General features: G+C 39.8%; 4 long non-coding RNA genes and 1 other non-coding gene across 9 annotated transcripts; 2 read left to right on the top strand and 3 right to left on the bottom strand.

Moving 5' to 3' along the window:
• The first annotated feature begins 27,585 nt into the window (after positions 1–27,585).
• On the top strand, positions 27,586–133,625 carry LOC138916569 (uncharacterized). 4 transcript variants are annotated; one of them, XR_011423845.1, is made up of 5 exons: positions 27,586–27,754; positions 57,821–58,163; positions 60,564–60,633; positions 127,708–128,142; positions 129,296–133,625. It is a non-coding gene; the product is annotated as an uncharacterized lncRNA (long non-coding RNA). The 4 variants fall into 4 exon arrangements; XR_011423844.1 differs by lacking the exon at positions 129,296–133,625 and having other exon boundaries at positions 127,708–128,747; XR_011423846.1 differs by lacking the exons at positions 127,708–128,142; positions 129,296–133,625 and adding an exon at positions 112,784–115,459.
• Positions 133,626–151,958: 18,333 nt separating this feature from the next.
• Positions 151,959–450,600, top strand: LOC138916568 (uncharacterized). The gene is made up of 5 exons (XR_011423842.1): positions 151,959–152,452; positions 287,988–288,122; positions 354,842–354,897; positions 420,850–420,905; positions 450,408–450,600. It is a non-coding gene; the product is annotated as an uncharacterized lncRNA (long non-coding RNA).
• LOC138916779 (uncharacterized) lies at positions 268,797–269,497 on the bottom strand. The gene is made up of 2 exons (XR_011424205.1): positions 269,347–269,497; positions 268,797–268,991 (listed from the first exon to the last, which is right to left on the bottom strand). It is a non-coding gene; the product is annotated as an uncharacterized lncRNA (long non-coding RNA).
• On the bottom strand, positions 291,477–318,903 carry LOC138916567 (uncharacterized). 2 transcript variants are annotated; one of them, XR_011423840.1, is made up of 3 exons: positions 318,761–318,903; positions 318,054–318,232; positions 291,477–291,878 (listed from the first exon to the last, which is right to left on the bottom strand). It is a non-coding gene; the product is annotated as an uncharacterized lncRNA (long non-coding RNA). The 2 variants fall into 2 exon arrangements; XR_011423841.1 differs by lacking the exon at positions 291,477–291,878 and adding an exon at positions 312,641–313,897 and having other exon boundaries at positions 318,761–318,899.
• Positions 450,601–512,745: 62,145 nt separating the features above from the next.
• LOC111776152 (U6 spliceosomal RNA) lies at positions 512,746–512,852 on the bottom strand. The gene has a single exon (XR_002812106.1). It is a non-coding gene; the product is annotated as a U6 spliceosomal RNA (small nuclear RNA).
• Positions 512,853–548,688: the final 35,836 nt, after the last annotated feature.

Genomic DNA, 548,688 nt, shown 5'->3' with positions numbered 1-548,688 from the left:
CCTTGAAAAGTTTATCTTTGCTTGCTGCCAGAGTAGAGTTAGGCCACTAGATTTTGTCTAATATCCAAGAGGGTAATAAATAAATGAAACCATATGAACTTACTGCTAAGAGTCTCTAAGATACAAGTTTAGATGAAAAATATGGAAGTTGCAGAACAGCTATAAAAAAGATCACATTTATGTTGTGAAAATTAGTAAAGGGAAACCTCGCTTAAAATGGAGGCAGGAGGCTGGAAGGGTGAGCTCCGATGCAGCGCCACTCCAGGTCAATTGCAGGAAAGATAGTCAATTAGACCCCAACAGAAGTCCTTAACAGGAAAGGATCTTAATTACAGGAAGAAAGGTACATTGCATCCCAAACAGAAATTGACTGCCCCAGCAAATCAGCCAATGAGAAACCATCACCACTCTGAACTCTTGCTTTTCTCCAACGGAATTTCGTTCAAAACAACCCCTCCCAAATTCCTCCTTTTTCTCCATAAAATAACGTTCCTCTCCATTGTTTGTTGGACTTGCCTATGGTCTGCCATAAGGTGCACATCCCAAATTGCAATTCTTTGGCTGTTCTCAAATAAACTCCTTTTACCGGTAAAATAACTGGTTTTTTTATTTTTAAGATTGATGATGCAAAAAACCACAAAAGCATACAAAACAAAGTTATGCATGTTGTAAAGGATGTTAAAATTGAGATTTCAAGATTGAAACATCAAGCTGTAATAGATGGTAAATTTCAAAACCAGATCCACTTGTGCAGAATATATGCAGGCAATGGTTACAAAACAGTTCCCTGGCTCTTGAACTCCTAGGTTAGATTAGGGATATTAAAAAGGATTAGGGAGTAGAAGGAGAAGAATTGGTGAAATTCTTTGGAGACAGATGCTGTGGTTGTGAGTAATTTGGGGCAATTGCTACCTCCTTCTCTCAAGCCTGGGACCGTTCTGAGGAGCCCGAAATGTAGTCAGAGCCTGTAGCTGGGAGACACAGGACTGGTGCCTGACACATGCCTTAAAATCTCGAGTTACCTTGTGGCAGCAGAGTGGAGCTGGCTATGTTGGGATCTACCTGCATTCCCAGATTTTGCTAGAGTGAAGAGGTCAGAGTGATTCCCTTGTACCAGAGGTGGCCACATAAAAGAGAGAGAGATTCTGGATCCTTTCTGAGTCCTGCCCCAGGGCGCTTCTGCCTGAGAGTGAGAAAGCCCCCATGGCAAGAGTCAGTGGCAGTAGAAACTGGGTGGAGATTGAGAGCAGTACATTAGCACCTCATGGGAGTCACAGTTGGGGGTGACCTCTCAAGTTCCCACAGAATGGCCCATGTGAAAGACCTGGTCCCTACCAGACCAGAAAATGCCAATAGTGCTACTGCACAAGATTTTTCCAAGGTACTAATTTCTCCTTTCTTCTCACATTCCCCCTCTCACAGCATATGCCCGGGAGGGGTCAGAAACTGCCTACCAAACTGTGGGGGATAAGGAGCAGGAAAGCAAGATGGGAAGCAGCTGGAGCAGAGAAGAAGATCTAACTGTAAATCAAGTTTGGAGTTCGGGTTCACTTGGACATTTTAATTTCTGAGTTGAGGGCTATCTTTTAACTAACAGAGAGCAGAAAAGTCAGGGGTTGGCTGGAATTCTTCTCTAGGACCTGAATGAGAGGACTCTACCTGAATAAATTCTAGAGATAGTGGAAGACAATAATAAAGGTATATTTTGATCACATCCCCCAAGTTAGATATTCAATGTAGTGTTGGGTATAAATGTAAAAGAAGAGGAAGAGATCAAGGGCAGGAAGTGAGGCTGTTGGTTCAGAGGATCTTTGCTTTGGCTTAATGTTTTAAATCATAGCAATAAGAGTATGCTGATATGTACACATGATATATATTTATGTCGCTATATAATTTTATATACCTAAATTTTTAAACATAAATTTACAAAGAGGAAAAAGACTCAACCAGTGTTTTTCTGTTCTAAAAGATAGCGTGGAAATCAAAGAAACCTTAATTAAATTGGAGTTGGGAAGGCCTGTAGGGGGATCTCTCATGCCCTACCACACAACTTCAATGACACCACACAGGAAGAGACTGACCTTCCAACTTGGACAGGAAGTAAAACTACTTTACTACCAAGGAAGACTTCTCTCTCCACCCAGCAACAGCCCAGCGAATGAGAAATGCCGCAGCTCAGCCAATCAGAAGCTGTTGTCACCCTGAAATATTACTTTCCCCCAATGGAGTTTCATTTAGAACAGCCCCTCCCTACTCCCCCTTTCTCTCTGTAAAGGCAGCTTCCCTCCTTTGTTTATTGGATGTGCATATGGTTTGCCATAGCATGCATATCCTGAATTGCAATTTTTTGGGCTATTCCCAAATAAACTGGAGGTTTTCCAAGTCAACAATAGCTATTCATACAAGTTCTTTCAAACTTAATTCTTGACTAACTTGCCACGCATTTTCATCCAGCACTATTTCCTTCCTTCTCCATGCAGTCTGTTGGTTACCCACAATAATTAGGCTTGTGAACTCTTCTGGATTTCCTTATTCTGCTCTGACTCTCAGTCCTGGAGAATGCTTCAAGTCATTTTATCTTTTTCTCTGTTTCCAGCTGGTCGTCTATGTTAAGGGCCTACGATTGGTCCAAATAAATTGATTACAGTGTTGATGTTGATGATGGTGGTGGTAATTGTAGGAGTCATTCTAATAATAACCAATGTGTATTGAGCAATGACAAAGTTCTGAGCACTTTATGTGAATTGATTCACAAAAGTTCTATGAGCTAGGAAATAATATCATCTCCATTGACAAATGAACAAACTGAGACACAGAGATGTGAACTAACCTGTCCAGTGTCCCTTAGCAGCCAAATAGCTGAGTTGGGCTTTGAATCTCGGCAGCTGAATTCCAAAGCCAAGCTCTTTACTAGGAAAGCATATTGCTTCTCATCCCCAACCATTCCCTCCTCCTCATCAGTATATTCAGTCAATCACAAGTCTCAGTTCTATACTCTAAATCTATGGCAATTTACCTCTTTCTCACCATTCCTTCTGCCCCATCTCAAGCTCCATCCCTTCACATTTAAGCAATGGCCACAGCTTCATGAATGGTTTTCTTGTCTCTGGTCTTGGTCAACTCTACTTCTTATTGAGCATCTTTTCATAATTTTGTCTTTTTCCTTTAATTAAGCAAGTTAACATAAGAATACAGTATCATTGTAATACATTCAAATACTACCAAAAAATTTCACGTAAAAAGCAAAAGTTCCTCTTCACATCTCTCTTCCCCAGAAGTAACTATGGCTACCAGTATGGTTTATATTCTTTTAGACCTTTATATATAATTTATAGGTTTAAAAAAACATAAATAGTAGCAATATTGCACATTTTGTTCTGTAACTTGCTTTTATTACTTAACGATAGGTGTTGTAGATCTTTCCATGACAGTACATTAATGTACCATAGTTTATTTGTCCATTTCTTTTTGGAAATACAGGTAGTTTCCTATTTTTTATTGTTATAAACTCTGATAAGTGGGTGATTTTTTATTTCCTTCTTTGTTCTTTTCTATTTCGTCCAGCTTTTCTACAATGACTTCTGTAATTGTATATGTATTCTCTGTCCTTGCCATTGGATCTGTGAATGAATTCAGAGGCCATTTTGTCAAACTCTCCCTATTCCTACAAAGGTAAAATGAAGTCCCAGGAAAGAGAATTGGATTGGCTCAACTTAGGTCACATGTGTGCCTTGGTCCAATCAGTTAAGACCAAGAAAGCAAGGTAATACAAAGCAAACATGGCTGCTGGGGCCCTTGTGTACAGATGGAGGAAGTTGAGAGTGTTCCCAGAGAAGGCAGAGGTGAGGAGGGTGTTGATCTCCTTTGGGCAAAGTTTCTGTGGCATCCTCTATCAATGGGAATGTTTAATGGGCATCTGGATTCCATTCTATCAAGCTGCATGCCTGAGTCGAGGTTGTGTTTCAGCTCATCATTCAGCAAGTATTCGTTGAACACCTCCTATGAGTCACTGTTTTACAGTTCAATCAAGCCAAGAAGGCATGAAACTTACATTCTGGGGTGGGGAGGGGGGTCTGAGGGACACAATAAAATACACAAACAGAATATATTTGGCTTACAAAACTGAAGCAATCACATCCATACACAGTACAATCAGCCAATAGAAACCTTTCATACACTGACACTGTGCATATGATTCATGACACGGTCTGGAATTAGCCTTAGAGAGGCTAGAGAGATTTGAGAAGTCATCTAGTCTGGCACTTTCCTGGAAATCTGCAGTGAACATCTTTCCCCTTTATTGTTCCTCTAGACGCTCAATTCTTTCTAACTTGTATTAAAGTTGTTTGCATACACCACCGCTCGATAATAAAACTTGGTGATCAGGAACTACTCATTAACATTCAATAAATGTTAAATATACGAAGAAATGAACTAGGAAATAAACTAATTCAAATTTTTGGGCCAGAACTTTATTCTAGTATGGCAAAAGCTCCTTTCGATTTCTTGGCAGTAGGAATTTTTTACTTTGTTTTTGTTTTTACTATTTTATTTCATTTTTAGGAATACTATTCTCTCTTTCTCCTTACCTCAACTCCCCCCATCTACCTAATAATCAGTGGCTTTTGCCCCTAGAATAACTGAGACATTTTGAGTGCTGTGACTATCTTTGAATCTATTTATTTTGTAATTTTGAAATTAAGTTTAATTCTCTATTAAATGTATGTTGAAAGGCTGAAAGGACCGCCCCCTCTCCTGCGTTACTTTATATGCTTTGTATTTTGGATCAGTCCGAGAGCCCACATTCTGAGAGCTTTTATTTTAATCCAATTTCCATCTTCCAAGGAGGCCTTTTTAAGTCTAGCAGAAAAAAGATCATGACGCTCTAGAAAAAACAGAGAAAGATTAAGGTCTAGCCGGGTCTTAATTGAACTAATGATGATAATCATAGCAAATATCCATTAAGTGTTTACTGTGAGCTTCATGGCACGTGTGTTACAGTAATAGCTAAGCCTCATGGAGTGGCTGCTATCTGCTAGCCTTCGTCCTAAATGCTTGACATGCTTTAACTCACAACAACCTTATGTAAGGCAGGTACCACATTATCCTCTTGTAAGAGATGGAGAAACCAAGGCACAGATAGGTTAAGTAGCTGCTCAGGCTCACACAGCTGGTGAGTAGAAGTTTAGGGGTTCGTATCCAGGCAATATGCCTCTGATGGTTACACCTAACTGCCTCTTGGTTAAGTGTATTTATTTCCTAGATGTGTTAAGTCATGTCTTGCAGGTCTTTATCAAGGCACTTTCAACCTCCTAATCCAATTTGAGCCTTGTACCTACTTTACAAGGTTGTTGTGGTAAGTGCTTAGGATGCTGCCTGGACCACAGTAAGTGCTCAGTCAATGTTGGTTCCCTTCCCTTGTACCATTTTAAGATCTTATTCATTTATAGTTCAAGAATGAATGATCCTGGGTCATTGCAAGGTGCTCTCTGGAGGTCAATTTGCTCTCTCTGATTGTATCTCAAATATTGAAAACAGGGATGTATTAGTCTCCTGGGGCTGTCATAACGAGTTATCACAAACTTGATTGCTTAACACAACAGAGATTTATGCTCTTACAGTTTTGAGGTACAGAAGTCTGAAATCAAGGTGCCAGCAGGACTGCAGCCCCTCCGCAGACTCTGGGAGAGATTGTGTTCCTTGCCTCTTCCAACTTCTGGTTGGCATTCTTCGGCTTGGATTGCAACACTCCAATCTCTGCCCCTGTCTTTACTTGGCTTTCTGTTGTCTATCAAATCTCTCTTGTGTGTATCTTATAAGGACACTTGTCATTGGATTCAGGGCCCACCCAGATAATCCAAGGTGATCTCATCTCAAGATCCTTAACTTAATTACATCTATAGAGGTTTTCCAAAAAGGGTTTTCTAAATAAGGTAACATTCACAGGCTCTGGGGAATAGTTAGTTGACATATCATTTTGGGGACCACCATTCAACTCGCTATAAGGAGTTCAGAACAGACGCTTGGGAGTCAGACAGCTGTGGTTCTGGCTGTGGTGCTTACCGGATGAGTAAGAGATTCTCAAGTGATGGTTTGTAAAGGTGTTCTTTTCTTCCTCCAAATCAAGGGACAGTGCTTCCTCTTCTCTCTGTCCTAATGCTTGGAAGATGACAAACAAAGCTGACCCCCTTTCCCTAAGACTGCAGTGGATTTGTGTTAGTCAGGGTTCTCCAGAGGAACAAAACCAACAGAATATGTATAAGCACGCCTCGTTTATTGCGCTTTGCTTTACTGCATCTTGCAGATAGTGTGTTTTCTATAAATTGAAGGATCGTTGCAACTGTGTTGAGCAAGTCTATTGATACTGAAGGCTCAGATTATGGTCAGCATTTTTTAATGATAAAGTATTTAAAAATTCAGATATGTAAATTGATTTTTTAGACATAACGCTATTGCACACTTAGACTGTAGTATAGTATAAACATGGCTTTTTTTGTATTGAGGTTGTAATAGTTTATAATATTGTGAAATTTCAGTTGTACGTTATTATTTGTCAGTCACCATATAAATGTACCTCTTTACCCCTTATACCCACCCCCTAACCCCCTTCCCCTCTGGTAACCACTAATCTGTTCTCTTTATCCATGTATTTTGTTTATCTTCCATATATGAGTGAAAACATATGGTGTTTGTCTTTCTCTGTCTGGCTTATTTCACTTAACATAATACCCTCAAGGTCTACTCATGTTGTTACAAATGGGACAATTTTGCCTTTTTATGGCTGAGTAGTATTCCATTGTGTGTATGTATGTGTATATATATCTTTTTTATCCATTCATCAGTTGTTGGGCACTTGGGTTGCTTCCACAGCTTGGCTATTGTGAATAAAGCTTCAGTGAACATCGGGTGCATATGTCTCTTTGAATTGTTGGTTTCAAGTTCTTTGGATAAATACCCAATAGTGGGATAGCTGGATCATATGGTATTTCTAGTTTTAATTATTTGAGAAATCTCCATTCTGTTTTCCACAGTGTCTGCACCAGTTTGCATTCCCCCCAGCAGTGTGTGAGAGTTCACTTTGCTCCACATCCTCTCCAACATTTGTTGTTTTTTGTCTTGGTGGTTATAGCCATTCTAATGGGTGTAAGGTGCTATCTTACTGTAGTTTTGATTTGCCTTTCCCTGAAGATTAGTGATGTTGAACATCTTTCATGTGCCTTCAGGCCATCAGTATATCTTCTTTGGAAAAATGTCTGCTCATATCCTCTGTCCGTTTTGTGATCGGGTTGTTTGCTTTTTTGTTGTTGAGTTATCTAAGTTCTTTATATATTTTGGAAATTAACCCCTTGTCAGATATATGATTTACAAATATTTTCTCCCAGTTGGTGAATTGTTTTTTAATTTTGTTCCTGGTTTCCTTTGCCTTGCAGAAGCTCTTTAGTCTGATGAAGTTCCATTTGGTTATTTTTTCTTTTGTTTTCCTTGTCTGGGTAGACATGGTATTCAACAAGATCCTTCTAAGACTTATGTCAAAGAGTGTACTGCCTATATTTTCTTCTAAGAGTTTTATGGTTTCATGTCTTACCTTCAAGTGTTTAATCCATTTTGAGTAATTTTTGTGTATGGCTAAAGATAATGGTCTACTTTCATTCTTTTTGCATGTGGTTGTCCAGTTTCCCAACACCACTTATTGAAGAGGCTTTCTTTTCTCCATTGTATGTTCTTAGCTCCTTTGTTGAAGATGAGCTGTCCTCAGATCTGTAGTTTCATTTCTGGCTTTCAATTTGGTTCCCTTGATCTGTGTGTCTGTTTTTGTACCAGTATCATGCTGTTTTAATTACTATAGCTTTGTAGTATATTTTGAAGTCAGGGATTGTGATGCCTCCAGCTTTGTTATTTTTTCTCAGGATTGCTTTTGCTATGTGGGGTTTTTTGTTGCCCCATACAAATTTTAGGATTCTTTGTTCTATTTATGAAAAGAATGTTATTGGGATTCTGATTGGGATGACATTGAACCTGTAGACTGCTTTAGGTGGTATAGACATTTTAACTCTGTTTATTCTTCCAATCCATGTGCATGGAATATCTTTCCATTTCTTTATGTTATCATCGACTTCTTTCGATAATGTCTTATAGTTTTCACTGTATGGGTCTTTCACCTACTTGGTTAAATTTATTCCTAGATATTTTATTCTTTTTGTTGCAATTATAAATAGGATTTATTCTTGAGTTCTCTTTCTGTTAGTTCATTATTAGAGTATAGAAATACAACTGATTTTTGTAAGTTGATTTTGTACCCTGCCACTTTGTGGTAGTTGTTGATTATTTCTAATGGTTTTCTGATGGATTCTTTAGGGTTTTCTATATACAGAATCGTGTCTTTTTACAGTGATATAATTAGGAATTATATTGTCTTGTTTCACTTGTGTTTCCAGCTCCTTCCCCAGGTTTGGGAAGTTCTCAGCTATTATTTCTTTGAACAAGCTTTCTGCTTCATTTTCCTTCTCTTCTCCCCCTGAAATATCTGTAATCCTTATGTTGCATTTTCTAATTGAGTTGGCTATTTCTTGGAGAATTTCTTCATTTCTTTTTTTATCTTAGTTCTCTCTCCTCCTCCATCTGAAGCATTTCTGTATTTCTGTCCTCCAGATTGCTAATTGTCTCCTCCATAAATCAGCTCTGTTATTCAGGGAATCTGGATTTTTCTTTATCTCATCCATTCTGCTTTTCATTTTCAACATTTCTGATTTTTTTTTAGTTTCAATCTCTTTTGTGAAGAATTCCCTCTATTCATTAATTTTGTTCCTGATTTCGTTGAACTGTCTTTTCTGAGTTTTCTTGTAAATCATTGAGTTTCTTTATGATAGCTATTTTGAATTGTCTGTCATTTAGATTGTAAATTTCTGTGACTTCAGGATTAATTTCTGGGCACTTGCCATTTTCCTTCTGGTCTGGTGTGTTAGTATACTTCTTCATGCCATTTGATGGAGTTGACTTGTGCCCTTGCATTGTGGTAGTATCTGGTCACAGATACCACCTGCTGCCACTGGGGGGCAGGCAGAGCTCCGTATTCTTAGCCTGCCGCTATCCCTGTCAGGTGTTCCTGTCCTTTGGAAGCTGTGCTGACAGGGCTTATCTGCCTTTGCCCACTGGACTGCTTTACACATGTAGGCATGCAGGCACTCTGGCGCGGGTCCCCTGTTCTGGCTGACTGGCCAAACTGGCGTGCCAGGAGGGGCACATTCTTTCATGTGCATGGCCTCCAGCATTCCTGCTCTGCATTCACTTCCTGCCCTCCTGGGCTGGTCATCTTGGTGTGACCCTCCCCCCACCACCATTCCTCAGCCTCGCTAGTGGGGATTGTTCCCACAGGCTGGGAGGCAACTCTGAGAGTGAAGGTGTTTCCATGGAGGGCTGCCCTTCCCTGCTCTCCTCTCAGAGTGGCACACCAGCTGCTGTGCATGGTCTTGCGCCCTAGACCACTGCTGTTCAAGGAGGGAGAGGCGATAACCTTACATCCCTCCATTGCTTCCCAGGGGGTCCAGCACCTCCACCTTCCGATGTGTGGTCGTGTGGATCTCTTACATGTCTATTGTGTTGTGTGAATGTCCTCTGTTGGTTTATGAATGTCCTTTTCATTGTATCTTAAGGGGAGAGACTAAGGGAAGAGCTCACTCCTCCATGATGCTGACGTCACTTCTAAACATAACTTTTATATGCACTGGGAAACCAAAAAATTCATGTGACTTGCATTATTGTGATATTTACTTCATTGTGGTGGTCTGGAACTGAACCAGCAATATCTCTGAGGTATGCCTGTATACATATAGGAAGAGGTTTATTATAAGGAATTGGCTCATGAGATTATGGAGGCTGGGGCCCAGCAGGTGGAGACCCAGGAAAGCTGATGGTACAGTTCCAGCTTGAAGGCAGTCTGCTGGAGGATTTTTCTTACTCATGGGTGGGAAGATTGATCTTTTTGTTCTATTCAGGCCTTCAATTGATTGGATGAGGCCCACTCACATTCCAGAGGGCAATCTGCCTTATTCTACCTGTTAAAATGCTAACCTCATTCAGAAAAACCCTTGCAGAAACATCCAGAATAAATTTGACCAGATGTCTGGGCACTGCTTAACCTAGTCAAATTGACACATAAAATTAACCATCACGGGGCTTAACTATCTGATTCTGCAAACATCGTATGAGGACCCACTGTAGCACAAAGCCCAAGAACCCAGGCTGGGTTCCTAAGCACTAACCAGGAGTGAGATAACACCCACAGGAAAAGTTGAATTGTTTGTCTGAAAAGAAACTCCAGATGGATGATTTGCTGAGGACCAGCCCACTCCCTCCTACTGTCTACTGCCCTTTGGAACACAGTAGGCCCAGATGTCGCCCAATATGGTCCCAGCTACAGCAGAGAGGTTGGGAGAGAGAGACACCAGTAGTGGTTCATAGCGTTAGTTAACCACTAGCTAACTAGTGGGGCCATCAAATTTTTACCCTTGTGACTTTGAGCAAGTTGCTAAACTGCTCCAAACCTCAGAGTTCCCATCTTAAAATGGGAATAATAATAATGCCACATCGTAGGGCTATTGTGAGGTTAAAATGGGAGCACGTTGCCCAGAGCCTGTCACAGAGTGGCTTCCTAATAATAACAATAATAGTAATAATTGCTACCATGTTTTGAGTGCTTCTCTGTGGCATGCCTGTGTGCATCCCCACTTCAAAGATGATACAACTGAGGGTTAGGTTAAGACCAAGAGAGATTATGGCAGCAATCATTATTATTAAAGCTTCTTTGCCATTCACTCAGTTAATTTTATTCCTTCAACCTCCTTTTCTATCTGCAGAAAAGAGCAATTTCTACATTAATGTATTGTGAAGATTTAAAAGATACAAATTAAAAGTACATTGAGCATGACCAACTTGTTTTATTTTAAGGAATTTTGGCCCATGTTGAAGTTATTAACAGCTGGCATCACTTATTTCATGCTTTTGAAAAAGCCTTCAGTTGTAGAGCCACTTTGTTTTGCAATGTGCTTAAAGCTCTGGAAATTTGCTCTAGATTTCTTAACTAACTAGGGAGTTTGTAGAACTCGAGGGAATAACTGAGAATTTCTCTCTAAGCTAAAGAAAAATGTCTGAACTATGGCACAATGTGAAAAAGATTTTGTATGCACTTTATATGGTGCAAAATATTGTGTAAATATAGTCCACTCTTCATCATCAGGACATTTAACAACTTGTGACTTAACAGTGACAAAGGCACAGTGGAGGCTGGGGCTGGTCCCACCTCCCTAGCATGGATTGATGGCCACCCTTGGGGTCTTTGGAGTAGAGAGCACGTGAGGGAGGGAGAGAAGTTGAGATGATGCAGCAGTTGCTGCTGATAATAATGGTAATGGCAACCACGAAAATGATAGCTAAGCTATTAAGCACCTTCTGTATGCATGGTAGCACTGTGCTAAGTGCTTTCCTTGTGGGATCTCCCTCTCTCCCTTCTGGTTTGTGAAGTGAAGGTTTAATTCTGTGCCATATCAGAGAAGCCAGGAGGTTACATAAATTTCCCAGGGTTGCTCAGCTTGATGGGTGATGGAAGTGGGATTTGAAGCTAGATCCATCTGACTTCAGAGCCCAAGCTCTTGGCTTCCACGGCTTTATGTCTTTTCTACTATCCTCCACTGCAGCAACCAACAGAAGCTGGTGAGAATGTTCTTCTCTCTGTTTGCTTTCCCTTCAAGGAGAATGAGCAGATTCTTTGCATCTCCATTCTCTCCATGTTCCCCATTCATTCATCAAAACAGCTAGCAAGTGCCTACCATGAGCAAAGTGATGTAGTTGGTATTGGCTTAATTTTATCCAGAGAAAGACAAGTGCCAGGGAGAATGACCCCAGAATTCATTCATGAACTCAACAGAAAAGAGACACTAAAAAAAGCTGTCAATGATTTTTATGTTTATTTCTTATTATCAATGTAATGGATCACTGAAGAAAATTTGAACAGCACAAAGAAGGAAATAAGTCTCTTACCATCCTACTGTCAGAGACAGCCTCTGTTAACCCTTTGGTATGTTTGCTGAAAATTTCTTTTCCCTATTTATATGTAAAAATACAAATTCTAATTTATATAAAACACTTTTAAATTTGTATTATGAGTACACAATTTTTAAACTTGTTTTTCACCTAAAAGAAATCAGGGACATTTCCTATATAATTAAATATTTATTTGAATACGATTTTTGAATGGCTGCATTGTATCCCATCATACTATAATTTATTTAATCATTCAACTATTATTAGGCATTTAGTTTGCTCCTATCTTTCACTATTCTGAAAATGCTTGATAAGCATCTTTGCACATAGATCTTGGATTACATCTCTGATTATTTCCTTATGAGAGATTACTACAAGTGGAATTACTTAGGAGAACAGATATTCCCATTTTTCAGGCTTTTCGGTCATCCTGCCAAATTGCTCTTTAGAAAGTTTTTACCACTTTATAGTCCTGTCAATAGATTGTCCCAGGAAGACATTCTTAGCTGAAGGAAAAGATTCCTTTCTCTCCAGAGTTTTGATTTACATACTTAATCAACATCTGTTGGGCAGTTACTCTGTGCATATGTCTTTACTGTCGGTAGAGAAGAAACAAAGGTGGCGGCCGAAGTACTGTTGACTCTCTCTGGGTTGCCTCCTGGGGTGAGTGCTGTTGGCTGAATCCTGTGGCCACCCTCCTGTGTGGTGAAGCTTGCCTCTTACTGAATATGCCAGTTCTGCATTGTCCCAGCCTCTCTTGCAGCTAATCCATGGGCATTTGATCCATCCTGGCCAACGAGACTAGAGGGTAATTCAGAGGGTATTCAGAGAAAGATTTTCAACCCTGATAAAAGGGAGACGTCCTGTTTCTCCTAACTTTTGGTTGTGGTTGTGTGGGGACACGATTTGTGGAGCTGTGGAAGCCATATTGTGACCTTGGAGGGAAGGCCAAGGGTATCACTGAGAAGCTAACTGACTGTTGGTGAACAAGTCTTGAAATTGTCCACACTGGATTTTTTATATGAAAAGAAAAAATAATCATCCTATTTTTTAACCTCATTTTAATTAGGTAGTTTGTGACGTGCAGCTGGAAGCATTCTGATTTCTCTCCTAATTGATCCAACCACTGTCCTCTAGTTCATTTTCCTCATCAGGTTCATTCATTCATGGCTGCACTAGGCACCGGGAAAGGGGACAAAACAGTAAAAGAAGGCAAGCATTGCTCCTGTGGTCATGGGACTTACAACTGAATGAAGGGAGGAAAACAATAAGTAAATAAAAAATATTAAAAAGCTGCCTTAGATTGTGATAGGTGCTACGATAGAGAATGACAAGTGTCTGGGGCAAGTCTCTGCAAGGACAAAACATTTGCTTTAAGACCTAAAGGATGAGAAGGAGCAAGTCATTTGGAGCATGTGTGGCCAACTTATTCGACTTCTCAGAGCCTCAGTTTCTTCATCTGTAAAATGAGGATAACTGAATTTACTACTGTTGTTTTTGTGGTGGTGGTGGTGGTGAGTTCTAGAAATTTCCATGGGCTTGCATTTTTACTTATGGCCCTCTCTGCTTCCAGTCCTTGTGTGAGGTGGCATGAGCTATCTCTATTCCTCCCTGTGTCAACCTGTGTCTTGAAACTCTGCCCTTTCACTGGCTTCCACCAAAACAAAAAAACAAACAAAAAAACACCCAACAGACCATAAGCACACAAACAAATGAACAACAAACAAAATCAGTTAATACATAATAAAAATAATTCCATTCTCACTAAGCATTCATAAATCTTAAGTCCACTTTACTGACGACTTGGACAGACCACAAGGAGGGGTTACATTCACAGGCATCTGTGGGTTTCCCCTCTCCTTTCTTTCCTCTATCTCCTTCTCTGGAGCAAAATAGTTTCCTTCCCCATCACACATGGATGTTTAACTTCTCTTTTGTTTCTTGAGCATTGTCATAAATGCTCCTTCTTTGCACCAAGAGTGTATTGGAATATTTTTCCCAAACAGATGTGGTGCTGTTCTTAAGAAATCTGGTTTTGTTAGCCTAGGTTTTGTTATGCTGCAGTAACAAACATCCCCAAAATCTCAGTAGCTGAAAACAAGCAAAGGTGATCTCTTGTCCATTCAACATCTTTTGTGGGTTTGGGTGACTTTTCAGAGCAGCCACCCTGTAAATGAGGCTCAGCGTTCCACTCTTCAGCCATGTGTCCTGTCAAAATCACTGAAATAGAGTAAGCCTGAGGCGGAGAGTTGAGCACTGGCAATTTAATACTTTCACCTGGAAGTGACAGGTCATTTCTTCTTACAATTTATTGGCCAGAGCAAGTTATACAGCTATATATAACATCAGGGGGCAGGGAAGTACAAACTTTTCTTGCACCCAAAAGGAGGGGGAAACTAGATATTGGCAAACTGTGTTAACGTCTGGTGAAAAAATCATCTTGACCTCATTACATTGACACAAAGTGAGCTACTGTTGGAGCCAGGATAAGACTCTGGAACTCTGGCACTCCAATCCAGGACCCTTCCCACTGGAGGTGGCACCCCTATAAGGGAAACCAGATACCTACCAAGAGCTTGAGGTCTGAAGCCAGACTGGAACCAACACCACCCAGATGACACCTCATGGTAGCAACTGGAGAAACTCTGACTTCATTCACATAATGGTGGTCCCATTTCATAAACCAGACACAATAAAGGTACAATTATTTTGGGTTCCTTTTTGAGAGGCATTTCATCTGCATTAAACTGAATATTCTTAGAATACATTAAAATGCCTACATACTGTGTAAAACACAAAAGCTCAATATGTCTTCACTGCAAAAGAATCAACACAAATTTAGCTTTTGTGAAAAATATATCACCAGCTGACTTTCAGACAAATTTTTGGACAAATGTAATCACTCAAATCAGGCCTGGCATACGGTAGGGGCTCGTTAAATATTTGTTAAATGAGTGAATGAATAAATTCTACTTTCCAGACAGGCCTACTGCATTTATTTATTCAACAAGAAAATACTGAATACCAATGTGATCCATGGCTACTTTGGTGGCTCCCAGGGAGTCGCCCCTCCCAGTATTCATACCTGTGTAATGACCATCCACGTTAACCCTGGGCTTGCTCATGTGACTGGCTTTGGTTGAGGGAACATCAAGCAACATGATGCTAGCAGTGGCTTGACAAGCACTTGTCTATTGGGGGTTGTGCCGTTACCAGGTGGGGAAACCTGGTCTAGCCTCCTTGAGGATGAAAGACGCAGAGAGAGACATTCAGTCATCCCAGCCGTCTCAGCTGAACCCATCTCCCAGCTCACCCTAAGGCTGAATGAGGTTGCCCAAGTGAGCCCTGGAGAAACCACAGAATTGTGAGATATAAAAACTCATTGGTGGCAGCTGGTCTGGTGCTGTAGTGGTTGAGTTCACATGCTCTGCTTCAGTGGCCCGGGGTTTGTGGGTTTGGATCCCAGCGTGGACTTACACAGCCCTCATTAAGCCATGCTGTGGCAGCGTGCCATGTACAAAATAGAGGAAGACTAGCACAGATGTTAGCTCAGGGCCAATTTTCCTCAAGCGAAAAAGAGGAAGATTGGCAACAGATGTTAGCTCAGGGACCATCTTCCTCACCAAAAAACACCCCAAAACCCAGAAAATTAAAAGTAAAAATCACTGTCATAGGCCAGTGGTCAGCAAGCTTTTTCCAGAAAGGGCCAGATAGTAAATATTTTAGGCTTTGTGGGTCATACAATTTCTGTCACAATTATTCAACTCTGCCATTATCACATGAAAGCAGCCACAGATGATATACAAACAACTAGATGTGGCTGTCTTTCAAGAAAACTTTATTTTCAAAAACAGGTCAAAAATAGGCCAATAAGTTTGAGGACAGTATTTTTTGCTGCAGTAAATAACGGAAACAACCCGCGGTCCTCTTCTCATTATTCCAGGTGTCCTCATTCTGGAGAATAACCCGGTGCTATGACTCCATTCCTGATGACTCCCTGGGGTGGGGTGCCCTCATTTCTCAGGCCTGGCCCTGGGAAAATTAGAAAGTCAGCAGGGTGTGTTTTTAGATGCTCTGTGCAAATGTTCTGGGAGGGCCAAACAGAAATGGTTGTGGAAGCGCTCCTTCCACTGGGAGTGGAAGGGGCCGGCTCCTAAGTTCCGAATGAGTGGTGAGGACACTCTCCTCCTACCCCGGACCCCAAGGCTCCATGAAGTCTGAGCGGGATGACTTCACGCTGCATAAAAGGCAGTTGAAGGTAGTGTAATGGAAGTGTCCTAGCCTGATAGTCTCGTTGTGTCATCAGAAAGACTCAGCTGTCCTCGTGAAATAGTGGCTTCTGACCCACCACTCCACATATTGCCCAGAAGCCTCAGATTTCCTGGAATTTCTACTAGCATTCCTAGAACTCTAAGTAATGGTCTTCAAAAATCAGAATTATTGCACAATGAAAGGTTAATCATCAAGGAAATGGAGAGCCCTGCCTTGTTACTATTTCAGTTCTAGTTGGCGGTGTACCTGCTGGATAAGAGCGCTGATTCTGGAATCAACCTGCCTGCAAGCGAATCCTGCCTCCCGTCCACTTAATAACTACACAACCTTGGGCAAATCACTTAATACTCTAAGCCCAAGATTCCCCAGTCATAAAATGGTGATAATAATAGCATTTACCTTTATAATTTTTGTAAGGAGTGAAGGACATAATCCATGTAAAGTTTTATCACAGCGCCTGGCACCTACTAAATATTCAGTGATTTGTAGGTGTTTTAGTCATTAACTCACTGTCAGTCAATTCAGTAGAGTTTCCTAATTCTTTAGATTTTTAGAGAATGTTTATATTATATCTCGAAGTGTTCTCACCTCCATATCTCATTGATTTGCCTGAAAAATTTTGGGAATATGTAACATGGTAGTCATAAATCTCAATTTCAAGGGGAGGAAAGATTGGGGGTTTATATATTTTTTAAAAAATTGTCCCAGTTGTCTTTATTCTTGCCCAATGAAGCTGGTAAGAGACAAGCGTATTTGTTCCATATCCTCAGTTTACAGGTGGGGAAGAAAGAGGCAGGGACTTGAGGGGGTGCCAGAAAGAACTAACATTTAAGCGTTACAGGACAATTCCCCAGGAAGCAGGTCCCGAGAAGATTTGCGTGAAGCAAGTTCATTGGAAAATGCTCTCCGGATAGACTACTATAGGGAAGAGAAGGAAGCAGGAGTGGGCAGAGGGGGACGTTTGGATGCGATTCTGACACAACCAAGGCCTCATTTGTCCCATGGGGAGCTCTGAAGCTAGAATAACCCTGCAGAGCTGACCCAAATGAGCAATAGAGTTGGGCCTTTAAACCCACAAACTGACCAGTCATTGGGTGTGAGCCGCCGCTGGTAAGGGGTGTGACCTTGGGCAAGGCTGCCATCTTCAGTCGAGAACAATTCTGGGGGTGTGTGTGTGAGGGAGATGATATAGCTGTGAGCTCGAAGCTATTATCACCCTGTGCTGAAGGTTTTGGGGGGATCTGTGTGGTCTCTCACGGTGTCCACAACATATAGCTTCTACTGTGTGCCCGGCATTGTGCTGTGAACTGTCAGTACACCATTTTATCAAATCTCACAACAAACCTGCAGAATAACTAGTGAAGAAAGCTATGATATGTTTAGTGCCTTCTGTATGTCTGGTGGGTTACAAACTCTAGTTCATGTAATTTTCTTAACAACTCATCGAGGTTGGAATTATTTGTTGCATTTGGTGGAAGAGAAATCAGAAGTTCAGAAATGCCAAGTTGGTGCTCAGGACATGAACCTGGCTCCGGCTCACGTTGGAGCTAGTGCTGCTCCCAGTGGGCAGTTTGGACCCATTTTACAGATGGGGAGCTTGAGGTTTAGTGAGGTTAAATGGCTTTCCTGGAGTTGAGAGCTGGTGGAGGGCAGAGTTGGGGCTTGAACTCGCATCTACCGGATGCTCTTTCCAAGGCATCATGCTGCTTTGCAGGAATGAGAAAGTTGTAGGCTGGGAAAGAGGAGAAAGACCACGATGTGGTGGGGAAAAGGGCAGCCAAGCGAAGCTTACCTTCTCTGAACTCTGTTGACTTCGTCCCTAACGCTTCAACGGCTCTCAAGACTTTCCTGACAGCCTCAGTTTGTGGGCTTCCAGCACTTCACTAGGTCTGGCTGAGAAAGCTTTAGAAAGCTACCTCTGTGTTTTGCTTTTTTCCCCATTCTCTACTCCTGTATCAGCCTCTAGAGCCTGGACACGACTTTGAGGAGGCGGGAGGGGCGAGGCTGGAAGGTCTGACTTGGGAATAAGTTGCAAGCGAAGTCTGGCGCTGTTTGCTGCGCTCGGCTTTCATTTAGAGGCCACTAGATGGCGCTCACCCTCCATTCCCGAGGCTCCCGTTTGCCAGGGGGCTTGGTGGCCTCCCTCCCTTCCCTCTGCCCGGTACTGACAGTATTAATAGCTAATAGTTATTGAGAAGTTACTATGTGCCTACTAAGTTACTATGCTAAGGGCTTTGCATAAATTATCGCATTTAATCCTTACCACAACCTTTTACAATAGGCCTTGTTATCCTTAATTCACAAATGAAGATGTGTAATTTGGGGGAAGAACAAAGCCAGGGCTGGATTTAAGCCAAGGATTTAAAGCAGGTCCTCCGACTTAGAGCTTGACCTCTAGATACTACTGCCTCCTCAATCATTACGCAATGATGAGACTTGAGCTCTTACCATGTGGCAGACGTTGTGGTCGGTGGTTCGTAAAGTTTCCTTCATTTAAAACATACTGTTCTTACCAAAAAAAAAAAAAGGGTAAATACGTGAAATGACGGACGTGTTAATTAACTAAAGGTGGGGAATCCTTTCACAATGTACACAGTTATCAAATCATCACGTTGTACACTTGAAATATCTTACACTTTTATTTGCCAATTAAATCTCACTTAAAAAAACCCCACCTCATAAGACTGTGAAATTAGTAGTACCATTCTCGGGCGTGTTAAAAGTGAGAAGATCGAGGGATGGAAAGGCTAAATAATTGCCAAGTTACAGTGAATAAAGAGTGGGACCCAGACTAGAATCCAGGTTTCCTAGGCTGTGGATCCCAACAAGGTTTACCTCCTGAGAGATGACGAGAGATGAGCATATTGGTCCACTCCATTCAGTGGGGTCCTAGGATTTGGGAGTAGCCCACTGTTCTGTAAGCACCTCTGCCTTGTGGAAGAGAGCTCTTCTCAGGGGGCTTGTCCTGCTGCGAGGCTGCCCAGGCTTTGCATCAAATCTAGGTTCAAATTCTGGCTCCACTGTTTGCCAGCTCTGGAGATGCTGAAAGAAGCTTTTCTTTAATCCTCTTTGTGGATTTGCTCATTGCCTCTCTCCCCTCCTAGACTAGCATCCTTCAGTAGAACTTTTTGTAGTAATTAAATATTCTATATCTGCACTGTCCAGTGTGGTAGCCAAGAATCACATGTGGCTTTTAAGTACTTGAAATGTGGCTAGTGAAACTGAGGAACTAAATTTTAAATTGTATTTGGTTTTAATTACTTTAAATTGCAATAGCCACAAGTAGCTAGCGGCTACCTTATTGGATGGCAAATTTCTAGATGGCCTAGTATTCACTGCTGCATCTCCAGAGCTTGGCATAGTGTATGCCCTTGGAAAGTGCTGGATAAATATGCTTCAAATGAATGAGTGCAAATTACTTAGTGTGAATTTTCCTAAACTACACCAGAGGCCTATGCATGTAGGAAGGCTCGGGTCTGAGATAGCCAGAGGTTTGGTGGGTACCATCTTCAGGAAAGAAGAAGGAGAAGAGGAGACCATCAGACCTGCAGGCATCACCTAAGAGAGGAAGTCTGAAACAGCAGACCGTGGACTACGTCTGGGATATGTAGTAAGTTAAGGAACACTAGTCACCTCCCCAGTTTGTTGTATTTTATTTTTCCTTCAGCGATTATGAATCAAATCCTTGAAGGAGGAAGGAAACTGTGGGTTTGATGACAAGATCCCGAGGAAGAGAGGAGCTGGAGAGACTGTGTCACTCACCACACAGTAGACCCTGAGGGAGAGAGACCCCAGGAGGTGGACCAGGGGTCAGGAAGATGGCAGGCCCTTGAGGTTGTGTGGGAGGAAAGGAAAAGAGATGTTGCCCTGGGAAGCTAACAGTCTGAGGATTAGGCCACTAGTTATAAACTTAGTTACCTTCATGATCTCTACTTTGAAGTTAAAATCAGAGAACTGAGAATACTGGCTCTTTCCATTTTCCTCCTATGGGGTCTCTCTGGCCCAAGGCTCCAGCTATTTCTCTCTCTTCCTCACTTTCCCTCTCTATTCTCCCTATGAGCCTAGTATAAATTCATCATCCTCATCCTCCTCATCCTCACCAACATTATTGAGGATACTGGTACCCAGAGTTCAAGTGGATTACATCATTTAGTCCTCCAACAGAGCTCCTAGGGGGATGATCACTCCAGTAACATTTATTGATCATTTATCATGTTCCAAACACTGCTGTAACTCTTTAAGTACCCACACTCACCCCACTCCCCATGAGTGGATGTAATTACCATCATCATCATCATCCCTCAATTTACAAATGAGGACCCGTGACCTAGACGGGTGGAGTAACTTGCCCAAGACTATGCAGCGAGTAAGCTGCAAAGTCAAGATTCAAAAACTAGGCAACTGGGCTCTAGAAATTACATCAGGTTCTGAGAGTTATCTTATATGTATCTACTCTTTTAACATTCACAATAACTCTATGAGATGAAGATAATTATTGTCATACCCATTTCATAGGTGAGGAAACTGAGGTTTAACAAGGTTAGGTAGCTTGTCCCAAATCATACAACTGCTTAGGGCTGGAGCCAGGATTTGAACCCAGGCATCTGGGTTTCAGTGGTCACTCTTGAAACCACTAGAGTGTATGTACTGAGTTGAGTAGCATCCCTCCAATTCATGTCCTTCCCAGAACCTCAGAATGTGAACTTGTTTGGAAATAGAGTTGTTGCACATGTAACTGGTTAAGATGTGGTTATACCGGAGTAGAGGGGGCCCTTAACCCAGTGTGACTGCTCTTTTCATAAGGAGAAGGGAAGAGACACAGAGACACAGACAGAGGACAGCCATGTGTAGATGGATGCATACATTGAAGTGAGGTATCTATGAGACAAGGAATGCCAAGGATTGCTGGCAAGCACCAGAGGCTGTGACAAGGCGAGGAAGAACCCTTTCCCGGAGCCTTCAGAGAGAGCATGGCCCTGCTGATGCCTTGATTTCATACTTCTAACCTCTAGAACTGGGAGGGAATAAAATTTCTGTAGTTTTAAGATGACCAATTTGTGGTGCTTTATTATGGCAGCCCTAGGAAATTAATACAGTGGAACACACATTCTAGGTTGGAGAAAGAACCAATGATTCTATAGTTTGCTGAGTAGCACAGAGCCTAACCTTTAGAGTCTTTGCAAAAACCAAGGTTGAGGATATGTTTTGGCGATGATGGGAGAACAGACTCGAGAGCAGAAGCGGGGAGACTGACTCCCACTTTAGTGATGGTGTCTCTCTCACACAACCAGGAAGGCAGAGAGCTGGTTCAGGCTCAGGCTTTGGAGACAAGTAGACACAGGTTTACATCCAGGCTCCTACCTACTACCTGGTGACTTTAAACAAATTCCTAACTTCTTCTCTAAGCCTCAGTTTCCTCCTCTGCAAAAGTGGTGATAACAATACTCTTTAACTTAAGAGTTGTTGTGAGGATTAAGTGAGATAATACAAATAACACCTCTGAATATCCACATTAAGCCCTCACTGAATTGTAGCTGTTACTCTTCTGGGAACTGGCAAAGAGACTAAGAGAAGAGTTTGCATTGAGCCTAGAGGGTTTATGTTCCAGGGCTGACCTCGATGAGCAGAGTCCCCGAGGTCTGTTGCGTTTCTGCAATTCCCCTCTCTCTGGCCCTTCTCAGATTTAAGAGGTGGACTCATGAATTCTTTTACTATACTCTTACTTTTCTTACCTGATCCAGTAGGTGGCGATAAGTCTCCATCATTTTCCTTCACCCAGCATTTACTCCAGCTCTAGTCTGGGCTTTGCGGTGGGAGCGGACCATCAGGAGTGGTGGAAACAATTCAGATGGAGGGGCCTCCTTTGGGAAGCATTAAGCACCCTTCAGGGCACAAATAGGTGTTCATCTCCACCCCAGACGGACTTCTTCAGAGCTCTTCTGATGGTTTTTATCCACAATACATCAAGCAGAGACATAAAATTTATAAAGAAGACTTTCTATTTTGTTCTCAGAACAAGGATACGTTATCTCACTAAATTCCGGAGGGGACACAGTCCTCATGGTTAAGAGTTGAGCTCCATCTGACTGGTAAATCCATGGTATTTTGCAAGGCGTCCACGTGTCTCAGTGAATTTTGGACACACTGCACGGGCATCACCTGCCTGCGAGCTTCTGAGAAATGCAGGACGTCAGGCCTCATCCCAGACCTGCTGAATCAGAACCGGCATTTTTAACAAGCAACCCAGGTAACAGGCGTACTCATTAAAGTTTGAGAAGTCCTGGCCTACAGGATCTCAGAAGGACATGATTTGTCCCACCAGCCCCATCATTAGCTCTCTTTAACTAAGTGGAGAATACTAGGCTAGCATTGTGTGTCATATTTACAAATAACGTTGTTACTCCTAAAGGACGTTTATATAGACTGCCTTATTTCATTGCTTTACTTTTCCAACAATCCTTCAGTTCAGCCCCATCTATAGCTGAAGAAACGGAGCTTGGAGGTGCATGAAGATCCAAGTAGAAGTGGGATGTGAGTTCAGGTTTTCCAAGCCCATAGTGATTGGATTTCAAAGTAGTACATTCACCCATTGCTTAAGGATGGGAATATGTTCTGAGAAATGCATCATTAGATGACTTCGTCATTGTGCAAACATCATAGAGTGCACTTACACAAACCTAGATGGTATAGCCTACTACACACGTAGGCGATATGGTACCAATCTTATGGGACCACCGTCATATATGTGGTCCATCATTGACTGAAACGTCATTGTGAGGGGCATGGCTATAATAGAAATAATAGCTAACATCCAGTGCTCACTGTGTACTGTATCAGGCTGTATGCTAAATGCTACACATATGATTTCACATAATCCTTCTTACAGTTCTAAGGAGAGGGCACTATTATTGTCACCATTCACAAATGAGGAAACTGAAGAGTGGAGAGGTCAATACACTGGCCCAAGGCCACACAGCTACTAAATAAATGACTGATTTAGAATTGTAACCCAAGCCGTTATGACTCCAGGCCCAAGAGCTTAAACGCTACAGCTTAAGGGCTCCCTGGGGGTTGTACGAGTTCCTTGCACATTGTCATTTTGACACACTTGCTTATGATTCTAACGTACTTTTGAGTAAATCATTATTTGGATGAGCTTGAAATCGCTAATGATACAGGACAGCTTCTTCCCCATTGTTTAATAGGAAATCAAGGCATTAGCAGGCCCACTCTCCCTCTGAAATCTGTAGGGGAGTATCCTTCCCTGATTCTGCCCAGCTTCTGGCAGTTTGATGGTGATCCTTGGCATTTCTTGGCCTGTAGCATAACTAACCTCTGCCTCCATCTCCATACGGCTGTCTCCCCTCTTGGGTTTATGTTTTCTCTTCTTTTAAGGACACCAGTCCTGTTGGATTAAGGGCCACCCCAATGCAAGATGACCTCAACTTAACAATTATGTCTGAAAGGACCCTATGTCCAAATAAGGCCCCATTCTGAGATACTAGAGATTAGAACTTCAACATCTTTTGTAGGGGGTGTCGATGCAAACAATCCATAACCAATGTATAAATCAAAATTGGGATGAGTTTAATATGAGCCAGATCTGAGGACTAGCCTGGGGCCTTCCTTCCTCAAGGAAGTGGGGTGTACAGAGTGTTTATATACTGTCTTGGAACAAAGAGCATACATCACATATGATAGGAATGTCTCCTTTACAACAGTTGTGAGATTGCCTGGCCGGCACAGCACAGCGATTCACACAGCAGGTAGCAGGTCTGTTGTCTGGAGCTGGGTGAGCACAGCAATCAATTCCTAGCTTAGAGAGAGATGCTTATCCTTAATGAAATGCCACTGTGGGGGGAGTTGCATCTTCATCTTAAGGGCTTTTGTTCTTGTCTTTGGGACATAGTAAATGCTTAAAGCAGATATACAATGCATGCTCAATGGCCGTGTCAGGTCCTTTTGGAAAAACAAGGTCAGGCTGAATTCTTTTTACACCAGTGGCTTCCTCATATACTCTAATATATCCTACTGCTTGCCATTTATTTATCAGGGGACACAATTCAATCTATAACAGTATGTTGTAAGGTAGAATAGTGGTCAAGTGTGCGAGTTCCAGAACCAGAGGGCAAGGGTTCAAATCCTGGCTCTGTCACATAGCTGGATGATGTAGAGCAAGTTACTTAGACTATTTGAGCTTCACTTTTCTCCTCTGTAAATCAGGAGAATCTCATAGGAGTGTTATGAATTAATATACCTAAAGCACCTACCTAGAACAGTACAAACTGTTGGTGTCCCTCCCAGGTCCCTTTAGCAGCTAGTGCACCCATTCTGATCCTGGGCTAACATCTGGCACCAGTGACCTTCTATGGAGAATTGTCCTTGGCCAACAGAAGCCACCTTGTTAGAGATGTCTGGAAGGTTGACCTCCCCTCCCTGGTTTACTGACCGATGCCAGACTTTACCTGAGACCACATCCTTGCTCAGCTCTTTCCTATTGCTTCATTCCCTTTTGGGTCCTTACTGAGAGCATGGCCTCAATAAGTCACATGCATCTGAATCCCTGCCTCAGGCTCTGCTTCTAGTGAACCCAACTTGGCACAAGTGCCTGGTATGAAAGCATTAGACTGCTGTTGTTATTATCATTTTCAAGGAGTCAGGCATTAACCTCCCAATCTTCCTGCCTTTCTCATGATTTAGTACTGCAATTATGTTTTATTTTTCCTGCCATTAATCTTGTAATTCCAAGAGTGGAAAATTTCCCCATACACATGACTGATTCCTGAGCTGAGATGGCCCAGGCCACACCCAGGGGAAGCTGCTTCTTCATCACTACTGGCCAGTTCTGAGAGTGTATGCAGGCCTGGAGCACTTCTCTCCACTTTATCTCAACCCCGGACTGCTACAGGCCCTTCCTTGCTCCACTTTGACAGCCCATCTCTTAGTGCTTGCTCCTCAGTCATTTATATAGAGAGCAATGTCTGCTTTGTAACAGGATAGGGATTAGTAACCGTTGTTGGCTCAGCCTAACAGAGTTCCACCTGTCTGTCTCCAGGTTGGCTGGGTGCACCTTAGCCCTGTCTACATCATTATCATCATAGCAGCTACCGCTTAGCAAATGACTAATGTGTGCCAGACAGTATATAGTATATATCATAATCACATGGGTACTAGTTCTAACCCTCAAAAAACTCTTTGAAACGGAAGGTGAGATCCTCATTTTACTAACGAGATGAAGAAGGTCAGAGAAGGGAAGTCTCTTACTTGTGGTCATGCAACGGTTGAGTTGGACTTTGAACCACACTTGTCTGGTGGGGAACCAAGTGCGACTCTCAAGTTCCTTGTTGAAATTATGTTCTCTAGAAGCACTAAGACCACGAACCACTGATTTTCTGCCTGTGAATAGCACTTTAGTAGCTGATGTCCTAGTCCCTTCCCAGCAAGACCTGTTGATATCTCAACTCCTCGGATCTTTCTTTTCCTTTCTTCCCAGCCAGGGCTTAACATTTTCTCAAATCTTTTTACTTCCACCTGCCATCTGAAGCTTCGTTAAGCTTCTGCACCCCCCACCCCCGCTGCACCCCCACTTCTCCATTCCTCAAGCCCAAGGCAGATTCACACATATTCATTCATTTCCTTCTGTTTTCAAGATTTCAATTTCTCTAGCATTCCATTTATGTCACTCAAGTTCCAATTCATCATAAAATTTGCATTCTCAGAACTACGTTTAAATCAAGGCATATGAGATTCTTGCTTGTCATAAACATTGAGGAGGAGTGTAGTGGTCATGTCATTTATCATAGTTTATTTACAAGGATGCCTTGGGAATACTTCATTAATTAAGCTCCCAAACAAACCCTCCTTCCTAGTAGCACAGTCCTTCATTGGAATTAGATTATTTTGAAATCACTGCTTGGTGGCAACCTGTGGCATATATCTGAGTTACTTAACAAATCACGGGGGTCTTATAAAATTGCCTGGGAAAGCCCTTACAAATGAAAATATCTACTAATGAACTTATCGCTTGCATCAGTTCCCAGTCAGACATCCTTCCCTGATCACTCTAGCCTCTATCCCTTTGTATCACCCAGTGCCTTTGCGGGTGGGTGTCAGGCTCTTAATGATTTATGAAGCTGAACATCTGATAACTGCAAAGAAAATTCACTGTAAATCAATTGCAAAGTGAAACTGGAAATACCGCCAAAGATGCAGGATTTCACGAAGTCAATGGAATTGATGTCGGAAGGCTGTCTGAATCGCATGCACGCTGTTTGGCAAAACAGAACTGGGAAGAACCGTTAAAAATTGAAGCAGAAGACAAGGACGATGATGCCTGAGCTTCTTCAAGAGAGAATGATTAAAATATCAAATGCTTAAGAGAGCTCCTCAGGAAAACTGAGGAAGACTTTAAATATTTTTCAAAAATGACTCTCTTATTTGCTCTTGCCGTGAAAATTAAGTACGAAATCAAGAATGCCCTATTGTGCAATCATACAATTGTGTGGAAAAATTACTGCTGAGAAATCAATACATGATTTATTCTTTGTTCTAGAATAATAATGACCTAAATTTGATTAAATATAAGCAAAAAGAAATAAATTTTTATAACTTTTCATTTCAATTTCAATACAGGGCCCCCAATAGACCTGTTTTTCACTATTTATTGTGAGTTTGCTCTCCTTTAAAGTAGGTTCATTTCCCGGAGATCAAGGTCAATTACCCTTGGAGATCAGGGAACCTGCCCACAGGCAGCTTACGGTCTCGTTGGCTGGGCTTTCCTAACACACTGGGGATGGGATGTGATGAATGAGGGAATTCCCTTTGCCAGGTTGTAACTACAGTGTAACTGGGGAAGGAGGGGATGGGAAAGGAATGAAGAAGTGTCTTCCACTTGCAGTCAAGGTCTGCAGAATCTTTAGCCTGGTCCTGGCTTTGTTTTCTTTGGTTTCAAAGATGCCTCTTTCCTACAAAAACCTTTCCGCCTGCTGCTGTCAGTGACTGTTGACAAGGCTCTTTTGTCGGCTTTCTGAGGGAGCTCGTGAATAGCACGCAGGGAATTCAGCAAAACACCGGGGCTCTAACTGCTCCTGAATGAGACAGAATTAGAAAATGACTTCAAATTGAAAACTTAATTTTCAATTAGTGTACATTCAGGCAGGAGTGGGAGGGACTCGGGGATGACAGCCTGTTTGCTTAACACGCTTTTTAGAAGACATGCTTGCAAGCTATTAGTTAGCTTCCTTCTTCCCTCCCCGTCCCCACCACCCTAACCGCTCCTCACACTGTAATTTGGCAGCGGCTGCTTGCAGGCCTGCTGTGCGCTTGGTCCCTGACTGACTCAGATGCAGATGGCAGCAGAGGCAGCCACAGGAAGTGGGATGCAGCCTGTCACCTCTGAGACTGGCTTGTGCTTGTCAACCTCGCTGTGGACCCTGTGAGGCTACAGGTGAGCTTGTCACCTCTAAAGGTGCATGCCCTTCTGATGGCTTTAAAAAACACATTAAAAGAAATGTTTTCTTTCTCTCCAATGTATTTGATCCTAGCATGAGGCTCGCCATTGGTCAAACATAGTCAGTGTGGCTTTGAAACGTGGGATTTGTGATGAGAGGGTGGGGTTGGAATGGGGGCAGGGTGACTACCACAGGAGCGGTATGAAGTAGAGTGTAGGAGGTGGCAGAGGGATTAGGGACGAGAATGACTTTATCTGTCCTCTGTGCCGTCCTTCCAGTCTTGACATAGTTCTGATCCTCTTCTCCTTTTCCCCTTTTCCTGAACAGAACTACTTTACCAGGCTCAGATTGTTCTGGCAACCACAGTCAGCTTCCCTTGGTTAGTCCTGTTTTCTCCCAACCCTTTGCTACCTGTGCTGTGTTAACTGTGGGGTCAGGCTCCAGAGTGTTTCCTCAGTTACCACATTAGCGCTTAACATGGTGTGTTTACAAGCACCGTAACTGGAAATCATTAATTCAGTCAGCAGAGCAATAACTTCATTAGGAACTTCCTCCTGTCATTAGCAGGCTAGAGAAAGTGTGCCACAGTGATTAAACATACCATCTCAGACGTGGCAGGCAAGGCTGCTATCTGCTTGGCAGGCATTTTTCATCCCTTTCATCTTCCTTCCAACTCTTCTCAGATGCAGCAAAGCTGGCTGTAAATGTTGGAAGCGAGTGTTTCGTTTTTATAACAGACATGGCCGCGGGCTCCGCAGATCTGTCACTAGGGTTTTCCTGACTTCTTCCTCGACCTTGGCTCATGTCCCAGCCCCCAGCTCCTGGTGACATCTGCTCCCACCAGGTTGGCCTGAACAACTTCCAAGTATATTTATTTAGGTTGTCTCTCTTGGTGAGTCCGACCCTAGGCTAATTTCTGCAGCCCTTTCTCAAGGGAACCAGCATCTTCAGCTGCCACTGGTGCAATCCTTCCCAAGGTTAAACTCCTCTCCAGAGAAGTGATCACCGCACACTGTTTCTTTATTAGTCTTGTGGTGCCAACTAGCCACTCTTGTTAATCCTCTTTCTCTGCCATCCAAGCTGTAGCCTTCCAGGCAGTTTCCAAGAAGTGCTGGATTTAATTGAAAAAAGGAAGAGAGTGAGAAACTGAGTGGCTGACACTAGATTCCAGACTACAAAAGGAGAATGGGAAGGAGGAGTTTTGAGAAACAACATCTGCTAGACAAATACCAGTGAATCCTGATAGCCCAGAAGCAGTTGACTTACAGAAATGAAACTGAAAACTAGGATTTGCAGGTTTGGAGGGGTCTTAGAAGTCTTGTAATCTAATTCTTTTATTTTATAAATGAGAAAACTGACTTAAAGAGGCTAAAAGGTCTGCCCAAGTAACTAACTAGGGAATGGTAGAGAAAGGTCTCCAGCCCAAGCCCTGACATTTCCTGTTTCTTGCTTTAGTCGCTACACCACACAGCCTGGAAAAAGCCTTTTTCTTTTGTGAAAGCAATTTAGAAGGTTTTTGGGGAAGGTGTCAAAGGCTCTCCTACTTACAATTTTTATTTTAAAGATTTTACTTTTTCTTTTTCTTCCCAAAGCCCCTGGGTACACAGTTGTATATTCTTAGTTGTGGCATGTGAGATGCCGCCTCAGCGTGCCTTAATGAGCGGTGCCATGTCTGTGCCCAGGATCCAAACCAATGAAACCCTGGGCCGCCAAAGCGGAGCGCGCAAACTTAACCACTTGGCCATGGGGCTGGCCCCGACCTACTTACAATTTTTAAAGATGCCAATATGCTTCTTCCTAGGATTTAAGGGCATACCATCTGAGCTCTTTTGATTGCAAGAGACAGAAATACAACTTGTAAGAAAGGAGAATTTGTTAGCCCATGGAATTTATTAGCCCAAGGGAGGTTGGCTAACCAAATCATAGAAATCTGGGATGCAGGAAAAACTAGAATAAGGACTGGAACATCACTCACCCTTTCTTTGTGTTCCACTGTCACCTGCATTCTTTCTCACTGGGCACTGCTTCTTTTTCTTTTTTTTCACATGGAGGAGAACTGTTGTTTTCCGTAGCTCCTACCAGTCGAGATGACTTAATCATGAAATCTATGGCCTCAATCCTTGGAAAATAACCTCATTGGTTGGGGGTGATGGGAGGAGTCAGGTGGGCTGCCCTGAGCCAATCAATTGTAGCCAAGTGGATGGGATATTGTCATTGGCCCTGCTTTGAGTCTGGGGCCTAATCCAGGGCCCATCATTAGTGGTCACGGGGTTAGGATTTGTAAGAATGTGGCTACTCCTATATAAACCTCATGGTTAGAGTTTACATGTGGGGAGGGTACTCAGGGAATGTATTTCCTCCAGAAAGCAGGTGCTGGGTAGACAAAATGCTAGCAATCCCTCTGTAAGGGGCACCCCGGTCTCCTCTCAAATAATGAATTCTAGTTCACCTTGTTGCTTACCTCTATGGAGATTCTGAGATGACTCTTAATTTAAGAGGGAAATTTCCGGTTTTTCAGTATTTCCAACCACCTTTCCAAATATAAAGCAATAGGATTTGGCAAAAATATAAGGCCAAAAAAAAAAAAAAAAAGCTAGTTGAAAGCATCTCATTGGACTTGCCAAATTAGAAAATGAGAAGCATAAATTTATATGCTGCTACAGTTTAACGAACCTGACCCTTGAATTTAAAAATAACAGTATATTCTTTACTGATGGGTTTCTTCATCATTTGTGGCCATATCCCCCAGCTCTGGTCACGAGCCCTTCCATTAGTCTATCCTAGAGTAGCCGGAGGTTGCAAAGTGATGTCAACACCTTTATATCAATGGTGGGATTTTGGAAACTCTTGCTCATTCTTTTTTCTTTTCATAATGACTCCTAGAGTATAGCATTTATCATAAAGTGAATATGAGTTATTATTGCTATGAGACTATAAACCTTCCATTTCATCCGAATTTGCATTTCTAGCTTTCTTGATGCAAGGGGATGTTCTTCTGGCTCTAGTGGTTATTTTATCCCTTTCATGGGTGGAAGGCACGGTTAGAACAGCAGTCAGTAGAACAGTAATCACAGTAACGTCAACACTTATTGACTGCTTGCAATATACCGGTCATTCTTAGCTTTATATGGTTTAACTTACTTGATCCTAGTAACCACCCCCAGAAGTTTAGTACAGTTATTATTCCTCCTTTGTAGATGGAGATAGTAACATAGATAGGTTAAGTTACTTGCCCAAGGTCACGTAGCTAGAAAGTGGCAGAGTTGGAATTTGAACCGGGGCCATCAGGATTTGTGTTGTGTGCATTAAACCGTCATGTTATTCCACCTCTTAAGGGCCAGACACTATTATGGGTCTTAAGGAGTTTTGGAAAAACCCATTCTACTTCCTCAAATACTTTAACTGTTGAATAATGATCTTTATTGATTTAATTCAAAGTGTCTGTTTTACCGTTAAAAATGGAAATAATACTGGGAAGAACATCCTGTTAATTTTGATTAGTTAGTTACCCTCACATTCAACTAGCCTTTCTTAAGCTCCTTCTATGTGCTCTGACTCATTTAATGAGTTGAGTTTTATGTGAGGTGGGTGTATAATCTCTGTCTTACAGCCAAAGAAACAAAGACTTAGCCAGGTTACGTGACTCGCCAAATTCCCACGAAAATAAAGGAGACAGGTCAGGATTTGAGCTTGGTCTGCCTCACTATGAGCCTAGTTCTCTCTGTAATACTTATAAATGAAATGAATATATCAGATTTTTGCTGGTTGGTAGAGCAGAGCAGTTTTTAACAGGGCAGAAGGTGGAAAGCATGTGACATTGTGTCCTTGTAGGGCTAAAAGTGGGATCTTGGAAGGGTCTGAGGGGATTGGCGTATGAAGATAAAGAAGAGCAGATGTGAGAGGCTCCACAAGAAAGTTCCAGTTCTTTCATTTTTCTTCCCAGAGAGAAGGGAAACATTTACTTAGCTAACGTTTTCAGAAGGCCCTGGCAATTAGAGTGTTAATATTCCATGCAGTCACAGTTATGCTGTAACTACCAATTATGGGAAAACTCATCATTTTGCTGTAATGTAATTACGTTAAATAGCACCAGTCATGTCAGTGCAAAGACTGGGGCAGCCTCTAATTATCCACTGCACCCAGACACCTCAGCTCGGATCAGGAATAATTGGTGTAATGCAGTTTTGCGTTTCAGAGTTGGCCCCAGTTTTCCTCAGGAAAGGTTCTTGCTTTCCCATCCTCCCTTGAGTGTGTGTGATTCAGCTGTGTTTGTGATCTGGAAGCAGATGAGACATTAACATCCCCAATCTTGGTGTGATTTAGTATTTCTCTTCTAGGCGGTGAGCCCTTTGAGGGCCAGAAGCGTCTTTATGCACCTCTTCTCTCACCAACACATGGGACAGAGAATGTGACTAGCTAACATCTACCGAGTGTCTCCTGTCCCACAGGCCAGGGACTCTGCCAGGTACTTGACATATGTTTCGGTATTAATCTTCATAACAACTCTATAAAGGAGATAGTAAGCTTCCTACCTAATAGAAGAGAAAGCTAAGGATCGGAGAGCTGAAGCAACTTGTCCAAAGCCATAGAACTAACAAGTAGTAGAGTCAGATTCGTCCTTTTTCCAAAGCCTCTGCTCTTTCTACTTCTTCCCACTGCTTCCCAGTAGGTGACTAGTAAGTGTTTATTGAATGAAGACGGAGGAGGCTACGTATATTTACATGTGAGGATGATCTTTACTTTCTGGTCTGTTTCATCAACTTTAGAATTAGATCTTTAGCTTGGTTCATTTCTAAAAACTCTTCTTTCCTTCCCACAAGACAATCCAAATCCCATTCTTTTTAGCATTTGGAGAGTGCCTCCCAGTGATTAGTGTGTGTGTGTGTGTGTGTGTGTGTGTGTGTGTGTGATGTACACATTAAAAAAAAGTCAATCAATTGTGGGAACCCTTGTGCACTGTTGGTGGGAATCTAAATTGGTACATCCACTATGGGAAAAAGTATGGAGATTCTTCAAGAAATTAAAAATAGAACTACCGTATGATCCAGCAATTCCACTTCTGAGTATTTACCCAAAGAAAATGAAAACAAAAATTTGAAAAGATATATCCAACCCCAGGTTCATTGTAGCATTATTTACAATAGTCAAGATATGGAAACAACCTAAATGTCCATCTACAGATGAGTGGATAAAGAAATTGTGAGATATATATATATATATATATATATATATATATATATATATATGTACAATGGAATATCATTCAGCCATAAAAAAGAATGAAATCTTACCCTTTGTGATATGGCAAGATGGACCTCGAGGACATTATACTAAGTGAAATAAGTCAGATGGAGAAAGATGATAAGCACCATATGATCTTTCTCATGTGTGGAATCTAAAAAAAAAAGCTCATAGATACAGAGAACAGATTGGTGGTTGCAAGAGGCAGGGGGTGGAGAGTGGGAGAAATGGCTGAACAGTTTTCTTTTAGTTTGAATAAGTTGAATAAGATCTTTTTCAAAATGTCAATCAATTGTGAAGTTGGTCTGAAGGCACATCCTTGGGGAAGACCCAGAGCTTACTTTTCTTTGTCTTTGGTGTTTGGATTTGGCAGTGATCCGATTTGAAGACTGGGGGAGCACGGCAGATGGCGTGATTTATTTTCACATATAAAATGCTTTTCCTGAGTGATGTGGAGGCCCTGGTGGGTTTTTAAGTTACAATAGCTGTGATTATTTGCTGTATTTTATAGACATACGGTGTTTTGGTCATCCCTGAATGATTTCGTCTCACCCTAAAAGCAGCAGGGGCAGGAATAGGCACCCCATTTAAGAGATGGGGAAACGGGAATGGGGAGATGATTAACAAAGGGATTTTCCTCTGGAGGGCTCAGCACAGGTCGCTGCATTGTGCACTGGGGCCCTGAGAGTCCAGCATGGTGGGATTTACTTCATCCTCAACAGAAACAGATGTTATTACAGTGGAGGTCAGCCGCTGACGTGTACCAGCTGCGGGATTCGGAGCTCCCTGCTGACGGATGGGCTTCACCTTTCCAGGTGAATTTTCTTTGTTTTATTAAATCTCCTTGGAGAGGCTTTTATTGGTCTCCGTGGAGTCAGAGAAATTAGACTTTCCCTTTTGGAACTTACGATAGTAAGTCAACCTGCAACCGGGCTTCTTAGTTAATATCTAGAAGACAGAGCTGTTACTTTGGAAAAACCCTCAAGCTGTTTGACGGAGAGGGCAAATCAGGATGCTGTGAGGAGCCGACTCTCCCAGGAGAAGCTGAGGAGGACGGGGCTGAGCTGGAACCCAGAGGAGAGAGCATTCCAGGAAAACCTAGTGTTAAAACAACCCCAATGGGAATGCTCCCCGGAACTGCTGTGGACCCTAGGATAAGCAAATATCTAGGTAAATGGTGTGAGATTTTCAGAGTTAACAAAATTTCCTCTATATTTTGATCTTAATTCAAATATTTTAATCTCCTTTTTATCCTAAAAGTAATCAATGCTTATGATAAAATTCAGTCACAGGGTATGTAAAGTAAAAGTAAAAGACGCCGTCCCTACCCATTTCCCCACATCACACCCTTTAGGAACAACAGCTGTAAATAGTTTCCTCTGTTATCCATCCAAGATCATTTTAAATAAAAACAAGCATATATTTATGTGTGTATAAATCATACTTTTCATATAGTTCCACAGCCTTTTTTTTTTTTTACTTCACACTATATCCTGGGCATTGTTCTGTATCATTAACTATAGATTTACGTTGTTCATTTTAAAATTATTTCAAGTTATTACAGTGCATAAATGTACCATGATTTACTTTCATTCCTTAGTGATGGACTTTTAGGTGGTGGTGAGCGTTATGTTTTTTTGTTATCATTTTTTTACATTGTTGTTGTCATTGCAATCAAGGTGACCCTGCAGCCTTTTTGTACCAGTCCATTTCAGAAATCTGAAGACCAGAGCTGGAAGGATCTTTGGAGGTCAGCAAGGTCAAGTTCCTTTATTTGCAGGTGAGAAAACAGATCAAACATAGAAGAAAAGTGACTTTCTCAAGATTATACATTCTATTATGGTTTAGCCTGACACTTGACTCCAGAACCTTCTATGTCCTGGCATTTAAATATAAGTGACAGAGAAAGACAAATACTGTATGACCTCTCTTCTATGTGGAGTCTAAAAAACAAAAAGCAAAAAACCAAGCCCATAGATGCAGAGAACAGATTGGTGGGTGCCAGAGGTGGGAGAGAGGGGATGGGAGAAAGGGCTGAATGGGGTTAAAAGGTAAAAAATAAAAATAAATTAAATATAAGTGACTATTGAATACTCCTTGAAATAAGTAGTCTATGGGCTGGGTTTGTTCTTCCATTAGACTGTTTTCTGTTGGGGCTGCTGCATACGGATGTGCATTTTGTGCACTGTACAAAATCACCCAGACTAAGAGGTGGGCAAGGGCTGAAATCTAGAGTGGACTCTACTTGCTAAACCATGAGCTAAGCCTTGGGGCTGCAACTAAGCAATTTTCCCAGAGTCACACCTTTCTCAATATTTCCCAAAGGCACCATACGGGCCAGCGGAAGTCCTCATTTCTGGGATAAATCTATTTGACTCTAGAACGACAATGCAGTTTATTGCACCTTATTCAATGATGCAATATCATTCATTTTAGTGGAAATAGAGTTCCAGTGTTGTTCACACACTCTCATCTGGTCTTCCTTATGATTGACAGTTTCATTTGATAGACACTATGTGGAATTAGGGCTTCAGCATATGGTCATGGGTAGGTTAAATCTAACAGTCGAGTGTGACTGAGAGAGGTCTCTCATGGGCAGAAGGTGTTCTTTATTTCTTTGTGGTTTGGTACTTAGCTCTCTGGATCTTATGATGTTCCTGTCTTGGGAAGCAACTTGTCTTGGTTAGGATGAGCCTCGTTTTCAGGAAGGTTTCAGCTTGGAGCTGCACACTCCCCACCACCTGTTTCGCCTCAGGTCCCCACTCTGCCCCTGAGCCACTACCCTACAAGGTCCTGTCACATGACAACTGTTCAGCTGAAGACTCAAGAGCTCTTGAAAAGTTATTCTACTTTTTGGATGCTGACCCCTATTTTTGGTATAAGGATTTTTTTTTAAACCTCAAAACACATTGAAGAATGCTATAAGGAGTGATAGTCCAGCGTTACATTTGCAGGCAAAGATATGCTACTTTATTAGACTAACAGCTTCTGGTCAGAGAACATATGGGGCCATTGACTTGCGTGCCATGTCTGGATGACCCAAAATATTTAGCTTTGCACAATAGGCCAGTTAGAGGGAGAAGGAGTCACAGCGAAAGGACTTTTCAGTGTGTTAGGTAAGAGCATTATTTCCTATGTTTAGAAGTCTTTTTGTGCTTGGATTTCATTTTACCCCGAATGTATTCTCCTGTGCTATAACTTTATTTTGAGTGCACCTTGATGAAGCAAATGGTGCGGAAAGCTGAATGTACCTTTCCCAGAATGGGCTTTGCTCACCTCCCTCTGCCCATCACCACCTGCTCTTCATCCCATATGGCGTGTAATAAACCTCAATTGTACCATATTTCATGGGATGACTGTAATTAAGTTCAAATTATTGTTTATTACCTATAAAAACTTGATTTTACTGTTCATTTGATATTTATTCCGTCTGTGTAAATTGTTTAGATATCATTGGTCAGGGTGAAATACACTCTAATATTTTCCATTAAAGTGACCAAAAATATTGTTTCATTTAGTGGCTTTTCAAGTAGTGGCAGGATTTTCAGGAGTGAGTTAGAATCATTAAGCCAAGGATCATGGCCTGTTGATGTCAGGGACAATGGCTTTTCATTTTTATGTTGATGGCACTGCATGCTAGCACGTAGTAGGCCTTCCGTAAAAGTTTGTAGAATGAATAAATAAATCCTCTTTACAAAACTGTAGGGAAGATAGTTTCAAATAGACATTGCAGGGGTTGCGTAGCAAAGTCTCTCATTTTCAAAATGGATTTGACTTTGGGCATTTCCTTATTTGAATTGATTAGAAGCAATGCAACGATCTTCTTAAAAAATGGAGGTTAAAATTCTCATATTTGCCTTGTACTAGAATGATTTAATGTTGCTCTATGGCTTGCTCAGGATTCTTGGGAAAGGATAAACATTGGGTGCCAAGATGGGTTACTCCATGAGGCAGGGAAAAGAGGAAAATATTGGAGTGACTGTAGAGAAAGGGGAGGGGTGGGGCAGGAGACACTGAGAATGGCCATCAGGAGCTGCTGATCAAGGTTGCAGGGAGAAACCATCATAGAAAATCAGAAAGCTGTGGAGCACGAGAAGAGGAGCAAAGGCATGGAGCAGGGTTGGTGTGGGCCCAGCGGTTCTGTGAGATTTCCAGGGAGAAGGGGGTGGAGGAGGCCAGAAAGCATTAACTCGTGGAAATGTTAGGGGGCCAGTGAAACGTGGCTGGGCCTGGGCTTTGCTTTTCCAGTGAGAAAGAGCAGTGGAGAGAGAGGAAAATGAGACACAGAGAGAAGAGACACAAAGAGGACAGAGAGAAAGACAGATAGGAGATACACAGACCAAGAGAGAGAAAAAGAGAGGTAGAGACAGAAGGGGCGGCGGGGGAGGGAGAGAGCAAGAAGGAGAGGAGGAGGGGGGGAAAGGAGAAGAAGGTGGGTGAGGGAGACAGAGATGGAGAATAAAAGAATGACAGGAAAAGAAACAGATAACAGAGACTGAGACAGAGAGAGAGAGAGTCAGAGTACTTCACTGTTCTGATGAGAGAAGGATGCGACGGAACCAGGAAGTGAAGCCTATCAAGAACTTGACTGGAGAGTGGGAGCCCCGCCCAAATGTGGTCTCCTAAAGAGGAGTGTGCCGTTGTCCCCTGGCTGCCTGTTGGCCCTCAGACCTCCACACACTGCGGTTACATGCTCTCATTCTCCAACTGACTGACTGCATAGACCTCAGGTGAAAGAGACACAAGCCAAAGAGAGGCGCTCGAAAGAGGTAAAGATGAGAGAAGCCAGGCGACTGGGGCCTTGGTCATAAGAGGGAAACATGTGAGCCAGCAAACCTTTGTTCTTTCGATGGAGGTGGCAGGACGGCCACTGCTTTGAAAATACCCCCAGAGCCCTGTGCGACTTTGCCTTGGGTCTTCTTTTTCTTTCTTTCTTTCTTTTTTTAAAATCAAAACCTATTATTAAGGCAGACAGAGAAGTTCCTTCTTTCTGGGGTAGGTCAGGATGGCGATCTTCCTGTTAGATTTTGGGAGTTCAGGTTCTTTCTTCTGCTTCAGCTACGACACTGGCTGCCCTCTTTGTCACTCAATAAAATGACAAATCAGAAACAAACAGGGAAAAAACAGGGGAAATCCAGTGTTTTACTTCACTAAAATGTGGCAAGACCCAATGGGATGGGAGACCCTGATACTCCCAGGTTCGGTGAGGGGGCAAAATATCCTGGCTCAACTGTGCTGCTGGTGACTCCACGAGACCAGCCTGCAGCTTCTTCTATCCTAGCAGAAGACAGAGCTGTCCCGGGTCTGGGGACAGCAGCACCAACCCACCCTCCACATGGCTATGAAGAAATGTATTTTCTATCTCCCCACTTCTCATATCAGAGGAAGAACAGTGGATGTTTGTAGGAATAAGCCATTTGTAGTTTTGTGAAAGTGAGCACCTCAGGTTTGAAAGCTTATGTCATTTAGGTGTATTCCTGAAAGTGGGTACAAACTGTTATGTCTAATCTTTTGAGGCTAATATACCCCAAAGACAACCAAGCGTGGGTAAACAGAAAATAAATATTTATATTTTTGGTGTGAAAGTGGTGAAGGCTAATTTGTTTTCCATGGGCCAGAAATCAGCTGAAGAAAGAGACCTTGTGGCCATTCACATTTTTTTTTTTTAAGGTGAGGAAGATTGGCTCTGAGCTAACATCTGTGCTAATCTTCCTCTGTTTCATATGTGGGACTCTGTCACAACATGGCTTGATGAGTGCTATGTAGGTCTGTGCCCAGGATTCGAGCCCACGAACCTTGGGCCGCCGAAGCGGAGTGCGTGAACTTAACCACTATGCCACCAGGCGAGCCCTCCCATTCACATTTTTGTATCTTCAATTTCTATTATCAATTAAAAGACAGTCAACTCGTATCCTGAATAGAAGTGCAATTAGATCCAATAATGAAATCATCAAGTACTACTGAGGTGGAACTTGGCAGTAATTAGTTTTTTGATACATAAATACAATTTCCAAATGCAATTTGTCCCTAAGCTCAGGCTGCTGATTCAATTCATCCTGTTTGCTATTACAAGGAAGTGTGCAGTGAGGTGTACTCCAATTTCTCAGGGCTGTGTCTCTCCACGGAGAATGAAGCGACTTGGCTAACATCCGAAATTACTAGTGAGACATGGAGAGGAGGTGTTGTGTGGCTGTCCTGGGGACTGGGAGTAGGGCATTTTCCCCCAGGATCTCAGTGACATGTGAACTACTCTATTAGGAGGCCAGCTGATCCTCTCTGCCTCTCCTTTTTCTGTGTCAGTCTATCTGTCTTCTCTTTCTTTCTCTCCCTGACACTGCCCCTTCATACATTTACTGATGTGTTCATTCATTCAATATTTATTGAGGGTCTACTCTATGTGTTAGGTGCTAGGATATAGCAGTAAAGAAAGCAGACGTGGTTCCTGTCCTTAAGGGACTGCTCATCTGGTATTCAACGTTAAAGAAATACTTGTTCAGTTATAATTGTTGTAGTGTTATAAAGGCTCCTCTGAGAATGTAAAACGAGGTCTCCATTCTCTTCTGAGGGATCAAGGACGATTTCCACGAGGAACTGGTATTGCGGCTTTGATCTGAAATATGAACAGGACTCAGAGAATTTAGAGAAAACCGTCCAGATGGAGAGAAGCCCAGAAGGAAATTTAGTGCAATAGAGAGAAAGGGAAGATGCCCATGAGGCAGGAGCAAAGAAAGGAAAGAAGCGAGGGGGCAGGTGGATGAGAGGAGGGTGTATGATAGCAAAGGGCAGATCATTCAGGTCCTTGTAGCCCTTGTTCAAGGTTTTAGATTAGGAGTTCTTTGAAGATTTTAAAAATAGAGGAGTAATATGATCCTACTCTTTAGTTGTCAGACTTCTCTAAAGTTCAATAATGATGTACCTCTTAATTTGGAAGCTCTGTTTGATGGCTCTTCAAGTCAGTTTCCACCACCCCTCAACATTTTCAGAGATTCCAGCTGGAAGGGAAGCATAGTGAGTGGCAGACTCTCCATCAGTGACTTGGCATGTCAGAATTTCGATGCTTCCATGTTATGCAGCCCTAGCAATCATAATCAAAAGTACTTCAGGCAGAGGTTAGAGATTCACAATGTGGATTCATCAGATGAGAAAAATACCAGGTTTTATATCAATGAATGTATTTACAAGGTGTTGCCAGAAAGTTATATTTCCCCCCTCGTTGCCTTCCTAAGCCAAATCCACCTATAAAGTGCTCAGATCATTGCTTTATTTTCTCCTTTTAAGCCTTGGGCCATGGGGGGGCCTTAGGACTGACTTTGTGTTCTTTCTACAATATACTGGAGTGGAGTGTCTGTTGACCCAGTTTTCTAAATGAATGGAGACTACCTTCAGTTGCCCCACTGTGTTAGCTGGTTAGGAGATGGCAAGCTGCTGTAACAAAGAGAGCCAACAACAGAGAAGTTCAAAGAACGAAAAAGTCTATTTCTCTTTTACATAACATTCCCAGTGTGAACAATTCAGGTCAAGGAGAAAGCTCTGTTTGTCTTTATTGCCTGAGATCCCAAGTTCCTTGCAAGTCACTACTCCTAAATTCCCTGGGACATTGTTATCAGCTGCATAAATGATGCTAGATTGTTGCATCATCCAGATTCTAGCTTGTGAGAAGGGGAAATAGAGCCTCCCAGAAGACATTCCTAGATACCTTAAGGGTACACATCACTTCTGCTCACATTCCATTGGTGAAAACTGAGTCCACGATGAAAACTTACTCACCTGTGGTCACATCTAATTGAAAAAGAGACTGTGAAATGTAATCTACGTGACTGGCTTCAATGCTATTACCATGGAAGAAGGGAGAGTAGATTTTGATGGACAGCTAAGATTATCCTCCACGCCCAGTATGGTAGATTGATCACAAAATGGCCCCAATTCTTCACACCTCCCTGTGTCCATTCTCTTTGCAACATGAAATCGAAGCTTCTCCCAGCAAGAGATGGAGCTTGTTTTCCCATTCCCTGAATTTGGGCTGGGCTTGTGCTTTGCTTTCGTCGATAGAATATGGTAGAAGTGGCAGTGTGCCAGTCCAACTGTGGGCCTCCACAGAGCTATGTGCTCTCCCAGACCCCTATGTCCCACCAAGGCTGTCCTAGACAAGCCGGTTGACTCCCAAATATGTGTGAAAGCCAAGCCGAGATCCACAGAGCTGCCTAGGCGGCCCATAGCTGACTACGGATGCATCTGTTTGCCCAGTTGAGACCAAAGGAGCTACTCTGCTGTCCCTCAGACCCACGGGCAATAATAAATGCTCATTGTTTTAAGCCACTGGGTTTGGGTGGTTTGGCTTTAGCTGTTTCCTTACTGTCTTTACGTAGCCTCTGGGCTTGGTTAGAAAGGAAAGATAAAGGACATGATACCAATATAAAAGGATGCTAAACTGGGAGTTATCTTTGCTGAGGAAGATTCACTCTGAGCTAACATCTGTTGCCAATCCTCCTCTATTTTGTATATGGGCTGCTGCCACAGCGTGGCCACTGACAGACGAGTGGTGTAGGTCTGTGCCTGGGAACCGAACATGGGCTGCTAAAGCAGAGTCTGCCAGACTTAACACTAGGCCCCTGGGCCTGGCCCTAACGTGGGAGTTTTGATTGAAGAAATTAGATAAGATAGCCCTTAGTCACCAAAATAGGTTGTGTTCTAGACCCACCAATAAAAAGCTCAAAGTAGAGGTCCTAGAAATTATTTAGATGTTACCTAACTGAAGGCATAATCTTGAAGACATAATGTAAATACCTGCTTCTTCGTCAGGTCTGGTGCCAGAAACTTCAACTGGACCATTTGGAGAGCTTGATGTGTGTTCTCTGCAGCTGGAGGGACAGTGGGTTAGTGTCTGCTTCCGTCTTATCCAGGAAATCCAGGGTGCAAGAGGGAAATTTGGTGAGAGCTTTGATATTGCAGTTTGGAAGCCTGCTGAATTTTCTGATTGGCATTTAATCTGAAAGTTTTTTTTTTTCCTTAACATAAATCTCTCTCTCTTTTTTTTTTATTGAGGTCGTAATAGTTTATAACGTTGTGAAATTTTAGTTGTACATTATTTTTTGTCAGTCACCATATATATGTGCCCCTTCACCCCTTGTGCCCAGCCTGTAATCCGCTTCCCCTGGTAACCACTAAACCGTTCTCTTTGTCTGTCTGTTTATCTTCCACATATGAGTGAGATCATATGGTGTTTGTCTTTCTCTGTCTGGCTTATTTTGCTTAACATAACACCCTCAAGGTCTGTCCATGCTGTTGCAAATGGGACTATTTTGCCTTTTTTATGGCTCAGTAGTATTCCATTGTGTATACATACCACGTCTTCTTTATCCGATCATCAGTCAATGGGCACTTGGGTTGCTTTCAAGTCTTTGCTATTGTGAATAATGCTGCAAGGAACATAGGGGTGCATAAGGCACCTTGAATTGTTGTTTCAAGTTCTTTGGATAAATTCCCAGTAGTGGGATAGCTGGGTCATATGGTATTTGTATTTTTAGTTTTTTGAGAAATCTCCATACTGTTTTCCATAGTGGCTGCGCCAGTTTGCATTCCCACCAGCAGTGAATGAGGGATCCCTTTTCTCCACAGCCTCTCCAACATTTGTTGTTTTTTGTCTCAGTGATTATAGCCATTCTGGGATATAAGGTGATATCTCAGTGTAGTTTTGATTTGCATTTCCCTGATGCTTAGTGATGTTGAACATCTTTTCATGTGCCTGTTGGCCATCTGAATATCTTCTTTGAAAAAATGTCTGTTTATATCTTCTGCCAATTTTTTGATCAGGTTGTTTGTTTTGTTGTTGTTGAGTCGTATAAGTTCTTTACATATTTGGGAGATTAACACCTTGTCACATATATGATTTGCAAGTATTTTCTCCCAGGTGGTGGGTTGTCTTTTCGTTTTGTTCCTGGTTTCCTTTGCCTTGCAGAAGCTCTTTAGTCTGATGAAGTCCCACTTGTTTATTTTTCTTTTATTGATTTTGTACCCTGCAACTTTGCTGTATAGTTTGATTATTTCTAATAGTTTTCCAATGGAATCTTTAGGGTTTTCTGTATATAGAATCATGTCATCTGCAAACAGTGAGAGTTTCACTTCTTCATTGCTTATTTGGATTCCTTTTATTTCTTTTTCTTGCCTGCTTGCTCTGGCCAAAACCTCCAGTACGATGTTGCATAAGAGTGGCAAGAGTGGCACCCTTGCCTTGTTCCTATCCTCAGAGGGATGGCTTTCAGTTTCTCCCCATTGAGAATGACGTCACCTGTGGGTTTGTCATATGTGGCCTTTATTATGCTGAGGTATATCCATTTTATTGAAAATTTTTATCAAAATGGATGTTGAATCTTGTCAAATGCTTTCTCCGCATATATTGAGATGATCATGTGGATTTTATTCCTCATTTTGTTAATGTGATGTGTTACATTGATTGATTTCAGGATATTGAAGCATCCCTGCATCCCTCATATAAATCCCACTTGATTATGGTGTATGATCATTTTAATGTATTGCTGTATTTGGTTTGCCAATGATTCATTGAGGATTTTTGCATTTGTTTGTCAGTGATATTGGCCTGTAATTTTCTTTCTTTGTGTTGTCCTTGTCTTGCTTTGGGATCAGGGTGATTTTGGCCTCATAGAATGTGTTAGGAAGTATTCTGTCTTCCTCAATTTTTTGGATTAGCTTGAGAAGGATAGGTATTAAATCTTCTGTGGATGTTTGGTAGTATTCTCCAGAGAAGCATTCTGGTTCTTGATTTTTATTTTTTGAGAGGTTTTTGATTACTGTTTCAGTCTCTTTACTTGTGATTGGTCTATTCAGATTCTCTCTTTCTTCTCAGTTCAGTTTTTGGAGGTTGTATGAGTCTAAGAATTTATCCACTTCTTCTAGATTGTCCAATTTGTTGGCATATAGTTTTTCATAGTATTCTCTTGTAATCCTTTGTATTTCTGTGGTATCCATTGTAATTTCTCCTCTTTCATTCTTAATTTTATTTATCTGAGCTTTCTTTCTTCTTTTCTTAGTGGGTCTGGCTAAGGGTTTGCCAATTTTATCTTCTCAGAGAACTCGCTCTTTGTTTCATTGATCCTTTCTACTGTTTTTTGGGGGGGGAGGGGAGTTCAATTTCATTTATTTATGCTCTGATTTTTATTATTTCCCTTCTTCTGCTGACTTTGGGTTTTGTTTGCTCTTCTTTTTCTAATTCTGTCAGATGTAGTTTAATATTGCTTATTTGGGATTTTTATTGTTTGTTAAGGTGGGCCTGTATTGCTATGAATTTCCCACTTAGGACCACTTTCGCTGCATCCCATATAAGTTGGTATGGTATATTTTGATTTTCATTTGTCTCCATATATTTTTTGGTTTCTCCCTTAATTTATTCAATGATCCATTGGTTGTTTAGTAGTATGCTGTTTAGTCTCTACATATTTGTCACTTTCCCAGCTTTTTCTTGTAGTCGATTTCTAGTTTCACAGCATTATGATCTGAAAAATGCTTGATGTGATTTCAATCTTCTAAAATTTATTGGGGCTTGCATTGTTTCTCAACATATGGTCTATCCTTGAGAATGTTCCAGATGCACTTGAGAAGAATGTGTATTCTGCTATCTTGGGTGGAGTGTTCTATATATGTCTATTAACTCCACCTGGTCTAGTTTTTCATTTAGTTCCCTATTTCCTTGTTGACGTTCTGTTTGGATGATCTATCCATTGATGTAAGTGGGGTGATACGGTCCCCTACTATTATTGTATTGTTAATCTCTCCTTTTAGGTTTGTTAATAGTTTCTTTATGTACTTTGATGCTCCTGTGTTGGGTGCATAAATATTTATAAGTGATACGTCTTCTTGGTGGAGCATCCCTTTCATCATTCTTTACTGCCCCACTTTGTCTCTCTTTGCCTGTTTTATCTTGAAGCCTGCTTTGTCTGACGTATGTATGGCAACACCTGCTTTCTTTTGTTTGTCATTAGCTTGGAGTATCATCTTCCATCCCTTCACTCTGAGCCTGTGTTTGTCAGCTGAGACGTGTTTCCTGGAGGCAGCATATTGTTGGGTCTTGTTTTTGAATCCAACCTGCCACTCTGTGTCTTTTGATTGGAGAATTAAATCCACTTACATTTAGAGTCATTATTGACAGAGGAGGGCTTAATTCTGCCATTTTATCAATCATTTTCTGGTTCTCCTGCATTTCTCTTGTTTCTTGTCCCATGTATTTTGGACTACCAATTCAGTTTGTTAGTTCTTTATGATGGTTTTCTCAGTTTTTTCTTTATTTATGCTTTGTAACTCTGTTCTGATTATTTGTTTAGTGGTTACCATGAGGTTTGTATAAAAAGATCTCGTATCTGAGATAGTCCATTTTCTGATAGCCTCTTATTTCCTTAGACTAAGGTGATTCCATCCCTTTCCTCTTCCCCTTCTAAGTTATTATTGTCACAACTTATTCCATCATCTGTTTGGAATTTGTAGTTGAAATGATGAGACTATTCTTATTTTTGATGTTTTCTTTCCCTTTCTCTTTAATGTTAGAATTAAGTATTTGCTAATCTGTTCTGATAGAGGCCTGCAATTTTGATTTTGTCTACCTATTTATCTCCTTGCTCAAGGCTTTGCAATCTTTTTCTTTTTGTTTTCTGGTATGAGTGCCTTCTTGATCATTTCCTGTAAGTGGGGGTTGCGGCATCTAATGGCAATGAACTCCCTTAGCTTTTGTTTATCTGAAAAGTTTTTATTTCTCCATCATATCTGAAGGGTATTTTCACTGGATAGAGTATTCTTGGCTGAAGGTTTTTGTCTTAGAGAATTTTGAATACATCATTCTGCACTCGCCTAACCTGTAAGGTTTCTGCTGAGAAATCTGCTGAAAGCCTGATAGGGCTTTGTAAGTTATTTTCTTCTGCCTTGCTGCCCTTAATATTTTTTCTTTGTCATTGATCTTTGCCAGCTTTACTACAATAAGCCTTGGAGAAGGTCTTTTTACAATAGCATAATTAGGAGATCTATTGGCTTCTATCACTTGTATTTCCAGCTCTTTCCCAGGTTTGGGGAGTTCTTAGCCATCATTTCTTTGAACAAGCTTTCTCCTCCATTCTCCTTCTCTTCTCCCTCTGGAATACCTGTAATCCTTATGTTGCATATCCTAATGGAGTCAGATATTTCTTGGAGAATTTCTTCATTTCTTTTTTATTTTATTTCTGTCTCCTCCTCCACCTGAAGCATTTCTATATTTCTGTCTTCTGACTGCTAATTGTCTCCTCCATATATCAGCTTTGTTATTCAGGGAATCTGGATTTTTCTTTATCTCATCCATTGTGTTTTTCATCTCCAACATTTCTCATTGGTTTTTCTTTATAGTTTCAATCTCTTTTGTGAAGAATTCCCTTTGTTCACTAATTTTTTCCCTGATTTCATTGAACTGTCTATCTGTATTTTCTTGTAACTCATTGAGTTTTTTCATGATAGCTATTTTGAATTCTTTGTCATTTAGATTGTAAATTTCTGTGCTTTCAGGATTGATTTCTGAGTGCTTGTCAGTTTCCTTCTGGTCTAGAGTATTAATATATTTCTTCATACTGTTTGATGGCACAGAGTTGTACTTCTGCCTAGTGATAGTTACTGGTGCAGCTTCCACCTGCTGCCACTTGGTGGGGGGCAGGAGCTGTGTATTCTGAGCCAACAATGATCCACGGCTCACTTGCTCACAGCTCCTGCTTTTCTATTGTCTGGGCAGGCACTCTGGCCAACTGACTGAGCTGGAGCACTGTGCAGGGGGAGGGGCACTTTCTTTGCTATTGAAATCCCAGGGGCATTGTCGTTCTACCCTTGCTATCTGCGCTCTTGGTGTGCTGGCTTGATGAAGACACATCCACAAAGGCTTAGCTACCTCTTTGCCAGGTTTTCCCATGGGCTATAGGGGAATTTGGAAGGTGAAGGTGTTCCCGTAGAGGGCCACCCCTTCCCCTTCTCCTCTCAGAGCTACACATGGTCCCACACCCTGGGTCTCTGCTGTTGGGGGAGGGAGACGAGCTCCCCTTACCTCCTTCCACCTCCTCCAGGAGGTCCAGCACCTTCACCTTCAGATATATGGCCGCGTGGGTCTCTCAGATGTCTTTTATGTTGTGTGAATGTCCTCTATTGGTTTATGAATATCCTTTTTGTTGCATCTTAGGGGACAGAGTCTAGGGGAAGTGCTCACTCTGCCGTGATGCTGATGTCACTCTGAATCCCAAAGTTTTTAAAGAAAAAACATTTTAGAGTGTTTTTGCCCCATGGACTGGATGTGGACACATGCAGGAAAGCCAAGATATCGATCATCTTAGATCTAGTCAAAAGGGGCCCCGTAGAGGACAACTGTACTTCAATAGAAAGGAAACTGGAAGTGGATGTTGGATTCATGGGATAGCATATGGAAGAAGTGACTGCTGAAATGGAATATATTTGCTCAGGTAATTGGTTCTCAACCAGGGGCAATTTTTCTCTCCAGGAGACAATGAGCAATGTCTGGAGACATTTTTGGTTACAACTGGGGAAGATGGTACTGGCTTCTATTAGGGAGAGGGCAAGGATCCTGGTAAACATCAATGAATGCATAGGAAAGTTCTCCACAACAAGGAATTGTTTGGGCCCAAATGTCAATAGTGCTAAGGTAAGAACTGTGGCTCAGGTCAAGGTGATGTTGAGGGTCTCTGAAGAATGAATGAAAAGGGCCCATGAGAGAAAGTCAGCTTTAAACACATGCCAGACTCAGAGAGCACAGAACCATCTGGGGTGCATGCCAGTCATGTAAGAACATTCCTAGCCCCCTAACATCTCCTAGCTGCCCTGCTTCCACCCTCTACCTCCCAACCCCCCAGCACCATTGTGCTGGAGTCAGAAACCTTGATTATCAAGAAGGAGAGATAGGATGGAAGTGCATAATGGAGAAGGTAATAAGAAAGACCACAGTCCCTTTGTCACTGAAAGTGGCTAGTTTGCAGCAGGCTTTAGCTGACCAAGGGGAGATATATTCTTAAGTTGGGTTTGGAGTTTGGAATATTCCACAGGACTGGACATTAGAATTATTGAGTTGAGGCTGTGACCATGTTTACAGCTTAACGTAATCCTGGGACTCCCTGGAGTGAGCAGAAATGTCTTGAGGTCTACTTGAAATTTTATCCAGAACATTCAAAAGAGATATTGGAATAAAAAAATAAAATAAAGTGGTTGATTACATTCCCTGGGTCCCGCTTGTTTTATGCAGCCATTACCTTAACAGTTACTGAATAGACACTATAAAAGCTGAGAGCTGTCGTAAATATGATCTCATTTAATCATCAGAATTGAGGAGAGTATATATTTTTCTCTTAGTGTTTGAGGTGGCATGATTATTCTTACTTTAAGGGGAGAAAACCAGGGCTTAGAGATGCAGAGGAACTTGACCAGATTGTACATCAAGGGAGGGTTGGATAGTGGCACTGGTGGCAGGGAAGTATAGGAGGTGGTTTCAGTAATCCTGTTAAAACAGATTCATATTCAGAATCCTGGAATCCTATGGATAGAGTGCAGAGATCCTCAAAGTTAGATTCATATGTGTAGCAATATATGACATTTTCATGTCTGTGTGGTCAGCTAAGAGGGAGAGAGCAAGAGTTTTAATGCACTGCACAGCAATAGATTCCAGGAAATAATTTAGAACCAATATTTTCGAGGTATGGGCATGTGGAACTGAGCCCTGATCCAAACGAGTCTCTTTGTAGCGGGTTGAGTTAGTCAGATGGACTGTGTCCTTTCTTCTTGCAGGCTGACTTAAAGGCTTCTTCATGGCACTTTACATAAACCTGTGTTACAGCCCATGTCACATGGTTTTATAACACTTGTTTTTCATGTTGTTTTTTCTTGCCAGATAAGTAAGCTCCTTCAATCTGAGGCCTTTTGCTTTATTCATTTTTATATCTGGTAGCATCTAAAATATAGTATTTAATAAGTGTGGAATAAATAATTTATTGAGCTAAGATCCCTGCCTTCAAGGAATTTATGACGTATGTTGGGGAAACATGAAAAAAGAAAGTTGTAACATAGTATGAATGGTAGAATTTCTGTTTAAAAAAAATACACACATGCCAATTCGTGGGCCAGAAATAATATCTGAAGAACTCTGAACCAAATGGTTAACATTGGTTACCTCCGTGCAGTCAAATTATGGGGGGCTTTTCTTTCTGTGTAATATATTTCTAGAAGATTTTATAGTAAGCAGAAGTATTTTAGTCATTTAGTATTTTAATATTTAGTCAGGGAAAATAGTACGATATAAATAAGAGAAATGGCATACTATATATAATACAGAGTTGTATATGATTAGTTTTAAAATGAGGACAGCGTGCAGCAAGAAAAATAACAGTTCAGAAGAACTGCAGACTCTGGACTGGATGGGTGGCCAGGGAACCCTGTGAAGAAGGAGTGTGAATCTTACTCATTATTCAGGGCTTTGAAATAGATTTCCAAAAGGTATCCAGGTCCTGATCTTCCTATTTGATCGCAGGGTCTTGTTGCTTTTAGAAAAGCCAGTGCCATCTGTTTTTGGGAGCTGGCACCTACCCCTAGCTGCTCCTTTGGACTTCCAAACCACTTTAAAAATTAATGGCTTTGTAGAAGGCCAGCAACTCGCTCTTAAGAGTTCAATATCATATTTATAAACTCAGTCTGTGTTGAGTTCCAGCATATTGCAAATAATTTACAGTGTTGTCCTGCTCAGAGCATAACTAATGTGGATCCACAGCCGTGCAGATAACTTCTCCTATCAGCGGATGATAAACTATAAGTGGCCCCATTTGGATGCGGGGAAATAGTCCAGATTTTTAAGGCTGTATTGGTGCAATTGGGAGGAAAATTCTACAGCAATGGCTTCTCTTACCTGGAAATCATCTCTACAGTAATAAATATAGCCAGCCTCATTGCTACTGGTGATTATATTTAGGAAGAATGAACCGGTCATGAAGTTTATGGCCCTCGGTCTGCTGCCATGAATACTCTCCTGAGCAGTTGCTAAGCAGTTTGGAAAGTAGGTCAGCCAGCCCACGGGCCCTGAGGTCAAAAGGCAAGATCTGGAATGGCTGAATAATTGGACTAAGGTTTTGGATCTGGGTCAGTCGCTCCATAAGGATGAAATGCATAATGGGTATGTTTATACTTCACACTTGTGCCTCAATATCTCTTTAGCAATTTCTCAGTGTATTTTAGGATCCTGGAAACTGGCTCTGCTCTTCCCCAACAAACCAGGTGGAGGTTCTTGCCTTCAAGGTCGTGGTTCCTGTGCAAGATTCAGTCTCCCTGAATCGTCAGAGTCCTGGTTACATTGACTTTATTGACAGCCTTTGAGGTGAAGTACCAAGGGTGTTTGATGCTAAATTTAAACTGGCAACCCAGCTGAAAATTTTACACACTGTTCCATTCAGCTAGGTTGAGTCTGTGTCTTCACTATGATTTTTATTCATTTTTGTCAGACATTAATTAACGAGCACCTAAAATGTGCTAAGGATGGTACTTGGTGTTGGGGTTAAAATGTTGGAAAAAAACACTGTCTTTTGTTTATCCTGTTCTCTCAGCCTAGAATTTCCTTCCCATTCATGAAGCCGGTACTGTGGTATCATAGCTAGGGCAAATATAAGTACTTGCTTTTATTTTACAATTATGTCCTGTAGGGTTTTAGTTTCTGATTAAGTGCCCCAGGAACCATCGTAGAAGATTCTGGGCTGGCTTGTCCCAACCCTCAACCAAGGTAACTATCATTGTTCCTATTTTATATTTGGAGTCTCTGATAGATTAGATTATCTTTGGGGGCAAATATTCATTCCCTTCCCACCTCTGCCTTCAGGGGAGAAGAAGACTTCCCACATTGATGTTGGGCTTGGTTATACAATTTGGTTTGGCCAATGGAATGTGAGTAGAAGTGACAGGTGCCTTTTTTAAGCCTTGGCCTTAAAGAGATATTCCTCTTTCTACAAGCCCCGCTGAGAGATTTCAGTCATGGGAAGAATATGCCCCAAGTAGCTGCTGTTCCTCCAGCCTGTGCCCCAGCATGAGACATGTGAGGCATAGCCAGACACATATTAATAATCCACACATTACTGTATGACACTGATATGTTTTTGGTTGATTATAATGCAACAGCAACTGATTGATACAAACCTCTAGCTAAGATCTCATTCAGAGTAAGGGTTTGTTCATTCATTCATTCAAAAAATATTCAAAAAATACTGAGTGCTGTGTATATACACCAGGCAGAACACCACTGGAATAAGTGATTTTAAAAATCTATTGGCTTTGTTTGTCTTCCTGACTTCTACTCTTTATATTTGATGTAAGGGGATTTATGGTCATTTATAATATACAGACTATAAGAAATAAAATCAAGACACACATTCTCAAAGAAAAAATAGTACTAAAACATCAATTTGAGAAGTGACAAAGAACTGACAACAAATTAACGTCAATTATGTGTAAAAAATAAGCAAACCGTATGCAAATGCAAATAACTCAAACCTGTCTTTTCACTCAGAGGTGCTGCATGATGAGACAACTGGCTACCAGGATTTACAGTTCCAGTTCTTACTCTGGAATTGTATGCTAAAGAAACCCTACAGGAGTCCCTGACAGTCTTAGAGGCAAAGAGGGACTGATATGACAGAGCTAGCTTTCCTCTGTCTGGTGTGACTAGAGCCTATCTTTCAGGTCTGGGGAAGGTGCCAGAGCTGATCTGAATGTATTTAGAATGAATCTTCTTAATGACCTGTCAAGTTCAGGGGAATTGCCAGACCTAGGCTTTAATAACTTCCTGGTTTTTAGTACCTGAGCACATAAAGATGATGTAGAGGCCACGAAGGATGGAGAGTGGCCAGGGTGCGGTGAAAAGGTGAGAGCAGGGGAGTTGGTGCTGCCATCAGAATGGTGGCACATGTCAACACATCCATCTGGGTCTCCTGATTGTACACCTGTTTTTGCAGCTGGAGACAAGGGGATGGAGCAGGGAGAGGTGAAGCAGGCAGCGACAAAATTAGGAAATTGGCAGAGCTTGAATGTGGAGGCCCTCCAGCCTGCATTTTTGCAAAGCCTCCCTGAATCCTGCCTTCTCTTGCTCATACTCACTCCAGCCCCATCCTCTTTTCAATCTGTCCCACTTTCTTCTCTCAAAGGCATTGCTCTATGAGTGGTCTTATAAAGCACAGTATTTAGGACTAGATGGTGTTTTAGAGTTATAAGGAGCAGCAGTCCAGACTCTTTATTTATAGATAGAGAATCTGAGGCTCAAAGATGGACTGACTTCAAATCCATCGCCTAGCTGGTCAGTAGCAGACCTTGGACCAGGTCTCTTGACCTCAGATGATGCTCTTTCCGGTACTCAAGTGGGAATTAATTCCTGCTAAAGACTTGAGACGTTATCATCACCCTGAGACTCTTATAGTAAAACATATAGTAGAGATGCAAAAAGATGAAAGTCTAATCAAGAAATTTCAGGTTTCAAATATAGGCAAGCAAGATGACATTTCTGATGAAGATCCCTCCAATATTTCTCAAATTAAGCTTTGTCTGCTCTCTCCTATTCTGCCTGTGGAAGGGGGGATCTATGTTTTTATGAGAGAGCTCCAAATCTGTCTGGTGTGACAGTTGGGCCATCTCTTCAGGAGTTCAGTATACATTGTCACTTTGAGAGTTTTAAGTCATTATAAAAGTCCCATGTTGGCAAATTTGACCATAAAAAACATGGTTGGATACTATTTTGAAATATTAAGGGAGATTTCCCCCTTCATGTCCATTCCTTATACTCCTAGCCCCCCTCCCGCATTCATTCAGATAGGGCATTTCATGCTTACTGCCTTAGTAAAGGGCTGACACAACAGAATGCAGTTAAAACAAAGAATCTAGGTCTCAAGGGGACTAAATAATGAGTGAGGGCAAAACTTCTAGCCATAGTCTGAACAAGACCTCTGGAATTGGAGAGAGGAAGAGAGCTGGAGAGGATAGAGGAAAATTTGGAAAAGGGTATTTTCTTTGGGCTCTTCACCTAGTCCACGCTTTGGGGACAAAAATATCCTGTAGGTAAGTTTGGAGCTCTGTCCAGAGAGAAGAATTGTGGTATTATATTGGTTAACAATTGTTGCATAACAAAGTACCCCACACAATGAGCATTTAATTAACTCCTGCATCTGTGGATTGGCTGGGAACCAGTTGAAAGTGATTTGTCTTAGCTTGCTGGTTCTGCTGATCTCAGCTGGGCTTGTTTACTCACATGTCTGGGTGTTGGCTGGAGATCACATGACCTAGCCTGGATTCACATGAGAAGCTTGGCTCTGCTCCACATGTTTCTTATCCTCCTCAGGCCAGTGTCTAGCCTGGGTATATTCTTCTAAGGGCTGTAATAGAGATGCAAGAGAGTGAAAGAAACATGCAAAGCCTCTTAAAGCCTACGCTTGGAACTGGCACACTGTCCCTTTAATCTCATTCAATTATTCAAGGAATGTCATGTGATCAAATCATAATCAAAGGACAGAGACACGCAATCAATGGGAAGAACCGCAAAGTCACACTGTCAAAGGTGTGACTGTAGCGGGACTTGAAGAATTGGGCCAATCATACTACGCTTTTCTGAGTAGAACCCAAAGAGAGGGCAAGACCTCAGCATGTCATGAGAGCGAGTAGTTGTATAATTTGTCTAGAAGATAGCTGGGCTTTAACTAGTCTTACAATTTACCCATAGGAATATTTCCTGTGTGACAGTCATAGCATAGATGTAACACAAAGAGGGGCTTAAAGGCGCCGTCAAATGTTTATAACCTGGCAGCAGCTCACCGGATTAAGAGCTGAGGACCACGTGGAATGAGGGATGGTCACAGTGAGTGCTGTATGACTGTATGACAACCCAAGACTGGTTGCCTTCTTGCTCCAAAGCCTTAGCACTATGAAAACCTTATGGAACCTAGACAAAATTGCTAGAGAAGAAGCTGTGTATGTGTTGAGGAGGGGCGTGTGGGGCGTATCCAAAACTGGCTGAGATTGTTTTTTTTTTTTTAACTTTGACGTATACGAAAACATCTTGCAATTTGCCAGTTTTTAAAGCTCACTGAATAATTCACTTGAGTACTCTAGCAACAAAGTATTCCAAATAATACAGACTAGCACTATTCAATGAAATTGTAATGTGTGTCACATGCATAATTTTAAGTTTTCTAGCAGCCACATTAAAAAATATAAAAAGAGAAAGGCGAAATTAATTTTAATAATATATTTGTATTTAACCCAATATATCCAAAATATTTTCATTAAGTTTTTACCACTAATTGGAATGGGAGGTTGAAATAGAAATTAAGTTCAAAATCTTATTTCTGGCATACCTGAGCTTCTGGTTTGAAATTGATACCGGCTTTTTCTACTCTTTAATTATTTTCTGACTAAGTCATGGCTCTCTTAGCCCTCTCTATTTCCAACATCAGCACTGGAAGTTGGCTCTCTCGTCACCAAGCATTGTGTTCCATGAGAGTCACCGAATACAGGGAAGAAGTGGTGGCCTTAAGATTCAGAGGTGAGATGATCGATAAACCTCACCACTTGGTCCACTAAATAACTTGGTTCAGAACACCAGCTTTGTTACCCATGATTTAAATTGCTGCTGAATGGCCTTAAGAGTTGTTCCACATGCTGGACCTTCTGTATTGCCCTAAAATATTAAATCTGGAAATGTCCAGAGTCTACTGTACAATTTTTCTCATTTGAGCCATCCCCCACACTCCTACACTTCCACCATCTCCTTCACAGTGAAGAGAGTCAAGGGTAAGTTCAGGAGATTTCAGTGAATATTTAAACATAGCACCATTTTCCCTCCTTAAGGATGCTCTTGGTGCTAACACCAACACAGTTCCAAGTGTTGCTAATATATCTTAATAAGAGAATAAGAAAATGGAATAAAAATTTCTTTGGGTATACTTCCTTTTCTACTTTGTAAGCAAACTATGTTGGAGTTTCACTCCTGGGATTACTGGGGTTGGCGTCTCTCCAACTCGAAGAGAAAATGTATTGGTTTAATTATAGATGGCATCACAAATATTGGAGAGTAGGTCTGTTAATTTAATAGTTTCCTTGGCCATGGCAAAACTTAGGGTAGGTAATGTACAGATAAAGGAAGACGATGTGAACAGTCAAACAGATCCTGTGCTCTTTGTTCATTAGCTCATTGAAACCTTGAAAAGGCCCTTTTACGGTAAGGGGGCATTATTCTCATGTGGCAGGAATGTTTACTAACCGTTCTCATGACTAAGGTGAGTTTTCCTTCCTAATGTAGTTGGCTGTGTTAGAACTTTGTAGGGAACCACCTCCCTGAGTAGGATGTGTGGACACCAACAGAATAAATCCTTGTGTAAATGGTTATCCATCATTCCTGTTGGATGGTCACCTCCTACAGCTGACACAAAGTTTCCTCCTCCTAGAGACTGGCTTTGATGATAGGACTCATGTGCACACAGTAAGAACTTCCCTGTTGAGTAAAAGTGGGGCAGTTGCCTGATAAAGACATCAGTCCAACATGGCTCCTGGGCTCTCGGATCACATCCTTTGCATATGTATCGGGATGGGAAGTGGGAAGGGAGAAGAGGCTTTCTGGAAAACTCTCCAGTATCAGATCAAGCTACAGCAAACCATCCCAGATTGAGTGTGTTCCATCTCTCACCTCCCTCCAGGTCCTCACTATTCCCCAACAGGAAACACGTACACACTCTCTCTCTTCCAACTTCATGCACAATTGTGAACCTTCTAAATCACTAGCACCTGGGGAAGAAACTGCCTCAACCTTAAAAAAAAAACAAAAACCCAAAAAACAGCCTAGGGCTGTTCCCATCCCTCCTAGAGGAAAAATATTTATTTCCTTCTGGAGGGGGTAGGGGGAAATTAGGGAGGGAGTGGACTGTCCTTTTGTCTGGGCTGTGCCACTATTAATGATACAAAAATAAAGGAAGAAAAATCCCCAATGTTGGGTTTTCATGGTGAAACAGCTTGGGTGATCATATTCTGTTGTGCTCTTTTCACAGAGGTAAAATTGAAGTTCACGCAGGTTCATTGTGTACCCAATCTCACAGGGAGTAAGTGGCCAAGTGTGGATTAAAATTTGGAGTTCTTCTAATTCTAACAGTCATGATATTTCCACTGTACCAGAGCATTATAGCTTTCAGGTCTGGCCCTAACTAGTGAACACACACTGTGAGCAAAAGAGAAATAAAGCTATTTTAATTTAACACTGAGACTTGCGGTATGTAAGACATGGAATGTGTTGTGCGGGAAGAAATAAATCTGGACTGCTTCTTTATTCCTTACTGCAGCCCCCTCCTCCCATGTGAGTGCTCAGCCGAGAGCTCAGGCAGTGTTGGATTTGGGAGGGTTGAGGGGTATTAACTAAAATGACCCAACCTGAGATGGATTCCAGTTCCATTAGAGCTCAGCCTAAAAGCACTTTTCTTCCTTTGAGGGAGGCAAAGATCAAGTGAAAGACAGTTGCTAGACCCTTCATTTGTTTCCTGGAAGCTAATGGACCGTGAGGAGAAGGATGTTCATGCAACTCTAAAGGCAGCCACAGAAGATGCCCTTCAACTGCTGCCCGGGGCTTACAAATGTCCTCTCTTTTAAAACACGCTTTGTCCGTGTGACCAAGTCAGGAATTTCAGAAGCCAGTTCCGTCTTTTCTTTCCACTTGATCCAGATCTAGGCACAGGATGGATTGATTAATTGGCTCATTCGATTAGTGATAATTAATTAGCTCATGAAGAAGTTTTCAGAAGTCCATCTGAGACCTCCATCTCCCAGCTGGGTTCCTATGAGAGTTGAGCTCAGGGGTGATTGATTGACATACCTGTTCATTTATTCACCTGTTTCTTCAATTGGCAAGTTTGTGTGCTTGGCAATGTACTAGGTTAATATTTCCAAATATGTGGTTTTCGTAACTGACTCTCTCTCTCTTTTTAACATAGCACAAGGCTGAACATTATTTATTAACAGGCGCTAGCTGTGTTAGAAAAATGTATAACTATCATACCAAACTCAAATTTTGTGATTATCATTCTTAGGATGTAGCTGAAATAGATAGCTGAAAGAAGGTAAATTTAAAGAAAATTAAATTATTTTTTAAGTAAACAATAAAATTGTTTAAGTAATTAAGTAAATTACATAACTTGAAATTAAGTAAACAATAGTAGAGGTGAGACTGGGTGTCTGCCCATCAAACTGTGAACTTTTACCATCCATAGCTGTCTCCACAGCACCCAGTACAGGTCCTGCACATAGAAGGTGCTCAATAAATGTTTCTTGAATAGACTGAGTTTGTATGCCTGACCAACATACCACTGAGCTGGAGGGTGTCTCTGGTAGATAAGACTTCTCTCTCTGGCTTGCCACTGCTTTCAAATTTGGAGAGTTTTCTGTAAGAAGCATCAGAAATTGATAACAATAATACTGTTGATGTTGATAGTGATAATAATAAGAGCTATTTATTGAATGCTTCCTATTTTCTAGGCATTGTTTTAGGTAAGAACACATGTCACTTCTAATTTCTAGTCTTTGCTATGTTTGTGTTATGTTTTAATATTCCCTTTTTACTCTGAGAAAATATAGGCTTAGCAGGGTTAAGATCACTCAGCTGCATGTGCAAAAAGGAATCCTGCATATTTGACACTGAAGGCATTTGATGCTTTTTTCCCTCTGTACAACAGTGTCCATTGAGATTTTTTCTCAAATGTGGCTAACAGAACTATCCAAATGCTAATTTGTGCATCTTTATCTGATTACAGATCAGGACTGACTGCATCAGAATGGCGGTTCAAAATGGCTGAATAACCTCCCTACCACAGTTGGGAAGACAAGAAATTGTGCCCACGCAGCCATCAAGCAGTCCAATTATATTTTTTCACTTCATTCCGCAAAAATAAGAAAAAGAAAGAAAAAGAAAGAAAAAAAGCCAGCCAGCCTTGAGCTGTCTTGAAAACTCTTTGAAGTGTAGATTTTGCGTTAAAGCTACATCTTGTAGCTGTAGGATGGGGCAGTGGGAAGAGAAAGGAGTGAGGAAGGGTACCAGAAGTTTGGCAAAATGGGATCAGGTGACCATCTGTTTGACTGCAAGACACGAGAAAAAAGGTAATTTAGAGCTCTGCTCTCCAACTGTAATGATTGTGCTTGCCTTTCTTTGTCATCCCAAGAGAGGGATAATAAAGGTTGCAATCCTTCAGTAGGGCTCTGCAGGACATCCCCCTTCAAATCATCTCAAGCCTTTTATTCCAGCCACTGTTTGGCACCCAGTTCTGTGCAGACTTAGACCAGCTTCATGCAGAGGCAACCTGAGTGCTCCCCTCTCTCACTTCTCACCATGGACCTCTCTGACATCATGATGGCAGCCACCTATGGGAATAGATGCAGTCTTCAAAAGCAAAGGCGTCAATGCCCTGTGGTGCTCTTGTGAGCAATGGGAGACAGAAACTGATAAATAAAATGCTTCCCCTTTATTTTCCTGGTGGGTGGTTCTGAGATGCACTTTGGTAGCTGTCCAGAAGGTTCTGGGGAATCCAGTAACCAGCAGCCCATAGTGGTGGCCAACTCATAACACATCCTAGTGTTGATTTTCCTTTTTATTCTATTTCACTGTCCTTGTCCCTTACTACTTCCTGCTCCCAGGGATAATGTTTCCAAATAAACTATGCACACATAATAAATCCTTGCTTCTGACTTTTTTAGGGGGCAACTCAGAAAAAGAAAGATTCTAAGAGTGGTAATAATGAATAACTCAAATTTGCACAGCGTTTTACAATGTACTAAGTTTTTTCACACAATACCCCTTTTATCTGTACAGCAGGCAATTATGCAAACATGTACATACATGCACAATATGTAGTACATGGATTATTATTATTCTCATGTCCTAGATGAGACTGCTGAGATTCCAAGAGATGAAACAGTTTACTCAAGGGCATTCAGAAGGTAACAGTAGAGCTAGAACAAGAATATTGTCTTTTGAGCTCTCAGTCCAGTGTTCTTTCTACTTTGACCACCTTCAGAGTCCTGCGACCATTTGCCTAGAATTTTTCAAACTGGGACCGTGTTCTAGAACTTTGCCTTCACTAGACTTCAATTGCCAGTATATTAATGAACATGACGTGTATCAATGAAATCAGTCATTCAAATGGCTCAGTGTGCCCACTTAAATGCAACTATGTATTTCCTGAAGATTTTCGAAAAGTGTTCAGTTCTTTCACTTCTGTGGGGTCTGATTTGAGGCCAGCTTGCTTCATAAGCAGCCCCTGTCCTCAGAAAAATATCAGGAAGAAGATATGATAGTAAAAATAGCTACCATATATTGAGAATCAGCCAATACTCTAAGTGCTTTTTATGGTTGTCTTGATTAAATGTTAAAGATTCTGTGAGGAATTCAAAATATGATATACTTCCGAAAAAAAAAAAGATTCTGTGAGGCAGTTACCCTTAATATTTCCTTTTTGAAATACTGAAGCACAGGGAAGTTAAGTAATTTATCCAGGGTCACACAGCTAGTAATTGGTGTAGTCAGCATTTGAACTCAGGCTGTCTGACTCCAGAGCTCACTCTCTTAAACATTATGCTATACTGCCTGGGTGAAAAAGTGTATTTAATGTTGCTCATTTTGTCATTTTCTATTAAATGATAACTCTACTGCCCAGTTCCCCTGAGTCTGAGAGAGGGTGATGAGAGACTAACTCTTCTGCCAGAATCCACTTCATCGACTCTGTTTTACAAAATATAGCAAGTCATGACTATGTTGAAGTTATCACTCTGCCTGTAACACTAACAATTAGCAAAGACCCAAAGAGAAGGGTTATTTGAGAACTTGTTCAAATGTCAAGAGTCTCTTATAAGCCATGGTATATGATTTTATGAGAAAATGTAGGCATTGTATTAAAAAATTAATCTATTTTGAATCCTCATTAACATGTATTAGAAGTTATTTCTAAAAGGCTAATCATTCTTAAATTTAAAAATTAAACATCAAACTTCTAGTGAATTAAAGTTTAAAAATTAAGTGTAATTTTGGATTACATTTGTAATCCAATTTTAGATTGAATTTTGGATTATCTATTAGGTTACACTGGATAATAGATTGGGTTCCAATGGATAAGCATTGTGAGATAGTGAAGAGTAGAACTTTTACATATGGACAATTATAGAATAGCTCTAGGAACAGTCTAAGTATTGAAGATCAGTGATTCTCAAACAGAGGTGGAGAAGAGGTGGATTGGAATTACATGGTGGAAAGTTGCTCTTCAAGGTGATTATACCAACTTGTACTTTTTTCAGCTATGTGAGGGTGTTTCCGTTTTCCCACATCTTCCGTAATGCTGGTGTTACCCAGACTTTGTAATTTTGCAAAATTGACAAATATGAAATGGATCTCGTATCTGTTGTGTGTGGACTTTCTTAAATTAAGGAGTTTGCTTATAAAGTACTCTTTGCCCTTGATAGCCTTATTGATCAGTCTCCTTCTCTCCCTGTATCCTGTCTGCTATTTAGGCTAAGCCATAAGAGTTAGTGACACATGAGAGAAGAGGGGAGGAATTGCCTGGAACAGCAACGTCCACAGGTAAGGATGAAGGAAGGTATCATGTACAGGTAATTTCTACATAAAAGGAAGGGAACTAGAGGCTGTTCTTGTGGAGATTAGAGAGAAGAGATCAGAGGGGACAGAAACTCCTCCACTCTATGACTTCCCCGATCATTAATGGCATGGGGTCACCTGAGATGAAGCTACTTAATATCCAAAAAGGAAGCAAACTAATGTTTTGTTCTGCATATCTGATTTGCTTTGTATAAAAATGTTGACCCGTATCCCCAATTCCAACATACCTCAGTCCAATCTACTAAACTTTAGTGTCAGATACTGTCCCAACCAAGCTCATCTGTATTGTTTCCTTTAATCATCCAGACCATCCCATGGGAAGTGGGGCACTGTGATTTTTCCCTTTTACATGTGAGGAAACTGAGATAGTGAGATAAAGGAACCTGCCTAAAGCCCTGTTAGTAAATGGCGGCATTGCCATTCTAATTCAGAGGTGACTGACTCCAGACAGGAACTCCTGACAACTCAATGATCCACACTCCAATTGGAGCACCTATTTGTAGTGGTCTCATGGGAGAGTAGTGGGCATTAGAAAGACAGGAGGCATTTGAATGCAGTCCCTGGACTTTGTGGTCAGAATAGCTTATGGGATGTTGAGCAAGAGGTGGCACCATTTGCATCATAGGAAATCTCCTATGATGATTTCCTGACATGACAATAGGCACTCTTGACAGAGGGAGGCAGTGGGCTCAGGAGCCTTCAGGGATGTGGTAGATGCAATCAGCAGGTGAACGAGTTAAAGGATGATACAGCACATCAAGAACTTGGCTCTAGAGCCAGTTAGACAAAGTCTTAAGTCCTGACCTCTGTTATTTCTTACTCTTATGACCTTACGCAAGCCACTCATCCTCTCTGAGCCTTTTTATGATCAGTAAAAATTATGTAATGCTATATAGATTTGTGGATTAAATAAGATACTGCAAATAAAGCCTTGGTGCACTATCAGGTATACAGTAAGTGCTACATAATGGGAAATGTTAGATGAATGGAGAGATAGCAGCAGGCAGGTCTGGCAGTAAGCAACAAAAAGGAGAAGAACCTAAGAAAACTGCTGCTGAATTTTGCAATATGAACTAAGAGAAAGGAAAGTTTAAGACAAGTAGCCAATGGACATAGAATGTGGAATTTTAAAAAAGATCTATCTGCCTAAATATTGGCAGAATTCCATCTCCAAACACATATCCACACTCACGCCTGAGTGCTTAGGGCTATTGTGGTGCCCCTGCAGCTTACTTTGGAAATAAGGGACCTGAGGCAGTTTCTTCAACTTCATTGCTGAGAGAATATCCCCAGGGAGACCTATTTCCGTGGGACTCTCATGCTGGACTCGGAAAAACTTGCAAGTGAGATCAGTACCTCTTTGTCTGTTTTGAAGCTTTGCTCTTTGTAATGACGTGTTTTCAAGGCTTCCAGGGGAAATCTTTGGAAGATAATGAGCAGAAGGACACCAGGACTCCAATTGGGCAAAGTCTTACAACTTTCTTGAGGGTGGAGAAGGGGAGGATTTCTGAACAGGGCGGGGGGAGAAATATGACTCTTTGTAACAACGAGCTATTCTTTGTTTAAGTCGATGGCACTCTTGGCTTGCTATGCCTGGGTCATGCCAAATGACTCATTTCCTCAGTGTTGGGTTGGATCAGCACTGAGTCTCCCACACTAACACTCCCAAGGTGGACATTGGAGTGATGGAGTGGGATACCCTGTCTGGGGAACTACCCTCCCTCTCTTGGCCTCATTATTCCTGGGATCTAACCACAGAGCTAGGCTAACCAACAGAGGTAGCTGTCCATGGTATATATTGTATCGTCCTGGGGTTCTGCATGGGTATTTCCATAAAATGTCAATTTCTCCACTCAGGCCTTAAAAATTAAACTCTTGAACATTAAAAGGAGCAGCAGGAGAGAGAACTCTGACAGAAGAGCATGAGGTAGAAAGAATACTGTCAGGAGGAGATGACTGTTTTTATTCCATCTGCCTGAGCAGAGAGCTCTTATGATACATGAACTCTGAGAGAACAGGTAAGACCTGGTGCTCAGATGAGAGCTGAGCTGTGAGGCAGCCACACAAAAGGTCGAATGTTTATTGTCCTTGCTTCTCGGAGAACCTGATATTGACTACACAGCTCTCTCGTTGTCTTCCTCCTTCCATCAAACTGCTTTTATCCAAGAGCCATTAGCTCTAAGCTCTTCCTTCCTGGCAGGGCCAGGACTAGAGTGGGCTGGGAGGTTGCAGGTGTCCTTGGAAATGGCAGCTTCTGTCAGTGTATGCCTCTGGAGAGTGAGGACCAGAGAGAAGGGAGCAAAGTCCTAAATACTGCCATGAGTGAGAGGAAAGGGATATGGCATCCTTTTTCAGGATTATAGGAGTAAGAGCTTTACATCTTCCTTCAACTGTCTATTTTTTCCTCTCTCTTCTTATTAATCTGTCGGGCAGAAATGACCAACCCAGGACTTCTGTCTTAACTGAATTTCCCCTAAGAATTGGCGTTATCCTGAATGCTCTTGTGTTGTCTTTTTCGTCCCTAAGTTGATAGTCTTGGGCATTTTCTACATTCAAAACTTTCCCCCAAACTTCTGTTTTTCCCCCCACAAAAATTATTTCTGAAACAAAGTGAATTTCTCTCTTTCCTCCCAGGCTGATAACTGGTACCCGCTTTATAGATAGCACCTGGTCACCTAGTTTACACCCAAGTCCTCTCTTACTGAACATTCCCCATCATTCTCCATGGGTCCAGAGTAATTGGCTTTTTAAAGGAACAGAATCAACGTGTTGTAGCTTTGTGTGGTCTCTGCCTATAAAAGGTTGTGACGGCTGATGTTGGCCTCTGACAGTTCTGTTTAAATTGTAACTTATAAAAACTGAAATAAATTGCTTTAACAAATGGCTCTGTGAAGCGCTCTTGCTGTCAAACTAAATTTCATTCTCTTGAGGGAATCTACAGACGAAGATTTAAGTACAGATGAAAGTAGTTTGGTCATTTTAGACTAATTCCCAAGGCAATTCTGGGCCCTCAAATATTGTCTAGCAGTTGTTAAACATCAAATTTAAAGAGGGAGGAAATTGGTCTCAATGTGATGCAGACCCTGAGGTTTTCAGGCAGGTCTTTCCTTGGGCAAGTTCTACAAGACTGTGAAGAATTATTGAACTAGGAGAAACCATTTTGCTGAAGATATAGAATTTTGACTTTTTCTCTTGGTAAAAGCATGACATTTTTTCATTCTGGCTATTTAATGAATGTAGGAAACTGTACAAATCTAGCCCTGTCTGATGATTACTGTGTTCTGAGGTGAAACGCTACATGGAGGCTCATGAAGTGATCCCAGGCCTTGGGATTACTCACCTCGCCTTCAGAACTGCCTTGCTCTAATCTCAATAGTCAGTCCTTCACCAAGAAATTCTCCTTTAAGACCCAGGGTCATCCATGTTGCACCTTGAAGCTTGTTTTTCAAACATCTCTTCCTGGGATGGTGTATCAGTTAGCTTTGCTGTGTAACAAATCACCCAAAAAAGTCTTCAAACAACAACTGTTTATTTACCTTATAATTCTGTTGGTTGGAAATGTGGGCTGGGCCCAGCCAGGTGGCATTTCTATCTTTGCTGGGCTCACTCATTTGTTGTAACTGCCAGACTGTCCTTTGGCTGGTTAATTAGGATGGCTTCAGTGGGGATAGCTTATCTCTGCTCATATGGACTGTCATCCTACAGGAGACTAGCTCAACCTTGTTTACATGGCCACTGGACAAGATTCTGAGACAGTGTGAAAGCTGCAAGGCTTCTTAAGGTTTAGGCTCTGGAACCTGCACATAGCTGCTTCTTCCTCATTCTATTGATCAAAGCACATTACAAGGCCAGTCCTGATTGGAGAGGTGAAAAAAAATTCCATCTTTTTTTTTTTCCTGAGGAAGATTCACCCTGAGCTAACATCCATTGCCAATCTTCCTCTATTGTGTATGTGGGTCACTGCCACAGCACGGCTGCTGATGAGTGGTGTAGGTCTGTGCCTGGGAACTGAACCCAGGCTGCCAAAGGGGAGCATGCCAAACTTAACCACTAGGCCATGGGGCCAGCCCCTTAAATTCTACCTTTTGATAGGAGGATCTATAAAGTCGCATTGCAAGGAGTGTGGATACAAGGAGAAGAATAATTAAGACTGTGTTTTTCAAGCAATATTCCACAGCTTGGTGAAGAGTTGGGATAGTTTTTAGTGTGTGTGAGGAAGATTGGCCGTGAGCTAAAATCTGTTGCAAATCTTCCTCTTTTTGCTTGAGGAAGATTGTTGCTGAGCTAACATCCATGCCAATCTTCCTCTATTTTATGTGGCATGCTGCCACAGTGTGGCTTGACCAGTGGTGCTAGGTCTGCACCCAAGATCTGAACCTGCAAACCCCAGGATGCTGAAACAGAGTGTGTGAACTTAACCACTACACCACTGGGCCAGCCCCTTGGGATAGCTTTTTAAGCCAATGGAAGTACAGTTTCTGGAAGTCTGAGGAAAACACTAGTTGGCATTTTTTAAGAATTTCAAAATACAGGTTTACAGTTTAGCAGTCTCTGTGGACTGAATGAAGTGCTCTCTTTGTCTCTGATTACCAATGCAATGCTTAATTCAGGTGCTTTATGGAGCTGTGTTCCAATAGAAACTTTCCTTAGTTCATAGACCATACCAACGTCATCTCTGGCTAGGCCTTCTGTCATTGCAAAAGTAATACAATGAAATATTGCAAAAGACTTCATTATCTGTGTTTTGATTGCATACGTTTTGATTTTTCTGTGGTGATTGAATCACTTACTCTGTTGGTATTTCCCATGTGCACTTATTGTGCATGCAGATTTTATCCAAGGAATGAAGCTATCTCTATTATTGGGGAAGTTTGAGTGAGTGAATCCTGGCTTACACTGCTGTTTTTGAATTAGCCTCATTGAGTATCTGCATAGTCCTTGTGTGAGAAGAGATGTAGGAAAATGCCATGGTCAAGCTAATTGTCCTGAGTCAGGATTTCATATGAAAAATACATTAAAAATCCCTTCCCTGAACATCACATACATCTGAATTCAATGCAAATGTCAAGGCAAATCTAAGAGATTTAAAAAATATTACTCACTCTTCTCTAGACTATCTTCATCTGCTGTCTCTCCTTATATGAATATTGAGAGTTGACTGGATAATGCATGCATGGAGGCTTATTTATGGCTTTTGATAGAGCCCTTTGCATGCTTGATTGTGCTTTATGAAACTCCAATATATTCAGATTGTAAATCTTCTCTTCTCGTTTTTGGAGGCAGCTTCCTGCAGGACTCCAAATGTAGTAAGTATTAAAATGATGATGCCATAAGAAAGTATACCTTGGGGCTTAAGAGTTAATCTCCTAATAATAAGAGCCTTAAATATGTGAATATATAAACAAGTAATTCTTGCTGTAACCTTTCCATGTAGGTTTGGTCATCCTTATTTCATATATGAGGAAACTAAGGCTCATAGTAGTTAAGTAACTTACTTCGAAAAGCACAGAATCACTATGCCATTAAAGCAGATTGGGAATCAAGGTCAGTCTGACTCCAGAGCTAGTTCTTTTCATAATAGAATGAGATTCTTAATGTGATAATGGCCTTTGACTGCTGAGTCACTGCTGCTATCATTTTGTAGGAACGTTCTTACTTTTTCCTGAAAGAAGCAGGGGAATTGATGCTTTCACCTCCCCATCTTTATGATTTCATGGCATAACTACAGGATAGAAGTCATCTTTTAAAAATTCACATGAGATTGCAATGGTAGACGTTGCATAAGCCTAGGCAAAAGGCACCAACAGAGTAGGGGGTAAAAAGAGGGTGGGGAGATTCAGAAAGGTGCTTCTCTGTCAATCTTGAAAGAGAGCAATTTGAAAATTACGTGTCTTAAATCTGAATTCCAAGAATGCACATTACTATAGGGTTGTCCAGTATCAGTGTCTTTTTTAAAACTCAGGCTGCCATCCTCCTCTCTATTGATCCAGAACTGAGTCTTGATGGTCTTGTAAGTCCTTGGTGATATTCACAAATGAGGTATCATGTCATATTCCAACTTCCTCTTTCTAATATGTGTCCTTATTATTTTAAATTATTATTGTAAATTGAAGTCAGTTACATCATAGCTGCTGCTCTAAATCAGATTATCAGCTCTCTGTGGGCAATCCAGCCTCTATCTGCCATGCTTACGCTTCTAGGAGTGCCTTCACTTGAGGGCAGCACACTTGGCTTCAGTTGTTTGGCTCTAGTTGAAAGCCATGGGTTTTGCTTTAAAGCTGTTTGGTTCCAGAATAACTTTTCTCAAGGGTACTCCAGAACAGCATTTCTCATGTGTGTTCCCAAGTCTTGGAAACTCTTGGAAAGTAAAAATATATTCTAGCTTATGAAAGGCTTGAAAAATACTGCATTTATCTCTGCTTAACTGTTTAATACTGGGCAGAAATCAAGAGCTCTATTTTGGACCTGTTACATTTGAGTTGCTTATTTATTTATTTTGCATGAGGAAGATTGTCCCTGAGCTAACATCTATGCTGGTTTTTGTACATGAGGTGCTACCACCACAGCATGGCTTGATGAGCGGTGTATAGGTCTGTGCCTGGGATCTGAACCCATGAACCCCAGACTTTCCTGTGCAGTGGGAGAGCCCATAGTGCCACCACAGTCTCCAGGGAGCAGCCCAGGTTCGGACCCAGTGGAGAAGCCCCACCCACCAAACACAATAGCTGGTGCAACTTAGGAGGAGATGGTGGTGGGTCTGCGTGCCCAGGTGAACAAGTTCCTGGCTGCTGCAAAAGCCCATAATACTGCTGTGGCCACAAAGGGGAGAGCATATCTTGGTGGGACTGTGAGAACAGGTGGCAGTAGCCCTAAGCCACCACATAATTCTTTCCCATTCAGTGGGAGAGCCACTGGGCCACTGCAGTCCCAAAGAGTGGCCAAGGCTTGGACAGGCACAGCTGACAGGGATCACAGTGGGCTCTGAATAAATAGCTCCTGCTCCTTACAAGTGGCAGAAGGTGGAATCTGTGACCAGATACCATCACTATGCAAAGACATAAATCTACCCCATCAAATAATATGAAGAGGTCTATTAATACTCCAGACCAGAAGGCAAAAGACAAACACCTGGAAATCAATCCTGAAGGCACAGAAATTTACAATCTAAATGACAGAGCATTCAAAATGGCTATCATGAAAAACCTCAATGAGTTACAAGGAAATTCAGAAATACAGTTCAATGAAATCAAGAACAAAATTAATGAACAGAGGGAATTTTACACCAAAAGAGATTGTAAATATAAAGAAAAACCAATCAGAAATGTTGGAGATGAAAAACACAATGGATAAGATAAAGAAAAATCTGAAGTCCATAAATAACAGAGTTGATACTATGAAGAACAGAATTAGCAATTTAGAAGATAGAAATACAGAAATGCTTCAGATGGAGGAGGAGAGAGAAATAAGACTAAAATGAAATGAAAAATTCTCTGAGAAATATCTGACTCAATTAGGAAATACAACATAAGGATTATAGGTATTTAACAGGGAGAAGGGAGGGAGGAAGGAGCAGAGAGCTTGTTAAAAGAAATAATAGCTGAAAACTTCCCAAACCTGAGGAAGGAGCCGGAGCTACAAGTAAAGGAAGATAATAGAACTCCTGATTGCATCAATGTAAAAAGATCTTCTCCAAGGCATGTATTAGTAAAACAGGCAAATGTCAATGACAAAGAAAAAACATTAAGGGCAGTCAGCCAGAAGAAAATAACCTAGAAAGGAACCCCTATCAGGCTTCCAGTGGATTTCTCAGCAGAAACCGTACAAGTTAGGAGAGCGAGGCATGATCTATTCAAAATTCTGAGAGACAAAAACCTTCAACTAAGAATACTCTTCCAGTGAAAATATCCTTCAGATATGATGGAGAAATAAAAATTTTCCCAGATAAACAAAAGCTGAGGGATTTCATCACCACAACACCCCCCCATCCCCCAAAAAGTGATCAAGAAGTCCTTCATACCTAAAAAAAAGAGAAAGAGTTTATAAAGCATTGAACAAGGAGATAAATAGGCAGACAAAATCAGAAAATTGCAGCTCTCTATCAGAACAGGCTAGCAAATACTTACATAACATTAAAGATAAAGGGAAGTAAAATATCAAGACTAAATATAATCACGTCATTTTAACCACAAACTCCAACACAAAATGGAATAAGTTGTGACAACAATAACTCAGATGGGGAGGAGGAAAGGGATGGAATCTGCTTAGACTAAGGAAATAGGGGGCCGTCCGAAAAGCTACTATTTCATCTATGAGAACTTTTATATGAACCTTATGGTAACCACTAAACAAAAAATCAGAACAGAGACACAAATAAAGAGAAAACTGAGAAAACCTTCATAGAGAGCTACCAAATTGAATTGGCAGTCAGAAATACACAGGACAAGAAATAAGGGAAATACAGAACAACCAGAAAGCAAGCAATAAAATGGCAGAAATAAGTCCTTATATATCAATAATCACTCTAAATGTAAATGGATCGAATTATCCAATCAAAAGACACAGAGTTGTGGGATAGATTAAAAAACAAGACCCAATAATATACTGTCTCCAGGAAACACATCTCAGCTCTGAAGAAAAACACAGGCTTAGAGTGAAGGGATGGAAGATGATACTCAAAGCTAATGGCCAATAAAAGAAAGCAGATGTTGCCATACTTATATCAGACAAAGTAGACTGCAAGATAAAAAAGGCAATGAGAGACAAAGAGGGGCAGTATATAATGATAAAAGGGACACTCCGCCAAGAGGACATGACACTTATAAATACATATATCTAACGTGGGAGCACCAAAGCACATAGAAGAACTATTAATTGACCTAAAATGAGATATTAACAACAACACACTAATAATAGGGAAACTTAACACCCCACTTACAGCAATGGATGGATAATCCAGACAGAAAGTCAACAAAGAAATCGTGGAGCTAAATGAAAAACTAGACCAGATGGACTTAATATATATATATAGATATAGATATAGATATATAGATATATAGATCACTCCATCCAAAGTCAGCAGAATACACAGTCTACTCAAGTGCACCTGGAACATTTTCAAAGGGACCATATGTTAGGAAGCAAGGCAAACCTCAATAAACTTAAGAAGATTGAAATCATCTCGTGTTTTTTCTAACCATAATGCTGTTAAATTCGAAATCAACTATAAGAATAAAGCTTAGAAAGTGACAAAGATGTTGACACTAAACAACATACTACTGAATAACCAATGGACCATTGAATAAATTAGAGGAGAAAACAAGAAATATCTGGATACAAGTGAAAATGAAAATATATGATACCAACTCATATGGGATGCAGCAAAACTGGTCCTTAGAGAGAAATTCACAGCAATACAGGCCCACCTTAACAAACAAGAAAAATCTAGAATAAGCAATCTTAAACTAGACCTTACAGAATTAGAAAAAGAAGAACAAACAAAATCCAAAGTCAGCAGAAGGAGGGATGTAATAAAAGTTAGAGCAGAAATAAATGAAATTGAAACCAATAAAACAGTAAAAAGGATCAATGAAACAAAGAGCTTCTTCTTTGAGAAGATAAAATTGAAAAATACTTAGCCAGACTCACTAAGAAAAAATAGAGAAGGCTCAAATAAATAAAATTAGAAGTGAAAAAGGGGAAATTATAATGGATATCACAGAAATACAAAGGATTCTAAGAGAATACTATGAAAAACTATACGCCAACAAATTGTAGAATCTAGAAGAAATGCATAAATTCTTAGACTCACGCACTCTCTCAAAACTGAACCAAGAACAAATAGAGAATTTGAGTAGACGAATCACAAGTAAAGAGATTGAAACAGTAATCAAAAACCTCCCCAAAAATGAAAGTCCAGGATCAGATGGCTTCTCTGGATAATTCTACCAAACATTCAAAGAAGACTTAGTACTTGTCCTTCCCAAACTACTCCAAAGAATTGAAGAAGATGGAATACTTCCTAACACATTTTACAAGGCCAACATCACTCTGATCCCAAAGCCAGACAAGAACAACACAAAGAAGGAAAATTACAGGCTGATATCACTGATGAATGTAGAAGCAAAAATCATCAACAAAATATTGGCAAACAAAATACAGCAATATATCAAAATGATTGTAGACCATGATCAAGTGGGATTTATACCAGGGACAAGGGGATGGTTCAACATCTGCAAATCAATCAATGTGATACACTACATTAACAAAATGAGGGGAAAAAACACATGATCATCTCAATAGATGCTGAGAAAGCATTTGAGAAGATCCAACATCCATTTATGTTAAAAACTCTCAGTAAGATGGATCTAGAAAGAAAGTACCTCAACATAATAAAGGCCATATATGACAAACCTACAGCAAACATCATACTCAATGGGGAAAAACTAACAGCCATCCCTCTGAGAAGAGGGACAAGACAAGGGTGCCCACTCTTATTCAACATAGTATTGGAGGTTTTGGCCAGTGCAATTAGGCAAGAAAAAGAAATAAAATTATCCAAATTGGGAAGGAGAAAGTGAAACTGTTGCTGTTTGCAGATGACATGATTTTATATACAGAAAACTCTAAAGAATCCATCAGAAAACTGTTAGTAAAAATCAACAACTACAGCAAAGTTGCAGGGTACAAAATCAACTTACAAAAATCAGTTGCATGTCTATACTCTAATAACGAACTAACAGAACGAGAACTCAAGAATAAAATCCCATTTACAATTGCAACAAAAAGAATAAAAAATCTAGAAATAAATTTAACCAAGGAGATAAAAGACCTGCACAATGAAAACTATAAGGCATTATTGAAAGAAATCGATGATGACATAAAGAAATGGAAAGATATTCTATGCCATGGATCAGAAGAATAAACAGAGTCAAAATGTCCATATTACTGATAGCACTCTACAGATTCAATGCAATCTCAATCAGAATCCCAATGATATTCCTCTCAGAAATGGAACAAAGAATCCTAAGTTTCATAAAAAGAACAAAGCTGCAGGCACCACAATCCCTTACTTCAAAATATGCTACGAAACTATAGTAATCAAAACAGCATGATACTGGCACAAAAACAGACACACAGGTCAGTGGAACAGAATTGAAAGCCCAGAAATAAAACCACACATCTACAGATGGCTAATCTTCAACAAAGGAGCTAAGAATATACAATGGAGAAAGGAAAGTCACTTCAATAAATGGTGTTGGGTAAACTAGACAGCCACATGGAAAAGAATGAAAATAGGCTATTATCTTTCTCCATACACAAAAATGAACTCAAAATGGATTAAAGACTTGAAGGTAAGATCTGAAACCATAAAACTCCTAGAAGAAAATATAGGCAGTCCACTCTTTGACATCAGTCTTAGAAGGATCTTTTCAAATACCATGTCTACTCGGGCAAGGAAAACAAAAGAAAAAATAAACAAAAGGGACTTTGTCAGACTAAAGATCTTCTGCAAGGCAAAGGAAACCAGAAACAAAACGAAAAGACAACCCACCAACTGGGAGAAAATATTGGCAAATCATATATCCAAACAAGCGTTAATCTCCAAAATATGTAAAGAACTCACACAACTGAAGAACAAAAAAACAAGCAGCCCAATCAAAAAATGGGCAGAAGATATGAACAGACATTTTTCCAAAGAAGATATACAGATGGCCAATAAACACATGAAAAGATGTTCAAAGTCATTAATTCTTAGGGAAATGCAAATCAAACCTACAATCAGGTATCACCTTACATCTGTTAGAATGGCTGTCAAGACAAAAAACAACAAACGATGGAGAAAAGGGAACTCTCATAGAGTGCTGTTGAGAATGCAAACTGGTGCAGCCTCTATGGAAAACAGTAGGAAGATTTCTCAAAAAATTAAAAATAGAAATACCATATGATCCAGCTATCCCACTACTGGGTATTTATCCAAAGAACTTGAAAGCAACAATTCCAAGAGACTTATGCACCCCTATGTTCACTGAAGCATTAATCACAACAGCCAAGAAGTGGAAGCAACCTAAGTGCCCATAGACTGATGAATGGATAAAGATGTGGTGTATAAATATATACACAATGGAATACTATTCAGCAGTAAAAGAAAGACAAAATGGTGCCATTTGCAACGACATGGATGGAACTTGAGGGTATTATCTTAAGTGAAATAAGCCAGAGAAAGGCAAACATGGTATGATTTCATGCATATGTGGAAGATAAACAAGCACATGGCCAAAGATTAGTGGTTACCAGAGGGGAAGGGGAGTTGGGGTGGGCATAAGGAGTAAAGGGGCGCATATATGTGACTGGTGAATAATAATGTACAACTGAAATTTCACATTGTTGTAAACTATTATGACCTCAATAAAATTTTAAAAATCACATTAAATAACATGGAAAGCTTCAAAAAACACATGTAAAGAGAATGTATTAATTATAATTTAAAAACTTGAAAACTGACCTAAACAATATTAATTTACATAAAGTTAGGCAAAATATTAAGTGCTTTTAAATTTTATTTTGGACCTATCTAACAATTTCAAAACAGTGACAACTTTGCTGAAAATAATGTCTTGGATTAAAGGGTTTTTATGCTTCTAATAGATCCCCATTTCAATAGTCCATAATTGGAATTCACAGTCCTCTTTTACTTATGGGTCCTTATATCTGTGTGCTTTGTGGAACCACCTGAATTTTAGATCTTGGTAAGTGGCTTTGGCTTGAGAGGTTGAAGTGAAGAAACAGGAAAGTAGAGAAACGAAATTAAAATTCAACCTTGAATGAGCAAGGGGACACTTTCATAGTCGCACATACAAATGTAAAGCAAGTAGTGGGGAGATATAATGATTAATAGGTGCATCACTGAAAGAAGCAATGTTAAATACATTCACGGGGGCCCACACTTGATGGGGGACAATTCACTTATAAGGGGTTGTATCTGTCAAAGATAGTCATGTCTTTTCCTTGACTTATAAAAACTATGATTTTTAGGCTGTCCTGTATAATATTGAAAAAAAACTCACCAAAAGATATGAGTAGGGCATTTTAGTTCTCTTCTTTATTTTTCAGATTCTTTCTCACATCATTTCTCTCAGGTTTCTAGCCTCTTAATCTGCCTGGTCTTTTCCATTAAAGAAAAAAATCTTCAGACCAATTTATACCAAATATATTATTCATTTATTTATTCATTGATTGATGATGAATTTATTCATTCAACAAATACTTATTGCATACTTACTATGTGTTCTAGGCACTTTTCTAGACATGAGAATACAGGTATGAACCAAATATATAAAAATTTCTGCCTTTATGGAATTTGTATTCAGTTTGGAAGAGGGGAGAAGAAGTTATTAAGTAAATAAATATAAAAATAAAGTAGATATATGTCAGATGGTGGTAAGTGCTTTGGAAAAAAATCAAGAAAGGGGATGGGTCGTGGTGGAGTTGAATTTTAAATAGGGACATCAAACACTGATGTTTGAGCAAAGATCAGGAGGTGAAGAAGAGAGCCGTTCAGATTTCTGGGGGACTGTATTACCTTCGCTAGAATGATGGGGAGAAGAAAATGTCCAACTTAAAGAAAGGAAATGTTAATAATGTTAATATGTTAATAATGGCATTTAGGGCAGCAATTAGGGAGATGGTTTTGCTGCAAAGACCTTCTTGGAGCCCTGCAAATCAGACCATGCAAGTTGCTGCCAACACTGCTAATGGGCCAGTCCAACCCGAGAGAGGAGTTTTGAGAAATTCCCTACAAAGGTGAAGGCTGTACAGTCTGGCAGGTGACAGCCAATGAATGGGTCTTTTGTAAAAAGCTGAAGGCTCCCAGGAACACAGAGTAGGATGTCAGAAGACGTTTGAACGTCATCAAGAAGAGGAAAACTACCCCATAGGGATTTGTATTTTTACAGCCATTTTCTAACCCTTAACTTGCCTTCCGTTACCAATGTCTCTTTAGACCTTTGAATCTGTGCTGGCTTTGGGCATTATTTGGTTCTCTGTAGGTCTAACAATGATCCTATGAGCCCCTAACTCAACCTTTATAATAAATGTTAGAAGCATAACTAAGGGGGTCTGTCTAGGTTGCTGGAGGAAGTGAGAGGGAATCAGGAGTGGCTTCTAATATCTCTGATGTGATATCCTTACTTCGGCATCTCCAGCCTTCTCCCCATGAGCTCCAGGTAATCATGTCTCTGACACCCAGGTGAGGTGTTTTGGGCTGGCAAATTTCTTTGTCCTATGTAGTGCTTGTATCTCTTATGCTCTATTAGTCAACACTCATTGTCTAAATGCCCCCATTGGTTTCCCAGAGTCCATGCCATTTGCTTAGCTGACTCTTTCTTCCTCTGATCTCCAGGACAATTAGATGAGCCCAATCAGGGTCACTATACATGCTGTGCAGATTGTGCCATACACAAGGGCACTTAACCAAGGGTTCAAGCTGGAGCTAAGTGGGAGCTATGGATTGCTCGCCAAGCCATGTACCCTGTCAAGAAGCAGCATCCATCTTGAGAAAGAGATGTCTTTCTAATTTACCCAGAAGTAACTTATATTAGTCAACCTGTATTCCTTGCAGCTGCAATCACCCAAAACGAGTTCCTTTTCTGATTCACACAATGGAATTCTGGGGGCTAGTAGAGGCCCAGGTCCAGCTTCTAATGGCATATCTTCAAAGAAAACCTCTCTCCCTCTGCTTTCTATATGCATGAGCAGACATGCCCATCAGATCTTGTGCATTCGTGTGGTTACATGCACAGATACATCCCTCATCTGTAGTTAAGAAAAACTTATTTCGTTCCTCAAATTCTGTTTTTTCACCACTGTGTGCTGTAATTATATGGGGAACAAGTCAAGGTTATTGTTTACCCAACTACTTCATAATGAGTGGCTACCTGTCACTGCAGTAAAATCAGGCCTGGTTTATATTTCCCTTTTAGTGTTCGACTAAATCTTAGGATTACAGTGATAGAGAGGGCTTTGCCAGACAATCCTACCTCTAGGAAGTGCTTTACCTAAATCATTACAAATGGTTGGTTATTTTGCACAGGGTCAAAAAAAAAAAATGATTTGGAGGGAGAAACAGTGATTGAGTCTGAAAGCCAAGCTCTGAGTGGTAGACACAAGGCAGAGTTTTAGAGAAACAGCTGGATCTGCTCCCACAGCAAAGCAGTAGGCTGCCCTTCCACTTTTGTGCGAGCTAGGAATTGTACTTGCCTCATTGCTTTAGGTTAAGACCAAGGGCTTTGGAGCCAGATTTTTAAGATTCAAATTTAAATTCTACCTTGCCTGCTGTGTAAACTTGACTAATTCCTTAAGTGCTCTGTGAATTCAGTTTTCTCATCACCACTATAGACATCTTCATCATCATCATCTTCATCATTATCATTGTCATCTAATTCTGGTCCCCGTTCCTTCAGGGGCTTTCTCCTACAGCTGGACACCATGCTCCTTTTTTTCTGTAGTCTTTTCCTCTCTCTGTGTTACTGTGCCTGCCAAGTTATTCCCAAGCACCAGATTGGGCTTTCCTCGGTGTCTGGATTCCTCCTGAGTAGACATCCTGGATGTCACCTGGATACAGGCGGTTTCAATTCATTGGATCCAAAGTTAACAGACTGTGTTCCCTACAGGAGGAGAGAGTTAGGGGTTTCATGTGTTAAGAAAAATAAATTGGATAAAAGGAAAATATTACTCCTAACAATATTTGTGAACTTATTTGGATTAGGGTTTAAAGAAAACATATAGGCTTTATGTGCATCGTAAAAATGATAGCTACCATTTTTTGAAGATATACCATGCATTAAGTACAAGGCTGGACTTAAAAAATATCTTAGCAATCCTGCCAGATAGATATTCAGTTGAGGAACCTGAAATGCACAGTAATGACAGATTTATAAAGGGCAGGAGTAGCTTATGCTCTTTCTCTGATACAATTTTCTCCTATGTATTAGGTTCATCATTTTTTCTGACCTCTAGATGCCCTAAACAAGTGTATGAAGTGTAACCCATTCGTAGATGGTAAAGGCAGCCTCTTTCAGTTAATGCATTTAATTATTTTCTTACTATGAAAGCAATACGCAATCAAAATACAAAATTTTGAAACAATAAGTAAGTAACTTGCCTAAGGTCATGCTGATCTGATAAGTGGAAGAGCGAAGGCTTAGCCTTCCCTGGGAATCTATGCTCTCAACCACAGTTTCATATGCAACCATGTCTGTATGTTGGTCTCCTTTGGCTGACTCCCACACAGGGTCAAATTCATTATTGTTTAACATACTGGCACGTCTCAGTTCAGGGCATTTGCTTGTTTTGCACAGTTCCATCTGTCTTAAACATAGTTTAACAGTATGGAAATTCTCTTGGCCAAATAGGTAGCCAATTTGGGGGATAGTAACATTCTCATGGTAGCAAATGTAACTGGAAAAGCCAGTGATGCAAATGGAATTGATGTTCATACATGATAAATTGTCTCCTTCTAAAGAAGATTTTTGTCGTTAGTGCCTTGGAGTTGATTTTAACTCCTAGCGACTTTGTGTACAACAGAGTGGAACACAACCCCACTTTTTTACGCCACCTTCTCACCATCAAGCTCTGTGTCAAACATTGCTCTGCTGCTATTTATAGAGTTTTCATGGCCATTTTTTTGAAAGTGGGTGGCCAGGTCCTTCTTCCTAGTCCTAACCTGGAAGCTCCGCTGAAACCTGTCCATCACAGATGACCCTGCTAGTGTTTGAAATACCTGTGGCATAGCTTTCAGCATCACAGCAACACACAGCTGCCACAGTGTGACAACTGACAGATGGGTGGTGTGGTTCCCTGACTGGAAAATGAACCCAGGCCACGGGGATGAGAGCACCGAATCTTAACCATAAACATCTAGGGCTGGCTTAAAGAATATCTAGTGATCTATAAAGTCACATCTAGTTTGACGGCAATGCTATCATATCCTATGCATACTGGTAAATTTTTTGCATACTGTTTGGCCAGAGGATTCCCAGTTCATGTCTATTTTTACTTGTAGTTCTCCAAAGTCTACTCCTGATGATGGGGGTGTTCATTTGTTTTTTTGAGAATTATACTTTAGGATGATGCTGGATAAATACATCATCATGTTTAGTTTCATTGGTAAATACTGGTTTACTTCTGCTTTTAATCATAATTAAATTCAATGTAAGCCCTATACAGTGATACAGAAAATACGTATCAGGGTCTCAGACCCCTCATCTGTAATATTTAAGGGTTAAGCTAGATGATAAATGAAGGCTTTTCCATCTTTCAGGTTCCTTAAAACTTTCCATCAGTCACAACAGTGGGAGAAATTTCAGGACCTGGGATCATGTTTACAATTTTTTTTTGAAAATTGGATATATTCCAGGAAGTGTTTCTAATTCATTTTCTGCCAGTTACAGAAAGTGGGATTTTGTGATCTTCATCAATTGATGATTGTCAGATAATATTCGGACAAACTGAAATCAGAAGGAAAGTTGAGTTTTAGCAAAGACATCAGAATGTCTCTAGGTTAGGAATTGGACCCTACTTCTCATGCTTGAGGTGGAATAAAGTGGAGTAAATTTGCCTGCCACAAACATGTTTGGAGATGTTTAAGAAATCTCCAGTTACAATTTGTGGCTTCTAAAAATAATATTACACTCATTTCCTGTACTCTCTGAACCTGAATGGAACATAGGCAGAAGTACTAACTGTCCAATTATGCGTCGTGGTGGTGATCCTTTGAGCAGGTGTGCTGTACTAGGTACAATAGGAAATGCACTGGGAGTACGGGGAGAAAGACTTCCTTGGGTTCTTGGTGACTTCTCTTACTGATGTGTGAGCTTAATCATGTTTTAAAATTTTTTTGAGCCTACATTTCCTCATCTATAAAATGGAAATAATAAAATCTGCCTCAGATGTTTATTGTAAATATTAAATTTTAATGCATCGGTAATGCCTCCTGCTCAATAAATCTAGGTCCACAGTCTTATATTCAAAATTTTGAAATCCAAGTTTGTGAAAGTTGTTTTCTTGAAACCTTCTTGGTGGGAGAACCTCAACTGTCTGATCCTGTTTCACTTGGAAGAAAAGTTTAACCTGATCATGTGAAGCTGTTGATAGTCTTTATCCCACTCAATGTAAATATTTATAGGTTTTGCTGCATAAATATGTGTTTAATTATTTGTACTGTCTCAGATCCTTCTAGGGGAACTATATAATATGCAATTTAATATTTTTCTAAAATATAAAAATTTCTGAATTCTGAAACACTCATGGCCCAAGGATTCCCGATAAGAGATTTTAGGCCTTTATTTCTTTCCTACTTTCAGAATGAATGAATGGTAAAAAAAAGTTTTTCTTGTATTGGCTTATTCTAGTTAATATTCCATGTGGTAATTTTGATAAAATAATCTTTAGGATTTTTTCTACCTTTTTGGAGTGATATTTTCACATTGTCTGAACTAAGATTTATGATTATAACCTGATATCTACCTTAGGGTTCAGATTTGACAAAGACCTTAAGATCCAGAGCCCTGTGGGTCTTATGGTAAGTTAAAAAATATTCCAAACTCTGGCTTAATTTTACTGAATTAAAAGAGGCCCTTTTAGATTAGCTATAGTAGTTCCTTAATAAATATCTGTTGTGAAGAGTTGAAATCCCAAGAAACACACATGAACCTTATAACAGTACGACTGTAGATAGAGGAATGAATTTTTTTCTGGAAAAGTTGCATTTGTGATTTAAAAATGCAAATCAGGTACTCTCTTGATTTTTAGCTGCTTATTCATACCTAAACATTGTTATTCTTACACTTAGCGGCGAGTTTCTGTATTTATTGGCAGGAATTGCGGAGACCTAAGAAAGTCGTAATAAGTATTTAAAGCCAAAGGTGGGAGCCAGGTTCTGTCCATGGTACTGAAGCAGCCTTGTTGGGTTGCCAAGAGCAGAAGCCGCCTGCTGAACTATAACAAAACCAAATGATCAATTGCCTGAAGTGCCTATAGCTCATTTAAAACAAATTCCAGGTTTAATTGCGCCTGTATCAAATTTATCATCCCGTATTGAGAGGACATGTTTGTAGTCTAAGGCTTGCAAGAGAGACTATCAGCAGTACTCCATATACAGACCAGTCTAATTCACAAGCTACTAAAGAGAAATTATTTTGTAAGCTACATAGTCACTGGGTAAAAACTAATTTATTTAATTATCCTTTGGAGGACTCTCTACATTATTTTTATGGATGCAATAGAAATATCGAAAAGCCGAAGGAAAAATAGGAAATTAACTTACATGAAAGTTGGCTTATTAATTTTCCCTTCATGTAAAATGTGTTTTATTGTGTTTAGAACAGTGCAATTTCAGAAGCATGGAAAGTATCTTAACTCATAGAAGGAATCAAATAGAAATGAGATCAGAGAAAACATATTCTGAACCTTTAAAGAGATGAGGGGTTTGGCATGTCAAGGTTCTTGATTCGGCTCTCAGACCACTGTGGGAGCAATTCTCTTCTAAGATAGAGAAATGTATATGGTTAAAGGCATCAACGTGGGTCTTAGGTAAAACTGGGAAGTAGTAGAAATGTGTTTCAATATCTCTGCTTATTCACCTTTTTTTTCCACCTGTGGAGCACTATCACCTTCCTCAATTCTCTTCATTCTCCTTTATCAAACCAGCCCTCGCAAGAATGAATTTGAAAGTTTTCCTTGAACTTTAGAATTAAAGGCCTTTTTGTATTTAATGCAATTACAGAAACTATAGATTGTGGGGTTTCCTGGGGAAGAGGATTATCTTGATGCTCATGAAATCACCCAGTGGACTTGCCAAGAGCATGTCAGTTAGGACACAGAACTTTTAGAGCTTGTCTTCCATAGAGAAATCTAGTAGTGACTGGAATCTTCCATCCTTTCTTGCCTTCCAACAATCCATTTTACACAGTGAGGCAGAGGGACCTTTTAAAAATACAAATCATATCTAATTCCCTTACCTATTTAAAACCATTCATAGGATTTCCTTTAGTCTCAGGGAAAAGCAGAGGGTTGTAACATAGCCAACAAGGCTCTGTGATGATATGGCCTCTGCAATTCTCCCTAATCTCTGCAGTCTAGAAACACTGGCCTTGTTTTAGTTATTTGAAAACCCCAGGATGGTAGAAACTAGGTTTTATTTACTGTTCTATTTATAGTACCTAGCACTGTGTGGTGATTGGCAAATATTTCTTAAATGAATGAATGAAAGAAAGAGCGAATGTAATGTGAGTGCTATTATAGTCTTGTTAAAACTACCCCCATTTCTGGTATCGTCTCCCATTACACAAATATATAGTGAGTACTTCCTTTGTACCAGGCATTGTGCTAGGTGCTGTTAAACAACAATTGCAACATGTAATAACCAAGTCATTGAGAATTAAGGGTGGCCTCTCAGGGTACGTTACAATTTCAGAAAGATTTAGAGATACAGATATGCAGAAATGTATAACTGTAAAACTCTATCTTTTTCCTACTCTTAGACTAGACCAAAGATTTACTCTCCAGAGAGGCAGAAAGGCTTTTAAAACAGAAGTGAGGCACATCATTTCTTTCCAAGAAGAAGAAATTAATGTGAGCCACTAGTAATGTCTGAAGAGTGATGTGTGAAGAGATGCATATGTCTTTGTTACCTGGAGGTTCATAAGTAAAGAGACCTGAAGCTACATTGACTCATTTCCTGTCCCCTGACTGCTTCATCCTGGGCATAACAGGAATGAGATCATAGGCTTTCTGAAAGCCTGTTCTAGGTTTGAAAACATTAGGTGCCTTACTGTGTCATTTTATAAATGAAGTGCTCAAGTATTCAAAACTTCTTTGGCAAACAGTGGCAGAGTCATCATCTTTTATAGAGAGAGTTGCTTGTAGTAGAGAGGAGGGGGTATTAGGAAGAAGCCAAGTTAAAACGGATCCACTTCTACAGAGGGATTATCATTGAAGACCAAGTTAGTATTTCTTTTAGGTTACAGTCATGCATTGCTTAACAATGTGAATATATTCTGAGAAATGCATTGTTGGGTTATTTCCTCATTGTACAAACATCATAGAGTGTACTTACATGAACTTAGATGGTATAGCCTACTACCCACCTAGGCTATGTGGGGCTAATCTTCCAGAACCACCATTGTATATGCGGTCTGTCATTGACTGAAACGTCGTTATGTGGTGCATGGCTCTAGTAAGAGATTTGTATCCTTTGCATGACTTGATCCAAACCAGCTTTGGGGGAAAGTATTAATTCCCTCGTTTTTGTACTAACAGCATATACATGCAACAGATAAATATTTGAATAAATAGTATGCATATATCTGTGTTGTTTGACTTGCTTCTTAATTTTTTCCTAAAAGACAACTAATCTGAGTGTGATTATCCTAAATATGTATTTATTTTCTGCTAATAATGGTACTAAATTGCCACAAGGTTGGTTAATCATAAAGGGTACTGTGTCAAACCAGACTTATAACTTTGTTACTCCAATTTGAAAGCAGAGTTTTGAAATTTTAGAAGAAAAAAATAGGACTTAGGGCATGATTGCTTTTTCCAGGAAAGGATAATTTGCATAAAAGTAATTTTATGATAAATCACATCTTTTTTCTAATTCTTGGATTGCGTGCAGTAATATCTTGTCAAAGATGCCTTTGTTATAGTAAGTTTTGTAAAAAAAAGTCCAAGCTCCTCATCTGTATTAGGGGCTATAATTGCCTGCACCTTTTAGTCAATCTCAGATAATTTCACATTATAGTCATAGGCTTTGAGGCTATTCTCTCAGTTAAGTTATATTCTGTTTAAATATTATACTAAGGCTTTTTAGCTCCCCTGTCTTTTTTTTTTTTTTTTTTTTTTTTTGCTAGTGAAGATGGCTTTTATTGTCTGCTTATTACATTGATAGTTAAGTGCAAACCTCAAGATAATATTCTCTTTGGATCATATACAATCATTCCTCAATGTTTCCTCAGAACACTAGTCTAGGAAGTTGTTCCATGTTAAATGAATTTCCAAGCAGAGAATTTTTATTTGGAAAATTCTGCATAATATACTACCACTCTTGGAAAACCACAATGCAGATGAACAGATTAAAGTGTCTGAGAAATGCTTCAATAAAAATTGTTTTTTTATTTCTTTAACCCAGCATTTTCTAAACTTGGTTGACTCCTGAATCGCTTTCTGTAATACCAGTTAGTGTTCCACTCTGGGAAGTTGCTCTTTAATCCAAACTGTTGCAGATAGAGTCTCCTAACGCTCATAAATCAGTCTGGGATTTAATTCCGGCAATGAGGGTGTATGTCAGCTCATGATATCTGTCACCCTATGGAGAACTTCCACTGTAGTTGGTTTGGCTGATCTAATGGCTTAGTTAGATGCTCTATTCTTTCTACAATGCTTCAGGTACAACTTTATATTCCAATGAGGAGGATAACTTTCTCAGGCAGAAGAGAATTGTTTCTTTGGAAAAGAGTATAAAAATAGTTCTCTTTTCCTAGTAAAATCTAAACATGCTATTAGGCTCCTTTTGGTGGAAACATGGAACTTTGATCCTGACATTTGTGCATAAATTTGTTAGGAATGTGAAAGTTGTGATACCCTTGCCTGATAAAGCTCAAAGAATAGTAAAATAGTATAATATATACAGTATAATAGTATATATATAATAGTATCATAAATGATAGTATGATAAGAGTATAATTCTCAAACAGTATAAGCACTGGGCAGGATGATCCAGTGAAGGTCATAGAGAGGGCTGGTTGTAGTGAACACCAGAGAAATTCTTTAACACTGGTCTGAGTATATTCTTAAAAATTTGCAGCTTGGCTTCACAATGGGTTGAATGTATTTACAAATCACTTGGTGAATTCATATAACGCACTATTCTATTTCAGAAATTTTCATCTTTGTCTTTAATGTGTATTCCTGGGTAACCTCAATCACTGCCTGTCTTCACAATATACCCCTAATTAACCTCATTTTTGTTCTTGACACTCCTTCCTCAGACCTGATGATCACTCCAGGGCTGTTTCTATGACTGAATGAAGAATGCATAGTTACAATCAGCTTTTTATCAGAGTCTTCACTTCCCTAGGTTTGAAGGACTCCCTATGGTATTAGTAAGATGAAAACAATTTGTGAGTGCAAAATTAATACAGGTGAGTCTGGTACCACATCTTTCCAGATCTTAGGTGCTGCTTGACCTCTATCAGAAGTGGTCGGCCCCTACCTTCTGCTCTTCAAAATGCTTCTTAGAAAGATGGCTGACACCTGTGCCAGTAAAGCCACTGTAGAACTTAAACAAATTGGTTTGAGCCCCATGGAGGAAGTAATTTGCACTGTCATGTATGAGGGAGAATGGCTTTTCTGCAGAAAGGAGCTTGGATGGCATAAGGAAGATAAATAACCCTGAATGAAAGGGTGAATAAAACCCTCGACAGTTTGAAATTCCTTTGGAGGAACCTGGGAGTTAAGCATTTCTTTCTTCTCCCTTTATCTCTTGTCTGTCTCATATTTCAGTTTTATTGCCCCTGTTTCACTGCCCATGGTGCTGAATTATGATGAGCCCCTGACTTAGTTTAACCTTAGCTATTTCCTGACCCACGCTTTCTTTCAAGGTAGGAAATGATGCAGATGACTTCTTTCTCTGCAGTCATGACTATTATTAAATCTTTTACAATAGTCATATCTAATTTCTTATTATGCTTCCCCCTCACTAATGCACTGGACAATGTGTCTGGCAGGAAGAGCAGAGGCACCATCTCTGGCTAAAATAACATCAAAGGCTGGAGCTAAGACCCAGTAAATGCACTTATTCAATCAGAGAAGTATGCTGGAGTGGTTCAGAGTACTTGTGGGTGGCCTTCTCCTTGGCAGAGATCAACCTCAGCTCAACATGGGTTCCAATTCTCACTCTAAATTTGCTAGTTGTAGCCTAAAGGCTGTCACTTAATGTTACTTTCATTTGCTCATCTGTCAATTGAGGGACTAGTGATTCCTATCTCATAGAATTATTCTGAGTATAATATGAGACCCTATTAAAAGTTTAACACAGACCCTGGTATAGATGCTTAATTAATGCTAGTTTCTTCCCTTATTTGAATATCAGTGGATACTGCCTTGATGCTCCAGAGGGACGTGATAGTTGTTGATGATGAGGTTATGAGTCTAGGTTCTTTTCTTGTATTTTTTAAATGACATTGTTTCAAGTGACATCAGCTAAGATCTGATATTTGGGTTTTCTAAAGAAAGAATATAGTAGTGAAGGGGACATTTTTATTTGAGAAAAAGCTCTAGTTCATCTGGATTGAGAGACAATGTAAGAAATTGTAGGTCATTTAAACAATGGTGGCAGATGCAAGCTGAATGACATCTGCATATGCCCAACAATGCAAATACATCTGAGACTGTAGTGATCAGTCCTTGGTTGTGGTATTGGTGATGGCTCTAAGAAGTAGCCATTCTGGTGACTGGGAGAGTTAGGATGGAGCTGGGATCTTGCCCTGGACCTGGTTGTTAAGAGCTAAATCAATTTCCGTTTCCAATAATAGGCTAGTGTCTGGATGAGCTCAAGTGGTTGAGAATATGAGTGCTGAGTGGGGGTGGGGGGAAACAAGTCAAAGACTCAGTTTCACAGACTTAGACAAAGGTGTGTACATGTGGGTATGTTGGGAGAGATGTGAGTAAAGGCTATACCTATGGCTCAGACATTACAGAGATATTCATCAGTCACAGGAAATATAGTGTCATGGTTAAGGGCTCCAACATTGGAGATGGAAACACCTATATTGAAATCTCAGATCTACCACTTGTTTTGTAAAATGTGGTTAATAGAAGATTGAACTCAGATTGGATTTTAGGATAAGACTATTTACTGTCTCACACATCAAGAAATACTGACGGAAGGTAGGCTGAAAGCCTAGTATTTCAGGGCTCTGACTCCACCTCTCTGTGATTCTCTTGGTTCTGCCCTTCCCTGGCAGTTGGCTTAATTTTCAAGTGGGTAGAAAGATGGCAGCAGCAGTTCTGGGTGCCACATCTAGGCATGAAAATCTCCAGAGGAATAAGAGAGACTAGTTTATTTCTCTGTTTCTTCTGTAGGAATGAGAAAATCTTTCTTAAAAGCCCACAGCAAACTTCTCTTCACTTTTCTTCGGACAGAATAGGCTTATGTCCTCATTTCTAAACCAATCATGACAGGGGAACAAGATTACTGTAGGCTAAAAGAGATCTACTCTGGGAGCTTGAGATGAGCAGTATGCTGACTAATTTGAAAGAGCAATGGATACCTGAACAAAATTGGTCCTCTGTTAGAAAAACGAAGGGTAGTCAACCAACAGTATATGCTGCGACTTGCTAACTCCTTTGAGCTTCAGATTTTCCATCTGTTTCATGTTCACATGCTTGCCCAGAGAATATTAAATGATGCAATGTATGTGAAGCACTCAGCACAATACCTGTTACAGAGTAAACATTTAGTAAAGTGACAAATATACTTGGCAATTGAGATGCAACATTTATTGCCTGAAAGATTGATTCAAATTTCTTACCGCTTTGTGTGGTTCTATATTCCTAAGAAACTTTCTGAACTTGTCCTGACTGGCTAAGAAACCAGAACAACCTTGAGATTCTAGATAAAGCCTTTTAATGACTCCTTTTTGGAGGGTTGGGTCCATCCAGACAGTAATGTCACTGCAGATGGTCTTTGGTCCGTTTCTTATGTAGATAGACTGAGTTTCCATTAACAAGTGGGAAAATGCTTAAACATAATCAGTATGCCTTTGTGGTCACGTGGACCGGTGTGTGTGTTCAGCTTTTATTTTGCTTCCAAGCCACTTGGCTGAGCACTTCAATTATTTTTAAAGTACCAGTAAGGTATGAGGAACATGGAGAGAAAGCAAGATTGAACGAGGGGGATGTCAGCAGGGCTGCCACACTCTACAGCTCCAGGCAGGGCCATTCACATCAGCTACAATGGGTGCAGTTCTGTGTGATGGCCCTACGTGCCGTTGACTTTTAGAACAGGACACAAACCTTGCACACACAGTATGGAAGAGCAGGGTACATGGTTTATAAACATTTGATTAGTTCTCTTAGAATTAATCACTTTCATGAAATGTGTGGAACATGGATTCTTTCCTGCTTAATAAAAGGCAAATGATTCAGTCTTTACCATTTTATCCATGGCAATTTTACCAGCACATAATGGGAACTACAATGCTTTGATGTTAACTGTCTCTTGAAGGACTTGACTATTCCTGCAATTAGAAGTTAATTCTTGTTCTTTTTTTAAATAAGTAGGACAACTCATGTTTTTAAAAAACAACTTCACACAAACACATAGATAAGGAGAACAGATTGGTGGTTGCCAGAGGGGAAGGAGGTGGGGGAGGGCAAAAGGGGTAAAGGGGCACATATGTGTGGTGACAGATAAAAACTAGACTATTGATGGTGAACACGATGCAGTCTATACAGAAGCTGAAATATAATAACGTACACCTGAAATTTACACAACGTTAAAAACTCATATGACCTCAATACAATGATTAAAAACCTGAGAGGCCAGCCCGGTGGCTCAGCAGTTCAGTTTGCATGCTCTGCTTCAGCAGCTCAGGGTTCGCTGGTTTGGATCCCAGGTGCAGACCTACACACCACTTATCAAGTCATGTTTTGGCAGGCATCCCACATATAAAGTAGAGGAAGATGGGCACAGATGTTAGCTCAGGGTCAATCTTCCTTAGCGAAAAAAAGAGGAGGATTGGCGGTGGATGTTAGCTCAGGGCTAATCTTGCTCTTCCCCACAAAAAAAACTTGAACAAAAAACCTCCAAAAAACCCAGCTTTGCAGAATTGTAGTGTAGCGTGGTGGTTGAGTTCATCAATTCTGGCATAAGACTGCCTTGGTTCAAATACCAGATATTTTACTATTTATGCAACTTGTGCTGCCTGTATGTCACTTTCCTTTATTGTAAAATGGAGACAATCATAGAGCTGATATCATGGGGTTGTTTGGATGATTAAATGAATTAATGTATGTAGAGACCTTAGAACAGGGTGTGGGCCAAAGGAAGCACTCCATAAGAATTAGTTGTGATTGAGTGTTGGCAAGAATATGGAGAAATTGTAAGACTTGCCCACAGTTGGTGGTAATGCAAAATGGTGCAGCTGCTATAGAAAACAGTATGGAGGTTCCTCAAAAACTAAAAATGGAACTACCATTTGATCCAGCAATCCCACTTCTGATACATATCCAAAAGGACTGAAATCAGGATCTTGAAGAGATGTTAGCTATCCCATGGTTATTGCAGTACTATCTACAGTAGCTGAGATGTGGAAGCAACCTAAACGTCCATCAACAGATGAATGGATAAAGAAAATGTGGTATATACATATGAGTACTATTCAGCCTTTAAAAAGAAGGGAATTCTGCAACATTTGACAACATGGAAGGACCTTGAGAATATCATGCGAAGTGAAATAAGCCAGACACAGAAAGATAAACACCTCATGATTCCACTTATATGAAGTACCTAAAATTGTAAAACATAAAACCAAAGACTGAAACGGTGGTTACCAAAGGCTGAGGGGAGTGGAAATTGGGAGTTATTAATCAACAGGCATAAAGTTTCAGTTAAGTAAGAGGAATAAAGTCTAGAGATCTGCTCTACAACATTGTACCTATAGTCAATAATAATGTATTATACATTTAAAATTTGTTTACAAGATAGATCTCATGTTAAGTGCTCTTACCACAAAAAAGTAGAAGTTATTCCAAAACTTACTTATCAAATATGATAACAACTGAGCGTTTAAGGGAAGGGAGAGGAATCCATTAAATGCACTTATTTTTATAAAAGACTCCACCAGAAAACCGATGTTACTGTCCTCCATTGTAGAGAGCAAACAACTTCTGTGAAGTATTTTCAAAAAGTCTGATCATTACGCTTCTACTTGTTATTTTTGTTGTAACAAATACATGGGGAGATTCTTCAAATGAAAGAGTCATCAATATGATCACACCTCTTGCGTAGAATTTTGGTGTTTCTGGTATTTGATCCAATTCATATTTTAATACCAATATGACCTTTTACACTGCACCGTGTGCTTTTTTTCAGTGACATTTTCGTATCTATTTTCTTCTTTGTCCTTGCGGCAATCTGTCAGCTAGGTAAAACAGAAATAATTATCTGCACCTCTATTATAGTAACTATTTAACACTACAGCACTTTTCTAATGATTTGTCTGCTTCCTTTACCAGATGGGAAACTCTCATGAGTGCAGTGTATCAGTTAGGAATGCAATTCGCTGTGCATAACAAATACCCAAGTAATAGTAGCTTAAGTCGTAATGATGTATATTATTTATATAGTAAAAAGTTCTGAGGTAATATTCAGTGGCTCAATGATAGCATTAAAGAGTCCCACAATTTTTCCATTGTCCTGAGTGAATTGATTCATTTTCCTTGTGTTTGTAACCTCATGGTCACAAGATGGCTGCCATGGTTCCAGACACTGTGTTCCTAGCATCCAGGGGAGTAGATAGGAAAGAATTTTCCTTTTATTAGTGAAGAAAATTTATTCCAGAAGCTCACTTGATGTTCTCTTATGCCTTATTTATCAGAACTGGGCCATGTATCCATGCCTAGTTGCAAAGGAGGCTGGAAAAGAGATTATTTAGAAAAGCACATAAGAATTGCCATGATTCACTCAGGAAAATCATGATTTATCTCTTGGAGCTGGGCACATTAAGGCCTGAACAAAATAGGAGGTTTCTTTCTTTCTTTTTTAAATTTTTTTATAAACCTGGGAAGACTGTGGGGCAGAAAGGCCAATGGCTAGAGGAAAGGAAACTAATAGTGGTCAGCCACAGGCAAGGATTGCCCCTGATTCATTTTTTAAAAATGCTTGAGCCTGATGCATACACAAACAATCCATAAATATTAGAGTAAATGAAACTCTCTTTGACAGATAAACTGAGTCCCAGAGAGTAGAAAGTACATGATTTTTCTGAGGCCACATAGCAATTAGAAGACTAAGTGGAACTGTAATTCACCTGTGCTCACTTCTGGCCTGGAGTTCTTTCCATCAGCAAAGCCACATCTTGGTTTTTGTCTTATTACTTATAGAAAAGTTAATGCAACATATTTGCTTTCTATTTGTTGGGTGTTTGATAGAATGGCTTAACTTACACAAGATAAATCTTTCTCCTGGAACTTAGATAAGGGATAACACAGTTAAATGTTTTCCCCTAAGGAGATTCAATCAACCATGCCCCCTTTTGGATGATCTACAATCATGGAGTAAGATTACTGGGTTGTAATAAACTCTAATTCAAACCCACACTGATCTTTATTGTTTTATCTTCTTATTAGCATTATTAAATATGAATGAGAAATACTTCAGAACTTAAAGAACTAATACTGAGACCCATTATGTGCCAGACATCGTGCTAGTCATTTGAAACATAATTTAGATACTATTCTCTTCATTTTGCTAAGCGAGGAAACTGAGGCTTATAGAAGTTGTGACTTGTTAAAGATCATAAAGCAATAAAGAGGGAGACCTAGGATTCAAATCTGGCAAAGTTGGACTTCAAAACTTGTGCTTTTCCCATCATCTCAAATGCCCATCCAGTGCTCAGTGCTACAATAATCTTATTTTAATGAGCACACACTGTATACTAAGAAGCACTTAGCAGTTAGGCAGGAACACAATATATGCTTGAATAATTTTTTGCTTCTAAGTTGTTTGGGAGTTAGCATTTTAATATTTTTCATGTAAAACATGCTTTATGTGTTTTATAGGCTGCAAAGTTTTATATAACTATCCATTATCATTATCTGTATGTCAAAATTCAGGTTGACTTTCTTGAAATTTCAATGTAGGCCTTTAAAAAATTTTATATGGTATTTAAATTTTTTTTGTATTAACATAAAGTAGTAAAACATACATTATGGGTTGTTTAAGGATTCCAGCAGCTATTATGCATCATAATGTGTGCTGAAGTTAATTCTAAAGCCTATCTATAGCTCATTTTATTTTATGCCATGGCACCTTGTTTATAGTACAGTATATTTATGGGTTAGAATACCTTTAAATATTTTGGTCTTACGTAGTTGTTTTTTTCTTTCCTGATAAAATTTTAAAATGACATTTAATGTTTTAAGAAACATTGTACTTGAGGTGCAAAGCTGCTTTACTATATTGTTACAAGTTAGCTTTCTTCACAATCATTAGTATCTTACTGACTTGGCTTGTAGTAAAGATTAATTCTTCTGAATTTATGGTTTTTAGCTTGTAGAGTATTGGTTCACAAGTTGGCCCCATCCCCCGCCCCAGCCCATACACAGAGGGCAAAAAGAAAGTAAAGAAAGAGGGAAACCACTCCAGATTGGTAGGTGGTGGTTTTAAAAAGCAAGAGAACTTACCCACTACGCTTGTCTTGGGTGGTGGCAAGATGAGTAGATCTCTGCACTCACCCATCAGAATCCTAAGTTTATGTAGAGGCCTTAGCTGAGTTCAGTCATGTGTTCAATCCAGATGGTCTCAAAAGCAGCTTAGTCTATCAAAGCTGCATCCTTGAAATGGCTCTGGCTGTGGGAATGTTGGAGGAGATCATCCAAAGGAGGTGACCACTGGTTGACCCAAGAGCTAGACCTAGGCAATTGGAGGTCTCTCCCCATCTCCTCTGTTCTTGGAACACATTCTTGGAATACATTCCTTCCAACATTCCCAACTGAGGATCAGTAGAAGCTGTAGCCAACCATGTAAAGAACCCCTAACGCCTTCAGAAGCTGCTTGAGAGGGAGACCATCACCTGAATCTGTTGGAGCCATTAGCTTGTCCTATGTAGCCCATAGAAATCAAGGTCAAACACCATTTAGAGCCAACCAAGAGAGAACTAAGCCTCAACACTTTAGGAGCATTAGAGCAGGGCAGACTCTGCCTCACTTCTTTTGCCTCCCTGCCCAGCATCCCACAGTGTGAGATTAGATATATCTCTCACACACCCACACACTCCACTCCAAGCTCCTAGTGCTGCAAGTTTCACCAATCCAGAAGGGAGATTTAGAGGATTTTTTAGTCAAGTAAGAGATTTATGTTTTAAAACACATGGGGATAAATCTTAGAAAAAGCTATGAGTCTGTTCTAACAACTTCTTGTCTATTGTGAGTAATGCTGCAATAAACGTGGGAATGCAGATATATCTTTGAGATCTTGTTTTTATTTCTTTTGGATATATACCCAGAAGTAGGGTTGTTGGATTATATGGCAGCTCAATTTTTAATTTTTTGGGAAGCCGACATATTGTTTTCCATAAAGGCTGTACCAATTTACATTCCCACCAACAGTATACAAGCATTCCCTTTTCTCCACATCCTTGTCAACACTTGTTATCGCTTGTCTTTTTGATAATAGCTATCCTAGCACGTGTGAGGTGATATCTCATTATGGTTTTGATTTGTATTTCCCTGATCAGTAGTGACATTGAGCACCTTTTCGTATTCCTGTTGGCCATTTGTATGTCTTCTTCGGAGAAATGTCTGTTCAGTTCCTTTGTCCAGTTTTTAATCAGGTTATTTGTTTCTTTGCTATTGAGTGGTCTGAGTTCTTTGTATATTTTGGATATTAACCCTTTATCGGATATATGGTTTCCAAAAATTTTCTCCCATTCCATAATTCTTTTTCCCATCTTGTTTGTTGATTCCATTGCTGTGAAGAAGCTTTTTAGTTTGAGGTAGTCTACTTACCTATTTTTGCTTTTGTTGCACGTACTTTTGGTGTTATAGCCAAGAAATCATTGCCAACAGTAATATTAAAAGATTTTCCCCTTTCTTCTAGGAGTTTTCTTCTAGGAGTTTTATGATTTCAAGTGCTTAATGTTTAAGGCTTTCATCCATTTTGGATTAATTTTTGTGTATGGTGTAAGATAAAGGTCTGATTTCATTCTTTTACGTGTTGATAACCAGTTTTCACAATACTATTTATTGAAGACTGTCCTTTCCCATTGCATATTCTTGGCTCCTTTGTCCAAAATTAATTGACCACATATGCATGGGTTTATTTTTGGGGTCTCTGTTGTGTTCCGTTGATCTATGTGTCTATTTTTATGCCAATACCGTACTGTTTTGGTTACTATAGCTTTGTAACATAGTTTGAAATCAGTAAATGTGATGCCTCTAGTTTTCTTCTTCTGTCTTAAGACTGTTTTGGCTATTTGGGGTCTTTTGTGGTTCCATACAAATTTTAGGATTGTTTTTCTATGTCTATGAAAAATGTCACTGGAATTTTGGTAGAGATTGCATTGAATCTGTAGATTGCTTTAGGTGGTATGGACATTTTAATAATATTAATTCTTCCAATTCATGAGCATGGAATATCTTTCCACTTAGCTGTATCATCTTCAATTTCTTTCATCGATTTCTTATAGTTTTCAGTGCACAGATCCTTTACCACCTTGGTTAAATTTATTCCTAAGTATTTTATTCTATTGATGATATTGTAAATGAGATTTTTTTTGATTTCTCTTTCTTATAGTTCTTTATTAATGTATAGAAACATAACTGATTTTTGTATATTGATTTTTCCATCCTGCTACTTTACTGAATTCAGGGCTGCCATAAGAAAGTACCCAAAACTGAGTGGCCTAGAACAATGGAAATTTATTGTCTCATAGTTCTGGAGGCTAGAAGTCTGAGATTAAGGTGTTAACATGGCCACGCTCCCTCTGAAAGTACCAGGGAAGGATCTGGTCCAGGCATCTCTCCTAGCTTCTCACAGTTCTTTGACTTGTGGTCACGTAACTCCAGTCTTCACATTGCTCTCTCCCTGTGTGCCTGTCTTTTCATGTGGTGTTCTTTTTATCAGGATAACAGTCATATTGGACTAGAGGCTCATCCTACTCCAGTATGACCTCATCTTAACCAATCAAATCAGCAATGGTCCTATTTCCAAATAGGTCACATTCTGAAGTACTAGGGGTTAGGGTTTCAACATAAGAGTTTTTAGGGGACTCAATTCAACCCATAACACATCTGTTAGAGCACCTGTTACATCTTATTATTATTATAATTAGTTTATTTACCTATCTCTATCCCTTAACCTTCTGTAGAATATAAATTCCTTCAGGATTCGTTCTTAATCATTAAAAAAATCCCAGTGCTTAGCAAATTGTCTAAAACAGAAGAAGGCAAAATATTAGTTGTATGGCTATTTTAAGCGGTAGACTTTGATAACCCAAGGTTTGGGATTTCTATTGTCCCTTCATTTATAATGCCTTCTAATATCTACCCCAAACTCTAGTTACTTGGCTGCTCAAAATAAGATATATTTTATTTTTTTTGACAGGAAGTTGGTACAGCTTTAATCCAATCTAATGGGACAACGTGATAGAGAAATAAAACCAGGGATTTCTTTGTATGTCATGTTATTTGGTGATCAGCTTTGGTGATCAGCTCATGTTATTTGGTAATCAAAGGATAGCTTTGTTTCTACTCTTTGTCATTTTGCAAATCTCATTTATCCATTCAATAAATATTTCTTGAGTGCCTACGTATTGGTTTCCTATGGTTGCTATAACAAATTGCCACAAACTTGGTGGCATAAAACAACACAAATTTATTCTCTTATAGTTCTAGAGACCAGAGGTCCAAGGAAATCAGTCTGTAAAAATTCCTTCAGACATTTTTATTCGATTTAGGGATCAAATTAAAGATGGAAGGGGACATATTTAACCTCAATAGTTTCCATATTCTGTTACCTGCTTTAATTTGAATTCAGAAGTGATTGAACACAGGAGGTCATTAGATGCATGACCACACATTCTGATCTTGTGAATTCATCTTTAAGTCTGATGCTTGAAAATAAATTCACTGGATGCTTTGGATATGACATTGTAGCACATATTTATCTTTTCTTTGTGGTTATCCCTCACATGAATCCTTTCTTTCTGTCTTTGGGGGAATCTCCCGTGTCCCCATTTTGAATTTTGTTAGGAGGCTGAGCTGCATCCTACTACTTAAGCCCAGTCCTTCCTTTCCCAGCCTTCATGGCAATTTAGGATTCTTGAGGAATTCTCTGGCTGCAGTGCTGCAGGAAGTTAAAAGCTGCAGTGAAAATATTATCGGCAGCCAGTGTTTGGTGCTGGCTATGCTTGTCATGCAAATGTGTGTTTGGTGGCAGTGCCAATGCAGTCTTCCCGAGACTAATGGTGCGGCATATTTTGTATGCTGCTCCCGTCTGTATAACTTCAACAAAGCTGCCATGTTGCAGTGCACAACATACATGGCTGGCCTTGAACCTGGTTCTTCAGTCATCCTAGTGAGTCTGAGATATAAATTATCCTTTAGAAAAATTCCTTTCTCTGCTTCAATCATCCAACGATAACTCCTTCAGCTTTCAACTGAGAACCTTGGTAAATATGGGTATGTTCAGTCTTTAATCTACCTATAATGAAATTTTAGATGTATAGACAAAAGTAAAGTGCTCAGAGCTATAAATGTCATGAAGATTAGTCCTGTACTTCGGCTTCTATGTTAGTTTTGATTTCTACTCTTTGTCATTTTGCAAATCTCATTTATTCATTCTCTAAATATTTCTTGAGTACCTATGTATTGGTTTCCTATGGCTGCTGTAACAAATTGCCATGAATTTGGTGGCATAAAACAACATGAATTTATTCTCTTATTGTTCTGGAGACCCGAGGTCCAGAATCAGGCTCACCGAGCTGGTCATAGTGTGAGCAGGGCTGGTTCCCCTTGAAGGCTCTAGGAGAGGATTTGTTTCTTCATCTTTTCTGGCTTCTGGAACCTTCCTGTGACTCCTTCCTTGCATCATTCCAACCTATTTCTTTTGATGTCACATTGTCTTCTCCTCTCCTGTGGTCAAATCTTCTTCTTATAAGGACATTTGTGATTATATGTAGGGCCCACATAGATAATCCAGGATAATCTTCCCATCTCAATATCCTTAATGTAATCACATCTTCAAAATTCCTTTTGTCATATAAGGTAGCTTTCAAAGGTTCCAGGGATTAGGACCTGAATGTCTTTGGGGGTTATTTTTCAGCCTACTGCACTATGCTATATACTATGCATTGGGAATACAAGGTAAAAAAAAAAAAATAAACATTTCCTCTGCCCTTAAGGGGTTAGTGGTATACACACATTTAAATAAAAATTACACAAATAATCCTGCAGGTTCACTTATGATCAAGGCTCAGAAGAGAAATACGAAGGATGGGAGGATATAATGGACTAAGCTGGCAGAGTCTAGGGACATCATGAAAAATTTTGCTAAAAAATAATATTAGCTGACATTATGTGCTGCCATGGTGCTCTGTGGGTTATGTATATTCATTAGTTTAATCCTCACAACTCTCTTATGAGGTAGGTATTTTACTGTCTTGAGACAAATAAACTGAGACACAGCTACTGTAAGTACCTGCTCAAGGGTCTGTGGCTACTATCTGGCAGAGGAAGAAACATTTACAGTGGTCCTTAAATGGAGTGGATTTTGGTTGTCTTGCCTGCCTACCATTATTGTGTTAATTGTGTCCTGATTTCGTTTGGAGGAATTTATGCTCCCTCATTGTAGCTAAATACTCTGCCCTCCCTTGTGAGGGGTGGGCACGTGCCCCAACCTGGGACCAAGTCTCTAGTGAAACAAAACAAACAAATAGCTGAGGCTGACCCATCTTCCAGAAGAGTCTGCCCATCATTTCCTGCCCTCTCTTAGGTTTCCTTGACTTCTCTTCTTTTCCAGCAGTGTTTTTAAATGGATTATTTTTGTAGTCTTTGGTTGTTGAGCTACTTCCTGCTTTTCCTATAAATCATTTCCTGCTTAAGTTTCTGCTGGTTTCTGTTGCTTACAACCAAAGCCCGCTAAGAACAAACAGGAATTAGCCAGGTGAGGAGGAGAGGAGGCAAGCAATTCCAAGGCAGAGGGAAGAGTGTGCACCTGCCGTGTAAAGCTGCTTATATTTCGGAGGTGCTTTGAGAAAGCCACGCAGCTGGAGGTGTTGAGTGAGGTGGAGGGTGGCGTGAAATGAAATTCAAAAGCTTGGCAGGGGCCAAATATACAAGCACATGCCATGTGAGTATTTGGGGCTTTATCCTAAGAGGGATATTTTCTTTTCTTTTTGTTTTTTTAAGCAAGACACTTACAACTAACGCATTTTACCAGCTGTACTCAGCAGGGTACAAACAGAAAGCAACTTTATTGTTTCTTACCGCTTTCTGTTAAACTTGCCCCACAAAGTCATTGTTTTCCTAGATTCTGGATGAGATTTTGGCTAGGAGGCATTACTTTTCTGGTCCCTTTTAGATATGAATAAATTGTCCATCTCTTTTAGGATATGAAATGTCTGGTTCAGTCTAATATCAAAACTCCACATTTTCACCCAATTATAAAATTCTCTCTTTCCCTTAGCTTCTCCACATTTCTTTTCTCCTCTCTCTTGCCCACTGAATGTGCTACCTCTGGTTCCTTCAGGGTTGGAGGTAGGAGAGGGATGAAGCTGTCCCTTTCCTGGGAGATTTCTTTAATGCACCTGCAGTTTCCTCATTTCCAAAAGTCCTGCGCTTGCTGAGCACTAATGATATCCCCTGTCCCCTACTTGCAAACCCTAGCTTCTGCCAGGCCACATTTAGCCTCTTTCTGCTGGGCTCACCTTCCCCCACGAGTGGTCATTTTGGGTGAATTCCTTTTCATGGAGACTCAGGGTTGGGGGAGACAGAAGGCAGCCTGCAGGAGGAGGCCATCTCACTGTCTCACTAAATTCCAAGTGTCTAATTCTTTCTCAAGCAGCCTCAAATACTCTTCACTCTGCCATTAGGTTGACCAAACTCTTGTTTTTAGACTTTTTCAGGCACACTTTACCTAACTGTCTTTGTGTTATCCCAAATTCCAGGCCTGGTGCTTAGCCCTCCAAATGTTTCTTCTGAAGCTCCCCTGACTTGGAAATTCTCTGAGATCCACCAAAGGTTTCCTAATCAATCCTTCATTAGCTGATGAGCTTATTGGGCTGAGATTTACAAGGCTTGTTTTGGACTATCTTTGCAAACCTCGCTCCTTGTTCTGGAGGTGGGTGTAATTGGCATCTATTATTCTTAACCTGGGGCTTCAGTCCAAACTGAGACACTAGGAAAAGTGCCATTTCAATATTCTTTTGCAAAGTGATACGACCAGATTTTCATTATTTACATAATTTTAATGAATATTCCCCATTCACATTACTTCCTCAGTCCTCATACAAAACAAGCAAAATGGTGATCATTCTTATATTAAAAAATCAGAATATTTTGTAAATCTGACCAGATTTGAGTTCTTTTGCCCTAGATAGTATTAAATTAGTCAAACAACTCCTTCCTCAATATTCTAGAGGAAGTGTGGGGCCCTTTATCTTCTTTTGGTTTTAAAAAAACTCAACCAGCTGTCAAATGATTGAATGTATACCAAACATTTAAATATTCAGTGGAAATTGGGATGTATTGTGTAAAGCGCTCAGCAAAGTGGAAAGCCCTCTGACCACTTTCAAAATAATCCAAGCAAACAGCAATTAGGGATATATTCTACTTCTTTCCATTTGTCCATGGCTCACCAGGACATAATGTGAGCTCCCATGCATATTGGGAGGGAGATGGATAGCACTTAGATTGTCCCTTACTTTGATATGTGACTGTCAGGGTTGCAAATAATTTGCCTGCAAAAGAAAATTGCCTCCCAGTGCACCTGAAGATGGAATTTTAAAAAATGTTTCTTCTTCCTTCCTTTTCTCTTTCCATTTACTCAGCATTACGTGACTCTGCTGTTAAGCATCTGAGGAGAAAAAGAAATTGTTTATGGTGGCCCCAATGAGATGAGTCTGACCAAGAGAAAGTAGGCAACATAGCAAAGATGTGTTTCCAACGTTTATTTAGTATATATTTATTAAGCACCTATTGGGCACAAAGGACATAAAGCATGGTGACTACCTGCTAGAAACTTTTAATCTGGTTGTGAGGATAGGATATACGTGCACCATAAGTTACATTCAAAGTTTGTAACATTGAAGGCAGAATCATCCCATCCTGAAAGCCTGAAAAAGGCAAAGTTACAACCAAGGAAGTGGTAGAAGTTACAGAGAGATAGGTCTGGGCTGGATGTAAGTTTCTAACAGAGCTGACCAAAGATGGATTGGACCACCTTATGGGGAGGTGAGTTTCTTTTCATCTGAGGTGTTTACATCAATCTAGATGAGCACGTAGCAGGAGTGTTTGAGGAGGGCATTATTACATCAGATGAGTGCTTACCCTAGATGACATTTAAAATACTCATATAACTTTACAATGCCTCGATTCTGTGAGTTCTGAGGACAGTGAGCATGCAGGGGCACAAAGAATGGCCAGGAAAGAATTTATTGACATACGAAAGAAGGAGCAGATATGGGATAAAGAAGGGAGGGAGGAGGAAGCTCCAGGGAGAGGGAATACTGCGTGATTAATGAAAGCTCTGGGGCCTTTTCTCGTCCATATATTGCAAAAGGAAATTATATTATCTCTAACCCCATTTAGAGGAAGCTTACACAGGAGTTTAAGAAACAATATCTTAATGACTATTTATTCCTTGGCTGAAAACTTGGAATAGTTGACTCATAAAGTCAATCTTGAGGGATGGGTGGGGAGTTCATCCTGTTCAGTTCAACAAAATTTTGCTGTGGTGTACTCTGTTGCAGGCATCAGGCACCAGGGGTGCAGAGATGAAGAGACACAATTTCTTCTCTTGAATAGCTTATTGTTGAGCAGAGGTTTTTCAGAAGCTCATCCTAAAATGTTTTCTGGTGACGACCTATATTTAATTTCCCCAAAGTTTTACGATAACTTTAATAATAGCTATATTTATTGAGTACCTTCTAAATGCCAGATATGATATTAGTCTCTTTCCAGTTCTGGTGACAACCCCTCAATGTTTGTTGTTTATTATTTCTGCTTTCCAAAGAGGAAATTGAAGTTCAGAGAGGCCAAGCATATTGTCCAGCTATTAGCAAGTGGCTGATTAAAAATCCGAACGGTTGGTAAATTAATCGAGTGGGTAACAAGTTCTGGGCGCTGTCCTAGGTGCTGGACTCACAGCGACTTGTGGAATCTTCACACCACTGGAGAAGAGAGATACTACTGCTATCCCCACGTTATGGTCAGGAAAACAGAGGCCCAGTGAAATTAAACAAACTGCCCAGAGTCACACAGTCAGAAGTTATGGACTGAATGTTTGTGTCATCTCCAAATTCATTTGTTGAAATCCTAACACCCAATGTGATCGTATCAAGAGGTGTCAAGATGGTGTCAAGAGGGACCTTTGGGAGGTGATTAAGTCATGAGGGTGGAGCCTCATGAATCCTTGATAAAAAACCCTCAGATCTCTCCCTTGCTCTTTTGTGCCATGTGAAGATGCAGAGTGGAGTTAGCCATCTATGAACCAGGAAGTGGGCTCAACTTCCCAGCCTCCAGAACCGTGAGAAATAAATTTCAGTTGTTTATAAGGCACCCAGTCTGTGGTATTCTGTTATAGCAGCTGGAACTAAGACAGTGAGCGAGTGCAGAGCAAGGATGCAGGCCCTGCCTGCTTGTTTCCAAAGCTGTCAGGCTTTAACTACTATGCTACCTTTCCTCTCCACTGTGTGCTGTACAGGCCACAGCTTCGCTCCAGCTCTGCTTTCCTCCTTCCTTTACCAAAACACAGAGGGAATGACGAAACCATTTTGAGCACTTTCTTGAAAGGCCAGGTGTGAACTTAGCCAGAGGAGAAGTTCCCATTAGAATTCTGAGACTCAGAGTACAGCAGTGGCACGAGAGAGGTAAAAATGCCATGCTAATTAAGCAATTACTGAAACTCATGATTAAAACATGAGGTTGCACCCTTCTAAGAGAATTCTTCGAATAAGTGGTATTCTTCATTTTGCCTTGGAGCCGGGTTGATCAACATCTGAGAAATTTACCTACCTTTTTCTTCTTCTGCAGAAGTGATGGGGAAGCAAGGACTGTTTCATCCTTTATCTATTTGGATCCTTACAACAACTCTTTGGAGATATATGGGGGAAATTTTAGTTTGGGATTTAATTTAGTTTGACCAGTTAATTAGACCCCCTATTCTTTTGAATGCTGGACTATTTGCAAAATATATACAATAGTCAAGATTCTAATTGCAGGTTTATTGCTTAGATTGGATCTTATGTCTTGGATCTATGGCCAAGTGCCCTTCTTCATACTCCTCCCACCACTCCTGATGAAGCTGGACCTTCAGATCTGCATTTAACAAGGTTTGGGTCTGTAGCCAGTTGAGCAGAGAATGCAGCTGCCTTGTGCCAGGAGCCTGGGAGAGTAAGGTCTTCCATGCAAAGGACCTGTAGTCTGTTCACCTTCCCCCAGTAGAGATATATGGACGACTAGATGTCTGCCTCTTACCATTTCACCTGTTGGAAGGATCATTCCCACTCCTGTGAGGAGTGAATGAAAGTGCAGAGGGCAATAGTTTCTACCAAATTCACCCAAGAGGTATTTTATTGGCTGACAAAATCATGGGGAGAGGAAGCATTACGGTTTTCACTACATTCCCTGATTTTGTTCTTTTAATCCAGGTGAAGAATTTGAGGCTCATATAAGGTAAAGTTTTGAAAGAAACACTTTATTGACAAACCTGAGGCTGGACGCTTGAGAGCCTATCTCATAGCAGGTCAGTGGAAGGGAGCTTACAGCTCAGGGTGTCAGACCCTCCATATTATAAATGTGCCGGGTACCTTACAGGGAGGGCATGTGACTTACCCAAGATCAGACTGCCAAAACTAGAAACCCAGGTCTTTGACTCCTTCTGGTGCTCTTTCTAGTGCCTCACAGAATTCTCCTTCCTAACCCTGTGAGATTTGTGCTGTTGTCTTGCGAGTATGGTCTTCTGCATTCCAGTTCTGCCCCTGAGTCTCTTTCCCCAAGTATGAAAGGGCCATCATAGAGGTAATATCTGCATCTTAATGTTCTTGTGAAAACCGAATGAGGAGGGTCTGTGCAAATGCTTTGTGACTGTAACACACTCTACAGATGTTGGAATATTATTTTTGAGATATTCACTCTCATTTCTGTCCTCTTAGCTGGGACCCATTTTAGCCCATGGGGACACAGGTTGCTCAGGAAGCTGAGCCGATTGTTTCTCAGGAGAAACAACCTTTAGTGTGGTAGTTCCCAACTCCGACTGCACATTAAAATTACCTGGAGAGTTTAAAAATAAATACCAGTGCCTGGGCACTACCCCTGGACCAATTAAATCAGAATCTCTGGGTGAAGGACTCTTGACTGATATGTTTTTAAAGCTCCCCAGATGTCCTGATATATAGAAAGGTTGAAAGTCACAGGCTTAGTGATCTCACACTTTCGTTTTATAGCAGTGACACTGTCTTGGAAGCTAGAGATGATGGGAGATTCCAGGTGGATCATCTATTAAGACTGGAAACCTAAATCCAAGCCTCAGTCAGCTCCCCTGTGTGAGCCTCTTCTCCCTACCGATGACAGTTCTTTACCTGTGGATAGGGTATTCCCTGTCTGGATGCCATTTGATTTTTACAATAGCCCTGTAAGGTCAATAATTATTGGACTCATTTCACAAAATGGGAAAACTGAGTTCCTACCCAACCCTGCATGGAAGCATGTAGCTTTTTGTGCTGTTTTTGAGAAGAGAAAATCAATCAAGTGGGTTAGAAGCTGATCTTTATTCCTCCCTCTGACGATGGCAACTTCCCATTTGGGAATTCATGTGGAAAAGCCATTTTAATCAAGTAAGCTTGTTGTTAACAGCCAACCAGACCTGTGGTCACTGGTTGTACAGATTGTGCACCACCCAACCCTAAGGAATGGCAATTGCATTGCAGTTTATGTGAATGGTACCCCTACTTCTCGGGCCGTTCCCTGGCTGGGTGGTTGTACATGGTGCTATCTTGATCAGGAGGCTATCTCTCTAATAAGATCTAAAGGAGGCTGGAACAAGCTCCAAATACTGCCCTTTCATGATGGGTCAAATGCTAAAATAACATAAAGTCAATCTGTGATCAATTTCTTTCACTTAACGTTATCTTCTCCAGGCTTTCTCATTTAAAATGCACACACCCTTAGGAATAAGAAACTATTCTAGGCTCTTAAATTGATTTTCTCTAATTTGTTAAGGATTGATAATTCATATGGAATAGGGGTTTACACTTTACAAACAGCCTTCATGTCATCTTCTGTGGTGTAGGTATTATTATTCCCAATTTATATATGAGCAAACAGAGCTTCAGAAAGGGTCACGGTCTGCATCCACATTACCCTGAAATTAAGAGCCTGAACTCATATTTTTTTTATTCCAGATCTAAGGCTTTTCCCAGTATCCTCTACTGATGAGAATAAGGTGTTGTTTTTATTCTCCTTGACGACATGCTTTTAAGAAACGTGTGCATCAAAACAGCATTTGTTAGCCAAGGCTCTGATGCTACCGTCCTGTCTGCATTCAGTCGTATCCTTTAGGGGAATTTTTCCAGTTCAGATGTACTTTCCCTTGAATCATTTATGTGCTATTTTCTAAGTAAGAAACTTTACGTGATGGACAAGTTTCTTTTTTTAATTAGTATGGATGCTGAGGTCATAGTATATGTTAAAAACGTGTTAAGTTTTCATTGAAAAACTCATATATAGGGACATGGCTAGACTACTTCTGCAATTGCCTTGTCTTTGAAAATTACAGTCTTTGCTCAAACAAAATAAATATTTTTATTCGTAGAATACAGGCCACAAAATAGAGGAAAAAGTGTGGACTTTGGAGTCACACAGGCCTGAGTTCTAACACAGACTTCTCCTTACTGATGTCTTTCTGATTGGAAGTAAATTACTTGGCATCTCTGAGCCTCAGTTTCCTCATCTGTACAATGGGGTAATGAGATTTACCTCACCTGGTAATGTAAAGCATAGAGCACATAGCAATCCTTCTAAACTGTTAATTTGTTTACATCTCTTTGTTATTATGGATCTATTTTCCACTAGGTAATATAAGTACTTAGTTTCATTATTATATGGGAGTGTGGGGAAGTACATTCACCTGGATTTCAGAGAAGAATAGTCTGGGTAGATGGGCTCTAGCAATGCTCATTCATTTATTCATTCACTGATTCAGTCACGCAGAGTGATCTTTCTAAAACACAAAACTTATTTCTGGCTCCTCTACCCAGAACTGGTCAAAGCCTTGCCATGACCTCATAAATAAAGCCCGGATTCATTAGCCTGGCCTTCAGCACCCTGCACCTCTCTCCCATATGTGCTTCCCTGAATGACGTCTGTCGTTCCCTGAATTCACTCTGCCATTTCATGCTCCTCTGCTCCCTTTGTCTGCAAATTCCTTCCCACGACTTGTTCGCTGGCTGGACTCTCACTGTTCCTCTCCTCAAGTCTCTCCCCTTCGGAGACTCTTCTGACCTGTCTCCTTTCCCACACACAATTCATCACTGCCGCCCTTGTCTTGCCACTCTACTTAGTATATCCGCCAGTTATCGCAAGTTTCACAACCTCTTCTGGACTTTAAGCTCCTAAAAGTGTCTTCTTCGTGCATGATATCTGGTCCCCTGCACAGTACTTGGAATAGAGTAGTTACAAAGTAACACGCTGAGAGTTTTACCAGAGATGTGCACGAAGGGCTTGGGGAGTTCAGAGGAGAAAACTCCTGGCGCCTGGACATACCAGCTACGTGATTTGGGACTGTTATCTAACTGCTAGGATCCTCAGTTTCCTTATCTAGAAAATGACAAAATAATAGTATCTACTTAATAGAGCTCTTAGGCAGATTAAACGTAAATCTTTAATGTATGTGAAGCACTTAGAACAGAGTGTGGCAGGAAGTAAGCGCTCAGAGTACTGTTGACCGGTATAGTTATTATTTTTTATTAAAAAACGAAAACATAATAAAAATTTAAAAAATCATTTTTTTTCACTGTTACTGCAACAAAAGCATTTTCATATTTATTAGCGTCATGTTACACGAGAATCCTATGTTATTTTTATTCTTCCTATTTTACCAATGAGGCCCTGGGGGTTAAGAGAAGTGAACTGATTTGAACAAGCTCACGAGGTTATAGGTCATCAGACTTCAAGGTGGGTGCTATTTCCATTCTACCATAGCTCCCTTCTTGATTCATGTACCTCTCAATGACCTACCGCTGGGTCCCTGACACTTCCATCCCTTGGGTGAAAGCTTTCTTTGCTAAAGCCTCCTCTCAAATATCCACCAAGGAGGCATTGCCTGTGGTACATTATCACCTATTAACACGTCTCAGCTGTGTTGTCAGATGGGTTGCGGTGGGTTCTCAGATTAGCCAGCTGGTCCCTCACAGAGCAGAAGACAGCTGGTCAGTCCTGGTTACAGCTGAGGAGATAAATAGGGAAGGCCCAGCCTCTCTGGGACCCCAGCCAGCAGAGGCAGGCTCGGGTGTAGTCTGCAGTGGGTGGGGAGGAGGGAAACTTCCCAGCCTCACCCGTAAAATCGAGAGGGTAATGGCTGCTTCACAGGGCTGTCGTGAGGATAAAATGAAGTAACAACAGCTAACGTAAGCAAATACCATCTATATGTATTACCACAATCCTCCCAACAACATGAGCTAGTTACTAGTATTATCCCCATTTTACAGAGGAGAAACTGAGGCAGAGAGAGGTGAAGCTAGTTGTCTGCCAGCTAGTAAGTGGCAGAGTCAGAATTTGAGCCCAACCTCTGTGCTCTGAGGTAACATATGGAAAACCCCCGACCAGAGGGTTAGATTAACTAGGGACTTTCCCCTTCAAGGCACTGAGTCTACCTTTTATTCATAATTTTGTAACTTTTTTTCTGAAAAGGGGCATCTGAAATTGTATAAGCTTCAAACCCGGGTCCTCCTGTGAACCTAACTGTGGTGGGTGCTCAAAAGAAGTGAGCTGCCTTCTCTCCTGGATGGTGGGGTCTCAGGAGTGGAAGGAGAAAGAAGATGAGGAAACAGGCAAAATGAGGCATGGACCACTGGGGATGGGGGTAGGGAGTGGGGGTGTTAACCCTCTTTCTGGATGACCCCCTTCTTACCACAGGTGATGCTAAAGCATGGGCTGAAGTTCCTCTTCCAGGTGGTGCCTTGTGGCTGCCTGAAAGCTTCGCCCAGCTTTGCTGACTTCCTGGAGCTTAATTTACAGCCAGCCAGTGAGTGGAGCTAAAGCTTCATGAGACAGCTGCTTGTCCCGCAGACCTGCAGGGGAATTCCTGTCTGAACACCTCGGCTCGGTGTGTGTCCAGCTCTTTCCTCACCTCGCATCAGCAGGTCTGCCGAGGACCTTATCTCAGCCTGGTGGAGCTGAGGGTCACAGTGCCAGACAGCCTCTTTGTGTCACACCTGGCCCACTCCTCCCCTACCTTGCTCTCCTTTCACAGCCCTGGCTCTGGCATTCTCAGGGCTAAAGTCATGCAGCGTCAGCTGGGTTTTATTAAACTCCCTAACCTGGAGAGAAATGGAGCTGAAGAGATCCTTTCTCCTATTCTTTGGTACAAAGAATGAGCACACACACACATACACACGGGTATTTTAACCCTTTAAACCAAACAGGATGTTTAAGCCAGGGTTGCAAACTCAAATATCTACAGGGGCCAGGCAGGAAACATTACCTGGACAGGTGAGCTGGGTGAAGACAATAGGGACTGGTGGGGACTGTGGCAGACTGGAGAGCAGTTGGGCTTTCCCAATGTGGGGCAGCCCGGCGGGAATGCAGGGTGAGCATTGCCTGATCCTCTGATAGTTCAGGAGAAAGCACAGAGCTGGATTTTATGTGAAATTTCCTAATTTTTAAAAGATTTTCTGGGACAAACAAAATACCTCTGTGGGCTTGTTTAGTGTGTGGGCTGACAGTTTGAGAACCTGATTTAAGCTGTGAGGAGAGTCTGACTCTGGCTACTTTTCCTTTCTTCTCTCGGACCCCCTACCCTACTTGATTTCAATGGAAGTGGCTGTTGATCAGGAGACCTTGTCGTTGGTCTGAGGAAGAAGCTATTGGGGAAATTTTTGGACCTTTCTCAGTGAAACCTGAGTACAGCATTTACCTGTTCTTTCACTCTGTCCATTCATTCATTCAATTATTCAACAAATACTGAGGGGCGATTTGAGACACATACCATACTCTAGGGGTGGCGGGAGTGAACATGGCGGAGCTCTCAAGGAACTTACAGGCTCAGAGGAGAGGAGGGCAAAACCGGTGCTCTTAGTGATTCAGTGTGGTCAGGGCTGTAATAGCTGCCTAAGACACATATAGGAACAGGGATGGCAGAATTCTTAGCTCTGCCTCAGGGCATCAGGAAAGGATTCTCAGATGATGCTGGGAGGTGTGCAGGTGAGAGCAGGGGAGGAGCGGAGAAATGGATTTGAAAGCTGAGTGAAGGATAAAGGAGGTAACGGGATGGGAGGGTCTTCTGGATAAGGGAAAACAGGGTGAGTTGGGCCTAGTGGTGTGGTAGTGCATGGTGTGTTTGAGAAATGTCAAGTAGTCTGTGTGGGGTGCTGGTGTGGAGTGGCTGTAGAAGATGCTGCAGGGGTGGTCTGGATCTAGGCTGGGAATGGCCCTGTGAGCCATCTTTAGGGCTCTATCTGGTAAACCCTGGGAAGCTACTGAAATTGTATAAACAGAGGAGTCTCATGGTCATATCTGTTTTAGGAAAATCATCCTGGTTCCAGTGAGAAGCATGTTTTGGAAAGGTGGGCAAGGGAGGTTGTGGGGGGTCATAGGATGGAGTGTGGAGAGGGAGAGAAGTCAACAAATTAGGATAGTGGTCCTCAACCCTGGCTATAGTACCAATGGCTAAGCCCATCCCAAGCTAGGTAATCAGAATTTCTGGGTTTGAGGTCCTAGCCTTGGGATTAAAAGCTCTCTGAGAGGTTGGGCATTGCTGAACTAGGAGACCACTGCCTGGTGAGGAAAAGCTTCCAGGGGAGAGCTGAAGTTGTTGGGGGAGTCCTTGTGTCTTGGGGTGTGGGACACTGTAGCCTTTCCCCAACCCAAGTGCCTAATTTTGTGGGTGACTGAGGCCCTGGAGGGGCATTTGCTGTTACATCAGATAAGGAAACTTTAAAAAATTAAATAATGGATAAATACCTCGTGTCGGGAAGACCCTGGGGTTTGAAGTTAAATGGTTTAAATCCTGCCTGGGTTACTCATCAACTATGATATGTTGGACAAGTCCTAAGACCTTTCCCAGCCTCATTTTCTCATCTTTAAAATGGAACTAATAATACCTGCCTTTGAAGGTTGTGGTGAGGATTAATATTTGTAAAACACCTAGCACACAGTGGTAAACAGTTACTAAATGCTACTCCTGTTCTGATGATTATAGTCAGAAGGGACCAACTCCGTGTGTCAGCTGTGGTTTCTGGACTATTCTGCTAAAAAGATTCACGTAATAGGATGGTCAGCTGTAAGGAGGGGGGATTGTCGGAAAGAATTCTTATGGGAGCTTCCTTACGAGGAGAGACTAAATGGAAAGAGCAGATTAGATTTCAAATCCCTTCCACAGCTGATCCCCGACACTTAGTTTTTTAAAACGTGTGCTATTAGTCATTATTCTATGCTGCCTCCTCACGCACAATTGTTTCTGTCTTTTTAAGAAATAATTTTTATTTTGAAGTAGTGTTAGTCTCAAAAGACTGTAAAATGGTTCGGTTTCTGTGTACCGTTCACCCAGCTTCATCTAGTGATGATAATATCTTAGATGACTTCAGTTCCATTGTTTGTTTATTTATGTTTTCCCAGAACTGTACCCGTACTACTGTGGTTTCTTACTTCTCTCACTTAACATAATAGTCTCCACACCTTCCTTTATCATAAATTCGTAGCAAACACATATTTCAATATCTTGATGTTCTATGCTCTAATTTAAACAATTTCCTTACTGTTGGACTGGTGGTGGTATTCCAATCAATTGTACAGATTATTTCCGCTGCTTCGTTATTATACTGTTACTGGTGAGCATCCTTTCCATATTCAGGATTGTTTCATTAGGATGAATTACCAAAGGTGGAATTGCTGGGCCAGCGACTCTGAGCAGGTGAAAGGTTTTGATAGTTGCTGAAGGAGAGCTGCCTGAAATGAACTGGAGGGGCCGGTGCTCCAGAAGTTGAGGGTGGGACCCCAGGAATGACCTTGAACTGAGAAGGTTCTAAGTGCAGCTGCAAGCGACTGCAGCCGAAGAAGCTTGGCCGGTGTCAGAGGCACAGATCCCTACTGAGACTTGATCATGTGGCCCCCCTGCCTCCGGGCCGAGAAGCCCAGGGCCCCGGGGCTTTGCTGGTCCTGACATGGCTGCCTGCTCAGTAGCACTGCTGAGACTTGCCTCTAATCTACTGTGCCCAAGCTCTGGGCTCTTTTTTCCTTCCCTGTTTCAGGCCATTTCACTGAAATCTGAGCAAATGATTGATCACTTTAAAGCAAGGAACAAATGGACTTTCTGGGCAATCAGACCTCCTTCCAGCCAGCGCGCATTTGTGCACCCAGTGGTGGGTGGGATGTCATCAGCATATGATGGCTGAAATTTTCCGTGCTGTGACAGGCAGAATGATCCCAGCGGTTTGTCTGGGCTGCAGTGAAAGTTGGAACAGGAGCATTCTTGTGGTAGGGACTGGACATTTCGTCTCTTATCAAGGGCTAACAGTTCCCATGCAGGTGAAGTAGGGGCCACAGGGGGAAAGGACTGCAGTGCAGGAGGGCGAGTGTGAATTGAATTAGCGGCTAATTCCCCTGGCAGAGGTTACGTGTTTTCCATACTGCAAATGGGAATGTCTTATCATGAATCGTGACTGACTGCAAATGACCACCAGCACCACCACATTCGTCGAACACCTACTATGTGCCGGGCACTGTGATAGGTGTTTTACACACATCGCTCAGTTAACCCTGCATCAGTGTTTACCTCTGTTTTAGCAATAAGGAATCTGAGGCTCAGAGAGGATTATAGGTAGGAGGGGTGCCAGGGTTTGAAGCGAGGTCTACCCATGTTCTTGTCCTTGCTGCTTTTTTAAAGTTTGTTATGGCCTGTGATAGATTAATTGTTTCATGAATGCTCTTTAAAAAAAAAATGCAATGTGTTTACCATTAACAACTGCTCCTTAGCAAAATCCATGTTCCTCTTTTTTTATTTTTAAAGATGAATGTTTTCTTTTTAAGATTGGCACCTGAGTTAACATCTGTTGCCAATCTTCTTTGTTTTTCTTTTTTCTTCTCCCCAAAGCCCCCCAGTATGTATTTATATATTCTAGTTGTAGCTCCTTTGGGTTGTGGTATGTGGGACGCTGCCTTGCATGGCTTGATGAGCTGTGCCACATCTGTGCCCAGGATCTGAGCCGGTGAAATCCTGGGCTGCTGAAGCAGAGTGTGTGAACTCAATCACTGGGCCACAGTGCCGGCCCCCTGTTCCTCTCTTCTGGAGCACATGGCTAGACTACATTTCCCAGTCTCCCTTGCAGGCAGATGTGGTCATGTGACTGAGTTCTAGCCAATGGAAGATGAGCAGTTGCAATGTGCATCACTTCCAGGTGCTTTTCTCCTGGCAGCTAGTTGTAATGGAGATTTTTCTCTGTGGTGACAGAACCCACATGTGAAGGATGGCACTCTGTGTCAGTGTAGTTCCCTGAATTACTGTGTGGAGCATGACTACGCTACCTTCCATCCCCACCTCACAATCTGTTCACCTACTCATAGTCTTATGTAAACAGCGCATAAACTTCTTTTGTGTTTAGCCACCATATGTTTTTGGATCTAGTTTTACAGGCTTTAGGCTACCCACATAACACAGAATGCCAACACTTCTGTCTTAAAAATTCAAGAGGATCCAGCAGGCTGTTCCAAATACAAGTCAGGAGAAGGTCAAAGGGATTTGCAGATGGAAGCAAGGGCTGCATACACAGCAAGGGGTAGGCGTCCTCTCTAGGGTGTATTAATGGAGGCTCCAGGGCACTGCAAAGCCTAATGAACTCAGTTACAGAGAAAGTAGATGAAGGTCCTGCCCCTTTGTTTGGATGTTGGCCTATCTTTTCTTACGTGAGGAACTTTCCCTAGAAATAGTAACAGTTAGATTTCTATTCCCATTTAGTGAATCATCAACTTTATTTATTGATGGTGACTGGAACAGAGGTTAGAGTAGATTGTGATAACCACAGAATTCTACTTAATTTAGGGCTAGAGCATCCCAGAACTTTCTTTGACCCTGTGCCTTCTGCAAACCTTTCTGGGATATTGAAATGGAATCAAGAGGCAATTTGGTGTCTCTCTGAATTCTCTCATTGCTATAATATCTGATACATTAAGAGGTCTACCCAGAAAAGGGGATGGTTTTAACGAGCTTATGGATTGGAATCATAGGGTTGGGTTTGGTGAAGACTTTCTTATGAAAAAAGGCTTCAGCCAAGTGCCTGGCTGGAATTCTGTCTATATAGCTTAGCAAAAGGGCTAACAGAGAACTGTACAACATGTGAAGTGGATAGGAGGAGATGGAAGAAAGACCATTTCTTCTTTCCTTGCTTCCTGCTTGTCTTTTGGTGTTCAAGATGGTGTTAGTGGGTGTGGTGACGGTGGTGCCATGGACATGCAGTAAGTAGAGGACCAGAGGCCATGCAATGCTAATTAGATGTGAAAATATTTGAAATAGTTTTTTTTTGCAAACCAACTTTTCCTTTTTTTTTTGGAGGGGCATATTTGCCCTGAGGTAACATCTATTGCCAATCTTCCTCTTTTTATTTTCCTCTCCAAAGCCCCAGTGCATGGCTGTATATCCTAGTTGTAAGTCGTTCTAGTTCTTCTATGTGAGCCACCGCCACAGCATGGCAACAGACAGATGGGTGGTGTGGTTTCACACCCGGGAATTGAACCCAGGCCACGGAAGTGGTGAGAGTGCTGAAATTTAACCACTAGGCCATCGGGACTGGCTCTGAAGTAGTTTTTTGAAGATGCGATGATAATTAAGTAATTTCAGTTTTTAATGTCCATAATTATAATGCACCCAGTTTTTCCAGGAATTTTCTCAAATGTTATTCTTACTTCTAAGTATTCCCTGACAGCATCCCTCTTTCTCATCCTCCATGGGTGATTGGTTGCAACCTCCTGTGTGCTTGCATCACACTAAGTAAAAATATCTATTATAACATTTATATCAAATTAATTATTACATTAATTTATTGGTTTGCCAAAATTTATTGAGCACCTGCTGTGTGTTGGGCACTGCAGAGGACATCAGGGTTACAATGATGAATTTGATGTAAGTAACTCCTAGGCTGGTAGGGGAGACTCAGAAGTGAATCAGCAATTGCTGGGCAGAGTGATGGGTATGATGAATGAAGTATGCACAGGTGGATTGAGGGTTGGTAGGCAAGGCATCCAAATGGCATTGCAGGTGATGCCCAGGATAGGCTCCTGGAGGTGATGACACGGGTATCAGTTGAAGTAAGTCCATCAAGAGAACTGGGAGATGGCTGGGAACAGGGGGGCTGTTCATGGCAAAGACATGGAGGTGAGAAAGAGCAAGATGCATTTCAAAAGCTATTAAGTAGTTTTGCTGGAGATGAGCCTGGGGGAAATGCAGGCAATAATTTGTAACTATTGAGTTTTTGTGTCTGATTTTTCTTGCTAGTTTTTGAATTCGGGGATCATACGTTTGTGTCTTTATGTCCTGGAATCTGTAACACCGAGGGATTCAGTAAGTTTTTGTTGACTGAATGAGAGTTGGCTGATACTGAGTCACTGACATCTGCTGGTCTCAACTCTCAGAGCTGCTGGTCTCATGTTCAGCCCTGTAGGCTCTCATACAGGATGGGCGAAGATTCCTCCAGCTATAAAACAGCTGGAAGCTTCTTTGCAAATGACAAAAAGGAGCACTAAATTTTTAATGCTTAAAAGTTAAATATTATTATAAAAGTAATTTAATATAAATGGCTTTCAGCAAATCCTTATCCATATTTCATGACTGCAGTGGGTGTCTGGGTTCTGTTTGTGAGCAATTAATTTTAATGGTTACATACTCTCAATTTCCCTCTGTTTTTCTCTTTAGCAGACCCCCAGGTCCATCAGGAAAGTGAAGAGCTAGACATCAGATGTCACTGTGGATAGAAGGAGACACAGAGTCCTGAGCTGAGGTCTCCAAATGACAAGTTAATAGGATCTGGGAGTTGCTAAGTGGGAATAAGCAGCTATGCTGTAAAACCCTAAAGTATGGTGTTGACTTGTGACATGATGCCTTTATGCTTCCCCTGAAGAGTTCCACAGTTATGTGTTCCCTCCTCTGTGGTTCCATAGTACCTTCATTATATTCTCTTATAGCAATACAAATTGTGATGGTGACTCTCATTCCTTGAGTGCCTACTATGTGCCAGAAGCCACACTGAAACTATTCTATTCCATTACACTAACCATGGAAAATGGGCATTTTATTCTCCATTTTTCTGACGAAGAAACTGAGGCTAAAAGAATGAAGCTGTTCAAGTTCATGTAGTGTTTTGCTGTTTTTTTGTCTCTTTGGATTGTGAGTTCTGTCTCAATAGGGATCATTCTACATTGTGAGTTCTATATCAATAGGGATCACCATATTCTCCCCTGTAACCCCAGTAGCACAGTGAAGAGGACAAGAGATTCACTAGGTGCTCACTAAATGTTTGCTGAATGAATAAACTAATGAAAACATGAATCAGTACTATGAAATCATTAACTGTTATAGTAAACACTTGCCATCTCACAAAGACTTTTTAAAGAGCAATCCCTTCTGGGATTGAGGGGTTGGTTGATTTTCTCTAATGCAAAAATCCTCAAACTGTGAATAATCTCTTCATATTTTGCAAAGGATTTGGCATGCAAAAGCGAGCCCTGTATCTTCTCTCCAGTGGCTTTCAGGTTTCATAGTAGTAAAAGGGTAGGAGCAGAGACAAGTGATGCTGATTAAGCTTCTTGATTTTTGTCTTCAAGTCTGACCTGGGCTTACCCTCCTTCTCGTGCTGACAGAGGTCTCTTTTTGAGGCCTCAACTTTGGCTGCAGTGGAGAGGAGGGCTGTAGAATTGCATGATTCTCTAACACTTGCATTATGTGTTGTGGGAAAGTACTCATCTTTGGTATTCTACATCTGCAGCTTCTTTGCTTTGAATAAATATAGCATAGATGGATGTATAATATATGCAAAGTTATGCCAAATATAGTCAATCCTCCTAAATGAGTCACTGGGGTCACACAGGCAACTTACCCTTTGCAGTTTTCCACTGAGTGCCCCTGGTCACCTAATAGGAGAGATCAACAAGGGTCAATGTGGCTTTTTTGGGGGGGTGGGGGAGGATTTGCCTGAATGCCAGAGTGCAACCCAAATTCTCAAATTATGTGTCATATCCCAGTGGGAGGCCATAGCATTCTATTCAATGGACATTGACTGCTTACTTCGGGCCAAGCTGGGTGCTGGGGGTCCTTGGCCAAGATCTGAAGAGTCCTATGGTGAGATGTCTCTGGCAGATAGAGGCCAAGGCAGGTAGCAGGGAGGTGAAAAGCTTTTTAGAAGTGACATCTCTTAGCAGAGAAAGTATGGAGGAGGGTAGCACTGGGATGGGAGGGACCTGGGATTCGGAGAGGCTAAATAACTCACCCCAAGTCATAGAGCTAATAAGGGGCAGAACTGGGACTGAAACCTTTGTTGCTCTAAAAGACAGTATTAAAACGCTTAGTGACAAAGAACATGGGCTGTGGATTTGTAAGACCTGACCTGACTCTTATCAGCTAGTGACCTTGGGCATGTTATGCAACTTCTTTGAGTCAGAGTTTTTTCAGCTTCTCTTGGTGCTGCTACTTCTGAGGGTGGCTATAAGTGGGGAATGAGGTCACTTTGGTAACATACTGATTACCTTGCTGGGTATCTAGTGAGCACCAAATAAATGGTAGCTGTTAGAGTCTGCTGGGATATATTGTTTGTCAAATCCAAACCTAAGAGTAAGGATTGGCAAGAAGGAGGTCCCGTGGGTCCTAAATTAGGTAGGCTGTGCTAGATACAACAGATGCTCAATCCATTAGCATCACTTGGGGAGATTTCAAAGCATAATCTTCTCTGACCCCAGAGGTTCTTATCTCTGCAGTGCTATTTTTTTTCAAAGCTACTGGTGATTCTAACTGTGGAATTAGTATGAAAAGCACTGGATTGGGCAATCTTAGAAGGCAGGTGGCTTTGATGGTGAAGCACTGTCCACCCAGATCTCTGTCTCAATGTGACCAGGTTTTAGCCCGTGGGTCATGGTCACTAGTGACTCGTTTAGGTAATATTGATCACTTGAGAGTGCTGACAGTGGAGTCAGGGTGCTAACCTGTGTCCTGAAGGGACATAATCAAAGTAGCATTTTTGAGTCCTGAAGTTGACGTGTGGTGGCAACAGATGACAAATCCCATAACAGGTCAGGAGGGGCTGGCAAAGCAGTCATACCTACAGGACCAAAAGTTCAGGTGTATAAACCCTGGGCTTCCTAGGCCTTCTCCCAGCGAGCCCCACCAGGGTCAGTTTCTCCAGGCGGCAGCTCGCGGTCATTGTGTCACTCCATGCTTGCGTGTCCTAATCAATATGATAACATGTTTTGTTACTACAATGAAGAACACAGATTTGCAGATGATTTGTTAAAAAGTTCAATAAAATATGTATTAGAACAGGATGTGGTTGTCTCTACTTTTCCTCTTTGCCTTTGCAACCAGCCAAGGACAAAGCTGGGGCTGTTGTCTGACTCCAATGGCCCCCTTACTGCTCTTTCACAACTATTCTCGCCCCTCCTTTCATTCTCCGTCCAGCAGCCAGAGCAATTTTCTTAACCAGGAAATCACATCATGTCATTCTCCTGTTTAAATCTGCTGGTACCTTCCCATTGTGCTAAAAATAAAATGCAAATCCCCTCTCTGATCCTTTAGGCCAGGCATAAAATGAACACACCTTCCACTGACAGCTGTCTCTCCCCTTGGACCACTACACTTGAGCTCTAGAAGGTGCTGAGTTCCTTCCCACGTCAGGGAGTTTGTGTTTTCTCTTCCCTCTGCCTAGAATTCCTTTATCCTGGCTCTTCACATAATGGAATCTGTAACGTTACCTTATAGAAGAGGCCATTCCTGATAACTTGAGCTGAAATAGTCTCCTGAACTTACTGTCCCTGGTCACTTTCCATCAGATCACTCCATTGGTTTCCTTCATAGCAATGATCGCCATCATTAATGACTAAATCTTACTTTTTATTTGTATATCCACGTACAGCAGCCGTTCTCACTAGTATGACAGAACTGGGGCCTTGTCTAACTTATTTACTGTTTCCCTGCCAGCCCCCAGCACAGTACCTGACGTGTAGTAAACATTCAATAAATATTTGTTGAGAGAAAGAATGAATAGTTCGATAATTCTGTCACTGTTACTTACACATTCTGAAATGGTTTCTAGAGAGGAAAGGAAAGGTGGAGTGATAACTTGTTTGCTGTAAGCCACACAGAAACTGAGTTAGCCCATGGGAGCATTCATTTATTCAGTCAACAAATGCATGTTGAGTATTTGCTCCTTCTGAGCACTGTTCTGGGCACTGGAAATACAACTGAAAACAAGGCATCAAGTTGCCTGCTCTTATGAAGCTTATAGCAAATATTTGCTGCTAGTGCCATCCCGTTGATTCCAACTCCTAGCGCCCCTGTGTACAGCAGAGTGAAACCCTGCCCAGTCTTTTTGAGCAGCATTTGCCCTCCTGGCACTCTATCAGACAATGCTCTGCTGCTATTCACGGGGTTTCATGGCCAATTTTTTCAGAAGTGGGTGGGTATGTCCTTTATCCTAGTCTATCTAGTCTGGAAGGTCCACTGAAACCCGTCTACCGTGGGTGACCCTGCTGGTATTTGAAATACTGGTGGCATAGCTTTCAGCATCACAGCAATGTGCAGCCACCGCAGTGTGACAACCGACAGATGGGTGGTGTGGTTCCCTGACCAAACCCGGGCCACGGTGTTGAGAGTGTGGGGAGAATCTTAACCACTGTTCCACCATAGCATTATTATGGGACAAATAAACAAGCCGATTCCAGCAAGTAATAAGTTCTCTGAAGAACTCATTCATAACAGGATGCTGTGGTCAAAAATGATGGGGAGCAACTACAGAGAGTTTAGTCAGAGAAGGCTTCACTGAGGAGGCGGCATTTACAGAGGACCCCACAGAAAGTGCATCCTATACCGATATCATATATCTTGTGTGTATCAAAGAAAAAAACTCTCAAAGTCACTGCTCTAGGAGATGGTACTCAAGTTTTAATTAGAATCCACTTAACTCAGATGCTATTTTGTTCCCTAATGGTGATTAGTGCTGTCTTGGGTAATTAACAGCTCTTAGATTTGGAGGGGAAAATAATTATCTGCCTGACCTTGATTTTGTGAGTGTTGAGTCAGAGGAATGAAAGGGGCCAGGATCTAGCAGGATGAGGGAGACAGATGTAGATCGAGCTCAATGTGGCCAAGAGGGAACCCACTGGGCAGGTGGGGAGTGGATTCCCTGTAAGGAGCAGAGATTCCAGGGACTGGGCTTCCTGGCCTTTGGTTCTTTCCTACTGGATGTCATGGTCCAGACAGCTGTTCCCATGCTGTTGCTGGTGTGACCTGGACCAGGAAATCTGCATGCCACCTACCGGCTTTGCTTGGCCACCTTATCCGCATCCACTTTTCTAGAGGTTAGAATAGAAAGCTCACTGTTGCTAACCTCTTCTTCCTTTAGCTTCCCTGGCTATGGCAGCTTGGTCACAATCTGGAGCTAAGAGATCCCCTCCTCATAGAAGCAACTGACTCTTCACATCCCTCATTCCTCCTCATCCTATCAGTCTCTCCTAAGACACAGGCAGTCAGACTCTGGAAAGTTGTGGATGAAGGACACTGACTTTTTTTCAAAGTCAGGCAAAGTAGTGTGCGTTCTTTAGTTTTTTTTTCTGACTCTGTGTTTTCCTTGCCTTCCCCCCTTCTCTTCTACTTCCATTCAAGTCAGCTCTGGATTAGAGTTTTAGTTCAACTTTCACTTCTCTTTCAGCAGATTTTTAATTATCCCAAAGCCACGCTGAGAGAAGGCCGGTTCAGAGGCTCCAGGCAGTTTTGGTCACATCTGCAGATCACATAGGTTTCATCTCTATGGCAACTGACCCATGTTGGGTGGGAGCAAATAAAGCTCAGACCCAAAGGTTAATTGCTGTTTCATTTCTGCTTTTTTCTCCTTGCAATTCCAGCATTGTGGATGGAGGTTCTAATTAGAATCACATTATCAGCAGATTGAACATCTTCTTTACTATTTCAGTGGCTGAAAAATTACTCCAGCTGGCTTGGAAAAGAAAAGTGATAGATGGTTTCTATTGGCCTTGATGGCTCCTTTTCCCACCTCCTGGAGAACAGACAGCTCAGATGATCTGGCCAAATGGCCTGGATCTTTGCAGCACCAAGGAGCAACATGCTCCTTGATTCTTACTCTATTTTAACATTAATAATATTACTGATAGTGTGACTATTTATTGGTAATTTACTTGTGCCAGGCACTCTGCTAAACACATGATCTCATTTAAACTGTAAAGCGATGCTTGAGTTAGAGATTCTTAACCCCGTTTTACAGATAGGAACAACTTCAGAGATATTAAATAGCTTGCCCATGATCATATAAATAGTAAGTTGCAGAGCTGTATTTTGAACTCAGCTTATCTGATTCTAAAGCTCTTGACCATTAGCCAGATCCCAAAATACACTCCCTGAGGTTCCAACTTGGTTAGAGAGACGGGGAAATACTCAGAGAAGGCAATTTGGCTTTCCTTGTTAGCTGCCTCCATTCAAACATGCTCTGGGACTTGGGTAAACTCATTGTCTTCCCATTAGTGTTCCGAAATGGTAATGACAGAAGAAGGGTATCATGGTGCACATTAAATCTTATATACAGTTTCTCTGTTTCCCTAGAATTAAAAAAATCAATGTAAGACTTTATTCATCCTCTCCAAATACAGTACTGTTGTGTTCGTGTCTTGCCTTTGCTCAGGTCTTCTTTCTTCCTGGAATTCTCTTTCCCTGTCCAGAAATCTACCATTTACACTTCTCATCCTTTAAAGCCCAATTAAAAACACAATATCTTTTATGAAATGTACTTTCTTTGATAACTATGGCCCATATTTTTTCTTTTGTCATGAATTCCTACAATCGTTCATTTTCTGAATTGTGCTGTTGTTGTTAACAATTTAGATTCCAACTCAGATTTCCTCAATTTGAATCTCAGCTCCACCATTTAATACTTCAGTGTTCCTGAGCAAGTTTCTTCTCTGAGCTCAGTTTCCTCCTGTAACTGGGGACCATAACAGACTCAACACCTTAGTGGGTTCTTGTGAGCATTAAATGAGTTTCTACAAGTAAAATGCTTAGAAGAATACAGTGTTCATAATAAGTACTACATAAATGCTTGCTGTTGTTTCTTGTCTTGCTCATTAATTGTTTTGTTTTATATTATTCAGGACAGAACTTCAACTCAAACACATCTCAACATCATAAGGAGATTTATTAGCCCTTTGACTGGGCAGTCCAGTGATACACCTAACATTAGCATCACTCTGTCCAGGGACTCAGTGATGCCACTCAGGATATTTGTTCTCCGTGCTGACTTAGTTCCCAGGCAGGGGCTCTCTTTGTGGTGCTCCCCCCAGTGTTAGGTTTACATCCTCCCACTCCAGCAGTCAGGTAGCTCCTCTTCCATCTTCACCACAGCGAAGGTTCTGGGGCTTCATTTAATTACCCCAACTCAGACCACATGTCTACTAGTGAATCAGAGGTTGTTGCCAGGGGGATCCTCCTTGGCCAGGCTCTGGATACAGAGTGTAGAGTTAGCCCTCGTCAAATCAGGTGGCCAGGAGGCTCCCCCAAGAGAAATCGGGGCATATGTCTACCTTAATGTGTGCTATCCCCTTTTAATGGTATGTTGGTATTGGGAGGATAGCGTTGGACCCCTCTTTTGTGCTTAACTTTAGGCAGAAGCTCAAAAATGAATTCCTGGTTAATGGACTTACATGTGGTGTCTGCCCTTAAGACTAGGAAATGAGCTGCCTGAGTCACAGCCTGGACACCCAGATCCATTCAAAGCTGCCTTGAAAAGTTAGCCCTTGGGGAGGGAGGGAGGGAGAAGAATGAGATGGATGGAATGGGAGGAGCCTTCACCTGCAGTTGTAATGTTTTATTTTTCAACAAAAGGACGTGAAGCAAATATGGAAAGATGCTCATATTGGTTAAATCTGAAAGATGGGAACATGAGTGCTGTAATAGTCTTTGCCTTTTCTGTGTGTTTGATATATTTCATCTAAAAACAACAAAACAACAAAACAAAGCAAAAAACAGTAGCTACTTATCCAGGCAGCTTTTTTTTTCCCTCTGCGTCTCCTGGAAACCAAGACTGCTCAGCAGTCACAGAAACTCTGGTGGTCTTCTGACTAATGCCACTTGTGAAAGTCAGCCCTTTCTTCCCGCTCTCTCACCTGATAAAAAACATAAGGTTCACAGTTATCTTAAAGGAAAGTTCAGCAGTCTCTCGTTATGGTTTGAATAAAGAGCTTTACCTGAAATCTGTTATGAGAAATAACCATGTCAAAATTTATAATAATGATAGCAATAATAGTCATCCCTTATTGAGAACTGACTATTTCTCCGGCACTGTGCCAGGCACTTAACATACATTATCTCATTAAATTCTCCCAACAACCCTCTGAGGTGGGTAGTACTATTGTTCCTGCATGGCAGATGACCAAGCAGAGGCTCAGACTGGTTAAGTCACTCGTCCAAGGTCACATAACTATAATTTGCGGAACTGGGTCTCAAATCCAGATCTGTCTGATTCCAAGGTTGGTCTTACCCGCATCCCGAGATCTTCCCCTCTGTTTACCCAGGAGAAGGTCTGGGCATCAAGAGACTTTGGCAGCTGGTACTTCCCTCTCCAAGGGTGTCATTAAGAACATGGAGCCTGAAGTCTGAATGTTTGACTGAGCTGTGCTACTTACTACTAGGTGTCTTGGAGAAGTCCCTCAAACTCTTTGAGCCTCAGTTGTCCATGAGTGAAACAGAAGGAAGGATAACACTTATTTCATAGATTTTCCTGAAGATTAAATGAGACTGTGCGTGTAAAATGCTCAGCATAGAGGTGGGCAAATAGCGAACGCTCGAGAAATGTTAGTAACATTTTTTCCTTTAGATAAAGGCGAGGCCTCACAAATTCACTCCATTTTAGTCTCTTTCATCACAATAGTATCTCTCAGCACTTTTAAAAATTAATTTTTATCACATGATTCAACAAATCTAGATGGTTCTACAAGGCTTTTAATGAACTGAACAACCTCTTTTCCTATCCTTCTCCACCGGGATATCTGCTTCTAAGAGTCAACCACTTTTGATTCTATTACCTAGTTATTTTCTGGGACTTCCCCTCCTTTTTTCTTTTTGTAAGTTAACTTTTTTTACTTTGAGATAACCATGAATCACATGCAGCTGTACGAAATAATACAGAGAGATCCTTTGTACCCCGTATCCAGTTTCCCCCAACAGTAACATCTTGTAAAACTATAGTATGATGCAACTAGGATATTGACATTGATACAGTCAAGATACAAAATACTTCCATCACCACAAAGATGGCTCACCTTGCCCTTTTATAGCCACACCCACTTCTCTCCTGTCTCCTTAACCTGTGGCAACCACTAAACTGTTGTCCATTTCTATAGTTTTATAATTTCAAGCTGTTTATATAAACGGACTTGTACAGTATGTAACCTTTTGAGATTGGCTCTTTTCAATCAGCACAATTCTCTGGAGATCATTGTGTGTATCAATAGTTCCCTTTTTATTGCTGAGCCATATCTCATGGTTAGATGTACCGCCACCCTTTCTCAGCACTTTTTATATTAACCCTCAGTTATGTTTTCACACGTGGCCCCTGCATTTATTTTTAGGGCCAATACCACTTTCTCTTGTCTCTGGCAATGCATGTTAGGCATCTTCAAAATGATGCCTCCCAGCAGTCTTCCATGGTTGCCTCCTGCCTTTTTATCCCTTTATTTGTCATGCCACCAACAACTCAAATTACACTCTAAGAAAACAAGGAAGGAAATCTAAAAATTTCTCCCTCTATATAATTTCCCTTTGGTGGTGTTTTCATTGTCAGATACAGACATTCTTTTGTATGTTTGCACAGAGCATTTGAAAAATCATAAATGGCTCAAGTTAGTAAAAACACAAGGAAAAGGCTTGATGGGGTGAATGCTCGCACCCAGCCATCAGAAGCTGCCTCTGGACAGGCAGAACCATGCCCTGGGCTGCACTGCTGGAATCCTCCAGCTGCTCTCTCAAGGATGACATTACCAGTGACATTAGGAAAAGACTTCCCTGCATAATTACTTCTCCCATTCAATTTTAGCAGCAAAACATCTATAAAGTGTGTGTATATTTATGTGTGTTTTGGGTAGAAGTCAGGGAAGAAGTGGGTTTGAGTGCACAAATAATAGATTTTCTGAGTTAGTTGGTTTCTCTCCTTTTCCATTTGGGTTCTTCTTGCCTGTTTCTTTGGAATCCCCTCCTACTGAGCCCCACACAGAGTTCTTCTCAAGATCAAAACCAAAAAAGCCTTGATTTCCTAGGGCAGATTGAAAATGCTTTAAGGGAGAGGACTACTGTTTCCCATTTTTAATTGCTATCAATATAGCGTCTTTCACATAGTAAGAGCTAGATAAATGCTTTGTGTTTGATGTATTGTTGATTCACAAAAAGGTGAATTGAAAGGATTCAACTTTTTGAGTTTGGCTGTTTCTGGGACTTTGAGAAGACATTTTTCAGGTTTGTCCCTTTCTTTCTTTTCTTTTCTTTTTTTTGAATTTCTGACATTTCACCAAAGGGCTTGGTTTGCCCCGATTCTTTCCATTCCTATAAAAGAGTAGACTGGGAGTCAGAAAGACTACTTTGAGTCTTTGATCCGTTATTTACTAACTGCAAGATTTTAAGCAAGTCGATTAATCTGCATAAAATGGTGCCTGTAATGGATGCTCAGGCTCTGGGACAATCTAGAGATCAGTCTGCCTAGAATTTTTCTGATACAAAGTAAAATATTGTCATTGCCTACTGTGAGGGGTGCAGGAGTAAAAGAGAGAGAACTCTTTCTACATGTCTATGTAGAGATGGATATTCCAAAAATGTGGACACTGACGTTACTCTTCATTGCATGGGTTTTAGGACCCTTATTAACAGGTCTTTGGTATCTTTCACTTTAATTGTTCCAAAAACGTTTGCTGTATATTTTCCCCTTTCATAAGACAGAATCTTTTCATGTAATCTGTTGCAATGAAAAATTCTTTTGGCTTTCCTGCAGAGCTCTGGAGATAGCACTTTTTCTTGGAAATCTCAGTGGAGTGAATTAATCTACATCCAAGAAAAATTAGAGATTCAATTACCTGATAACCTTTAAAAGGATAATTATGTTCTAAATGCCTTCAGCTTTGTTGTCAGAGCTAATTTCTGAACGTTCTCTTCCAGTTCGGCCTCTAACTGTATGCCCAGGATCAGTGATGATTTTCCCATTGTGATATGCGGTTTTCATAATTTGTAAGGCACAGTCACTACTCCCAGGAAGGCATTGGGACACCAAGATGCCTGGAGCATTGACCGTTAACCTAGATACTTCAGGATGATGGATTGAGTAAGAATAAATATAGGGAATGGTGACAGAGAAGAACAGTGGTTGCTGAAATGTCAAACCAAGAGGGAGGCCATCTGGTCAACTATTACTTCTTGAACATCAAATTACAGGGGAAAGGGACTAATATTTCTGCAAAATCTACTGTGTGTTACATGCTGGGCATAGTGCTTTAAATATATTATTTCATTTACTTTGCTTAATTAGTACCATTTAAAAATGAGGAAATGAGGCTCAGAAATACTGATAATGTGGCATGTACAAGATTGCACTTGTAAGGGGCAGATTTGAACACAAATCTCTGACTCCAAAACTCCTTTCAGTAGGACTTGCTGCCTTGTAGTAGAGGAAACAGGTTCACGAGGATGTGAGGTTGATGAAGTCACTGATTCTAGAGGGGGGTTCTGGGAAGATAGCAACATAAATCTAACGCTCTTTTCAATTCAGTATCAAACAATTCCAATGTATCTTTCTCTTATAAGTCAACTAGTTGGGGCCTACAGGTTGCTAAGTGGAAATGAGGCCATGGGCTCTGTGGGAGTCCCATTGCAGAGAACTGGTGCAGGTTTTCTGCTCTGTGGGCTGGGCAAATGTCTAGCTACTGGTGACAGAGAGCCCTGAGGCAGGGATTATAAAATGGTGACATTGAGAAGAGATTGGCCCAAAGAGATTTGTGGATTTGGGGAAGAAGTATGATGGCCTTGCATGTGTGTGTGCCAGGTCTCCATGACACCTGAGATGCCAAGCAGTAACCGAAAGTATGATCTTAGTCATCCCTGCCCTTGAGGAACACGGAGGCTCCCACAGAGAACGATTTTGCCTCCCTCCACTTGTGGACTGCTGCCTGGTAGGGTATTCTGATGACAACACCTGAGTCCTAGTTATTAAGGAAAACCACAATACGTCCAAACCAGAGATAGCAAGATCCAGCAGAGCATACAGAACAGAGACACAGATACAGCTGCCGACGGAGACGTGACAATTTGGACAGAAAAATAAATGCACTTCAAAAGATTCAAGCACAGTTGGAAAGGACTTTTCAGAGCTAAACAACACTTGCTACATCCATAGATGAGTTAAGGCAAAATGACCATATTAAGACAGAAATAGCCAGACTGGAGGAGCAAATGGAAGAAATTTCCAAGTGTAAAGCAAAATAGTCACAGATACTGAAGAGATTAAAATGATAGCGTTATGTTTTAAATAATAAGATTAAGCATTAGGAGCATGTACTACACATCTATATGGGACCATTTTGAAAATCTAGAGCGAGAGTTGACAAACTAAGACCCATGGGCAAAATCTGGCCCACTGCATGTTTCTCTATGACTCACAAGGTAAGAATGGTTTTTATATTTTTAAACAGTTGTCTAAAAAATAATATTTTGTAATATGGGAGAATTACATAAAATTTGAAAATCAGTGCCCATAAATAAAGTTTTATTGAAACACAGCCACACCCATTCATTTACACATTGTCTGTGGCTGCTTTGGCACTACAGTGTTAGAGCTGAGTAGTGAACAGACTGTCTGCTCCACCAGCCTAAAACATCTGTCCCCTCGTGAAAAACATTTGTCGACCCGGACCTATAGGAAGTAGATCATTTTCTAGCAAAATATAACTTATTCTGGAAGAAATAGAAAACTTGAATAGACCAATTACCATAGACAAAAATGAAAAGGTAATTTAAAAAATCTACTATTGAAAAAAACCACCAGAATGGTAGATTTCAGTGATGAGTTTTATTTAAAGTTTTAAAGAACAGTTATTTTTAAATGTTATTTAAACTATTCCAGGCCATTGAAAAAAACACAAACTTCTTTAATTCATTTTATGACTATAGTAGGACCTCAGTACCAAAACCTGATATAAATAATATGAAAAAGAAAACTGTACATCAATCTTATTTATAAATATAAATGCAGAAACCATAAATTAGATTATAGTTACACATCTATAACAATGCATCCTATTCTTGAGGATAGTTTTCTTCCAGAAATGCAAAGGTGATTTAATAGCAGAAAATTTACCAACAAATTGTGGGAGGAAAATTGTATTCATCCATCAATAGATTTAAAAAGAATTTGATAAGCATTCCTTAAAAATTTTCTGTTAAATTCAGGAGTAGATACTGCTGTCCCTCATCATTATTGTTCATTGTTATCTTGGAAAGTTGGGTAATTTCAACACAATAAGAAAAGAATATTAAATAACTTGTAAAATGTTGGAAAATAAAGAGATGATATTGTCACATTTTCTGACTCTGTGATTGTGTACCTAGATAACCTGAGACTCTACAAAACTATGGGAATTGGTAAAGGAATTTGGTAAGTAGTTGGATGAATAGACAAGTATCGGCAACTATTCTGCATTTATCAATAACCACCAAAGAAAGAAAGAAAAAGATCCCTTCACAAAAGTGCAAAATCTATGAAATGCTTATAAATAAAACAAATAAAATAACAAAAATTCCATAAGAAATTTAGGTGGTTACATGTGTACCCTAGAGACAGTGAGATCTTCTTAAGCTTTTTGAATATGTACAAATAGCTACATTAAATGATATAAACACAGAAAATAGAGAAGTGACAGCTTTCAAGAAACAATTATAATACTGATGAAAGACAAAATTAGAATATTAATCCTAATATATCTAGAACCCTTAAAAATTGACAAGAATGGGACAAAAGATCCAAAAGAAAAAAGGGGAAAAAAAGCATGAATACACACGGGGACATAGAATTCAAGTCCAAATACTCAACAAAGACGTGCAAAGGTCAAATTCAGAAGAAAATTAGAAAAATGCAAATTAACATAGCAATAAGATATCGCTTCCCAATGTTCAAACAAGAAAAAATTAAAGACATAACATTTATTGCTGTTTGGGATGTAAGAAATGTAAATTGTTATTTTATTTATTTTTTTTTTTTGGTGAGGAAGATTCACTCTGAGCTAACATCTGTGTCAATCCTCCTTTACTTTGTAAGTGTAATGCCTCCACAGCGTGGTTGATGAGTGGAGTAGGTCCACACGCAGGATCCAAACCCATGAACCCAGGCCACCAAAGTGGAGTGTGCAGAACTTTAACCACCCAACCATGGGCCTGGCCCCTGTTATGGCCTTTTTGAAGAGCCATGTAACAACATCTATTAAATTAAAAATACATATAGCCTTTGACCCCAATATTCCATACTCGAAATGTATCTTATACAAATAAAATTGCCATTACACAACCACATATGTACAAGCTTATTTATTGCAACAACAGTTGAAGTGGTGAAAAATCGGAAACCTAGTGAATTCCCATTAGTCAGGAACTGCCCCTAAAAATGATTGCAGATTCGCATCATGGGACTATTACAAAGCGTTTGAGAAGCATGGATGAGAGCTGTACTACATCTCTTGTGGAAGAATTTACATGAAGTATGAGTAAAACAAGACATGCGTGTGAAATTATGTGTATTTGTATTTGAATATACGATCATGGAGAAAAACATACTAGGCTATTAACATGCATTATCTGAGTGGGAGTAGGGAAGAAAAAGGGAGGTAGGAATTCAGGGAAAAAAAGGAAAAGGAGAAATAAAATATGGGACTAAAAATTACCTAGAGCATACCTGAATTTATCTCGTTTATGCATTTCAAGTACATATGTGTATGTTAATAGAAACGACGGAAGTGAGAAAAGCAGATGTTGAATTTGAACAGTTACAGCCGTAGCTTTCCTCTGCCGCACGATGCCCGCCTACAAGCTGCGGACTCCTCGGGTGCCACCTGACAGTTGTTCTGGCTCAGTGCAAGATTGCAGTGAAAAGTTCTGATTGCTGTGTCAGAGAGAGCCTAAAAATCAGCTTCAGCCCGGTCAAGGCCAGGGATCAAAGATTCTCAGTTGTAGAACCCTGAGACTTTTTAGAATATTGCTCAGGATTTAGTTCTGCTTTTTTTTTTTTTTTAAAGATTGGGACCTGAGCTAACAACTGTTGCCAGTCTTCTTTTTTTTTCCCCCCTGCTTTTTATCCCCAAATCCCACCAGTACATAGTTGTATATCTTAGTCGTGGGTCCTTCTAGTTGTGGCAGGTGGGATGCCGCCTCAACGTGGCCTGACGAGCGGTGCCATGTCCGCACCGGGATCCAAACCGGCGAAACCCTGGGCCGCTGAAGCGGAGCGCAGAACTTAGCCACTCGGCCACGGGCGGCCCCGTAGTTCTGCTCTTTTGCTTATATTTTGGACTTGCCTTGTCTTCAAATGTGTTTGCTCTTTTCAGGTCATTTTCTCCAGATCCCCAGGACAACAAGAAAGGAGTCATAGATCTGGGTTCAAGCCCTGGCTAAGCCACTTACTTTTGACCGTGACCCTGATGAAGCCAGTGACTCTCAAACTTGAGCACCATCGGAATCACCCTGGAGCGCTTGTTCAAACACAGATTTCTGGTCTTACCTCCAGGGTCGCCGATTCTGTGGGTCTGGACTGAGGCCTGAGAATTTGCATTGCTAATAATTTCTGGGTGAGGTTGCCACTGCTGGTGGTCCAGGGACTGTCTTTGGAAACCATTGGGATAAGCTATTAATCTCTTGCAACTTCCTTTTTTTCCCCATAGGTAAAAAGAAAATAATCATGGGCTTAGGGTCTGCTGGGATTTGAAGGATCTTGTGAATTCAACCCTCTCCCTCTGCAGATGAGGAAACCGAGGCTCAGAAAAGTGAGGACACCAATCCTTGTTGGCAGAACCAGGATAAAAACCCAGGTCTTTTGAGCTCTGGTGCAGTGTCTGCAGCATCCCACTATCTAATGCTGCCCATGCCAGTCTTCTTGGGAGGGCATACGAGACAATGCTGATGAAAGGGTCCCTACTGACCCCTCACAAAAGCAAAGAGTTATTATTATCATTTATTGAGTTTTGACAGCTGAGAGGGGGTGTCTTTGAAGTGTCTAATAAGCAGCATTCTTTCATAACTAGATTCTAAACCAATTGATAAACAACATGAAACAGATGGAGGACAAAATATCATTTCACTTTTGACAAGACGGTTTGAAGGATGAAGCTTTTATTTATTAGTGAGAGATTTCCAAATGCTAAACCTATGAATTAGAATGGGAAAGAAAGGTTTTCTCCCTAACACTTTTAATGTCAGGCACTGTGCTTGCATGCTCCGTCTCATTTAGCCATTTCCACAGGCCAATGAAATAGATCATGTTATTATCATCATTTTACAGCTGAGGAAGCTGAGTCTCAAAAGGACTGAGCGACATATGTGGAAGATAGCAAAGACATGGATAAAGAGAACAGATTAGTGGTCACCAGAGGAGAAGGGGGTTGGGGGGGTGGGTGAAAGGGATAAAGGGGCACATGTGTATGGAGATGGATAAAAGTGAGACTACTAAGGGTGAACACGATGAGGTGTATTCAGGAATTGATAAACAATAATATACACCTGAAATTACCCAATGTTATAAATCATTATAATCCCAATAAAACTACTTGGGGAAAGAAAAAGGACCAAGTGATTTGTCCAAGGTGGAGTTTGGAATGGAATCAAAAGACGGTAGTCTCAACAACTGTCTACACTTTAATTATGCTGCTGTGTCCTTTTGTGAGCATTTACTATGTCCCAGGCACGGTTTATCAGTTTAAGTTGGCTCGGGAAGCAGAACCTCTATGGATCGTATGCCATCAAGGGTTTATTACTGGAGTGGAGCAGGGCATGAGAGGCTGTGGTCTCTGCCACTGGTGGGGGGCCTGAGGTCACTGTAAGTCAGCAGAGCGGGCACTTGGAAAGAAGAACCAGTTGTAAAGTGGGGCAGAGGGAGAACAAACTGGAATCTTGTCTGTTTTTCACCTCCACCCCCCTTAGCAAGATGGCGACCGGCAGAAGTGGCTGGCATGTGTTCTGGGCTGGCCCTCTAAAGAAGCTGAAGACTGGGCCCAACCTACAACAACCAACAAGAATGCCAACAGATCAGCGACCACGTGGGCAAGCTGCAGTGGTGCCTGACCCCCTACACAGACCTTCAGAGTCAATTGCTGCTGCTTCCTGTCTGCTTTCCAAATCTCAGACAAATTACCTTGTGACCCACCCTAACTCAGGACGAGGCAGGGAAGGGAATTCTGAGAAACGTAGTTCCAGCTTGGCTTAATTTACCCTACGGAACCACCACACACGGTGACAATTATTTTACAGACATTATTTCATTTGTCTTCAAAGCAACCTCCTATGGCAAGAGCTCGAGTTTACAGGTGGGGAAACGAAGGTTTCAGAGGCTACATAACTTGTCTAAGATATAAACTTGCTTAATGTGCAAGGGGTTTTGAAGTCAGATCTCTGTGACATTAAACCTGTGTTCTCACCCCTGCATGACAGTATACACTGATTTTTCTCTAAGTGTTCCTCTGTCTACTCTCATGGAAACTGTCACTGGCATAAGTAAAAGGCTTCACACAGACTGCTCTAGGCATATCAGACACCCCAGATGCTTTTCTCACCTTTCCTCATTCCCTAGACCAGAGCTTCCTCGCTGAGGAGCTGCCATTAGATCATAGGCCTGCTGGGGATAGGCCTGGGGCAGGCGGAGCCCCTGTGAAGGTCACCTCCAGCTCTTGGCAACCTCATGGGTTTACCCCAGTGGGTGCCATGATGTGAAGGCCGGGGAGCATTAGTATGGTCTCCCAGGACATACCTCACCTCACAGGGGTGGAATTTACCATCCTCTGGGAAATGAACCTAAGAGAACTTATGTGCAGCCTGTTAGCGTGAGAGATACTGGCTGGAGCCTGCGGAGGAGGAAGTCTTCACGTGACACTGTCAAACTCCCGGCAGGCAGACAGGTGTCTTGGTTTTGATTTTCGTTTTATAAACATTTTTCCTGCCTGTCAGTTCTCCAAATAGAGCCAAACTCATCTCCATGGCAGCTGAGGCGTGAGAGCCCTAGTGAATATGTCAGAGCTGAGGAGAACGCTCCACTCCAAAACAGGCGTAAAAGGGAGGAAAGAAAGAGGTTTGCTCTTATCGCAGAGTCTGGACAATATTGAGTATGGCAGAGTGGTCGAGACCAGAGGTTCTGCGGTCAGACGCCTGGTCTGAATTCCAGGTGCGCCATCACAGAAAGACTTTGAGCAATGACTTACTAAGAAGTGAGGCACTTACGAAGATGTATGATATATGTAGTGGATTATATGTATATAATATGGATTATATTATATAATGTAATGTATGTAAATATACGTAATATGTAATATGCATATATGTAAATATACACTTATAATTATATAATACTGAACTTGAATACAGCTTGAACTGTAAAGGATAAACCAGTGAGCTTTGTGGTCAGCTGGATCTAAATCCCAACTCTGCTATTCCTATTAACTGTGTGACCTTGGCAAATTGTTGAAGTTTTCTGAGATTAAAATAGTATTTCCCTTATTGACTTGTTAGGATTAGATGAGGTAACATGTGTAAAGCATGCAGCAGAGTGCCTCATATAGAGGAAGTATTCAATCAATTATGACTGTGTTATTTCCCTCAGCCTGATTCTAGCTCTGCTTGCTGCTGCGTATCCATCCCTCAGTTTGGCTTTCTGTCCATGTGGGGGAGCTGCAGGCTTAGGGTGGAAAGAAGGGGGAGGAGAGAGAGGCAGCAAATCCACGCTAAGGAGGGCATCTCTCTGTGAGAAGGTCTAGGATAAAGAGGGAGAAGAAAAGGGATTGGCAGTGATGGAAATGTCACTGACTATGCGTTGGTGCCTTGGGACTTTAAATATTAGTCATTTGACTTTCCTTTTGTGTTTTATTTCTTTTCTGCACAGCATCATCAAGCCCCAAGTTAGGTTTTAAAATTGAATGAGTCATCCCATTATCCTTGAGAACTGTGTCAGGGACAGAGTATCATCCTTGTTCACTAGTGAGAAACTGATAAACAGCGGGGTGATTGGTGCAAGGTCACAAAGCCAGAAATAGTAGTCACGGTCAGTGTGCTGGCCTTCACATGTTACTGCCTGCCCAGGTTATAGGACACTGGTTATGTCACTGGGAGAAATGGGGTAAGAAATCACTTTGCTTGATCATCTATCATGTGCTAGATACCATGCCAGGCATTTTATGTTAGTGTTTCATCAAGTTCTCACAACTACCGTATGAACCAACGTATGGATCATATTGGTACTATAGTCCCAATTTATAGATGAGCAAATTGACACTTATTTTGGGATTTGAACTAGTCTTCCTGATTCCAGAATTTGTGTTGTTCTCATTGTGTCATGTTGCTCCTGAATATTTGGCTCTTGTTGCTATTTCATGAGCATCCTGGAGGCCAATGGGGCTTCCTCTTGGGCAGCTCTCTCTAGTCAAAGCCAGTGCTTCCTTTCCCCCCAAATCTATTCTGTGGCAATAGGATGCCCCCAATTCCAATTGATTGCTCTACTTCCTGCCCTCTCCATCCTCTTCTCCTTAAAACCTGAGAACTGGAGAAGACCTTAGTGATGTTTTCTGGGAACGACAAAACCTGTGCAACCATAGATGTCCTCGGATAGTGGTTATCAGCTACACAATGCAATTCACGTCTACAGATATTTATTGACTCCTCGCTTATGCCAATACCTTGTTAGATTCATTTCATCTCTGGAACCTGGCAAGCCCAATAGCTCTGAGACAGCACATAGTTCAAAGCAACAGACATTCTAATCATCATCATCATCATCATAAAATAACTACCATATAGCAAACACAGTGGTTTATAGATAGCTCATTGACTCTACAGGAAAACCCCAAGAGATTGCTATGTTTATCTTTCCAATTTTATAGATGAAGAAGCTGAGAGTCAGAGAAGTTAAATTAGTTATCGAGAGCCATACACATTGTAAGAGGGAAAGCTGGGAATTTAACACAGGGATTTTCTATACCAAACCCTCTCCCTTTGATAATTTACCTTCCAGGCCAGCACTGGTGGCCTAGTGGTTAAGTTCAGTGTGCTCCACGTTGGTGGGTCAGGTTTGGTTCCTGGGTGTGGACCTACACTACTTGTCTGTCAGTGGCTGTGCTGTGGCAGGGGCTCACATACAAAAAGAGGAAGAATGGTAAGAGATGTTAGCTCAGGACAAATCTTCCTCAGCAAAAAAAGTAATAATTTACCTTCTTGTGTCAGTTAGCATTTGCTGGGTAGCAAACCATTCCAAAACTTAGAGGCTTAAGACAGTATTTAGCTCACGTCTTTGTGTGTCAGCTGAGAAGTTTTTCTGATCCTGGCCATATCAGCACCCTCTCATGTTTCTGTGGCCTGCTGGCCAGTTTCTGGGAACTGGATGATCTAGGATGGCCTCAGTTACATGTCTGAAGGTTTACTGGCCATTAGCTGAGGTATCTTGGTTCTCCTCTGCTTAGCCTCGCATCCTTCAGCAACTGCTCTGGGGCTGTCCACACAGTGATCTCAGGGTACCAAGCACAGCAAGAGAGCAAGTCCCAATGCCCCATCGCTTTTCTTGTCTCTCCTTGTTCCTTTTCTCCCTCTCTGTTAGCCAGTGTCCTGTTGGCCCAGCAAGTCGAATGGCCAACCCACATTCAAGGACTGAGAATTAGACTCCACTTCTTTGTGGTAAAGGAGGTATTTATAGGCAATTTTTCAGTCCACCATACTTATTTTCTGCTAGGTCACTCAGTCTGGTGAGGTACAGAGATATGCAAACAGATAAGTGACAGGACATTTTGAGAACTGCTTATACATATGGAGGCTGCCTACTTCATTGGCTTCTAAAATGCTCTGGGCAGCACAGAACTTGGGAGTTCCCTCAAGTACATGAGATTTCCTTGAGAAAAAAGCCAGTGCAGGTCCTGGAATGCCTTAACACTGGGCTGGTTTAGTGGGGAGAAGTGGTGACCGAGCCCTTGAAACCCTTCAATTAATTTTTTTCTGAGTATAACTTTGCATTTTCCCTGCATCACTGCCCCACACCCTCCTGCTGAGGAACCTGGCACAGCTGCAAGCCCAGCTGGGCATCTGTTTCAGGAAACTCAGAATTAACTTTATGGCCAGAAATTGCTAAGCATGGCTCAATGTGGCTTCTATCCACTTTGGGGATTTAACAGACCCAAGTGACATGTCTTTTGTCACGTTTGGAAAAGTGTCTCTTACATAGTCGTGCTCTTCAAGAGGCAGTTGATTCCAGCTTGTTATATGAGTCTTAGATGTTTCTGTAAGTGAGCAAAGGTGGGTGGGTGGGTGGGACACACGATGGGGAGCTCCTTGAGGCCTCAGGCCGTGATGGAGCTCTGATGTCCCTCAGATGGCTGCAGTTCCCCTTGTCACTTCCCTTCTACTGTCAATAGAGACAGAATAGTGCTAAGTGTGTGGACTCTGAGCAAGACTGGATCTAAATCCCAGTTCAATGTCTTACTCACTCTGTGATTGGAGTAAATTACTTAAGCTTGTTGTGTTTCAGCTTCTTAATCGGTAAAATGAAGGTAATAAAAGTAACAATTCATAGGGATGTTGTGAGGATTAAATGAGCTAATATGTAGAAAGTGTTTAGAACCATGGTAGGCACATAGTAAGGCTAAATGAATGTAGGTGTCATTATTCATAACAAGAAAAACTTTTACTAGTATTAGTATTGTTACTCAGCAATGATTCCAAAACCTACCAGCATCTCAGCATTATCTCAGAAATCTTATTAAAAAATCCAGATCCTGTGCCATCCTCCTGGAGATTCTGATTATGGGATGCCCAGGAATCCATACATTTTATCAAGGGTCTGACGATTTTAAAGCAGCCAGTGCCCAGAGCAGCATGTGGGTATTATAGCCTACCCTATAAAGCTTGGCACATTTTCTTCAACACTCAACACACGGAGATACTGAGATCACTTAAAGAAGACTATTCAGAAAGACATATATATAAAACAGCTATTCCTGCCTCTACAGACCCTGAGTGCAAAATATACTCACCCCTTCTCCAAGAGAAAAATCCAAGACACAGTCCTTGCTTTCAAGGTTCTGTCCTTCCTAGGATGCCCTAATGAGGAATGGATGTTCCTAATTACTGATAACAATAGTTCACATTATTGAGTACTTACTAAGTACCAAGAATTATGCTGAGAAATTTACTTGGATTAGCACTTTTAATCCTTTTAATAATCTAATGAAATGGGTACTATATTATGAGGAAATTGCAGCTTAGTGAGATGAATATCTTTGCCAAGGTCACCCAGTGAATTGACCATTAATCGAGCTATTTAATTATTATTTTATGACTCAAATTCAGGCTCTGAACCTCCAAGAACTGTGTCCTGAACTACCAATCTAAACTGCCTTTTGGTAGAAGTTGCTAGTCGTTTCTTATTATCTGTTCTCAATTAAGTTCCCTAATAACACAACCCTGAGATTTAGCTGGGCACATTGTGACCCAAAATAAAAGCATTTTCCAGCCTCCCTTGCAGGTAGGTGTCCATATGGCTAAGTTCTGGCTAATGGGATGTAGAGAGGAATTGATACATGTAAATTCTGGGTCATGACTTTGAAGGAAAGGGGTGTGCCCTCCCTCTCCTTTAACCCTTCTGCTGGAGCGAGGCCATCATGGTGTGCCATCTTGAAACTTAAAGATGACAGTAATATCCTTGGGTATGTGGAGCAAAAACATAGAAAGAACTTGGGTCTCTGACACTGACAGGGACTGCTTATGTAAATTTAGATTATAAAATGAGAAATAAATCTTGAGACCAAATATTGGGTATCAACAGCAACTGAACTCATGTCATAAATAATACAACTCTTTAGCAACTCATTGTTTTAAAAGGCTGAGGTTATGAGTGATCTGGGCCCATTCTGAATCTCAAGCAAAGTTTTAGAAAGGGTCCTTTTGCCCTTGGTGAACTGACCTGATGGGTTCTAGATCTTACCTCTAGGAGCCCCAAAATGCTAGGTCTATTTGTGTGTGCAACAGTTTCCACGGGCCATTTCAAGGGGTCAGTAAAGTATCAACAGTATAAGAAGTTGCAATTCCATAGTTTGAGTCTGCTAATTGGGTTGTTGGGACCTCAGATCCCTAAAATCTCCCCTTTTTTGTAGCTCAGAGGTGAAAAGGGAAGTTCCAATGGTATCACACAAACTGTAGTCTTGGCTCTCAGGTGCTGGTTGTCAACTTTCCACTCACAGTGCCCTGTTTCTATAGATAACAGATTCTGAGATGTCACAAGAGATACATTTGAAATTGAGAAGAGGTCCTTTCAACGTTGTATACAGTCCACTGGTTAATTTTTGGCTAAAGCTTAGTTTAGGGCTTATTCAGTGCTGGTTTTAGTACTGGAGATACAAGATACTAGGAACTGCAACTCATGGTGAGTATTTGAATAAAAGTCTTACTTGATTTAAGTTTAATCCAAGTAAAAATAATAATAACAGTAATGGCTAAATATAATGAGCGCCCAGATTGTAACAGTCACAATGCCATATGTTTACATACATTACATCATTTAATTCTCACTACAGTCCCCCAAGGAAAGTAATACTATTATCCCATTTTCCAGTAAGAAAACTACCACAAACTTTGCAGCTGTCATACTGCTGGGTTTCTATCCAATTCACTGCAGGCAGAGGAATCTGGAGTAAAATCTAGGACAATAGCTACTATTGTTAAAGTGCTTCTCATGCCTGTACATATTGAGCACTTTATACATTATTTTATTTAATCCTTACAACAATCCTATGAAATAAATCTTAGTACCATAGAGATGAGGGAAATTTGGGCCCAGAAAAGTCAAATAACTTGGCTGTCGTCACATGGTTTAGAAAAGTCCTGGCCAGTATTCAAGTCTGACTTTAAGTCCTGGACTCATTAAACTAGCCATGCTATTTTCAACTTGTACCATAAAGATGCTTCTGATTATCAGTGTGGGGATCAGAATTCGCACCCCAAAATGTGTCTTTCTGGCATGATTATTTTTAAGAACAAAAGACTCAGAAAGAAACTTTGACCTGCTTCCTAACTGCCTAAAAGAATTTAAGATAGAAAGCCTGTTCCAGGAAGGACCTGATACCATAAGATAACTATAGTACATATAAATAAGTTGTGATGGACAGGGAGGAACCTAACAAGGCCCATGTGATCAAAGCCCTCTCCATGTCCCGTTGTCTCTGCAAGGCATGGTCTACATTTGTCTACCAAACATTTGCTTTTCCATCTCCACATCAATTACCCGCCTCCTCTGTGAAGTCACAAACCACTACTCCCAACATCTTCCTTTGTCTCTAGCTAAAGATGGTATTTAAGGTGGTAGCTTTGGCTATTTTGTTGAGTTACTTGGTTATCTTGGGTTTCTCCCATGTATTACAGGTTATTAACCTTTGATTTTCTCCTGTTATTCTGTCTCATGTCAATTTAACTCTTAGAGCAGCCGGAAGAACCCAGAGGGTAGGGGAACACTTCTTCCTCCCCTGTACCAGCAAGCAGGTCCTAATAACATGGGATATTGATAGTGGGTGGTCTTTTTTTTAGAGTTTTAGGATTCAGTATCATTTTATAGAAAATGAAATTCGGAGGAGCTAAAGATACTTTTTATATATCCACTGTGTGTTCTGATTGCTACTGTATAAAAGGTTATACTTAGCTAAACATGGGAAAATATTAGACATGACCTAATTTGCTTAATAAATCTATTTAGTGCTCAGAAGATGTAAAATATACACACACACAAAATCCAGCAAGGAACAGACAAGAATCCTCAAAAGGGATAAATTAGGAAAGTCATGTGGAATTCTACAGATGTGATAAACAGTTATTAGAAAAATGAAACTTAGGCAGATGTGCCCTTAGACTAATTGAAAAAAAATCCTTGAAAATCTCAGTGGTAGGTATAACTGGAAGAGATGGCTGAAAGAATGAAAAGAATATACAAAAGGGACTATTCCTGATGTGTTTTTTTTTTTTTTTGTATAAAATGCATTGCATCTGTTCAGCACTTAGGAGCCATAGGATCTACATGTGAAAATGCCCTCAGATAAATTGAGAAAAGAACCTTGAACAACGCGGAAGAAGAAAAAGAAACCTAAAACAATATGAACTTTCTCAAAATGGGCTGAAATTATTATTTCAGTTTTGAAATGCTGGTTTGTTATTAAGATTTTTAGGCCAATGTATCATGAGGGTTAGCCTCAGGTGAATCAGTCTGCCTCTCTCTTGCTTCTCAATCTCTCAAATGTGTCCCCTCTTCTCCATCCACATTGCCACTATCTGTGTTAAAGATGCTAATTTTTCTTCTTGCAATCGTCTACATGTGGCTTCCTCATCCCTTAACTATCTTCCTCATTATAAAAGAGTGACTTTTTAAAAAGTGCAAGGTTGATAGGTTACTGCTTTTCTTTTTTTCCTTTAATTTTATTGGGGTCATATTGGCCTACAACATTGTGTAAATTTCAGGTGTATATCTCTATATTTCAGTTTCTGTACAGACTTCATTGTGTTCATCAACTGTCTGGCTTTTATCCATCATCATACATATGTGCCCCTTTACCCATTTGACCTCCCCCCATCCCCTTCTCTTCTGGTAATCACTAATCTATTCTCCTTATCCTGTGTTTGTTTATCTTCCACATATGAGTAAAATTATATGGTGTCTTTCTCTGTCTGACTCATTTCGCTCAGCACAGTACCCTCAAGGTCCATCCAAGTTGTCACAAATGGCACAATTTTGTCTTTTTTATGGCTGAGTAGTATTCCATTGTATATATATACCACATCTTCTTTATCTGCTTTTTGCATGTGGGATGCCTCCACAGTATGGCTGATGAGTGATACTACTCAGCATTCCATTGTATATATATACCACATCTTCTTTATCCATTCATCCATTGATGGGCACTTTGGCTGCTTCCACTTCTTGGATAGGATAGGGGTGCATAAGTCTTTTTTAATTGGTGATTTCATGTTCTTTGGATAAATACCCAGTAGTGGGAGAGCTGGATAGTATGGTATTTCTATTTTTAATTTTTTGAGAAATCTCCATACTGTTTTCCATATTGGCTATACCAGTTTGCATTCCCACCAGCAGTGTATGAGGGTTTCCTTTTTTCCACATCCTCTTCAACAGCTGTTAATTCTTGTCTTGTTAATTACAGCCATTCTGACGGATGTGAGGTGATATTGTAATTTTGATTTGCATTTCCCTAATAATTAATGACGTTGAACATTTTTTTCATGTGGTGTACCGTTTTCCTTAAACTCTCATAGAGGTTTCCCATCACCTTCATGATAAAGTTGGCCTTAGCTCAGCAAAAAAGCCTTTTGTGATTTGGCTATTGCCTATATTCTATTCTCCCGGCTTGCCTCTTCCCCACAAGCAACTTTAGTCCAGCCATATGAACTGTTATGGACTTCTACATCCACTATAAAGATATACAGTCATGCATCACTCAACGACTGGGATACATTCTGAGAAATGCATCATTAGGCGATTTCATCTTTGCGTGAACACCATAGAGTGTACTTATACCAACCTAGATGGTTTAGCCTATTGCACACCTAGGCTCTATGGTACTCATCTTGTGGGGCCACTGTCATCTATGAGGTCCTTCATTGATTGAAACGTCGTTATGTGGCACATGACTGTACTGCATACTTCGAGGGGGAGCTTAAAATATGCTAGATCCTGGGTAAATTACAACAAATATATATTGTAAATGCACTGCTGGGCTCCAGGGGTTAAGAGAAAAAAGCAAATTGAAAACTGAACAGTGAATGTTTATTCTGTCATAATTATTAATAGCACCTCCGTTTCATTCTCAATTCTGTTCTAGTTTGGACAATGAACTATATGATCATTTTTATTAATGGGCTATAGTATAACCAGCCATTTCATAATCAGAGAACAGAGATCACCAAATTCCCTGTTTGATATCAATGGGTTTTCACTGCCCTTCGTTTTACCTTCTCTATCCAGCCAATTACACATTTATGGGTTTGTTACTTCCTTTACTCCACTCCTGGCACCAAATTCTGTATAAATTAGGAAACAATGTCAAAACTCACAGTGCCTTAAATAATAACAAGATTTACTGACTCACACAACAGGAAAATCCAGGCACAAGTTTGGCTGATCTGGCAATTTAAGGTTGTTATTAAGGACCAATTTCTTTCTTTCTTTTTTTTTCATTCTGCCCTTTACTGCATCAGCTTCCACCCAAACTAGGCCTCCCACCTGACGGTGCTTTGTATCTGTGCAGCAGGCCCTACCATCATTCCAAGCAAGAATCCTAAAATCCACCTTAATAGACTTGTTTAGGTCATGTGCCCTCCCTAATCCAATCATTCTGCCCAGGATAATGGAATGCACCCACCAGCTTGAGTAAACTGGGGCTTAGGCCTGGAGCTGGGTTGGCTGCTTGGAGGTATAAGGAGGAAGAGGGAAAGAGGAACACATACGGAATCAACGGGCAAGCTTGCAGTCCATCGTAGAAGCCTTGGTGTGCCTGGCAGACAAACCCAGCCAGGTTATCAGAGCCTCAAACTTGAGACTCGCTTCGGAGGTGGCACTACAGGACTCTTGACTTGCAGCTATTTGAGCCAAGAGAGGAGTTTGGGAGCCAAAGTGGTGAGTGGAAAGAGTATTTATCCTGTTCCTGAGGCCAAACAGGTCTGAGCCTTGAACCTGGGTACGAATCTCTTCACTGGCTTTGAATCTTGGCCAAGGTGATTACTTTTTGATCCCCATTTTTCCTTATCTGCAACTTGGGGATAATCTCCCTATCTTATTCAGTTCTGTGAGAAATAAACGAGATTACGCATATACACTGTTCAGTATAGTACGTGGCATACAGTAGATAAGTCCCCTTTTATTTTACAGTCCCTAAATTGACTCTGCAATCATCAGCCTAATGACTTTTCCTTGGGTCATTTAGTTCCCCTGCCAAGCTGTGGCTACACCTTTGTATCCCCTTATACAGTTGGTGGAGGCATACGGTGAACTAACTTGGTCTCCTATTCTCAGCATCTCTTTTTGAATAGTAGGAAAAATCTGATTTCTGGAAATTTCTAATAAATATAAACGTATTTTAATATCCATAATAAACACTGAGCAGCACCCAAATCTTGCTGACCTGGAGTAATTTTCCTCTCACCTTGCAAAGCTTCAACCATTGTTTTTGGCCCAGTGTTGATCCTTTCCTGATGCCTCAGGAAACTATAGCTAGTTCTTCATTTCTCACCAAGACCAAAAGCAATTTTGCTCCAGGGGAGGACATTAGCTCATTTGAATTAAGTTTCCAGACTCTAAGCCAAGAATCTCAAGGTCATAAGGCCATGGAGCCTCAGCAAGATAACTGACTCATTCTTGATTCCTGCTTTCAACACTGACCCTGACCCTGACAATGTTTGTGCTCACCCTATCCCTTTCCCCCAACCTCACATCAGCTAATTGGTCAGCTCAGACATGCAGGAAATAGCAGCAGAAGCAATGCTTCATTGAACCCCTCCAAGCAGTCAAGACCATGAATAATTCATCAGTTGGCTGTGGCCCTCTTTGCCTCTGGAGGTCCCACCATGGGTTACAAGTGATTAAGCTCAGGAGAAGTCCTCTCCCCAGGATAATTAGTCTTCCTTCAGCTCCATTGAGTGAGCACTCCTATTTTATTGTACCCTTGGGTCACAGGGGCTATTAAGTTATAAAACCAGCAAATTATTGCCGAAGGCCTGCAGCAGATTATTCTGAAGGCCCTGCCACTATAGGAATGGGGTTTAAGTCACCAGGGAAGTTCAGTCTGTGGCCTCCTGATTGGGGGGATGTTTATTATTTTAAAAATTTTCAAAGATGAAAATAGATTTATATTTCTTTCTGACCACAGAGATTATAAAAATGAATGTTTGCCTATCAAACCATACAGAAAATCGTAATGAAGAATGCAATGAAATCCTAAATCCCAAACCCAGAGACAGTCACTGGTAGCATTTTGCTGTCTGTGGTCCAGGCCTCTTTCTCCTTTTCCCTCCCATTTTACATAAGTGGAATCATATTATAAATGCAATTTAACAATCACTGCATATATCTTTTATGCCCATAAATATAGATCTACATCATCATTTTTATGACTAAGTGGCACTGGGCTGCATTTGTACCAGATTTTATTTATCCAATCCCTGTTGGTGAGCACAGTTGTTTCCAAATTGTTCTTATTAGCAATAACATTGCAATGGACGACCTCAAATACTTTTGCATGCATATCAGCTTATCTCCTTAGAACATTTCTAAAAGTGGAATTGCTAAGCACATCAGAAGGCTTTGATTCATATGGCTAAACTGCTTCTCAAATGGTATCACGATTTACATGTTGACTAATGATGCCTGAAAGCAGGCCAAAAAGTCTGCTAAAAGAAACTCATTGAGGGCATGGGCTTCCGGGTCCTGAAAACAAGCAAATTAGCATGGGCTCCTGGCAGCCCGCCCCAAAATCAACCTTAGAGAATCTATAGAAGTAAGGATTCAGGATGGTGATATCCAGGAACAAACAAAGCAAAGCATGAGCGGTCCTGGTGATGTGGATCAAGGCTGCCCCAGGGAGAGAAGCCCTGGGCATCCTGGTCTGCATGCTGATCTATATGACCTGCTTCATATCTAAAGTTATACGACCACACAATAACCAGACCCCACCTGCACTGATACCATTTCAATGACTTTTTACATCATCTTCCTTTGTCTAGTAAAAATAAGTCATGTACCTATGCCTTATAAATTTAGTCCTAACCCCCAACATATTGCAGCCTTTCACTGCCCATGGGTCCTGTCCCATGCTATTCTCTGAATAAAGGAGCACTACTACCAGGCCTTGAGAGTCCAAGAAATCTTTCTTTTGACTCTTTGGCTGGCTGAGCCCGCATCACTGGGGCACTGAAGGCGTCTTGGATGGTGAGTGTGGGAAGTGGATGGTGTGGCTACGGGCAGGGAAACCAGAGGCTAGAGGAAATCGTTCAGCTCTCACCTCTTTCCCTGCACTGCCTTAGAACAAATCAATGCCTAATTCTTCTAGTGCTAGGCTTCTAGTACTATACCACCTTGTTGGGATGAGGAGTTGATGAAATAGGTGTGGACCGACTGTTCTTGGGCATTCACTCCTCCACCGCCGCTGGACCCTAGGGGCTAATATATTGCAAATTAGGGATATGCCTCTTCCCCATGCTGCTCCTCCCCAAATAAGGGTTTAAAGCTGAAACCTTGGCCAGACCAGTGGTGAGGTGGCAGCAAACAGGAGTGGTGCTTCCAGGGCTGGGGTTCTCTGCCCTGGGGCTCATCATCTCTCCTTTCCTTACTTTTTGTGGTAATGACAAAGATAGGGCCTGGCCTTAGGACCTTTCTCAACATGCCCGGTCAGACAAGCTGGCTGATACCCCTGGAGGAACATGAGCTCACAAGTCAAAATAACTGGACACCAGAGGAGCACAATTTCCCCAAAAGAGAGATAACAAAACTGGTTAACATTTACCATCTGAAGCAAAAAGATTGGAACAGATGGAAAGAGAATTTAATGTAAGTATGATAAATACACTTAAGGAAATAGGGGAAGATATTAACAATCTTCTAAAATAGAACCAGGTGAAAATATTAGATTTAAAAAATATAATAGTTGAAAAAAGGGAAGCTATCAATTCCTTTTACAGCAGAACATGAGTATGTATATTCTGAAGAGTTTAAGGAGTGGGAGAAGACGAGCCCCAGGGTACAGAACTCAGGTACCACAGAACCACTAATGCTTTTGCTGCCTCCTTGCCAGGCAACTTATACACCCTCAACTAGCCATAGTCTTAAGGGAGTCAAGTACAGTCTCAGCTAAGTTTGGAGACAAGTGGTTTATCTTTTTCTCCCCCGTCTGTTGGATTTATTATTAATACCATATAACTTCTCTTGATTAGATATACTTTTCGTCTTGTAATTGTTTTATATTTGTTTTATTTTCATTAACTCATTGGTAAACAGAATGACGCCATTGTATCTATCTAATACTATCTTATCTATCGCAGGTGCTGTTTATTTATTCCATCCAGTCAACCAACACATATTTGATGAATGTTGATGAGTGCCTGTCACAACAGGAGCTGGTGAAGATTAAAGGAAAATGAAACATGGCCTCTGCCCTTAAGTTATAACCTAGTGATGGAGATAAACACACACAAGAATATATTATGATTATGTAGTCAAGGTCACACAGCTGGCTACTGGCAAGGTTAGGACTTAAATACAGGATATTTTCACCATTAGACTCTGTTCTTTATGTGTGAGTGATTCATGAAAGACATACACATTTAGGTATTTCTAGAACAGTAGCCCCCCCTTTATCCGTGGAGGATACGTTCCAAGACCCCCAATGGATGCCTGAAACCACAGGTAGTGCAAAATTCTATATATACTTTATTTTTTCCTATACATATAGACCTATGATAAAGTTTAATTTGTGAAGTAGGCACAGTGAGATATTGACAACAGTAACTAATAATAAAATAGAACAATTATAACAATATGCCATAATAAAAGTTACCATAGATCTTAGCAACCTCAGCTTATGATTTTCTTTCTTTCTTTATTAAGTTCAGAACTTTCACCTTTTCACTTCTTTGGCATATCTGAATTGCCAGCATCACTGCTCTTGTACTTTGGGGCCATCATTAAGTAAAATAAGAGTTATTTAAACAAAAGAACTGTGATATCATGACAGTCCTTCTGATAACCAAGATGGTTACTGTGTAACCATGGGTAGTGGATGCATTGTGGATACGCGGGACAAAGGGATGATTCATGTCCAGGGCTGGAAGGAGCAGGGATGGTGCGAGATTTCATCACGCTGCTCAGAATGGCACCCAATTTAAAACTTATGAATTGTTTATTTCTGGAACTTTCCATTTAATAGTTTTAGACTGTTGTTGGTTACTGGTAACTGAAACCACAGAAAGTGAAACCACGGATAAGGAGGGCTACTGCAGTGTGTAACTCAGGAGCAAAAGCTTAAACATGTTTACTGCTTATTTTGCCAAGTGTAGCTCTCCATGAAGACTCATAAAACCCTGTGTTAGCAGTCGTCCAAAGATATGTGAACACACGGAAAGAGTTATTCCACTCCAGGAATTTCAGAACCAATGGAGAGATCTTGAATTTCTGAAACAGATTCAGTGCTCTAAAAAGCCCATGTACTGGAACAATAAACTCTGCCCAAGGTCATACACAATTTAGCTGCAAAATCATAATAGAGTCTTATCATACTCATAGGCTATCCATGGCACCTGAATTTCTACAGATTGGTGATTGCCATGCTTTGCAATCCAGGAGGGCTTACTTCTGATTGAGGAAAATATTTTCCTAGTTTGAGATTGGGGAAAAATTAGGGATTATTGGTCCCTGCTGTTTTCTTGTTGGTTCATTTTTATTTGAATCCCCTAGAGTAATTAATTAGCTTCATAGGATATTGCTAGCCCTTTCTTCCAAACTTTCTTAGCATATCCAAGAATATCCGAAACACAAGACAGTCTTACCTCAATGTCATATTAAGTTTAATTAACGTATGACACTATGTAGTACATATATCCCATAACATGTCGGGTTCTTTCTTTTTTCAAGCCCTTCACACACACTCTTCTCTGACTTGAGCTGTCTTTTTTCCATTTATTACTCCATGGCTAGCTGCTCATCTCATCCTTCAGGTCTTAGTTTAGATGTTACCTTCCACTGCAACATTGTTTTCAATCTTGATGCTCATTCATTTTATTCATCCTTTTATTTAACACATTTATGGACGTCTCACCTGCTATATGCCAGGCACTGTTAACTGCTAAGTGTTAGGCAAAAGTAGAAGAGATTCTTGTCCTTTTGGAGCTTACTGAGAGGACAGGGAAGAAGACCTGAAGCAAATGATCACATAAGGAAATGTAAAATTGCAACTGTAAGGGTAGCATGAGGAGGAGGTGCCCATGCTATGAGAACAAATTAGAGTGTAACCTGGTCAGGTTGAATAGACAGGACTCCTGGAAGAGGTGAGACCAGCATCCTGTTTTTCAACTTCATGGCTTTATGGGCTGAATTGTGTCCCCCACAATTCATATGTTGAAATCCTAACTCCTAGTACCTCAGAGTGTGACTGTATTTGGAGATAGGCCTTTAAAGAGGGGATTAAGGTAAAATGAGGTCATGTGTATGAGCCCTAATGCTGTATTACTGGCGTCCTTATAAGAAGAGGAGATCAGGACACAGACAACACATAGACAGAGAGACAGCCATGTGAGGACACAGAGAGGAGCCAAGCACAGAGGCCTCAAAAGAAACCAAACCTGTTGGCACCTTGATCTTGGACTTTTATCCTGCAGAATTGTGAGAAAATAAATTTCTGTTATATTATCTACCCAGTCTGTGATATTTTCTTATGGCAGCCCTAGAAAATGAATACAGTGGCTCTTACAAGTTTTTATGTTATTTGTTGTTTGATTCATTTTGTCTGTTTCCCTACTGGCTGGCCGGATTGAATCTGTCTTCTTCACTGTTGTATTTCAGCATCTAGCACAGAGCCAAACATACTGTTTGCGCAATAAATATTTGTATGTTGACAAAAACCACTAAGTGTGTGTATCTCATGTTGTCACAGAGAATCCTGGTTGACACTGCACTTTGAATGCCCACTTCCTTCCTGTACCCACATGGAGGCTGTTCTGCTGTGAAATCTTGGGATATGCGCTTCACTTGGTTATGCTGCCTGAATGTCTTGAAACTCAAGGGAAAGTGCTTACTTCATACTTTTTCTTGGAGAAGAAACATCTGGATGACTTTCCGTTAGGGTGGGTTATTCATTCCTTCTCTAGTTTTTACACACAGCACATTTGGAATTTTCTGATTCAATAAAGTCTTTGTTTCATCTGCCTTTCTGACAGATCCCAGTGGAAGGGCTATTTCCTCACTTCCGCCAGCTCCCTCCCCAGCAGTGCTGTGGTTGCCTTGCTTGTTCCACTCCCTAGGAGTCCACAGGCCACAGAGGTGTCTCCAGCTGTCCAGTTGGCTTTCAGCTTGGGGTTCTCTATTCGACGGCTGCTTACAGTTTTCAAATAGAAGAAGGAAACTTTATTTTCCCTGGAGAATGACATTTTTTCCACTTTCTTCTTCTGTATATCTTCGGCCTGTTAAAATTTTGAGTTCTGAAACCTGCCACTTACTAGGAGTGTGAATCTAAGAAATGCACGTAATTTCTTTAAGCTTAGATTTTTTTCTCTTCAAAAGGAAGTAATAATTCTATGAATTAAGAGAGATGTTGCAACTGGCAAACTCAATATACTTAACAAATGATGTCAATGACATTTTTGACTTCTTTTTTAAAAAAAAGTTTTATCATGGAAAATTTCAAACATTTCTGTACCATCTATAGAAAGGATAATGAAGCCCCACGTACCCGCCACTCCCATGGCTAGTCTGGTGCTGCATGTATTCTCAAGTGATGATGTATTTACTGTAGACAGAGAATTGTTTCCAGTCTCTTTTAAAACCCTCTTATTCTACAAGTAATCTGAAAGAAACTTTTGCTACGGTTCTCCAACAACATTTGGATTTGAGATTTCTATGTTATTTACTTTGCTCTTGCACTTAAAATGTAAACACAAGAAAATTTCACTCATTGAAATAAATTGGTGGAAAGAGGTTGAAATCTAACTTACTTAGAGCTTGACAGCCATTTAAAGATGATTGCAATTTCGTTATTTCTAAAGTCTTATAGTAACTCAAATTAAATTAACAGTTGGGAAGCCAATCTTTTGGGATCCATTTGTATGACAGTTAGAAACATATTTAAAGAAATACCTTAATTGCTTATAAATATTTGCTTGTAAAAATCTTGCTTTTCCTAAATGAGGAGGCTGAATATTTTCCTCAGAATTTATGTTGTAAGGAAATGTTATCATCTCAGGTTGTCAGAAGTACAGAGCCAATGGTGGGTCAAGATAAAATTGTCTTTTATTCACCTAACAGTTATACAAACAGTTATAATAATTTCTACCATCTATTGAGTGTCTACCATTTGTCAAGGCTTGATATAATCTTATTTCATTTACATTTGCACAGCATTTCCCTTGTGGCATTATCCTGATTTTACAAATGAGGTAAATCTTATACAGATTAAGTAATTTGCCCAAGTTTATATGGCCAGGAAGAGGAGGAACTGGAATGGGCACCAGTTCTCACTAACTTCAAAGCCCACGGCCCTTCCTCTATGCCTTGCTTCAACCCAATAGCAAAGGCAAGCTCATAGGTGGCTGACCATCATCAAATGTAGTGAGAGCTCTGGGAGAGGTAAGTATGAAGCGTTATGGGACCCCAGGGGAAGGCAGAACGGGATACCGCTAACTGAGTCCGGGGATGCTTGTAAAGTCTTCCCAGAGGGAAAGCTGATGGGCCTTGAAGGATGGTTAGAAAAAAAAATTAAAGCAGAATCTGTCCAGTGAAAGTGGGCAAATGTTTCTGTGGGATCAGAAGCACTTCTGGAAAAAATGTATAGATAGGATAGAAGCCTGGGTCCTGGGAGCTAATATGTCCGAGCTCAAATCCCAGCTGTGTCACACACGAGCTTGTCAAGTGCTCTAAGTTTCCTCATATATAAAATGAAAATAATAAGAGTTCCTACCTCACAGGTATTACAAGGATTAAGTTAAAGGAGATGACGCATATAAAGCATTTAGCACACTGCCTGGTACATTTTGATTATTACTTTTCACTATAGAAAAAAAATTATAGCCATTTAAAAAAAATCAATGATTTCTTTAAGGATTGGTCACAATCTTAAAATAGAGCCTGTGCTTCTGTGTATTTCATTCCAGCTCTTTAAAAATTCCTTGGTCTTCCTGTGAAGACCTTCGGTGAGGGCAGTGAAAGTCCCAATGGGCATGTTATCCCTCTTTATTCTACAATTCTCCAGACCACCGCCTTTTCGCCAGCTCAGAGAAGATACATTTTTTTTTTTTAAAGATTGGCACCTGAGCTAACAACTGTTGCCAATCTTCTTTTTTTGTTTTTTATTGATTTTCTCCCCAAATCTCCCCAGTACATAGTTGTATATTTTAGTTGTGGGTCCTTCTAGTTTTGGCATGTGGGATGCTGCCTCAACATGGCCTGATGAGCGGTGCCATGTCCGCGCCCAGGATCTGAACTGGCGAAACCCTGGGCCACCAAAGCGGAGCGTGCGAACTTAACCACTCGGCCACGGGGCCGGCCCCCAGAAGGTACTTCTTATTCTTGACTTCACTAGTCCTGTGACCCTCCCACCCCAAGCCATTCTTGGTGTGCTTCTGTGGTTCAATCTTGTTCTCCCTCAGACACAATGTCTAGCATCCCTCCTCTGTGGCTGTGCACCGAGACATCTGGCGGTTCATTTCTGCTTCCATCACAGCCTCCCTATCAAGAGTGGGGATCAGACAACCTTAAGGCAATGCCGGGAGGGAGGACTGGCCTCAGGTGTCCTCAATATGTTATTCCCTTTCTTGTCTATTTTTTTCAACCTCGCTCTCTACATCCTTCTGCATAGCCTATAAACATGACACAGTTAAATTTCAAAAGATTGTCCCTTGATCCTGCACACATGTCTAGGTACCTCTAATATTCTCTTTTTCTTCTCTTTACAGTACAAGATCCATGAAAGCGTGTTCTACAACTGCTGGCTCCACTTACTATCCACTCAATGAGTTTCCATCCTCTTAATAAGTTTCGTCACTTTCCATCTCCTGGAATATCCCATCGCCACCTCTTCTTTTTCCACCCCCTTCATCTCCTGTATATCTTATATTCATGTTTCAAGGTCTTGTCTAGCACCATCTCCTCTATGAATTATTCCCTAAACCTACTGTCTTAGTCCATTCAGGCTGCTGTAACAAAACACCACAGATTAGGTGGCTTATAAACAGCAAACATTTATTTCTCAGACTTCTGGAGGCTGGAAATTCCAAGATCAAGGCACTGGCAGATTCAGTGTCTGGTGAGGACCAGCTTCCTGGTTTGTTGTGTCTTCACATGGCGGGAAGGGGGAGGGAGCTTTCTGTGGCCCCTTATTTAAGGACACTAGTCTCATCCATGACGGCTCCCCCTTCATGACCTAATCACCTCCCATAGGGCTCATCCAAATACCATCACATGGGGGATTAGGTTTCAACATGTGAAGTTTGGGGGGACACAAACATTCATCTTATAATACCTATATAGATAGAATTGTGAGAATACTCCCACCAGAACTTGAATCGGCGAGAGCTCACTGATTTCCATTTGAATGCTAACTTCAATCTACTGCTTGTGGCTCAGTATTAGAGTAATATGCTGAGAAGGATTCTGAGTTCACATCCGGGACCTGTTGGGAGGAGTACTATGACCAATTAGTAAACTCTTTCCTGGAATGGGAGGTGGGAGAAGCCACATGTGAAAGATTTTATTTTTCATAAAGAGGCCTCTGTCATAGCAACTATATAACATTAGTTGCATTCATTTGTTTTGCACATTTATCTTGTCATACTGGATGTGAGTTTCCCTGAAGTAGGTCTCTGGTTTATTTGTCTTCTCACCCCAGCAGCAAGCACAACCTTTCAGCATTTAGGAACTCCTAGCTTTTGCTGAATGAATGAAAAGAAAGCTTTTGCTTTCTTTCCTCTAATTTTCTTGAGATTAGTGACTCTCTGTCTTTATTTTGCAGAATCACAAATGTTGATTTCACCTAGAGAAATGGGTTTTCAACCATTTTTACTACAGAAATCTTAATCCAAATGAAATCTTATCCTGAAGCCAGATATGTAAAGCACGAAGAGTTCCTGTTTTGGTGGGAGATGATGGATGGTCTCAAGCTTTGCCATCTTGGGCTCCCAGTCCTGTTTCTTCCTGAACTGCCAGGAATCAGAGCAGTGGTTCTCAAAGTGTGATCTGTAAACCACCACCAGCAGCATCACCTGGGAACTTGCTAGAAATGCAAAGTCTCCTCTCTGCCCTAGGTCTACTGCAGCAGACTCTCTGGGGATGGGGACAAGCGGCCTATGTTTTAATAAGCCTTCAAATAATTCTCAGGCATATAAAAGATTGAGAAGCATCGCACAGGAGTTCGTTTGGGGCTTAATACATACACCACTGTACAGAGAAAGGGCGCTGGCTCCTCAAGAGGTGCTATTTTTCATCAGCCCACTGTAAAAACATTCTCAGAACAGGAAGTGTCATCAGTGCTATTAAAGCACACGGCCAGGACGTGCCCAAGGGCTAAGAAACAATTAACTAAGTTTGCCCCCAGTTTACAAACGGGCTAAACAGAGCCGCCGGCGCAGGCGCAATGCTGCACGGGGCGGGCTTGGGGAGGTGCCTTTAGGGATGCGTTAGGGAACCCGGAAGTGGAACGGGAAGCGGGAGGAAAACATTCTCCGTTCAGACCCAGCACCACAGCCTTGGGACGTGATGTCGGTGACCCCGAGCCTTGGCGTGCTGGAGCAGGTGAAGGATGCGCTTGTATGGGGAAAGGGAAGTTATCCTCACCATATCTAATTTTCTGCACGTAGCCTTTCTGACTGGGTGTGAAGTTCTGTCCAAACTTTGATGTAAACGTTGTCAATGGTGAGGCTTCCTTAGATATCACTGTAGTGGCAAAGTGACGGGCATTCAGTGTGAGTCCAGAAAGCTCTCTCGTCTCACTAGAGATGAGAAATTTCAGGAGGTGGTGATGGAACTGGCAGAGTATATACATTCCCTCCCTGGGAAGAATGGTGGGCTGATGCCCGTATTCATTTATACCAACCGTGGCTTCTTCACTCCTGTGGAGCTTCACTTTTGGAGCCAGAGCGCTGCTGAATCAATGGATCTAAGGAGGAAAGGAAGACATTCAGTTGCTACGAGACTAGGTTGAAGCCATAGAAGGAATAAAAAAGCATCTGCTTCTGGGGCTGGCCCCGTGGCCGAGTGGTTAAGTTCGCGCGCTCCGCTGCAGGCGGCCCAGTGTTTCGTCGGTTCGAATTCTGGGCACGGACATGGCACTGCTCGTCAGACCACGCTGAGGCAGCGTCCCACATGCCACAACTAGAGGAACCCACAACGAAGAATACACAACTATGTACTGGGGGGCTTTGGGGAGAAAAAGGAAAAAATAAAATCTTTAAAAAAAAAAAAAAAAAAAGCATCTGCTTCCGCAGTCGGAGCCCAGCAAGCTGAGTTTCGGTGGGAGAAGTTGTGGATGGCAAATTCAGAGCCAAGATGGATCATTTCGTGTGTTTTTTGATTAGGACCCTGGCTCTGGGTACACATCGTGGTCTGACCGGTGACCACATGGACCTAGCTGAAGCTTTTATGGAGACCTATTATCACAGGTATCATCCCTTTAGAACTGGGCTGAGCCCAGAAACTGTGTACTTCAGTATCAACCCCAAAGCTAGCCCTGAGGATATGGAGATGTGGCCTGAAGACAATCTCCATCTGTTATGACCAGAGACACAGTGGAGACTCTGTTCTATCTGTACTGGTTCAGTGGGGACAAAGAATACTAGGATTTGGGATGAGAGATCCTGTAGCGCTTCAACAAGTATACTAGCATCCATTCAGATGGCCGTTCTTCAATCGATAATGTTCAGAATCCAAATCCCGGAGACAAGATGGAAAGTTTCTGGGAGAAACTTTTAGTACATATATTTTCTCTTTTCTGATGACATGGACTTCCTTATCCTTAACAAAAGTGTATTTAATGTAGAGGGTCATCCCCTGCCCAGCTGGACTTCAGCTTAAAAAGCTTGGAAAAACTCCCAGTCCTGAGACTTTTCAGGATTGAACATTGCGTATAGTAGAACTTTTCTTTTTTGAAGATCTTAGATGGGCAAGCCAATTGCTTATGCATAAAATTAATCATCCTTTGACTTTTTTTTACTTTTTTTTTTTTTTTTTTTTTTTGCCACGGGGGTGTGCAGTCCAGCTGGCTATTGTGAACCAGACAAGTTTCAACTCTGGGGTGACGATGGCAAGTCCAACAGGACAGCTGGGGTCCAGAACACCTTGGAAGGCCAGGGACATATAGGTTTTTCGGGGTAAGTACCCATGGTTTTGAGTTCATCCTTATGCATTTCTTTAGGTGGTAATTCAGGTTGGCTTTGGGGTTTGTTTCTGTGCCTGTGCTTTCTAAATCAGGACCACTGTGAGTAAGAAGAAAGAATAAAGTCAGCAAATTTTTGATTTATAGGAAACAAAACAAAACAAAGCAGAAATCTGCCAACACCACAAAATCCTGCCAAATAGCCTGATTTGTGTTTTCTCTTAACTCCTTTGGGGGGTATGCTACACTGCTGTTGGGAGAAGAGAGGCTTATAGCTGGTGACAGAGTTGTGGGACCCTGGCAATGGAGGCTAATGGGGAAGGCGGAGACAGAATAACTATGCCCTGTGGAAGGACATGCTCCTGTTGAGCTTGGTCAGCTTGTGATTTAAAAAGATATGAGGGAAAAAATAATTGGTTGCAATTCCAGTGACACTTGCTAGTGTCATTCTCACTATTAATTGAGTTACCATACTGTGCCCGATAAAGTTTTAACATAGCGAAGCATGGCAAATTTGTGCACCCAGCAGGTTGCTTATTGGGGCTGCACAGTCTGGCGTCTGTGATGAGCATGGACTGATGGGCTATCAGCTTTACATTTACCCTCCAGCTGGGCTCTCTCAGCTGTTTGGAAGAGCCAAGCCAGGTGACTATAGGCCGTAAGTAAAAGGAACAACCTAAGATCCCATGCAGATAAATAGTAAAAAAGAGGTTTAATAATGAGTTTTTGGTTAGAGAGGTACTGTCTTAGAACAGTAGAGAGGCATTATAGGACAATGAATAAGAGCTCAGATTCTGGAGTTGATGAGACCTGGTGCGATAGTTTGAATTATTGTTCTGGAAATGTTCTTCCCCCATTGCGCTGTAAAGTGGCATACTTCCCTTTTACACTGATGTTGGGCTTAGCCATGTGACCTGCTGTGTATATTCTAGTTGTAGGTCCTTCTGGTTCTGCTGTGTGGGATGCCACCTCAGCATGAATTGATGAGTGGTGCTAGCTCCATGCCCAGCATCCAAACCGGTGAAACCCTGGGCTGCTGAAGCGGAGCCCGCGAACTTAACCACTTGGCCCTGGAGGCCACGTTATCTTAAAGGCAGAAGAGATTTAATAGGTTGACCAGAAAGGATATGATATGATTCATGCAGCAGAATTCAAGGCAATTTTCTGTGTGGCTGGGTTTTCTTTCTCAGCCATAGGTATGAGGCTCACATTTTGGGAGCACCCTCTCAGACTGTGGCTGGAGAAGGGATCAGAGATCAGGATCTACTGGTTGGTCAACATGAGATGCTCACTTGTGCAACCCAAAGGTTTTCTTTTCTTTGTTGCTTTTCTTAATAGTTCTGCTGACTTGGGAGTTGGACGGTGGAGATGCTGCCTTAATTTCTTTATTGACGGTTAGTGAAATTCTCTCTGGGTGGCTTTATCAAGATTATACAAACTTGTCAGTATTGGAAGTCACAGAAATGTAGCACAAATCTGGAATTAGTGGTGAAAAAAGTAGGGAGAAATAATGTATAATTTGTGTCAGAGACTGATAAGTTGTTTGTCAAACCATTTTTCTTCTCCTCCAGAGCACAGCTAGGTTACATTCCCCGCCTTCCTTGCAGTGAGCTGGAGCCATATGACTGAGTTCTGGCCAATACAATGTGGGCAGATTGTAAGCAATTCTAGGCTTGGCCCCCTTCCTCTGAGTGATTCTCTATTCTTTATCCCAAATTTGCATCTGAATTGTGAGGATTCCAAGGACGTAGAGGACTGTGGAGCCCCAAGATGGAAGAAGCTTGAGTCACCAAATGATCCGTTTCCCCATGGCTCATCTGTATTGGACTGTGATATGAGAAGCTGCCTATTTCTGTGTTAATTCACTTACATTTTGGAGTTGTTTGTTATAGCATTTAACCTCCTCTGGCTGATGGGCGTGGTTATCATAGCAAAATATTTCCCTACTGACTGGTCTCCATATTAACACACATGAGAATGTCATCTGCTCACAATAGTGGCAGACAAGATTATAGTCAATGCGCCTTTTTATTTCCAACAACAACCCCGTTTCATGCCTGATGGGGAAGGTTGCTGAAGGCAGTTTCCTTGGTCACAGGGAATGTTTTATGACTATTGTAAAGGGGAATGGGTATGTATGTGCGTGTGTGTGTGTGTGGGGGGGGGGGGTAAACACTGAAACAAGCCTCTCCAACCATTATGAAACCTTAAACTTCCTTTTCTTTCCCTCTTTTTCCTCTTCTCTTTTCCCTACTCCCGTCTTCCCCCACCTCCTTCCCTTTTACCCATTCCTCCCTTCCCTCCCTGCCTCCTTCGCTCCCTCCCTGCTTCCTTGAACACTGATTGATGCTTAATCTGTGCTAGGCAGTAGAAGTTACTGGCTTAGATTCTAGGTATTCTAAGCACCAGGAGCCCTTCTGTTCTCCTAGTAACTAAAATCCACAGGAGTCATGGGATCAATAAGAGATTTTTTGGCAGCTGGAATCTTAGGAGATCTTATTGGTGCAATTGCCTAATCCAAGCTTGACTTAGAGAACAAGCCTTTCACAAGATTATGTAAACTTTGAAATTACAATAACTTCTCACTCTCTCATCGCAACACCATCCCCGTCCCCATCCCCATCCATATGTCAAGATGTGGGTGTAGGAACATTATTTCCATCTTGTGAGAACAGCATCATCTCCATTTTTGATATCTAGATAGGCTAGGATCAGACTCCCACAGCTTTTTCGCACCCTTGATCGCCCTATGTCACAGTGAATCTCAATTATCTGTATTTTGGAGAGAGAAGTTAATTTTATAAGGGATGCTGAATACTGCATCTGTATACACTGTATAGATACTTTGAAAGTATAGAGTTGGAGCAGAGAAGTGACATGGCCTGATGCCTCCTTTCTACATATGAGAGTGGGAACTATCAGACAAAATGAAGAGAGGTATCCCATGTCATATAGTGAACAAGCCGCTGTTCTGGGTCTAGAACTCTGATCCTTTGAACAAGAGGGTGGTGGACTTACATTATCCCTATAAAAGACAACAACATCAGACCATGTTGGTTCATTTCCATGTTCAAAAATGCTTTGCTGTTCCAATATGTATAGAGTACATACACAGATCCTGAATAACTGAGTGGAGCTGATACCTCTTACCAGGGTGTTACCTTTAAGAATAAAGCTGAGCAGGCTGGATTCTTTCTGACCAACCACAGTGATTGAGTGAAGGAGCGGTCACATGTTTTAAGCATGATCAGTCAGAGTACTCCATGAAACTTGACATAATGCCTTCATTTTACAAATGAGGGTGGGAACTCTAAGATAAAATGAGAGCTATGATATTTTAATTTGGGGGGATCATAAGTTATAAAGGTAATGTGAGGTAGAATTGCTGTGGTAATTCTTATCTCCTTAGGAAAAGCATGAAGCCAACTCAGAGGGAAGCAGCCGAGTAATGGTGAAAGTGGGTTGTGACACCATTTGAGCACCTGGAATTGTCTATGTCTAAATTCCTAGGCTTTGCAGCTGTGTGAGTTAATTAATTTTTTCTGTTGAAGCTAGGTTGAGTTGAGTTTCTGTCACTGGCAGCTGAAAGAGGCCTGGCTAATATAACCAGAAGCTAAATTGAGAGTCGTGTGTAATTGCAGTGCTTTATGAAGTCATAGAGTTCTTCGATTTTTACCCTCTCAGAATTTTTATTGAATTAGCTGCAATGTGGAGAAGTGAGTAACTGCTCTGGGAGAACCCTGATTTGTGGATCTGTGGGTTGATTTCATGAATCCCTTTCAATTTTTAAATCCTTGAGGGGCCTGCTTTAATAGTAACTCAATTTTGTGTCTTGATAGTTGGAGAGAACAAAACATTTCTGTATTTCCTTAAAATGGTCTGAGCCCTGTTACCACCCTTGCAATTTTCCTCTAAGTCTGCCTTCTCTTTTTGTCAAGCCCTTGAAGCAGCAATAAATTAAACTAAGCATCAATAAACACATTTTCCCCCCACTTACATTTCTAGTTGCCAGAAGTCATTTCTCTTTGGTCTGTTGACAGGTAGCAGGCGTGATTCCAGCGTGGAATACACTATAGAGTTATTGATTTCTCTGTGATAATGGTAATATAAATTTATTAAACTCTCACCCCGTACCGGGACCCATGCCTTCCTCACAAAGATTACTTTCCCTTAAGAAGCACTCCAAGCTTCTTGTGGAACGTTCATGCTAATTAAAGTTCAAATCCCTTAGCTTGTTTGAAGTTTAAAATTTTCTGACCTGCAATCTGACCTGCACGTTTCTTTCTAACCTTGTTTCTGTCTCTGTCCTTTAGTCAGATGGAATTGCTTGTGTTTCCAGAACATACGTCTTTCATTTCCATTACTTTGCTTTTATTCGTGAGGCTTTTTCTTGCCTGCAGTGCCCCTTTTCTGGTCTCCTCCGTATGTCCATAATGACTCATTCTTCCAGGCCAAGCTGGAATGCCACATTCTCCACAAGGCCTTTCTTTTTTTTTTTCTGTGAGGAACATTGGCCCTGAGCTAACGTTTGTTGCCCATCCTCCTTTTATTTGCTTGAGGAAGATTGTCGCTGAGGTAACATCTGTGTCAGTCTTCCTCTGTTTTATGTGGGATGCCACCACAGCATGGGTTGACAAGCGGTGCTAAGTCTGTGCCTGGGATCTGAACCTGCGAACCCTGGGCTGCTGAAGTGGAGCACATGAACTTAACCACTACACCACCAGGCTGGTCCACAAGGCCTTTCTTGATAACCTCAGTTGGAATGAATCCCTCCCTGCTTGGAACTTGCCGGCACTTTGTATATGCTCCTCTTCTGTCAACCACCACACTCAACACAACACTCATACAATCGTAACCTCCACAACACCCAAAATCAACCATCCCAATCTGATACTCGCCAGGACAATCGCAACTGTCATCACTCTCCCTCCCAGTAACAAAGCTGTGAAGTGCCAGAGCCAGAATTCAGCTCAAAGCTGTCTGAATCCAAAGTGAGAAGCTTTAACCACCGTGCTGTACTACTTTTTCCTGTGGTACATAATTTGGTGTTGGTGAATATGTCTTATTTTCAAGACTGGATTATAAACTCCCGAAAAGCAGGGTCCTCATTTAATTCATCTTTATAACCTGTAAATGCTTAGTGGAGGATCAGGCAAGTGGTAGATGCTTCATAAATATTTCCGTGGGTGAATGAATGAATGAATGAATGGAGATGTGTGTTTCAGCAATGATATATTTTTCAGGAATTGAAAATTATTTATCATTGGTTTTAGAATACAGGAAGCAGAAGCGTCTCTTTTCTAATTGTATGTGATATAGATTAATTATTAAATAATCTTTAACTGGGAGTTGGAGAAGAAAACTCAGAAGTACAGTGGGTATAAGAGGAAAGATGGTGTGAGAATAAAATTTAAACAGAGAATCCATAGCTTAGATATGTACTTAATTGAGTTATGTGATAAATTAATGTATTAGAAGAGCACATGGTGATAAAATAGACTGACATATCTGTCTGTCTATCTGTCTGTCTGTCTATCTATCTATCTATCTATCTATCTCAATGTCCTTGTTCAGGATAAAAATCTTTAACTTTTACCCCAAAGCTGCTGACCCAACAGTTCAGTAATTCCCAACCTAATTGCCTGGCATAACATCTACATTGGATGACTCTCATGAGAACAATTTCCAGTGGGCAGACCATAATTCCATCCTTCTCTCGCTCAGCAGAATATGTCAGAAAGCTAGCAGTAATAGTGAGAATATTTTACTTATTATAATCACGTTTACATTCATGAAAAAAGCATTTGGTGATTTTGACGCTTCAATCATTACTGATAACAAATGGATTGTGATTCTCTCTTCACAAGAATGGGGACACACTGCATTTCAAAACTTCTGCTATAAGCATTTGAAAGTCCAAGCAGGATCTGCTTTGTTCCAGGAAGATGTTTGGCTGGGTGGATGGTGGTGCTAGGAAGTTGGGTGCATTTCCGTTGGTTGAGACTAAGTCTTAGCGCAAGATTTTGGAAGGTATTTTCTTTCAGAGGTAGGAAACTGATCAAGGGAGGGTATTATATAAGCTAAAGACCTAAAGACAAATGAAATGTCACATTGGATCAATCAGTAACTCATCTAGCCCAGAATTTTGCCCTAATGTGGATGTCAAGGCATGGCTAGTAAAGTTACACTACTTGCTCTTCATTATAGATAACATGAAATTGATTGTGAACATTTTAAGGGCAAGGGCTGAACTTTATAATTCTTGATTTTCACGTTACTACCTATCGTAGTTATATATAGCAGGAGCTAACTCTTATTAAAATTCTACCATGAGATAAGCCCTGTATTCGGCCATGATTTCATGTAATTCTCTCAACAACACAGTGAGGTAAGTGCTTTTATCCGTGCTTTGAAGATGAAGCAGATGAGGCTCCATAGCAATTCCCCAAATTCCCACTTCTAGTTAAGTACATTGGATGAGAATGAGAGGCCATGTGGGCAGGGTAGAGAGGAAGAAATCCAGCCTCTCTGGAAGTGCTGGGAAATTCCAGGCATCTGTAAGAAGGTAATTCTGTGTGAGAACATATTTTAAAGTCAGACAGACCTGGATTCAAATTGCTCACTACCTATGTGAGCCTTCTGAGAACATAGGTCAAATACTTATTCCATGGTTTGGCACACATGAAACAATTAATAAATGCTAGACATAGTGTAATTATTATTACTAACTGGAGGAGCTAAAATAAGATCTTGGGTCTGTTTGGTACCAAAGTCTGCATATTTTTGTGTTATACTATGTGGGCTCCCACATATTTGTTAAATGAATGGATTCTCCCTAATTGCTTTTGAATAATTTCTTTAATCTCTTATCGTGGTTCTATTCTCTGTGTATTTACCTACAGCTGTAACTCTGGTGGCAGTAGAGCCTCAGCTGAGCCCTAGGCTCAGAGTTTGATTTCCCTCACTGCAGACGGTCTCTGTGTCGTTTTGTGATGGGTATATTTTATTGATTTCTATAAAGGCTGCATTTTTAGAAACTGGATCCTTGGCTGTCAGGAACTAGAAAGGGTTCTCCTTGCTCAGCTTTCTGCCTCTATAAATGCAGAGACTTGCTGATCACCGTTAAGACGTCCTAATGAGTGAGTTTGGAGGATCCATTACACACTTTGCTGCTGACTCTCACTTGTCAGTTTGCTTTTTTGTTCCCTGTCAGGAAGTTTGAAATTCTATGGTTATTTATCTGTGTCAGTAGTAAAATTTTGATACTCTCCCGTATAATCTTTTGGGCTTTTAAGACAAATGTCAATTGGATTTATAGGTTATAAAGACCCCTGCTTCGATTCTTCCATAAAGAAAAGCTAAACTGATATTGACTGGTCTGGACCTAGATTTGGTAGTTTGAAGAATAATACTCTTGAGTTACACACTATAATTGAGTCTATCGAAAACATTTCTCAAACTTGGAGAGGATGGAGGATGTTAAGATCTTGTGTTTAATTCTTGGTTGTTGATGATTGGAATATCTGCTTGGTAGAGAGGGTAAGCAAGGGACAATATGGTGTAATGATGATAAGGAAAGATTTTGGAGGAAGACAGACCTAAGTTCTGATCTAGGCTCTGCCAGTTATGAGATGCACCACCTTAGGAAACTGTCTTAACCCATGAAAACTTGAGTTTTCTCATCTGTAAATAGAAATAAAAATAGTACTTATCTCATAAGGTTAGCATGAAGATTCAATGAGAAATTCTTGTAAAGTGCATTATATGATGCCTGGCTGAAGATAGGTTCTCAGTTAGAAGCTACTGTTATTATTGTGGATCAAAAGAGACCATTGTATATATAGCAATTACAATTCAGTACCAGTAATAGTTTTAAAGTGAACAAAGTCATATCTACAAACATAGAAGCTAGGCTTTCAAGCAAGTGCTAGATTAGTTTTGTTATAGCCTATATATTGTCCCTTGTGTGATCATTTGACCTTTGGAGTATCTCCATAGGTAGTGTGACCAACGGTCCTGGTTTACCTAGGACTGAGGGGTTTCCTGGGATGCAGGACTTTCAGTGCTGAAACAGGCACCGGCCTGAGCTGGTCACTCTATCACAGGTTCTGTTTCTAAACTTTGCTGCATCTTGGCCTGGTTGCTTTTTCTGTACCTTGGTTGTCTTCTCCAGCTTCACAACTTCCCCAACAGACTTATATAGAAAAGGCAGAACAACTGTGTATGTTTTTCCTTTTATTAACCAGTTTTTAAAATAATAAGATGATTCCCTACCATTCTTCAAAAGTTATCCATGATATTTTTGTGTATAATTATGATCTCATGTGTTTAAATGTATATGATGTATTTAAAATAATTGCAGTTATTATCTTTGTGGATGCTCACATGGTTCCATCTTTGGCCAATGGACGCATACTCAATTTGGTTCCTTAATCTTTTCAACCTGATCCATAACATTGGAAACAAGAGTTTCTAATGACAAGATGCCCTAGATCGAGATTCAGCCATTTCTCCAAGGATCCATTTCCTTGTAGTGGGAAGTGGTTTTTGTAGACCACGGTGTGGATACTAGGAGTGCTCGTTACTACTGGTTGGGTTATTGCTTCTGGACCTTTACAGGGGCCTAGGGAATATGTATTTGTAATTTTTTGAGAAAAAATATTTCGTAGTCTTATAATGATTCTTTCAGTTCAAATTTAGGATTGCCCGGTTTTTACTTAATCTCATCAATCTTATATTGTATATTTTCATCTGTGATGAAAATCCTGGTGCTCAAGGACACCAATATAATAATTTATTTACTTTATCTCGCGCTACACAGAAATCAGTCTCAGACTAATAGTACCAACACCACTACCACCAATGATATGATAACTCAAAATAGTTAAAAAAAAGCTTTTTTGTCCTTCGTGTATATTCCACTAGGAGTGAACAGCCAAGTTCTTATGACTTAAAGTCACTTATAATAATTATTCTTTGGTGGTTATACCACTAACTGTATATAGTTAGGCTCATTTATTTCATTAAACATTTGCATTTTAGGAATTACTTTTAGTTTAATTTTGTTTTATGATTATGTAAAATTTTTATACTCTTCCAAAGTCTAGTTTATAATACAAGGTCTTTTGTAAGAATTCTAGCTTCAAGCCTATCTCTACCAATTAATTCCTTCTCTTCTCTATAGGCAGTTGTGTAAAAAATATGTTGGTTTTTTTCATTTTTAATGTAAGTATATATATATAAGCACATAAATAAATGTACACACATATAAAGCATGTTATTATATAGTTTATTTTTTATTTACTCTTTCTCTTATCTCTTTTTGTGGTATATTTTTTTCCTTTATTTTAGTAGGTTTCTATTTTTGTTCTAATGGTAACTTTTATACTAACATATTTCTATAATACTCTGAGTCTCCTCATTTCTTGGTCTATTTTTTATGCATTTCCAACTATAAGCAATATTGAAATTAGCTCCTAAGCTTTTCTTTCTATTCTCCCTTTACTTCAAGCATCTGATTTGAAGTAATGTTCTTTTTTTCTCAGTTAATATCTGTAAGACAATCCGTGAGTTTAATCTTAAACTTTTCAAATACTCTTTCTATGCCAGTTTTTGATAATTGTACTGTGCCTACATTGTAAGAGCATGTACCCATTATACTGTCTCCTTTATAACCATTGTTTGATCTTAATTTTGTGGGTAAATATATATTTATGCTCACCGTTAGTCCTTATGTCCATTCTTTTTAATCATTTTGGTCTCTGAATCTTGGTCCATAAGAGATTCCTCAGGAAAGGCTCAGAGCAACAATATTTCCTTAATTAATGCATATTTGTATAATTCTGTCTATACTTTTATACTTAAATTGTGTCACTGCACATAAAAATCTATTTCTGAGCCAGTGTTTTACCTGGAGAGTCTTGAATATGTCTTGTCATCTGGCAACCTGCTGTGCTATTGAGAAGTTTGATGCCTTCCCGATTCTCATTCCTCTATAGTTAACACATTTCTTTCTGGAAACTCATAGGATCATCTCTTTGTGACTGATGTTCTGAAATTTCACACTGAGGGGCCACAATGTAGGTCTTTTGTCATTTTCTATGCTGGGCACCCAGTGTGCCTTTTTAATATGGAAACTTAAGTCTTCTTTGCAACTGTAAGTGTGTGTGTATGTGTGTGTAGTGGGGAGACTGACTATTCCAAATGCTGAAATTACCCACTTCTCCTGTTTTCAGACCCGGGACCCTCTACTAACATCACTTGTGTCTGGTGACTCTAAGCCCTGAGAGTCTCTGGGGTTCAGCAAAAAAATCAGCTTTTTTAGCATTCATTTTACCTTCTGCATGCACTTAACCTGTGACCTCTCCTCTCCCCACTCCTGTGTCTGTATACCAGAAATTTATTGCACTATTGTATTCACTGCTGCGTCTCTCTTATTCTCTTTGTCATTATGAACTTAAATTTTGGATTCCTTTACTATCATTTTGAGAGTCATGGGAGAGACAGTAATTAAGGCATGTGGTCAATCCACCACCTTTAATTGGAAGTCATAGGTTTCTTTGGATTTATTTTGAAAGCTACAAGGAAACTCTTGATTGATATTTACAGGTAAGAAAGCATTTTAACTTACATTAGCTATAATAATCTGGAAGGAAAAAAGCTAGAATACAACTTTTTATCATTTGTTTAAAGAGAGAAAGAAATGGACGTGTGAGTTGGATTTCAGGAAGAGGGTGAGTGAGGAGGCAGAGGAGATTGTAAATATGATTTGTAAAACGACACTCATAATTTGTTTGGTGAGTGCCTCCTAGGGGAAATTAACTCTCCACCGCACTATCGAGCAGTGAGTTTCCAGCTAGCGTCTGAAAGCCAAGCCTGTTTCTTAATTTGGACTTATTGTGTTGGTTGTTTATGTCAGGCATATAGCAATTGATGGTTCCATTATAGAATATTGATCACATTTAATGAGTATGAATGAATAGGCTCTGGCTCCATGGGACAAGGAATAAAGTGTAATTCAGTTCCATCTTGTTCTATTGTGTCCATGCTAATTTTCTCCTCTCACAGCTTGCTGAGATCTGTTGGGAAGTAGGCTGCCTAAAATGTGGTGTAACAAACTCTTCTTTTTCCTTTGCCTTTTTTTTTATTGCAATAAACCTGTGTCAAGGCTTGGAGTTGGGGGAAGGATGGGGGGAGGGAAATGGAATAGTAACAGAAGCCTGTTTTCCTTGAATGAGAATTTTGATGTTTGGCCTTTTGGCAACTCTTAGGAACTCCATATTGGAGATCATAGGCTTTCTAGTAAGTACAACTAGGAACTCTTAAAACATGAGAGTACATTTGTTTTGGACGTAGATGGTAGAGGGTTGGAGGGCACGGTCATGTGTAAGAATGAGAAGATGTGGAATAAAGGTTTACTTTGTCTCTACATGATCATTAAGATCAGCCAGAGGGTTTTTGCTTATTTTTCAAATTGTTACTGGTCTAGGCTGGTGGTGGGAAGTGTTTGGTAGAGAGAATCACTGCATTTCATGGAGGTTGGTTCTTCAGTGGGTTAGCTTCTGATGGAAATTTTAAAGATAAATAATAGTTTTTAAGGCTTACACGTTCCAAGAAATGTCCTAACCTTAAGTGCATTAACTAATTTCATCCCTACGAAGGAGTTACCTTTATATTCAGTTCCATTTGACAGATGAGGAGGCTGAGACATTGAGAGTTTAAATAACTTGTCCAACATCTCGTGGAGATAGATTAGAAACCAGGAGGCCTGCCTCCAGCGCCTGTGCTCCTAAGCATTATGTTACACCACCTCTCTAGCATCTAGAGATGGGAATTGCCTTAATACAATGTTAGGGAAGCATCCAGAGCCTCCGTCGTATGATGTTTTGATTTGGCTCTGATGATGTTTTGAACCTGAATAGAGTTTCTGGTTTGACAAACCTCCCTTTCTCTATTTTATATAGAGGAAAGTGAAATGGCAGGGTGTTCGTATGCATTAAAAATAGTCAAATATACATAGGTATTTATAGGTTTGCATGTATTACCAACTGGTTATTGGAAGTAATAGCAATACATTCAATATGATTTTTTTTTTTTGGTATAAAAATGACCACATGACACTAGGAATTGAATGGACTATAACAGAGGGCCGGGAATGGTGCTCTGAGGAGACCATATGGCACAGCAGAAGTTATACCCAAGGGGAGTTGATTAACTCTGTGACTTTGGGTAAATGACATTCTTTTCCTGGCCGTTGGTCTTCTCACTTGTGGAGTGAGGGGATTGGATTAGATTATTTACAACATTTGTCTAAAACAGTTCTTTAGAGCTTTAGGGTTCTAGATGAGTCTTATTGGTGGGTGAGACTGGCCATAGGGAAGCTGAACAGAAAGAACTGTCTCTCCTTCCCCCCACCATTCAGGATTCACTCAGGACAGTTCCACTTTCAGTAAATTTGTAAATTGAGATTATGTACAGGATTCTGTATGACAAAAGGGTTCCGTTGCTAAAATAAGTTTATTATTTATTTATTTAGTTATTTTATTGAGATCGCATTGGTTTATAACATTGGATAAACATCATTATATTTCAGCTTATGTATAAACCACTAAACTCATAATCAATATGTTTTTCTAGCTCTGAAATATTATAGATTTGTATTACCAACCCTGTCATGACAGAACACATGTGGGCCTCAGCTACTGTTTCTGCCACAAATACACTTGTGTTATGACCTTCCTTTGTCTGCTGGGCATGGTTGGTTTTTACCACTGCTCATAGTGATAAAATCAACAAGTCTGGTTACAAGAGAATTATTTCTTTGTAAATCCACCAGTTGACTTAGCACTTCTGGTTCATTATTCCGTTTGTATATTCATACATGTTGGTGAAGGAACTTGACCAACTATTTTATGATTATTGTTGTCTCTGTTTTTAGATGAAGGAGCTAAAAATAGAGAAAACTGCTTTCCCACATTTTTCCTCCTAATGAGTCGTGAAGCTTGAACAGCAGCACAAGCTGCATTTACTTACCACAGGCCTTTGAAATACCCATGCTTTCTGGTCGACATGCCTTGTGTTTCTGGGCGGCTTCTGGTTTGGCTCAAGTTCTAGTGCCTGCTGATTGGTGATAAATGGGGTATTTTTACTTCATTTCTTATCACTTCCATCCTTTCATTTCGTGAGCCTGAACCACCAAATTTCTTGATCCTTTCTGAGACCTGCCATGCTGTTTCACTTCTCTATATTATCACATGGACTGTATTTTCTGCTCTGAGTTCCCTCTTTCTCCCTCTAATACTTCACCTGCCTGGAAAGCTCCTATGCATCCTTCAAAGACCTGTGCTATCATCTTGCCCTTAATAGGACCAACACTGAACTTGTATACATTAGAACGCATTGTAATTAATTAGTTATTTGTCCATCTTTACAGCTATACTGTGGCTGTTTAAAGGGCTTGACCTATTACCTATAATCCTAAGACTTGGCGTTCAGTATGTGCTGAAGAAATCTCTCTCTCTCTTTTTACTGAATGTAAAATCCCTTAGTGATATTATACAATCTCATTGTTTTAAATACCACGTATGTGCTAGCAACAAGCAAATTTCTTCCTCCTCACTCTTAAACTCCAGATTCATATATTCATCTGTACTTAACATCTACACTTGGGATGTCAAATAGACATTCCAAACTTAACATGTCCCAAACTTTACGGCCCCTGCTAGGATGATCAACTGGCCTAGTTTGCCTAGGGCTGGGGAATTTTGTGGGCCACAAGACTCTCAGTGCTAAACCCAGGACAGTCTCATGTAAACCAGAATGTTTGGTCATCCTGACTTGGGCGTAACTTCTGCTGTGCCACATTGTCTCCTTGCAGCACCATTCCTGGCCCCCTCTTATAGTCTGCTCGTTTCTTAGTGTCATGTAGTCATTTTTATACAAAAAAAATTTATTGAGTACTTATTGCTTCCAATAACCAGTTGGTAATAAATGTACACGTATAAATACATGTGTATATTTGACTGTTTTTAATGCATATGCATACCCTGCCATTTTACCTTCCTCCATATAAAATAGAGAAAGGGAGGTTTGTCAAACCAGAACCTCTGTTGAGGTTTGAAACACCATCAGAGCCAACGAAAATGTCATAAGATGGAAGATCTGGATGCTTTCCTAACATCATATTAAGGCAATAACCATCTTTAGACACTCACCACTTTCAGCCTTTCTCATCTCAATTGGTGGCAACTCCATCCTTGCAGTAGCTCAGGCCGGAAACTTTGGAGTCCTTCTTAACTCCTCTTTCTCTCACATCCCACATCTAATCTTCAGTAAATCTTTTTGGTCCTACCTTCAAAATATAGAATCCAATCTGGTTACCCTATTTAAAATTGCAACCAGCAAACCACCTCCACCCACTGCTTTCCCAATCTCCCTTACCTGGCTGTATTTTTATTTCCTTTTTGGGGTACTTACTACATGATTTACTAATTTATTATGTTTATTATTTATTATCTCCTGAGGGATTTTTTGGGGGGTCTGTTTTCTTCTCTGATATGTCTCAAGTGTCTGGAACCCTGTCTGGTACATGAAGGTTCAGTGCATATTTATTGAATGAATAAATTAGTCATTCACAAGTTTTAAAATCAGAATTGAGGTTATTTTTCTTTCTACTGTTTATTGAATACTTATTATTTTTCAACCCTTGCTCTAGGTGCTTCATATGTATATTACATCTTGTAATCCTCACACTAGCTCTCAGAGGTCACCTTCATCTCACTCCACAGAGATTAATTGACAGAGATAATAAGTGGTGAAGCCAGGCTTTGATTCTAGGTCTGTATGGCTTTAGAACATGAGTGTTCAACCACTGTCATGTTGCCTAACACCTAGGCCAGCTTGACGTGACTGGATAATTCTGGGATTCTATTTCAGTAAATCACAGTATCTTACGTTGTTGCTCAAATCAACATGTTCTAATTAGAGAGAAGGTGCTATCACCTACACAATCTGTCTTCGTGTGGAATTATAGTGGATGAGAACCAATTAAAATACCATAGAGCAAACAGAATGTTTATTTGGAATAAGTTTCCAACTTACTAAATAGTATTGCTAATGAAAAAAATCACATTTAACAATTTTCATAATAGTTTAAAACCCATTGAGCACAACGAGACAAGCATTTAGCTATCGAGAGGGATAGCTTGAGCAGTGTGGTGGAAAGGGAAACTATTTAAAAATATGGCCATTAAAAAAATTTAGTTTGTCTTGCCTTCTCTTTTCCCATCAAGTAATTAAAGTTCTTGACTTGTTTGAAAATGGCTCAGATTTAATTTCATTTCGTTAAGCACCTCAATTTTTCAGCTCAGGAAAAAAAGACTATTAGCAATTTGCATTATCCATTACAACCTCCTTTATAATATGAAATTTATATGGGAAATGCTAATTGGACGTTCATCATCGTGAAGATAATGATTTCTGTACTTTTGGTGGTGATAATTAAGACGAAAGATGAAAATGATATGGGGTGAAAGTCGGATTTTTTTCATTTTCTCTTGGTTGGAGACTGGGGAAGGCATTCTGTTCTTTACTTCAGACGGGTGACAGGACAGGGCAGAGCCGGGGGTCAAGGAAGGGTATGTCAATTGGAACTGCCTTGATGTCAGGGAACTCCTCAATTCCCTAATCTCAGGCAATTAATCCAGTTCCAGATGAAAGAGGTGGGGAATGCTACGTCTCTCAAAGACAGATGTATCTGAAAAGATCTCCTCCATTTCAGCTTGTTGCTTTATGGATGAGAACTCCACGGAGGTGCTCTTTCATCAATCCTTGTTCCTTCCTCTGTGATGAGAATAGATGGCTGAAATTGACCGCCAATATTAAGAGTAATAGGCAGACTCCAGTAGGCTTTTCCACTGAGCATTGTTGCATCTCTTGGTTCACTGATGTACTCAAGATTAACCTTTTGGAATTGACCCTTGATGGACAAGGTATGATCAAGGTGGACAAGGAATCATGTTTTATTTGCCCATCACACTCTTAAAGTGGTTTCAAGTGAAGCAGAAGTCACTGACTTTCCTGTGTGTAGGGACTTGAATAGGAGTTTGATTTATTGAAACTTGAGGAAAACGACACAAGCATCCTTTTAAACAGAGTTCTTTTCATATGCTTTTCAACTAAATTGGCAAATATTTATTGGGCATCTACTATAATCTATGAATTGACCTTTTAGAGGTATTTTTGTGCCTATTGTAGGTATTGTTTCTGCTGGGTAATTATCTCCACCTAAGAAGCTATGATTGATCAAAATTTACTTTAAAGATGTATAGCCAAGTGTTGGTCTTACGTGCACTGGTGTCACTTTGATTTCCTGAATTCTAAAAATAAACCATCGAGAAGAGACACTGAGCTTCTACTAATTGTGAGATAAATAGCCCCAAAGGGGCAAATTAATAATCTTTCTTTAGGCTCCTTGTCTCCACAGTGCAGTTTGTTCTGAGATTATTTGTTTGTCAACAGATATTTGTTCATTACCTACCACGTGTTCTAGGCACTGGGCTATAGAGCCGGCTTATGCTAAAAATTTGGTGAAAAACACAACTTCTTCAACTGTCACATAGTTTCTTGATTTACTAGGTCATTTTAAGTTGATATGATTTTAATATACATAATTTTTTTTCTTAAGTGCTGTGGACCACCAGGATGTAAGTACCCTTGCCATGGGCTTGGAAAAGTCTTGCCTTAGAAAGAAAGTTTTGGGAACTGGTGATGGGTAGAGTTTTAGAACTTTTCAGCATTGAATAAAATGTTCCTTACAAGACACCACAATGGACGAGACCACTGGTTTTATTTGGCCCTGGATTCAGCCCTGACATGAGCACCAGGAAAGGACAGGGAGGCATGATGGAAATTCTTCATGTTGTTTGCTTTGAGGTGGATTTTTTTAAGATGCTGTTTATTGAATACGTGTTGTGTCGGCCACCATGTTAAGTGCTTTACCTACATCAGTAGCCTCCTTACTACTCTCCATCCTGTCCATACATCCATTCTCCACACAGCAGCCGGAGGCATCCTCCGAAAACATAAATCCGATCATGTTATTTACCTGTTCTTATCCCTGGTCACATCTAAAATCCTGGCTCTCATCTCACTTTCTGACCTCATCTCCCACCACGCTCTCCCGTGCTCGCTATGCTCTGGCAACGCTCACCTCAAAAACACCGAGCATGTTCCTATCTCAGGACGTTTGCAGTCAGTGTCTTCTTTTCCTGAAAGACCATTTCCCCAGGTGTTTGCAGCATTTATTCTTTTACTTCATTCATGTCTGTGCTCAGATGTCACCTCCTCAAAGAATCCTTCCCTGGACACTCTGTCTAAGGCACTCCTTATCACTCTCTGCCCTAAAACCTACTCTGCTTGCTCTCTGGTTGAGACTTACCACTCCCTGACACTCTGTGACGTATTCATTAGTTGATTATTGTCTATCTCCTCTGTTAGAATGCAAGCTCCAAAGGAGTGAGATGTGTCATTCACCGTTCTATTTTGAGCGCCTCCTGCCTGGCCTGTCGGAGACACTCAATAAGTATTGTAGGCTTTATTCCTGCCCACTTTCCCGAAGGAGGACCTGAGGCTGAATGAAGTTCACTGATTTGCCGAGAGGTGGTGAATCCTGAATTCAAACTCCAGTCTGTCTGCAAAGCTGAAGCTCTTATCCTCTGTGCTGGACCGCTTCTTTTAACACTCCTTATGGGCCAGGGCTGGGTTTTATAATTTCTCGTATTGGCAGGTACACGTTATTTGTTGAATGGATCAGTAACAATAGTGTATATTTATTGGGCATTTATTATGTGTCAGATACTCCTCTATATGTATTATCTCATTTAATCAGAGTACATAGGAGATGGCACTATTATTATCTCCAGTTTGCAGATGACCAAACTGAGGCACAGAAAGGCTGAAGTCACACATCTGTAAGAAGTGAGCTGGACTTCAGAGTCTGAGATGAAGCTCTGTTCTCCTCTCCACTAAGCTCAGTTTCTCAACCTTTCTTTCATTATCACCTCATTAAGAAGCTTTTTTAGAGATTTTCTTTCCTAATTGTCTCACTCCTTATGAGATTTTCGTGCCACAGAACTGTGTATCTATTTATATACTGTATATCTATCTGTGCTTTTTACAAAAAAAAGGGTAAGTTTTTTTGTCTCCTCCCAAGAAAAAAATTTTACCCCCATGATCTGGGCTGATCAGCCCCTTGCCGCTTTCCCTCCTCCCTAGCAGAGGCCCCAGCGTGGAGTTCTATGATTCATTTTACGCACTGCATTGTTATCATTGGTTTATTTCTGTCTCCTTTTAATATGCTGTGAATTCTTTGAAGGGCAGAGGCCATGTGTATTTCAGTCCCGCATTCCCAAAACCAAGCACAAGGTTGACTCACGTAGTGATTTTTGAGCTGTGTTGTTCACTCTTCCTCCCCAGCCTGCTACGGATGTGTCCTGTCGGCATTAATCTAAGCTGCGGGAGCAGAGCTGGCTTTTTCACGTGGCTCAAGTGAGGCCTGCTCACTGTGCTCCAACCATAGACATCAGCATCAGCCTGTTGCTTCCTCCTGGATCACCTGGGGACAGCAGTGATGTGGGTGCTCAGGCACTAGAGTCTGCAGCAGGTTTCCTGGCAACAGAGGTGAAGTCAGCAGTCCTTGGAACACAATAAGCTTTTAAATATCCTGGAGTGCCTGAAGGTTGCACTCACAGAAAGTTCCTGTCTGGAGGAGATGGATGAAACCACACCTGCCTCTCCTCACAGTGCTCCACATTTGTGCTGAGATGAAGGAAGGGGTTAAGGGTTGGAATGAAGAAATAAATTCCTCCTTTCATCTGTGGTTGCTCCGTCTCTAGGCAACTTTCAACTCTGGTTTTTTTTTTTTAGCAGACCATTTGCAGGTTCTCCCTGAAGCAGCAGCCGTTCTCGGTTTTCCCCGTGGTTTCAGTCCTGATTTGGACATAATTCTTCCTGTGTGTGCTGATGTCTTCTCTTTGCCCCTCCGGTTCCACTCCTGACCCTTCTCCATCCTGCTGTCTGCTGGGCAAGCAGAGCTGTATGGAGCATATCACTGGTTTCCCTTGCCCTCTGGCATTTAGTAGGGTTTTGCTAATGGAGACCCTTAACAAGAAATCAGAAGAAGAGAGGAGAGACGTTGGATATTTATTTCTCTTGCTGGTGACCTTCTATGCTGGGTTATCAGAGACTGACTACATCCTATGACTAGCTTGCAGGTCTTTTCAAGGTGTCCCTCTCCTTGTCATTCTCTGTTTTTGGGTTCTGATAACCACTTCCTTTCTTGTCCCCTCAGACCTACGGGTGTGTATTAATCATGTTTTCTACTTACTGTATTTGTGATGCTTTGACATCTTGGGGCCTTCCGGACCCGAGGAGGGGAAGAGACTGCCCCTCCTACAATTATCTAATTCTTAGGGATAGTAAAGACTTTCTTGGACCCTGCCTTTGACAAGCAAACCAACCAATACTGAGTCCTTACCCCCACCACCTTCTCTTGTAAGACTGCTGCAGTCAGAGACACTATCCCTAAGTCACTGCAGGGCCAGGTACCAGACAACTAGCACCCACCCCTATAGTCTAGAGCCCACCAAAATTACTCAAACTAGTTATTCCTAAATTTGCCAAGCCTGCTTACTCTGCCTCACCTATTCCTTCCTGAGGAGACCACGATAAAGACTCTTGCCCACATTTTCCTCCCACTCCCTCTGCCTCCTGACTCACCATGGTGCTTCTCTGTGTAACTCCCTACCTCCCCGATGAAGTGGCACTCCCCTTTCTTTTGGGAACTGTGAGTAACAAAAGATCTTTTCAATGGCAGCCATCTCCTGGTCTGTTGGTCTCACCAGACCTGATTTAAAACAAAATCCCAGGTACATTTCAGAACAGAGCAGCCTCTTTAGTTTCCCTACATGCTGCCCTTCCCTTTATAAATAGTCCCTTTTGTAAACCCTCCTTTGATTATCTTGTTTGATGTGCTGTTTCTCTCCTGCAGTGACCCTGACTAGTGCTCTTGTCACCCAGGGAAGTCCCTAAAACATTTTCCATGTCTAATGCTTTGTTTTAAGTTGTGGTTGCTTATAGGAACTAAGGCAGAACAGTGCAAAGTGTCCAAACCAGAAAGGTCCAAGATGGTGGTGGGATGCTGTGGGCAAAAGGAATCGTGTGCAAAAGGTGCCATGTGCAACAAGGGAAGATCTGTGTATTCCCACGTGCCCCAGCCCCAAGTGATGACGTGGAGACCCCTCCCCCTCCACATCCCATAAGAACCCTGCTCATCTTCCCTTCAGGGACAGGGTGTTTTAGAGCATGAACTTTGCCTTCTCCATTCATTGATCAGTGAATACAGTTTCTGTTCTACTAGTCCCATCTCAGTCTCATTCTATTGGCGCCAGTGGCTCAGGGCAAAAGGACCCACTTCTGGGTCACTGGTCCCTTAAGGCTCTGTAACACACTGTGCATGTTTCCTGAACTCTGAGAGTCAGTGAAAGGCAGAGGGAAGACAGCCAGGTCCACACTGCCAGGGGCTTATGTTTTGATGCACTTGGACTCAACCTGCTGTCTTTCTTTTACTGACCCTGGCAAATAGTTAATGCCTCACACAATGCTGGCACCCATTAGGTGCTCAGTAGATACTTGAATTCATATCTTCCTCTTGATGCCCTGCTTCATGCCTCGCTGTGCTTGAATATATCACACTTAGCCAAGTACGAGTCTAATTGGTCATAATATTTTAGTGCTGGAAGGACTTTTAGAGATAATCAACTCTCCCTCCTTATTCCCCTAGTTTACAAATGAATAAATTTAAAGACACAGGAGGAAAATGGCCTCAGATTAGAGGTGGAATTGAGATCAGAATTCCAATTTCCTCATCAGTATTTTTTACATTAAAATATAATTTACATTACATTTTACATTTTTCTGTAAAAATTTACAGAATTTTTACATTGTTCAATGATAATAATTGTAATAATTCTCCCCAAATTTAGTGCTGATAGACTTGTGCTAGGCACCATGTTAAGTGATTCTCATATATTAACTCATTTAATCATCATCCAACCTTCTTAAATACCTGTTGATATTAGCCTTTTCTTACATATAAGGCAGAGAGACTTCAAGTAACTAATTCAAGGTCATCCAGCTAGTAAGTAGTAGACTAGGGTTCAAATCAGGGAATCTGGCTGAAGAGCCTGTGTTATTAACCTTCCTACTCTACAAATTTGCATTAAGTATCCTTTTCATTTGGACTGTCTCTCTCTCTTATGCAAGAACTGGACACCAGTGTCCTTCTTTAATGGACAGGGGACTTCACATATTACATGGTAGACACCAGGTGCTCAATCATTACTGACCTACTGTTTGCACAAAATCCTCTGAACTTCTCTGTTGAACTCTTGTTCTTATCAGCAGTCAACCCTTATTTGGTGGCCCTTGTTTGTTTCTCTATTGTTATCCACCAGCCCAAGTGACCTTTACTGACCCAGTGGAAGAATTCTCCCAGGAGAAGAGGGAAATCCAGCCAGCTGATCTGATCATACACTTTCGCCCTGGGCTGAGGTCTGCCTTGGAGTCAAATGGGAACATAACTAGAAGGGGTTCTCTCCTCTTGCCGAAGAGGGAGACTGGCATTTTTACTTGCCTTGTATTACAAAATTTGTTGCAATAAGGCAATTTAATTAGCACAGCAGTTTGAGGTTTTAATAGTTACTGTATTTAAGCAATTTCTCTGGCACTCCTGCTGTTTTATGAGGCTATAATTTGGCTCCCAAATGGAGAAACAATAAGGCCAAATAAAGCAAAAAGATGGCAGTGTTATTCTGGAGGTTAAGCTCCTGTACAGCCCCAGGCAAAGTACCAGTGAAGCAGGGCAACCATCCCTCCCGGCTTCCTCCAAGGACACTCTAATTGTTCAATGTATTTTATTAGATCATTTGCTAAGAATTACATTGTGCGGTTATTGCATCTAAAGCTCGGAGAGGATAAGGGACTTACTAGGACTTGAATTCAGGTTGGTTTGTCTCTACCAAATAAGGCACACATGTCAGCAATGATGCACACGTGGGAACCACGTTGTATCCATGTAGGAAAAGATGGTGTCCAGTTTTTCTAGAGCAGAGGATATGGGAACCATGTGGTTTCCATGCAGGAAAGGTGGAACCCAGTTTTCTTGGTGTAGAGCATGTGGAACCATACAACATCCAGGTGGGAAGAGGTGGGCTCCAGTATCCTGGAGAGAGACTATGGAGCCATATGATGCCCATGCAGGAAAGGGTAGAGACCAGTTTTCCTGGTACAGAAGATGTGGGAACCACGTGTTGTTTAAATGAGACAGGGAAGAGTTCAGTTTATCTGGTGTAGAAGATGTGGAACCATAAAGTGTCTATGTGGGAATGGGTGGGGTCCAGTTTTCCTGGAGCAGAGGATATGGAGACGATGTGATGTCTATGCAGAATGGGTGGGGAATAGTTTTTCTCGAGCAGATGATGTCTGTTTTAACGAACTGGGAATTAACAGTTGGTATAAGGGTTTCACCAGGAAACGACTGGATGAGGGGGGCACTGGGAAACTGGAGGTTTATGGTATTATATAGTTACATTGTATTTAGACTGGATGCAGTGTTTGAGGTTAAGATTGGAATCAGGGCAAGCAGCACAATAATAGAAAGTATCACTTTTTGAGCACCTACCCAGAGGCAAGCAGTGTGCTAAGTGTTTGGATAGTCTCATATAATCTTCACCACAACCTTGGTGGTAGATGTCATTATTAAGCCCATTTCACAGAGAAAACTGAAGTCAATTAGTTAATTCATTGAAACATTTACTAGGCACTTGCTGGGCAGTAAGGATATAGCAATAAACAATATAGCCAAGTTACTTTCAAATAGTCACATGGCAAATAAATGGTGGGGTGTAGAGTTCAGCCCATTTCTGTCTGCTCCTACTGTCTATGTTAATTGGAACTGTTATTTACTAGCTGTGTGACTTCAGAACAAAAATTTAACCTTATTGTTCATCAATTTCTTTATCTATAAACTAGGGATAATAATATCCAGCTTGTAATAGTGAAGTGAGGATGAAGTTAAGACTTCAGGTATCTTCCAACTAAAGGATGGTAAAGGAGTGCTGGTTCCCTCCATTCTCTGCTGCTTTGAGGTTCTGAATGCCTTTGCTCCAATATTCTAGGTGATGTTGGATTTGACGATATGCAGTTTCCATGCTCCTGGCACTTTTCTGAGGTCCCACTTTATCCTCACTTTCTAACCAAGACACCCAATGGCCTTAAACTTCACTTCTCCACAAGCTGCATAGATTCCACTGAACTTGTGAAAAGGGCCTCTTTTCTTTTGGTAATTTATGTTGTGGTAGGCAGATAGTTCTAAGATGGCCTTCCGATGATCCGATGAGTACCTCTTGGTACTCACTCCCTTCTATAATCCCCTTTCCTTGAGTGTGGGCTGGATATAGTGACTTGTTTTAGCCAACAGAATATGACAAAGCCGATGAGAGATTATTTCTGTGATTAGATTATAAGTTTGTGACTTTCATCTTGTTAGCAGACTCTCTCTTGCCTTTTTGCTTTGCACACTTCACTGAAGCAAGCTGCCATGTTGGAGAAGTCCACGTGGCAAGGAACTGAGAGGTGGCTTCTGGCCAACAGCCCTTGAGGAACTCAATCCTGCCACCTGCCATGGAGTGATTCTGGAAGCTGATCCTTCCCCAGTTGAACCTTGAGATGACTACAGCTCAGTGGGCACTGAGTACAGCCTTTGAGAGACTCTGAAGAGGAGGACCAGCAATGCTGTGTCCAGATTCCTGACCCACATAAACTCTGAGATAATAAATGTGCGTTGTCTTAGCCCCTAGGTTTTGGAGATAATTTATTATGCAGTACTTTTACATGCATGCACTTTGAAAATAGGGAACAAAATCTATGTGTCAAAGGAATCAATTTCTAATATTAAATCTTTTTTTGAAATTTGAGATATAATATCATGTAAGTTTAAGGTATACAATGTATTAATTTGCTACATTTATATTTAAATCTTTAAGCATTGGTTGGTCACGTAGGAAAGTTTTTTTTCTTTTGTTTATTTGTTTTTTCGTACAGCATATGTTCAAAGAACCCGTACAATTTTACTCTGAACCTCAATTATGTTTCCGCATTTCAGAATCTGACTCTATGCTTTTCTGATCCATGGACTTTCCTCTGAGTCAGGAGTGATGAGTCTCTGTGAGGATGGTCAATGTAACTAAAAGGCATTCAAGACAGAGAAATCTTATAATTTCAGTTTCTGATGCATGTTAAAAATAATATTCTTGGTGTCCTTGATGGTCACAAGACTAGATCTTTCTGTTCCCCTATAGCTAAGTCACTTGAAAGCTAAATCATAATCAGATGCTCCATTCATTGATTCACTCACTTGACGACTATTGACTGAGCACTGAGCAGGGCAGTGGGTATAGAGTGGTGAGCTGAGCAGGCCGTATCTCAGCTCTCGTGGTGCTTATACTATGGGTTGCCTTAATAAGTTTGGAATCCAAGTACAAGGAAGTGACAGCATCCTATTCATAGTACCACAGATGAGCTAGGTTGAGAGACTATTCTATAGGGAGAGCTGCTTTAACAGAGGGGCTGCAATACTTGATGCCGTTGGCCAGGGCTTCATCTCCTCTGTGTAGTACTTGCCTAACCTCTGTATCATCTTACTTTTTTAAATGTGCTTTCTTATCTTCTGTGGAAACTTTCGTATTTCTATAGATACGCTGTTATTGTCAATGCCATCGCTTGAATTCATTCATTTGAGAAATAAACTCATTGAGTATGTACTAGGGTCCAACATTGTTCTTGGTAGAGGGGGATGTAGCGATAAACACGATAGACAATATCCTTCCCTTATGGTTATTACATTACAGTGGGTTAAATGAGCTTTAATATGGTAATTTTGCCTAATTTTATGCATAGATTTCTTGTATCAGTCAGGGTCTAAGTAAGAAAGAGATAACACACTTAAATTGGATTAATTGAGAAAGGTTTGGTGAAGGGACTATTAACAAAAGTGTAGAAAGGTTTAAATCATTTGTTCTCCACTGGGAGTGATTGTCCTCTAGGGGGCATTTGGAAATGTCTGTATACATTTTTGGCTGTCATAGCTGGGGGATAGTGTGCTACTGGCATCCAGTGGGCAGAGGCTGGGGATACTGCTAAACATCCTATAATGCATAGGACAGCTTCCCACAACAATATCTGCCCCAAATGTTAATAGCACTAAAGTTGACAGTCCTCAGTTTAGAGAAATCAGCAAGAGATATTGCAGTACACTGAGGCTACCAACTGGGCATTCCTAGCACTCTTAGGACTGAAGGGGCAAGTGGAGGGGGGGTTACCTGAACCTGGAGAGGGCTGCTTGGCAGGAGCTGTGACCTCCAGGAAAGGGTGGCAAACCTCACAGAGAGAAAAAGCCATGGTAATAAATACCCTGACTTCACTCTCCTGCTGCCCTCTGGTCTCTTGTTAGTTGATGGATGAAGGGAGTTTATTGATATAGTTTATTCGGGTTGACCTTGCAGGGAATAAGGTAGGGTAGAGAAAGAGAGAGAGTTGATTAGGAGGAGTGAGTGGAAGAAATCTAGTAGAGAGCTCCACTTGGGTGCCTGATTTTAGAAAATGCTTCTGTTACTTATTTACAAATTTCTGTTTAGGAGGATGCTAACCACTTCCCTGAAGGCTTAATTTTATAATAGAAATCTCATAAGCCTGTTTTATTTTCTTCTAAGTTCTTTTTTCTAAGTGCGGATGATGGATTTTTGCATCCTCTCAGGTATGGGTGAAAGTACCGTGAGGGTCTGGGGTTTTAGGGTATCTAGTTGAAGGGTGGTTAGGATGTGAGAGGGTGCAGCAAAGACAGAAAAAGAGGTGGGAAAGAGCCACAGATAGCTTGCTTCAGAATTTAGCTCAGGGATAGACCTAGTCTCTCCCCTTATTATAAGTAAAGCCAGCGAGTTTAACACTTGTTGCCCTGGGGTAGGAGAGAAGTGGTAGTATCCGGCATTAAATTAGACCAGGCTCAAAAGATGGACCTGATGCCAGCTGTGAATGGGAATCAAGAGCTGGGGTTAGAAGTATAGATGTCGGACAAAGAGGTAGGTTTATTTTCCACCTTGAGTTTCAGCTTTAAGATCATCTTGCCTATCTCAGTTCCAAGACTAGAGTAGGTTCCCTGACATAGGCTTACTTGCAGGTAATACCTACTATGATAGTTAGCTGTTTTTATTTATCTCTTTGAGGGGAGGGATCATCTAGGAGCCTTTGACCATATATCCTCAGTGAACGGAAATTGTAGATAGTCAATACATATTTGTTGATGGTACATTGGAGCCAGTTTCAAAACTGGGGAGAATGATGCAGACTATTTATCTCCCTTTTTTTCTCAGTGTGTGTGATTTGTCACTTTTTGCTTATCCAGCATCTAGCCCTTTCTTCCTATTGGCAGGGGCATTCCCCATTGTGTTGGTAAGAGGGTTATTTCTGACTGTACCTCTCCCCTTTTTCTTTGGAAGCAAAGGAGGTCAGAGCCTTCTTCTGTGCATGTCCTGGGACAGCCAGGGCCAAGCCTGTGCTCTGTGGTGATCTAGGCACATTGAGCCCTGAGTGAGGGACCTACAGATCGAGGGAGATTTGAAGATCAGATTCAGCATGGTGACAGGTGTGTCCTCCTCACCAGCTTGTGCCTGTCGTGTGACTCTTGCCAGGGAATCCTGCTGCCAAGCTCTGTGGCATTCCTGGTTTTCAGACCCGGAACTCAGAGCCTCCAATTGAGCCTTTCAATACATTCCTTTTCTTAAGTGTTTAAAAGTTAGTTTCTGCTGCTTGCAACAAGAACTCTTACTAGTATGTGTTGGGAAAAACTTGAAGATGCATGGAGTTTAGCAAGGATATTGATTGTATGATTTCCATTTGATGATAAGCATCATGTCACTGATCTAGTTTCCTTCCACAGATTCTGGAGAAGATTTATTACTTATGTTGAATAGAAAAGGAGAGCTGGAGAATTGGGTGTCTTCTGTGTATCAGGCACTGTATAAAGGCTCCACCAATCCAGCTCAGTAAGGTATTATCTCCATTTTACTGTTGGGAAAACTGAGACTCAAAAGGCAAGTATGTTCTCATAGACGTAACACCTGTATTATGTCTGTGAGAACACGTGGTGTTAGAACAATAGGTTTCAAACCAGGAAGCCTGTGCATGCTCCTCCCTTGTATCATTCCGGGTGAATAATCAGCTGCTTCTCCCTTGTGTCCAGCAAGGCCTGGGCAGGACTGGGAGCCCTTTGGCCTCTTGCATATCTTAGGCACCCTTATGAGCTATAGCCGACTTAGTGGTGGACTCAATGGTATCTACCTTAGCCTCCTTTCCCTCATTACAACGTGTAGCTATTTTAAAATTCTCTTTCTAGGACATGCCTTGTAGTTTTGCTGTGTTTTTTTTTTTTTTTTTTTTTCCGCTGTTGGTGGTGGTTAGTAATCCCCATATAAATAAGAGATCATTTACGATGAGAGGGACATTCAAGCCCCAGTTATCAAAGGTGCTCTGTGGTGGTGGTAATATTTCCTGGTTGAAACTTGCTCTCGGAGGAAAGGAGGGAAACTGGATAAAGCAGGGTATTGATGTCAGTGTTTTGATGCTTTATAACTATTAGCTTTTGTGTAATTTTTCTCCATGACAAAACAAAGATTTCTGTCCTTTGTCAGTACCCTTTGATGAAGGCTAATGGTACCAATTTCCATTTCTAGTAAAACGAACAAATTGAGATTTTTTTTGGCAACAGTAGATAATACCTACTTTGTTATCCTAAAAAAGAAACATCTGAAATTTTAGCTTTTGATGGTTGTCGTGGGGCATTTGTTGCCATCATCAATATAACCACACAATATTCTATTTATTTTATGTAACGAATATTTGTATAGTGTTTATTACGTATGTGAACTGAAATAAAGAGTCTAGGTGATATTAGTGAAGGAGTTTATTCAATATTCAGCACGAGGAGTTCAAACCCCTGGAAAACAGTTCCACAGAGCGCTCTGATAGAACTGCTCCGAGGGCGTGAGTTTAAGTGCAGATTATGTCTCTTTCACAAAGAGTGCATGTGCAGGGAAGAGGAAAAGAAAAAAAAAAAACTTACAACTAGATTTAAAAAAAAGAGATAGAGTACATCTGGGCTTTTCTCTGCATTATACATTGAAGGTAACATAGACAAGAATTTCTTGGTTATGCATCAAACAAGTTCAGAGATGCTGACGTTATCTATGTGTGGAGGGGGCCAAGGACCAGGGTCATTAATTAGTCCGTCAGTCCCTAAGAAATGTAGCTGGGAGGTGTTAGAGCGAGGTTCCCCTTTAGCTCTTCCTACTGGGGATCTGTCCCACTGGCGTCTTCCGTCATGAGTTGTAGGGTTGCGATGCCATTTGATACAGGCTTAAGATGGGCTGCATGGCTGCTTCACAGGACAGCATAGTTGTTATCGTACTGACTCAAGGCCTGTGCAGTTTGTTTGCTAGATTTGCCCGTTAGACCAGGGAGAGGGGTCCCAAAAATCTGTCCACATGTGCCAGGCCCTTTTCTCTGTGTGTGTATACTTACAATGATTGACTCTATTAATCTTCTCAACAGCTTTATGAGTTGGATCCTGTTATTATCCCCATTTTACAAAGGAGGACATTGAGGCACAAAGAAATGAAATAATGTGCCCCACGTCACACATCTCATAAGTGGCAGGGCCAGGACTCACGCCCAGGCAGTTTGTTCCTGAGCTCACACTATTAACACTGTCCTAGGTTGTCTCTCTGATGTGCCAAGAAATGGATACAACACATACTCCCTATAGCCAGAGGACTCTCTCCTTATAATACCACAACTAACCAACCAAATCACTCTTTTCATCTTTTTTTTTTTTTAATGAAGTGTAGTTGACATACAACACAGTATTGTATTAGTTTCAGGTGTATAGCATAGTGATTTGACATTTACGTACATTACGAAATGGTCACCCTGATGAGACTAGTAACCATCTGACATATTACAGAGTTATTACAGTATTATTGCCTATATTCCCTATGCTGTACATTACATTCCCATGACTTATTTTGTCACTAGAAGTTCTTACCTCTTAATCCCCTTCACTTATTTCTCCCCTCCCCTGACCCCCTCCTCTCTGGTAACCACCAGTTTGTTCTCTGTATCTATGAATCTGTTTTTGTTTTGTTTGTTTTTTAGATTCTACATATAAGTGGAATCATATGGTATTCATTCTCTGTCTGACTTATTTCACTTAAGATAATACCCTTCAGATCCGTCCATGTTGTCGCAAATGGCAAGATTTTTTTTTTTTTTTTACAGCTGAGCAATATTCCTTTATATATATATATATATCTCATATCTTCTTTATCCATTCATCCACTGATGGACACTTAGGTCGTTTCCATATCTTGGATATTGTAAATAATGCTGCAGTGAACATAGGGGTGTGTATATCTTTTAAAATTAGTGCTTTTGTTTTCTTTGGATAAATACTCAGAAGTGGAATTGCTGGATCGTATGATAGTTTTTTATTTTTAACTTTTTGACCAACATCCATACTGTTTTCCATAGTGATTGCACCAATTTATATTCCCACCAACAGTGCACGAGGGTTCCCTTTTCCCCACATCCTTGCCAATACTTGTTATTTGTTGCCTTTTGATAATAGCCATTCTGACAAGGTATGAGATGTTATCTAATTATGGTTTTGATTTGCATTTCCCTGATAGTGACATTGAGCATCTTTTCATGTGTCTGTTGGCTGTCTGTATGTCTTCTTCGGAAAAATATCCATTCAGGTTCTCTGCCCTTTTTGTAATTGGATTGTTTGTTTTTTGATATTGAGTTGTATGAGTTGTTTATCTATTATATTAACCCCTTAGCAGATATATGATTTGCAAATATAGTCTGCCATTCAGTAGCTTGCCTTTTTGTTTTGTTGTTGGTTTCCTTCACTGTGCAAAAGCTATTTAGTTTGATGTAGTCCTATTTGTTTATCTTTGCTTATGTTGCCCTTGCCTGCAGAGACATATCCAGAAAAATATTGCTAAGACTGATGTCAAAGAGTTTACTACCTATGTTTTCTTCTACGAATTTTATGGTCTTACATTTCTAGGAGTTTCATGTCTTAGATTTAAGTCTTTGATCCATTTTGAGTTTATTTTTGTGTGTGGTATAAGAAAGTGGCCCAGTTTCATTCTTTTGCAAGTATCTGTCCAGTTTTCCAAACACCATTTATTAAAAGTGACTCTTGATTAGGTGATTATTGACTAGTTGATTATTAATTGGGATTCTCAGTTCATGTTTAGAGGCTCTTGGTTGGTATGCTGTTTTCAAAGTGAGCTGAAATATAAGGACAATTTGATGAGTGATCCCAGACACTGCAGACATTCTCAAATGCAGAACTTGATGTTCTAGTAAAGTTAAATAATAAGCCCCATAGATGGCAAAATTGATGGGAAATTGGTTATGACCTAAAACAGGACATGGAAAAATTGGTCACTATGAAAATCTTTCTGGTTTGATTGTTGATTTGGCATGGCTGAAAGGTGAGCAAAATATATAATCAATGCAAAGTGTCGAACTTCAGTCAAAGTGGCTGAAACTAAAATGGTTGACTCAAAAAGGTGATGTGTAAAATATCTTGAGTCTAAGAGAGATACGATGAGTTGACAGTAAGATTTGGTGGGCCTGGAATACAGGTTGTGGATATGGGTGGAGAATGGGAAGAGATGAGGCTGAAGAGGTGGAGTGAGGGAGCGTAAGTAAGGGTGGACTTTACGTTCTGGGAAATGGGGAACCACTGAAATATCTTAAGGGGAAAGTGACATAATTAAATATGAATTTTAAGGCATCCCTTCAGAACCACTGTTGCCTCCAGAAAATCAGTTGTTCTTTTCCACACTCTGGTGTATTTTCTAATGGCACCTGTCTTGGTTTGCCCTTAAGGACCCTTTAGATAAAGGTGGTAGATCCTAATCAGCCCCGCATTCCCCATTCCAGAATGCCCCAGGCAATATTCTTTGGAGGAATTCAGTATGTGAGCAATGGTCAATTTTTTATTGATGTGATAATTTTCTGCCATTAACAAGCAATGTCTAGTGACCTTTGGGACTCAGGGATGTGGTAATTCAGATTTGTCTGGAACCCCAAAATGCCAGAAGTCTGCTAGGGAAATAATGAAGGGTCATTTATCCTGCTGAGAGTTTCCGTAAAGGGAATCAATAGCCTCATTGGAAAGAAAAATTGCATCATTTCTATGAGGCCCCTTTCCAGGTGAGTAATGCTCTATGGGTGTTTTAGCTGCCATTTATAGAATGCTTCCTCATGACAGGCCCTGACCACATGCTGATAGACAGGAGCTCATTTCATCGAAGATGGGTTTCATTGCTCCCTTTCTCAGATGAGCATACCGAGGCCTGCAAATTTAGCTAATTTGCCCACCATCACACAGTTAGCAGATGGGAAGAGATTTGAACCTGGGTTTATCAGCACAAAAGACCCTACACTACACTGGGGTGTGCTTGTATGTGCGTGTGCATGTGCGTGTGTATGAGTGTCTCTGTGTGCATATGGTCAGAGAAACTTTAAGAGAGCTAATCATGAGTTAATATCAGACAATACTCCTAAAAGCTGTCATGCTCACCAGGAAGCTGTCATATTTCCTAAGGTGATAGGCTTTAGCTGGCTTGAAGGAGGTAAATAACTTGCTTTGAAGTGATCATTTGAATTGTATATTGGAAGTAATCATTTGAGGAGTCAAATATAATTAATTTAATTGATTATATGACATGCTTTTGAAATAGGTCAGAGTGATTGAGTCCTTCTATTAATCTTCAGTCTTGACGTATAAAAGTATCTAACACTTAAATGGTGCTTATCGTGTGCCAGGCAGTATTGTAAGCCCTTGGCAGATGTTGATGAACTCTTTTAATCCTTACAACACTCTATGAAGTAGGCACTATTATTAATCATTCCCATTTTACAGAGGAGAAAACTGAGTTAAGAGAGATTAAATAGCTTGCTCAAGGTCATAGAATTAAGTGTCAGAGGTGGGATTCAAGCCAGTGCAGTTTGGCCCTCAAATCTATGCTCTGTACTGCCTCTGTTGATCCTTCCCCCCGAAAAGCCAACCCATCTAAGAGGCCCCCCTGTCCTCCCCAGAGCAAGGCTGTAATCTTGAGCAGATCCATAGAGACTCTTTGTAGGTGCCTATCTCTAAGATGACTCCTGCTATTTTCTTTTTAAGCAGTAATAAAAGATTGGCCCCATGACCGACCCCTGGAGCCCAGGACTGCCTACACACACAGCTGATGCAGAAGGTTCCTGACACCCAAAGGGTGGGCCCATCTTTTTGTCTTCTTTATTCCCTTTCACCAACCTGCAAGGGGCTGGATTTAAGATCTAGGCTGATGGTAATAAATTCTGAGCAGCATATTGGCCATTCCTTTGCTGTAACTAACGTGTTTAATGAGGAGCAGCTGGAGGAGAAGAAACTGATGGCTAAGATGGAGGCATTCAATGCCTACTTGGAATTTAAGCTGTACTTTACCCACAGATCGCAGGTGGAATTTGAGATGACCCTTGCATGCCTTGCCTACTATTAGAATGTAAGTCGCTTTAAGACAGGGATGGTGTCTGCCTTGACTTTGTGTGTCTCAGTCTCAAGGATAGTGCTAGGCTTATAGTAGATGTTTTATAAATTACTTGTTGATCCATCAGACTTTTGCTGGTCCTTCAAAATCCAGAACATCATCATTCTCTGTAGGTTTTCCTGATCTCTCATACTTCCCCTCCATCTTTGCATAACCAATTGCCCCTTCATCTGAGTTCTTACTAGCTATGAGACTTTTGGCAAATTGTTTTACTTGTCTTTGTCTTAGTATTCTTATGTGTAAATGTTATGGAACCTGAAGTGAGTTCGCTCACCCGTTGCGCAGCAAGCCAATCTCTGACACCGCGTGTGGTGGAAGAAAGTAGGAATTTTATTTTTGCACAGCACTGAGCAAGGAGAGAGGGCAGCTAATGCTCAAATCCCAAACTCCCTGATAAGCTAAAAGGAAGGGTTTTTATTTGGGGGTTTAGGTAGGGGAGGGGGAGCATATGGCCTTGCTGGTCGGAGCTTTCCCACCAGCCTGTCTTTGGCCTTGAGACACTTACAGAGAGGAGGTAGCTCATGACCTTCCTGGTCTGCAGCTTTCCCACCGGCCCGTATCTCTTTGCGGGAGGAGATAGTCCAGGTGCTTGTCCTTGATGGTGTCTGTCTCCATGGAGGATAGTGGATTCTGGAGCCAGGAAGCCAGAGAGTAAGCAGGGAATGAGTGTTTTGGTTTTAACCCTATATATGCTGGGTTTAATGTGGGGAAACTGATATCAGGGTCGATATCATAAATTGGGAATAAAAGTACTATCCATCCCACATAGTTATGAACATTTTAATGAAATAATGTATATGAAAATCATTTTATTAAGTTCAGCATGATATAGAAAGGATAATAATTTTATCTATTAAATAGTGAGTTTCCTAAGGAGTAGGAGCCATTATTTTACATTTCTGTATCTACATATCTTTGCCCATAATGCTATAAGAGGCTTACAGTTGAGGGTATAAGTGATTTGATTATTTTAAGGAAATAATGGCACAAAGATTCTGTGGTTCTGGGGACATTTTAATGATTCCTCGGTAATCTTTCCATCAGCTCAGAAGGATGAGTAGCCTAAGAGGACTCTGAAAAGGTTAATCATAAGAGAAAGTGCTTCTGTTCTCACATCGCTAAGTCAGATCGATATACACTTTCTCTCGGCTAATTCTAAGGGCTGGTTAATTTAGTGACACTAATAGTTTCTATGGCAATCCCAAAATTGAGGTTCCGAGACCCCCTACTGAGGAAGACAGATATCTAGGAAATCATTTACCACTCCAGGTGAAACCTGTAAAATTCCTGGCCGTGTAATTAAGGAATTTGCGTATTAATTCTCAAACTGGGGGAGCATTTCAGGCTGCAGAAATGATGTCTGATCTGGAGGAAGGGGCTTGAAGCAGGAAGAAGCTGTGTGCCTGTTTCCTTTGTTGGTTGAATCTCTTGGAAAGGTCCCGAGATCATTCTGAAAAAAGAAATCCAGTCTTATCCTTCATGCCTTGACCTCTTTGCCTCACATTTAAGCAGGACACACACCAGTTCGGTGTAATAGCGTTTGTTAATAATACTGATAATGGCTACCATTATTTAGAACAACAACTAGGATCATTTAAAAAGGCTGGTGTTAACCTTTGGCTTTGCTCTCAGCATGGATGGCTGATCTTTAGAATTTTGGTCTCGCTCTTCCTGTCAGAGGAAATAGCAGGAGAAAAATTGAAGATAAGAAATAAGCATCATACTAGCTCTTATTGCACAAGCCACATGTTGTCTCTGAAGATGTTCAACTTGGGGAATTTTTGTAAGCAATTTTATTTGACAGTCCTTTAAGCAAATCAGCCCCAGTTTAGCAAAGTAGTATATTGGATGAGGGAGGAAATATTCTAACAGTTTTGAGTACACCTGAGGTTGTAGACCTTTGGGTTACCTTATCCCTGCACCAACATAAGCAGAGAAGTAGCTGGTAATTTTCATCCGCAGATGCAGAAATGAGGACTCAGAGAGGTGAAGAGACTTGTTCAGTGTCACCCCCCTGGTCTTTTCCACTGGGCTCTGTTGGTAGCTTGGAGTTCTAGGAGGTACTTTAAGCTCCTGCTCTCTCACTATTCCTTCCAACTTAGTGGATGTGGAAAGATGGGATGGGCTGAGTGGGGAAATAGCAGAGCCATCCTACCCAGCATCCGAGTACCTATGACCAGTAAGGGGCCATAAGGTCTGTGGGTAACTGTCTACCGGTGTCAATTCAGATGATGGTGAAATAACAGATTGAGTGTCAGCACGGTTAGGAGTTTTTGCTCCCTGCCCCTGTGTACTTCCAGGCACAGGTTGTGCCTTTGGGTTCATAGTTGCTTTTATTTTATCAGCCCCATCACAGGGGAACCGGAGTGTGTAAACACTGCAGGCATCTCTTCTCATCTCTTAGCCGTTTGTTTGGAGAATTAATTTATGTTCCTTTAAAGGAGTATTGATTTGAGTTAGGTGATTAACGGCACTCTAGATAAGGAACCTGCCCAATCTGTTCACTTGTGTTCCACTGATTATGGAAAAGGGTATATCAGTCTTTTCTCATCAAACACTCTTCCTTTGCCTCAACCCCTCTTCTCTTCTGCTGCTCTAGGACTTCGAATTAGGCCAAGAGGCAGGTTTCATTGTCTTCTGGGAGCTGTGGCAGGAGGAGCAGTAGTGTGGAGTGCTCTGGAAAGCAGAAAGAAGAAAGGGATGAACTTTTTCACTGGTTTTATAAGCCTGGAAAACAGAGTAATTCCAGGCCCCTTCTTCTCTGTCTTTCTTATCTAATCATTTTCTGATTCCATATACAAAATATTTTTAAAATGGACTTTCTTTCCTTCCTTGTGTCTGGTGCTGTCCTGCTTCAGGTCCTGATTGTTCTACCTGAACTACTGCCATGCCGCTTAACTGGCCTTCCCACCTCCAGTATCCCCCCCATCCCTCCAGCTCTCCTCCACACTGCCACTGGGTGTCTTTTCAAAATCAAGTTCTGGTGAGGTCAGTGCTATCTCTTGCTCCCCTGTTGGAAACCCACCAGTCTCCTTTTTGCCAATAGGATGAATTCTGTGCTCATTAATATGGTCCATAAGGCTTTTCATAAGGTGAACTTAGCTTATAGGACTGATTTTGTGCTCAGCCATCCTTACATATACTGGGTTCTAGTCATACAGTATGATTTGTCTTTTATTGAAGAGACCCTCTGCTCCCACACTTCTGCATCCTTGCTTTATCTTTTTCCTTGGAAACTTATATTTATCTTCAAGTTCCACCTCAGACACTCAGATGTAAAGGTTTGCCGATTCCCTCAGCTCAAGGAGCATTAAACTCCCTCATTTGTCCCCCCCACCCCCCACATAGTATTTTGGATGTATTCTTACTTAGCAGTTTTAACATTATCTTTTTAGTACTTTTTTGCCCCTGAAATATGAGTCCTCAAGGACAGGAATCATGACTTATTCATCCTGGTATTTCCAGAGCCTACCGGAGAGCCTAATGCATATTGAATGATAGATTGGAGTGCTTTTCAGTAAAAATTTACCTTCATTCTTTCCTTCTTTGGGTGAAGTCTACTTTTTTTTTTTGCCTCACTCACTTTGAGTTTGGCAACATGACTTCCCTAGCCAGTGGGATATGAACAGACATGATGTAAACAGAAGTTTCAATTGTGCGTGGATGGCTTGTGTTGTCTTCTTGTGCTTCTGTGATCCACGAGAGCCACTGGTCCAAGGCACTTGGGGTTCATAGTTGAACACATGGAGCAGAGTTGAACCAAAATCAAAGGCTTGTCCTGAGTTCAGCCAACTTGAAGATCTGTGAGCAAGAAATAAATACACAATACTTGAAGTCATTGAACTTCAAGCTGGTTTGTTACTTGGCATTATTACAGGAACAGCTGCCAAATATAGGTACTCAAAATTTTGAACCAATACATGAATGAGTAATGCAGAATTAAATAAGATGATGCTATGGTCTGGATGTTTGTGTCTCCTACGAATTCATATGTTGAAATGCTAACCCCCAAATATGATGGTAGTAAGGACAAATGAGGGACAAATGAGGGAGTCTAATGCTCCTTGAGCTGAGGGAATCGGCAAAGTGGGGACTTTGGCAGGTCCTTAAGTCTTGAAGGTGGAGCCCTCATCAGTGGGATTAATGCTTTATACAACAGACCCCACAGATATCGCTAGCCCCTTCCACCATGTGAGGACACAGTGAGAAGGCACCAGCTATGACCTAGGAAGAGAGCTCTCATCAAAATGTGACCTTGCTGGTACCTTGATCTTGGACTTGACGGTCTTCAGAACTGTGAGATATAAACGTTTGTTATTATCCAGTCTGTGTTATTTTGTTATAGCGCCCAAACAGACTAAGACAGATGAGTTAGGAGGATGAGAGAGGAAGAGCTCGGAAATTGTGAGCTGAGCCTCTATGCATTTATTTCTTGGGAAAGCATGATGTTGGGACCTAATGATGACTCATCAGCCACAGGAAGTTCAGGATGGGATTATATGAAGTTATGGCGTATCATGAACTTTGGTGAAAGGCATTCCATTTTAGTTCTGCAAGCCTGAGAAGAGGCTGAAGCTTATAAATTTTAAAACTCTAAGATAGAAATTAAGTTTCTCACTTGAATATTCATCATGAAAAACATAATCAGTAGGTAAATCTTCTGGGAAGAAAGTCACATAATGAATTCCAAATCCTAATAGAAATTATTATTGGATTGTAAACTATTTTGGATTAACCATGCCACTGTTCCCCTTCATTAGTGTGGATAATTAAAAGTTAACTGTGTATCATTTTCTTGATATTTATGAATATTGCTGTACCGATGATGGTGTGACTGGTATGGTCTATGACTAGTTATTTCCTTTAGTTAGGGGACTCAGTTAATGAGTTCAGCATTAGAGGATTGAGACTTAAATGGGTTTATGAGCTTTGTCTTCATAATCTCAAATGCTTGCCAGGAAGACTTAGTGAGAATGTGTGACTGAAAAACATAACATTTATTTCATCTCCAGAAATCATGTAGCATTTAACACATAGTAGGAATCAGGTGTTTATATGAATGAGAGATTCAAATTATATAGAATAAGAGAAATGAAAGGTAGGGAACTGAATCAGTACTTGCATGTGGGGCAGCTCCTGAGTTCACATAACTTTGTTCCTGGGTGTGAGTCTGGCAGGAGAAATTAGGTTTGTCCAGCTACCTTGGAGAATTCTTGATGTAGTGAGGCGTTCTAGCAATCACAAACTGTCCTGCCTTGTGTTTCCTGCCTCAAAGGACCCAGAGTTCTTGAACCCTGCAGGGGCGAGTTCTTAAATTTTTGAACTCAGGGTTAGAAATTAAGTTGCTTGCCTGAATATTAATCTTTCAAATGAGAAAAATGTCACAAGTTGTTGGTTTGATTTGGATTAATAGGGTCACGTTTGTATTTTGAGAAGAGAAAATTACATGCTTGAAGGTGTAAATTTGTTCTTTCTGTTCTTAGCTTGTTGGGAAACTGTGACATTTAGGAATTGTGCCAGGGTATCATTTGACCTGTTTATCTCCTATTCTCAATATGAGGCTATTGCATCACCTCTAGAGTTGGCCTACTGTTAATTTAGGGCATAAAAAGATGTCATATGCTACTACTGTGATGTTTCTTCCATAGCAGTTACTCCTATGGCTCTTCTTGCTCTGTCCACCTCGTGTATTTCCCCAGTTACTCTGAGCAGCTCTTTGGTCACTGGAAATGCCATCAGAAGCTTCAGAAAACATAGCTGAAGCCTGGGGAAGGTGGCGCTTGTGGTAAAGTAGGATTTCTTCCGCTTGAGAGCTTGATATTTATCCTGTTCCATCAAGATGCTCCCCCATTGCATCATCCCCACGGAGGATTTAAATTTCTACTCCTTAACAGTTTTAAAATATTTACATCATTCACTCAAGTGTTGGACAGAGCTGAATTCACATATGACTTAGTTATTACCTAAAATATTGGCTGTAAGTTGGCTGTAAGGGAAAGAAGATAATTATGTGATAGCACAACTGGATTCTGTAATATGTCTCTGATAAAGGCTCTGTTCCTCAGTTGCTTTCCTGGGTTACTGTAAATCAGGATACACCTGGTACATGGTATCAATTATAACCAAATGATTCCAGTAAGGCATCATACATCTAACATGTTCAAATACCGAGTGACAGAGGCTGAGGATGGAGAGAGGCTCCTGGACAAGAGTTAACTTTCCATCCCTGGGAAATTAGCCAGGGGAAGAATCTAGAGAAACCCGGGTAGAAGAAGGAGATAGCCTCTTACATCTCATTACAGAAATTGTTTGATTTCTTCTTCTTTTTGGGCACTGTTGGGTGTTGAATACTATTCTCCTAACATATGCAGGACATCAAAAGGGAGTAAACAGCTTTTTCACTGGCTCAGGGTCTTCATAATAAGAGATCTGGAGAAATGAACTAAAATAAATACCTATGCAATTGTTGTTAATGCATGAGGACCATAAATCACTTTTTAAGTCTTTTATTGTCAGTTTCAGCTTAAGTTACGGTTTGTCCAAATCACTTTGAAGTTGGCTGATGTTATACCGATACTTGTTCCGTTGTTAAATGTGGTCTCCCTTGCATTATTTCCCAACCCTCCTCCGGGTTTCATAAATTTGAGAGCTACTCCAAACTATTGGTTGGAGAAGGAGTTGGACAGTTTCCTTTTGAGCATGAATGATGGTAGCGAGGTTAATGCTATCACTGCCTTTGAATTTCCGTTTTAATGTAGAGCTCTTGCATCCAAGATGGTATTTATAGTTAGCGCGATAGTTAAGAGCATGGACTCTGAACTGGACTCCTTGAGTTTGAATCCTGCCTCTGACACTTACTACCAGCATAATCTTGGTTACTTCATTTCTGTGCGCTAATTGTTGTATCTGGAATAAGGTAATGATAACAGAACCCAGCTCATAGGGTTGTTTTGAAGATTAAATGAGTGAATATCAATAAAGTGTCTGACACATGTGCAGTGTGTTAGTGATGCTAATGATAATCTGCACAATCTGATGATAAAGCCCGATCTGTGTGCTTGATGATGGAAGAGAGAATCTGACCATGAACCCCACCCACTGCTAGAACAATTGGCTACCTGCTTTATATCAAGTTCTTTTGAGTCTAAGACTGAAGAGTTGCAGTTATTCTTGAAGTCAAAGGAATGCATGAAATGTGCTCTCATGGACCTTTGAACTTAGTAGCAGGGTCAAAATTCTGAATCAAATGTTTTTATCACTATCTTTTCAATCAAAGGAAATATACCTAAAAAGACTTTGTTATGATGTCTCCCCTCAATGTGCGCCTTTTTTAAATCTTTTCCTTTCCCTCAAGGCCATTTCTAACACAGATGAAACCCTTCAATGTTAGCTGCATGAGTTGTCTCAAAGAGAGTGCTCAAGGATTGGGATGCTAAAATTTACAATCTGCATGGAAAACTGAGAGAGGACAAGAAGACTCTCAGATTTTTGCCCATAGTTGTTAATGACTGATTAGTACTTGGAGAGACATGTTGGGACCTTCAGAAGGAGCTAAAGAAATGAACTTTTTGGTGGAGAGGGTTTTGGAAATTTGTCATGCCAGTCTCCAGTATAAATTTCAATCTTCCTGGTAGTGACAGGTAGGCATGTAAACTTGGTGTCTTGTTCTGCTTTCAACTGAATCCAGGTCTTCATTCCATCTGTCCTGGAATCTCCTTCCTCTTCCAGTGTGTCTTCTGGAAACACTACTCCTCTGAGAACAAGTTTCTTTGCATCACACAACTTTGTCCTTGAATTTTTTCTTTTCTTTTGAATTATCAAAGAAACAATTTCTATTTGCACACCTATGTTTATGGCAGCATTATTCACAATAGCCAAAAGATGGAAGCAACCTAAATGCCTATCGACAGATAAATGGATAGAGAAAATGTGGTATATACACACAATGGAATATTATGTAACCTTCAAAAAGAAGGAAATTCTGTTGCATGCTACTTTCCCCCTCCCACTGCCAGAAGCACAGAACCTAGTAGGACTCCCATAGAAAAATCACATGAAAGTGTGGGAGCCCCATAAGTTTGGGCCCCTCTGGAGTTTTTAACTCTCAAACTTGTCCAGACTGAGTTGCCAGCATTTTGTCACTGACAATTTCAGTTTTCCTACCCTGTTACTAGTTCCAGTGGCGATTTCTGTTCCTGGGCTTCTGCTCTGGTAAGCTGTGATTCTCTGTATTCGTTTGTCTCTCTGTCCAATTTTGGGGATAGTAGTTTGCCCTGTGACCTCAGTTCTCTGATGGATTTAAGAAGAGTTGTTGATTTTCAGTTTTTTATCATTGTAGAATGAGTGATGAGTTCCAAGCCCCTACATGCTGGACTGGAAACCAGAAGTTGTTGCATCTGTATCATATACTTTGCCTTCCCTTTAGCTTCTATAAACTCTCTCTGGTCCTATCTAAGGACAACCTTCCTCTTGTGCATTAGATCTCATCCTCTTTCAACTACCACAGGGTATTTCTCAAGCAAGTGTCCCCTTTCTCTTCTACATCATATCATTTCCCCCTTTTCCTCGATCATTCCCATCAACATTCAGAAATGCTGTAATAGTTTCTATCTTAATAAAGCAACAAATAAAACAAACTGCATACCTTCATTTGACAAATGTTGATCCAGCTACCACCCCATTTATGTCCTCTCCTTTGCCACAACATTCTCCTGAAGACTTACCCATACTCACTGTCTCCAATCTCTCCTCAGCCAAGCTTTCATCTTTCTCACTCCCTGGAAAATGGTTTGTTAAGAGCAGTAGTGACTTTCATATTGTTATATTCGATGCTCAGTTTTCATTCTTCCTCTGACCTGACCTATCAGCAGCATTTTGTAAATCCTCATCTCTGTTTTCCTTAAATATGTCTTCACTTTTCTTCTGAGAGCCTATACTTGCTTGGTTTTCTTCCTTTCCTCTTTGTTTCTTTCAGGTCTCATTTGAAGATCCTTCCTTACCTTCCTGACCTTTAAATTCTGAAGTGGCTCAGGGTTCAGTCCTCAATGGCTTCTTAATCTACAATTATTCCCCTTCCATCTTGTCAGATCTTCTGGTTTTAAATATCTGTTTATATGCTGATTATTTCTGAGACAGAGACTAGACAGCTGCTCTTGGAACCAGTTCTTCTTCATCCAGGGGGCACAATTAGTTTGCATTTCCTAGCCTTCTTTAGATTTCGATATAGCTATTTGACAGAGGTGTAGGCAAAGGAATGTGAGAAGTGACATGTACCATTTCCAGGCCTAGCCCATAAACATCTCCCACCCCTTCTCTTTAATCCTTCCCATCTGCTGGTTGGATGCAAAGGACTCCAAGGATGGAGCCACAAATGGGAGGAGCATGAACCCCTGAATAATTAGGTGAGAAGCTGCCCATGAATCAAGAACAAAATTTGGACTTTGATTGTGTTAAGCCACTGAAATTTTGGGATTTGGCTGTTACAGTAGCTTGCATTACCTTAACTAAGACAGAAATCATTATCTAGAATGGGTGCTGCCATAAAAAGACCCCTAAAATTTATGGTGCTCCTTAATGGTTGGGTGGCAGGCAGCAAGGAAGCTGACATCAGAGGCAAGAATGATGGTTTCTGTGTAATGAAGAGAAAAATATCTGGTTAAAACATTTTCCGTGATAACTTGGGAAGCAGACTTGCTGCTGATGAGCGTGTAGTTTTAGGGAAACAAGTTAGAAAGTAGAAGTGTGGTAGTGTATGTTGGTTATTGACTGTGTTTGATAAGGTGCTAAAAGAAAAAGGTGACTTCCAGAAAGAGTCAGCTGGTTTATAAGCAGAATGAAAGGCATAGAAAGAATTCAGAAATTCAGTTGGAAGGGCCAACAATTTCTAGATACCAAATGGTAAGAGATAAAGTTAAACAAGGCTTTGAGGGATGTAGGCCCATTATGATTGAGCCTTGTAGCAATGATCAGATTAAGCATGGTTTTTCTCCCAAAGCCTATGCTGATGCAAATAATCCGTAACCAATCTAAAAGTCAAAATTGGGGTGAGTTTGTTATGACCTAGATGTGAGGACCATATAGCCCTGGGGACTCCTTCCGTGAAGAAACAGAGCACTCCAAAGAAGTAGGGGTGTACAGAGTGGTTATATACTGTCAAAGAGCATGTGTCACACATGATCGAAATGTCCCTTTTACAATAGTTATGAGATTGCCCTCTCGGCACATTGATTGATGGACACAGCAGGTAGTAGGTCTGTTGTCTTGAGCTGGGTGGTCACAGGTGAGCTGGGTGGTCACAGGTGAGCATAGCAAACAGTTCCTAGTCTTGGGAGAAAGGCTCATCCTTAAGGAAATGCTAATGTGGGGGAAATTGCACCTTTATCTTAAGGTCATTTGTTCTTGCCTTTGGGACATAGGAAATGCTTAAAGCAGGTATACAATGTATGCTCAATGGCCATGTCAGGCTCTTTTGGAAAAAAAAATGTCAGGCCAAATCAGCTTTACACCAAATGGCTTCGTCATATACTCCAATATATCCTATTGCTATTTTTATCACCTATCATCCCAGCTGGTTTCAAGTTGGCTGTTGTTTACTAGAGATAGAGAAGCAAGAGGCTAGGAAGCCAAATCATTGGTCAGCATCGGCTTGACAATTGTATACAGGAAAGAACTTTTGGTGTAGTGACTGACAAGGGTCCTGACAGGTACCAGATAGAAGTGACAGGTACCTACTAAGTTATGAGGAAGCTGTACGCCAAGGAACTGGAAGCCCAGACTAAAAAGCCTGCGATTATTCAAGCTTTTAACACAATTGTCGGCACCTCAAAATCACACCTGCAGGAAATGGGCTGAGAGTGTTGAGTAGCCACATAGAGGGGCTTACTCCACAGCACCCACTCCAGATGTTGCCACAGAGAATAACGATGAAGGGAGTTCTTCCCAGAGAGCAGAATCACAGCATAATCAAGAAATTTTCTCACCTCCAGAGAAGGGGTCTTCATTGCGCCCTCTCAGCAGGATTTCAGCAATTGCAGCGTTTCTCCTGGTCTTCCCTTTTTGAGTGGGAGGTTGAACTGTGGTTATCTTTTCCCTGTTCCTCCAGTGAATATTGGCTGTGGGTGTGAGGAAGGGCAGTTAACTTGTTTTTTTGTTCATAGATGGATGAATTATGAGAAGCCACATGTAGGTACAAGGGTGAAGAGTGAACATACTTGCACTGTCTGGATTTGAGCTGGATCTAGGGACTGAGTAGAACTTAAGGTTGTATCCTTTGGGCAGGAGGTACACGTGTTTATGTAAAATAAAGTGAAATGGGTGTTTGATCATCAGGAGGATTTCCTGTAGCAGAGACCAGCATGCTGTTCACCAAACCCATGCCCTCCTCTTCCTGAGCACACAGCGAGACTACTTGTCTCAGTCTTCCTTGCAAGTAGATGTGGCCATGTAACATGAGTGGTCTGCCTCCTCTCCTGACCTGGCCCACAGAAACTTCCCTCACGTGATTGCCCATCCTCTTCCCTCACTCTCTGACTGAATGCAGAGAACTCTGAGACAGAGCAGAGCCAGGGATGGAAAAGGCCCGGGTCCTTAAATAACCCCGAGAAAGGCCATCCACCACACCAGGAATATGTATTTGTTTGGATTTCGCACGTGCGAAGTAAACCTCTGTTTTGTTAAGTGACTGAAACTGTAGGGTTTCTGTGTTATAGCAGCCATCATTCCGTTCATACTACTCTCCAAATTTTATTAACAGCCCAGTCCTCCCTCCCTGAACTCCAGTCTTGTATATGCAATCCTTTCTGACATCTCCAATGGATGTCTAATGGATATCTCTAAATTAACATTTCTCAAAACGCCACTCAAAAATCTCTCTTTGCAGTCTTCCACATCATTGTAAATGGCAATACTTTCTATTAGTTATTTGGGGCAAAAAGTGTACAGTCATTCTTGACTGCTCTTTTTTTCTCACACTCTACATCTAAGCCACCCACAAATACTATTAGGTTTACTTTCAAGATATGTCTAGAATCCAGCCACTTCTCACTCTCTCTACTGTCACATCTGGGTCATCATTCTGTGCTTTAGCACTTGGTTTATCCCAGTAGCCACCTAACAAGTCTCTGCTTTAACTTTTGCTTTCCTTGCAGTCTATTCTCAGTACTGCAGCAAAAGTATATTTAAAAAAAAAATAAGTCAGATTGTACAATTCCTTTGCTCAAAACCCTCTAATAGCTTCTGAGCCCACTTAGAATAAAATTCAAAGTCCTAAGGTGCTACTGGATCTGCCCTTTCTTAGTATTCTGACTTCAACCCTTCTGACTCTCTTCACTTATTCTCTTCTGACCACACTGGCTTCCGTACTGTGCATCAAACATGCTAAGAACACCTCCATCTCAGGACCTTTGCACGTGCTCTTCTTGCTGCCTGATACCTCTTTATGTTCATAAAACCCACTCCCAAATTTCCTTCTGATCTGCAATCTTAAGCCATCTCATGAATAAATTCTGTATATAATAGGCCCTCAATAAATGCTTGTTGAATAAATAGATGACCCATTTTGTGCCCTTAGAACTTTTTAGATTGTCCTCTGATATTCTGACATTTCACAATGATGTACTTCAGTGTGGTTATTCTTTGCCCTTTGTGCCGAGCCCTTGTTGGGACCTCTCATTCTGGAAACTCATGTCCTTCAGTTCTGAAAGTTTTCTTCCATTATTTCCTTGGTAATCTCTCTTGTGTTTCCTTTGTTTCTCTTTGTGTAGAGCTTCGTACATTTTTGTTTGTTTTTCTACTGTCAGGGAGACTTTATTTAGACTTCTACTCTTCTAATCCTATCTGTTGAGTACATTTTAAAATTTCTATCATGCGTGCCATTTTCAAGCACCATTTCTGTTTTATTAATTTTTTTAAAAAAATACATTTTGTTCTTGCATCACAGGTGCAGTATCTTCTCTTGTCTTTCGAAGATGTTCGCTAGATCTTTTTAAAGCTTTATGGCGTTGCCTCTGTTTCCTCCAAGATCCTCCTTTAAAAACGTTGTTTGTTTAGACTCTATTTTTCACGTTAGGTGCTTTCCTCAAATGAGTGGTGATCATGGACAGCACATTCCAATTATGCAAAAGTGTTTGGAAGTGATTGGAAGCCCTTGTGGATGGTAGAGCATCAGTGAAGGCTGATGGGATGATGACTTGGCATTTTCATTGGTACGTCTCCAATTGTCAGTATGTATAATTCTTTTCTCCTATGCAGGTCAGTTTCCCACAGAGGAAGAGTCCTTTGTCTTCTCCCTGAGATGTGGGGGGTATATGTGTGCTGGGTGGAGTGAGAAGGGCTGCCAGCATTCTGCAAGCCAGGGAGGAGAGGAAGATAGGAGTCTTGAGGTTCGGTACCAGAGTTCTACTCATTCGTCCTCTTTTCAGTGAGATTCCTTCCTCCTACTCTCATCCGGACCTGCTGTCCTCAGGCAAGAACCTTTCTTGCTCAACTTCTGCAGAGGTTAAAATTACAATCTTGGGTTGGGGTGGGGCAGGACTTCCAGAAACAGAGGCAGTGCAGTAAAGCTTTAAAAAGATCTTGGGTTGGGGTGGGGCGGGAGAGTCACCAGCCGTGGTGCATCAGTTTGACTCTTCTTTATACAAACTTTCAAACTATCTGTCCATTTTCAGCCCAATCGCATTTGAACCTGCATGCAAAGGTGCTTGTTCTCTTCCTGAGCAGGCTATGCAAATAGAATGTTTTTCTGTATTTTTTGACCCCCACCCCCAAAACCTTTGTAAACCTGTGTTCTACTTTTCTCCAGTCTGCTATGTGAGCGACACTTGCCCATCTCCTTAACACTTTCCAAAACTTTGTCTACATGTCCGATCTTCTGGTATCTCCTATTCTATATTCGTTGTACATTTATAAATTAAAAGCATTTTTTATGGTCCCTTTTTTTTAGGGGAAAGTGGTAAATACATCTATTGAATTTACTTGGTTTTTCCACAAATCTGCTCTTCTTCCTGAAACTCTCAACCTCCCTGGCCCTATTCTAGCACTTTCCCCTGAGTATCTTCCCCTAGCTCTGTCTGTTCCTCTGTCTGCTCTTCACGGGCTGCTCTTACTTTCCTTCCCCTTCAACAGGGGTCTTTCCCAGCCCCTCTCACTGGTTCTACTACTATTCTTGTGTTACAAGTTTTGATAAAGTGACCTCCATATTGTCTCACGATTTTAATAACCCCTGTAGGTGACTACCTCACACATCTCTGTCTCCTGCCCTGAACTCATCCCCTAGCTCCACATTCTAATAGTCAGTTATCATCTGGACGTAGCCACTTAGTTGTCCCATAGCATCTTCTAAAACTCAACATGCACAAAACAGGACAGGGTATCTATTCTCTTTCTCACACCAACTCGTTCTTCTATATTGGCCTCCATAGTCACAGAAGTCACAAATGTGGGAGTCATCTTAGTCTCCAATCTTATTTTCACTCCACAGATCCAGATAATCACCAAATCCTGCCAGTTTTCCCTCCCACATATTTGCTTGAGTCCGTCCCCTCCCTTCGTCTCCATGATGGCCGCTCTCATAACCTCCTTTCTGCTCTACTGCCATGGCCTTCCAGCTGCCATCTGCTTCTGTCTTTTCCCTCTTAAATTCCTCCTTGCTCAGGTACCAGAGTGACCCATGCAAAGCATAAATCTCATCATATAGCTCCCTTGCTAAAATCCCTTCAGTTGCTCCCCTGCGAGGAATAAAATCTATGTTCCTTGGCATGGTGTACAAGGCCTTCTATGACCCGGCCGTCACTCATCTCTATTGCTTTATCTAATTTCACTCCTGGCCTCACATGTTCACTCTTGTAGTACAGAACTGCCTTTCCTCCGTCCCCTGCCCTTAGGTTTCCTGCTTCTGCACCTTTGCTCCTGTAATTTCCTTTACCCTATTTCTTTTTTCTCACTTGACTAAAAAGGATCTTACATGCCCTTACACTCATCATGCATATTCTTCCCCAGGAAGCAGCTTCTAATTTCTCTGGTTTTGTGAAGTGTCCCTTCTCTGTGCTCCTATATCCACGTGTGCACACCGCCATCCTAGCTTTTAACATACATGTATACGTATATATATATATATATATCATTGAAACAAATATACATATATGAATATATACAGATAACTTGTTTATTTTAGTGACCCCAATAGATTGCAAGCTCCCCCAGAAAGGAATTCTTCCTTATTTTTGGTGCTTGGCCCATAGTTGGTATTCAGTAATTAGAGATTGAGTAGAAATGAACCTGTTTATAAATACTTCTTGGTGGCTTGGAATCTGCCAGAGCTCAGAAGGCAGGGAGAGTATGGCAGGAAGTGTTGTGATGAGAACAGATTGTGAGACAGAGGTGATTCTTTGGCCTCGGCTTCTCTTGCTGCTTTGAATGTTTCATGTGGTGAATGTCGGGGAAGGGTGTTTCCTGATCAGGTGTTGGATGGCAGGGAAGAGAAAAAGCCGGAGACAATTTTTATTCCCAACTGATGACTTGAGCTTGCAAAGAAAAGCTAGATGTGACGTGGGTCATCACTATAAATTAAAACATAAGATTTTATACTGTCAAGTGATCTAGACGAGGGTTGCTGAAGGATGGCTCCTACAAGTACCTGGCAGGTGGGTCTGGATTGGTGGAGACGCAGGCAGCATTGAAATAAATGAAAAGTGACATTTGCTTTCACCTTCCTCGCATATCAAAGTTCTCTTGGTCTGCCTCCAAATGTCTCTGGGCCGCATCCAGCTTGCAGATGGCAGTGGACATCCTAATGTTGCATGTAGGCTCCTCAAGACAAGCTCTCATAAATAGTTCCCATGCCCTGGGAGGTGTGCCAAACCACATCGCCGTGATGACTGCAGAGATTCTTGCTAAAAAGCAAACAGCACATTAGTGGCCTTCTGAGTTCTTGTGCAAGTGGAGTGTGAAATTGTGGCCTGATGCTCCAAAGCTATACCTTTTTGTCTCCCTGATGATGATTAAGGGAAGCCGGGCTTGATTTGATTGGGAGGGTGTGCGTGGGTGGAGGTGGGCTAGGCGGGGAAAGAATGGTGAAAGGGAAGGAGAAGAATGCACAGACCTCCTTCAAAAGAGTGCTTTGTTTGACCTTCAGGAAATTGGAAGAGAGATCACGTGACTTAACATTTGCCTGGAAATTAACTGCCTCTGTTTGTTCCAGACCCTGAGATTGATGAAAGAGCCTGGGGATTCTGACCATAGAATTATAATAAAGGGAAATGTCTCAAGCAATTATTAAATATTTAACGAATCATCTCAACACTAACTTGTCAGATGGAATGAATGAAATTGAAATGATTTTTAAACATTGGCATGGGTAGAAATTCAGGGATGAGAATGACTCTGTGCCATAAAGAAAATATTTTCAGTTTGTTTTTGTGACACTGGTGTTTCCACATCACCTTTCATCCCAAATGTTAATTAAGGAACAGTGTGCCTGGGGGGTGGATCAAATGAGGAATCCAAAGGAAGAGGACACAGTCAAGGTTTTTTCCTTTCTCCTTTGCAGTGTCATTAAACCAAGGTGTGCAGAGGATGAGGGTATGTTAATCCCCACTGCAGTTGAGATATTCGCTATCAAAATAAAGGGAAGCAAGAGCTTTGTTTACAGTTTCTTTTCTTGTCTAGACTGGACAATGTGAAATGAATAGGTGGTAAAATAAAATTATTCATCAGAGATGCTGTACAGGTTTTTCTTCACTGGATACATAGTCAATATTGTGGATTACCTACCCAATCCTCATTTACCCCCCTCCTTTTTTTTGGTGAGGAAAATTGGCCCTGAACTAACATCTGTGTCAATCTTCCTCTATTTTGTATGTGGGATCCTGCCACAGCGTGGCCTGATGAGCAGTGTGTAGGTCCATGCCCGGGATCCAAACCTGTGAACCCCGGGCCACCAAAGCGGAGTGCATTAACTTAACCACTGCACCACCGGGCTGCCCCATGTCCCTTTTTTTTTGATCAAAATGCCTACTTTGTTCAAGGATCCATCTCTGGCAGAGACTTCTAGTTACCTACCCAAAATTGATTTTTATTTGCTTGTAGATATTTAATTTGATTGTAGGAAGTAAAAATGCCCAGCTAAACAACTGTATTTTTCAGCCTCCCTTTTTAACAATTTGAAATATATTTGATGTATAACATTGTGTAAATTTAAGGTGTACAACATGTTGATTTGATACACTTGTATATTGTAATATGATTGCCATTGTAGTAATAGTTAGCACCTCTGTATGGTCACATAATTATCATTTCTTTTTTATGATGGGAATAGTTCAGATCTAGTCTCTTAACTTGTTTGATGATTAAATACAGTATTGTTGTCTATACTCACTATACTATGCGTTAGCTCTCCAGGATTCATTTGTCTACTAGTTGCAAGTTTGTCCCTTTAAACTGTATCTTTCCTATTCCCCCACCCCCACTCCTGGTAACCACCATTTTACTCTCTGTTTTTAAGAGTTGATTTTTTTAGATTCCACATATAAATGATACCATACAGTATCGAGTTATCTCACTTAGCATAATGTCCTCAAAGTCCATCCATGTTGTCACAAATGGCAGGATTTCCTTCTTTCTCATGGCTGAATAATATTCCATTGTATATATATATATATCTTCTTTATCCATTCATCTCTTGACAGGCACTTAAGTTGTTTCCATGTTTTAGCTATTGTGAATAATGCCACAGTAAACAAGAGAGTGCATGTATCTCTTCAATATCCTCTTTTCATTTCCTTTGGGTATATACTCAGAAGTGGATTTGCTGGATCATATGGTAGTCTATTTTTAATTTTTTGTGGCACTTTCCTATTGTTTCCATAGTGGCTGAATCGATTTACATTTTCACCAACAATGTGTAAAGATTTGCTTTCTTCCACGTCCTCACCAACACTTTATTTCTTTTTCTTTTTTTGTGTGAGAAAGATTACAGTCTTTCTCTACTTTGTATGTGGGATGCCTCCACAGCATGGCTGATGAGTGGAGTAGGTCCACACCCGGGATCTGAACCGGCAAACCCTGGGCTGTCAAAGTGGTGTATGCGAAACTTTAACCACTTGGCCATGGGTCTGGCCCTTCTTGTTTTCTTTCTTTCTTTTTTATTTTTGAGGAAGATCAGCCATGAGGTAACATCTGCTGCCAGTCCTCTTCTTTTGCTGAGGAAGACTGGCCCTGAGCTAACATCTGTGCCCATCTTCCTCTACTTTATATGTGGGATGCCTGTCACAGCATGGCTTGACAAGTGGTACGTAGGTCCGCACCTGGGATCTGAACCGGCGAACGTGGGGCCGCCAAAGTGGAATGTGTGAACTTAGCTGCTGCACCACTGGGCAGGCCTCCCTTTCTTGTTTTCTTGATGATAGCCATTCTGACAGATGTGAGGTGATATCTCATATGGTTTTGATGTATTTCTATGATGATTAGTGATGTTGAGCACTTTTCCATGTACCTGTTGGCCATGTGGATATCTTTTTTGGAAAAATGTCTATTTAGTTCCTAATGCCTATTTTTAAATTTGATTGTTTTTTATTATTGACTTGTGTGAGTTCTTTATGTATTTTGGATATTAAGCCCATATCTGATATATGGTTTGTAAATATTTCCTCCCATTTTGTAGGTTGACTTTTCATTTTGCTGACTGTTTCTTTTGCTCTGCAGAAACTTTTACATTTGATGTAGTCCCATTTGTTGATTTTCGCTTTTGTTGCTTATGCTTTTGGTGTCGTATTCAAAAAATCATTGCAAATGTTGAGGAGCTTCTTCCATATGTTTTCTTCTAGTTTTACGGTATCATGTGTTATGTTTAATTCTTTCATTCATTTTGAGTTCATTTTTGTGAGTGATGTAAGATAGGGGTACAATTTCATTTTTATGCATGTGTTTATCCAGTTTTCCAACATTGTTTGTTGAAGAGACTATTCTTTCACCATGGGTATTCTTGGCTCCCTTGTCGAATAATAGTTGACTATGTGGAAGAGTTTAATTCTGGGCTCTCTATTCTGTTCCATTGGTCTCTGTGTCTGTTTTTATGCAGTACCATACTGTTTTAATTACATTGGCTTTGTAGTATCATTGGAAATCAGAAAGTGTTATGTCTCTGGCTTTGTTCTTCTTTCTCAGGATTGCCTTGGCTGTTCAGGGTCTTTTGTGAAAATTTTTAGGATTTTTTTCTATTTTTGTGAAGAATGCTATCGGAATTTTGATAGTGATTGCATTAAATCTACAGATGGCTTTGGGTAGTATAGATATTTTAACAATATTAATTCTTCTAATACATGAACATTGGATGTCTTTTAATTTGTCTTCTTTGATTTCTTTTACTCAAGTCTTGAAGTTTTCATTGTACAGATCTTTAGCTAAATTTATTCCTAAGTATTTTATTGTTTTTGATGCTCTTGTGAATAGGATAGTTCTATTTACTTCTTTTTCATATGTTTCATTGTTATTGTATAAAAGTGCAGCTGATTTCTGTATGTTGATTTTGTATCCTTCAACTTAATTGAATTCATTGATTAGTTTCAACAGCTTTTTGTTTGAGTATTTGGGATTTCTCTATATAAAATCATGTCATCTGGGGGGCTGGCCCTGTGGCTGAGTGGTTAAGTTCGTGCGCTCCACCTCGGCTGCCCGGGGTTTCGCCAGTTCGGATCCTGGGCGCGGACATGGCACTGCTCATCTAGCCATGCTGGGGCAGCATCCCACATGCCACAACTAGAAGGACTCACATCTAGAAATATACAACTATGTACCGAGGGGCTTTGGGGAGAGAAAGGAAAAATAAAATCTTTAAAAAAAATCATGTCATCTGCAAATAACAATAATTTTACTTCTTTCTTTGTGATTTGAATGCCTTTTATTTCTTTGTCTTGCCTAATTGTGCTAGCTGGGACTTATACTATCATATTAAATTAGAGTGATGAGAGTGGGCATCCTTGTCTTGTTCCTGATCTTAGAGGAAAAACTTTCACTTTTTCACCCTTGAGTAGGTTAGCTGTGGGGTTTGTCATATATGGTAGGAGTGATCATGTAACATAATCCTGGCCAAGGAGATGAAAGGGGAACTTGTTATGTGGGATTCCAGAAAAGCTCTTAAAAAGGGAGCAAGGTCATTTGGCCTTTTACTTTTTTCGTTCTTCCTCCACAAACTGCAGACCTGATGTCTGGAGCCACAGTAACCCTCTTGTGACAGATGGTTAGGTAAAGACTAAGAGAAATGCAGACAGTCTGTGGACACTATATCTTTATAATGGCCTTTGAACCAGTCCTGGATCTCTTCTGGAGTGTTTGTCACATGGAAGAACAATGGACCTCACTTTAGGTCAGTGTAATTTGAGTACTGTGTTACGTAAAGCTAAGCCCAGTTCCTAAGAGATATTCCACCTATCAAAGGCATCTCCAGCTCTAGCTCATTTATAAACTGATTCATTTAAGCCATAAGAAATTCCAGTCTCTGAGTGATTGGTTTAGGCATGAGCATTTGATGGCAGCTGATGAAATTTGACCAATGAGATGTGAGGAGGAATGTGGTTTTCCCCAGAGAGAAGAAGCTTCCCGACTCTTATAGAAAACATATCAGAAGGGATGGTGTCTTCTTCTGTTGGACACAGTCTAGATCAGAATGTGATGCCTGGAACCACTGTAGCCATCTTGCAACTATGAGGGGAGCTGGTCTGAGGATAAAGCTGATACAATGTGGATAGCATAGCAGGTATTTGGAAAGAACCAGATCCTTGATGATATCATTGAACTGCCAAATCAACCAATCCTGGAGTTTCCCATCTTTGGGCTTCTGGCTTTGTGAAGTAATGACATTTTTTCTTGTTGTTTAGACAAGGAGTTGGCAAACTTTTTCCATAAAACCCACCTAGTAAATACTTTAGGCTTTGTAGGTCAACTCTGTCAGTGTAGTGTGAAAGCAGCATAGACAATGTGTAAACAAATGAGCATGTGTGTGTTCCAATAAAACTTTATTTACAAAAACAGGCAGCTGGCAGTATTTGTCACTCAGGCAGCAGTTTACTGAACCCTGGTTTAGACAGCTAAGTTGAGGTTTTCTGCAATTTTTTGCAAGGAAGGATTTTCCCTGAGCTAATGTCTGTTGCCAATATTCCTCTTCTTTGTTTCCCTCCTGAAAGCCCCAGTACATACCTGTATACCCTAGTTGTAAGTCATTCTAGTTCTTCTGTGTGAGCCAACAGCACAGCATGGCAACTGACAGATGGACGGTGCGATGCTGCTCCCAGGAAATGAACCCTGGCCATTGAAGCAGTGAGAATGATGAAGTGTAACCACTAGGCCATCAGGGCTGGCTTGAGATTTTCTGCTTCTTAACTGATCTACGTCTTACCTGATGCAGAGTTGGAGGTTGGAATGCATAAAATCTAAGGCATCTTCCAATTCAGAGGTTAGATGATTTGGAGAATTATGTAAGAAAAAGACCGGAAAAGAGAGAAACAAGTTAAAAGCAGAAATGATAAAAGACACTCATAGAAGAGCTAGAGGTAAAGTGGCTTGAAAAGTTTTACCTGCTTCGGTTGAATAGAGAAGTAGGATGTGTCCAGCTTTTAGCAGAAGGCTGCTAGAAGAAGGTTTCACAGACGGTAGATGCATTTAATTTTTTAAATTTAAAATTTAAAGTTTTCACCATGTTTTAGCACATAAACAAAAAAATTAGAAATACATTTAAGAAAAAAATGTGCTTATTATCCCACTACCCAGACATAATAAATCTTGCTACAAAAATTTAAATATAGACTTTTCCTTTTACAAAAAGGAATTGTACTATATGTACTGATTTGTCGTCTGCCTTTTCCACCTTAACTGTGGATGCCGAACAACTGATAAGATTTATAAATTCATGCAACCATCATTTTGAAAGTTGATTAGTAGCCTGTTGTATAAAAGTAGTACTTTATTTAACTGGTCCCTTAGTATTCTTTCATTTTGGTTGTCCTCCCTTCCCCTGCCCCATCTTTTTGCTATTATAGAACAATCTTGAACTATTCTGTCTGCTGTTAGGAAGTTCTGTTCCATTCCCTCCCTAAATCCTTCTTGTTTCAGATGAGGCCTTTTCCTCTCCCCTGATATGTCAAGCCGCTGGTAAAGCGCAATTTAAAAATGCTCCAGTTTAGCAATCAGAGACATCTTCTTCTCTTCCACCCTGAGTGAAAGCCTAATGAGGTCATTTGTCCACATGTGAAACTCCTGAGTCTTTGGAGATTTCAGCAATGGTTTCTGCCATTATGTTTAGTCTCCTGGTTGCACTTCTGCATATTATATACAATCCTTAAGTTGTGGGGTAGGGCTGGCTATTGATCGGAAATAGTAATAGTAATGGGCTCCAGACCTACCTCCCTGCTTTCCCCCTGTCGTCTCTACCCCTGCCTCTGAAGATTGTCTGAGTCATTCTCAGGAGCAATTCAGGTTATGCTATTTTTATCTGTAATTTTCTAATCAATTTGTGTTTGTCAGTTAGTGCGTTCTCATGTTCATTGGACCAGATGGAACAGAAAAACTGTGTCCTTTATAATTGGAGGATGCATACTCTAATTTTTCTAGAGTATTTGAAGGAGGATTGGTATAAATAATACACATATCATTCATGTTTAACTTTACAATGGAACCTGAGACCCAGAGAAGGAAAGAAACTCACCCAGTGGTGCACAGCTAGGTAGAGATGTGGCTGTAGGAGGATCCAAGTGTTCCTGGGGATTCTCCACTGTACCCCTGTGGGTTGGAACATACCAAGAGGGAAGTCTCTTTTGGGACGTGCTCATCCAATGTCCCAGAGTTGTGGGTGGGGTGGAAATAGAGAGAAGAAGCACAGGGAAGCAGATGTATTATACAAAGAAGGAAAGTTCTGGGAAAAAAATAGCAACTCTGACATTAAAATATTTTGTAGGTAAACATTTATTGACATGAAAAGATATCTACTATATATGAAGTGAAAAGTTTAGTTTATAAGGTAACGTGGAGCATGTCTCCATTTTTGTTAACAAATTAGCCTCATAAATGTGTGTCTGTCTATCTGTCATCTATCTATCTATCTATCTATTTACCTAAAAAGTTATATTTCAAGGTGTTAACAGTGGTTATTTTTGGGTATTGGAAACTGGAGTGTTATTATTTCCTTCTTATTAATCAACATTATTTTCTAATTCTTCTATAATAAACATGTATAGACTTTCTAATAAGAAAAAAAGTTATGATTAAAGACAAACGTCTCTTATAGATAAAGTTATAGGTTGTGTTTGGAAAGCAGATCTGTGTCACTAAACTTAAGAAGAGCATTTCAAATATTCTTTCAAGGGAAGTCTATTCCTTTCATTGAGAGCCCCATTCACATGGGACCGTTTGCTTATAGTGCTTTCGTCGCAGTCTTCTCTGTCCCTCACCGCTCTCGTGGGCAAGAGTCTGTGCCTCCATGACCTGGTGGGCAGCTGCCTGTTAATTTTTTATTTTCTGTTTTTGCTTTGAATGAATGAATGAAAAACTTTTAATAACTTTATTTGAATGTCACTGATGCTGAAAATAGTCAATGAAAGGACATCAAGGAAAGGGCAGCAAATGGGACAATGTGTGTAATGCTTAAATTTTGTATGGGAGGGGGAGAAAGAGGCAAAATAAGCAATGTAACCCTTTCCCCCGTATCATATATGAAGAGAAAGACATCACTCATCTGACTGAGGATCATTAGAATGTAGTTACATCTCAGATACCGTGGCATTTATTCTGAGAATACGGAGTTGGAAATGTGGTTGTGAGCTTGGTGCTTTCCAAGAGGTTAGTCACTCTAGGTTATTACAGGGTGAAGGGAGGGACCTTCCAGAGAAATGACCAAATGCAGGTATTGAGAATACGGTTCAAGAGAACTTTTGAAAACCCTTTGTCCTGGGCCATGTGTGAGAAAACGTTTCTGGTAGTCAAGGAAGTCACCGACTTGAAGCGGGGTTAGATACGAAGGGAGTGGGAGGAAATCGGAGAGAAAGGATTCCTCTGTGATCAGAAGTAGGGCATGGGCTGGTAACTGAAAGGGTTGGAAGTGTGCCGTGTAGAAACCACCGTGAGCCACGGAGGGAAGGGTCAGCTCTACCTGCCTGCGGTCCTTTCTCCAAACAGGAGGTACTGTTGTCACTCACCAATTTAAAAGCATCTGGTAGGCCCTCATGATGTTTAAAAAAAAATCCAAACTCCTTACCTTGGCCTACCTACAAAGCTTTGCATAACGTGTCACCATCCCATCTCCTGTCTCTTTTTTGTTTCTTAAGTGCCAGCTACAAGGCACTTCTTTCTGTGTCCAGAACAGACTATGCTTGTCCCCACTTGGAGGCAGCGTGCTAGCTGTTTCCTCTGCCCGGAAACCACTGCCCCAGGTCTTGGCATGCTGGCCTCGTCCTTGTTTGTTAAGCCACACTTTAAAGTCACCTCCTCAGGGAGGGCTTTCTCCATCACCCAGCCTAACAGATGTTACAGCCACTTTCTATCAGATCACCCTCTTCATTTGCAACAAAGCATTTGTCATTACCTGACATTTTCTCTTTTTTTCTTTACTTTTTATCTCTCTTCTTCTGTCGGAATGCAATCCCCATGAGAAAGGAGACATGGTCTGTCTTATTGAACATCTAGAATAGTCCCCAGCACGTGGCAGTTACCCAATAATATTTGCAGAATGAATGAACAAATCTACCCCGGGAACTCTTCTGCGTCCCCCTAGGCTGAAATAAGTGTCATTGTTTCACTTCCGGTGCAGTTGCTGTCTTTGAAAGTCGCATCCAGCTAAGTTGTAAACAATGTCGGGCACAATGTCTTTCTCACTTAGCATCCTCTGCGCTCTGTTTGTACCAGGAACTCTTTACTGAGTGAGTGTAAGAATGAATGAATGAATGAATGAATGAATGAATGAATGTTGTGCTGCAGACATGGTAGGTCCTTAGCATTGCCTCTGAGGCAGAAAATCTCATCTTGGTCGGTAGGAAGGGAAAGGGGGAGAACCATTCAAAGTGAAACGCACATTTTGTTTGAGGCTTGTCTCGAATTCCATTAAAAAAATAAATTATAGAAACAAAAATAAGACTGGGAGGGCTATGAGAAAGTAGAGGAGGCAACTTCTAGGACTGGAAATCTGGAATGTTGATTTTAGAAATCTTTCAGCTTAGGCTTCCTCCAGCCTCCAACTTCTGTTAAACATGGAGGCCGTTGTTTCTATGCAGCTACTTTGGAGATCTGATTAATTATCATATTTTTGACCAAGAGAGAAAGAAAGAATATGGAACCTCAAGAGATCTCAAAAGGGATATACTTGGAACAGGAGAAGGGAGAAAAATTAGACAATCTTTCATTTCGGGAACTAGTCTTCTCTCCTGCCTTTGCACGCCAGTGTTTCTTGGGCTTTAAGATTTGGCTACTGAGCATATTAATGGCCCAGAGAAGCTGGGGTTCACTTTTCTAATGACAGTAACTTTTGAGTTTCACTAGTTTCCACAGAATGAAATTCCTGTTATTCAATTTCTATGAAAAGTTAAGGGGTTCGGGGGCTTGTTGACACAGCAGGGAGGAAGATGTCCCACATGCTATGCGCCCTCCCACACAATTACTGTCCTTGTCCAAGACCTAAGACCAGAGAAGTTCAACTCAACAGATGTTTATTAAGATATAGGGGTGATATAGCACCTTATTTATTAAAATCTTCTCTATGGAACAATAGTCCAATGAGATGCTCCGTGAAGAAAGGATTCTGTAAAATTAGTTTGGGGAAAGCCACTTAATCTCAGCATCTTGTTGGAGACGTACACTTTATATTAGCATGGAAAAGGCTCTGAGAAGATCCTCAGTAAAGAAAAATTAAGATTCTTGAACTAATTTGACCATGAAACCTTTGTGTGCATGAATGTGTGTGTGTATGTGTGTGCATGTGTGAATGCTACAAACATTCTTGGGGAAATACACAGTAGAGGAAATATTATAGGCATTGGAGTCAGACAGACCTGGGTTCAAACTTAATTCTTGTTTTTCACTGATGTCTGACCTAGAGCAACTGGTTTAACTTCTCTGCATTCTGTTTTCTCTTTGTAAATTGGATACAATACTTTGCCCAAAAAGATTATTGTGAATATTAAATGAGATAATACATATCCTAGTGTCTAACTCAGAGCATTGAATATAAGTGTTTAATAGTACTGGTGACCAGACAAGTGAACAATCATTATACAAAAACACCATAGTAGGTATGTGTGGGATACAAAACTGAATAAGGTAATATGCCTTATATCAAAGTGGCTCAGTATATATTGGGTATTTACAAAATACTTAGAGACCTCTGAGTCAGCCTGGTGCCACACACCTGGGTACAAGACTGTATGATGCACAGATGACCCTCACCCCCATGGAGTTTACTGGCTGGCTCTGGGTGGCATTTGTGTTCTCATAGCCTAATTCACACTAGAACTTTCCCCCCAAACTCATGCCTAGTAGCCTTCATCTTGACTTTTTTCCATATTATCTCTTCAGTTGTAGGTTCCTGAGGGGGCTATTTTGCTGCTGGAGTGACTGTCCAAGTACTCCTTATAAACTGAATTCATAAAAGCCGAGGAAAGTTTCATGGATGACAACTAAGTGCTGAGGAACTTGGTGGGGAGAGGAACTGAATGGCAATGAGGACAGTAGTTATAAAGCATCATGTAAATTATAAACTAGACATTAAAGTTTGGTTTCCCCTTCCATTAGGTAAAAAGAGAATCACCATTCCTAAGGTTGGGGGAGAACATTTATAATGGTAGGTATTTTTTTATTTTTTTGCCGAGGAAGATTTACCCTAAGCTAACATCTGTGCCAATCTTCCTCCACTTTGTACGTGGGATGCTGCCACAGCATGGCTGATGAGTGGTGTAGGTCCACACCTGGGATCTGAACCCACAAACCCGGGCCGCAGAGCAGAGTATGTGAACTTAAGCACTACACCATGGGGCTGGCCCCACAATAGTAGTTTTAAGGATAATTTATAGGAATACTTACTGCTAGAAAAATTTCAGGAGATGAGAGTTACAAGGATTATGAAAATAATAGTTAACTGTCCTTCTTTGCCCATTTCCTTAGATTTATTTGAGTGCTATCATTTGCATTTATGTAGAGAATAATGGCAAATGTTCAAAATCATAGATAAAATATTTGAGAAGATTTTCAAGTTTTTCAAATGGTTTCAAAGAGGGACAGTGAATTTTTATTCCTTATGAAGCCTCCTTAGTTCCTTTATGTATATGTTTAAAAAACGGGGCTGTTTTAGGAATCATTTGGTATAGAGACAGCACTTTCCTGAGCCCCAGGCATGCAGCCTCAGTAACTTCTCCTGCAGCACAATCTTTGAAAGCAAAGATTTCGCTCAGAAGACTTAAGGGGCCTTGCAGGTAAAACAAAGGAAATGTCAGCTATGTGACTGCTGAGGGCCAATTTCCCATCCCAGGAAGTGACCTTGAAATACCATTCAAAGTGCCTGGGAGGGAACATGTGGGCTCAGAAATGAACTGTGGGTCTTGGGTTGAGCCTCCCTTCTAGTGTGGGGGCAGTAACGCATTTTAATGGTATTACCCACCCTAGGGTTAGCTGATAAAGAACAGCTGTTGCTTAGCTATTTTCAGTCTTTTTTGCCTTGCAAAATTATGTATCATTTTGCAGTTTGGGGAAAGGATATGGTTGAAAATAATCACGTGAAGTGGGAGGGAGGTGAGGAATCAGATCATCTGTATTAAATAATGGCAATTTATTAGGGCTTCACTCTAAGCCAGGGACAGTGCTAAATGCTTTATAATAATTTTCTCATTTAATTCACACAGCAAATTTATGACAGATATATGATCGTCTCCAAATTTTAGATTATCTCCAATTTACTGAGGTTTAGAGAGAGAAAGCGAATTTTCCCAAAGTCACAAAGCTACTAAGAAATAGAGCTAGAGCTAAATCCAGGTATGTTTGTATTGAAACTGTTTTCCTTTTAATATATATCACAATGCCTGTACAACAATTACTGTTTCCATTAACTAGCACTGCCACCAAGCCAACGACTGACATTGATTGAGCCCAGATGCTGGGCTGGATTATCTCATTTAATCCTCCCAACTAGACTTTGAGGTATTATTTTGGTATTGTCTCTTTTTAGAGATGCAAAAACTGAGGTACAGAGAGAGTAAGTAACATAACTTAAGTCACACGTCTAGCAGGTGGTAGAGGCAAGCTTTGAGCCCTGGCAGTTTGACTCTTGGCTCTGTCCTCGGTCAACACGTTGCCTCCTGGTTAAAAAGCGTCACTGTGCCCATGAACTCTGCAGACCTGGCCTAAAGAGCGAAACTGGGGGCATGTGTTAGTTTCCTAGGACTGCCATGAAAAAATGCCATAAACTGGCTGGCTTAAACAGTAGAAGTGTATTGTCTCAGTTCTGGAGGCTGGAGGTCCACGGTCAAGTTGTTGATAAGGGGGACTCCTTCTGAGGGCTGTGAGGAAGGATCTGTTCCAGACCGCATTCCTTGGCTTGTAGATGACTGTCTTCATGTTCACGCGATGTTCTTCCTGTGTGCGTGTCTGTCTCCAGATTCCCCTTCTTTGTCAGGACACAGTCACATTGGAGCAGGCTCATCCTAATGACTCATTTTAACTTGATTACCTCTCTAAAGGCCCACTCTCCAAATAAGGTCTCATTCTGAGGTACTGCAGGTTAGGATTTGAACATATGGATTTCGGGGGAACACAGTTCAGTCCATAACAGGGCAGGTCCAGAGTTGTAAGAAAGTTCTAAAATTTCTTAAAGTTCAAGTGATTGGAGAAGGGGGAAGAGAATGGAGGAATCTGGGAAGGCCCAGTGATGGGCAGAGACTGAGCTCAAGGAAAGGCAACAGGGATTTCTTTCTAGGAGAGAAGCCATATCTGGCTGGACTCTCTCTCCTGCTCAGGAACCCAAGGGGACATGACAGAAATGGGTGGTTTTTGCAATATATAATGCGTGTGCCGTCCCCTGATGTCTCCCAGAGAGTGACAGGCTAAGGTGAGGTACAATGTGAGAATCCTGTGAGAATACTCCCAACATAGGGTGTGGGTTTTCTATGAAAAGTCAATAACATCTGAAATTTAGTAATATATAGTTACAAAGGATGTATGAGAAATACATGTTCCGTAATTACATTGAGAGTAAGAAATAAAGTATGAAAGAGGCCCTCACCAAGAGATGGATTGGGTTTAAAATTACTCCAGGGTAGTCTAACTTTGAATTACTGCAAATATCACTCACATACTCATTCATTCATTCATCCATCAAACATTCAAGAGTATATATTCTGGGTCCTGTGGTAATAGCGCAGAGAATAGTGAGATCAATGTCTCTGTGTCTTCAAAGCAAGCGTTTGTGTTAAATCATAGAAACCTCAAAGGAGAAAATTCACTATTTTGAGATGATAAGACCCTCCAGTCTATGTGACGATAGCCTCTGGATATGCAGAAAAATCACTGAAGGGCATGAATAAATAAAACCATTTCTGGGACTCAATTTATATTAATTACCTGTGCCAATGGAGGCAATACTTGAGGAAAATTTTAAGACCTAGACCAAGACCTATTTTGAACTGAGAGAATGTTGGTTCTATTCTTTCTTGGGAGTGGTGCTCTCAGAGATAAGAGCTGTGTCTATCCTCATCTCCTCTCTGGCTCTGCCCCTGCTCCCGCCCCACCTCCCCCGGCATGTCTCAGGATCAAGGAGGACATCTCAGAGCTTGACACAAATGTTCCACAGTCTTTCTTCCCAGAGGCAGTTTTAAAGGCTTCCCCCCAAAATCCTTAAGGGGATTAGCTCTGGATCAGTTTAACTGTCACTGGTGGGCTCAGAATTGACCTTGACTGCCAGGAGCCGCTCTTGGGATGTGATGCCAAGAGACAAACTAATGGGTGACAGAAGGACCTAGAGGCTGTCTGAAGACATGGAAGGCCCTAAGATACCACAGGGAACAGCTGGGAGAGGGCGCTGAGGAAAGCCAGGGTCATAGAGAGCCCGTCTGGGGACATTCTGTTGGTGGGAAGGAATGCTTTTTCCCAACATTGAAAGGTGTCGGGCTCTTCATAGAACTCACTAAAGATTAGGACTGGAGACCTATAAGTTACTAGTGCACATAGTTTTTCCTAAACATGTGGATTCAGCCTTCTCGAAGAGGGATCCAGTTCTGGCATAATACACTTCTCCATGCTTCTGTATCCTTGGCCTCATTACCCACTACCACTTTGCTTTCATTTATGTTTAAATCACTACCAGCTAGTGGAACCAAACATCCACATACAAGACCTCGAAGGAAAGTGACGTTTTTCTTCCCAAGCTAGGACAGATAACGAGAACTAACAAAGGGTCAGAGAGGGTTTTTGAATGTGAACATACAGGTTTTGGGTAACTCTGTATTTATTTAGTACAAAGAATATGCTCTACCTGAAACATTGTGGTCTATTTTTTTTTTTGATAAACTAAACCTGTCATTTTGGTCTTTTAGAAATAAACTTCAACGGCAAAGCTGGATTTCAGGTGTAGTTTCTTTTGAAGGCAGCTGAAAGTTATAAAGGTAGGATTTAATCTCCCTCCTCGGGGCATTGTTTGAATGGCAACTGTTTGGGAGTAGCGTGGTGTGGACTTCTAGGAAAGAGTAGGAGTTTTGCCTTCTCTTTGTTCACAGGATGCTCTCTTAAGAGAAGTGACTGGTAGTTTGCTTCGGACGAGTAATTGTCCACAGTCATAGGTTAATGGGGAAGGGCCACACCTGTAATTTCTCACTGTTCTCAAAACCCCATTTCAGCAGGAAGGCTGAGGGTCTCTTCATTTCTCCTGTTGCTTGACTGAGTCTGGATGGCATCACGCTCAGCGAGGGAGCCGACTCTTCCTCTGGCATTTGTCCCAGTGTGGCCTAGCTTGGTGTGAGGGAGGATGGTTTATACGGCCCAAGAACTTTCTGGCTGGGACACAGCTTGAACTCAGACACTTCTGAGCCTCCCACTTGAGCTGATTGATGGCCTGCTCAAATACTGGCTAAGTGGTCTGCTATTTTTGTGCTGCTGGTGCACTTGTGAGGCATAACTGTTCCCCATCTTGGTATCACTAGATGCAATGGCAGGTCTTAAAGAGCTTGGACCCCAGTTTCTTGGGAACAAGTTCTTGACACTTTCAATCTGGGGTGGTGCCACTAGAGTGTCCTGTATTTCCTCTATCATTATGTTTATCACACTTAATGTATGTTTTGTAAGTTAAATTTTTCTTCTTAAAAAATTGGACTCATTCTCTTATTGATTTATTAAACAAGTCCTTGTTTGTGACTACCATGGGTCAGGCACTGTGCAAGGGACTGAGGAATCGGTGGTGGACAAAATATTCAAACAAAACAAAAGTACGTGAGGTAAAAGTAAAAGTTCTCTTTTAAATCCTCCATCTCTTCCTCAAGTCTCACTCCTCTGAAGGAAGCTACTTTGAATAATTTAGGGCAGGAGTTGACAAACTGCAGCCTGACAACCAAATCTGGCCTGCCACCTGTTTTTGTCAATAAAGTTTTATTGGAACATAGCCATGCTCGTTAGTTTCCGTATGAAAGCTCTGTGGTTGCCTTCACACTATACCCACTGGGTTGAGTTGTTGTGATAGCAATTGGTGGCCCACAAAGCTGAAAATATTTACACTCTAGCCCTTTACAGAAACATGTTTGCACACTACTGATTTAGAGGATATCTTAGAATTTTTTTGGTGTATTTTATATGCACATATATGTTGATGTTTTGGTTTGTGTATATTTTCTGGAATGGGATGTTACAGGTATTATTCCTTAATCTGCCCTTTTTTTTTTTTCCTAATTGCTTTCATAATTGACTGTCTCCCAAACAGAGAGAACAGATAACCTGTTCACAGTTGAGCCCTGGGCAGGGTCTCTGGCATACAGGTGGTGCTCCATAAATATTTGTTAGTGACTGAATGAAAAGCATATTATTTTTAATAAAGTTCTGAAGTTGAAAATGACTTACTTAAAAAATAACTTAGAGCGTACAAAGGTTATCCATGTTATAATATCCTTCTTCCTCACTTATTTTCCATTCTGATGTCTCGGGTGAGTGAGAAAAAGGAACAATCTCCACTTGTCCCTGGAGAATTGTGCAAGGACATAAGTCTGGTAGATGTGAGCCACCTGTGAAATAGGTTAAAATGGAAGACAGGTTGACAACTGGCCATTCTGGGGAACACAGGGCTTTCCATAGGGCCCCTAAGCTCTTTGCTGAAGCGTGAGTGCATACAGGCAGCCTGCTTCAACTGACAATTTTGTATTTCATGGTTGGAGTACATGGGTTGTACTGGTCCAATGCGCATGGCCTTACACCATGTAGATACACTGCTCGTAAGGTATCTCTCTCTTAATATTTTGTAGCCTATGTTTTTGTTGAGGGATATTCTCCATCAGACAGTAGGAATCATAGACTTAGCTATTCATAGGGGTCTTTATTTCCACTAAAGGTGGGGAAAAGGCTGCTTTTTCATCCAGTATATAATTTTCCATAATTTTGGCAAGTCTCCTTTCTTGGATATTGAGGAAACAGTTTTAGCTGTCTTTATTTTATTTAGATGGCTTTCTTTTCTTTTTTTGATGCGTTTTCCCCTCATCCCTCAAACCTTCCTTCTCTAACCTGGGCAAAGCATGAGGTGCCAGTAGAGCAGGTGTGTTGCCAGGTGAGGTGAGGTGTGTGGGCACATGGGAGCCTGGGTGCTGAGGCCTTTCCCGAATTTCTGTGTGGGAGGAAAATATATGTGCATCTTCCACCATCTGGCCCATGCTTGCTGTTGATCTTTCTCTCTCCCAGGCATTTATTTGGTTTGAGCACACACAGTGGATCTCAGGAGGGAGGGTGTGATTCCAGGCAGATTTTTCCTTAGTAACTGGGGCCTGGAGTGGGTCTGAGGCTGCCTGGTGAAGCCAGCTTCTTCCTCTCCAACGGCCCTATCACTGAGCATGCTTGAGTGGCCCCAACACAAAGTGAGCTTACAGTTACAAGATAGAGACCCTTTCAGATCAGCTCCAGAAAAGCTATTAATTATGAGGATACTGCTGAATTAGAACCAAAACTGAGAAGATGGGAGACACTAAGGCAACTCTAGACATCAGCTAGTTTTTATTCTCTCTCTCTCTCGATGTCTGCCTCTTTCGGCTTGTCTGCATTCTTTTTATACGATTATCTTCCTCTGCTTTCCCGTATCTTCAGCTTGCTGTGCCCCTCATGCTTTCCCTACCAGCCTCGTTCAATTTCTGCTTTATAAACCTATTTTCCATTCCCCCACTGACGAATGCAACATATTCTCATCAGTAGCACTGATTCTTACACACTGACATCCCTGGGTGTCTGTAGAATAGATTTAGAAAGCTCCTCAGTTTGTTTTGATGAATTCCCTTTAGGGAGAGCACACCTCTGTGGTTGAGAATTATTACTTTCAATTTTGGCTATTTTTAACTTCTTCTTCATTAATTTTTTCTCTTATATTTCTCAAACTTGAATGTGCATACCACTCATTTGGAGATGACGTTAAAATGCTGATTCTGATTCACAAACTCTAGGTTGGGGCAGAATGTTGTGTTTCTGGCACGTTTCCAGGTGATGCCAAGGCTGCTGGTTGATGGACCACACTTTGAGTAACAAGGCGTTACAGCCATGGTGCTCAGAATTTAGTGTGCATCATAGTCATCTGGAGGACTTGTTCAAATACAGAGTGCTGGGCGCCACCACCAGAGTTTCTGATCCCACAGGTCTAGAATGGGACCTGGGAATCTCTATTTCTAACAAGTTTCCACGAGATGCTGATGCTGCTACTTTGGGGACCACACTTTGAGAACCACTGCTCTAAAGCCATGATGTTCACCCTTGGCTTCACGTTAGGATCAATAAGAGAGCTTTGAGAAATTTGCATATCCGGTCTCTCTCCCCACCAGCCGGATTTATTTGGTCTGCAGTGGAGCCTGGTACCTATGTGTTTGAAAAGGTCACCAGGTGATTCTAATGTGTAGCCCGGCCAGAGAAAGCCTGGAAAATTTAATGGATCAAGTTGACCTTTTTTCAGCCAGTCCTTGAATTGAACACCCGAGATCAAGTTCTTGTCTGTGGTCTAAACAGCTGTAATCAGGAGGGGTTCATATGTGTCAACTGTAGCCTCCCAGGCTAAAAAAGTCGCAGATGGGCCAGCTGCTATTAGAAGAAGCCATAGCAGGAAGATGGCTGGTGTTTGTAGCCTGTTGAGGATAATAATACATAATTCAGGAGATTGTTGTCGAGGGTTCAGTGTGGCTGGTGTACGCTTAACAGAGTAGACATTTAAGCACTCGTAACATGGAAGCAGCTCTAGTCTTAGGAGTTAGAGTGATTGCTTTTCTTTACTTAAGTCTTGTGGCTCATGAGAGAGACCCTGAAGGGCACCACTAACATCTTTTATGGCACTGGTAGCAAAACAAGTATTTTCCCTGCCTGACAGCTGTAGTCTTTGCACTCGTTAGTTACCTGACTTGATTCTGTTATTGGTCCATGAGTCTCCTGGTTCTAGGGGCCACATGTCACTCATATAAGCATCCTGGTCACCTTGGCACCTCGATTAGTATCCAGCACATGGTAATAACCTTCCTGCTAGATGAAGGAGTGAAAAGACACAGTGCCATGTAAAGCAGTGTGACGGACTACTGTTTCTACATCTCTAATGTGGGCCCAGCCCACCCCCACCTAAGCTTAAGGAGGGGGTCTTCGAGGACGTGCTTGCATCCTTGGAGCATTGCTTCACAATATCTAGACAGTTCCTGTTGGAACTGAGACGCCCTCTATAAGTATTTAATACAACAATTCATTTTATGATAGGGATGCTGAGGCTCAGAGAGTGAAGAAACAGTTATCTCTGGGTGCTGAATTATATTAATAATCATCCAGTGACAACATTTACATGGAATCAGCAATATCGTTACAGGGGACAAAAACTTGCAAATTTTGCTTCCTCTTTCATTTACAACTAGGGAACTCTGCAAGGCAGGGTAGTTTTTACAAGTGACAGGCATTATGCTAAGTACTTTATATGCATTATCTTGTTTTACTGTCACAGTAACCTTAGAGGTTGGTGTTTTTATTAACCACAGTTCATGAATAAGTAAAGTGAGGCTAAGAGAAGCTTTGATTTATCCAAGATCACACTGATAGTGTCAGAGCCCAAGAAATCTGGTTGCAGAGTCCGTATTCTTAACCAATACACCTTCTCCCCTGCTTTGAATGAGACTATTTAGAGCACACCCTGCAGAAGAGGCTAGATGTGTGAAAAGTGGGCAAAATCCAGGGTTTAGTTTTGCTATAGCCTGGATTCTTCATCATACCTGCGTGGATGAGGATCATAAAATCCTAACCGTACCAGGACAAGATGAGATCCATGACTGCCTGGGTCAACAAGCGAAAGGAGCAAAGTCTTTGCGCCTCAACCCATTCCTCTCTTGTTTGCATGTGGGCGGTCTTGGTGTTGTGCTAGAGAAGAGATAGAAGTGGAAAGAACCACGTGGTGAGTTACTGTCATTTTAGAGCTCATAAAATATTTTTGAAAGCTTTTCTCAGAGTCAGACTTGAAGCATTTCTTGACTCCTGTGGCCTGAATCACATCACGGGGCCAATAATATTTCTTGGAAGAAATAATATTTCTTCCAACCCAAACTTCTTTGTCTTAATTTGTCTTAATTGATGTTACCCCAGGATCCTGAGGGGCACAAGTGAAGAGAGCCTGGTTGGCTGTTACAGAATATAATTTCAATTACTTATCAGAATCCCTGCCACTTCCTGTGGTCACTTGATAACAAATGAACTTTGTAGCATCTGTCTTCATAACAGTGCAAATTAAATTGGAATGTTGCTGGTGGGGAAAAATCAGCTAGAGGGAGTCAGAAGGAACACAGTGAGAGGAGAAAAACTGTAAATATTCTAACAAACATAAGTAAACTAGCTGTCCCTCTTCTTTGGATGAATTTGGGAGTTTAAATAGATTGCAGGACTTAGCCTTTTAATTGGACCTGGAGCCAGCCAGAAGATTTATCCTTTCTCCTTTTGATTCAGGAAGAGGGACAAGAAAATGAAGGCACTTAACTCCTCTGGGTGATTAGCTGGCTGCCAGGAGAATGTGCAGAAAGGATTTCCCGTCTCAGGAGCCCTGGGAAGCTGCTTTCAATAGCTTTAGTAGTCTCTGTGCTTGAGATGTTAATTTATTTGACATTTGGTTGTTGAAGATGATTTTTTCCCCTGGCTTGTTTTCATTATCTCAGGCACTTGAGAAATTTAGAGATTAGGAAATGGGAAAGCTGTTCCTTAGGTCCTGCTACTCAAAGTATGGTCTCTGGGCCAGAGCATCACCCAGGAGTTTGTTAGAAATGCAGACTCTTAGGTCCTTTCCCAGGCCTGTTGAAACAGAATCTGCATTTTAACAAGATTGCCAGGTGATTTGTGTGTACATTACCCTTCGAGAAGCACTGGTCTAGAATGTCTCCTGCTGGTCTTTGAGATGCTCAAGGAGAGATGTAGTCTGTACTGGCCTAAAGTATGTTTGTTTAGGCTGATGTAATTTCTTGACACCGCACCTGGCACAGAGCCTGGCACTTCTCCTCATCGTTGCTACATCATCAACGGGTAGCACTGAGAACGGGGTGTTTTCTGTGTACCCAAGCCCAGTTCTAAGTGCTTCACAAATACTATCTCATTTAATCTTCAGAAAAACTCTGAGGAAGAAACTATGGTTATCGCTATTTTATAGATGGGGAAATGGAGACGAGAGAGATTGAGCAAACATCTTTGGCTCAATGAAGTTGAAATTGGAGAGCTTAACTTAGAGGAGGCAGCATGAGGATGATGGAAAGAGCTTGGGCTAGGAGGTTGGATAGGCACGAGTGTAATTTTGATTTGTTCCGCATGCTAGCAGGATAATCTTGGGGATATTACACCCCTCACAGGTTGTTGTGAGGGTAAGGTGCAATAACACTGTAGATTGTCCAGCAGAATTCCTGGAATGTAATAGGTGGTTAACAAATGTCTTTCTTTTTCTTCTCCTTTGCTATTTCCTCCCTGCTCCTTCCCTGTTCCTCTCTTCCATTCCCCTCCCCTGTGGTCTCCTCCTGCTACCTAACTCTGGTCCATCATTGAAACCCAAACCCCTCTACCTGGAAACCCCCAGGTGTGTGGGACTGAGGTTTTATGATGCATGCATCTTTTTAAATATACAGCTTAGGAGGGACTGACTATGAAGCCTTAAACCAGTTGTTGTCAATTGTTTAATAAGCATCCATGACTTAAATACTTAGCTTAGATGATTCCTATACCAGGGCTACGCTATGAAAGAATTTAGATTCTTATCTGAATTAAAAACAAGTGCCTTCAGGTGAAATGTGTGGAAACAGATTCAGTACCTTACCTGGAGCCTGGCCGAGTTAGAAGCCATCTCCATGAACTGCTGTCTCCATGACCTTAGGCCATTTGCCCATGGAACAGAATAGTGATCAAGTGCACAGACTATGGGGCCAAATTGCTTGGATCTGATTCTTGCTTCTGGTGCTGATTAGCTGTATGAAACTGCAAAGCTGTCTAACTTCTCTGAGCCTCTGTTTGTTCATCTGTATCATGGGGATAATTAAACTTACTTCATAGGTTGTTGGGAGGATCAAATGAGTCCTAGAACAGGCCTGGCCTATATTAAGGCCTGAAGTAGCTGGTAGTTTCCGTCATACTTAACCACTCTGAGCCCTCATTTCCTTACCTGTGTAACTTGGATGTCGCCTCGCACAGGGCCAGAGGCTTAAATGTGGTGGCATAATGGGTCTAGCATAGTGCCTGGCCTGAGCAGGTCCTCAGCTCACATTTGTCCTCCTGCTGGCCTTTGAGACATGCAGAGTCTCCATTGCTTTGAAGAGTTGGCCATACTCTTGTTCTCTGGGGGTGCCAAGTTGGGAATTTTTCCTAGGTCCAATTGCAGTTACTCATTGATCTTATTAACGTGAATCTTTAACAAGAGACATGTACTTCATGTGAGCTGAAAACTACATAATGAAATAATAATAATAAATAATAAGAATAAGAATAATGAAGAAACAGGCTGAGATGTTTCTAGAGTTCTCCACGGAGAACTCACTCCTCTCCAGGGGTAGTGATAGGGTAGATGTTGACTGACATGTCATGTGATAAGGAGATGCATCCATGGCAACTAATGAGACTGGAAACAGGCTGGGAAGGCCGAACTGGCAGTGGGTCAGGTAACAAAATGAAGGAAATGGCATCCTTTAAATGCTCTCCTGCCAATCATCAGCTAAACTTGGCCTTCAAACTGCCCCTGGCGAGAGGTGATCATAGTGGATCTCGGCAGCTAATTTCTTCTTCGGACTGGGACACATTATGACAACATCAAATGTAACCTTGCAAGCCTTCTGAGAAGTGGGAAGGCACAGCATGACATTTTGCTTATCTTCTGGATTGGCAGGGTTGCCCTCAGGTTGTTCTGAGGTGGAAGTTGGTGCCTCTCTTGCTGTTCAGCCCTCCATGGTTGCATGGCTTGCCACCTCTTTCTCTCTCGTCCTAAAGCTCTTACTTTTAGAGGCCTTCTCTTACCTGATTATCAAGGTGAGGAGTTTAGCTAATAAATTATATACTTGAAGATGTTATTTCTTACTTTTGAGAGCATTTGCATTTTATAGTTTCTTAAAGACTAAAAAGTATGTAAATGGAGGGCTGGCCCAGTGGCACAGTGGTTAAGTTTGCACGTTCTGCTTTGGCAGTCCGGGGTTCGCCAGTTCAGATCCCGGGTTTAGACCTACGCATCACTTATCAAGCCATACTGTGGCTTGCGTCCCACATATAAAGTGGAGGAAGATGGGCACGGATGTTAGCCTGGGGCCAGTCTTCCTCAGCAAAAAGAGGAGGATTGGTGGCAGATGTTAGCTCAGGGCTAATCTTCCTCAAAGAAAAAAAGTATGTAAATGGAAGAGTGCAAAATGGAAAACTGGCATGAGTTGCCTCATCACCTGTAGGAGAAGCCTATATTTTGGTGCAGGAGAAAGAACCATTTTCTTCAAAGTATATTTTGTTTCTATTCAGAGCCTGCTGTGGCTTCTAGTTGTTGTCTCGGCCCTGAGAAAAGCAGCCTTTGCTCCATGGGAACTGACCTCTGTCCTTGCTCTCTTGCTCCAATAGCTCTTGACTTTTAATTCAGTTTCTCCTCTCTACTCAGCTTAGTCTGCCAGTGGCTCATAGAGGCTCCATGTAGCTGAGCAGCCGGGTCTGAAGACAAAGAGGTCACCAAACTCAGCTTATGTAAAGTGACCTTAACAAATGCCTGAATCTACATCTTGTCTCAGAACATCTGGATATGGTAACTGAGTCAATTTGTTAAAAATATACTTATGTATGTGCCATTTTGAGTCAAATGCAGATCTATACCTTGGGTTTCTCCCTGTGTCTTTGGATGATCACATTTCAGACCTGGAGGTAATCTAGGCCAATGGATCCCAAACCCAGTCCCATGGGAACTTGAAAAAGCTGATCCCTGGGCTCTACCCCAGCCCCACTGAATCCGACTCTTTGCTGGTTAGAGCCCAGTAAGCCCAGGAATCTGTATTAGAAGGAACAACGACAACAACAACTCTGCATGTGGTACTTATATAGCCCATCAGCCTCTAGGCCAAGGACAAGAGCCTGGGAATCAGTCCAGTGCTTTTCAGTTTATGGATATTGAAACTTAGGCCCGAGAAACTTGGCCAGTCACAAAGCAAGGCTGTAAGCAGATTGTGTCCATGACTGGCGTTATGTCTATCTTTCGTCTTTCCTTCACAGTGACCACTCAGGAAGTGCTGACAGGCTGGCAGTGTTTAAAGTGACAAGGTGCCTACCTGTTTCTCCTAGCACCTTTCCCTGCCATTGGTACTCACAAGCCTCATCCTGTTCTATCAGTAATGACTTTTAGTTTTATAATGCCCCACTGGGTCTACTTTTTATTTAAAGAGCTTTCTATGATGGTTAAAGAATACTCCATTGTTGCCTAATTTCCAAATCAAGTGTGCATAAATAATTTATTGACGCACTGTTGTACTCAGACAATATTTTGAAATTGCCCTGTGTACCTTTATTAAGTGCAGAATCTGGAATGCTAATTTGTCTCATTGGAAAGGGGAAAAAAGGATCTATATATTATTAAAGCATTCAGGGTATAAACAGCATGGCCCCCCCAAAGTCCTAATCACTGTTTTTAGTCATCAGATTTATATTGTCACTGAAACAGGGTTGGTGCGTTAGAAGAGCACATGCCATGTTTTGTTAACATAATCAGAAAAATGGAGTTGCTAGAAACCCTTTCCCCATCTGCCAGTCATTGTATTAAATGCTTCTGCAATTTTATTAGAACTCTCTGTCTCTGCAGATGCCAGTCAGCTGTGAAATTGAAATTGCAAACAGAAATATTACATTTTCATCCACAGTGGAAACTGAGAAAGTCCATTTTTTTGACAGGCAAAGAAATGGCATGACCTTGTCAACTGGGTCATTGTCTGTTTGGGTTTGAAGGCAGTTTTGGTCTCCTGTCTTGAAAGGGAGGCAGGAAGGTGGCTGCGCATTTCCATCGGCTTTCTCTGGCAATCTGATCAAGTCTCCTCTGAGGTTCACAGATGGAGAGTTTTCAAGCTTTCTGAACGCAACCCATTTTTCCTTCTGTCTTTCTCTGAGTGAATTGAGGTTGTCCTGGATAGACTTTAGTTCTTGAGTGGCACAGACATTTCAACAAGATTTTAGCTCTGACATTTCAAAATTTTCTAGCGGGTAGGCAGGATTAATGGCAATAAGAAATAGTACTTGCTGGGCTAGTGTAAGCGGAGTTGGGCCTGAAGCGGAGGTCAAGAATGAGAGTTGGACTGTCTTTGCTTGAAACACTTCTTCCTCTCTTCTTGTCCTGAGTAATTCCTCATCGTTCTTTTGGTTCTGATAAATGTCACTTTCCCTTGGCCGATTTCCTTCATCAATCTTATCTGCTCGCTCTAGACCAGGTTATTTGCACCTGCTTTGAGCTACTACTCCCCTTACCTGTGAACTGATTTTACTAGTTTAAATGCCTGCCTCCTTTCATAGATTGTGGACTTTCTGAGGAGCAGAGATCCTTTCTATCTTGTTCATTATTGTGTCTGCAGGCTTAGAATGGTGTAGGTCTGTAAGAACTGGATGGGTCAGTATTTGTTGAAAGAATGAATAACTGAATAAAAGGTACCTCCAGAAACAGGTGAGAGGCACTGGGAAATTAGGAAGATCAGAACTGGAGTGAGGGAATAAAGGATGGAATTCCTTAGGATGGAATGTAGAACGGGAAGCAGAGAAAGGATAGTAATCACATAATGGGAAGTCTTCATAACAGCAGTTATAAACTCTGACTAAGGTTTTGAGGTGGAGGGAAAAGTTGAGGTGGATCTTTTCTTCAATTTCAACTGTAAATATTTTATGATTTGGGAGGAAATGATGATGAGATTTTTTTTTTCACATGAGTATATTGTCTTACCTTAAGCATCAAGTTGAGTTGAAGAGACTTGGCCCAACATTTTCATATTCAGCGTGCAGTCCAGCTCGGTTTAGTCACTGCGTCTTTGTGCTATCATATGCCAGGGATTGTGTTGAGTGCTTCTTGCACATTATTTCATTGAATCCTCAAAACAATCCTATGATTATAGGTACAATGTTTATCCTTCTTCTAAAGATATGGAAACTTAGGCATAGAGAGGCTGTTTGACTTGTCCAAGGTCACAGCTAATTAGTCGAGAAGCAGGGGTTTGAATCTATGACTGTCGGATTCCAGAGCTCAAGAAACTTCTAGCCGTGTTGATGGGCTGCATTGTTACGCAGACCAGAATAGGTATTTAATAAATCTGTGTTTAATTACCGGAAGAAGGACTATGGGGATACAGTCAGGATTGTCCACTGGATGAGCCAGATGCTTCTCACAGGGTTGCCTGGAAATGAGGCAGCTGGGAGAGGTGGGCCTCCTTCCATTGGAGGGGGCGGTTTGACTCTACTTCACACAAGCTCTCCAGGTGCCTCAGCTGGGGCTTCCAGGAGCGTTGTGCAACTCCCATGAGCAGCTGGTGCCCAAGCTCATACTATTTTTCCAGACTTGGAAGGCTGCTTCTTTGAACATCCAGTAAAAAGAGAAAGCAGTGAGGAAAGGGCCCATTTCCTGAAACACAGCCAGCGATGTGTCCAGCTGTGCCTGATGCTGGCGTATCTGTGTGATGCAGAAAGAATGGGGAAGCAGGTGCACTGTCCTGCTGTTGACTCTCCTGCCCGAGAGTTCCAGACTGCCCTGTGTGACTGTTTTGTGGTCTTTGTCCATCCTCCTCACTTGCCAAGACCAGATGAAAGGAGCAAGCATTCCTCAAATGTGGAGAAACAAAATAAAAGCCGTAAAACAGACAACTCTGCATTGTTCTATGCATGCTAGTCTTCGGTGTTTGTTCCTGACAGCCACCTACATTATTCTATCCATGTCTTCATCATTGTCTTAAAAGTGACTAACAGTTATTGCACAGTTTTACTCTGTGCCATGCTGTGAGTTAATTGCCTTATTACCGTATCACTTATTCTTCACAATACAGCCTTGATGTAAGAAATATTATAATCTCTATTCGGAGGTGAAAAAACCCATAGCTTAAAGGGGCTTAGTAACTTCCCTAAGATCACATACTAGTAAGTAGAGCTGGACAACCATCAACGTCCATCTGACTCCAGAGTCCAGTTCTAAATTCGTTACGTTATGGTGCCACTCTATACAATGCTGAAGAATGGGCTGGACCACATTAATGGGCATTGTCTTTGAAGTCATCTCTGTGCTGCAAGTTTGGAGATGCACAATCGCTAGGAGGTGTATTGATTCAGGCAGGTGGGCAGTGATTTTTGCTGCCGGGGCTGCTCCATACCTATGACTACCCCATCATCATCAACAAAGTCCATGTACAGCTGAAGGGCCCCAGGGGCAATGAAATCTACTTAGGAGCCAGTACGTCCATAGGGGCTGTAAAAGCAGCACAAGCTCATTCTGGTCTCTTCTATTGAGCTAGCTGGACACTTAGCTCACCAATGTTTTCATCCCCTAGGCTGTAAGTCTGATAGCTCACAGAAGCGTCTCTGGCAAAAATATCCAGAAGGCACCTGCCATTTTTGAATACTGTCTTACTTTGCGGGCATGGTTTCGGAATTTAATTATGGAGCCTGGATTAGTGTAAGGCCATGTTCCATCTGCTACTGTACTTAGCTCCTTTTCCCCTCAAGAGAAGATGCTGTTTCTACCTCCCTCTTCCAATTTCTATTTGGAGTTGCTCTTGTCAAAGGGCTTAACTGCTGTCTGGTAGGTGTCCTTAGGCTGTTGTGTGCCTCTGATATCAGCCCAAACTGGCTGCCACCAGCCTTGGGATTTACTTTGTAAATTTTGTCAGTGCCTTACCCTGTGTGAACTCTTTTTATAAAGTCCAGAGCAGACTTGATTATAAGAAAGGTCGGGGTAGACTGGCTTTTGAACACTAACAAAATGCTGCCATTTCTCCTGATCAAAGGCAACCAGAGATCAGCAGCACATTTGAGAAGTTGCTAATTGGTATCATGTTTAGTTCCCCTAAGCATTCTTGGAAGTCTGCTTACATGGTGGCAGCTCACGCCTCAAAGTCGCAGTCTGTTCTGAAGGGTGGCTTGCCCTCAGTGCGTAGTCTGGGCTTAGCCCAGTAAACGGGTGGGCTGCTCGCTGCGTGTGTGCAAGTCTTCAAATCCATGTAACAGGGCATCTTATTTATGGAGTTGGCAAGATTGTGAAAAAGTGTGAATTTTGGACTTTGGAAGTTGTACCATCCCAGTGGCAGAAAAGGGCTTTTTTCTTTATTGGATCCTGGCAGCGAGTGCTTTTGTCTAGCAAACTTCTCTTTGTATAAGCTTCATCTGTTTGGCTTCTTAAAGTGGGGCCCACCTGCAACAGGGAGCCATTACTGCCTGTGGTAGGCCAAAAAATGCTCCACCCCGCCCGTCCCCCCTCTCCCCCCCAAAGATGTCTATGTCAAACCCCTGGAGCCTGTGGATGTTACCTTCTATGAAAAAAAGTCTTTGCAGATGTGGTTAAATTAAGGATTTTGAGATGAGGAGATCATCTGGATTGTCAGGTAGGCTCTAAATACTATCACGAGTATTCTTTTCTTTTTGCTAGGAGAGAGTTACCCTGAGCTAACATCTGTTGCCAACCTTCCTCTTTTTTTTTTCCCTCCCTGAAGCCCCGGTTGTATATTCTAGTTGTAAGTCCTTCCAGCTCTTCTTGGTGAGCAGCTGCCACAGCATGGCTGCTGATGGACGAGTGGTGTGGTTCCCCGTCCAGGAACTGAACCCTGGCCACTGAAGAGAGGTGTGTTGGACTTTAACCACTAGGCCATCAGGGCTGGCTCCATCACAAGTGTTCTTATAAGAGGGAAGAGACAGACGGAAGAGGAGGAGGCAGTGTGGCCACAGAGGCAGAGGTTGGCACCATGTGCCTCAGTCAAGGAACGCCTAGGGCCACCAGAAGCTGGGAGAAAGAAAGGCTGGATTCTCCTCGAGAGCCTCCGAGGGAATGTGGCCCTGGGGACACCTTGATTTCAGACTTCCGAGACGATACATTTCTATTGTTTGAAGGCACCCAGTTTTGGGTTTTTTGTTATAGCAGCCACAGGAAACTAATACACTGCCTTTATCATTGTTAAATAAGTTCTTACTCCTATTTCCCTCATTTCAAGAGCATTTGTGTCCTACTTGCCTGTGTTACAAACTTTTTGTTGTTTTACCTGTGTGTTAATAGCTGTTGAGTGTAAGACACTCTACAGTTTCAAAAGTACTTTGAGCAAATTTACGAAGGTGTATAAGGTTTATTTACTCAGTTTGTTCTTAGAGTTAAATGCCTTCCTCTGGAGCCCTCCTGGCCTTGGATTGGCAACCTAGCATAGCATTTAAGAAGTACTTTTCTCTATTCTCTGAACATGCCCTTATTGGACTTTGTCCTTCTTAAAATATAGTTAAGGAAGTGAAACACCATGGGGTAGTTTAAAAGAAGTTCTCCAATCAGAATGATTGGATCTAAATCCTGTCTCCTTTTCTTGTTAGCTGTGTGACTTTGATCAAGTTGCTTAACCTCTCTGTGCCTCAGTTTCCTTATCTGTGGAATGGGGATAATAACATCTACCTCGTAGGGCTTTTGTGAAGTTTAAATGGCTTAGTTCCTGTGACACACTTTTGCACATAGTAGGAGGAGACCCTTAAATGACATAGTAAAACCTAAACAGTGCAAAGTTATTGTGTTTATTAGTATGATGCCTAGTACCAGTGGGGAACAAATACATGGCAGGCACTGTTGTATTATAGGTGAGGAAACCTAAGCTCAGAAAGGTGAAATAATGTGCCCGGTGTTGACCCAGTTAGTGAATGGCAGAGCAGGGAGCATCCACTTCATGAACAAGGCTGTGTGAATTCCCAGACAAGAAAATCTTTCTACATGTATGTTGAGTTGGGTGTGATTTTGAAGATGTGTATTCTCCAGCTCGCCAGGGCCCCCAGTGTAGTTGACATTCTAAGTCTGCCTTTAGATTTCTTGTTCCAGATCTTTCTCACCTGTCCATTAAACCTAACCTGGCTTGTGTCCCTTTTCTAGGACACTAATTTTCTCCAGGAGGCAGCTGTCTGCTCTGAGACTCACCGGCATTAATGAGCATGTGGTTATTAATGTGTAAATATCAGTTCTTCCAGGTAAAATGCTTGCATTTTCACAAGAATGTTTGGTTTATCGTGCCTGAATATTGTTGGGGTTGGGGGGAACGTATAAACATCACCCTTTCTTTTGTCTCCGAGTGTGGATCCAAGTGAGTCAGACAAATGGTCACCTTTATTCCTGATAAGCTGTATCTTGGCATGCAATGTTAGACCTGTGGGCACATGCGCTTGCTAACTCCTCACTTCAGAATACAACACTTATCTACCCAGTCACTGACCTTGCAGTGTACTTGCACAAGGACAATTTGTTTTTTTTAAATCTCATGGCAGAGAACAGACTAGAATACATGTTCTTGGCGAGAAGCTGATCCCCACTAAGAGAATCTAGAAAGGGGTGAGGCTTGCTTTCCGTATCTGAAAATTGAGGAGGTGGAACTAGATTGCTTGGAAATGTGTCTTCCTTCCTCCTTAGTATTCAGTACAATTCAGTTATGAAGATGTCCGTGTAACTTGCCCACATCTGTGCAAAGTCATGGCAGAGTTGAGACTAGAATCTAGGATTCTTGACCTCCCAGTGCTGTTTCTTTTTACTCCACACTGCCCGGAACTTCCCACTTGCACCCATTTTTATGGTAGAATGAGAATCAGTGGCATTACCTTGAAATGATGTATTCAAAGATCGCATAATATTTATAATGCTTATTGGAAACGCACAATATTTTGCCCAGAGTCAGACTTCTGATCATTAAACTGATGTAAACAACTGTCCACTTGGGAGAAGTTTAATTACCAGCTGCAGATGTGGGAGAAGCTGGTTCCAGGACTCCAGCAACCTGGCTCTCTCCCTGCTAGCAAGGATCTTCCGCCCCCTGCTCAGACTTGCACACTGGACGCCTCACATCTCAGCAGCGAGAGCAGATGCTCCAGGCACTTGGAAATAAAGAGGAAATGGCTGATGGTCGACTAGGCAGGTGTTTCTAGGCCGCCCGATGCTTCGAAGATTTTCTCTCCCTTTTCTCTGGTTTCTGGGAAGGGTCTGAATGACTCTCCTCTTTGAAAACGTGTTGAGGAAATTAGAATATTTTGGCACATTGCTCTCTATAGTCCCGTCTTTTGGTAACATACTTGTTTCACTTATTTTTCTTTCAAAAGGAGTAATTGTGATAAAACCCGGTGATTCTTTCACTCAACTGCCAGACGTGTTAATATGGCTAGCATGGCATAGGTGTTCATTGTTCTATAAAGGGTGGTTGGCAGAAGCAAAATCTGTGATTTAGATCACAGATTCGGTGCAGGCGTCACTCATCATGTAAAATATGTTGATACGTACAATGTTTGCTACTGCAGAATTATGTACACCTACCTCTACTCACTCTTTGAGTAATGGCATCTCCATGGCTTTAAACACTGTCTCTATGTTGACAGTTTTCAAATTTATCTAACTCCAACCTCTTTCTTGAATTTCAAACTCGATACTCAATTGCCTACAATGTCGTCCGTGATCCATAACCTGTGCTTTCCAATGAGCCCCATCAACCTCTTCAGAGATACACAAACCCTCCCTCCCACACAGCTGTATTCACTCGAGTCACATACCTGCATGCCTCATTCACTTGATTTCTTCATGTCTCTGCTAAAATGTCAGTTTAAAAAAGTATTTGCAACTTTTTTATCATACAGGATTAATATCTCTCATATAAAAAGAGCTTCTAATATAGAGAAGAAAAATGCCAACAACCCCATAGAAAAATAGGATAGGGATATGAACAGAAAGATCATAGGAAAAGAAATGCAAAGGGCATTGAACTAGATAAAAGATGCTCATTCTCACCCATAACAAGAGAAATGCAGATTAAAACTATACAGAGAGATACCGCTATTGACCACACCCTTTTGGGAAAGCTATGGGGAAACAGGAGCTTTCATTCATTGCTTTTGGGAATTCACTATGGTACAAGCAATATGGAGGGGAATTTGGCAATGGTTGGCAAAATCACACAGTTATGTATCCGATGACTCAGAAATTCCACCTTTAGGAAGTCACCAAGGACTGCTGAAGTGACAGCTGAGGGTAAGGGGGCTTTAATGGAGAGCGGAGAAGGGAGAATTTGAGTATTAATTTTGACCCCATGATCAAGTGCAGTGATGGAGCCCTAGTTTGTCCCTCTAGCCTTCTCTAAATTTCCCTTTACGAAGAGAGGCTCACAGAACCATGGAGCAGTTGTCCCCAAAACCTGAATGGAGAAATAGTTCTGTCCCCGAGGAGTGGACTCTTGTTCCTCTGTCATTTTTTTCTTGCGTGTTACCACCTACCACATTATGTAATTATGTATTTATTGTCTTCTCCCCTGCCAAACTGTAAGCTTCTTGAGAGCAAGGCTCCCTCCTTCATTCCCGTATCAACACTTCTGAGACAGTGCCTGGTTCATCGTAGGTGTCAGTAATATGTTACTGGGTGAATTAAAAAAATGGTTGAATGAATGAGCAAGGCTGAGCCAGAGACTTTGTGTTTTTTATCTGTTGATCTACATGTTATATGATACTTAATAGGACTTGATAAATATTTTGTGAGTTAAATACTGCATATGTGATTTTAACCATCTGGCAAAATTTTAATATTAATTATAATTTCATAACTAAGAGATTAATAAAATCTTCTTGTAAAAAGGAATACCTTAATAGATAAGGCAAGATTGTCTTTGTCCACGGCCCTTAATTCCTTCCCATATATCCTTCTGGCTTGGCATGTATCATTCTAGACCCATCTAGCTACATCTACATTCAAACAACATCTCTATTTGTATCTCTGTATCATTGTAATCAATAATAATCTGTGCATTCTTACTAAATATATACCTCCATTGTGAATGCATATATGTGTGTGTGATGAACGGTATTAGAGAGGGCATATTCTGTACCTTTTACTTTTCATCCAAAATGTTTCTTGGTTCTGGTTCTATGTCACTCCGTAAGGATAAGGATATTCTTTGTTTTTTTTTTTTTTTAGGAAGATTAGACCTGAGCTTACTACTGCCAGTCCTCCTCTTTTTGCTGAGGAAGCACGGCCCTGAGCTAACAACCATGCCCATCTTCCTCTACTTTATATGTGGGACGCCTACCACAGCATGGCGTGCCAAGCGGTGCCATGTCCGCACCCTGGATCCGAACTGGCAAACCCCGGGCCGCTGAGAAGCGGAACGTGGGAACTTAACCGCTACGCCACCGGGCTGGCCCCTATTCTTTGTTTTTAAAAATTACTGCGTATAATTCCATAGTTTGGATATGGCGTAGCTTAATTAACCATTTCCCTACGTAGGGATAATTAGATAGTCTAATGTTTTGTATTACCACAGTGCCATAATAAATGTTTTTATACACAACTTCTTTTGACATGGTTATGACCGTTTAAAATTCTAAATAGTGCTATTAAATTGCTCTCCAAGGTGACGGTACCAATTTCAAGTGATGGTCCTAATTTCCCCACATCCTCTCTAATGCTTAATATTATCCCACTTCAATACTTTCTGCCAATCTAATAGGTAAAAAATGTATTTCATCATTGTTTCAATTTGCGTTTCCCTGATCACAAGTAAAATCAAGTATCTTTGTATGTTTTTGCTAACCGTTCATCGTTTCTGTTCTGTGATTTATCTGTTTGTATTTTTACCCATTTTTCTATGGTACTCTTTGTATTATTGATTTTTAGGAGTCTTCTGTATAGCCTTGACATTAATCTCCTGTCTGTTATGTATACTGTAAATATTTTCTTCTGGTTTATTTTATACCTTTAAACTATGTTTATTTTGTCATGCAGAAGTTTTAAATTTCAATCTAGTCAGATAATCAATCTTTTCCTTTGTCTAAAAAGCTTTTTTGTCTTAATCAAGAAAGTTTTCCAACCTCAAGAACATAATATATTCACCCATAATTTCTATTATTATGGCTTTGTTTTTTACATTTGTGTCTTTAGACCTGAAGACTTTACCAAATTTCTATGTCTCACTAACTAAGTAATTTCATGTAGCTATTCTCTCACTGTTACTGCATATTGAACATATCTCCCTTTATACAATAGGCAGACTTCTGAGTAGATTGGCTCAAATTATTCTCGTCAATCGAGTAACATTTTTTGTTTTTGGTTGAGGAAGATTTGCCCTGAGCTAACATCTGTGCCAATCTTCCTCTATTTTGTATGTGGGTTGCCACCACAGTATGGCCACCGATGAGTGCTGTAGGTTGTTGCCCAGGAACCAAACCTGGGCCGCTGAAGCAGAGTACACTGAACTTAACCATTAGGCCACAGGGCCAGCCCCTGAGTCACTTTTAAAATGATGTACAAAGAATACAGCTGGTTCATTTTCTGTCATGTGAAGATATTTTATAAAGTGAGTACCCAACTCCTAATTTCCTTTCTGTAAATCCCTGCATGCCGTGGTTAGTTTCTTTTTCTTAGGTCTGGCTGCGAGTCTGAATGCCTTTAATAAGTGTCTCCTGAGTTGATTTGAATGTGTTTTGTTTCGGCAGCATTTAAATCATTGGCTGTTCTGTGTTTCAGTTTTCCTGCTTTCTTCTACCCAGTTCAAATGTCTCGTTACTTTAAAAAAAGGAAAAAAATCAGAAAGGAGGTTCTGCAAGGTGGTAAAACACAGGGCTTGCCTTTCAGGGACGCAAAATCACACACTGTGGGGTCTCAGGATCGACTCCTCACCATCCCCATTTGCCAAATTCTGTGTCTGCTGATGCCCGGAATTCCTTTAACAGAGGACAGCATGTTGCATGGCCCGGCTGGAGGGGCAGTTAAAGTGCATGTTATCCTGAAGGAGCCACTTCATCCAATTGAGTTCTCACTGAGGTGTGACTATTCCTTTGCTGAAAACAGATATGAGCTAGATGCAGAAGAGAGCAATGACAACCTGAAAGAAAGGGAGACCTTGGTGAAAGGGCCAAGGTGTTGGTTTCTGCATCTTTAAAGTGGAGATAATGATAGAATCTACTTGATATGGTGATTTTGAGGACTAAGTAAGATGATGGTTGCCCAGCACTGAGCACCGTGCCTGGGACGTAATTAACTATCAAATGAAAGTTAGCTACTGTCATTTTTAAGAAGCATAGCAGATATTTTTTGTGGTGTATGTCTGTGTGTCCCTCCCTATGTGTAGTTCTGATGGGGCTGACCCAGGTGGGGCACCGATGATGTAGGCCTGGCCAATCAGAGTGCTCCATTCCCTTAGTCATGGTGTTGAGTCAGGGATCCCAGTTAGTCTAACGGGCACCAGCTCTGGGACTATAACTGGAACTGTTGGGAAGGATGCACTCTCTTTGCCTGGTGGTGCTAATCCGGGAGAGTGAAAGCTTGGAGCTGCTGGCTTGCCCTTGCTTAAGAAGAGTCTGCTTTATCATGAACCAATGCAGGAGGAAGCAGAGCTGCAAGAGACTCCTGCTGGCACTGTGTGAGTCATAGATCCGGGCGTGCCTGAAGCAAGAAATCTCTGGGCTTCTTGTAACAGGAGACCACAGCTTTCTTGTTTTGCTTAAGCCAATCTGAGTTTAGCTTTTGTCATAGCAAATGTTAAGGTTGCTGCCCTTTGTTCATATGAGAGTTCAAGTAAATTGATTTGAAGAAAGGATAGACCTTTTCCACCACATCCTTCTCCAAACTCCCTGGCAAGTGCAGGCCTTGTGTCTTCCATTGCAGCAAGGAGGGCTGCTGGACTCCTAGGGCGGTTGGTTAGGAAAGAGAGTGTTCAATGAAACGGGACTCTTGTGGCTCTCTAATAGCTACGTTTTTTTGCTTAGAACATAAGATTCCTGTTTGACAGGGAAATCACAAAAGTAGAAACGGCAGGGATTTTCTTAAAGCACGGTTCTGCACAGTTTCCAATTAATTCACTGCCTACCCACACACTGTCCATTCGGAAATGATTTTATTAACATATAGCACCTCAGGACTTCTTGAAGGTGTCAGGGCTTAAAAGTAATTCGCGAGAAAAAGAATGAGGGGAAACACTCCATACAAAAAAAATAAAATAAACGGCTTAATTTAAAGTACCCACACAGTGGGTTAGCATCAGACACGCAAGTTGCATTAATACATGTCAGAAAGCAGGGTCTTTAAGCTGAAGGCTCAGAAGTGAGCTCCTTCCGAGACTCCTGTAGTACACCATAGGAAGCTCCAACTTTCCAAAAACATAAATTGAGGCCTTGATGTTGCCCCCAAGAATAAATTTTGGGTTAAGGGCAGCTAATTCTAAGGACAAGAGCTTTAGTGGTAACAGACCCCAGATACTCTAGAACTCCATTTCCTTCTCCCACCCTTGATCCTTGTCCGTAGGGCTACGTGATGATTTCTGATGTCAGCTGTGCTGCCTTTTTCTAATTGTGTGCGTGGGTCTCTGTGTGTGTGAGAATGTAGCTGAGAAAAAAATTTGCCTGGTCTTCCGCTGCCCACCCGCTTAGCTGGGTAAGTGTCACACCTTCTGTGTTCCTTAATGTTTGTGCATACCACATCCTACGGTGGTAATTATCCTTGATATTCACCAGATTTCAATTGATTTGGGCAAAATTGCCCCTGGCCTGTGTGCTCCATGCAGGTAGGCGTTGTATCTGTTTTGTTTAACCATGAGTCTCTAGACCTTAATACAGTGCCCCAACCAGAGTGAGGGTTTGGTAGGCATGAGAGATGTTGTTTGTCGATGCTAGGTCTCATCCCAGCCCTTCCACGTTCTCCTCTTATTAGAGGGTATAAGCCTGGAAACTGGACTCCTCTGTCTGCAGAATTCTAGTTGGATTCCATCAATGAGAGGCCCTCATGTGAGATTGGAGAGTGGAAGAGAAGAGGAGCCACTATTGCTCTGGTGACATCTGTGGGCAGGTCTGTGGGCATTGGAGATGGCAGGGGTGATGTTTGGGCCATGACTTTTGAACATTCTCTTGAGAATCACCTACTTTGGTGCTGTCGGTAGCTAAGGTGCAGGCAGTAGCGTCCCGTGAACCCTGTACCTCTGGATGTCCTGAAAGCAGCCTTCATGCCCTTTGTCCCCTCAGCCTTCCAATGGTTATGCAAGTCTCTATTTTTCTATAGTTATGCTCTTCCTAGTCTAAATACCTATAGTGATTATTCTTTGCCTCATTAAACTCTGATAAAATAAGTTGACTGTTGACTGGCTGACCTTAAACTTTGTGGCATGTAATTTTAATCTTCTGATTTGAATTATTCATATCGAAAAAATATGTATATAACTAGCTAGTGAGTGCATCTCATGGACAGGCCAGTGTCCATATCCATCTCATGGACAGGCCAGTATCCATATCTAGGCCAGTATCCTAGACCATAATATATATTAGATAAACATTTGTTGGAAAATGAATTACTGAACTAATGGTAGTGGTTGACCCATAGGCTGTGTTGAGAAGGGTTCTGATGCCAGGTATAGGCTTGTGATTGAATAGAGATGTCTGCTTAGAGAGAGGACTGGCTTTGTTGTAAACTGTTGGTGGTCTTGTACACAATAGTTTTTATACAGAGATGAAATTTTGTTTCTTGGTGAGGTACGGCCTCCAAATGAAAAGCAATAGCTCTGCCTAAAAGTGGAAGTGAAAGGAATATAAAGAGTTCTAAGAAAGTGAGAGTTATATGTTGTTCAGTTTTGACTATACAACAAACAATCTCAAAATCAGAGTGGCTTTCAGCAACAATCATTTAGTTTTTTGCTCACAGGTCTGCAGGTTGGCCATAGCTGGGCTCAGCTGGGAACTTGCTGGGCTTGGCTCCAAGTCGTGAGTTGGGCTCAGCCCAGTTCTGCCTGTTTCTTCTTTCTTGGACTAGCAGCTTTCCCAGGCAGGTTCTTCTCGTGATAAACCATAGGAGCACTATAGAGCAAGGCCAAACAGACAAGACATTTAAAGCTGCTGTTCTCATTATGTCTGCTAGCATTCCATTTGCCAAATCAAGTCATGTGACCACCCACACCATCAATTAAACAGGGTAATCTACTCTACCCACAGTTGGAGGCCTTACACAGGTTCCTAGCCGAAACAGAGAGCTTTTAGGATAAATCATAGTAGAGTGCTCAGTCAGGTCATGGCTTCAATCTGTAATATGGACTCAATTATCTAATGCTTTATAGAGAAAAAGAACAAGCAACTCATGAAATTGTTTCTGGGTAAAAGATACTTGCTAAGTGGGATTTACACTGCAGTGAAAGTGGAGTGTGAGGAGAATGATAGAAAATTCTCAAGAAAAATGTGATTTGGAAGGTATCTAGAAGTCAATGTTCTCTTCATCACTGTACTTCTAATGCCTAGACCATAACATATATTAGATACATATTTGTTGGAAAGTGAATTACTGAACTAATGGTAGTGGTTGAAAGTGGTAGGCTGTGTTGAGAAGGGTTCTGATGCCAAGTATAGGCTTGTGATTGATTAGAGATGTCTGCTTAGAGAGAGGTACAGAGAAGGGACATGGATTTACCATTGATACATTGCTCTACTCTCACTTAGATCAACTGGATCTTTTCCAGCTTTAATATTCTATAACTCTATGACTGAGATTCCCTGAAGGGAAATACTCAAATTCATCTGTGAATACCCCACAGTACCTAATGTAAGAAGAGGCAAGCAGAGTTTCTCAATGCCATGAGTGATTCAGCGTACTCTTTTTGAAGTCAGGTGAAGATTCAGCATCCAGCAGACACTTCAGGTCCCCATCCATATCCCCTCAGCACTTCCCATTTTCTTGCACCTGACAGGGTGCTGTGTTAAATGAGATAATGCATGCAAAGCTCTTAGCATGATGCCTGACATATCAAAAATAATTGCTATTAATATTAATAACTTTTATGAATTTAATTGTAGTCATTTATTGCTGGAAAGGTGAAATGGATTTACAGATTTACTCATGAGTTGAAAGAGCAGAAAAGTACAGCTGTACAATAAGATTACAGATCTTCAAGGCTGGTATTCGTTCTCAGCCTTTGCCGCTGGGTCTGTTATAACAGTTATCCATAGTGCTGAAGCGAAAAACGAAAGGAGACAAAATCAAAACAGAAGAATGTATTCTTTTGAAGGTCTGGTTTAGCCTGAGAACTAAGAACAGGCTCACTTAATCGCTATGGTAACATTTTCCGGCCTCCTCTCTGTTTCTTGTTCCTTTTCTCCCTCTCCTCCCACTTGAACTTGGCCGAAGGAAACAGAAGAGGATAAATTTCCCCTCAAGTAATCAAACATGCCAATTAGACAGGAAAGACTCCCGGGAGCTCGGTGGCAATTTGTAAGCACCAGTTGTATCAAGGCACATGTGATGTCACTGGAAGCCTGGCCTCCTCAGAGAAGCCCAGTTTGATGTGTTATCCAGTTCATATGCATGAATGCCTGGCCTGCTGAGTCAGGTTTTCCTCTGTAGACATTCAAGGAGAGCAAAGCATAGAAACTTAAGTGCCTACCGTGCTGGTTTTAGCCAAATGTTTGCAGAGTATTGTTTCCATTAATACAAAGCCAGTTGTACAGGAGGGGAACTACTCAGGAACCCTCTTGGTATAAAGTATGATGCTTGGCAGGTGAAGGACAGGAGCCTGATAGACTTGGGTTCAAATTTTGGCTCCACCAGTCAATAGCTATGTGACGCTGGTTAATTTTCTGAACCACACTGAGCCTTTGTTACCATGCTGGTGAGATGGAGACAACGTTGCCTCTCTTAGAAGTGCATTGTAAGAATCATGCTATTTCTTGCTTATAACTCTTCAGTGGTTTCTCACAGAATTTAGAATAAAATTCCAACTCTTTTTTCCTAGATTAAGTATTTCTTGGAAATCTGGCCACTGTCTACCTTTCTGACATTACCTACCACTCTCCCCTTGCCTGTCATGGTCTGAACATCCTAGTCTTTTTTTCATCTGCCAACACTCAAAACATTTTCCAGTTTATCAAGGCCTTTGCACCTGCTCTTCCCTCTGCCTGGAGTGCTCTTGCCCCAACTTTTTGCATGCCATTTTCTTGTCAAACATGTCTCCCGTTAATTCATCACCGCCACCACCACTACCATCACCATAATTATCATCACCACCACTATCATTATTAACATTCATTAAGTCTTATCATGTGCCCAGAACTATTCTTTAGCATTGTATGTGTCACATCAACCTTATGAGGTAGGTTACATTATTATCCCCATTTTACAAATGAGGAAACTGTGGCACTGGAAGTTTCAGTAACTTGCCCAAGGTCACAAAACTAAGACAGAGCTGGGATATGAATCTAAACAAACACTAGAAGCAAGTATTTAATCACTGTGTGTCTCTAGCCACTCAGACTTAAGAAGCCATCTGGTCACCTTCTCTCACATGGCCCAATTTAAATTCTTTGCATAGCAATGATCTCTGATATTTTTTCTTATTTAATTAACTTGATGGTTTATTTATTGTGTGTCTTGTTATTTATGTAGCTATGAAAATGAGCTAGATTGTTTTGTTCACTTCTGTATCCCCAGTGACTTGAAAAAAGCCTGACACTTAACATGTGTTCAATAACTATTGGTTGAATGAATGCTGCGATCTAATACTAGGCCTGAGCCTAGCAAATAACAGACTTTTCATACGTGTTACTCCACCTCATCCCCATGGCCTCCCTCATGGTTGAAATGACTCCATTTGACTGTGATTGGCCCCCAACTTTTCATTACCCCATTTTCTTCCCCGTGGCTTATTAGGATTCTCTATGGGAAGAGGCCATGACTCTCTGAGCCTTCGAATACCTTCTTGAGTCCCCTTTCTCCCACATTCCAAATCAGTAGCTTCAGTATTTAGCTTGTCTTTAGGTTTAGTGTCTGGAGAAACCTAAAGTAACTCTTCATCAGGAAAAATTCCAACATACTTATGTATTTTGACAAGTTCAGGCTCCTTGTCTGAATTTTAGCACCCTGCATAAAGTGACTTGCATCAGAAGATAAAATTCCTGTTTTCTTTTGTACTTAAGGTGCAGAAGCTTGAATTAAGCATGAGCCTCACTTCAAGGGACATCACTGTCCTTGGTTAACACAAGGCCTCTCTCATTTTTATTTAGTTTATTCATTTCCTATTATCTCTTTTCCGAGCTCTCATTTTCTTCCCTCCTCACAGACAACCATTCTAGTGTTTTGAAAGTATGTACTTTTGTATGTGATCATGTAAAATGTACTTTCTTGCTTTATATTTTTGTATTATTAATATACGTAAGTGGTGTTGTATGATATATCATTCTGTTCCTGCTTTTTTTCTCCAGTCTGTATTATGTTGTAATATCCGTCCACGTGGCTATCTGTGCGTCTAGTCCTGTGCTTCTAGCTGCTGCGTAGGGCTCGGCAGTGTGTTCCCACAGAATTCTAAGGAGCCTTCTGGCGATCAGGCGTTCCAGTCGAGGGTCTCCTCATAGTGCACTGGGTGATCAGAGATTCTTCATCTTGTCCTTGTCCTCCTCCTTTTGTTTCTCTGCATCCTTCTTTCCTCCCCATTCCATCTCACCCCAACTCAGCTTTATCAATGCCATGCCTCTGCTTTGGCCACCAATTTCCATCACCTAGACTACAGATTGCAACTAAATATTGATAGTATGCTCATGTATTTATTTATTTAACAAATATTTATTAATTGCATACTATGTGCCAGGGCACTGTTCTAGGAAATGGAGACGTAGCCGTGAACAAGGCGGTCAAGTTTCCCGTTCTCATGGAGCCTAGATTTTAGAGGGAGGAGACAAACAATAAAGAAATGTACCAATAACTAAGCATTAGCTTTTCAGAGAACACTTCCTTTAAGAGACGCATTTGATCTGAGTTCCAAGTGACAAGAAATAGTTATGCAAACACCTGGGTCCTGAAGGGGTCTGGAAGCTGGAACACTGCAAGTACAGATGCCACATGGTGGGTACAGGCTTGATCTATTAAACAAACAGCAAGAAGATTAGTTTGGCTAGAGCAGAGTGGGTGAGGGGGAGAGTGGAAAGAGATGAGGCTGGGGAGGCCAGGCCAGGTAAGACAGGGCAGGGTGAGGAGGAGTGATTTTATTCCAAGTGCAATGGGAAACCTAAGGAAGATTTTAAGCGGGTATTATAGAGTTTGTAATACGTTGATGATCTCTCTGTTCCCTCTTGCTTTGGGCTGTGTTGGTGGTGGGAGGGTTCTGGTTTGGCTTCTCTGTGGGTCCTGGGGGCTTTCTCACTCCAGGCCAGCCTTCGCCTAGTGCAGTTGTCTCTGGCAGAGGTACTAACCTATTTGTGCCCTGTGTCATGACCCTGGGCTTGGGACAGCTATACCATGCCATGTGTCATTCAAGACTAATGGCCTGGGACCCAGTTGCCTCATATACTTTAGAATCAGAGGCCAGCCCAAAACCCACCCAGAGTATGCTGAAGACAAAGGCTGTTGTCCTGGTATCCAGAGCTTCTCGCATCCTTGGGGCACAGCATCAGCCTTTCATCAGAGGTGATGAGCCCTGTCTGAACGGGCAGACTCGGGTGGAGATGTGTAGGGATCTGGTTGTTCACGTTATACTTATCTCAGGCTGAAAGTCCCATTGTTCAGTTAGTTAAGCTAAAATTTCAAATCACTAGATAATCCACTAAATATTCTAACTATTTTCTCCTGGGAGTAACAACTTATTTCTACACCTTAGCATTCAGCTTTCATTGGGTCCCAAATCCAACTTTAAGATTATGTTGCAAGTTGTGCAAATGTGGTGGATTCTTTCCCCATGGGCATCCTCACTCCAGCCTACTTTCTCTGCTGTCAGCTGTCCCACATCAATGACTTAGAGCCCGCATCTCCCCATCTTCAGCCTTGGAGTAGCCGATGCCCTAGTTTGTTTCTCTGCACCGTAATGCTCAAGTGCTTAATGGCTCGTAAACAAGGAATGAGCTCTCAGTGTACATTTAATCCTTTGTGTTGTGAGTAATCACCCAATAATTTATCTCCTTACAAGTATAGACTTGGAGTTTTATTAAAGGATGTCCTTGTGGCAGTATTAAGGAGAATTAAAAGAGTGTTTTTAGAAACTCTTTGGCTGGGGGAGAGGAATAGAAAGGGCATGCAAGGTGAGTGAAGTGAGATCACGGGGCATATAAAACTGTTTGTGGGAAAAGTCTTTTGTTAACCTAAAGGAATGAGTGTCTTGAGGTAGTATTTTTGGGGAAAATATTGGGTGTAGATTTTTAACTAGAAAAACTCACACCGCCCACTCACTCTTGCACATATAGCAGCCCCAAAATCTGTGAAACAGAAACCTAGTTACATGAAAAGGCAAGTACAACCTGCCAACATGTTTCACAAATGAGCACATTCAGGACGAGGTACTTAATTTGTGGGGCCCAGTGCAAGATAAAAATGCAAGGCTTCTTGTTTACAATTTAGTAAGAATTTCAAGCAGCGACAGTGGAGCATTAAACCAAACGTGGGTCCTCCTGTGAGTAGGGCTCTGTATAGGTCACTTGCCACTGTAAGCACAGTTGGCTGTAAGCACAGAACTGCATTTTTTGGCAACTTGTAATAGATGTAGTCACCGTGAAGAGGTGAGAAGAATATGGGCTTCGCAGTGATGCAAACCTGGGTTTTAACCACAAGTATCTTCAATTTAATAATTTAGTGGCCAGTGGCAAGTCCCATAACCTCTCCGAGCTTCAATTTCTTCATCCATAAAATGGAGATGTTGTCTTTAGCTTGCAGTATTCCTGAAAGAGTTGGTAATGCTACACTCACAGGGCCTTGTGAGGAGAAAGTGTTCAATGGATGGTAGCTATGATGGTGACTGAACAAGTGGGGGAAAAAGCTGGAACTCTTTAACAAATACTGTCTTTGTTTTCCAGTGCCTGTTCCTTCCACAGATCTTAGGACATTTATAGACTTCAAGCTTCTTTCGGACCAATCCTAGGGACGCTAATAGAGCCCCTATTACTTACAAGGAGTGGGAGTAGAGGACTAAAAAGTTGAATATGAGACTTTCCTCTTCTTGAGATGCTTGTAGTCTAGTTAATGGGATAAGACAAGGATGCAAGTAGCTGTATAACGTAGAGAAAGATAAGTGGTACAGGGGAGTTGCTTGACCAAGTACTGAAGAGATTTAAAGAAAAACAAAGCCAAGTATGGTTACAGGACAACTACCAGATTGAAGTGGTCCCTTTATTGCTGCAGAAGATGCAATTATTCAAGTTGAAGGAACAAGGGCTGCTGTAAATTGAAACAGGTTCCACTGTCTTTGTGAGGATGGTTTGTGTGGTAAACTTAATTTGGTGGCCCCACTGAATCAGGCCTCATAGTATTCTTGCACTTTTGTAGATCCCGCCCTTGAATCTAGATGACCCTGTGACCTGCTTTACTCAGTAAAATGTGGCAGAAGTGACACTGTGACAGTTCAAGCCCAAGCCTTAAGAAGTCCACGTAGCTTTTTCTTTTAAATACTTGGGGGCTTTGAGTGACGGTTCTGGAGAGATCACGTGGAGAGACCATCAAGAGAGTCTGAGAATACATGGAGAGGAACCAAGGAGCCAACTGCGAGAACTGTGACCCAGTATGGCCCTAGTCAAGTTGTTGCAAACAGTCCCCAGGTGTTTGAGCCATCTAGGGCCCTGGCATGTATCGTGTGGAGCAGAGATGAGTGAGCCCTCCTGTGCCTTATTGGAGGTCCTGGCCCAATGAGTTGTGAAAAATAATGAGATAGTTGTTTTGAGTAACTAAGTTTTGGGATAGTTTGTTTTACAACAATAGATAATTGAAAGAAAATTTGGTACCTAGAAGTAGGCTGCTGCTGTAACAAAAAGTGTAAAACATGGAGCAGTGACTTTGGAAATGGATGGTGGCAGGGACCAGAAAGCCCTACACAAGACTGGAGTGGAGAGTGGAGAATGGAGAAAGTGAGACTGATATTAATATTGGCAGAATAATTGGCCAAATTGTTTGTGTTGGTCACTTGGAAGACAGAATGAGCATCTAATGAATTTATGGATTTCGTAAGGAGATATCCAGGTGGAAAGTGCCAACTGGATCCTCCTGGCTGCCTATCATAAAGGGAAGATCAAGATGAGCTAAAGAAGGAACTTTTCAGTTTTCAGACAGAATTTGGAGAAAATATAAGGAAGTTAAAACTTGCTGGTTTTGAAAATAAATCCGTTTCTCATTTCCAGCTTCTGCAGTCAGCAAAAGATTTTTAAAAAATTACACACAATGCCTTATGCAGTCACTTTAAATTTATGACCACAAATATTAAATGGACACTCAAGACTACCAGCTAATCCTAATATACTTTCCTAATAAATTTTTTTTCTCAGTCAGCAAGAATATTTTGTAACTCCTCTTCTGTCTTCAAATCTCTAGCACCCCCTCCTCCATCACTGATGCCTTCACTTCAGACTTAATAGAGAAAAAAGATGGAATCAAATAAAAGCTAATTCAGCTACCCAACACCAACTCCATTAACTTTCCTCACTGGAATATACAAATTTTGCCTTTCCTCCTAACACATGAAAAAGGTGTCCTTGTTCTTGTCCAAGGCCAATCTTTCTACTTGTGCTTTGGTTCACTTTCCTCTCATATACTTAAGGATTTTGCTCCTGCAATGATCTCCATCCACTCTAGCAAAGTAAAATTCCCCCCTCTACTGGATTATTTCCATTGGCATTTAAGCATGCTTTAATATGGCTTTAAAGCATCTTTCCTTGACTCCTCATTTCTCACAAGTTTCACAAGTACTATCTCATTTATCTGTTCTCTTTCAGAGAGAAACTTCTTGAACGAGTTGTTAAAAGTCACTCTCTACTTTTCCACTTTCTATTCCCTCCTTAACTCTTTCTAAAGAACTTTAGAAAGGGATCCTTATCAAGGTCCCCATTGACCCACGTCTTGCCCAAGCCAATAATGACCTCTGACTTCATCTTACAAGATCTCTTCAGTAGACTTTGCCACATTCGCAGTGACAGAAGTAACTGTCAGAAGACAGAAAAAGCCCGGAGATAGTGTCTTCTCCAGGCTATTGTAATGCAAGATTTATCTAATTGTCCTCTCACCTGGTCATCACTCCTTATTATCCTGTGTTACTGATCCTCTTTAACCAGACACAGGAGAAGCTCTTCTCTTCTTTATTGACACCTTTGCCCTGGCTTATGACCCTAAATACCGTCTGTCTACTGATGACCCTTAAAGCCCAGACATTGTTTGCAGGGGAGGATTTCAGATTTATGTATCTAGCAACTATCCTGAAGCCTCCACTTGTGTGTTTACTAAGGACCTCAAAAATATGGCCAAAACAGGAATATCGATTCTTACCTCCTCCATCCACTTTTTGCCGTATCAGGAAACAGCACTGCTATCCAGGAACTCAGACACTTGATACCTGACAGTGTTCTTACCCAGACATTTCTCTGTTCTCTTCCTCAAGTGATTTTGATTGATCTAGTCTGATTTTTTGATCATTTAGATTATGATTAATATCAGTGGCTTTTATCATTGTCTCTCTTTAGGTAAGCGTTTTGGCTTTCATTGTGTTTCGTTTTGGACTAGTCTAGAATGGAAAGCCAAGAGTAATTCGTGTCATTGACATGACATGAATACTCTCTTGGGAAGACAGAATGGCAGTACCTCTTTGAAATCAGGCACTAAGTAACCCTCTTAGCTGATTACCAGCACCATGAGCTCATTAGTGACCACATAGTGTCAGGACCTTAGTTTCATCTCTTAAAGGCCTGAAGACAACCAGACTCAATCATTGCAGCAAGGACTCAATTGGAGAGAGAAGTCACAATGGTACTGCTGCCAGTGTCCAAAGGATGGCAGCTCAGTTCTAATTGTCTCTTTTCTCACTCCCAGAATTGAGGGCTGAAGTGGCCTGAGTACAACGACTACATGTTCTGTTTTTTAAATGGGTGTGTTTAGCAGTTAATCTGCAGTTGTAGTCATCTAGGATTCAAATACTACGCTCTTCCAGGGGAAAGTGGCATATGTGGGGCCAATCAGAATGATGGATTCTTTCCTGTGATTAAGTAGCCTTTATGCTGCAGTTTTGGAGAACACCCTATAAAAGATGTCCCCTGGCCAGACTAGTCTATGCTGGGATCACTAATCTATGGGGTGGAATAGTGTTCCCACAGGTGTTTAATTCCACATCCTTCCACCTTTGCACCGCGCTCCCAACCTCAATGTAGCTACGTGGACAGTCTATGGTAAACAGACTGCTCTCGAGAGAAATGAGGAAATGTCCAGTAGTGGGGACTTGGAAAATTATCTCACTGTTCATTGCAGATCAAAAATAGTGTTTCCTTTGTAGCCTGGAGTCATTTGGCAATTGAAGTAAATTCCATGCTGTTGTTGAGTTACGAGAGAGGCCCTGGAGAACGTGTGGCTTTAAGATATGGAAGTCTCCAGCAACGTTTGCCCCTGCATTCCCTTTGTGGATACCTTACCTGATGTTGACTTCTTGTCATCAGCCTCATCTCTTGGGTCTTTTTGATCTGTTATCCTTCTAAGTTTCATTAGAAGGTAAGCTAACTCCTCAAAGGCAGGCTCTGAACTTCTGTGTGTTCCTAGTGGCTAGCACAGAGCAGTGATTAATGAAGTTTGAATGAATAAAAAAAAAAAAGAGGGGCCGCCCTGTGGCCGAGTGGTTAAGTTCGCATGCTCTGCTGCGGTGGCCCGGGGTTCGGATCCTGGGCGCGGACATGGCACTGCTCGTCAGGTCACGTTGAGGCGGCATCCCACATCCCACAACTAGAAGGACCCACAACTAAGATATACAACTATGTACGGGGCAGGGGGTTTGGGAAGATAAAGCAGAACAACAACAACAAAAGATTGGCAACAGTTGTTAGCTCAGGTGCCAATCTTTAAAAAAAAGAAAAGAAAAAGAAAGCTAATTTATAAATAAAACAATGCAAAGGAAGTTTCTGTATCCCTTTTTGGAGTCAGCTACTCTGATACAGTGGTGTCTTAGGGACATCCTAGTTTTGTTTTAATGCTAGAAAATTATCTTATTTAAACATCAGCATGAATTAGGTTATTTTATTCCAACTTTTTGTTGAAGAAGTTGAGTCATTGAGGTTACATAGTTAGTAAGTGATGTTGCCAACACTCAAATATTAGTCTTTCTCATAGCTTAAGTTTTCTTTTGTTTGTTTGTTTTTTTAACCAAACTCCACATACAACAGAGACACTGAGTTTGCATGAAATGTGCTGTGTTAACGTGTTGCAAGGTGCTTTCGGCATTCAGGGGCCTCCTGCACACAAGTGTGGTCATGATGCCTGCTTCAGGGACTCAAGGCCGCAAAGTATCAACTTGGCAAGGGAAGGAGGACCCCATCTAGTTACCAGCTAGGAGCCTTCTAATTTATTCTGAAGAACTGGCAAGAAATTCATATTCCTGTATTTCTGGCTTTGCTACACTTTGCCATGGAGCGATTGTTTTTAGCTGTTGGCAAAAACTTTCTTATTAGCTCAATAATTTTCATTTTGGGGTCTGCACTAATTAGGATTTGCTTTTGACTACGTGTCAATATAACCCCAAATAACAGTGGTTTCATCACATAAGGGTTTATTTCCCTTGCTTATCAAAAATGCCTGAATCAGGGACTGGCCCCAGGGCTGAGTGTTTGCATGCTCTGCTTTGGCGGCTCAGGGTTTGGATTCTGAATGTGGATCTGTGCACCACTATCAAGCCATGCTGTGGCGGCATCCCACATAGATGAACTAGAATGACCTACAACTAGGATATACAACTGGGGCTTTGGAGAGAATAAAAAACAAGAGGAAGATTGGCAACAGATGTTCGCTCAGGGCCAATCTTCTTCTTCTTCAAAAAAATGCCTGAGTCAATTCAGACATTCCATGAAGTTGTGAAGGACTCAGACCCCTTTCTCTTTTCACCCTGCTATATCTATGGTGTAGGGTTTTTCGTTAACATGCGCAAATTTTGTTTACCCTTAAGAAAGAAAAATAACTTACAATTAAAATATTATACGTTTCTTCATAAACAATTTTTTAACTTTTGAAAAAGCTTTTAGATTTTTTAGATGTATGTTTCTATTATATATATATAAATATAATTATAATTATTTAATATACTCCTAAAATGTCTTCAGATTAAGGTCCAAGTCTACTGAATAGCTTTCAAACCAAAGTCACCAATGGCCATGATTTCCCCCTGGGCCTTCAAGAACATTGAGGACATAGTCTTTCTTAAAGGAGTGCTCTAATATTGTCTCTGGGATTTTCTCCCAGCCATTGATACCTATTATGCAAGTTTGGGTATTGATCATTTCTGGATTTTACCAAAGGGCATTAACAGATATTTTTCTAATAACCTCAGATAGTCTTGAAATTGTTTTTGATTGAAGCATTGAGGGATTGCATATCACCAGCAATAACAGCCAAATCAACTATACTTTTTCTCAAACTCATTGTTTAACCATTGAGATACCTGTCTATGAGCTACTTTAAGAACTAACATGCATGGTGAGATACGTAGGGTTCCTAGTTGTCTATTCCATATTACTTTAGCCAATGCGATGCAAACACTGTACATCAGTTCTTTTGGGTATGCACACTATCATCATTGGGGAAGATTTTATTCTTAAGCATCATTTTACAGTTTTAAATTAGAGTGCCACGCTTATGCATAGCATAATAGGGACATGCCACTTATTTATATAGACCATGCACTTTTAGTAATTTTAACGTTGACAGGTATTTATTTTTATTTTTGTTTTTTTATTTTTTTATTGCAGTAACATTGGATTATAGCATTATATAACTTTCAGATGTATATCATAATATATTTCAGGTTCTGTGTAGATCACATCATGTTCACCAGCCAAAGACTATCCATCACCACAAATGTGCCTAATTACCCCTTTCATCCTCCCCGCTCCTTCCTTCCCCTCTGGTAACCTTTCTCTGGTAATCCATTCTATGTTGCTCTGTGTTTGTTTGTCGCTGTTTTTATCTTCTACTTATGAGTGAGATCATATGGTATTTGACTTTCTTCCTCTGACTTATTTCACTTAGCATAATACCCTCAAGGTCCATTTATGTTGTCACAAATGGCCAGATATCATAATTTCTTATGGCTGAGTAGTATTCCATTGTATACATATACCACATCTTCTTTATCCATTTGTCCCCTGATGGGCACCTAGGTTGCTACCAAGTCTTGGCTAGTGTGAATTATGCTGCAATGAATATAGGGGTGTATGTATCTTTATGCATTAATGTTTTCAAGTTCTTTGGATAAATACCCAGCAGTGGGATAGCTGGATCATATGGTAGATTTATTCTTAATTTTCTGAGGAAACTCCATACTGTTTTCCATAGCAGCTGCACCAGTTTGCACTCCTACCACTAGTGTATGAGGGTTCTTTTCTCTCCACATCCTCTCCAACACTTACGGTTTCCTGTCTTGTTAATTATAGCCATTCTGACCGGAGTAAGGTGATACCTCATTGTAGTTTTGATTTGCATTTTCCTGATAGTTAATGATGTTGAACATCTTTTCATATGCCTGTGGGCCATATGTATATCTTCTTTGGAGAAATCTCTCTTCAGATCTTTTGCCCATTTTTTAATTGTGTTGTTGGCTTTTTTGTTGTTGAGACATATGATTTCTTTGTATATTTTGGATATTAACCCCTTATTTGATAAATGGCTTGCAAATATCTTCTCCCAATTGTTAGGTTGTCTTTTCGTTTTGTTGATGGTTTCCTTTGCTGTGCAAAAGCTTTTTAGTTTGATATAGTCTCATTTGTCTGTTTTTCCTTTTGTTTCCCTTGCCTGGTCAGACATGGTACTTGAAAATATGCTGCTAAGACCCATGTCAAAAGGCGTCCTGCCTATGCTTTCTTCTAGAAGTTTCATGGTTTCATGTCTTACATGCAAATCTTTAATCCATTTTGAGTTGATTTTTGTGCATGGTGTAAGACAATGGTCTACTTTCATTCTTTTGCATGTGGCTGTCCAGTTTTCCCAACATCATTTATTGAAGAGACTCTCCTTTCTCCATTGTATACTCTTGGCTCCGTTGTTGAAAATTAGCTGTCCGTAGATGTGTATTTTATTTCTGGGCTCTTGATTCTGTTCCATTGATCTGTGTGTCTGTTTTTGTGTCAATACCATGCTTTTTTGGTTACTATGGCTTTGTAGTATACTTTGAAATCAGGGAGTGTGATACCCCCAGCTTTGTTCTTTTTTCTCAGGATTGCTTTGGCTATTCGGGGTCTTTTGCTGTTCCATATAAATTTTAGGATTCTTTGTTCTATTTCTGTGAAAAATATCATTGGAACTTTGAGTGGGATTGTGTTGAATCTCTAGATTGCTTTAGGAAGTATGGACATTTTAACAATGTTAATTCTTCTGGTCTAAGAACATGGAATATCTTTCCATTTCTTCGTGTCTTCTATTTCTGTCAACAATGTTGTTTAGCTTTCAGTGTACACATCTTTCACCTCTTTGGGTAAGTTTATTCCTGGCTACTTTATTCTTTTTGTGGAAATTGTATATGAGATTGTGTTCTTAATTTCTCTTTCTGTTACTTTGTTGTTAGTGTATAGAAATGCAACTGATTTTTGTATGTTGATTTTGTATCCTGCAACTTTACCGTATTCATTTATTATTTCTAAAAGTTATTTGGTAGATTCTTTAGGGTTTTCCATATATAAAATCATGTCATTGCAAATAGTGACAGTTTCACTTCTTCCTTTCCAATTTGGATACCTTTTATTCCTTTTTCTCTCCTGATTGCCCTTGCTAAGACTTCCAATACTATGTTAAATAAAAGTGGTGAAAGTGGGCATCTTTGTCTGGTTCCTGTTCTTAAAGGGATAGCTTTCAGTTTTTCTCCACTGAGAATGATATTAGCTGTGGGTTTGGACTTTATTTATTTAATATGGCCTTTATTATATTGAGGTACTTTCCTTCTATACCCATTTTATTCAGAATTTATATCCTAATTGGATGCTGTATCTTGTCAATTGCTTTCTCTGCATCTATTGAGATGATCATGTGATTTTTATTCTTCATTTTGTTAATGTGGTGTATCATGTTGATTTATTTGTGGATGTTGAACCATCCCTGCATCCCTGGAATAAATCCCACTTGATCATGGTGTATGACCTTTTTCACGTATTGTTGTATTAGATTTGCTAGTACGTTGTTGAGGATTTTTGCATTCATGGTCATCAGTGATATTGGCCTGTAATATTCTTTTTTTGTGTTGTCCTTGTCTGGTTTTGGTATCAGGGAAATGTTGGCTTTGTAGAATGAGTTAAGGAAGCTTCCCCTCCTCTTCAATCTTTTGGAAAAGTTTGAGAAGGAAGACATTATCTAAGAAGTCTTCTTTGAATGTTTGGTAGAGTTTACCAGGGAAGCATCTGGTCCTGGACTTTTATTTTTTGGGAGGTTTTTGATTACTGTTTCGATCTCCTTACTGGTGATTGGTCTATTAAAAATCCATATTCCATCTTGATTCAGTTTTGGAAGGTTACTTAATTCTAAGTATTTATCCATTTCTTCTAGAGTATCCAATTTGTTGGCATATAGCTTTTCATAGTATTCTCTTATAAGTTTTTTATATTTCTGAGGTGTCCATTCTAAATTCTCCTCTGTCACTTCTGATTTTATTTATTTGAGACTTCTCTCTGTTTTTTCTTAATGAATCTAGCTAAAGCTTTGTCAATTTTGTTTATCTTTTCAAAGAACCAGCTCTTGGTTTCATTGATTTTCTCTATTTTTTTTTAGTCTTTATTTCATTTATTTCTGCTCTGATTTTTATTATTTCCTTCCTTCTACTGATTTTGGGCTTTGTTTGTTTTTCTTTTTTCAGTTCCTTTAATTGCACTGTTAGATTGTTTATTTGAGATTTTTTCTTCTTCATTGAGGTAGGCGTGTATTGCTATAAACTGTCCTCTTAGAACCACTTTAGTTTTCCATAAATTTTGGCATGATGTACTTTCATTTTCTTTTGTCTCCAGATATTTTTTGATTTCTCCTTTAATTTCTTCATTGACCCAACCATTGTTCAGTGACATTTTGTTTAATCTCTACATATTTGTGGCTTTTCCAATTTTCTTCCTCTAGTTGATTTCTAGTTTCATACTATTGTGGTCAGAAAAGATGCTGGGTATGATTTCAGCCTTCTTAAATTTATTGGGACTTGTTTTGTGGCCTAATATGTGATTAGTGCTGGAGAATGTTCCATGTGCATTTGAAAAGAATGTATATTCTGCGGTTTTTGGATGGAATGTTCTCTGTATATCCACTAAATCCATCTGGTCTAATGTGTTGGTTAAGGCCAATGTTTCTTTATTGATTTTCTGTTTGGATGATCTATCCATTGGTATAAGTGGAGTGTTAACGTCCCTTACTATTATTGCGTTTCTGTCTGTTTCTCCTTTTATGTCTGTTAATAGTTGCTTTATATATTTAGGTGCTCTTACGTTGGGTGCATAGATATTTACAAGTGTTACACCCTCTTGTTGCATTGTTCCCTTTGTCATTATGTATCATTATCTATGTCTCTTGTTACAGTTTTTGTTTTAAAGTCTGTTTTGTCTGATATAAGTATTGCTTCCCAAGCTTTCTTTTCATTGCAGTTTGCATGGAGTATCTTTTTCCATCCCTTCGTTATCAGTTTGTGAGTGTCTTTAGGTCTGAAGTGTGTCTCTTGTATGCAGCATATATATAGGTCGTGTTTTTTTATCCACTTGGCAAACCTATGCCTTTTGACTGGAGAACTTAGTCCATTGACATTTGAAGTAGCTATTGATAAGAATGTACTTATTGCCATTTTGTTACTTTTATTCTGGTTCTTTTAGTAGTTCTTCTCTGTTCCTTTCTTCTCTTCCTCTGTTCCCTTGTGGTCTGATGGCTGTCTTTAGTATTGTGTTTGGATTCCTTTCTCTTAAATTTTTGTGTATTTATTATAGGTTTCTGGTTTGTGATTACCACGAGGTTCATATATAATAACCTATGTATACAGCAATCTATATTAAGTTAATGATCTCTTTAGTTTGACCTCTTGCTAAAAGCTCTACTCTTTTACTCCCTTCCTCCTGCATTTTATGTTTTTAATAGCAATATATAAACCTCTTTTTTTATGGATGTGTATCCACTACCCTCTTGTCATGGAAATAGAGAATTTTAGTACTTTTGTCTTTTGACCTTCATATTAGCCTCATAGGTGATTGATTTGCTACGTTTACTGTATATTTCCATTTACTAGTGATTTTCTTGCTCTTTTTAAAAATGATTTTCTTATCCCTACTAGTGTTCTTCTCTTTTCCACTTAAATAAGTCCCTTTAGCATTTCTTGTAAGGCTGGTTTCTTGATGATACACTCTTTTAATTTTTGTTTGTCTGGGAAACTCTTTATCTCTCCTTGCATTCTGAATAACCTTGCCAGGTAGAGTATTCTTGGCTGTAGGCTTTTTCCTTTTAGCACTTTAAATACATGGTGCCACTCCCTTCTAGCATGTAAAGTTTCTGCTGAGAAGTCAGCTGATAGCCTTATGGGTTTCCTTTGTCTGTAAGTGGTTGCCTTTCTCTTGTAGCTTTTGGGATTCTCTCGTTATCTTTAATTCTTCACATTTTAATTATAATGTGTTTTGGTGTGGGCCTCTTTGGGTTTATCTTGTTTGGTGCTCTCTGTGCTACCTGTACCTGGATGTCTGTTTCCTTCCTTAGGTTAGGAAAGTTTTCAGCTATTATTTCTTCAAATAGATTCTCTGCCCCTTTGTCTCTTTCTTCTCCTTCTGGGACACCTATAATATGGATATTAGTGAGCTTGATATTGTCCCAGAGGTCCCTTAGACTGTCCTTGTTCTTTTTAATTCTTTTTTCATTTATCTGTTCAGCTTGGGTGATTTCCTCTAGTCTTTCATCCAGCTCACTAATCTTTTCTTCTGTGTCATCTACTCTGCTATTGAGTCCCTCTAGTCAATTTTTCATTTCCAGTATTGTATTCTTCATTTTTGATTGGTTCTTTTTTATATTTTCCAATTCTTTGTTGATGTTCTCACTGAGTTCACTCATTCTTCTCCCCAAATCAGTGAGCATCCATATGAATGTTTATCTCTGTTTCATTTAGTTCTTTTTCTAAGGTTTTGTACTGTTCCCTTTGAATGTATTCCTTTCCCTCCTCATTTTGCCTTTTTCTCTGTGCTTATATCTATGTATTAGGTAGATCAGCTATGTCTCCTGATCTTGGAGAACTGCCCTTATATAAAAGATGCCTTATGAGGCCCATCAGTGTGCTTACATCTCATCACCAGTTCCAAATGTTCCAGGAGTGTCCCCTGTGTGTGTTATGTGTTTCCTTCTGTTGTGGCAGTGTTGCTCTTTCTCCTCCCTAGCCTGGGGAGGCTAGGCTGTCCCCCTGGCCAGCTTGTTGTAACACTCAGCTGCATGTGGCTGCTATGGTCTCTTTAGTCACTTTATTTGGAATGAGGAGTCCCAGCACAGTTGGCTGCAAGGTCTGATAGCACATTCCTGTTGCAGTTTTTCTGTTAAGTGAGTAAGCCCCAAGCATGGCTGGTTGCTCGGCTCAGGGGCTTACAATTGCTGTAGGCTTCTGGGCTGCAAGGCTGTTGTCAGCTCTCTCAGGAGTGCAGCTGAGTGGGGCTGGCCTCAGACATGGGAACACCCAATTGTTTCAGGCTTTGGAAGGTGGGACTGATTCCCTATGTAGCTGAGAAGCACAAGTCTAGCTGCAGTTGACAAATCCCACTGCCCGCAGGGCCACACATCCTGTCAATACAGTTCTGCCCCATATGCATACCCTGACCCAGTCGCCCCACTGCAGAGGCCTCATATACTCCAGCAATGCAGGCCCACTCCTTGTACATATCCTGTTCCACAGAGATGGCCCCACACATCCAGGTGCAGAAATTCCAGGCACTCCACTTATGCAGACCTCCACATTGTCTGAGGGCTTGCTGTTGGGTAGGGCCACTTCCTAGGGATGGCTGCCTCCCCTGGCCATACTGGATTGAATTGGTGCTCTAGTGGGTGCACAGACCCGGGGCTAACAGGCCAGGGGAAGAACTCCAATGGCATCTTCCAGTGTCTGTGTCAGCATGCCTGTACAAGGTCACAATAATGGCTGCTGCCCAAGTCTCAGTCTCTGGGGAGGTCACACCTCTCATTGAGATGCACCCAGAGCCTATGAAACGAATCTCTTTTGACCAAAGCCTGTGCACATTTCTTTCTGGTGATTTTAGGTTGCTTTCTTAAATGGGTGAGTTTGTGCAGGGGCTCTTTCAGAGCAGCCTTTTTTCCCTTATGTCTAATAGCTTTTCTGGGGATATTCCCCGTTGTGGTTAATAGCCAGTAAAGCCAGATATTATGACACTTGTATAAGTTGTGCTGAATCTAAAAGCTGCTTATTGTTGCAATGCTGTCCTGCTCAGATCCCCCCTTCCTCCAGGGAAGGCTTCATACCTTAGGATTGCTCCTGGATAGCCATGAAGTGCCATGACTTGAAGGTGGCTTTTTTCTCTCCAGACGGGAATTTCTGCCTCTTCCACCTCAGTCAGCACTGTCCCTCGTTGCAGGAGTTCTTTTTATTCAGTTTTCTGGTCTCTCTCAGGGGTAATTGTTCCAAGAGTAGTTGAAAATTTGTGTCTGTGGGAGGAGGTGAGTTCAGAGACTGCCTACACTGCCATCTTGACACCATCTCCTCAAATGCTAATTTAATGTTTAACCAGATAATTGGGCAACCTGTGACCTAGTCAAGTTGACACATAAAATCAGCCTTTATAAGATGGAATGACTCAAAGCTGGCCTCATATGGGACTGTCAACTAGAGGTTAAGCCAGTCTGGTGGCTCTCTGTGTGCCGCGGGCTTTTCTCACCATGGGGGCTGAGTTCTGAGAGAAAATGCTCTAAGAGACCTGGACAGAAGCTGGATGGCCTTTTCTGACCCAGCCTGCAAGTTTGTGTATGTTGTCAGGTGTAAGTGAGTCATTAAGTCCAGACTAGATTCAATGGGTGGGGAACTGCACCTTCTCCACTGCAGAAGGGCGTGCGGAGTGGCACATACTGTTGTAGCCACCTGCCACAGTCAGCTATAAGCTTCAAGGATCAATCAGGTGGCTACAAAAGTATATTATTTCCTGTGCTTTCATGAGATTCTGAGCTCTGGAGGGAAAAATTGGAAAAAGGATGGAAATGTGGGTTTTTATAGGATTTTTTACATGGTCAGAGAAATAAAATGCTCAGGACCTAATTACTTTCAAGATTCTTTTTTTCTTTGTTTTCTTAAGCTTTAAAAAATTTACATGCAGTAATATTCGTTTTTTTTTTTTTGGTATATACAATTCTGTGGGTTTTAGCACAAGTAGATACTTGTCACCACTTATGTAAATAGGACATAGAACAATTTCAACACCCCAAAGGATGCTCTTGTGCTGTCCCCTTGTACTTAGCCCCTCTGCCACCTCTAACACCTGTCAACCTCTTATCTCTGGGTAAAAAGTTGCTTTGTTTAGTGGTCTTCAAAATATACTGTACATATCCAAGCGGGTGCACAAGAAGATACAAAGGGGGGAAAGGAAAAGATCAAAATTTATATTTCTATCTATTTTTACCTCATGTTTACATTCAATTTTTGACCATGTTTAAAATGCACACAATACATTAGCCCTGGAGTATGCACATGTAATTTATGAATAAGTAAAAATACATTGGGAGAGTTAAAAAAGGGATTGTTATTATTTGTGCCGTGAAATTTATTCTGACTCCTTGCGCCCCTGAGTACAGCATGGTGGAACCTTGCCTGATCTTTTTGTACCATCCTCTCACCTCTGGCACTGTATCAGACAATGTTCTGCTGCTATTCATAGGGTTTTCATGGCCAATTTTTTTGGAAGTGGGAGGCCTGGTCCTTCTTCATAGTCCATCTTAGTCTGGAAGCTCCACAGAAACCTCTCCACCATGGATGACCCTGCTGGTATTTGAAATCCTGGTGGCATAGCTTTCAGCATCACAGCAAGACACAGCCATCACAGTATGACAACCGGTGGTGGTGGGGTTCCCTGACCTGGGCCGCAGCGGTGAGAGTGCTGAGTCTTAACCACAACATCACCAGAGCTGGCAAAAATTTAAATGCTGATAAAGATAAGTGACCAAAAAAGTTTTTAGATGGCTGGATTAGATTAGCATCAAAAGCAATGTGCTCTGGGGTGGAAGTGGCATGGTTCTTTACACATCGGCTTTCGCTTAGCCAAATGGAATAGTCAATGAAGGACAAGGAGGGTACAGGAAAATAAAGCATAGCTCTCTGAGTCGGAGCTTGGATTCCCCAAATGAGATTGTAAAAAATTCTACAATTAGTCAATTTTTGCCTTCCTTGATAGATTACATGCTCCATGGAAACAGGGGCCATTTATGTCATGCATTCAAGTCTATGCCTGGCATAGTTTTAGGATCTAAGGACACAGGAGAGAACAAGACTCTAAGCATCTTGACTCTTCTAAAGTGTACTTTCTAGGGTAAGAAAGAAATAGTAAACAAGTCAACAAAAAATTAAGAAAATTTCAGAGAGTGGTAAGTTCTGTGGAGAAATAGAAGAGGGTAATGGAAAGAGAGGTGCAATATTATGTTAGATCCATGGAAAACCTCCATGGAAGGTCCCATTTGAGCTAAAATGTGAAAGACAGGAATGAGTCAGCCACATGAATATCAGATAGGTTTGGGAATTTGGTAGCAGATAGCAATAATGCATGGATTTTTGTCAGTTTTATTGATTGGTTTTTAAAAATATATAAAGCCTAGAGTGGCAGCAAATCATACAGGAAGTCTCTAGAAATCTGGGGATCAGTAGAGGGCAATGAGTGGAGGGTGGCACAGCGTGTCTAGGCAGAGAGGGCCTGAACCTGCCACATTGTCTTTTCTGTGGCCCCAGGGTGGAGTGGGAAAATATCCAACAATTTTTCACACCTTTCTAAAAGGGACCTGGAAGTAACTGGTGGGTCTGGAGAGGGCACAGGGTCACCACATGGGTGACCTGGTGACCTCAGTGGCTCCATCACTGGGCTTAGATGGGAACTTGTGTCTCAATGGATGCCACTGTGGCATCCACCCATTATTTCACTCTTGAGCTTGTGGCCCATGAATGCCATTTTCATTCTACTGGACACTGAGGATAAAATGGTAAGTGAGTCAGTCCCCTTATAGCCTTTCTTGTTCTCTCCTCATCTGAGAGTGTCACCATCCCCTTGTGCGTCAGTTTTGGACCTTCAGGAAACAGACACAAAGACAAAATTAAAAATGCAAATTTTTTTTGGAGGTCAAGCCCACAAAAGATAAAAGAGGAGAGGGAACAGGAGTAGGCAGAGGAAGTCTTCAGACCGTGATGTGGGTCAAACATCTGTGAATGGAGAGGGGAAAGTGAGGAGGATTGGGTCGAAAGATCCTCAGATGTCAGTGCAACTCTGAGAAAGTCTCATCTAGCCCAGGGGGGAGGTATAGACAATGATTATTTGGTAGAGGGATCCTTTCCTGGGCAAAATTTCCAGGTTCTATCACTCCCACTGTGCCAGGAGAGCATGGCCTTGACTCAAATGCTGCAGTGGATTGCACAGGCGCTGTGGCTGGGGGCTGTCAGCTACCCGGACTCCTTGCCACAAGTTCTCCTTTGAAAGGAGAACTGAGAGGTGCATCTCCATGGCTGCTGTGCCTTGCCCTTGGCAAGCATCCCCCTTGCCAGCTTCTGTGGGTATTTGTATATTGAGAATGCCACTCCTGGGGCCCTGCTCCTTCTCCAAATTAATTTAATGAGATGCTTAGAAGGGAACTGTGAAGGAGTTGTGTTCTATTGATACTCATCTCAAGGAATGTCATTAATCACCAAGGCAAAATTCAAGGCAATTAACTTTTATTAATTAGTTAGTTTTTTTTGTGTGTGGTTTGGAATCCTGGAGGGCGAAGATTCTGACTATAAACTCAAATCAGCAAATGTAACTGTGGTTGATGTAAGTAGGTTGGATACTTCTGTGATGGGAGCTTAGGGGCAAAGATGGTGAAGGGATGTGGACACGTGTGCCGTGGAGAACAGGGGAATGAAGGCCTCTGAAATCACCTGGAAGTATTCTAGCAGTGCTTACAGGATGTTTCAGTTCTGAGGAGCAAAGAAAATGGGAAGAGGGTTAGGGTTGAGTTAGTTTTAGAGTCTTAAGCTGAACTCAGCCTGTGGAAGGGTACAAACCAGCCCAGTTGTGGGTCAGGAATAATGGCGTGCCCTTCACCTCTACCTAGGAACTATCACCCATCCTGGCGTACAGAGGAAGTGCCTCTCCTACAGGTCCAGTAAACTTTCCCTGTTGCAAATGTTCCTTAAGGTTGCTGCCTGCTTGAGATGCACGTTTACTCCCTGATTACACTGCTTTGACTTTCTTTTTGTCTTTTCTTTTACCTGAAATCGATGGCCAAGTGATTACTTATTCTTTTCTCTTTTTTTCACATGCCATTAGTGATTCTATGAAGCAACACATGCTTGAACCATTGGTGACCAGGCATCTCCAACGAGCTTCCTGACCTTGCTTGAGAAATATATGGATTTTTCAAGTTGTGTGTGATAAGTCACCAGGTAGCACAGGAAAGGGAAAGAGAAAGGTAGAAAATAAATCGGGTTTGAATGACGGCAAAACAAATGCCATGTTAACTCAGGCATTCAATATACAGAAGAAGTTGTCTGATTGCTTGGTAATTAAACTTTAAAAGGAGGCTTGTCTGGCCCCAAGTAAACAAACGTAATGATCTTTTGTACACAATAAGACTGGTATGTGTAATTTCTCACTGAGACTTTCAGTTTTAAGCTGTTGTTAAGTCCCAAATAGGAAAATTTGATTTCCTTTTAATCCATTTTTGTGGGCTGGAAGAAAGTAAGAGTGATGTGGGAGAAAGGAATGTTAGTGTTGTCCTGATAGAGAGGGGCCCGGGCTAGGCTGGGATGCTACTGGGAGGAACCAACTCATAGCATTTGAGGCGTTAGCGGTCTTAGATAGTATCCATTTCAACCTCTCATTTAGCAGATATGGAAGCGGAGACTCAAAGAAGCTAAGAAGCAGGAAGATGGAGCAGAAAGAAAACTAGAATCAAAAGTACTGAGTTCAAGTACCAGCAGCGGCTGTAATGATTTCTGTGACTTAGCTTTGATACCAGCACTCTTCCCTCTGACCTGACCTTCCTAGGCTTTTGGAGGCAACATGGGAAACTCCATATCAAAATATGACTTCCAGAATCTTGGGCAAAATTCCTGACACTTGTTGGCATTTTGAATGTAAATTGGATATAGGCTAAACCTCAGCATATTGCTACATCCCTTTCAGTTCAGTCTCCCTGATCCACATGACAACCCTCATCTCCTAACACATAGTTCTAATGACAGCCTGGCAGATTCAACCTCTATTCCTGTTCCAGAAGCGTTTCTCTTGATGTTCTCCTTTGGTGGTTCTTGGATGTTGATGTTCATGGGTTAGTTAACATTTGAAAGCTTCCATCTGGATTCTTGCTTCAAAATCATAAGTACTTTCCCTACACCTATCACCAATAGATAGGCCTAGATAACAAATGCAGGGATGGCAAAAAAATTTAGATTAGACTGTCTAACACTAACGTTATAAAACTTAGACCTTAATATGAAAGAACCGGAATGTATTAGAGTGATAAAAGTACCATGGAGAGCAAAGAAAAAGGGACACTGGCTAGTACAGGGTGACCACAGCCTCTGCTTTGTAAGGTGGACAATGACTGTTTGCTCACCTTAGTTCCGTTATAGGCCCCAGAATTTTAAGCCTTTCCTACATATGGAAACTTTCACAGCTAGCATTTCTTCATCTCTTAGATGACAATCATAACCATCCTGGCTCTTAAAACTGTTGGGAGGACCAAATTAAGTGGTGGCTTTATAAAACTTAAAAGTGCTATTAAAATATTAAGTGGCTTACTAGTTAATTAGAAATATTGAGCTAGAACTGGAGATTCCAGACAGCTAATTCAGGTGTTCTTTTCATAGCTCTGGGGAGAAAGTTGTGAACTAGGTAGGTTGTAGAGAAAACAACTAATGTTTGGAGACAAAAGGAAGCCAGCACTAGCCCCATAGTATCCTTCTCGGAAAGGCAATGAGAATTTTAGTTGTGGTGTTATTCAAGTCACGGTTAAGGGTTTAGAAACCACATGAGTCTGTAGTTTGAAGGAGAAGGACAGTGACAAAGCTAAGCTGCTCCTTTTGAGGGGAGGTGATTACCAAGTCCAGGCTCAGAGCTGATTTTCTTCTCCTCTTTCTCCCAAGTGAAGATGAGGCAGGGAGTGACCATGGGGTAACTTAAAGGCTGGAGTTATTAAAGCATGAATTCTCATAAATAAAACTCAAAGATTTCCTGAGACCCAGAGAACAGGATCAACCTGCAAGAGAAAAACAAGAGTCTAGGAAATTGGGCTCTTTGCCAATGTTTTTGTACTAAACAATTCTCCAGCTATCATTCAGATAGCATCATATTTCATTTTTCTGCTTCAACCTCTAATTCTTTACAAAGGACCCTAAAAATCCATTTGCCATTCTGTGAGACGGAATCCAGGACATGATCATCATTATTATCATTACCACTGAAGATAAAGAAATCTGTCAATTTCACTAGTTTCTGCTACCTACATAATAACTCAAGCTCTGTCTTGGTCATCTACTTTAAGGGACAGTATAATGACATTGCTGGGACTTACATATATCCACTCACTCCAAAGCCAGCAGCTCTTGGTTCAGCTTTAATAGATCAAATTCTATTCAAAAAATTATGAGAACAATGACTCTATTTTTTTTTGAGAGCTGAGGAGTTTTATCTCTACAAAAGTGGGTCTAAAAAGTTCACTGCTCAGTGAGTACCAATTTGCTTCCGGGAAATGGCATATGATTTCTGAATGGTATTCTATCTTATAAAACTTTAGCGAAGTATGTCCAGCTATTAAACAATGACCTAAGGCATGTCGACAATTGATTTGCTCCCCGTTTGCTTATTTGGGAAGACTGTTGAGAGCACGCTTCATAGGAACATCATGACCCTTAACTTCATCTCCAAAAGTTTGTCCAGACCACACTCACTGAACACCTTTTGTATACAAAGTGCCAGGTCCAGTGCTGAGTGTACAAAATGTGAATAAGTTCTTGTCTTCGTACTTGAGCCTAACAGAGGAACAAGTGTCGATTGTCCTCTTCTCTTCAGGAGATGCAGAGTTTCTGTGAAAGATATTAAATTCTCAGAAGTCTTGTGTAAAGATTTGGCTGCTTTTTCAATGCCTTTATCCATGTGGTTTTTAAACCAGGCAGAATTATCCTTGATTGTGTCTGTTTGTGTGCTATGTGACTGTAGCTAATGAATCCAGAAGCCTGCGATGTATAATCAAGTCTATGTAATGTTCTATGGCAAATGCTACAAGAGATGTATATATGTAGACCAACGGAAGCACAGAAAAGAGAGTTTGATAATATAGGACATAGTGGTTGAGCCTGGCCTTGAAAGGTGAGTTAGATTTTTCCAGGTAAAAATATAGATAAATGTATCCAGGGAGGAAACAGCCTTTGTGAAGGGGCAGAGGTGTGAGGGAGTATGGTCCCACTGAGCATTTTGATAATAACTATAACAAAGGATAGTGGTAGGAGCTGACACTAGATGAGTAGGCTGGATCAGTTTGTGAACGGGCTGCTGTTTCTATGTCAGGTTATCTTTGTCTTATTCAGTCTGCTTATATCTTCTTGGTTGATGGGCAAATTGAGGAATTATGATCTTGTTCAAACTCTTCTGATATTGTAACTCAAGGTAAACATGTGGTTGTAGGTATCAGAGTGTTTGAGACTACAACTAAAACTCTATTTATTCAATTTCCCCATTCTCTTGCCCCCCCACCCCCCATTATAGAAAATCCTTCTTCCGTGCCCATCACATGCCATTCAAAGTTGTTCTAATTTACTCATGGGTACTGCTTTTGTTAGGAATCACATTTTCACTTAAAAATTTATCCTCTGAATTGAAGTCTCAAAGCAGAAAAAGAAAGTTAATAAATTTACCAAGTTCTTCACTCACAGCTTTTTCTAATGAATGATTATATGTTGAAATAAAAGTTGTTAAAATATTGATAAAAAGAAGTTTGAGGAAGCAGATCGAAAACAAAGACTAATGAGACAGGTAGAGAGGTTCTTCAACGGGAATGCTATTTCCCTACCAAATCTGGTAAAGCCCAACCTCAGTGCTTGCTTGCCTGGAGGCTAAAAAGTGGTCGGGCCTCTCACATAGCTGCGGTATTTTCAGTTAATAGATGTTTGGCTTTTTATGCACGTCTGTTTAGTCTTTCCCAAAATGTCAATAATATGAGGGGATCGATAAACAAATTTTATTGTGTTTACATCTCTCACATTTTATAAATTAAGCACATTTAAGCCATGTATAAATTCACTCAGATGGGATTATCATACTTACGTGACACTTTTGTTACTCAATAATAGTAGAAAAGATGAAGGCTTGACTACCAACTCTATGTGGTTTATCTTCTGTTGAGGCCCTGAGACTGCCTTGTGAGGCTTGTGTATCACAGTCCTCAGCTGGACTTACATACTGTAATATATAATGTATAACACATATGTAATATTTGGTATGTGATATATAATGATATCTTATATATCATTGAATCAAATTATATATTGTATTGTATAATGATATTGCAGCCAGCCCTGGTGGTCTAGCGGTTAAGATTTGGTGCTCTCACCTCCGCGGCCTGAGTTTGTTTCCTGGTCAGGGGACCAAACCACTTGTCTGTCTGTCATACTGTGGTGACTGCATGTTGCTGGGATGCTGAAAGTTCTGCCACCAGAATTTCAAATATCAGCAAGGTCATCCCTGGCGGACAAGTTTCAGCAGAGATTTCAGACTAAGACAGATCAGGAAGAAGGAACTGGCCACCCACTTCTGAAAAGACTGGCCATGAAAATCCTATGAATAGTAGTGGAGCCTTGTCTGCTAGAGTGCCAGAAGGTGAGAGAATGGCCCAAAAAGACCAGGCAAGTTTCCACTCTGCTGTACACAGGGTCACTAGGATTCAGAATCCACTGGATGGCACTAACAACAAATAATACTATTATATAATATATTATATATAATATTCATCCCTTTGCTCATCTCATCAGTGCTATTGCAGCTCCTTGAGTTCAAAGCATCTGGGGTTATGAACGTCCTCGGCCATGTCTAGTTTTGGTCTTGATTTTATAACTGCTTAAAAGTGAAAGACTTGCTTCCCCTTCTTATGCTATGCCCCATTTTACATCAGTCTGAGACTAGTTAGGTGTTCTGGCTCAAAGTCCTCACAGACCTAGCTGTGATTTCTGTTTTGCCACTTACTGAATAAATCGTGAGCAAATTACTAGTGCAAACCTTATTTTGCTTCTTTGGAAAATGAGGAATGATAACTAATTTAGAGTGGATTACCTAACCTCTGTTAAATGGAGATGATCATAATACTTATTTTATAGGATTGTTGTGAAGATTAATTGAGACAAATTTTATAGTGTACTTGCCCTTTGCCTGGCACGCGGTAATTGATCAATACTAGCTGTTACTATTATCATGTTATGATTTTTAGTGTGTTGCCATTGTCTCATTTGTAGCTATCAGGGTTAGATCATGTATCATAAAATGTTACAAAACGAAGCAGGATTGAATGTAGTGCTGGTAATCCCCAAGCCATGGTAACTACTCTTATGATTTGATCATCTCTAAGTTGGTGAACATATTATTTCTAAATCCATTAGTTTAATTCCTTGTAGTAACTATACTATCTTGCTGTTGGCTTGGATTTGGAAAATGAACCCTTGTATTCCTCTTAAGTTCCCTCTAAGAAGTTGGCCTGTGAATCAGATGGATGCTAACAGGTTGGTGGTGTGGCCTGGTTATGAATTCAGCCCCGAACTGTAAGGAAGGCTAGATGTTCAAGAACTTCCCAGTCTTTTTCAGGGAATACCCAAACTTTCTATGAATGAGGCTAAATCCCCAGAAGTCTAATGTTGGGATTTGGCTGCTTTCTCAATGTTCTTTTGCCATATGCTTCTTAAGAGAGCACCAAGACAGAATTATCCTTGAGTGTTTATCTGTGTGAATGTGGGAGGCAGGGAAGAAGAGGTGGGGAGGAGAGAGTGTGTGTGAGAGAGAGAGGGAAAGAGAGAGAGACTAGATATAGCTATTGAAGTCAGAGGAGACCCTACAAACAGTAATGAAGCTCACCAAGCTCACAGCCTTTTGCTTTTGATCCATGTGGGGATATGCTGTCACATACAGAGCAAAGTTTAGGATAGAAAACTAAAGACCTTGGATGGATTCGGCTCTTCTAGTAGTAGGTCACAATTTCAGAAAAGAAGGAAGACTAAGGGTGTGAACACCTGGTGTCTTAGTTTGTTTGGGCTGCTATGGCAAAATACCACAGCCTGGGTGACTTAAAAACAACAGAAATTTATTTCTCGCAATTCTGGAGGCTGGAAGTCTGATATCAGGGTGCCAGTGTGGTTGGTTTCTGATGAGGCCCTTCTTCCAGGGTGCAGACTGCTACCTTCCCATTGCATCCATGGTGGAGAGCAGAGAGGGGAAACATATTTTCTTGTGATTCTTACAGGGACACTAATCCAATGGCCTCACCCTCGTGACCTTATTTAATCCTTATTACCTCCCAAAGGCCCTGCTTCTTAATACCATCATGCTGCGGGCTAAGGTTTCAACATATGAATTTTGGAGGGATATAAGCATTCAGTTCATAACTCCCAGTGACATAGATCATACTAAAGAATAAGATTTGTTTTTCTGGATTGTGATTTTATAATATCATAATGGTAATCTCCTTGGGGAAAAAACAAGTAATTTATAAAGACTCAGAAGGATGCATTTATTAGAGTATTTAGTGGCTTAAGAAAAGGAAGGAGACAAATACTCAGAAACTTGACACTAAGGAGGATAATATATGAAGTAGAAACACAATATGATAATGTCTTATATGAATATAGTATTTATAGTTTTCAAAGTGTTTTTTATGTGATCTCATGAAATCCTTACAACAGTACCCTGAAGTTTTCAGAAATATGAAGATCTATATTTTTCAGATGAAAAATATGAGTCCCAGAGAGGTAAATTAGTTTGTCTTAGGTCACACAGCCATTAGGGTACATGTCTGAGACTAGATCTTTTGATTATAGTTCTATATTCCCAATATTGTAGAACATTTTGGTATTTTTTTGATGGTGATTTTTTTCTGTGGTTTGAGCTTGTGGTTTTGGAAGTATTCTTTTAGGCCATAAGTGTTACTGCACAAAAATAGGGTTCTCCTACCCAATGTGCGTAAACAAGACAATTAATTACGGCATCCACTTTTGGGAAAAGAAATCAGCTTTATTCTGCGAGATCAATCTGTAGGGAGAGAGGGGGCTTGTGCCCTCAGATCTGTCTCCCTGATCTTGGGGCACAATTTCTTAGCTGAAGGGCAGGGCGGTCTAAAGTGTGGAGATAGATGATTGGAGGTAAGGAGAAGTGAGGTAATTGATGGTCTGCACAAGCATAGTCAGGCTTCATGCCTCTCCATGGAATGCATGTTCACAAAATGACAGTGTTACCATGATCAGAGGCTGGAGTTATTAGCTCCTTGACATCAGAAATGTCACTTATCAAGCATTTGCACAGGAACAGCTGATGAGTTGGCGGTCTTACCTGGCCTGAACTGGACAAGGGTCTCAGTCCCTGAAAGACAACTCTTTATTACTCTGTTGATAAGATGGGGCCAGTTGAACTGGTCCTGGAGAGCCCGTGGTTACATAAGGAATTTAAAAATTTTCATATTTTTCTTTGTGGTTTCTTTCAACACGTTTGACATTAGAATGTCTTCCCTAATATCTGACGAATTCTTGACTTGTCCTGTTGAGGATTTCATCTCTGGAAAGATAAAGAAAACAGTGAAGGAAGATTTTTAATTTTAGACATTTCTGGTCAACAGAATTGAACTAGAAGGGAAAAGATGGTTAAGAGCAAGAGGAGAATCTAGAAAAGAGGAAAGGCTGGCATTGAGTTCATGAATTATTCCTTTTTAAAAAGAAAGTAGTGATGGTCTGACTTTAAGGGCATCTTTGAGCTTGTATTTGTTTTGTTACAAAAGGAGCATAAAGTCCTCTTCAACCTCTGCACCCCAATATGCACTCTATTCAGCTACTGAGAGGTACTGCAGTTAACATTTTGGTGTGTATTCTTGCAGATCTTTTCTTTACACACACACATGTAAATGTATACTTACTTACACCCCGGGGTGAGCAATCATTCCAGTTTTACCAGAACTGAGAGGTTTCTTGATATGTGGGCATGATATTGTGATTTATAATAAGAAATACATCATTGATCTTCCACCTGGTCCTGGCACAGAGCTCCTAAAATCCTTGGAATTTTCTGTGACAAGAGTGATAAGGTGTTTTTTTGTTATGTTACTGAGGTAACTTTTGGAACACTCTTAAGTAACCTAAGGATGGGGCCTGGTTGCCGGGGGAACCAACCATGTGATTAGAGGGGTGGGATTTTCAGTACTCCCCCGCTCCTTCACCAATGGCCAATGATTTAATCATTCATGACTATGTAATCAAGCCTTAATAAAACCCCAAAAGGATAGGGTTCAGAGAGCTTCAGGGTTGGCGAACAAGTATAAGTACGCGGAGGTGCTGGGAGAGTGGTGCACCTGGAGAAGTCATGGAAGTTCTGTGCCCTTTCCCATATCTTGCCCTATGCATCTCTTCCATCAACTGTTCCTGAGTTTTATCCTTTTATAATAAACCTGTAATCTAGTAAGTAAAATGTTTCTCTGAGTTCTGTGAGCCACTCTAGCAAATTCCTTGAACCTGAGGAATGGATCTTGGGAATCCCTGACTTATAGTCAGTAGGTCAGAAGTACAGATAACAGCCTGGACTTGCAATTGGCATCCTGAGTTGGAGGGGTTTGTTGGAACCTTCAATTTGTAGCTGGTTTGTCAGAAGCACAGGTAACAACCTGGGCTTGCAACTGGTATCTATGGGAGGAGAGTCAGTCTTGTAGGAGTGAACGCTTAACCTGTAGAATCTGATGCTGTCTCCAGGCAGACAGTGTCAAAATTGAGTTGAATTGTAGGACACTCATCCAGTGTCAGAGTACTGCTTGTTGTATGTGTGAACACCCCTCCCTTACATCGGAATTGGGTTCAGGAACTCAAAATAGTGGGACTTCTACTGCTAAAACCAGGAGGGTCCTAGGAAAACTGCATGATTGGTCACCCTATCCTAAGAGGGATGGGTGAGACGGTGTCTGCCCTCACCCTCTCCCACATATCCCCTTTAAAGTGGTACAGGAGGAGGAAAGTGTCTCACTTGACCTCACAGGCAGGGAATGGATAAAGTCCTCTAAATGCTTCTGTGATTTTTGGATTAATGTCACTTGTCCTCCTGATTTCTAAAGTTGGTGGCTCAGGTAACTCATGATCTGGTCTCTTTCAGTCTGTTCAGGCCAAGCAGCTTCCTTGCTTAGCTAGACATCTACTTGGCCCTGGAACATGTGATTGACACTTCCAAGCCTCTGCCACATCCTCTATCTAGACCCTGGCCAAGGCTTGGCTATGGGGTTACCTCACTGTCCATCACAATAGACCCCAGGGCAGGCTAATGAGACCAACATCCATTCAGAGTGTCCCTGCCTCATAAGAACTAGGGGAGACTAGGAGTTTAAGCTAGATATCTCTTTCTCCCTCCATCTTTTCCTCTCCCTCTCTCACTCCTTATCTCCCACCATGTTACTCCACCCTTTTGACTATGCTGACCCCACTATAGTTGCTCAAGGTCCCCTGTACAGTGGTCCCTTCACAGAATCCAAAATGGGGAGCATGGTAAGAATCCCTTAAACTTGGTGTTCCCTTCAACTTTAGAAGCCATCTTTTCCTCTTCAGGTTCAAGCTTGAGAGGAAAACTGGAACCCAATTTTCTGAGCACTTACTCCTATCAGTTCAGTTGGCCTCTGGACCTTTTCTTCCCACAATTCCTTAGTCCAGCAAGGTTGGAATTATCCCCTCTCTCATCCTATCTGGACCTTCCTTCTATGAAACACTATCTAGTGAGTATTCCATCAAGTCTGGCTTTCAATTCTATTATTTTACTAAAGATATTAAGTACTCACCTTCTCTCGCAGGAGGAACCTCATGCATGGTCTAGTCTTGGCCATTGGAGGCTTCAATGGGTCAATGTTTTAAGGAGGAAATTTGAAATTTAATGGTGCAATGTTTATAAAATACTATCCCTATTAAATATCTGATTTAAAAACCTCAAACAGGATTAAACATGTATTGTTTTCCTTATCCAACAATATCTTAGATATTTTCCCATGTCAGAACAGAGAGCTACTTCATTTGTTTAAATAGTTGCAAATGATTTTATGTAATGAGTGCACCATAATTAATTGAACCATTTCCCTCCATTAGTGGGTGTTTAGGTTCAAACTTGGATGTTAAGGAGCACATCTGTTGAAAACAAAAATAATGATGCATTTTAAGGATGGATACAAAAGAGTGGAACAAACTCTAAAGGATCATATTGACAAAACTATGAAGAATCAGTGAAATGCATGTCACAGAAAACGGAAGATTTCATTTATTCATATTTAAAGCAAAAAGAACAAGGAAGGGATGGTCTCATTGCTTGGGCAGATGGTATATGGTTGACGAAAGGAAGGAGAATGATTCAATGTCTATTTTATTTCCACCTTCTACATCAGGGAAATGATCTTCAAGTTTGAAAGCGTGGAAGGGCATGGATACCAACCTGGATTTTAATAGATGTAAACACTTAGGACAGTCCTTGCAGCATAGTAAGTGCTCAACAAATGTGTTAAAATTTCCATTTAATTTTTTTTTGGTAGAATTGCAAGGAATGGGAAAGGTGCTGGATGATTGAAATGGGAAAACCACCAATTTTCAAAAAGGGAAATAAATGAATTTTAAGAAGAACATACCAATGAATGTGACATCAGTCCCTAGTCAAATTTAGGAACAAAATATTTAGAGATGGATTATGAGCACTCTGGAAAGGAAGATGGCATTGTTAAAAACAATGAATTCCAAAAAGCTAATCTGATTTCCTTTGTTTGGTTTTTTAGTTGAATGATTTGATTAGAGGAATGTACTAGGTGGAAAAGATCTATTTTCGTAAGATATTGGAAAAATTGCCTGTAAGCAGTGCTTTCTCATACATTTTGCATACTCTGTACTCTGCATTTAATGTTCTCCCTCTCTTCATCTGCTGATGATTGCCTACTCATCTGAGGCAGGCTGATGCTTTTGGAATACTAACCAACATTTCCTTTTTCCTATTCTAACCTTGGCCCTCCTTGAGTCAGCTAGGCTGTCTGCAAACATCTCTCTAGGTAAGTGATGACACATCAAAAAAGCAGCAGGAAGAATAATCTGTTCTTAGATTTGCACTTCTAAAGACTAATTCTTCAGGGAAACAGAGAGGACTCTTGGCTAGAAAAAATATTTGGAAGAATACTTTGATGTATAAAAATAAAACCTTCCCTCATGGAGACTGGATCATGCAGAGTGGAGGCCTGGGATGTGGGGGCTAGAGCTAGCGAGCATCATACAGCACCTGCCATATAGCATTGATACTTGACCTTCCATTGACCTTTATGACCCCCCTTGAACAGCAATATTGTTCACTGATAGCCTGGAATGAATGACGTCTGTCTGTGTCAGGTGTGTCTCACTCTATGTAGACATCTCCCCCTTTAATACCTATGATACTTATAAGCTTCAGAGCTGGAGGATGGGGAACTGAGAATCTAGAGGGAAGTAATTGTGTGGGATGTGCTTGCACTTGGGTGGACCTAAGTAGAAGCAATTTTTGCCCTTTTATACTACCCTTGCTGTCAGTAAAAGTAAGTATAAGCATATAAATATAAAAATAAGTAAGTCAGTAAAAGTATAGTAAAAGTCTCTACTTTTTCACATTCATGAGCTTTAACTCAGAAGAAAAGAGGGAAGGGAGAAGGAAAAATCTCACTTTTTTTTGGAGATTTCTTTAATGACCCCAGGTAGAATCCGGTGTTTGTTCTTGAGCTCCCCGTGGACTCCAAGTTCACTCGTATGATAGCATCCGTCATAGGAAACTCCTCTATTGCCTGCATGATCATTTCCCCAGTAGACTGTGAGCCTCTTGAGGGCAGAGAACAGATTCTGTATGTTTGTATTTCCTAGTACACAGTGGACATTAGGCATGTATTTAATGGGTTGAATTAAAGATGGCTAAATGCATGGAATTACCTGGGCTTATAAGTAATTAAATATATACTCAAAGAATATTGGCTAATATATTAGTGTCAGCTCTGAATTATCTCTCTGTGAAGTATTTCTAGGCTCAAACCCCTACTTTCCTGTTTCTATCAATGACTGGAATGATGACATAACTCACTGATTACATTTTGAAGTGACAGGAAGCCAGGAGGGAAAGTTAATACACTGGAGGAAAGTCAGAATCCAAAGAGAGAAGAATAAGTTGAAATGATGGACCAAATATAATTTAATTGAGAGTAGATATGAAATACTACAGTTGGGTTAAAAAAAATCAACTCCATTACAGAGTAGGGGAAGATACGGCTTAAAATAAAGGATTTGTTAAAGATCTTGCTAGAGCTTTAGTTGAAAAGCTTATTGAATTATGAATTCAATATTGAGTTTATGAGCTTAGGAATTAAATTATGATAGAGCTTTTACTATATTATATCTTTAATAAAGCTTTTGGTATTATTCGTAGAAATAAAAGGAAGAAATGCATGAAGACAAGGGTCTCACTGATGAGATCATGGCTGAAATATTGCGTAGAGTTCCACACATAATATTTGAAAAGGATAATGCTGGAGAATTTGGAAGAAAATGTTTGTGGAAACTACATTTTTATGAGACTTGAGACGGGGTTGGGGCTAGGCCACAGGAGAGATGAGGGAAGCGATAGTTGAATTCCCTAACTCTTGAATGCCTGTTACATTGAAGGATAGTTCAGCTTATGTTTCATGGCCCAACGGGTGAAAGTTATAAGGAAGAAGATTCTGGGTTACTATTCATAGGAAATTTGTAGCAGTTAGGTATTTCCATCAATGAAGTGACAGTTTAGGACAGCCTCTATCTCATTTCACTGGAAGAGTTTAAACTGAGAACAGGATGACTATCATCACACTGGATCCCTGATATGCATAGGTGATTGGATTCAGATGAGCTCTAAGGTGGCCTCCAATTCAAAGACAAGACACTCTTTCTATGCATGCTCTATGGCTTAGTTAGAAAGTCCTCTGTGGAGGTGGATGCACAGGAAGGACCTTTTGACTACATGGCAGAAATGATGGAGAGAGTTGCTTAGCTCAGCACAGAGCTTCCTGGACTTCCTTTACCCCTCACTCTGTATGCAGGCCACATAGAAGGCCAAGATCTGGGCTGTCGGACAGTAATTCATGTGAAAAGGAAGGAAATAACTCCTTGGTGGATGTGAATTGTGAGGAAGAATGATGATGCTACTCTATGTTCTATGACTCTGTACCTGAAGAGATAACAGGGCCTGATCAATGGAAATGTTTGGGGTTGGGAGAAGGGATACAGATGATGAAGAAGTAAGAGTGGCTCTCATTTGGGAGAATGATGGTGTTTTAACCCCATGGTCCATGGCTCTGAGCCCAGCAGGCGAGTCTGGGACAATTGATGGCTTCTGACACCCAGGTAACTGCCGTAATTCTGAGCTATGTGCCATGGACAAGGAGCTCTCCATGCTGCAGACAACTTCATTACTGTGGGCCCATCCTTCACTCAGCAGCGGACCTTTTTGCATCAGCCAAAGACGAATGAGAAAATCACCCAGGCTCTACATGCTTTCAATACTTCCCTCTCTTCTGTCCAGACCAGCTTTGGTTTATGTATTTTGCTGCCTTCCCTCTGAACTATGGTGCAGAAGGGCCCTGGCATCACCCACCCTGGAATAATATGTGAAACGCGGACAAGAGGATCTCCTCAAAGGACTTGGCAGATTGGGATTCTCTGTAGCAATCAAAGAATGACAGTGTGCCCTGGCTTGTCTAGGATTAGGCAGAGGTTCACTGCTATTTTAATTCTTCAAAAGCAATTCCTTTCCTATGTCTGAGCACAGAGTGAATAAAGCTGCTTCCAAGAATAAGAACAGGCAACTAGCAAAGCTTAATTTCCTGCCAAGAGAAGGTAAAATGTATCCTCATGTTAGAGGCAACATGAAATGAGGTACAGTTATGTAGTACTGAGTCAAATTCAATGTCCTCTATCTTCAAATTGCAGAAAAGTACGGTCTCTGAATTCTGTAAGTCACAAAATATATCAATTGTTTTCCTCCTAATGAATTCAAAGAGAAGTAGTAAATAAATTTATTAAATGTAAACCTTGTACAGTTTTTACTAATATCCTTTCTGAAGCTGCCAACTGCCTGCCAAGCTGTGCTGCAGCTCCCGCCTCTCCTAGCATCCTTGCAAGCATCCTGTGCAGGTGGGAGTCTGACCGGAAGCCCTGGGCCTCCAGGATGTACCCACACTGAGTCACCACTTCAGTTCTGGGCAGATAAGATGCCACACAGTGGGGCATAGAACCAGAGTTCCTGGGTGACTGGGTGTCAAATGTTGAATGACAGAACCTAGAAGTGTGGGAGAGGCAGCTCCCATGGAGTAAACTTCCGCCAGCGGGAGTGGGAGTGGGAAGGTAAATTAACCCTTTTCCTCTGTGAGGTGGACCATTCCAAGGTGCCCTTTCTCCTTGCTAACCTTCTGGAGAAGTCCTGCATGCTGAAGGGCATGCCTGCCGAGAGATGTGCAGGGTCTCTTCACGGCTCACTGTGAAGCAGAGGCTGGCATGGTAGCACACTGTATCTCATGTGCCACATCTGTCTTTGTTCTACTTTGCCATACTTCCTGACCTGCACCACTCTGGTCTTGCACTTCCCCAGTCAAGTATCAGCCCTTTAGTCTTTGCCTCAGGTTCTGCTTTTGCAGATGACCTGGGCTAAGGCAGAGATAAAGAAATCAGGAATTTCATTCATTCACTCATTCTTTCAGGGTTTATTGAGTAGCTACTAAGTGTCGAGCATTTGCTAGTTTCTGAAGCCATAATGATGGGTAAAACATGATTCCGGCCTTTAAATAATTCATAGTCTAGTTTAGAGAGAAAGACATGAGATCCGATAAAGCCCTCAAAAATTAGAAGAAATAGAAAAAAAGATCTTCATGGTAAAATGTTTGAGATAAAATGTTGTTTGGTCCTGGAAATCTGGCTTCCCGTGCTGCGTATGGCTTAGTATTGAAGGCCTGAGCTAATGGAGTCTCGAGTGGGTTTCTTGCTGTGGTACCAGAATTGGACTAAGGCCAAAGCTGAAAACAAAAACCTTCAAGCACCCCACCTTCTAAGGAGAGCCACAGGGAGCTGCTTATCATGGGGCCAGACACCTCCCTGAAGGTCTTTGGAGAGTTGGAAGAAATGGTCCTTCTCTCACCGTCTCCCCACACTCCCACTTGAATCTAAATGAGAAGGGAATTGGAATGAGGTCTAGAATCATCAAATGTTTGACTTTGTGGTGAGTCGTGTTGTAGGAGAGAAGCTTTTCTCCCTATCCTTTTGGATTGCGTGGGAGTCCAGTTAAGCATCTTCAAGAGAATTGCCCATAAGAATCAGGAGTGCTTAAAAGAAGAGCTTTCTCCTGGTGAAACACTTACTGGGCTAAAACTCAGTTGGCTCACTCTGGCCCTGACCCCAAAATATGTAGGACGAATTCTTGGGAGAGTGGACATGTGTGTTAATAAATATAAGAACTGACACCTGATTTTGCTATGTGGATCTGCCGTAGCACAGGTCCATTGGCTTGAAAGGACTATGATGAGGTGTGTTTGAGAAGAATATGAGGCAACCTCTGCCACATTCTATATATTTTTGTCCCCAGAGGTTTCAGACCTAACAGTTCTTGGGGCTTCCCATAGGGAAGTTCAGAGGCTGGAGAAGAACCAGCAACTGAGGGCTGCCCAGGTGGCCACTAGGCCTTCAAAGAGACACCTAACATAAAGAAGAGAAAGGGGGCTTGTATAGCAGGCAAGGTTTATGAGAGAAATACTTACTCCATTGAACAGGTGAAAGAGCCAGAGAGAAGAGGGGCACTATCGCCAGGAAAATTGTGTGCTGATGTGAAGACCAACACATCAAAGGAGGTTACAAAAGAACCCAAACAAGAAAACATCAGAGAAACATGAATGAGCCAGAATGAGGCCAGGGACTCATCCTCACAAGTGACAGATGGACAGTCTTTGAAGAAGACCCTACATCCTCACCCTTCCTACCTGACCCCACCATCAGAGTCACCACCTCGTGGAACGATCTTTTTTGGGAAGCCAGAGCCATGAGTGGCTTGTGCTGGGGAAGCGGGTGGGGAAAGTTTTGAATGCTGAAGTTTTAAAATGGATTGGACTATGTTTTAATGATTAAAAATAACCAGAAAGTTATAGAATCTACAAAAAATATTGCTAAGGGGTGGAGAAAGAATTTAACATAGCAGGGTGGAAAATCAGTGACTGAAAGATATAAAACTGTTTCCACATGGGATTTTAAGGGCAGGCCTGGAAGCAGCATATCCTTTCTGGTTGCATCTCATTCCCCAGAACTCAGTCCTATGACCTCAACCTAATTGTACGTGAGGTTTGGAAACCTCTACCTGTGTGTCTAGGAAGAAGAATGATTTGAACACATAGCATTGTCTCTGTCGCAGGTAGCCACTTTGAAATCCAGAACATTGCAAAGCTTAGAAGACAGGAACCTAGTGGTTTTGTAGTAATGATAATATTAACAATGAAACCTGTGATGTGACGGACGCTATTCAGGTGTTCTCACTGTTTTTCCTCAAACAACCAGCAATGTTTTACGGGCTGGGTCTATGAGAGAGTGTGCTCTGACTTGTCCAGGATTAGAATCTAATATTTAATTCTGGCGACTCTGTGACTGAGATGCTGTGACTCTCATTTTCTAGAAGAAACAAAAGAGCTAACAATTTAATGCTTGGTAGATTTATCGTTAGTCTGGCTCTGTCCCACTTCAATGTCCCTGCTGTTTCTATTATACCCATATCATCTGGTCTTCTGGACTTCTTAAAGTCCAAGGCCTTTCTTCTTCTCTTTGTTCAGGATGAATTTCCCGAGCCTCTTTTTGATGATTCTGTGATGACCCCCTATTGACTTTCCACATGACATATAGTCACTGTGCCAAGGATCATGCTGCCAAGCATCAGAGTTTATTGTTCCATCTGGCTATTTTTACTACATTTGTACAAGATCCTGGTGAGTATGGTTCTTTTTTGGTATAAGCTTGCTGTTTTAATGTCTTGATGATGCGCTGAGCTGCATTTGGTGTGTTGGGTAATTTCTTTAATTTGACTCTTGACGTTTGTGAAGATTGAATATTCACCAGTTCATGCAATTTTGATTTTTGACTCGTAAAACTGGAGCAGATGGGATTGGGGCTCAATAATTCCGCTACTGCTGATCAGTTTTATGTCTTTGTTCATTTATTAACAGGACTGTTGCTGGCGAGTCTTTCTCTACAATTTTCTTTTAGTCATCTCAAACGGTTGTTTGATATTAATATGCTGTCGCTTTAATCTCAGATTATCCTTTTCAGGTTTCATGAAAGCTCAGTAAAAACACTTTACAACAATATGTTTGGTTCTGTTAAATAAGCATCGCAATATCATAATTAGATGTTGGGAGTTGTGGAACCCAACATGTGATCTCCTTTTCTAATAAGTTTAAACAACAACAACACATTAAACGTCCTCCTGGCATGCTATGATTTTCCGGTTGTGTGGAGCCATCAGAAGTTGCTTAAATGAGGGAGGACACAGGCAACATTTGGGTGTGATTCTAGTTACTGGGCTGAAGTTGGGAAATTAGTAAGAGCAATTTTGTCCTTCCCTTGATTGTCGTTAAAGAGTGATCATTGGCAAGGTACCATACAAAGTCATATACCCAACAAATATGCATCGATGACATATTATCTTCATGCCAGTCTCTGTGATCAAAAATGATGAATTCTTGGACCTTTTGAAGTGCTCTCAGCCTTATTGGGGTGTATATCTCAATACAGAGTGATAAATGCAACAATATAATATGTTCAATATGCAGTGATGGTGAAAAAGTGGGAGGATTAATTGGACCAGAAATCAGGTTTCACAAATGTTTAATTGATATTTAATCTCTCAGAGAACTGTTTATATAACCATTCCCTCTGCTTAAATAACGAATTAGAGCAATCATTCATGAGTTTTCTTTCTTTGATCCCTAAGTCTTTCTTTATGAGGCTAGAGGACTGTATCTTAGGGCTCAGGCCTAGAGGGATCATCAGTATTTGAGAAGTTGGATTTGGCTGTGCCTTCCCTATCATGCTTTTTATTTTTTTTCCTACTGGGTGCTAACCATCTGCAGAGAGTAACTTCTCTCCCATTTAGAGAAGAGCTGTCTTACTGAGCGTTGCCGCGTGTCCATCTCTGAATGGCCAGGAAATGGGAAATAGAGTTCCCTTCAGGTTAACTTGCCACCTCACAGGTTGTTTGTCAGAATTTGCTAGCAGATCAGTCCTTGCAAAGAGTGGAGTGTTTTGATTTTTAATTCCCCCCTTTTTTTGGTAATTAGGATACATTTTTTATTAACAGCTTCCAGAAACCAGCATTTTTCCACCCATACATTTAGCATCTTGTCACACAGTGAGAATTGCAATGGTAGGAAGAAAGGGAATAGTGCAAACAAAACAAAGACATAAAATGTAATGAGGGGAAAGCAGTCAGCTTGCTGCAACTGTAAAGAAGAAGAAAACGTTGGGGAGGTCTGATTTATAGGGAATAATTATTATTGGCTGATTTAGAAAACTGGGGCAGAGATAGGAAGCCCCTGAAGTGGCTGTTTTTGCAAACTGATTTGAAGACTCGTCTTCTGTGCCATTATAAAATAATAATTCTTGGTGAATGTGTTCCTTTTCACTTAAGGATTTGCGAGGACTTGAAAAATACTGCTTGAATGGAATTATGGTGCCTGAAAAGAACATTCCAACCACTATTTTAAATGTCAAAGCGAAAACCAGGAGCAGGATGGGGATTTGTGAAAAGTTGCCTAAGGGATCAAAGCAAGAGAATAGATCCAATTCTCACTAGGATTTCCTAAATTTAGAAACAGTTGGTTCCCACAGTTAAACTTTACATTCTAATTAGGGAAATTTAATCTTCACAGTAGCTTTCAATCTAAGAGAGATCACTCATCTGTTAATTTGTTATCCACTTATTCATCAAACATTTGTTGAGCACCTACTCTGTTCCAGGCACAGGTTTCTGTGCTAAGAATACAACAGTGAGTAAGACATGATCTCTTCCCACAAAAAGTTCATATATTTAAAGGGGTGAATTTAAATGAACACTTAAACTAAGATATGCTTTTTCCCAACTGTGAAATAATGATTAATAAAATGCTTAGACTCAGAAATCCGGATGTTATCTTTTTGTTGCTGATAATGCATTTTTCCCCCTAAAGTGAAGGAGGACTTGCCTCATTACTCATACAATTCTTAAAATTTGTCACCTTAATAAGATACATTTCAGCAGACCCTAAGATGAGAATACATTGAAATCAAAACATCAGAGGTGACAGTGATCGATGGTAATTAGTCTTTGGGTGGTGAACATGACATAATTTATACAGAAATCAAAATATAATGATAAAAAAAAACACTTCAGGGGTACCCTATTATGGCTGAAGAGAACATTGAATTGGGAGTCAGGAGACCTGGGTTATAATTCTGTTTGTTAACCCATTGTATGAATTAAGGCAAGAGATTTCATCTCTTCAGAATTTATATTCCTTGTTTTTGAACGCTGAGTTAGGGACTAGCTGGAAGGCTAAGATTCTCAAAAAATTTTTTAAAAAATCAAACAAATATGTATTGAATACCTCCTATAAGCCTAAATTGTTCAAGGAACTGGGGATCCAGAGGTGACCAAAATAGACAGCAAGGTAGGAGGAAAATCAAAAAGTGCGATGTTCTGGAGGCCAAGTGAAGAAAATGTTTCTACAAATAGGGAGGAATCAGTTGTCAGATGTTGTTGATAGATGAAAAGAAGGTAAGAATTGACTATTGGTTTAGCGAAATTAGTCCTTGGGAACCTTGGCAAGAGCAGTTTCAGGGGAGTGGTGGGGATAAAAGTGTGATTGGAGTGAGTTCTAGGTAGGAGACTGAACAGATAAATGGACAATGGCCAGATCATATATAAAAATAGAATTCTGACCCATAAGCTGCAGGAACCAGTCCAGGAACCCAACTTATTAACTGTACTAACCAGCCCAGCAAATCATCCTCGTATATACAAGTCAGAGTTGTAGAAAATCAGACCACCATCTCTCGCAAACAATCCAGGAAACTAGACAGTAACCCCTGTAGCAATTGGCCCCATGGCCAGGACACGGTTAATAACTCTCAGCTTCCCGTAATTTTTGTCCCTGCTTCCAACTTAGGACCAACCAGAGAAAGCCAAATATGCACCCCTAACCAGTCAGACAGGACACCTTGCTTCTACTTAGCCTGCCGACAGCTTCCTCATGCCAGCAGCCTTCAATCACAGCACACCAGAAGCCTTCCCTCTTTTTCCTAAAGCTTTCCCACTCCTCTGCCTGCCTTTGAGTGTCCACTAAACTCGAGTGATGCTGGCTGATTCCTTTGTTATAGCGAGTTCTGAATAAACAGCCTTTACTTGTTCTCATTTGGGTGGTTTTTGTTTATTTCCACATAGGAGAAATGTAAGAAGAGGAATTGGATATAGAAAATATGGACAGTTCTTTAAGTAGCTTTGCTATAAAGCTGAGCTGAAAAATGAGTCAGTAACTGAAGTGAGATACATTTCTTTTTATATTGTACTGGCAAAGACATCAAATACAATCATTAATAGAAGCAGGGATAGTGGGCATCCTTGTCGCTTCCTGATGTTAAAAAGAAATCTTCTAAAAGTTTTACCATTGTGATATTTTCTGTGTGTTTTTGGAAGGTGTCCTTTATTAGATAGAGGAAATTACCTTCTATTCTTAATTTGAGAAGAGTTTTAAAATACTTTTTGGTTTAATCATGAATGAGTGTTGATTTTTTTGGCAGATGCCCTTGCTGCATCTGTTAAGACTATTCTATGGCTTTTCATCTTTAATGTTTGTAATAGTCTGAATTATGTTAGTGGATTTTCTATTGCTTAGAATTCTTGAATCCCTGGGTTGAATTCAGCTTGGACATGATTTAAAAAAACTCATTGCTGATTTGATTTGCTCGTAGAGTTTAGGATTATATCAGAAGTGAGCTTTTTTTTCTCACTCATATTTTTCTTTTCTCATACTGACCTCATCAGATTTTGGTATCAATATTTTACATACTAAGCTTAAAAAATGAGTTGTGGAATATTTCCCCTTTTTCCCTACTCTTTGAAAAAGTTTGTATAGAACAAAATGATCTGTTCCCTGAATTTTGATAGCACTTACCTCTAAATGCACATAGGCCAGGCATCTCTGTGAGTATATGCATGCACGTGTGTCTATTTATCTAGGTACTGATTTCATTTCTTTAATGGAATCATTAAATGCATGTTTTTAATTTCTTCTTGAGCCATTTTTAGACCATTTCTCTACACTTTAAAGTTTTCTGGAATAATGTTTTTCATAATAATTTCTTTTTCACAATTTTAGCCATGTCATAATTGTAATATCCCTTTTTATTCTTAATATATCCCCCTTGTGCTTTCTTTGTGATCTTGATTTTTTCTCGTCTTTGTCTTTCATTTAATTAGTTTATACTCCTCTTTATTATTTCTTAATGGTGCTTTTAAAACCCTTTCTTTCAGCCCTCCCTGCCTCTCTCCACATCCCCAGATAACCAAAAACAGTGCTTTCCGTCACTAGAGATCAGTTTTCCTTTTCTATAATTTTACCTGAATATAATAATACAGTTTGTATTGTTTTTGTCTAGCTTATTTCTCTTAGCCTTATTATTTTTCAAATTCACCCAATTATTGCCTGTTAATAATTTATTCCTTTTTAGTACTGAGCAGTATTTGATTATATGAAGATATTACTATTTGTTTATCCATTTGCACTGATCGTTGAAAAAACTCCTTTCACCAAATAATCTATGCACCATTAAAAAATCAATTGTCTATATATGTATGGTTTCATTTCTCCACTCTATCTTGTTTGACTTATATATTTATTTTTACACCAATTCTGCATTGTTTGGATTTAGCTTTATACTAAGTCTTGCTATCAGGTAGCACTAATTCTTTAGCTTTGTTCTTTTTCAAAATTGTTTTGGATATTCTTAGTTCTTAGCATTTCTTTATGAATTTTAGTATGAGCTTGTCAAATCATGCCAAAAATGCTGGGAGTTTGATTGGGATTGTATTGCATCTATAAATCAATTTAAAAGGAACCAACAAGTTAAAAATGTGGAGTCTTCTAGTCCGTGAACATGTTGTATCTTTCCATTTATTTGGTTCTTTAATTTCTCTCAGCACTGTTTTGCTGAAGATCTTGCATATATTTCTTCAGATTTATCTCTTATAGTTCATGTTTTTTGATGTTACTGTAGATGTTATTGTTGTGTCAGTTTCAATTTCTGATTGTTCATGGCCACTATCTAGAAATACAACTTATTTTTGTATATTGTCCTTGTATCCTATAACCTTGCTGAACTCAAATAGTCCTAATGGCTTTTTGTGTGTATGTAAATTCCATTGGATTTTCCGTGTAGATGATCATACTGTCTGCTAGTATAGACAATTTTACTTCTTGTTTTCCAAACTGTGTAATTGCAATGGCTAGTACCTCCAGCTTAATGAGTAGAAATGGCAAGAACACACATTCTTGTCTTTTTCCTAATATTAGCAGGAAAACATCCAGTCTTTCACTAGTAAGTATGAGGCTAGCTGTAGATTTTCATAGATGCCCTTTATCAGATTGAGGAAATTTAATTTCTAGTTTGCTGAGATTTTTCTAAGAGTGGAAATTGGATTTTATCAAATGATTTCTCTGTGTATATTGAGGGAATCATATTGTTTTGTTTTTTAGATTGTTCATATGGTAAATTATAATGATTGAGTTTCAAATGTTAAATCAACCTTGTGTTCCTGGGATAAATTTCACTTGCTTATAATATATTATCATTTTTATATGTTGCTAGATTCAATTTGCTAAAATTTTGTTTAGAATTTTGGCATCTGTGTTCAGGAAGGATAGTGATCTTTTGTTTTCTTTTCTTGTAATTTTTTGGTCGGGTTTAATTATAAGGTTTCTGCTGGAAATATTCCATCCTCATCAATATTCTGGAAGAGTTTGTGAATAATTGGTGTTGTTTTATCCTTAAATGTGTGATAGATTTCCTCCCAATGAAGGTATTTGAGTTGAAGTCAATTTTTTTTGTTTGAATTGGAATTTTTTGTGGGAAGGTTTTTAACTACAAACTTAATTTCTTTAATTTATTAGGTATATTCAGGTTATCTATATTTACAGTTTCTCTTAAAAATATCAGACAGCTTCACAACATAGGGCCTGTATTCTCACCTGGCAAGAACTGGGTGACATTCAGTAGTAGCTGCCTCTAGTTTGCTGTAGTCCCTACAACTCTCTTTGGTCAACATTCCTTATTTATATTGCCTTCTTGGCCACTATAAATTGTAGATTGTGAGACCTAGGAGGAATCTCAAAGATGATCTATTTCAACCTTCCAGTTTGGAAGATGATGAAAACTGTAGTCTGAGTTACTTAGGTCACCCAGTGCCTGGATGTATGCAATAGTATAGCAATGTCCCTTCCTTGACATATCCTGCCTCTAAATATTTGACATATGGGTGAGAATAATCCTAACACAAGATATAAGCTTCTGTTTAAAGACTTCTTTTCCTATGATCAAGTTTCCATAGCATGGACCTATAAGAGGTTAGGGGAAATTATCATATGAGGATATGTTCATTAAATGAGGAACAGTTCTATTTGGGCACCAGGCTGCTACTTTCTTCATTAAGTCATTTACTATACTAGTGTAGTGCCTGGGGACAGCCTTTGGGCCTTCCTAGTTCAGGTTCATGCCCTGACAATACTGGCTGCATTTCTTTTAAAGCAAATCTTAGTAAAAACCACAAAAATATCATCAGGAAGCATGAGACTCATTCCTTAGAGTGGGCTGTATGAACTTTGCTAAAAGTTAATTTAACATCCCTACTTGCCTTTCTACAAAGCTGTGATTGACTACCAGTGACTCCTAATCAGGTTATTACGGGTAGTGAGGTGACATGTTTGGGTGTATTCTGTGCCTGGTCTTCTAGCCATGCCTTCTCCATTTTTGAGCCTCATCCTCATCCAGGATACTTGTTACTTTTCTTTAGGTTAATAATAGAGATTTATGTCTCACTTCTCAATGTCTCTTCCAAGTTCAGTTCTTCATGAACAGGTGTTCTACTTCAATTAGAACTTACCAATGTTGTTTGCATTGCTCCTGTGTTTTTAAATTGTTAATAGTGGATTTAGGGATTTGTGCTGCCTGAGAACTGTGGAAGCCAGGAAGCCCTATTCCACTTCAGAATGTCTTCATTTCTTAGACGAGTGTCTTTTATGATCAAGACAAGAGCCAAATAATGGTTAATGCGAGGTCCCATCCCAAGACCCTGGGAAGAATGTCTCCTTGATGGTGACAGGAGTTTAGAGGGCTAACTCAAGAGATATATAACAAATCATAGTGATGTTTGTAGGCATGAAGTTTAACACCTGGGATTTCTGGATATTTCCCTATGCTGTTTTGGTGATAGCTATGATATTTACTACTTACTTTGTCTTATGGGGCTATTTTATATGACTTTCTTATTTCTTTCTACACCCTAGGCTTTCCATTTGGATGTCTCTTTGGATAGAGAGATGTTTCTGGATCACATCTCTGTAGTCTTGCTAGTGGTTCCAAAATGCTGATCTATGAGCCAGTACCAACTGTAATGCATCAAAGTCATCTGATAGAACTTATTTAGAAAGTATATAATCCCAGAATGCTTCCCTAGAATTTCTGATAAATTGTATCTGGGGTAAAGCTTGTGTTTCAAAGGAGCTCTTAGGATATTCTTATGTGAAGTTGGGTTGAGAAACACTAATCTAAATGGTAGAAATCCCATCTAGGTTTGATGGAGTTTTGGGTTTCAACACAATAAGAATAACTAATTATGATAATACTTATTGAGGGCTGGGCCAGTGGCTCAGCAGTTAGGTTCGCACGTTCCACTTCAGCTGCCTGGTGTTTGCAGGTTCGGATCCTGGGTGCAGACCTATGCACTCCATGGCAAGCCATGCTGTGGCAGGCACCCCACATATAAAGTAGAGGAAGATGGGCACAGATATTAGCTCAGGGTCACTCTTCCTCAGCAAAAAGAGGAGGATTGGCAGTTGATGTTAGCTCAGGGCTAATCTTCCAAAAAAAAAAACCAAAATCAACTTATTGGATACTGCTTATATACCAGACATTTTAAGTACCTTTGTGTGGAGCGTATTTGTCACTTTTATGAAGATTATTTTAACCTTATAAGGTAAATACAATTATCATCCATATATGGGAAACCGAGGCCTTGCTCAGAATCACATAGCTAATGATTGGGGACCTAATCTTGTACATAAAGCCATTCAATGCTAAATAGTGTTGCTACCTCAACTAGGCGGCCAAGACTGTGTCCAACCCTATCTCTAGTAGGTTGACCTTGGACAAGACATTCAAATATTTAGGAAATCCTTTTTTTTTGTTGGTAAAATTAGAGGGTTAGGTTAGGTAATTTTCTAGTTCTTTTTATCTTGAAAATTATGCTTTTTGTATGAAAATGCAATTATCTTTAAGGAAGCATACCATGAACTAATCTCTAACATATGAAACATTTATACATGATTTAGAGCAATATTCATGGAAATATAAAAACAAATACAACTTAGCACCTTTCACACTAATCTTCCATTTTATCAACACTTAATATACACATTTTCTGCTCTAAATATTGAACTGTGACTCTTTCTTTTGCTACAGTGTAGGTATCTAGCCATTGGGCTTATCTACAGCTCCACTGTTCTTGGAAATAAAGGACATTTTGGCTTTTCTTTTACCATTTGTAACTGTCCTAGTGAATAGACCTTCCCAGAATTACTGTTATTTTTTAAAATTTGAATCTCAAGAGAGGTCCTAACTAATTTTGTCGTCTCTTGCAATCACTCTCTTCTGTGGGTTGGAAATGAAGTGCAATGATTGTGTACTTATGTACTACAGTTCTTAGCATGGCTGTTGTTTTTGTTTTGTTTTGTTTTGCTTTTCAATCAGCAGAATCTTTTTTTATACCTGACCTGATGTTTCTGCCAAGCTTCCTGCCCACGGAAGGCAGGACTTGACAAAATTAGGGTATTTATCAACCCTTCTTTATTAACCTCTGCAGGCTCTGTTGAAATCTAGTTCTAAATTTTAAAGGTGACTGTACCTTTTCCCAGGATTTAGACCTTAAAGCATTTATTCAGGAAAACATATAGTAGTTTATAGGCTTTGCTCACATAATTTCATGTTGAGTTTGTAGTATGAATCATGCGATAATAATAAATAAGAGTATACTATGTAGCAGTATGGGGAGCAGACTGAAATCATACATACACACAGATTATATATATGTATATATACATAAATTCTATGTAATTTTCTGTTAATATTGACTACTAATGATTCTTATCTTCTGATAAGCTCATGGCACAAATTGTTTGGGAAATTTCCACTACCACCCAAATGTTTATTGCTGCTTTTCTTTTCTTTGTGCCAGGAGACATGCTTGCTCTATGGTTCCAGGTTCCAAGAAATGAAATGTTGTAAGACACATCTATCTGCACTAGAACGATCCAAGCATTGCTTTCCATTCAGTGCTCGTGGAAGAAAGTACAAAGAATAAAAAGAGAAGGTAACATTGAAAATTCTGTTATGGGCTTTAACCAATTTTCTTAAAAAAAAAAGAACAAATCTCAGTGTACAAAAGTTAAATTTTACCTAGTCAAATATGGAAAGTCTGATTATTTTGATGATAAAAGGCTTTATCCGTCGTTCCTTTAAAATACTACTCCACAAGTTATGGACTTTGGAGCTATATTTGAAATCATCGTTAATATAAACGGTCATCAGGACCACCAAAGTTTATGTATGTATGTCATCAGAGAAGCTTCGTGAAAATAAATTTCTCCTGCAACCCAGTCAGATAAACTTTTCCATCTGCCCCACTTGCGAACCTTGTCTAATGTAATGTTATTTTCTGATCAGTTATAGAGAGGACTTGAAGAGACACATCTGGTATTGAAAAGAACATCTGATTTAAGATCTAGTATTAGAGTATTGTCATTTACTTCATTCTTTTACTAAAAATAGGGCTTCATTCATATAAATTTTGTGAATGTCTTGTTGAGTGTCATAGATGAGCTCAAAAAGGAAGCCAGTCTCTACTGCCAAGGAGGTTGGAGTTCATATGTGTGCAGTGGCCTTGTGTTTTGAGTTTCTTCATACAGCTCTGATTTCAAATCGTCTGTGCCATATTCCCCATAAAAGATCAAAATATTTTAGAAATACTTATTTTCCATACCCAGATCACTTGAGGCTTTATTATACAATTTACACAGACTAGAAAATCCTTTGGAAAACCTGTTGCAGTTTGGGGTTAAAAAAATTGTGACCAAGGTAAATGTAATTACAATGTAAAGTATAAAGTTGTAAATATCTTAAAAGAAGTGAAAATGAAATACTGCTGCTTTTCAGAAATAACTTATATCTTGTAGGATGAGGCAGGACTTTATGGAAGCAATGGCATTTGAAGTAGACCTTAAATAGTATTGATAGTGACAGTTGTTGATTACCTAGCGCCAGTTTTCTGCCTAATTGTTTATATACGTTAGCTCAATATGGTTGTCAAATCTTGTGAAGTAGCTTCTATTATTCTTGTTTCAGAAGTGAATAAAAGAGATATTAAAAGAACAGGTCATATACCTAATTGGGGATGGAATTAGGACTTGAACTCAGATATGTTAGGCTCTAAACTCTGTGTTTAAATTCATTATATTTTATTTTGTCTTGGTTAAATTAAATGTGCAGGGATGAGAGTGTGAGAAAGAGTATTTGAGATAGTGGGAGCAACATAAGCAAAGACACAGAGACTAGAAAGCACAGGAAACAGTCAACAGAGAGCAGTTAATTTTGTTGGAACTATTGAGAACTATTTGGGAAATGAGAAACAAGTTTGGAAACACTGCTTGGGGCCAGATGGTGAAAAGCCCTGAATGCCAAGTTCAAGATGCTGCCTCTTATCTTAGATGATAGGAAGAGTTATTGGTAATTAGGGCTGAAGAAGAATTGGGGTAAGTATACAAGATCTGGAGACCGACAGATTAATCACAATGTTAAGGCTTTGATCCAGGAAAGCTGCAATGAGGATCTGAATTTAGAGGTGGATGGAGGAAGCCAGGATGTGGAATGAACTACTGAGGTGCAAAGATGAGACCATGTGACTTAGTGAGTAGACACAGATTCCTTAGGAAGAGAAGGCTGTTGAAGATAGAACATCCTGATTTTGGACACATTGATTGGGACACCCAGGTGGACATTTCCAGGAGGCTTTGGAAGATTTTGCTTGTGGACCATCAACCTCCTGTCTGATTAGAAGGAGAAGAACACTGTGCCATTAGCATTAGGAGTGAATGAAGATGAGACAGAAATAAAATCAACATTCTTTTTCTAGGAAAGCTACTGTTCTAGGTGATTTGCTATAATAATCCTGTGAGATATGCAATGTTAACTCCATTTTAAAAGTACCAAAATGGCTTAAAAAAAGTTACGATTTGCTCAAAATAAAAATATTAATAAATATTGAGCTAAGATTCAAACTTAAGTCTATTTCACTGAGGGGCCTGAAATCTTTAATCTTTGAAATTACCATTCATTTATTCATTCATTCATTATGTATTTATTGGGCGTTTATTTTGCACAGAGCATTGCTCAGTCTCCAAGGAAATGTATGAAAAAAGCAGCAATCCAATATGACGCTATTTATGTATATTTTTAAAAGAAAAACCCACAAAATAGTACTGTGTGTTTTCTATGAATATATGTAAAAAGAGTCTGGAAAAACATACAGTAAATTGGTAACAGTGGTTACATCTGAGGAAGGAAACAAAATAGATGAAAGAAAATTTATGTCTAATGTTTGAATTATATGGAAAATATATTCATGTATTATTTGTATAATTAAAATCTAATTTTAAAATGAATAGTTCTGCCAGAAAATGACTTCCTATGCAGACATGATTATGATACAAGGAGTTTGAATTAAGTAAGTGAGGAAATAGGATGAGTTTATAGAAACTGTTTAGAACAACTCGTATGTTAAGTGAGAGATGTGGTTTTCTTTTTCATGACTGGTTGCTGGTCTCTTCTGAAGAAAGCCTGGCAAGCTTCCACTAACACCTCCATGAGACACAGCCAGTTGGGCAAACCTCATTTTTCTGAGGAATGTGTCAGGTTATAGGTAGTAGCCTGAGGGGGAAATTCCCCAGCAGGAATTTGGATATAACTTCGTCATTCTTATGGTTGGAATCACCAAGAGCCAACTGAGTTCTTTTGTAAGCGAGCTCAGACACAAGACTGGGGTTCTCTTCTTTTGAACTTCCCCACTGAGGACCTCCTTGAACCACCTTCAGCCCCACTCATGCTCCACTTTGGATTAAAACTCCAGTCATAATTAGCTTTTGCCCGGTATTCTTATTTAGGCTTGATGGGTTTTCAATATGCTATTTTCTTTACTGTGTTTCCTCTTAGCTGCTTAACCCTCCTCATCCTTCAAGTCTCAGCTTAAGTTCCACTTCTATCAAAAAATCATCTGCATCCCACATCCCAATCTAGATTGAGTATTCCTTCATGTGCCCCCATAGTCCTCTACTTCCCATACCAGTGCACTCCCCTCTCTCTTCTAAAGCGCTTCTCCACCCTGGCTGAACAGGAAAATTACAATGAAGCTTTTAAAAGTATAACTATCTGGGCTTCACCTCAGACCTATTGCATCTGAATCTTCAGGATTGTATCTAGGGATTTATTTTTGTATATAGTTCCCATCATGTAATTGCAACTAATACTTCTTGATGTTAACTGCATTAAGAAGAAGGGCTCTGGTTATCTGCAGCTGTTTGTTTCACTGATATCGAATACTTTTTTTTCATGCTTATCAGTAGTTCTGGCCTTCCTGGAGTCACCTGGATAGTGTAATAAAGACAGAGATCAATTTGGCTTGCTTAATTTGACACTTTTTTTTATATTTTCTGGATCCTGGAAATAGACAATGGGACATCTCAAATAAGGCTCAAAAAAGTAAATATTTACAATAGCTTATGCAAAGCAGTCTCTCATTGTAATGTCCTTCGCTGTCCATTCTAGTTCAACCCCCTCCCACCATCATACCAACTCATATCTGATGAAGGCAGTAGGATGAGACATTACTTGGACAAGGAAAGGCATAAAATATTCCATTTCATCCTCTGGAGTCTCATTCTTGATCTTGTGGGCTCTTAATGTCCAGCATCTGCCAATCAATATTTAACTGGGTATTCTTGGACCCAGACACTCCTCATACCTTGGTGCCTAGGATACTGCTCAAAATCTTGGGTGTCCTTTCAACATTCAGCATCTGTAAATCAAAGAGAAGCAGAAGAGTATGGTGTTTAAGAGCCCAGGTTCTGGAGTCTGGTTTTGCATTTAAAGGCAAACTTTGCCATTTGAACACCTATGTGCTTCTCTATGCTTCAGCATTCCCATTCGTAAAATGTGGAGAACATAGTATGGTATCTACTTCATAAACTGTTAGAAGGATTAACTGAGTTAATATGCACAAAGAACTTAGAAGATTACGTAGCATATTGTAAATGCTTTAAAAATATTGGCTATTTTACCCTCAAAGATTAGACGTTTACCTGGGATTCATAGATGTTACAGAAAAGTATGGGGAAGATAAAGAATAAACTAACGACAGATAATATAAAACCACTAAAGACATAATAGGGTACAAAATGTCATTTTATACATCGAAGAAGATTTAAAAAGTGCAATTTGCTAAAGAGGATAGCAACAAGAGCAGATTTACTGCTTTTCACTGGCCCCTTGCTAGGTCCTGGGAGGGTCTTAGCAATCTTGTATTTGTAATTTTTATTCTTTTACTCAAAGATTCTACTTAAAATTATATAGGCTTCAGAATTCGTAAAAGCTAGATCTTCTAAATCAGAATGAAAAACACTTCAGGAGGACAAAACCGAAGAGGAATTCAGGCCAAATTGGTGAGGTAAATATATAAAATATCCATTGACTATTGACCTTTGCCTTTTAAGCTGGGGCTCAGGATAACTTACCACAATTCCATTTTTATATGCCTTTTTAAAAATCTTTTCTAAGAACTTCCTAAAGGAATCAGTTGGCCCATGTATGGACATGTTAACGCTTATTTTTGCCCCCTTAATTACCTTAATCTTAAAATATAAGGAAGAATTAATTAACTGTCCTGATGCAGGAAGAAAAGTTAATAGCAATTTTAATGAGCATAACCTTAGTAGGATTTGTAATAACCCTAAAAAGATAGTGAAGTCACTTTTTTCTCGACTCGACTCTCTCACCTGTGAATGGCTATAAGTGCTGATTACAAGTGATTAATCACCTACCGGAAAGCTTTCTCCAGCTCATCTTCTTATCCCCAAACCAACTGTGGTCTGAAGAATATAGTGAATTTCTAAATATAAAAAAGATAAAATGTCTTTTCTGTGATATAAAGTGCTTACAAGACAGAATTTGATGAAGAACATCTGGCTGCAGCTTTTACACCAGCAGGGGGAAAGGCAAATGAGTTGGATTAGGCTGGCCTTGGAAATTTCATGTAAAATGACAGAGAAGTGGTGAGCCATGCCATAAATGAGACGTTTATACTACTACAAGGCAGTGGATTTTTGCCTGGAACCACTCTGCAGACTGCAGTGTGAGAAAGAAGAGCCCAGATAGAGCCTAGTGGTATCACTGAGCTGAGTAATCAGCGATCATAGTTTGGGGCCAATGAGGAAATTGAATTTGTGGGGTGGAAGGCGAACTCGGGAGACGAGTTATACAGGAAACAAAGGTCAGAAATCTGCATAGAGTTATACGTGATTCTTTGGCCAAATACTAATCTGCATGCACAGAGTGAGATTCCGTATGGTCCAGCAAAGCACAACTCCTCGAGAAAGAACAGCCACTGGGGAGCTGTGAGCTGACCTGAGCTTGTACAGTGCTGGGATACATTCACGTTTCATCTAGTCAGAATAGAAAGACCTTGTTGAACACCTGGACATTCAGTAAAGAGCATAGAAAGTCCAAGCTGCAGAAGGACTAATTTAGCCCTAGAGTAACTGATATCCTAGAATCAATCTGACATATCACAAAAGCAAGACTTAAGAGGATCAAGCAGGCTACAAGTAAATATACTGCCTTCTGGAACAAAACACAATATTCTATTCAGGAAGACAAGAAAATCCAGTTGCACAACAATATAGCATCCATTATGTCCATAATATAACCAAAATGTATGAGAGATGTGAAGAAGCAGAAAAATATGTCCCATAACCAGTAGGATAATCACTTAATAGAAACCTGTCTCCAAATTATAGATATGATGCAATTATCAGATAAAGACTTTAAAGCAGTTGTTATAAATATGATCAAGGATATAAAGAAAAATATATATACCTATAATTAGGAAAAATAATTACAATATAGAAATGGAAACTATAAAAAGTATCCTAATGGAACGTATAGATGAAAAATGTAGTATCTGAAATTAAAAAAAATGCTAGATATGATTAATAGCTGATTGATCCTTGCAGAACAAAATATTAGTAAATTAGTAGAAAAGGGCAAAATAGACTATAAAAACTAGAGCCAAATGAAAAAAAGCTGAAAATAAGTGATCAGATCTTCAGTGACTTGTCAGACTCTACCTAACTTTATTTAAGTGTCCTATGTATATGTAATTTGGAGTCATAATAGGAGTGGAGGGAAGGATTTTGGGGCAGGAAAGAAAAAAAAAGAAACTTTGAGGATATCAGGATTGAAAAAATTCCAAATTTGATAAAAAATCTAGAGCCCACATTTATGAACACCAAAAAAAGAAGAAAGATCAACTCAAATGAAACCATATCCAAGCACATTATGATCAAACTGCTGAAAAAAATTGATAAAGAGAAAATATTAAAAGCAGCCAGACGAAAATAGCACATTATATACAGAGAAATAGTAGTAAGAATGAGTCTGTCTACTCGTCAGAAAAAAATTGCAAGACAGAAGACAACAAAATGACAACCTTAAAGTAGTGAAAGAAAAAATTATAACCTGGAATTTTATATAGAGTGAAAATATTCTTCAAATGTGAAAGCTAATGAAAGCTAATAAAAGCCATTTTGTGAAAAACAAAAGTTAAAAGAATTTGTCACCAGCAGATCTGCACTACATGAAATGCTAAACGAAGTTCTTCAGGTTGAAGGTAAATGATACCAGTTGGAAATTGGGATCTATATAAAGGAAAAAAGAGCAATGGAAATGTTAAGTAAGTGGGTAAATTAATTTTTTTCTTTTATTTTAAAGTTTATTTAAGTGATACTTGACTATAACAGAAAAATTGTAAAAATGTACTTATACATGCTTATAATATGTGCAGAAGTAAAACTTATAAGAATAATAGAAGAACGTGAGAGTTGGAAACAGAAATATACTTTGTCGTGTTATTATAACTAAAATTGTATAATGTCAAGTGAAGTGGTATGATGTTATTTGAACATAGAATGTGATACATTAAACATGCATATTTTAAACCCTAGAGAAACCACTAAAAAACAACTTTTAGCTAATAAAACATTCCAAGGCAAGGTAGATTGTTAAATATTGCTCAGTAAATAAAAGGAAAACCAGACAAGGAGAGAAATAAGGGATAATTAGGACAAAAAAAATCCCTAGGATATTAGACTTAAAATAAATCATATAAATAACCATTTTAAATATCAATCAATCATTTCAACTAAAAACATATTCTCAGAGTGAATAAAAAAACAAAACCCAACTACATGCCAAATAGAAGAGGTGCACATTAAATATAAAGATACAGACATTAAAATTAAAAGAAAGAAAGAAAGTTATGCTATTGTAAATATTAAGAATAGGAAAGGTGGAGTGGCTGTATTAATATTATATAAAATATTCCTCAGGATAAAGATTATTATATGAAATAAGGAGGAATATTTTATAATGATAAAATGGTTAATTTATTAAGATATAACAATCCAAATTGTACATGGACCTAATAGCAGTGTTTCAAAATATGTGAAGCAAACTGATGGAAAGGAAAGGAGAAATAGTTCCATATTATAGTTGTAGGTTTCAATATTTCCCTCTCAGTAGCTGATGCAATAAGGATATAGAGAATTTGAACAGCACTATAAACCCTTTCAACCTAATTGTTATTCATAGAACACTGTACCTGACAACTGCAGAATACACATTATTTTCAAGCTTACATGGAACGTTCACCAAGAAAGATCATATGCTGAGTTATAAAACAAGTTTAAATAAATTTAAAATGATTAAAATAATTCAGAGTATGTTAGTTAATCACAACTGAATGAACTTGAAAATTAATAAGAGAAAGTATCTTGAAAGTCTCCAAATGTTTGGAAATAAAAAACACACTTCTAAATAACTCATGGGTCAAAGAAGCAATCACAAGGAAAATCAGAAAATGTTTTTAACTGAATGAAAATTAAAACACAGCATATCAAAATGTGTTGGTTGTAGCTAATGCAACTCAAGGGGGAGATTTATAGCTCTAAATGCTTATAGTAGAAAGAAGAAAATGTAAAAATCCATAATGAAAACTTTCTCCTTAAAAAACTAAATATCAAATTAAACGAAAAGATTATAAGGAGATAAATAATAAAGATAAAAGTAAATATCAGTGAAATAGAAAACAATCAATGGAGAAAACCAATGGAAACAAAAGTTGGTTCTTTGAAAAGATTAATAAAATCGATAACCTTGATAGAGTAGGTTGATAAAGAAACTTAGAGCAACATTACAATTGCAAATATCATTAATAATAAAGGGGGCACCACTAAAGATCATACAAATAACTAAGGAGGATATCATGAACAACTTTATGCTGGTACACATCAATGTGGAGATGAAGTAGACAAATTTGTTGAAAATTCCAAATTACCAAAATTGACACAAGAAGAAATAGAAAATCTGAGTAGCCCAGTTTATTAAAGTTATTAAATTTATAATTCAAAATCTTCCCACAAAGAAAACTTCAAGTCTACATAGTTCTACTAATATTTAAAGAAGAAATAATACCAATTTTACACAAACTCATTTTATGAGAGTAGTGTAACACTGATACTCAAACAAGACAACAATATTATAAGAAAATAATTATATAGGCCAATATATTTCATAAATATACATGCAAAAACTCTTAGCAAATCAAATCCAGCAACACATAAAAAGGATAAACACAATGCTCAAGTGGTGTTTATACCAGCAATTCAAGATTGGTTTAACATTTGAAAATCAATGCAATTCAAGATTGGTTTAACATTTGAAAATCAACGTGATTCACCACATTAACAGAATAATGGAGAGAAATCATATGATCATTTCAATAGATGCAGAGAAAGCATTTGACAAAATTTAACATCCATTCATGATACAATCTTTCAGCAAATTAGGAATTAAAAGGAAATTCCTCAACCTTATAAAAGCCATCTACCAAAATTACCTGCAGATAACATCATACTTAGATTTGAAAGGCTCAACTTTCCTACTACCAGGAAAAAATAAGTGTGTCTTCTCTCTCATAAATTCTGTAAGTGAATTTAGTAAGTTGTCAGGATTCAAGATCTATATATAATAATCAAATGTGTTTCTATATACTGTCATGAACAATTGCAAGATGAAATAAAAATACCATTTAAAATTATCTCAAAAACATAAAAATTATTTAAGGACAAATTTAGTAAAACATGTTAAAGACCTCTATATTGAAAATTACAACACATTGCTGAAAGAAATTAAAGACCTAAGTAAATGGAGAGATATCATATTCATGGATTGAAACTTCAATATTGTTGTGATGTAAATTCTCCCAAAATTGATATAAATTCCAACAGGCTTTTGTGGGTTAGATATTGACGAGCTAATTGTTGAAAAATAAGATGTATACTTTCTAATTTCAGGACTTCCTATAAAGCTGTTTTTTACAAAACAAAAGTTAAAAGAATTTGTCACCAATAATCGAGGTGATTACAATAATTATTGAAACCAATAATCAAATTGATTACCATAATCAAGAGTGTGTGTTACTGAAATGGAGGTAGACAAATAGATCGATGAACCAGACTAGAGAAGCAAAAATAGATCCAGGCTTATATGATCAATTGATTTTCAATCAAGTTGCCAAAGCAATTGAACTAGGAAAGAAGATCTTCAAACAAAGGGTGCCAGAATAACTGACTATCTATAAGAGAAAAGGTATTCCTTAACCCATACCTCCTGCCATACACAACATTTAATCCTAGATGGATCATCAATTTCAGTGTAAAGCTAAAATCACAAAGCTTCTAGAAGAAAATGTAGGAGAATATTTTGTGACCTTGGGGTCGGCAAAGATTTCTTAAACAGGAAGCACCATAAAAGGAAAAAGAGAATGACAGAATGATTTCAGCAAATTAAAATCTTCTGTTCATCAAAATGAATAGGCAATCCATAGATCGGAGAATATAGTTATAATACATACATCTGACAAATATATGACCACATTGTGCAAGTCAGTAATCAAATGACAGGTAACCAGATTGAAACAAGGGCAAAAGATGAACAGGTAATGGACAAAGGAAGATTTACAAATGGCCACTAAGTACATTAAAAAGTGTTTAACATCATCCAGAAAATGCAAATGAGTTATTAGGGAAATTCACCTTAAAAGAACACTGAGATACTAGTCATGAATACTCATTAAAAAGACTGATCATAGTAAATATTGTTGAGAATGTGAAGCAACTGCGACTGTCACACATTACTAGTGAGACTGTAAAATCAGTTTATGAATTAGTCTGGAAATTTCTCACGAAGTTAAACAAACAACTACTTGATGACCCATCAATTCCATTTTTAGATATTTACCCAAGAGAAATGAAAGCATATATATTTCATATTTAGGACCTTGCTCCATTTGGAATCTGCCTTCTTATATAAGATGGGGAGTGACTTCATTTTTTTCTTTCTAAAAATTTTTATGTAGTGAGACTACATTCTTAATTCTGTCTACTAAAATATTCAAAATCTCTTCATAGATTTACAGTGATTCTTTTATCATATTTAAAGTCTCCATACATGTGTGTTGTCCCAGTGCTGGATTTGTTGGTTCCTACACAAATACCATACTCTAAAAATTTTTGATAGAAATGTTCTTTTAAATAAAATAATTTTTAATCAGAGAAATAGTTAGACGTCCAACAGTTGTATATATAAATAATGCAAAACAATCTTCTGGTAGACTTTCAATACATACTACCCAGAGTCACACATTTTTTCTCTTTTAGCTGTTTCTTTTGCTATTTATCTCCTTATTTATAAATGTGTTTGCTAACAATTTCTTGCTTTTCTCCTGTGCCATGTACCTTTCCCAACATCCTTCAACTCCTTACAAAGTATGTATTATTACTCCTACCTTCCCCCAACTCCCCTTTAAAAAAGATGAATAAACTGAATTTCAGAGACACAATTAGCAAGAGTAAGGTTAGAATCTAGGTTTGTTTAACTTCAAAGCTATACTCTCTCCCCGAAACCACAAGTCAACAAACTTGTTCTCTAAAGGGACAAATAGTAAATATTTTGGGCTTTGTGGACCATATAGTTTCTGTTGTAGCTACTAAACTCTGCCGTTGTTGTGCAGAAGCAGTTATAGATTATACATAAATAAATGTGTGTAGCTGTGTTCCAATAAAACTTTATTTACAAAAAACAGGTAATGGATTAGATTTGTCAACTCCTGCAGTAAACCACATTGCCTCTCTTTAAAAATATGGTTTTCAAAATGAAGATATATCATTTAAATATAACCACTATCTTACAAAAGTATTCTCTATATGTAGCTGTATGCTGTAAGTGAAAATAAACTCATAAATAATAGTTAATGATGCTGGTCAGATATGTCACTAGGTTCCCCAATGACTTATTTTTTCGTGCTATGGGTTTTGACTTGGACTCAAGATACTAGAATAGACTAGTACTAGATACTAGTATAGACTTGGTCATCCAGGCTTTGTTTGAATATTTTCAATTCTGTTTCCCAGATTTAATCATTAATAGTTTCCTATACCTTTAAAAAAATTATACACATCCCAAAGGAGATTATACTACATATCTGTTCTGCAACCTCTCCTCCTCCCTCCCTTTCTTCTTTCCTTGCTTTGTTGCTTTCTTTCTTCCTTATACTTTCTCTCTCTCTCTCTCTCTTTTCTCTTGGAATTCCTATATTCAATACCAGGACAAATGAATTAGATGTGGAAGCATATGAATGGCATTTTCTTCATGAAAGCCATTATTTAACATAAAAAATTGAGCATCCTAAACATAATTTGGTTTTGGAAAAAAATACTTTGTTACTAATTTCAATTTATGTGAAAAAAGCTCACTAGAAAATTAAGTACATTTTTTTGTTAAACATAATAATGAATATCACTGAATGTATCAAGCATAACTACAGTATAATTGTGTTTAATACTATTAACTATATTTTCTATTAAAGGTCAACAACAGAGTTCATTGTTATGTTTCTTGGGCAGGCGTGCCATGCAATTAGGACTCTGTAGCTAAGTGAGTTGTAGAAGAAACCAAACTCATTACTACCTCATAGAAACATTCTGTAACATTCCAATTGTAGATTGGAGACTTTTTTCCCTTTCCTCTTTTTTGGTGTATTCATCTCTTCTGAAAATTGATGACTAGTGGAAGGGGATCTTGGATCAGCCTAAAACTTGGTTCTTCCTTAAATAGTACTATATTGTCTCACAGATGTCGGTCTGGATCTCTCCTTGGTATATTCACTTAGTATATTCACCGATTGGTTTCAGGTACCCTTTGCAGATCTCTTTTTGCAGCTCTTTTTTTCTGATTATTTGCCCTGTAAATTCTAGCTACTGTATACTCCTTGAATTCTGAACTCTGTCTCCTCAACTCACGAAGTTTCCCAGGCTTTATTCCCCATTAAGTAAACTGGGGCAGTTGTTGGTGCTCTGGACTGAATATTTGTGTCCCCCTGAAATTCTTATGTTGAAGCTCTAACCTCTAAGGTGATGATATTTCGAGATGGGGTCTTTGGGAGGTAATTAGGTTTAGATGGGGTCATGAGTGTGGGGCTCCCATGACGGGATTAGTGTGGCCTTATAAGTAGAGGAAGACACCAGAGCTCTCTCTCTGTCCGCCACATGAGGACACAGCAAGAAGCTGGTTGTCAGCAAGCTAGGAAGAGGGCCCTAACCAGAACTCGACCATGCTGAATCTTGGACTTCCAGCATCCAGAACTATGAAAAATAAACTTCTCTTGTTTGAGCCCCTCAGTCTATGGTGTTTTGTTATGGCAGCCCAAGCTGACTAACACAGTTGGTCTCTTATTTTACTCTTCACTCTTGTGGTAAAGATTGCAATCTATTTCAGTAGGATTTTTCTCAGACTATAATGTCCTCTTTCTCCATTATGGATGTAGGTAGAGTAGTGCTTGTGAATTGGGAGGAGGGTAAAATTGGTGATGAGGGATTTTGGAAGTTATGTCACTCATAAAATCTTTTTGAAAGCCTTTTTCTAAGTCACTCTTCGTTCAACATATTGCTTAACTCCCGTGGCGTAGAGGATACCATGAAGTCCATAAATTCTCTTAACATTTTGACAAATAGATTAATTTGCTTCCTCTCATTTAATCCTAGGGACCAGAGTTATCTGAAAATAAGTCCTAGTTAGATGTAATCTTAATGATAAAACAATACATTCCCATATCAAATGATAACAACTGTACCATTTTCTGCAATTTAGAATTATCCCTGCCTCTTTTCTTTTCCCTGATAGTGGAAAAACAAGTACTGTGTTTATCAAGTCTTCTTTAAACAAAGGTTCAACAGTCAAAAATAAGGCCTTCGGTACAATTCTCCCGTGACAGATTGGAGAAGACAGAAGAAAAAAATGAAAACGTTTCTCCTGAAACTGCGTTTTCATTTTTCACCTAGAGAGAAGACATCTTTTAGACATTGCTTTAGATCTCTGTGAATGATTGTGTATTAGGTCTTCAAATGCGTTTTTTTAAAATTCCCCTAAAGGGTTTTGGGTGACAGTAAGTAATCCGATAGAATTCTCATGCATTCACATCTCAGACTTTGCCTAAATTTAGAGGTAGGCTGTCTTTATAACACCTTTCACAAGCGTTAAACAATTTATGATCTGAGAGATGATGAAAAGAAGCAACTGTGCAGACAAAGACTTTGGGCTTCAGGCATTGACTGGCTGCTTTCAGTGTCCCCTTTCAATTTTGCCATCTTTCAGGGTTTTGTTTGGTATTTGATACAGCTTTTCAGAGACTTAACAGCCTTTCAGTAACCAGTGTAAGAAAAGGAAGATGGCCAGGATTGACTGTGTGTGTGTGCTGGCTGGACTCAAAGGAGCCTAAAACTTCCTGCCTTCCTTAGCTCTTTGTAGTAAAACTGAGATGATCTCCTGTTGCAAATCAAACTAACATATATAACCAGTTCCTCCCCTGTTAAAGATAAAGGGGGATGGATTTCTTTTGGTAACCCATTGTGCCCATTGTCACATTTCTCTGTGAACTCTGCTATTTGGAGAAAGCTGAGAGAATCCAGCAGAAGGAAATCACAGTGTGGTAAATTCAGAAGGAGCCACCATTTCAGTGCTTTAATTTTTTCCTTCCCAGAGGTCCAGAGTTCTTGATCTAGGCCTCATTTAGTCACATTAATGCTTTGCTATTCTCTCCAGGCCCCATGGATATGGCAGCCTTGCTTTCTAACAGCTCAGCCAACATACCTCTCTACCCTCCATCTTAATCACCCAGAACACCAAATGATAAATTGAGAGAGCCTAGCCAATTTTTTCTTTTCCTTTTCTCCCTTGGAAAATCAGCTACCTGGGACAGATTTTGGTAATAATCTTTTATATGCCTTCATATATTCCAGATATTGAGATTTGATGATTTATTCTGATGTACCTGATTGGAAAAATCCATGTAGCTACAATGTATGTTGAATAACATTCCTTGTTGGGGATAATTCCATAGGTATTCCAGTAACATCAAGCTTATGTACATGGTACAAAGGATCTCCAGTCTCTGATTTCTGCATAAAACCACAAGAATGTCTTAAAATAAAGAGAAGCCTGCAGTGAAGTTTGGAAACCGTAAGGACAGGGAAGAATATACTATGTGGAAAGAGACAAGCTTTCTTTCAGTGACTGTGCTGCTGTAATTCACATTTCATATAAAATATGTTCTTGAGTTCAGTGAGTACCGCAATGTAGGGGTAATCAACTTCTTCAAGAATGCAAATTAATAACAATGCAGAGTATGGAGAAAACTTATTAAAACTCAAGAACATGAAGGAGATTAAAATACAGCATTAAAACAGACTAATAATCCTATTGGAGAAAGTAGTCACGGAAAAAGACAGAAATAAACAATGAGACCTTTTGCGAGAGCCTGTCAATGTTCCCACTAAGAGAGAGCAAGACTCTATTTTTCTTCCAGGAAGCTCTTCTTGATGAATTATTAACAATTTGGCTTCACATATACGAATATATGCTCATCAATTTGTGTTGGGATCAAGAATCTACATATGTTACCACTTAGATACATGAGAATATTTAATTTTTTTGATTTTCTAAAATGAATCAAATGTTTCTTATGAACCTTATCTCACTGGGTAGCAGGGTGCATGTGTTTATGTGTGCATAGGGGTTTGGAGGGCTGTGTAATTACAGGATAAGGGGTAAAATCTGAAATTTACCAATTAGTGATGGTATTTCAACTTCTTCCAGATTAAATAATCTCTTTTGGATTTCTGATTATGTTGGCTAAAGTTATTCTTTCAGGTTCCTTTCCTTTACCCTGCTTCTCTCCAAGTTGGGGTCTAGAAATTGAAAGGAGGTTTATGTTTCTCTGTGGCATTGGAGGAAAAGGTGATCTGATATCTGTTAGTCATCCCATGAATTCTTACTGATTTTGACTGTACAGGGGTTATGCTGGTCTTCCATTGATATTGTCTGGCCTTTTAGGACATGTGGTGGTACAAGCAAATGGAGACCATGGTTGTGGCCATTTGCCTTCATTTACAGTGACTCTGCTCACTAGGGACTCTGTTCCAGCCCCAGGTCTTTGATATTTTGCCTGCCTGTTTAGTACCTCTCTGTTCCCTCAGTGGGGACACATGGCCATTTCTGGATCAACCACATGTTATACACAGGCTGTGAATTCCAAGGGTGCTGCCTCAAATTCACATACCCAGCATAACACATCTGTCTCTGATGAACTACATCTTGCAGCATGTTGGACATGATTGTGGCTGCTCCTAGAGACTTCCAGCCCTCTCCAAGCTGAACTGGTGAATCCTGCCATCATCCCTCCAGTGCTGAGGACTTCCGCAACTACTGCAATACTTCTATCCCTTTCCCTCTATGGTTCCATTCTAATGAAGACCTGTGTAGGTGACCTCTTCGCTTTCCCTCTGTATCTCTTCCTATATTCCAAAGAGCCAACGAAGATTGCTTTTCTTCTTCTTTCTGTCTGGCAGGGACCTATATATATATATATTCTACTTCTTTTTCTTTACCTAGGTCCCCAATAGCAAAGGGATTCTGGAGGAGATGATGGCTTACCCATAAAAGAGGATCCAAAAATAATATATCTGTTATTCATGAAATACATAGCTTAGGAGCAAGAAAAATCTGGACCGGGAGTTCGTTCTGAAACAAGGCAGAGAATAAATAAATAGACACCCACCCAAAAGAGAGATCTTTCCCACAACGTATCTGACAGGTGGTCATTCAACTTTTACCTGTATCCCTCTAGTGACCAACACTTCCTTGCTCCATGACTCAGTCCATTCCAGAGTCAGACAGTTATATTTATTCTAGTGTGTTATGTGACCATACTAGATTGCAAAGGATTTGAGAGCAGGGATTTCAATTAATTCTCCTTTGCATCTGTCACAGGTTCAAAATAGTGCTTTATACATAGAAAGCTCTCAATAACTGCTTGCTGAAATGATGAATGAATTCTGTGGAAGTGCGTTCTGCCACTATAATTCTCATCTCTTGGTCCTGATTCTGCTCCTCAATGCTACAATTTGATAATCTTTCAGATACCTGTAGGCAGATATTATGTTTTTACTTATTCACTTTTTGGGGCAGGCCAAGTATTTTTATTTCCTTCAGTTGCCCTCAAGATGATTTCCACACTATTCTGGTCCTTTTCATTTGAATTCTTTAAACAGAAAAGCAGAGCACAGCTCTGTGGTCATATCAAGTGGCGTGATCTATTACCAGAAGAAAATATAGCAGGGAGGTTAAAAGAGAAGAGGAAAAATTTTACATATATATTAAAGAAAAAGGGTTGGAAAAATAAGTTCACTGGTAAATAAAGAAGGGCATGAGATTAATGGTGAGTCTAGTATGTATATTTGGAGATTAATAAAGCATTTCATATAGCCTCTCATGAAATTTTACTTGCAAATTTGAGTGAAATTGACTTGGCTAAAAACAGAATCGCATTGTCTCAAAAAATCACTTAGAAGGCTATTAAAAAAGCCTAATGAGAAATAGCAGGGATTCTGGATTAGGGCTATAACTGAAACCCCAGGATAGGGTCTGAGAGAGGGTAGGGAAAGTCCTACGCACGATTTTGTGAATGTTTGGAAGGATGAAATAATGCATGGGATAACTGCTCTTTAAAGGTTCAGAGCTGCAAGTATGAGCAAAGACCGAAGTGAAACAGGAAGGATGTTAACAAGACATACTAAAAGTGGATGGCCATAAATTCAAATGAACAAAATGACAATTCACACTGCCTCAAGATTTTCCCAAATGCCAGGGTTCATTGCTTCTCACTCCGGTTTTCAGGTAGTTTAATGGAATATCTGTTCAATGAGGGGTATAAGTATGAGTGTTAGAGTCTGGTTCAGGCAGATAGAACCTACAAAATGGTTAAAGCCAGACACATTTGTTTCAACTCACTGACAGTATCTGATCTTGTGCTTCTGGCAATCTGAGAACTTCTAAAAACTTAAAATCAATAATAATAATTAAAAAAATACTAGAGTTTTCTTCACTAGACCTTGATGTGTTCTTTAGGGTCTCATGAAATCTTTGCAGCCTTGATTTACTTTGGCAATGTGGGCCTAAAGCTCTGAATACTTCTTTCAGCGCTTATTTATAATGCTTCCCAGTCTCAGTGTCAACAACAGTTGACTTCTTTATACTTGTTTGTCCCTGGATGCACTATCGTACTTGAAATGTTTGCATTTCTTTCTCAAACGTGCTGGCTTCCATTAACTCATGTTTTGGAGAACCGTTTCTTTGCAACAATAGTTGTGTGATTTTAAAGTTGGTTAAAAATTTGGAAAAGATTTTAGATGTTTAACTGGTTGGAAGATTTGTGATGCTCTTTGTCTGAGATGACTGAATAATTTATTGTACAATTTAGGACATGTTTGAGAGTGAAAGGGGATGCTATCATTAGAACACTGAGATACTTGAACAATAGGCATAAACTGATATTGTCCTGGAAAAGCTAAGATGTATGGTCAATTACCTTTGGCTAATTGAATGGATACCTCTAGATGCTTTAGGGTTATACCAGCAGCTACAAGGCCCTCATGTTCTGAGGGAAGATAAGAAGTTTTTCTCAGTCATTTGTCTCTGTCTTTCAACCAAAATATATACACTAAACTGTCTTCTATGTTTTGGAAAATTCTTTTCCGGTTTTGAACTCTCAAAATTCTTTGCTTGTAACAGAGCTTAAATTGAATTTTAACCTGTGTATCATGGAAGACTGGAAACTTCCACAGGTGGGTTGCCAAGAAATATAGTGTTACAATGATATCTGGGAGGTAGATTACTGAGAGGAAGGGTTGTAGAGTAGGGTACATTTTGGCAAGTAAGATATAAAATGCATAGCTTAATATCACGGTAAAGATGAGTTGCCTGTGTACTGACACATGAGAGGATCTTGCCTTCAGAGTGTACATGTGTGAACTTGATTAGTGTAAAAAACTGTTCAAATCATAATGCAAAGCCTAAGGATAAACAACTAAATAGAGTAGTGACAATGCATTTTTATTTCATTTTTGGCTATATATATTTTAAAAACTGACATTTACCTTTTAATCCCTCTCAATGTGCCACCGAAAATCCTAGTATTTTTGCTCATGAAAGTCATGAAGATAATAAGGCTGAGAACCACGAATTTGACGGTTTCACTCCTTAGAGTGAAAGCAATCAACCAAGTGAGAGGTTGAAGGCCAAAGAGTGTTTGGAGATAAGGCTTACTATGATTTTTGGGCAAAGTTAAAGAGTATGTGATTTATGCCTTTTGATTATAAGAGAAATAAGCAGGATCTTGAGGGAGATGCAAGTCTACCAGATGCCTGAGTTCCATAGGGAACACAGTGATATTTACTCATGTAAGAAGTGCATTGAGCATTAATTAAAGGGCCTGCTGTGTGTACTTAGGCTAACGCAGATATCCTCACACTGCAGAAGAGAACATATGCTGTGCGGGGACTGTGGGGAGAGACCCTGGGCTTATAGTCTCTGATGACAGAAAAGAACAGTCAATCTGCTCAGGTAGCTGCTTCCATCATAGTCAGTGTAGACATAACTCACATTATTATTTGGATTTTGAGAAGGCCAGGAATTGATGAGAGAATAATTGAATCTGAAGTTTGGAAGTCCCCCACCTCCACGTGATGCTTGAAATCTTTCCAGAATATTAACTCTCTATCCCCTCTCTTCTTACCTTGTAGCTAAGTTTGTTGAAAGAGTTTACTTCCACTGTCTTCATTTTCTCTTCTGCCTTTAAATCTGGTTTCTTTCCCCACTGACTCTTTGAAAGGTCTTTTAGTGGACTTGTTCAACTACTTGTTTATATCTGAATTATTTCCTAGATAGTAAGCTCCGTGCAGGTGGAGTCTGGGTTGCCTTGTTCATCACCATATCTCCACCTAGCATAATGTCTTGGCTTATCGAAAGCACAAGATAAATATTAATTGAATGAGCGAATGAATGAATGGTCTAATGGTCATAGCCAATGAATACTGAGTAGTCCTTAATCCTTTTCATTGGAACATCTTTCTGTCTCTTTCATTTGTTTTTCACCTGACCCTTAAATGTTGGCATTCATAGTGTTTGATCCTCTGTCTGCCTAACTCTACATACCTTTCTTGGGTGACCTATCCTTAGATAGATATGGGTGGATGGCTCCAAAAACACTGTCCAGCTAAGAGCTAAGACCTATCTCTTCTGCATGTTGGATCAATCTATCCAACTATCTGCTGAACATTTCCACCTGAATAAGTAGTCCTCCAGCTGGTATTTGGAAATATCCTGTGGCAGAGAATTCCTCTAGATTCTTCAGGCTTCTACATATTTCAGTGAACTAAATATTACATCTTCCTGTACCATCTATCTTCATCTTGGTTTTCCTTAGGACTATTCTGGATAAGCTTAATCCTTAGTCACTTTTTGCCAGCATAGTTTTCATATGTTCTAGTTATTAAGTAAACATTTAAGATTTATATTTATGAAAAATGCAAAACAGAAAGTTGGAGCATCTTAGAAAACATGAATGCTGCTGCAAGCCTAGTACTTTGGCTAAATAATACCTCTAACCAGTAATAGTACCTTTGGCTAAGTAGTAACTCTACCTGAGCCCCTACTATATTTCAAGCAGTGCGCTAAGCACTTGTACACACATAATCTTTGATCCTCATTAAAGCTCTGTGAAATAAATATTGGTATCTATATTTTACAAATGAAGAAACTAAAGCTCAGGAAAATTAAATATCTTGTCCCAGGTCATGTAGCTAGAATGTCCCAGTTCTATACCATGTAGAACTGGCTCAAGCCAAAGCTTTTACTCCACCAGATACACATTTACTGGGCCTCTCTGTGTTTAATGAAGTCAGTGGTCTTGGCATGTTTGTTAGCAATATTTTTTCTTTAGTGAAGCTTCTTTGTTCCTCTTTGACTCTTCCATTTCCTCTTGCACATTATCTCTGAACCTCTCTTGCTTTTTCTGACTCTTCCTCTTGAGATCCTGGAATGACTAATAGAACAACCCTGATTCAGAGCCAGAAAGCTTTTCCATTTCCAGGGCTTTTGGTTCATCACCGAGGTGGTAAATGGGAAGCCTTGTGCAAGACTGTGAGCTCCTGGGGGTGGGAAGTGAATGAGTGCATTCTGATATAATCAGGTTGTGCTTTTCTGTCATGCTGGACTGGCAGGAAATGGAGAGGATTAAGAGATAGAGGGCTGAGAGATGAGCTCCAAGGACACATACGCTGGAATAAAGGGAAATGTTCTTGAATTCATGGAAAGACACATCACTGTCCCAGTTTTTTGTTCACGGGCTGGGCCACTCTCATGTCAGAAGAGGGCAACTTCAGTGAAAAGAGGGAGTCAGAAGAAGAGAACTTTAGCACTGAGTTTCAGGGGAAAGCTCATGGGAAGTGATTCAGATGCTTCCAAATTACTGTTCCTTTGAAGGTTCCTCTTAAAATTGAATTAGGCCATTAGGAAGCAGGGAGTTAGAAAAATACCACTACTAACAATCACTAGTTGTTATTATTGTCGTTGTTGTTATTAAGTGCTTTCTCTGTGACGTGCACTGTACTAAGACCATCATATCGCATGCCTCATTGATCCTCACAACTCCTGTGCAAAGTATTTCATTTCCTCTATTTTAAAGTTGAAGAAACTGAGGCTTGGAGAGGCTAAATGCCTTGCGCAAAGAGCAGCAAGAAAGTGGCAGAGCTGTACAGAACATCCACTACTTCGGACTTCCCGGGTGTTTTCTTGGAATATTGACCGACTTGGTCACTTATATGCTTCATGAAACCCGGAAGGATCATTTGGATGTCCTCCTGTCCTTTCTGGGTACTTTGGACAACACTGAAGGCCACTAGGTGCGTACCCGCATTCACACACATGGTTGTTACCTTGCTCTCCCTGGCTGATTAATAGTGAGGGTACATTATCGGAGCTAATAGGACTCAAATGAAGAAAACTGGTCAAGGGAAACCCTGTAAATTAGTGTGCTTTCTCTGTCTCTTTTAATACTTGATGCTGAGGATTTTCATCCTTGTCCAGCCAGGCTACAAGGGAAAGGATTAGCGTAAATAACTCCCATGGCAGTGATTAGAGGGCAGCCAGCTGTTTCGATGGCCCATTTATTAGCATGACAGGAATTCAAAGCTACGACAGATCTTTTCTTTTCTCTGAAACCACCGCTTTGTTTCAGAAAGATGACCAAAAACATAGCGCCCTGCCCATCTCGCTCTCTTCATTTTGTTTTTTTGTCTACTGTTTCCTTCTGTCATGGGGAGTTTTCCAGCCTCTTCTAGTCTCACCGTGACCCACTTTTTGCCTCGCGATGAAGGCAGTGTCAAGCATAAGGGGCAAAGCTCCCCGGAATGCTTGTCTCTTTAAGAAGCAGCAGCAGCGTAGGTTCTCAGCCTGGCTTCTCCACCTACCACCTGTGTGATCTTGACTCTGTTACTTAACTCTTCTGTGCCTAATTCCCTCCCACTCCCTAGAAAATGGAGATAACAAAAAAACCACAACACCTCGTAGGTAAATATAAAGGCTTGAGAGCAACGTGTGGCACAGAGTTAAGTGGCTAACTCATGTTACCTCTTATTACTAGTGGAGAGGGGGCACAGCACAGAGCAGGAAACCCCTCTGCAGCTGGTCATCTACTTTGTTTCTGCTTCCTGTCAGATGCCACAGCAGCTCCACTCTGGCTGCAGGACCTGAGCTGCCCCAGCTGCAGGCTCACTGAGTGACTCCAGCCGTTGTCTTCCCTTCAGGTTGTTGGTATGTCGGACAGGTGCCACAGAAGAGCCCAGGATTGTTTGTGTCTGATACAGATGTAGACCAGGTGGAGAAGCCCTCCAAGGCACCGCTAAAGGGGCACTAGAGCTCAAGGGCAGCTCTACAAAAGCTATATTTCCTCTGTTTCTGTGTTTTAAAAGTAATATGTCCATATGGTTGACCACAGGTCAAGGGTCTTGGACACGCGAATCCTGTCCTGCTTTAGTCATGCCCTGGAGAGGTCTCCAACAAAGGACAAAGCTGAGTGAATGCACAATCTTTATGACAGTCTTTGAAGCTTTTGCTTCATCCTCCATGTGGTCTCCTGATGTTGGATTATGAAGAGATTTTCTTTGTCTCAGCTAGAGGTAGGCTTTTCTTGGGCCCTAAGTCCCTTACTTCTTCAGTGTCAGTGGTGAGGGGAGCCAATCCTGGGGAAAGTTCCTTAAAGGAAGATCATATCAATGAAGGAAGGATTTTGTCTCTCTGCTCAGAGCAGAACTTGGATGGGCCATTCACCCAAGGTCTTCTTGAGGGGTAATAGTGAGCTAGGGAGAAGTAGAGGGCAGTCTTTGGCCCGACTAACTTCTTAAGCTCTGTGGATAAAAGTAAGAAAATTATACACACACACTCATACAGCAAATAGAATTTTAAGAGATCCTGGCCATAGGTCAGAAGTCTGAATTGAATGTCCTTGGCTTTGACAGGTCACATCATCAACACACTGTGGGGATAAGTAAGTGGGGGAAGGTCTTGAGCAGAGAAGAGGAGTGAGCAGGACTTTGTGGGAAGAGAAACAAATTACCTGCAGAGCAAGAAAGGGGCATAGTAGGTAGACTCCAAGATACGGCAGTATGTCTCAAACTAAGGGATGAAGAAGCATTCTCAGAGGTCCATGGGTTATTTTTGAGAATTGTTTAATTTGATGTCTCCTTTTATCTGATAATCCCCCCAAAAACATATTCTTTGTATATATACATATATGTTACGTGCTGTCAAGTCAGCTCTGAGTCCTGGCAACCCTATGAATGAGTGATGCCCACAGTGTCCTGTCCTCAACAGCCCTACTCAGGTCCTGTAGGCCTATGCCCATGGCTGCCTTTATGGAGTCAATCCATCTCATATTGGATCCTCCTATTTTCCTTCTACCTTCTCCTTTTCCAGCATTATTATCTTTTCCACAGAATCCTGCCTTCTCAGGATGTGCCCAAAGTAGGACAGCCTGTTTTATCATTTTTGCCTCCAGTGACAGTTCAGGCTTAGTTTGCTCTAGGACCCACTTGTCTGTCTCTATGGCAGGCGGGGGTGTCCACTGAGCTCTCCTCCAACACCATATTTTTTCCTGTTAACCTTCTTCGCTGTCCAGCTTTCACACCCATGCAGAGTAATTGGGAATTTGAGGGTGTAGATAATCTTGGCCTTGGTCTTTAATGACTTTCTTACACTGGCTGATCTTCCCTAATTCCTTCATTGTTGTCCTTCTGAGTCTCAATCTTCTCTTGATTTCTTGGCTGCAGTCTCTGTTTAAATTAATGACTGAACCAAGGTAAACAAAATCTTTAATAATTTCAAAGTCTTTTTTATCTGTGTTAAAAACGTAGTCTGTACGTTTTCTGTAGTCATGATTTTTACATATTCTAGCACATTGCATGATTAAGCATATTCTAGACTATCTTTATAACCTTTGCAAGATCCTCATTTGCCTTTGTACTGCATCAAGAAGTGCTTTTAAAAATTGTTAAGTTATATTGATAAGTAACATAAGGGAGTGTCATATACGTGATGCCTTTGTTCCAAAGAAAGGCCAAATGATGTGATGGCAGTCTGTGCAGGGGTCTGAATAAGGAAAAATGGTGGGAAGAATGAACAATTCCGTGATATATTATGTTAAAAAAACTAACTAAACAGAGCTGCTGGACTCAAAAGAACACAGCTCTGGAGCAGGTCAAGCTGCTATTGTGAGCACTGTGTCATTTTTTGTGTGTGTGAGGAAGATTGTCCCAGAGCTAACATCTGTGCCAATCTTCCTCTATTTTGTATGTGGGATACAACCACAGCATGGCTTGATGAGCGGTGTGTAGGTCTGTGCCTGGGATCCAAACCCATGAACCCTGGGCGACTGAAGCAGAGCGTGTGAACTTAACCACTGTGCCACCAGGCCGGCCCCTGGTGTCATTTATTAGAAAATACATTACCCATCACATTAAATTGATATTGATAATTTGAATTGGTTGGATTTGTAGGTTAAAGTTAATGTGTAAATTTATTTTGAGTCTAAAGATCTATGAAAGATAAAAGCATGAAGATATTTTACCTAGCTTTGTGTTTGTGCTTGTTCAAATAACATTGTTTTATTTAGCTAACATTAGATAGTTCTTATACTGAAATGATTTTATGTATTTTACCTCACTTAAACCTCATAAATTACCCCATGATGTGGGCCTTATGTAATAATAATAAATTATCCTCAGATGAAAAAAATGGAGACAGAGAGGGGCCCAAGGAGGTACAACTAGTAGGCACAGGAGCTTGGATTTGAACCCACACTAAAAAAAAAAAAAAGCCTATGCTTTTAATCAAATTTTATAGGGCTGTTGAATTGTGTAAGTTTAATTTCTTTCTTGTAAATGTGGTCTGTTCATCACTCAGGTTTCATAACACTAAGAAGTTCTTGCTAAGATCATCCAAAGCATATATTATTGTCCTTTCAATTTCCTATTATGTGCATCTTCTTCTCTTATCTTCTATTTACTTTCCTTAAACTTCTTATTTTTCTCTGACTCTGTTTTCCTCCTTTTCTATCACATTAGGCCTCATGCCTTGAAAGTCCTACTAGTGATTTGAGGTCTGGATAGAATTCTGAACTACTGTCTCTTCAACACCCCTTCTACTTGCCCTCATTGTGTAGAACTTATATAATTTGGCACAGGGAGGGAGAGGAACTGGCTCCACTCTCTTGTTCCGGGAGTGGGATCTGATTGCTTTAAACCAATCAGGATAATCCTATACCCTCTTCTGTAGTGACTGGATTAGCTAACTCGGTCTACGCCAGCTGGCGCATAGCATTCCTCTGCCCAAAGGAGTTCTTTCAGAAATGGGCCTATAGCACAGAATGGGCTAATGAAGCCAGAGTTCTCTCCTTCTGCGTATTGTAGCTTTTCTACCATGAGGGAAGCCAGCCTTGGGATCAAGCTGTCACTGCAAAAGGTGGAGAGAAGAGACGGGAAAACAGGGCACTGATGTTGTCGATGAACTAGTGAGTCAGCAGTTCCAAAGGACAGACTTTCTTTGAACTCTGTCACATAAGCCAAAAAATTTCTGTTAGTTTAAACCAGTTGAATAAAAATAAAGAGTTCTGAGATGTGTTTCATAGTTGGACAAACTTGTAATGGATTCTGATGGTTTTATCCTGTTCTAGTTCCAGATGATTTCCCTTTGAGTATTTGAGAGTGGATTGTGGTTTGATTGTAGCCTTCTTTCTCCATCATCTATGACTTAAACCTGTATTTAAATAATTAATTTATACTATGTATTAGTTTTCTATTGCTGGATAACAAATTACTAAAAACTTAGTGACTTAAAATAACATCCATTTATTATCTTACAGCAGGTCAGAGGTCCTGCATGGATTTCAGTGGGCTAAAATCGAGGTGTTGGCAGGGCAGTGCTAATTTGTGTAGGCTGTAAGGGAGAATCTATTTTCTTGCCTTTTCCAGCTGCCCGCAATCCTTGGCTTGTGGTCCCCTTCCTCCATCTTCAAAGTCAGCACTGGAGTGCTCATATCTCATCTATTTGACCCTCTTTTATAGTCCCATCTTTCTGTGATTACAGCCGAGAGGGTTTCCACATTTTTAAGAACTCATGTGATTGGATGTGACCAACCTGGATAACGCAGAATAATCTCCCTGTTTCAAAGTCTTTTTGTCGTGTAGGGTAACATATTCACAGGTTCTGAGAATTTGGGCCTGGCAATCTTGGGGGGCCATTATTCTGCACACCACTGTGGTGTGTGCAAACCCCCCAAAAGTTTGGCCCTACAGCAGCAGATCAACACATATGGATGACTCTGTACTTTAAAAAAAAATTGGCCTGTTCTAATAAATTGTTGCTACCAGCTAACATTAACTGAGTCGTTACTATATGCCAGGCATGCTTCTGTTTTATATTTACTAATGCCATTTAATCCCTATAACACCTCCATGATCTAGATGTGTTGTTATTACTCTAATAACTGGAAACTGAGACCCAGAGAGATTAGATAACTTGCTGACTAGTTAGTAGTGGATCTAAGATTTCAACCCAGGCAGTTTGGTTCCATGTTCTTAGTCACTATGTCATAATCTCTCTCAAAAAATCTGGCCAATGAAAGTTGTATTAAAATGGTAGCTCATCAGTATGAACCATTTCCTACTAGTTAGAGCTCCTATTATGTAGGTGGAGTGAGACATTAAGGCAATGTCCTTCTTGAAACCAATAACAGTGAACACCTCTCTCACGAGGTCTGTCTAAGGAGTCGTATTGTCTAGGAGGAGATAACCACTTTCTTCCATAGCCACACGAGCAGACTCATGACTGATTCCACAATGCTGGCTATCAGCACTCCTCTCCTTTAGCACTGCCAGATTTTCCTCAGAAAAACCTCCTTAATTTCTTTTTTTGTCTTTTTTCTTGCTGAGGAAGATTCACCATAAGCTAATATCCACTGCTAGTCTTTCTCTTTTCATATGTGAGTCACTGCCACAACACACCCATTGATAGATGAGCGGTGTAGGTCTGTGCCTGGGAACTGAACACAGGCTGCCGAAGTGGAGCATGCCAAACTTAACCACTAGGCCACCAGGGGTGACCCCAAATCTCCTTAATTTCTAATGGAACTCAGGTGTTTGGAGGGTCTATTTGACAATAAACTTTGGGGCAAAATTTTCAGAGTTGGAACTATGTGTCTCTAAACAACTGCTTATTTTGGTCAATGGATTGAACGGCAAGTCAATTCAAGACAAAGTTTAGGATAGCCTACTATGGATTGAATTTTGCCCTCAACCCCCTAATTCTTATGTTGAAGTCCTAACCCCTAATGTTGACTATATTTGGAGATAGGGTTTTTAGGTGGTAATTAAGGTTAAGTGAGGTCATAGGTTTGGGGTCCTAAACTGATGGGACAGGTGGCCTTATAAGAAGAGGAGGAAAGAGAGATCTCTCTTTCCACATGCACACGCTAGGAAAGGCCATGTCAAGACAGGGAGACAGCAGCCATTTGTAAGCCAGAAAGTGAGCCCTCAACAGAAATGGAATTGGATGGCACCTTGATCTTAGACTTTCCAGCCTCTAGAACTGTGAGAAATAAGTGTCTATTGTTTTGAGCCACCCAGTATATGATATGTTGTTATGCCAGCCCAAACTGACTGAGACATAGCCAATCATTTTTCATTCCATTGATATACTGTAGAGGCTGTGGAGAGAAATGGAAGATGGGGCAATTTTCATATAAGCATTTTCACTATTTTTATATTCATTTCATATTCTGATGGTATAGAAAGAGTTGGTTTGACGTCTGAAACCTCTAGACTAATTTCTGAGAGTGAATAAATTGTTTCAATCTAATAGTTAAAATGTCTTTTGCTTGCCCTGATCCAGCCATATTTTTTTCTGTGCTGTTTGTAGAACCCGCTTGGAATGCTCTTGCCTCAGGTCTTTGCTCCAGCATTTCTCTTTGCCTAAAATGCCTTTATCCCAGGGATTCCCATGACTCACTCCATTATCTCCTTCAGGTCTTTACAAGGATGTCACCTTCTCAGTGGAGTTTTCCTCATCCACTATATTTAAAATTACAACTTCACCTCAACTACTCTCTACTTCTCTTCCATGACATGCATTTTTGATAGCTCTTATCTCTATCTAACACTGTATGTTTTTCTTTTTTCCATTCTTTATTATCTATTTTCCCTCAACAGAATGCACACTTCCCCACAAGTGGAGATTTTTGTCTGTTTTGTCCACTGTTATAGTGTTAGGACCTAGAATGGGGTCTGGCACATGGGGGTGCGTTCATTTCTTGGATGTCTTTAGTTCCAGGCTCGTTTTTTCTTTTTCATATGGTTTGTCTCATTAAATTCTTCTAATAACTCTTTGGAGTAGATTTATTTTTATTATCATCCTAATTTTACCAGTTAGGAAACTATGGCTTAGAGAAATTCAGTAGCTAATCTAAAACCCTACTACAGCAAAAGGCAGAACCAGCTTTCAAACCAGGCAGTCTATTTCCAGGGCCCACACTTTTATTAACTAACTGTTCTCCTCCCAAGCTTTATTATTTGCTAATAAATAACTATCTTTTTTTTTTTTATTGGGGTTGCATTAGCTGTGTAACTAAAGCTCAATATAGGGTCTTATCCAAATAAGGCTTTCTTTTGTTCTTTTGCCAAGAAAGTCTGGAGGGAGATCTTTCAGGAAGAGCACAGCTGCTCAAGGTGTTACTGAACCAAAGTGGGTTCGCTTCCTGGTGAGTGAAAATCAGGCTCTCCACCAGAAGTAGTTGTCATGCAAAGTAGAGTTTATTTGCAGCAAATAGGAGACTACGTGGAATCATTTCCAAAGTTGTGGCTTCCTGAACAAAGGGAAGCAGGTCTTTTTTTTGGGGTGGGGAATGAATATTTAAAAGAGAAGTTTTGTCATCATACATAGAGGTGGGTATTAGCTGGCACAGGTGCAGTCTGAAAACATGCTCTCACATGTATCGCATGTTATGCTAATGAGGCCTAGGCTCCTCCTAGGGTGGAGATTTTAGTATTAAGATTAAGTAAGGGCAGGGGCTGGCCCCGTGGCCGAGTGGTTAAGTTCGCGCGCTCCGCTGCAGGCGGCTCAGTGTTTCGTTGGTTCGTATCCTGGGTGCGGACATGGCACTGCTCGTCGGGCCACGCTGAGGCGGTGTCCCGCATACCACAACTAGAAGGATGCACATTGGAGAATATACAACTGTGTACTGGGGGGCTTTGGGGAGAAAAAGGAAAAAAATAAAATCTTTAAAAAAAAAAAAGATTAAGTAAGGCCAACTCTTGGTTATCTCCAGGCTGTCTGTGCAAGCACTGCCTTTGCAGTGGGGCTCTGTCTGGTTCAGGCCAGTTGAGCTGGTATCTCTTCCTAACATAGCTCTGAAAAACAACCTTGAGGGAGTGGTAAGCGTCTTTAAATTTCCTTTGAGATGCTTTGGGCATACACTGGTGACAAAGGGAGGCATCCAGAATCCGGATTCCTTCTGATTTATTGTTCTTTCATCCTTAGCATATTGATTGCTCAACCTGTGAGCATGTAGTCACATATCAGACAGCAAGAAGGAGAAAAAGCAAAAGGCAAAGGGCACTCAGAGCCATCTTTCCCTCAAAAAATTTTTAAAACGAGGCAATAGCTTTCTCATAAGCCCCAAGAGCAGACATCCATATAAATTTCCTGGTCTAGAAATGACTATGTATCCATAATTGGGCTTCCTGAAACAGGACGGAGTGTAATGTTAGTAAGGTAGACAGGGAGAATAGGCACAATAGTGTTCACCATGCTGTCATTATTCTCTTTAAGCCCTTTGTATCAGGATGCTTTATCCTACAACCATCAGAACATGCAACTAAAATTGCAGTGAACATTAGGAAATATATTAATCTCATACCAGGATGTCCAGAGGTGGGACAGATTTCAGAGTTGGTTGATCCAGTGCTTCAAGGATGTCCTCAAGGAATTAGGCCTTTTCATCTCTCTCCTTTGCCATCCTTAGCAAAGTCTTCATTCTCATGCCAGAAGCAATTTGGCTGCAGCAGTTCCAGATGTTAGATCCATACATAGCAACATCTGTAGGAAGAAGAGGGGCCAAACCTTTCTTTCTTTTTTTCTAGAATGAGATTACTTTTTCTGGAAACAATTTAATGGACTTCTCATGTCTTGGCCAGATTTGTGCCATGTGCCCATTCCTGCACCCCATTTTAAACTTCAAACAGTTAAGCAGATTTGGCTTAAACCTAAGAGGATCATCTATCACTTATAGCTAAGGATAGAGTCAGCCACTTTTGGACTTTTGAAGCTTGTGGGCACAAGGAACTGGGCAGGGGCTGGAGTACAATTTCTTATTCTGTTAGAAGGAAACAGAGGCAGATAGAAGTTGGACAAACTACCAATAGTATCTGCTAAAATTTAATTTAAAAAACTACAATTTGGCTCATTATTTTTCAGCTGATTTTTGAATTATGACTCCCTTGAAGATTAATTTATGACAGATAAATTTCCAGAAATGCTAAAAATATTAGATCAGTAAGAATCTGAGGCTCTAATAAATTTTAATTTATATCTTTGATCACATTTCTGTGGCGATTCTGTACTTGCCTGGCATATTAGCCCTGGGAGTGATGACTGGGCAGGGGTGAAAGAAAGTTGGGAACTCTTCCAAAAAGGTTCAAGCCATTTTCCTCCTGTTTTCCCGTCTTTCTTATAATTCCGGATTGCTTCTGTGTCTGTTCTTCTGTAATGCTCTCTTTATGGAGTGATGTCATAAAAGCAATTCCTCATTGCAGACATCAGATTCTTCAAGACAGTTCCATATAACCCGAAATATTTTTCAAGGAAATTGATTTCCCAATTTAAACTTCATGGTTGACTGGTTGTGCTGTTTATAAACAAATAGCATGAATAATTTAGTTGAAGATTTACTGTCAGTCACAGATATCATTCTTTTTTGTTTTTTTAAAGTCACGTAAATATGCTGTTATCAAGGAAACAGGATCTTCAAAATCACAGAGGCACTCTTGGGGTCCTGTTCAGATTTCGTGCAGGAGTTTGCTACATTTGGTAGAAGTTTATATCAGGTCTAGGTCAATTTAAAATGAAATGACACTAGCATTAACAAGTGCATTCTATGAGCAGGGTAGTATCCTAGAGTTTTTGGCATACATTATCTATAAGGCATATAACCTCATTTTATATAGATGAAGAAACTGAGGTTCAGAGAATTTTAAATAATTTGGCCTAGACTAGAGGAGACAAAACAGATTCAATAGCCCTTAGCATTCCCATTTATTCCCCCCTTGGGTTAACAAGGTTTATTTTACTTCAGTGAGTGCCATTGGTGAGTAAAGATAGGATTTCTTTGCTTTAAAAGGAGTGGTAGTCAAATTAGTGAGCAACTAAGTAAGATTTTAGATTTTGTAAATGGAAAGACTTTGGTTTACTGGTAATATTTCCGACAGAGTATTTTTTTTTTAAATTGAGGTCATAATAGTTTTAGCATTGTGAAATTTAGGTTATACATTAATATTTGTCAGTCACCATATACATGTGCTCCTTCACCCTTTGTGCCCACCTCCCAACCCCCTTCCCCTCCAGTAACCACAAAACTGTTCTCTTTGTCTGTGTGTTAGTTTATCTTCCACATATGAATGAAATCATACAGTGTTTGTCTTTCTCTGGCTTGTTTTACTTAACATAACACCCTCAAGGTCCATCCATGTTGTTTTGAATGGGACAACTTTACCCTTTTTATGGCTGAGTAGTATTCCATTGTGTGTGTGTGTGTGTGTGTGTGTGTGTGTGTGTTTGTTTGTGTATATGTATGTATGTATATATACATACCACATTCTCGTCATCCAATCATCAGTCGATTGGCACTTGGGTTGCTTCCACATCTTGGCTATTGGGAATTATGCTGCAGTGAACATAGGGGTTCACAGGTCTCTTTGAATTGTTGTCTCTTTGAATTGCTGATTTCAAGTTGTTTGGATACATAAGTAGTAGTGGGATAGCTGGATCATACGGTAGTTCTATTTTTAATGTTTGGAGAAATCTCCATATTGTTTTGCATAGTGGCTGCAGGCTGCACCAATTTGCTTTCCTACCAGCAGTGTATGGGGGTTTCCTCTTCTCCACATCCTCTCCAACCTTTTGCTATGTTTTGTCTTTGTGATTATAGCCATTCTAATGGGTGTAAGGTGATATCTTAGTGTAGATTTGAGTTGTGTTTCCTTGATGATTAGTGATGTTGAACATCTTTTCATGTGCCTATTGGCAATCTGTATATCTTCTTTAGAAAAATGTCTGTTCACATCCTCAGCTCATGTTTTAATCAGGTTGTTTGATTTTTTGTTGTTCAGTTGTGTGATTTCTTTATGTATTTTGGAGTTTAACCCCTTGTTGGATATATGACTTGCAAATATTTGCTCCCAGTTGGTGGGTTGTCTTTTCATTTTTTTCCTGGTTTCTTTTGCCTTGCAGAAGCTCTTCAGTCTGATGAAGCCCCAATTGTTTATTTTTTCTTTTGTTTTCCTTGCTTGAGTAGACATGGTATTCGAAAATATCCTTCGAAGATTGATGTCAAAGAGTGTATTGCCTATATTTTCTTCTAGGAGTTTTATGATTTCAGGTCTTAGCTTTAAGTCTTTGATCCCTTTTGAATTAATTTTTGTGTATGGCAAAAGATAATGGTCTACTTTTATTCTTTTGCATGTGACTGTCCAGTTTTCCCAACACCATTTATTGAATCGACTTTCCTTTCTCCATTGTATGTTCTTAGCTCCTTTGTTAAGATTAACTGTCCATAGTTGTGTGGTTGTATTTCTGGGCTTTCAGTTCTGTTCCATTGATCTGTGTGTCTGTTTTTGTACCAGTACCATGCTGTTTTGATTACTATAGCTTTGTAGTATAATTTGAAGTCAGTGATTATGATTCCTCCAGCTTTGTTCTTTTTTCTCAGGGTTGCTTTAGCTATTTGGGGTCTTTTGTTATTCCATATGAATTTTGGGATCCTTTGTTCTATTTCTGTGAAGAATGTCATTGGGATTCTGTTTTGGATTGCATTGAATCTGTAGATTGCTTTAGGTAGTATGGACATTTTAACAATATTGATTCTTCCAATCAATGTACATGAAATATCTTTCTATTTTGTTATGTCATCATTGATTTCTTTCATTCATGTCTTATAGTTTTCATTGTATAGGGCTTTCACCCCCTTGGTTAAATTTATTCCTACATATTTTATTCTTTTGTTGCCATTGTAAATGGTATTGTATTCTCAAGTTCTCTTTCTTAGTTCATTATTAGAGTATAGAAATGCAACTGAGTTTTGTAAGTTGACTTTGTACCCTGCAACTTTGCTGTAGTTTTTATTATTTTTAATAGTTTTCCAATGGATTCTTTAGGGTTTTCTATCTATATATGTAAAATCATGTCATCTGCAAACAGTGAGAGTTTCACTTCTTCATTACCTATTTGGACTTCTTTTATTTCTTTTTCTTGCCTAATTGCTCTGGCCAAAATCTCCAGTACTACATTGAATAAGCATGGGGAGAGTGGGTGCCCTTGTCTTGTTCCTGTTATCAGAGAGACGGCTTTCAGTTTTTCCCCATTGAGTATTCTTTTGGCTGTGCATTTGTCATATATGGCCTTTATTATGTTGAGGTACTTTCCTTCTGTACCCATTTTATTCAGAGTTTTTATTATAAATGGATGTTGGATCCTGTCAAATGCTTTCTCTGCACCTATTGAGATGATCATGTGATTTTTCTTCCTCATTTCATTAATGTGATGTACAATGTTGATTGATTTGGGGATGTTGAACCATCCCTACATCCCAGTATAAATATCACTTGATCATAGTGTATGATCTTTTTAATGTGTTGCTGCATTCAGTTTGCCAATATTTTTTTTGAGGATTTTTGCATCTATGTTCATCAGTGATATTGGCCTGTAATTTTCCTTCTTTGTGTTGTCCTTGTCTTGCTTTGGGATCTGAGTAATGTTGGCCTTGTAGAATGTGTTAGGAAGGGTTCCCTCTTCCTTAGTTTTTCAGGATAGTTTGAGAAAGATAGGTATTAAATCTTTGAATGTTTGGTAGAATTCTCCAGAGAAGCCATCTGGTCCTGGACTTTTATTTTTTGAGAGGTTTTTGATCACTGTTTCAATCTCTTTATTTGTGATGGTGTATTCAGATTCTCTGTTTCTTGTTAGTTCAGTTTTGGGATGTTGCATCAGTCTAGGAATTTATCCATTTCTTCTAGATTGTCCCATTTGTTGGCATATAGTTTTTCATAGTATTCTCTTATAATCCTTTGTATTTCTGAGTTATCTGTTTTGATTTATTGTCTTTCATTTCTATTTATTAGAAACTACTCTCTTTTTTTCTTAGTGAACCTGGTTAAGGGTTTGTCAATTTTGTTTATCTTCTCAAAAAACTAGATGTTTGTTTCATTGATCCTTTCCCCTGTTTCTTTTTTTGCTTCAGTTTCATTTATTTCTTCTCTAATTTTTATTATTTCCCTCCTTATGCTGACTTTGGCCTTTGTTCTTTTTTATAATTCTGTTAGTTGTAGTTTAAGATTGCTTATTTGAGATTTTTCTTGTTTGTTAAGGTGGGCCTGTATTCCTATGAATTTCCCTCTTAGGACCACTTTTGTTGCATCCCATATGAGTTGGTATGGTATATTTTCATTCTCATTTGCCTCTGGATATTTTTTTATTCCTCCTTTAAGTTCTTCAATGATCCATGGTTGTTCAGTAGCATGTTGTTTAGTCTCCACGTTTGTCAATTTCCCAGCTTTTTTCTTGTAGTTTATTTCTAGTTTCATAGCATTATGGTTGGAAAAGGTACTTGATATGATTTCAATCTTCTTAAATTTATTGAGGCTTGCCTTGTTTCCCAACATATGGTCTTGAGAATGTTCCCCATGTGCACTTGAGAAGAATATATATTCTGTTGTTTTTGGATGGAGTGTTATTATCTATCTATTAAGTCCATCTCATCTAATTTTTCACTTAAATCCACTATTTCCTTGTTGACTTTCTGTCTTGGTGACCTATCCATTGATGTAAGTGGGGTGTTAAGGTCCCTTGCTGTTATTGTATTGCTGTTAATATCTCTTTTTAGGTCCGTAAATGGTTGCTTTAAGTATTTTGGTGCTTCTGAGTTAGGTTCATATGTATTTATAAGTGTCATGTCTTCTTGGTGGAGTGTCCCTTTTATCATTTTATCATATCCCTTCTTTGTCCCTCATTATCTGCTTTGTCTTAAAGTCTACTTTGTATGGCATAAGTATGGCAACACCTGCTTTCTTTTGTTTGTCATTAGCTTGGAATATCGTCTTCCAACCCTTCACTCTGAGTCTGTATTTGTTTTTAGAGCTGAGATGTGTTTCTTGGAGGCAGCATATTGTTGGGTCTTGTTTTTAAATCCATCCTGACACTCTGTGTCTTTTGATTAGAGGATTCAATCCATTTAGATTTAGAGTGATTATTGATATATGAAGGCTTAATGTTTCCATTTTATAGCTTGTTTTCTCGTTCTTCTGCATTTCCCTTATTTCTCGTCCCATATATTTTGGACTACCAGTCCAGTTTGGTAGTACTCTATGATGATTTTCTTAGTGTTCTCTTTTTTATCATTTGTGTCTCTGTTCCGATTATTTGTTTAGTGGTTATCATGAGGTTTCTATAAAATTTTCTGATAGTCTCTTATTTCCTTAGACTAAGCTAATTCCATATTTATCCTCTTCCCCTCCTAAGTTATTATTGTCACAACTTATTCCATCTTGTATATGAGTTTGTGGTTAAAATGACAAGATAATATTTATTTTCGATGATTTCCTTCCCTTTTTCTTTAATTTTATAATTGTTTGCTAACCTGTTCTGATAGAGAGCTGAAATGTTCTGATTTTGTCTACCTATTTATCTCCTTGCTCAAGGCTTCATAAACCTTTTTTTCAGGTATGAGAGCTTCTTGATCATTTATTGTATAGTGGCATCTTCTGGTGATGAACTCCCTTAGCTTTTGTTTATCTGGGAAAGTTTTTATTTCTCCATCATATCTGAAGGATATTTTTGTTGCATGGAATATTCTTGCCTGAAAGTTTTTGTTTTTCAGAATTTTGAATATATCATTCCACTCTCTCCTAGCCTGTACAATTTCTGCTGAGAAATCTGCTGAAAGCCTAATAGGGGTTCTTTGAAAGTTATTTTCTTCTGCCTGGCTGTCCTTAATAATTTTTCTTCATCATTGACTTTTGCCAGCTTTACTACTTATGCATTGGAGAAGGTCTTTTTACATTGATATTATTTGGAGATCTATTAGCTTCTTTCACTCGTATTTCCAGCTCCTTCCCCAGATTTGGGAAGTCCTCAGCTGTTCTTTCTTTGAACAAGCTTTCTGCTCCATTCTCTTCTTCTCTTTCTGGAATACCTATAATCCTTATGTTGCACTTCATAATTAAGTCAGATTCTTCTTGGAGAATTTCTTCATTTCTTTATAGTCTTAGTTGTCTCTCCTCCTACATCTGAAGGCTTTCTATATTTCTGTCCTCTGGGCTGCAGATTCTCTCCTCCATAATGTCAGCTCTTGTATTCAGGGAGTCTGGATTTTTCTTTATCTCATCTACTGTGTTTTTCATCTCCAACATTTCTGATTGGTTTTTCTTTATAGTTTCAATCTCTTTTGTGGAGAAGTTCCCAATTTCATTGAACTGTCTATGTGTATTTTCTAGTAACTTGTTGAGAGTTTCTTTTTGGTAGCTATTTTGAATTCTTTGTCTTTTAGATTGTAAATTTCTGTGCCTTCAGGATGGATTTCTGGGTGCTTGTCATTTTGCATCAGGTCTGGAGTATTAATATATTTCTTTTCCTACTTGATGGCTTGGATTTGTGCCTCCACATAGTAATATCATCTGGTTGCAACTTCCACCTGCCACCACTGGGTGGGGTTCAAGAGCTGTGTATTCTGAGCCTACAGTGACCCCAGCTCTCTTGCTCCCAGCTGCTGCTTTTGTATAATCTTCACAGGCACTCTGGCCAACCAGCTGAGCTGGAGCACCACGTAACGTAAGGGACACTTTCTTTTGCCTGCATGATCCCAGGGGCATTCTGCCCTGTTCTCCCTATGTGCTGGCTTGATGAAGACACCCCTACTATAGCCTAGCCACGTCTGTGTGGGACTTTCCCATGGGCTATGAGGGAACTTGGAGAGTGAAGGTGTTCCCGCAGTGGGCTGCCCCTCCCCACCTCCTCTCAGAGTCTTGCACAGCCCCACACTCTGTTTTGCTGCCACTGGGGGAGGGAGAGGAGAACCCCTTTCCTCCGTGAGTTCCAGCACCTCCATCTTCAGACCTGTGGCTGCAAGGGTCTCTCAGAGATCTTTTGTGTTGTGTGAATATCCTCTGTTGGTATGAGAAGGTTCTTTTCATTCTATCTTAGTCGGGGAGCAGGGGGAGAGTCTAAGGGAAGAGCTCACTCTGCCATGAAGCTTACATCACTTGTCATTCCCATTTTAATTTCCATGCTTCAGACTGAGTAAGTCCTTCCCTCCTGTCTGCTCATTGTTTTTGTTGCTGCTGCTATCATAGTTTTCTCTTTATAGTGAGTCTCTTTGTAAATATCCTAATGAATCTGCTGACTGGCTGCAAATCTTGGTCTTTCTGCTCTGCTGGCCATTTCAAAGAAATCATCAAATACACATGATGTGCCTACTATGCACAAGCTCTGGACCATAATAGCTAACATGTTTGTGGTGGGCAGTAACGCTGCTCAGCAAACATTTTCATTTCTTCTCCTTTGGGGCTCAAGGAGTATCTTCTAGCTCCTCTTATAGTTGAGTGAGGCCATGTCATTAGTCTTGGTCATTGAGTTGTGAGCTGAAGAGTCATGTGTCACTTCCAGGCCAGGTATTCAATTGCTGGTGTGAGCATTAGACATGATGGCTGGCAACATTTGAGTTGGCATTGCTCTATTAGTCTCAGGCCCTGAGTGACAATGGTGAGGAAAACTACCTTGCCTGTGTTACACAGACATGTAGTGTGATAAAGAAATAAGTCACTGTACTGGTGGAGGTTGATTGTTATGGTAGCTGAACATAACTGGCCTTGATTGATATTGATATTGAGTCTTTATTATATACCAGGTTCAGTCAGTAAATGACTTATGTGCCTTATCTTCACAACAATCATCTGAAGTGATATAATTATCCCCATTTTACACACCAGGAAACTAGGGCTTAGAGGGTTTTAGTAACATGCACAAGGTCGTCCAGATAATCCAAACCTAATCCTGAGTCCAGCTCCTGGACTTTGACTTACTATGCTATGCTGGGCTCAGATGCTCTTTCTTAATAGTTTAGCCTATTTTAATTCACCAAAGATATTTGGCTTCTTTTCCTCTTCTAACCTTCATCTGAATCTGTACTAGTGGACTCTTCTGGGTAGGACTTGCATTAATACTGGGAAACAGGAACATATCCCTTGTTGCAGGATTATTGTTGTTTGCTAATTTAGGTAGAAGTTTATACCAGGCCTAGGTCAGTTCAGAATGAAATGAAACTAGCACCAACTAGCATGTTCATTCAGCTGGGTATTACCCTAGACTCTATAACAAATTATCTTATAAATCAAAACATTCATTTTGTATAGATGATGAAACTGGGCCTCAGAGAGGTTTAAGTAATTTGGTCTTGGATAAAAGTGACAAACTGAGATTCAAACACAGTGCTGATGTGAAGATCTGTGCTGTATTCATAACACTATGCAGCAGGTTTCATGTGCACAGAGAAAGCTGGTTGTTTCCGTCTCATTGTGGAGTGGAGGATTCTAGCTTGTCTTCCACTGAACACCAGACCTACAAGATTCTCTGTGTAACTAAAGGATTCCATGGTCAAGTTAATTTGAGAAGTAAAGCATACTAAGTCACCACTTTTGGTGATTCATGACACACGTTAACATAGTACAATCTTGGAGAAATTCTTCAGTTAAGAAATCTACTGAACGTTGTATAAGCCAAAGTTTCCCAAACTTAATTGACTACTGAACACCCCCACCAAACTCTGCTATTGATTTAAACATCCTAAAACGTGAATTCATTTTTCTGAGTACTTGTTGAGAGATTCTATTGTAGAAAATTAAATGTAGAATTTGATACTATGTTGGAATCAAACATAAGCATTACTTCCTGGGAAAACAAATGAATATCTCTTATTTCCTTCTTATTGACTTAACACAGAGAGTATTTTGACTTAACTCAAATAGTTCCTGGTCCAGATCAGGATAGTCAGAAAGATAGCACCACGTTGCTTTGATGGCTTTTGCTTAATTACTAACATGGGGGCATATGTTGTTTTTGCTTTTTCCTTTCTTACTATCTTAACAGAATTCTTCTGTCCTATGGTTCTTGGTTCATGTATGGATTATGTGACCAATTTAGACCAATGAGAATCCTCCTTGGGGCTTTTCCACCAGTGCTATTGGAGAAGATGTTCTCTTTTCCTCTCATATTGCTAAGACCTAGAATGTGAGTCTTGCACTGCCAGTGATTATAATGTTTATATACATGACTAGAGCCTCAGAATTGATCCCTGATGGCAATGCTTGAGTCCATGGGTCCTGCTGTGTCTGAAGCCACAAGTTTTATCCCCAGATCTTTTGGTTTTGTAAGCAAATTCTCCCTTCTTCATCCCTTCTTCCTTTCCTTCCATTCTCCCTTCCTACATTCCTTTCTTCCTTCCTTCCTTCTTCTCTCCCTTTCTCTCTCTTTCTTCCTTGCTAGTAATTTAAGATTGCTGCTGCTACTATGAATTGACAGAGTGCTGTGGATAAATCTACCTTCAACAAACTCAGGTAAACTGGTGGGATTTTCCCCCAAAGCTTTGGACATTACTGAACTACTAAATAATAGAGAATGTCCAAGTAAGTGCAACAAAGACTAGGAAACCTCTCTCAGTGCTAACAGAACTGGGGAGTTTCAGAATATATCATAATTTTTCACTGCTGTAATCCTAGCAGCTAAAATCCTAGCAGCTGTAAATCCTGGCTATGATGAAAGGTGTTCAAGGAATATTTTTTGACTGATTTAATTAACACAAATAGCTTTATTTTTCAAGAAAGATAAATCCCTTCTCTTTCTTTAAGTACTGATCTCTAACAGGGTACCAGAGACTTAGAATTATGAAATAACTCTATTTTCTAATTGAGTAGACATGTAGACACAAATATAAAACATATTAAAAAATAAATCTCTAGGAGTGGTTTGTTCTGAACGATTAAAAGATGCTACTTGAGTCAATCCTTTAGAGTGTACTGGCAGGTTAATTTAAGTAATAACTAATGTTTATTAAGTACTCAACTGTGTTCAGTAATCTGTGCTAAATGTTTAAATGTATTATCTCATTTAATTCCGATGAGGCATACTACTGTTTCTCCCATTTTACACGTGAGGAAATTAAGGCTTAGAGAAGTTAAGTAATTTGCCCAAGATCATACAGCTGGTAAAGTGGGAGAGGTAGAATTCAGCCTCAGGATTGTCTTCCTCTAGAACTAATGTCTTTACCCCTGTATTATGCCATAAGGACACATTACTCTTTACTTTGGTCTCATGTATGGATGAGATGATGAAGGCCAGGAAGTGAGTCTATCCCCAATTACTGGACTAGTAGACTTTATAGCTGTTGGGTTTTAAGTCTCTTGAAATTCAATGTTATTCTTGTAATTGTCAACACCAGCGCTCATTTAGAATTCTCACTCAGGTAGTCCATCGGGTGTTGGTATAACTCGTGAATGTGAGCAATTCCTGTGAAACTATCATTGTCATTTGATGTTCCTGATTGTAAGCTTGTAGATGGTGACAGCAAAAGTAGGGTGCTTTACTTTGAGAGTAGGCTATCAGGCATACATTTGAAAGTAAATGAGTTCCCCCAAAACTCCAACGTCAGCTGAGCTGTGTGAGTGAGCAATCTCCCCCCCACCCTTTTTTTCTGTTCTTACTTTATTCAGTGGTCTTTGGCTCTTAAGACAGTTAGTGAATCATCTGGAGATATAAAACATGTGATGTTTGGAAAATTGAGAAGAAGTAAAGATTCTTCTCTTATGCCATGATCTAACCTTTTTTGGTATCTGGCTGGGACATGACACAATCTTCCCCCTATTTGCATTAGCCAATGCCACAAAGATTCTGGCCTGATTAGGGACATCCATTAGCCTCAGAGATCACTACCCTTTCCCTCTTTTCAACTACATTTAATGAACAAGTATATCTTGTTTGCGTGACGTTTAATTTTATACAATGTTAATTTAAGAAATGGATTAGTACAGTGGATATATTAATGGCTATGTCTCTTCAATCTATTACTGAGCTGTCAGTTTATCCCTGAGAAACTATTACTGGGCCAGGACCATGGCTCAATAAGAGTAATTTTGCATTGCTGACGGCTGTGCCCTTGTTTTGTCAAGGCTATATTACAGACATTCTTTATTTTCTAGAAGTCCACATTGTATTGTTTTGGGTATGCAGCTGATTCAGCCTAGATCAGCCCCTAATCTTCCTACACAGGTGTCTTTATCGTGATAATTTTCATTGTTTAGTTATCCTTTGGATGGAAGACATTTGTTCTGTTTTCTTTCTTAGACCTCAGTTTCAGTGGATTGAATAATGACATGTCTCGGTTCATGGTACATGATTCTTATTGCTCTTTGCAAGACTGTTGCTGTTTATTTTTTTCTTTCTTCATTTTTATCTCTATTTTATACCTACTCCCATCTCCCTCTCTTCACTATAGCAATCATTCTAATTGTTTAATTCCTACTTCTTTGCTGTGCATATTTCTTCCAAAATGTGCATTGCTATTTTACGTGAATGAACTTTTAAATTATATCATGTGTCAAATATTTCAGCTTCTTACTCCTTTTTCAATCAATATTGTGCTTTTAAGATATGCTCATGTTGCCATGTAGTCATCTAATCTTTTGCCTCTAACTGCTCTCTTTTGTCTTCCTAAGGCCTTGAAAGGGACCATCAGTGTCTGGCACTCTGACCCACTCAGGTCGTTCACCCTGTTCGTCTTTGCTCGACATCAGAGTGAAGCCATGCTGTGATAATCCCAGAGGAGCTCCTCTGCGTTTATGTGGGGCCCTGATCTCATGATAGGAAGCATGGACACTTTAAAAATTGTTTATCAGTTCCTGAAGGCACAATGATTTTTCTTGCCAGGAGGTAACAGCAAAATCCTACACTGTCATAGAGGCAATGGAAAAAATACTTATTCTGAGGGCAAGCCTCAGTTTCTTCATTAGTAATACAGAGGTGATAATAGTACTTACATCATGAAGTTGCTGAGGTTAATATGAGATAATTTATGCAATCTGTTTAGTCCTGTGCCCGACACATTGATAAATGGCTTGCAATTAATATTCTAAATCCAGCGTTCCATTCCCATTACAATGTGCTGCCTTATGGCAAGAGGATTTGCTCTTTTATTAGTGTGGACATTATATGGATTATCTGAAAAATGTGAGAGAAACTAGGGATGGGGACCGATGCTTTGCATCATGCTATTTAATTGTGAGCGGACACACTCATGCTTCATGTGCAACAAACTGTGAAAGCTGAGAGTATGAGCACAGTTCATGGTTGTAATCAAATACAACTTACAACAAAGTTCGTATCTCCCAATCAATATTCATAATTGTTATTGTGTTGCATGGGCATTATGCATAAATGGTAAATGGTGGCTATACACACATCTACTAAGTGTTATTACTCTTACCAGCAGACCATGTTTTAATTTTCCAGTTGTTCTTCCTATTTCGTTTGGTATTTTTAGTGTCACTAACCTTCTTCCTCATGAGGGAAAGATGTACAGGGCAAAGGGGAACCTGACTCCCGCCATGAGGTGAAAGGCACAGAGGACATTCTAAAAGGAGGATGATGAATGGCCATGCTTGAGGCACTGTGTTATGGTGCAGGGACCTGGCAGTGAGAGAAACCAATGAGTCTCTATTCTCTTTTCTCAGTGAAGAAGGCCTTCAGGAACTTCACTAGGGGGCTCTCAATCATGCCTTTCTCAGGAGAGCAGGAGCTTGGGGTTGGGAGGTAGTGGCTGCAAAAAGGATGTAGAAACTGTGCATTCTGGGGCTTGTCCTTAGAAACCCCAAACAACTGAGGCAAGTTCGTGTGACAGCCTTTATCTGTTTGGCTTGACATTCCCTTAACTCAGGGGTTTGCAAGAATGGTCCGCAGGCTAAATCCATCCCACTGCCTGTTTCTGTAAATAAAATTTTATGGGAACACAGCCACCACACCTACTTGTTTTCCTATTGCCTCTGGCTGCTTTCATGCCATAAAAACAGAGCTCAGTAGTCAGGACAGAGACCTTAGTAGTGGGAAAAGTCTAAAATATTTACTCTCTGGACTTTTACAGAAAAAATTTGCTGACAGCTGCTCTAACTCAATGTAACACTTTCCTTTTCACAGATAAATATTAGGGGGCAGCACAGGACAGTGGTGGTGAGCATGCACTTTGAAGTCAGACAGAGCAATGGCTGCAACTTTCTGTATGACTTAGGTCCCTATTTTCTCTTCTGTAAAGGAGTAAAAAATATGCTACCTCATAATGTTCTTGTGAAGAATCAATATGATAACGCATGCAAGGTGCTTGGTGGTGCCTGGAATTTAGTAAGCATTCAACGCATATTAGCTTCTTGTAAAAGTCAAAAGGTTGATATACAACTGAACATGAGAAGTAGAACACTGTGGGTAAGATGTAAAATCACTCTGGCTGTTTGTCTGTGTGATGGGAAAGCATCTTATGATTGATTGTAAGGGAATGGTTGAAGGGTGGCCTGGGTTGTTGGAGGTGAATTATGCCCAAACATTTCCCAGGGTCTAGCCTCGTCACTTTAAGTGCATAAAGTGCAAATGGAGGCTCTCCACCATCAATCTTGGTGTCTGCTCACACATGCAGGGAGCTGAGGAGGACATAAGGGCTTCTTTCAGTTAACGGGGGGTGTCTTCTGTCCTCCTGCATCAGTGGGGCTCAGGTCAGATCAGATGCCCAGGAGTGACAGCCTATTACCAAGTGCAATGACCATTCACTCAGGGAACCAGAAGGGGTGTGAACTGATGGTTCATTTCAAATTAATGGGCATTCAGGGTCTTTCCCCATAGGTGCTGGAAGTCTAATTTGGGAAGCATTTCACAAGATAGAGAATGCCAAGTTAAAACTCCAAATTAGAAAATCTCATTACCATTGAGTGGCAATGAGATCATTTTCTGCCAGTCTTGCTCTAAGAGCCATGCTCTCTGTGCAGCTGCCATTGAGCGTGATAAGACCAGATTGGTTAGCTCCAATGTAAGGATTTAACTATTTCCTTCCATCACACTTTGATTCTGTTGATATAATACGATGCTGCTATTATTGTATGAAGTATTATTTTTTACATACTGTTGTTTGCCCTTTATGACTTACTCATGTATCTGGCATTTACAACAGGCTCTTAAAAGTAAGCCACTGATCTTAGCTGATGGTGATGATGAACAAAATTTTGTGAGCGTGAATTCTTCTAAACATTGGGTTAAGCATAATATCCTCATTTGGATCTAGCGTATAGTCTGGCATATATTAAGTGCTCAATAATTATTTGTTGAACAAAGTTTGATGATAAAACAATAAATATCTATAGTTCCCATGTTTATGGATTTCAAGGTGTGAGTGGCAAAGTTAGACATTAAGCCTATTATATATGATGATCAACTCTGTGAGGTAAGTATTTACAGATGAATAAGTTGATGCTCAGAGAGGTTAAGTGACCTGCTTAATGTCATACACTAGTACATGGCAAAGCCAGGATTTGATCCTAGGTCCAACCCTGCTCTCTGCATCTTTAAACTCTCTTGCACTACATAGATAAGTATTTTCTCAGATATAACAGGTTTCTGGTGAGCTAGCAACTTGAAGAATATGATAAGCACACCTCCAGATAGGAATAACCTTTGTTTGGGGCACTAGGTTGCAAAGAGTACTGCTTATCTGGGGTGATTGATCTGGGCATCAGAATATTTTCCAGTAAGAGTGGTTGGGTCCACAGGGCTCAGGAGTCCTCACCTATATATTTAGAGCAGTGTTTCTCAGTGTGGACTCAGGCCACTTGCGTCAGAGTCACCTGGAATGCTTGATAAAAATGCAGCTCTCTGGGCTCATTCCAGAACTGCCAAATCTGAATTTTTACATAGCCCTCCAAGAAATTTTTATGCACGTATAAGTTTGAGAACCACTATTTAAAAGGATGGGCCAGTCAGGGTTCAGTAAAGACAACAGAAGCCATCTTAGGTATTTTGAATAGGAAACCATTTAATAAAGGAGATTAGAAGGTTACACCACCGTTGAAAGGCTAGAGAGCAAAGGTCAGCATGGCCACTCCAGGCTTTCAGGAATCCTAAAGGGTAAAGGTTTCAGGTAGTTTGCTACTTATCTTGGCTGGCTGTCACTCCCAGGTGGGTGAGCCTCAGGAAGACAGCTGAAAGCCTCGAGCAAAACCCATGCCTGGCAAATGCCAACCCCCACATGGCTGCCTACATATACTGTCAGAGAGTACTGGCTCCACCTTCTCCTCTCCTTTCTGGGTCTCACATGAGGGTCTCTCTTGGCCACATCTCACTGGAACTCTGCTGGCAGAGGGATTCTGAGTGATATAGTTCCACGCTTTCAGCCCCTTTTGATACAGGGAAGGGGATGGTATGGAGAATTAGCAAGTAATATCTGGCATTAGGGGTATTTAAACTCAGGGCTCTGTTAAATAAGACTGAAGAATTAGTTGAGAACTGAGTCTATGAAAAAAGTCTACAGGTGGTCTGTTAAGAGATAATTTGCAAAAAGAGATCCTAGCAATATACCAAAAACAAAACGAAACAAAAATAACACCAGTAAAAGAAGAGCCTGGTTCTGGCATGCTACCTCTCCACCACTTGGGGCAATGAAGTACCTCATTTGCTTCTGGTCCAGATGCACTTCTTTCCTCTTCTTTGGGTATCCTGGCTGTGTCTATCCCCGCAAGTTTTCCTCTTCTAATCTATACTGATTCTACTCCCCTCACTTCTAGCTGATTCAGTTGGGGTGGACATCTGACTGAAGCTGGGGCAAGTATGCTGTCTTTCCTGGAAATCTGAAAGCAAAAGATAGAGGTCGATGCAAGCAGACAGAATTGGGCCTGCTCTTCATGTCATTTAGAATTGTGACCTGAAGACCTGGCAACCGTTACCTGGAGTCAAAGGGAAGCAGCAAGTAAAAGACATCATCAGTTGTAAGTCTGCCACTCAGAAAGACAAAATCTGCTGCTTATACTATGGCATGATGCCTTTTCATCATTTAGAATTTTTATTTTACAAGGGTTGAAAGAGCTCTTTTAGACCTTTTTTTTTCTGTGAGGAAGATTGGCCCTGAGCTAACATCTCTTGCCAACCTTCCTCTTTTGGCTTGAGGAAGATTGGTCCTGAGCTAACATCTGTGCCAGTCTTCCTCTATTTTGTATATGGGATGCCACCATAGCATGGCTTGACAAGCAGTGTGTAGGTCAGTGCCTGGCATCCAAACCCGGAGTGGAGCACACATGAGCCTAACCACTATGCCAGCGGGCTAGCCCCTCTTTTAGACTTTTTAATTATAGTTTTTTTCTCTTATATGTTATGCTTTTGAATTTTCCTGTTTCTCATTGCCAGGAAAATACAAGCAAAATAAACCGTTAAGGTGTTCTTAAAATTTCATCTTCAGAGTCCAACTCTTGGGAATCACTTTTTCTATCCTGTATTATTTCCTGTGCCATTGAGAGCATTGGTAATGGAGCATTTCTTTAAAAAATGTCCTTCCCTGGACTCTGGAATTTTCCTCTGATGTAGTGATACCATTCTCAAGCCTGGGTGCTCTGCTTTTCTACCTGAGGAACTCATGGCCCCAACTGCATCGTATGTCACTGGAAGTTAAGCTATTTGTGGGATATAGAGATGTTAAATCTGGGAAAATGTGAATTCTGGAATCCATGAAATATGGTTTGTCTTTGAGAGGAAGGTGTGCTTCAGAGGGTGGGAGGACCAAAGGTCCAGGGCTTGGCAGACGTGATAACACAGAGGCTGCAGAAGGAGAGACTGGACACGTCCCGGTTCTGGGGAGGACTGCCTGTACTCGCCCCCATTGTGATCTGTAGGATTGCACTGCAACCTTAAAATAACTTTCTCTTTATTTAAGCTTTTTTCTCTTTTTTTTTAAAAAAAGGTGGGCTTCTTTTTCTCTTATAATTACACAATCCATGACTAAGATATCCTGGAGAAATTCATGCCTACTGGGGATTATGAACATGTAGACAAGGACATTACAACAGTGTATGGTTTGTGCTCTGAAGAAGATTATGTACAAGTCCTGTGGGATCCCACAGGGTGAGTGCACCCGTGTTCACCTTCCCGTCATTTCTGAGCTGGGGACCAGCCTCATTTAAGTATTTTACAAATCATGCTCATTAAGACACAGGGTGTTGCAGAAGTGAACTGATGATGTTCCACCGCAGAATTCTAAACAGCTGTCAACTAAGGCATATACAGGTCAGTCATTGCTGTTCTGGGAACTGAGCCCAGGCTTCTGTTTAGTGATTGTGTTGTCGCTTTTCAAGGTCCTACATTTTTCTGGCCACAGTCAGTCCCTCTGTACTGTTTCCCTCTCCTCCTTGAGCTGTACCCTGTTAAGATCTTTCTTCACTATGTTAGGCAAAGATGTGCACTTTCCACTCTCCTGTCTTTATTGCTGCCTTCCATCTATTTGTTCTCTATGCAGTTCAAAATCAACCCTTAAGGCCCAATTCATTCCTTACTCTTTCAAGAAGCCTTCCCTGAGTATACCAGTCCAACCCACACCTTCCTTCTCTTAACGATTCTTTTTTGTTTTTGAGGAAGATTAGCCCTGAGCTAACATCTGCTGCCAATCCTCCTCTTTTTGCTGAGGAAGACTGGCCCTGAGCTAACAACCATGCCCATCTTCCTCTACTTTATATGTGGGATGCCTACCACAGCATGGCGTGCCAAGTGGTGCCATGTCCGCACCCGGGATCCCAACCGGCAAACCCCGGGCTGCAGAGAAGCGGAATGTGCGAACTTAACCAATACGCCACCGGGCCAGCTCCTTAACAATTCTTATATCAAATCCATAATAATTGCCTTAATGTAGTTGGTGTTATTTCTCCTGTGTAGGCTTGTCCATTCTTGCAGGGTGGGGACCATATCTTAATACTTTTGTTCAGCAAAGATATACTGAGTTATATGTTCAAGTGCCAGACACTGAGCTCAGTGATTTGGTGGCATAAAAGCAGTCTAATAGGTGAGAGAAGATACTTTATAAAAACACATCCATGTAAAACAATGGGGGAAAATGGAAAAGGTATTAAGAAAAACAGAGGTCAAGATTGGTGGGGGTTTAAAAGAGGAAGAGCTGACTTCCAGTTGGGAACATCAGAGGAAGCTTCCCTGACGCCATGGCCATTGTCCTGGGCCTTGAAAGACGGTTAGGACATGGGCATACAGATAAGGGGGTGGAGGTCAGAATCCCACTGCACCTCACAGCCAGTAAAAAACAAACAAGCCTTATTTACAGAATTAAAGTATAGACAGCAGGCAGTATACCCAACCCAGAGCTTGGCTCTTAGATGCTCTGGGCGTACCTGAGTGTGGCTGATTGCTACAGTTTCTGCAAGTATTGCCTCCAGTGCTGAGGAATCTGCTGTCCTTGGAATGCCAGCTTAGCTGCAACAGACGAGTTTGCATCAAAACTGGGCTGTTTCTTCTGTTGCCCTCTGTCATCAGCTCCACAGAGCCATTATGTTGTTCAAGAAACATTACAGCAAAAAGGCTGCCTAGACGGAAACTAAATTGATTTTCTGATTCCACCCTTAACCCTCTTTTTTTGTGGTCTCTAAAGGGAGCCCAGGGTTTTTAAAGCACTCTGTGTGACACGCTGCCAAGTCAGATAGAAGATGGAATAATTGTGGACTTAGCCTTCACCCCAGATCACAGCAATGTCAATGAAATACGGTCAAACAACAACAGTTGCCTGATTATAAATGAGCTTAAGAAACAGACAAGTGGCTTTAAATTCTAAAGGGGAAGTGCCTTCTTGAATACATCCACTGTGCTTTTGCTCTGCTTGTTTTCTTGGTTTTCAAAACAATACTTCAAGATAGGTACGGCTTTCTCCATTTCACAGGTAGGAAAAGTGAGGTTAAGGGACTTATAGCAGTTTGCTCAAGGTTATAAAGTGAGTCTGTGATCAAGTCAGGATTCAAACCCAAATCTGCCTGACTTCAAAGGCTGCTCTTTCCACTTTGCTATTCTACTTTCTATTAGCCCTGCTCCTTCTCCCATTGCAAGAGACGTGTGCCCATGATTGAATTTCACCATGGTCTTGAGATGCTAGGGAAGAGGGTATGTGACAAGCTAAATAACTGTACACAGTGGAGTTTAGCACTGAGTGATGACAAATCACACAGATTTGGAGGGCAGGATCCAAAGATGCTTGATTGGGCTTAATTAAATTTAGACTGTGGGCAAGAGAAATAAATTCCATACAAGAAAGTGATAGACTACCTCTTGTCTTTATTTATTTATTTTTTTCCGAGACCAATGGTACTGCCAGTTTTCAGAGACACTAGAGCCATGGCCCCACAAAGAATGAGAATGGCTAAAAAAATTTTATGAGTTGAAAAAACCTTTGGGTGGACTTTCTAATCAGGTTGACTCAGTTTAAATCCAAACTTTTCCAGTTACTATGAGTATATGTGTGTTAGTCAGGGTTCTCCAGAGAAACAGAACCAATAGGATGTATGCATAGACATACATACATGAGAGAAAGAGAGTGAGAGAAAGAGATTTTAAGAAATTGGCTTATGTGATTGTGGGGCCTGAAAGTCTGAATTCTCCAGGGCAGGCTGGAGACCCAGGAAAGACTTGATGTTGCAGCTCAAATCTGAAGACAGTCTGGAGGCACAATCCTTCTTCCTCGGGGGATCTCAGTCTTTTTTCTCTTAATGTCTTCAACTGATTACATGAGACCCACCCACGTTGTGATGAGAAATCTGTTTTACTCAAAGGCTACTGATTTGGATGTTAATTTTGTCTAAAAAAGACCTTCAAAGCAACATCTAGACTGATGTTTGACTGAACATCTGGGCACCATAGCCTAGCCAAGTTGACGCATAAGGTTAAGAACCATCACACTATGTAAAAAATTCACAAGTAATTTAACCACCCAAATATTGTTTCCTCACCTGTTGAATGGAAATAATGGTAGTATCTGCAATATAAGGTTCCTGTGAGCTTTAAATGGGCTGATGCACAGACTTTGTAAAGTGCTGACACCTGGTAAGCACTCAATAGGTTTTAGCTAATATTATTACAGTGAGATTACAAACTTCTCTTATATTTGTCTAGCTAATATCTTCTAAGAAACATGAAAAGCTTTATGCATTGCTGTCATTTGCCTTAAAAATGCCCTCTTTTTATTGTGAGGAGACATTGAAAATTACCATTTATTAAATCAGAAATAAACAGAGCTCAGAGTCTAGGTCAAGGGTGGAGCGATTGGCTCTAGGTCAAACCACAAGTCAAGTAGAAATAGTTCAGGGTGTTCAGCCTCTGCAAGGCACTTCCCATTAGACTGTCATCATTTATCATGTTCCATTTACTTACAGATGGAGCTGTTTCCTCAGGGCATTTTCCAAGAAATTCGCATGTAAATCCCGGTAGTGAAGTAGGCTACTTTCACTAAGATCTGAAATGTCAAGCAGTTGGAATGTTCAGAAGGTCAAACATTCTCAAAGTTGAGAGTAATTTTGGTCTCTGTGCTTTAATGTAGATGATACATCGTTAACTGCCCAGTTAACTGACTTGTCATGATGAGGAGGACTGTTACGGTGGTTTGAGTGTGGGCTCTGGAGCCAGAGTGCTTAGGTTCAAATCCTGGCTGTGTAATTTTTTAGCTACGCCATCTTGGGCAAATTACCTCATGTCTAGGTGCCTCGGTTTCCTCAACTGTAAAAATCGAGATAATATAGTACCCATATCATAGGTACTGTGGTGGTACTAAAGCAGGGCCTGGGATGTAATCAGCATTCAATAGGTTTTGTTGTTAACGTCACCCTCACCATTGCCACTACGGCCACCACTATTCAGGTAGTGTATTCCGTGTATAATATCTATCAAGCCTGGTATGTACCCTCCCAGAGTTTACAATTTAAAATAGAATAGGAATTACCAAACTCTCTTGTTCAGAAGTAGTAAAAATGCAACCCAATCCAATTCACAACTAATTCAAGGCAAAAGGGGAAGTCATAGGTTTGCCTATAATTAGAAACCAAAATCCCTTCAGGATTGTTTCTTTTCTTTCTTGATCTCCATTTTTCTTTGTGCACCAGGTTTATTTTCCTAGTCTGGCTTATCTCTGGGGTGAAGGACATGCTCTCTGGAAGCTTTGCTCTCGTATACTTATACTTTCTTGACCAAAGTGGAAAAAGCACTTTCATACTAGCTCCACTTTGAAAAAATCCCAGGAAAACACTCTGATTGGCTAGGTCTCATGCCTGCCCACTGAGATAGAGGGGTGATTGGCCCAACCTGGGTCATATGCCAATTCCCGTAGAAGGGGAGCGGCACTATTTCCACTAAAAAATTATAGAAATTATCAAATGGAAAAGGGCTTAGATGTCATATTTCCACAGCATTCTCCCAAACTCAAATTTTGTAGAGATTGTTCGGTTTGGTCAGGTGTTTATATTGTGTAGTGTTGTAGTTCTTACTCTATTTTCTGCTCCTCTTATGTGTTCGTTACATCCTCTATGGGTGTGTGGTGATTTTCTTCTTGGAGATAGTTGGAGGATCTGAAGAGTTTTGGGAGGCAGGTCCGGGTGTGTATAATTTAAAGAGACCTCTTTGGGTTCCTGATTCATGCTTTGGTTGGGAGTTGGGGAGACAGTTGGGGTGTACATGGTGCCTCTTCCCTCGCCATTCCCAGCTTGAGATCCACAGAGGTACACTCGCCTAATACCATGACTTTAAGGTGAACCAGCTGGGAGAAGACAGAGGAGGCGCAGTGAAAAGTGTCAACTATGGACTATATGCTAAGAAAGGCCATTTTGCAGCTTAAGGATGTAATTAAAAAAATTAATTACAAGTATAGTGTTTCCAGGTAGACCTGAAGAATCAGCACTAAGAAAGCTATAAACTTTTGTGAAGATTATAAAAGTTGTTTATAAAAAGTGCTGTTAAATGATTAAAACACTTAGTTTCTTTAGCAGGTTCAACATTCCCCCTGAGATCCTGTTTAAATTTGAAATTTGCCGAGTGAAACAATTTTGAAGAAACTAATGCTGAGGGAAGCCCTAAGACCAAGCTGGAAAGAACTTGAGACTTTAGCATTTTTTGAGGTGAGTGGAGGAAGGGGGCCAGAGACTTCCTGATTCAGTATTTAAAATTTCACTGAATCCACATATTTTTAGTATGGTCCTCTACCTCACTTGTGCCAAGTGACCCCAAGTGCAGAGTGTTTTTGAGTCAGCCTTTCAGCAAGTAAATTCTTAGTTTTCTACAGGAATGGGAGTGGGGTTTGAGAGTGATCCTGGATTTAAATGCTTCATTGTAAGGCTATTTAAACAATTTTTCTTTAGGTGATGTTCTTTATTCTCAAGCATTTCTGGGATTTTGCAGCATATAGCATCTACTCCCAGGGCTTCCTGGGGTCTGCTTCAAGTTTAAATTCATTTGTGTTACAAGAAAGCTGCCACATGTCCATTTACTTTCCATCTTCCACAATTCTGTATCCTTTCCTATTATCTTTGCCTCTATGGGTATTTGATTGAAAAATCACTTTATTGTCATCTTAGTAATGATAACTAGATGTTGTAACCAGCTTCTCTCATTTAACAATATATTTTGAAAATATTTTAATTATTTTGATATTCTTAGGTAATATAGTTTTTAATAGCTACACAAAATTTCATAACTGAGGTAAACTATAATTCATTTAGTTAGTTATTTTTTTGTACATTTAGATTTTTCTCATTTTTCATGAGTGTGATGCAAATCCTTGTGCCTGCATCTTTGTGCATTGGATTATGTGTTTGTGATAAAATATGACACTTAAAAACATTTAGCGTGTGTGTAGGAGGTTGTATATTCATCTACGCTCTTGGATCTCCCGAGGACACTCAATCATTCCGTCTGTGAACTGAAGAATTTGGATGAGAGTTTGAGAACCACGGCTCTGTCAGACCATCATGAAATCATTTTAGGTTTGTTTGTACTTACATTTTAATAATAAATCCTTTTTTGAGGGTGAGAGAATTCACAAATTTTTGGAAAATAAATTATGCTGTTGAAGTTTAGAGATTAACCCGAAATTATTTTTTTTCAAATAATCTTATTGAGGTAAAATTGAAATACAAAAAACTGCACATGTTTAATTACACAATTTGATGAGTTTAAACATACTGTGTCCACCTGTGATACTAAAACCACAATGAGATAATAAACATACCCATCACCTCTGAATGTTTCCTTGTGCTCCCCCCTTTCTTAAGGCAAGAAAGCTTTACATGAGATCTACCCTTTTAACCAAATTCTTAAGTGCACAATACCATGTTGTTAACTACACGTACTATGTTGCCTAAAGTCTTTTTATGCTGAACTCTGATGCACTTTAGAAAATAGGAAAGCCTGAATTAAGGAGTCAGAGGTGGTGGTCATGTTAATAAAGTGTGTAGAATCAGTGAAGAACTTCCCTCAAACTTATTCAGACTTTATTGGCATGAACTCAAAGATGTGTGCATTTATGCACTCATTCATCGTTTAATCAACAGTTTCTTGTTGAGCATTTACTATGTGACAGTCACTGTTCTAGGAGCAGGGTCTGTGAAATTGAGTAAAACCAGCTTGGTCCCTATTTGCATGGAACATACTATTTAATCACAGAGAAGATGGGAAGTGGAAGGAATTCTAGCAAATACATTAGAAGTCATTGCACATGGGTAAGGTTCCAGTGAGAATTACCTGATCCTGTTACAACATTCATTTGTTGAGTGCTACTATGAGCCAAAGACTGTGCTGAGTGCTCCAAATCTAGCGTAACCCTTAAAAGAAACATTTAAAAGACAGCTATGTACTATTATAATCTCCCCTTTTAGAAGGGAAAACAGACTTTGAGAGAAAATTTTCTGAGGTCCGTATTAACAAGTGGCATAATCGGGTTCACCCTGATTGACTCCAAAACTGCGCTTGAACCTGCAATGCCCCACCCCCCCAACCCCAGGTTGTAAGAAATTAGGAAGGGTTTAAATGTATAAAATCCACTGGAATAGATACACAAACTTATTATGCAGGTTACTGAAGTGAGATTTTATAATGTAGACAACCTTTCAAATGAGACAGAAAAGGAAGACCAGCTTATTACTGAATTTATACTCTGGCCAAGCATGTTGCTAGTCCTTGAAGCAATGTTAAAAGCTAAGAATGAAGCCCATTCTACAGTTGAGGAAACAGGCTGAAGGGGGAAAACAGAAAAAGCTTTATTTTATTTTATTTTACTTTTTCCCAAAGTCCCACAGAGTGGCAGAGGTAGGATTTAGCCCAGGTGTGTTTGGCTCAAAACTCATTCTGCCTCCAACAAATAAGGAGTGGTGGTCCTAAAGATTCAAGGACCTTAGAAATAATAGAAAAAATATGAAAGATTGGGTTTACTGCCCCATAGAGTTGCTATTCTTTATTTTGTCAGGGTTGTTTCAATCCTTCATTATGCCTCCAGAAGCTTTTAAAATCCAGTCCCACATGTCATATTCATCAAGAAACTGAGAAAATAGAGTTTAGCTCATTTTACTGTTAAGTACACAGCTGGCTCTAATGGAAAGTATTTGTCAACAAGTCATTGTGACTTGAAAGTAGGGAGAGAAGACACTTTGAGAGAAGTTCTATTGCAGTGCTGAGAAATTTCATTAATGTCTTGGATAGCAGAATGAGTGTGCTTATTAAATATCCCATTGACAGCAAGTTGGATGTGTTGGCTAATGCCTTGGAAACAGGATTGAAATTGAAAATGACCTTAACAATTGGGAGAAGTGGGAAGATAGAAAAAGGGTGAAATTCAATAACTAGAAAAATTGATGGTGGAAAGAAACATCAATATGCTTCACTGTTTCATTAAATTTATCAAATGGAAGAATATCAAGGCTATTAGCCCATGGAGGTATTGCCGATGATGATGATGATGATGATTAAAAGTCAGATCCCGAGTTTTCTAGGAGATAACAGTAGAAATCAATGGAGAAAAAATTGATTTTCACGCCTGTGTGAAAGACTAGGTGATTTAAAAGTTGTTACAGATTTGTTTTGAAAGGCAACGTGTGACTGAGTCATGTTTAACCAAGTTCTTCCAGCTATAATGCTCAACTTGAATTCTCTATTCTTTCTTCCCCAGAGAGAGCCATGTTTCCAAAAATCTAGTAGTGGATGAATCCATTTTAAGATTGGACTTCATAGGAAACGCAAAATTGGGGGTCCAAGGTTATGAGTAAGCCTCTTTTAAAAGTTGAGTGGCACATAATCTTAGTCTGTGATAATCAAGCAAAAAGTAGTAGTTCAGACAGCACAGAGATAAGCAATGACGTATGGCAGGGCATTTCTGACAGGCTAAGTAATAATCTTCATTCACGACTCTCTTTCCCTCACATCTGTTTCCACCCATTGAGGTGTGTTGCAGCTTCTGTTTTGTAACTGATCAGGAGGGAGGAATTTTTGCTGTGGGGAGGGAATCGGGTTGGTAATAGAAAGGACAGAACTGACATTTCAGTGTCTGTTTGGGGTCAGGAAAACCGGGTTGGCTTTAAAATTCTCTATGTAGGAAAATTAGGACCAGAATGTGATCAGACTTTTGGAAGACCCTGAGTGAGGGCAGGGCTTTATCCAGGCCTAATGACTCAGTTGGGTGTAGAGTTTAGAAGGAAGCCCCTCTTCTTTGCTTCTGTGTGAAGCCCAGAAAGGCTGTGGCACTCCTGAGATTAGAAGGAGTATCATTTAGAATGCTTTCAGTGTCAGATAATAGTAAAATCCAACCCAAACTGATTAAAGCAAAAAGGACATCTATTAGCTCTCTTAATGTAAGTATTCTTGGCTGGGTCTTCTAGGTTCAGGCATAGCTGGATCCAGAGGCTCAAATGAAATCATTACCACCTGGTTATCTCTCTAGCCCTCCAACCTGGCTTTCGTGTATACTGGCTCCCTATTCAGGCATCTTAGTTTGACTCCTTTGTGATGGCAAGGTGGCTGCCAGCAGTTCTAGGTTTTCATTTTAATCCCTTATTTTCAGCAATTTGCTACAAAAGTCTTGGGCCTGACTCTTACCAGTCAGAATGGGATCACATGTTGGCACTGGAGTCAAGGCGACCCAGACTGCTCAGACTGACAGTGCTGGGCACATAGTTCACCAAGAGGACCATGAGGTGCTATTCCTGGAGGCAGAAAACAGCAACATCAACAAACAAATGTCCTCCATAGAAGCTAGCTTTGGAGGCGTACAGGGACACCACTCTTTGCATGTATATGAGACTGCATGTGACAGATATGGGCTCCAGCGAACCAAGGCTTCCCCAAATGGCTCCTCAGGCAGGAATATCGGCTAAAGGGGAGCAGAGGAGGAAGGGATGCTGTGGCGAGTGTGTCTCACAGACTAAGGTGTTGTGTGTCTCTTTAAGGTCTCCAGAAAATCAAGGGGCACTTTGAGGGGAAATTAATTTTTGGCAATGAGGCTAAGGGGGGCTGACGCTGAAAGAAACTGATCATTGAAAGAAAATGTAGCATTAGTTTGCAGTTACAGACTGATGAGGCACATGGAATTTGGATTATAAAATAGTTATTTTTGGGGATTTAGTGTGAAATAAATTGGTCATTTATGGATTAACCACTTGAAGGTGAGTAGAAATAAGAGACCCAAAAAGCTAATTCCTCTCAACAATTGTTGGTGAGACAGTGTGACAGCTATATAAAATGATGCTAATTTTGACACTTGGACCTGAGATGATTTACATTTCCCCCTACTTGATCCGAAATGATTGAAATAACAGTAGCTCAAAGTTTATTGCTACATACTAGGCCTTGTTCTAAACACTTTCTATGAATTTTCTCAACCTGACTCTCATGGTAACTTTAGCAATAGGTAATATTGCCATTTTATGATGGAGAAACTGTCATACAGAGAGGTTGAGTCTTGTCTAGGATCAAGACCCCCATGGCTGGTGAGTGGCAGAGCCAAGATAAAAACTCCAGACAGTCTAACTCCAGCATCCATGCTCTTAACCAAGCCCTGTATTCTCTCCAACAGAACAAAAGTACTTTGTGGACCTAAATCTGCTTAGGGTAGAATGGGGCAGACATCCTTCCTTCCTTTCTTCTTTCCTTCCTCCCTCTTTCTCCTCCCTTCTTCCATGCTTTCCTCCTCCCTCCCTCCCTCCTTCTTCTCTCTCTTTTATCATCCTTTAGCCTAAAAATTCTGGGCAAGTTCCTAAACGGCAGGTGCAATTCTCTCTACCTCCCCATTTATGAAATAGATTTACTTGCTTGGATACCTACATATTTCAGAATTCTGGGTGGGAAGTATGAAGGCTCATTCCCATATAAAATTAGACTGACATATTAATGTAGCATGAAATGGGATCATCTTGTTCAACTCCTGCCTTTTGAACTTTTGCTGCATTTTGCTATTTTTCACTTGAAGTAGTATGTGTTTTTTACTGTAACTCATTTTGGGGGGCATTTCATGTTTGAAGACTAATGGGCACTTATAGCAGCCTGTCTGTGTGTTGCAAACACATATGCCTGTGGAAATTGCTTGTGGAGAGAGGGGTTGGTGTACTTAAAGGCTTTAAACTAGCACAGTGTGACAAGTTGAATGGAAACTTTAACCTCTCCAAAGTGTCAAAGTTTCTTGTAAAGCATGAACAGAAGTTCTTTTACAACTGCCTGCTCATCTGATGTCCAGAGGTGCATCCCCTCAGTTTCAGAAGTACACAAAACCTGTGTTTGCATTTGGGAGCAGAGGGGAGCTGATGAGAAGAGTGAGGAAAGCGGACTAGGGTTTTCTGTGTTTAACAGCATACGTGATAGAATGGTGAGAGCAAAGCTGTGGGTACAGAAAATCTGCAGGACTTGTACATCCACGTGCCCTTAACCGAGATTCACCAAGAGTTATCACTGTCTACCTTTCCTTCCTCCCTTTCTCCTTCCCTTTTTCTTTCTGTCTCTCCCACCCCACACAACACACACGCACACACACACACCATACCCACCCTACACACTTAATTATTTGCAGACATCATGACACTTTGTCCAGAAATGCTTCAGCAACTATATCCAAAAGACAAAGACATTCTCCTACATGACCACAAGGCAGTGATCCCAGTCAGAAAGTGCAACAGTGACATAATACTATTTCTAATACACAATCCATATTCAGATGTTTCCAACAGTCTCAATATTGTCTTTTATATTTTTTTCTCTTATCCAGGATCCAGTCATGGGTTGCACATGGCGTTTACTCATCATGCCCTTTTAGTTTCCTTCAATTGAGAACAGTTCCCTAGTCTTTTATTATCTTTCATGATTATGACTTTTTGAAGAGCCAACACTGCTTGTTGGTAGAATGTCTTTCGACTTGAATGTGTCAAATTGTTTCCCCATGAGTTAACTGTGCTTAAACAGTTTTGACTGGAGTATTCCATGGGTGACATTATCTCCTCTGCGTCTGATACCACAAGGCTTACAAGGCCCGTTTGCCCTGTTTTTGGTGATGTTATGTTTGACGTCTTGGTTAAGGTGGTGTCTGTCCAATTCTCCATTACTTGTGTACCTTTTTCTGGGAGCTCAGGCTTTGAGGTCTGAGACACTGGATTTTCATTTTAGCTGTGCCACTCACTAGTCATATAGAATGTGTCAAATTATGCCATAACTCGCCTTCCAGTTTTTTATCTCTAAAATGGGGATAATCACACCCTCTTACAGGGCTGTCATAAGGCTAAGGCATTATGACACAGCTATGTAATCAGTAAATGGCAGTCATTGTCATTTTGCTGGGAGTAAGTATGGTGACAGTTTTGGAGTCATGCAGATCTGAGTTCAAATTCTGTCTCTAAGCTACTTAGCTTGTTAAAGCTTTGGTTTCCTAGTTAATATCACGGAGATAATAATAATATCTACTTCAGTGGTCAGGAAACTTTCTGTAAAGGGCTGGACATTAAATGTTTTAGGCTTTGCAGGCCATAAGGTTTGTGCTGTGACTACTCAGTTCTGCTATTGCAGTGTGAAAACAGTCATAGACAATATTTAATCAAATGGGCATGCTGTGTTCCAATTAAGCTTTATTTATGGACACTTGGATTTGAATTTCATATAATTTTCATGTGTCATGACATGTCATTTTTCTTTTGTTTTCTTCCCCCTAACTATTTAAAAATGTAAAAAACATTCTTAGCTCATGGGCTGTACAAAAACAGGTGCAGGTGGCAGGCCGGATTTTGTCCATAGACCATAATTTGCTAGCCCCTTATTTATTTCATTGAGTAAGAATGAAATACTATTATTTGGTTAAAGTTGTACTATTTTTAATTGTGCTTAAAGCTTATGGGATTTTTTTTGAAAATTAAAATGTGTAGTAAATTGTAAAAAAAAAAAAAGGGCTGCTAATTATTTGCATTTCTTCCCATCAAGAGGTTGAGTCTATTTTTTCCACCCCCTGAATCTGAGCTGTCATAGTGACTTCTTTTAAATTAATAGAATGTGCTGGAAGGGATGTTAGGTGATTTTTGAGCCTAGGCCTTGGAAGTTTTGCAGTATTCACTTTTGTCAGACAATCCTGCAATCCTATGCACAAGCCTGGGCTCCCTAATGGATAATGAGACTATGTGCAGAGAGGCCCCAGATGTCCTGGGCATCCTGGCTTTACCACCTGAGGTTCTTAGATATTTTAGTGAGCCCAATTGGCATCATATGGAGCAGAGATGAATTAACGCAGGTGAGCACTGCTCAAATTCCCAACCCACAAAAACATAAGCAATTAAATAATTTTTGTTTTAAACCACTAGCTTTTGGGGTAGTTTGTTATGCAGCAAAAGCTAACTGATACAAGATGCTAGAATGTATCATAATGGAAAGTATTGAAGGTTGTAATAAGGTCAGACACTTGAGCTGAGTAAAAACGACTTAGTTTAGTTCAAAGAGAATATCCTGTAAAGCAGAAAAGGAATAAGAGGAAAATGAACAGTGGGATGAAAAGGCTATTCAGGGCATGAGAAGTGGACAGAAGTACACACTGGCCGAAGCAAGACAGAAAGAAATAGACTTTGTCACAAGTATTTGTAAACTATAGGACTAATAGTATAGGCAACTAGTAAGAAAAATATGGGAGAGTAAGATGAATAGTTTTAAATTTAAATTAGCATTGGTCATGTATTTCAGGCTGTGAAAGACATTGATAACCTGAATAGCCATCTTACTTTTATGAGTATCCTGTGCATATGGATCTTTTCTTCCACTGCATTATCATTTTTTTAAAAAAGTCAAACTGGGCATATATGAGGACTGCGGCTGATGGTGAAGAGATGAGGATATGGTGCTTGAGGGTCATAGGTGCAGACTGGGACTTAGTGTATATCTTTGTAAGATAAGAAGGCATTGTGGCTTCCACCATAGAGATCACAGTTCAAAGAGCTAAAGCTCCAGAGAGAATGATTAAGGAATAAGGTCATGGTCCAGCATTACTAAATCATGTTTACATGATATGGCTCAAGGCTGGAAGTTGGAGTCCGTGACTTTTCTTCTGAAGTTGAAGCTGACTCCACAAGACCATCTTGCTCTTAAATATGCCTGCTGCCATCTTCTTTATTCACATTATTGAATCCTAGGGTTTCTGTTTCTCTCATTTTAATGACATCATTTAGAGTCATCCACATCAATTCACTTGTTTTTACCTTGAGCTCTTTACTTGTGAAATATCAATAAAATATTGTTTACCAGCTTTCAAGATGGGATACAGGGCTGAATTGGAGTCTACATGGTACCAGTGAACAGTAAGACATATTGCTATTTATATCACCCATTCATGAAATAAATAATTATTGCATACTTACTAGGTGCTAGGCACCCTTCTGGATGCAAGAGATAGAGCATTGATCACAGACTTCATGGACTTTACAGTTTGTTATTCTTTCAATAAATATTTATCAAACAACCTACTACTAATCTTCAGTCACTAAGTGGAATTTCAAAATAGGCTAGAGACTTGGCAAAAGGGTGTAAAATATTAAGTTTCACCAGAGACTTTTTCTTTGTCAAGACAGGAAAGGATTACAGCCAAAGCCTAAATCTAGAATCAGCTATATTGGCAAAACTGCATAGACTTTCCTCAAAATCGTTCTTTTTTGTTATTTTTGCCCTTTCTTGTCCTTTACAAGTGCCTCTGCACAGCTCTCCTCCTGCCGTGTCTGAAATGTAAGAGAGAAAGCCAGGCTAATTCTATCTATAAAGCCATTTCCCTTCATTCCCCTCAGACTTTATGCGGCAATATAAATCTCAGATAATGTGTCCAGGTTAGCAGAGTTACTTAAAACAGTGGACAGTAAGTATGGCACATTTATTAACATCATATATAACAGGGCTGTAACTGTACAGTAACTTCTACTTAGTTAAAAGGTGGGGAAAAAGTGCTGCTGAGTTTTATGGGTCTAGCTCTGGACCGGCCAGGTGAGTTATGTGCCCAAATGGCTCTTGTGTATTATAGGCTGGAAGCTAATAAACCATCTTTAAACTACACGCTGTCTCTTCATTAGAAGAAATGGATCTATTATTTCCTGTCTTTGCAATGGCATAATAATGACTCTGTTGAAACACACACACACACTCACATACACACATACACATACAGACGATTCTGAGCAGTTTCCTGGCTGCTCCCAACAAACGCTTTGCTGCCCACATGTGACATGAGGTAGGTCATTTAGGGAAGAGGAAATGCTCTTTAGGTTGGGTAGGAGCTCACCACCTCCTTGATGGGATGTCAGCACCAAGGAAGTTTTAGGTCATAAATTGACATTTCTGTTCTAGAATAGTAAGAGTCCTTGGCTGGGTAACTTGGTTAATTGAAGCTGCGGGCAACAATGAGGCAGTTAAGTGCTTGCTACAGGACACCCCTGTACTGTAATTATCTGCTTACACATCTACCTCCCGCCCTGGACTATGCACCTTTTGAGGGCACGTACTGTGTCTTAATCATCTTTGTGTTTCCAGTGACTCAATATGTTTATGTATTTTTAAGAAATCTTGGTAACTTATCCTAAGTGTGCTTTTTATTTTTTTCTCTCCGTTTTTTTTCCTCTGTGGTGGCAGCAACTATGTTTGTCTAATGCACTGCATAATCCTAATTCCAGTGTGGAAAATCTCGCCTGCGTTGGGGAGGGAATACAAATCTGTATTGACTCAAATGAAATGTATGTTTATCAGTAAAACCTTTATAAAGAGAAGAGCCAGTGTCCTTTTCTTTGAGGTACCAAGAAAAGCGGAAGCTGGTCTGTCTTTCTGTAGCAATAACATTAAGTGGTAATAACAAAAGCATCTCCAACAAGATGACTTCTAAATACCCTTGGCAGATGACGTTGGTAGAGGAAACTCATGAGCTCTCTGAGTTTTAAGCTCTCAGACACATGGACCTGTTCCCCGAGTCTTCCTCATCCTCTCCCTGGTTATAGGTTTTAGGCAACCTGTTTCCTTCACTGCACTCGGCTGCACCAGAAAGCACCATGTTGTGAAATTCTAATATATGAAACAGCAAAGCATACAATATAATAGGGAGGATTATTCTTTTCAAAGATGGATTCTTTGTAGTGTAAAAATATTTCCAAGAAATTCCTATAAATAATTCCCCTGGAACGTTTGTAATATTGCTTAATTTAACATAGTTAAATTTACAGATAATTATTTCCAACTTATCAAACAACTTTTAATATTTTCCATATAATTTTAGATAATATGACCATCTTATCAAATAGAGAAAAAATAAAACCATACTCAGAGAAATCTTGTCAAGATGGCAGTGTGAGCAGACGTTGAACTCATCTCCTCCCATGAACACAACCAGGTTACAACTATTTTTGGAAAAATTACTCTGGATAGAAAACTGAAAACTGTATAAAAAGAACCCCCACAACAAGGGACAGTCCTGACTAAGACGGAAGAGGCAGAAATTCCTTCTGGAGAGGAAAAAAGCCTCCTTCAGGAGCAGAGGATTTTCTCAGCTGACCAGGCAGGAGCCACCCTAAGGTACTCAGCCCTTCCTGGAGGAGTGAGGTCTGAAGCAGGGGCCAATACTGTTAGAAGCATGCTTCAGACTCAGCACAACTGAGATGAGTGTCTTACTATCTGGCTTTGCTGGCTATTAACTGCAGCAGGGACTGTTCTCAGAAAAGCTATCAGAAGAAAACCAAAAAGACCCGGGTCTTAAAAGGCCCACACACAAACTCACCTGTCTCATCAACTTAAAGTCATCAGAAAGAAGGCTGACAGTCCTTTGGTGAAAGGTGACTCACCTGGTGGGCTCTGGGTGCATCTCAGTGAGAGAAGAGACCTCTCTGGAGACTGAGACATTGGTGGTGGCCATTGTTGTCACCTAGTCCAGGCATGCTGACACAGACCTGGCAGATGCCCTTGAAAATTCTCCCCCTGGCCTGTTAGCCCAGGAGTCTGCCACACGCACTAGAGTGCAGATTTAATCTAGTTCAGCCAGGGCAGGTAGCCCACCCTAGGGACCAGCCCCACCCAACAGCAAGCCATCAGGCTACTTGTCAGCTTGCATTGACTAAGTACATTGATCCTCTACAGGCAGGCGAGTGTGTCTACCTCTGTGGGGCAGGGCCTGTGTGAGGACCAGGTGAACTGTGGGGGGCATTGGTGGAGATGTGTGGGCCTCTGCAGTGGGACATTGGGGTATGCTCCAGGGGGTTGGGAAGTGTGCACTGACCAGGACTCTGTTGATGGTGTGTGTGGACCTGTAGGGGTGAGGCTTATCAGCAGCAGAAGACCTGTGCTTCACAAATAGCCATAAAAAGGATCAGCCCCACCTTCCAAAGCCTGAAATAATTGAGTGCTCCCATGTCTAGGGCCAGCCCCACTCAGCTACACTCCTAAGAGAACTGACAACAGTCTTGTAGGCCTGAGGCCTATAGCACCTGTAAGCCCCTGAGTCTAGCAACCAGCTACACTGGGTACCAACGCAATTAACAGGAAAACTGCAACAGGAGTGTGCTGTTAGACCTTGTAGCCAATGGTGCTGAGGCTCCCCAAACCAGATTTACAAACAGCTGGTCAGGGAAGGAAAGACTAGATTCCCTGGGTACCTGCATTAAGAGCAACCCTGCCACAGCAGACAGGCACATGTAGCCCACAAAGGGGTCACTTCTGGATCATTTGGACTGGTGATGAGAGGGAAGAACACTGCTGGGCCTCAAAAGAGCAGATTAATAAGGCCTAGGTACATGATATATGGTTACTGATTTGGTGAATGCATTCTTTTCCATGTCAATTATAAGACAGACACAAATATTAATTTGCAGTTTTAACTCAGGACTATGTTAACATTCCTGCCTTCTGTCGTAATACAGTCTGAAAAGGTCTGTACCTCCTGGATATCCCATGGAACATCACACTGGTCAATTGCATTGATTACCTCATGTTAATCAAAGAGGATAAGCAAGAGGTGGCTAGGATGTTGGATGCTTTGGGAAGACATGCATTCCAGAGGTTGCATGATAAACACTATGAAGATTTAAGAACTTGTCATTTCAATGAAGTTTTTAGGGTTTCAGAGTGAGGACTATGCTGGAATATCTCCTCCAAAGTGAAAGAAAAATTGCCATGTCTTGTATTTCTTACCACAAAGAAGTGCCCATTAAAACCTTGTTGTGGTCTCAAGGCAGCACATTCCATACCTAGGAATGCTGCTCCAGTCCTTTTAGGTGGCCATATGGAAGGCTTCAAGCTTTGAGTGGTGCCTGGAGCAGCAAAAAGGGCTCTGCAGGAGATCCAGACTGCAGTGCAGGCAGCTCTGCCCCTGGGCCATATGATCCAGCAGACCCCATGGTCTGGGAGGTGTTTGTGGTAAGAAAAGATGCAATGTGAAGTTTATGGCAAGCCTCTTATGGAGAATCACAATGTACGTCCCTGGGAGACTGGAGCAAGCTGATGACATTGTCAGCCTAGAATTATATGCCTTTTTAGGAACAGTTTCCTGGTAGAGAGCCCAGTAACACTTGGACATGGGGCACCAAGTGACCAAATACTTGGAACTGAGTTCAGTTCTGTAGGACACACCAGGTCATAATTCAGACCAGCTAGCACTCCTGAGAAAGAAATGGTAAACCCAGTATTGAGCCCAAGCAGGACCAGAGGGTGTAAGTAGTTTACATGGGTGCTCCATTCTTTACTTACACTTCTGACCATGTAAGAGGTCTCAAAAGACCAGTTGAGGGAGATTGAAATGCCCTGAGTTTGCTATATGGATGGGATGGCTTGGTATTTGGGTACAAGGTGAAAATAGATGACAGCTGTATTATAGCCACATTGAGGAGTAAGAATTTGATGGGAACCCCCGTGCAGAACCCCCATGCAAACCCCTTGTTTCTCGGTTCCCTGCTCTCTGGAACTATTTCCCCACAAATTACAGCTATTTGTGTATTTATTTACTTTTTACTGAGGAAGATTCACTCTGAGCTAACATCTGTGGCCAATCATCCTCCACTTTGTACGTGAGCTGCCACCACAGCGTGGCCACTGGTAAATGAGTGTAGTAAGTCTGCACCTGGGAATCAAACCCAGACCACTGAAGTGGAACGTGCTGAACTTAATCACTAGGCCACCAGGGCTGGCCCAAATTATAGCTATTTAACCTGCCCAGAACTCTCATTCCTGCTTTCTCAGTGAGAAGCCCAGGCTCTACTTTGCTTCTACCCACTGCACCCTGGCTCTGAGAGTGCCCCCAAACAAAAAGCTGGGGGAATATGGGCTCACCTCCTGTATTTCTTTTATCTCAGTGGTTACAATGCTGTTCTTACTGTTGTTCAGTTCCTGGAAACAATTGCCTCATATAGTTTTTCCAGTTTCATAACTGTTATGGTTGAAAGGCAGGTTCCAAACCAGTCAGTCCATCATCATCGGGACTGGAAGCCCCTCTCTGCTCTGTTTTAAACAGAGTCAATATAGAGACACAAGTGAACAGTCTGAAACAGTTCATGCCAGTCAGGTCTTGAGTGTAGATCTAATTCACAATCTGTTGTTATATCCAAAACATCCAGGATGGCAAGTTTTTATACCTGATGTAATAATTCTGTTGGATTGTAAACACCTTTTAGCCTTGTGGGGCAAGTCTTGGCTCAGTGGAAAAGTGTGATATATTTAGGTTTTTATGGCTGCCGTGGTCATGGGAGGAGAATATCACGGCCGGATGGTTTATACTCCAAACCCTTTATTAGACAAATGTTATTAAGTAACCAGTAGAGAAGTGATTTGATGGAACTAAAAAGTCTTGACTTTCACAGGTGACTTGAGATTCATCTCCTGTCTTTCCAGTTTTGAACAGATGTCTCCTGGATGGAGAAGGTTTGAGTCGAGGAGCCAGGGCGTGGGTGAGTATGGGCCCATTTACTATCATGGTAGGTTTTTGGTTCTCCCTTTTGGTACACCACACCTCCCTAGTTATCATCCTTGGGATTTAGTACTGTTTCTGAATCAAGACAGTATGGGATTTCTTAGGCTACATGGATGACAAATGCCTGCAGTTTCCTGTGGATCTATTTTACTGAGGGCTTCTGTCCCTGAAAAAGAGAACTTGAAGATCCAAACAGCTCAATTAGCAATTGTTTTGAGCATTTGTTTTTGAACCCATTGATGTTTGGCTAATTTTACAGTTGGCTTTAGCTGGAGTCATTATTGAATGTCTCCTGCATAAATTATGCCATATTCAAAATGTGAAAACTCTCATTTCGGCAGCAACAACTCAAGTGGAAAACTGAAAATCCCCAAACAGAAAATTAGCAAACATTTGTTCTGTCACAGCTCTAGCATGTGGTGTTCTTTTCTCCTCCTGAACAAAATTATCCTGGCCTCCTAGCCAATGCGTGGAGCTATTTCACAACATCCCAGGGGATGGGCACCCTGTGGCTACCAATGAGCTGATTATTTAATCATGAAAGACAAGGGTTTAAATAAAAGAGACAAAAATGTCTTCAGGATAGTCACTGGAGACACTAGCACTTAGAGAGCTCTGTGTGTAACTCAGCCCCGCTCAATATTCTGAACGTCAGTGATTCTGGAACAGTGTCATGGAGGGAGGAACAGATACATGCAGCTTGGCTGAGACTCCACATAGGAGAGCTGTCTTCCCATCTCAGCATCACATTTTGTTCAGTGAATTGATATTGTGCAAGTTGAACCAGGGGTATGAACCAGAGGAAACTTACAAATATTAGACCATTTTTGGTTTTTCTCCTGCTTGATCTTCATTGCATAATTGATAATATTTGAACTGCTAAGCCAGACTCAAAAGGCTACATACTGTATGATTGCATTTACATGATGTTCCTGCAAAGGCAATGCTGGAGAGACAGGAAACTAATCAGTGCTTGCCATGGGCTGCTGGTAGGAGGAGAGAAGGGTCATGGGGAGTCTCATGGGGTCATGGATCTGTTCTATATCTTGACTGTGGTGGCAATTATATGACTGCATACATTTGTCAAAACTTTCAGAATTGTACACAAACAAGTGTGAACTTACAGTATGTATATTATGTCTTAATACAAATTTGAAAAGGAAAAAAATTCAGAATAATATTAACTCCCTATACCCCCTTTTTTTAAACAAAAAAGTACCTTGTAACACCTTTTATTCTTTCTCTTGCCCTCTGGGTAGGGTTAATGCTTAATGTTGAGAGAAAGAAATGAGTCAATGCTTGTCTTTGAATTTAAAAACTGACTTTTTTTTTGTGAGGAAGATTAACCCTGAGCTAACATCTGTTGCCAGTCTTCCTCTTTTTGCTTGAGGCAGATTGTTGCTGAGCTAACATCTGTGCCAATCTTCCTTTATTTTATGTGGGACACTGCCACAGCCTGGCTTGACAAGCAATGCTAGGTCCACTCCCAGGATCCAAACCTACGAACCCCAGGCTGCCAAAGTGGAACGTGAGAACTTAACCACTATGCCACTGGGCCCCTAAAAACTGACTTTTGAAGCCCAGGACAAAGGCAATATATTTTAGAGTAAAATGTGTGTGTGTGTGTGTGTTGCCAAAAATCTACTTTTTGTTTTTATTGCTCATTTCATTCTGTTTTTATTTTCTTTTTGAACACCAAAAGTTAGAGCTTATGCCCTAAATAATAGATCCGTGGCTAATCCTGAGAAATAAGGAAGAAGTAAGACCATCTCATCCCTGGAAGGCAGCTAAGGGCTGTGGCTGGGTGGAGGGGACTCAGAAGAAATGTGACCACCACTTAGGCTCTAGTGACTTCCTGTTCCCTCTCCACTGCCAGGGTCTCCAACTATGGGCAGAGGATTGATAGAAACCTCAGTGAATTTTGGAGAAGGAGTTTATGGACAGAAAGGACCTGTGCTCAGTGCCTGAGTGAGGCCTGGGAGAGCGAGCAAAGAGCTAGGGTTTCCCACCCTCAGACAACAGTGTTTGTGGAAAGGGCAGTGTGCTGTGTCCGGGAATTAGAGGGACTGGGGCAGACCCCTGAGCCTTTCACGTGCCCAGCATTCCCATGGGGCAGGGCAAAAAGGTAGTCTAGAGAGGACTGGCAGCCCTGAAGGAACCTAAAGCAGGAAGAGGCAGCGTGACCTCCAGCAGGGACATATGACTGGAGGTTATGGCACACTGTGGACATCAGCACCAGATACAGCAGGGCCTGCAGATCATAGGGACAAGTTAGATGTTGGCTGAAGGCCATGGAGGTCCAAGGATGGCTGTGGACCTGCTACCTTGCTCTACCACTGCCTGACGCTACATGAGCTCCTCCCCCTGCGCAGCCCTTTAAGGGCTAAAAATCTTGACTTCCCCATTTTAAACCTACCTTGACAGAATTTACCCAGAATAGACTGAATGCACCTGGAAATATTAGGTAAACTTTCTATTACTAGGTAGAAAAAATGGATATTTGAGGCAGAAACTAAGTTCAGTGGTAAGAAAAGTATAAGAAAATTGAATTTTTCATATTTATATTTGTGGCTTTTGACATTCGTAATCCTTTCAATTGGGTTTAATATTCAGACTGCGTTTTCCCATAGAAAAATCCAGACTTATTCATATAGCTGAAATGGCCACATCCCCGTCTCTCTTTGCCTCAAGGTGACAGTATAATTTCTTCTTCACCCTGAGGTCCCCTAAGATTCAATTTATTCTTTTAATGGTGTTTATCACTTCTCACTTTTACTGTGGTTATTTATATGTACTGTAAATACATTATTTATCCACTATACAACAGGATCCTTATTCAGAGAGGTCAAGTTATTGATAGTGAACCCCAATTCACCTCTTCAAGTATTCTTGCTTTGTAATACTCTGTTTTTGTTGTTTCTTTTCTATGGTTTTTTTTTTTTTTTTTGAGTTCATAATAGTTTACATTGATGTGAGATTTTAGTTGTAAATTATTTCTTGTCTGTCACCACATAAGTCCTCCCCTTCACCCCTTTTGTCCACCCCTCTTCCCTTGGTAATCATTGAACTCTTTTCTTTGTCCATGTATTTGTTTATATTCCACATATGAGTGAAATCATCTGGTGTTTGTCTTTCTCAGTCTGGCTTATGTCACTTAGCATAATTCTCTCCAGGTCCTTCCACGTTATTGCAAATGGGATGAATTTGTCTTTTTTTCTGGCTGAGTAGTATTCTTTATCCAATCATCAGTCGATGGACACTTGGATTGTTTCCATGTCTTAGCTATTGTGAATAGTGCTGCTATGAACATAGGGGTACATATGTTACTTTGGATTGTTGATTTAAAATTGTTTGGGTAGATACCCAGAAGTGAGACAGATGGGTCATATGGTAGTTCTATTTTTAGTTTTTGAGGAATCTCCATACTGTTTTCCATAGTGCATGCACCAGTTTGCATTCCCACCAGCAGCATATGAGGGTTCAATTTCTCCACACCATGTCCAACATTTGTTATTTTTAGTCTTAGTGATTATAGCCATTTTAACAGACATAAGGAGATATCTTAGTGTAGTTTTTATTTGCATTTCCCTGATGATTAGTGATGTTGAACATCTTTCATGTGTTTATTGGCCATATGTATATCTTCTTTGGAAAAATGTCTGTTCATATCCTCTGCCCACTTTTTAATTGGGTTGTTTGTTTCTTTATTGTTCAGTTGTGTGAATTCCTTAAATATTATGGAGATTAACCCCCTCTCAGATATATGATTCGCAAATATTTTTTCTCAATTGGTGGGTTGTCTCTTTGTTTTGGTTCTGGTTTCTTTTGCCTTGCAGAATCTCTTTAGTCTGATGAACTCCCACTTGTTTATTTTTTCTTTTTTTTCCCTTGTCCGGGAAGACACGGTATTTGAAAAGATCCTTTTTAGTTTGATGGCAAAGAGTGTACTACCTATATTATCTTCCAGTGGTTCTATATTTTTAGGACTTATGTTCAAGTCTTTGATCCATTTTGAGTTTATTTTTGTGTATGGCATGTGATAATGGTCTACCTTCATTCTTTTGCATGTGGCTGTCCAGTTTTCCCAACACCATTTATTGAAGAGACTATCTTTTTTCCACCTTTGTTGAAGATTAGCTGTCTGTAGGTGTGCAGTTTTATTTCTGGGCTTTCAGTTCTGTTCCATTGATCTGTTTGTCTGTTTTTGTATCAGTACCATGCTGTTTTGATCACTGTGGCTTTGTAGTACTCTTTGAAGTCAGGGATTGTGATGCCTGCAGCTATGTTCTCTTTTCTCAGGATTGCCTTAGCAATTCCGGGTCTTTGGTTGCCCCATATGAATTTCAGGATCCTTTGCTCTATTTCCATGAAGAATGTCATTGGGATTCTGATTGGGATTGCATTGAATCTGTAGATTGCTTTGGGTAGTATGGACATTTTAACTCTGTTTATTCTTCCAGTCCACGTGCATGGAATCTCTTTCCATCTCTTTATGTCATTATCGATTTCTTTCAGTAATGTCTTATAGTTTTCATTGTGTAAGTCCTTCACCTCCTGGTTGAATTTTTTCCTAGGTAGTTTCTTCTTTTAGTTGTGATTACAAATGGAATTGTATTCTTGAGTTCTCTTTCTGTAAGTTTGTTATTAGAGTATAGAAAAACAACAGATTTTTGTATGTTTATTTTGTACCCTGAAACTTTACTATAGTTGTTAATAATTTCTGTTAGTTTTGCGATAGATTCTTTGGGGTTTGCTAGATATAAGATCTTGTCATCTGCAAACAGCAGGAGTTTTATTTCTTCACTCCCTCTGGATTCCTTTTATTCCTTTCTCTTGCCTAATTGCTCTGGCCAAAACCTGGAGAAGTATGTTGAATAAGAGTGGTGATAGTGGGCATCCTTGTCTTGTTCCTGTTCTCAGGGGGATGGCATTCAGTTTTTACCCAATGAGTATGATGTCGGCTGTTGGTTTGTCATATATGGCCTTTATTATGTTGAGGTAACTTCCTTCTATCCCTATTTTGTTAAGAGTTTTCTTCATAAATGGCTGTTGGATCTTGTCAAATGCTTTCTCTGCATCTATTGAGATGATCGTGTGGTTTTTATTCCTCAATTTATTGATGTGGTGTATCACATTGATTGATTTGCAGATGTTGAACCATCCCTGTATCCCTGGTATAAATCCAACTTGATCATGATGTATGATCCTTTTGATGTATTGCTGAATTCGGGTTACCAATATTTTGTTGAGGATTTTTGCATCTATGTTCATCAACAATATTGGCCTGTAGTTTTCCTTTTTTGTTCTGTCCTTGTCAGGCTTTGGTATCAGAGTCATGTTGGCCTCATAGAATGTGTTGGGAAGTGCTCCATCTCCCCTAATTTTTTGGAATAGCTCGAGAAGGATAGGTATTAAATCCTTCTGAAAGTTTGGTCGAATTCCCCAGGGAAGCCATTTGGTCCTGGGGTTTTGTTCTTTGGGGTGTTTTTGATTACTGTTTCAATTTCCTTCCTTCTGATTGGTCTATTCAGATTGTCTGTTTCTTCTTGATTCAGGTTTGGGAAGCTGTAATAGTCTAAGAATGTATCCAGTTCCCCTAGATTATCCATTTTGTTGGCATATAGTTTTCATAGTATTCTCTTAGAATCCGTTGTGTTTTTGTGGTGTCTGTTGTTACTTCACCTCTTTCATTTCTGATTTTGTTTGTCTGAGCTTTCTCTCTTTTTTTCTTTCTAAGTCTGGCTAGGGATTTTTCAATTTTATTTATCTTCTCAGAGAACCAGCTCTTTGTTTCACTGATCCTTTATACTGCCTTTTTTGTTTCAATAGCATTTATTTGTGCTCTGATTTTTATTATTTCTCTCCTTCTGCTGACTTTGGGCTTTGTTCTTCTTTTTCTTTTTCTAATTCAGTTAGGTGTAATTTGAGATTGCTTATTTGGGATTTTTCTTCTTTGTTAAGGTGTGCCTGTATTACGATGAATTTCCCTCTTACTATGGCTTTTGCTGCATCCCATATGAGTTGGTATATGGCATGTTATCATTTTCATTTGTCTCCAGATATTTTTTATTTGTCCTTTAATTTCATCAATGATCCATTGCTTGTTCAATAGTATGTTGTTTAGTCTCCACATCTTTGTCCCTTTCTCAGCTTTTTTCTTGTAATTTATTTCTAGCTTTATAGCATTATGATCGGAAAAGATGCTTGTTATTATTTCAATTTTCTTAAATTTATTGAGGCTTGCCCTCTTTCCAAACATATGGTCTAGCCTTGAGAATGCTCCACGTGCACTTGAGAAGAATGTGTATTCTGCTGTTTTTGGATGGAATGTTCTATATATGTCTATTAAGTCCAACTGGTTTAGCTTTTCACTTAATTCCACTGTTTCCTTGCTGATTTTCTGTCTGGATGAACTATCCATTGGTGTGAGTGGAGTGCTGAGGTCCCCTACTATTATTGTATTATTGTTGATATCTTCTTTTAGGTTTGTTAATAGTTTTATGAAATTTGGTGCTCCTGTGTTGAATGCATAGATATTTATAAGCTTTATTTCTTCTTGATAGAGTGTCCCTTTGATCATTATATACTGCCCCTCTTTGTCTCTCTTTACTTGTCTTATCTTGAAGTCTACATTGTCTGTATAAGTATCACGACACTTGCTTTCTTTTGTTTGCCATTAGCTTAGAGTACTGTCTTCCACCCCTTCACTCTGAGCCTGTGTTTGTCATTGGAGCTGAGATGTGTTCCCTGGAGGTAGCACATTGTTGGATCTTGTTCTTTAATTCATCTTGCCACTCTGCCTTTTTATTGAGGAATTCAATCCATTTATGTTTAGCATGATTATTGATGTATGGGGGGTTAATGCTGTCATTCGATCTCTCGTTTTCCAGTTTTCCTGCATTTCCTTTGTTTCTCATCCTGTGGGTTTTGGTCTACCCACTGAATTATGTAGTTTTTTATGATGTGTTTCTTTGTTTTCTCCTTATTTACTCTTTGTGTCTCTGTTCTACTTTTTTGTTTAGTGGTTACCCTGAGGTTTGCATTCAGAATCTCCTGTATGAGATAGTTCATTTTCTGATGGCCTCATTTCCTTAGTCTAAACCTATTCAGTCCCTTTCCTCCTCCCCTCCTAAGTTGTTTTTCCCTTATCTTATTCCATCTTGTGTTGTGAGTTTGTGGTTAAAACGACAGGATTATCTTTGTTTTTGGTCCTTTCCTTCCCTCTAGCTTACTGCTATAGTTGAATATTTGCTATCTTATTCTGGTTCCGTCTACTTACTTATTTATCTCCTTACTTTGTGTTTTGTGTACCCTTTCTCCCTTTTTCTTTTTTTCAGCTATGAGGGCTTTCTTGAGGATTTCTTGTAGGGAGGGTCTTGTGGCTACAAAGTCCCTTAGCTTTTGTTTGTCTGAGAAAGTTTTAATTTCTCCCTCATATCTGAAGGATGTTTTTGCTGGATAGAGTATTCTTTGCTGAATATTTTTGTCTTTTAGAGATTTGAATATGTCATTCCATTCTCTGCCAGCTTGTAAGGTTTCTGTAGAGATGTCTGCTGAAAGCCTGATAGGGGTTCCTTTGTAGGTTATTTTCTTCTGCCTTGCGGCCCTTAGCATTCTTTGTCATTCATTTTTGCCAGTGTTTGCTACTGTATGCCTTGCAGTAGGTCTTTTTACATTGGCATATCTAGGAGATCTGGAAGCCTCTTCCAGACAGATTTCCCTCTCTTTCCCTAGGTTTGGGAAGTTCTCTGCTATTAGTTCTTTGAACACACTTTCTTGTCCGTTTTCCTCTTCTCCGTCTTGAATACCTGTAATTCTTATCTTGCATTTCCTCATTGAGTTGGATATTTCTCGGAGACTTCCTTCTTTTCTTTTTGATCTTAGTTGTCTCTCCCCTTCTGTCTGGAGCATTTCAACATGTCTATCTTTGATTATTCTGATACACTCCTCTATGAAGTCCACTCTAGCATTCAGGGAATCTATATTTTGTTTTATCTCTTCCATTTTGTCTTTCCTCTCTTATATTTCTGATTGATTCTTCTTTATAGTTTTAATCTCCTTTGCGAATTAGATCCTGAACTCATTGAATTGTTTCTCTACCTTCTCTTTTACCTCATGGAGTTTTTGATGATAGCTATTTTGAATTCATTGTCATTTAGATTACATATTGTGTGTCCTCAAGACTGAGTTCTGAGTGCTTGTCATTTTCTCTCTGTTCTGGAGGTTTGACGTAGTGTCTGATGTTTGAAGGTTGAGTCTTATGCATTCTGATATTATTCAGTTGCTGTTACAGCCTGTTGCCACTGGGTGGGGGTTGAGAGCCACGTCTTCTGAGCCCTCCTCTTTCAGCTGATATCCCTGACAGTGGTGCAGCTGGGGCGGGTGGTGGGAGGGGAACTTTCTCCTGGATGAACTCTGGGCTTTCTTGATCAGCTCTTGCTATCTGGTTTCCTGGGGTGTTGGCTTGATGAGGTCACCCTTTATGAAAGCTTTTGCCCTGTTAGAGGGCTTCCCTATAGGCTGCAAGGGCCCTAGGGAGTCCTTGGTGATCCCGTGAATGAGCAGCCCCTCCCCCATTCCTACCCTCATGGATCCTCCTGTGTTCTCAATTGCAGTTGTTTAGGGGAGGGAGCAAAGTTCTCTCTTACTCTGTTCCAGCTCCTCCAAGGAGGGCTCCAGCCTCTCCACCCTCCGTTGTGTGTCTGGGTGTCTCTCTGAAGTTTTTGTGACAATGTTCTCTGTTGGAGTATTGTTGCCCCTTTATGTTGTATGTTGTAGGGGAGAGAGTCCTGGGCAAGTTCAGTCTGCTATGATGCTGATGTCACTCCCCCTTTCTATGGTTCTTGGTCCTGGTATTGTATGAGAACCACCCTAGAGTCTTTTTAAACAATATGCAATGCACGGGTCCAATCTGGAACCAAGTAAGTCAGTAGCCCAGGGAATTAATTCTTCCCTCCTTCTCTCCCTCCCTCCTTCCCTCTGTGCTCTGTCCCTTCTTCAATACTCAATGCCTCTCTCCCTCTCTCTTCTGTGCAACTAGGGTTGAGAACAGCCATCTCACACCATCCTGCCTCCTACTTTGGCTCCTTTCCCCTCTTTGTTCCTGTGACTGACATGCAGCCTATAGCCTCCTCCATCAGCTTTATAGAAAAACCAAGGACAAGATGGCTATCCAATTGTAGCCTTTAGCAATATTGGGTCCTATTGGATGGAGAAACTTCTGGGTTATTGATTTTCAACTCTTTTTGTTCCCTTATTACATGAGGAAAACAAAGCCAGAGTGAGAATAATGTTTCTGCATAATGAATAAAAATATTAGATGGGAGTGTGATTAGACTGCAAACTCACAATGATTGTCACCCTGGAGGCCCCAAGGAAGGGAACTGCTATTTGTCTATATCGACCCTGGTAGATGCACCAGATGACACTGTTCCCTCAACATCCTGTCTGGCAGTTGCTAATTAATAAAACTAATCAAAACAACAATTACTGTTGCAGGATTGTTTTATCTGCTGACTGTATTTCTAGTGAAAGGGTCAAGAGCTATATTGCTGGGAAGGAACATCAACAAGGCCTATCACTTATCTCCGAGTAGGCAGAAAGTGGGTGCTGGATGAGCTGGAGTTCTCTGCACATGGGGCCTTTTGTGTCTTTAATAATGTCATCTTTCTAACTTAAAGTTGATATCAGAGTGTGTGTGGGGGCAGTGCCTGTGGGATGAGATGGGGGGTGCTCTGCAGCAACGGAATGAGACAGATGCCTATCATTTGATAATCAGCTTTATCCCTCTTGTCTGTATATTTTGATTCCAGAAACCCCCTTCCCCTATTGTCCATGAATTTTGCATCTTGGGAACATGAGGCTCATTTGTTAGCACTTTGTTGACAGTCTGTTTCCTGGACCCTGGAGCTGGGGCTGGCTTTTCTAGTTGTGGGTCAAGGTGTTGTTGTTTGATTTCAGCTCCAATCTTGTCTGCCTTACATATTAACATGTTCCTTTGAGCCAGTGATTTCCCATCTGTAAACCTCAGATTCTTCAGTTACTGAGTTGATGATAACAGTGGCTCTCTGCCATTGTAACCTGGGACCTCTCTCTTAACCTCTGCCATCGGAGCAAAGCCTCATTTCCTTGGACTGGTTGAGATCCTGGTTGCAGACTGCTCTGAAGGGCACAGGGTCAAATTCTTCCATGAAAGATTTTAATTTCTTCGAATTGTTTTGATGTAGACCTCTGCTTGCTGTGCTCTCATGCTTCATTTTCTTCCACACAAAGTAGAGTTTTTATTTTAAAAACATCCATATTTTGGGGCTGGACCAGTGGCGTAGTGGTTAAGTTCACGCGTTCTGCTTTGACAACCAGGGGTTTTCAGGTTTGGTTCATAGGTGTGGACCTAGCACGACTTGTCAAGCCATGCTGTGGTGGCATCCCACATAAAATAGAGGAAGACTGGCACAGATGTTAGCTCAGCGACAATCTTCCTCAAATAAAAAGAGGAAGATTGGCAATAGGTGTTAGCTCAGGACCAATCTTCCTCATACACACACACACAAAGCAACACACAAAACCTCCATATTTTGTGAATGAAAAAAAGATCTCAACCCCATTGGGAGTGTTATTACCACTTGTGTCAACTTGTTCAACTTATAAATAACTGGCAAATTGGTGACCACTGATACTTCTACTAGCCCCAAATGTTTGTTTATATTTAACTAGGATAGGGCTGGAGTTTCCAGGGCTTACAGTATATAATTATGAATATATCTTATTTATGTTACCAATCTGATGCTGGATGTTATTGTTCCAACTGTAGACTCACTGTAGAATGTGTATTATTTTAATGCAACTGAATGGTCACATTCTATTATTTTCTGTCTTTAAGAAAACCTTTTGGAATCAATTATGTGGATCGACAACATGGCTGGAAAATTTGTAGGGTGGGAGACAGTGCATTTAAATTGTCCAGCTTGTACTGGGCTGCACAGTGCATTGTAGGTATGATGGTGACTGTTAAGCACAAGCATTTACTCACTGTCAGCCATGTGCCTAAGACTAGTTAGTAGCTGGGAATACATAGGTGGATATCATACCCACCCTAAGGGAATTTAGAGCCTGCTTTATTTATTAAATAGCCTTAGATTTCTCTTTGGCTACATGCCTACCTGTGGGGACAACCTCTTTATTACTCAGAGAAGAACAGAGTGGTGGGAGCCTGGCCTGAGGTTGAGTTGGACGCTGTCCCAGGGCACCCAGGCCCCAGACTGTTTACTGGACTTCTCAGCTGCAATACAGCAACTTATCTCTTAAAACCTGGCTTCCCGAACTACCTCGTATTATAATATTTCCCAATTAAAATTCATATACAGAAATTGGTAGCTTTATCTAAGTAATAGGAAAATAATCTTACTGAACAAATTCATCTCAAGAATGCTACTAATGGGGCAGGAAGGGGCAATTACTCAATTTCTATATTCGTTCTTTTCTTCATTAGGTTACTCAACAATCATTTGCTGATTCTGACAGATAGGAGAGATACAAAAGAAGGAAGATATAATAGTTCCTGGTATCTAGGAATTTACATTTAAAAACTTTAAAAACTTTTTTGGGGCTAAGTCAGAGAACAACAAAGTTATTACTTTATTTTCTGCTCAAGCCAAGTCACCTCTGGATATGCCAAACATGGCAGTTTTATAACAAAATTATGTATTTTATATATTGTAAATTATATTATAAATTATATATTTTTATGAACAAGTTGTATATTTTATGTGTCTATCATAGCAAAGTGACCCTAAATCCGTAAAGAATATAAACATAAGTATTACATATATTTAAATTTACTCAAAACATCCATATAAAAGATTTCCTTCTTTTCTATGCCTTCAAGATGTTTGGAAATTCTTAAAGTGTGGCTTACTTAGCTGTATGTGCAATTCAAAATAATCCATGTTAACTGAAAACACCAAAATTCCAGGTAGAGTGGGGAAAGTGTATTTGAGTTTTCAGATGGGAGAATGACGGAAGTCGAAGAAGTTTTAGAGGAGGATCATGGTTAAGAGAACAGGCTTTGGAATCACAGGTGAGGATTAAATCCTGTTCCATCACTAAATTGTTGTGTGATCTCAGACAGTCTGACTTCTTTGAGCTTCAGACTTGTAGAATATGGACTATAATATCTAACTCAAAGGTTGTCATAGTATTAAATGTGAAATGTTTGTAAAACATTTAATACAATGCTCAGTATGTGGGAAGTGCCGAAAAAATGTTAAATCCTCCATTTTATGAATGAGGATACTGAGAATAAGAGAGGCTACTTATCTGCCAGAGATCACACAGTAAGCCAATGGCATGAAGTCCAGAGCTTCTTCCATTCTGTATCCACGCAAGCTGAGGCAGTTTCACTGTGTTTAAGTCAAGTGCTGCCCCTGGGTTCTTAAGCCTGCACAAGGATCCCTGGGACTTGTAAGCCTGCCTTGAACCTAGACAGAGTTCCCTTCATGCTTGTGTATTTGGGTGTTTATGTGTGTGTATGAGTGTGTCTGTGTCTGTGTTCACAGAGACCATGACTCTGGTTCCATTCCTTCAATCCCTCTTAGGGGAAAGCAGGGATCCTTTGTTCTGCACAGGTCTTTTGATGGAATTTAAGTCCTTCTGTTTAAGGAAAAGAACAAGCAAATTTAGTCTTGGCACTTTCTTAATCATTTCAATTCAGAGGCTTGATCAATGCTTTCCCCGTGGATCTTGAGAAGGACGTCTCAGTGTCCAAGAGAATTATGGGAAGACTTAGGGAAGTTCTTGCTGTAGATCAGTGATTCTCAAATTTGACCATGGCACAGAATCACACAAAGGGCTTGTTAAATCACAGATCACCGGGCTCCACCCCCAGAGTTTCTGATTTGGCAGGTCTGCCGTGGGACTCTAGAACATGTATTTCTGGTAAGTTCCCAGGTGATGCTGATGCTGCTTGGCTGGTGACCAGTACACTTCCAGAACCATTGCTAAGATCCTCATCAAGGAGTGCCTCCCAGACTAAAGAATGATGACACTAGGCAAGCAAAACCAGCAGATTTAGTGCTTTCAGAATGAGTTCAACTGTCCAGAAAATGCCAGCAAAAAGGATAAATACTTCTTTTATATGAGTTCATGTACTAAAATAAATCATATGTTGATTTACTCCCTATGACTAGTGACGTCTTTGTTGAAAACAGAAGAGTTATTTATCAAATGTAGGAAATTCAAATCCCATTTTCAATGGATAAATTCTTTTTAGATAGATGGGAAGAACATGAACTTTGGCCTTCTGGGCTCAAATTGTAGTCTACAATTTATTTGCTTGAAAACCTTGAGCAAAGTTGGTTAATTTCTGCAAGCTCAACTATAAAATGGAGATATTAACACTTCATCTTGAAAGGTGGTTGTGACGGTTTAACATAGTGCTTGGCTAAAAGTGGGAACTGAGCAAAAAGTAGATATTTATGTTATTATTCAAAAAAGTGATTGCTTTCCTGTTGTGTGACTTTAGAGTACTGCATCAGAGAATATGAGTCCATAAATGTCTTTAGGCTAAACCTCTAAGTATCTTTGCCCTTCAGTCTACCATTGCAACTAAAATTCATATGATTCAACTAAAAACTTTTCATTGATTTGATGTCAAGTTAAGTAGGATTAGTGGTTCTGTATTTCGTTGAATTCAATTTGCACATGTTGTAGGCAAACAGGTCTAGAAGAGTTAATTCTATGCAAAGGTGATTTTGATCATTCAAAGATATGAAAACCACTTCTTAATCAGTTGTTGACATTTTTGAGGGCTGCAAAAATAAAACAAAACAAACAAATAAAAAATTGACTGAGAGTTAGAAAACTTGATTAAAACCGTTTATAGGATTATATACAAAACATTTCCTATGATCTGTGGACAACTTTTGGAATTTTTCCTTTTCTTTCTTTTTTGATGAGGAAGATTCTCCCTAAGGTAACATTTGTTGCCAGGCTTCCTCTATTTCACATGTGAGCTGCCACAGCATGGCCACTGATGAGTAGTGTAGGTCCACGTCCGGGAATCAAACCCAGGCCATCCAAGTGGAACACACTTAACTTAACCACTAGGCCACTGGGGCTGACCCAATTTTTGGAATTTTTAAGAGCACTTTTGCCTACATAGATTTGTTGTATAATTTGGTGTCTTCAATGTCTAATGCCCACATAAGAGATAACTCTGCCCAACTTCGCTGACTCCGTAGTTTGCTGTTTAAAACTGGTTTTCATGACTTGATGGCAAATGTGTGTAGATAACTTTCTTGATTGGGTAAATGTTCACATGACTTAAATGATCAGTCTTGTCTCTGATTTCTAAGACTATTTTTCTTAGAGTACTGTCAGGGTGAGTGCCAAGGAAGGTCATTGAACTTAATTTTTTCTTCCTAATTAGGTAACCCCTTGTGGATGGTTATAACTTCATTGGTTAATTGATTCTATTTGACAGCTAGACAATGTGACTCTATTCTCAAGGAAGTTATCTGTGGACTGAATTGGCTGCAACAACAGTCATGGCATCAGAGTTGGAAAAGATAACATAGTACATTACCGCCCTGATTAACCTCTAGAGGGAGCTCAAGATATCACTTCCCCCTCACCCCCTCTATTCAAAGATGAACAAGTTGCAAGTGAGTAAAAGAGTAAAAAGACATCTAGGGACACATGATTGAACACAAGGCTCAAGAGAAGAGCTTCAATTTGAAGAAAACAGGATTTTGTCTAAAACATTTTTCTCGTCTTTCATAACTTTACTGTAGTTGGGTAGCTTAGCATTTTCTCTAGAAGGACAGGATAGGGAATGGGTCTCTTAGGCCCATCCCTTTCAGATCTTACCTGACTTTTGATTTATATGAGCTTTGTGTACTCCTTTCAACATCTGAGATTTGGGAAGTTCAAACCAGAGGAGAGAAGCCAAGGAGAAGGCTGCTTGACTTACCTAGAATATGCCACACATGACACAACATGTGATAGGCTAAATAGAGGACCAGCTGGTGACTTGGGGCCAAGGCTCATCTAGTAATAACGGGCATGCATTTGGCATATACCACTTGAGAAGCTTCTGTAACTGACGATAGCATAACAGGGCTTCTGTAGGCCAATGATGTCCTCCAGTCTCTCTGTCCTATCAGAAGTAGGGCTCATCAATAAGAACATCACCTCACTGTTACATGGCGCATTTTCCAGCATTAAAAACTGCTTTAAATACTTTTAAATGACTTATAAAATATATGAGTTTATGTATAATACTTATACTCCCATAGTAAACTTTTGGAAGGCTAAGCAAGGAACTGTTGATATTTGTGGCCACACAGTCACTTTGGGTTCTGGTTACCCCTGTGCTCTGGGATAAAAGATAGGCTTTATTTTTCATTGTACTCTATGTGTGTGTGTGTGTGTGTCTGTGTATGTGTGTGTGAACTGTATGTTTCTTCTATTCCTTTTCAATAAATGTTATACACTAAAATGGTCATGGTGGTTATTTCTAGGTCATAGAATTAGAAGTGATTTGTTTCTCCCTCTCTTTTTATATCTTTTTCTGTTTTCTGATTTTTTTTGCAATGATTATATATTACTTTAAAACCAAGAAAAATAATTGAAAGAGATTCATCATTTAATCCCTAAAACAACCAGAGGATATAACAGAAGGATATAACATAAATGATATTAATCTCTCTGTGTTTCAGTTTCTAATAGGATTAAATAATTTGTCTAGGGTCTTGTCTGGGAAAACTGGGACTCAAACCTGGTTTTCTGATTCATTCCATTATGCCAGACAGGCCTAATCATGGTAAGGAGAGCAAAAACTTGTCTTCTTAATGTCCACTCCCCCTAGGGACCCCAGAAGTTGCAGCATGATTCCACAATGTTTTCTTCTAATGTCTCATCAAGATGAATCCATTTGGACTTTGCATGCCCACTAGTCAAAGATTGGGGAGAAAGAGTCTGAAAGAAGGGGGATCATACACCATAGAGAATACCAGAGGACTGACATTCTCTTACCTATCTTATTCAAAGGGTTGCACTCTTTATCTTTTAAAGCTAATTTTCTCTTGGTGCATTCACAGGGACCAGGAAGACTTATTAGAATTCAGTCCCTACTCTCTGCAGAAAGACAATTTACATGTGGCACCAGCTCAGACATGCTTCTCCTAATTCATTTGAAGGGCACTGAAGGAGAACAGCAGAGTTTAATATTTGCCTGCAGCCTCACTGGTGCTTGTTAAGGTGGCTTTATGGTCTCATTTGGGCCTGGCTCCTTTCCAGAAGGATTAACCAGTGTTCTTATGGAGAGGCCTCTGTGAGGCTGAGGCGAAGATGAGCCCAAGCCCCAGAATTGAATTTCTGCCGGTCAAAAGATGTAGCTGACTAGACAGGAATGGCCAACACCTAGGGTATGCGCCACCACTCCTGCCCCTGTGGCTGTGGCAGTCACAGCTAATTGATTTCTTGGCTGAGTTTGTATATAGTCTCAGGACCCTTGTCACATCACTCTAGGAAGTTACAACCAATTGACTATACTAGTCTAGCAACAAGTTGAAACCGATTTGCCACCCCTGAAAACAAAGCAGGTGTGGAGTGGGGAAGTGCTTAGCTGAGACGTTCTGGGTGTACATGCTTAGCACACCATCACCGGATTTATTTTTTTCACGGTTTTGAGTTTACCACAATCCTACACACTTTTCTTTGACTGTGTTCCAGGTTCTCTTGATCACTTTAGCTTGTCTCAATGATGAACTGAGAACAACACTCATCCCAAGAATGAACTGATTAGAGCAGAGGAGAAAGGGCAGAAAGCTTGCCTTCCTCAACTTCAGAAGGTTCTACGCCTATTGGTGCAGCAACATTGATCACCTCCTAGAACACGTCCTACTGGTGATCTTTGTCTACCCATCCAATAGAAGAGTGTTTACAATTTAAAAAATTATTTTGAACCCCCAGGTAGGGCTACACATTTATCCCAATAGATTTTATTATAGTACTTGATCCAGCACAACCAGAGGCACTCACAGCTAGAGTGTACAACTGTGTACTTGGGGGCTTTGGGGAGAAGAAGAAAGAAAGAAAGAAAAGATTGATGACAGTTGTTAGCTCAGGAGCCAATCTTTAAAAAAAAAAGACTTGATCCATTGTTCAACATTTGTTAGTCATTTGATGGCGATTTCTGTTGTAAAATACATTTTCTCTTCCTCAAAACTTTTCTTGCCCACAGGTTTGATGGGTAATGTACTCCATTCTTCATTTATGAACAATCCATAGCATTTAGTGTCTCTACATCTCTGCCCAAAGGAGAGCACTCTAGGCCCCTCTCCTTCTCTGATTAATTTCCATCTATTCTTCAGTTCTCAGCAGCTATCTTTCCCCTGGGAAGCATTTCTTAACCCCCAACTCTGTTACTTTTCCCATGCGTGTGACCCTGACAGTTCAGGTGACTCATCTGTGAATTGAAGGATTAAGCATTAGATTCTATCAAAAGTCTCAGGATGCTGGCCCTGGGTTATTTGCAAACATCTTGGGTACGTTTATTACTGTCTCTGTTTAGTCCAAGGTGTCGTTTTGGCTTGTCAAAAACTTTCCTTTCAAATTACTACAGAAAACATAGAACTTCTCTGATCTTAAAAGGCAAAATAGAAATTTTTAAAAACCCTGTCATAAGTACTAGGATTCCTTATTGTTTAATTTCATAACAGGCTAAATAATGACTGAGATGAGGAAATTGTTTGTATATGGAAATTATTTACCACTTATGGTAAATTGAACCCCAATTATTCTTTCCCACCCACCTTCATTCTTGCCTTCATTGACTTTTGTGACTGCTAAATAATTATATATATATATATAATATATATATATAATATATATATACAGTCAGCTCAGCTGCTAAATCAAGATAGAGGAGATCAGTCCTTTCCTCCCCAGGAGATGTATCAGCCATCATTAAAGATGCAGACAGCAAAACAGCAATTTGAGCCTCAGAGAGCAGGTTGGAAAAGAATAATTTACAGTTGTGTTTTTGCTGCTGGCATTACACTAAATCACACCAAGCCGCTTCATTTCTTAGGCATGTTTGCAGTCTGGGATCAGAACAAGTCTATTGGAGTAGAACTTTTTTCCTTTTTTTTGCAAACAACATTTTTCAAAAATCTAAGGCCAAGAAAAAGAGAGAGTTGCCTACTTAGATAAAAATGACTTGTCTGTGCTTGGACCACAGACAGAGAAATGCAGGCAAGGTTAGATGTGAAAGCATGACTTATGGCAGTTGGGGGGCAGGGGACAAAAGTTTTCTTTTCCCCTTTTCATGTTCAGAAAGCCACAATTGATATCCCGCTTATAACCACACCAAGGGGCACAGGAACAGAGAATCCAATACAAATGCATTGAAACCTTTTAAATTTGACACAGTGCAAAAGGAGAAGTATTCTTCACATTGAATTTCTTGCATCAGGACAATTGTTTCAAATCTTTCCGGGCAGGAAGCTTTTTGGAATAGAAGGAGTTTGTCAATTTAGTATTATCCTTTGTCTTCGCAGAATTTTATGGTGTTTTTAAAAAAATTAATGTCTTATGATTTGGTTGAAATTGTCAACAAAATAAAGTTGCTTTGGAAGTTCTATGGGCCTTCGATACAGATGCATGAAACTTGGAAATCAACTAGACTAATCTTACCTATTTTAAAAATGTGAGTTTTGAGGTTTAGACAGAATACTTTGACAGTTAATGGCAGAGCTGGGATGAGCAAAGTTCTGCTGGGTCTCAATCCAGATCAAGCCTCAGGGTAAATCATTTTCAATCGGACCTTGTTCCTGTGAGGTCATAAGCTGTCTGTCATTGCTGTCATGGATCCTTCACAATTAGAGGGATAGGAGCCTTGGAAGGCTGCACAATCTGTCCTAAGGAAGAAATGGTAGTTCTCATAGGGTCAAACTTTCTTGAGTCATGGGTCTATTCTGAATTGAACATTTTTTAGACAAAAAGTCTCATGGCTTAAGAAAGCTAAAAAAGAAAAAGAAAAAAAAAAAACACCAAAAGCAGGCTTGGAAAGATGAACAACACATAGAAACAATGAGTGAGCATTTTGTTTTGGTGTCAAGGTCACTTTTAAGTGTTGAGACAAAGTTCATTTATTGTGAACAATCAGATGCTTTTTCTTTTGACATTTATGTTAGTCTCATCTCTTCTCTTTGGGTTTTTTTTTTTTTTTTTGCTAATGTTAATTGATTATTAGTCTAAGATCCAGTGTTAGGATGAGTAAGTGAGATCACTTGCTACCCATAAGATTAAGAGATGGCTATTTTCAAAAGAAGAAAGTGAGTTCTTCAATGATTGGTTCCCTTTCATTCATCTGCCTCTCCCTAAGGCTCTAACTCTGCCAGATTCCGTGATACACAATGTTGATTTCACCATATGCTAAGATACGGTGCTTCTTTGCTCTAATTAGAGAATCACATCCATAACTTTAGCATCAGCAGCACTACCTATAAACCAACTAAAAACCAACTAAGCCAGCCTACTTGTCTTCCTTTTCCATCTTCAATTTTGAGTGACCATTCTTGCTTTTCTTGGTCTATGTTTGCCGATCAGGAAGAACAGCTGAAGTGTCAGGACAGACAGAACTAACCAAGGGAGATTCACAGCCACTTACTCTGTGAGTTGTGGCTTCTGAGATCAAAGTTGAGGCTGCTAGAGCAGACTCATGTCTTTGTTGACTGCTACCTTCATGGACGGAGCACTTTGCAGATCAGCGAACTTCTGCCTCTGTTGCCACAGTCTTCGCATCCCCTACTTTGCTCCCCTGTAGATTTTAGTGCTACAAAACAAAGTTTTCCTAACACCACGGAACTGCCTTCCTCCCTCTGAAGCTAGAATCCAAAGGAAAGAAAGGCTTAAACTGAACCCCACAGAACCTCTCACAGTGGCATCAGCACCTCTGTGCTGTTCTTTTGTGTTACTCAAAGTAAGAGTGCCACTCTGTTGAAGCAAGTACAGGGAGTTGCTGAGCAGTCAGTTTTTTCTGCTAAACTCTCTTTTTTTAGCGTTCTGTGGATTCCAGGACAGAGTCTCAGTGGAGCTTTCTAAAGGCACCGCCGCCACATCTTCCACCTGGGTTTGGAAAATCACATCATCTTCTTTCTAACTCTTCCATCAGCCATCCACACTTCTGTAACCCAAATTGCAGCTAACGATTCTCTTATTGATGTGGAAGGCAACATAGAGAGCTCAGCCCTCTGGAGCTCTAGGACTGACAACACACAGTAAAAATGCAGTTTGCCTCTTGAAAATCAGGAACTTTTCTTTTGTAAGTGAAATTACTTTGTAAATTCTCCCCTGGCAATTTTCATGACAAGAAAGAGTCATTTTGTAGGAAAATGAGTAAAGTTCTTGTGCTAAGTTATCTTTTAAATGTCAGGGTTTAAAAAATATCAAAGATAAATAAGTAGTTTGAGGGAAGGAGAAACATGAAATTTACAAAGCATGCTGAATATTGAAATGGTTTATTGCAAGTTAGAATTTTGTTTTCAAAAGTCTTGCTGTTGAGAATCTGGCTTTGGATTTAAGGACTCCTGTCATTGACAAACAGATTGGGACATATGATGTTTACTGGAATTCATTTTATCTATACCCTTAGGATCATGAACAGCAGTTCTTTTAGACTATTTTTGGAAATAGATCAACTATTTAATCCACACTTATTCTCCATCTCCACATAGGCCTGCGTGCACACACACACACACACGCACACACACACACACACACACACACACACACACACACACTCTGACCATTCCAAGCAAACATTTGATGGAAAATATGATCTTGAAAATGCATAAAAAGAAAAATATACAAATTTCAAATGTAAAACTAAATCTAGGAAATAAACAAGACCAGTCAATAGACAGTGTACCTCAGACTATGTTATTGTCACTTAATTCTCTGCTGTGATTATTCATTTCACAACTGAAAACAAAAACCAATGTCATCTCAGCATTGAACAAATCTAATGAAATCTTTCCATAGTGAAGATCTATGACCCATAGTAGCAGCTGTTGTCCATATTTAGCAATTATAAGGATATTATTTAGTGTTTATTAAACACCATAATAGCAGACTGCTATAAAATGAATTCTTTTATCTAGTTCTTCCTTCCTTTGAAGTTGATATTAAATGGACAAAAAAAAAAAAAAAGGGAGACAGAGAAAAAAGGCAAATACCTTTGGGAGAATGTTAAAACAGTAGTTTTGCAAGGTTCAATAATACATGACACAATACAATTGATTCTGTCCATGTTAGAAGTATCTTGATGAGAAGGATGCATTTCTAGGAAATAATGAGTCTTATGTCTGTGTGATGAAGTAAAAACAGGCCTCAAAGTCAAACACACCAGGGGTTCAGATGTATTGACTCATAGTTCCTAGGGCTCCATAGGTGCAGAGTAACCAAAATGTTTGATATTGCAGAAATTTTGAACAACTTTTATGTACCACTTAGTTTGACATGGGCATCCAGGGGGTGTTTCTCAGCTCCTGCCTCGATGCAGAGGGTCATACAACTTCAGCTCTGCCCATGCATTCTTCATACCTAGGCCCAGCACAATATAATAAGATGAGCTGACTTTGTTCTATCAGACCCCCTAAACACATCTCAGATTCGTCTCCTGTTCCCAACTCAGAATCACATCTCCAATCTCAGTGGGGCTAACTTTTTCTCTCCTAAGACTTGATGGTAAAGATACCCAGTCCTAATTTACCATCTTCTCTACCTCCTTCTATTCTTTCTAACTCTCAAAGATTCTCTTTGCCTAATAGTTTCCTCATAGAATTCTGGCTTCTCTACTTCCTACCTGTATCATCTCAATTCACTTCTCTAAAACTCTTCAATCCCACTAGAGAAATGAGTAGAAGGATACCTGCTTCAGCACAGTTGTGAGTGTGAAATGAGTACTGCATTTGGCAGAGCAGATGGTCAGTAAATGTTAGTCTTCTCTTTTTTCCCCTCCGTCCTCTGACCTTGAAATATATCATAGGGAGACCAGATGGTTTATAAGAGAAAAGGACCTAAGACACCTCCTATTGATCAGTCCTAGGAATATCCCTTCTCAGAATATTGCCATAATTCTGGATCATAAATATTCTTTTAAAATAGATACTAAACTATTCATTTAAATTATTTGTATCATTGTACACACAAACAGTAGGCTAGGGGATATGAAGAATTACTTGTGCCCTCAAGTAATTTACAATCTGGAAGGGATAGGCAGACACATAAGCACAACTATATTATTAGAAAGGATGAATTAAAAGTACGGAATTGCCCAAAAGATTCCAAAAAACTATTAGAACCAATAAATTAATTCAGCAAAGTTGCAGCGTACAAAATCAGCACATAAAAATAAGTTGCATTCCTATACAACATATTCCCCAAAAGGAAATTAAGAAAACAATTCCATTTATAGTAACATTAAAAAAATAAAATACTTAGGAAGAAATTTAATCAAGGAGGCTAGAGACTTGTACAATGAAAACTACAAAATGTTTCGGAAAGAAATTAAAGACACAAACACTTTGAAAGACATTCCATGTTCATGGTTTGGAGGACTTAATGTTGTTAAGGCAACAATTCCACCCAAAGCCTCCTACAATTTAATACAATCCCTATCAAAATCCTAACTACATTTTTTTTGCAGAAATAAAACTCATATGGAATTTCAAGAAACCCCAGATAGCAAAAAAAATCTTAAAAAAGAACAAAGTTGGAAGACCCTCATCTCTTGATTTCAAAACTTACAATAAAACTACGGTAATCAGGGGGCTGGCCCCGTGGCCGAGTGGTTAAGTTCGCGCACTGCGCTGCAGGCGGCCCAGTGTTTCGTTGGTTCGAATCCTGGGCGTGGACATGGCACTGCTCATCAGACCACGCTGAGGCAGCGTCCCACATGCCACAGCTAGAAGAGCCCACAACGAGGAATACACAACTATGTACCGGGGGGCATTGGGGAGAAAAAGGAAAAAATAAAATCTTTAAAAAAAAAAAAAAAAAAAACTACGGTAATCAGAATAGTGTGTTCCCAAAACAAAGACAGGCATTTAGATCAATGGAATAGAATAGAGATCTCAGAAATAAACCCTCACAGACATGGTCAAATAATTTTTGACAAGGATGCCAAGACCACTCAGTGGAGAAAGGAGTCTTTACAACAAATGGTGCTCGGAAAACTGGCTATCCACATATGAAAGAATGAAGTTGTATTCTTATACTATATGCAAAAATGAACTCAAACTGATAACAGATCTAAACATAAGAGCCCAAACTACAAAACGTTTAGAAAGAAAACATAGGGCGAAAGCTTCATGACATTGGATTTGGTAATGATTTCTTGGATATGACACCAAAAACACAGGCAACAATAGAAAAAAATAGATAAATGGAACCTCATCAAAATTAAAAATTTTGTGCATCAAAGGACACCATCAACAGAGTGAAAGGCAAGCCACAGATTGGGAGAAAATATTTGCAAATAATATATCTGATAACGGATTAATATTCAAAATATAAAAGAACTCCTACAGCTCAACAACAAGAAAACAACCCAATTAAAAAATGGACAGAAGACTTGAGTAGACATTTCTCCAAAGAAGATATACAGATGGCCAATAAGCACATGAAAAGATGCTCAGTATCACTAACCATTAGAGAAATGCAAATCAAAACCATCATGGGATACCACTTCACACCTATTAGGATGGCTATTATCAAAACAAATAAACAAAACCTGAAAATAACGTGTTGGTGAGGGTGTGCAGAAAGCGGAACCCTTGTGAATTGCTGATGGGGATGTGGAAAACAGTATGAGGTTCCTCAAAAAATTAAACATGGAATTGCCATGTTATCCAGCATTTCCATTTCTGAGTATTTCAGTACCCCAAATAAGTAAAAGCAGGGGTTCAAACAGAAATTTGTGTACCCATTTTCATAGCAGCATTATTCACAATAACCAAAAGGTGAAAAAGGAAAAAACCCAAATGTCCATTGACAGATGAACGGATAAAGAAAAATGTGGTATATGCATGCAAGAGAATATTTTTCAGCCTTAAAAAGAATGAAATTCTGACACATGCTACAACATGGATGAACCTTGAAGACATTATGCTAAGTGAAGTAAGCCGGACACAAAAGGACAAATATTGTGTTATTCTACTGATATGAGGTACTTAGAGTAGTCAAGTTCAGAGAGACAGAAAGTAGAATGGTAGTTGCAGGTGCTGGGCAAAGGGGAAAATTGGAAGTTAGAGTTGAAGGGTGCAGACTGTCAGTTTTGGATGATGAAAAAGTTCTGGAGATGATGATTGTAACGGATGTACAACTGTGAACACACTTAATGCCACCGAACTGCACACTTAAAACAGTTAAATAGAAGTTTTATGTTTTGTATATATTTACCACACACAAAAAGTGCACTATTAAAGAGATAAGGTCCTGTGGGAACAATGGAGACCCTAGGTTTGCCTGAGGGTGGCAGTAATACTTCTCAGAGGAGGCATTGTCTGAAGAGAATTTTGAAAGATTGCTGGGATCTTTGGATCAGTATGATTGGAGTACAGAGCTTTCAAAGCTGAGTGTAATTGTGCAGTGGCTTGTTCAGTATAATGCGAGGTAGGCCACGTTCGTTCCATGTTCAACAAATATTCACTGAGTGTCTATTAAGTACCAGACATTGTGTTAGGCACTGGAGATTCTGCAGAGAACAAAATGGGCCCAAATCTCCACCATGTAGCTTGCATTCTACTGCATGGTGGAGCAGGGGGGCTTAGTGGGAAGTAATCTTGATAGAAGGGGGACAAATGGGAGATGGCTTTGGAGGCAAGCCTAAAGAATTTGGACTTCGGGGAAAAACTAGGACCTTTGTGGCTATAATATAAAATATGAATTCTCCAGGTGAGACAAGATCAGAGGAAGACCAGCTGAAATGAACCAGTTACACTAAATGAGAAGCGATGAAGATTTGGACTAAGGAAATGGCAGCAGAGAATGAAGAGGAAGGGATTTGAAAGATAGAATCAACCAGGAATGTCAAATGGACAGAGAAGATGGGTTGAAGATGAAAATGACTCTGATATTTTTCAGTTTGGATGCCCGGGAAGAATCAGGAATCTAACCTTGAAGTGTAGCCTCCACTTTGGAAGGCCAACAAGATCCTGAAAGAAACCTCAGCCACTTATACTAATTGACAAAGAGAAAGCAACATGAAATCCTTTCTGTAAAGTTCAGCATAGGCTGCAATGAAGATGCCCTCCAGAATTTTGTTTATGGGGTTCTATCATTTAATTACCGTTTATTGTGGTCAAAGGTTATTTCTTTGACTCTCCCCACTTATCTTGTTACTCCTCTTATTATGTTGTTGAAAATGTCTTGAGAGTTTAAATAAAAAGTTGTATTGGATGAAGATAATTTTATTTCACTTGAGGCATTTGATGATTGATTCGACCAACGTAGTGAGATCATATTGTCACGAAGATGATAGATCAATCAGGGAACTGTGTCTGACTCTTGTATGATAATTAGGTCATTTCTTTAATCCAGCTCTGGGAAAATGTTTTAGATAAGCAAATAGCGAATTCAGATCAGCTCTGTTTATGATATCACACTGTATGCTTGCTTAATGATTTAACAGCTATGCAAAACAATTGAGCCTTTTAAAGAAGCCATGTCAGAGGAATGCTAATATAGTCTTATAATTGCCTTTCAAATGTTAGGCGAAATGCTGATTAAAGTTTACATTATGGTTCCTGGTAGAGATGGGTAGAAATTAAATATATACTTATAAATATTTTAATATCATAAACCACATCCCAGCAGTCAATTTGAGCAGCAGAATAAATATGGCCTCTATTACTTTAAAGGTTCATCGTTTATTTTAAAATGTCCTTGGGACGTCACCTGCTCAAATCCATTTCTCCTGTTCTTTGACGGTGAGTTTCCCTGGTTGGTGGCTAGCAGTCATGCCACCTGCTCTGTGGGTGCAAGGGGTAATGTTAAGTACCGGGTCTTATTAGTTATGCAGGTTCTGACCTAGTAAAAATGAACACCGAAGTAGGAGCCAAGGGACCTGATTCTAATCTTGCTTTTGCATCTACTTGACCTTGGGGAAGTTATAAAACACCTTTGGGCGTCAGTATTCCTATTTGGGAAATGGGACAGTAGATGACCTCTCTAACAGGGAGTAAACAGTGTGTAGTGTGATCACAAACAGACATGGCATGGCTGAGAAGGAGATTAGTTGTAGCAATTAAAATGAACCCATTAGGACCAACTTCACATCTAACAGAGTTGGCTTCAGAGTTATGCTTTTGAGCCAGTGAGATGGCAAGCTCCCTGATTTCAGGCACTGAATTGCTTTTTTGTCTTTGTATTCCCAGTGCCTGTCTCCTAATGTGTACTTGTCTAATTTTCATTCAACAATAATTTGCTGAATGTCCTCTTTGTGCTCAATAATTTAGCCACTGGTTCAGAGCCCCGGCTCTGGAATAAAACTGCTTGGTTGCCTGAAGTCAGATGCTGGGTTGTCACTTACTAGATATGTGACATTGGGCAAGTTAACTTCTCTCAGCTCCAGTTTCCTCATCTGTGAAATGGAAGTAATACAATACTTCTTATTCCGGGGTTGTTGTGAGGATTAAATGTCATTATTTGTATTTTACAGCCTTTGACATAGTATGTGGCACAGAGTAATTGCTTAATCATTTTTTGCTGTGATAGTAATGATGAGGAAGAGAAGGGAGAGAGGAAGGAGGAGAAAGAGGAAGAGACCCCTGGGGCATAGTAAATGCTTATTGGATAAATATGTCTTCTCTATTTATCTCCATCTATACCCCTGATCTGTCCTCCTGTTATCTTGACTTTGTCACTTAAACCAAACCACTCTTTTAGGTTCCTGCTTTCTTGATTTGGCACTTAAGACAGGCAAGTGCTCCTCCTGATCTCTTTTGTCTCCTTTGGATTTTATTTTTATTTGCTCTTTCTTTTTAATCAAAATTATACTTCAACATGGTTTAAAGAGGCAAATAGTCTTACAATTCTTGTTCTGAAAGCAACAACCCCTTAAACACTTTTTGCATCTCCTATTCTGCAGAGGCAACCAATTTCAACTCTTTCAACTGATTGTTTTGGCATTTACCTTCATATCTTTCAATAACATGCTTTTATTGAAATTTCTTGATATTCCACTTGTAGGCATAATCTATTGATTTCTCACAAAGAAAGATGAGGATTTAGCTCTCTTTAATCACTCCCACTGCATATGCACGTGACCTCATCTCTGGACCTTCCCAGTAGCTGCCCTTAGAATTGTGCTTGTGTCACTACTCAGTGTTTACCCTACTATCAATATGGAAATGCTCTTCACAGCTGAGCCGTGAAGGTACATGATTTATTTTCCTTTCATACTCAACATTTTTTTTCTTGGACTTAGTAAGTTGTCATTTTTGGTTTATGTTGTTTTGTGATTGGCTTATTTTTCTATGACTCTATAGTTAACTCATTCCTACACTCTTCTCCCATTGAGTAAATTTCCTCTGAATATTGGTCGATACACTACGAATTAGTTTTAGTCTTATTTCTTGAAATAATTTTCCCAAACCTTGTGACTAATCTGCTCCCCAGCCGTTGCATTAGGAATCTTCCTTCATGATTAGCCATCACTATTCCTTTGCCCTCTCTGTTATTAATTCCACATGTCCCTTTTTCTTGGTTTAGTTTCTCATTTTGGTGAAGTGTGGCCTCCAGGACTTTCCTAAGGAAAGGAGCACGGGAAGCAGATTTTTGAGACCTTGTATTTCTAGAAATATCTTCATAGTATCCTCACACTTAATTGATAGTTTGGCTAGATATTCAATTCTAGGTTGGAAATTATTTTTTCCTCAGCATTTAAAGCATTATTCCATTCTTTCTTTTTTTAAATACTTTCCACCAAATCTTTTTTTTATCCTACATTTACCCCCATTTCCAAAGATACCTAGTGCTTGCCAATTGCTGAGACTTGGAGTATCATGAAGTATAAAATGACTTGCTTCTTGTCTTTTCCTACTGCTGACTCAATTCCTCTTGTTCTGCTAAATCAGTTGTCTCTTATCTGTCCACTTTCCAGCTTATAAAATTATGAAATTTTGTCACTGTTTTCCCTTCTTCCACATTATTGGTCCTTATGGGCTATGTCGTTTAAATATCTGTTTACTGTTGTTTTAATAGAATTTTAGGAGTGAGTAGAGATTATTGCTTGAATTCAATCTGTTGTTTTAATTGGAAGACCACGTATGTATTCTTTCCTTGTTGGAGTCAACCCCTTAATCTCTTCACAGCAGCCTCTACTTGCATAGTTCTCTTCTAAGACATCAGACCCTTATAAACTACTCCTTGCAAGTCTCTTTCAGTTTTGTACATCATGGTATTATAATTTTCTTAACATCATATGTGGGCCTCAGACCAGATACGGACAGAATCTGTCTTCATTTATCGCACGAATCTGCTCCGGACTTTTCTTCAGCTAGTGAATGTCAGTGACAGGGTCTGTAATTCAAAACTGGCAACAAGGAAAACCATGGCTGAATCATGTTTTCTTTTAATCAGTTTTACACAACTGGAGGGTAACTGCTTATCTGACTGAATTTGGGTCTCTCAATTTGGACTCTTTCTGGACTTAAGAGAGAGAATACACAATTTAAACTGCTTTAAGTATTTATTGCTTCAAAACATTGGAAAGTTTAGGGTAGTTCTGGTGTCAACCTTGGTTTGAGTCAGGGGCTCAGATGATATCACTATGTATTTTTCTTTAATTAAGCTTGCTTGAACAGGTTTTGAAATGATGGGCTCCTAAGAGAGAAATCCATGAGAGTAAATAATGATAACATATTGATATTATATGTTTAAAAACTAAATATAATGCCAGCACATAGTACACACTCAATAAGTTATTATCATTATTATTATTAGTGCTTGTCATTCTATTACTATATTGAATTTTTGCAACAACCCTATGTGATATTGCTAATATTTTTTTTAATTTGGCATTCTTTTACTTTTTACAATTTGTCTATTTTTGTTACTATTATATCATTTTATAGTTCATAAAACCAAAGTTCAGGGAAGTTAATAAACTTTTCCACCGTCACAGATCAAAGAACTAACACAGCTGAGGTTTAAACTGAGGCACTATTTTCTGGGCCGAATGCTTAGTGTCAGTGCGCTATAAACTTTAAGAATGGCAGTCTTGTTCATTGATATTCACTACCCTTAGAAACAGGCTTTCTTCATCTCATTTGACTATCCTAATGTGTAGTATTGTCCCTCTATTGAGATAAGAAGAGTGAATTTGAAAGCATTTAGGTGATTTTCCCAAGCTATCCAGCTCTGTGTGGCAGAGCGAGGACTTAGACCCAAGTTGCATTTTTTTCCACCCTACACTGTGATATCTTTGTACTCACTTGATGTTTTTAACTTCTGGATGAGCATCTAGCTGGCATAGCATTTTTAATCTTTATTAATAGATGAGTTCTGGGCAGCTGTATATTTTATTATGTGACAAAATGAAGCAAGTGGGAAACTGAGAGAGTGCAGAACATGAATTGGCTTTCCAGCCTTTTTAAGATGCTGTTGTAGCTTACTCTGACAGAAGACCAGAGGCAGGAAAAGGGAGGACTGATGGGGTGGGGTGGTCAGTAAGGAAGTTCACCTGATTGCATGGGGCTTGGTGTCAGGAATGAGACACTGGTGTTCTGCAGGGCATCTTTGTTACCCAAATTAGATTCCAAAGAGGCCCAGAGTGGAGGAATGAGCTTACACATTAGATAGGCTTGAGTTTAAATCCTGGTTTTAGTATTTATTAGTAGTGTGACCTTGAGCTTGTTTCTAAACAAGCCTGAGCTTTATTTTTCTTATTATAAAATGGAGGTAAAAAAATATGAACTCATAGGGTTATTGGGCAGGTTAAATATGATAATAGAGTTAGGCACTCAAGACTGTGCCTGGCACTTAAAAGGGGTCAGTAAATATTAGCTATTATTAATAATATTATTCAGATACAAACAATAGGGATCTTGTTGAGCTTTAGAATCTCACGTCAAAGACCTTCTCTAGAAAACAGATCCCAGTCTGCAAACTGAAGGAGCTTCATTTCCCCTGGTGTAAATTTCTTTCATGTTCCTCTCCACCTCCCTTTCACCCCTCTTCAGCCATACTGCATGCTTATCTTAGCCCCAAGTTCTCTGCTTTGATCTTTTCTTAATAAGGTAATTTTATTCTTTGACGTTAGCCTTGGGGGTATTCAAACTTTGTCTGAAATGAAAGTTTGATTGCAACCATTATCAATAGCTTGGGCCCTAAATCACCTGTTGGGCTGTTACACATCCAGGAACTGGACTGATTGCTTTTCAGCTTTGCTGAGGTTCATCAAAAGGCTGGGGCTGGGCAGAAACTGCTCTTGTTTCATAGGCCCCTCATGTCAGGTGGGAGGGAATGAGTGGAAATTCAGGTTGAAGAGTCTCTTTTTATTCCCGTGCTCCAGGTCTAAGGCTATCTTTTCTGTCTAAGGCAAGAATTTGTTTCCCTGAGGCTTCAGGATGAAATTCTGTCTGTGGTGGATGACACAGAATCGTGGAATGTGAGAACTGGGAAGAGGAACCTTTAGGATCATTGTCCCTTGAATCCTAGTGCTTGTGGAAGTGCCAGAGGGACAGAGGGACAGGGGTGACTGAGGGCATAGGTTCTCAGTCTTTTTGTTTTCATCCTCCACTTTTTCTCTTTTATATATTAGAACTCAGCATAAGGGTTTTTAAAAAGCCAAAATGAGGTTAGCTGCTAAATGAAAATATTACAAGACTCTTAGCTAATCAACGTTTTTCATTTCAGAAAATCGAGGTCAGAAAGATAAAGTTAGCTGTTTTTAAATTTATGCTACAAATATTAATTAAGCATCTTCTGAACGCCAGACATGTTGGCTAGCTCCTGAGAATACAATGACACACTCAGAGCAGATGAGATTCTTATTGAGGCATTGGCTTTTAGAGGTACTGGTGACCTTGTCTATTTACTCTGGACAGCAGGATTTTGTAAAGTCATGTATCTTTTATAAAATAGAAATCACATTTTTCTGGTTACCCCTACTACGACCTTTCTTAAGCATATTAATTGAGACTTGATATGATTAATAGCTAACTGGATTTTCTTGTTTTTGTGTATTTTTGTCCTGTTCCTTTACTCTGGCTTCTCAGCGAAGGGGTTGTGAGGCGAGGTGGAACTAAAAGTTGTATACTTGTAAGAGTTTGGTGGGTGCTGGAAATTGAAATTTTAAATTTGGTGGGAAGTAACTTAGCAGACCCTGAACCTGAGGCAGACTGTGGGGAAGAGATTAAGGGCGGTTGACCCAACCTTAGGGAGGATTCTTATACCTGCCCAGACTATTCTGTAATGATGCTACATTACAGAATCAACTACTTAAAGTTAACTTAAGCACGAATAGCAACACCTCTATAATTACTCCATAACCACAAATGTGATTTTGCATTCAACTGGATTTGCTGGATTCTGATAAAACCCTCATCCAGGTGTAGATAAGGGGGAACTCGGTGCCCTACCTCCAATCTAAATGCTTCTCTTTTATCATCCCTACTCTAGGAGTTCTCTTTTTGTTCCTATTCTCTGTCTTACTCAGATTAATGGAAATCCTCATTGGGCCTGATCATTTTATTTTTAATAGGGTAGTTAATATAGTTGCAGAGGGTTCTCATTCTTTCTTTGTAATTATTCAAAGTTTAGATTTTAAAAATATGACGTCTTTGTTAACTGATCCTATTTTTTTTTGGTACCCATCTTATGTGATGTCAGATCTCATTCTTGCTGTAGCTGCTTTGGAAGTTCTGGGACTGGAAGGGCAAGAAGTGAGTAGAGAGAGGATGAGAAGACGGAAATAAGAAAATGATTATTATAGACCATCTTGGCTTTTGGCCAGCCAAAAGAAACCTGAGGCCTGAGGACTACCACAAAGGTTTTTCTTCTCACTACTAGAAACACATGACTCTGTAATTACTTCTTGTGTCCTTCTCTGAGATGTCATCCCTGTGAGAAGCAGCCTGGGAATTTGTGGTTTGACTATTGTGTACACACTAATGTGTGGGCTACAGAAAAAGAACTTAAATTAAAAAAAAAAGAAGGATGAGGTCTAAATAGGTGTTGCTCCATTTTTAGTCTGGAAACTCCTCATTCACTACTCCTAGATCCCAGATAAAAGTCAAAGCAGCTAGAAGGCTCATCACATAATATGTACAACTTAAGGCAGCACATTATGATAGTCTTATCTAGTTCAAATATGTTTAACCTTCATTAATACAAAGGAAAAGTCAAAATGACAGCCGAACATTAAAACAATTTCAAGACATTGTGATATGGAGAGTCAAAAGGAGAGAGATATTGGAGGCAGAATTTGTGGTGACTGCTAATAGCACTGAAGTCCCAGGGACTGACTTTGCAGAGTAATTCTATAGGTGCAGGAGTTCTTATATCTGTACAGCAAGGCAGTAACTGCTTTGTTTGGAATCAGTCAGGCAAAGTCCATAACAAGTTCATTGCTTGGGTTCACAGGGACAGGAAATTGGTGTCCATATTCCACCTGTTTGTAAAAGGGAGCATGTGTTTTCTCCATTGTTCTTCTTTTCTAAGTTATTGATAAATATATTATTTCTGCTTTTATCTATTATGATAAAGATGGATTATTAATTTCTGTTCAAAAAGGAAGAATGCTAAGAGAGCTAAAATTTAATGTTCTCTAATATGTTGGATAGTTCTCTATCTCTATCTATCCTATATATATATATACTCTATATGTATTTCTATACCTATACCTATATCTATATCTGTGTCTGTATCCAAAACACAAGTATCACTAGCAAAGAAGGAATGAGATAATCCAGATTATCTCTTTCAGCTGGGTCTTTCAATCTTGCCAGTTTAGTGGCTGGGCAGAAATGAAGTTGCCTTTTGCCATAGTCTTAATCATTGAGTTGAATGTCTTCCATGGCTTGATGAAACATTAGAGTTTTCTTTTTAATTTGGGAGACAGTGAGGGAGTGTACAATAGGACCGCATCTTTAGGGTCATCTATTCCTGGGTTCGAATCCACATTATTCCCCTCACCGGCTCTACAACCTTGGGAAAGCTACTTTTCTGAGGCTCAGATTTCTCGTGTGTAAAATGAAGATTGTTGGCATTGTAAGGTTGTTGTAAACTTTAGAAGAAGGAATTCAGAATGTTCTAGAAGAGAGTGAAGCAACTGACCGAACAGAGTTAAAGAGCCCCTAGGGAGCTGATGCCCTGAGTCTGGAGTTCAGGTAAAAAGCTCATGTGTTGCTTTGTCTTATTTTATCCAAACTGGGTTTCTATTCTTTGTTATTGCTGGCCTTCCCAGCCACCGGTCCAGCATCACCACAGCGTTACTCTTCACTGTGGCTTTGCATTTTAGAACATGCTATCTTTTCTCAGATGGTTGGAGTTAATTTAAGACAAAATAGGTTCAACAGCTCAGCAAATAACAGGCTGCTGAAGAAGACAATGTAGTTAGAAAATCAAACATTAAAAGACAAGAAAACAGATTACTAGAAATCTTCAGCCTAAATCAAAGCTTAGGCAGGCAGGACAGCTGTGAAAACAAACTGGATGATAGTGGAATGCAAAGATGCTGGAGTTGCTGGTCAGAATATTTTAAGTGTCTGTTTAGAAGTTTAATTAAATGGGAGGCAAGACTGTCCTTTGTGTCAACATTTGCAAACTTACAATTTGCCTCCTCCTTCCCTTTTGGAACAATGCCTGCCCACTCTATATTCAGTTAATTCAATCATTACTAAAATACTGTCCCAACTGGGACCAATCCATTGCTCCAATAGATGTAGAGTGAGAAAGTAACCAGGAATAAAGTCTTCATCTGAAAGAGACTAGTGATGTGTTCTTGTTCTTAGAGAAGATCTGGTTGCTATTGATCTGTGAAAGCAAATTAACATTCAGAACAACTCTCTTAAAAGGGCAGATCAAGTGAGAATCCAACTTTTTTTGTTCTATCCAGTGCAAATGTACGAAAACTTTGCCCTTACACATAACATCTTTCACATAAGACTCTGTTGGTCATTTCACCTGTTTCCCCAAGATTTATTTTGGTAGGGAAGGAGATGGTGTCTTTAAGAGAAGATCACTCATTTCTAAAACACCTGTGCCTGCTACAGTTTCTTCAGTGAAAACCAAATAGCTCTATGCCCACTTCTGTTCCTGTCATCATCTGTGACTCAAGAACTTTAATTTGGTACCACTATTTCCATTATAATCCTTGTCTGGTGAACAGATTCATTATGGACCATATTTAGTTCCTTTTTATTTGTGTTTGTATAAACCTGGGAGATTGCACAGTGAGGGTAAGAATGAAACTTTCATTAGGAAAGTGAAAAGTTTCATTTCATTAGCGAAAACTTATTGGCTTCCATGCCAACCATGATAATGACATATTGTAAGAAAGGATAAGGGCTCAGCCCTGGTGCACAAGTTTGTGTGGGTGGGCATGTGCATGGGTAGCTGGGGGGCTTGGAACAGCATTGTGTGGGAGAAGGGTAGAGATATAGAATGCAGAGGATGTTTGCGAGTTTTCTCATGGATGGAGCTCATCAACTGAGTTCCCATCCCTAGAGCTAGCACCTGCTTCTACTCATGTTCATTACCATTAATTGGTTTTCTTTCAGAGGTAGTGTTATATAGAGAAAAGGAGATGTAGGCTGACCTTATTTGGAATACCAGTTCTGACTTAACTGCTTTGTAGCTCAGTTTTCTTATCTGTAGGATGAAGATAATAATAGAACCTCCTTCAAAGACACTGTGAGAAGACATGAGTTACGAGGGTAATGCCTTTGGAAAAGTACCAGGCTCACAGTATGCATTTATACTGTAACAAGTTGCTTTGCATCTTTGGTCCTCAGTTTTTCCTACCTGTAAATTAGGTAATAATTGCTTTTCAGGGATGTTGTAAAGATTAGCAATAATAAATGTAAAGGACCTGGTCTTGGCTCATAAAGAATTAATAAGCCTTGGCATTAGCTTCTCACTGAGTACAAAGTAGGTCTAGGAATCATTAAGGAAGGAGAATGTTTACGCATAGCCTCCGCCATCAGCACATTGACCATCCTCAACCCTCTAGCAGCATAGGGATAACCATGGCACTCCACTGTTAAGCTCCTTTGGCCATTTCCTTGTTCTGGGCTGACTTCTGTGCTTTTCTTTTTTTCGTCTTTGTCACATGTTCTAGACGATCGTTTTGACTCTCCTGTTACTGACTGTCTCCCTCTGTCTTCTCTTCTGCAAGCCTGGCTGCAGACAGACTTAATTCTCACAGGTACCCCAAAGATAATCACACAAGCCCTTCCTTTTAAATGCTTTGCTTTTGATCCTTGAGGGGAAGCAAGAAAAACACACATGGCAAAGTAACATGGGTTTAAGGATATTACACAGCACTGCATAGAGTCCTGACTTCTGGTTGATGGTCCCTAAATCCCTCCTTTATTGCCTGAAGACCCTTGTTGGCCTTCTGCTCTTTTGTTTTATTCCTGCTGCTGGAAATTAGCCAAGTAGACCTCTTGATGCTGAGGACTGGATATGTAATCTGGGCACTCACATAAGTGAATTCATGTCCTCTCAGGGCTACTTGTGCACAGCAGGCCATTGGTATTTCTGAGACCTGGATAATGTTCAGCAAGCATCGCTCCTTAAGTTCCTCATCCTCTAAATCATGCAAATGATGCTTTCTTAGGCTCTCCCTGTTTTCCCATTTGGGAAACTTTTATTTCCTTCTCCTCTTTCTCTATTTGGAGGCAAAGCATTCTTCAAGGTTCAACCAAACACACTCAAATCATAAAGCTGCTCTGTAATATTTCAACCTTATCAATAAATATGGTATACATCAGGCATTGTGCCTACCCTGATCACCCCTTTTACCAAATCCCAGCCAAATTCCAGTTCCAAAATCCTCAAGGATTTAGCATTTGTCCATAATGGTTAATTTTATAATAGTGAATAATTACGTTGTAGAGTATTTTTATTTTTCTCAAAACTCTCTCATATCTATGAATTTATTTTATCTTAGTAACCTTAACAAACAGGTAAGGAAGCTCTGTTTATTCTCATTTAACATGTAAAGAAACCAGTCCCCAAGGAACATATATGTGTTTAGGTGTTTGTCGGGAGCCAGTAAATAACTTGGGGAAGATACCATAGCTAATCTGTGGTCAAGTTGGGACTGAAATGCAACTCTTCTTTACTATGAGATCATCCTACTTTCTCGTACTCGATTGTGCCCTTTATGTTTTAATCTATGAATCTGATTAGTTCTAAATTCCCCCCTCCCCACACTCACACACACCTGCAGGAGAAAGCTCTTATCAGTGACCTTTTAATTCTCATTATAATTAATGTAAAGACTGTTGCATTTTATTAATGGAAAGTACATTCCATATTAAACTGGTAATGTCAGTAATATTCATGCATAATTATATACAGCAGATGAAGGTAAGAGTTGTCATTCCATTCAGAAAATATAAACTTTTCTGAAGTAGATGGAGCTCGTCGGGGCTGCAGTAGCAGGTCCTGTTATCTTGTCATTTGATTAGAGACTGCGAATCAGGGCAACCGGCTGGAGCAGTCCGGGCGTAGAGGAGCTGTATCTGCGCAGTTTTTTAGATAAAACCTTAAACGTTTTGCTGAAACACAGTATTTCAGTGTGAGAGCGTGAAGAATTAAGAGTACCGGAACCACTGACTGAGACTAAAAACATCAGCCTGATGGAAAACTTGACATTCCCTTCCTTGGTAAGAGCTTAACCAGGCTGCTTCCTTATGGGGTATATACATCGTAAGGGCAAATTTAAAATTCTCCCTGTTGATTGTGGTGAATATATGTATACATATATGAAATCATCACGTTGTAAATATATACAAATTTTTAATAGTCAGTTATAACCCGACAAAGTTTGAAAAAAAAAAGAAAAAATTCTGTCTGTTGAAAACAGGGAAAAGACTCACCCGCCCACTCCCTCCCTTTTCTTAGAGAAATTACTTGAGGAAATCTGTAATTGTAGGTTCTTTCTCTGTCTCTATGAAATGTATCTAAATCTTTTTAAAAGTTAAATAAGCCTCTCGTCAGCTTCACATCCCAGGAACATCTGTCTCTAGGACTTGGGACCTATCTCTTGGAAAAGTAACTATCCAGGAAGATAGTGGCCTGTCTCTCCATTTCCGTGGGAGAGTAGAAACCCAACTTGAGCAGACAACTCTGTCTAAGTTACAAAACTACGCTTGTCATAAACATATGAGGCATTTATTTTTCCTTTGGATGAAGCCAATTAGCTAACACAGATGGTCACCCCAATTACCAAGTGAATTTAGGATAAAGTATTGTGAAGAAAGGCACTGCCAATTTCTCTTACTCAGGACTAGTAATTGTTTATCTTGAGAGCACGTCTGTAATGGGTCGTATCTGCTTGGCTATACAGAAGGGTAAGATTTCTTTCTGTTTTCGCAATCTCTTAGCGGATTGCCCATGATCACATTTGGTTTAAGCTTAGTCAATAGTTTATATTGCTTTCTTTCCTCTACTTTGTGAAGAGATTTTCTGGGTTGGGAATAGATTTAAAAAGAAGTATTTTCCAGGGGCCTGCCCGGTGGCGCAGTGGTTAAGTGTGCAAATTCTGCTTCAGCGGCCTGGGGTTCACCGGTTCGGATCCCAGGTGCGGACATGGCACCACTTGGCAAGCCATGCTGTGGCAGGCGTCCCACATATAAAGTTGAGGAAGATGGGCACAGATGTTAGCTCAGGGCCAGTCTTCCCCAGCAAAAAGAGGAGGTTTGGTGGTAGATGTTAGCTCAGGGCTAATCTTCCTCAAAAAAAAAAAATTTTTTCCAACAATGTCTACACCTTATGTGAGCAAAAACGTGTAAGGAAAACACTTCCAAAAAAAAATGTTAATTCCTTAAGAGCTGTTTCTGGGTCTTCTGTCCACATTGTTGTATGACACAGTTCTGAAAATATCATGATGTGGGACCCTTAGTTAAATCTTGTGATTACTTCTGTGGTGTGACCACCAGAAGGCCCTGAATAAATATTTCATCTAATTTGTTATACGGTCAACTTTCTATGTAACAAAATTATGCTACAAGCATTTTGCTTAATAGTGAGTAGAACATAGCAGCATTGAGCTAGTTGCTGGCATTTAAAGATGATGCTGGCTGGTTCGTGATGGCTGGAAGAGTGAGGCATTAGGTTCAAAGCTTGCCACTTCAACCTTTGTTGATGCAACTTGAAGACTCATCTGAGGTCAATAATCTTCAGTGTTTTGAGACCTGTTCTGCAATCTCTGACATAGAGTCAGTAATACTTTGATTTCTCTCAAGGGAAATGGGTAAACCAACCAAACAACCTTAGTTTTCTTTTTCCTGGGGTTGCCGTCTTATCTTCTCCCTTGCACTAACATCATTGCTGCTTCTGTGGATATTTTTCTTGGCAGAGAGGTGTCTCTGGTCTTCCTTAAGGCTTTAACTTCTTAGTGGACCCAGCCATCCGTCCTCCATCACTTAATACCAAAAGGGGTGGCAGAGAAAGCTTAGGCTGTGCACTTTTTTTGAATTGTTGGCCAATTTTCTAGTGATATTAGGAAAGCATGTCCAGACAAAGCTGCAACCACATCTAGACCTGAGAGTCAAGGCCAATGTCCCCAAGCTCTGGTATTAAGGATAAAGAACTTGCACAGCCTGAATTGGGGAAATGAGTCCTCTATAGGATGGGAAGGAGTGGGAAAGATTGTTAACAGTGGTTGCTGTAACTGACTTAGCAGAAATAGTAAACCAGGGGTTTTGAAAATGCCTCAGACAACTACTTTCCACTTTGTTCAGCCGTAAAATATGGATTTAATTGAATTTCACAGCCAAGGAAAAAAAATGAAATCAAATATAATAGAACACATGGAGGTCAGCACAGTGCCTTCAGGACAACTGGGCTAATAGGCGGTCAAGCCCATGTGGAGAATTTACAAATGAGATGACACTGGTGGAATTTGGGCACAATAACACCCTGATTAGTGAGCACAGCTGCTCAGCATCTAGAATCATTCTGTGTCACCTTCCATTTCAAGCTTATTGTTGCCTTCCTAAAGTCTGGTGTCTCATCACTGAGCTCCTCGGTCCCGTTCAGAAGTAGCAAAGGGGCAAATCTAACATCTATACATTCTCAAATGATCAGCTCTAATTTGAGTTGCTTTTTTTTTTTTTTTTTTGCAAGACTTTAACAACATCTCATCAGTTTTCTGATTGTGTTGATTTCTCTTCTCTGCTCTGCCTCGGCTGCTTTCTTGATGATATTGTGAATATTGAAATGAGTTCATAACAAGAGTCATTCTACCCATGTCTACTTCTCATCAAAATAGAGAAAGCATGAATACCAGAGAGTCCATTGGGCTTAGAATTAGGTGCAGCTCTAAATCCAAGTTCCAACCCTTAATAGCTACATGAACTTGGGCAAGTTACTTTGCCTTTCTCTGGCATTCTCCTCACTAGGGATGCAGGGTTAATGGAGATAATGTTCTGGCCCATAGTAGTCATGGCACAAGTGTTAGGTGCATTTGATTCTGAAAAAGGAAGTGTGGGGATAAAGGCAAAAGTTTTCCACATGGGTTAGAATTTCTAGATTTCAAAGCAGTGGTCCCCAGGGTAGAAATGTTTCCTGGGGATATGTCAGAAGATAAGGAGAAAAGATATGTGTATTTCTTTAAACATCTTTAAAATTTCTGTTGTTAAGAAAATAAAAAGACCAGGGAAAAAAATTCCATGGCATCTTCTTAACTATTGCAGGATACTCAGAAGACAAATAAAAAAAGAAAAGTTGGAAAGAAGAGAAAGAAGAGAAAAATAACTGTAGAAAATGAAAAACAAATCAAAAGTACAAAATAAGCTGAGAAGTAAATCAAAATATAAAGAAAATAATTTTAAAAGGTCTGGACTTGGCAGTTAAAGGCAGAGTTTATTGTATTGAATTAGAACAAAAACCAGTAATTGGCAGCTTATAAGAGACAGATTCAAAATATTAATCTTAAAATGGGAAAAAATTTGCAAGTGGAAGGATGGGAAAAGATACACAAAATATTAACCTAAAGAGAACTTTAATATATAGATATATTCCAAACATGGGTTTAAAAACTTAAAAGAATTATCATAAACAATTAATAGATGAGAGAATAGAGCATAAGGGACATCATAAAAATATTTAAAATTCAACTATAAATAGAAATACTCAACATCAAACAACTAAATTAATATAGTGAACCCTCGATGATTATTTTGGAAAAGAAGAAAGACTAGAAATTAACGAACTAAGTTTTCAACTCAAAGTTAGAAAGAGAAAAACAGAGTAAACTCAAGGAATGTGGAAGAGTAATGAATATATGTAACAGATATTAATCAATGAGAAAAAAGCTACAATAGAGTAACTCAAGGTCAAAATGAGATTATTTGAAAAGTATAATAAAACAAATATATTTTTGGCATGATTTATCAAGAATAAAAGAGAGAAGCCTCACAATAAAAATGTTAAAGATAAATAATGGAACATACATAAGTATAGCAGAAATTTACAATACTGTCTATTAAGAACTCTATAACAATAAATTGGAATGTAGGCAAATGGACAATTTCCTAGAAAGGTATACCTTACTAATCTTAGAAAGCAAATAGAAAACTTGTGCAGATATATAACCATCAAAGAAAATAAATCAGTGGTTAAAAATATCTAGGGAAAAAAAGGCAAAATCATATTGCCAAGATGACTTTTTATAGGTAAGTTTTATCAAACATTCAAAACTAGCTAATTCCAAGTTTATGCAAACTATTCTAGAAACACAGAATGTTTCCCAGTTCATTTTGAGTCAAATATAATCTTGATATTGAAATCAGATGTGAGAAAAAATTAGAGACCAATCTCACTAATAAATCAGGATTAAACAGTCCTAAACTTAAACAAAGCAAAATGAATCCAGGTATGTTTAGAATAGAATGCATTTTTAGCTATTGGAGTTTATTTCAAGAACGTATTTGAAAATGTATTAATGTAACTTACTACGTTAATGGATGAAAGGAGACAAAAAGACTAGACATGGAAAAACAAGTTGAACAGCAATGACCTCAAACCTCTTAGCAAACTAGCAACAGTAGTAGGAACTTCCTTAACTGTGTGAAGTTATATAACAGAAACGGAGAACAGGTATGATGCCTGATGGGAAAATATTAGATGTGTTTCTTCTGAAGACCAGGACAACCCGATGAGGCATCTGTCACAATTACTATTTTATTCAGTATGAGACTCTCTAACCTGTCCAATAAGACACAAAAATGAAGTAAAAGGCATAAAAATTCAAAAAGAAGAAACAAAACTGTCATTATTTTCAGAGTCTATTATTGCCTACGTAGAAAATGTAAGAGAATCTGTGGATGAAATAATAGAATTAATGAGTTCAATCTAGTGACTGGATACGAGACCAATATGTAAACATCTTTAATGTCTTTTTTATGTCAGCCACAAACAGCAAATGTAATGTAAAAAAGATAATATTTACAACATGAAAATACACAATGTATAATATTTTTATGGGGAAAGTTTTAAATCTTCGTTGAAAGATGTTAAAGACACAAATAAGTGGAGAGAGAAGATATGATTGTGGATGGGGAATCTCAAATCATAAAGATCCTCATTCTCTAAAAATTAATCCATAAATTCATATCATTTGCATTCAAGGTCCCACAGGATTTTCTGTGGAATTTGACAAGCTCATTCTAAAGTTTATATGGAAAAAACAAGGAATCAGGAATGGTCAGGGCAATTTTGAAGAAGAAGATCAAAATAGGAGGACTCAACTTACCAGATATCAAACATCCTTATAATGTTTTATAAATTAAAACAATGTGCTATTAACACAGAGATAGAAATATGGAACACAGTAGGAAGTCTGTTCAGAGAGATATACTAATGGAAACTTGCTATATGACAGAAGTAATGTCGGAGATCAGGGAGAAAGGAGAGGCTATTTAAGAAATGATTCTGGGACAATGAGGTATCCTTATGAAAAAAGTAAAATTGGATCCGTTCCATACAACATATTCTAAAATCAATCTTATATGGATTAAAATCTGAATGAAAAACAAAGTTTAATAGTTTTTAGAACACAGTATTGGAAAATATCAACAGGACAGTGGTATAGAGAAAGATTTCTTTAGAAAATGAAATCTATAAAGGTAAAGATTGATAAAATGAACTATGTTAAATTCGTAATCTCTCTGCATCAAAAGATATAAAAAATGGAGTGAAAATATTTGTCACAGAATGAGACAAGATTTTTGAAACAAAAATAGCAGATATGGGATCATTGTGCAGCATACTTGCAGAACTGCTAGCATACAAGAATATAAAGACAATTCAATTTAGTAACAGATAAAAGAACATGATCAGGTAAATCACTTAATGAAAACCTCAGATGGCCAACAAATGTGAAAAATGCATAATATCAATAGTGTTCGGGAAAATGCAAATTAGAACTACAATGAAGTATCATTTAATACCAATGAGACTGAAAAAATTAAAACGGTTAACCACTTCAATTGTTGCAAGGAAGTGGAAGCATGGGTCCACTCATACACTGCTGGGAGGAGTGTAAATTGATCCAATGACTTGGGAGAGCAATTGACAATAGCTGGTAAAGGAGAGCCTACCCTACGACCTACGTATTAGAATGTTCATTGAAGCATTGCTTGAAATGGCAAAAAAATTGGAGACGACATAAATGTCCATTAAAAGGAGAAAAGATAAATCAATGCTACTATATTCATACGACAGAATCCTTTACAGTGGTTAAAATTAATGAACTAGAGATAAATGTATCTATATGAATAAATCACAAAAACATAATGCTAAGTGAAGAAAGATTGCAAAAGAATACTGTGTTAGTTCAGGTTCTCTATAATGCAGGTGCCAAGACAAAATTAGTTGTGAAAGTAATTTATTGGGGGAAACCTCTGTGAAGGAGAAAGGGTGGGGGCTACAGAAGGTGGGGAGAGCTTTCAGACCATGATGCAGCCCTAAGTCCTGTGGAGAAGCCGGATTGATAGAGAGTTTAGGAACCAAAGCAGCTCATTAGCATAGGCCTGCATTTTGCTGGAATGGGCCTGCACTGGCAACTCGCTTGGGCTCAGTTATTGGCTAGAAGTAGCCTGAGGGAAGCGTAGAGCAAGGCAGGGGTGGACCCAGAAGGCGGCAGCTGTGGCAGTCAGGCAATTGCTTTCTGCTGGAGCAAGACCTGAGTGGCACATTTTCATGGCGACCACAAAGACATGCAGGATGATTCAGGTTACATAAAGTTAAAATCTGCGATGCAATGCTACATATTGTTTGTGAATGCATAGATATACAGGAAACATTTCAGAACATGCCTTGGATCAGGGACAAATTCAGGCTAATGATTGACTACAGGGGCCAGGGACAGAGGAAAATGGGAGCAGGCAGAGCACACGGGAGACTTCTTTCTGTAGATTTTTATTTTTAAAAAACTTAATGGTGATTACACTGGTATTTACTATATTTAACTCTTTATTGTTTTCATTATCTTCATGTATTTTGTGATAATAATACACTAAAGTTAATTACTTAAGAAGCAATGTAGTTGGTATGGGTTACAAAAAATGGTTGGGAAATCTTGTTTTAATGGAAAAGCAGAAGTCAGGGAGATAAGTGCAGAACTCAGAGCTTTCATTTAAGACAACTGCTGTGAATCAAGTTACATGAAACAAAGTAATCACCAAATGAAGAACAGTTTATTACAGCCAACTTTCTTTTCCATTTTGGGGCGCTGGAGAGGAAGTTTGTTTTTTTTTTTTTTGGCGAAGAAGATTGCCCCTGAGCTAACATCTGTTGGCAATCTTCCTCTTTTTGCTTGAGGAAGATTGTCCCTGAGCTAACATCTGTGCCAATCTCCCTCTATTTTGCATGTGGGAAGCCACCTCAGCATGGCTTGACGAGTGGTGTAGGTCCACGCCCAAGAACCAAATCCACAAACCCCGGCCGCAGAAGCAGAGCATGCTGAACTTAACCACTTATGCCACTGGCCAGCCGCAGAGGAAAATATTTTTTAACAGAAGATAGAGGCACAGATTAGTCTACATGACAATTGCAAATGTCTCAAAACACAGCAGGAGCTCTCCTTGTCTTGAGGGGAGGGAAAGCTGGAACAATGCCTTTGCTCTTATTTTGCTGTCATTGTTTCATTATTAATATTTGGTCACTGGTGTTAGCATTTTAGGGAGATAGCTAAGAGCTTAGATAGGTCCCAATGAGGATGAAAAAAGAGAATTTAATTTGTAAATCTTATTGTTAAGGCATCTAAAGTCTAGTCCATCATATCATAATGGATATAGGGTATTATGTATTGCAGTGGAAATAATAGAGGAAATGCCTTATAGCTCTTACAATGTGCCAGGGACTGTTGGAAACATTTTATATTTCCTAACTCACTAAATTATGAGTTAAACTAACATCTTGATTTTACATTTGCAAAATAAAGACAGTTTAAGAAAGCTGTCTAAGTTTGTACAGCTAGCAAACTCTCTACAATGGCTTCAAGCTCCGATAAGATCCTGTCCCCTGCCTACCTCAACCTCATATCATGCCACCTATCTCCTGTATAATGCTCCAGTGACATAGGTCTTTCTTCTGTTCTGTGAACACATCAATTCTTTTCTTGCCTAAGGGTGTTCACTCATAATGGTTCCAACCTGGAATGTTATTTCTCCCGCTATTCACTTTGGTGAAGTATTTGTTCAAAACTTTTGCCCAATTTTTATTTTTTGTTTTCTTCTTCTCGAGTTGTAAGAATTTTTATGTATTTTAGATACTAGTCCTTTCCATTTTTGAAACAGTGACTTTTGAAGAACAAAATTTTTAATATCTATAAACGTGTATCTGATGAAGGACGTTTATCTAGAATTCACCAAAGACGATATACAGTTGGCAAATAAGCACATGAAAAGATGCTCAACATCATTAGTCATCAGAGAAATGCAAACTAAAGCCACATTTAGATACTACCATGCTCCCACTGGAACGGATAAGATAAAAGTGACTGGAGGTATCGAATTAGAGATTAGTCAATTTTATTAATCTTCTTAAATTATCAACTTTTGGTTTCATTGACATTCTCTGTTTTTTTATCTTGTATTTCTTTCTTTTCAATTTTTCTTTGTATTACTTTTATTGTTATGCTTACTTTAAGTATAATTTACTATTATTTTTCTAGTTTCTTAAGGTGGAAGCTGAGATCATCGTTTTGAAAGCTTTCTTCTTTTTCTAATACATATGTTTAATGTCATGTAGTTTACTCTAAGATTTGGTTTAGATGCTTCCCACAAATTTCAATATACATGTTTTCATTTTAATTTAGTTGAAAATATTTTCTTATTTCCCTTTTGATTTCTCCTTTGACTCATGGGTTATTTAGAAGTCTGCTCATTTGTTTATAAAAATTGAGAGTTTTCCAAAACTATTTTTGTTTTTGACTTTTACTTTAATTGTATTGTAGTCCAAGAACATGCTTTGTATGATTTGAGCCATTCTGAGTTTCCTTATGCTTATTTCATGATTCAAAATATAGTCTATCATGGTAAATGTTTTGTATGCACTTGAATATTGTGTGTATTCAGTTGTTTTTGGATGGAGTGTTCTATAAATGTCAAAAGGTCAAGTTGTTTGCCCTTACTGATTTGCTGCCCACTTGTTCTGTCAATTACTGAGAGAAGGGTGTTAAAATCTCCCACTATAATTACAGATTTGTTTATTTCTCATTTTGGTTCTGTCAGTTTTAGCTTCGTGTATTTGAAACTCTGTTCTTAGGGGCATAAACATTTAAGATTGTTACATCCTCTTGCTGAATTTACCCCTTTAACACTAGAAAATGACACTCTTTATGCCTGATCTATTCTTTGCTCCAAAGTATGCTTTGTTTGAAAGAAATGTAGCCCCTTCAGCTTTCTTTTTTTATTGGTATTAGTGTGGTATATGTTTCCATCCTTTTACTTCTAACATGTTTGTCTCTTGTACGAAACATATAATTGGTTTTTGTTTTTTTAAAATCCTATCAATCTCTGTCTTTTAATTGAGATGTTTAGATCATTTACATTCAATACAATTATTGATATGGTTGATCTTCAGTCACCATCTTACTATTTGCTTCTGTTTTTCCCACTGGCTCTTTGTTCTCTGTTTTCTTTTTTCTTCCTTCTTTTGGATTAATTAAATGATTTTTATCATCCCGTTTTATCCTTAGTTGGTTTGTTTAGGTGTTGCTTTAGGGCATATAGCTTTAACTTATTACACTGTACTTTTGAGTAATACGCCGCTTCATGTATAGTATAAGAACTTTGTAATGGTACAATTCCATTTTCCTCCTCCCAGTCTTTGTGCCATTTGGGTCATACATTTTACTTCTATATATATTGTAAACCCCATAATACATTGTTATTTTGCTGTAATGATTATTTTAGAGAGATTTGCAAAATAAGAGAAAAAATTTTTTTAAAGATTTTATTTTTTTCCCTTTTCTCCCCAAAGCCCCCCGGTACATAGTTGTATATTCTTCGTTGTGGGTCCTTCTAGTTGTGGCATGTGGGACGCTGCCTCAGCGTCGTTTGATGAGCAGTGCCATGTCCCCGCCCAGGATTCGAACTAACAAAGCACTGGGCTGCCTGCAGCAGAGTGCGAGAACTTAACCACTCGGCCACGGGGCCAGCCCCAAGAGAAAAAATTTTTAATATTTACCCATATTCTTACCATTTCCAGTGCTCCTCATGCCTTTGTGTTGATGCAGATTTCTATCTGGTATTATTTTCCTTCTGCTCCAAGGACTTTTTAAAAACATTTTTATAGTACAGGTTTGCTGATGATGAATTCTTTCCAATTATATACATCTAAACCTGTCTTTATTTTCCTGTGTTTATAAAAGATATTTTTGGCTTGGAATAGAGTTAACAGTTGACAGCTTTTCTTTCAATAATTTAAAGATGTTGTTTTACTGTCTCATTACAGGTTGTATTTTCCTGCTTCTTTGTATGCTTGCTAGTTTTTTGATTGGATGATAGGCATTGTGAATTTTACCTTCTTAAGTGCTGGTAAGACTATTTTTGTAGTCTTATAAATATTCTTGAGTTCTGTTCTACAGGTGTATTTAATTGACCTTAAAATAGTTTAGTCCCGTCAAGGCTTTCTGTTAAACTTTATTTGGTGAGACCAGAGCAGCCTTTATTCCAGAACTAATTTAGTTTCATTATGAGCCAATGCCCTTTTGAATACCTTACCCATGCCTGGTTAATTACAAAATTTTGTCTTTTGGCTTTAGGAACAGAAATATTTCTGGCTCTGTGTTTTACCTAGAGTTGGTTTCCTCTGTTCCTTTTAGGTAACTCTTTCTCTGGCCTTGAGTACTTTGCTCACCTGCATGTTCTGGTCTCTACTCACATAAGGATCTGAGGGGACCTTCTGCAGATCTCTGAGGTTCTCTCTCTGTGAAGCTGTCTCCTTGTTGGTGCTCTGCTCAATGAACTCTAGTCTTTTTGGCCTCTTCAAACTTGCAAATCTCTGTCCTCAATTCAATAGGATCACTGGGCACCACCTGGTTTCCCCACCCCTGCTGAGGACAAAACTCTCTGGGGACAATAGGCTGGGGCAAACATGGGGCACACTTCATTTATTCCCCCTCTCTCAGGGATCGCTTTCCCATGCCACCTGAGGTTCAATGTCTGAAAATAATTGTCTGGTTTATTAATTACTTCAGGCCAGAAGTAGAACTGGTCCCTATTACTCCATTTTTGCCAGAATAAGAAGTAGTTACGTGGCTAGTTCTTAGTCATAATTTTAGCCTCTGGTTAAATTTGTCTCCCCAGATAGGCCTTTCCTGATCACCGTATGTAAGGTAAGCTCCTCCTGTTCTCATAACATTTTGTTGCTTCCCTTCAGAGTCCTTAGACAATTAAAGTTGATAGTCATTTCTGGGTCTGTTTGTTCAGAGTCTACATCCACTACTAATGGTAAGCCTTGAGCAGAGACTATGTCTGGCAGATTCACCTTTGTATCCTTAATGCCTAACACAGTCCTTGGCATATGGTATAATTCAAAATATTATTAAACAAATAAATGATTGTAGGACAGGGACAATGCACTTCTTTGTATCACATCTGTGTCAATGTATTCTTATTTACATTTCCCTTGAAGTTATTTTGTTGGAATATCACTGGAATAAAAGTAATATTGGAAATACAAGTTGGTTATCTCAGAGTATTTTCATCTACTTAGCTAACAAAGAGCAACATTTACTTAAGTAGACTTAGGAAGCTGTTAACATTTTGTTCTTCTAATGTGCTAATCTCTGGTTTGTGTGCATTTCTACCTAGCATAACACTGTGTGTATGTGTGTGTTTGTGTGTAGATCTGTGTGTATGTTGTAGAGAGTGACTCATTTGGATTGACTTAGTCATCAAACCCATTCCCCTCATCTTTGTCACGAATATAGCCAATGTTATAAGTAGAGTTTGTAGACTTCTAGATTTTTTTCCATGATTTCATATATAAAATTTGGCTTTATATATTTCAAAACTGTGAAACTATGTTGCTAGGGGAATACACATTTATGCTTCTTATAACTTGTATAATTATTCTTTCATCAATATGAAGTATCCATTTTTGTCCCTTTTAGTACTTTTTTGCCTTAATTTTATGTTGATTTATATTAATGTTACTACAAGATTTTCTTTGAGGGGCTGATTTGCCTGATATTTCTTTTTACAATCTATTTATTTTCAGTCTTCTGATGCCTTTCCTTTTTCTTATCCAGTTAATACATGAATTTAACCCATTTTATATTCATTGTGATTTCTGATATGTTTGGACTTGTTCTTGCCATCTAATTTCATATTTTTATTTTCTCTGCTTTATGAGTTATCTGTTGCTATAAATCTAATGACCTCTAGACTTCCTAACTTAGAACAACAATTGTTTTATTATCTCTTATGATTTTGTGGGTAAGGACTTCAGACAGGGCAGAGCAGAGATGGCTTTTCTCTGTTTTGTGATGTTTTGGTTCTCTGCTGGAATCATTTGCAAGCTCATTCACTCATACGTCTGGTAGTTAATTCTAGAGTTGGCTAGGAATCTAGCTGGGGATTCTTGACTGAACATCCTCTTGTGGCCTCTCTGTGAGGCTTGGGCTTCCTTACAATATTGTTACTGGGTTCAAAGGGTACGTGCACTGAGAGCTGGAGCCAGAGAGAAGCCTTTTGTTTTTTTATGATCTAGCCTTAGAAGTCATGACACATCACATTCACTGGGAATTCTGTTAGCTGAGGTATTTATAAAGTTCTGTCCAGGTTCCAGGGAAAGGAATATAGACTCCATCCCTCAATGGAGATGAGTCAACAACACATTTTAATAAGAACATATGAGATAGTGTATATGGTTGCGTGACCACCTTTAGAAAATACAATCTGCCACATCTGGTTTATATTTTTACCTTTTTTTCCTATATTTTGTTGAATTGGTACAGTTTACTTTGTTCTATTTTCCTTTACTACTGGCTTCAGAGTTATCATTTTACTTTTAGCTTATCGGTGATTGCTTTTAAATTTTTGATATATGTATGTAAACTTAGATTTTGCTAACAGACTTTAGAGTTAATCCATAGCTAGTTCTATTAAACCAGGTAAAAGTAGCACACTTTTACTTCCCTCTGCTTGCCTGCACTATGCCAAAAATCATGTTGCAATTGACTGGAATTTTAGTTTATGTATGTTATTAAAATCAGTCTTTTAAAAACTCAGCCTTTACTTTATTTTCTCACTTCCTTTTGTTTGCTGAGAGATGATAGCATGAAATGCTTAATTTCACTGAGGGATCAGATTTCCCGGATTTGTTGGAATCTTGGCTCCAACACTTCGTAGTTGTGTGACTGGACAATTACTTAATCTGTCTGGGCTTTGGGTATTTTGACTTTAAAGTGAGAGAAATGTCTAAAATATTACCTACTTTATAGGTAGAGAAAAATAAATGAGATGATGTACACAAAGCACTTAGCACAATGCCTGGCACTTAGTAAACTTTCAATAGTGTTTAAAATATTACGAATGGCATCTAAATATTTAACTATAAAAAATTCTTGTGTTTTCTTTTATTATTAATATCTTCAACTGCTAAAGATCTCACAGTTCTTTTCTTAATTACTCTTGTCTTTATCTCTGGGTATTACACGACAAGCCCATTAGGTACATGGCTTGGGTTTGTTGTGTAAGCATTGACATTCCTAAATATCAATTCATACTTTGATTACTCCCAGGTCGGTTAAACAAGGACATTCTCAATGAAACTAGAAAGGAATTTTTGTTTTTTAAATCACATGAGATTGATTCTGACATTGATAATTTGAACTGGTATCCATCATATATCCTTGCTACAAGATTAGAATATTTTGAATGGCGTTTAGGCATGTATCTGAAATGGAACAATATCAATATATGTCAAGATGAGGAAAGAGACTGTGAATTGGTGATGGCTGATTCTTCTCACTTGCCTGTGTCTCAGGGAAGGTAATCAGTACCAAGATAACCTATCTGTGGAAAGTCTCTGTCTTGATTGGCTGGTACCATGGAAATATCCTAGCTATTTGGGGACACGATTGCTTAAACCCACAGATTAGCCAGGGGTTATAAATGTAGTCTGGGTGGAAGATAGGGGCTGGGGGAGGGCCACAAGGTGCATATGCCACTCCAACACTTAACCCCATGTCTCTGGAGGAATGAATTATAGTTGTCAAATACATGTTAGAAGTTTCAAAAATACTTGGGGGTCGTTAGGTGCATCTATTATAAATCATTATTCATGATCTTATTTGTTCTCTGACAGTGTGATAAAAATCACAAAAAAGCAAGGAAAGCTATAAGTACTCTGGCGTAACTTAACTAATGATGGCATCCATTTCAGGAAAAACCCTGTTGGGGTTTTGCTCTCCTGCTGGAATAAATGTGTGTATTCATCTTGACATTTGCACAGGTTAGCATGGCATGGTACATCAGTGATAAATTGCATTCAGCTGTGAGCATTCAGACTTCTAAAAATAATGGTTTGAAAAATGAGGGGTTTTATTTTTCCAGCATGAGATAGGTTTGACATTCATGGCTGGTATGGTAGCTCCTCCAAGTCAGAATACAGTCTCTTGTCTGTCTCCTGAGTTTCAAGATAGATGATTAACTCTTGGCTTTATTTCTGAATTATATGCAAGAAGAAGGTATAGGGCAGAGGAAAAGGTCATTCAACAAGACAGCTGGCCATCTTTTGAGGACTTTTCCCAAAAGCTTCCCCATGGTGCCACGTGGCCACTGCTATTTTCAAAGGAGTCTAGGAAATGGAATTACTTTCTTGTTCTCCTTCTCTTTCTTCTTTTCTTCTTCTTCTTCTTCTTCTTCTATAGAGATAGTATGGCTCCCAACAAAATTTTGATTCAATTAGTCAGAAGAAGAGAGAATGAATATGGGGTAGGCAACTAGCAGTCTACATCATGCTTGGGAGATGAGAACTCTATTAGGAGTTCTACTTGCATGTGGATTTTGAAGGGTTTATAGGCATGCCAAGAAGACTGAGTGGGTCGTCTGAAAGAGTCATTGGTCCTTTGAGGCATGTGAGAAAAAAGGGACACACTACGCAGCATTCATTTTGTGAACAAACCTCTTTCTTGACATAAAACCTATTTCTTGTGACACATCTATTCTGAAGAAATTTCTGGGACAAAGAACAAGAATAACATAGTGGTTAAACAAGTGAGCCCTGATTAAGACTGCCTTAGTGTGAAATCTGACTCTAAAACCTACTAGCCTGGTCTGTATGGCTAAGTTATTTAACTTTTCTCTGCCTCACTTTTCTCATCCATAAAGTGGAATTATTAGGGCTGTTTTGAGGATTTAATGAGGTAATACAAGTAAAATACTTATAACAGTGCTATTCACATCCTAGGTGCTCAATGAATGTTAGCGATGATTCCTTTTTTTCCCTTTTCTCCAAAGCCCCAGTACATAGTTGTATCTCCTAGTTGTAGGTCATTCTAGTTCTTCTATGTGGGATGCCACCACAACATGGCTTGATGAGTGGTGTGTAGGTCTGCGCCCAGGATCCGAACCAGTGAACCCCAAGCCACCAAAGCAGAGCGTGTGAACTTAACTACTTGGCCACAGGGCCAGTCCCAGTGATAATTCTTAATCTTGAGGGACTGAGGATGGGGACACGGAGAGTAAGAGCAGAGTATCTGAAATATGTTCTGATAGCTGTGGTGATTTTTGACATATTCATTTCTCAGGATATCCTTAAGAGAGCTGGTGGGTGTACAGGTTGTTAGAGGAGATGGCCTAATGCAATTGAAAGAACACAGCTCAAAGCTTTCAGAGTTCTGGATTTGGGCTTGGAGAAGTCACTTTAGCTTTTTGAGCCTCAGTTTCCTTTTCTTCCTGCCAAAAATATTAATCTGTGTTCTTTCCACCTCACAGGGTTGTAATAAGAGGGAATGCTTTATAAATTATAAAGTGCTATAGCTGTCTCACATCCTTTTTGGGAGCAGCTGCGTATAAATTATAAATAAAAAGTACTATGCAAATATAAGGAATTATTACTGTTGTATATTATGGATGTGCCATTCTGATATATGCATCCACTTAACAGGAGTATGTGTGTGTTTGCTGGTGTAGGAAGGCATCTAATCCTAAATGGCTGTGTATGTGTGTCGTTGGGAGAATGAAATGCATATAGATTGAAAAATGTAACACCTTATGACAAGTTGATTGTTTCTTAGGAGAAAAAAGAAAAGAAAACTCTTAAATTGTCCTGAAAATCAAGTCATCTGACAGCCACGTTCCACCAGAATGCCCAAGCGCAGCTGGCTGAAAACAGAGCAGCCATTCGTCAATCCGTCTGGGAGACACTGACTGATGTGAGCGTGCAGGTGTCTGGGAACAGCAGTTCTTTGAACACAGAATGATCTTGGGAAAATATTTTCAGGTTTATGTGTCATTATCATCTAAACTGAAATGCTCTTCTCAGGTAAACTGGGGGTAGCCTTGTCGTGGTGCACTGATCTTGAATGTTGGGGACTATATTCTAGTCATCTTCTATTTTGGTTTGGGTTTAAGAGGTGAAGAAGCATGGATATATCATATTTAATTTTATTTGATGGGAAGTGGTGGTATGAGGTCTTCATGTTTTTGTAATGAAGCCCATGTTCTTAGACCTGAGGAAAGAAAGAGTGTCGTACTTGGTTTTTGCTTACTTCTCCAGGCTCTTCTCTTCCTGATCATTGCTGGCAATTTTCACTCCAGCCATTCTGAACAATTTGTGATTCCCTGAACAATCGTATTCTCTCCCTCTTTGAGCATACTGTTCCTTCTCTATGCAACATTCATAGTTAAAACCCATCTCTTCACTCTCGTCCAGCAAGTCTCCTCTAAATCTCCAAGACTGGATCATGAGTCCCTCCTTTCTGGTCTCCCAAGTTGACGTTATGGTGTCTGTGATCTGGACCACAATTTCTTGTGTGCCTGTCTGTCTCTCCTACTAGGCTATATGCAACTTGAGGGCAGGGAACTGGATAAATTGAATTTCAGTTTTAACTGTGCTGTGGGCTGTATGATCTTGATCAAGACTGCCTCTCTAAAGCTTGTTTTCTTCTTCTGTAAGATTATTAGACTAATACTTGCTCATTTAACTTTGCAGAATATTATAAGGATAAAAAATAGAAACAAATGTGAAAGTGAAACCAACATAAATGTAAAATTTCTTTTAAATGCTATGGAAATAGGACATTTATAGCTTTTCATGTCTTATTTTTTTCTTTTTTCTTTTTGAGGAAGGTTAGCCCTGAGCTAACATCTCCCGCTGATCCTCCTCTTTATTTCTGAGGAAGACTCACCCTGAGCTAACATCCATGCCCATCTTCTTCTACTTTATATGTGGCACACCTGCCACAGCATGGCTTGACAAGTGGTGTGTAGGTCCACACCCTGGATCCGAACCAGTGAACCCCGGGAAGCCGAAGTGGAATGTGCGAACTTAACTGCTGCACAACCGGGTGGGCCCCACTTTTTATGTCTTTTTGATATAAAAATTATACATTGATGTTCTACCTCAGAAGAAGATAAAGAGGTTGGGGGTCTGGGGTTATATTGGTATGGAAGAGATTATAGATTCCTTAGAGATTAGAAATAAAATCAACCTTATGCTTCTGGACCTTGGGTTTAGCTAGCTGGAAGTCAGCGCTACTTCCATATTAAATAGCCTAATAAATGTCACAGACACTAAGTTAGTCTGGTAAGAAACTATGAAGTCTGTTTTTGGGGTAATCGTAATTCGGACTTAGAAGTGGTTTTGGTGTAGTGAGTGCGTATGGTAAGGAAGTCTTATTTCTAAAAACGTACTGTTGAAGTTTGAGAGGGTCCCCAAAATAACATCCTTCTTTCTGGTCTAAGTGCTGTATCAATTGAGAATTAAGATAAAAGAGTAAGGCAGATGAAAGACAAAAGTATCATCTTTATATAAATATAAAGCTTATAATGGAGATTGTGGTTTATACTATAGGCAAATGAGCTTGTTAACACTGAGCTCTAGAATTATATAGAAGTTTTCACCCAGTCACAGGTACTGCTTGCCCCCTGTGAAACTATGAAAAACATAGAGGGCAGAGCTATACACACATTCTTTTTGGGACGTCTGGCACCTAATGGAACAGAGAAGAAGAAGAGAACGTCCAGATGAGTTTTCCCAACTCACTCATCAGATTAAGCGGCTTTGCCTCTTCTAGAGAAGACTGGTCAGAACGTGGGGTGATAGCAGTTTTATTCTGGTCAAGCTTCCTCCTCATGTGAGAATAATAAACAAACAAAGAGTGGGAAAGAAGCATTATTTACGTAACATGAATCTATCAATCAGTTTGTTCCTCCTGGGGAGTACCGTTTCTAAAGGATTGGTTATTCGCAAGCCTTACTTGAGTGATTGGCTCACCAGGGAGCTACATTATGATACCACCACCTATCTCAGACCTCAAGACTATGAAATGAAAGGACCACCTGCTATAATAGGAAGAAGAAACCTTTTACTGCTTCCCCTAAACTCTCCTTTCTATAATAGAAAACTAAGCGCACAATTGTTAAAGCCATCTGATGATCGGTAATACTATACCTGACTTTGTGCCATTAATTTGCGCACCTCACAACACCCCAGAGATCTTTTGTTTTATTCCCGTTTTTTGGATATAGGAACCAAGGCTCCAACAAGGGCAGTACCTTTCTCAAAATCAGAAAGAGAGCAAGTGGGATTCAAAGTCAGGATTGTCTAAATCTAGAGCTCATTCTATTTCTTCTTTATCGTGAAAATGAAACAAAATATAGTCAGAAGATGGAGCACTCAGATTCTTCTTTCTGCTCTGACCCCAGATGGGTATGGGCAGTGTGATTCCATATTAAATATGAGCCCATATGAAAGTTTAATCCCAGCTCCTGTTTTGCTACTTTGAAAGTATGTTGGTTTCTCTCTCCATCAATCTATGTGAGATGAATAACAGTCTGGGCATTTGGATGAAGGTAATGGTGGGTTAGAGTGGAGAAATGTTGGCGGCCAGGAGAATTGTTTTACAGCTGTAATATGCCACTCTTGACTGCTTAAATAATAATAAACAAAATGCTTCTTTTAGAAAGGACTGGAAAGAACTCCAACCCAGCCAGAGAGATGACTTAGAAAATTTGCCTCTGTATCCTGAAATTTCAGCAAGATCAATCTGAGCAGCTGTGAATAAGTATCCAGAGAACATTTGTGTATTAAAGTATGAACAGATGCTTTGTTGTTTACCCTATGTTCCCCATATATCCTGACCTAAATGGCATCTCCTCTCCCTTGATTCTGGATATACCCAGGTGTAAAAGAAAAACCTATGGTTCTCCCCTGTTTCTCCTTTACATTCCCACTACTACCGCAGTCACAAGACTTCACTTCTGACACTTCTGGTCATCAAATATGTGGAGGTTTTTCCCCACAACAAGTAATTCTCTGTGACACCAGCTGAGTGTCCTACAATTTAACTCAATTCTGACACTGTGGAGATAGTATCAGATCCCACAGGTTAAGGGCTCAGTCCCACAAGACTGCTCCCACACCACTTCAGATGCCAGCCGCAAGTAGCGGGTCCCCAGGTTACCCACAACTTCTATCTGATTTGGCTGCAAATGAGAGATTCCCATAAGCTCCTCCTCAGGTTTGATTAATTTGCTAGACCAGCTCACAGAACTCAGGGAAATACTTACTTACATTTACTAGTTTATTAAAAGATATTGTAAAGGTTACAGACGAACTGCCAGATATAGGACAAGGTCTGGGAGGGTTCAGAGCACAGGAGCTTCTATCCCCATGAAGTTGAGGTGCATCACCCTCCCAGCATGGACAGGTTTGCCAACAGGGAAGCTCTCTGAACACCACACTATCGGGATTTTTATGGAGGTTTCATCACATAGGCATGACTGATCATTAAGTTCATTTTCAGTCCTTCTTTCTCAGAGAATGGGGGCAGGGCTGAAAATTCCAATCTTCTAATCATGGCTTGTTCTTTTGAGTGACCAGCCCTCACCCAGGAGCCATCCAGGAGTCAGCCCAAGGTTGCCTCATTTGGACAAAAGACACTTCTATCACCTAGGAAATTACAAGAGCATCAGGAGCCCTGTATTAGGAACTGGGATCAAAGACCAAATATGAGAACAAGAGATGCTCCTAGTGCTCTTATCACCCAGGAAATTACAGGAGTTTCAGGAGCTCTATACTAGGAACTGGGGGCAGAGACCAATATATATTTTCTCTATTGTCTCACAACAGTTTAAAGGAAAACCCTCATGTGTCATTACTTAAATACCTTATGATTCAAAGTGACTTTTATGTATTATGATTGACTTTTTCTTAGCAATAGAGGCATGAAGGTGGCACCCTAGTAAAATAGAAAAATTTGGGGATTTGGATTCTGGATTTCAATCATGACTTTCTACTTACTTGCTGAGTAATTTTGAAAGGTTCAGTTTCCTTATTTGTGAAGTGAGAATTCTAACATATACTGTTGGCTATGTCTCTGGAGTATTAATAAGTCAGATGCAAGCACAAGGCACTAATATTTTTTGAGCCACCATCTCTTGAATACTTTGAAGGATATCATTTAATATTCACAACAAGGCAGCTAGAGATTGGCTGTATACAATACAATTTAAACTGTACTGCATATTCAAGATTTCTCTCCTCCATTACTTTCTACCCAAAAAGGTGAGGAAGTGTTCCAACATGGGTCAAGGGTAAAATGGATTTCAAGAAGAACCAGAATTCATACATATGTAATCTACTTCACCATCTATCATGATTGTTGCCATCTCTCAGTGCTGTCGTCACTCACCTACTTGAAGGAGATGAGCAGGGAAGGAATTCAAGGGAAATAAACACTAATAATTCTTAGCTAGAAATTTGGCTCCAAATGCCTATATAATCTCCCATGCTTTTAAATATGAACATAAATATAAATAAACTCCTTTTGCCTTTGTGATGTGATATCCAGAATCATAGTAGCTTTAGGTACTTGAATCCCCCATGGGAAGGGAGCCTACCCAAAAAGGAAGCAAACAGAGGAAAGTACAGCCTGAGAAAGAAGACAACAGCGAGGAAAGAAAGACTTAATCCTAATGAAATGATCCAGCTCCTGAATCCAATCGTGGCTGAAGACACAGTTTCTCTGGAGTTTTCAGTTAGTGAGCCAATAAATTCCCTTTTGCATAAGCCATTTTGAGCTGGTTTCTGTCACTTGTAATCAAAAGATTCCTGACTAATGTAGACATGAACAAAGGTAATGGCCGTGGATATCAAGGAGATGGATGTGACAAAAATGGCGGAGAGAGAGTTGACATCATTTCATAACTAAGTTGAAATGGAGTTTTGGAGAGGAAAAGCAGAACATGATTTTGAGGTTGGTATCCTGAGTGGAGGAATAATCATAACAAAGATTGTTTCCCACTCTGCTGGATTTCTGCCTTTGTCCCTCCAGATACACTCTCCCCCCTTCTCCTCCTTGCTCTTTGCCCTAGAATTCTGACCTGTGTGAGTTACATATACAGAAGCTCCTGTGCCTCTGGCTGCTGGTGGAGTGTAGCCAACAGAGAGGAGTCAGACTACATCTCTCTGGTTCCTTTACTGTAAAGTCACCTAGAACTGGCTGTGTTTGTGAAAGAAGATCTTTGCTCTTCTCAAGGAAACCCGATCTTCATGATTCTGTCATTCTAGGTCCTTTAGGTCATCTTTCCAACCTTACTTCTTTCAGGCTTGCAGTAATCACCGTCATGATGCTACTAGTCTCAAGTTCCTGCACTATACCCTTGAGGTTCCTGTACTCCCACCAACACCTTTTTAAGTAATCCCTTGGTGAATCAGTGCCCCCCACCCCTGGAATTGTCCCAATTTGAGTGTTCCATCTGTTTCTTCTTAGAGTACCAAATAAATACACCTACCCTTGATAATTAATTCATAAAAGGACTGTTTATGTTGAAACAGTTTCCTCATCCATATAGAGTGTTTTACAATTTTCAAATTTTCATTATTCTTGTAACAAACTCATGAAATAGACAGGTCAGGTGATATTATTCCAATTTTGTAAAGGAAACCAAAACTGGATAAGAAATAGTTGTCCTAGGTCATACAACCAATACGCTACCCTTGAACCTATATCTTCTGACTCCAATTGCTGTGGATTTATTCTATTGCACCTTAATTTATCTGAAATGAATTAATTTGATTAATGAATTAATTGCATTTTGCTCTTTGTCTTTTATCTCTAGACCAATAGCTATGTCTTATAGGAATAAGCATAAACAAGTGTGGCTCTCCATTAGATAGATATGTGGTAACATCTAAACAGAGAAAGAGAAAAATTGTGTAAGTGAGCGCATAATGAAGCTAGATTCTGCATATGAAGAGTAACCTTAGACAGACTGCAAAAATGGGGGCAAAAATGATTATAGATATGTTTTTACATCTTAAAACAACAAACAGTTCAATATGATTTACGTAGCTGGGATGGACTAACACCTCACAAGTATAACACCTGAGTCATTTGTCTTAGCAAGTATCTTGCAATCAATAATGCAGCTGAGATGACTGAGAGCTTTGTTTTCTTGTTGTGCCTCAGCTGGTCTAAATTATTTATTTGACATATTGTCTCTTGGCACATGTGAGGAAACCAACGCTAATATGTTTGCATTACTTGGATGTACATCTGAGAGGGAAAAATGGGTCTTTACTTCCTGTCCCTGATCTTTGGGCATATTATATAGGTAGTGATATATTTTGTAGAATTGTCGTGTCATCTGCTACATGTATTGGTAAGAAGAGGCCGTGAGGTTTTTAAAGTGCCCTTCCTGGTTGTCCAAAAATGGAATAAACTTCATTACTGTCGAGAGCGTGATTCATTGGCAGACATCTGACTTCTTCCCAGCCACAGTGAATATATGTGGGCTGACGGCCCAGGGCTCTATATACTATACTTTATTCTGGTTTATATGTGAAGATATCTTTCTTTCCCAAAAGACAGGGAGGTCATTGAGGACAGGAACTGTTTCTTATTTATCTTTGTAATCCCATTGCCTGGCAGAGAGTCTGACAGACAATAGTCACTTAATAAGTGCTTGTTGATGAATGAAAGACAGGAGTGAATGAAGCAGGCAAAGAATTTACAGCCTTTGCTTCAGGTTTAGAAGTTATTAACCTTGTTCAATTAACTACTGCTTTGAAAAGAGGCATAAACTAAAAGTCAGATCCTTTGTTGGGGATCTCAGCAACAATAGACAAGTTATTTATAATGAACTTGAAAAACTTTGTACACTCTAAATGATTATAGAAATAAGATATTTATGTGAAGTGGTAGTGGTTTACTGGTAAACTGGCTTAACAAACAAACAGAAAGCTCTGATTTGTGGCATCTGCCAATTTCTGTGGTATAAACCTAACCTAACAAAGGTTTGAAAACCAACTCACAAAATTCCTGAATATTTAACAACTGGATCGTGTGAGCTGGCTTCTAAACAGCTCTGGGTGAGAGGAAGGGATTTGGCTTTGATAAGTAAGAAATGTGATGCCCTTAGTCTTTGATTGTCATATGGAGGAGAGGTCTATATTTTGAGAAGAGAAAGACTACAGAAAAATTCTGGCAGAGATAGATTGAGACTTCAGATCTGTATTAACCTGAGCTATATGACACTGTTATAGTGATTATCTTAGTGACAGCGAGTTACCCAGCTCTTAACTGAGAATTTTGGTGCCCCCAAATGGAATGATTCATTCAGCAAATATTTATTTATCTTTGGTGGCAGAGGGTCACTGCTGGAAAAGCACTAAAAATGGAGAATGGATTTATTAGATGACGTGATTCAAGGGGTAGATTCACATTGGCTTTTTTTAGCGAAAGGGAGGTTAATGGAATGACATTCTGAAGTGACCAAGAGATATCAGAATCTGGGATGGCTCTACAGATCTCTTTTCCCTTGGTCTTCATGATCTCTGCTGGTGTCCTTGTTTCTCTCTACTACTGTGCTTCATTTTTCCATACTTTCAGTAATGCAACAGACATGTGGTTATGTTTATAGTTCATAATTCTGTCTGATGGGCTTAGTTTAGCATAATCCATATTCATAGGGACATATCAAAAGTTCGGTGTGACTAATGTACAGTCAGGAAGTGGTTCTCAACTTTCAGTGTGCGTCACCTGCAGAGTTAGTGAAAATCAGATCCTGGGAGTGTAGCTAGAGGCACTATAATTCACTATCCCGGGATGGAGCCCAGGAAAATAAGTAACGTTGGTGATTCTGATGCAAGTGGTCAGAAAAGGATATTTGGAAAGAACTTGCTAGTTTTTTAAGCACTTCACCTTTCATGATTGGACTTTTATCTTCTAGGTCAGTGGTTCTCAATCTTGGCTGCACAATGGAATCACTTGAGAGCTTTAAAAAAATACTGATGCTTGACACCCCAAAAATTCCAATTTAATGGATCTGGGATGTGGTGTGGCATTGGGATTTTTTAAAAGCTCCTCAGCTGATTGTAATGTGCAGCCAAGTTTGAAAACCATTGTGCCATGAGGAGCCTCTGAAGATTTTAAGCGGGTAAGCTATTTAAGAGTGAGACAATTTTGCATTTGAATTACTCTAACATCTGAGTAGAAAAAGGAACTGAGAGTGACAATTCTGGTGGTCTCAAGGACAGGATATTGGGACCAGAAGGTAGGATACTCAAACTTAAGATTTCAAAGATGGAGTACAAGTTCTAGGTGAATACTAGATCTGGAATGTGGCCATGAGATTGAGTGGTTGAATTAGAAAAGAAATGAAGGTTATTGGAGTTAAGGTCAATGGACGGAGAAGCTGGGTGTAGATGGTAGTCATCAAGAAGGATAGAAGGGATATAGCCATATGTAAGAACCTCAAAGAAAAATGTTTTTTCACACAAGAATGGAAGAGTAATAGTCTGGAGGTAGGATATCATGAAACAAGAAGTGTTCTGACCTTACATGCTGACTCTGAGAAGAGAAATAGGAGACTATGTGTATGAGAGAGAAAGGAAAAAAGGAAAGGGAAAGTTTGGGAGTGGTGCCGGTGGGGATGGTTATTTAAGAGAGAAAGAGATATTAGTTAAGGCAGGAGTTGGAGAGAATACTCTGGGATTAGACACACTTTTTAAGAATTAAAAGAGTTTTAGAGGGTGCATTCGAAATGTCAGAATGGAGACTGAGTTTGGGGTTGGGGTTGTATGGAGTTGGTAGGCATTAGGACTGACCAGAAATATTAAAGTTCTCTCTTCTTCACGGTACACGGCATTTTCCATTCTCCTGTGATTAAGGGTGGCCATGTGGCTTGCTTGGATCAATGTGGCAGTGAACAGAAGTGATATGTATTACTTCTTGGTGGAAGCTTTAAGAGCTAGTTCAGGGTTTACCTTATCCACTTCTCTCTGCTTTGGTAACCATTGACATTTCACATACTACAGTCTGAACCAATGTGGGGTGCTGAGTCAGGGCCCTCCTGCGGATCTATGATAGACGTGAATCAGCATCAGGGACTGAACCTTTGTGTTTTTTAAGCCACAGAAATTTTGAATTTGTTTGTTACCTCAGCATAACCCAGCTTGTTCTGACTAGTATAGAAATTCACACCTCAAAATGACGCTGCCATAAAAAAAATAAATTTATTGCATTTGCTTAGGGACTGACTGGACAAAAACAAGGAATTGCTTCAAAGGCTGGAAAAGTAACAATCCATTCTATTCTGCACTAAAGCATTTGGTAAAACTGTCATTGAGGTGACTTGGAAGGCAGACCATGTACCAATGAGTGTATAGATCCAGGGTAAAAATTCAGAGAACAAAGAATTAGTATCATGTGTTAATTGTAGACAGCTCTATTTGGGGGAAAAAAGGCATATTTTCAAGCAGGAATAAAAGGAAATAAAATATATACACAAAAGAGTATTTCACAGTTGGAAGAGTAAACTACTTCCCAATTCCTAACAGAAAAAGGTATAAATAAGAAAACTTTGGAACATAAAATAACAATTAAAATTCAGCATTGGGGCAAGCATTAAATTAAGAGTATGGCCATCACACCTTCTGTAGATTACGTTACCTAAAAATCAAAGTCCAGCTAAGCTTATGCTATGGTACAGAGCTCTCTTGTGGACTGAGTGACCAACTGTCCCAGTTTTCTGGGACTTTTAGTGCAAAAACTGTGAAAGTCTGAGGCAAACTGGGAAGTATTAGTCACCCTAACTGTGGGCCCCTTGATAGACATTTTACCTGAATGAGAAATAAACCTTTATGGTTTTAAGCTACTGAACATTTTGGCTTGATTTGTTACTGCAACATAACCTAGCCTATTTTGACTGCTAGGAGAGGAATCACAGTATGGAGAGGAGAGTGGATATGGGGAGCTGACCAGAGTACTGCATTTTGACTCCTTATAAAGTATGAGATAGTGATATCAGCCCTGATATCCATTCACCTACATTAAACCCAGCATATATGGGGTTAAAACCAAAAGCACCCATCCACTTTTCCTGCTTCTCTAAGTTACATTCATAGGTAAACATCAGTTTCTTTAACCTTTATGTCCCTGAACTTCACAATGCAAGTAGATCTTATAAATTGTTAAAACCCAGGGCTTTTTTTCACACTGGGCTCACACTAAAGTTTTGGCTAATTATGGGTCTTTGAAGTTTTGGCTAATTATGGGTCATTGAAGTTTATTACAGGGAAACTAATGTCCAGAGAATATCAAGAAACTGAAGCCTCCCAGACCCCAACTTCTTGGTTTCTGGGCACTAGAATCCACCATCCATTCTAGAAGCAGACCACCAAGGATATTGACCTGCAGATTTCCTTATCTCACCTTCTCCCTTTCTGCAAGCAGCCTCACAAAGGCAAACTCAGGTTGATGGGAAGGTGCTCAGCTGCAAGGCCACATACTCCCCATCCCCTACTTAAAATCCCAAATAAACACCCCTACTTTTTTCCCTTAGAGGAGACGGATCTGAGTTTTAGCTCCCATCTCCTCATCTGGCTGCCTTTTGATAATAAAAGTCCCTTTCTTTGCCATAAGCCTGGTGTTCCCAGTTTTTCATTTTTGCCCTCTTGTGTGGCAGGTAAAAGAACCTGTGTGTGTGTGTATGGTAACAGTAGTGAGGCCAGTGGGATTAGCTTACCTTAGAGTTCCAATCAGTACGCTGGGTCAAAGTGCTACCAATTGATGTTGGAGGCATGTGAAGGCAGAGGGCACATTTACTTTGACATTTTTTGGCTTGTTTTTGAAGTGAACTCCCTATGGACCCTCAAAATAATTTAATCACCCCTCGAATTCACACCCAAACTTTTGGATGCACATCTACTGCATGGTGTGTGGCATTCTTTCCCTGTGAATTTTTTTGGGTCTCATTGTTGCTGTATGGGTGGGTAGGGGTTTCTAGACCAGTTTGAACTGATCAGGGAAAGCATTAGTTGTATTGCTATCCTCCCATAGGAGAATAACCTTAGGCTCAGAATTATAGTGATGGAATGTGAATGAGATCTGAGACTTTTTATTTTTACTTACTTTTCTTGTTCAAATGAAATGAATATGCATCGTACTGGGAAGGCAGACAGGGCTGTTACCAGTGCAGCTGAGAACAATTAGTTCTTATTTGCTTAACACTATTTCTTAATGTGTGATTGTAAAACTTTTCACAGGATGTTTTAAATGTAATCAATTTTTCATTGCTGTTCCTAATAATTCAAAGAGCCTGACATTTGCAATCAAGCCAACTGTGGTCGATATCCATTTTCTCTTCGTTAAATAGGAATTTAACTCAGTGACACAAGTGGTGCCTTCTGGAAGTGATTCTGTGTATTTATTCTTCTGTGAGGGCTACACTCAGATTCATGAGTTGACAGGAGAGACTGTCAAGAGTCACAGGGCCACCTGGGCTTACTGCAGAGCAGAGGTCATCAGCCCCGTCATAGCTCAGCATGCACTTTGGCAACTTGCTTCTATGCATCTCAGATTCCTCACTTATAAAATGAGAAAGAATTTCTTTGAGTTGTATTAGGATTAAATGAAACAATGCATTATTAATCAGGATATATTATTCACTATTAGCTGCAAGTGACAAAAATCCAACCAAACTAACAAAAACTAAAAGGAAACTTAGAGGCTTCATGGATTTTAGGACATGCTACCCCAAAATATGTCACCTTGGCATACTTGATATTTTAAGCAGAAGGAATTTGAGAAACAGCAGGTTCACGAAGGACTTTCTGACATTCCTCTGAAGCAGGTCATAAAACCCTTGTGTGAGAGGTTCCTTCCCTGTACTCAGAGGAAAGGACCATCCTTATCTTCAAAGACAGAGGGATGCTGAGAGAAACTTGAAGGAACGGGCTTTGCTAGGTTTTCCCTGGTTTACTACTCTTAGCTCATACCCTTTGTTGATCACATTTTCCCCATGACTTTCCACTCTTCATCAGACCTAGTATAAAAACACTCAGGTTTAAGTCTTCATTTCCTTATGAAGGATCCCATTGCCACCTAAAACTTACATTAAATAAATTCGCATGCTTTTCTCTTGTTAACCTGCCTTTTGTTACAGAGATCCAGCCGAGAACTGAAGATGGGTAGAGGAAGGATTCTTTCCTTTCCTATAGGCTCATGTAGGAAGCATATCCATAGTTTTCTAACTTCAGGGATAGCTGGATCCAGGTGCTCAAATGATGTTGGGATTCTCTTTATGCTATTTGTATTGATGTGTGTTGGTTTTATTCTGTCCTTTTTAGATCCAGGTTCTAAATCAGGGCAAGGGTCTGAAGCCAAGAGGAAGAAAAGAGTTTTCGGGAGATTAAGCAGAAAAAAATGGCAACTTTAATGACTGTTTCAATAGTTCTCATGGGCTTTCCTTCACGCTACTTCCTTGAACATCTTTTTATCATATTTTAAGCCAGGGATTGACAAACTATGGCCAGCCAGCAGGGCCATAGCTGGCCTGCTGTCTGTTTTTATAAGTAGAGCTTTATTGGAATACAACCACGCTTGCTCATTCATGTACTGTCTGTGCTGCTTTCATGCCACAATCGCATTGTTGATTAGCTGTGACAGAGACCACATGGCCTGCAAAGCTTAAAGCGTCTACTATCTGGTCTTTTACAGAAAAACCTTGCTGTCCTTTACAGAAAGGATGGTCTTCAAAGTGGCTTGTTTACCAGGTGAGTTGCAAGACAACCAATTAGAAAAACAGAAAAATATACTGCAGCTTGTATTTTTGCTCATTTTCTTTTTCTAAAATTTCAGCTTCATTGAGGTATAATTGACATATAAAATTGTAAGCTATTTGAGGCGTACATTGTGCTGATTCGACATACTATACATTGTGAAAGGATGCATCTCATCCAGTTAATTAACACATTCATGACCTCACATGTTTATCTTTTTTTTTTTTACAGGGAGAACATTTAAGTTCTATTCTCTTAACAAATTTTAATTATACAATACAGTATTATCAGCTATAGTCACCATGTTATACATTAGATCCTCAGATCTCATTCATCTTATCACTGCAAGTTTGTGCCCTTTTACCAACCACTCGCTATTTCCCCCACCCCCCAAAGCCCCTGGCGGCTGTTTTTCTAGTCTCTGTTTCTATGAGTTGACTTTTCTTTTGATTCCACATAAGTGATGTCATGCAGTATTCATCTTTCTCTATCTGGTGCTTATTTCACTTAGCATAATGCCCTAAGGTCCATCCATGTTGTCGCAAATAGCATTTCCTTCTTTCTTATGGCTGAATAACATTCCAGTGTTTATATATATATATATACGCCACACGTTCTTTATCTCATTTTCTTTCTAAAATATTTAAAGAGTAAACTTTCCTAATATTTATTATACATTGTGGCAGTAGTTAGTGAATGTATATAACTAAAAATATATTTATATATTTAATATACAGTTTATATACTTAATATGATATGTTAAATATATGGATATTATACTAAGTATATTATATTAATATAATATATAAAATATAAATATATATTTTTATATATTATCTCTCTCTCTATATATACACACATATACGAATATATACAGAGGAGATTTTGTATTGCTAACACGTAACTTTAGGACAATATGCCTATATTTAACTCTGCTCTCCTTTCCATCCAAGGTAGCTGTGTCTATCTGTTCCTAGTGTAGGCCCGTGTCTCTCACCCCTGTGTGATGAGAATGGTGTGCTAAATCTAAATGTTCCTTTAGAGATAGATGTAAAATAATAAAAATACAGCAGAAGGAAGAGTAAAGGAGGTAGGCTGGGCCACTGATTATTGAAGCCAGACACATTGCAGAAGCATCAAAAGAATAAGCAATCAGATCTCTTATTTCTGAATTTTTAAAGAAAATGGTATTTCTATTCATCATTTATCTCACCTGAGATTTGAACAAATAGGATTTCTGGCAGCAATTATTGATTTTTCAATATTTATAGAAAATGACACATGTTCTGCCAAATGTGATATTTAGAAAGTGAGGTGAATTCTATAAATCCAGAGGATTGGCAACCATGCTACCAGGGCAATTTGTAAAATATGATAAAGCTGATTAATAAGAAGTAGAAATGTCAATGAATCATTAAAGTGAAACAGTAAAGGGATGTTGGAACCCAGTGGGAGCACCTCAGGCTTGATTCTACAAGGACTGGCTGGGCTCAGAGCATGGAAGCCTGGATCAACCTTTCATCCTCCTGGCGAGATTTGGTTACATGGGCAGAGGAGCCTTTACAGTGAGCAATAGGTGTGGGAGAGGAGCGGGAGATATTTTCAGAAGTTCTTTCTGTCAATCTGGCCCTCCTTTTCTGTAAGGTTTGCTGTTGGATGTATTGGATTTCTCCCTCACTTAATACAAACAACATGTGTGTGAGGAAGAAAGACTACTGTTACATGGTAAAGATTGTTTAAGAAATGAGGACCCATTTGCATAAGGATTTGGGACAAAGGATGGAGATCCTAAATCTTCATTCTAAGATGAAAGGTTTCCGGAACCTCTTGGGGTGGACATACCAGGTTAACTGACCAAACCCCAGGGCAGGCATTGGCCTCAACACATCTGCTATAAAATCTCCACAAGGGAGGGAGGGATGGGGCAGACAAAGTGGCTCCTGCACTGAATCGGTTGAAAGGGGTAGGGAGAAGGGTAAGTCTGTGTCTTTGACAAAATTATGTTCTAGGTCCTTCTCTATTCCTGTTCACCTTTCTATGACAAATTTGTGCCCTGGGGGAATGGAAAGAGAAACTGTTCCAGAGCTGTGATGCTGGAACCTCGGGGTCAATTTTTGGGCTGGATCAGACTTGACTGAGTATTACAAGTGAGGCAACTTTTTCCTCTCATACTTTGAAAAAGTTTGCATTCTTGCAAAGAGCAGTATGAATATCAGGGAGTAGAGTAGGAGATCTGGCCTCAACCTCTTTACTTCAGGTGAGACAGACAGCCCAGAGCAAGAGATGGCTCTTTCCAAGCAACCGATTTTCTATGGTTCTTGTGGATGTGCCAGACACAAGAGGGCACCACTGAGCCGTGGCTGCTGTATTGAAGCAAAAGAAAATAACCAGCCTTTTTGAGATGGGGGATTCTGGGACAAGCAGGGGAAAGGAGTGCTGCATGGGGAAAGGCTAGATTTCTTGCTTATATGAGGAGGTGGGGGGCATGAGTTGAAGCCATACTTGGAAGCCATCGTTCCCAACCCATTTGTAAAATGGTACTCTAATTACGTTTGTATTATGTCCTTGCTATGTGTCACGCAGTGCTTTCCTAGCCTTTGAGGATTCAGACATGAATTAGACATGTGATGTGTGCAATGATAGGCTTACTCAAGTGTGCAATGAGAACAGATAATGAGCCCCATGATATTGGCACACGGTCAAGAAAGGCTTCCTGGAATGGAAATGTTGGAACTGATTCTTAGCAGGAGGTGAAGAGACTGGGGTTGTATCTAGGCAGAAAGTCCACTTGTGAGAAGGAGTAGAGGTATAATGAAGCAGTATGACCCAGGGAATGACAAGCAGCTTGGTACCACTGAGGAGAGGGGCTCAATGGGAGAGTAGCACTCAACGGGATTCCTTGTGAGGTAGAAAAAGCTCAGCTAATCAGATGAAAGACCTTGAATACCAAGCTAAAAGTTTGGATTTTAGACAAAATGCAGTGAGGAACTATTAAAAAATTTTATGAAAGGGTGCTGTCATTGAATTTTTATTTCAGAAAGTTAATTTTGTTCAGTTAAGATTATTGAAGGAGGGCAGATCTAGAGGTGAGGTAAACATATGCGTGAGAATTGTACTCATCAGGATTTGTTATCAAACCATTGTGCACACCTTCTGTAGCATCCATCGTACAATCTGAAATTCGGGCAAATAATTTATTTGCCTTTGCAGATAAAGTCCTGTGCACCATAGCAGACCAGGTAATTAAGAAAATTTAGATGTGAAATCCGACGTCTTTAACTTCTTGACCAATTCAGCCCTAACTAATATCCTTTCTTCTCAGCTACTCCTGTGTCTACTTTTGTGCCATCACAGTGTGAACTTGGATATTGATCACTCACTGTATGTGCTGATTGGGTCCCAGGGTTCAGGATTAGTTGCAATTACCAATGTGCAGTAAACCATGTTGTCTTCTATTCGATAGTATAACATGGTTTCTTCCTTTATGCTGGGTGAGACTGTACTTGCAAGTCTTATTTCCAACCCAGTGTGCCCGTATCTTTCTGGTCAGTTTGTGAAAAGCTGTTTTCTGTAGGTCAGGCTAAGAGAATCGCAGTATACTTTAAGGCATGCTAAAAGCCCTGAGAAGTCCTGCAGGAAAGAATCTAGCTTTGCTTTTTAACTCAGGATTTCTCAAACTTATCAGATTTAAGAATCTTTTGTACAAGTAATCTATTAAATTATGCAGAACGACTGTTTAAGATAATGTACTTTGTGACTTTCTGTCATACATGACTATGTTTGTAACTAAAATTTTAACTAAGTGCCAGATACCCAACAATCAGCAGGCCTTTCTTTCATTGAACCTCTTGGCTGTTCAATAATCTTTCCAGGCTCTTGGGTGGCATATAGATGTCTCTTGCCTAGGAAACAGACAAATGATATTCTCAGTAATTGAAGCCAGCTCCTGTCTTATAGAAATGCAAGTGATAATATTAAACATTCATGACAAATGCCCAATTGTTGAGTTGGTGGCAAAAATGAATGCTGATTTGTTGATGGAGATGGGAAGAGGCACTGACTATGAGGCTTGGGTTTTGTTTCCTGGCCTGAATGCTCTGGACTGGGTGTATGCTTTAGCGGTATGTGTCCTCGATAGCGTACCTGTTTTGTGCAGGCAGGGCTGTGAGATGAGGCTGAGCGAAAGAGTTAAAAATGTAACCTACAGACATTTATTGATTTCACAGGCAGAGTAATACAGGGTTTAAAAGCACAGACTCTGGACCCGGACTGCCTGGGGCCCCCACTTATTAGCTATGTGACCCTGGACATGTTGACTAATTAGTTTTCTTCTTCATAATCTGGGACAAGTTATAGTGCCTACATCAGAGTTGTCGAGGGGACTGAATAAGTTAGTCCACTTGAGGTTGTGAAATAGTGCCTGGAACATTATGAGGGCTCTGTACATGTTTCGGTGATATTTTGTGCTTGGTACTGTGTAAGATGGGAGGGATGCAAAAATGAATAAGACATCCTCCCTGCCTTCAAGCTCACAGACGAATATAAGTAAATTTCAGCATTTTAGGGTGAGAAATAGATCTATTAAAGCATGCAGGAGAGAGGTAGTATAATGTTTGTTAAGAGAGCAATTTCTAGGGCCAAAGAAATGTGGGTTTGAATCCTGGCTTTGATGCTGGCAGGAGCTTAGACAAGTGACATACTTTCTGGGCCTGATTTAGTCATGTGGAAAATGGCATAATGCTCCAGTGAAGTTTCCAGATGCTAGTCTTTATTTGCTATTATTACTAGGCTAGCACAGAGGAGGGGAGAGAGAGAGTTTTGTGGAGATGCCACCTGATTTGGCCCACTGCCTGCTCTGGGGAATTCTTTCCAGCAGGGTGTGAATCTGCCTGCCCCTCTGTTCACAGTAAAGGAGATGAGTTTGGTGTTGTGGATCGGGTGCCAGAGGGTCTCCTCAAGTTGGTTCCAACACTCTCCACTGAGACAGGAGAGCACAAGACCCTTTTCTGGCCTGCCACAGCATTTCCTCCAGGTTCTGCATTTCTCAGTCACTCAGGGCTGAATTCAGCCCAGGAATCCACTTGTGAACAACCTAATAGCATCCTCTCCATCTCTGTGGTCCTGTAACATGACTCTCGTCGCAGGCAGGGTAGAGGTAGTCACCAGCACCAATGTAAGCTCAGGTTGGCAATTTGACGTGAGATGTTGGGGAGTAGTCTCCTGGCCTTTGTGAGTCCTACTGTGGCAGATCCTGAACATCTTGACTCCCTGGCTTGGAGTTTTGAAGTCTTGCCAGGTGGGTGACATCTGATTGAACTGTTGCAAAAGCACATCTGGAAGGGCAGCCCCAGCCTATGGCTTAGAGGGGAGCCAGGAGGCAGTAAATATTTTTTTTTAGCCTTTTGGTTTGGAGCCAGAATAAACAGATCTCTTGCTGCCTGGCTCCGACTCTTCCATTTTCTCATTCCATCAGAGGGACTTGACCTTGCTCTCAGGGCTACAGATTGGGCTGTGCCTCGGTGCAGGATGCTTCTGAAATGAAACACTATCCCAGGCTGCTGATGGGAGCAGAGTGTCACCTCAGGGGAAGAGAAGGCCAGGGTGGACAGAGCTGCCTCCTGGAGTTTCTTGCCTCTCTTTCCAGGCACAGGGAGCCTGAGAAGAATCTTCTGTCTTCTGCTCCTCACAGATGAAGGAGGGAATAAAGGCAGAAAGTGTAAATTCAGGAATGCAGGAAGGACAGAGTGAAAGATTCTTTCCATAAAATTATGTTTTCATGTTCTCTTTGTGTGGTTTTTTTTTTTTTTTTTTTTTTTTTGTCACTGGCTCCCTTTGGAGGAATAAAGCTTTCATCTAGCCAGGAAAACTTCAGCTTCAAGGATATGATTCTCTCTGGCTGAGAGGAATCTCAGTTGCTACCTCTGCTCTTGCACCCCTGAGCCACTTACTCTGTGGGTGCACCCCGTCCTGTGGAGGCACAGGGACCCTGGTAGATTCCTGATGGACATGAGAGCTGGTGCAGATAGATATTCAGGGTAGAAATTTGGCAGCATTTAATCAAACATGTATAGATGTGCCTTAGGATCCTGCAAGTCGTCTTCTGAATATACCTTCAAACAAATTCTTACATGGACCTGTAAGGGGACATGTGCGGGATATTAATTGTAGCATTGTTTGTAAAAATTTGGAAGAAGTCTGGGCGATCTAGATATTCACCACTGGAGAAATAAATAGGTACAATGTAGTAGGTTCCACCATGGAGCACTATGCAGCATTTAGAGGCAGTAGAATAGATATTACAAGTCGCAACATGCATAAAAATGTGCAACACAAATAGTAAAATGAGTAAAAATGCGATACTAGATTTTTTGGAAAGTAAGACACACACTGAGATTTATAGCATAACATTATGTGTAAAAGCATGAAGAGAAAACAATAATACATGCTTTTATGAGAACTCATGCAAATAAAAGGGTAAACATCAAATATATTAGAATATTTGAGATAAATGGGAATAAAAAATACAGGAAAGAACCATAGGCAAACAAATGATGATGGTATAGCAAGAAATGAAAAATGTATTAGTCCTCTGAAAATGAGGTTAAAAAAAATCTAATCAAAAGCAATTAATACTTGAAGTCATGTCAAGTTAAATGAGTAAGAGAGATGATATCATTGCTCCTATCACTAATTTATCCCCAAACTTGGTTGTTTGGAACACAAACTGTTGGACTATTTCAAAATTGCTCTCCTCCTGAAAATCCCTGGGACAACTAGAAGATTTGGCTCGTAACATTTCTCAGTTCTTTCCTAGATCATTCCAGGCACATTCTAGTCTTTTGTGGCAGCAAATGTCCAGTCATTTTCATCTTTTTCTTCTATTTATGGGTTTCAAGAAAAACAGTCACTCTCTCTGCACCACTACTGACCCCACCAGCTCATGTTAGATTCCATCTCAGCCTCATTCAGGATCCCTTACGATGTTTCTCACACTTCTGCCACTCCTGTCTTTGGTTTCCAATCTCCATGTTGCCAGACAGCATTTCTTCTTTCCTCTAATAATTTTAGTAATTGAACATGTGTTTTACACAAGCCTTGGGTTAGATGTTAGGGGCAGAAAAAAATGTATGGTACAGTCTGTATTAGTTTCCTATTGCTGCTGCAAAAAATTACCGTAAACTTGGTGGGTTAAAACAACACAAATTTATTATTTTACAGTTTTGGAAGTTGGAAATCTAAAGTCAGCTTCACTGGACTAAAATTAAGGCATCAGCAGGCCCGTGCTCCTCTGGAGTCTCTAGGGGAGAATCCATTTCTTTGCCTTTTCCAGCTTGTAGAGGCCACCTGCGTTCTTTGGCTCATGGCCTCTTCCTCCATCTTTAAAGTCAGCAGCTTAGCATCTTCTCCCCTCTCTGACCTCTGCTTCCATTATTATGTCTTCTCTCTCTGACTCTGATCCTCCTGTCACCCTCTTATGACTACTCATGTGATTACTTTGGGCCTATCCAGTTATTATAGGATCCTCTTCCAATCTCAAGGTCCTTGACTTAATCACATCTGCAAAGTCCCTTTTACAATATAAGATAACATATTCATAGGTTCTGGGGATTGGGACATGGACATCTTTTGGAGGGTAATTATTAAGCCTGCTACAGAGTCCTTGCTCTTAAGCCATCCGTAGCCTAGTGGGAGACACCAATAGGTAGATAGGCAATTAAAGAAGAGATGGTGAGTGTCATGACCAGGGAAGTACAGGAGAAAAGACGGACACTTGATCTAGTCTAGGGTTGGGGCTGGCTCCCCAAAGTTGTGTTCAAGAGAGGTAAAAGATACTAGGGTGTGCTGTGTGAAGAGAGGTTTGGGTGAGCACCCTTTGCAAAGCCCTGGAAGTGAGAGAGAATGAGCAGAGTTAAAGATGACCCCCTTCCCGCTCTCTCTGCTCATCCTCCTCGTTCCACCTAACTGCCTTTGCTTACCTTCTTCGTTTGGTTCGTAACACCTCTCTCACAACTCCACTTCTCCACTCTACTTTTCCTTCTGAAAGTCCACATCCACACTCCACAATTAGTATGATCACTCCAATGAATTCCCATAACTTTTTATCTGTACTCCTCTTACACTCGTTTTTATTTTAGCAAATAGTTATAGGCTCGGAAATGCTTGTTAAAAGTGTTTTCTGTCATCTCTTCTTTTCCTTTCTGAACTTAAGACTGGAATCAGTAAGAGACTGTAAATTTTTCCTCCTCATGCCCTTTTGCTCTTCCAAACTGTTTACTCCAGCACCAAGGACATAATAGACCATCAGCAAATGCTGAATGATTAAATGAACAACGGTACCTCTAAATTCAATCATATACTCAGTTCTCTGGCTCCAGTCAGACTGGGCGTACCCTGAGAAACATGTGGTTTCCACATTGAGGAGGTTTTGAATTTGATTTGTAAAGATACAGTTAAGGCACATTGGGTCAAAATATCCATCCATTCATTTAAAGTGACCATTATAATAAGTACATAGAGCCAAAACAATACCCTTTATTAATGATGATTAATTGTACTAAAAGTTGACTCAACATTAACCTGAGGACATGGTGGTATGTGCACATTCACTGTTCTGGTGTAGAGACAGAGAGGGTATAGATGGTGGAGGATTGGATGGGTGGAAGAGGACAAATTCGTAGTTATCATTATTTCTCCTTGTGTAGCTATGGTCTTGATGTAAAATTGAAATATCAAGCAAGGCTCATTGAAAATATCTGTGTGAAAAGCATTTGGAATCTCGGTTACATATATCATGACATAATTCCTACCCAAATGAGATCATACCTTCATCCTTTAGAGTACAAATGTATGTCTGTTTCAGTCCTCCAAAAACATTTTTCTTGAGCAAAATATGCTAGCATGGATAAAATAAAATTCACATCTAATCCAAAGTTAAAATAAATGTCATATTTAGAGAAGTTTTTTGAATCAAATAATTTTGGACACTACTTTTTACTATATTTTTTTGCAGATTTTCTTTTAACTGGATATAATCGACATGCTCCTGGTAGTTTCTTGTGTGTCTGACTCTTATGGCCTTTGAGACCAGACTCCACACTGGGACTTTCATATCACCCGCTTCTCCTCAGAGAAAGTCCCCAGCCTGTCCTGTCTCCACCTTTAGGATCTGACTCCCAGGAGGTTTTCTTATCCCCTGATCAGGGAAACTAGCAGAACCCCCATGCTCAACTAAGTTCAGTGTCACCTGAGGTGGCTCCTTTCCATTCTTTATTCACTCTGACAACTTTGGGATTTAAGATTTGCCAGTGGTCCCATACTTTCCAGCCAAATATTCTGGACTATAATTACTTTCCTGCATGAGATTATCAGGACAAATTCCGTCATGATTAGCTTCACTTTTTACATTAGGCATCATCAGATGCTCATGATTCGCAGATAATCTGCCACCTGAGCAATTGGAATTGAGGCTAAGAACTTGATGAGACAAACCTTAGAAAATGGGAAAAAAATTTGGAGGGTACCTCTGATTTACAGAGTATGCATTTTGAACCCCATTACACAAATATCCAGTTGTCTACTTGACTTCTCTTGGATATCTCAAAGGTACTTCAAACTTGAAATATCTGCAAGCAACCCATGTCCTCCCTTCAAAGCCTGGTCCTGTACCACTGTTCCTTCTCATGAATAGCACTACCATCTATGCAGTTGCATGATCCAGAAATCTGGGGCAAATCCTTATCCTCTTGATTTCCCTTACACCCCAAAGCCAATACAGTGCCACCTCATGTTGATTTTACTTCCTAAATGTCTTAAATTCATCATTTTCTCTTCATCTCATACACTACTGATCTATCTATCCATCATCTCTGAGGCTTCCTATCTATGAATGATTATTTCCTTCTCCCCAGCTATTTCAATAGTTTCCTAAAGTCTCATCTTTTATTCTGCCCTTTCTCTAACCCACTCACTAATCTTTAATCAGAGAGGTCTTTAAAATATGTAAATCTGATCATGCAAGCAGCCTTCCTAAAAATGTTCTGTGACTTTCCACTGCTTTTAGGATTAAATAAAATGCTGACATGGCTTACACTGACCTGTGTGGTCTGGTCGCTGCCCACCTCACACCATTCAGCATCCCCACTCTGCCCATCACCACCACCTTGCTCTTGCCACACACTTTTTAATTCTTCCTACTTACCATTATCTCCCTCCTGGCTCTCCACCAAAGTATGCTACACTTGTATACTCCCTTTCCTCTCCTCTTGACTCATTTCATTATCCTTCCATTTTCATCACTCACTTAGGGAAATCCCTGACATCTCTGAGTGAGTCAAACCTTCCTGTATGGACAGGCATAGTACAGCGAATTCCTTCCAAGCACTTGTCAGAGTTGAAATTTTGTATTTCCTTGCTTACATATTTAATTCATGTCAATTTTCCTACTAAACTGTAAGTTCCATGAGGGTAGGTCCTTGTCTCATCATTGTTTTCCCAAGAGTTTGGTGCAGAGTAGGAGCTTAATAAATATTTGTTGAGTGAAGAAATTGAAGTCTCTTACAGCTAACTCTGAGTGACTGCTGTCTGAAATAAAATAGGATTTACTCCTTAAAGTGGCAAACAAAAGTCCCTGCATATTTTGAAATGCACAGTGACATACAACCATAGGAATGGAGAGTGAAAGAAAAGAGAAAGTGGCTTGATTCAAAGTGCATTTGTAAAAGTAGCTTGAAACAGTCGGGTTTGATCCAGCAAAACAGAGCTGTTAGAAAAAACACAGAAGTAAAGGTTTTAATATAGGGATTAGCATGCATTCTAGTGTGGGAGGAGCTGGGGAATGAAGGCTGTGGCAAGAGGACTGGAGAAACAGTCACTGACCACTTCAGTCCAAAGCATTGGCAGGGGTAGAATCATGGAAGTTTTGAGATAGTATGAGAAACCAGTTGAGTCTGGCTACTACAAAGGAGCCCATGCAAGTCCTGTTAAGCTGCTGCAATTGCAGAACGGGCAGCTTCTGGGGAAGTCTGGACAACTGCCAAGTCAGGGGAAGCTGCCTTCTCTAACCCTTATGACCTTAATGACCTCAGGTTCATTTGTACTTTCCAAATCTTCTATGAGTTCCCCTCATTGGCAAACCCTTACTTAAAACAATATAGGAAAGGGATTCTGGGAAGCACCTAAAAGTGATAGTGGTGCTTGACGTTTGGCAATAGACGACATAGCCCAGGAAGGCTATTGCTTGATTCTATCCCAGGGTTTTCTCTGGCGACATCATTTTGAACTGGGATGACCAAAAGAAAACTCAGTCCTGAGGTGCACTCCAGAATTTGACTTTTTTTGTTGAGGTCTCATAGTTGTAGATAAAAACAAAAGTAAGTTTTAACATGTACTGACTAATCTTCAGGTGAAATCCGGATTTTCTGCTATTTGGGATGGTTTTCAAAAGAGCAAATAATAAATGTATGATCTGAGTCTAAAGGGTTATTAGACAGTATATGAGCCTGACTGGTCTTGCAACTATATGCAGCCACTTCTCCTTTTTGGTCTGGAGCTTTCCTATTTTGTAAAAGAAGTAAAAATCCTCTTCTCCCTTGGTACCATAATGGTAATAATAAGTACAGTGTTTGTTTATGGAATGCTTATCATGTATCATGTTCAGTGATTTATGTACATTAGCTCTTATTCATACAATCACCCAGGAAGAAGAAAGATATAGAAGCAGGAATGCATCTTTGGGTTGTTATGATGTTTAAATGAGGTATCTGTTATACACCTAGAATATTTCCTAGTACAGAATTGGCGTTCAGGTGACCTGCCCTACTGTCATACTGCCAGGAAATGACAGTGTAGAGATTCAAGATTTTGTTCATCGTATGGATTTGTTTTGTTTTGCTGAGGAAGACTGACCCTGAGCTAACATCTGTTGCCAATCTTCCTCTTTTTTAAAATTTTTGCTTGCGGAAGATTAGCCCAAAGCTAACACTAACATCCGTGCCAGTCTTCCTCTATTTTGCATGTGGGTCACATCCACAGAATGGCTTACAAGTGGTGTAGGTCTGTGCCCAGGATCTGAACCCACAAACCTGGGCCACCAAAGTGGAGTGCACTGAACTTTAACCTATACTCCATGGGACTGGCCTCCTTATAGACTTTTTAAAAGATAGACATCATTATTATATAAACCTCATAAACAAGAGTGATTAATTATCAAAAAAAGAAAATTACAAATGCTTTATTTGATCTTTTGGTTCTCTTCTATTCTTGGCATATCATCATCCATCATTGACATCTCTGTACACAAGTCAATAATGAATAATAAGGATAGCATACGGCCCTAATCTTTGTGGTTAATTTTCACTTTTCAAAGTATTTTCACATCATTACATTATCTCATTTTATCCCCTCAACAACCCTTTAAGATAGGTTGGCCAATAATTGTTATCTTTATTTTATAGGTGTTGAAACTAAAACTCTTGGCTGGTTAATGAAACAGAAGAAATTATGTCTATTGAGTTCTTACGACGTATGGGGACTTTTTAGTCTCTGTTACAGTCATGCGAATTCGCCCTTTTATGGATACAAAACAGAGACCCATAATTTAAATAACTAAATAAAGTTATACAACTAGTGAAGACATTCCAACCTGATAATTCAAACCCAGGGCTCTCTGGCTTCAAAGCCATTATTCTTTCCATTATATATTGGTACTTGTAGTGTTATAACAGTCAAGGACACAGCCTAAACTAGGACCTTGGACTCCCGACCCTTTTCTAAACTGGTAATCTAATAAATAAGAGTTTTTTTTCCTCCCTACCCAAAACCCTAGTTATGATAAATATTATGAAATTAACTATTAGAAAGAAAGTTGGAACTGTACTAGGCTGACATTTTATTCAACACCGTGTTATATAAAGGATATCATTCAAATGATCAGGTATATTTCTTTTTCTTCAATGAAAATATTAGATAATATCGTTTTAGTTATTTCATGCTTGCTTTTATTCATCAACTTATTTCGTTTCTTCTTAACAGTCTTCTGTTTTGTGTGTGTTTGTTTATGTACACTACACATATGTACATCTAATTGGGCTCTATTTAGACAAAGAGTTTCTATTTTGTATGCTGAGAGTTCTAGCTACAATAGATTACAAGGGATTAAGATGGTGATTACCTCCTCCTCCAGCTGGGAACTGAGACCATTTGAAAAATCCCAGCCTCTGGAATGGACTCCACAATTTCTCCTTATCTGAAAGGTTACTCATTCCCACCTTTAAACTAGCTGAGCAATTTGCCTCAATAATACTCCTTGATTCAAAGCTTCATAGATTAATTTTACATTATGTAAAGATCACTTTCCTTTGATCTAAACACTGTCATAGTCCTGTATTATGGGACAAGGTTAATCGGATAACACCATTAGTTCTTTTATATCATTCTCATTATTTCATATATCTTTATCGCATCTCCTCTTATTATTCTCCTTTTCAGAGTCTTTTAAATCATGTGCCTCATGGAGAATGTATTTTAAATGTTCTTTGAAGAGCCAAATTGCTCTGAGTTTAGAAATTGGCATAAACACTATAAATAACAGCTTCTCCATGCTATAAAGAAGTCTACCTTAAATACGAGTACACACACAATGAAAAGAGCTTCCATTCCCAGCATTTTAGTTAGAAATGATCTTAGAAGGATGTTTTCTGGGTTGTGGGTTCAAAAAATGCTTTGTGTTTGGAAATTAGAGTGTCATTGGTATTCACCAAGAGAGCAGTTTTTGTAGAATGATGGAGCCGAAGGCAGATTCCCATATACTGAAGAGGACCAGTGGAAGTAAAAGTAGAGGTGGATGCTAGACTCTACTTTAAGTATTTAATAGAGAAGACACGGCAGATTTCAGGAGAATTAGGATTGACAGAAGGACCTTGAAGGAATTAGAATATGCATATACTAACTCTTGAACAGATCGCCATTATTTCGTGAATGAAATGTTTTCAGTATGGTTATTTGGTCATTTATTGAATCACCTAAACAGACCACATTAAAGTCTCATACCTGCACTGCATATTTCCTTCCTTCCTTCTTTCCTTCCTTGTTTTCTTCCTTCCCTCCTTCTTTCCTTGCCTCCCTCTCTCCCTCCCTCTCTAGGCACATGAATATTCTAGATGGGCACCCTATTTTAAAAGCATTATGCTTTTTCCTATTGTGCCTGCTGGGCAGAATGTGCATTCATTTCCTAACTGACTATTTTTAAATTTTTATTTATTTATTCTTTTGAAGAAGCTTAGCCCTGAGCTAACATCTGTGCCCATCTTCCTCTACTTTATATGTGGGACGCCTGCCACAGCATGACTTGACAAGTGATGCGTAGGTGCACACCCGGGATCCAAATCGGCTAACCCAGCGCCATGGAAGTGGAATGTGCAAACTTAACCACTGTGTCACAGGGTTGGTCCTTCTGAGTTGCAAAGTGATTTCTTGATCTAAATGCATTCTGCCCTTTGCATTAGAATAACAAAATATTGCCTAGGGAAATTTCTGTAAAACATTTTGGCTGTTGGGTGAAGAATGAATTGTAGAGGGGCAAGAGAAGAGGCAAGAAGGCCAGTCAGGAGGCTGTTGCAATCATCCTGATGAGAGACAATGATGACTTGAACTAGGTAGTAGCTGTGGAGGTGGAAAATAGTGTTCACTTTCAAAATATGCTTTTGAGGTGCTGTCAATAGGACTTGCACATGGATTGAATGTGGATGCTGAGGGAAAAAGAGAACATGCTTAAAGAAATTGTTAAAAATCATTTACAAAACAAAATAGATACATTTTTTCTCCTCTGAATATTATTCTAAGGTGAGTGACCATTTTTCTCAGACAAAATCTTATTTAGACATATGATAAAGTGACTATTTTTAGTAACCAGGTCTCTTTGGACAATTTAGGAGGTCAATGAATCCTCTGAAATTGAAAATGTAAAATTTTAAATTTATGCATATACTTTTACTCGGAAGAAAGTCTACAGCTTTCAAGATATTCTCAAGGAAGTTTTCAAACAAAAACAGATTAAAAGCTTCTATTAAGTGCATTATCCCACAAAACGCTATCTAACAAATCACTCCCAAACTCAGTGACTTTAACCACCATCATTTGCTCTCACTCACGTGCTTGTGTGCCAGCCAGTATTGTTCTGCTGATCCTGAATGGGACGGGTTGGACTCTGCTCTATGTCATGAGTTCAGGTCAGATATGTCCCTTGTGTCACTTATTCTTCTGAGTCTAGTGAGCCACTTGGATATGTTGTTTCCATGGTCCAGCCCAACAATCACATTTCAAGCTTCTGCTTGTGTAGCATCCACTGACATTCCTCTGGTCAAAGAAAATCATATGACAAATCCCTAAAACTAGGGGTAAGGAAGTTCACTGCATCTCTAAGTGGGAGAAACTGCAAAGTCACATGGCAAGGGACATGCAAAAGTCACAAGGTGAACTAATGTATTGTTTGTTTATTTCTGATTTTTTGTCTACCTTTCCAAACTTGTACTGACAAAAAAGTCAAGTTGGCATTTTCTAGAGAATTAGTATACCAGTTTCTCCCACTCACACAGTACCTCCTGCCTGGGCTTTTTACTTGAGAGCTTCCTCAACTAAAGTCATGATCTTTGGATGTGGTTTGATGGGAACGAATGCCAGATCCCAAAAGTTTATCTTTCTAAATGAGCTTAACTCAATATCCAACCCCAGGACTTGCTAAGAAGAAAGATTTCTGCCCTGATTGCCTTTATGCTTCTTTCTGACAGTTTGTAGTCAGATCTCAAAGAAACAAAAGTTCATTAAAACCACCACACACATACAATCTGTAAAGAAACTTTCTATTCCTTGTAATACCATTTCAGTTTTCCAGTAATTAGGTATCCCCTTCTGCTATTAATAAAAGGTCTCAAAACTCAAAATATCTTCTTATTCCTCTAACTTCAACTCACTCCAAGAAGGAAATACCTTATCCTGAATATTTTAAATGAAAAAGCAAGCAGTGAGATGATCTACATACAAAATCAGCTAGCAAATGTATGCTGCTGTCTCACTTGGCCAACAGGATTAAAACTCATCTGTGGAATCAGGAACTCCCTATAATCGTATCCAACCAGATTTCAATCAGAGCTCAGGCACATGAAAGCCTCTTGGTTTCAGATGGGTTTAAAAACACATTTCCTTTCATTCTCTAGATCTCTCTTAAAGAATAAACTTTGCATTTTCTTGAAAGCATTTCCTCTAGTGCGCACATGCAGGTTTTTCCTCTCACCAGGGTAAAGATTGGAGTAATCTGTAATTAATGATTTGAAAAATATTTAGCTGGATTTAAAGAAAGAGATGCAAACAGTAAAAAGCTCAACATAATTACAGGTGTCCTTTAATTAAAGGAATGCTAGAGAATTCTGCAAAAATTGCTAAGACACTGAAGCAGTTACGCACTGACCCACATAAAGGATATGGACGCCTGCATATTGGTATTTTAGCGGCTCTCCTGACACTGGTTACAGAATCAAGATGCCTAAAGATGATAAAAAATTAATTTTGGATGTTTAAGGTATTGAACTTAAACAGACAGCCAGTTATTTCTCCAGCAAAAATGGGTTTATTTGCGATCAGCAAAGAATTGTAATCTAGCATCTGTGACCATGGCAAATCACATGCAAGTCCCCAGCAGCAAAAGGGAGGAGAAACTCTTTAATAAAGGGGAAGAGGAAGTTGGGAGTGCTATTGTAAAGGAAGAGTTTGAAGTATAGAGGCCTTTCCTCGGCTGAGTTGTGGCAGTCTCTCATTGGCTGAGCTTCCTGCCAGTCAAGAAGAAGAAGTCTTTCTTCTTCCTGTTGGGCTCTGCTATCTATGTAGGGCGTGAGAAGTCCTCCATTTGGCCTCCCAACTCCATTTTAAAGAGGTTTCTGTTTATTAATTTCCACAAAGCTATGTTTTTATTTGGTGGCAGGGGACTCACCTAGGTGACCTCTTTGCATCTCCTCCAATTTACTCCAAACCTAGTTAACTTCATTAAATAAGATTCTCTTTCTTTTTCAAAGTTATCTATGTTTAAGGAGAAAGAATGTAAATCTATCTCTGCCTATCAATTTCTTGAGGAATATGTGAAGGAGAAACACCCTGCAAGATCTTTCTTTGGCATAGGAATAAGTAAACAATCTAATTTGAAAGGCACCAAAACATAAAGGGATAAATGTGGGACTCTGGAGTCAGAACACTGTGCGTTTGGATCCCAACTCAATGGCTTATTTACTCTGTGGCCTTGGGTTAGTGAATATACTGGTTTAATCTCGGTTTCCTTCAAAGGTTTTTGTGGGAATATAATATGTGTATAGTCAGTCCTAAGTTTAATATCTGCCACAAAATAAGCATTTAAAAATATTGTTTAATAATAAATTGCTCTATCCACTGGCTTTGTTTAAATCTTTAGAAATAAATGGTAATATGGGCTATGAAAATGAGTGAAATACTAGTTTAATTTATTGATTAAAAATAACATTTGAGTGTACTACACACAAAGGCCAGCTTTACCTTCTGGGTGACTTGCAACATTCTTATTAAATGGCTTTCTAATGCAAAGACATCCTTAAAGCAACTTCTCAATAACTGCTTGTCATCAAGCTCTAACTAAATTATGAGGATGAGAGCCACATAGTCATAGGGTGATCAGTTAGGTAGATCAGTTTTTAGATGAGTTCCTGGACAGGGAAAACTTAGACCTGACTAGGAGGCATTTCCTCTCTTTATTACTTATCTTTTATTTACATTTTATGTACCATGGTATGTACTCTATCCTGGGTGCAATGCAGGAATGAAAGGTAGAAAAATGAATTCTAAGAGCAAGTAAGGATCTGGACTAATGCGTGCCTGTGCTGGAACTGTGCTGTGCAGGGAAGGCCGGCTCTCTCCTGGCCGTGGGGGTGTGAGTGAGGGAATAAAAAATGATGCTGGTGACCCGGATGGAAACCTTTTGGGAACGATTTCAGAGGCCATCCTGAGAAATCTCAGAAAAACATTTAGTAGGAAAAGTAAGACGGAACCCTAATAGGTTCTTGATATTTTTGTTAAAGGGAATGGAATGACCAAAATGGTAATGGAGAATGCTTACTTCAGCAGTTGTACATGCAATTGACTAGATAAGGGAGAGAATTGAGTTAACTGGGCTAAATATATATATATATATATATATATATATATATATATATATATATAAAACATTTATTAATTTATGCAAGAACAGTTCTATATTGTACATCTGTTCTCTAGGGATCAGAATTATTGTCTTCATTTTGGAGTGTAAGAGAGTAATTTTAGTAGTGAATGAAACTTAGAAGAACTGCCAGACCACCCAGAAGCTGGTTCTGATAGTCTTGTCCACATTTTCCCAGTGTCTGAAGTTATCACTGATTATTTCTCTGTCCTTCAATTCTTAGTTTAGTGGGAGGACATATAAAAGGGAATGAGGGGCCAGCCCTGCAGTCTAGGGGTTAAGTTCGGCATGCTCCACTTCAGGTGGCTTGGATTTGGTTCCTTGGTGTAGACCTACAACACTTACAGTAGCCGTGCTGTGGTGGTGACCCACATACAAAACAGAGGAAGACTGTCACAGATGCTAGCTCAGGGTGAATCTTCCTCAAGCAAAAAGAGGAAGATTGACAACAGATGTTAGCTCAGGGTGAATCTTCCTCAGGAAAAAAAATAAAAGGAAATGATTAGGATCCCAGCTCCAGAAGAAGGATGTTTAGTCAGCTTGCCTATTTCTAGGGTGCTTCAGAATCAGAGAAGCTGTATGCAAGTGTCTTAGAAACTAAAAATGAAGTTTATTTTGCAGAAATAGAGATGGGGGCCAAAAAATGTTTACTCTTATTCAGAGACAAGCTAGATTTGATGTTTTATGCTTTCTAGTAAATTTCTCAGAAAGGTACATAAAGATTTTTTTAAAAAATTTTAAAATGGTATTTGTAATATCATTATATCAAGTGGTATTTATAAAACCCCTTTTATGGACTGAATCATGCCCCTCAAAATTCCTATGTTGAAGCTCTAACCCCCAATGTGACTGTATTTGGAGATAGCGTCTTTAAAGAAGCAGTTAAAGTTAAGTGAGGTCATAAGAGTGGGGCCCTAACCAATAAGACTGGTGTCTTTATAAGAAGAGAGACACCAGGGATGTGTGCACAGTAAGGAAAGGTGATGCAGCAAGAAGGCAGCTTTCTACAAGTCAAGGAAAGAAGCTTCAGGAGAAACCAAATCCACCAGCCCCTTGATCTTGAACTTCTACTCTCCAGACTGTAAGAAAATAAGTTTCTGTTGTTTCAGCCTCCCAGTCTGTGGAATTTTGTAATGAGATCCCTAGCAGACTAATATGACCTCTATGTGCAAACATAAACATGATATTTAAACACAATATTACAATGTCTATTTCACATTCTTCTTCAGCAAACAACCTCTATTGAGCAGGTACTGGGCAGTGTCTCTATATACATTATATTATGTAAGTGTCACAGTTCTGCTATATGATAGTTATTCTTCTTGCCTAAGGCCAAATAGTGGGGAAGTAGCAAAGTTGGGATCCAATTCCAAGTCTCGGTTTACAAATATAATTATTTTTTCCATAATTCTATGTTAAATTCTACTGAACGGAACCTAAACCTCACTGCGTTTTAACTCATCACCATTATTGAGTGACCTCTGGAGATAGAATTATCACCCTGTCCCTTTAATACTCTTTCTTGAATTCCGACATTGAACTACTACCTCGCAGCAGCATTGATCAACTGAAAACAGGGAGCATCTGGTTTTGCTGCAGGCAACAAGCACATCATTTTCCATGAACGCACGTATTATGAACTCATGGTTAGGAAAACCTTGCACCGTGTTTCAATTTAATGGCTATTACTTCTTGTTCAAAGGTCTTGCTGTGTATTCCATTTTCCCTCCAAATGTCAGAGGGAAATGGGAAATTGAAGTGCCATAAAACACTTGGAGGCTTCATTTATTGCAGATTAATTAGAGAATCAAAGGGGAGAAAGGAGTGAGTCTTCTGTCTCCAAACCCTGGGGAATGAATGTGTAGCAGAATGAAGCAAATAGACACTGGGGATTGAGATTTTTTGTGTGTGCAGAAGAATGAGATTCATAGGTGCAGGACTGATGTGTGTGAAACTAATAGTGTGTGAATGATGTAGATTAGGATTGTGTAATAATGGGATTTGTGTACTAAATCCTGAACCTCTAGAATGAAACTCTCCAGATAATGTGCAGCCAGTTTGGGAGTGTTATCTAAAAAACACCTCTCGAGAGCCAGCCCAGTGGCATAGTGCTTAAGTTTGCACACTCCACTTCAGCGGCCCTGGGTTCACGGCTTTGGATCCCAGGAGCAGAGCTACATGCTGCTCATTGAGCCATGCTGTGGTGGCATCCCACACACAAAAAGTAGAGGAAGATGGGCACAGACATTAGCTCAGGGACAGTCTTCTTCAAACAAAAAGAGGAAGATTGGCAACAGATGTTAGCTCAGGGCAATCTTCCTCACACACACACACACAAAGCACCTCTCCTTTCCACATGATCAACATTCCAGTTGACCCAGTCCTTGTCTACAAAGTTGTGACCCTCCCCTTAATACCATTCCAATTCCTCTCTCTCTTTCTCTCTCTCTCTCCATCATAACAATGACAGTGTGTGTATAACAAGAGGTATACACAGAAAGAAGTAGGGGAACTGTTTCCTCACATCATTTCCTTTCTTGGCCACTGGATCATAACGAAAAACCTGGGGGTCCATTTCTGAAAGAAGAGACCACATGCATTGTGTGTGGAATTGCTTCTGAACCACTGAACTTTTCACCCAGTTATCAATGCATTGATGCCTTCCTAATGAACTTGGAACTTCTTGTTTATTTGGAAGGCTCAGCCTGTTGTACGTGAGGAATCAGAGTTGGAGACTCCCAAACACTATTTCTTTGGCAGCATTAAGAAAACATTTGGAGAGATGGCAGGAAGGGTTTCTCTGCTGTTAAGGAATGTGCCAGAAAGGGTGGGTTACAAAATCCTCCAGGTCTATCACTTTTTGATTTTGTGCCATGCCTGCTGTGAGATTAGGTGGACATCCCAGTGACTCATTTTCAGTACCCACAGTATCTTTTTAAAATTTTTCTCTCTCCTGCTGTTGTTTCTATGGATGTGATAGTTGGGAACCTGACAAATGGTTGTCTTTAGATTCATGAAAGAAAATTCTATCCAAGGGAAGGCCAGAAAGCAGTCTATAAAGGATGCTAGATTAGCATCTTGGGATGATGATTTGTTGGAAAGGTAAATAGCATTTGCATTTCTGATGAGATAGATGTCACAGCTCCAGGATATGGGTGTGTGTGTGTGTGTGTGTGTGTGTATGTCAGAGAGAGGGAGAGAGAGAGAGGGAGAGAGAGAGAGAGAGAGAGAGAGAGAGAGGAATCCATACATGTAAGAGACTTCTCACCAATACGTTACTTGTATAGGAACAGAAGTCTGCAGTTTATACAGTGCTTTCCATGTGCATGATAATTATACAATTTGATTCTCACAACATCCTTATGGAATAAATATTACCATAGGTTGACAAATAAGAAGGCTGAAAGGTTAAGTGGCTCAGCCCAGCTGGTAGGCGGGAGAAATATAAGTTGAATCTATTTTCAGGTGAACATCCTTCTCTAGCAGTGGTGCTACACCGAACATTTACATAGGTTCTGACCTAAGACATAGAAGACAGCACCCCTACTTACAGGAATTTACTTTAAAAAATAAAATCAGTTAATTTTTCACCCCCGGGAGTAGGTAAGATTAAGGCTAGTGGATTTGTCAAACCAATCGTTGTAGTGAATTTTTTTTCTTTCCTTTCGTTTCGCATGGTTTTCTGATTACAAAAGCAATATACAGATACCTGGTGTCAGCTTTGACCTATAAAGAGCTTGGAAGTCATCACTCTTGTCTTTACAGGAAAAAAATTAAACATAAAAATCAATGACACTTATTGGACCCATCAGAGAACTGAGGTAGTGGGCAAACCATCACCCTGGAATCTTGAGAGACAGATTAATACAGAGAGTGACAGCTGAACGCCACTTACCTGGAGCAGGAGGCACTAGAACCATAGCTGGTAGGAACATGTCAATGATAATTTTGATAAGTTGCTGGAGGCTGAGCGTACTCTAGTATGAAGTGAGATGCTCCTGGGAGGCAGTTGTAGTGGGGGTCTCACACTTCTGTGGGTTTTACCTCCAGGAACCCTACCAGGTTCTCACCATAAGATCTGAGAAAGATGTCCTCATGACTCTAGCAGAGGAAGGGATAGTCATTGTGAAATATGTTCAGTGTGAGAAAGGACTACTCTCTAGAAAAAAGGACTTTACAAGAGTCTCATTCCAGCTGGGGAAAGGGCATTCCTCCCACTTTATCACTCTCTAACCTTCTTGTCTCACCTGAGGTAATGGTGGAGTGGGGAAGCTGTGCCACTGGATCAACACTTGTGAAGATCACAACCCAGGAATACAGGCCACTAAGGACTAAGATTTAATCATAAGATTATAGAATGCCTTTCCTCTCCAACATCTTACCACTACATCAACAGGGATCTGTATGTAACAGTGGAGTCCAGCTTAAAGAACTGCAAGACACAAACTCTCCGAGGGGGAGTACTTAGGAAAGCCCAAACTCAGGAGGAGACACAAAAACAAGGAGATTTGAGGAATTTGATACCTCTGGCACTTATACCTTCAGAAAACATTAAACCCAACCCAACTCCTAGTCAGAGTTATATAAATCTTCACACTAAAAGCATACTTACCTAATTTCCTGTTATCCAATATAACACCACCAATGTTCAGCGAAAAATCATAAAGCAAGAAAAAAACAGTCTGAAGAAACAAAGTACGTATTAGGACCAGACTCAGGTAAGACATAGATGTTGGAATTATTAGGCAGGGATTTACAATAACTGTAATGAATATGTTAAGGGCTATAATGGAAAAAGTAGATAGCATGCAAGAGTAGATGGGTAATGTACATAAAGAAATGGAAATTTTAAGAAATAATCAAAAGGAAATGCTAGAAATAAAAAATTGTAACAGAAATGAAAGCCGTTAACAGCTCATGATTAGACTAGACATAGCTGAGGAAATAATTAGTGATCTTGAAGATAGGTCAATAGACACTTTAAAAACTTAATATAAAGAATAAAAAAGAAAAAAAAAAAAACAGAACAAAGCATCCAAGACCTGTAGGATATACATCAAAAGATGTATATGCCAAAAGGAGAAGAGAGAGAGAGTGAAACAAGAGAAATATTTGAATAATGGCTACAAAGATTTCAAAACTACCAAAGCACAGATATAGGAAGCTCAGAGAACACTAAGCAGAATATCAAAAGAAAACAAAACAACACCTAAAATGTTATATTCAAACTTCAGAAAACCAAAATCTTGAAAGAAGCTGGAGGAAAAGACAGTACCTTACCTATAGAGAAACAAGAATAAGAATTTTAGTGGACTTCTCATCAGAAAACATGCAAGCAAGAACAGAGGGCAATGAACTATTTAAAGTGTTGGAATTAAAACCCACCCAAACTAGAATTCTGTATCTAGTGAAACAATCCTTTGAAACTTAAGGAGAAACAAGACTTTCACAGAAAGATGAGAGCAGAGAGAATTCATCAGCAGCAGAACTGCCCTGCAAGAAATATTAATTAATACTCTTCAAGGGGAAGGAAAATTATATGGCCCAGAAACATGGATCTACTTAAAGAAAAGAAGAGTATCAGAGAAGTAACAAATTGGGGTAAAATAAAATATTTTATTTTTATTAGTCTTAATTGATCTAAAAGATAACTGTTTAAAGTAATCTTAGTAACTATGAATTGGGTGATTATAGAATACGGAGAAGTTAAGTAAATGACAGCCATGTCAAAAGAAATGACGGGAAAAATTAGAAATACTCTGTTTTAAGGTACTGCACTACACGATACAGTGTATGTACACTGTTATTTTAAAATGGAATTAGAATAGTTAAAAACGTATATTGGAAACCCTATAGTAACCACTAAAAGTTTTAAGAGAGAAGCGTAAGTGATATGCCAAGAGAAGAGATAAAATGGATCATATAAAGTGACTTATTAAAATCAGAGAAGGCAAAATGAGAGAGCCAGGGGAAAGAAAGAACAAATATAATAAACAGAAAACAGCTACGAACATGGCGGATGTTTAACTGACATCAATAATCATTTTAATATGAATGGCCTGAATATTCCAATTAAAAGACAGACTGTTATGGTGGATAAAATGGCTGATTCTAGGACTAAAGGTAGGAAATATATAAGATGAGCCTGGAGCGTCTTTAGTACCAGAGAGTAAAGAACTGCTCTAAAATAGAAAACAAAATATCCACAATGGCGCAATATGTCAAGGGGACATGAGAACCAACCAAAGAGCTTCCAATGGCCAAAGCTGGACCAGTTTCAGCAACAAAATAAAGTAGTATTGGGTTACATCCCAAAGTATGAAGTAAGTATCCATGAATGCATCCTGATATAGATCAATGATTAAATAAATGAATCAATGGTGGGAAAGAGACAAATTTCTCATGCAGAATTCCAAATAGTTTATGTAGATATTCTGCCCTCAAGGAAGTGGAACATAACTTCCCACTCAGTACGTACAGGCTGCTCATAGCGACTTCCTTCCAAGGAGCACTGCAAGGGAAGGGGGTTGAAAGAGTAACTTTATAGTGGAGAAATCTGACAAACACTACCTCTAAATCAACAGCGATAAGTTATGTTGATGGTACGTGCTGTTAATATGATGTGATGAAAATGCTGCTTTTCTCCAGTGTTCTTCCTCTGCCAAACACATAACCTCAGTCTAATCAAGAGAAAGCGTCAGACAAATCTCCATTGAGAGACATTCTACCAAATGCTTGAGCAATACTCACCAAAAACAAGGGAAGTCTGAGAAACTGTCACAGCCAAGAGCAGCCTAAGGACACACGACCACTGAATGTATAGTGATATCCTAGAACAGAAAAAAAGACATTTAGGTTAAAACTGAAGAAATCTGATTAATGTATGAGTTTCAGTGAAGAGAAAAGATAATACATAATAATTTAAAATTATAGAAAACACAAAGTATGAAGAGGAATAAAATTTTCCTATGCAATAACCATTTTCGTATCTCTCCTTTCTATCTTTCATATGCATGAATATATACTTATCTAAATGCACACCCTGGGATGTATCTTTGCCCTAAAATAATGTCAAATGAATGTCAGACAGATTTAAGGAATATATATCTATATACATACATACATAATACATATGTACAAGTGGAATCATGCTTTTTAAAGGTTGTATATGCTGTTTATCACTTATTTATCCTGCTTTTTTCATGTCATTGGGTATTCCTAGGAGAGATGGTTTTAAGTTCTCCGTGGTGGTTGACTGATGATACTTTGTTTGATCAGACTGCTTTCTTTGGTTGCTAGCCCTGTGTGTTTCAGGTGAGCTGGCTCCATGTGCCAGGCTGAGCATCCTCTGCACTTACGTTTACCTTGGAGGGGCCACGCAGATCATACTATATGACTCTGCAGTCTGTGAAATCTGGGCTCCCATATCTACTGCTTGATTCTTCTGTGTTCCTAGGCAAGCCCCTTAACTATTCTGAGCAGCAATGATCTCCTTCACAGAGTTGTAAGAATAAGACAATGAGCATGAGGGTCTTATTATAGTATCTGCTGCATAGAAGGTGATCAATGAATGAGGATTGCTTTTCCCGCTTAAGTTAGACTTAAAAGGCCTCTGCTGCGTCCCAGGAGAACCCAGCTTCAGTAGATTCCTGGTACCTTGTGACTTCAGTTTAGCCAGAAGAGGAGGGCTTATGCATCCTCAATGCAGTCCCTTTATTTCAAATGTCATTGGGAAGGTACTGAGTGATACCAGATACTGATGATACACCAGCTGCCATGCTTAGCTCTCAATATTCAACAAATACGGAATATGCCCCCAAACTATGCAAGGTATCATACCTTGCCTAAGCTGACATTGCGCCTGTCTCCAGTTTGCAGGCTGCCATGACAAGATACTAGAGATTGAGTGTTGTAAATAACAGACATTTATTTTCTTACAGTTCTGGAGGCTGGAAGTCCAATATTAATGTGCCAGAAGGGTTGAGTTCTGGAGAGGCCTCCCTTCCAGGTTGGCAGGTGGTCATCATCTCTCTGTGTCCTCACATGGCCTTTCTTCTGTGTGCATGCAGGGAGAGAAAGAACTGTAGTGCACTTTCCTTTTCTTATAATGACACAAGTCCTGCCAGATTAGAGCCCCACTCTTATGAACTCATTTAACTTTAAATACCTCCTGAAAGGCCCTGTCTCTAAACACAGTCACACTGGAGGTTAGAACTTCAACATATGAATTTTAGGGGGGACACAATTCAGCCCATAACGGCTCCTAAGTGGTGGAGTCAGGATCAAAATATAATTTCACATGCAAATTTAAAGCCACATCTGCAAAGTAGTCTTGCTTATAATGGAAAGGAAAACATGCTGTTGGTCAGCATCATGGTTTGTCATATTATCATCCTCAACGTCATTATTCAAAATTGATTAACTGCTCTGTATCTGAAGCCATCATTTTTTTCAAAGTCACTTTCTTTTCTCTGGGTTGTGGTTAAATCTCTTTCCTGAAATGATGTCAAATGAATGTCAGAGGGAGCTAATGAATTGTGACAACAGACTGAAAGGGGCTGCCTGATAGTAGGAGGGTTTTGTTGGCTCCAGCTGTGCACATCTCTCCTAATGACACCAAGCCTTTGATCCTGGGAACTTCCATGGAGTCTGTTAGTATCCAGGAATTCAATCTTGTGAAAGATTGGGGTCATTTGGGGGCTCTTCTGAAGGCTAAGGTTTATTTCTTCTTATCCTTGTATGGCCTTTGGTCAGTCTAGGTCTCTGTCTGCTCTTCCCTTGGTTTTACATCATAATCCCCTCCCTGTCATTTTTTGGTATCAGGTGCAATTTGTAGTCTTGTCTGAAGCCACCAGCTCACTTCACAGATGGTGAATTGCGGTTGAGAGTAATGGGCCTATTCGGTTCGGCCCAGAGAGTATATTAGTGTCTGATAGCCTATAACTGCTGAACATTGGACATTATTCACACTGCTCCAAGGTCATCTGCAGTGCTGCCTCTCCCTCCCTTTCCCATTCTCCTCCATTCCTCTCTCTACCTCTGTCAGATACGAATTACATGAAAGTCATGAGGCCATTAGAAGTTAGTTCTGGGACCGGAGAACAATGAGTCTTTGTTACCAATCTGGTTCAGTTTTGCTCCAACTAACTGAGAAGGCTGGCTGAGCACTTGAAAGAGAACTCAATAAAACAGTAAAACCAAATTTAACTGCTAAGAATGCATGGGTCTTCTCTTAGAGGAAGTACCAGCCTCTGCTCTAGGAGGCATCATTTCAGATAGAAAATCAGGAATCAAGCAGCTGGTGGAGTGTTAATGGACCATTTGAAATATTAGATACTATATATAAAATATGGTGCTGGACATTCTGATGCTACGTTCTGGGCTAAGTCTTAATTAAATGAAGTAAGGTATGTGAATGTGCCCAGCTTAATGCTTGACACCCTATAGTGTAAGTGTTGTCTTCCTTCCTTCCATCTTTCCGTCCTTCCTTTCTTCCTTCCTTTTTTTCACTTTTTCATTCTTTCGTTCTCTCTTTCTTTCTTTCCCTCTTTCTCTTCCTCCCTTTATCACTTTTCTTGCTTTCTGAGCCATCACATTCACTAGAGAACACTAAGTAGCTGGAAAAAGACTTCAGAACCTGAGCTGTGTTTGAGATATAGCTGGGCATTTCCAAATGCATCTCTCTTCTTGGTTTCACAGCTATGACATGCTTTCCCAGGAAACACTGAGAATATTTTTGGAAATATTTTGAAATTTTACTTATTGAGACTTCCATGGTATGACAGCTTTCAAATCAAAGGAATGCCCAGGCCCAACTCCATTACGGAAGGTTGCATTCCTTCTCATGTCTCAGACTGAGAGGTTTTTGTCAGCACTGCAGAGCGTGAATGAGGATGGAATTAGATGAAGGACAGAACTTACCAACCCAAGGCTGGACGTCCTTCTCAGTGATGGGCAAGGGGTCCCTGGGTGGGGCAGCTTGTCTTATCTAGGTTTTGAGGACTAATAGAAAAAGGATGAAAGGAGATTTCAGCATTGTCAAAATCAGTACACACGCCAAATGGCAGCTAGCCTTGGGACCATGGAACACTGAAGCTCAGCAAACACATGGAAATCATCTAGTTCAGAGATGATAAATTTTACCTCACTTGTTCTCGTTCACTCTGAGTAGAGGCAGAGTTGACCAAGGCAACACTGCAATTAGAACCCAGTTTTCCGGATCTTAGTCTAGGGCTTTTTGTTTGATTGTTTTGAAATACCTTACATGGACTGTGTTGAGATGTCACTCTTTGGCTATAGTTCTAAACGATTTAACACTTTCCCTCACGTCGCCACCTACCTAGAGCCAAAATCCAGTGTTTAATGGTAGAGTTTCCAAGGGCTGGATAAACAGTACTTTTCTTTCCCACCTGACTTTTGAGCCAAGTGAGAGAGAAGACAAAAGATTAGGCAAACGGAGACCACTGTCAATGTTATTATAAATAAAGCTAATATTGAAGAACGAGGTTTAGATCTGAGGCAACGTTGACCTTTCTGATATTGAATTCCTCCTATGGAAATCTTGCCCAGCATGTCTCTCTCTATCTTTAAGGAAGTAGTAAGGGTATGGGAAAAGAAGCCAAGAGCATTTAGGAAGAGTAATTTTCATGGAAGCCAGAGGATTGAGGAATAAATATCCTCCTGAATGCCCTCCTCTCTCTTCCTAAGCAGGCGAGATAACCATCAAACCCAAACTCCGAATATATTATCTGACAATAGAATGTGATATTTAAAAACTGGTTGAACCTTAGAAATTCAAAGTAGCCACTAAATTTTCCTTCTGGAAGTTTCAAATCCTTATCCAAATCCCAGAGCAGGATCTGCTACTTATAAAATGATAATAAATTAATATAAATTTAGTGTGCACTAATGATCAAAGTGGAGATGACCAAGAGAGAAATGTATGATTTTCAAGGACCTATACTGCTTTTGAGTAACCTTAACAAAATAACAGCTTCCTGGAAATAATATCTCTGCCTTTAGTTGTCTGTCTTAAGGAGTCATCATAATATATTATGGGTAGATTCATTTGGAATTGGTAAGCTATTTGGAATCTTATAAAGCAGTGGCCTGGATTCAAAGTTTAATATCTGTCTTATGTTCTTCAGACATCTATATTTCTTTATTAAATAGAGTCAGTGATGGAAAACTCTAGTACCTGTCATCATAGAATACTTGGTATTTACCTTTCTTCTGGTTGATTTGTGGCATCTGCTTTTTGTTCTCAGGTTTTTGATGCTAACCATTGGGGAAATTTCCAAGATCTAAGATGGAAAAATTAATGTCACAGGATGCTGATAGCTGCTCACAAAGAGAACCTAGGAAAAGACCTCTTAGTACGAACATCTCCACATGGGTGAAGTTCAGAGGAGGAAGTTTTTATTTCTAAACAAGGATTTGTTCAGAATTTTCATTTAAGAGGTGAGTGGGGTAAGTATGCCATTGATACCATCTCCTAAGGCTCTGTTAATCCCATTGATATTTATATTTAAGTTTTATTGAGTTAATAGGGTATTATGTATTTATTAAGTTACATCAAAGAGCCATAGAAAAGGAGTTACAGAATAGGAAGACTTCACACTAATAACAAAATTATGATAATTTTGGATCTGGTCAGAGGAAAGAGCAGTGGAATGACAAGGTGTTTGGTAAAATCTAGTTTGAGCAGAGGAGGGAGTATGCACGGAGAGGAACCACATAACTTTACATCTTAGGGACATCAATCCTCACAAATGTCAGGTCTTCTTGAGGTTTAAAACCCAGTTGCTGCCACAAATTCTTTAGTCTCTGAGTTTCATCATCAACTCATGTTCTTGTCCCCAAGCTTCCCCAGTCCCTGCTATGGAGCTCTTACTTGCAGGCTTTGCTAAACTCGATGGACTCTCCCAGCAGGATAGATGGTAGATTCAGAGCTCTGGGGCTCAGCTTCTTCAGCCGTTTGCTTACTCCATTCTGCCTTGCTCCCATTCCCAACAATCAGCCTCTGCATGAGGCAAGCTGCCTCATGAGGTAGCAGTGTGTTCTCTTTCTTTTTCTTGTCCTCCTACACCTGAGTCGGGGACTTGCCTAGGAATCTAAGCTCATTCATGGTTGAGCCTATCACTTCATTTTTCTCTCAAGGGTTGAAATCTTATCTTTGAAAGACAGTCGTTACATCTAGTCTTTACTATCTGCTGGACCCGAGGTCTCACATGAACCTGCATTTACTTGCCATTTTTCCGCACTGTGGTTCTCTAACCATTTGCTTAGGAATTCATCTGTTGGTCGTGGACTTACATATCTTGGCTTTGTGTGCCTCTGGAGGTAATAGAGTCCAGGTTTTCCAGTGCAAACTCTAATCTGGAGACTTGCATTCAGGAAGTTTATTAGAGAAGCCCTTGTGGGGCATGAAGGAAGCAGGATCAAGCAGAGTTGAGTTGTACTCCATTCTCAACAAAGGCCTCAGCCAATTCTGCAGAAGCTTTGATGCTGGGATTTTTCCTTAGAGATGCACTGAAAGAAGGCAATGGGGCCAGGCCTTTATATGTTCACATCTGCCACTCGTTGGACTGAGGCTGTCCCCAGGGAGGATGCTTGGTTTAGGGGAGGATGCCTCTCTTCAGATGAGAGACTCCCCTAATTGCTGTCAGCTGCCAGCACTCTGAGCAGCTAGGGAATGAGTCCTGAAGGGAGATCTCGCAGTGCGCACCACGCTCACCATCCAGTGTAACATGAAGATCTGAGATAAGATGAGGGAGCCCCATCACACAGATTTTAAGCACTTTCTTAGGTTATCTCATTCAGTGCTCACAAGGATCTTGTAAAGCAGGTATCGTTATTGTTATTATTTTAATTTTATTTTATTGTGGAAAGAACACAACATGCGATCTACCCATTAACAAATTTTTAAGTGTACAATACATTGTTGTTGACTATAGTTACAGTGTTGCACAGCAGATCTCTAGAGCTCATTCGTCTTGCTTAACTCAAACTTTACACCCGTTGATTAATAACTCCCCATTTCCCACTCCCCCAGGTCCCTGGCAACCATCATTCCACTCCTTAATTCTATGCATTTGACCATTTTAGACACCTCATATAAGTGAAATCTTGCAGCATTTGTCTTTCTGTGACTAGCTTATTTCACTTAGCATCGTGTCCTCAAGGCTCATCCATGGTGTACCATTATCTCTATCTTTATATGAGAAAATTTAGGGAGGTTACGCTATATAAAGGGATTCTAAGTTTGTAGCTCCTGCCCTGTAAGGATATTTGGGACTAAAGGGTTTCCGTAGACTCTATAAAACTTTTGGAGACTGCAAAATAATGTGTGTGTGATTCATGACCCCCAAAAGATTAACCTCACACTAGAGGTCCTCCAAGATCTCGTCTAGCTTGGAAATACAAAATAGTTACCTGCTTTTTTCTATTACAGGATTGTGGTCTAAAATATTTAATAGATTACACTTTTAATAAAACTGCTCAAATCTAAGTACAGGTTGAAAGCATGGAGTCTCAGTGTTTGTCACTTACTTGCGTTTTCTTAGAGAAAGCAAACTATGAATCTTCATTAATTGATGTCACATCATCTGTGAGTGGAGGTGAAGTTGGAAGGATCTAGAAGTCTCTCATGTTTTCAAACGCAGCTGATGAAAGTCAGAGATTTCCTCTCATGCACTTAGGACATGAACCTTTCAGGGACCCCAGCTTGTGTTTGGGAGGGGCTTACAACTGTCTACCTTCTCCTCCCCTTATTCTCCTTCCTTCTCTCTCTCTCTCTTTGTTTTTTCTTTTTTTAACAACAAAGACCTCAAGTTGCTCTAGCTTTAAGCTGCCTGGAATTGATAGAGACATTTAAACAGAAGCAAGGTTTGCAAAGAATTTGTCTCCTGACACTGCCTGTCAGCTGAATAGGGCTTAGCAGGTAACTATGTAAAACTCCCTCTCTCTGCAAAAGAGGGGAGGGGAGGATCATTATCTCGCTCATTAAGGTTTTGTCTGATCAGCTTCAATTAAGTTGAAGCTGGAACAAGTTTATTTGTCTGGGTAACTTTTGCTAATACAGCAGAGAGTGGAAACAAGAGGCCAGGGTCCAATCATAGAGTTCAGACAAAAGAAGGGCCCTGTGCTTGGTTTAATACTCTGCTGTTGATATCTTATAATTCTTAATGATAATTGAACAAAGGACCCCATGTTTTCAGTTCATAGTAGGCCCTGCAATTTATGCATAGCTGGTCCTGTTTCAGTAACCCTGAGTCATTCATTCACCCTGGATTCAGAGTTTTTTGCAGGTAGTTTCAAATCCTAGGGATATCATTCTCTCCTTGAAAACAGGATAGTTTTTTTTCTTCCAGCTTAATTGAGATATAATTGACATATGATATTGTGTAAGTTTAAGGTATACAATGTGATGATTTGGTACACATATGTATTGTGAAATGTTTACAACAATAAGTTTAGTTAACACACCCTTCACTTCTCATAATTACCTTTTTTGTTGTTATGGGGAGAATATTTAAGATCTACTCTCATAGCACTTTCAAGTGTACAATATAATACTGTTAACTATAATCACCATCCTGTATCTTAGATCCACAGAACCTATTCATTTCTCTTATAACTAGAAGTTTGTGCCCTTTGACTAACATCTCCTCATTTCCCCCACCCATCGGCTCCTGGAAATCACTGTTTTACTCTCTGCTTCTATGAGTTCAGCTTGTTTACATTCCACATATGAGATTATATGATATTTGTCTTTCTCTGTCTGAATTATTTCACTTAGCCTAATGCCCTCAGGGTCCATCCATGTTGTCACAAATGGCAGAATTTCCTACTTTCTCATGGCTGAATAATTTTCCCTTGTAGATGTACCATGTTTTCTTTACATTCATCTGTTGATGGGTACTTAGGTTGTTTCCATGATTTGGCTATTGTGAATAGTGCTGCAATGAACACACGAATGCAGATATCTCATTGAGTTGGTGATTTCATTTCCTTTGGATAAATCCCCAGAAGTGAGATTGTTGTATCATATGGTAGTTCTATTTTTAATTTATTTTGGAACCTCTTTAATGTTTTCCGTTGTGGCTACGCCAGTTTACATTCCCACTAACAGTGCCCTAGGATACCCTTTCTCCACATCCTCACCAGCATTTATCTCTTGCCTTTTTGATAATAGCCATTCTAACAGGTGTGAGGTGATATCTCATTGTGGTTTTGATTTGTATTTTCCTGATAATTAGTGATGTTGAGCATCTTTTCATGCACTTGTTGGCCATTTGTATGACTTTTTTGGAAAAATATCTATTCAGATTGTTTGCCCATTTTGTAAATTAGATTATTTATGAGGTTTTTTTTTTGAAATTGAATTGTATGAGTTCCTTATGTGTTTTGAATATTAACCTCATATCAGATATATGGTTTACAAATGTTCTCTCCCATTCCATAGGTTGCCTCTTCATTTTGTTGACTATTGTTTTTTTGCGGTGTAGAAGCTTTTAAATTTCATGTAGTCCTACTTATTTATATTTGGTCTTGTTACTTTTGCCTTTGGTGTCATATCCAAAAGATCCTTGCTGAGACTGAAGTCAAGGAGCTTTACACTGTGTTTTCTTCTAGGAGTTATAAAGTTTTGGGTCTTATGTTTATCCTTCAATCCGTTTCTATTTAATTTTTGTGACTGGTGTAAGATATGGGTTCAATTTCATTCTTTTGTATGTGAATATCCAGTTTTCCCAACATCATTTATTGAGGGGATGATCCTTTCCCCTTGAGTATTCTTGGCTCCTTTGTGAAAAATTAGTTGCCCAGGGGCCGGCCCCATGGCTGAGTGGTTAAGTTGGCGTGTTCCACTTCAGCGGCCCAGGGTTTCGCGGGTTTGGATTCTGGGCGTGGATATGACTCTGCTCATTAGGCCACGTTGAGGCGGCATCCCACATACCACAACTAGAAGGACCCACAACTAAAATATACAACTATATACTTGGGGGATTTGGGGAGAAAAAGCAGGAAAAAAAAAGAAGATTGGCAACAGTTGTTAGCTCAGGTGCCAATCTTTAAAAAAAAAAATTAGTTGCCCATATATGTGTGGGTTTATTTTTGGGCACTAGATTCTGTGCCATTGGTCTGCATACTTGTTTTTATGCCAGTACCTTACTGTTTTTATTACTATAGCCTTGTAATATAGTTTGAAATCAGGAGGTGTGACGTCTCCAGCTTTGTTCTTTCAAAAGACAGCTTTGGCAAAATAACATTTGATCATGGGGAAACCTTTTTTTTTTTTTTTTTTTTTTTTTTTAAAGATTTTATTTTTTCCTTTTTCTCCCCAAAGCCCCCCAGTACATAGTTGTATATTTCTCGTTGTGGGTTCTTCTAGTTGTGGTATGTGGGACGCTGCCTCAGCGTGGTCTGATGAGCAGTGCCATGTCCGCGCCCAGGATTCGAACCAACGAAACACTGGGACGCCTGCAGCGGAGCGTGCGAACTTAACCACTCGGCCACGGGGCCAGCCCCATGGGGAAACCTTTTAATGTGCTGTTGAATTTGGCTTGCTACTATTTTGTTGAACATTTTTGCGTTTATGTTCATCAGGGATACTGGCCTGTAGTTTTCTTCTCTTGTGCTGTCCTCGTCTGGCTTTGCTGTCAGTATAATGCTGGCCTCATAAATAACTTTAGGGGTTCCCTTCTCCTCTTTGATGTTTTGGAAGAGTTTAAGGATTGGCAGTAATTCTTCTTTAAATGTTTGGTGTCATTTATGAGTGAAGCCATATGGTTCTGGGCTTTTCTTTGTTGGGAGGGTTGATTACTGATTGAATCTCTTTACTCACTTTTATTCTCTTCAGGTTTTCTATTTTTTCGTGATTCAGTCTTGGTAGGTTGTATGTTTCTAGGAATTTATTAATTTCTTCTGGGTTATTCAAGTGCTTTGGTTATAATTGTCCATAGCAGTCTCTTATGAACCATTGTATCTCTTTGGTATCAGTTATAATATCTCCTCTTTCATTTCTAATTTTATTTATTTGAGTCTTCTCTCTTCTTTTCTTGGTAAGTCACTGGGAACGACGATTATTCCCACTGTGTGCCTGGTATTCGTTGCCCCTGCCCTTCTTCCTTATTCGTAGCCATCTCTGTACATCTCAGTTTTGCTGGTCTCTGTGTGGGATGAAACAAATGTGGGTCCCCGGGCAGTGCCCTAAAAGGCTGAGGAAGCTGGTCCCTCTCCCCCTCTCCTTTGTCTGGCGAGGGGAACTCTTTCTAGCTGGGGAGTTCTCTCTTGGCTGCTCAGCAGCACCGACCTGGGGGAGGGGATGACGCAGGTAAAACGCAGTGGTTCTTCCTTGCCTTTTTGTGCAGTTATTCTCAGGTTTTTTTGTTCCTTTGTGTTGCTGAAGTTTCTTAAATGGACTCCTGAACTCTCCTGGAGCTAGTTTTCTTCTTGGATAGCTGTCAAATGGTTGATTTTTGTGGGGGTATGAAAGCTGGGGCTTCTACTCCCCCATCGTGGTGTCATTACTCCCCAAAATAGGATGCTGAATTCCAACTGCTGTGTGGGAGAAGGCAAGGAAAAAGATGCTGGGATTTGAGTGGATTTGACTCTATGGCAAAACTCTTAATTAAAAACCTGATGGAAAATTGTGGGTAAAGGTAAGAGACCCTAATATTTGTTGAGCCTTTACTATGTACCTGGCACTTTATAACTATTATATCATTGGATCGTCACAATAATTCTCCAAGGCACATATTTTACAGGTGAGGGTCCGTGAGGCTAAGTAACTTACCTAAGATCACACAACCAATAAATGACGGAGCCTGGAACTCATCTTAGATCACTCTGGCGCCAACTGTGGGCAAATGCATTATCTTATGAACATAACTGTTATTTACTAAGTCTAATTAGGATTAACCTTAAACGAGGTGAAATGATTGGCTGGAAAAGTCCTGTAGAAAACTGGGGAAAGGGCATGATTTTAGAATCTCAATTTTGAGAGAGAGCTGAAGAGGTCAGACCTGGAACTAAAACCAGAATCTGACAACATGTGTTAAAGTGAAGTGTTAGAGAAGTGCTGAGATACAGGGATGCTATATTCAAAGTGAAGTGCAAGATACAGATGCACTTTTAAAAGATTTAGCCAAAAAGCTGATTGTAAAACTCTTGGACCCCTTGCCCACATTGGAGTTTACAGAACAAGTCAGAAAAAGGGAAAACTGAGAGAAGCTTTGTAAAGAGGAATTCTGGAGAAAGCTTTTGGTGTGCTGTGAACCCCATCACTCACCCCAAGTGAGGCGGGGGAGGTTCCTGCCTTGTAACTCAAACCTAATGACTTGCCTCAATAGTCAGACTTAATAGGTCTCCTCTTCAGTTTGGAGGACACAGTGGCTTGTTTCTAAAAACTGTTTGAGAAATCTAAAGGGCAAGGGCCAGATCAGCCACCTGCTTTAGGGTGGAGAAAAGGAGTATTACTGTAGCGTAGGGAACATCCTACATTCCTGGGGCTTGGGGAAACGAATGAGTGAGTTTTTCCCATCAAACAGATGCAGGAGAGAGAGCTTCAATTCGATTCACGTTGGAGCTGCACAGAGGGCTGAACCTACTTCAGGCAACAGGAACTGACACTACCACCACATTCCTAAGGACTGACAAAGGAGTAAGTGATCAGCTGAAATGAGATTCATTTGTCAAGATCTGGAAAATTGCAGATAAGAACATTTCAGCAGTGAATAGCATGCTTTTGAAAAAATCTTGAAACTAATTCCCAGAGAGAGTCAGCTCTTGTATACACTGAGCCCAGAGAGTACAAAGAAACCCACAAGAGTGCCAGCCAAGAAAGAACGTTCCTGCCTTACCTTCTTACCTCTCTTACCTCCTCAGCACCAACCTGGGAAGAGAAACCAAACACACTTCCATTCTCCAAATTTAGGGAGCCAAAAAAGGAAGGGCAGAGTCTTGAACTTTACAGCAAGTTTGTGATTTTGAGTGTTGGGTTGGATATTATAATTTCTAGTCTACCTAAGAAGGATGAGAAAACTCATGGGGTCCACCTGAGTTTGTACTTAGAAACAATTGAAGAGATCTCCCTACTTATCACATTTAAAAGGAGGAGAGCTATGAAATAAAATTACTTTCTAGTTACCTGCCATGACTCATACTTGTGTACCATGCTGGCTGATGAGATGTGTTCTCTGATTGTGGCAGGTGCTGAAGATGGTCCATATCAGGCAGTACCCAACAACACAGTCAGTGATGGTGTTTGGAAAGTATGGTGAAGGTGACATGTGACAGTCTAGGCAGATAGCCAGCAAGGTAGCTGATTACTTGACTCGTGGGTTGAGTATGGTAGTGGATATCTTGGAACTCATGTTTTCTGCAGCAGACTCTTTTGGTGGCCCATCCAATACCCTTTATTGGTACTCCCATACCCCAGTTACTGAAAATGTTGACTGGTAAAGGCTCACACCTACGTCCATCTCCTAAGAATTTTTCTTAGCTGACATGAGCCTCTTTACATTGAAATGTTTGGAAGATTATGCTTAGTTCCTGGGGTAGTCCACAGCCAATGCCTCACAAATAAGGAGGTTCAAAAGTCTGACCACCTTGCCTCAAAATGGAACAATTTTGTAGGTCCAGATATGTTCTAGAGCTCTCTAAGTAACCAGTCTAATAGTAGATTTCAGCAAAATTACATCTTTGCTTAGTTTCTGTCCCTGCTGTATCCTGATTTCTTATATTTCTTACAATTTTCTTTTGAGAACATTCTCTCAATAAATCACTTACACAAAACTCCCATCTCAGACTCTGCTTCTAGGGAATCTGACATAAGACCAGGAGTGCTCCTAGAAATCTGACTTTAAAGCATGGGATTCTGGAGTTCGATCATTCGCTGGCTGAATGACAATGAGGACCTCATCACTGGTGGTAGGTAGTATACTGATGAGCCGTGGCATGGTGCTGAAGCAGAAAAATTGCTCAGATTTTTACCTGGGATGAACTGGGATACAAGTGGAAGGGGATCCATTGGCTTGTGAAATCTCTGAGATTTTATTGGAGTAATAATTAGGGCGCTTGTGGAATTGGGTGGTGGTACAAAGTACCACTGATGCATTGAAGAGGGAAAATTACAACTTTGCATCTATTAAACACCAACATGAAACAAAGTGTGAAATTCAAAAAGCCTCCTTGGCAACTTTTAAAGAGATAATCTCCTGAAGCTGGAGGGCAGTCTGAGCTGATGACCAGGATTCTTTGGGTGTTAGAAGTAGCAAATTCTGCAACTGTGAATACTGATTTCATCCATCTTTGGGATGATGTCGAAGGCTACTTATTTTGAGTGAGGTTCAGAGCAAGAAAATCCTTTGCTGCAGATCCAGGCCATTGCTTTGCCATTTGAGCCATATGGCTCTGCTTATCTCATGTTACTAGAGGTATTTGTACTGAGAAAAGATGCCATGTGGTGTCTCTGGCAAGCCCCAATAGAAGAGTTATGGCACAGACCCCTGAGGTTCTGGACCAAGGCCATGCCATCTGCAAAAAAGTAACTATACACTATTCAAAAAGTAGCTACTAGAATGATACTGGGCCCTGGTAGAAACAAGTTATGTGACCAGGGGGCATCAGGTGAGTGTGCAGCCAGCAGTGTTCATCATGAACTACATGCTGTTAGACCTACCGAGTCTAAGGTTTAGTGGACCCAGCAGCAATCCATTTGCAAGATGTTACAGAATTTCTGGAGTTAGATTCAGAGGTCACAAGTAAGCTACATGAGGAGGTGGCCCTGACTCCCATGTCACTCACTATTGTTGCACTGATGACCCCCTCTTAGTTCATACTGTGGCTTCGTGGAGAAGCCATGACCAGCCTGTGATCAGCTGATAGAAGAGGGAACAAATGAACAAATAAACTCTGCTTGATTTATGCAGAAGTCAGCTCTAATATGTTGATGCAAACCAAAAATAAGAGTGTGGTTACAGGACAACCCTACTCCTGAGTGGCCCTCTAAAATAGTAGTGATTGGAAATCCTCTCAGTGGGAAGAGTGGAAGAGCTTTAGCAGGCTTGCTTCATTATCCACTTTGTAAGGACAAAGAAGTGGCCTGAGTTACACAAACTCAAGTGCAATGGTGAATTGTGCCACTGTTTGGTTAGGAGCCTGACAGGAGCAAGATTGGAAGATCTATGACAAGGACGTCTTGGGGAGAGTCATCTGGATGGACCTATGGGAGCAGATACAAAGTGTGGGACTCTTTGTATCACACATTAATGCTTACCACAGAGTATCTGTTGCAGAAGAGTTTTTTATTTTTAAAAGCTGAGTGTGTAGGATGACGTGGTCAGTAGATGTTAGCCAGTCTCTGTCCTCAGTCACTCTGTGATTGCACAATAAACTAATGAAGGAAAAAGTCATGGTGACAGCGATGGAGGCTGTGCATGGTGACAGCCTGGGCTTCCTCTAGAAGATGATGAGTGTCAGTTACCACCTCAAGACCAATGTCAGTACCTGGGACTGGAGTTCATCCCACTGATCCTCTGCTTGTAAATTTCCCCAGATTTTGTGACCAACTAGAATCCAAGAGAGTCTATGTCTGGATAGAATAAACTTGATGTAAGATAAAAGAGGCTCTGAGCAGTGCAAGATGCAGAGTGAAGTTGATAGTCTTGGTTCCGTACTCGGATCCCCCTTACTGAACTGATATGGTCATCTCCCAGCTGTTGAAATATTGGCTGCTAACAGCTCACAGAAACGTCCTTCTTTTGAGAACTCCCCTATCTGACAGAAATCACCTTGTCTGTAAATATCTAGGAAATTGTACCTAGGGCCTGCATTGTGGTGACACAAACAAGGCGGCTGGAGAACAAAATTTAAGGAGGCACTCTTTCTCAGAATGGTATAAGCACTGAGTCAGCTCCTGAGAGTGAGTGCTTCCTTGTAATTTGCATCCTAGGTCCTTGATTGCCTCACTCGAGTCATGGGCCTCATTGTACTCTTCTCCATGGGATGCCTTGTGTCCATCCACTAATTGTTATGACCACGGTGTGATAGCCTGGCCCCCTTCCCTCACAGTGAGGCTCTGCAGGATCAGGCTGAGGCCAGACTTCACCTGAAACCATAGCTTTCTGTAGCTTCTTCTCCTGCTCTGTTCTTGTTTACCTCATTTACTTACAGGTTTCTCCTGAGATGACTCCTTCAATAAATCACTGTCATGGAATATATATTTCAAACTCTGCAGCTAATGAGCATGACATATGACCCTCCAGATCTGGCAGCATCAACAGGCTTCTGGGACAAGATTAAACTTTATAATGCCCTTGGGCTGTAGCATTCCATAGAAAGCTGTGTGGCCTTGAGTGGAATTCCTACATCGCTGAATGTCGGTTTTCTGTTCTCAAAAACAGAGATAATAATCCCTTCTTTGCAAGAAGGACTTAAATATATAATATATATGTTTTAAAATATATTTATATATAATATAATATAAATATTTTTAATATATATTACATATTTACGTATATAAAACTCTTAGCACTGGGTCTGGCACATAAGTGTTCGATAAATGATAGGTGCTTTTATTAGCAGTATAATTAGTCTATGCTCAGCATTTCCTTTAAACTTCTCTGCGTTTATTCATTCTCTTGAATAATTTTATTCAATTTTGGGGAACAAAGTCCCCAGTTAGTTATTACTGATTAGAGATGATTTGGAAATGTAGCTTAGATCTATACAAACACTTAAGCTTTCTGTGACTTTTCCTTGATTTAAACGTAGTTACGATTAATAGGCAATGTTGGGCAATTTTAGTACTTTCTCTCTGAGGAGTAGAACATACTGAGATGACTCTTCTAAATTCCTTGTATTGTTTTCTCTCTCTCTCTCTCCAACTATGTCATAAAATGATACGATTTTCTGCTTCTTTCCTGTGGGCTTGTCATGTCTTCTAATTTGGATGCTTGAAAACTGGAGACACCTCTCTTATATTGACTGTATGTTTAGTCTTGTGCCTGGCACTGCGTATATACCCAGTAAAAACTTGTAGAATAAGTAGTAAATGTAACAACATTGAATCAGTTCTTGCTGCTACTCCTCAGGGAGTAATCTAACCTAGGATTTTCTATGTGAGAAGTAACTCAATCACAGATCACGGCCTACAATCTGGAGCATTTGTCCTTAACTTCGAGCTGGTATTTGAAACCAATCCTTATTTTTCTCTAATCCTGACAACTCTCTCTCTTTCTCTCTCCTCTCATTCATTTATCTAATCTTTTCTTCTCCAGTCTACAGTTTCACTAACATTTTTCTATGTTTTTATGTCAGTTACTGTGCAGAATAAATGACTATCCCATTTTGACTATACCCATTGGATTTGTGTGTTCCTATTACATATCAGACTATTCTAAACAGACTCTAAATTTTGTTAAAAGCCATTGAGCTACTTTTGTAAGATGCTGTGACAGACTTGCTCAAGGTCTCGCAGCTGGTAAGAGGAAGAGTCAAGATTCTAGTCCTGGTTTGGGTAGCTCCAAAGCCCATTATACATTAGTCAGTAGTTATACCCTGCAGTGGACAAATGCATGGTTTGCTTTGGTGTTCAACTTTCTCATCTCATTCCTAGGTTTCTATGGTAAGATGATTAATATGGGAAATACTTTTTCCTCATTTCTCACATTTCTAAAAAGGGACTCTACTTCACATCTTAATAGGAAACATTATTAGAAGGAATCCAGCAAGATTCTGTCTCCCTATGTCAGGTGCTCATCCCCATAAGATGAGTGGGGTTTTCATTGTTTTCTTTCTTTAAAGCTGATTGGCGAGATGTGCAGGGCTTGTCATCTATTGGGTAGTGTTAATGGCAGAAGAGATCATTTCTCTATTCAGGAGGCAAACCTGGAGAGCTCTCGTTATTTCTTTCTCTCACTTACTTCCTTACTCTTGTTTTCATTCATGCCCTTATACTAATCATCATGGTGTCTCATGTAGCTATCTGCCACATGAACTAGTAAGAAGTGTAGAGGAATCTTTATTGATGTCTTTCTCCATTTGAAAAGCAGACTAAGTAAGCTGTGTTTCATCAGGGCCATGGGTTTTCAATTTCTCTCTATCCAGCTGGTTAATTTCACTGTTTAAAGTTTTGGGGAGAGAGGAGGGCCTGTCATGATCTCCAGTTTGAACTTCCTACTAATAAGCAACATTTGACTCTTCTTATTCTCAATTAGTTAAAATCTGGAGTCTCCCCGAAACTTCTAATAGTATTATTTTGTTGAAGATTTCACCAATAAAGCTGTCTAAACATGAAATTGCATTGTGGGAAGAGTTTTTAATATTACAGATTAATTTCTTTAATAGATATGAGATTAATCCAATATCTAATACTTCTGGTTATCAGTTCAGATAAATTTTGGTTTTTAAAGCAATTTGCTTATGTCAACTGAATTTTAAAATTTGTTGGCATAGAGTTATTTGTACTATCCCTTTATATCTTTTAAATATCTGTTTGATCTATTGTTATATATCCTTTTTCATATATGGAATTAGTAGATTATTGATTTTCATCTAGTCTCCTTTTCTAATATATACAAACAAGGCTATGAAATTCCCTCAAAGTGCTGCTTCAGCCACATCCATAATTTGGACATGTCATATTTGTATTATTGTTAAGTTAAAATATGTTCTAATGCTCCTTGTGATTCTTTTTCAAACCCCATGTGTTATTTAAAAGTATATTGCATACTTCCCAAATATTTGAGTATTTTCTAGCTTTCCTTCTTATTTTTGTTTCTAGCTTAATTTTTACTGTGCAAAAGAAGATGCTTTAAATGATTTCAACTACTTAAAATTTAATTAAATTTACTATTTTGTTATAAATCTCATGTGTGTTTGAAAATAATATGCATTTTGTCATTTTTGTTGCAGCATTCTCTGTATATGTTGGTTTGGTCAGTTTTTAAAACCATGTTGTTTAGATTTTCTATATTGTTGCTAATTTCTTGTCAGTTATTGAAGAAGAGTATTAAAAGTTCTCAATATGATTGCAACTTTATCATTTTTTCTTTAGGGTCTGTCAATTTTCACCTTATATATATTAAAGTTATATTATTAGGTATATGTATATTAACAACTATTATATCTTCCTGGTTTAGTCACTCTTTTGTTATTATGCAATGCTCCTCTTTATCTCTAATAATTTTTTCCTTAATGCCTACTTTATGTTATTAAGTTATGTTAGTCTTTTATATTAGTGGGGCTACATCTGATTTCTTTGGGTTAATATCTGTATATAAAATTCCTTCACCTTTCTATTAATTTATTTTTAAAGAAAGTCTTTTGTAAGCAACATAAAGTTATTTTTTTCTTTTAAATCAAGTCTCAAAAATCAGATAATGTTTTAAACCAATCTTTTAATTGGAATATTAGGCCACTTATGTGCTGTGTAATTATTGACTCATTTGTATTTATAAATATCATTTTATCATTTGTCTTCACTTTATCTTATGCTTTTTATGATCTTTTTTTTTTTTACCTTTTCTTCTGTTAGATTTATAGGTTATTTTGTCTTAAAACCTTTCCTCTACTGGTTTATTAATTTTATATTATTTTGTATTTCTTTTAGCATTTGCCTTAGAGATGTTACAACATGCATCCTTGATTCATCACAATTTAACATAAATTAGTACTTTTACTATGTCACAATCTGGCTGGATTTTACAAACCTTTAATTAAATTTACCCTCTCCTGCTTTATGTGCCATTGTCATCCTGCTTTTTAATTCTTTTTATATTGTAAATCCCACTTGACATTTTTATCATTGTTTTGTGTTATAAATATCACATGTATTTATCCACTTATTAACACTTTATGCTACTTTTAACTCCTTCTTATATCCTCTCAATTTCATCTGTGGTCATTTTCATTTTTTCTGAAAAAATACTGTATTCTTAGTATTTCTGTTAGTGAGGGACTGCAGGTGACTAATTCCATCAGTTTTTTTCCTGGAAATACTTTTATTTTGCTCTTACTGTTGAAGGATATTTTCAATAGGTATCAAATTCTAAGTTGACACCTTCAGTATTTGAATAATGTCATTCCACTGTCTTCTTGATCTCATCATTTCTGTCTGGAAATCATCTATAATTCTCTGGGGTTTTTTCCTTCTTCTTCTCCCCAAAGCCCCCCCAGTACATAGTTGTATATTCTAGTTGTAAGTGCCTCAGTTGTACTATGTGGGACACCACCTCAACACGGGCTGATGAGCAGTGCCATGTCCACGCCCATGATCAGAACCAGTGAAACCCTGGGCTGCCAAAGTGGAGTGTGCAAACTTGACCAGTGTGGCCATGGGGCCAGCCCCTATAGTTCTTATTATTGCTTTCATCTAGGTAATGTGCCTTGCACTCTGATTGCTTTTAAGATTTTTGTTTGTTTATTTTTAGTTTTCAGCAATTATGATGTATCTGAGTGTGGTTTTATTTATATTTATGCTGCTTGGGTTTCATGGTAGTTCTTTAATCTATGAGTTGATATTTTTCATGAATTTTTACAGGATTCTTGGCTACTGTCTCTCCAAAATTTTTTCTCACCCTCTCTTACAATCTACTTATCAAACTCCAATTACATGTATGTTAAAGATTTTCACTGTATCACATATGTCTCTTTTTCTGCTTTATATGCTTGTTTCTCTCTCTGTTTTAATCTGGACATTTTCTATGAACTTTAAAAAAATTTAATTAATCCACTTTTCAGCTGTGCCAAGCTATTGTGAGCTTCTAATTTTAATTATAGTCTTTTTTACTTCTCGAACTCCATTTGATTTTTTTTAAAAACAATTCACTTCTCTAGCAAAATTCTCTATTCTTTTCTTATATATATTAATAAAAAAACTTCAAAATAAGTTTCTGATTAGCTCCAATTTTGGATCATCTGAGAGTTTGTTTTTGTTGTGTGTTTGTCTCTTAATCCTGTTTCTTGGTATGAATGTATGGATGCCAGAAAACTGTGTGGAAAAATCTCAAAATAATCATGCTGAGTGAAAGAACTCAGAATGTAAAGAATGCCTACCATTTTATTCTATTTATATACAATTCTAGAAAATGCAAACTAATCTATAACGACAGAAAGAAAACCACTGGTCATCTGAGAACAGGGAAGAAATCAGTCTGTAGGCATTTGATACATCACAACAACAAAATCTAATGAACCATATGATGTGAGAAGGAAAGTTAGTTAGGATAGGATCAGGAAAGGATTATTTTGGGAAGTTACATTTAATCTGAAATTTAAAGTAAAAGAATGTATTAAACATGAAAAGAAGTGGAAGGAAGGAAATATGTTCCAGGAAGTGGGAGCAGTATCTGTTATGATCTGGCATGATGGAGTAGAAAAAGCAGGTTGGAATAACCTTGGGTCAAAGGAGGTGTAGAGGTAATGGTGAGACATGAGGTGGGAGACAGAATCAGAGTCCAGATCACGGAAATTGGGACTGAAATTAAGGTAACTGGAAATGTACCAGAGTTTTAAGTATTTGGGAGTGGGTCACATAATTAGTTTTGCTTCTCAGAAATTAAGATGGTGTGTAGATATTTGCATGGGGGTACAACTAGAGGCATGAAGGCCAGTTAAATTTTCTACTGTAGTACATACGTGGGTCAGGCCGGTGTAGATGTCAAGAAGAATTTTAGCTGATCTGGTAATAGATTGAATGTGAGGAGTGAAGGAAATGAAACAGTCGGGAGTAATATTGAGGTTTCTTTCTTAGATGGCTATATTGTTGATGGTGCCATTTACTGAGGTAACACAAGGGTGGGAGCTGGGTTTTTGAAGAGAAAATGTTGAAAATACTTTCAAACATTTAGTGTTTGTGGTGTTTATGTTACATTTAAATGAATATTTCCATTATCCAGTTATAATTTATTGATTTGGAACTCAGGAGAGAGAAAGATCTGGGAGTTATATAGAGGGCAATGGAAGCCAAGGCAAAGTGTGTAGAGAAAGAAGAGAGAGCTGAGGGCAGAGTGCTTAGGAACACAAACAGTTCAATAGAGAAAGAGGTCACTAACAAGATGCAATGGAAACCAAAAATAAGGAGATTGTCAATGAGGTAGTGTGTCATCTGAGGTGAAGAAATGGGACAAACTCTATGTTGCTTCTCAAATACCCTATCCCAGTTAAGTGATATTCCCTCTGCAGTCTATGCTCTTCCCTATTGCATCTCTTGTAAACTTCTTCAGCTCGAGGACCTCCTCTTTTGGAAAGTTCGCCTAAGTCCCACAGGCAGACTTTGGAGCACACTTCTTATGTTCCATTTGTTTGGATTCTGCTCATCACACTGCAATTTAATTATCAGTCTACAAGCCTATTTCCTTGCCAGATTGTGACTTTTGATTTTATATTTTCAGTATCACTACATTTCAACCTTGGCTGAATCCCTAATGCCTAGTGTAATAATTTTATGAAGGATGCTCAAAAATTATTTGTTGAATGAATAAAAAGCTATTAAAAAAAAAAGAAATCTGAATTACTAATGATGAAAAAAGGCAAACAATGTTTCATTGTGTATCTTTCCTAGGAATTGTGCCACAAACTAGTGTAGCCAAGTTACTGCATTTCTAGGGAATCAGTTTCCTCATTAGTGGAATCGAGATGTTTGTTAACGGTGATATTCCATGTTCTATTACCAGTTCTATTTCAGCAAGTATTTTATTTCTGGACTGAAATAAATATTTTGATTGAAAAAGAATCTTCCTTTTTATGCCTGTCTTAGTTCTTCCTCTGGTTTTTAAATGGGTGTTGTCTGAGTCTAGAAAGTATCAAATCTCAGTCTCCTGTGTGCCTTTCTTACTTTTATTTCTCACGAGAATTTCTAGGCACAGTGTGGTTAAGCCTCACAGACCCAGCCATGTCCTAAATAGATGTCAGCAGGGGTTGAAAGACTGTGGATGAGAAAGTGCCACCACTTCCTAGGTAATTGGAATAAGGAAGAGGACACCATGCACGGGGATTTGACAAAGGATTAACCCGTCTTCTCTACTGTAAAGCAGTCATAGGCTCATTTGTTACTCATGGCACTACTTCTCGCCACATGATAGAGGTAACACAGTTCCTAACTCACTTTCTCAGATTCCTGACCAAATAGCTGAAAATGGAGATGTGAAGACGGTACCCAGAAATTAAGCTTCATTGCACAAAATTGAGTTCCTGGGGTGTTTGCTCTAGCCATGGATGTGAGTATCAGCTTATGTGCCTAGTGGCTCAATAAACTCTAGGTGGAAAAAGGAGATTAGATGGCTGGCCTGAAGACCATGCTTCTCATTTCATATCACTTTTTTGTATGATTTTCATGGTAATTCATGATTGGGGAAACACTGAGGATATCGACTTGTAGGGTATTAGTGAAATACTAATACCATTCATATAACTGGAAGAAATGCTATGGTTCCAAGCATAGCACCTGACACTATGAAAATAGAATTGGGACCTTATGATAATAGATTTTAATACATAAATGCTGATTGATTTAAAACAAGAGCATTTTTATATATTGGCGAGAAAATGGACATTTTGTTTATTATATATTCTCTTTTGCACCATAATGAGTCAAAGATATTTAACATGCCAAGCAATTAAAAATATATATAAGAAGATGTTCATTACAGAATTATTCATAATAATAAACAGCTTGAAATAAATAAAATACCTTTCATTATGGGGTCAGCTAAATAACTTCTGGCATGACAACCCAAAGCAATATTATGAAGCCATTTCTTGAAAAATGGTATAAGACTACCCAGCAGAGTTATTGCATATATATGGGAATTGTAACCATATAACCATATGCATATGAAGAAAAGCCCATAAAAGTAACCGTGTGAGGATAGTGCTCTTTGAGTAAATATTTTTCTTATATATAATTTCCAAACTTTAGGGATTAAATGTCTCACATATTTTTTTAAATTGATTTCAAGAAGATTTCCAATTACCTCAAATGGTGACATTTCGCAAAGGAAATACGTATGACTAAACTTTTCTTGTGGATGGGATCCAAGAAAGCCAGAGGATCCTGAACAAGGACAGTGTTTTGACAGACTGAAAGACACAAATAGTAATGGATTTATGTGGTTTCCTTCACCTAAGAATTCCAGGGAGGTAGGGGTTTGAGTAATTGTCTTTGGATTCAGAGAGGTGTACGCTTGAATTCTAGCTTTTGTCTCTGGAGAAATGACATAACCTCGCTGAGCCTTGACTCTCTTATGTCTCAGGGTTTTTTAAAAAGAGAATGAATAAATGGGATAATATATATGAAAGACTTAGCACAGTTCTGAATTCCTAATAAGTTCCTAGAAAATTATAGCTATTTATGCTGCTCAATGCCATGCACTCTTGGCCTTTCCATATTCTTGTGAATGGAAAGGGGTAACCATTCATCACCTTCCCTTTGCAAGTAGGGGAATGGATTCCCTAGGCTAGGATGCACTAGTCCAAAGTCAGCACCAAGTCAGGTAAAAATCACTGAAAAAGTGAATATATGGCTCCAGCTGATACCAGATTCCACGCTCTAAATCACAACATTACACCACCAGCAAGGCTTCTGTAGAAGAAAAATAGCAGTTCTCTGCTCCCCTACCTCTTGCTCCCTGAGAGCCAATCTCTTCAATTACTTCAGTTATTCCCTCTGGTACCTACCTTCTTAATCTAAACAATTTTCTTTATTTTTCAATTTTAGATGTTACGTATTGTTTCAACTGTGGAGGATGATACCACTCTCCCAATATTTTCATCTGATGTAGTTATATCACATGTGGCAGAAGTAATTATTCATTGTTTACACTATTATTATTACTAAATAAGTATTGTTCATTGACTACATTTCCTTTTTGTGCATAGCTATTCATGTCAGCTGGAGTTAATAAGTCTCTCATTTATTCATTCTCTTAATTATCTGTCTCCATCACTAATTCCTTTTTCCCAAGCCCAATTTTTCCCTAAGTTGTACGAACTCTATTAAACATAGGAAGAATATGTTGGTTCCTTTTCATTTTTTTCTTCAAGCACTACCTGCTGGGGTTCCTCATCTTCCTGCTTCATTTTGGACTTGGTCTTCAGATCTACTGCATATCTCCATTCCTGGGACCTTCCATCACTTCCGACCAGGGTTAGAGCCGCTGTGTTCAGGGTCTTCTTTCATGATTTACTCTTTCATCTTGGTAGAGCAAATGTCTGAGGATCTTTCTGGGAAGAAAATGCATGAGCCATAAATTTTGTGCTCCATGAGTATAATTTAGAGAGAGTGTCATTTGTATTGACAGATTGTGTACCTTTCTTCTCAAGTCTGCATTCAGTGACATTATATTAGTAAATTGAAATTGACCACAGTATGCTTGCATCATGGAAATCAACAAACACTACAAATCAGTGCTTTTGTTTGTTTGTTTCTCTAGGAAAGCAAGTTGCTAAACATTTACCAGCATGGGACTGCTGCTTCCTGTTACTCATGAGCCTTTTGGGGGTTGCAGGGGAGGTTTACAGTGAAAATTGCTGAACCAATTGGTTTCTCATCAGCATTCTTCTCTGCTGGCACTGAGTAATTGACTTTCTCTGATCTGCTTACTATTCCAACATCTGGCTTCCAAGATGCTGTCTTGGGGATCCTTGGTAAATTCCAGGGAGATGTCCTTTAATCCATCTGGTCATTGGGCACCCTGATGGCATCTGGTGTTGAAGCCTGCTGCTAATGAAGCAAAAAGTCTTTTATCATGGCATTGTCAGGGCTCATACATCTTGCCTTGCCCCTATCTCTGGCTGACATAGCAGAGAGTCTAGACTTTGGCAACACCTTCCATCCTATGTGTGGATAGAGCTATCACCCTTCAACTTCCACTCTAGGATGCTTCATAACTTCCTACAGTAGTTCCATGACAGTTCTTAGACTGTTGACTCAGCTACCTTTCGCTTCCTCCATTGAGATACGTAGGAATTTCTAGATACCGTCCATGCCCATGGATAATAAGGGAGACTCTCGTGGAACTATCTTTGGTTCTTTCTCTTAGATTTCCCCCTCACCTGTTTGTTAGCCTACCACCTAGACAGCATCTTCTTGAACTCAGTACTGCTTCAAAGGAAACTGTGGCCAGAGACATAAGAAACAAACTCTAATTTTCTCTTAGCCAAATTTTATGGTTATTTTAAACACCATTGTCTACCCATGGTTTTGACCCAGAAAGGAGAGCTAGGACACGTGTGTTTCATTGATTTCCCTGCTTCCTTGCTGCCGTCCCTTTCCTATCCAGAACCTGCTAGACTGGCTTTCACCTTCTACTTCCTATCAGGTGGAGAGATAAAAACTTACTTACATAACATCTTCCATCTCTTTAATCCATAGTTCCTGGTAAGATGCCACTTTAAGATCACAAGATTTATTTTCTGTAGTGATACTTTCTGGAATTGAAAATTCAATTTCTTTTTTGGCCAATTCTGCCCTTCAAAACTAATGTATGTTTATATAGTCTAAAAATGTCAGCTTTGAGAATTGATAGAAACAGTGTCTCTTTCTTCTGGATTTTTTGCTTTAACAATATGAGTCCTTCACAAAGCAAAGTCTGACTTGAAAAAAATGACAGAAATGCCAAAATGTAGGAGATAAACAGAATGTATATCTATGTATCTATCTATCATCTATCTATCCATATTTTATGTGAATGGTGATTGAAGTAGTGAGTAGTGTGTGCGTGTGCCTGTGTTTGTGTTATGCAAAAACTCTTTTAAGAAGCTTAACAGAAAGAAAGGTCAGTACCTAATAAGGAGCAATGTAGGCTGGACCAATGGATAGTTTTAAAGAATAAGTAATAGTAGGGCATGTTCGATTGCCAATGGGAATGAATGGGTAGGGAGAGAGACTTAAGAGGTAAGAAAGAGATAGAATAACTTAAGAATTGAGATTACTGAGGAGTCAATGGAGAAGGGGAGCCAAGGTTTCTGATAGGAGGTTGAGAGACTTCTCTTATTAAAAACAAGAGGAAAGGTGAAGGTGCTGACACCTTTGTAGATTTGGTAGTGAGAGCTGTGGGAGTTCATGGCTAATAGCTCCTACTTTCTCATGAAGTATGAGGTGAGGTCTTTAATGTGAAAGAGAGGATAGAAGGCGGTGGAAAATGTGAAGATAATAGAGAAGGTATGAAATCATAATTGCAATAATGCAATAAAAGAGCAAGAGAAACCCCAAATACCAGATCTGGATTTGCTGATCTTTAGGGTCCTGTTGAGTTCTAGACCTTGTAATTATTTTACTGGCCCATTGGCTGTGTGAGTGTTTTTCTGATCAACAAGAGTTGAAGCAAGCATCTTCAGAATGTCCCCTACCCCATAAGGGTATTTCATGTGCCTTTGCAAATTCTGAAGTCTTGGCATCAGAAGCCATGAGACACTGTCTCTGGTCTTCCTGACTCAGTGGATAGAGGAAATGGATTTCTCTCTAAGATTCCATCAGTGTGCAATTCACTATTCTGTTCTTCTATTCTGATTCCTGTGTTCTCTTCAAATTTGCCTGTTCCCCTAAACATAAAACTGATGAGAGAAGACCCTGCTGTGGTTTAATGATGGGATGAGGTCCTGAAGCCACGACAAATGGGTCTTCACCTTCTCCCTCCAGTTATCTACATGATACTTAAGGCTTTGCAGTGGTCACTATGTGAATCACTACTTTCACTTGTTCTGGCTTTGGCATATACATGAAATGTTGGTTCTTTACTTAAATCATTTAAGAAATTTAAATCAAAGCTTCTTATGGCTTTAAGACTATCTGTGAACTAACTCCCTATTTCACACGTGAGAAAACTGAGGCCCAAAGAAGTGATGTGATTTGCCTTAGGTCATTTAGATGGCGTCAGAGGCAGAACTGGAACTTGAGTCTCCCAATATCTAAATTGATGCATTTTCCACTACAGTGACCTACTCTGAAGCTCAGGGGTACTTGCAGAAGATCTATTCTTTGCAATCATGCAGAGGAAGCTATGTCTGGCCTCTAGAAGAGGCATATTTGTGCCAGCTTGTCTCTTCACTAGCACTGACACATTGTTCGTTTAATTTGCTCAGTCTACTACTCCATTAGCCTTATCCTGTGGTGGGGCTGGCCCATTTATCCCTGCTTAAAATTTAATCAGACATTTCACTGCTCATCAACACTTTAACGGGACCATTTAAAGCACTGAAATTCCACACATCTCTGCTTAATTACCGCTAGCCGACAGATGTCACTTTCACTGTCCTCTCTTCCCTGTCTCCTCCAGTTGCACAGACCTGGAGGAGAAGCTTATTCTCTAAAATAAACCTTAAAACAGAAACACAATCAGAGCTCAATGGAGAGACACCAACCCCATGTTTCTGCCTGATTGGAATCTAGTGGTTTGGGGAAGTTAAATGTTGTATCTGGTACCTTATCAGGACTTGAAGCACACTCTCAATTTTTGTTATACAAAGTGAAAGGGTCATGGGAAGTAGGAGGATGCAGAATAACTGACTAGGCTCCCCCATCTGCCGTGGTTGTCTCACCTTTCTTAGGCTACTCTCTGCTCACGCTTGTTCCTTATTCAACTGTGAAATTAGAATCGCAAGAGGAATGTTGCATTTCCATTGCCAAGACTCCTCTCATGATGGAGCACAAGGAAAGAGGACTGTTTTTGGAGCTGGAGAAAGAAATGTGGCAGGTGACAAGCACTCTTGGCATGTAACAGTAGGCTCAATTTTTTTGGTATCATCAAACCCTGGTTCTCTCCAACCACGTACTTCCTCTTCCCTACCACACATATAAATGCTGTTTTCAAGGACACTGTAAATATTATTGCAGGAAGCCTATGAATATGAAAAATTCATTTAAACTGAGATGTTAATAGCTTATGCCCTTTTCCTGGAAACAATTGCAGAAAGAACAGGGCCATGTTTGACGCTTTGAGAGGATGGAAAAATTTCAGATGACTAATTGATATTCTTGGATTGAATCAAATGGGATTTATGCAGGTTGATTCTAATCTACTGCATCAGTTATCTAGTGCCACAATAATGCTGCATGACAAACAATCATAAAATTTCAGTGGCAAGGAGTAGTAGATGTGTTTGCAAGCTTCCGCTCCTCTGACCTGGCTCGGGTAATCTGAGCTGGGGTTGCTCGTGAACCTGCAGTTAGCTCTAGCTTGACTGGATGGTTTAGCTCTTTTTGGCTGGGCTTGCTGCTAAGCCTGGAGGTCACTGGGTGATAGGATTGATCTGTAGTGGACTTGGCTAGGATGATTGGTCAACTTGGCTCTTTTCTACATGCCTTTTATTTCTAGAAGGCTAGCTTTGACACGTTTTTATTGAAATAAGAGAGGGCAAGAGAGCAAGTGGAAATGCACAAGCACTTATTCCAACCTCTTCTTGAATCATATCTATTTAAATCTCATTGCGCAATGTAAGCTACATGGCGAGGTCCAGTGTCGGTAGACCACAAGGTTATATTGGAAAGATTGTAGATAGAGGGAAGGGTGAAGAATTGGGCAAAGAATACAATAAATCTACTATGCCTAGGGATGAAAGACTGAACACTTCCTACCTAATATCGGGAACAAGATAAGGATAGTCACTCTTACCACTTTTATTTAACCTTGACCTGGAAAACCTTGCCAGTGCAATAAGATAAGGGGAAAAAAGGCATATATATTGGAAAGGAAGAAGTAAATCTGTCTTTCTTCAAGATGACAGTGTCAAATTTATAGAAAACCCCAAGGAATATACTAAAAATATTAAAACTGGGAAGTGGACTTAGCAAGGTAACAGGGTACCAGATTAATATACAAAATCTATTGTATTTGTAGATGCCAGCAACTTAAAATTTGAAAATGAAACTAAACAAAAAATATAGAGGAATAAATTTCAATGTTAAAGATCTTATTACTTCAAACTACAAGATATTGCTGAGCTAAATTAAAGATCTAGATAGATGGAGAGTTGCATGATGTACGTGGATTGAAATACCTCAATATTATTGAGATATCAGCTTCCCTCAAATTTGTCTCCAGATCTAATACAATCCATATGAAAATCTCAGAAATTTTTTTTTATAATTTGACAACTTGATTCTAAAATTTATATGGAATTGTGAAACTCCTAGAATACTCACACCTAGAATACACAAAACAACTTTAAAGAAAGAAGAATGTTAGAGGACTTACGCTGTTTGATTTTAAAATTAATTATAAATCTGCAATAATCAAGACCATCTGGTTTTGACAGGAGAATAGATGCATAGATCCATGAAATAGAATTGAGAATTTAAAAATAGAGCTATACTCATATGTTCAATTGATTTCTGACAAAGATGTTTTGTGGTTACAAAACTCGAGGTGGATGAAGCGCCTCCCAATTAATAGGCGGGATGATGACACTGCTCACACCACGAGGATTTGAGAGAAAATGTATTAGTCACACCAGGGACTCCTGGGGAGAGCAGTTCAGGCACAGGCAGGTCCCGGCTGGCTTGAACGAGACAGAGAGAGTGGATTCGAACTTTGTAGTGGCTGGGGTGGCACTAGGGAAAAATGTCTGCATGCTGGCTGGGGTTTTGAAAGGTCTGCATTTCCTGCTGGTATCTGCCCAGATGTGAGGCAGAATGGGTAAAGGGAAGTGTGACTTGAAAGCTGTCAACATGTTAACATCAAAAATAGAGCCAAACTCTTAATTACTGGTACAGAGGTAATTTAGTGTTGAAAGGATCATATTTTTAATAAATAGTGCTGGAATAACTGGATATCCACAGAGGAGAAATGAACCTTGATCCTTTTATCACATCTTACAGAAAAATTAATTCAAATGAATCATAGAGTAACCATGAGTTAAAACCATAAAAATTTCTAAAAGAAAACAAGAAAAAAAATCTTTGTTACCTTGAGTTAGGCAACGTTTTCTTAGTTTGAACTCAAAAAGCACAAACCATGGAAGAATACAAAAAGATAGATTTCATCAAAATTAAAACTTGCTTGTTGAAAGCTACTGTTAAGGAAATGAAAAAGCAACCCACAGATTTGGAGAAAAAGTCTTCAACAACATATCTGACCAAAAAATTGTATCAGAAATAGATATAAAGAAATTCTGTGGCTCAATAATAAGTCATATAACTCTATTCTAAAAATGAGCAAAAGATTTGAACAGACACTTCACATACACATAAAATGAATACAAATAGCAAGCAACACATGAAAAGATGCTCAACATCGTCAGTAACTAGGGAAATGCAAACTAAAGCCACAGGGATATGCCATTAGACATCCACTAGAAAAACTGAAGCTAAGAACACTGAAAATTACAAGTACTGTCAAGGATGTGGAACTACTGGAACTTCCATAGACTGCTAGTGGGAATGAAAAACACTGGCCACTTTGGAAAGCAGTTTGACACTTTCTTACCAAGTTAAATGTGCACTTACCAAACGACACAGCCACTCCTCTTTTTGATGTCTCCCCATGAAAAATGAAAACCCGCATCCACATAAAGACTTTCACAAGATTGTTCATAGCAGCATTATTCATAAAAGCCCCAAATTGGTAATAGACCAAATATCCATCAACTGGAAAATGGATAAACAAATTTTGGCATACCCATATGGATTCATTTCAAAACCATTGTGCATCATGAAAGAAGATTGATGTAAAATTAAATACTATATGATGATTCAATTTAAAGGAAATTCTAGAAAGGGTAAAACTATAGTGACAGAAGATCATTGGTTTTCTGGGGGTGGAGTGTGGGAATTGTTTTCACAGGCACATAAGGGAACTTTTTGGTATGATGCAAGTGTTCCGAACTTGATTGCGGTGGTGGTTGCACTGTTGTATGTATTTGTCAAAACTCATCAAACTGTATACTTAGAGTTGGCCAGTTTTATGGCTTACACTTCAATAAAGTTGAATAATATTTTTAAATTGATAAAAATATTTTCTGCCGTGGGGCCAGAGGATCCGAGGTCTTTATATGCCGTCTTACAGACGTCAGTATACCAGGAAATATTGCTGTTATGATATCCTTGTCCTTAAATTTACGAAAGGGAGCCTAATGAGGTTAATGGACAGCCCCATGGTTACTTGGACGCATAAGCTGCCTCTTCCGCAAAGAGATCTGTACTCATCAGGACACTCAGCCTTTCCTCAGACTTGTGCTCAGGCCACGTATGTCTTATTGCGGGAATATCCAGTCAAAACGGACTACATTACTTTAGTGTTCTACTGCCAAGCAAAATCATCTCGTGCCTGAAAATGGATCTTTCAGAAAACCAAGAAGCCCAGGAGTTATGCTGGTCAGAACACTAGGAAAATGATATATTCTCTTTCCTTGCTTTGCCTTACTTTACCATTTTTTTCTTTTCTTTCTGAGTCAAAGATAAACACATTTATCTGTCGATAGGATTGTCTCTCTCTGTTGATTTGTTTGGCCCAAAATCTACTTGACACTTAAGACTGCTCCCTGAAGTTTGGCAGTGCTGATCACATTAAAATCTGAACTTTGAAATTCAGGGTAGTGACTATATCTTAACACTTATCCTGTAGATGGGAAGAAAGGAGAAATTTGTTGATTTTTGCCAAATGTGCGGTGCTTTTATTCAGCAATCGGAGAATAACCTATTACTAACTACTCATTCAACTGAGTTTAAATGGCTATTTGTAAAGTCACATTTTGTCACAGTTAAAACTTTGTGCTCCCAAGGAAGTGTTGCTCACTTGATTTGTCTTGTTTTGGAGAATGCTCACAGAGTGCATGTGTAGGCAGTACCTAAAATGGGTTACTTGATAGTGGATGTGCTGTTGAGAAGGCAGGCTGGTACCTAGAGACTCATGTTACTTGGTAAATACAGACTCAGATAACGTAGAACACAAATTAAAAGATCTTGGAGGTCGTTTAATTGAAACTTTCATTATATACTTCAGGAAAATGAGGCACAGAGAAGGTAAATGAGTTGTCCAAGGTAACAAAGAATGTTAGTGTTCAACCTTGGACTAAAAGTGAGGTTTTCTGACTCATTCTAATATTCTGACCACTGCCATGCTATATACTTCAAGGCTAATAAAAAACCATTCCATAGAGGGGACTTTTCCTAAAGGAGAGTGGGGCTAGGGCCCTGTATTCTAATGCTGTGTTGATTCTAGCCAATATTTGTGGTGTTCAAAGGAACTCATATTTGCAGGCTCACAGCATTATTTTAGTTGGTAAGAGGCAGAAAGTAACTGGGTGGGGATTTTAATAGCTTCTGGTAGTAAAAGAGAGTGACAGCCTCATAGAATTTGAGTCTGTTTTCAATGTTTTATAACAAGTTCACTTTACTCCAATGAATGGTGGTTCATGTGGTTCCAGGATGAATTTCTTTTATAAAGGTTCTTACTCTTCAAGAAATATAGACATAGCTGTAAAAACAATTCAGCCTTTTACCTCATTGCCTCCTTTTTCAGCTGGCAATAAATTGTTGGCTGAGGCTAGATAGGCACATAATAGGCAGTGGGAAAACCCTCCATCAATGAAGAGATTTATCTCTGAACAGTCTGCGAAACATTCCTTTATGCAATAAATACTAGAGGTGGGAGATACGGGCCAAGAAGGAATGAACAGACTATAAAGAGGCATTTATCAGGATGATGGTAAATAGCAACTTTCAAAAAAGGAGAATTTTATAAACCACAGTCAGCATCTAAATTTTTTATGTGCTACTTTTGACAGCATCTGCCTTAAGCATATCTTCTTAAACAAATTTATTCTAGACTTCCATAGAGATTTTGCCCACGACACTTCTCTGGGTCTGTTAAAACCTTATTGCTATGTATCGTTAGGTACATTTTTTGGTAATTTGATTTAGTTTATTAGAGTTCAGTTTAGTTCAGCATAGTTCAGTTTATTCCATTTTTTATACCTGATATCTGTTCAGGTTATTATCCGCATGGACAGAGAATTTTCAAGGTTATTCTTAGATAAGCTTTTGGAAAATGTTGAATGCACACAAGGTGTCAATAATTAGCTACTGATTGCTTCTTGGAACAGCCTGTTGTCCTCCCTCAAGACTCTTGACTTATTTTTTCAAATGATTATTTTTAAGATGTTGCTAATTTTCTGTGGACTCTTCATTGTACATTTATATGATTCTCTCTCCTCCTAGAACTATCATTATTTTTATAATTTCTTATATCATGGAGGAGACCCCTGGTGGACAAGTACCCTGTGTATTTTGTATTATGTCTCAAAAGGTCTGCTCATTTTACTGAAGTGCAAGGACTGAAGCTGAGCCTAGATAATGGAAGATGCCATTTGATTCACCAAGAACTATATTCTGACTCATTGTCCGTGTTTTATATTCTTTAACCAGAAATTGAAATTGTGGAATATCAGTGGATTTGAAGACTGTTTGTTGATCATCATCTTAACTTTGTATCCATAGAAACAATTTAAGGTTGGTGTTAACGTGAGAGATTTGGACTTCAGTACACAAGTTATGCTCTCCTCCTCTCCCACATACCCCCAAATTCCTTCTAACTTCCCCCACTTAAGTTGAGAGTCCTCCATTTAATGAGTGATGTGTCAACTGATTGCACTGGGGGTGGAATATTTGGACTGGCTTTAGTCAACAAACATTTATTGGGAAGCTTCTATGTGAGGCAGGATCAGCATATATCTAGAGCTAATATGTACTGAGTACCTACTATGTATCGGATTAGCACTTTACCTATAGTATTTCATTTAATATGCTAATATAGTATTTCATTTAATATTTAATATAGTATTTCATTAAATGCTGTGCAATATCACAACTGAAGGCTTTGATGGACCTGATTCCCTGCTGCAATTTCCCCTAGCTTTAACATTTAATATTTCGTTCTTTCTTTATTCCCAGTAATTGACAACCTACTTGGCATTTAGTTTGTGTTCAATAAATGTTTACTGAATGAATGTGTGCCAGGAAGGTATGCTCCTCCTCAGGGTTTTTGCACTGACCTTGGATGGCTTCTCATTTCATTTGTTAAAACACCAATGATAATGCAGAGGCAATAAGAAGGACACAGAAGATCAAACAGCCAAGTGAAAATGTCCTATTTCAAACACCAGCAACGCAACTTTGGAATGAAAGTGCTGAACATGACAGATTTTGTTTCCCTCCTGCAAAGAGTGCATTTATTCATGAAGTGAAGGACAAAGAAATTTTGTAGCATTTTTATGCAAGAGAAACATATATCAGAGGGCGTAATGAAATTTTTGATAATAGAGTTTGCCTTTCTTCACCGAGTCTATCTTGCAACATGCATTCTTAATGAAGGAAAAGATCAAGAAGCCACAAACAGATCTTTTCTGTGAGAAATAAAGCAATTAGGAAATAAAAAAGAAAGGAAAGAAAAAAGCTCCAGCAAACAGGAACAATTACAAACATTATAAGAAAATCAATAAAATCAAAACTACTCTTAAAGCAACAAGTCTATTCAAGCATTGTTACAGACTATCTGATCATTGCAAAAAAATCACAGCTTCCAAGATTACAGTGGAATTAAAACCAAAAATGGTAGGACTCAGCAAAGGTATGTGAGAGGCAGCTTTTATGCTTTGCAAGAATGTCACCTCATGAACTATGTCCTTATGCAGAAGGAGATTTGCAGAGATCCTCAAATTAACTGAATCAGAGCAGAATGGACAGAAGTTGGAATCCACTTTCTTTCCACCAAGTTACTGGTTAGTCATTTCAGTCTTATTCATCAGTCAATAATATTATGGCACAATTGAAAGCGTAGGACTGTTCTACGTAATGTGGGAAGAAACTACTTTTCAAGTGCTCTGTCCTCCCTTTTGGCTTCAAAAAACTCTTACTCATCCCTCAAGAGTCATATCAGTTATTGCCTCCTCTGGGACATGCTCCAGTTCCTGACTCCTTTAGGCAGAGTGAATCATCTCGTTTTCTGGACCAGGCAGCAATTTATTTGGTCCTGAGCTTTGCTCTGCGTATCTCATTCAGCCGTTAGTCATTGCATTGTTACAATGTGCTCACAGCTGCCCCCTCAGATGAAGGAAGAACCACCTTAGTGATAGTCAGCATAGAAGCAGGTGGTCAGAGTGTTTTTTGCGGGGACGATTAAAGGAATGAGTCTGGAAAACAGAACAGTTGTCTGAACTTGCTCCCATTTACCAGCCTCCACCTATGAAATGAGTTTTACATCATTCATTCAACAATTACTAAGAACCACTTATATTCCAGGCACCTGGTTAGGCATGAGGGATACGGAAATAAGACATGATACCTCAAATCAAGGAGATTTAGGAAATTGGTAAACTTATTAAAAATATTTTCCCATATGGTAAATTTAATTTTACACGTCTTTTACCACAATAAAAAAAATATATGTATAACTGGTCTGTTATCTTCAAAAGCAACAAAGACAGGAAAGGCTGAGGAAGCGTTTCAGATTGAAGGAGATGAAAGGGCCATGATAACAAAACACAATTTCTGATTCTACAACTGTGTCCTTCTGCTATAAAGGAATTTATTGGGACCAGTGGATTGGATGGGGTCTGAGGATTGGATGGTAGTGATATATCCATGGTAATTCCCTGATTTTGATGATCGCACTGAGGTTGTGTAAGAGAATGTTCTTACTGGAAGTCCTTTGGGCAGAAGGGAAATATTACCAGATGGAAATCTGGATCTACATAAAGAAATAAAGAGCACTGGAAATAATATATTAAAACACACACACAGACTTTTCTTATAGACTATCACAGAGACGTTTCTAATTTCAGTAGCTTCAATGACCTGATGCTGCCAGTGGAAGGAAGAGTTATTTGTTGTTGTTGTTTTTATCTTGGGGAACTTTGTACTCTTTCAACATCCAACAAAATCATTATGTGTGCTGGAACAGACCACTGCTGAGAGTTTTTCAAGGATGGAAACTTTAAGAGCCAGAGTGTTTCCCTGAACATCACAGTTTCTCTAGTTTCTCAAGGGCCAAAACTAAGCAGAGAATTTAACTTTGTTCCAAAGAAGGGCAGGGCCCATTGCTCCCAGGCAAAATCATTGCATCATCATCTGCAGAGTCATGGGTTAGGAGGGTGGGGTTTTGGGACTTTTATTTTTAAAAATAAGTTTAAAATATATATTTATAATTATGGGGAAAAAACTGAATATTACTATAACACCTTACAGAGCTAGCTGCTTTAATATAGTCCTATCTTTTATTAAACATATGTAATGTGTGTGGGAATTTTGCCCTACAACTATATGGACAGAGGCATGACATATTTTTATTTCTCCGAATCAAATGAAATGTCTTTGTATCCTCTTCGCTATCTTCCCTTTCTAGGGTCCCACAGGAAATCTGGGGATTTACAAGCTACCCCAGAAGTGAAGGGCCACCAGTCTTTAATCCATCACCATCTCAGCCGAGATGTTCACTCACCAGACTTTCCTGATCCATTTTCTCTGTCCCACTCTACCTGGGAGCTTTATCTAAGGCTTTAAAAGTTATAGCTCTCAAACCATGTCTCTTAATGTTGAGGTTTCCAAGACCTACAAGCCACCTGATCAAAGGTCAAAGGTCTCCTGGGCATCTTCCACTCATAAATCTCCCTCAAATCCCCAACTCCCTTCATCCACCTTAGAACATTCACTTTTAGCTGCTTCATCCATTCACACATCTCGGGGCTATATCCTCCACCCTAAGCATAGACTTTAGCTCTTTGCCTCTGTCAGCCTTGACTTTTAACAACAGAGTAGCTTAATTTTATTGTGGAGATCTCTGGATTTCACGATCTAAAGACTTACATCTTCTGCCTGGGGATGGGTGTTATATATCTGTTTCTTTCTGATTCTTCTGCAGTAAGGAAAATACATCACACATTAATAGATTATCCTGCCACACATTTCATAAGTTTGTATTTTATAGTATTTAATACTTTCAGCTCAGTTGAATAAATATTTGTTGAGTTATCTACCGTGCGGGACACAATAATGAGGAAGATATTTTCTACAGTTGAAAAACTCATAGTTTGGTGAGGAGCAGTTGTCCCTAAATGGCTATTTATTCTACAACTGTGAGTGATGGTCTGAGTGATTACTTCTGAGAATGGGTCTTTTTCCCTTGATGTTCCTATTTCTCTTTTTCCCCCCTCTCCTTTTTTGTGCATAAGCACAGGTGCAAGTTACTAGCATCTGTGCTGCTTCATAGGGAAGCAATTCAGTCATTCGTTAGGCTTAGTAATGCCAATAACCACGGGTGTTTGTGATACTTTCATTTTCAGTTGATTTCAACTCTTTACTCATCTCTCTTATAGTAGGAATGGGAGTCATTGGTGTCCACAGTCCCCCGCTGGGTGCAGAGATTAGCTCCAGATGCTGCTATAATGTGTAGTTCACCCAGGCAGAAATACCCCTCATTAAGACAAAATTCTGCCAGCAGAGATGCTTACCTGGCTTTTCCCACTGTGTGGTACCTGAATATCTACTGTGATTCTTGCATTGGGTCCACCCAATGCTAACACTATAATATCCTGGGAGCAATTGTTTAATTGGGTCTTTATGAAAACAACAAAATAATTTGTTTAAAGTGCCAACATTTGGAATGAGAATTCTATTGGTGTTGGAATGTAAATATAATACAAATAGATGACGTTTATTGAACTCATTATATACAGGTACTATGCTAAGTGTTTTATGTTGAATTAACCCATTTAATTTTCATTACTCCGTAAGGTAGATGCTATTATCTTCCATTTTGTTTGTAAGGAAATGAAAGCTTTGAGTGTTTATGCCCAAGGTCAATAGAAAGAACAACTGACAGAGCTAAATCTTCTGGTCTCAGCACCCGTGCTCTAAACCATGAGAATTTACTGCCTCAGATTATGTGCAGAACCTATAAATGGTATTCAATGCAGTTCTGATTTTAAACTATCAGTTGCTTTTCACTTCTAGAGAAAGTGCTCATATTCTTGTCTCTACATGGTCTGCATCGAAATTACAGGTATATTTTTTTAGGGTACTTTTTTATGGTTTACAGAAAATTTTAGTTGTTGCACGTACATTTGCTCCAAGTTACCCATCAACTGATTTCTATGAAAATTGTTCCCACCTCTGCTAAATGCCTGCTGCTAATTATTCATGAGAGAGTGCATTAATTTCCTATCGCTACCGTAACAAATTACCACATACTCAGTGACTTACAGCAACACATGTTTATTATCTTGTAGTTCTGGATGTCACGAGTCTGAAATGGGTCTCACTGGGCTAAAATTGAGGTGTCAACAGGGCTGTTTTCTTTCTGGAGGCTTTAGGGAAGAATTGACTGTCCCGCCTTTTCCAGAATCTAGAGGTTCCCACATTCCTTGGCTCATGACCCCTTCCGTCTAATGTCAGCAGTGACTGGCCAACTCTTCCTCATGCTGCGTCACTCTGACCCTGACTCTTCCGCATCCCTCTTCACTTTAAGGGATTCTCGTGATTATCTTGGGCCCACCTGGATTATCCAGGATGATCTCTTTATCTTAAAGTGAACTGATTAGCAACCTTAATTTCATCTGCAACCTAATTTCTCCTTTGCCCTGTAATATAACATTTTCACGGGTTCTGGGATTAAGACATTGATATCTTTGGGGGCTCATTATTCTGCCTACCATGTGGAGGGATAGATCTTTCCTTCCTTTGTCTGGAGCCTCTACCTGCTTGTCTCTGCAATCTGATTCAAAGCTCTCTTCCTCTCTTCGTTCTCTACAGTCCTCTGATAATCTGAAAGAGGCTATATACCATTCCTTAGGGGGAAGAGATATTTTTTGATTGGGAGTGAGCTGAAGTTAAAATATATGTTGGGGAGAACTAAGGCCGTTCATGACACTTCCTTGGTAATCCTAATACATTCTCCCCTTTGCCAGAGCAACAAGGAGCCATTCTTATTTCTCTGTCACCCATCCAGGGTGACATGGATTAAGTTATTCAGGGTTCTGAGAGAGCTTACCTAGACAGAAACTAGGGCCTGGGGCTATAGGATTAGATAGGTAATTGAAAATTCCAATTTTCAATGGTTATAGGGCCATTCTTGCAAAAGCATTATTTGTAATGATTGATGGTCTTAATTTATGGAGCTTTAGGTAATCTGGCCTAATCCACTCCTTTTACTAATAAGGAAACCAAATTCCAGAAAGATGAAATGACTTGTACCAGATTCTATTTCCAATAAATTGCAGCACTGGAACTGGAATTCAAATCACTACTTCTCCAGGTCACCACATTTCCTTCCATTAAGTACTGACCCTTCACCCTGACTCCAGTGTGTTTAGTGACTTCCCAAGGGCCACAAAGCTCTAAGCTGTAGAATACTGGAGCCTATGATTCCTGTTTCCTGTCCTCTAGTTCAAAAAGATGGATCCTGGGATGTACTATTCTTGCAGATGTGTTCCAACTTTGGGTAAGGTGTTTCTTGTGTGTTAGGGGATAATGAGCTCTGAGTAAGGCCAAGGGGACAAGGTTGATGACAGTGGCCTTGAGTAATAACAGCTGCAATTTTTGAACACTTCCAATATGCCAGGCCAAGAACTTCACTGGCCATGTTATTGGCATTTTGTCACTTAATCCTCACTACAGCCCCGTGCCTCCCTGTGGTAAATGTTACCGAGGTTTGTCAATATCTTATTATCCTTTTTTTTTTTATTCCCAGGCACAAAGAAGCCTATACTTCTCAGCCCCGTGGTGGGAAGCGGTTGCAAGTTCACAAGCCAGTTCATGTGAGAATGCCATATTTGAGTAGAAGGGACAAACTTCACTTCCTGGCTGAGGCCATGTGAAGCCCTGTGCTGTCAGTCCTTCAGACTATCTCCTCTTCTCCTCTCCTCCCTTGTGGCAATGACAGAGGCCCTAGTCTTCCTGGCTGCAGGAATGGGGGGGTGATTGTGGGTGGTAGAGCCCCCTGCTGACTGGTGTGGGGCATGCAGCTTGAGTGGCCAATTCACTCTTGGTGAGGGAAACTCCTGAGCCTGTGGGATTGCTAGCTGAATGTAGCCCAGGCTATTAGAAGTAGGCATGATTATGTCCAGTTTTAGCTGATGAAAACTTAGGGGGTAGACTAGTTAAGCGGAATGCTGGTAATTGACGGAGCAGGCATGTAACAAGTCCCTGCCCACCTGACGTCAGATCCTGTCCTGTGAATCTCATCACCACAATTACTACCTCCTGGTAGAGGACAGGCACGGGGGAACGTGTCAGCCAGAGGTTGAGCCGCTTTGAGAAAGGGTCTACACGGTTGTACAGTCCAGTCTGGGGTCTTTAGGGTCTTTTTTACCCTAAGTCTCCAGAACTTCCTGTTTTCCTTTACTCCCTTATTCCCTTCTTTATTCTGAGCCTGTGCCTTCCAAATCTTCAAACACTTTAAAAAATTAAGCCCAGTTCTAGCGTTCCCTCCACACTTCAGGGCATTTTACGTGTGCCCTTGAATGGTTTTCAGCATTAAATAAGCCTTCCACCCCCTTCCATCTCTGTAGTCCCCGAGAAGAGACACTGTGTCCATCCCTTTCATGGAAGAAAACACTTTGTTCTAAACAAACAACACACAGAGAGAGGAGTGAGCAAGGTGGGAAAGGCAGGGAACAAAGAGAGCTGCTTAGAGGAGAGAGGGAGCGGGCTGGACCTGTCAGTTCAGCTGGAGGGGAGAAAAGAGGCAGGAACAGCATGGCACCTGTGACCCCAGTGTTGCAGAGTCACTTTCCCAGGGGTGCCCGCTAGAGCTGCGTTTCGACCTTCAGGCTGGAGAAACTGTGGGGAGGGAGGAAGTCACCGTGCCTTTGACTTTGTCCCAGAGAATGACTGTGGTCGAGAAAAATTAATTGTTGGAAAACAGATGTGGCTCTGTTCCTGTGCAGCCATACCCTTCTGGCTTCAGAACTAGACCAAGTGGCTTTGCGTAACGTTCATGGCTGTCTGTGAGCCGTAAGAGAGTGAGAAACTGCTTCAGTCAACGATTTAAATATTTTATTTTTATTTTTATTTTTAGTGGGACAAGGGTTTTGGCCATAAGTGAGAGAAGTCACAGAGTCAGAGAAGTGAGAGATGAACTAGAGGAATTTTCAGTCTCCATTTTTCCCTCAGAAAGAGTCGTCTCGGGAAGGTTATAAATGCTCAAAAGTTAACATACTGCTTTGGGAGCAAACCTTTTGTCCAGCCCAGGAAGACAGAATGAAATCCTGTGGGGGAGAGTTTCCACGGCAGGTTTTGGGGAAAAAATATAAAAGATTCTTCGGAATAGGCCTATAATAAGGGGAAAGTATTATATTGGTCTTAAGCTGCTTCTCATTGGAATGAGTTTAAACAAAAGTGAGGGTATGTCCTAAGAGGGACCCAAACAACTGATAGGCAGAATTTCCTAAATTGTGTCCTGTAGTTGACCTACTTCAGAATCAGGTAAGGGACTTGTTAAAAATACACATTTCCAGGCTTTATGTCAGACTCAGCATTTGAGAATGTCTTCAGTTAGGGACCGGAATCGGAATTCCTTCAGGAAGTCTTTTATACTCTAAGGACCACTTTCAGAGAGAGGGTTGTGCTAGGATGACTTTTGATGAAACTTTCAACTGGAGAATTTGTGACTTAGGTTCTAGAACTGCTTTTGCTGTTGACAAGATAAGTAACTTTCAACAAATCATTTAATCCCTCAATTTCCTCATCCATTTGGATGATCTCAGGTGCATTTGGGGACTTAAACATTAATATATTCCTGGCTCCCACCCCTGAAAATTCTGACTCAGTAAATCTAGAGTGATTTGCATGGTCAGCTAGATTCGGGTCCCAATGAACTAAATTGTCTCCAAGGATTTTTATAGCATCAAAATTTCCTGAATCTACATTATTTAAAGTTATCAAAAAGGTGTTATGCCTCATCTTATCCATGTCTTCTCCAGCCAGGATGTTTCAGGAGCTGGCTCTCCTTTCTGGACCAAGTTTTCATCATTTACTTATTTACTTTCCAAAATCACAATGAGGTAGACATTATCCAGGAATATATTCCTTTTTTTTATCCTAGCAAATGTAGAGTCAAGGTACTGTAGTACTAAAGATGTCCAAGTATTACCTACATCCTACCTACCTTCTTCCAGGAGATGGTTTCCTCTAGTCGTATGGAGACTGGGCCCCAGAACTCACATGGCTCCTTGGATGATGATAGAGGGTCGCCTGCTCTTCGTACTGTACTCTGTGGACTACACTGAGGGATCACTATGGAACTGGGAGATCTTCTGACCCTTTTAATTTTCCCTCCCAGAACAGAAATTATGGATCATAGTGCATTGTAGTCACAGTAATCTCTACCTTACTTATAATACCATGAGGCAAAAATTTCCCGTCTTTTATAGAAACACACAAATCAGGCAAGCGTGGCTTCTTAACACAGGGGAACTTTAAGGGAGGAAATTTTTAGATCACACATGTTTTTCTAAGTATAGTAGACATGTAGCATATATTTGAGGAAGGGTTCAGAGAATATAGTATATGTTATGTAAAAAAATAACTCCAGTTATTCAACACATCTATTCTTGGGAGAAGGAAGAATCATTACTTGACACTTCAGCAGTCTCAGACCCCTTAAAGGGAAATTTCCCAAAGGTTTCCAGTTTCCAAAGGATCTCCCAAGGGTCTCCAGAGTTTGGAGGTCTCTGCCAGGATGGTCTAAACAACATTCAAGTGAATTATTAAGTGTAAATCCATATGCTGGTGGCTCTGTCATAAACAGAGAGGATACAGGTCCAAAAATAACTCCTGTGTCCTGAGTGCTTTATTATCCTGAAAATAATTTTAGAAGAGATTCTCAGGCCCGATGTTGGGACATTAAACAGCTTCCCACTTTGCCAGCTCTAAAGTAAATGTTTTTTTTTCGTAATGCCATTGACTGTCCAAAATAATCTTTCTTGTATAGACATTCTCCTCTTCTAGGAGAAGCAGGTGCTTATTAACAATGAACTTTATCTCGGTTACCACAGTGAGACCTTTGAAATTAGGGTGATGCTTTCCTTCCCTCCATCCCTCGGCCTTCGAGTCAAAGAAATTCACAGAGATCCTCGTTCTTAGTGAGCACAAAATGCCCCTGGCGAAAATTGGGAAAAAACAAAAAGAGAGAGAGAGATAAGAGAGGATTTCTGACATCTATGCCTGGACGTCTGATTTGGTGGATACAGGTCTGGGATGTGGCCAAGGAGTCTGCATCTTAATAGCAATCCTCTGCGCAGTTCATTTTGGGGAATGTAGTCCTCACTCTCCTGGCAATGAACGTGGCTTGTGGGCCAGAATGGGCCAGCTTTCTACCCCTGAATTACCTCTAGACATTGTATCTGCACAATGGTTGACTTGTTTTGGAAAACAGTTGAAATATACCCTATAAAGAAAAAGAAAGCAAAATCACCTGACTCTTAAAAGATAAAAGTGGGAGAAAAGAGAAAGGAGTTGGAGAAGGTTGCTTGCGTTTTGAACAGATTCAGACAAAAACCAAACTTCTTATATAGGTATCACTTTGGAGACTTAAAAAGTATGAGAGGGTTATTTAATTTATTTTTTATTTTTTTAGGAAGATTAGCCCTGAGCTAACATCTGCTGCCAATCCTCCTCTTTTTGCTGAGGAAGACTGGCCCTGAGCTAATGTCTGTGTCCATCTTCCTCTACTTTATATGTGGGACACCTGCCACAGCATGCCTTGCCAAGCGGTGCCATGTCTGCACCCGGGATGCAAACCGGTGAACCCCAGGCCACCGAAGCAGAACATGTGAACTTAACCACTGTGCCACTGGGCCGGCCCGAGAGGGTTATTTTAAATAATGACAAGGAAGGGAAAAACAGAATCAAGCAAACAGGTGATAAGTTGGATTTGATAAAGTGTTATTAATACAGTGACCTTACTTAAATAATAATTATACGGTATTTTTTCTCTCATTAGTTGTTTTATTCCTCTATTTATTCAGTAAGTGTTTATTGAGAATCTACTACATATGAAGTTCTGTGTGTTTGCACTGTTAGGAATTTCGAACAACATCACACGTAGTCCTTTCTTTAGGAGCTTAAGATGTAGTAGGAGGTTCAAGGTAAGTTCACTTGAAAAGCTACATAACAACACAAGACATGATGCACACAGTGTCACCAGGCAGTGTAAGGCTAAGTGCCAAGTAAGTGGGGCTGGTGTGTGTCAGCATGTACTTGTCTCTCTCCCATCTGATGCCTCCTTACCAACCAGGTAGAACCTGTTCTTCTATTCTGTTTGCCCTTTGGTATTAGGTCCAACCCCAACAAAATCTTCTTCAGAATACATCTTGTTAGTAGAAGCTGGCTTGAGAATAAAAGTTCCCTTTTCTGGACACTCAAGCTTGTTTACATGCCTGCTTTGCTTGAAATTTCTGATGCCTGTGCATCAATCCGTGTTAGCAACATGCCTAGCATTTTGTTCCATGGACTTATCTTGAATATTTTTCAGGAATCGTTTTGTTGCTAGACACAGAAACTTAATCTGACTTGGATGTGGATGAATCTAAAGTTCAAATTATATTACCATTCACTCATTCCTTAGCTCTGCTTTCTCTTTATTGGCTTAAAACATTGGTAAGCTCCCGTCACATAGTAGTAGAGAAGGCTCGCGGCAGCATCAAGCTTACACTTCTTCAATGCCATCATTTCAAAAAGAGAGTGCTTGTGGCACTGACTCAACACAAGTTTGGCATAAGGGAAGCCATACTGTAGGAAGGAAGCCATATTATACCTCTGGATAGCCTTTAAGAAAGTCACCCAGCTGAACATACTCTGGCTTGCACGTAGGCTAGATAATAAATAGCTGAAACATAAAGAAAACCACATGCATCATGATTTATGACCCCTGCTTAGCTATACACCCCACAGCTGTGATAAGATGATAACTTTGTTCTTTTGAGTTCCACAGGAATATCATGACCACGGGACAGAATTTCTATACTGGCATCCATCATCAATGACAGCTAAAAGGTCTGGTGTCGTGACCCCCAGTCTATGGTGCCAGATGGTCAACATCCCTGATTCCCTCCTCTGTGACCCACCGGCCCTATATAACTGCTTCAAGATTCTGTATTCCCCTTAAGATGGTTGTTTGGGGTGTTAGTCCACCATCTTTCTGATTAGCTAGCTCATCACTTCATAAAAGTCCTTTCTCTGCCACCATTGTGCCTCTTGAAGGACTGGCTTTTGTTTTGTGGGGAGCAGATTGTGCCCTTCGAGTGGTAACACTTGTCTTGCTCACATTTCCAGCAAATATCACAGGGAGGGAGCTAACAACCCAACCTCAACCAACCACTAGGGTCTAGGTGATTGGTGTTGTTTTCACTCCTGGGGCTGGTGGGTGATACAAACCAAAGACCTGATGGGCAGGTAAAAATGTTTGCATAGTCCTTACACCTTGCCCTTCAGATGGTGATGAAAGGGTATAATTTCCTAAATATGCTAATAGCTTTTATTACACTATGGTTTCAGTCTATTTGAAAACACAAACACATTTTAATAAATATGTATACAGCTGCATACGACACTCCCCAAATAAAATGCAACAGTACTCTAAAATGTAGCAAGAAAGATATAGGAATGATAACAGATTTTATCAAATTAACCGAAGAGAACATCACTTGAACACCCTAAATTCTTGTGATTTTTTAGGGCAATTATCTACTTTCCTTATTTCCTTTACATTAGTACAAACCACTCTAACTCTATTATACAATGTAAAATTGGCATGTGCTATATTTTTATCACTATTTACAACTGACAATCATTATTTACTACATGGGAAAGTAAAGTGCCATCAAAGGAATCCTGTAATAATTAGTTTCAAAGGTGTGTGTGCCCACGAATGTGGAAGGAAGTAATTATAAATAAATATACAGGTTGTCATCCGATAAATTTGTTTTGGGCTAAATATATTTATTTTTAAAATTCCATTGGAAATGTATCACAGCTATATTTTCTCTTGTAATTGAGTTAACCAACACATGTCCCTAGGACTATTCTTAGGATCTGTTCACAGGACAGTGACTTTCAGGGTATTGTATTATTTGAAATTTAGCTCAAGGACCAAAATGGAGGTGGTCAAATTAGAAAGGGAGAAGAAAACTATAAAAACTTAAGAAGACTGAAAGAGAATCAATGATCTGGTAGGTCAAGAATAGCTGTAAATAGTCTCCATCTATTTCCTTGGTTCTTAATGGGATGCCCTTAAGATATCTTTTGTGAATGATTACGTGAAATATGAGAAAGGACTATGGTTTTGGATTTAGGCAGACATGGATTCAAATCCTACTTCCACCACCAAGTGGCCAAGTGACTATGGCAAAGTCATAGTTTTCTTAGCCATATAATGAAATTCAGATAGATACTTAATAGTATCAATAAGAGCATTAAGTGAAATAACATTCTTAAAGTGCTTCCTGAAGTGCCTGGCAAAACATAAACACTCAGTGAATGGTAGTTCCCTCTGCTTAACCTTTGCCAGCACTAAGATTTGCCCCAGAGAGGACCTGAGGCATGGATAGAGATTTAGATTTCTGTAGTACATCATCTAGGTTCTTTGAAATGCCTTCTTTCTTAGCTAGAGGGCTTAATGGTCATCAAGGAACACCTCAGGAGAGGGGCAGGGTTTCAACAAGATTTTGGCATTACTCTTTCTTGTTTGTTCTTGCAGACAGTGAACAGAGAAACTCATAGAACCATCCCTGTTCTGAAAGGATGCTGTGACTATAGCACCTTAATAAAAAGAAAATTTATTTTTTAAGAAAGCACAAAGGTAATTCAATGGAGGAAGAAAAATAGTTCAACAAACCTGCTGGAACCACTGGATAGCCATATAGAAAAACAAAACAAAGCATTAAACTCAATCCTTGCTTCATACCATACACAGAAATTAACTTGAGGTGGATATTATACCTAAAGGAAAACATAGAATAGTATGTTTGCAACCTTGGGGTAGACAAAGACGTCTTAGAACTCAAAATGCACTAAGTAAAGAAAAATGTGATATGCAGGATCTCATAAAAATAAAAAAATTCCTGCTTCTCACAAGACACCATTAAAAAATGGCAAACCACAGTCTGGAGAACAAATTTGCAAAGCATATCTATGACAAATTGTTTGTTTCTAGAACATAAAAAAATATATACAATTCCTCAATAAGAAGGCAAAAAGCCGAATAAAACAGGAAACCTTGAATGGACATTTTATAGAATAAGATGTATAAGTGGCCAAAAAGCATACACATTCAGTATCATAAGATATCACTTTTCACCTAGTCTAATGGCTAAAATTGGGAAGAATGACAGTACCAAGTATTTGTGAAGATGTGGAGCAACTGGAATTCTTTTACATTACTGGTGGAAGTATAAAATGGTATACTCTCTTTTGAAAACAGTTTGGCAACTTCTTCTTCTTCTTGTTTTTTTTTTTGAGGAAGATTAGCTCTGCGCTAACTACTGCCGGGCCTCCTCTTTTTGCTGAGGAAGCCTGGCCCTGAGCTAACATCGTGCCCATCTTCCTCTACTTTATACGTGGGACTCCTACCACAGCATGGCGTGCCAAGCGGTGCCACGTCCATACGCGGGATCTGAACCAGGGAACCCCGGGCCGCCGAGAAGCGGACGTGCAAACTTAACCACTGCACCACAGGGCCAGCCCCTGGCAACTTCTTAAGAGGTTAAACACCCACTTAATGTGTGACACAACAATTTCATTTCTAAATATTTACTGCAAAAATTTAAGACATATGTCCACAGAAGGACATGTACAAATTTTTTCATAGCAGTATTTTTTTTCATAAAGGCTCAAACTTCAAAGTATCCAAATAGCCACCAACAGATGGACAAAGTATGAAATACTCAAGCAATGTAATACCTATCAGCAACTAAAAAAGAGCAAACTATTATTAATGCATGTGACAACATGGATAAATCTCAAAAATAATATGCTGAGCAAAATAATCCAGACAAAGAATGAATACATAACTGGGCATTTACATTTATACAAAGTCTTTAACAGAAAGACATAAACTCTGATGACTGATGTTGACTGCAGTGGTTTCCTAGGAGGGCGTGAATTTGCCTGAAAGGAACATGAAGGAACTTTCTGGGTAGTGGAAATGCTCTAGATCCTGATTCGTGTGGTGTTTACCCAGGTATAATGAATTTTTCAAAACTAAAGCATTATCTGCCTTGAGTGCATTTTGTTTGCGAAATTGTACTTTAAAAGGTAGATAAGGGAATGCAGAGGAGTATGTGTAATTATACAATTATCAGGTCATTTGTTTCTTAAGAAAATAATATTCAGTTTCTTCAGAGTGGTCTGAGATAGTCTTTAAAGTAGCTCCAAAGGCACGCAGTTTTTATCATCGTGCTTCTGTATACCTGACACGGAGGGACAGAAAGTAGGGTTCGTAGCTAAGACCAAATAGGCTTCTGCTCCTGGTGTCATGGTGACTTCCATCACCTCCTCCTCCTCCGCTCTTTCATCCCACTCCTCTCCTCCTTCTCCTTTCTCTTCTCCTCTTCCTCTTCCACTCCTCCCCTTTATGTGCATTTTATCGTCTTTGGAAAATGCAAATATGCATGTGAAAAGCAGCAGGGACAAAACCTCATTTGTACCTTCCCATTTATACATCCAGGTATTTCTCTTATTCAGTTAATTTCTCTCCCACTTGATTTAATTTTTCTCTTGAGATGATGCTGATTGTATAGTTTTGAAGTCTGCTGCTTTCTATTAACTTATTATAAGCAGATGTCTACTAAAACACTTTCTGAAGATTATTAGTAGAACATTCCAGTATATAACATATAATAATTTAGCTATTCATTTTGTGAATATGGATATTTAATGTTATTTTTTATTTCTATAAACAACTCTATGATGAGAATCTTTGTAATATAAATCTTTTATGTTAACTTTAAAATTTTAATTGAAATTATATATACACATATGAATCAATTACTTGTACAGGCGTATATTTAAAAAAAAAGCCAACACTGTTCTATACTCCTCTCCATTATTGCCAGAAGTTTTCTCTCCCTAGAGGCAATCACTTTCTATGATTGTAGCTATTCCTTTTGATATTTACTTCTGTATTTCTAATTTATGTGTTATGTTGGCACTGGTTAATTTTAAACTTTTGAACATAGTCCTTTGAATTTACACCATGGAAAATGAGACTGAAGTATCTTTTACACCACTCCGCACCATACGCCACACATACACCCATCTATGCATCATCTCAATAGAGCTGTGAAGGTCCATGATCCATTAAATATTACTTTGTCTTGCTTTCAAAAGGTGGTTGTGGCTAAGAGTAGGTTATGAGCATTCCTTATTCCTCTGATGAAGTACTATCATCATATAATCTTAATGACGCCTCAGTCTCATTATGGCTTTTGGTATCTACAGACATATTTAAAGCTATTACACATTGGCAGATAAATCATCTTTTTGTGGTCTTGTATGACCTCAGGCTTTCTAATTTCTTTTCTGGAAAAAAGACAGAGAAGACTCTCATGGGGATTCCTCATTATTTAGGCTTCAGTGTTGGTAATAATACATATCAGTCAGGCTTCAATCAGAGAAGCAGAATCATGAGAAGACATAAATATACATTAGTCTTGGGAGTCTCCAGCTTGCTGACTGCAGATCTTGGGGCTTCTTGGCCTCCATAATTGTGTGAGCCTATTCATTATAATAAATCTCTTTATTTATTATAAAGAATAATTATATATTTATTTTAAAGAATATGATCAGGTGTTCCTTTCTGTCTGAGCACACTGCTCTTCTTTATGAGACACTTTCGTTCCATCATTTGCTCCAACGCCACATGCTGGGGTAGCAGCCACACACATGCTCAGTGTCAGCACGTGGAGAATCACTTTCAGTTTCTCATAACAACGTTGTGTAGTTGACTTCACTGTCCAAAACTTCACTATCTTACTTCTGAGCTTTACACTTACAAAATCCAAAAGATCTATGAGAGCCCATAGTAGTAAGGCTTGCTGCCTCTAGAATGACAAGGTTCATAAAATACTTTCAGAAATTCTTTTGAAACCCCTTTAATAAATGATAACATGCTGTTGCACCTTGCCACTTTACACACTTTTTTAGAGACCTTAATGGCAAGCTAACCTTTGTTGATAACTTACCATATGTCAGCTACTGTGCAAGGCACTTTTATATATAACATCATTCAGTCTTAAAAACATATGAGAGATAGATGGCATTCATTCCATTTAAAGTGGGTAAATTGAGGCCTATCATGGCTAAAAGCCATTCCTAATGCCTATATCTAATAAGTGTTGGAACCAGGACTTAAACTAAGTCTACCAGGTTTTGCTTCATGGGGTGTGAGCACATGTTTTGTTCATGTGAATAAACTAATAAATCTTTTAATGGAAGAAGAATTTAATTCTTTATGTAATTTTTCAAAATTGCTTTTTAAGATCATTAATTAAGCCAATTCCAGCTAGCAAGAGCTTTTAAAGGTTTATGTGTAGCTATTTTTTGTTTACGAAACAGAAGAGAATATACATTTGCATCAAAAGTTTTGGTGAATCCAAATTTTCCTTCTAATGTCATGGCCGGTATTGGGAACTAAAATAGAGGCTGCTATTGGAAGTTTCATCACATTTAATTTTGCTATGCGTAGACTCAGATGCATGACTTTAAATGAACAATTACAGTCATTTTTCTTGTCATTTATGGAGAGGAAACTTGACCTTACAACCCAAAGGACTTCAAAACATTCATCATCTGAGTGCTTCATTAATGCGTCTTCATCTCCATGGTGGCCATCATCAGGACCACCAAAGAAGACTCCATCACTGGATGGGGCCAGATACAACTGAGGGAAAGACTTGAGGGAGGCAGTGGAGAATAGAGGCTAAGATCTTGGGTCTGGAGTCAGGGAGATCTCAGCTCATAACTAAACTCTGCTGCTACTTAGCTTTATGAACTCTTTCATGTTGCTTAATCTAGTTAAGTCTTGTGTTCATCTTACAAAAGAATTAATAATAGTAGGCACTTGATAGATTTGATGTGAAAACTAAATGAGATAATGCATAAGAAATTCTTAATACAAATAATAAACACTTAATAAATGCTAGCTAGAACTGTCACATCATCATCATCATTGTTGACACCATTATTAGAACAAAGTTTCGCAGGAAAACTGTCTTGAAGGAAATGAAAGGTCTCTGTAGCTCTGATGGAGCCGCAGATTATGAAACAGCCCTGAAGAGGGGCCACATAGACTCATTCATGGGAAGCACTCAGAGTGAGAAACAGGGGACGTGAGTCAGCCTTGGACCTTAGCCTTCTTGCTGTAGAGGGAGAGACAGTGGACTGAAGATCATGGCATACTGTAGTTGTTTAATCCTCAGTCATTGAGTAAATATTTCACGCTATTAAATATGAAGGGGGTAAGTGTTGAGGGAATGCATGAATTAATTCACTCATTCTGAATATATTTATCACGTACCTATTCTCGATCTGACATATATTGTTTTCGGAACTGGGGCACAGCCTTGAATTAAAAAGATAAAAATTCTTGACTTCATGGAATTTGCATACACGAGAGGAGACAGACAATATATCACAAAGGATAAAATATACAGTATGCCAGATAGTGATAAATGTTAGGAAGAAAAATGAAAACCAAAGCATAGAAGAGTGATAGGTAATTCTCAAAGGGTGTTGCAATTTAAAATAGGATGGTCAGGGAAGGTCTCACAGAGAAGGTGACATTTCAATCAAAGAATTGAAGGAGGCGAGGGATGCAGGAGAGAACATTCTGCGCAGAGGAAAGAGCAAGTGCAAAGCTTTGAAGTAGGGCCTGACTGTGTTGTTCAATGAAGTGTAAGAAGGGACCATTGTGCCAGAGTGGAGTGAGCCAGTGAGAGAATCATAGCAGATGGGGTCGGAGAGGTGGGTAGGAGGGGGCGTACTATTTAAAGCCTTCTAAGCCACTGTAAGGACTTTGGTTTCTGCTCTGAGTGACATAGGAGACTATTAGCAGTTTTGAATAGAAGAGTAACATGATTTGACTTACTTTTAAGAGATATCACTCCAGTTGTTGAGAATAGAATATAGAGGAACAAATCCCAAAATAGGAACATGTGTTACACTAATCCAGGTATGCAGGTCAGTTGCTTGGATCAGGGTGGTAAGTGGTGGATGTGGTAAAAAGGCATAGGTTTCTGGATATATTTTGAAGGGCCATCCATCAAGATTCATTGTTGAGTTGGATTTGGAGTGTAAGAGAAAGTGATGAAACACGTTTGTAGATATAGAGAGATAGAGAAATATATATATATATATATATATATATATATATATATATATATATATACACATATATATATGAAGTATATATACTTTTATATATATTTTAAATTTCAGATGCCATCCAAATGAAGATGTTGAGTAGACAGTAGGCTGAGTCTGGAGTTCAGGAAATAGTAGATCAGGACTGGAGAAATACATTTGTGAATGTATTTAAATGGTGTTTAAAAACATGAAATTAGATGAGATCACCAAGGGAGTGAATGCAGATAGAAAAGATTAAGAAGCTCAACCGATGAAACTTAAAACACTCCAAAATTTAGAGGGAAGGTGATGAGGAGGAATCAGTAAAGAATTCTGAGAGCCAGAGAGGTAGGAGGAAAACCAGAGGTTGCGGATCCTGGATGTCAAGTGAAAAATGTGTTTTAAGGAACAGGAGCTGTCCAGTGGACTTAAAAACAGGAAAGTCATTGGTGATCTTAACACTAAATTAATAGAAAGCTGACATGATTTGGAAATTAAGCTGAGCTTGCCCCTATTCAGTACTAGAGCTCCAGGTGGACACATTGAACTAAATACGTGGACACAGACAGAAATAGAACATGGCATCAGAAGAAGTACCAGCCACACTGGGTAAAGTAATGAGAAATTTGCCCAGGGGAGCTCATGATGAACAGGAGCTAAAAGAACAGGAGTGCTCACACTGCATTCTATATCACAACCTGGAAAGGCATGACAGCTAAAAATAACCTCACTTCCCACTTGGATGCTATTGAGGGATTTTTAAAAAATTAACTATTCCCGGGGCCGGCCCCCTGCCATAGCGGTTAAGCTCAGGGTGCTCTGCTTCTGCAACCCTGATCCAAGAGGCAGCCAAGCTGTGATGGCAACCCGCATTATAATGTAGAACAAGATTGGCACAGATGTTAGCTCAGGGCTAATCTTCCTCAGGAAAAAAAATTAACTATTCACATTCTTTTATTTAAAGGTATAGTCTATATGTGTAATTCTGTATAGGATGCTTTGGAATTTCATTTAAGGTCTTAAGATATCTCCCTCAGGTCTTCTCAAAGCACTTCCCTTTAGTACTCATAGCATTAGACCGCTATCTTGGTAATTACGTTTATTAAATGAATTAGTGAGTGGAGAAAAATGTAGTCATTTACTTTTCCTCTGGGCCATCTGAAACTTCCATTTATTCTGTATATTCAATTTCATTCAGCCTTACAACTTGGGCTTTTTTGACAAAGCTGATTTGATCTTCTAATGCTTCCTATGATTCTGTCTAAATTGTTAGGAGCTGAGTATAGAGAAGAAGGGTCAGCCCTCTTACTGTCTGGATTCTACCTGAGATCAGCTTCTTCCATTTCCTACTATGGCAAATGTCTGGGCATTGTAATTACCTAAGGCTATTAAAATATCTCCTCTTAGCCTACCCCAGGGTCCCTGGCAATTTGCAGGTATGATGTATGGCTTTCATTATTAGTGAAACTAGAGATAGAACTTCACCTTAGGTGTTCTCTGGAATTGGGTCATCTGTGGGGGGCTTGCTGAAATCAGACACCAAAGAAGAAGAGTGTAATCATTTTATTAGCAAAGGGATGGGGGATCCAGGGTATTAATGGAGCGGCAAAAGGCTTTTGATTATAACATTCAGGCTCGTCAAAGGTTTTCTAAACAGCTCTGTGTCCTTTTCCTTCAGTCGCTACAATTATGTTTCAATAAAAAATAATTTTATTAAAAAAGACATATTTTCGGGGCCGGCCCCGTGGCCGAGTGGTTAAGTTCGTGCGCTGCGCTGTGGCGGCCCAGGGTTTTGCCGGTTTGAATTCTGGGCGCCGACACGGCACCGCTCATCAGGCCACATTGAGGTGGCGTCCCACATGCCACGACTAGAAGGACCTGCAACTAAGATATACAACTATGTACTGGGGGTTTTGGGGAGATAAAGCCTAAGAAAAAAAAAAGATTGGCAACAGTTGTTAGCTCAGGTGCCAATCTTTAAAAACAATAAATACATATTTTCACCTACCATGAGCAATACTCTTTCTATCTACAAATATGTCACCAAGCACTTTTTCCTAATCGTGCCTCTACTGCTCATTCACTCTTCAGAAACAATGTATCAGCCAAGTAAGAATAGTATCACAGTATGTTTTGCAAGCCCAGTCATCAGTGTGACGATAAAAGTGTAAGATTTTCCTCTGTCATTACAAGCAGTGTGACTCTAAGTTAGACGTTTGTTCTTTCAGAGACTCAGCTTACTCATAAAATGGAAACAACAACATTTATCCCCCATAATGTGGACTAACAGTGCCTTGCACTCAGTAGACATTTTAATAAATAGTATAATTCCCCATAAAATATTTTATTTATTCTTAATCCTACCTCAAGTACCAGACTCAACGTTAAATCATAATCGATATTTTCTACAAAATGAAATCCTCTTTCAAAGGATTTATCTTACAAGCAATCATATTAAAAAGTAGAGACCATGGCAAGATTTCATCTTTTTTATGCCTGACTAGTATTTCATTGTGTACATATATACCACATCTTCTTTATCCATTGATAAGCACTTAAGTTACTTCCAAATCTTTGCTATTGTGAATAAGGCTGCAAAGAACATAGGGGTGCATATATCTTTTTGAATTAGCGTCTTCATGTTCTTTGGATAAATACCCAGAAGTGGAATAGCTAGATAATATGGTATTTCTAGTTTTAATTTTTTTGAGGAATCTCCATACTGTTTTCCATAGTGGCTGCACCAATTTACATTCCCACCAGCCGTGTACAAGGGTTCCCTTTTCTGCACATCTTCTCCAACACTTGTTATATCTTGTCCCTTTGGACCTTGAGGGTATTAGCTAGGTGAAATAAGTCAGATGGAGATAGAAAAATACTGTACAATTTCACTCATATGTGGGAGATAAAATGACAACAACAATAACAAACAAACACATAGACAAAGGGAACAGATTGGTGGTTACCAGAAGAAAAAGGGAGTGGGAGGAGAGCGAAGCGGGTAAAAGGGGACGTTTGTAGACTTTTAGTGGTAAACACAGTGTAGTTTATACAAAAGTCTAAATATGATGATGTATACCTGAAATTTATATGATGTTGTAAACCAATGTTACCTTAATTAAAAAAACCAAAACAATATGTGCCATGAGCACCTGATCTGTGTACCACTCTCTTGTTTATCTAACAGAGAATCCACTAAGAGGACAAAGTTGTTGACTCTAGTCCTTTCAAGTATGGGTTTTGAAGCTTTCCCCTTTGACCCAACCCTGTTCCATAACCCGTCTGTTAGAATACTCTTTGGTCTTACGATTGTCCTTGGAGCATTGCACGAAGGCATCCTCAAAGGGCATCCAGATAGTGGCAGAGGTATCTTCTGTATTGCCCTTGCTCGTGGTGAGGGTTTGGTGGGAACAGAGGGACATTCCTGCCCACGTGACGTCTGCACACAGGTGGCAGTGCTATCGGGTTGGCGGTCAAGGACACTAAGTAGTGCTAGGGCCTTGACAAGAGCCCTCTCTTGGCCACCCACCAAGATAACTTAGCAGATTTTCTACTCTGGGATCACTTTTCTAGCTCTAGTCTCCTGGAATTTTTCTCTACTGCCTGCCTCCTTCAAACCCCCTCAGCTTCCCATCAATACTTCCTTTATCCGTCCACACCAAAAGCTCTCCTCCTATCTTCTCTTAGTCTCTTACATAAACACTCCCTTTTTCCTCTCACAGTAGCACTTAATGGCCAACCAGGAAGTGTTTGGACTCAAATCATTACCAAGCTCAAACTATCAACCACAGACTAAATGGTTCCCCTTTACTCCAGGATCAGTTCTGAAATAAACATAATGACTATGTGACTACTTCCCTATTTTCTGGGAAGAGGGAATATTTTCATCCTATCCTGGAGAAGGTGGCTTTTCTTCAACAGAATTTATCTAATGATTTCCTGTAATGTGTCATAGACAAGCATACCCTTGGGGTTTTCATCAGAAAATAGGTGGAACTTTCATATCCTACTGCATTTACTATGATTTAGTAGCCACAACAGGAAAAGTTCTGCAGAATAAAATAGCTGTTGTGTATTATTGCAGCCTCCTCCATTTTCTATAGCAGAGTGTTGGATTCAGTGCTTTTTTTAGCCTCAGTCTTATCTGAAGAATAAGACAGTTAAGGATATTGTTTCTATACTGGGTGAATAATTTCTGGAAAGAATAGATTTCCCCACAGGGAAACATCACTTGTGTCTTCAGATGTCTGAAACAAACATTGTACAATAATGTAAGAGAGAAAATGGCCCATTGTCTTGTCCTAGAAGTTCATAAGTCGAAGACTCATGCCTGAATACTTTTTTTTCCACAGCTTTATTCAGATATAATTCCACACACTATACAGTTCAATGGTTTGAAGTATATTCACAGAATTGTACAATCATCACTACAACCAATTTTATGATATTTTCGTCACCCCAAAAAGAAACTCCTTGCCGATTAGTGTCACTTCTCATTTCCTCCCTTTCTCAAGCCCTCAGCAACCACTAATTACTTTCTGTCTCTATAGGTTTGCCTATTTTGGACATTTCATATAAATTAAATCATATAATATGTGATCTTTTATGACTGTCTCATTTCACTTTGAGTATATTTTTAAGATTCATCCATGTTGTAGCACGTTCTAATGCCTCATCCTTTTTTATTGCTGAGTAATATATTATCACAGATATAACAGATATTATTTATCCATTCATCAGTTTACAAACATTGTGTTGTTTCTAATTTTTGGCTATTGTGAATAAGGCTGCCACGAACACGTGTGGATATATATTTTTAAATTTATGTTAGATATATATCTAGGAGTTGAATTGGTGGGTCATATGGTAACCTTATGTTTAATCTTTGAGGGACTGCTTTATTGTTTTCCAAAGTGGCTGCACCATTTTACCATATCACCACCAGTGTATGAGCATTCAAATTTCTCTACATCCTCACCAACACTTGTTATTGTTTGTCTTTTCAATTATAGCTCTTCTAGTAGATGTGAACTGTTATGTCATTGTGGTTTTTATTTACATTCCCCTGACAGCTAATGATGTTAACCATCTTTTCATGTGTTTATTGGCAATTTATTTATCTTCTGTGAAGAAATGTCCATTCAGATCCTTGTCCATTTTAATATTAGGTTATGTCTTTTGTTGTTGAATTGTAAGAGATCCTTATGTGTTGTAGATATAAGTTTCTTAGCAGATATATAATTTGCAAATATTTTCTCCCATTCTCTGGGTTATCTTTCACTTTCCTTTACTTTTTTCATTTATTGGAAGTGTCCTTTGAAGCACAAATGTTCTTATTTTGATAGAGTTCAATTTACCTATTTTTTTTCTTTTGTCAGTTGTGATTTTGATGTCCTCGCTGTGAACGTGTTGACTAACACAAGGTCATGAAGATTTACTCCTATATTTTCTTCTAAGAGTTTTATAGTTTTAGTTCTAATAGGTAGGTCTCTGATCCATTTTGAGTTAATTTTTGTGTATGGCATGAAGTAGAGGTCCACCTTTATTCTTTTTCATATGGAGATATAATTGTCCCAGTACCATTTCTTGAAAAGACTCTTCTTTCACTATTGAATTGTCTTGGCATCTTTGTCAGAAATCAATTGACCATAGTTGTGAGGGCTTATTTCTGGACTCAGGTCTATTCCATTGATCTGTATGTCTACCCTTATGCCGGTACCACATTGTCTTTATTACTGTAGACTTCTACTAAGTGTTGAATTTGGGAAGTGTGAGACCCCCAACATTGTTTTTTTTCAAAATTGCTTTGACTATTCGGGGTCCCTTGTATTTCCATATGAATTTTAGGATCAACTTGTCAGTTTCTGAAAAAAAGTCAGCTGAGATTTGGTAGGGATTGCATTGAACTGTACTTAATATAGGGAGTATTGCCATCTTAACCTAAATATTAAGTCTTTGTATTCATGAATGCAGATGTCTTTTTATTTATTTTAAGTCTTCTTTGTCTTTAAACAATCTTTTGTAGTTTTCAGAATATAAATTTTGCACTTCCTTTGTTAAGTTTATTCCTAAGTATTTTATTCTTTTTGATGTTAATGTAAGTGGAATTGTTTCCTTAACTTTATTTTGGGGTTATTCATTGCTAGCACATAGATATATAATTTAATTTTGTATATTGATCTTGTACCCTGTCACCTTACTGAATGTTTTTATTACTTCTAATGGATTTTCAGTAATTTCTTAGGATTCTCTATATACAAAATCATGTAGTTTGCATGTAAAAACAGTTTTACCTCTTCCTTTCCAATCTGGATACCTTTTACCTCCATGTCTTTTCTGATTGTTCTGGCTAGAACTTCTACTCCAGTACGATATTGAATAGAAATGATGAGAACAGATATCCTAGTCTAGGTCCTGATGTTAGAGGGAAAGTATTCAGTCTTTCACCATTAAGTATGATGCTATTTGTGCATTTTCCAAAGACGCCCCTGATTCAGCTGTAGGAGCATTTTGTTTTGTTCTGTTTTGTTTAATAATGAAGGGGTGTAGGATTTTTCAAATTCTTTTTCTGTATTTGTTGAGATGATTATGTGTTTTTTGTCCTATATTCTGTTGATATAGCTTATTACATTAGTTGATCTTCAGAGGTTAAAACAACCTTGCATTGTTGCTGTAAATCCCAGTTGGTGATTTGTATAATCATTTTCATTATTGCTGAATTTAGTTTGGTTATATTTTGTTGAGGATTGCTTAAAGTTTAATAAGAAAAAAATAGAAATACATTCACCTTTCAATATTTTTCTCATTGTTTTCCCCAGGAAGCAAGAAAGATAGATGCATATGCGTGCATTCACACACACACACACACAATACTAGCAAAACACATTCTTGGTATTTTTCTTCAGTTTGATGAAAATAATAATTTTTCCTTTCCTCTTTGATGGCTTTTGCTCCATTGTCAATAGACTATCTTTGTGATGTTATCACTTTCTTCCCCCAGAGCATAATGATGTGGATTAAGGGAGCAGAATTGTTTCAAGGAGACAGAAATTGACAGAGAGACAAGAAATCAAATGCTGAACTCATGCCCAAGCAATCTTTCAAAAAAAGGTATGCTGTAAAAGTACATAGGTAAGTATTTCAATGATTCCCACTTCCCCAGGGCTTTACAGTTTATAAGGCTTAGTAAGTATTTGATTCCATGATACCGGAACATGAGAAAGAGCAGAAGAAGGTGATGGAGCATTGTGAAGTGGGAACAGTGCTGAGAGTAGAGGGTTGGCTTTGTTTTGGATCTCAGTTTCCCATCATTATGTCTTAGACTCCTTGGCGTTGCAGCAGATGGCTCAGCAACTCCCTTCCGTGTCACGGAATCAAACCTTAGCCACACCGAAAATTTTAGCAAAAGTCTGGTGTAATAAATAATTCCTGTCCCATGATAGAGTTAAATGACCAGGCTGTTTCCTACCCATAAAATAAAATTGCTATAACAACTCTCCAAACCAAGCCTGGAGTCTTGAATACATTTGAAAATCTCCTCTTCAATAACTGTAGATGAGGTTCACGTGTTTTGATTAACACTATTTTATTTAGTCCTCCAAAACACTATGAGATATCTTATGAGATGAGATGTCATTATCTCCATTTTATAAATGATGAAACTGAAGCATAGTACTTGCTTTGCCCAGATACATTCAGCTAATAGGCTAGAACTTAAACCTGTCTGACTCCAGAGGTGGTGCTCTTACCTGTGGTCAGGGTTAGAAATTTGATTCCCTTGTGCCTGGGAAGCAGTATGTGAAAAATAGCTGATACCTGGATCAGTCAAACAAGTCAATTTCGTTGTGGAGAGCTGAGAGGATTGTGATGATTTGTCCTCTCAAAATAAGCCACGTTTCATCTGTAACCCACCAGTCAGAGAGGAGAAGATGGTACTTAATCTCTTCTTCATAATATCCAACATTCAAATGTCTCTTATTTCTTGGATGACAATGTTTTATCCTCCAATGGAGTTTATTTATATTCCACTTTTGGTCCATGATGTGTCATGGTCAGGGAAGAAGAAACAATTCCCATCTCAGCTCTCAAAAAAATCCAGCATTGAAGACTTCAACTTCCAGTTGATGTATGAGTGCTGGAGATGGACAGAGAAGGGTAGAAAATACAATTCACGTTCTTATATAATTTGTACTAGTGTGGACACAGCCTGAGGATTGAGATTCAGATACCTGCACATTCAAGTTTGATATTTGTCACATCATCTTACTGTCGCTTCACTTTAAGGAACAGTTTATTCATAGTTTATTACCACTGAATCTAAAACCATATCACATATTTGTATCTTTCTGGTACATGTTCTGAGTCTGATATTGACTGCTGAGTTTATATTTGCAGTGACTCAGGTTTGCCCCTCCCCCATCTCATCCAACCTAAAGAATGACCCCGAGTGAAGCGCAAATTGTGCTCCCAAGACCGGTTGGAAGCAGGTGTTTAAAAACTCTGGTATGGTAGTGCTCTGCTATTTAAAAATTAAATGAGTTTAGGAATGACTGTAAAGAAGGTCACACGGTGTGTTGGAAGTAACGCTGGACCTGAAGCCAGGAGCTGCAACGTGCGCAGTATCACAGCCAGACTTGGTTCTGAGAAATAACAGAATGTGGTGGTGAGTCAAGGAGAGAGAGGCGTGATCCTTTGGAACAGATCCAGGACGATTATACGACTTGCCTCCAAAGAGGTTACCCAAAAAGTTCAAATAATACTTTAAAACGAAGCATGGAAAACTCACACAAATTAAAAGTTAATATTATTTAGTTCTAGCGAGCATTCATGGAAATGAACACATATATTGTCGATGTGAGTAACAGTTAATACCTTCCTGGAGCATGACTTGGCAATATTATGCTTATTTTTCACTATATTGTCACTAGCATATGCATATATCATTAGATTGATAAAATATTACTTCTAATGGCTGCATTATATTCTATTATATGGATGCACCATAATTTAAAAACATCACATATCCTATTATTGTACTGTTAGGTTGTTTTCAATTTTCCATTACCATAAATAAAGCTGTTAATAAGAGATGGTAAAACATATCCTTTAACTTATGTAAAATATATGCTTACATATAAAAATAATAAAATGAACTAAAATAACCATGATTAATCTCTAAGACATGAAATAGGGTTTATTATAACATTTTTGGTCCTAATTTTTTTAATTTCTCAATTTTCCAAAAATGAGCATATAATATTTGCAAATAACTAAAAATCATTAAAATGTATTTTGTCTCTTAACAACTTTCGAGTATATAGTACAGTATTAGCTATAGTCACAAAGCTGTGCATTAGATCCCTAGAACTTATTCATCTTCTGACTGTAAGTTTGTGCCCTTTATCAGCCTCTCCCCATTTCCATTACCCCTTGACCTATGGCAACTGGTTTTCTAATCTGTGCTTCTATGAGTTTGAATTTTTCTTTTAATTAGATTCCACATATAAGTGACAGTGTGCGGTATTTGTCTTTCTCCGTCTGGCTTATTTCACTTAGCATAATGCCCTTTGGGTCCATCCATGTTGTTGAAAATGGCAGGATTTCCTTTTTTCTCATGGATAAATGATATTTCACTACATATATATGCCACATCTTTATCTAGTAATCCATTGACAAACACTAAGGTTGTTTTCATATCTTGGCTGTTGTGAATAATGCTGTTATAAACATGGGGATGCTGATGTCTTTTAGATATCTTGCTTTCATTTCTTTTGGTTATATACCCAGAAGTGGAATTGCTGGATCTTATGGTAGCTCTATCTTAACCTCCGTACTATTTTCCATAGTGGATGTACCAATTTGCATTCCCACTAGCAGTACACAAGTGTTCCCTTTTCTCCACATCTTTACCACTTGTTATCTCTTGACTATTTTTAGACCCTAAATGTCCTCATCACAAAAAAGAAATGATAATTATGTGATGTGATGGAGGTGTTAGCTAATTCTATGGTGGCAATCATATTGCAACATACAAATGTATCATATTGCAACATACAAATGTATCAAATCAACATGTTGTACACCTTAAACTTACACATTGTTATGTCAATTATATCTCAATAAAAAATTTAAAAATATGAAATTAAAAAAATGCATCTTGGGGACCAGTCTGGTGGCATAGCAGTTAAGTTCCCACCCTCTGCTTTGGCAGCCTGGGGTTCGCGGGTTCAGATCCTGGGTGCAGACCTACTCATCGCTTATCAAGCCATGCTATGACAGATGTCCCACATATAAAGTAGAGGAAGATGGCCACGGTGTTAGCTCAGAGCTAGTCTTCCTCAGCAAAAAGAGGAGGATTGGCAGCAGATATTAGCTGAGGGCTAATTTCTTAAAAAAAAAGAAAGGAAAAAATGCATCTTCCATACAGAAAAAAGAAAGCTGTTGAATATTTCTAGGGTTGCCTCAAAAGTTCTCAGAAACCATCTTGAAGAGACTCCCACTGGCTAAATTTAGGATAATTTGAGCATTAATAAGAATCAAAGGAATAGATTGTACAAATCAAATACATTAAATCCATGAATTCATAATGATACTGTAAATGAAATCTCATTGATCATCTTTAGAGGAATCTAGGAACCAAATTGTTATTTTGAAAACTGATAAATTAGAGGAAAGAATTAAGCATTTATCCCTATTTTCCTTTAGAAACTATATATGAGAGTAACCAAATAGCTACTAAATAGTGGTTTTTATTTATGCAAGCACTCTGGTTAATAAATGAAGAGATTGTAGAATTAGAATACTACTATTTTTCAATCTCAAGAGAAATAGTAGTTATTGATGGCTCCTAATGTTACAAAAAGGAAGACAGCCCACGGTATGTGTCTTCTGATGGAAGTACACATGGCCTATGAAATATTCTTGATGAAATATCAACTCATTCTGGTTGAGTCTCTAGATTCAATTATCAATTTCGAAATAAAATAGAGGAGAAAGAGGAACATGTTAAAAGATACCACACTGATTTATTCAGACAATGGAAAACTCTACGGCCCCTAACTTCTTCACAAAAAAACCCAAAAAACAAAAACAGAGAGAGGGAAACTGCAGGTTCCGAGTGACTAAAAGGATGTATCAACCATTCAGACTTTATGTGAATCTTGATTTGAACAGATAATTGTATATTTACTCTATGGGACAGTCGGGTAACTTTGAATAGGGACTGAATATTCAATGACATTAAGAAATAATTTTTTAATTTTAGTAGTAATGATAATGGTATTATAATTAACTTTTTTTGTGAGGAAGATTAGCCCTGAGCTAACATCTATGTCAATCTTCTTCTATTTTATATGTGTGCTGCCACCACAGCATGTCTGATGAGTGGTGTAGGTCTGCATCCAAGATCTGAACCTGTGAACCCAGGTCGCAGAAGCAGAGTGTGCCAAACTTAAGCACTACGCCATGAAAGAGGTCCCATAGTTAATTTTAAGAGAAAGTCCTTATCATTTATATATACATCCTGAAATATTTCTTTCTTTCTTTCTTTCTTTTTTTGGTGAGGAAGATTGGCCTTGAGCTAACATCTGTTGCCAATCTTCCTCTTTTTGCTGGAAGAAGATTTACCCTAAGCTAATACCTGCACCAATCTTCCTCTGCTTTATATGTGGGATGCTACCACAGCATAGTTTGATGAAGAGTATACAGGTCCGCACCCAGGATCTGAAACTGTGAACCCAAGGCTGCCAAAGTGGAGCATGCAAACTTAACCACTATGCCACCGGGCTTGCCTGCTGCAATATTTCTTTATGAAGTGATATGATGTCTGGGATTTGTTTCACAGTAATCCAATGGGGGAGGGATAAATGAATGGGGGTATTGATGAGATAAGATTATTCAGAAGATGATAATTATTAAACCCAGAAGTTAGACATATTGAGATTTATTATATGAGTCTTCTACTTTTGTGTATTTTTGAAATTTATTACAATACTTTTTAAATACTCAGGCACGATTAGAGGTTAAGTTATATACATTGGGGAGGGAAAGGATGAACTCTGGTTGTGGGGCTAGAATCAAGTCACCAGACTATAGAAATACTCAAAGTTAGGTGATGTTGGTGCCATGTGATGAGAGAATAACTGGATTTCTTCACTTTAACTGGCTTTGAGAATTAGTCTCCTAGCACCCAAGAACTCAGAAGACACTGACCTCAGTTGTATCCTTAGAAAGACTATTGAACCTGGTATAAAATGTGTCTTGGCACAGAATGTCACAATCTTAGCTAGGCTCACCTGGGCCTCAGCGTCTGTTGCTATTCTAAAACTTCTGCTCAGTCATGAAAGTGTAGGAATGAGCCACTTGATTTCCTGACTTTCAATTCTCCCACTTCCCACTCTCCTCCTTTGTCTTGGAGGTAGAAATTCTTGGAATCCTTTTCAGGAAAGTGCTGTTAGCCTCTCAAGGGCTGGGCTCACACCCAGAAAATCAAATCATATTAATGATTAAACTAATTGAAAACAAGTTCCTGAGGTCTTGGCCAGTTAACAACAGCTCCTTGGCTGGCACAAGTGGCCTCTCTTTGTAGAACAGGTGGCCCTTCTGAAATTGTGTACTAATTGAGTTTATAGAAATCCAATGATGTGTTAATGCTTCTTTGGAAGAAATTTAAAGTTACTCATCTTCTGATGCATTTTTAACACAATGAATCACCTCACCTTCATTTTATTCCTTTGTAATCTGGATGTGGGATATGGCATGCCTGAAGTATATAGATGGAGTTGGCTTTTTGAGAACAACATCTCAACAGCAGCAATTCACCTTCACTTTGACTTTTCCAGGTAGAATAAAAAGTGAATTTCAGGGACTGGCTCTGTGGCCTAGTTGGTAAGTTTAGGGTGCTCTGCTCTGGAAGTCCAGGTTCAGTTTCTGAACATGGACCTGCACTGCTTGTTGGTGGCCACGCTGTGGAGGCGACCCACATACAAAATGGAGGATGATTGGCACAGATGTTAGCTCAGGGTGAATCTTCCTCAGGGAAAAAAAAGTGAACTACAAGCATCAGGTAACGTTTGGGGAGACAACTGATATAGTGGATGATAGTGGGTACTTTTGTGCCAGAAAGACTTGGATCTGAATTCCTTTTCTATCCCTTATCGGCTAGGTAAACTTGGAGGCTAACTCCCTTCTAATCGGAAACCAACTGGATCTCAGTGTCCCCATCTGTAAAGGGGTGTAATAATGCATACCTTGGAAAATTGTGATGATTGATAAGAACAACCTAAGTAGTTGGTGTTTGGTAAGTGGTAGATTTCAGAATCTTATGGTATTGTGTGAATTTTTAACAAAGTAAATCGATAATGTGATTGTTAATGTAATTGTTAATATCATGATAAATTATTGTCATTAATCATTAGATCTGAGGGAGAATTGAGAACTCATGTGGTTCAATTCTCTGAGTTTGCTTTGAAAATCCCCAGAATGACAGTTATTCAAGCAAAGTCATATAACTGGTTCAGATTTAGATTAAACTAGCCTTTATTGACCCACCCATTGTTCTTATACATTCATATAACAATGCCAAGAATAATAACAAACATTTGTGACTAAGGGCCAAGCACTGGACTTTACACTTTACTGGCATTTCTGTTCATACCAGAATGCTTGGGAATATATTTTGTTATTATTTCCATTTTACATATTAGGAAAGTTGAGGATATGAGAATTAGGCATTTATTCAAGGTCATGATGGACTAAGAGGTCAAAACCAGGGGCTCTCTACCCTCTAACCCATGTTCCTGCGGGCTACCTCTCTTTTTGAATACTTCTAAAACTTTCTTATGAAATGCTCCTCAAATTTTCCACCTGGGTGAGAGTACTGTGGAATACAGCATGCATGGTGAAGTGAAAAATCTCTCAGGCCCTGGACTCACACCATTTGATTGAAATATCATTGCGTTCATCCATTCAGTAGCTGCATGACTTTCAGAAGTTCACTAACCTCTCCGTATCTAGATCTGGGAATAATCCTAAACCCTCTGTTGTTCTAAGACTTGAATGAGTTAACACATGAAAGTCACCTTAAAAAGAATCCCTGGTGGTGGGAGGTACTCTTTATGAAAGGTACTCTGTAAATGAGCCACAGCTATAAATAAGAGCAGATGTGGAAGCTGAAGCTCAGAGTGGTCAATGGAAGAGCTAACTGAACTTAGGTCATCTAATTCCAGGTCTGATTTTCTTACCACTGTAGCAAACTGCTTTTTATTTTTATTTTTAATATAGAACGCCTCATGAATTTGCAAGTCATCCTTGCACAGAGGCCATGCTAATCTTCTCTGTATTGTTCAAATTGTAATATATGTGCTGCCGAAGCCAGCACAACAAACTGCTTTCTAACTGCCTAACCCAACTTTAAATACAGATCTACTTTCTCATCTATGATGGAGTCTTAGGTCATTTTGTCTAGGAATGTCCCAATCCAATTTGAACGTGCTTCCTGTGAGTTCCATTTTGAATGTCCTTTCCAGTTGGGCAGACCTCTGATATGAGGACCTCTTTCCTTACCTAGTCATGTCCAGCAGAGGATGTACCCTGTTCTACTTGCCTTTTTCTCTGAGTCTGGGAAGCTTCCTTTTAAACAACTTTTTTGAGATATAATTTAGATGCCCTAAAGTCCATCCTCCACTGGGTTTAACTACAATTCAGTGGACTTTAGGGTACTTACAGTTGTACAACCATCACCACAATCTAATTTTAGAACATTTCCATCAACCTAAAAAGAAATTCCAATCCCATTTACAGTCACTCCCTATTTCCACCCTCAGCCCTACATGATCACTGTTTCTGTCTCTACAGATTTACCTTTTCTGGACATTTTATGTACATGGATCAATTGACATGTGTTCTTTTATGCCTTGTTTTTTTCACTGAGCACAATGTATTTAAAGTCCACCATGTTTTCATGTGTATCACTATTTCCATTCTTCTCTATTGCCCAATAGGATTCGATTGAGTGGACACGCATTTTTTTAATTCATTCTGAAGGTTATTTCTACTTTTTTTCTCTTGCGAACAATGCAGCTGTGAACATCTGTGTACAGGTCTTTGTGTAGATATATATTTTTATCTCTCCTGACTAGATAGCTAGAAGTGGAATTGTTGTGTTGAAATTGAGGATGAAGGACTTAAAGTTTCCCTGGATTAGGATGAAACTGTGCTGTACCAACAAGGTTAAAGAGGGAAACAAAGCAACCAGTTTCTGAGCTTGCCCTGCACAACAGCAGGAGAACTGCTGATAAGAGAGTAGTTTGCTGCCAGCCCCTGGTCTGACTAAGCACCTTGCAGGAGCACTGAGAAGCTAAAATGGCTGATTGTAAGCATCATATGTCACAGACTAAAGATCTACCGAATGCAACCCATAGAATTCACCCTGAATTTGCACAGGTAGCCCATGAACTAATATGAAAGACACTTGCCCCTCCGCAGGGGACTCTTAGAAGTTCAGCTCCCAAGGCCACATGCTCCCCGCCCTGTCTTATTCTCACAATGTGCTTTGGAAAAATATTTAGAACTGCATGTAGGCAAGCTAATCTGAACCAGTAGAAAGAATAACTTGTTAGCAGAAGATTTAGGTCCTCTACCAAAACTGCTCCTTCCATCCCAGATAAGGAAGGAACTGAGGTTTTCTTAGATTCCTCAGGAATGTTGCATTCAGCACATCTGCTACAGAGAGGTGCCCAGTGTTCTGTGGTCATCCATCACCTGACCCTGAGACCCTGAGATCACTCCTGAGACCCCTCCCAACTCCATTTGCCCTATATAAGTCATTTCCAAATCGATTCCCTTTAAGTTGAGTCTTTTTAGGATGGTAGTCCACTATCTTCCTATATACTAGCTTATTGCTTATTAAAGTTCTTTCTCTACCACTGTTTGGCCTTTTATTTTTCAGTGAGTAGATTGAGCCCTTGCTCAGCATCAGCATCACATAGTACCTTTGTATTTAACTTTTTAAGAAACTGCAAAGCAGTTTTCTAAAGTGGTAGTACCATTTTACATTTCCATCAACAATATATGATGGTTTCAATTTCTCTGTGTCATCACCAACGTTAGTATTGTCTGTTTCATAGCCATTTCAGTGGGTGGGAAATAGTGAGGGGTGGGCATTTTTACAAAGGTTTTGATCTAAACTAGAATATAGATGAGTCTCAGCATCTTTATTTCATTTTAACCTTTTTCCTGCTTGAGATGCTTAAGAGGGTTCAAGACCCACCTGGACCAGTTGATCCCACTTTTAAGCAGGATTCCAATAATGTTCTTAAAAGTGTGCGCATGCAAACATGCATCCATAGCAAGTGCTTTTCCAGTTGAGGCACAAATCCAGTGCTTTTCCTTTTTTGTTTTAATAGAATATTTAATTAAATTCTTTAGTAAATTCAAGTAAAGCATTAATTTTAGCTTATGGAAATTATTTTCATAGTTCTCAATACTTGATTTAGATGCTCACTAATAAAGAGCCTTGGAATTAATGGAAGAATGGAAGTCTATGAGATTGGGTAACACTCATTTGTAGGAAACGAGGAGAGGAATGGGATTTTTGGATCAGTCAGTGGCCCTCCCAGCAAGAAATGAGTCACATTTTCTCAGTTCATCTTTCTCTAACATAGTTTTACCAAATGACATTCAAATTGTTAACATGAGGGTTTTTTTTCCAGCAAGAATTACAAATTGAGGAGCCCAGTTTGTCTCTATATTGTATGCACTTACACCACACAAACCTGGCCTCCCCACCCCTGGGGAAATGTCATAACTCTACTGTCAATTCATCAAAGCTGCTCAATGCGAGCTGCCATGGGGCACAGGAGAGAAGTTAAAGTTGTGGCCCTACACTTAAGCACTAACACTTTAGGTGGGAAGACATGAGTTAGGGCGTAAATCACAATGATTTCAAATCATTTGCCAAATTGAATATACTCTAGGTACACAGGGTAGGCTCGAGGAGGTGAGAGTTAGAATTCTGAGGGACAGCTTAATGGCTTAAACAGGTGATAATGCAGATTTGAAAAACTTCCTAGAAGTCCTATGAATGTAGAATTTGAAGGAGCCTAAGATATCCTGACATCTGGCTGAGCAGACATCATGTTTTCTGCTATAAGTTTGAAAAATAGCAAATGTCTCAGCAATGGGAGGAAAGGAAATTTGAACAGAGGAAGTAGGTGGGCATTATTATCTCTATGCTTGTCTTACGTAGTTGAAAGAGAAGGGAGGGAGAAGTCTTATTCCAGACACCTTCAATTATGAGTTGCTTCTCTCTATGGCTGGACATTTGTCCCTTAAATGAGACATTGAGCATACTTCCCCGATTACCTGCAACCCAGTCTCTATTTAAACAAAAAGAATGTTTTGTTTTGGGACTATGACAGAGGTTGATAAACTTCTGACGATTATGTCAATTAACAATAAAACAAACCAAACAGAAAAATTCAAGCTCTCACTCCTCTAAAGTGAATCCTTTGCATGATCCAAAATTCACAGAAATAATTTCATTTGTTTTTTTAAAAAGTCTTGATTACTGGTGGGTCTCAGTTCAGTTATACCTGAAAGCATGTTTTAGGAGAGGATGAGAAAGTTCTGCAGTAGTTAAATTTAATATGCTCTATGCTGTCATTTTGTTTTAAATATATTTAAAATGTACTTGTTTTTCTCATAGACTCCTTAGGTCAAAGCACACACTTTAAAATTCTATCTACAGAATTGTTATAAACTCACCATAAAATTTTAGGCAAACGTTTATTAATTTCATAAAATAGCAAAAAGTTCATATTCCTTTAGACATTGGTAATATCTATATCATATATAGAACCTTAAGTAAATGTGAAGATGAGAAAAACGTATCTTTGAGAGAAGTAATTTCTCCTAAGATCAGACAGCTAGTTAGAGGCAGAGCCTAGACGCAAGATGAGGTCTGTCTTCTCCAAATCACAATATTTTGCCTCGTTTATTCCCAAATTAAAATATCCTCATAATCTAAAAATTTGGCTATGCACCTGTGTGTATGGAAATAGGAAAAAATTAGCAAAAAGCATTTTCCAAACATTACTTATAACATATTCTCACAGAAAGCCCACCATTTATAGTTGATTTATTTTTAGCTTTAGTTTTATCTAAATTGTTATTATTCAAAATGAGTCAAAGCAAGGAATAACATAAAATATTGAAATTGATTATATACGGCCAGTAGGGTTATGAATTTTAAAAAACATACTTTTTTTCTATTTTCCAAATTTCTGCAATTGTTTTTTTTAAAAATAACTGTCATAATTTAGTTGCCTGTTATAAGCTAGTATACCATGTATCTTTTCACTCCTATGCCATTAATGCCTGACACAGGGTTGGTACTAAAAGAAAACATGTTGACAAAATGAATGGATGAAAGCAATGAATGAGCTGTGCTAACTTTCTTACATGAAATGTTTGTTTCCTTAATCATCATTTAACATGAAGAGACTGCAGCTCAGAATGGTTGAGTAAACTGTCTAAAATCAAATGGCTAGTAAGTAAAGAATTGACATTTAAAACCATTCTGTCCCATTATTATGATGATGGAGGTATTTATTTTTACATCAGAAACTCAATATATTTGAAAGTTTAACGTGAACTCTTCAGGCAGGTGGGTCATATTGATCAGAAACAAAGTGTGAGGGTGTTTGGTAAACTGATGGGTAGTTTAGATTTTACTCCGGTGGATGCCCAGAGCCATGCCTCTCTCCCTCCCTACCACAGGAACAGCACAGCAGACGGAAGGAGAAGGCTCTGGAAACTTCTTCTCCTGTGAACCTGGGAAGTATATACCTGGATGAGTCCTAACTTCTCTGCTTACTTTCTTAACTATCAAAATGTGTGCAGTTGTTTTTGAAAATTAAAAAAGGAAGAAGAAAACGATTGACAAGTTTTTCCCTTCTCCAAACCAGAATTTTTCTATAGCAGAGAAAGGCTGACAGACTAGCAGGCTTCCAAATACTGTCTTCCTAATTTATTGCACCGTGTTCTGGGCTCTCACTGGCTCTTTCACTGAGGCCTAAGAACAAGCCCCAGATGGCTCCTCTAAAACTAACCTCTGGGCTCCAGGCCTTGGCCAGTCCATCAGGCCTTTCACTCCTATTAATAGATCTTTTACCTGAGTCCCAGAAGTCAGGGATGGAAATATGTTTGTTTCATTGGTTCCTACATTGCCAAGAGATAAATCATTGAAGACCATTGGAAAGATTTAAACCAAGCGGCATCTTCTCCCAAAGATGGCAATTCCTGGCTGCTTAGACTTGTGCTAGCTCCTGTGTCCTGCAGTGTGAAGCAGGGCTCTGAAAGAGAGTCACCAGACTACATTTTAAATTCTTTCATTCTCATTCTTCTTTCAAGCTTCTCTTTTCTTTTTTTTTTCTTTAGAGTTTCTGCTGCTTTTTAAAAAATATTTATTTATTTTCAGAAGTACATCATAATATATTTCGAATTCTGTGTAGATTACATCATGTTCACCACCCGAAAACTAATTATAGTCCATCCCTTCACATGTAAGGCTAATCACCCCTTTTGCCCTCTCTCCTCCCCCCTTCCCCTATGGTAACCACCAATCCAATCTCCAATCCTATGTGTTTGTTTGTCATTGTTTTTATCTTCTACTTATGAGTGAGATCATATGGTATTTGACTTTCTCCCTCTGACTTATTTCACTCAGCATAATACCCTCAAGGTCCATCCCTGTTGTCACAAATGGCTGGATTTCATCATTTCTTATGGCTGAGTAGTAGTCCATCGTGCATAAATACCACATTTTCTTTATCCATTCGTCCCTTGATGGGCATCTAGGTTGCTTCCAAGTACACTCTTTGACACCAGTCTGAGCAGCATATTTTTAAGTACCATGTCTGACCGGGCAAGGGAAACAAAAGGAAAAATGAACAAATGGGACTACATCAAACTAAAAAGCTTCTTCACAGCAAAGGAAACCATCAACCAAACAAAAAGGCGACAGAACAATTGGGAGAAGATATTTGCAAACCATATATCAGATGAGGGGTTAATATCCAAAATATACAAAGAACTCATACAGCTCAATAACAAAAAAACCAACAACCCGATTAAAAAATGCGCAAAAGATCTAAACAGAGATTTCTCCAAAGAAGATATATGGATGGCCAACAGGCACATGAAAAGATGCTCAACATCATTAGCTATCAGGGAAATGCAAATCAACACTACAATGAGGTATCATCTCACTCCAGTCGGAATGGCTATAATTAACAAGACAGGAAACAAGTGTTGGAGAGGATGCGGAGAGAAGGGAACCCTCATACACTGCTGGTGGGAGTGCAAACTGGTGCAGCCACTATGGAAAGCAGTATGGAGCATCCTCAGAAAATTAAGGATAGATCTACCATATGATCCAGCTATTCCGCTGCTGGGTATTTATCCAAAGAACTTGAAAACACAAAGGCATAACGATACTTGCACCCCTATGTTCATTGCAGCATTATACACCATAGCCAAGACTTGCAAGCTTCTCTTATTTTCCTCTACTACTTCCTCCTTTCCAACCTTATTTTCACCATGATAATGCTAACACTTTTGAGTTATTTGCTCTGCAGTGCACAGATTTTATAGGAAATAAATATCATATTATAATATTCATGATAACGATTTTCGTTTATCAAGTACCACCAATCCTGTAAAGAATCTCCATTTTAGGTTACTGTATATGTAGAGAGATGATTAAGCTAACTGTTGGTCTCATATCATATATCTGTATATATGTGTATATGTGTGTACACATATATATTGTATTTATAGGAAACATTAATCAAATAAATGTATGCAAAATTTTCTTGTAATAAAAAAATCTATTATATAGATGATTATACTGTATCTAAGAGAGAGTAACTGACTTACCCACTTAGTACACGGCTACGTATGTGGCAGATCCAGAATATGAACCTTGCTCCATTATCAAACCCATGCTTTTTTCTTTTTAAAAAAAAGCCAAATTCTCTGTTATTAAAATTTGTAATCATGGCTCTTGCTCTAGCCGTGGACATGGCTCTTAGTATTTTATTAATCTTTTGAACCTGACTATGGCTTGCAGCAAGGAGAATCACCTGGTGTACTGGAAAGAGCAAGACAAAGGGACGTTGTGGGTATATGCATTTTAACCCTGTCAGTTCCCATTAAAATGCCAGTGGAATAAAAACAATACAAAAAAAACACTTGTATCAACATGGGAATTATAGAAGGATTACATTCAAAGCAAGAACAAACAAAAGTCAACCAAGCAAACACAGAACACATGTTCCAGCCAGATAAAATGATTTGGAAATTTGCCATCTTTTCTATGCTTTAAAACATATTATATTATATGAGAATTATCCATTTCTTGAAGATTTGAGCTTTTTCTTGTAGTGTCAGGTAAAGAGCTTTGTACGATTAACTCAGCAATTTTTGAACTTTTTGATTACACATTCATAGTAAAGAATTTTAGAGCATTTATCCCAACAGATTCATACAGTATATGAATTTTAGACCAAGTTCTCACTCGCGTTCCTGCTAGTGATAAGAACACTCACATTGAGCACATATTAAATATTAATAAAGCATATTTTATTCCCTGTTATTTTACATACAAAACATATTATAGTAGATCTAATATTTTCTCCCCACATCCTATTGATTTACCTTGTACATCCATATATTATTTGTATACTAATGCCACCTTACACTTAGGTAATCTGATTTTTTCCTCCACTAATTATCATAACCCTGCCTTACCATCACTTAGTTGCAGCAAAACCCACGCCAGATCAAGGTAATTGAATAGTCATACTTGAGGATGCTAGTCCATCCAGAGGGTTTGATGTAGGGAAATGGTTTATATGGAGTGACATCTTCCTACTACCTAGGGCTTCCCCACTGCCTTCCAAGGACCAAGTTATTAAAAGCCTCTTCCTTTCTCTCTGAGTTTCTTAAGGCTAAAGGAAAGCACTGATTTGAATACTAATTGTCTGGTTTCCTAGTTTGTCTCAGGAATTTGTTGTAAATGATGCAATGAATAAACACACTAAAGAAAAGCATGATTTCTTTTGTAGGTTCATACAGCAGACCATAAAAAATATATCTACTTGGCTGGCAGTAACATCTATCAAAGTTTTTCAACAGCCCCATCTTTTTTACATTCCTTCACTGCCACCGGCAGCTGCCTCTACATATGTTCCTTGATTTTATGGGTGCATTACGACAGCATCAAAGCTGTTGTAACATTGCAGGCACGTTTTTATGGGGAGCGATTCCAGCACTATGCCATCCGGCCGGCCCACCCTGGCCTTCTGTTGCTGGAATGGAATGGCAAAGGCATTTAGTGAAGCGGGTAGAGAGTAAGATAGAGAGCGAATGGCCCAAGATGGATATCGCCTATCCTCCCTGCTAGAGCAGGCTTGGAGGTTATCTCTCTTACCAGCTCAGCAGGGCAATCAACATCCCTAGAGGTGGCCAGGAGGGCAAAGCATCGGAGCATCCTCATTTCTGTGAGGAAATAGGCCATGAAGAAGCGATTTATAACCTCCATAATGACAGCATGATGTGTATATGTGGCTAAATGAGAGTGTTTGTGTTCCAGTAGGGTAGTCAGAAAGATTATATCATTATTATAGTCGCATGTAATAATTATGTAATTATGTCATTAACATTGAACGTTTAGGCTGTATCTACAAGAAGGATGCATCTCTAACAATACTGCATCTGGGGGCCCCATTTTTCTTTTTAGATCTAGATAGCAGATGAGCAGATGGTGTGTGGGTAGCCTTGTTGGCCCCCAGATGTCCTTAAGGTCCCCAGACACCATCCCCTTCCCCCAAGACTTGTCTCTGCTCTCTGTGCAGGATGCAGACTTGAACACATCTCACCTGTGTCTCACAGTAAAGAAGTGCCAGGCACTGAGACTAGGGAGGAAGGATGCAAGGATGTGTGTGAAAGAGGAAACGGAGACTTCCCTCTTGGCTTGGGAGATAGTAGCTCATGTTACCACCTTTAACACTCTGAACAAGGACTCTTTTAAAAGAAGAAGTGAGGGAGACTCTTACATTCTTGGGGAAGTTCCACTTTAATGCAAAATTCTGGGTCTGGGTTTTAGTCTGTACTGGTTCCAAAGTAGTGAAAGCCAATGTCCTCAAAGTGATCTTATGTTTCGGTTAACCAGATGTTAACTAACCACTATGAGCATTAACTAGACATTCACTGATTGATTTTAATTTTGAGGTAGTACACATTCAGGCATGTTTTCATATTCAGCTTCTACTGTTCCAGGCTTTATGCTAAGTTGCTGCCTGACAATTGCTGACTTCTTGATGCTAATCCATCTTGAATATCTTTGACAGAAAAGAAATACAGCATTTGTTGGTGCCAAAAGGGACCTCAGAAATTAGCCAGTGCACCCTCACTCCATCTTACATCTTATGCTGAGACATAGAGAGAGGCAGAGGTGATCTGTTCAGGGTACAAAGCAGAGGAGAACGGGGCACAAGTGAAATCTTCTGATACCTTTTCCACTGTCTGTTTTCAGAGTTGCTTTCAACTTTAGGCTTGGATGTCACAGTGTCCTTATCTTATAGATTGTCACTTCTGATTTGCCTTTGATGCACTCAGACAGTGCTTCTCAAAAGGATGTATATTTTGGGTATATTTTTCCAGGGGCCATGATGGATTGGCCCTGAGCCCACTGTAATTAACCTCCCTATACGTCTGTTGAGCGGGACCGCACCTCCTCAAATGTGTACCCCTGGATAGCGACTCCATGTGCTCTTTCTGTCTTTTCTTTGTACAGAATACTCAACATTCTTCCCAATGGTCCAAACACTTACTAACTGGCTTCATCCCTGTGAATTTCTCTGCTGACATTTTAAACTAAAAAAATCATAGAATCACTGGTATCCTGTTTTATCACTGTTATGACTCTCTTGGTCTCTTTTTGAACATTAGTATACAAAACACTCAGAATGTATATTGTCTTGGCATTATTGTTTTATTTTTTGTAAATTCTTTACTTCATAGGGGAATCTTCTGGATTTTTCTTTGTATTTCATAAATTCATGCTAGGCATCATCTTTTAATAACACCCATTCCTCTTACTATCTCCTCAGTAAACCCCCAAATTAGCAGATTACACTGGTCTACATTTTCTAATAAAATTCCGCAGAAGCAAAAGGTAAAAGAAACTATTTTTGAATTTGTAAAAATAAGGATAACTCAAGAAACAGGCTCTGAATGAGACACTTTACAAATAACGCTTCTAATCTTTACAGTAAATTTTCAAATTGAGTGTTATTTGGTATTTCACAAATGAGGAAAATGAGACTCAGAACACCTGAGTTACTTGTACAACTTTTCATAAATAAGCAATAACACAGCCAGGATTCCTCCATCCAGCTTCAAAGTCCATACGCTTTCTAGTGCACCACGTGGCCAGGCTGCATGCTGAGCACATTCACACCATTTCTCTCGTTTAATCCTCCCAATAACTCTCTGGGACAGGTGTTTTAAGTCCATTTTACAGATAAGGAAACTGAGGCTGAGAGAGGTTAAATAATATTTCTAAGGTCGCTCAGCAAGCAAGTCACAGGGCCGAGGTTCAAATTCAAGTCGGAGTGACATCAGAGTCCATGCTCTTACATAACCATCTGCCATTTAAGTGACTTGTGTTTATGGGGATCATACTGCCAGTCTCTATTATTTGTTTTGGGATTAAACCATACTATTATTATTTTTTTTTAATTTCAAAGGGAGTTAGCTATGTAGATACTTTTCAAGTTATTTCTCTGATCTCCCTGCGTGGTGGGAAATAAATGAAGAACTGAGGAAGGATATGGAGTTGTCTAGCCAGAAGAAGTGGCAAACAAAAGAAAACGTGACTGAGGTTTCCAAATTTTTCCAAGGGTTGCCATATGGAGAAAGGATTAACTTTTCTTCTAAATGACTTAATAGATTAGATTTATGACAAAGATGAACATAAGCTACAGGGAAAATATTTTGGATGGGTATAAAGAAAAGCTATCTAAAAGTCAGTGCAGTCTAAACACAGTATAGGCTGTCTTGAAGTGTGGCATCGTGGCAATGTTCAGGAGAAGCAGGGGACCACTTGGCAAGGCTGTGTAGCAGGGCTCTGATGACATTTAAGGTCCTTGAGATTGGATGATTTTCTGACATGGCTTTGCGGTCCTGCGTACTCATCACTGGATGCTTGCCCGCTATTTCTGCAGAATCTGGGCTGTGTTCCCTAACAGTTGGCACAAGTGGCTTAGAAAAACGGAGAGCCAGTCTTCATCAACCCTGGGAGTGGCGGTCCACACCTCAGAGGAATGAAGCACCTCAGTGCCAAGTGTCATCAACGGGCCTCTGTCAAAGTTCTAGACAAAAAGGGGGATACAATTCACAGCACACCTTTTCATTTGTGTTTTCCTGTGTCTTCATGTCTCAGTAATCAGAAAAAAAGGAAAAAAGACACTCCTTAGGTATTGTTTTGAAAGGGCACAGTGTAGCTAAAACCTCACGTTTTGAGTAAAGTTACCATTTGCGGCACTAAATAGTTTTTTGTTTGAATGGCAATCACAAAATTATTATATATAACAATGATAATAATGATAAGATTATAGTGATAATTTATTGGGAGGCTACAGTATTTTATTTATTTATTTATTGAGGAAGATTAGCCCTGAGCTAACATATGCTCCCAATCCTCCTCTTTTTGCTGAGGAAGACTGGCCCTGAGCTAACATCTGTGCCCATCTTCCTCTACTTGATATGTGGGACGCCTGCCACAGAATGCCTTAATAAGTGGTGCACAGGTCAGTGCCCAGGATCCAAAAGGCACACCTCAGGCTGCAGAAGCAGAGCACGGGGACCTAACCACTATGCCACTGGGCCGGCCCTAGGAGGTTACTGTAATTTAGATGAGCAAAGTAAGGTGTAAAAAGCTTATGCAACAAAGTCCCACAGCTATGAGATGGCAGAATTAGGGTTCAAATCCGAGTCCATCTGATAATATCAGAGCTTGTGTTCTTATTTTATTTTTTGCTGGTAATTGCCATCACCTAATGATATTTCTTGCCGCTTATTTAATAGGGTTTATTAATATTTCCCTATTGCTGGATTATATATTTTTGGATGAGATGCTGAAAAGGAGCCACAGTAAGTCTCTTCTGGGTGTGTTTTGCAACCATGTGGACTGTCCGTCTATAAATAAGGCAGTGGGAAGAACACTGCTTTTGGTCTAGTTACACTGTTTTCTTCTCACCTTAATGTCTTTGTCTTTAAACTAAAAGGTTGCTTTTTGTGTCCCTCAAAGCAGAGCCTGAGACAGGTACTTGGGTAGATGCATTTTTTTAGGAGGTGAACTTAGGAAGCAGATATGAAGGAGCAAGGAAGGAAGAAAAGCCAATTCAAGAGAACATTACTGAGGTCACTGCTGTAGGCAACAGGGTTCAATTCTTCTGGGACTCCTGAGCAGCATACCAAATGTGGCCCAGAATCACCCACCTGAAAGATGAGAGACTGGAGCACTTATCCACCCAATGCTATCCCCTATTCGTTGAGGGCTGCACCCAACGGCACTACATGTGTGATGCTCAGTGAGCTGACGCTGAAGCAGGCTGTGGAAAGGTGAGGCTCATTCTCAAGGTGGGAAGTTAGTGCAAAGGAAGCGTAAACTTGCACAGAGCTATCCACCATTCGCAGCTGAAATCACAGGAGGCTGAGGGGATGTGATGTTTGCTACACGGAATTAGAATAGGTGATCCTTAAGATATCTTTCAACATAAAATTGCTAAGTCCATACAACTTTTGACCTGGAGTTATATGCAACCACTTAATCTAACTCCATTTTTCTTTTAAAGATTGGCACCTGAGCTAACAGCTGTTGCCAATCCTTTTTTTTTTTTTCTGCTTTATCTCCCCAAATCCTCCCCCGTACATAGTTGTATATCTTAGTGGCAGGCCCTTCTAGTTGTGGCATGTGGGACACTGCCTCAACGTGGCCTGACGAGTGGCACCATGTCCGCGCCCAGGATCCGAACCAGTGAAACCCTGGGCCGCAGCAGCGGAGCGCGCGAACTTAACCACTCAGCCACGGGGCCGGCCCCTCTAACTCCATTCTTCAGCAGGGCAAGCTGAGGTTCAAAAAGAGAAATGATTTATCCAAGTCTCACAGTGAATTAGTGGATTCACTGAACCTCAAGTTCACATCCTCTAAGTTCTGGTCACTGCACTTCTTGGCCCACTTCCTACTGATGCTAATTAATGCCTAATTAATGCTAGCTTCCCTTTTGTAGCCTGGAATCTGAAGATGCTTATCTCCGCTGGCTTAGTTGACCCTTTACAGAAGTTATCCCAACAGGGTTGCCTTATCCATTTTGGCTAATCCCACCTGAGACTCCAGGATAAGAGGGATCAGGATGCTAATTAGGGAGAGGCAGGCAGCTTCTTCTCCAGAACTGTGCTCATCTCTACCCCTTGTAATCCTCTCACACTGCCATTGCCAGTTGCATTTGCATACATCTATTGTGCACAGCAAAGGCTCAGAGAGCGATGAGGAGGGATTGCCAGAACATGAAATCCAATAAGGATACTGAGTTCCATCTTCTGAACTAAGGAGCATGGTAATTAAAGCAGTATTTACAATGCAATAAAGGCAGAGCTAATTAGTAGCAAATGAGATTGAGATGATGCTTTTTCCCAGTGAAACTAGGCTGGGATCAGCCTTCACTATAAATCCTCCAACTGTCTCCTTTGTTAATTATGATCTTCATAATTCCCTTCTTGGCAATATTTGCCTAATTTATTGCTACTCAATAGCAAAGAATTAATGGAAACTGAGGTAGGAGTGATAGAGAGAGCTCAAGGCAACTGTTTGGGTTGCTGGACCACTCACACAGAAATAAAGACCTGGAGGAGAAGGTGGCTATTGGTAATAACCTGAAGACAAAGTGAGGACATTCATCCGAATAAGCAACAAGACTTGATGCTTTGCTAAGGTGCACGGGGCTTTATCTTTGATAACTGCTTCCAGGCCACATACAGGTGTGGCACGTCGGGAGCTGTCTATTCTTCATCTTCATTATTACAATATATGCTGGGTTAGGGGCCTTTGTGCATGGCGCTGTGAATGATCAGTGCTGTCTCAGGAGAGTCACAATCACGTCCCTTTTCTCAAAAGGCTTGAAGTACAACTTATTAATCCAGAGCTCAGCAAATTTTTTCTGTAAAGACCCAGATAGTAAATATTTTAGGCTTTGCGAAGCAACATACAATCTTCGTCACATCTCCTCTCCTTTCTCCTCCTCTTTCTTCTTCTTAAGAACACTTTAAAAGTGTAAAAAGCATTCTTACCTCCTAGGTCATACAAAAACAGGGCATGGCTGAATGTGGCATGCAGGCGATCGTGTGCTGACCACTGCAATGCATTACATACTTATATACTCAGCCAAAAAATATCCCCATTGGTGCAGAGCTAGACAATCAAGCGGTGATATCCTATCCATCTACTCCTGTCCAGGATTAAATTTGAGGTTGAAATAAGATGTAGAATTAGGAGAGGGTGCAAGAGAGATAACTCTAGGACAGTGGTGAACAATATTACTTTTTATATGATGATCCTTTCTAGGTTGACCCTTATTTTTTTAAAAGTTGTATTTAAAATCAAGAAGTGTGATATCTGTAACTTTGATTAAGAATTCTTGTATTTCCCACATTTACTCTCTTTCCACCCATTATTTGTCATTTTGGCTAAATTTTTAGAAAATATCTGCCTAATATTAATTTCAATATCTGAGGCAGTGCTGGTTTTCAGTAACACCTTTTGTGTGAGAGGAGTTTGATGATTTGAGGGTCAAGGAAGTAATTTGGCATCACAGTTTAATCACAGACGTGGGTCCAAACAACAGTTCTATGGCAGTATTTCCCAACAAAGCATTGGTGTCTCCATATTTTGTGGGACAACTTCATGTATCACCTTTAGATTTCTGGTCTCCTCCAACTAAAGGACAGACCAACTCTCCAATCCACGTGACACTAGTAACACTTCTCACATCTCACACATATTCCCAAATCCCATCACTAACACCACTACCAGGGGAGTGGAGGGTGAGCAGTATACTCGTGGTTGAGAATCACTGCATTATCCAGTTCTTATGTGCTGGGGATGGAATGTGAAAGGATATCTCGTAGGTCATTAAGAACAGGGCTGCAGGGAGAAGACTTGAAAATGGTGGATGCAGAAGCTCTGTACTAATAACTTCTTCCCCCTCTTCAAACCCATTCTGTATTTACAGCTAGAAGAGAATATTCTTGCTGCACTCCTTCCTCAGGAGAAGAGTAGGGTCAATTTTCCTATGTCAGTGCACCTTATCATACATGCTGCCATACTCTAGGTGAGCAAGATTTGAAAAATCACATCACTGGTGGCCTGTCTACAGCTCTATCCAGTGTGACCCCACTGTTGTCCAGGTGGGAGAAATGCCACAGTCAATGGATGGCTTTCTCAGTGTGTGTGTGAAGAGTGAGTGGACTACAATTTACTGATTTACATAATTTTGGTTTCATATTTCTAAAGGGAGAGGGCATTCCAGAGCTAAGTGAGTCATGGGTGACTATTCTAGGGCTTTCCAAATTCCACATGTGCTTTGGTGTCTCTCATTCATTGGAAAATGGCAAATGTGGCCATGCAATGAGCCTTCTATTCTCTTTCAATAATGGCTCAAGGGTAAGTCCTGTGAATAGGAGATGGTCCTTATGATTCAAAGCCAATAGGAGCTCCATGTTTGAAAGTGTTACATCAGGATATGTGGAAAGAGCATGTGTTTTAGAGTTAGATAATTGTATATTTAAATCCCTTACCTACTACTTGCAAGCAAAGGAAATCAGAAACTTACTCAACTTCTCTAAATCTCAGACATCATAATGCCTTCCTTGCAGGGTACAGGAGGAGATGATTGACTGTAAGCGAAGTGTTCAGCATGAGGCCCAAGCTGTAGGAGTTGCTCAATATTCCATTGCTATTGATAACAATAGAAATAAATCAGATGACACTTTGCACAAAACCATGGCCTATTGACTATTCATTATTTACTGCTGCTTATCAGTGATGAGTCAGATGGGTGTTCTGCACATATCTAGGAGTGCGAAGTGAGAGTCACTCTTTTTTTCAGGCCAGCATCGTTTTGCATGTGACCTTAAGCACAGAGCTGTGTGTGGCAGTGTGGCATAGTATAGTGGGAGAAATCTCTCTGTCCTAATCCCAGTTCTGCCTCTTCCGAACTCTAAGTCTTTGGGGGAAGTGTTTCAATCCTAACAGACCTTTCCTCCTTCTCTGTAAATTAAAGGTATCTCAATAAATCTCTCTGGATAATTGTGAGGATTAACTGTGACAACACATCACGAGCTGCAACACCTAATACATCCCAGTTGCTTAGTACAACTAGATTTTCTTTATCTTCCTGTTCGGAGTTTGTCCTTGGCAAGATTTGCAGTAGACAGCGTTTGTCTTTGACTTGCTTTCCTTGCTTCTCTGCACTTTCCTCCTTCAGTGTATTGAATTTTCTGGTCTCTGGGGCACCCAGCAATAGTACATTCACATTAAGGTGAAGATAATTTCTTACTTAGCTGTCTCTTTCCATTTGGCACACAGCGGTTGAGCACTGCCTCCATTACTGTTAAGGAGGGATTATACAGTTTATGGTCACTAAAATGGTGATGGTATGTCAGGGTTATGTGTGAGAGGCAACTTTGGCCATTTCAAGCCAATATGGGGCCCTTGGATAGGCCAGCCCCAATGGGGGTTGGACTGAAGTTGATCACGCACCTGGGGTGGCAATAATCCAGCCACTGTAAGACAACACTTCAATCTGAGTTTGGCATAAGACAAACCCTGCCCAGCATTCCAGAAGAAGGAAAAGAGGCAAAAGTTGAGAGGATTTGTGAATTTCATCAGGCTAATTATAATGTTTTATAGGTTTATAATTTTTTATCTAAAGCTCATGGGGACAAATGTGTTTGGAATTCAGAATTCTTCAGATTTTAGAAAGGTCCAACAGTACATACAGTGCCTATTATACAACACCCGCAGCCAAGGTACGGGGCAGCATCCCATGATCAAACACAATATTACTTTCTCAGCAGAATGGCTACGTATGCACACTAATTAAAGTAAATAAAGATTAAAAATAGCCTTATGTCAGTCCAGGTCAAGTTTTTCCACCAAACGAGATCAAGTCAGGTTACATTTTGACACCAAATGAGTTGGGAAAGTACTTTTGGTTTTCAGGAGTTTGTGTGTTTTGGCATCGTTAGCGATGGACTGTGAACCTGAATCAGAAAGCAGACAGAAAATTATGGCCAAGCGTGAGTCAGAATAACAAAACTTCCCACATTCCGTTACCCTTGTATCAGCGTTCATCTCTCTGTCCAGTAAGTATTTATTGAATGACAGCGACAACACGCCTGGCAGGGGATAGTGCAGTGAACAAGGCAGACAAAACCCCCGCTTCTGTGCATCTTCTACTGCATCTCAGCCACGTGTACGCTTCCCTTCCTCTTCCTCGTTCCTTTCTCTTTTAGGTAAAGGATCTGTTGTTCTTCTGCTTTTCTCCTTCTCTGTGAGCTTTCCTGGGCTTATCCAGGAAGAAAAAGTAGTCCCTTCCTCTGTGAGCCTGGTGTACTTGGTACCTATCTCTATTGTAGCATTTAGCACAGCGTGATCTATTTTTCTCCCAGTTAAAATGTGAGCACTTGAGAAAAGGGAGTTTTAGAGCCTGGAAGCCTAATCTAGGCCCGTAAAAATGGTAAGTATTCAGCAAATGTTTGGCGAATAAACACTTGTTCCTCTGGATGACAGAAACACCTTCGTATCTCAATTTTATTGAATTATATAGGGAAAAAAGAGAATTTTGCCACTCCCCCGTGTTTTGGCTTTCTGATTGATTGGCTACTTTTTCTTCTAGATTAACTCAGAACCAAGTAATAAAGCATATTTCTTAGAATTATCTGCCAGCAGTGAATCACCAATGGTCATGATAGTTTTACCTTTTCCTCCTGTCTTAGCTCTACAACATTATTACCCTTTTGCACTATCAGATATTAAAATCATATTAATAATCAGGAACTGTGTTAAACTGTCTAAAAGTTAAATAATATAGCAGCACATTAGAAGGTTAGTGGCACCCATTGGGTGTAATTCATGAAGAATAAACTTACCTCCTTGATTCTCTGGAGACACAACAGACGGTATTGTTTTATAGGAGATTAATTATCACTATGATATCTTGGAATATGCAATAAAATCCATGTCATTTGGCTGACTAGGCTTTTTAAGTTACAAATTAGAAGTTAAGATCATAGAATCACTCACCAGAGGCAGGATGTAAGGGCTGCTTACTATGGAGGGAATGTCCACACTTCCCAATTGTTTTCTTTGATGTGGTTAGGAATAAGGTTTGAGAAGGAAGTCAGATGCTATGTCCTGGAGTCTCACTTATCTGCATCTGACTGACTGGGCATCTTTGGGCACTTAGCCTCCATAAGACCTAGTTTTTCTATTTATAGTGGAAGAGAAATATCTTCTCCCTCTTTTCTCTCCCAATAATACTGTGAAGTTGAATGTTGCTATTTCCTGAGAACTTCTTTTCAATTCTTGAAAGGCTAGGCATGTCCATTCCGTTGTCCTGTGAAAAGAATTCGGGGTCTGCTCCGATGCTCATTGGCTGTGCTGCCTTAGGGAAGAGTTTTCACTTCTTTCCCCAGTTCACTTTGCATTAATAAAGGAATCGCAGTTTATACCCTCTCTACCTTGAAGGACTCTTAGGAAGCACAATTGTTTGCAAAAGCACTTTGTAAAATGTCAGTTACTAAGCACATTGCATTTATATCCCCCCCCCCCCACCATGATAAGATGGGGTTATTCACATCATTGCTGTTTATGATTTCTTGCTCTTGCTCACGGAACCCAGACCAGGGTCTGCACTGACTGCTAGAAATTGACTCTGAAACATGAGGTGAGTCTCTGAGTGACCTTGAGAGCTGAAGACCATGTGGCCTCTATGAGAATTCAGATGGGCTTTAAGGGCCCGGGAGATGCATTACGTCCTCAAGGATATCAGTCACAGATGTACTTGGACAAAGACCCTGTTAGCACACTCTCTGTGCCTGCTTCCTGCAGCATGAAGTGTAATAGAAGACACTACGAATTGATGATTTAATCTTCCTCTTTGTGAGCTCAGATGAGATTTTCCCATTAGGAGGCAAGGGCCCATTGATCTATGAGTCCCAGAAAGGAACTAATACAAAGTTCGGAGAGTTTGAAGTTAGACTAACAGATTGACTCAATGAAAAAAATAAGTATCACATATTTTTGGTATCAAGTGAAGCCAAAACAAATAAATAAAGTAGAGAAAAAAGAAGATTTGGGGGAAGATTGAGAGAAATAATCTTTCTAGAGATTTCGTACTGCGAATGCTTAGAATCATCTTGAATGTCTCTCGTAAAACCCTGACTTTTGGAATTTGATAAATTATCGTGCAGTATGTCAAAGGGGGACCTCTTTTTCAAGATCAAGGTGGATTACATTAAATCTCCTGTGGTCTGCAGAAGCCCACTACTCCGAGATGTTGGTGAATCTGGGGGAGGGAGTTCTATTTTCTGGATTTTCTATGTCTACGACCTCTTTCAGACATGATATTCAGTGCTGTCTTTTTTCATTCAAAGAAACTATTTGTGAACTTCGACTTCATTAAAGATTTGGAGTTCCTTTTGCCCATTTTACAGTCTTTAGTGGAAGGTGTTGTGTTAGTTTGGCTAAGACTGGAAATCCCTAGTTCTAGCCATGATTGGCTCAATGAAAAAAAAAAAAAAACTTTTTTGTTATTTGGAAAAGAAATACCAAATAATAATAATAACAGGAAATAAGAGTTTGTCAAAAGAAGAACTTGCATGAGATTTAGAAGGTGGAAGCAAACTGGAAATCACCGTTCTCATAAGGTTGCTGTTGTCAGATAGTGACAGGTAGACAAAGAGGTGCCCTGAGTATCACAGCTTCTTTCCCTCACTGCTGCCTTTGTTGTGTAGGGAAGGAAGACATTTCCTCTACCTTCTCTGGGTTCGTCTGGCCGGAGAACGAGTTAAATTCACATGAGACAGAATAGCAGGAGAAAATTAAACAAAGCTTTATAACATGTATACATGGGAGAGGTCAGGCAAGCTGAGCAACTCAGCAAAACCACCACTTAAATATCTAAAGACAGAGGTAGATGTTGGGGGTGGAGGGGGAGTCGATCATGGGAGATTACCACACAAGTACAGTAAACAAAATGCAGATTTAAGTCCTTGCCTTTGGCGGTAAGAGTTTCTAGAGAGAAGGTCATTTCCTTTCTTCTTCCTGGTACAGAGAGGGAGGCACCTTTACAGATAGAGATTTCCTTTACAATGTAAATGTGTCCTAACAAAGGGCAAGCAAGTTCTACTTTTCAGTTGCTTTCCTGTCTGCAAAGAAACCAGCCTCAAATAATCCTCATGCCAAAGAGACATATCTTGGGGTGGCCATTTCCAGGTCCCCACAGTTGATAACTGTGGCCCAGGCCCACCACCAGGCCACTGTCTGTGGATCCACTGACAAGGTTGATATAAGGAGCCAAGAACTTCCCCCAGAAGCAGTAATGTCCACAGACCTCTACATGAGCTCCATCTTTGTGGTCCAACTTCAGGAGCCACAGGTGCTTGGCTCCCACTTGTCCATCCATGTCAGGACATCAGACAGACTGGTTGGTTAAGGTTTCTGTGATCTTTCTTCTCACCCATTCCATCCAGACATTCACTTCCTCAGCTCCTGCCACAAATGTCTAAAGTCTAATTTCTACGCTAAATCTTTATTCCCATATTAGGTACAGTAACTTGACTGACGCCCAGCCTTTACTCTAATTCTTGCTTCTCTCTGCTAACCCAAGTCACCCGTTGCTTCTCTCTCATCTTCCTCTCCTTGTCTGGAGCAACAAATAACATGTTTCCTGTTTCTTATGCCAAAGAGATTTTTCCTGGTTCAGACCTTCAGGGACTGTATTTTTACTCCAATCTAATACCAAAGTATTGCCAACATTCAATTAATTTCCTTCTTTAGGGGAATGTGAGCACTAGATATTTATATTTCAGCATTTTAAGCGGTTCCATGTATATGGAGGCATGCCAGGCCTTATGATTTTTCTCCATTTGCTTACCTATGGATATTCTTGGTAGATTAACACGCGAGGAATTCATGAGACTTATGTGGTAGGCTGAAAATATCCCCTGCCCCAAGATATGTCCACTTCCTATTCCCTGGAACCCACAAATACTACTGTATTTTTGGGGAAAAAATGTCTTTGCACACGTAATTAAGTGGAGGATCTTGAGCTGAGGAGATCATCCTAGATTATTCAGGTGTGTCTTAAATATCATCCACATATATCCTTGTAAGAGGGAGGCAGAGTGAGATGAGACCACCATACAGAAGAGGAGGAGGGGCAATGTGACCACTGAAGCAGAAACCAGAGCAATGCAGACACAAGTCAAATGCCAACGACCACCAGAATCTGGAAGAGGCAAGAAGAAGATTCTCCCTTAGAGCCTCAAATGAGAGTATGGCCCTGCCGACACCTTGATTTCGGTTCAGTGAGACTGGTTTCCAACCTCTAGCCTCCAGAATTATGAGAAAATAAATTTATGCTGTAAAGGCACCAAGTTTGTGGTCACTTGTTGCAACAGCCGTAAGAAACTAACAGACTACTCCAGTGTTGTTTTCTGTGAGTCAAGTGCTTGCAAAGTCTGTCCTGCTTGCCCTTGCCTCTGTGCTCTCACTTATGCAATTCTTCTCCCTGGAGGGCTATCTCCTCCAAATGTGTTCATTTACACAACTTCCATTTTCCTTTAAAGAATCAAATGAGATATTACTATCTCAGCGAAATCTTCACTGTATCCTGATTTGGCTTGGATAATCCTTATTTGTCTTCCAAGGTCACCTGTATTGCTGTTAGAGCCCTCGTCATACTACACTGTAATTACGATGAAGTTGACTTTTCCATCACCACCGATAGAAAGCCCTTGAAGGCAGGAATTATATTCTCTATTATTCTAATATCTGTCATTGGGCTTGGAATACATTGAAAACACAGTAAATGTTTGTTGAATAAAAAAATATAAGAATAAGTGATCTTGAGTATAGAAAGTGAAGGAAATAAATCATTGAATTTTTTGCTACTTGGCAATTGCTTCAGGAAAAAAGATTTGCGATAGAAGTGTATACTGCAAAGTTGAGGGATCTTTTGAGGTTGCAATTATCTCTGCTAACCAAATGTTTCATTCACATGGATTATGAGAGATGATTGAAGAATGAGCTTTCTCTAAGGATTGATTCACTCTTCAATGTATTTATTCCACTCACCCAATATACAGCGTACACCTAATGTGTGAAAGACGCTACTTGCAAAAGAAAGGTGAGTGAAAAAATGATTCTTATCTTCAAGGAGTTTATAGGGTAAAGGAATACAGTCTGTTTATAGACAACTAATAAACTGCTACATGTTACAACTGCTGTAGTGGTTCATTGAAAAGAAGGAGCATTCATTGCAGTAAGAGAACAGGGAAAATTTTTGTAAAGGAGGTAGTTTTATACTTGGGGTCTGAATAATGGATTAATAGAGAGCTAGAAACCAACTTGTAGTCAGAACACATGTGGAAGGGCATGCAAATGGACAATGCAGGGCATTTTCTGGAAATGACAAGTAGCACAACCTTCTGAATTGTAAAGTTCAGAGTAGGAGACTGGTTGGGAACAAGGGTGGAAAGATGGGTTAGATCTAGCTTATGGAAGACTCTGAATGTGAAATTAAGGAATTTTGATCTTATTCTATAGGATTATGGGACTTATTAAAAGTCTTTTTTCTTTGCCTGTTTTTTTTTCTTTATTTTCTAGGTAACATTGGTTTATAACATTATAAAATTTCAGGTGTACATCATTATATTTTGATTTCTGTGTAGGCTACATCATGTTCACCACCCAAAGACTGATTACCATCCGTCACCATACACAAAAGCCTTTGATGAAAGGAGAAACATTACCAGAATCATGTTCTAAGGGCCTTTGATCTATTATACCTATTAGAAGAGGATAATATACATCAGAGTGGCAGAGATGGGAGGCAAGGAGGTCTCTAAAGAGATCTTTACAGACGTCTAGGTAAAAGAAGATGAATTAAGATGGCAGGGGACAAAAGAAAGGAATTGAGAGAAGTCGTAGGACTTGATGCTTTGACATTGTGCATGAGAGAGATGCTGAGGCAAAGATAATCCTAGTATTTTAATTGTATGAGATTGATATTGTTCAAATCAAGAGGAGAAATAAAGAAACAAAAGATAAACATGAGTACAAAGGATATGATTGTATAAAAGATCAATGAAACCCAACAAAACTCAACGCAGTAGATTAGAAGTAACAATTAGAGCCACAGTTTTAGAGTCATATATTGATCAGCCTTCGTAAGCTCCCTTCCAGAAGATCCATGATTGAACTGTGTATCAGCAGCAGAAGAGTAGCACTATATCATAGTCTCACTCCACTTGACTAAGAAACCTAAAACCCAGGCTCCGCATCTTCCTAGGCTGTGATGGAACGACTGAAGCGACCAAGGTTTATGAATCACTGGTTGTGGCCATTCTAACCATTATAGTGGCCCCTCAACTTGGCAGAACATAATTTTAAAATCCAGGCTAGATCCTTAACATACTCAGAACATCTTCACTATCCACTCACCTTGGGTTGGCCGTGGAAATCATCTCTTGACTTGGGCTGGTCCTCTTTGGTCCATGAAATTTTAGCTCTTCACTCTTGTCATTAGCTGGAGCATCTCCCCAGATCTTCCACTGACTCATGCTTACTGTAACTGCCCTGTGCTATATCTGACTTATGACACATTATCATTTGCATCCTCTAGTCCTCCTGCACCATGGTTAGATTTTATTAGTTCCGTTGTTTCTTTTCTTGCATTCATCTCTGACTACCACCTTTCTTTGAATGATTCTTATACATTCAATATCCGGCTCACAACTATATTGTGATAATCAGCAAAGGAACAAAAGCTAAAAGCACAAGATGACTAAATTGCTTAGGAAGGGAGAGTCAATATGTTTTATTTTCTGCGCTAGCTCTTGTAAAATGGAAGTGGCATTTTGGAGCACTGAGCTGAGAAATATTTCTGTACTCAGCGGAAAAGAGTACCTTAATTGATTAACAATGTGCACCTTGTGTAAACGAAGACGGAGAGATGACATTCATTTAGAAACATGCCGTTCTTGTCCTAGAAAGCTAAGGGTAGAAGTCTGAAAACAGAACCTTGGGAGGTACTTTTGTTAATAGGTGTGACAGTTAAATTTTAGGTCAACTTAGCCAGGCTACGGTGCCCAGTTGTTTGATCAAAACCTTGTCTAGATATTGCTGTGAAGGTATTTTTTAGATGGCACTAACATGTATAATCAGTTGACTTTCAGTGAAGGAAATACTCTCAACAATGTGAGTAGGTTTCATCTAATCAGGTGAAGGCCTTAAGAGCAAAAATGAGTTTTTCAGAGAAGACATTTTGTGACACAACTTAACATAGAAATCCTGCCTGAATTTCCAGCCTGCCAGCCTGACATACAAATTTCAGACTCAAGACTTACAATATAAACTTCTGTCTGAGTTTCCAGCCTGCCCTACAAGTTTCAGACTTGCCATTTCCCACAATTGCATGAGCCAATTCCTTAATGATATATGTATATCACACACACACATACATATATACCCTGTTGGTTCTGTTTCTTTGGAGAACCCTGATTGATAAAACAGAAGTCCATCCTTAAAGAGAACATCAGACTGGAGTGTAAGTCTAATTCCAGTTATCCCTTTAATAAAAGAAATAGTTATACCTGCTACTAGTTTGGACAACACAATAAGATTGGCATTTGCTGTCCAAGAAGAAGCTACGTTCTAACATTAGTGACAAGGTTCAGAGGTGCTGATCACATGAAATATGACAGACGGCAGCCTTCGTCCCCCTCCACATAATGCATTCCTAAAGACTTAAATGCCGCTTGGATTTCCCTGCAGAGTTTGCCATTTCTGTTACTCAATCATATTCCTTCCGTGTGACCTGCAACAGCTGTTCTTTTGCCAATTACACCATTTCTTCCTGATAAATTAGAAACAGTTCTAATTAAATGGTATGATGAAACCATCAATCTGCGTTAGTGAGGCAGAACTGTAATGTAATTAGTTATTGATATCAAAAAGCAGGGCTTTGTTACAAAGGGAGTAGAATGGATGGCTGGCTCTGGGATTCTCACAAGGCACCTGCTCATTGTCAGAGATACATAAGTGATTTATCTGGTTGTTTTCCAAAAGGGCATTTGTTATGTTAATATGGTCCATGGGAGCAGTATGATAATATTATTTTTAAGTATAATACTACAGCTCTTAATATTACCAGTGAAACTTATAGGAATAGAATAGGTTATTTTCCTTGGATAGTCTTAGTAATAAATAATTCCTAGAGAAAGAACAATTGATTTGAGGAATGAATAAAAACTATGGAAATATAATGCTGACTGTTCTGGTTTGGATGCCATTCTTATTCTGAGGAAACTATAATAGTGAGAGTTCTTTGATAACCGAGACTCTCCTGTTATTAATATTGTGCATTTCATCTTTGCTACCCACTGCACACAGAAAGTACTCAGTAATTGCTCACAGAATGAATACCTTAGTGTTTAGAGGAATTGTAGTAGGCAGCCCATTTCATCTTCCATAGTAGTGTATTAAAATTAATCTCCTGTAATAAACACTATTCCTGTAAGCACTCTCCCCTTTCAACAGCTCAAAAATACATGCACATAACCATAAAAAAATAAGCAGGGGACGACCTGGTGGCCTAGTTGTTAAGTTCCCATGGTCTGCTCCCGTGGCCCAGGTTTGTGGGTTCGGATCCCAGGCGTGGACCTACACCACTCATCAGTCAGGCTGTGGCAGGCATCCCACATATAAAATAGAGGAAGATTGGCATGGATGTTAGCTCAGGGCAAATCTTCCTGAGGAAAAAAAAAAAGAAGTAAAAATTCCATTAGCATACTAAGATTGGGTCAGCGTGTGCCCTGGACTATGTAACAAACACCCAGAGTTTTAAATATTTGAATTTTTCCCCTTAGAATTTTAGTAACAGTGTTAACATGTCAACATGAATGAAATTAGTTTTTTTTGAACATAGGTAAACATAGTTTACAAGCTATGTTTATACATAGTACTGTATCATTAATTATTTATTTATTCAGGAGCTGTGAAAGTGTTTTGCATTGCCAGCAGCATCTGGTTTAACCAGAAAAGGAATTTATAAAAGGTTACCTGTAACTTATGACTCTCCAGAAGGGCATGAGAACTGATTCTTGAACTAAAAATTCGGCGACAGTTCTTAGCCCAATTAAAGACTTCCACAGGAAAATGCCATCCCGTCACTGCTTGGCCTACGATACTCTATGATACTTAGGTCTGGACGCCAGGAACTCTGCCACTGCCACCCGTAAGGAACCAGGTGCCTCTCTCTTCACAATTCCCGGAATATCAATTCCCACGTGCTCAGAAGTATGTCTGTCACCTCCTTTAGAATCTAAATGTGCTCAGGTGCATGTAAGAGGCAGAGTTCATGTCACACATCTGTACCCTAGCAACAGGGGTGTCTGGTGATGCAAGTTCTTTGGGTCTATCTTGGAAGAACAAGATTCCTAAAAGTAAAAATTGGCTGAAATATAAGGAGGATGTTCAAGGCATGCTGTGGAACCACAAATGATACATGTCCACTACGCAGAGGCAGTCCAGGTGGACGATTCATACACAGGGTTAGAGGCTCATGAACTCTTGAAATGTTTGAGCTGTTTTCAAATAAAAGACAATATTCACTAATCTATAAATTATAGCTTCAGCAAGCTATTTATAGGCTTCCCAGACTAGTGCAAGTTTGGATTTTTGTTATGAATGTGTGGCAAAATGTCCTAACCCATAAGAAACTTCTGGTACTGCAAGAGGCACACACAGACACTGTCTGAATTTTAGTGACACTTTCTTTGTGAAGGAGTTTATAAACTCTAAAGGAAAACGGCTCAATAGATTACGTTGGTTTGGAAAGGATTAATTTATTGAGTTAAAAGAATATCTGTATTACTTAGAGAGACATCCAAGGGCAAGGCCAGGATGACCAGTTATTGGTGTTGGATATATTTCATTGAGGGAAAAGTTAAACTTCTAATAGCAAGGTCTATTGAAGAAAACAAAGATTTATCCCTGGAGATATTTCAGGGTGTACCATGAAGTCTACTGAAGAATATGGAACAGGAAAGAATACCTTTGCAGCAAGGTTCTCTACTGGAAAGAGATCCAAAGTTCAGTTCTGCAGGATTGCTTGGAGGCAAAGAGCTCAGCCAAATCAGAGCACTTATTCTAATTTATGCTCATTTCTTCCACCTAACCTCAACTTTATGCTAATTTTCTTCCATATAACCTAATAGACATTTTTCCAGTTTTCTGGGAAAGCTTTGAAATATTAAACAATTTTTTTCACTCCTCCTGATAATTACATCCTTCGTAACTTTCTTCTTAATCAAACTTCTAGGGCATCTTGGGCCATTGTCTCAGGAGAGGGATCTGCGAAGCCAGAAAGAAAAAAAATAGCCTTCCAATCTCTTCCGGGCTTTGGTTTACAGACTAAAGCACTTTAAAAAAAATTGAGAGACACCAAGCCCAGACGAAATATCTGGGGAAACAATATGAGACAGAGGAAAAGTGCTTCACCTCCCCTGCTGACTGCACATTCCACAGTCCCACCCCTTCTGTTACTCTGCCCATCGTTTCTAGAATAGATTCACCCAAGCTTAACTCTAGGAAGCAGAAATATCCCCAGAAATGGCTGCTTGCTGAGTCCAGCCCAATGAGGTCTATTTCAAAACCCCAGAGAGTGCCCCAGAGTGACCCAGAAACTGAATGGTGCCTCTAACACCAACCCTTGCATGAAAGGAGCAAAGACTGTACCTATAGGGTTTATGTGGACAGGAACGAGGCATATCTCTATAGCTAACTGTGTGGACCAGTGACCAAAAACAAAACAGGATGATGGACTTAGCAGTCAATGCCTACAAGGAGAAATGACGTCAAGGAACAGAATCCCCACCTTGACTTGGCAGCCTATACAAACCCTATCTGGAACGTGGAAACTTCCCCTGGGAAAAGAGAGGGGAAACATCAAATTGGCTGAGATTTAAAGACATTATCTAAATTTTGAAAGATAAATTATGCTCTGTAGAAAAAAAATAGAGTTACTTTTTATGCCTGAATTTGGAATGGGGTACCACCTACACATAGAAATGGAAGAAAAAGTTCTGTTGTTTATTTTGTATTAGAATGAATTGAAATACAGCAATTTTGTTGATCATAAAAGCTATTTACCTGCTAGTTGAAGAATTAAAGATTCTACTTGGATAACAATAAATAGTGCTTCTTTACTCTGTATACTTTACTGAGAGGTATGTGATATTGTACTATTTATTTATATGAGTAAGAGCAAACTCAAAGGGAAGTGTTCTTTTTATTTTCTTTTTATAAGGTAATTATACTAAAAAAACTCTTAGAAGTTTTACACACAGTTTATTTATTTATTTTTCAGCTTTATTAAGATGTAATTGATAGGAAAGTATTCTTTATGACAGGAGTAACTGCTCATCAACTAAAGTTTTAGGATCACTTATTTGTCTATTACCATTATTGATGTCTTGTTTTATACTTTTTAAAAATAATTCCATTATACCTGGGTCTAATAATTTCTTTTTGAATGTGAACAAAGTAAAAAGAAAAATCAATACTACCACATTTTCCAGTAGAAAAGTGTAGACTTTGAGGATATCAATATATTAAACTATTTCTGTATTTTAGAGCTAAGTCTGAATGAAATCAATGAACAAGATATAAGTTGCTACTCATACCTCATTAAATTTTTGACTGTTCATAATCCAGGTTTCCTTGTGTTTAGGATAGACTACTAGACTTGAAAGGAACACTTCTTTTGCCAACACGGCATCTTTTCATCTCAACTTAGGAGTCTTTCAAAAACTCACTCATAATTCCATCTCTTGTTCTTTGGAAATTTAGAGAAGTTTTACATAACCAATCTCTCTCTCTCTCTTTCTTGCTTTCAGGTTTTTTCTTCTCTAGATTTCAATTTCTCTACCACAAAAATAAACAATCAAGAAAGTCTTTAATTTGCTTTTCTTTTCTTTTTTGCTGAGGAAAATTAGCCTTGAGCTAACATCTGTTGCCAATCCTCCTCTTTTTACTTGAGGAAGATTGTCCTTGAGCTAAAATCTTTGCCAATGTTTCTCTATTTTGTATGTAGGATGCCACCACAGCATGGCCACTGATGAGTGGTGTTGGTCTGCGCCCAGGAGCCAAACCCGGGTGCCCAAGTGGAGTGTGCCAGATTTAACCACTAGGCCACAAGGCCTGCCCCTAATTTCCTTTTTATAACTTGTCAGGGGAAAAGCCACTATTCATTTGTCTTGCTCTCGTGTCCCAATTAACCGAGAAGAGTGATAAGAAAATAAATTCCATTATGTTGCTGACTGCGTAAAACACTGAGATCTGGAAAACTGGAGGAATTTTCCATGTCTCCATAGAATTAACTTGCTCTAATTTCCTTTCTATTCTTAATTTCATCAATAGCTTTTGTAGGTATTAGTTCAGTTAATCAATGAATTTATATGTATGAATGAGTGATTGAGTTTCTATAGAATAAATTTCTTAACTGAAGTTTGAACTACAACTCTTTATCATCTTTTACAACTTTCTTCTAAACCAATCTCCTGCCACAAGTGTCAAGGAGGAAACATTATCCTCTGATCTTCTAGGTTCTCCCAGATGCTCTAAGAATTAAATTGACATGAAGCAGATTAACAGGAGAAAAACAAAATTTTGTACATATGGGGTTCCATAAGAACATGAGGCCCAAAGAAGTGACCAAAGAAGGCAATTTTTATACCTTTTGACAAAGAAACAATAAATTGTGAAGAACTGACTAGACAAAAAAAACTTTGGCCTAGGTACTAATTACTGCAGAAACTAGGCAGAGTTTGTTTACATAGCCTTCTCTGCCCTGAATTTCCCTTCTTTGGTGATAAGGATGTTTCTCTGCCTCCTGGTACAGGGAGGGTACCTTTCACATGGGAGATTTATTTCTTGCTTTTAGGGAGACAAAGGAGGGTCAGAGTGTTTCTTTGCACTGGGTGTTTCTTAAGCAACTTTAACTCAAAATAATCAATATGCTAATGCGGCATATTTTGGGGTGGCAAATTTTGTTGCCCGACATAAGCAAAAAAGCTTTCTGTTTCCATCCAGGTTTACCCTGTTTTTTAAAAACATACTTAAACACTTTTTCTTTTTTCTAGTATTTATAGAAGGTCCAATATCTACAAGCTACTGTGTTATGTCACGTCTGAGATGCAAGGATAAACAAGATCCCTCCCCTCAAGGAATCCACATTCTTATAGAAAAGATAAGACTTATGCACATACAACGATAATAAAATGATAAATTCCATAAGAGAAATGTGGATAAATTGCTGTGCATGTGAGAGGCTAGGAAGATTACAGAACATAACAAGGTTTTAAAATAGATATAAAGTGTTCTCTTCAAAATGTAAATACTGTAAAACACTGCATAGATTTGTTTAGTATGGCTCTTGAATATATCAGACTGCATTATTATTCTCTTTGCTCTCATTTTGATGCAGAGTTTGTCCTTTCATTTGGAAAAGGCTCTGCCATATTGGTCCATGGCAATGATGCTTGGAGACATTATTGCGCTCTGCCTGGGGGGTACCATTTTGATGTGCTGGGGAAGTGCGCTCCCAGGACATAGAATGTAGTAACAGAAGAGGTTATTTATGTGTAAGGTATTCATTAAGCTTGATGAAGACGGGTGGGGAAATATCTTTTTGTTGTGTTGAACCACAACTCTCTTTTCCAAGTGTAACCACCTCATGAGGGAACTTTTATAATCTGGTTGTAAGATTTTCTTTCCTGATTGATGTTCACCAAAATTTTATAGTTTCTATTTGCTTGTTGACCTCGAGGAATGAGAACAATTTTTGGCATTTAGAGACCCATGACATAGAAGGATATTGAAACATACAGAAAGAAAGCCCTTTCCAACAAGACAAATGGGATGACTTGTTCTAACGGGCCATGTGTTCTGGGCTGGCCTAAGTCCGAGTATGCTGACTCCCTTTGCCCATTTGGTTTATACTGAAAAGAAATTTCTTTTCAAGCAAAAGGGACATAGGGGAGGCATTGGGACTAGAACTCCAGTTTGGCTTCTATGATTTGTGCTTGTAACAGTTAAGATTTTTTTCTATTGCTTAGAAGCGAAACTTTGCTCAAACCAGCTAAATTAATAACAGGAGTTTATTTGCATATGTAACTGAGGAGGCAATAGTTTAAACTTACTCAGATATTGATCTAAGGACTCAAAAATTGCCATCAACTCTTGGGATTTTTACCATCTCTCAGCAAAACTGGCCCTTGTGTTAGTTTCATTTGCAGGCTCCCTGTGGTGGCCTCAGGTCTAATAGAAAAGAAAGAACTTCTATACCAGTCCTGCGATGTGCTCTGTGTGGACCGATGTGGATGGTATGTCTACTGTTCCTGAACCAATCACAGTGGCCGGGGGATGCTTTTGCTGATTGGCTGAGACTGGGTGATGTGCTCCCCAACTGGAAACAGGAGTGATACCCCACCTGAATTTCATGGACTAGGAATGGGGAAAGGTTAGTGGGTAGTAAGAAAAATTAATGTCCACTACAGTATTCTAGAGGCTTTGCTACTTTTTATTCTGGATCAAATGCTTGCTAATAGCAATGAGGTCTAAGGACCTATTTACACACACAAACAGTTATTAAGAACCACAAAAACATGCAACCCTAAAAATAGAATATGTGGATATGTTTGTGTGTGCGCGTATGTGTATACAGAAGAAGAAGAGAGAAATATGCATACATGTTTGATAGGAATATTCTGAAAGGATATATATACCCCCCAAATGATTCAAATAATAGTTTAGTAATACTAATAGTAACTAAATATTAAATAATTTAGTAATACTAAACATCAATGCTAAACTATATATGTATATATGCATACATATATGATGGCATTATTATTCATATGTAAAGCATAAAATTATTTAATATTAAATAATTTTAACTTTGTTTTTTCATTTCGTTTATCTGAATTTTCTAGTTTCTACAATCATCTATTGTAATTAAAATAACTAGATATTTTAGAACTATGTAGTCGAAATACGCCAAATAACAGTGTTACTATAGTATTATTTGAAGTAAATCATTATTTTCTTCAATTGATTTGCATATGTAAAGCCAATGCAAACTTGATAATTGATCTACGTCATACCAAGGAGATGCTGAATTGGAGATGTGCCATACTGAGTTGTAGCCATCCACTCTGAACTCTCTACTGGCCATCCTGTTATGAGGGAGGAAAATAGTCTCCCCTTTTTTCCTCTATAAATTCTTCCAGTAACTAAACTTATATTTTTGGGCTCTACTATGTATCTATACAATTTTTTCTCTCCTTTAATAAATGCCAATAACAAAAGTGACAATAATGGCAATAAGAGTAATAACATAGTGACTGCTCGATAAATGGCAGCCATTTACCGAGCAGTCACTATGTTCCAGGTACAGAACTCAGTGCTTTGTAAGCATTATCTAATTTGATTCATTTAACAATTCTGGCTTTCATTTATTATTACTTAATCAAGAGCTATTTATTGAACAAATACTACTTTCTAAGGAATGACTTGAAAGGTGGATATTTTATTACAAAGCAGAGTTGTGCAAAAAGGGAAGCCACTAAGGAATGGAGAGTGGTCCATTCTAAGAACAAGATGGGTTCCTTGGAAGTTTAGTGGGATATCAGGTGCTAAGAATGGAGGAGACCCATGCCCAGCTCCAGGTAGCATCTTAGAGGTAGGTAGGAGGAATTCTGATGGCGCAGAAGGTGTGCATGTTTGGGGACTGAAAACTTAGTACCATACTGGACCTTGTTCAGGAGGAAATAAAGAAGAATTGGCATTTGCTTTTAAGAGCAAGGCGATGCTGTCTTTTAGCTAAAGCCTTGATATGAGTTTTCTGTGCCTCCTCCTTCTGACGTTAATTTAGAGTGGGATGATCATAAAATTGTCTTTTCTCTTGTAACTTTCATTTCTCTATATATATCTTGCAGATTATGATGCTAGCTTAATATTTAAGAGTGAGAGCACTGGTGTTTGAGAGACCTGAGTTCAAAACACTGATCTGCCACTCACTGTCCAAGTGATCTTGGTAAAATAACCTAGCACATTCAAGGCTCAGTTTCCTCATTTATAAAATTGGCTTAGTGTAATTGTTACCAGCATTTGGAAAACGGCTGTGGCACAGTGTTGAGCTGAAACAATATAGTTTAGTGGTAAATTGCACAGAATAGAGTCAGATTGCTGGGTTCAAACCTTGGATCCCTCTCTTACTAACTCTCTGATCTTGGGCAATCTACTTAAATTTTCACTGCCTTAGTTTCCTCATTTGAAAAATCAGGATAATAATATGAACAATTCCTTTCTCATAGTATTGTTGTGAGGATTACATGAGTTAATTTATCTAAAGCGCTTAGAACTGGCCTGGACTTGTAGTAAGCTATATTCATGTTTATTCTTAATATGTTTATACTTTCTTGTAGGCTAGTTGAGAGAACTCAAAGAACGACTGTTGATTAAAAGGCACTTTACATAATGCTTTTACACATTAAGTGCTCTGTTTTATATTAAGGTTAAGGAATCATAATATTAAAGAGGTTGACAAGAACATTGCAGGCTAATGAGCACACTCTAAGATTCACTCTCATTTCTGTTCTCAAATTAGGGATTTGATAGTTCTCTTAAGATAGGATTGTCTCAATGATGAGATATCTGCATAAACACTTCCTTTTGTAACTTCCTTAAGTTTGGCAGTTTGTCTCAGGGCATCCCTGGTTTTCCCATGAAATGTTTATTTCAGCCACCTTGCCATTCTTTCTCAGTATTCATCACTGATTCTTCCTCCCCATCTTCCTCTATTTTCTCTATAGTTTAAGCTACAACTCTAAATATTGGGGGAGCTCTGCTATTCTATTCTACTCTGGGTTCCTTTATCTTCTTTCAGTTGAGTCTCCATAGATGCATTAATCCAAACCTATGACTTAAATAACTTTTAATCACTAAGCTAACATTCCCAAACTCTATCTCTAATTCTGACTTCTCCCTGGAATTTCAACTGCGCACATGATATCTTCACGTAAGTGTGCAATAGGCATCTCAAATTTAACATAGTCAAAACAAAACTCCTAACTCTGAGCTCCTTCCTTCCTCTCAGTCTTGTCAATTAACTCTTCATTCAGTTGTTCCAGATAAAACAAAAGGGGGGGTTATCTTTGATATTTCTTTCTCTTCCATATTACGTTCTGTCAAACGTGTCATTTATTCATTCACTCAGTTAATTTCTCTCCATCCCCACTAATACCATCTTCATCCAAAGCACCATTATTTTTCTGTTGGAATTCTGCAACAGTGTCCCAACTACCTAGTTTTCTGGCTTTTACTCTTATCTCTCTTCAATCCACCCTGTGCATAGAAGACCAGGTCATGTTGCTTGAAACTCTCCACTGGATGCCTACTGCATGATACTAGATCAGAATTCCGTATTCTCCTTTTCCCGATCTGTCCTCTGTTTTGTTCCATGACTTCACCTTAAACAACCTTCTCCTTTCTCATTCTCGTCAGCCTAATTTGGACTTCTTTCTGATGCTGGTACAAGTTAAGCTTGTAGCTTTCTCAGAGACTGCCATAGATTCACACTGTACTTGGAATGCTCTTTTCCATAATCTTTGTTCTTGACATTCAGATCTCAGTTTAGATGCCAGCTCCTCAAAGAGGCCATCCTGACCACCCAACGCAAGGTAGCCACGTGGTCATTTCCTAAAATATCACTATCTTTTAGTACATTGCAAAACAATTTTTAACCATCTGATACTTTTTGTCATTTACTGATTTATTTCTTTATTTTTTTTCAATTTGATTCACACTACTACAGTGGTTTTGGGGGTGGTTTTGCCCTCCCAGGGAACGTTTAGTAATGTCTGCAGACATTTTTAGATTTCATAATGAGAGGCATGCTAAACATCCTACAATGAATTAGCTCCCCACAACAAACAATTACTTGCTCCAAACGTCCTTGGTGGCTAAGGTTGAGAAACTGCACTAGAAGACAGTACTAAAAGAGCAGTCACTTTGCTAGTGTTATTCATGTCCTTTGCCTAGTGCCTAGAGTGGTACCAGACATATATTGAGCATTCAGTAAACATACTGAATAAATAAATGTATGAACATAGGATTTTTAAGACCTTAATAAGATCAATAATTCCTTCTGATACATAATATTTAAGCAATTTTTGATCCCAAATGCTTGATAAACATCATGATCTCAGAAAAATTCAAATTGATGGTGTTTGTCATTAATGTGATAAAAATTGTATAACAAGAAATGATGATCATCTGAATACCTACCGTTACTGTACATTGACTGCAAGGCGTCTCCAATAAAATAGAAATGTAGATTGAAATCTTCTCCTTTGGAGGACCTTTCCTCTCCTATAAAGGCAGTTTGCATCATGGTTATGAGTAAGCATTTAAAAACTAGACTGCTTTGGCTCAAGTTCCCCTCCACCGTTTCATAGCTTGGTGACCTTATATAGCTCCTTGAGCTTTTTCATGCTTCAGTTTCTCACTTGTCAAATGGAGATAATAGTTAAAATACCTTCCCCATGGGGTTGCTATGAGAATTATGTGAATTAATATATGTATAGCACTTAGAGCTTGGCACTTAATAAATACTGTATGTGTTAAGTCTCTTCATATGTTAAAAGAAAATTGGTTCTGTCTCTTCTTGGTATTTAAACAGATCCTCTAGGAACCTTGACTATGCAGGAGAGAGCTCCCTGATGATGGAAGTAAGCGTTAG

This window comes from Equus caballus, chromosome 12 (assembly GCF_041296265.1).
Source record: "Equus caballus isolate H_3958 breed thoroughbred chromosome 12, TB-T2T, whole genome shotgun sequence".
In the NCBI taxonomy this organism is placed as follows: Eukaryota; Metazoa; Chordata; class Mammalia; order Perissodactyla; family Equidae; genus Equus; species Equus caballus.
This window is presented reverse-complemented; position numbering and strand designations above follow the sequence as displayed.